Source organism: Aphelocoma coerulescens, chromosome 2, assembly GCF_041296385.1.
Source record: "Aphelocoma coerulescens isolate FSJ_1873_10779 chromosome 2, UR_Acoe_1.0, whole genome shotgun sequence".
NCBI lineage: Eukaryota > Metazoa > Chordata > Aves > Passeriformes > Corvidae > Aphelocoma > Aphelocoma coerulescens.
In genome coordinates, this window is record NC_091015.1 from 61,309,502 (window position 1) to 61,886,217 (window position 576,716).

Genomic DNA, 576,716 nt, shown 5'->3' on the forward strand with positions numbered 1-576,716 from the left:
TGCTCCTAGCAGCTGTTTAATGCTTCTTGACTGGATGTCTTGCTAATCGCATTCTGAACAGCTTTTAAGCCTTCTTCTATGTCCTCCCACTGAGAACTATTAATGTCCACCCATAACCTCTGCTTCTGCTTCTCCTCCCACCAGTCCCTCCAGCACAGAGGTCCCAGGCTGACATCCTCTCTAGCATCCCTAATCTCTCTCTTTCCCTCCACTTTGTAATATTTTCCCTTTTGGGTTGCCAAATTATCTCCCTGCCCCCAATACCATCTCATCCACTGATTACTTAAAACTCACACATCACTTCTGTCACCATTTCCATATGAAAGTGTACAGTTTCTGTGACAAAGCTGTCATGGCAACTTGAAATTTGTCAGGTTTTCACATTATACATAACCTGCAAAACTGCATATTATTAAACATCTTCTGATGCTCCCAATTACTTAAAAAATATTCCATTGCCAAGTCCCACTGCTCTATTCAGACAACATTTGTCATCTGGAAGAAAACTTCCACATCAAGTTGCTGTTGCTTCAGGGCATTGATGAAGGAGGAGGGTGCTCTTCTGTCATGCCCACAGCAGACTTTGAGTAGATCAAAGCCTCTAATACTTTTCTGCCTTGGCTGGTGGATGGACTCAAGAACTGCAGTAGGATGGGCCACTAGGGAACGCAATCACTTCCGCATACATCTTAAAAAATTCCTCAAAAATGTCACACAATAGCTGTTGTCAATATTTTTGAAGGGCACTCCTTGTTAACATATACATTTTGGCCAACTACAGTCAAACAAATGCATGCTGATGATAGATCTAGACACAAATCAGATAATCCATAAAACCAACCTGAAACTCAGGTAGGTACTGACAATCCCACACTCACCTCCTCGGAGCACACAGAAGTGCTACATAAGCGGGGCAGAGCCAGGTATTTCGTACACGTCTATGCTGCTGTAGAGACTTTTCATTCACTAATTTCATCTCCCATTTCATTTGACTTACAAACACCTATTCTGAATCTGGCTCAGCCTCCCATTATCAGCAGATGGATTTTGCTTACTTTTTATTAGGCAATGAGGCTTAGGTGGGGGAGAACATTTTATTTCCTTTCTGATTTTAACTTCAAGTGTAAGCACATGCAAGTATTTTTCCATCTGTTACCTGATTTTCTTCTTCACAAGCTTCAGACTTTACTGGAACTACTTCATCTTGAAAAAAATTCTTGCTCTAAGAAAGAATACTGAGGCTGCTGAGGCTTTTCCCTATGGAAAGATAAAAGGTTTAATCAGGTATAGTGCATTGACTGATTTCCAATTTTTAAATTCCCCATTTTTTAATTCCCAAGAAACCTTTTTATTGTACAAAACCTATATTAATAAGTTAATAGTTAATTAATCAATTTTAAAGAATTAAAATTTAAAATTGCTTAATAAATAGTTTAATAAAGTGATACATCAACTTGCTTTTTCTTCTCTCTATGTAGAGTGACTTCTGGTTTATTCCTTTTTTTGATGAAAAGTCACATTTGCTGTGCATTTTCTGAACAACTTCAGCCATTAAATTTTGTATTTGAACCTATCGGGATATTCTGGGATAAAAAGCCTATAGGAAGGAAAAAATACGTTGAAAAATTTGTACCTGTTTCTAGATTTAGGTCAGGCAATACAACATACATTGCCTTCCCACAACCATTCAATCTCCACCAAGCTCAGCAGCATCCTGAGGTTCTTCTTTGGCATTATCAAGGAAACATTATTATATTTTTCTCCATCATTTCTCAGGATCTGTCATTATTTTGGAGTATCTGCAGGGTATCCACTGTGATGTGTGATAAATTCATTCCTGTGTTAGTGGATTCTGAATGCAAGAGTGGCTATGGATAGATTATTTCCCAGACAGGATTGTCTGACCTGAATCCTACCCCTCTAATGAAGTCAGAAAGTCAGTTTTTTCTCTGCACTGTGTGGAAACACTCCACAACAAACTCCATGGCCTCATCCCAGTGACAGTACCTGTGCCTCCTCTACATAGTCACAATTGTCCCTCTCTGATTTTACCAAGTGAGCAGGAAAATAGTGATGGCGGTTCTAACTCACTATTGAAGGAGTTACCACTTGACAAAACACCCATTTCCTGGGTGAATGCCTTTACTTTCTAGGACTTCTACCTTGTAACAACTTCTATGAACTTTCCGCCCTCCACATACTCTCCAGTAGCCCCAAAGTGCCCACTTCCTTCCTTGACATGTCACAGTGTTTCTCAGCTTTTCCTGCCATGGTATCAGAAGCTGTAGCAGGCATCAGCTTTTGTTTCTGTGATGTTTTGTTTGAGTTTCTGATTTTCACCTTTGTCTCTTTATGGTGAAATTTTCACATCCTCTTTCAAGGCCTCTTTTGGATCTGCTATAGTCATAGTTGGTATCTGTCAAACCCTGAACAATGAAGCTGTGCTCTTTTCTTGTCAATGTTCTGCTGTTAAAGAAACAACCAACCAAAAAAAAACCCCAAACCACCAACCCACACTCACACACCTGCACACAAAAGATTTAGGGATTTCCAAACCTCTTTCAAATCATTCTGTTTCATTTGCATAACAATTCTTCTGAAAGATTCAATGCCTGGTGCTACCAAATACTTACCCATGCATCTTCCCAGAAGACCTAGTACCCCACATCTCTTACCTACTGCTCCAAATAACTCCAGTTCCCATTTTCAAGATCAGTAAGAAGCCAGTCTGAAAACTGGATGCAAATAGCATTGTATTTGTCCCTCTGGGATCATCAGAGTCTTGACCTCCTTGAATCTTGCTAACTTTATAAACTCTTGCAAAATCCATTCCTGCAGCAACAATAATAATGTCTAACTTTAACCCTTTCAGTATCACAGTAGGTTCCATTAACTTTGGTCAGTTATGATTACTTTGCATTGCAAAGGCTTTTCTAGCAAAAGATGTAGTAGAGTTTCCAGTGTAAGTGGCATTGTCACTCAGTAGTTTGCTTCAGCCTTTCCCCCTTCTTTCATGATACACAGTTTCCTCTCACTACAATTGCATTCAGATTTATTGATCCTTATACACAAATGATCTCTTTTTATTGAACTTCCTAGTGACTGCTGAGGTTTCCCCAACACAGAAGGACTTCCAGCCTATTTGTGAATGTTGCAAAGAGACACTGGCAAAAAGAATTCAAGAATCCAGCATTGTTTGGAAAAGAAGCACCTGTCTCAACTGAAGAGGCAAACAGAGACATTTCCCAGGAGGTAAAACAAAACACTCTGGCCAATAGGAAAGCAGAGTGCTTCATCTACAACTTACCAGAAGTCAAAATACCTGCTAAATATTTGCCTGAAATATCTGCTGAATTCTACCTGAGGGCAACATTACACAGGGAAGGTACCTTCTGAACTTCTTCCTCATGAGTGAGGATGGATGGATGGATGGATGGATGGATGGATGGATGGATGGATGGATGGATGGATGGAGCAAATGGCAAAAATAGAAACATGGACAGAAACTAGAGATAACAAGAAAATAGTATCAGTAGGATGGCGGAAGAGAATAAAAGTTCTATTGAGAAGGAGTGTATCCTGTTCTCTCCCCTAAAACTCATCCTCCTCTGAACTCTGCTACTTTGCTCTTCATTTTATGTCTTTGGTCCTTTCTGCTCCCTGGATTATCCTGTCTCTGCTGCAATATTTATATCCTGTCCTTGTATTCTGAAAGCCCATTTTGCCTCTGAGATGAAAGCCCCTTCCTCCTTTCCCTGTATTGTTTTAATTCCCTAAAACTCCATTTCTCATCAACACTTCCGAGCCCATTACATTTCCTATTCTTCCCATAAGACTCTCTCTTCCTCGGTAAAAATGTCTTCTTTTGAGGATGACAAATTTGTTTTTTCCTAACCCCCACCGAAACACATACTCTTTCCCATTTTTACCTGATTGCTATTTTTATGCAAATCATTCCAGCTCCAATTTTTCCATCATAAAATTATTCGTTGTCTTCTTCTATTTCCTGAGTAGAATCATAGAATAATTTGGGTTGGAAAGGATCTTAAAGATTATCTAGTTCTAATCCCCCACACAGGCAGGGACATCTTCCATTAGATGAGGTTACTCAAAGACCCATCCAGGCTGGCCTTGAACAATTCCAGGGATTGGACATCTACAACTTCTCTCCGCAAGCTGTTCCAGTGTCTCACCACCCTCACAGTAAAGAATTTCTCCCTTATGTCTCATCTAAACCCATTCCCCCTTGTCCTGTCACTACAGGCCCTTGTAAAAAGTCTCTCACCATCACTCTTGTAGCCCCCTTTAGCTACAGGAAGGCTGCTCTAAGGTCTCCTTAGAACCTTCTCTTTTCCAGGCTGAACAACCTCAGCTCTCTCATCCTGTCTTCAAAGGAGAGATGCTCCAGTGCTCTGAGTGTTTTGTGGCCCTACTTTGGATGTGCTCCAGCAGGTCCACGTCCTTCTCATGCTGGGAGCCCCAGAGCTGGATGCAGCATTCAAGGTGGGGTCTCACAAGAGTAGAAGAACAAAATTCCCTCCCTGGCCCTGCTGGCCACGCTGCTTTGGATCCAGGACGCAACTGGATTTCTGGGCTGCAAGTACACACTGCTGGGTTATGTCAAGCTTCTTGTCAACCAACACCCCCAACTCCTCCCCAAGGCTGCTCTCAATCCATTTTCTGCCCAGCCTGTTTGTGCTTGGGATTGCCCACGCCAGGTGTAGGACCTGGCATTTGGCCATGAGGTTCACACAGGTCCACCTCTCATGCCTGCCAACGGCCCTCTGGATGGCATCCCTTTCCTCCAATGTGTCAACTGCACCACAGAGCTCAGTGTCATCAGCAAGCTTGCTGAGGGTGTGCTCAATCCCACTGCCCACATCACTAACAAAGATGTTAAACAGTCCCAGTACAGGCCCCTGAGGAGCATCACTCATCACTGCTCTCCACATAATATTTCACTCTCCTGCCCAACCATCTTGCCCACAAGTTCCCTCTCTCAGGCTCCCTCTCCTCTTCCAAACCCAGCCCTAGATTCTCCTTTCTAAAGGCCCCATTCACCTTTCTTCTCTGAGATCTCCTCCAAGGCTTGCTTTCACCAGCTTTTTTCCCAGATGTTTTCCTCTCTGTCAAAACCCTAAATCCACCTGCAAATCTCATCTTCCATTTAGTTCACTAAGCCCTTTCCTCACTTTATGCTCTTCTCTTTTCAAGCCTTTTGCTGCAGCAAGGCAAGCCAGGACATTCAGCAGCTCATATTGAGAAGCATCCACTTCATCAGTCACAAAAGGATGTTGACAATAGTTTCTCAAAGGCTAAGTGAGTCACTGTTTCACTGACACTAATTATCCCTGCCCATTCTTGGACAGCTCATTTAACAAACAAGTGACCATACCAGGGCATTTGCTCTACTGACACCAACAGTGAGCAGTAGAGCACAACCAACAGAAGAAGAAGATATTCTGGTGGTAATATCAGCTAATACAGCATTTTGCAGCTCTTTTGCTTTTGATTTGGAAACCCCCTATGTTCTAATAGCACTGAATGTTTCATGTGTTTTGTTTCATCTCTAAGTCCCTCCAGCAAACTGTAAACTTTGTGCTTCAACAAACGACACTAAATGGGATACTAAAAGTCAGTCAACTTGAACTTACATATTGCTACAGAAATTACAAAGGGTCTTGCACAAAACGAGTAAACAGACTCTGAATTTTATTGTAAGACAAAGATAAGTGAAAAGACACCAGCAAGAGGAGGCAGTATTCCAGTTTAAGATATGAAGGATGTTTGGAGGACACGCCATCTATATTCAAAAGAAACTGGATTCACAAGTTTTAAAAAAATCTGGTAAAAATAAACCTAATTCAGTGGATTAAACCAGACTACTCTGTTCTACTAGCATTCCTAGGTTGTTTCCATTCAACAAAGAGGTTTAATCCAGTTGTGCTCCATATGTGTAAAAGATACAGGTATTACCTGTTTGAAGTGACAGAGCAGAATCTGGGGCCACAGCACTTTAGCAATTATTGTACAAAAACTCAGGATGATTCCTGGATTTGCATATAACTTGAAACAGGATCAATAATTTCAGACTTGCACACTGCAGGGGAAGTGTGTTGGACTGCAAGAAAAACTTTCTTTTCATGAGACAAGTGCAACAAATTGAGTTTGCCAATCCATGATGTTCTTATTTTGCATGGGGCTTTAAGATGTCACCTTTACAGCCAGTCAAGGTCAACATGAACCATGACTGTGTCTCTGAGGGTGGAAGTTCAGTCCATGGGCTGCATTCCCAATAAGGCTGATAGAGTAAACTCAAATTAAGTCAGTGGGCAGAAAACAGGGCTGCCATACCTAAATCCTGACATTGCCTAAGGCCAAAGCAGTACAGCTCAGGAGGTGAGGAGGATTTAGTAACACTGGATACACCTCTTCTCCCAAGAAAAGTAACTTATCACCATCCAGGTTTACCTAGCTTTGGACATTGCTCTTCTTGAGAATGATTTCTAGTGGCATGCTGGTGATATCAGACACAAAAACCATGCTTCAAGGAGAGATTAGTTCCCTTGTGATCTCTGCTGCTGGAGATTGCATCGTCCCTAAGGCACCATCAAGTTGCTTCTTGCTCTTCTAATCTCTCCCCAGCCACATGCTCTTCCAGTTTCTCTGAAGCTCTGCTGATTCAGAGTAGCAATGCAGATGGAGGAATATATCCCTGGGGAGAAGAGTCAGCTCCCAGCTTGGAAACAGAGCTAATTTTCAGATGTCCTTTTTCCCACACGAAGAAGGAGCATCCATTTTGCCCCTTCCTCCTCCCTCGCTTCTCTATAAGAAAATAAGAATTAATAAATAAGGATAATGAAATTAATCCTTGTTGTGGCTGAGCCTTCTTGTAAAACACAGTGAACTGCTGCACTCAGGGAGTGAGACCAACGGCAGATTTGTATTTCAAGTGATATTATAAATGTTAATTCTTCTATGTGTTTTTCTTTGTTTTAAGTTTACACATGCTTGTTTTAAACGAAACAACCTTGACATTTAGGAAAAATTTTAACATCTTTTTGGACTTCCATTTTCAAAAACAACTTTTTCACAGAAACCCACCTGAGTCCCACAGCTGCATAGGGAGTTTATAGCATTTAGGTGATTCTTCAAGTTTCCTGTCCCTCTACCTCCATTGCTCAGGAAAACTGTGCTCATAAATGAATATCCCGAAGATCCTAATGTGAGCCCCTGCACTGAGTCTTGCTTCAAAACTGGGGACTCCTTCCACATATAATAATTACAGCTAAGGCTTCTTTACTTAACCCAACACAAAACCACAAGTATGAGGAACTACAGGTAAGCCAGCACCCCTCCTACAACTAACACATCTCCTTACAAGCCATTGGCAAGGTATTGCATAGCTCCAGCCAGCCCCAATCTGCAGAGGAAATTTTTTTCTCGCAGGTCCCAGAGGACCTGCTTTCTGCACTGGGTGGTTTTCTGCCCTTCCCTTCCGTGCAGCTTCAGCACAAGAAATGCTCCTTCACTAAACAAGTGTTCAGAGGAGAGCACCCAAGCGTGTCCTGGGCTCGACCTGACTGACTGAAGAGGTGGAAAGCCTTTCCTTTCTCTCCCAAGTCCTCTCCTGGCTGCTGGGTGTTTGGATGAAAAGGGGTCTCTGGCACAGCTGGCCCATGGGGTGATGTCAAGCAATGACAGTCCAGGAGGGAAGCACTTGGCGGATGGGGTGAAAAGAGGCAGAAGTCTGAATGAAAGAAGTCAGTTTGACAAACAGAAGGGCAGGAAAATTAGAAATCCTTGATGCCACAGGGACTTTAACAAATATAAATGTATGGTAAACAGGAAATCCATCTTTAGTCATGAATGAATACTTAGGTCACACATATATTTAAATATACATACTGCCAATTTCCAGAACAAGATGAATGGTCCCCCTGCTTTCCACTTTTGCTTGGCCTGGGTGATAAAGGCAGGAACCATTTTTACATCCCTTCCCTCTGCCAAATTCTAGCTACCATTTCTCTTGATTACCATCATAGCTAGAAAGAGGCTGTGAAGCCTCTTAAGAGCCCATGCCTTCCCCACATCCTGGCCATGCTCACTGCTTGGCTCCTCCTCTCCTCCCTCAGGTGAGCAACAAGAAAATCGTCGTACTTCAAGAACAGCAACTTTTCAAAAAAGAATAATAACTGCCATTACCCAGTCTACAAAATTTAACCCTTTACTTACTCTCCACTTTTTCTCACTGCATAAACCTGGACCACAAGTGTAGTCAAACCCAGCCATGTAAACACCTCACTGTCCAGCTCCACACTCAGGTCCTCACCAGGGCCAGATTAATTGTCATGTCCTGGTTCTGGTTCCACCAACATTACTTCCTTATGGGGCTGAAGGAACCTTGAAGTAATTGCCAGTTTTGATTAAGAGGGAATAGACCAAAGTTATGTTTCATCTGTGATGGTGCCTTTCTTTCATGCTATGCAGGATACATTCATTTTCTCCAGACAAGTATTTCCATGTGTTGGCTGTGTGGACATCTTGCACAGAACCTCTAAAAGCTCTACAACTTCTCTGGAAGCAATGGAAATATCCCAAATACACCAGGACCCTGGTATCTCACTTTGGGGTTCAGGGACACAGGGCAAAATATGATGGGGCCAAAATTCAGAGTTTGGACTATCACTGAGGTGACTCTTCTGAAGAATTTTCCATCTCTTTGCATAGCTGGAAACCAACAAATTTCAGTTAGATACTAGACACCTGATAGGCCACTATCATAGAATGGTTTGAGGTGTAAGGGAACTTAAAAGATTGTCTATTCTATATATATATATATATATAGATCAAGTTAAAAATTAATCATATATTGATATCAAAGTAATTTAAAACTCTGAAAATTTGGATTTAATTCAGTACGGCAAATCACCTCAATGTAAACAGCAGGTGTTTAAACCTGTTGAATATGTATTTTGTACCTACTTTTGAAACCATAATTGAACTGCATCAATGAAGAACCACTGCCAAGAACACAAATAGCTTCTGTGTAAAACTTACACTTCACTTTTACTTATTGTCTGTTACTCTGGAAGATAGAATACAAGGAATTTTCATATACCTACAGTGTATATGCTCAGATTCCAACTGATAGCATTTTACTATTTTAGAACAAATGACATTTCTTATTTACTGAGCTATTAATACTTCACTTGTGATTTGCTTTGGTTGGCATGTGGGCTATTCTAATTTATAAGAGCAGTTATCTGAAACTCTGATCAATGTCCTGAACAGAGAAAAAAAATAGTGAATTTACCCTTAAAATGTGCTGTATTTTAAAATGGTTTATAGCAATGGAAGTATAATCTGGAGTTTGAACCTGAAGATTTTAAAATGCTTAGATAGCCCTCTGTCCTTTGTTTGTAAGCACAGGCCCAGAGAATCAAGCAAGTATTTCTGCTTTTTAAAATTCCAGCCTTGTTTTTGTTGTAGCTTCATCATTCTTTGGATGCAACTATACTGAAATAAATACAGTAAAATGAAAAAAGCATTCAGTGAGAAGTTAGGGCTATATAAATCTATTTTACTAATTCAGAAAATTCTGGCCCTAGTCATTTTGCCAAGAGCTTTCCCCAGTTTCAGCAACTTTATCTTAAACTTAGGTGGAAAATATGCATTGTTTTTTTGCTGATTTTATCACATTATTTTATTTTACTTACATAATAACAAGAGGCATTGCATTTTAATTTCAAATGCAATTTTAACTAGATTTAAATTCTAAGTTTTTATTATGTTTGGGTATTTTTTCCAATTTAAAATCTGATTTTAGTAATTTAACCATTTTTGTCTACCGCCTCGAAACTCATACAATGAGCTGGCTTGAAAAAATGATATTTCACATGGAGTTGCTCAGTCCTGGAAAAGCACTTTTCAGTTTCCAGATGGAGCTGTTTTTCTATTTTCTGTTTCATTTAATAAGAATATTTTCTGACAGTCATAAAGTCTACACTGAAAGGCAAAAACCTGTCCTGTGAGATATTTGTTCTGCCTCAGAGTGATCTGAGAAAAAGAAGTAAAAAGACCCAGATCTGTTATAAAATGAGGCAAAGTATTACTTTGCAATTTAGAGATCTCAATCACTATTCAAAGTCTCTGTCCATGTCCACAAAAATTGGTCAGAAATTCTGCTTTGTCTCAGTCTGGGAAAAAATCAGTTCTGGCGCCATGAAATGGAATTACCTTCTTGCCAGCTCTGCCCCAGACATGCTCAGGTTGGCCTTTCTTTGCTGTGTGTTTATTCTGTGACAGCCAGACAAATGACATGGTTCTATTTCTGCATCCACATGCTACCACTGAACACCTCCCTTGAATAAATCCCACTCCTTGATGCTGCTGGGACCAATTTCATTGCACTTCCCATCAACAGATGTCCCTCCAGCTTTGCTTTTCTTTTTTCCTGTGACAGGTTAAGGGCACAGCTTCTCTGAGAGGGTCTTAAAATCAGCTTGAATAGACAAGTGCCAACTCAAGAGGCTCTCTGTTGTTTTGCATTTTGAAGAAAGTGGGTGAGATGTAGTACATTTTGATGTTGTTACCCTTAGCATTGTTTTTGCACAGGTAAGGATTACTGTGTAAGGCTTTCACTATGTGAAAACTGTTTGCTTTAGTCTGAATAAACTGAACAGTCAAAAAGAAAATAGCTGCAAGACATCATTTAAAACAAATCTGTTCCCTGACATGAATACCCAAAAGCAGACAGGAAGATTAAACTGTGATTATTTAATGCATTAAGAACCAGTTGGGTATGTTCACAGGATTGAGACTGAGTTGTTGATATTTATTAGTTTGTGTCCTGAATTTCCAAAAGATCAGAGCTGCATTAATAGCAAGATATTACACTGCCAGTAATAGCCACCTATGATTTACTGCAGTTTTCTGCCTAATAAACAACTCTGAACATACTCAGTGACCAGAGCAGTGAGAGTGACGTCTTATTATAAGCTGCTGCAAACAGAATATCAATGTAGAAAAAAATCCTTTCAGCTGCATGTGCAGAGGATAGATCAACCTTGCAGAGTATCTTACTGATGCAACTAAGACTAGAGGTAAAAATTCCCCTATCCTTTCTTTATTGGAATCATTTCATTTTCCCTTTTTTAACCTTTTCACATACATCTGTCCTGTAGCATTCATCACTGCCCAGAACCACTGGTTTCACCTTTGTACTGGGGCTGGCCTGTACAAATTACTCGTGAAGAGAGGAGAGAGGTCTGCATACCATGGAGTAGGAAAATAGTGAGGTTTACAGTCAGTACTTTGTCATATTTGTGATGGTACAGATCAAGTTCTAACTCCAGTTTTACTTGCAAAAACCAGATGCTTCCCCAAGGGAGCTGTTAGAATGCAGGACTTTCCTGACGCAGCAGCATGGCTGTCCAGACCCATGCAGCCAGTCGAGACATCGCTGCTTCCTTGAGAAGGTGACTTTAGCGGAGCTATGAGAAAGAGAAGGTACAAATCCTGCTGCTCAGAGGGTGATAAGAAGAAGCCAAACTGACTGTGACCAGCTCAATCCTATACCGTGTCCAGAGCTCCACCCCATGTGGAAATTTCTAAGTTGTCCACTCCAGGATTTCCAAAGCCAGGGGACAAACCCTTACTACTGCAGACCACACAATAGGAACTTAGCAGGCAGAAAAAGAGACCACAGTGTCCGGGTGAAACCCTGCTCCTGGGTGGGTTTCCATCATCACTCTCCTTGCTCTCACAGAGAGGCACAACTCCCACTCAGAGCACCAAAAGGCGGGGGTGGTGCTAGACCTCACTTTGTGCTGCTCTCCCATCTCACCTCCTTTCCCAAAGCCAGATGGTGCTGTGGGCTGGCAAGGAGGAGCATCTTGAAGTAGCTGCTAAAAGGAATGTGGCTCTTGGCTAGAATTTAAAAGAAAGCAAGGTATATTTAAGGAAGGTGTGTATGAGGTAAGAGACAAAGGGAGCCCTCCTCTACCAGGTTTCCTTCGTGACTGATGTCAACCACCTTCGCAGACACTTGGCCGCTTTGAAACCACTTCTGGTGGGACATGAGGAGATCAAGAGCTTGGGATGTGAGGCTGCATCACTGAGCCCACCTTTCTCCCTTGTTGTGGGGGTGCTGGTGAAGTGGTGACTAAGAGCGACTGCTCAGCCTTGTCCCTCCTCCCTCCACAATAGACTCCACCCCTCCCACTGTTGGCCAGATTTTGGGTGGAGAATTGCTGTGCCTGTTCCTTTCCTTACAACCCTCTGTTGGTCCTCTTACTAATCACCTCAGGGCCACACCTTAAAATACTGAAAAAGGGGCTGCAGCTTTGGCAACAGCACAGCATATCTGGAGGAAACTCAACGGGTAAAGCAGTAGGTGTAGAAGATGGAAGCACCACTGTTGCACAGACGCAGCATGACAGAGACAAGCAGTGGGTGCTTGGTGGTCCTGCCCAAATAAATGTGTGCCAAATTGCACCCTAAAACATCACAGCTGCACTCTGCCATGCACAAAGCTGAATTTCTGAGAGCACTGTGCCTGCAAAGGGATTTGGAAGCAACAAAAATAGGGCATAGAATAGAAAAAAAAATCCTTGGGTCCACTGAGCTACACAAACCCTCATTATTTTCCAGTCAAAAACACCTCCATGCATAGAGTTTCTCTGATGAGTGAAACCAAGGACATTCCAAAATGATTCATGAGTGTGTAACCTGGCTACAGCTGACAATGACTGTGCCTTGGCAGGCTGGGATGACAGACTGAAAGATGAGCTCCTAATAAAATCAAGCTCAAAAGCAAAAGTAGAGAAAGCTCTAATGGCTGATAATTTAACACAGAAAAACAAGATATAAACAGCACACAGGAGTGCTCTGGTGTGCAGTTATGACCTACGTGGTCATGCAATAAAACAGGTATCTGTAATAAGGCAGATATGAGCAACAGTCTCATGAGCCCAGAGAGGTGAGGGTACAACAGCAGGACATCCTATTACAAGAGAAGCAAACGTTAGAACACAGCAGGTTTGCAGCAGAGGTGGATTGCACTGTGCAAAGCAAAAAGCATGCCTGGTGAGAGGCAAGGTGTGCACAGAGACCCAGATATAAACCCATCCTGCCTGAGTTCAATGCAGCTGGACTAGCAGACAAGATCAAGCCATACAGGTAGAAACAGGAACATAGATAATTTGGATTTTGCCATAGGTCAAAATAAGATAAAGATGGTGATAAGGCAATTGTAACTCTCCATCTTAACAGTTCCTAAAGAAATTTCTATAACATTTAAAGTCTGGAGACAAACAGTTTTCGGCAGAGTAAAAGAAAAAGTCTAAACATGAACACTGTCTATGTGAACAAGATTAGGAATTAAAACAGTCCCCATATGCAAAAATGCAATGTTAAAATGCAGGTACAGTCAATGATAGGATAATGTCAGCATCCAGGTCTTTTCCATAATAAATGTGTATTTTGCTTCAGTACTAGAAAGAAAAGGCTTAAAACGATTGAACCCAGTAACAAATCCACCCGTGGTGGAATTCATAAAATGACAACTCACATCAGAGGAAACTGAGAAAAGGCATACTGATTAATTTAAAAACTCACCAAGTCTTTGCAAAGCCATGGTATCTACAAGTACTGCTCATAATAAGGGCCAGAATAAAGGAGAGATAGCAACTTACAAGGGAATTGTACTGTTTCTAAAAGGTGGAGGAGCCCTTGATGTAGGTGAGAGAGAGACAACAGATATAAACAGCTCCTTGAAGAGTCACACAGAAGGACAATACTGCTGCCTATTTAGACTGGGACACCAGTGATAAATCCTGGCATCAAATAAAAACCCCAAATGCTGCCAGAATGCTGCTTCCCAAATCACTGGAAGAGATTATTTTAATTAGAACTATATCTGAACTCCAGACAACATTTGCATTATGTAAGAAAAAAGAAAAGCTAATGGTTTGCTCACTGCTTTGTACTAAAACAGAGCTTTATCCTATCTGTTTCTGGGGTGCTTTAAAACTCCCCAAAGACAGAATATTCACAAAGGGACATTATTTCAGACAACATTCTTCTTCTTCTTGTTATTATTATTATTAATTTGATGAGCTTGTCTTGACTTTCTGCTAATAATTAACCTAGCCTTTTCAAATTATTTTTACTTACCTGTTGCTTGAATAACACCCATGCACAAAACACCAGAAAGCTCTAATTTGTGTATTAGTTATTTACTACCTAGAGGTAATTGAGCTGTTTTAGAGACATGTTACTGGATTCTTTGTAAGTTGACTTTTATCAGGGAAAAGGGATGACTCACTGGAGGTCAGGCAGGGTGGCACAGTGCACCAGGTGTGGTAAATAGGAACTCTAGTAGTCAGGTTTTAACAGCAGCAGCAGAATCAGAAAGTCAGCTCACACACAAAGGGAATCTTAGATCACAGAGTAAGAAGTTTTAGAGAAGTTTTTTGAAGTAGTGACTCAGACTAAGTGATTTTTATTAGACCAGGACACATTTATTTTTGTAAGTGCTAGCTTGCATATCTGCAGGCTACTATTCAGAGCTTCTGATGATGGTAATTTTACTTAAATTATTAGTTTGAAATTTCTCTGCTTGTTGACCTGCATGCAGCTGGGCTCCAGTAAGGTGTGTTTATTGCCAAGATGTGGAAGACAAGCACTAAACCTGGGGCTTTGTAGCTTGTAATTCCGTCATGATCCCTGCAGCTTTGTTGCCATCACCAAGCAGCAGCCCTGTCACTTATGTCTTGTTCAAGGGTGAGAAAAAAGCTGTCTGTTTTAACCAGGATGGGTCAGCAAGAAAGCAAAGAGCACAGGTTGGAAGCTGTGTTTCAGTTCCCTCTGCAGCCCAAAAGGTAAATGTAAACCGGAGGAAGTTACTGTTGATGCTGGGAAGGCCAGGAGCCAAAGGGGCGCTTCAGGCCGAGCTGTGGGTGTGTTTACAGGGCCTGATGAGTTAGCCCAGTGCTCCACAGAGGCCACCCAGCTCTGCTGAGAAGCTGTGCACATCTGCTCGGATGGAATTACATTGCAAGCCAGCCCTTGTGGTAACAGGGTTAGCTCAGCCAGCACTGGCTCCAGTGTTTTATATTGAACCATATTGTACTTCATGGACATCTTCTGTCTTCCCATTTCAGGGCTTGGTTCTTCTGGATTAGGGATGAAGTCTGCCACTGATAATACCTCTGCTACATCCCTTCTTTAAACAAAAATTCTAGCAGGTTTCTCAACAGAGTTCTGTAACCTTATTTAATTCAGCCTCTACAAATACCAGCTTACAGCATTTAAGGCTAACCAAATATATCTCTGTCAAAAACCTGGAGTTATTATTTTAGCCGAGATCCTTAGCTTCCTGGTGTTATGCTTTATTACTGTTCCACAGAACACATCACACGCCTTGGGGAGCAGTGAGTGCTCCTGCATGAATTACATCAGCACACAGTGCTGCCAGTCCCCCGCTGGTGCATCACTCACTGGCAAACTGTGAGGGTGTTCGAGGCTGGATCATACTACGACCTGAAGGAATCAAACATCTTGAGTGACAGCTAAAAATAGATGTATTGTTCAGTCTTTACCACTGTGACCCCTCTACAAACTGCTGGAGGACCTGCAATCCCAACTCAGCCCTGCAGTTTTACTCAGATGCCATACATACTATTTGTTTTAAAAAGCTGGTTTTGATGCAGTAGGACTATTTGAAAAGGAGCCCCACTCTGCACAGCTGCCAGCCCCCACCTTCCCCCTTCCTTGCCTCTCTGATCTGCTCAGGGGAAGACTCCAACGACATCCTCCTCATAAATAATGCCAGCTCAAGCAGCTCCTGTAGTGTCCCCCAGTCCTCTTTGCCTTCCCCCCTCCTCCCACCTCCCATGTTCCCATTCTGTTCCTGATAATCCTAAGTAATCACACAGGTAAATTAGACCCTGTTCCCAGGACCCACAGAACAAACCCTCAGGTTGATCCCAAAATGATACCCATCTCTTCATCTCAGCCAGAACTTCTCACACAGCTTTCCAGCTCTTCATACCAATATCTAGTTTCTTTGCTTTTTGGAAATTTTCCATTCCCATGATCTCTAGCCCTCTGAGAAGGGCTTTGGATCAAACCACTTCTTCCAGGTTTCAGCTAGCTTGCTGTAGTTAGTGACTCCACATGTCTCATCTGCCAATCTCCAGCCTCTGTCAGGAAAGGAACATCCCTCCTCCACATGGGAGCATTGTGTATTTCCAGGAAAACTCATAGCATCAGGCAGTTCATAAGATTCCTGCAATGGACCTCCTAGAGGGTTCCACAGGAGTGGGGTGATTTCCAGCGGAATGAGTAGAAAAGCAGCCACATCTCAAGAACACAATATATTAACCTGCTTATGTCACACCTGATACTTGCCTTTCCATACCTCTGCATCTCTGAAACTGCCTGGGTTCAGGCTACACCAAATGTTATCTGAAAAACTCTTCTTTCTTTGTCATTTCTGCTAAGACAAAGCAGTTTATTAAAACCCCGAGAAAACCCATTTCAATAGTTGTTTTAGATTCTACCTAGTGCATTCAATAAGGTTCCTCAAAGACACCAAGTTGTTGTGAATGGGAAACTGAAAGTGTACAGCAAGATTCAGACTTGCCAGTACTCTTGGGTAAGTGTCAGATGGCACAGAAAGGGCAGAAATTTTGTGGGAGAGCTCATGAGGTGAGGTAAGGTTACAAATCCTACCACACCTGTATTCAGAACTTTGAAACAGGAGAATGAGGCAGCTGAGGTCTTTAGGATATTATCACAGCCTGTAGTCCCTGGCAGGATTTCACAGGCCTTGAGGAGTGAAAGTGGGGAAAAAAACAGTTGGGACAGAGCCACTTTCAGCACAGGCAATGGGAACAACTAATGAAGGACAGAGGGAACAAAAAAGAATGATTAAAAGTTCCAGTATTTTATTGGTGAGTTTGACATCTGGTTAAACAATACAGACATTTGGAACTGGACATCCAGTAGCTCCCATATACAAACCATCACTGTATGTTGGCAAATTCACAGGGCAGAAGGAAAAGCCATTTAAATGATGCAGGCTCCCAGGAGCAGGACAGAGTAGTAGGCAAGCAGGTTAGCTGGAAGGAATGGAAGGGTAATGAAGGAGTGTGGGATATTCAAGCTCTAGGCACCTGCCTTCCCTAGCTTAAATTAACCAGCTAATTTCCCCAGGTGCTCTCTGTAGAAACAAGCTTCTCCAGAGGACAATTCACTGCACAATATTATATTGCTGCTCTACACAACTCCCATGAATTTATTCCCTGTTTCCTAGGGAAATACTGCTCTCACCAGCAATTGCAGAGCATGCCCAGGGAGATGTGCTGACTAATTTTGATGCCTAGAGATGTGTGAATCTCCTTTCCCTTTTCCCTCCCTCCCCAACTACCCATTGTGAGTTTGAATGTAAACAAGTGGCATTCACCCCCTGTGGATACTAAAAGGCTAGCAGAGAAATTTTCTAGCTTTCTACAGCCGCCTGTGAAAGTCTCCTTTCTCACACAGACTGGCTGGGAAACAGTTTGAGATTTTGTAAACTATCTCACAGGTGCAGGCTGTGGTGGGAGATTGTTTTGGTACACTGCGAAAAATATTTTGGAAATGGGTGTTATACTGTTCAGCCAATCACTCTGGTAGGTGGCTGACCAATGGAGCAATCATATCATTCCTCTATGGGGTTCCAAGTTAAAAAAGATGGATTTAATTCATTAATAAACGGCCATTTTCTCCTGGACCCGATCTCTCTAATGACGTTCTTCTCTCCGTCCTCGGTACGACAGCGACAACCCCCTATTCACAGATGAGGAGTTTGGCAATGAACAGGACTTTTCACTGGCTGTCACACAGAGCAGACATACACAGAAGATTCTAATTCATTCTAACCCCAAATGGGGTTAGAATGGTTGTGTTTTGCCAAAAATCCCCTTTTGCCCCTCATACGGCATGAGATCTGCCCGTGCCATGTCCACCACAGTGGCACAGAAGTCCCTGTGAATGCTCAGTAAGGCATCCATTTGGGTGGACAAGCACAGGATCTGCCTGCACAAATCTGCTGCCAACCCACATGGGTCTCAATCCACTGAAGGTAATAGGAGAATTTTCACTGATTTTAACAGATAGGGTAGATTTAAACAAATGTCACATGCAGAATTCATTCACACAGCAAGCTCCAGTCACTGTTAAAATCTGACTGATTTGGGAGAAAACTACACAGACTAGCCTTTTTTGTTTCCAACGAACTGAATTGTATCCAGCTTCTGAATGACCATTTACCCAAAGGAAGACTTTTAACTGTCAATATTGACTGGCTATAATTATGTAAACATTCACGCTCCCTTATTAAAAAGTTGCCCAAATGATAAAGCAGAAAAAAAAGAGATTGTTTTGGTTTGAAAGAACAATTGCCCAGACTGAAGTTTGCTGCTATATTAATATAGCACCAACAGATGCTGTAATTAGAAAGTAAAAGACAACCAGAGGAATTGCTAATAGTGTTGTGCAGTGCTTAGGCTTCTAAAATTAAAATGCTTCTTTAGGGAAGTGATAATGTTTTCATATGTGATCCTGTGACTACAGTAAAAATGCTAAAGAGCCATTCCCACAAGTATCATATGCTATACCCTGGGCTGGTTTTGGCTGGGGTAGAGTTAATTTGATTCAGAGCAGCTAATATGGGGCTGTGTTTTGGATTTTGCTGGAAACAGTGTTGATAACACAGGGATGTTTTAGTTATTGCTAAGGGGTGTTTGCACAGCCTCAAGGCCTTTACTGCTTCTCACCCCATCCCACCAGTGAGAAGGCTGGGGGTGCACAAGAATTTGGGAGGGGACACAGCCAGGACATCTGACCACAAAGCAATATTCCATACCATATAGCATATAAAGCTGGGGAAGGAGAATGAAGGGAGGGGACATTCAGAGTGCTGGTGGTTGTCTTCCCAAGTCACCATTTGTGTGTGATAGAGCCCTGATTTCCTGGGAGTGGCTGAACACCTGCCTGCCTATGGGAAGCAGTGAATGAACTTCCTGTTTTGCTTTGCTTGCATGTGCAGCTTTTGCTTTACCTGTTAAACTGTCATTATCTCAACCCACCTTTTTTCCCCTCACTATTACCTTTCTGATTCTCTCCCCCATCCCACTGAGGTACAATAAGCAAGCAGCTGTCTGATGCTTAGTTGCCAGCTGGGGTTGAACCATGACATAACTACATGGATATATTTGCAAATTGCTCCATTTTCTACAATACTATTCTAAATTTATCACTATTCCTAATGAATTTCTCTGTTTCTAGGAGTACATTAGTGATTTTCTTTTCTTAAATGCAAGATATTTATTACTTTTTGCTATGATCCCCTCCCCTGCTGAATTACAACACAAATGAAGGAGAATTCCAGTTCAAAAAGAAAAATATTTAGATTCAGCAGAAAAGTAGGCAGGCAATGCATTAGTTCAATACATGTTCCTAATCTCTGCTGGGAAAAGATTTCTATGTTGGCACAGGGCACCAGAGAAACTGAATGAAATCAACATGGCATCTATCAAGAGACAAGACTTTTCTTCTATTCTGGTTTGATACCAACACAGATTCTATTTTATTCTAATTTCAAATAGAAATTTGAATTTCTATTTGAAACCCAGAAATCACACAACCTCCCTCCCCACCCCACCTAACAGGCAAAACTACTAATTAGAGCAAACACACAGAACAATTCAGGGCAACTGGAAGAAAAGGTCAGGACTGTGGCGGCACAAGTTCTGTATTTCAAGTAAAGAGGTGGAAAACTGAACTGGAACATCCTTCTAGCTAATACTTCTTTCTAGAAAATATTACATGAATACTGCTGAGACACATTCATTTCCAGACATATCTGGAATGGGGGGACAGACCCCGGCAGAGAGAATTATATATAGTATTTACAGTCCTGCAGGATCTACTCTCAGGGATATTTCCAGCTGAATCACAGCAAAGCTTGTTTTTGCTAGGTTCCTAACTACCTGAAAGGACAGAGATGCATCAGAGCAGGACAATTGCTGTGGCCTGATGCAAACCAGAAGGCACGGGGTATAGCCCAGACTCTCCAGACCACCTGGACAGCCCAGGAATCACAAACACTCAAAAAGAAGGTCATGAACCAGAAATAGCAACTGCTTGATGGCAACACTGAGCTCTAGCCCTACAGCTTTTCCGTCTGCCATGTTCCTTCTTCCCCAAGAGCAGTCTCAGGAATATATTTTCTCTGGCTCTTCACAGTACTGTTGGATCACCTCAGCAAGGTCAAGACACCGCAAAATTCGCCATTTCTCAGCAGCCAGCTCCTCCTTGGAGACCTGGCCCAGCAGTTTCTTGGCAAAGAGGTTCTGATCCTGCATGAAAAGGCCCACAGAAGACCTTGGGGCTTCAGGGAAGTTCTCCAGGCAACCACTTGTGAAACAGAAGTTGATTTTCTTTTCACGTCTCATCCCTGGTCCCCTTTCTTCAATCCAAGTCAACGGTCTAGTGTGAAGGAACAGAGAAAAAGTATTAATTAAGAAATTGAATCAAAAATTCTAATTTGTTTGGGTTTTTTTCTCAGCATTTACAGAAAATGCTCTAAGAAATGCACCGTTTTTGAATATCAGTCATTGCATATTTAGGCAATGTGTCCTGACCAACATGCCTTGTGGTTACAGAGCTCAACAGCAGGTAACAGTCGTACCTCTGCCACTGTTGCATGCCATGACTTTCAGCACACCATCTAAGCTCTCTCCAGCTTTGTTTTCCCTACAAACAAAGCAAAGCAAGCAACATCAAGCCATGTCATAAGGAAGAGGGAAGTTTGTGGGCTGTTTGTGGACTTGGATGAAAAATGCAGTTAATGTCCAAAAATTTTGTGCATAATTCGGTCACAGCTAAACTCAAAAGGTCCTCAATGTCTAGCCATTCCTCCAGCAAGAATAAATTTAAGTCACACAGGCACATAATGATGACCCAGGTGCTACTATGTGAGCTGAACCGCACCCCCTTGGGATGAGCTGAACAAGTTCACTCACACAGACACAAGTGTCCATACTCTCTGATCTTTCAAAATGTTTCATTCTCATCACTGGGAGCACTGAGCTGATCCTAAAAATTATACCTACACAGACTCTCAAGGCAGGCCTTTCTTAATCAGAGCAGAGTCCTGTCTTACATCAACATGATAGCACAGTCTGCAAACCAAGTTTGGTCGTAATGGCCATGGACTTGCATAGCTCACACCTTCCCTCCCAACTTCCCATCTTGGCTGAAGGGAAAGGAACCATGGGACATGCTGTGCCACTTCAAGGGTCTTAACAGACTCCTTGACCCAAAGCTGGAACATCTTTGAGGAATGGTCCTCAACACCAGCCACAGTCATGATCTTCCTTTCCTGCTCTTTTGTCAACTGCCTGAACCATATCATTGCCTTTCTGCAGCTCATTCATCAGCACTCACTACTGCCTGTGTTTAGAGGATGCACATTATTTTTCTTACTTGGTTATTGATGGCCCTTCCACAGTCCTTTACAGCCCACTTTAGTCTGCCACTCACAAATTATGAAGGCATCAATAGCTTGGAAGAATAAATTCTGTCTCCAAGTACTGCCCATTAAATCTTCAGTATCATTAGATCTGGAGAGAAAGTCCTTGTCAATCTGCCCTGAACACATTCTGCAAAGCACTCAGCTTAATGTTTCTGCACCTCTCATCTTTTATTCTCTAGGATTCAGTTTCTATATTTACATCATCATATCAATTATTCTTTGCTCACCTGTACATCCACATCCCCAGCACTCCCCCTACAAATTAAGCATGGCCAGATGAACCTGGCTGAACAGAATAAAACAACTGGAGGGGGAAAAAAATACCCAAATCACAGCCTCCAAGAATGCACAAAAAAAATTCTCAGAGGACTAATAAAAGCAAAGGCACCATGAGTTTTAGGAAGTCCCAGGGCTACATGTCACTGCAAGCCAGAAGGGTGATGGGGGCCATATTGCTCAGTGTTTTCTGTGTTGCCATCCTCCTTCCCTGAGGTTAAGGCTGTTGATCTGGGTCAGAGGGAGGCTGTGGAGCAAGCTGGGCCTTGCTCCAACTTGACAGAGCCAGTTTTATATCCCTATAATAGAGGCTCAGGCCTCTTGTTACTCAAAGCTGCTTTATCTCAGGTAGGCAGGCATGAAGAAACCACTGGGCAGGCACAGGCAAAGATCTCCATCATGTAATAGCAAGGAGCTCATGATATGATCCAAAACAGGCCCTGTCAGTGCAGGATCACCTCCCTGGGGTGATCTAGAGCAGATGCACACCAGTGATCAGGCTCAAGTGTATGCCTTCTGCTCTAGCTTGGGAAGCCACTGAACCAGAAGCACAAACATGCAGAGCGGGCAGAATTTAATCAAAGTGATTAGAATGACTGATTTAGATCAGTGAGCAGGAAAATGTTGGATTTACTAACAGATTTATCTTCTTCTGCAATTGGATTTTTAGTCATTTTCCCAAAGAGAGGTTGATTCTACTTGATTGGTAAGCAAAACGTATTCATTTTTAATTAACAACAACTTCTGCTCTGAAATAAGCCTCTTGTTTTGCTATAAAGATAAGTATGTTGCAAGTCCACACATTATTTAAGCAATTTTGTAGCTTAAGAAACAGATTCGTATTTTATGTCAGAAAATTGTGAAGGGCTGTAGCTTTTTTCATAGACAATTTACCCATTTTCATTAAAGTATTACCTAGCTACAGATACATTTAGTTGTTTAGAAGTGTTAGTAGCATTACTTACAAGCAACAAATCCAACATTTTTGACAGCTGAATAAAGGTGGATTACATATGTTGGGTAGTTAAAGAAGAAGAAAATTTAATCAAGCACTAACAAACCACTTTTATACTGACTGCTTGCAAAGCAAACAGTCTGCAGTGAAGAAAACACCCTGACTTTCTATAGCCATTTTGTCTTTCCAGATTTTAAACTGATAGCATTTTCTTAGCTACATTTTACTCAGAGACTGGAAAAGACTTTTTGCTTGTCTGATTCCCTTTTTCCTCGAATAATGAGTGACCCTTGCTGGACTGCGATAGCTCAATAAACCAATATGAAGCAAACACACTTTGTACTGCCAGAAGAATTAAGCTGGTCTCATGCTTGAAAGAATTCTGGGTCCACTCAGCTTAAAATTTTATACAACAACTTTCTGCAGAAAGCATGTATTACATCATTTTCTATGAATGTTCAATTTGAAGATATTTGATCAGACTCTGTAAGCTTAAATCTCCACAAAAACATAACTTCAAATGTTTATTGTCAGAATATGTTCAGAAAATATCTTCAATTTCTTTTAAACCTTTTCGTTTTCACACTTTGAAAATGCCAATATTTTTAATTTATCATTAAATCAATGAGAGGCTCCCTTAGCTTGGATGGGAATTGGACAATTGGACCCTATCCCTAGTTAACATCAAAAGAGATGCTGACCAAATCATTATCTTTCCAGCTTGCACTAAAAATTGATTTCTGACATTTACTGAATCCAAGCTCTGTAATCCTGGGACAGGAACTGCAGTCCCAAACCAGACGCGCTGTCAGTAGAGGTTTGACTTTTCCTGGATTGCTCAATGTTGTATCACAGAGAGGCTGTCAGCTCAGCTGTCTTGGACACACAACAGAGGCAGAGGTCATCTCTCAAATAACTGGGTGCAGGCATTAACACACACCTCCAAAATCCACCCAGAGCCAGACGAGCAGCCAGGGTGGGCTGTACAGCGGAGACAGACTATGCCCTTTGCACAAATCCCTGCTTAACAAGCAGAACACAGGCTCCTGCATTCTGCACCTGCTGTATTTTCCAAGGCAGAAAATAGGATGAATTAACCTGATTTCTCAAGGTTACTGTACTCACGTCTTTCAAAAACAGGATGGGATACCTCTCATGAAAGGTACAGACCTTTCTCATCCTTCAGCAAAATAAAGGTTGGGCAAATTAGACCCATAACACCACCACCATTACTGATGTGCCATAATTTCACTTGATAGAGAGTGGGCCAAATTCTCAACTGCAGAAACTCCACTGACGTCAGTGGGGGAAGGTCAGCAGGAAATATGGCCCCAGCACCGAACACAACACAGGAACGCTATGTAATTTTCCACCCACCCTAAATTATCCCAGAGGCATAAAACTGACTGTCCACAAAGTTACTAAAACACTCATGGTGAGAAAACACTTACTGATCCATACAAATAGTAGTGGCCAAGAGAAGCAGATATCAGTTAGTGGTGTGGAGTAGGAAAAAAACAGTAATCCAGAAAGTTTCGTATCCAGCAAATATCACACATAGCAGCTAAGGACTACCCAGGAGACGGGACAGCCAGGGAAATGTTTAAACCACCCGCTAGTTCCATCTGCTGGAATTAGTTCAAAATCTCACCCTATCTAGATCTTTACAGCTACTTATATTACTAGCAAATTGCTAAGAGGATAAACAGAGCTTGTATACAGAGTTCTGTCCTCTCACAACTGCATTTCAAAAGGAATTTGAAATGCTGTTTTATTTAAAGAGAGAGGAAGATTGCTAAAACAAGATGATAATCCCAAGATAAACTGCAATGGGGTTTGTAGGAGTGGCTGATGAAATGCTTAACCAGACCTGTGGTGAAGTTAAAAGTTCAAATGAGTTCAAATGAGGTTTGATTATTCACCCCACAAACCCCACAAGTCCGTCAGGTTACTACTTTAACTAAACATTTATCTAAAATGCTGGGTTAGGTTTGGGCTTTTTAAGAGGTCTACTAGCATATCTGCAACCACAAAAAAAAAGAAAAGGAACAAACAGTTCCATCACCATTGGGTAATTTCTCTCTACCTTTTCATGTCAGATACAACTTGAGAATTATCTTGTTGCTTTAAACTGACATTTTAAGTAACTTCAACCTATTTGAAAGGACATGAACTCTGCACAGATAGTCCAGAATGACCAAACCTGAGAGTTTCCACCAGTCTTTGGACCAAGCTGAGTACTCAATCGACAGTATGAAATACTGATGGCATACTTCATAGTCATAATATACCACCTTTTTGTAAGGCTATTAAAAACATCCTATTTGATAGGAAGGATATTGTCACCACATAATAAAAGGGAGATCAAACTCAATATTATAAAGTGCATCTTTAAAAGACATGTACACTTTCATGCCAGCCTCCACCTATTCTGTTTCCACAAGAGAAGAAAAGGATGCAGAACACCTGCACACAGAAGTCCTGCAGAGGGTGAGGAGCCTGGCTCACATGTTGCCACAGACATTACTCACTTCTTGTTTGCCGTCTGAAAGTGAACAGTCATTCTGGAATAATTCTTATCCTTCTGCTTCTCTCTGGTGGCAGAGGTAACAGTGAGGTCTCCAAAGAGGTCAATCAGCCAAGTCAGACGGGCAATTCCACTGAAAGCTGGGAATCCTGATTTGTTTTCATCGAGGACACTGCCTGGTGGAATAGAAACTCTTGAGGAACAGGAAAAAGAATAATGCCTTCTGCATTATAGGAAAGGATGAAGAAACTGCAGTGTTGCAGGCTTAAAGATCAGGGTGTAGAAAGATAATGAGTGGATAGACTGAGTAGGAAAGTCAACAAACATGGTGAATGTCGAAATGGATCAGTTGATGAGCTATGGCAGAGAGGGCTGCACAAAGTACATATACAACAAACCAGACCTTTTAGGACATGTTGAGGACAGGAGGGTGTATGTGGATTCAACAAGGGAATTATCCAGAACCAGTACCTGTGTCTCTACTCAGTTTATAGACAGACTCTTGTGTAAAAGGATGAAATGAAGCCTGGAAGCACTGGCATCCCTGTGGTACAGTCAGACAAATCCAGATAGACTTTGATTTCTTCAGAGCTACTGACCTGTGAAATGCAATGTTCCCTTCACCAGGTCTTTCCCAGCCACCTCTTTTTTCAGCTGCTTGTACTCTTCAGTAAGAAGTTCAATGTGCTCCACATGGAGTACTTTATCTGCCATTAAAAAACAAAACAAAACAAAAAACCACACACACAAAAAAGGCAAAAATCAGGACAGATTAAATAAAAGTTTTCTGTGTGAATCAAAGTCACATCTAAACAGTAAAGGCTTCACTAGCCAGCAGTGGGAATTCATTTAGAAAAATTCTCATGCATGGCTCACAAAGTGGTGTCAGGAAGGAAATCAAACATGGGCCCTGAGCTGAAGCATCAATCTGCGTTAAGGATTTTCAGGAGACAACAAATACAGAGACTATGGGAACAGTAGCTGCTATGTTTAACAGAAACTCTGTAAGGAAACCCAGTACCCAGCTAAGGCTGAAACATGAGACTGCAGAGTAACAGATAGATTAATTCTTGGCCTCTTTCCCCTCACATTTCCTTGTTCTGCATTTTTCTTCCCAGGGTAGTAAGAAAGAAAAAGGAAGGGGAAAAAACAGCATAATGGTCAGACCCAGATTGGAACAATATGTTAAGGAGTACCTCCCTCCATTGCAATTAATTGGGCTACTTTGAAATAGAGGTTATCCAATACAAGTTGAATGTGTCTCTCATTCAGTATGTCTTTTTCTGGAAGATTTCCAGGACAGTCAGTGTAGGCTGCTGACAGTAACTGCTGCTGCTTCAAGAAAAGAGGCATAAATTCTGCTCAATGGGAAACCATTTAGTGAGCAACACGGCAGTAACTGGTGTTAGTACAGGGAAACAGCACAGGAGAAATCCTACACCTCCAGTGTTTCAGGACAAAAGTCACAAAGGAGATTTTCAAGAAGCAGTGCTATAAAAAGTGCAGCTTGTCCAAATGATTTGCACTCTGTTCCAGCCCAGCACTGCTCTTTCTCTTGGAACCCCATTCATCCCCACTGGCCCCAAATGAACTGCCAGCTTCTGACCCTTTGCACCACTGGGATGAGACCACACACTTTCCTGAAATAAAGAGATTTTGCTTAGAGACAAGCTGTCTTTCAGGCAGGGATGCCTTGCTGGCCTACAATAGCATGAGCAGCTGTGTGTACATCACAAATGCTAGAAGCTAGGAGAGCTGTTTGCAGTTTCATTTCGAAGGAGAGGACATGGAATTGCACAAGCCCAATAGCTGCACTCATCAAGTGCTTTACTATCACTGTGACAGAAGTTTTCCTCTTTAATGGCATTCTGTCACAAATAGAGGCTAGAGTTTTTCTGAGGGCAAATATACCTTACTTTTAGCATTGACATTTGTGTGTTTGTTTCCCTATTGGCATAAGTCTTAAATCCTGCCTTGGCACGTCTCTGAGACAGTCATACTCCCTTGCATGTTATGACTAACAGTAGGCTGGAGACTTGCCTTTGAGTTTGGTGCCTTTGGTGCTACCCAACAGGTAATACTGTTTACACTCTTGAGAACAAATGTGTTACCTTTCTGCTCAGCCATCTCCCAGAGCTCATGGGCTGCCTTAGCAGACAAAGCCATGGGGTACTCAACAAGGACATGTTTCCCAGCTTCTAAAAACATTCTGAAAGGAATAAAAGATCAGCCATTAGAAAGAATATTATCCTAATCCTCTCTCACTACAGTGCAAGCTGCTTCTCGTTCTCACAGCCAGCTCCATATGGAGAGATGCACAACATGGAGTAACAGAAATAAGCGGCAACTTTCCTAATAAGGATGGTGTGGTGGCTACATCACACATTTAAACAGCAGGGAAGGAGGGTTTTACTTCTTCTTTTGCCACAGAATGCCTCACTCACCTACATCAAGTCACTAAAATGCTACAGCATTGAGCACTGCAATTTCTGACTTACAGACATGTAAGTAGCTGGAGTGGGGCACTGGACTACCCTTCCACAATATAATCTGTGAGGAAAGGCTTTAAATCCTGTTTTAAGCTGCCTGTCCATCAAACATAGGCCTAGAGGTACGGAAATAGAATTACTTGGGAAATTAATGCATCTTAAATCCTACTCTCTTCCAGGGCTTATTGGTGCTCTAGGGAACTCACTATCACTCACTTCAGGCCTCTAGTCTGGCAGTCTTTCCTCAGTGTTCATATCTTTTCCTGCAACACCTTTACACAGCTCCTCTGTACTTCTAAAATACAGGGGAAAGAGGGAAAAGGAGGGGGGGAACCCCTTAGAATACCTGATGGTTTCTTCATGGCTTCTGTTCTCTGTGCTGATGAAGGCTGCGTGGATGTCTTTGTTTCTCAGAGCATCTTCCAGGCTAATCTGCTTAGCCTCATTAATATTGCCAAAACTTCTCCTGCATATTTAGCATAAATACAACCAGAGCATAACTGTCACAGTCCATGCTTCCCAACCACATGTTGTGTAGCAGTACTTAAAAACAGTTCCCATGGACCACTGTCTCACTGAGTTCAACCAGGGTATAACAAAGGCAGTTTGTTATCCAGGAAGAGCATGAGCACTTACAGACAGAAGTGGAATGAAGAGGAGAACCAAAAAAATGGACCAGTGTGTAGGTGGTGGTATCAGTCCAGAAACGGGCCTGCTATTGAACTAAGCACTTACCCTTTTGGTTTTGGTGTTTTGTTTTTTAATAAGCATTATTACCAAAGAGATGTTGTAAAAGACTGACTTGAAAGACAACAGTGCTCCTATGGGAGAACTTCTCCCCACCATCCTGGACAACGTGGACAAAAGCACTCAAGTTGGCAGGGCCACACACAACTGCAAGTACAGACAAGCAGGAAGGAGACAAAGCAGATGCTTGGCTATGATGGCTCACCTTGCAACACACACAGCATGTCAGTGCTAAGGGGAAAGCTCTATTGGCCAGCAAGCTGAGCACATCTCCAGCTGAAAATGAAAAACACACACTCCCCCCAGACGCCTTTTGCATTACTACTGACTGGAGCAGACACCTTGACAGTGTTAGGATAGGTGACAGAGGGCAGCAAGGCAGGCCACGAGCAGGACTTGAAAGCAAAGACAGGTGATGTTTGTGTGTGATTGGGATCCAAAGAAGATTACTGTGAATCATGCATTTCAACAGCATTGTTTCTCCAAAAATGTAGTGGAAACCCTATCTTCAGTGCTCTTCAAGATTACCTATAGCACTGACAGAGGCATCAGAGAACCAAAAGTGTATTTGGCAGGAAGATAAAGGGGGTGACGTAATCAGTCCTTTCTGTCTCAAACAACCCTACATGATTTAAATACAGCTGGAAAAATAAATTCACAATCTGAGATCCATAAATGTACTACCTAACTCTTTCAAACTTTTATGCTCCACTGTAATGGGTCAGACAGTCCAGCAGGAATGCTCAGAGGAAGGTACACACTAAATTTCCACAGTTCCAAACTAGTGAGAAAAACTCTTGTTTCTCTAAGAAGCATAAGAAGAATAAAAAGCAACGTTATTGCGTGTACTAAATCATGGGATTTCCTTTAGATATCTACAGGTTCGATACCTGGTTTTAAAAAACTACTAGAATTTTATTATGAAGTTGGAGTATTGGGAGCATTAAAACATGTTTTTGTAAAAGAACTTTTTTAAACTCTGTAAAACTTATTTTCTTTTAACATTTCTAGAAGAGTCATGCAGACACGAGATCGTTAGTGTACTTATTGTCTGCACTACCTTAAATCTACAGCAAATTCCAGTCAGACAATTTGTTTTTATCACACAGATCCTACAGCAAGAACATATCTCAGTTTTTAAAAGTAAAAACTAGAAAGTCATTTCTGAAAGATATCTCACTAAGGTAACCTATTTGTTCCCTCTTGCAAAGCTTTCTGTGCTCACTTTTGAGCTGGCACTCAGAATGACAGGAATATTTACATGAACTTCCCCTTTTCAGTTTGAAAAAGAAAAAAAACATTGCAATATACATATTAAACATGGTAAGATGAAATTTCTAACCTGGATACAAATCCAAAGAGTTTCAGGTGCTCAGAAGGGCTGGAAGGCATTGGATTCATCAAGTCTCGGATTCGTGCTAAGCCAGCAATTCCAACTCCAACCACCACTGTCCCAAACATTTTGCTAATCTGTCCAAAAGAAAAAAAAACAACATTTTTTTCTCATAGCAGGGACAAGTGCAATTGGGAGGGAAGGTGGGAGAATAGATTACTCTTGAACCCTGCTTTCACAGCACCAATCCTTATTCAGGTGTCAGCAACCAGCTAACAGAGATATGATGCTATAGGCTACTGAGCTCACTCATATCCCATTGAAATGGGATCAAGCAGTTCAGCCTGTCATAGGACTGGTCTTGAGATTTGTATTTAACAGCTATTAAATCACAGCTCCAGCAAAGTTCTTCCTTTCTGTGAATAGAAAGCAGACTTCAAAAGTGAGACATTCTTCTATTTATAGCACCGCTTCCAAGCTGGAAAGGAGCCAAAAGGTTCTGCAAACCCAGCAGAGCTTTATATAAACTCTGCTGACTTCCTGAGCGTCTGCAGCATGGTGCCACACAGACAGTTCCAGTGCTCAGCAGCATAGTTGAAATACTTTGGGACAGGAAGCAAAGAGCATCTTTTCTTTCCCCATGTAACCGCCAGCACGTCCTACAATGTCAAGCTGTAACCAACCATCTGATAATTTGGTCAAGATGCTTGCTTGACATTTCCATGGACAAAGTTCTGCCATCTCTTGAATGACAAGCAGGCATGTCTTTAAGATTTACATCTCCCAAATGCAACTGCTGACACAACTGCATAACACGGAGGGTCAGACAAGTATTGCACTCACTGGCTGGGCTGCTGGGCCTCTGGCAATAAATTCTTCTGTTGGTTTTATGATTTGCTATTGATCTGCAGAAGCATTGGGCAACTGGTGTAACCTTTCAAACCTGCACTGTTCCAGCATCCTGAGGACTAGCAACACTCTGTAAATTAATTGAAGACTTACAGGAAAATAGCCTAAAATAAATGAGGTCAGATCAGATCTTCTTCATTTTTTGTTCCTTCCATCTCATGAAAGCATCCCCTCAATCTCTGCTACTTCTGTTTCAGTCTTCTTCCTGCCACTGCCAATCCCTTCACCTGAGCAAACTCTTTAGATTGTTTACACTACTTGGTGGCAGCCCTTCACATCTTTCTGAGATTGAGATGGGTAAATGGACAATCCCACTTAACTCCTCCTTGTGCCTCTTGGCTGACACGATCACAGCGCAGCAGCAAAGCCCTAAGTGACTGTTCTGGCAGTGCAAGAGGTTGACAGCTGCTGGTACAAAGGAAAAAACATCCCCTCTCCAATCACATGCCATGTCTGTATTTTGTTTTCCTATAAGCTCCTGCATACGGTGCTGAACACCGCTCACTTTATATAAGCCAAAAGGTACAAAGGTAAAACACAGAGCAACATGTTCAGTGCAAGAAAAGAAATGAGTGATATATCAAACAGTTCTCTAGGGGAATTACAGTGACATTTTATTACCAAGTATTTGAAGTATGGCATGATGACACTCCTCACCAGGGAACAGAAGTGTGTAGGGCTGAGGGAGAGGAGGGGAAAAGGAGGGTAACGCAAACACAAAACTCATTTTCAGTACGACCCACAGGCAGAGTCCTGGTCTGGGCTCTCCATCACACTTGCTTTTCTTTATGGCCAAAGAGAAAAACAGACAGACTTACAGAATGACCTCAGCTGGAAGGAACCCCAGAAGGTCACCCAATCCAAACACCACTCAGTTGCACCAGGGCCATGCTGAGTTCTGACTGCCCCCATGGTTGGCAATCCTTCAACCTCCCATGCCCCTGCCACAGCAAGAACTTTTTTAGTATTGTAAGTGTCCAAACAACCTTGATCAATGAGACTTTTAAAAGGGCTTAAGGTTGTTCATGTACTCTGAGTTAGATGCACAGGAGAAATACTGAGAAGATATTCTCAACAGCTCAAAACAACAAAAAATACTTTACTGGCAACTCTAGAAAATCAGAGAAATTTGGCAAAAGGTTTAGTGCAATGTTCAATCAACATAAAACACTTCTCAAAGCATTAACTTGGCCCATTCAACTTTGCAAACTCTAAGCCAGTTCAATTTTAAGTTACTCAAAATCCAAGAAGAGGGAATTAGAAGAAGAAAGAGAAAGAAAGACAGAAAAGATACATATTAAAGGACACATACAGCTACCAGCTCCTGGGTTCCAGCAGTGTTCAGATAGACATTCCAAGGGGAGGTATGGTCAAGACATCTGATTGCCTTGTGTTTGGCCTTAAATACCCCTTGGCCTTCCTGGGCCCTTCTCCCAGGTAGGACTTCCAGTCATTTGCCCACTCAGAAGCTGGGCTAAGGGCTCCGGAGGTGGGTGTGGAGCATTGCCTCCGGTGTGCCAGGGATTGGCAGCTACTGCTGGGCTGGGATACAGGCTCTAGGGGTGGGACAGTACAGGGCAGGGTAGTGCCTCGCCAGAGCAAGGCCCGACCTGCCCCTTCCTCCACACATATGCAGCCCATAACGTCTCGAGACATCAATCCTTCCAGTCTCTCACAAGTCCAGCTTGAAAAGAGCTGATCAGGAGCTTACTTTAAATTCAGAAATTTTCAAGGTTAGTGGAGTGTTAAGCTGTTAATATTTGCCTATTGCCTTCAGCAGGACTGGGAGCTGAAGTCATAGAGCAAGCAAATTCCCCCGAACCTCCTACAGTCATCTTGTTTCCAATAATTACTTTTTTTTTTTTTTGCTGGTGAGCTGCTGACCTCTGCTTCAATAAAGTGGAGAAAGTGTGGGAGCTGACTACCTACTTCAGGGAACAAAGAACATCTCTCTGCAGATGCTCAGGTAGCAGAACATCAATGTTTTTGCCTCTCCTTTGAAAAAGACTTTCCTAGTTTCTTCTGATTAATTTTTTCTGACCTCCTCAAAAGTAACATTTAAGAGAAGCAAGAGGATTTCAACCTAAGAACAAAACCTGTTACTATGCAACCCATTGCCATAGCAACCAGCCATTTGGTCCAGGTCAAGGGTTCACTGGCTGATACACCGAAAGAGACAGCTACTAAATGTATGTTACAGAATCTTTGCTTACGCACGTAGCTAAGAGAAAAATTGCTATGTTTGCATCCCTGCTGTGGCTTTTTATTACCCTTATTTTGCTCACACACCAAAATCTGCAGCTGCTCAGGGAGAAAAGTAAATTAGGTATTTTTCAGAACTGTTACAAATCAGGTAAGAGCAGAATAGAGAGTTCTCATCTGAGAGTCCACATGAATATATAAAAATTTACTTCTTCTTTCAAACCTTTACAAGGGCATAACAGCTACAATTATCTTCCAAGTACAAAAATGATGAAGTAGGAAACCCAAATTTTAAACTGCTGTGCCTGCCTTTCATGCCTTTTTCTTAAAAAATCAGTGACCTCTGTCAAAGCATTGACAAAAAATTTCAGAGGCATTTTCAAGGCTGCTGAACTTTGGCTCCTGTCATACCAAAAAAAAGTATCATACTGTAAGTGATATAACAGTATATCAGCCAGTTCCCAAAAGCATTTTCTCCACTCTTTCCTAACTGGCTGTATGAAAGCAAAGGGGCTGATGAGAAGATTAGGAGATGTCTTTCATGCTCACACACTGTGACTGAGGAATGCCTCCCACATCCCAGCAGCACCCACCTTGGCCGGGTTGCAGGCACCCCTGCCAGCCTCACCAGAGGTCCCCTCTGAACTGGGACAAGGGGGATGGTGGCTGCCACTGACTGCTGTGGGACCTCTTCCCCACTGACAGCCAGCACAAGTGGCTCCTCTTCCCGAGGGAGATGAGCCCTGCATGACACAGAGAAAGAGCTGAGAAAGGCAAATAGCTGAAGAGGATCATTTATTCTACACCAATATATCATTGTACCATCTACCCTCTGCTCTTGAGTTTGCTGCACTTCTAGTGGGTATTTCCTACATTAGAGGGTAGGCTACCCTGTAGCAATTGAAAAAAAAAAAAAAGTGCTCTATACCCAAAAAATTTAGCAGCAAAGCAGGAATATTCAGCAGCAAAACAAACAATGGAGAAAGTCCAAAGAAATCCGTCACCCAGTGCAATCACAAGTGGGACGTGACATCTCAAAACTGCCAATACTCACTGAGGTTAGCGTAAGGGAAGTGAGGTTTACCTCTGCTTTGTGCAACATCACAAATGCCATGACAAGTCCGTGCAGAAGCAAGATAAAAGACAGAACTTCGGAATTATCTCCCCTTCAAGAAAATTTTTCATAGCATGTCTAGACAATACAAAATGAGAACAAGTACCTTCTCTCGTGATATATGAAGAATTTCAGTAAGCCTCACGCATTTTTCCTGCAGTTTTCAAACTCTCGTTCCCACAAATATGAATGAATGACTCACATCAGAAATCAAAATATTTTGTAACTAATATCACAGGTAATAGCACAACACTGATGCAGGAGGCTTTCCTGAAGCACTCCCAGTCTGGTGGTTTAAAGTGTACTGCTTCAAGTGCCACATGTATCCTAAGAGTAGCAGAAGCCTCACAGATAAGTACTTAATCTGAAAATACCGTTGTCAAGGTTAATTCACTTTTGCATACTCAGCAGTTGCACCACGAGTGTCTGAGCCTGGCTGCTGGAGGGACCCACGTTGTACATGTGAACATACATATACACCCTCACTAGCAGACCTTCACCCTGCTCAGTTAGAGAGACGAGCAGGACAAGACTGCTGGTGCTGTCTGTGTTTCTGTGAGTGCTCTGTCTGGGATCTGTGTGTCTGGACATGCACATATGCACATACATATATACATGGTGTGTATGTGTGCTCTGCATGCATGTGCTCGGAATATGTTTCAAGCCTAAATATTGATCGGGGTTATAGAAGTCTTGCCTCTTTCAGGCTGTTGGATTCAGCCTGATCTTTCCCCCTAACAAAAAAACCTGACTGGACTTGTTGCCAGATGAAAATTATCTGCACATGGTGAGTTAACACAATGTTTATTCTTCAAAAACCACTGGCCTATAGGACTGCACAATATCCATTCTGTAAGAAGAACTGGAAAGCAACCAGCCCAGTTGTGCCAAATTTTACCAGTTCACTGGGCAGTCAGGTACCACTTTGGGGTCGCCAACCGCCAGGGACCACCAAAGGGACCCCAGGACAAAAGAACGCATATGTAAACAGGAGGGAAAATATGTTAATTATTTCTGGGAAATTATTATCATATGTATGTTTATTCTGGGAAAATAAACGAATATGTGTGCAAAATATAGTATATAAACAGGACCTTTTCTGTATTCAGCATGCACAAGTTTTGGAGGAGATACCCCTTGTGCATCCAGCCAGATAAAGAATGCCGGCTTCTTAATGCTACATTGGCATTAAGGAGCTTTTATTTTTACTGATTTTTGGTAACAGACTGAGGAAGTTTTCCAGAGCTCCCTTCAAATAGATTTGTTGTTTAGACATCATACAAAATGTTTTCTCTGTTAGTGCAGGGAAGCCCTGAGATGAGGGTTGCAGAACCTTCCTCAACAGAAGTTAAAAGGGAAATACCAGATGGACAGCAGCAGTCACTGTAAAATCATCATATTGAAAATGTGAGGTTTCTCTCAGCCCTAACTTTCTGATTTCAAATAGACCTGCGGCTGCCATACTCAGGGTGCTGGTACACGCCACAACCTGTACCACCACATCTTGCTGTCATTGTCTACTCTTAGCATGAAAGATCTGCTCAGAGCGGAGAAAGGAGAAGCTGAACAGAGTGGATTTCGTTAGTGTTGTTATTTTAAAAGGAAAATCTCACAAATACTCCAATTTAGCAGTCTATTCAAAGGCATAAATACCTTTTATTCTGCAGGAAACCACTTGTGCACTTTAACCTCTATATATGCTGAAGTACCTCCTGGAAGGAGACCCTGCACAGGCTCCCAACTTAAAGATCTTGAATAAAAATGCCAAAAAATTATTGTTTAAATTCAGTTAGTATGATGGATTATTTTTGCTCTATTTTTACTGCAACCTAGAGAGAAAAGTGAGGTCTTCTGCAAGACAGTCAGAAAGGTAACCGCTGACAGTCTTTGTTACTTCTCTTGAAAACGTTAATTGAACACAAAATGAGAATCAGAAATTTTCTCCAAAATCTGCCAAGACCATTTACAGTCTCCACATTTCAAAGGAAAACAGCAGCCACCTAGAAGCAGTAGAGCAACAGTGCACATTTTCCTGGAGAGCTGTTTGTTATGGACTTACCTACCCTTGCTGGTACCTCTTTATCTGTCCCACCCATCTCTCTGGCTATCACAACCCAGGCCGCAGTCTCCCCGACAGACACACAGGCTCTGTTGAGTGAGTTACAACTTCAAGGCACCAACTCTCACAGAGGTTTGCCAGCAGAAAACAATCTCTCATCCTGACTGGTACCACTGTACTTTGGAAACAGCCAGAAGGGACTTTTTCCTGGCTTTTAAATGCCACTTAAACGATATGCCTGCATTGTTTTAAACTTATATGCAGGTTCATCAATTCAATTCTGGTCTTCCAGCTGACTGCCAAAGTTGAAGTTGATATAGTTACATTGATACATGGTCAGATGCTGTGTTAAACTGCCAAACAAGCACCTTTACTCTATTCAGCAGATGGTTAATAATAAAGAGCTGCAGTTATAACAGCTATGCTGTCTCCAGTATTAATACTTGAGCAGGAGGAAAACTTTTATCTAAACACAGTTCTGCAAGCTAAATGTGCTAACCCTAGAGTCTGCAGTGGTCTTGACACCCATCACAAGGCTGCTTCCCAGAGCCTGCAACTCCATACTTGAAGCAAAATCATTTCACAAAAGTAATATAAAACCATGCAAAGCACTGAAAAAATCTGAAGATCTGGTTTTAATATGTGATATATTCCACATGTGGAGGATTGAAACAGAAGTTCTGCAATGTACATGCATGGGTAAGAATGATCATTTTGTCCTTTTCTTTTGCCTATAGTCACCCTTTGTGATTAAGATTTGGTTGCTGAACACTTTTAAAATAGCTTCTCTACATATCTATGGGACCTGTCTTCAGTCAGACTCATTTTGTTTGAAACTCACATTACATTTCAATATACCTACACTGCTAAGGTTAAAAATATCCAAGAAAGAACTGAGCCTGCTTAGGGGCATCTGAAAAATTAATTAATTAAGAGAAGGACATGAAGGGCTCTACATTTTATTTTATAAAAATATCTCCTAACAAAAATTAAACCCTTACTTATAATAAGTTTCCAGGAACTGCTCTGGACTGAATTACAGAAAGTCTCATGAAATTTCTGGTGGGTAAATAAACAATTGCATATAACTGCAGCCTCATCACAGCTACTTTTTAAGCAAAAGGCTGCTTGTATGTGGCTAATTAGCATATGCCTAAAGCAAAGAGAGCCACAAAACGTCCCCAAAATTTCTGTCAGGCTTCAATGTTATATAACAGTTTTTGAAAGTGAATTTGACACAGTGATAGAAGAAGAGAAGAAAAGAGCAGAGCAGATCGTTTTAAAAACCAACAAGTCAATTACTTTGGAGTAAAGTCCATTCAGGAGAACAAGCTATGTTTTGGAGCTATCAGCAATTCACAGATCCTAATTTTCCAGGTGACCAAACAACAGTATTGCTACACTACCGGTGTGTGCCTGAGAAAATAACCCTGAATAAAGCTAAAAATGGTACTAACTCAAAAAAGAAAAAAAAAAAAATCATGAAACATCCTCCACTGTATTTTTGACTTAACATCTGCATAAACACTAAAGCTATCACAAAGTTGAACTATGCGAGGTCCCTGTGGACCATGAACCCTGTCCCCTAGCTTCCCTGCAGAGCAATAAAGTCCCCAGAGTAGTCTCTGCACAGCTAAGAGTCTGAACACTCTGTCTGAGACTCTGCTTAAACACCTATTTCATACAAAGGAATTGCTGTTTCGTGCTCTTACTCTGTTAAAAAATGAGTGCTTTTCATGTTTTGTTAAGGAAAAAATAGTTGGAGAACTACTTATCCATACCTCCATTTCTGGGAAAACTACTCAGAGCTAATCACAAGAGGGGTAGATGACAGGGCAGCCCATGAGACATGCCCAAGAATCTCAGCCCATTCCCTTCCCTAGCTTATGCTGTTCATTCTGTTTTTGCTGTGTCACCTACTGAGAGAAGAGGCTTCTCTACCTCACTTGACAGATTGGCAAGTGCTTTGCAGGTAAACTCTAATGCCAGAAGAGGTTTCCAATCTTTTGCTGTAACACAACTGAAAGTGATGATGAACAATTACAGAAAAATATTCTGAAATATTTTCTCAATTACTACATCTGCACCTGCATTTTCCTGCCAATTACTGAGTCCTTTCTACCAACTCTTCCTTCTTCAGAGGGCCTAGAGAACACAGAGCTGGGCTGGGAAGAAGCAGGAAAGCTGTATTTCCAGGCTGTATTCGTACTTTCTCACAGAAAGTACACTGGTTGACCCAAGGGAAGCAAATCACACCCCCTTTCCCAATCAGTCTGAGTGCCAGAACAGTGGGGACCTCTTTCTTCTGTAAAGCACTCTCAGACCTACTGCCACTAAGTGGAGTGTAAGAAGTAGGTATAATTACAACATCTCTTCTTCAGTACAGGAAATCCCACACAGATCAGACATCTAGAAAATATGACTAACTAAAGTTTATACTGAAATATCTATATAAAACAATGCCCTACAATGAATAACAAAAAATAAGTTTCTTCTTTTCCTTCTCTTGTTGTTAAATTAATCTGAAACCCAAATCCTAAAAGGAATTATATGCTTGCTGAGCTTTAATTGCAAGTAATCCCACTGATCTCAATGAGAATATTCCTACAAGCCCATTAAGAAAGAAGAGCTCTTGCTGTTGACTGGAATATTAGTATGCACAGTAAAAAAACACATACCCAGCTACAAGTATGTTCTTTTAATATCCTTATGGACTCAACCCAATAGATGATACCTATCTTCCGGTCCACTAAAGGTCACTGCCTCCCAGATCTCTAACAGGCTGACCTATTTTGAGAATTCCCCAAACAAAAAAAGCACTCCTACTACACCCTGCAGTCACTATAAAGATACTGCTTACCCTGGCTGATAAAACCCTCTGCCTGCATTGCTAGCATGATGGCAACTCATAACACTGGAGGCCTGCCTCATATTCTCCTCAAAGAAAACAATATACACACAGAATTTAGCTAGTCAGACAAGTGTACTTTTTTAGCTGACTTCCTCATCCCCTAACCCAGAAAAAAGAAGTCTTCACCCTTCTAAAATAAATTGACAGTGATATAAAATTGTTCTTTCCTTAGTAACTAGATTGAGATAACTTAGGAAATAGATAAAGTTTTGTATAACGTTGTATTCTTAAAAATTATGCCCTATCACCTCTGTCATTTTATCAGTCTACCACTCAGTAGGGCGTAAAAAATGCAGTGGTTGCTCTCCATTCGCATTACCTTTTACAAATCTATCAATGTCATAAATTGCTTGAGAGCAGGGAAAACCAGAAGGTTTTGAATGAAGATTAATAATTGAGGTTACTCCCTCCTAACTTTAGAGCTCAGTATTTTTCATGTTAATGGGCAACCCAACACTCAAGAATCACATAGGCCAGCCTCTCTCTCATGAAGAGTTAGTCCGCAATTAAATGTGCTTTAGCAGTCAAGTAGTCCTGAAGTGCTACTCATCTGTTAAAATTGTCCCAAGAAAGCAAACATCTTTCCCGAAGTATCAGCCACTAGAGGGGGTGTTTGGTATCTTACCAAAAACTTCATTAAAAAGTTACAAAAAAAAAAAAAGTTACAGAAAACCTATAAAACCGTATTTCCCACTGTACTGTAACTGCACATTAGGTTCCCTGTGAAGGGTTTAAGAACAATGCTTTATTTGTGTATAACTGAACACAATGCAAAAGCAAACCCCATGCCTCCCATTCCCTAGGTTTATTCAAATCAAAACTTGAGATGAAGAAGAGATGTAGTTTTATATGCCAAAAAGGTGGCTAAAATGCCACTAGTTTTGATTTGACTGTACAGTCAGTCAGCTCTGAGCATGCCAAAACCTGAACCTTCAAGCATGCCAAGGTAGAACCTGACATACTCAGGCTCATGCTCAGGGGTTAATAAACAAGTGAAAGAATGACCTACAAAATAGTTCCTATTTACAACTGTCTGCCTCTACAGATTCACCATCACCAGATTTATTGTTACTTGAAGTCTCCAAAAGGACCCCAAAAAACTGCCATCAAATTAGGTAGATGCAACTTCAAGCAAAGTAGAAGATTCTACTTGGCTAAAGCCACTCCAAAGCTACTTATATTTAAAACTTGTCTAAAGAAAGACGAACATACATTTCAGCTCCTGCACATGAAAGTGCAATGAATACAAAACTCATCAAAAATTATAAACTGACTTGATGATTGAGTCCACACCGTGCCACTAGCTGGAGAAGCGTACAGGATATTAATGGCATCATAGCTTCTACATACTTTGTTAAATCTTGTCAGCTTGGGACCAGTGAAGCTGCTGGCAACTTCAAAGACCCCCCTCCAAAAACCTAAGTAAAAATAACTATAATTGGGTAATAGACTTAAACACCACCCCACCTTCTTTATTCCTTACAGTCTGCCTTCGAAGATGCAGAGCTGGAAGGTTTTAGTGAAGCTGACTGCCTGTTCAGAGGAGTATTTTAAATGCACACCTTACTCAGAACCAGCATGGCCATGTAACTGGGACAAAAGAACCCAGTATCACTCTTCTTTCCTCTGCCAAATCAGTGTGGACTATTCCTTTATTTATAACAACTGTGGCTGAACAAATGGATAATAACCCATCACAGGCAGGATCAGTGCAAGCGCCTAATTTTGAAATAACTAAAACAGCTATTGCAAAGTTTCAGGAGCAGACAATACTCAGGGCACTAGAAGAGGGCAATATACCTTGTAAAGGAGGCAGAAAAATAACTGGATCATGGAAGTAGAAAATTTCCAGGAATTAATGCTTCTGTTTGAAACATAATGCAAACATTTCTTTCTCTTTCCCTGGTTTTACTACTTTATACCCACCTCATTTTTTCTGCAATATTTTAGTGAACTGATTTAACAGTTACTCTTGTAAGAGAAGAGCTTTGTCCCCACCTCAAGTTCATGTCCCTAACTGCACCATTCCTTTAAACAGCCAAAGAGGTCACTGAACTCTAAAAAGAAGAGAGTGGCTTTACTGAACTACCACCATCCTGTTACAAAAAGGATAGGATATTGGATTTTAGAAGTAGTGAGGCTAAGGCTCTGCTAGGATGTAAGGCCTCAGGTGTAGAAATAGTTCTCTTGGGAAACAGGAATGGAATGTGCTGGGTGGGGAAGTAAGGAGTAGTGAATTAGCTGGGCATGGAGAACATGTCTAAAAGTAAATAGTTCTGGGTCGATATATGTGGCATGCAAGAGGGATTTCAGTGGTGGGAGTTCGTTGAGCATTATCTAAGACTAGACAACCATGCAGATGTATGGCTTAGGGTATGATTATCAATTGTTAATCCTTGTGATGTATGTTTTACTTTGAAAATTAAATTTTGTATGTGTGCCAATGTTTGAAACTGTATAAAGAGCTGAGTGAAACGATAGGCCTTCGGGAAGCCTGATTTGGGACACCAGTCCCCAGGTCCCCGGACCCTGAATAAAGCACCGCATAAACTAACTCTCTGTTGGTTTGTGTTTGTGGTCGGTGGGCAACAATCCTGTGCCACCAATAGTAACATAAATGCAATTTTAAAATGTAACAGCAACCCTGTTCATTACTTTATTCAGCCTTGCTCCTTTTAAAAATGTCTGTCTAAATCCCTTCTTCTCTCCTTACCTTCTGCTAACTAAACTCAAGAAAGCATTTTGAGGTTCTGGGAAAGAAGTCGACTGTGTAAGTTTAATAATTATTATTTAAGCCAGCCACATCTCAGGCATGATGCAAAATCAGTTCTAAATACAAAATTTATTTATCATTAGAAATGGAAAACACAAGGCACCTTACACGAATATGATAATCACAAACACCACAGGTAGGCATCTGTAAATTGTCACTATTTTATAGATGCCCACCTTTGACATTAGACCCTAAAGCTCTGTTCTTCCCTCACATGGTCAGACTTGTGTACGTAAAGGCAGAAGTGGAGCCTCAGCAGCTCAGAAAATGTAAATGACAACTGTCTGCAATAATCCATCCTTGGAGTCCACTCAGATCCACCAGTTTTGTTTAAGATCAAACTGAGCTGGACAAAGAATGTAACTGTGGCCAAACAACAGCTTGAGTCAGACTTAGAGATCACAAGCCATTTGACTACACTTGTTGTAAGGCTGGATGGCTTTTCCTCCTGATGAATTTTAGTTCTGCAGTCTGGAATAGGAAAGTTCATTCCAGATAGGCATATAAGCAAAACCAAGATAATGTAGGAGCTGGATATTAAAAATAATAATCATGAGCATGCAGTAAAAGAATGTACTTTGCACTTCTTTTTGTTAGAATAACAGAATGCTTGGGGTTGAAAGGAACTTTTAAGATCATCTAGTCCAAACCCCCTGCTACGGGTGTGATGTTTCCCTTTTTCAGCCACTGGGGCCTTCACCTGATTGCCATGACTTTTCAAATATGATGGAGAGTGACTTGGCAACTGCATCAGTTCTTCCTGCTCATAATGATTCTCTTGATGAAAAAGGCCACCTGTCAGTCTGACATCACATGGGCAAAAGATGAAGAGTCAACGTCTCATTTAGCAGTCATTTAACCAAAAGAAACTTGAACTCTGGGGTTATCCACACCTTCGTGCTTCCTTGGGAGCTGACAACTTAAGAGCATCTAGGATATGAGGACTTTCCCTCCTGTACTTCAAAGAGAGGAACATTTTGTTTCTGATATGACATGCCATTTGATGGTGGGAAGGTCTGGCCAAGCGAGAGGGATGGTAACACGCAGCAGACCAGCAGTTGTTTCTGAAAGGTGCTCTCTCTGAAAAAAGGTGCCTCATACATCTGCCGGGTACAAAATTGGGCCTTCTTCAAAGATAGCAGGGAATTAAGGCTGTGTCCTTGAAAGCAGTATCCTTTCTGATGAAGTCTTATCAGAAAAACTGGGCTCAGAGCAGCCAGAGGATTACATGGCCACATCCCCTGCTCAGAGGGCAAGAGAAGAAAGAAAGCTCTTATCTACCCTAAAACAAAGAACCAGCCACTTTAAGCCCTGTTTATATTATCATATAATACAGCTATTTTTATGGTTCTTTTGCTGTGTCTTCATTGTATCTATATTGTGAATATTACTAGGTCAGGCTGTCATCAGGACCAAGAAGAACTGGGTTGGAAACACATGGCAGAATACTATTATTTTTAAACAGTAAATAGAATCAGGCAAATGACCTATTTATTTTGAAAATATTTATTCAAGAGCCCTCAGTCTTAAGGTCTCATTACAGATGCCAGGCATATTGGGCTAAATGTATGGATAACTATTTCACTTCACTATGCAAGTAAGTAAACGCAAAATAGACTTCAAAAAACTAAAAGTCCAAATTAAAAACACATTTCCTAGGGCAAAGATTTTCAACAACTGCTGGGATTGGTTATCCTGACTTCTGGATGATAAACCTAAGATATCTCAGACAACTCCAGACTGCTTCTAACAGATACTGCACTCCAGGACTGCAAGTCCAAGTACGTCATACTTACCAAAAAAAGGCCTGCCTCTGTCTTACACTGAACAAGAATGAAAGTAGACAAAGCCCATGATCACCTCCAATGCCAGAAGTGTACCGCTCTGGTTTATAGCCTCATCACTTAAAAGTGAATTATCAACAGTACAGAATTCCTCTTTATCCACATTCCAATTATCTGAGTATCTGAGTTCTTCGCAGATTTTTGCCACTAAAGAATCAAAGCTTTAGAGAAAGACACAAACCAGGAATTAATTTGCCGTCTCTATCTAAATTTTATGAATCTCGTTTAATGGCAACAATAAAAACAAAAGAAAAACCCCCAACCTAACCACAAGCCCCCCCAATCCTTGATGCATTTGTATCTTCTGTCACCAAGACTAAACACTAAGCATAGAGAGATCTCTTCCAACATGTTGATCCCACTTCCAGCTGCACACAACTGGGCTGTGTCTGAGAAAAATCAGCTAATTATTCTGAAGACAAGTACGAGCAAGCCACCGAGGTCTCTATGTTCATCACCAAATAACAGACTAACCAGTCTCTGTTGCTAATCTGTGTCAGAGCCTGCAAAAGACAGTAAATACCGACTAAGGGCTGTTCTCCCTAGCAACAGAAAGGGTCACAAAGCTTTACCGCGTCTAGCATAGCAAAGAAACATCCATGACGTTTTAACTAGAGTGACTGTGGTCTCAACTTACCCGTCACATCCTGTACTCCTTCCTCCTCTCTGTTATTTGGGGATTATTCAATAATCCATGTTCTTTCTGGGAGCTTTTCTCTCCTCTCATTCACAGAACAGAGGTAATGACTAGATGATAAAGATGCCTTTGTACCTACACATGTCACTAAGAAGGAAAGCTAATAAATGCAGTAACATTACTTGAGCCATGAGAACTTCTAATTTTATTAGCCAGTGTTGTGCAGCCTTTAATTTAGCATTTAGGTTAGTTACTACGACAGGTACACTAGCTGCCCCAAACAGGCTCCTTTTAACTGGTTAATAATGCTATGCTGAAAAGATGAAAAAAAAAAAAAAAAAGAAACTTATTTTATGCTAATTGCTCAACTCATGTTGTTAAAGTGGTGGATTAGACTCATCTGGAGGAACAGGATTAGCAAATGCATTTCATTATCTTTTCCAGTCAGGCGTGTTTTCTGCAATGTTTTCTAATTAGCACAGTAGATCTCTGAGTTGAAAACATTAGTCTAAGAAACATTTCAGTTAGACAAGAAGCCAAAGCTCTTTTTGCTTAGAGAGGAAACAAGCCAAATTTATATTTATCTTTTTATTATAGTTGCACTTATTTTATAAAGTTTTAAGATGTAAGTCCCACACTTTGGCTTTACAGGCATGAGAACATTTGCCATGGTTCAAGGCCAGCTCCAGAGGCATGAGACAGCTCCTCAGCAACCTTTGTTCTGCTAAGTTACGACGGAGTGTGGATACATCCAGGGTGGGTTTTTGTTGATTTTAGTTTGGTTTTTTTTTCTCCTTTTTACTACAGGATTAAACTGCAAGAGTGCCTTGGCTTTCAGACTGTTTTTCTTTCCTAAGCCCCACTGCTTCCCCACTCAGTGAAGAAACCTTTTCAATGCCTCACGTAATAAGGTGCGCTATGAGCATAATGTAAGTTCTTTTACCACACTGAGCACTACCTGCAAGTTTCAGAAAGATCTACAGTTGCCTGGAAATTAGAAGTGAAAGTTATCCACAGTCCTGCATATGTTGGTGTTGCTGTACTGCTGTGTAAAACACAGGAACTCCTTCCTCAGGGCATTATTCTCCCACTACTACATCCATCCAAGCTCTGTTAGTTTCTCCATTTCTTACCAGCTTTGTTTCGTTTTATCTCCTGTTGCTTGACTCTGCTTACCTTTCCTAGGATGGCAGTGCAGACAGAGCTTCAGTGGACCACAGCAGTGGTAATGGGAAACACCCTCTGAAGCTTCCTACAAATCTGCACAACACAGAGTGCAATATTCTCTCTATAAGATGGATGAAACTGAGGTGACTTTAGAGGCATCACTAAAAAGCAAAAATGCCAACGTGCATTCCAGTCCTGCATCTTACTGAAGTCCTGACACCACAGTGTAAGATGGAAAGTGACTCCTGTTTTAATTTGAAAAGTGATCAGTTAATTTATCCATTTATCTTCACTTGTTTTGACAAGACCAGTTAATTTTTACTGCAGAGAGCAAAGTGGTCCTGTTCTCATCTGCTGAGCTTAGTTTTCAAATCTGTGGATACAGCAGATACTCTTCATGACAAAGAAAACACAAGTCTGCCCTTTGACATTTAAAATTAAGTCCCTTAGAGCTGAATGTGGTGGTCTTTTTGGCTCATTGGGTTTGGGGGTGAGGAGTGGGTGTTGAAACATCCAGTTAGCACAACTGGGAAAATAATGAGGACACTAAGAATAAGAAGTCAAAAACTACAAAGGTTGAGTCTCCCTTTTAGCTCTACAAAATAAGCACTGCCATTCTTTTAAGGGTAACACAAATGACACTTCATTGACTTAAACTTGAGCTGCTCACAAACAGTAACTCAGTTCACTCTCTGAAGAAACAGATTTGTACCAAAAAATAAGTTTCTTGACCATGTGGATGTAAACCCGGGAGGAGGAGTCCAGAATCATCAGCACTCCAGAATAAGGGTAGTTTCCTGATCCAATAGTAAGAAAGTTTAAAATATTTTACTATTAATTATTGTTATATTAATAATATTTAATTATTAATTTAATTATTATCTACGTGGCATGCACTGTTTGTGACAGTTTTTAGTAGGACTTTAACTAAGGCTATTTTATATATGCTGAAAATTATTAAAATATTAACCCATTGCTCTTTATATTACTAAGATTAAACTTCAAGTTGGATTTATGTTATTGAAACAGATTTGTCTTAATTTTCTCATTTATTGACACAAATGACAGAAAGATGTTCAAACACTACGTTATTGATTTTTGGCACAATGTAATTCTGTGTTCGCATCTGTAACCAGAGATACAAGAGCTGACAGACTACCTTTATTCCACAAAAATTAATTTGACAAGTCATTGCAAGGAATTGGATAAACATTATTTCACACAATATTAGTTCAATAAACTGTTGTCCTAATTAACACTCGTTGTTTGGGGTTTAACAAGCTCTTAACACAAAAGCTCAGAAGGATGCCAGGAGTTATATAAATGCTGAGCTTGCCTTTTCACTGTGTGTAGATTGAGCCTTGATGCATCTTTTTTCTTTTTTTTAGCTAGAGGTGATAGCTGTGACTAGAACATAAAGCAATTATTAATAAAGGTAATGTGTTTTATACACGGATTCTGTACCGCATCTGAGAACATAAGAATCACCTTTCTCCCACCAAAAGCTGTCTGAAATATGGCCCCACCACATCCCTTTATAAAAGGAAAATATTCTCACTCACTTTACACATGGGTAAACTGAGGTAATGGTCTGGTGTTTCAGAAGGGAGCATCAAGTAACTGCAGCAAACATGGATTTTCACAGGATTTGAAGGAAGCTCAGCACTTCTCAAAAGAAGTCCAGTTTTAGGAACGTTTTACATGACCTCTCACACTCTCATCATACAGTGCCCAGGCCACTCGAAGATGCTACTTGGCTACTTCCACATCATTTACAATGTACATCATTTACAGACTAGTACTCTGCTTCACTGCAACCTGCATATTATTTTTCCTTCCTCTCTGTTCCCCCTTCCCCAAGTGGTGGCCCGTCCCCTCTGGTGTGGAGGGTTTCTTTGGAGCAGCTAGGACAACGTGACTTGCAGGACTCCCCCAATCCGCCACAACCGAGGGGGAAACGCCGGTGGCCAGCAATCCTGGAGAGGCGAGGGACGGAAAACGAAAGCCCTGCTTCCAAATCCTAATTACAGTTAGCAGGGATTAAGTAATAACCACTAACCTCTTCAGCTCACAGAGGAGAAACGTGGTCCTGTTTAATTCTCCTCTGCTCCCTGCAGCTTCTTCTTATACAACGCTCCGCAGCTCCGGCATATCAGCGCCCGCACGCCCTATCGCTGTGGCGGCGGCAACACCCCCTCGGCCAGGAATCCAATAAGGCACTGCAGGGGCGGGCTGAAGCCAGAGGCAGCTGGAGCAGGCGCTGAGGCGGGGAGCTTTCGCTCAGGAAACACCCAGAAAGCTGCACGTGGCCAGCAAGGGGCTGGCACCTCCCCGGGAACCTGGGGAGGACACCCCTCCCCCGGCTGAGCTCGCGCAGGGGTCGCTCTGATGGAGGGTTTCCGAACTGATAAGCTACATATCAATAAACCCCGTTTATTTGCTTAATATGCTTCAGTAGCTGTAGCCGTTGAGAAAGAATAGAAAAAAAGGAATAGAAAAAAATATTGGGATATCTGTTGAAATCAGTCACAATGGAATGCTGAATTAACAGACCACAAGGATGTTTGGCAGAATGCCCAAGATAGGGCCAGAAGGAGGAATAAACAGGGTCAACTCATCAGTCTAAAGTCCTAACTGGGTGAAAGGTGTTTTTGGCAGGGGGAGAGTGAAAACACTGACTCACAGCCCACGGAGTCTAGAAACCCACTGACTCAAGAGGAGGAAGAAAATGAGCATGCAGAGTATTAACATAAGTAAAAGAATCACTTAACCAGTAGAATCACAGAATATTCTGAGTTGGAAGTGACATACAAGGATCAAGATGTCCAACTCTGAAATGAATGGCCCATATGGGGATTGAGCCTACAACCTTGGTCTTATCAGCCCATGCTCTGACCAAACTGAGCTAAAGAAGATATAATACTAATTAATGAGAGACCTATGCAACTTGTAGCCAATGAATACTGATACTTTTGTTTGCTAAAACATATAAATAATGTAAAGTTTTGATGATAGGGAGCTAGCCTTTTGCGGGTTACCACCTAGCTCCTTACTTTGCACAAACTAGAATAAAGAAATAGAGATTCCTCTCCTCGGTGTGTGAATTGACACTGCACACCAGGGAAGGAGCCCACGTGAGGGATAACAACCCCAGCCAGGCACTCCCAGAGCTCACTCATGCAATGGTTTGCAGACACTGCTACATCAGCAGTGCTTTTGTCTGCCGAGCTGCAGCCATAGGGTTTACGTTGCTGGATGAATCTGTGCTCAGGAAATTGGGAGTTTCAAGAGCACCAAGTGGTAAAGAAATCACTCTGTGCCTGGCTTTGCCCAAGCAGGAGGCATGCAGAGAGCAGCTATTGGGACAGCCCAGGCCAGGTGTTAGACAAGCTCTTACTCAAGACTATTTGCCTCCCTTTCAACTGGGACTGCTTCCTGGCAGGCAACATGCTATGCTTAAGCACTAGCTTTTCCTAGGAAATACACCTATTACCCAGATCTTACTCTCAGCCTCTTTACTTGCCATTTCTTATCTACATGCAACAGGACTTTCAGGGGGTTGGAAGATAAAAGCCTGTGCGGGTATAGCTACTTCCCTGAAGGCCAGTAGTTCCTGCAATAAACAGTGAGGATGGTCTGAATTCCATGGATCTTTCTACACCATGCTGACGGTGGGCATTCATACAGTACAACCTAAAGCTGTGTTACATTAGGACTACAGGTACAAAGGATAAAATTCTGTACCCTGTCATCTCAAACATAAAGTAAAATACCTCTGGAGAACCTTTTTTTTGTTTTGCACACAAGTGTGCTCAAGTCAACCTGTTTCTGGTAAATCTTGGAGTGTGCTGTGTAAAGTAGTCATACCAGAAAAAGCCCATCTTCTTCCCAAAGAAATTAAAAATTCAATGCCTCTCTGGATTCCTTAAATTCTTTATTCTAAAATTCTGCAGGTTGGGATTTTGAGACTGACACGCCTTTCTTTCCATATTTTCTCACTTCTGACCTGTTAACTTCCTCATCAGAAAGATTACAGGAACTCACTTGGCCTCCTCCCAGCCACATTTTTTTTGCCAGAGTCACATTTACTGAGCCAGTTATGAAGTTTTAACGATTGCAAAGCTTCCGTGGGCTAACATAGCTTCAACTGCACATAAGGTTTGTGATGACATTACTATGCTAGTTGTTTCAAATAAGTTATAAGACGTTTCAAAACTCATTCCATCCCCTCTCAAACACATTGTATTACCATAGGCTAAAGCACAAATTATACCTCAGCAGCTTTAATTACAATTGTTACACAACTGAAATAAGGAGGAGCTCCAGAAAGTAACTGAAAAATCATATACAAAAGTAATAAAAAGGAAGTTTAAGGTCCGAAGGTCTTCAGCAAATGTGTGGTATTACACAAAGGAGGATTGGCAGACCAGGAGATACAATATTTAAACATCTACACCGTGAGTTCAACATACAGCACAGTTAATGACTAGCATGTGACTGTATGCTTAGCATAAATTATTGAATCAATTAGCACGTGATAGAAAACCATAATGCATAGCAGAACATATGAAAGAATGCATATGGGAGGGATTAGAGGCAGATGTAACTCAGAGCCCTTGGATTCAGTAACCATGCTCCTATTTGTACAGCCACGTGATCTACAGGATGTGGGACCTGTTCAATTTCATCACTAATCTTGTAAAAAAAAAAGAAAAGAAAAAAAAAGAAAAACCCACCTACTTTCCAAATGGATCAGATCCCAAAACCAGATGGAAGTGGCACAACACACAGCCAAGCAGGAGGGCACAGCTGCCTCTTTCCACCACACCTGTAGTTAGGTTAGCTTAAACCAGTCCTGTACCTACCTGCTGTTTGACCCCTCTATACAGGGATACTTGAGCTCCGTCTGCCAAAGGATTGTTTATTTATTCAGGCAACTAGAAAAAAACCCCAACATTTAAATGAGCTCCAGACCTGGACAAGATGGGGGCTGGGAGTGGTTCCTCCAGTGGTGGAACAAGATATGGGCTCTGAAGGAGTCATTTGTGGCTGTGAGATGAGTGACCAGCATGAGCTGGGTCCCCAGGGTGGTGACAGTGTGCAGGGGAAAATGCCAGCCTGGGAAGAAGCAACAGCAAATAGCCCCCAGCATGGACATAGTAATACCGGTCTCTTACACCAGCTGTCTCTCCTTCCATATGGATATAGCAGAGAGGATATCTATAAATAATAAGTACCTTTCAGGACCAATAAAGCTTCACCAAAATTGGAAGGGTATTACACAGCTTTCATCATTGCAAAATTACCAGGATAAAGGGCCAGCGGGAGTAGTTAGGGCAACAGAGGCATAGCTGGGAACTGAAGACAAGATTTTTGGCACAAAATCTTTCTTCAGGTCTGAAATGTATGAAATAGATTTTTCAGAGAGTAATTAGATATGTAGGAGTCAGACCACCCTGAAGGTAAAGGCAACCAATTTTCACAAAGAAGGGACAGTAGTAGAAAGGCAGGGCAGGATGAGAGAAAGAATTTTAAAAACCTGCAGCTTTGCATACAAAACAGTCTCTTAACAGGGCTTCTTAGGAGTGTAAGAATAAGTGAGCCGTTCACTCCCTTTTTTTTCTGTATTTCTCGTTGTCTCTTTTTTGGTCATACCTGCACGTCCTTTTGTTCTGCTGATTGTCTTTCCATACCATGTTTCTCCCCACTCTCACCTTCCACAATTCCAGCGCTGTTACAAGTCCTAGAAAGCAGATGTTTTAATTTACTTCAGCTACAATGTAGCAACCTCTCACTTGTCAATATTTTGTCAGGAACAACTAAGCAAAGCAATAATGTAATCAGCTCCTGCTGGTAGAAGTTGACTGGACACTACTGGAAGCTTGCCATGGGAAGAAACAGTTTTATTTGGAAGAATGAAATAGTAGATAGTATTCCACTAAATCACAACAGTAAGGCAAAAGGTGTAAATAAGCAGCTGGAAGCTACTTGGATAACAGAACAAACTGGCTTGGCAACAGCCCTGAGAATAATGCCTGACTCAACTCCTCAGCCAGGAAGCACATACAGTAAATATCAAAGCAGGTAGGATGCACTAAGGAACAGCAGCAGAACACACTCTGATGTTATAGGTACTCATCATTTAATTTCAGATGAATCAAAACCATGAGCCAAGGCGTGGTATCATGTAATCCAGCAGTGCTCACACACTTTACAAATGCCACAGCCTAAGTGCTGAGCTCAGGGACAGTGCTGGACAGCTTGCTTAAATAAACTCCAAAAGGGACACCAGCTTACATGGAACAATGGAGATGGATAAATCTGGAATGAAGAAGATGAACTAAAGACAGCAGTGATTAAATTAAATATTAATATCTCTGTGTGGAATCAGATGGCCAGATTAGATCCAGAATTATCTTTGGGGACTACTGGACAGACACTGTTGGTTTTTTCAATTTTATTTGACTGCACAAGAATGATTTTATGGTGTCCCTTGGATCAGGGCTTGTCCTGGAAAAAATAATAACAAAACACCACAAAAGAAAGCAGATCCCTGGCAGCAAGCTCAGGTGTGGTCTGGATGACCAGTGTGGAGCTGAGAGGATGTGGATTGTGGGGAAGCCTGTTCAGCAGCACTGTCTGGGGACCGCACCTGTCTCTTCACAGGCTTCCCGCAACTCACCATGCAGCCGAGGCCATGGTTACGGGACACCTGTCACCTCCAGTGGGGCATAGACCCTCAACCCTGCCATTGAGAAGAGGGACCCTTGGAAAATGCTGCTTGAGGCACAGCCAGCCCCAGCACTGCCGTGACATGATACCACAATATAAGAAAATATTAAGCTACTGAAGAGTGTCCAAAGAAGGGCAACCAAGATGGCAAAGGGCGTGAGGGGAAGCCATCTGAGGAGCAGCTGGGGTCACTTGGTCTGTACAGTCTGAAGGAGACTGAGGGGAGACCTCATCAGAGTCTACAATTTCCTCGTGATGAGGAGGGACAGACACTAATATCTTTTCTCTGGTGACACGACCCGAGGGAATGGCCTGGAATTGTATCAGGGGAGGTTTAGGTTGGATATTAGAATAAAGTTCTTCCCCCAGAGGGTGGTTGGGCACTGGAACTCCAGCTCCCCAGGGAAGTGGTCACAGCACCAAGCCTGACGCAGTTCAAGAAGCATCTGGACAACGCTCTCAGGCGTGGACTCTTGGGGCTGTCCTGCGCAGGGCCACGAGTTGCACTCGACGGTCCCTGTGGGTCCCTTCCGACTCAGGAGACGCTGTAACACCCGCGGCTCCCCCGCGGCTCCCCCGCGCCATTCCCAGCGCCTCCCGCCAGCGCCTCCCGCCAGCGCCCCCTGCCGCGCCCCGCCGGCACCGCAGCAATGGCGGCCCCCACGGCGCCCGCGTGACTCCGACGCCGCTGCCGTGAGTGGGGTCGGGCAGCGAGCCCGGGGCGCGGCCAGGGCGGGCCCCGCCGCCGCTCCCGCCGGCACCGCCGCACCCCAGCGAGCCCCGCTGCCCCTCCCGGCGGGCTCGGCCTGGCGCAAAACGGCGGCGCGGGGCGGTCGGGGCCTGGCGGAGGCGGCAAGGGGCGCGGGAGGGGGTTCGTACGCGGGGAGTCCCGTCGGGGCTCCGGCCACGGCAGCGCCGCAGTGACGCGGGGAGCGGCGGGCCCCTTCAAAGGCGGCGGGGGTCAAACCAGGGGCACTGAGCGGTGGCATCTCGGGGAAGGCAGCAGTGCCGTGAGGCGAGTAGGGGCTTGCTCAGTGACCCCGAGAGCCTGAACACATCCCTTCGGGCCCTGTTAATGGTAATTGCACTTGAGATACATCTCGGCCGCCTTCAGAAGAGGGGTGCAAGGCAAATTTATCTAGCAAGCTACAAAGAAGGCCTGATACACAGAGAATAATCAGAAATGTGGCAGAAAACATCTCTTGTTGCTTAAAACAGGCACAGGCCCACGGTGCTCTGTTCTGTGGGGAACTTGGTGGCAGGAGCACAGCCAGAGGAAATGTGAAGAGGTAGGGCGAACATAAAGCAAGTTGGTTGCAGTAACTCATCCACATGGTAAGGAATCTACAGTCAGATTTACTTTGTTATTCAGCTTGTGGAGCGACCAGGTTATCTTGAGCAGGTTTCATGTTCAAACACTGCTATGTTTCTTCATAAAAATTGGAACTTTCCTGTTAAAGTCTGCTGTGATCACTGAAGGGAACAAGATTTCCCCTACCCCTTCTTATTAGTGAGGCTAGGTGCTCCTGCTTTCCAGCATAGTTGGTTTCTTTCTGCTCATTCACATGAACTCTTTAAGTGCAAGAAGAGAGCATGTAACATGAAGTATAAGAGTGGCCTGGGTTGCTTCTTTTAGAGACAGTTTTTGACGAATTGAAGTGTTGAAACAAATTTTTAAAACCCCTAATCCAGCCTCAAAGGCTGGAGTAATAGCAGGCTGCGGCAGCAAGGTGGCCCTGTTCCACCGCCCAGCTGAACATCGTGCTGTACCTCTTGCATCAGGCTTTTTTAAAAGTTGGTTTTTCCAGTGCATCAAGGCTTTCTGGACATGGCAGGCACTGCAGCTGCACAGTCCAGCAGTAGGATGGGAAAAGTGGCATGAGCACCCCCGTTCCAGCAGCAGCTCCTCAGACCTGCACTTAAATCCAGTGTTAAACTGCAACTACTCTTTGTTTTGAGTCTAAGCTTTGACTCAAATTTGAACAGTAAACCGATGTTTCATGATGTGTCAAGGGTTCTCAGACTTGACTGGGGGTGTGGTAGAGAAAGATGCATGCATGTTGACAGATAACAAAATACTGCCTTCCTGCTTAGAGATCCTTTAGTGCTAGTTAAGACTTGGCAAAAGTTGCTGCCCTCACTATCTCAACTTAATTAAGTGCTGAAATATCCCACATCAGCCAAATTCCATTAAACACAAAGTGCAAAGAAAAGTTATCTTAAACAAGCAACATACCAATTGTAAAGTTGTTGCATTTATTCCGCCGAGGAAGAAAGGATTCTCATCAAGAGGGGGGTGAAGAGGTTAGCTAAACTTAATGTGTCATTTTTTTGTTAGATGAGCTTTAACTTAGACTACTGTAAATTGAATGAAAAAACATGAAGAAGGGAGATAAGGAGCTTTTGGGATTAAAAATAAAAATAAACCCCAAAGCCGTCATTACTGTCTTACAGCTTTTTCTGAGTAGTACTTCGCTCTTGCAGTTCAGAAATTAATGAAGTGTGCTTGGATTATTGCTGAGTGTATTTTACTTCAAAGCTGGTTATTCCCCAGAAGTCAGAGGCTTTGCATGTCTGTTAATACAGTACTTTCCAGGCCACTTTTCTAATACAAACTTCGGGGTTTTGACTCAGTTCCAGAGGAGCAAAATAACATCCTTACCTTTGCAGCTGTGACCACAACATAAAATCAAGCAGGAAGAAGAGTTGATGCTGGGGGTTGTTTTCGCTACACTTAAGGCACTTAGGAGCTGGAGCTCACTCAAAGAGATGGGCCCACGCACACCCTTCCTAAGCAACGCGGCTGTGAGGGCACTTGGCCTTTCTTTTATACCTGCCCCAGTTTAGCCAGCACAGGTGAATGCAGCTTATCTGTTGAACAGCACAAGTCCCTCCATGTGGGCATTGCTGTCACACAGCAGCTTCCCCCATTTGCCTGTGCTGCCTTACCCAGGCTGCAGCACAGTCTTTGGAGCAGCTCCAAGGACGGTTTGGTGGCAGCCCAGCTTGTGGTTGTTCTGAGAATTAGGAGGAGGCTCTAGACACAGATCTGAAGGCTGGCTGCATCAGCTCTAGACAACTTTTTTGTGTAGACCTCTCTGCTTGTCCCAGCTATACAAGTGCCACTAAAACAGAAGTCAACAAGTGATGTGTGTGAATACCTATTTTGAAATGCTTGCATATTCAAGCAAGTGGGAGGGGAGAGGGGGAAGAAAGGCACTTAGCCGGATTTTTCTATTTCTCTGTACTGCTGTTAGTGACTCAGTCTACAGTTTTGAGCTGTGATTTTGCATAACTGAGGAGGTTGCAGAAAAAGGCTGTATTATGTCTCAGTTTCTGGAAGGAGCAGTTAACGTGACCATCAGGCTAGTGTGGGAGCTAACCTCTTGAAGATGCAGTTTTACTTTTTTCTCCTTAGTATATTGTAAGGAATAGAAAGTTCTTGAGAGTATACTTCTGAAAAGTTACCTGAAACACAAGAGTACTGGAATGTTAGTAAAATTTTAAGTTATCAGTTCAGCATTACTTCTTAGTCTTTTCCCTGTTGTGAGCCACTTGAAAAAGCATCACCAGGTACTTTATACTGACATTTGTCTTTTAGCATGTTTCAGGCATCCTTTCTGGTATTAGAATATCTTAAGTGGCAGAATACTTTCATCTGCTGTGGTGCAGTGGTGGTTTTTTAGCAACTGCACAGCAGTAATAGCAGTTGAATTTAACCACCCCCACCCCCTTTTCCCAGGGCAGAGTAATTCGCTTTTCTTGGTGTTTAAGTGTTTTCACTAAGTGTTTGCATAGCATACCACCAGCTAAAATACACAGTCCCTGTTTCCTGAGCTGTCTCAGAGTACTCTGCATATCTTCAGTACACAGCAGATAATAGGGGCTTTGCCATGCCTTTCTTACCCCTCCCTACACCAAATAAAAAGTCAATCCTGCTATTAATTTGATCACTACACTGAACATAGTAAACTCAATTATCCATTACATCAAAATGTATTCTGCCATCATGTCATTAGACCTCTTATAGATCAAACTGGAGGCAGTGAACAGGGAATGTTTTCTTTTTTCCTATCTGTAGCTGTATCTGCTTTGAAGATTGACTTTGTAAGCTTCTCCCATTAACTAACAAAGAGATAGAAATCTTCCACATCCCTGTGTGCCTTCTCCAGATGTGGATTAAGTTCATTAATGGCAACAGTAATCTCCCAGACTGTCTGACAGGTGGTGATCTGTGCACCAGCACTAGTGCAGATTCTCACTTTGATGATGTTAAATAAGTGAGCGGCAAGAGCGTGGGCTTGAAGCAGATTGTCTCCAGGTACTGCACTTTGACTTGAACATGAAGTTTTCAGCTGGATTACCAGAGGCTGCACCACCAGTGAATGCTCAACACTCTCCACAACTCATAGGTGGGAAAGTCTGTGAGGGCAGGCAAGAGCCAACCTAAACAAACCACATGCACAGAACCCATAGTAGGAACACAACCCTCAGCATCAGGTATTTTCATTCGCACACTCATGCTTATTCCTGATATAGACATAGCCAGCAGTAATTCTAAGAATCCAGTCTAGTATTAAAATAGTTAAAATTGACATATTGAACTCCCTGAGAAGGAAGACCCATAAGAAATGGGAATGAATCTCTATAGGGAAATTTGATCCAGCAGAAGTCTAATGCATTCCCAAAGACCTCACACCACTCCTTTTCAGTCTTTTAGCACTCTTCAACAGCCCCTACAACTGGTTGTGTGGTATTGGTGAACACCACAAACTGAAGGTGTAAACACAGAATGATACACCAAGATCTGGACTACTCGAAAAGACATGGTCATCTGAACAACATTCATTTTAATGTAACATGAGAGATCCATCACCTGAGACTTGGAAATGTATGTAGGGTACCTGGCAGGTAGGAGAAAATAAAAAGATACTCAGAGTACAGAGGCATTTGTGGATACAGAGTGACTAAACTGCCAAATGATAGTTCAGTTTGGCAGGTTATAAGTAAGTAGAAGGAATGCAAGTCTTGCCAGAGATAAAAATAAATGTATTTGCCCTGTTCATAGCACAAGAGAGCAACAAAAGAAGTTTTAACATTAAAACCAGGCACAAAAACATAAGTTAAAAGGTTAGAGAACTGCAAGAACCTGCTCTGGAAAGCATCTGAGATGAGTGATTAGGACTCATTTGATACGTTTAGAGGAAATTCAGATACTTTCCATACAGGTGCAGGTTTTTTAGAGATTGCTGCTGGGCTGCTGTTCAGCCTGCTTGGGAAAAAAGCATAAACCAGTAGGAAAAAGCCAGGTAAAAAGTCAAGGATAATGTACATGGACACACAGAGAGGCAAACAAGTCATGAAATACCTTATTAACAGGATGGGTTTTTTTCCTGATGTCTAAATATGAAGAACAGTATTATCTTGAAAATCCTTCATGTCTTGTCAGCAAAATGCAGACAATGCTTAGTCTTATGTATAGCCTTGCTTACTCTGATCTCTGGTATAATTTTCTTCTGGCCCCTCCACGAAATGGAAACCTCTTCAGAATACGTAGTTAGCATCTCTTCAGTGGCCTTCCCTGTAAGTACCCATGCCAAGAAGCTGACAGAATGATTTTTCCTCTGTAGTGCCTGCTCACCATTATCTCCAGCCATAATAAAGACAGACTTTGGAGAAGCATTGGCCTTATTTGGTGGTACTGGTTGTCCAGTATCTTATTAATGAACATTCTGAGGAAAGGGACACATCCTACCTGTTTACACGAGTGACACAGCACTGTTTTCACATGACTTAAGTATCACACATTTAACTTCTGGTCAATAAAATCTTTAGGCTTGAATTTTTGCCTTGGCACCTTAATACCATCTCTCCTTAGGATCCCGAGAGCAGCAACATGATGTAGGTCATACACCAACAGATTTTGACTACTGAGTTTAGATGGAAGAATGATGTTGCTTATTCCAGTAGGACTGGAAAGCAACTGTCAACACTTAGAACTACAATGTGAGCTGCCATGTGAGTTATTAGAGCTGCAGCTATCTAAGCTTAATGCTGGCATCCAGGAACATTTCCTTGGATTTTACTGGACACATACATTTGTGGGCACAGCTGTACAAGCACTGAGAGAGAAAACTACGAGCCTACATGCTTCAGAGCCTGCACTACAGTTAAAAACATACAGCATGCTAGCACAAGTGAAAGGGAGAGCTGCTATGTGCAACTTGATCATTACATTTGGTCTACCAGTTACATAGACACAAAACTGCTTTACAAGTGCTGGTTTGCTGTAGTACATTTCTACACGTAGAATGGTTAGAGAGCCCACCTTAACAAATGCTTTAGAATAAATAGGGCTTCTAAGATTTCCTGTGCTGAGTAGGAGTACATTAAGAAGATGGAAGCCATCACACACCGCTTGGAAAAGGGTAATTAATAGCTTACCAAGAGCCCCATACATACCACAGTCTTCAATCCTTATCAAAACCAAAAATGTATCAAAATTTGAAGTCTAGAACATTTTCACTTAGTTTCCTACCTAGAGTAGCTGTAGGCTCCTGCTTTAAAGTGGCTCTTCTTAATACTAGAAGCTCACAGGTACCTTCTCTCAAATTTTGGTGCCTCTCCCTTGCTATTTTTTTTAACCTTTCTTCTTTGAGCCTCACAGGTGCAAAGCTTTCAGTTGAATTACTCTGCCTTATCCAGAAGTGGTGAGGAACATGTTTCTCTGAATCTTAATCTTGCTAGGTATGAAAGACTAATGCTTAAAAATATAAGTTGCCTGAATTTCTGTTACTTTGGGAGTTTGGAAGTTTGGTTGGTTGGTTTGTTTTGATTTGTTTCTCTAGTCAGAATTCCACAGAATTCTGAGTAATGAGTTGAACTCCAGAGGTGTACACTATTAAACACAGGATGTTTGCTTCCCATGTTTATTACAAAATCTACAGTGATCTCCACACAGCTTCCATTTAATTGGAGTTTTGCCACCAACTTAAATAGGTAGCTCAGGTCCAAGTTCATTAACAGAATGGAAAGGTTTACTCCAAGTGTGGGATGTAGTAGAAAGATTAGAAGCTGAGCAGTTGCCTTTATATGGTGAGCATGCCTGAGCTTGATGAGGTTATTTCCTGAACCTAAACTATAAACAAGGAACCGTGCAAAGTTGCAAACCTGCGTATGGGATGCATCTGCTGGAAATTATGACAAAAACTAACAATCTTCACCTCACTGAAGTCAGTGAAACATTTTCTGTACTTGATTCGAGCCAGGATTTTGCTGTAGGCACTTACACTTTAACTTTGCAGGAATTAATGCACACTGCACAGTAAATACCTCTGAAAAATGTCTTGGCTCCTCTCCTCCCCAGTTCTCCCTTTTTCTTTAGGCTGAGTTCTAAATTGGTTTCCTAAACCTTTTCTATCTCCATTCCCCTTTTTCAATCAGAAACTGAACAGATATCCTTTCAGCATTCTGCTTGAGCAACACCAATGGCATCACTTTTACACTGTATTAATCATGATGCACAATAGTATGATGTCTTCCATCAGAATTTCAAAGCACTTAACAAATATTAATTAAGTATTGCGTCTCTGTGAGGTATGTAAGTAATTAATTTTATAAGCCAATGCCATTTAAAGGAGAGAGAAGGGTGGATTCTCATCTTAGTGCATAGCCTCTTACTCGTTTACAGTTATTTTCTTCCTGGGTGTCTAGACCTGAAATAAATTCCTTATGCAGCTTTTGTAATGGTCTCAGTCACAGGAACAGTTGTGAAGCTTAACTGCAAAACACCTTTCGTGTTTCCATTATGTGAAAGCACATCCTCTCAAATTCATTGTCAAATGTAATTGTGGTAAATCAAGTCAGTAGAGAAGACAGGTGAAGAATTTGAGACTTAAGCTCCAGCCCTGCCTTCATTTCATCAGAACAGGTGTTCCTAAACTTTTGGTGTCCTATGTTTGCTTTTGTGCAGGTAGCAAAGGACTTCCTAGATGCTGCAGGCTTCCTTTTCCCAGACACATTTACTCTTTGCACCTGGAAATCACATTAGGCAGATTTTGAGGGCTTCATAAATTTGTCTGGGCTTTCCAGATGTGTGATAGCTGTAGAGAGCAGACACTTCTGAACTGGTTGCTGCATGCCTGGAAACTCTGGGTGTCAGCACTGTGAGCATACACAGCAGTTACAGGACATGAAGCCCCTCACAGAAGAAGCTCTGTGTGTGTGCTGTGCTGACCAGCCATGCATATGAAGTGCAACACATCAGAAACAGCAGACTTGATGTAGACATATCATGCAGCTTCTAAGGCTGTACAGTCAGCCCCATGCTTTCATGGGGGAACTACACAGTTATTTGCATATAGATTATACATCCCCTGCTCCTGTGTGTTGCAGCTGCTGCATATGTACACAGCTTTTTCTACCCATGAAATCCTCTGCAGACCTGTGGGATTTCTACTGCTCTAGTTTGCACCCTGATATACACACTCCTCCAAAGAACAGGACCCTTACTTGTTCCACTTCTTTCAATTCCCCCTTCCCTTCTAATAATAAGTTCTTGCAGTAAGACAGTTCTTCCATGAGACACCCTCAGACAATTTCAGTTTGCACAGAAGAGAAGTGGCAGTCCCCAGTCCTTTTTCCATCCCCAGGAGTCCTTGGTCTTGGTAATTCTGCTGCTTACCATGCTGGCTCTGACATGTTGGATCTGTTCATTAGCTGCTTTGACCTATTAGCCTGGAAGAAAAACAGCAGAAAGATTGGCAGCTTTCTCTGGCATAGTGAGGTAAATAGCTGACTACATGACAGATGTGACGTAGAGGATCAGCAAATTTGCCAGTGATACCAAGCTGTGAGGTGTGGAAGGAAGTGATGACACTTGGCAGGCTTGAGAGGTAAGCCTGTGTGAAACTCATGAAGTCCAACAAGGCCAAGCACAAGGTGCTGCAGATGGGTTGGGGCAATCCCAAGCACAAGCAGGCTGGGCAGAAAATGGATTGAGAGCAGCCTTGGGGAGGAGTTGGGGATGTTGGTTGACGAGAAGCTTGACAATTGTACTTGGCAAGCTTGGCAATGTGTACTTGCAGCCCAGAAATCCAGTTGTGTCCTGGGCTGCATCCAAAGCAGCGTGGCCAGCAGGGCCAGGGAGGGAATTCTGCCCCTCTGCTCTGCTCTCATGAGACTGTAGAGTGCTTTGTCCAGCATAAGAAGCACATGGACCTGTTAGAACAGATCCAGAGGAGGGCTACAAAGATGCTCAGAGGGCTGGAGCACCTCTCCTGTGAAGACAGGCTGAGAGAGCTGGGGGTGTTCTGCGTATAGAGAAGAGAAGACTCCAAGGAGACCCTGGAGCAGCCTTCCTGTACCTAAAGGGGACCTTAAAAAGCTGGAGAGAGACTTTTTACAAGAGCCTGTGATGATATGACAAGGGGGAATAGTTTTAAACTGAGAGTAGGTTTACATTAGATATTAGGAAGAAATTCTTTACTGTGAGGATGTTGAGGCATTGGAACAGGTTGTCCAGAGGGATGCTCCATCCCTGAAAATATTCAAGCCCGGATTGGATGGGGCTTGAGAATCCTGATCTAGTGGGTAGCATCCCTGGCCGTTGCAGGGGGTTTGGAACTGGGTCATCTTTGAAGTCCCTTCCAACCCAAACGTTTTCTGTGATTCTATGATCAGGGGAGTACGGAGCTGTTGCATGTGCAGCTGGGAGGATGGCAAAGAGACTGAGAGACCTGACCTCTCACTTTTGCAAGTGAATAGTTAGATCAGCTTAGCTGCCTGTGAAGTGGTAATTTGATTTGCTTCTTTTACAGAGCAGAGGTCCTACATTGCCTCTTTTTCTCTTCTCCCTGGAGATGTCATTCAATCTGGGAAAATTTGAGTGGATTCACAGTTTTTCATCACAACACCACATAAGAATCATATATTTGGAAGGATTATCAAGGATTTTCTACATTGTTTACCTACAGGCATTTGCCTTTAAACTTTCTCCCATATGTTTCTGTGGCCTCACACCAGTTGGGTTGTTTTTCACTGCTATTCGTATGTTGGAGGCTAAAACCATTGCTGTAATCATGTTCATAAGCCTCTATGATTTTTAAACATGCTTATTCTGATTCTATGTTATCCTTAAAAAAAACTTTGAAAAAACTTTGAATGTCTTCCTCTGGTGAATTAGTTTCAAAATTGTACCTAAAGCTAAATACACCTCCCATGTTGTGTGGAAACTGCTTTGAAATTAAACAGAAATTTGAGAAGCTTCTGTTGGCTGCCTCAGAGAGTGTCAAGCACATGAAATATTCCTCCCACCCCCCTGGAAAATTAAGAAATAAATAAAGAAATATTTTTTTTTCCCCTACTCCCTAACTTCCAGCTAGATTTGAACTGGAAGAGCAGAAAATCACACCATGATGAAATTCTGATTTTTCTTCAGTATTATTTGAGAAATGAGGGAAGACTTCAGTGCATTAATAAAGCAGTTTAGACACCCGTCTGCCACAGTGGTGGAGCTCAGAAGATCAAAAGAACATCTCATCTGCTTGACACACACACACACCCAGTGTTCATTCATTAATGGCATACTTCTAGCGTAGGTTATAACTGTACACATAGTACAACAAAGCAGTGCTATGAAGTTCCCTGTCCCTAGGGAACAGAAGGAACAGAAAAAATTGTCTGGTTGATTAAAGCATTCTCAGCAGCTGAGAACATCCCTAACACTGACACGTTTTACTGTGAACTTTGAAAGAGTGGGGAGAATAACTGCACACCACCATCTTCATTTGATGGTATTGTTCAGAATGAATCCCCCACTGGTAGAATAATCCCCGAAAAAAGGCGTTCTAGCTTTCAGAAGTCATGCACTCAAAGCATACACAGTGGGGGGATGTTGTAGTATCAGTGCTCCATAAAATATGCACAAATTGGTTTGGGGTTGCCCATCTGTTTTGGTGACAAAAAGCGAAGGTCTAGATATGTATGTCTTAAACCAAATATGACCCATTTCAGGTTCTGAAGTAAAACAGAGTTCATCCTTCCCTGACAGAGGAAAGAGACAAAACCCATTGTGTTTTTCCAGATACTTATTCCATAGGGTCTCTAGTCTAAAGACCTAAACTTATCTGAAAAGCAAAAAGCCTATGGTGGGGGGGATTGGAACTAGACAACCTTTAAGGTCCCTTCCAACGCAAACCATTCTATGATTCTATGATTTGCTTATTGGTTTTGCAATTTTAGAAAATAAATTTTCTCACCTCTAGTTTAGGAAAATCCCAGTGTAATGAGGTTAACTGGGTGGATTCCAGATCACACTCATTCCTTGCATGGTAGCATTGACTTAGTGGCAGAGCACCAGAAATTAATCTGGCCCTTTCTCTCCGTGAAAGTGAAAGTGTGTTAGGCAGGCATTTCAGAGTGCAGGGTAATGTGCCTTTGGATCTTACACAGCTAATCCTCTTTATACTTTGCTGACTGTAACCTGCTTAGTCTTACATGAAATGTATTCGTCGTCTTTTCCTGAGCCTGGTCCAAAATCCTGTTGAAGTCAGTGGAAAGAGTCCAGATATTTTTTCAGTAGTTTTGGAGCTGACTCTATATGAACAGCTGGTGTAGCACTGAATCTTCTAGTTGAAAGACAAGGAAAATAAGCAGCACCAAACCACATTGGACTCAGTGCTGTATTAAACATATAAATGAAAGTAATGTGAAACTTGTAAAACCAGACTGGACAAAACACTCTGAAACATGCTGCAGGGAACAGTCTAGTGCTAGCAGGGGAATAAGTTAGCTATTTAATGATTTCTTTTCCATAGCTTTTACTTTTCCACATATTCTGTAATGTAACAGTACTTTTTTCTCCTTGGGCAAATAGCTGTCAGACAGCAGCACTGGAATGAGAACATATGTAGTGTTTGCTTTTATCTTACATTACAAAAGAAGTATGAATACCTTGTGTTATTCCAAGTATAAAATTACAGGTGTCAAATCATTTGGTGCTTTAAATGCTGTGCCAGAAAAGTAATCCAGTAAAAATAAGCTATGTCCTGTCAAAGCTGAGCAGTTAATATTGTTATTACAATTTCTTGCATGGCTCCAGCAGTGTGAGGTGGCCCAAAACAAGTGTAAGAGACCAGCAAGAAACTTGTCTGGAATCACCAAGAGCATAAAAAGACAGGAGGATGGAAATGAGGTAAACCTAATGGCCCAAAGTGAGAATCTGCCTTATCTGATTTACAGTTGGTTTGAGCTTTAAAAATGCTGTTAAACAAAAGCTGGTTAACATTTTAGGGGCTGATTCTTACCTAGAGATCCCAAAGAGTTAAATTAAAGAATGATTTGTGCTTGGTTCTGGGTAAGTATGTGGTTGACCCTCTGTCCTAAGGAGTGTACTATTTAAAAACTGGAAGAATATTTAGCTGAAAAGGTTGAAGAATTTTATCATCTCCACATTACAGGTGGGAGTGCAAAACAGGGGTGAGGAAGTTTTGGCTGGATTACAGTTGGGATCTGAGTTGTCTGTGGCAGAGAACCCCTATGTCCTGTCAAGTGCTTTTCAAACAAGCCCATCCATACTTAACGGTGGTATGGATGTGAAGTTGTGAGTGATTGTATGTGGTGAAGTTTGCTGCAGACCTGAAGTGAAATAGGAGATACAAGAGCAGGTCATAGCAGAGCACAACATGAGGTTTTGGTATGTGAATTTCTCCTCAAAAGATCATGAAGAGCCACACACACTTTATGCAACTTCTGGAAATTAGGTTAATACTTTTGTTGTCCATTTCACAAAAGCTGGGACAGAAGAAATTTTATATAGTAGATTATGTCTACTAGGGGGCAGAAGAATCACTGTGTTTAATACTCTTTTTCAGGACTTCAGAGCTACAGTGAAACCTGGACAGAGACAGCCTGATTTGCTAAATTGGGAACATGCTGCTTCAGTCAGTACTGATGTTAGGAAGCTAATTAAAGGACATAGCAGCTGACAAATGAATCTTTAATCCCTGTCAAATCCCTTAAGTTTATCACCAGTGTGAAGTAGTTCATATAGAAAAGAAACTTTTACTCCTGAATTTATGTGTTTCCAGATGAGATGTGTTTACTTTCATGGTAATGATCAGAACACATTTTACTTAAAATTTTCAGGATGAATATTGGCTGCCTTGGAAATCACTCCCCAAATCCCAGCTCTCTTCCCCTACTTCTTGAAAACCATGGGAGTCATATTCGTTGTCCACACTGGTATTTTAAGTAAGTGGCATGAAGGGTGTGTCAGGCTGCATAGTATGCTGCTGAACAGCAGACCAAATCCTGGTGCTTAGAGGCTGCAGTTGTGCTAAAAGGTCAGAAACACCAAGGACATGTAGTGCACCAAAACTTGCCCATCCTGAGATAGTCAGGAACAGTCACGTGTGTTGATTTACAGAAAAACTTCGTTTGGTTCCTCTTTTTTTTTTCTTTGCAAACCACATGCTCTTGCTCAATGTAAATATATCATGCCGCAATGATTAAGTCCATTTTAGGTTCGTTTCCATTAATCTGTGAAAAGACTGTGCCAAAACCCAGAATCAGCTCCGAAGGATAAATTGTGGGGTTTTTTTTCATTTCTGAAAAAAAGAACTCTGCAGTAGGTTGTCAGTTAGTACATCAAAGGATGCATCTAGTGTACCTCGGTATGCTGTAACGTGAGCTATTTGTTCAGTAGTTAGCTCTAGTTAACTAACATGACTATTCATTCTAAAATAAGCACTCAGGCAGTGTTTGCTCCCAGGCAAATACTTGTTCTGCTACAGTTCTTTCTCAGCTCAGCTGCCTCTGATCCCCTTTGTAAGTGCCGAAGTTGTTAGCCTTTGTAGTCATGAGAGTTAATTACCACTCATTTTGTTCACTTTTCTGCATGGCCAAAAGCTTTTATGTCTTTTACATGATTCGGGAGTGGAAAGACTCGCCTGCATTAAGGGACTGTTTCTTATGCAATATGTGATTAATAGTTGCCAAGAAGTGGTCTGCCACATGTGCGCTGGCAGGTTGGCGGCTGTGCAGCTGCGCTACTAATTACATGGCTGGGCTGGTTAAGCACGGTGCATCTGATGGTGGAGATAGGCTCCAGGGCCCCGCAGGAGATCGAGGGGATGTGGTGGCTAGATGTGGAATCTGGGGACAGATGGGATGGATCTGCTGGGGATGAAGTCTGGACATGTGGAGAGAACACCTAGGAGCCATAATACGAGGTAGTGAGTAAGGAGCAGAGGAAGAAGTTAATAGCAGGCTAAAGCAATTCGTGTAGCAATCAGCTGTGCACAGCATGACCCTTTGGTATTGGGCTGGACTCCCTTAGTTTTGGGAGTGTTTGTGTAGTAGGAGAGGAGCATATATTATTTTTTAGTTTTCATATCAGTCCAAGAAAACTAGGTTTATCTCCCAGCCCAAAAGCATTGTCCCCAGAGAAGTGAATATTCAAACACAGTGTTCTTTAGAGGTTGTGGCCTGCAGTAGCAGGAAGCTCAGCAGAGCCCGCATACTTTTAGTATCTCTAAGTGCTGGTGTTTTTCCTTGAATTATGTTTTTCCTTTTCAGCTAAATAAACCATAGCAAAAAGCATTTCATTGTGTGCTAAGATATTCTAAAGTGCTCTTGTTTCCAAGGGTGACTTTACTGGGGGCAGCGATGCAGTCTCAGAACAGAGCTCTTACGTGTCCCAGTTACAGAATTACTTCCCGTGCTGCTGACAGCTTGATTTGTGAAAGAAAAAAGAATAGCAAAACAAAACTCAACCCACAGCCTGTGCAACAAACACAGACTTGCTGTGCTTTAGAGAAAGTGTCAAACACAAACATTTCAAAGGAGGAAAGCTTCTAGTCTTCATGTACATGATAAAAATCTTTTTAAAAGGATAAGTCACATAACTGTAACTATTTTTAAGGTTTAAAAGTTTCCTGTTTAATACCTGTGGGATAAGTCTGTGCAGCTAGCTGGAGGCAAATTTTAACCTTGACCATTGAAATCTGTTGACCTGTGGTTTGGTACAGAGCTGGCCATTGTTGTTTTTTTTCCTGCTTTGAAATAAGGGATATCTGGGAAACATCTAGCACCGCCCACCCCTCCCCCCTCCCAAACCCAAAAAGATCCACATGTCTAACTGTGTGCTAGACCTGCTTAGCTTAGCTGCTAAGTGTTGCAAAGTAGCCAGATATTGAAAATGCTGCTAATCGAGCAGATGTCAGACTTAGAAACTCATCGTTATGCCTTTATACTGAATCTGGTAGATACTAAGAGGACTTTAAGTGCATGTGTAATTACAGAGCTGTTTTGTTCTGGTTTGAGACTAAGCAGTAGTTATAGAAAAAGAAGACTGAACTGAAGTGTTCTGCAGTTGAGTAAGCAATTTTATTTCTAAAGCAAAGTCTCATGCACTACAGGGCTCATGATTCATAAATCTGGTGCTAAAGGAAGCTGTGTCTTGATTTGCAGCTTATAAAAACAGGATTTTGCTAATAAATGTGTTCTTCAGAATTACAGACCAGCGGATTCTTAAATGCAGAGCTCATGGCTTTGTCTTGAACAGTAGCCTCCTATGATTACTGCATACTGTGTTTTTATGATAGGTGAGACAGCTTCTTCCTGGCCACTTATTTATGTCACCATTAAATGGAGAAAAGGAATTGGGATGACCTAGTCTGGAAGGGGTAAAGCAAACTGCAAAGCATTGCCATTGGTGAAACAAACTTGCTTTAAGCACATTCTCTAGTTAGTCTGAGTCATCAGTTATGTTTGTTCTCTTCTTCCTCCATCTTTCCCTGAGCTGTATTATAAAGCAGTGCTGTGACTGGAATCAATGTGTGAGTGGTCCTGAGAGCAGGTGGGGATGGGGACTGTGGGGAGGGACTGAGCCAAGGCATGGAGAGACAATCAGAGCCCAGTTTGCAAGAGCTGCTTGAGTAAAGTGCTGCCTCTTAAGGAGAGCTCTGGAAGGATGTATCCAGCCAGGGATAAGCCATGCATTAGTCCAGCAACTTCCTTGGTGCCTGTTCCCTGTACTGCCTGTTCTACATCCCATCCCTGGAGTTGCCCCTGTTGCTTTCTCCTGATGCAGGCTTTGGTCCTGGACTGGGTATTCCTCTCCCTGTCATTGCCCCATCCTCAGATGTTCACAGCTGCTCACAGTGCATAATTTTTCCTAAAGTCAGCCAAATATACAGTTTTGAGGATGCACTTCTAGCATGTGCTGAGCTCAGAAATCTGCCTTCACCAATTTAATACCCTTTTAAGAACATGTCAGAAATGTTTTCTTCTCTTAGCATGTCTGTATACACATGTATGTTCATCTCTGTTTCTATCCCATTATTAACAGTGAGCATTAAGTGCAGGTATCAGGGATGAAATGGACTGTAAAATTTCCATGCTGTCTGCCCAAGCAGCACACTGGCTTCAAAAAGAATGCTCAGATGTTTATGAAAGCTAGACTGAGTGATGATGATGATGTCTCTGTGTGGGGGAAAACACTCATTTCTCAAATGGCAAACTTTTTTGAAACTCAGAAATGTTTGCTATCTGATATGACGTCTTTCAGATTTGTGATTCCAGCTTTCTGCTCTGTTAGAACAGCATGTAGATTGAACAAAACAAAGTGATATGACAAAACGTTTTGATATCTTGTCCTAATTCAAGAGAGGGTTTCTCCCCTCTCCATGGGAGAGAGCTGGTTGTCAGCATGGGCTGAGGCTTCAGCAACCCCAGTTTTTGTGACAGTAGCTGTGTCATTGGTTTTGTTCTTCCATAGAACCATGGGACAAAAGCAGAACCAGGGGTGGCATTAGGGTGGCAAATCTGTAGATGGAAGAATACAAATTCAGTTGTAGTGTTGGTTATGCTATTGACCAAGTTCAGCCAATTGCATTTATGTTGAACAACACCCAGAGCCTGCTGGAGCCAGTGGGAGTTTTACCATTAGCTTCCCTGAGGAGTAGGATTTTGCTTGTTGTTTCAATTAGCCATATCTTCATGGGAGCATATGAGAGCAAATGCAAAGGTCTTGAATTGAAGAAACCAGTAAGCAGCTTTATGCATTTACTTTGTTACGCAGGTAAAAGCTGAGACAGCAAAACCCATCTGCTAAGCTTTCAACACATCTCTATAAACCCTATGTTAGGGTAAGAGTATTCTTTCCTATTTTATTTATGGCCTTGGCTGCCCGAATGAGTGCATCTGGAGCTCAGATGTCTGATGCCCTTATTGTAAATTAGTTAACTTGAAAAACTACACACACTGTCAGGTCTTTGCTGTGGAAATGCCAGGCTCTGTAGTTGAGGTGCTTTTGTGTGTGCATATGTTTTTTATGTGAAAAGGCTCTTGAACTTTATGCATAAACACTGTTCTCTGTCTCTATTTTTTTTTTCCCCTCCCTCTTTTGTTACAGACTGTGGACTAGCATTGAATATTCAGGGAAAGCTCCCCAGGGAGATTAGGGACATGGGCAGATTTTAAACAGAGCCCTAATGCATGGACACGAAAGGACGAACATTCTAGTGGGAATACTAGTACAAATTCCCTGCTTTGGGGTCAAAATGCATTAAACAGCTGCTTGCATGCTAAAGATGCTTTTAAAATCAATACAGACAGGAAATTATAAAATCTGTAAATAGAGATGGTGCTCAGTGAGAGTAGAAGTACTTCAGTGACCCCTTTTGTTATAAGTCATACAACAGTATATAGCAGTCCTAGAGAGAAGTGCATCTATAAATCCCTTTCTTCAGGGCTCAGAATCCCAGAACACGCTGAAACTTAATTCAGGTGGGATTTATCCATATCCTTCCATGTCCTGGAGGGCTATGGGAACTAAGACTTAACAGCAGTAGGAATTAGATGCCTTCACATGAGTAAACTGCTGTTATCATCAGTTACTCTGATTTTACTGTTGTGGAAGGTAGCTTATTGTTACATTTAATAAATCTACATTAAAAGAAATTTAATGAAACCATTGCACAAACAAGCAGTAACAGTACATATATATGGGGCTGCTGTGCAGCAGCTAAACTCAAGGTAGAGTCCAGCTGTAAAAACTGGCAACTCGGGATGGGTCAGCATCTGAAACTAGGTTGCATAACAGCAACATGGCAATATCAAAGCTGCAGTGTGGCTTTAATTGCCACACAGCTGGTATTTATCATCTAGCTATGTGCATATTTAAGAATAAATGCTGTTAAAAAATATTACATCCTGAAATAAATATATTGCCTTACTGTTGCTGCACATTTGCTTTATGGGTCCTTCAGCCTGACTCCACATCACTGCTGAGCCCTGTCCTCTGAAATGGAAACAAGTGTCATTTGCAATATAGAAATACAGCAGCATTTGTATAATACTTAGATCATCCAAGTTCCCATTGCAGACCACAGTTTATTACGTGTACATTTCATAAGGCCCATTGCCTCTATTACCACTGTCTCATGTAATGGTAATCCCTAAAAAAGCTGCCATTAAATTGAGGCCCTTTGTTTTACATGCTGCATGCTTGCAGCTGCTGCAAGCATTTGACAGCTTCAAAGTCCATATTTCTTACGTTCCACCTTAGTTTGGGGAAAAAGAACAAGTCTTCAGTGTAGAGCCCTGCAGTACTGCACTCTGTAGCCTGCAGCTTTTCATTGCTGCCTGCTTCCTGACTGTCCCCATAGTTCTTCCTTTTAGCTCCTCTTTGCTTTCTACCAGTTCAGACTTTTTTTTCCAACCTCACAGCTTTTTTCCGGCCTGCCACTCCTAATTGTGCTCTTTAAACCATTCCTTGGAGACATCTTCTGTGCACTAAAAGTTGCTCCCAAGTTTACTCTGCAAGCCAGTTTTGAGGTCTGTGTTGGGTGTACGTATCCCATTTGCCACTTGGAAGACAGTGGTCAAGTCCCACTCTGCAGCTATAAGAAATAGAAAGAACTGCAGCTGCTGTACATGAGAGATATAATTTTGGATTTTTTCAGAATGAGGTGGCCTCTCTAACCTTAGCCTTGCTCTCAGAAATGCCTGTGGTATAGCCACATGCAACAGTTTGTGTTTTGGATGTTAAAAGAGCACAATTCTCTGTGAGAACACAACTGCTGTTGGCATAAATGGCAAGATTTCATTATATCTGCACTCTTACGTGGCCACTAAAGCTAATCGGCCACCAAGGCGAGTCAGACCCCTCTCCACTGGCTGGTCCTTGCTCAAATAAATACTCTGTGAGCCCCTGAGAAGGCACTTCGGCATTAACCGGGATGCCCTTGCACACCCCTGCTTTTCATCCCTAAAATACACAGATGTTTCTTAAACGAGTCTTGTGGCTACTTCTGCCAGGCTTGGCTGTTTCATGGAAATGCTTGAAGAAGACGAAATGCTAAAGGCAGGGAACATTTTGTGAGCTTGTGGTACCTACCTTTCCACTGGAGGCGGGATGCACTGTGCAGCCGTCTTGGATTCTGCTGCTGCCACCCTGCTGGGGCTGCTCCCCCTTCAGTTATGTGCTACATGATGATGGATTAAAAGAGAGGCGGGGAGGAACCCAAAAAAAGCAGGACTAGGGAGTGAAATGAAGCCACCTTCCTTAGCGTTCTTGTATTCGAAGGGGAAGGTGAATAACGCGTGTGTCCGGAAGGTGGCACCGGCGGCCTGAGTCTGCCGGCAGCTCTTGCTTGTCCGGCCCAGTCAGGCGGGCACCGCCGCCCCGCTTGGAAACACCCTCGCTAATCCGGGTTCTCAGCCTCCTTAAAGGCTCTCAGCCTTTTAAGCTTGTAACTAAGCCGGTGCTCTCATTGCCTGGCTCCAGGCCTCTGAGCCCACGGGTAACAGGCTTGGGGGATGACCAGTCATCGGTGTGACTGGGATCTTGGGACTTTGAATAAGCAGCTAAGTCCCGGCGGGGGCAGAAGCTTGAAGCTGCAGGATCTTTAGCTCCTCATTACAGAATTAGTTTTGCTGTTGAAGTGGAGAAAAGCCTGTCTGAAGCCACCATGCAGGGTTGCTTTTTTTTAAAACAATGTCTTGCAACAGACGTGTTATTACACATGCTGGCAAGCATTTCTCAGGTATCACAACTCCAAATACTAGAAGAAGAGACGGTACTTTATTTTCTCTGTTTTGGAGAAATCTTTGTGAATGTGAAAGGTAGACCTGGAGCAGGGGTTTTGCACTGTGATCCAACACTTTCAGGTGAAGCATGAGGTGAGGAGACGCCTTGGTGCTGGAGGGCTCTCAGCTCAGCATCCCTGGGCAGTGAAACTGTTTTGCTGCAAAGGAGAGTAGACAAAATTTTCGAGCACGCTTGAGGAGTCAGATGAGTTAGGCTTTTCTGCAGGAGTGATTCTGGCTATTATGTTTCCTTTTTTGAGATGGAAGATAGCTTTCTTCATTTAGGCAATGGTTTTCCAACCTCAGAAACCACAGGGTTCCATGTGAAATTTTGGAGATATCCTGCTTTCCATGTTGGCCAGTCTATTCCCACTTTTCCTTACTAGCATTATGGCTCTTGGTTATAAAAGGAAAAAAAATGCAACATGTTTTCTTCCTTCTTCTCTTCACCACGTCTCACCTCAGCAGGAGCCCAAACCAGTCTTCTGTGCCTACCACTTGGAGCCAACTGCTGTGGTAGGAAGAAGGCAGGCACCAGGCCAGCTACCGGTTGCGGTGCCTGTGCCAGCCCTCATCTTCCAGCCACTGCCCTCTGCTCCCTCCATGGCAGCCGTTCAGTCGTGAACACTTAGCAGGCAGGAGCAGATACTTGAGGAAAAGCAGTGGTCTGCCTACTGATCATGTTGGTCACTTTTGCAGAAAAACCCAACAAAACAATACCCAAAATATTCCCAAACTTCCAAAACTCTCTTCTGTGCTGGTTCTTAGGCACTATTAGTTTTCATCTAGTGGCATGAGATTGAAAAGCTGTCTGGAGTAAACTCCTCATATCTGGGCACAGTGTGTTACTGTGTGCCTTTACTTTAACTGTGTCCTGAAAGGACCCTTTTTCTTTATAGGTATAAACTGAGTAGCTAGAAGTACAGGTAATTAGGTTCATTTAAATTTTAAAAAGGTTTTACCACTAGGGAGGAAATGTGTAGGTTGAAAATAAGGAGCAGAGGAGAAATTATTTCAAGTTTCACAGTTGACTTTGTGCTGGAACAGATTGCTTTTTCCCAGGTGCTTATCTGCTGTTGATGGCTTTTGGCACTGTGCATGTGTAGGAAGGCAGAATATGCAGCTGGACAAGAGGGCTGCATACAGAGAGAACATTTTTGACCTTGCAGCAGCTTCAGATGTTGCAGTTCCTTCTTATTTCTTCCCATGTCCTTTGTTTCTTATATAGTTTCCTTGCTTGACATAGTTTAGGGCTTGGGCCTCTTGGTTGTTTTTTTCTTCCTTTTTTTTTAAAAAATTTTTTCCTTTTTTTTTTTTTTTTAATTCTTGTTGGTTTACACCGCTTCTGATAGTTTCTTTATCACCTGCTCCCTTCAAGGCAAACTGCAGGGCTGCTTCCCTTCTGCAGCAGCTGTACTGGAGGACTGCTGATGAGGAACAAAATGGGAGCTACTGAGCAGTCATTTGAAGGCTGGCTATTAAAAAGAAAAAAGCTAGCTAATTAGAGCTTAGAGGAAGAGGCAACACTTTGTGTAAAAACACCAGAAGGTAGGCCCTCCAAATCCCATACACTCCCTGTAAATAGCTATAATTAACCCCACAGTATTCAATTTATTAATTAAAATTTAATTAATATTTTCTGTGCTTGACAATCATTTTAGAGGTGGTCAGGAAAACATAGTGGCAGCTGGGTTTCCACAGAGCAGCAGTGGCATTCAAAAGAGCAGAGCCACAGGAGACTCATCACAGTCTCCTGGTCATACCTGTGATAAAAGAGCTGAAACTGGCCACTGGATTTCTGGGAAAGGAGGGGAGGACGGGAGATAATGCAACCCTGGTGTTCTCCTGCACACTTCTGGACATCACCCTACAAATGTAGGACTCGCCTGGATTATCTGAAAGTGGGAGAGAGCAGTGGAAAATGGGTGTCATCGTTACTTACTCACCAATTTCCACACCAATTGAGGGCTGCTGTACAGCACTGTGTTTCACTTGGTTTTGATGTTCTGCTTGGTGCTCTGGCTGAGTAGAGTGAGAGACCTCTCCTGAACTTCATGGACTCCATCAAAGTAGAACAGCTATTGCTTGAAAATGCTGTGGCTGAACTTGGCACACTGCTGTTCTCCTCCAGCATTGAGTTTCCTGGTCATTCATACTACCCATGGTCAGTATGCCAGACACCCATCATTGTCAGAGTACTCTTCTGGAGCAAATCCATTGGTATCCCCGATGGGAAATGTGAGTGTTGTCAGCTGTGTAGAGCGCTCCAAGGTTTGCTTCAAACAGATAGGATGGAAGATACCAAATGTGGAAGATACCAAATGTGTTTCCTTCAGCAAGGGCAGTGCTTCATCATTATTCAAGGTTAGGCAATAGCATAATTTGTGCCCTCACCCATTTCTAGAGCACAACATTTTTTTTCCTGGCATTATAGTTTTTTGACACAGGACTGCTGTGATGGCCTGCAGCATACACCTGTTAGTACTCTTCATAATTTGAACTGGAAAAACCCACCAAGCCCATGAGCAGAAAATACTCTGTAGGGAGAGCACTCCGTAGGGACCAAACTCTTAAAAGTGTGGTCATGAGCCATCCTGCAAAAACTGGCCTGTGAGAAAGGGTCTGCAGTACAGGCCCGGTGAGAATAGCCATGAGGTAAAGGATGTCTTTTATTCCCTATTTGACAGAAGGGTACAAGAGAATGTACTCAGAGTGTGTTGAAACCATATCTCCCAGGTCACAGGGGGAAAGCTTTCAGTACAGAACTGTTATGAGCAAGTGGGAGAGGAGGTGGGCCACACAGACCATCATCACGAACACTTTCTCTCTGCTCCTCTGGATTTAACATGAGGGGTTAGGCAGATTTTTGGTGTACCTTGCTGGCAAGGCCCTTGGTTAAGGCCCTTGTGGAAGTGAAGTGGCATGACATCTCTCAATCCCAGGGAGGCAGGCACAAGCTGTTCAGTGCTATGAGGCCAGAAGTGCTTCCGAGAACTCCCAGAAGCAGAACTGGAGTTTTCCAGTGAACATGAGCAATAGAAAAGATGAGTATCACAATTTGTAGTCTCTTTGGCCTCCAGACTTTGGTGCATAAATGCAACTTTAGGACCATCACAGATCCTACTTGTATGGTCTGTCCTATGGTCATGTAGGAAACCAGCCTCAGACCCATAAGGCCCTGAGTCACATCTCCCATCAGATGTGTTTTCCCAGGTGTGGCAATGTGGGGCTGGAATGAACAAGTTCTCTACCTTTGTGTGAAAAGAAGTGCCCCTGATGCCCTGCAAAGGTGCTCACACAGGGCTGTCCCCATTCTGCCAGCAGCAAGGCCAGAAGGGTGGAGATGAAGATGCCATTGCTATTGCAGTGCTTCTGTTGGCATCAGGCTGGGACATCGGATGTGGCGATGTTGAGTCACAGCAGCGTTTAATCTTGTGTTGCCACACATGGTGAAGCAGGCCCAATCCATTGTTATACTGTTGGTGATTCCAGGTAAATTTCAGCAGAACAGAGGGAGATGGAGATAGATGCTGGGAATCACTGTACACTTCACCCTGAAATGAAGCTCCAAAAGAGCACAGTAATTGTCCAATGACTGTTAGAACAGTCCTTCCTTCCTTCCTTCCTTCCTTCCTTCCTTCCTTCCTTCCTTCCTTCCTTCCTTCCTTCCTTCCTTCCTTCCTTCCTTCCTTCCTTCCTTCCTTCCTTCCTTCCTTCCTTCCTTCCTTCCTTCCTTCCTTCCTTCCTTCCTTCCTTCCTTCCTTCCTTCCTTCCTTCCTTCCTTCCTTCCTTCCTTCCTTCCTTCCTCCCTCCCTCCCTCCCTCCCTCCCTCCCTCCCTCCCTCCCTCCCTTCCTCCCTCCCTCCCTTCCTCCCTTCCTCCCTTCCTCCCTTCCTCCCTTCCTTCCACTTTCTCTCTTGTAAATAATTTTAACTGAATTTTTAGAAAACTACTTTCTGTACCTCTCAAAAATTCATCAGTTTCTCTGATTTTTGCAAAGAGACTAGGGGGAAAGAACAAACCCCAGGCAACTCACTGCTGTTTTGAATTTGACATGCAGAACAACAAATTCATTCAAAATGAGCTTTGCTTTACTGTTAGTCATTTGTACCAACCTGCAATTAAAAGGCTCAGCATTTGTTCTCATCACTTTCTGAAATTACATTTTCCACTTCCTAGGCCCTGGCCTCAGGCAGTGGATTTTTGGAGCAATCGTGTCTTGGTAATTAATGTTTAAAGATGAATGTTGCAACTTCTAAAACAGTGTTGCTGAGTAAACATAACAGCAAAAAGTATACAAAAACTACAAGGCTTTTTACTGGAAGCTGCAGAGTTTGGAGACATTATTCTTAGAGCTCCCAGCTACAGTGCATTTGATTACCCCTTCCTCCATTCTTTCAGATGGAGGAGACAGCCATGCTTAAAAAAAAAAGCAGAGGAAAATAAGTATCACATCTAATCTGTCATTTTTTTGTGCTACTGACTCATCACCACAGAAAGCTTGCTGGGAATGATTAACTCAGAGAGGGAGAGAGGAGACAAATCTTTGACATGGTCTGTAGCTATAACACGACCATTTCGGATTTTTGCAAAAGAGTGGGAGGACAAGAAATAAAATATGAAGGGAGGAAGGGGTAAAAATGGAATGGGAGAGGGCAAATTGTAGTAATAAGTTCCCTTCCTATGTCACGTCCCTTCATTTGTCATGAGTCTGCCTTTTCCCTGTGGAAGCCACAGCTTCCAGTCTGTTACTAACCCAGCTGGATTTACCTGTGACAGCAGCCCATCCTACACAGGGCTTCTGTATGTGACAGAAGTGCTCCTCGGTAGCATTAGCTGAATCTCTCATTGCAGCATTTTTCAGTGCTTTAAAAGTTAAGTTGCTGTATCGCCCCTTTCTAACAGAAATCCTTAGCAACTGAAAAGGCAGTTGGGAAAATCAGCAACTTCAGCATTTCAGGAAGGGGAAAGGGTAGTCTGGATTGAGATTGCCTCCCTGCTTTAGGCATCTGACTTGGGCATTGCAATCCTGATTCAGACCTTTTGGAAGACACACCTCATGTCTAATGTTTCCCAATAGGTTGGCATGATGCAGCTGCTTCTTTGCCTGATAGTCCTGAGACAGGAAAAGTGGGAAAGCGCTTGCAGTCTCATGAGTGATTTCTGTAAAAAGGGGCAGAGGGTCCTACCGTACCATGAGAGGGGTGCTATTTTTTACACACAAAAGTCTTTCCTGGTCTAGCAAAGGCAGTGACAAAATCCTAAACAGATCAGCTGGAACAAGAACAGAATACTGCTTTGGACTAGTTTTCCTTATTTTTTTGCCCTCTTCTTTTCTTTCTTCCAGAAAAGAGAATAAAATTCCCAATCCAACATGCAACTGGGAGGTTGGCTAATCAAGTTTGAAGCAGGTGCTTTGGGCTTTGTTACTCTTTGATACTGTTTTTGCTCAGAAAAAAACCAAAACCCAAAGAGCTCTTGGAAGAACTCACTGTGTCTGATTCTGCATTTAAGTGGAAAAATGGAACCTCCCAAATAATCTTGCCTTTCTGGAAGTGAAGTTCAGGCTCTAAGAAAGATTAGTAAGAGACTCGTTCAGCACTAGTCATACTCATTTGGGTAACAGGCAAGTTTCTGCCTGTGCTCACTTCTAGTATTCATTATAAATGTGTATTAGTGACTTCCTAAGCAGTAATTCCAGCAGAACAGTAAATGAACTATTGCCTTCTGCTTTAATAATTTTCCTGTTCTTTTAGCATGGTTTATATACCATCAGCATGCTGATACATTAAGTGGCTACCAGTGCTTGACTATTTTATTATCCATTGCTTTAGTTATCTGTCCAGACTCCTGATCCTAAAAGGATTAAGCTAATTTTTAGATGATTTTGCTGTTGAAGCACAGTGGTTTTGAATTGTTTTGTTTGTTTGTTTTTATGACCTCCTTAAAGGTTTTCCAGTAAAGATGAGGGCCTGTTTGTACTAAATTTATGCCTGCTTGCTCAAAATAGCTTGCTTTTTTTAATGTTGATTTTTCAGAGTTCTCTTAAAAAACGCAAGTCCAGAAAGCACCTTCTGCAGGATGCAGGGTGCTTCAGTTACACTTCATGTTAAACTTTACACAGATCATTCAGATCATTCAGCATTTTGCTAAAATGAAGCAAATGGAATGGAAAATGCTTTGGTATTAAAAGCAGTGTGTCTTTCAAGAAATGTTTAATCCTAAACAGATCATTCAAATGGAGTGTAATAAAGACTACTGCAGCTAATGAAAAGATTTTGTTCAACTCAGTGGGTTATCAAACAGGCAGAGATAATATGCGTGCCCTTGCTAACAGTGTTCACTTAGCTGTGTTTCCTTTCCTAGACTGGAAATTAGATTTCCTTCTCCATTGTTTATATAGAAAAACTCAAATTATTCAAGAAGATCATGTGGGAGCCACTGTTTTTAGAAGAAAGAGCTGCATTTGAATAAAAGATACCACTCAACTTCATGTTCAGCCACTTAGCAGTAGCCAAAATAAGCATCCTTGCCATGTTTTTGAGCTGAAGCACTACAACAGGCTGTACGTGTCTGCTGCACACACCCCGTGCTGCAAGGAAGGACTGTACAAGAGCCTGCACCAATAAACAGCAAGCAGCCAGCTCACACGTGTGTGTGCATGTATTCCCACTAGTGAGCATGTGCATTAAGCCACCCACGTTTATACACCTCAGGTTGGAAATGTCTATCTTTGCTTTTTTCCTATGCTTCATTCCCAGCTTATTCCAAATCTTGTCCTCAGACTTGACCTTCTTCGTTCTTACCTTGCCTACTTGGAAGGCTTTGGACCTGAATTGAGCAGGTTCCTAACACCTTCAGCTGTCTCCGGACCACGCTTCAATTGGTACATATGTATGTAGAAGGCATTTTGAAAGATCTATGACTGTTGATTTCCAAGGCTGTTTCATAAGGACCAAGACTCAACAAGACGTAAGCAGAGGCACAAGAGCAAATTGGTCAGAGGTACAGTCACCCAAATATCAGGGATGAGGATAAAATTTAGGGATCTGGCTTTTTAGTTGGCACCACAGCATAATTTGGTGTCCTTATTTTGTTTTGTTTCTTGTTCTTTCTACTCCATATTTCTTCACCTTTAGAATTAAAATGGCCGAGGTAATTTATGCTCCAAATTTATTTTCTTGTTCTGAAACTTGCAGTGAATGCTGTAGGTTTTTCTCAAGGAAAACCTTTCTCTAAATCTTTCTCTTAAGGTGCCACATACAGAGAGTTTCTCTCCAGGAGTATGGGGTAGGTAGAAAAAAATTCTATTAGTGAACCTTTTGCTATGTAACCTTTCCTTAAAATGCCAGCAACTGAGCTTCCACAGAGAGAACAACAAATATTGAAAGAGGAATGTGAAGGACATTATGAAACAAGAAAGTAAGAAAAGGGATCTGCTCAGACAAGTTTCTCAGGAAAGGTGATGTAATATGTACTGTAGAAAATCCTAGCAGTTGACATAACTAAGTTTCTTTCTAAATAGCTGTAGATGCCAGCAAGCTGGGAGAAACGAAGTGTACAGCTGGGAATACAGCTGAGCAGACTGTTTTGTCCAAAAGAAATATAGTAGGTGTAAAACTTCTTTTCAGAAGATGTCATTGAAGTTTAATTGAAAAGTGTCCTTTTAATTAAGGCTGAGTGACCACTGAATGAAACTCCTTTCTGTTGAGGCTGTTCTTGGTGATACTGTAAGATTAACTCCTGCAGGCTGGCAGTACTCAGGAGGCTGCTGTTGGGGTGCCATGGTACACAGTTCTGTAGCAAGTGCTCAGTCCCATTCATGGACTTTTGCCAATGTTTATCAAGCTTTTTAACAGCTGTCTTGAGAATTGCCCAACTTTTTATTGACTGACTTGTTCATATTTCAGCCTAGTTTCCTACATAAATGACTGTTCTCAACCCGTGTGTTCTGCACGTGTCTACATCTGTATATATAAAATTTGGGAACCTCCCTCTCTGTTTTAACTGACCTGACAAAGACACACAGGGTCTTTGAGATAATGAAAATATTAGAATTTTGTGGCAGCACGTGGCTGAATACTGGAGAACATCTGGATCTTCTCTTCAGGGGAAAGGCTGCAGGGAACTATGCTCTCTGACAGCCTTGGAGACTCCAAAAGGGCCAGACCTGGAGTATGTCAGGTGTTCTTATTCCACTTCTCACACGGCTTACAAATTTAAAGGTCTTGGTTGCAGACTGGAATGTTTCATCTTAAAAATCACTGGTTCCTCTACTTAGTTCTTCCTGGTAATTATAGAGCAAAATAATGCATGTGCAGAGACTGATACATGCAATGTGCCATTAGAAGTGCCATTTTCAGGTAGGTTAGTTCATAAAAGTTGGATAAACTGCCAAACGAGAAGTCCCAGCTCATGGACTATTGTGGATTTATTCATCATTACAAACAGAGGAAGAACTGTATAGGAGGAATGTCTGTTACAAAAATTCTATTTAGTTATAGGGCTGACAAACACGGTCTGTTACCTCCGTTTTACAAATACTGTTAGCACTGTTCCGGCAGCCAGCAGGCATAGTTTAATGCAAAAGAGTGTGTGGTTATTTTCATAAGGTTTCTATGAATAAGACTGGAGAAGGCTGCAGGAGATCCTTAAGGTTTTTGATGGCACTGCTTTCATGTCAAAATAACATGTACCAACTTCTCTCTTTACTATAAATTGGTTATAAGGAAAACTAAGGTGGTAGGACTGACAGTGCTAGATGTCCTTGAATGGGAGGTTGAGTGGCCATGTTGAAGCCTTAGGAATGTTTGAATATTTTTCCCCTGTCTCTGATACCTACCTACTCGTACATTTTCTCTTTTGTTTTAGGTGGAGTCTGGATAAGAGCTGTCAGGAGGGCTTTTTTATCCAGTTTGAGGCTGAGTGATAGCAATCTTGAGCCACAGTTTTAGAGGAGTGGCACCAAAAAGCCTGATGTCAATGCTGAGCGCTTTACAGGACAAGTAACACTCCCTGCTTCCTCAGCTGCCTGAAAATCAAGCCATAGATACTGACCTTCCATCCATATAAGGTAAGTCAAGGCTGCATCAAGCATGACTGAGTTTAAAATACAGTTTTCAGCCTATCATACAACTGTTTGAAATGAAGCCAGGGGAAAAGTTACTAGAGTGCAATGCTGTGTAGAGGACACACATTGCCAGATCTCTCCCTGTTGTGCTAAAACTACAGTAAGTTATGTCTTGTTAGTACACCCTAGTGCTGTGCTGAAGTTGGGCTACATTTCAAGAGCTTCCTAAGTTACAGCAGCGCTGAGGCTGGAAAACTGCAGTAGAAAAAGCCCTGCTCACTGCAAAACACAGACATGCTACTTGGCCATGACAAATGTTCAAGATTTCTTTGTGCAGCTTTAATTTGCTTCCTAAAATGCAAAGTGCAGCAGACATCTAAGCTGACTGTTTACTTAAGAAAATAAGTCGCAGTCTACTTTTTTTTTTTGTAAAAACCCAAAGATCTCACTTCTTACCCATCAAAGTAACAACTCTCTATTCCTAAAGACACAGTCTCCAGAAAGGTTACTGTATACTTAAAGAGACATTTCAAAATAACTTTCAAAAAAAACCAACCCCAAACCAGTCCCTTCTTCTGGGATACAGTATCCCTAAAGTATCTCTTAAGGTTACTGTATCTCTAAGAGAAACCATTCAAAAGCCTCAATTTGGGTTTTCCTTGTCATTTTCTGGGCTCCATTTAACAGAACGTTTCCCCCAGCTGAGGCTTGATGGCAACAGTGATGTGGTAGGAGGAGCAGAGCAGCTGGCTGCTCTCATTTGGTGTAGAGATGAAATCCAGGCTCCAGTTAGCCTTTAGGCCAACATTTGATAAAAGTCTCGTGTCACACTCGCATATGAAGCCCTTTTCCATTCCCACATAACCCACATGCATACTCTTGTTTCCCTATAGACATCCATTTGTGGCATGAAAAGTTCATGTCAGATATGAAGCTATTTAAATATTTCATGATTTTTTATGTTTATTTTTTTGATATTTGAGCACAGTTGCTAGAAGTGTGAGAATGGTTGCTGCTCCTGTATTAATTTCTTCACCTCTGCACTCCTCAACCAGATGACATTTTAAGCTTTTAAATTGTATAGCGGGGAGCACATTAAACATCAGGTCTGAGAGAAATGGGAAACAACATTATGGGACTGCAGCTTTGGGTGCTGCAAACAGCCCAAATCTCCGTATTAAAAATTAAACACTTTTTTAGTTTAAAGTGTGAACAATCCCTCAAAAAGCTACATGAGATCCATTTTCTGGGTGATGGAATGTATGCCTGCTTAGTTTGCTTCCTATGAGGTTATTAACACTTGCTGCATCTGTAACTGCTGGTTACTGAAGGAAGGACTTAACTCCCTACCAGAACCCTGGGACTAATCAAAACATTGCCATTAACGTTTAATGAGAAAGTTGTTGCTTTCACCAATAAACTGGCTTAAACTGTGCACAAATGGCACATACTGCATCATAGTTAACAAGCAGATTTTGGAAAAAAAACACAGTCAGAGGAGTGCAGCTTGTTGCATAAGCTCAAAATAACTGGCTGATTTCTTCTTACTTTCCCCACCAGTACTGGATATTATGTATGCTAACTAGTATTCATCTCTCAGCAAAGTATCCAGACCTTGTAGGGCCAGTTCTTTCTTCCAGTAAGACCTCTGCATCATAAAACACCCCAGACAAAACATGCCCAGGGGAAAATCCCATGCTTATAGCAGCTTCCAAGCTCTTTCAACCATTTACTTCCCTAGCCGCTTGTCTTGGGTGGAGGAGAATGGCCTGTTAGAAAGGAATGGCCAATACAAATGCAAAAGAACAAATAAGGCACTTGAGAGTGTGTCTAATGGATCCAAATATCCAGGACAGCAAGGAAGTATTGCTCCTCATCTGTACCAGCCTCAAGCAGAGGAACCAAACTGGTAAATTTTAGCTCTGTCAGCCAATTCTGCCATTTTGGAACTGGGACTGGGTTTACACTGAAGAGGCATCACAAGAGGAGAGAATATTTTGGATGCTGTGGGTCCTCATTAGTAAATTTATAAAGATTAAAAAAAACTACCACAGTTTCACAATGCCTTTACCAAGAGAACAGTAAGAGCAGTGAATAGTGCATTTTATTGTAAATGCTTCATTTAACAAAGATTAAATATGCATCTGAACACTGTCACTTTGAGATACATTCCTAATCTGACTTTGCCCCTGCTTATTGTGGTATAAATCAAGAATTGTTCTACCAAAGTCAGCAAAGTCATTATCTAGTTTTAAACTAAAAAGAGAGAAAATCTTGCTTTTTACTTCTACAGCAAATCACATTCAATTCAGTATGAATACAGCGGTATGTTTAAGTGCAATGCAAGAACAGAGACAATTGGAAAATCCATGTCCTAAATTCAGTACAGGGTTCTGGAGCTGAATTTCCATCTGAGCACTCTTGAACACTGCAATAGCAAACCTCCTTTTCCTGCAGTGTAATCTAGTTTATTTTCCCAGAAAATATATTTTCCTTTTTGTAAACAGAGGCCACATGAAACACATGGTTATCTTCTGAGCAAAAATCTCAAAGACCATGGCTTATACATATTAAAAAGCCAACAACCCACAAACTTCTGTTTTGAAGCTAAATGCAGGTTTTTAGTCTATCAACATTTTTATGCCATGCCAGTTTTTTGCATAGTGGAAAATACGCACCTTTAGGAGAATAACAACTATAAGTTGTTAAAAACCGAATTATCTAGGAAGGTAATTTTTCCCATTGTGAAAGTGGCTTGTCAGATATTAGTGAAATGAATTAGTCACTTAGCACACCTTTCACAACCTCTAAAAATTAGATTATGGCCTATGCATTCCCATGAGTAACAGGAGCAGCTCTCCTCTTTGTGTATACAGCAGTATCACTCCACAGTTTCTGATTATGTTTTATTCACATGGAAGCATAAATCTGTCATAAATCAGTCAAAAGCCTAAAACTAACCAAACCAGTTCATATTTCTCACATGAGCTATTCTATTTGCATGCCTTTCCAGATTAAACATTACTTGTGATATAAAAAGATTCCAGATACATGGTACTCAATGGAAAAAGGTTACAGCATGACATTCAGAAGATGTATGCATGAAGAAGAAAGGAAAGCAGGAAAACAACAGGGAAAGAAAGGAACATTTGCATTTGACCATCTCAGTAGAAGAAAGTGAATTGAGCAATACCTACCCAATTTATCCTTTGCTTTATCCCTCTGCTTACTGGAACTATTCAGAGTAGAGAAGTGCAAGCAGGATCTCATCAGTGTATGTAAATATGTGAAGGGAGAGTGTGAAGAAGACAGAGCCAGGCTCTGTCCAGCAGTGCCCAGGGATGGGGCCAGAGGTGATGGGTACAAGCTGAAACACAGGAGATGCGGTCTGAACATCAGGAAACATTTTTTTCACTGTGAGGTTGACAAAGAGCTGGCACAAGTTGCCCAGAGAGGTTGTAGAGTCTCCATCCTTGGAGATACTCAAAAGTTGTCTGGACATCATCCTAGACAACCACCTGTAGGCAACCATGTTTGAGTGGGGATGCTGGACAAAGTGACCTCCAGACACCTCTTCTGAACTCAGCCCTTCTGTGATACTGTGATGCTGCTTTGGTCTCTTGTCCATGAGAAAGGGAGGCAGCTCATTTTCTCAGTTGGTTCCCTTCAATCAGGAGCAGCAAATTTCAGAAATGCAAAGGGTGCTCCAGCAGCCAGGAGTTCTGGAAGAGACCCCAATAAGCACATAAAGTTTGCAGTGGGAAGGAGTGGAATGTAGAGTCAGGATAGGCAACTTTACATCTGGAAAATTAATAGAAACAAAGCAAGAGAGCAAGAATTACGTATTACTTCCACTTCAGTCACTCCAGAAACATTCCCATCCTTATTGTTTCAGAGAGGGAACTGGGATATACCTCATAAATATACATCAAGTGTCACCTGATGACTACAGCTTTGTGCCAGTGGCTTTGGGCGCACAGGAGGAATGCTGAGAGCTACTGTGAAAGGACTTGTCACGTACAAAAGCAAAGCAAAAAATCTGGATGCCTGAATGTTATGAGGTTCAATTTCAGTGCAGACAACTGAGACCTTGGTACTTTCTGGGACTATAATCATATTTTCCAGACTGATTTACCATATCATTCTCCTGCATAGGATGAAGGTAAGCACATCAAGGGGTGCTTTGGTCCCGGAGTTTTATAGTGCCAGTTGCTGGTGCTGCAACACTTAGCTCTGGCCCTAGACAAGAATCCCAGACTGGGGCTGTACTGTGTTCACACTGGAAGAAACATAGTAAAAAGGGTCATATACCTCCTCCATCTCCTGTGACTAGCTTGTCTTCTTGAATGCCAGCTCTCCTACATCTTAAAAAGTATCTGAACTGGACTTAATGCAGTGCAGGGCAACTGAAGAAGTTAAAAGGCAAGTTCAGTGCCAGGTTTAACACTGGATCCTTTTATTGGGTCATATCCTTCCTGGTAAAGCTTCCCATGAGCATGGCAGGACAAGGTAGCTATTTCTTTTTCTTCCTTAAATGAATATTGCAAAAGGACAGTGCCGAGGAGGCTGAAACTTTCAACAACATAAACTTTGTAATGATGAGTTCAAGCAAAAATGCAGCACTTTCAAATCATGCCTGGCACATTAAGGTAACCCTGACAAGCAAGATACAGAAGTGCAAATGCAGCTTTAATGTAGAAGGAGCAAGCTTCTGTCTGAAAATACAACATCTTGCCAAGTTACAAAGAGGGCATTTTTTCATGCTTTGCAGTAGACAATCCTGTTATCGAATGTGGTGGTGCTGTTGAAAGTGGAAGAGGAGCTCTTTTCACATCTTTTTCTAGACCATTTCTGCTTCTAATAAATACAAGTGCTTGCTGAAAAGCTCTGTGCTAAAGTGCCTGGGTTTCTTTAATGGGGACCTCAGAGGAGCACTGCTGGGGTGAACATTCTGTTTTTCCCAGGCATATACAAGTGTATTGCAGAAGGCACTATGCAACTAGTGTTCACAGAGTTTATAATTTCCTGTTGGAACAGCAAAAAAAAGAAGGTCATTGATTTAAACCAGAGAATACAAGTTATTTCCTGCCCACAAAGCTGCCAAATGCTTGGAGTTATTGATTTTTTTTCCTCCCTGCTGCTAACCAAACACTTCTGGTCCTGTCATGGACATCATCAGCTTATTGACTAAGTAAACATAACCCGTTAAGCCGAACATTTTAAGAATAATAGAAAATTATACTGGCTTTAGTAAAAAAAATATAGAAAGGAGAGGAGAAGAAAAACAGTTCCTGAAGTTAATTAACTTTTATGTAGATTCAAGTTTCTACAATATAGATTTGCATCCAAATGAGAGAGCAAGGAATAATTGAAAGAAAATTCAGGGGAAAAAAACCAAAAGCCCTTTCCTAAAAAAAGCCAAAAAGAGGAGGGTGCAGGGAAGCTGGTGCTTCAGATTTTAAGATCTCAAGTAAAAGAAAAAATTACAGTTGAGATTGAAAGGATAAAACCATATGGCAGCAGCATGGTGAAGGCATGTTTTTATTTATTTATTTACTTACTATCAGCAGGAGGTCTGTGCTATTGTCTGCATTTTTTTTTTTTAAGTCAGAGCTGAGCACAGCTGATGCCTGGCCTTGGAACCTGTCAGTTTGAAGATAACACATACAGTATTAATAAATGTGGAACAATACTTGCTGTCAAGTTGGTTACAAGGCAGTAGTTCACTGAAGGGAGCCTGACAATGTCAAAAAGCATTAGACCAGAGCCAGCAAATGCTTTATACTCTACAGCTGAACCCAAAAGATGAATTGATGCCCTGGATGTGACTTTAAGGCATCTGTCTGCTCTGGAGAGCATGTGTTTGTCTGAAGAAGCAGGGAAACAAGTTGCTTTTCCCTCCTCCTCCAGCCATCTGCCTACACGAGGGAGGCAAAGACCAAGACACAAGAGAACAAATCCTAGTATGCTGTAAATGGACAGGGATACCTTACATACAAAATAGTATTTAAAAGTAGGAGTGCACACTCCGGAGAGGTGTTTACAGGCAGCTCTGAACAGCAGGAAGACAGCTACCAGGCTGGGACACTGCAAAGAGGACTGGCTTTCCCCTGGGACTGGCTGTTGCAGGTGGCTTCCCTGGCCATGAGCCTTGCAGTCCTTTGGTGTGAGAGTCAGCAGCGAGAGAAGAGCCAGTGGGAAGAGACACCAGGAGGGAAGTAAACAAGCAGATTACAAAGTGATGAAAAATGAGGGTATCAGTCTTCTACAGTGGCTTAGAAGAAGGTGTGACTGTTTCCTCCACCCCCTCACCTTCATGCCTGTCGACTGAAGAATACCATTAAGGCAGGTAGTCACAGATTATTAATGACCTGTTAACAGCTTCTTTAATTTTCTAATAAGTGCCAGCTGCAGCTCCTGTAATTATTCTGCTGGTCCTACAACATGCCCGGTGCCAGCCTGCAAAATACTTTATTTTTTTTGTCTGGAATACATTGTCGTGCTCTTAACATGTGCATACTACACATAGGCAATTGCATGCCTAAGTAAAATTACATCTTGGGCTGTAAGAGCACTTTGCAGCCATTAAATATTGATATCTTCCAGCAAAGTAGGAACCAGGAAGTGTTAAGTCACTTATTTTTGCATGTGTGAATTAAGACACCCAAAGTTTATAGTTTTAGCCACAGTGATACAGTGAGTCAGTCCCTGAGCTGCTTGTGAAACCTGGAAGCACTCTTCTGCTTTGTTTGTGCTGGTATCATCTGAACTGCAAAAGTCATGGATAGGTTGGATGTAACACTAAGCAGGAGCTTTTTCTATGTAAGCTGAGGTCCCTAGGAGTCATATTGTATGAAAGTGATGGTATCCATCATGCTTTCTAATTCCCACCACCACAGAGCTGAGTAGCATGTGATGGGAAAACAAAACATAAACAAACAGAAATGGATCACAGCCTACCTATGTGTCTCACATATGCCACATTTGTCAAATTTCATTGTGTTGAGCCCTTGGTAATCTAGTGTTTAATCAACAAACCCCGCATACAAGTATTTGAAGATTACTGTTTTCTGAGGAAATAGTGTATGTTGCTAGCAGCCCTGTCTGAAAGCTACTAGTGAGGATGTGTCTTGAAAATGCTGAGTTTTCAAAGATCTTTTAGAAGACAGTGATCTTGTAAAGGTATCACCTGTTGAGCACACACAAAGCACACAACATTTTGAAAAATCTCACCCATCAACAGTACATAAAGTCTGTGCTTTTGTCCATCTCTTGGACTGTCACACCTCCTCGCTGGACAAAGCCCTGTGCTGTAGCTTCATAGGGAAACCTTGTCCCCCTATCTCTAAAGGTAGGTTCGCTGTAGGAAACAGCCCTGGAGTTGTGCTGAATCTGTTTAGTCTGGCATGTTTTAGCCTAAGAGAGGGAATGGGCAGGGAACAGGGAACAGCCCAGGTCTCTGGGAATCAAGTGCCTGACCTGGCACTGGCTTCCTGTGAAGTTGTTCTGTGTTTTTCTGCCCCAGCTCTTCAAAATTAAAAAAAGAAATCCCTGCCTTCCCTAACAGGAGCTATTGAAGGACCGAAGATTTAGTGAAATCACATTCAAATTATTAAATAGAGAGAGATTTATTCCTTAAAATCTTTCCCACACATATTCTGAGGAGGTAAATAGGGATTGCAGTCAGCTGTTCTCTGAAATTCCTCTTGTCCTGACTAATTTTTGGAAGGCAATCTGATTCATGTCCAACTATCTTGTGAGCATCCAGTATATCTTTTCCTTTTTCCAAGGGTGGATGAATAAATCTGTAGCTACTCCCCAGATGAAGTCAAAGGTCTGACTCCAATGCTGCACATGCAGTGTGGCAGGTTCCATCATTTCCTTTGCCCTTTTGCACTCTCCATCTTGCACAGCTCTGTGCACAAGTTAACAAGCTGGATCTGTCTGAACAGAAACCCTCAAGTACTATGGGAACTTCTTTTCTTTCTTTTATTTTTAATGGTTCCCATCATAATTATTTTTTCCCTTTTTTGTCTCTCTGATAATAGAGTGTTTCTAGGTCAGAATCCCTGTTGGTCTTGTGCTGGTTTTGGTCCCCAATGCTTATTAAAAAGTCACGAGTCTTTGAGGTTAGCTTTTCCCCAGATCCTAATTTGTGTTAACAGATTTAGCTGATACTGAACCAGTTCTGCTCATATGGACAAGGACCAACTTTTGGAACTGATCCAGGTGTCCAAGATATTAGAAAGTAAGTAGTTTTCTTTAAAGCCTTGATCTGTAAGTGTTGATCTGATATATTTTAAAAGGGACTTGACTTTCAGAAGGGTAGGGTCCTTCTTTTCTGAAGGAGGGGCCTTTCTGGGAGGGTATAGAGATGGGTACTTGAAATATACTTGTCCCATCTGAGGATCTGGGGGGTAGCATTTTTTTTAGTTTTGGTTTTCAGTAGGAAGTAAGGATAAGAGCAGGGTGTTTGTAAAGTGCCAAAAGTATGTACTGTTGTAATACTATATAATAAAAAGCATTAGATCAGCAAGGTGTTTGGGCACAGGACTGCAAACCTTCCCAGCTCCACTGATATTTTTAAAAGCTTTGTAAATCAGGCTCTGTGCTGATCACAGCAGACCAGACCACATCTTTTACCCCCTCATTTCCAGAGGCAGACAAGGGAGCAAGCATCATATGATTTACACTATGTTCCTGCTTTAAACATTTTTTTCCCTGTGACTGCCCCCCCTGGCATTAAGTTCTTTTAGGTCACTGTCTACTGCATGCCTGTTTAATGCATGCATGTGGATGATACTGATGCCATGAAGATTTTTGCCCTTTCCTTTATACCCCTGTTATACCTTTTTACAACTTCTGTATTCCTAGTGCTTTTTGCCTACATTCTTGGACTTGTTTGTTAAGCTAAGAGACAAAACATTTTAGAAGCTTCGTAGCCAGAGATCAGTGTGCCTCAGACCCCAAGGTCCTCTCCAGAACACATTCTGTAAACCAAGATAGAACCATCCAGGGGAAGGTTCCTTGGGGGGGGGGCTCACTTGAGCCTCTCATTGGGGAATCTTTGATAGATATGCTAATTAGAAAAACCTATAATGTTATACCCAATGTTGGGGAAGGGGTCAGAGGTGGAGACAGAAGACGAAGACAGAGATAGACTCGGTGGGGTACATCTCGATGTATATGACCTGGACGTGGACACCTAAGGATCCTTAAAATAAATACCAAGGTAAAATCCCTTTTCCCCTTCTAACCGTGTGTGACTCCTGATTTTAAGACCAGGAAAAGGCATCAATACTATTGAAGTACAGACTACAGACAAGCATAAGCCTTATCAGGATTGGAGTTAGAGACTGTAAATTTCCAGGTCGGTATTAACTTTTAACACAGCCACATGGAGTTCCTAGCCCAATGACATCTGCATTACTTCTGTGAACTTCTGACACCATTTTCTTTTATTTTTGCAAAGTAAAATGTAACCTGTTAGCCATTAAGGTTATCACAGATTCCTGGTGTTTTTTGATTTTTTTCCCACATCTCAGGATTTAGTGTTGACTTAAATCTAGATTGGTCATTGGTTTTGGCTTTGAGATTTTGTCAGTGTCTTCAACATAATGAGTGTATTGGACATAGATAAATGCCCATGAGCTGCCAAGAAAGATAAGTAGTTACCACTGCATAGAAAGAATTGCAAACTCTTTGATCTTTCCATGAGAAGTGAATTTGTACTCTTCCCTGCTCCCTTACCTTGCAGGTTCAGTGAACCTATACTAGGAAATTATATACAGGAAACAGACATCACACTATGAAAACCTCACTGGCTTGACAGTCCCTTTCTGCTAAGCACAGAGTACTCTCATCATGACAGCACGAGACACTCAAAGGACTCTATTTGCTATTTTTTTATGAGATTCTTTTGTTTTAACGTGCCCATTTGGAAGCTGGGCTGTGATGCAGGCTGCAGGGAGACGCAGGGACAGCATAGAGCAATTCTTTTGAACCTTGGATTGCAGCACTCATGACCTCACTCCCAGCAGCAAGGAAGCCAAGAAGCTGTCCCACAGCTTTCTCAGGTAAACCACTCACTGTTAAACCCATAAACACCACTGATCTTTTCTTCTTTGCACCTTGGATGCAACTTTTTCATTTACCCTACTTATGAATTCTTACTCTTAAATCCTTTGCAATTCACCTCTAAAACGCAAAAGGTGAACATTCACGTGTTCTTCCCCCCTCCATGGTGTCCAATTACAGAAACATACAATTAGGGATGTTAATGACAGATTATTAGGCATTAACCTATAATGCCATCCTCCAATAGCAGCAAAAATGGGTCACACTGTAGGTATAATTATCCTGGTTCTCTAATAGTATGCCCTGTGCCTTGTTTCTGCGATGCATCCTTTGTATTTCAGTACAAAGTACGGGCAGCTCTAGTTGTGTTGGAGGGTGATCTGGAGCAGGCTGTTGGATTGCTGGCACATGGGCCTGGCCTTCAAAGAGACTGAACAAGCTAAGCTGTAGCATCTTTCCAATAAAGGATTTTGGCACCTGCCTTTGTTACCTGCAGTTAGGAAGACAGGCTCTCTTCACAGAGGGATAAACAGAGGGACAGCAGGAGATAATAGGAGTCCTTGGACAATAGGAATGGTGGCCCCACTGCTTCTGTCTGCTCAGCACCACAGTGGTGGCTGGGAAGAGGGCACAGAGGGGTGAAGGTGGGTGTGCAGGAAGAAGAGAAATGCAGTGCAGGTGAGCCCACCGGATGAGACGGTGCAGCTTAAGAGCACAAAGGGAAGTTGTCTGTGACAGCAGAACAGAAATTCTGTTCTGTAAATAGAATAGAAACATGAAAATAAGAGTGCCCAAGAGAGGAGAAAAATGAAATGAAACTAAGATATCTGAAGGCACCATGCAAGTTTTGTGCTAACTGAGAAGGCCAACTGCTTTGTGGCGTGTACTGCAGGAGAAGTGATACAAGAGTGAGGTGGCTGTTTAGAGTCCTGTCTTGGGGTGACTTTATGATGCTGTATTCCCTTTTGCCTGCTCTATGCCAGACATGAATCCTGTGCCTTTCTGTGTCTTTAAGGGAGAGGGGGGAGAGCTGGTGGAATTCTTTCGGCGCTGCGTTCAAAACACAGATAAGCTTGCTGACTTCTCCTGCCCAGCTGCTCCACTTCTGCAGCAGGGAAGAGAATTACATTCCTTTTGCTTTTTTTAGCTAGTTTCTTGTTCATTAGCTAAAGTACAGAGCCCTGGGACTTTGGCTTCTTCTTCTTCTCTTCTGGACTGTTCAGCAGCACCAGAACATCATCAGGAGACCCTACACACCGGCCTGGAAGGGCCCACGCCGAACCCCAGCTCCAGAGAGGAGAGAGCCCCTCACACAATGGACTCTGAAATCTATCCAGGTTCTCTCCACAGCGAGAAGTTTCATTATTTAGCATTATTCTTTCTTTTCCCCGTGCCTGCGTGCACTTTACTTGTTAAATAAATAGTATATTTTCTCACTTTCCTCCGAGGAAAATTCTTTCTGAACCTGATGGGGCAGGTGGCTGTAACCTGCCTTCTATTAAAGGACGTTCATTTCGGACATTCCTCCAAATTTTGTCTCAAACCAGGACAAGTCCTTAATCACTTTATTGACTACTTTCCCTTTCCATGTCAATTAGCTAGTAGCAAAGGCAGAAAATAAGCTCAACACTGTTTCTTGGCTTTCTTGCCGGTAGTCTTTCTCATATGTAGAGTGGGCCCCTTAAAGCATTCTCACCAGGGCCAGCTACACATATCTAGGAACTGATCCACAAGGAGATCCTGCAAGGGACTATTTCAAGGCTGTCTAAAAAGGTGTTTTACCTCCCAAAATGCCAAAATATGTGTTTTCAGTGCATCTGAAGAACAACTGAGGGGAAAAAAAAAGAGAAAATGTATTAATCCTACTTTTGGGTTGACTGTGAATTAAGCAAACTTTACTACAAGTTTCTGAGGTCTTGGTGAAGGCACTCTATACATGCAAAGTTTTTGATATTTCTGAACATGCTGGCAGGGGGCAAAATTTGTGCTGCTACCTCTCATAAATGAGGTAAATAGTATGTTGAGGCTATTTCAATTTAAAAAGGGGGGAAAATAACATGCTGAAATCCTGTCAGAATACTTCTGCTGTACTGTCCTGTTTTTGGTGAGAGTACTAATGATGATGGTATGTTGTAGACAGTGAGTGTCAAAAAGATGTCTCTAAAATGTTGTCCTAGCATGTTATTAGTATAGAAATTGGCTTACAGCCAGATGCCTGCCTTATAGATCTTAGAAGATCAATGGATGGGCAAGAAAGCAAGAATGTGAAATACAAGTGTGTGCTCGTGTGTGGTTTGCCTGGCATTCCCCTCACCTCCTGTGACTTCCTGGGTGGTTTGCTGAAAAGCTGTGCCTAGGGCCAGCTAAAAACCAACCAGCCCAAGGGAGAGTTCCACTGCAGAAGGGTCAGCAACAATTCCAGCCTTGAAGTTAGGTGCTCAGGTCTGTGTTCAGGTCTACTGATAAATTTTAATTTAATTTAATAGTAGTCTTTTGCTGCACCTATTTAGTGTGTCATTCCAACACCTCAGGATTTCAGTGGTTCAAGGTGGTTTAAAGGCTCCCAGCTGCTCCCATTGGTGGCCTGGCACTATATTGTCCTGGCCTGGTGGGTAGGCAGTGGCCCAGATGGAGATAGGCAGCAGTGATCACACTGAGTTTGCATGGATCAAGTTGCTTCTCTCTTGTTTCAGAGCAATATTATTGTTTGCTATTTGGTCTGTGGTAGCACCCTGAGGCTGGAGATGCTGGAGGAATTTGGTAGCACCAGGGGGAGGAGAAGGACAAGGAGAAGGAGGAGGAAATGCCTTCCCCATAGAACCTGCAGCCCCAGCTCCATTGCACAATTCCAGAGAAAATAAAATTAATGTTCGTGCTTGGTGAAAATGCCCTTCTTCTCCACTACCTGCCTTTATTGGAAGTGCCCGAGACCAACCTCTGCCACACAAATTTCAGAGACCAAACAGATAACGCAAATTTGCCAAAATAAGGGAGAGTCTCTTAAGCCAGCATATTTTTAGAAGATCCTCTGTGGAGAAAACAAAGTCTAATTAAAACCAGCCTTTACTGTTGCAGTAACCCACCATTTCACATGTGACCCTGGGAGTTTGTTAAATCTTGTTAACAGCCTGAGTCACACTTAGCTTCAAAGTCAAGCCTTCTCCTCCATATCCTGCTATTTTCAAGGCACAAAGAGAATGTCGCTATTATTATTACTGTTAGTGTTCTGCTCTTTAATAGTTATTTTTTGAGAACACTATTTATAACAATTTAAGGTCTCTTGGTAACTGTAGGTTCCATGGTTTTGTGCATGCTAATCTCCACTTAATCTTTCTTACCACTGCAAATAACATGGAGGAAAAGGTATCTTTGCAGAACAGCGTAGCTTGGAAAATGTGCTTTTTAAATTACTGGCTGTAAAAAAGTCTGTTTTTCCCCCAACTGACTTGCATACTCTTTTAGTGGTATAACAGGTTCTCAGGGGAGATCACCACCGATAGTAGCATGTACTTCCTCCTTAGGAGGCGATTGCCTGTTGTATCTATAAAATTCTCTCTAATACTTACAGCTCCTCGCTTCGTGGCAAATGAAGTGGAGGGGGTTTGGTCCTTCCCTGTGAGAGCCTCTACAGTTTGCAAGCTGTAAGTCATGTTCAGAGAGGCTCAGGACAGGAGACACACCTCTGCTTCCCTTCCTTAGTGAGCCACTCCCACAGCACTTCAGCAGAGCAGCCGATGGAGCAGCAAACACAGTTGGCCATACGACAGAAATCCTACTGACAAGTCCTTGCAGACAACAGATCCTTACTACATTTTGGTCTTCCACAAGCTGTCACCATTCAGAAGTCAGCAGCAGCCATGTGCCAAAAGATGCTGAAGACTGCAATATTCAGGCATCCATTTCACAAGGGACCAGGATGGCAGGGAAGGGAAGCAGCAGCCTCCCTGTGAGGAATGCTCTGGGCTCCAAGGACACTTCTCTCCTTGGTTTTGGAGGCTGGCAGGGAATTGTGGGAACGATGAGAAAGTTTGCAGTCATGAAAGGCTTGTTAAAATGTGTAGCTCTGAACCTTTTCCCACAGTGTGCTGTCATAGGTCTGGCTTGGGAAAACAGCTGAGAAACAAGTGGGACCAGAGCATCAAGGGCTAGACAGGGATGGGGTGGTCCAGCCCATGGGCTTCCAACTGTGCCTGAAAATGAGCAATGGAGACATTCTACCCGTTACTGTAACGAGGGCCTTGGTGCACAGCTTGGGTGCACCTCAGCTCTCCACATCTCTGCCTCAGCAGGAGCAGCAACAGAAGAGAGCTGTGGGCAGGGGCAGCACAGCACGAGCAGCCAGGCGTGCTGCACGGGGCAGCAGTGCTTAATGGGATCACCACTGCTCAGCTGCCAAGCTCCCTTGCCAGATGGCACCATCTCTACACTGCAACACTGGAGCGGAGGTGGTTATGAGAGTGTGTGTGAGCATGTGACTGATCAGCAATCAGCTTTTCTTATTTTCCATTTATCTCCCTGGTTTGGGTGTGAGCAGACCGTGAGACCTCACAAACCTCAAACCCGCTGACAGCGAGTTGCAGAGCCTCTAATTTCTGCTGTTTAGGCAAGTCCCCTGAGCCTCAGTCAAAACCTTCTCACTGGTGCAAGAGCTCCTTGTCTTCCCACCTTTACTCAGCAAAATTCCAGCAGCACCCCCCCCCCCCAGACATTTGCATTCAATTACCCTGAATTTAATCAGAGAAAGCAAATTTTGCCTGGCCACAACTTTGAAAGGGGCAAAAACAAATGCCGCAGGTGACAAACTGTTATACCTGATACTCTCTCCAGATTTACCATGGATTTTTTTTCCCCATCCCTATTATGGGGTGTTGGCATCAAAGCCTCCTCCTGGCCAGATGAATCTTATAATAAACTTGGTTATTAATCAGATTTTGTGGGGATTTAAGGAAAGTTGCAAACACAAACAGGCGAGCAGAAAGTTCTCACTGTCCTTGTGAAATGACTACCACTGTTTCTCTGTAAAACCACACTTGCACATTTCCTCTGCTGTAACTTCTCATGCCATTCAAGTTCTCCAGGGTAAGTGAAGAAGAAAAAACTCATGAGAGAAACAGATCAGGAGAGAGAGAGTTGATAGCTGACTATACTAATGGCACAGTTTAGGCATTTTGGGGCATAAAATAGGCATAACACTCACATGCCTCTCTGGGTGGCTATAACTACTAGCAATCCACAAATCTGAAGTAATTTAAATATAAATATAAATACTAAAGGTTCTTAAAAATCAAGGAAACTAGTTAGCAGGGAAAGCATTCAACCTAGGAATAGCACACATTACAACTGAGTGCTAGTGCCAACAGGGCAGGAGATGAAATTTATACCCAAATTGCATTCACAGTTTTGTAGAATCATAAAATATGCTGAGTTGAAAGGGACCCACAAGGAGCACAGAGTCCAATTCCTATCCCTCTACAGAACATCCCAAGAATTACTCCAGATGCCCAAGAGCATTGTCCAGACTCTTCTTGAACTCAGACAGGCGTGGTGCTGTGACCACCTTCCTGGGGAGTCTGTTTCCTTCAGTTTAGAGCATGCAAGTATCAGTGTAAGGGCATGTCAGCAGAGCGGTGAGCAGAGGGAGGCTGCCCATGTCACGCTGACTTGGCCATGATGGGAAGAAGTCCTGACACTTGTCTCTCCACCCTCACTGAACTGTGGTTGTCAGCTGAACAATACCTGACTAACACATACCTGAGGGATGCTAGAGGTGGTTTCCACAGCAGGACTCAAACGGCCTTGCCCAGGTCACATTTCTGTAACTGGTTTGGGCCTTGGTTTATTAATCAGCTCTCATTGAGTGTACCACTTAAGCCACACCAACATATTGATGCCTTTTCCTGGTCTTAAAATCAAGAGTCAAACATGGTTAGAAGGGAAAAAGGGATTTTACCTTGGTATTTATTTTAAGGATTTTTAGGTGCACTACATCCAGGTCGAATGCACTGAAAGGCACACCACAATGCACACCCCCAAAAGATCTGGTATAACAGTCTATAGCCTTACTAATTAGGTCTTACTAATTAGCATATCTATCAAAAATTCCCCAGTGAGAGGCTTGAATGAGTCCCTCCATCCCCTGGATGGTTCTAGCTTAGTTTACAAAATGTGTTCTGGAGAGGACCTTGGGGTCTGGAGCACACTAACTCCTACCTACGAAGCTTCTAAAATGTTTAGTTTCTTAGCTGAACAAACAAGTTTAAGAATGTATGCAAAAAGCACCAAGAATACAGAAGTTGTAAAAAGGTATAACAGGGGTATAAAAGAAAAGGCAAAAAATCATCATGGCATCTATATGACAAGTATTGGGGTGTGAAGCCTTTGGGATTAGAATCCCATACAGCTCCCCCAGTTATTCATATGCCTATGTGCCCATTGAAAAAGAACAGCTTTTTGCTAGTTTTTTAAAAATTGCTGTCAAGACCATCCCCCCCTCCCATCCCAACTCCAAGAGAATCAAGAGCATAAGCCAATACTCAGATGCTCGTTCAAGTCCCATCCTGCCACAGCCTGAAGCAAAGTGCTACGCCCCCACTGACAACTCAGCTTGACTCCTACTAACCTGCTGTGGGCAGGATCATTAGCTCAGGCTCTTCAGTCCCCCTCTTACCCAAACTATAGAAGTGTTTCTTATTCTGCTGGGTCATGCATGCAAATGTCAAAATTGTGACTTATTAAAAGGGCAAATTTGGCCTGGGGGTGGGGGTACAGGAAGGAAGAAAAACAGCTTGCAAGAGACTTCCTGTTTATCTACAGCTTGGGAAAAAAAATGACACAACAGAATACACACACCCTGGCTCCATTATCTTTGCTGGCACAGTGCTGGCTTGGCTCTGTCCCTTACCACTTGAGGCCAGATCCATCCCTGCCGCGAGTGTGTTTACTTTAGAGGAGTTTACTCGAGAGAGAAATGCGGCTCCCAGAGCTGAATGCTCGCAGTGTGCGAGCAAACACACGGGCACCGGGACCCTCGCCACAATGCCACGGCACTGGCCCCCAGCCACACCGGGGAGGTCATTTTCTTCTCGGCAATTAGCGAAGTGGTGGCATCACTAAAAGAAGTTGAATAAACACATTCAACCCAGCTGGGTTCCCAGTTTGCTCTGTTCTCACCACTCTTCCTTCTGGGCGCACGGTGGGGCCCCAGCAAGCAAGAGCTCGATGCCTGTGCACTGGGCTTTCATTCAGGCCTGGTTGGAAAGGGCTTTTAGGAAAGAGGAGGAGGGGGGAAGTAACCCTTTGTAAAAGAAGTAACCTTCTTTTACAACAAATGTCTTCTCTCTTTTTCTTTTCAGGGAGGAAAAATGCCAGCTTCTCTAAGAAAATTGCAGCAAATGGCTGTTTTCATGGGGCTGTTCAGTGGCGGGGGATGCATCGTGATGTATAATCTTATGCAAAGTAAGTCTTGGTGCTGTTAGCAACCTTATTTCTCCTCTGCCCCTTTCACTGGCTTTTGTGTAGTGGGGGAAAATAGCAGCATGTGAGTTGTGAAAAGCAGATGAAGTTAAGGGGAGTGTGGCTGAGCCTCTGGGTTCTGTATCTGTGGGCTCTTCTTTTTTCATCCCCAGGGCTCTTGCTCTCCCAAGTGCTGCTGCATGCATTTCCAGAGGCAGATATTGCATAGGGAGCAGGCTGTTGTGGTCAGAAGAAAGTCTGGTTTTTGGAGGTTTCCTGAGGGTGATGGTGAAGTGAAAGCTTCACCTGCAGTAATGCAGGTTTCATTTCTTAACTGAGATTTTGTAACTGGGCAGTAAAATTGGACCATCTGTGAGAAGGTGTTAAAGTCTAGCAGTTTTATCTGTAAATCTCTATGTGGTGCTGGCCCTTAAACAGCACACCTGTGAAGTGCTAAGAAATCATGAGTTTCTCCTGAATGAAGTACAGATAAGATCAGGCAGCACTCAGAAGACCAGGACAAAGAGAAAAGCTAGACAGGTGATGTTGTCTCTAGTTGCTATGTGTCTTTGGCCAAGAATCCACATTATTAGTCCAAATTATAGATGTTTATTTTTTCTAAAACTGCTTTTAGATATTTAGCATCAGAGCAGAAATAGGCTTTGCCTCTCTCTCAGGGGGTGCCACAGGCATCTTGGCCCTGTGCCTTTCTCTTGTTGGTGCTATCAAATGCTATTGCTTTTCACCTATCCTGATACCAGAGGATGCTGCCAGAAAAAAGTGTAGCCAAGCCTGTTTCTCAAGCCCTCAGATAAGCTCTGAAACCTCCCCTTCATTTTACACATATTAATAACAAATCAGACAAGGCTGGAAAGCAGACTTTAATTTTAGGCAGCTCATGCCCCCAGGCTCTGGAGTACATGACAGAAATATGATCCTTATGCTTTAAAATATTGAATAGGGCTTTAACAAGAACATCAGCATTTTTTAATTTTCAACTTCAGCACTGTGATCCAGAAATCACATGAGGTAGGCACCCCCTGTGCTACACAGCAAGCCTAGGGGCTGGTTCCCTGCATCCCTTGGCTGTGCAGTCAAGTGGCACATTGCAATGGCTCCTTCTGGCTCTCTTGCGATTTCAGTGGCCACTGAGCAACTTGGTGGCAAGGCAGCCAGGCTGCTAAAAGAACACTTTCTGCAGCCAAGTGTGTCCTTCGCTATCCTCTAAACAGACACAGGAGCCACGCTGAGAACTTTCCTCCCTTGGCTCATGCCTGGGGCTATCACAGTTCCTACTGCCCAGTGCACAGAACTGGCCCATACTTGGACTTGCAAGGAGCGAGTGGCCTCCATAGTGGTGGGAGCAGTGGGAGAGGATTGCTTCCCTCCCCTTCCTTCAGGCTGAAGGGAAGTTTGCATGCACGTGGTCTCTGTGCAAGCTTGTACAAATACTCAGGTAATCCTATTTCTACTTACTCTCATCACCTCCACACCCTTCTCATGGAAGCAGTCTGCTCAGCCAACTCCAGCAGGCTTTCAGCTCTCCTACAAAAAGATGTGTGGACAAATTGATTAGTTGGGCATGTAATGTCTAATGCATGAGATGCTAACAAGGAACAGCTGAGAAGGAGCACCAGGAAATTAGAATCCATTTCTCTTCCAACCTGCAGGATAAACACAACATACTTTTAACCTGGTCTGAGTGGCTGTTAGCCATGATTTATAGGTACTAAAGGGCTGGCATGCTGCAACCCCTTTGGTTGGAGCTCCTTAGGATGTGCCAGGGGGACACAGGAGGACCAGTATAGGTCACAGCCTAGCAAAGGTGTTTCTATGTCAACTGGATGCTGTCTGCTCACAGGGGATGCCTCTAATTAGGGAGAAGGGGCAGCATCCTTCTACCTCTTGCTCCAAGATTATACTGACAGGCAAGAGACCAAGAAAAAAACCTTACACCTTGTTTTAAACCTTTTGAAAGGTGAGGGCAAAGTTCCCAGAGTAGGATTTACACAACTGCACACTCTTAGCTTAACTCTGCCCTTCTTGATGTCGAAAGAGTGAAGTTACACTGATCTAGAAACCCCAGCAAGACAGCCTCAAAACTGTTAATAAGCAAATCTCTGTCTCCATAAGGAGGGTCAGGAAGTCTCCAGCTCCTCAGCTCTGCCCTGTCCATTGGTGATCACAGTACAGTGTTTCACATCCATACTGAGCAAACAGACATTGACAAAGAGCAGTTTGCCACAAGTGTCCTCCGTGTGCCAACACTGCAGCATCCATCTACGGTGCTGTTGTGGCTGCTTGACCAGTAACTCGAGTGATGCTGCTTTGTGCCTCCCTTCTAAGGCGTCTGTCCAGGAGAGTTGTAGCTTCATGGCTGCCTCTTGGAAAGCTGTACCAAGGCCACACCAAGAGTTCCACAGCAGCAGCTGTTCCTGTCTCAATGTGTGCAAGATATTCTCCATTATTAAAGTATTTTATGTACCTCCAAGAGAAAAAAAGTAAAAATTGAATTACTATCAGAACGTTTCAGATATTCATCCCTGTGCCTTTTTTTTCCTATTTTTTCTTCCTTTTAGATAACCTACAAATGCATGAAAAGTGGGGAGACACAGCCATAAGCTGAATTGTGTATCAGAATGAAACAGGCTATGTTCAGAGCCTTCTTCACTTAAATGAGCTGAATAACATTTGCTTCTCTGGTGTAAGGGTGTATTTTCTCCTTCAGCCAAATTTCTCCTAATTAATAGTTTTGGACTGTATTTCAGGGAGGGTGTGGTAGTCTGGAGAAAATTTCTTTTTTTTTTGAAACTTACATTTTGATTTTAAGCAAACAGTCTCCTCACTACCCTGTTTCTCTCACCTAGAAAGTTTTGCCAGGACCCAGTACTACCAGCAAGCTTTGGAGCAACTGAACAGCAATCCTGATGCCCTGGAAGCCCTGGGTGCCCCCCCTCTTAAGGTTCACAACATCCGCCTGACAGATGGGAGCAATCGCGTGGACACAGAAAGAGCACGGGTAACGCTGGGCAAGTGGTGTCACAGGGTGGTTTCCTGAGATGTCAGGTGATGAGAGATCAGCCAGGGGATTTTCAGCAGGTCATGAGTCACCTGGGGGCACTGGAAGGAAGTAGGATCCCGTACCAGTTGATCTGGAAGAGGAATGGATTTCCAGACCATAAATCTACTAGCCTAGAAACAGCAAGAGCAGCATCTTCGTGTTGTGCTCTATGGGCCCATCCCAGAATGCCAAGGGACCTCTCAAGCCAGTCAGCCCCCTCCTCACACTGTAAGCCACAAAATCATTTTCAGAGACGTATCAGATCCAGCTTTAAAATAGCACCTGCCTTCCTTTACTGCCCAGATATGTCCCATGCTAGTTTTTAGAGCTTTGTTCAGAGCAGTTTTACAGCCTCTTATGGGCCATGCTGTGGTACAGCATAAATGGTGTGGTTTTTAAGAGCACCTGGAAGTTTGTGTCATGGAGAACAGCTGCCCAGCCTGAGACTGAGCATGAAGGTTATGCAGTGACTGGAGAATGCTGTGCTGGGTGCTGAAGCATTGCACAAGGCTGCCTTGTATCAGCTGAGGGCTGGGCCCAGGCAAAGCAAACACAAGTCCACTTCTGCTCAGCAGTGATGCCTCAAGAGTACTTTCCATCAGTGTTTTTTACCCCTTAATCCAGGACTGACAGTCCTTCCCTTGTTTTGCTAGTGACACAAAGTGTCCCTAGCAACCTCTCCAGGACCTTCACTAGGGTAACTCATCACACTGGAATAATTTTGTTTTTACTGGTGAGGAGTTACGAATGCCAGGGACCAAGCAAGGGCATTAAGGAATGGATCAGATGGTACAATAAAGGAGAGTGGCTATCAGGGTAAGATAAAGAAAACCCCAACCTTAAACCAACTCACATAAAATGACTTTCCATTTCACTTCAGCCAGGCTTGCACTTACATGATACCCTGGACCAAAACTTTTCCCGTGTTTTATAGATTGCAGCAGGAAACATATCTAAGGAAAAAAATTGTGCAAACCCCCACACAATCTCATATACTGACTGAAAAGAAGGTAACCTTTCCCACGGGTGTTTTCCTATGTCACTGTTTAAGAATGCTGGTCACTTGGGTGACTCAGGGTGAAGTCAAACCCTGCCTTCTACTGACCTCACCCAAGACACAAATCATCAACTTTCTTCTCTACTTTTTCATGCTCCTAAGTATTCATGTTCTCATGAAATAAACTGGTTAATCATCTTTATGCCACAGGTTGATTTACTGACTCCACAACATTCCCACTTCCTGGGTCTTTTGGTGAACACCTGGCATTTTCTCTGTGTGATTGCATCACCACCAGCAAATGCTACACCTGAAACATTTCTTTTATTCAGGCATTAGACCCAGTGCAATTTGCCGTGGTCACAGCTGCAGCTCCAGCTTTGTTTGTTAAACAGATGAATGATAGAATTGTGACACTGAAAAAAACCCATGAACATCTCATTGCTTCAGTGTGTGTTAAGGGACTGATATACAGAGGATCTCAACTTATAGGCTTGTTATGGTTTTGGGAAGCTCTGACAGTGCAGGTCACCTCTGGATGACCATGCATTCTGGTAAAGAAAGGTGTTTGCTCATAAATATTTCAGAGAACGAGTGGTTTCCCCTGGGGGTTGCAGCTGTAACACAGTACATTCCTTTGGCAGAGAGATTAATGCATGGCAGAGCAGACATACTTGTGTAGCCACACACGTGTTAGCTGTTACAATAGCTTAGTCCAACTCTGAAATACAGTAAAAAAAATAACTATAGTGTAAAAGTTAAAAAGGTGCTATGTCTTTCACTAGAAGGAGCGAATGTTTGTTTCACAATATGCTTCGCTGAATTTTTAATGTGCTTTTACATTTGCAGATAAAGTTACCAGTCTCTGGAACAAAATCGGCGGGATACCTCTACATTAGCTCGGAGATGGACCAGTCCCGTCAGTGGTGCGTACTGGGGGAGGTGCCAGGGGAAATGGGAAAGAAGTGGTAGGAGAAAAGAGTAGAGCAGGATATTTGCTTTAGTCATCCGTGTTGCTGAGGTCATACACACAAATCAAGCAGAAACTCCTGTCTGAAGGTCTTGTGAAAGGTTATTATTTTCATTAGGACAAAAATGTAAGTTAGTTGAGAAATACATTGAATTCATCTCTCTGAATGTGAATAGAAGCAGCAACGTGAGCCATTCCTTTGTGTTGTGTTCTGCAAACTGTAGCTCAGTACATACACAAATACTGTGAGCCAAGGTATTGTCCCCTCCCACCCCGCCTCCTCACAGAGGTGCAGAGGCTGTTGAACACCAGTCCTAACTCTAGTCTGATAGTATGGATTGCAGTAAGGGAATCACACATTGTATCAGAGCCATGCGAGATGAGCTAAAAGCACAGGATTTGTTGTTTTAAGCTATCCAAGAAGTGTGGTCCTTATGGTTAAAAAAAAAGTGCTAGAACAGATACATTATAGTAGAAGGATGCTCTGATACCACATCATATAGAAGGGACTTTACATTTTTGTAGTACTGAAGCCTGAAAACCTCCTTTGTCAACAGTAAACTGGTTTCTGGAACTGAGCAAATAATTACTACACGAACTCAAAGGTTTTACTAGATGCAAACCTCTTGTTAGGTACTTTCTATTTAGAAACCAAAACCTACAACTTTTACTCAGCTGCCACCAGCCACATGGCGACGCTTTCTATTCATAATTAGATGAGCATGTCTTACTGGATTTTTCTTCTGAGTAAGTATGGGAAGGAAGGTGTAAAAGGATGTGAGAAAAGCCACTAGGCTGGGACTTGAGAAACTCAGTACCAGGCCTTGCCTCTTCCCTAATGACCAGGGATAACCCCAGAGGCCCCCAGTCACATTTCTTGCACACCTCACTTCCCTGGTGCCTGAGCTCTGATCTCTTCACTCCTCCTTAGCCCCTCCTCACAGACAGTTCCGTGTTATTCCTTGTTCACAGTTACTGTGAAGCTAACTAACTGAAGATTGCAAAATGTCAAACTACAGTAGTGCATAAACATCTCTTGGAGTTTTCTTTTAAAGTGAGCTCTCTGTACATCTCTGCAAACTTTTTTAAGGAAAAGAAAAAAAAGGCATCTTCTTGTAAAAGGATGTGTGGCACATGAATCTGTCAGACTCCACCAAATCCACCTATGTGCAGGGTCCTGTGCACAGCTTCACGTGGGGCTGAGGCAGGACTTGGTGTCTTTGAACCCCACTGAGGAACTAACAGTAAAATGGCTGGCAGTAAGAAGCAGATAAGCAGGCCATCCTGGTGAGATTCTGCAGGGTGTGTATGTGTCTTTCTGGGGGAGACCAGTGCGGCACTCACACAGATATAGACAGCTAAATGACACCAGGAGTTGAGTGCTCTGTGCAAGAGTAGTTGAGGCACCGAAGCCACTGAAATGCATCTGACTCTGAGTGTGCAGTCTGTCTGTAGTAGTTTATTTATAAAAGAGAAGACAACTGTAAAAAAAGAAAATTTGGAGTCTATGAGCTCGTTTGGTCCAGGAGGAAGTGGCATTCACTCAGAGGCAGGCAGTACAGGGATGGGGAGGGTGCTCAGAGGCAAGGGCAGCCAAGGCACTGCAAAATTACTCTTGCTTGCCCCGAAGTGACCGAGGGAAGGGCTGAGCCCCCAGGTCACAGCGTGGGGAACAAGCAGTTCTATGTCCAAGCCCGCTTGCTCGGCCTGGGCTGGAGGTGGGAGCAGAGCCCTACTGCAGACACATTGCAGAGGTGCGGCAGCCTAATTACCTAATTGTATGTACTCAGCACTGACTCCAGCAAAAGCAGAGCTGAGCCAGTGCCAGGAGCTTTTGAAAAAATCCTATTTTAGTACCCCAAAATAATAGTCCTTTCCAGCTGGAAAAGCAGCATGAGCAGTTTCTCAGAAGTGGGTTTGGAGCAGAGCTTAGAGGAAGGAAAAGACTCCCCCTCAGTCTCCAACAAATGCAATTTTCCTTCTTTGAGTAACCACTGTCGTACCCTGTCAGGGTTTCAGCAGTCACATTGAGCGATCACACAGTGTTCAAACTCTTCCAAGCCAGAATAATTCCTTAGCAACACCGTCTGGCTCCAAGGCTGGAGAGGAGTGGAGCAAGGAATGCACCCGCAGGATGGAGAGGAAAAAAAGGCACCGGGTCGGGGGAGGAATGTCTTACGAAGAGCTGGCAGGTTTTTGTTTGAATTGCAACAAATAGAAACATGCATACCAGACCTTTTAAATCTGGGCTGTGCTATGATATTAGGGAGAACAGCTTTCAGAAGCTGGTGCTCACAAACCAAGTTTTAAAACACTTGAGAGAATTTTTAAAAGCAAAGAATGTGTGGAATTATTTGTTTCTCTGTGCCAGCTGTTTCTACACTGACTTTACCATGTTAAAAGTGATTGCTACAAGTTAAAAATCTCCTTTGGTTTGTGTCAGCTGGTGTCTTCAGGATGTCACCTTGAAACTGCAGGATGGTCAGAATATTCCCATTTACCACTCTCTGGTGGAAAGCACTGGTGTGCAAGAAGGCTAAAAAATCAGAGACAGCTGCATCTCTGCCTCCCATTGAGCCAAAGGAGCCATTAATCGATTGCATCCTGCTGTGTCTGTGAATGTACACAGTTGTCACAAGTGACAGTTTCACTTAAGCGGGTGCTCTCAAGACAATTTTCTCTCTAAGATTGACCTCATCATTGCTGTAATTGTAATTTCTTTCTTTTGCTGGTTTATTCATGTGTTTAACAGAAGCCTAAAATAAATATCTTGCGAAAGAGTTGCTGTTGCAGAGAAGTCATGTGTTTTGCCCTGTGTGTGCTGGTATTACGAATTTGAAATAAATAAACAAACTTCCAGGAAACTGAGCTTTGCAGACCAAAGTCAGGACAAGTCAGCTTCTCAAAGCTATTCCCTTGCTGCCTCAGTTTCCCCCCATTTCTCAACAATGTCTTGTCTAAATCAGGAAGGATGAAGCAGCAAAGGTGAAGCTCAGCATCAGCACCCTTGACTCCACTTACCAGGTAGATTTGCACCCTCACAGTTATCATTACAAAGCTCATGAGATAGCTGAGGCCACTCATCACAACTCAGAATTCCAGGAAGAGACTCGCTGCTCACACTGAAGGTTACTCAGAAGAACTCACTGCTTCCCACCAGCACTGCCTGATGAGTTCTGGAGAGGACATTTGGGGAGAAAAACTCTCAGGAGGGTGCAGAACAGGTGAAGCACTGCCATGGTTTGCTCTGACTGCCACAAGACATTTTGATTGTGCCATCAGTTAGAGAATTGCCCATCAACAAGCAAGTTAAGGAATAAGCAAAACACCCCAAACTAACAACCCCCCCCCCCAAACCTGCACTATTTCCACTCCCACCTCAAACTGCCCATGTGAACAATTGCAAAGCTTGAGGCACAGTCTGAGGCACTGAAAAAATACAAGTAACTGTCCTGCCTGTACCAGGAGGTAACATGGGAGCCTTTAAGAACATCCAGACTAAAGAGTGTTTTGAATTCAATGTAATAGAGATGCTTAATCAGGCTGCAGCTAGGGAAAGCCCAGAGCTTATGCCACTCCATTCCCTGTCCCTCACCCCTCCATCTTTTCTTCCAAATTTGGGTCCAGGAAATGCACCAGGGACACAGGTACTGCAAAGTTTTCAAGAGCCATGAGCATTATATAGAGAAGGGAGAGCTAGAGCAAAGAATTTTTAGACAACAGTGAGCATTTTCTTGTTCAACAATGACCCATCAAACTGGGCAAGGTGGCTTTTGAACAAACCTGAAAAGCAAATGCCTAAGTAGAAAGGAGATGCTAAAGGGCCACAGCAAAGGCGTCTTGGATAAACAATTTTAGAATGAAACAATACATGTGGGCATTAGTTTGAACTTCACAAAGAGCTGTCAGGATGAACAGCACTTGTAAGACCTGATCCAACCCCCATGAAAGCCCAGCACACCAGGGAGAGGATTAGAATTAATCAAAAAAAGACAGCATTGCCCAGCTTTGATTGAAATTGCTGTTTACTGGTTTCACAAAACAAAATGCAAACCGTGTGATATGAAACATTAGCCTTGCACTACGACTAGCAAGAACAACACCTCAGGGATCTGGAGATCTGCTGGCCACCTGGTGCCTCAGAGCTTGATCAACTCTAGCTTTTGGTCACTGAAGATGTTTGCTAGGAAATCAAACAGCTGACAGGAAAAAGCCACATCAACCACTTCCCATCCATCAATTACCACTTCCCTGGCTGCAGCTTTGATTTGTTGCTAATCTGCAAGGATACTGTGGCTGTGGAGAGGAACCCCAGCCTGTTCAGTCCCTCCCTGTGTCTGCACTGGGAGCATCTGGCACACACTGCCATTCATCTGCCTTTTGTCACCTCTGTGTGCTCAGTAAGCCTGGGACCTGCAGTGGCTGCAGGGTGGACAAGTGTCCAGGAAAGCTGGCCACAGCCACCCCAGCCTGCAGCACATTGCTTGCTCACCACCTCCCTGTCCCTTGAGCTGGCACACACAATGTCCCCATGCTGGCTTCACAAGCTGCTGCACCACAACACCACTGCCTGGCCTGGCTCTAACCCTGGCTTTTCCAGGCTTGGAGGAGTTATCCCCACACAAACCTTACCAGTAACACTGGAGATAATTATTACCTTGCTTGGGGGAAGCAGAGCTTGCAAAGACGCTCCATCTCTCATTTTCTCCCCTGAGCACCCCTTTAACTTTAAGGGCTCCCAGTCACCTCAGCCAACCCATTGGCTCTCCAGAGCTGTGAGAATGGGCAGTATCATCATATCATACCAACGGTTCTCTTAATCAAATCTTAGAACCCAGAGAAGGAAGAAAGAAATGGGTGGAGCTGGAAGCCAGCAAATCAGTGGAGGGGGATAAGATAAAATCACAATTCCCTGCCTTTGTTTTACTACCTAATAGTCAGCAAACACAGAATTTCTTACCTCGTGACCTTGAAGAACCTCAGAAGTCACTTCCTCTCTGTGTTTGAGCTCTTTTAGGATGCACATATTCAAAAGGAGAAAAAAGCATCAGGCTGGTGTGTTCAGTGCCAAGCAGCTTTGGCCATGTGGCTCCCATTAAATATATCACAGCCCAAGGCGGCTGCTTTCACAGAGGACACGGGTGCAGCAGGAGCAGCCAAGGGAGCTGGAACACGCCAGAAAAACAGGGAGAGCAAAGGTTTCAGAACCACCAGCAGCTGCTGAAAGCCCAAATAACTTCAAAAAGGCACCTGGGCACCCCTCTTCCAGTCTTTTCCTGTAAGGAACACGGGAGCAAGATTAGGGTCTCTTTAACTTCATCATGTCACTGTAACACTATTTTTTTTTTTTTGAGAAAATATTAATCTTTTGATGAAAGACCCTGGATCCCACAAAACAGTTAAGGTTGGGAGGAACCTTGGGAGATCATCTAGTCCAACTGCTTCATTTCCAGCTTGAACAGATTGCCTGAAAGCATGTCCAGTCAGGTTTTAAAGATCACCAAGGATGGAGACTCCACAGCCTCTGGACAAGCTGTACCAGTGTTCAACCATTCTCACAGTAAAAAAAGCTTTTTCTTATGTTTAAACAGACTGTGTGTTTGAGGGTCTGCTCACTGCCTCTTGTCCTGACACCAGACACTGTCAAGAAGAACCTGTCTCGTGCTCTTTACTCTGTCCCACACTGATCCCTCCCTGAGCCTTCTCCAGTTCCAGGTCTCTCAGCTTCATTAGCAGGTGCTGCAATCCTTTAATCATCTTAATCATGTTCAGTATGTTAAATAATTTCTTTTTAATTGGCTTGAAAATTTGTGTTCTTTTTCCAGTTGTTGGGGTGTTTAACACAAACATCATCTTCATGACCTTTGCTGGATTGCATGTTTGTTTCTTATTCTCTAGTTTGATTTTAATCATTTCTGCCAGGCAGTCATCACCCTCAAGGAAACTACCAAGGTGGCAGACTGTTCAGGGCAAGGACTTAATTTACAGCTGAGGAACAGCAGATACTGCTCAGCACTGTTACAACACTTGAAACTATTTGAGTTGGAGCTGATGAGCACACAGGGGCTGTGTAAAAGCAGATGTTTTGAAACCACTGCCTTCAGAAAGGCTAAGTGGGCTGACATGTTCCCTTTTGAGTATGTTTCTCCAAGGAGTGACAGATTTTGTCCAAGTTATGGGCCACACAGTTCACTTCCTATTTTGGGCAGATGTCTTGCATTGCACGGGGAGCACAAGTCATTTGGACTGATTTCTCATTTAGAAATGAGGATACATCCAGTTCTTTCCTGCCACATGCCTCCATCTTTCCTGTTTGTCAAAGGCAGATAATTTCCCTGAGTTTTCTGCAAAATATACTACAAAGTTTCCTGCAGCAGGGCCCGGGCAGTCCTGTAACACCAGGAACAATGGAGACCTGCCTGCCCTTGTTGTTGCTTTGGAAGACATCACACCTGGCCATCGCCTTTGGTTCATTTGAAGTAGTGTTAGTTGTACAAAAACACTAGAATAATGTAATTTCTTGACCAATCTAAGGCAGTTTCTATTAATTTGCTTTCCTAGAAGATTTAGGAGAAAAAGGACCTTCATTCAATAACTTCTGAGAGACAACCTTTGCCTCTCTTTGCTTGGTAAGGCCCACAATACCTTCCATCCAGCAGCCAGACCAGCTGGATCTCACAAGGTGCTACTGGAAAGTGGCAGATGGTAAGTGATATCCTGGCAGCTCAGGAGATTTCCCTGTGAGGATTAGTTAAAAAACACCTGTGTAATTCAGTCTGTATGCTGGCATTGCAAATTAATTGAAGAGATGGGATACACTGATTTCAATGCATCACCAGCTCAGCTGTGATTCTACTTGTACAAGCAAGCAAAGATTCAGTGTAATTAAGTTCTCTGTGTTTCAAGGAAAAAAAGATAATCCCTTCAAGTAGTTCCCTTTCCTCTCCTAATTTTGCAGTAACAACTCTTGTCCTAATGCTCTGCTTCACTTTGATGAATCCTAACCTTTTCTTAATTAGGAGAGATTTTTATCACACTCATCTGTACTTATTTTTTTCCTGACTGTATTTATTAATCCAAATGACAGCTTAATTCAACATCTGTACCATGAAGAACTCTACAGTGGAAGCATATTGCTTTAGTGTGGAAAAGACTATTGATGCATTTTATATTAGCTGTATAAATTGAACAAATGTGTCATTCAGAAAACTAAAATATCAGTAATCCTGCTAAGGGGTGTTTCACAAAGCACAAAGAACAAAAGGCCCATCAGCTGTTCACAAAACAAAATTTCATTTATTGTAAAGTTCCTGAAAGAGTAAACACCTTATCAGAAATACAATGAACTGGCACTATTTCTTTAAAACGTTGAACTGTCTTCCAGGAACAACACCTGAAATATTCAAGAGAGATCTTAAGCCATGGAGTAATGTGGTGCAAGGCCCACCTCCCTCCTCATCCCTTGAGAGCGCCACCAGTGAACGGGCAGTGAGCTTTTATTTGCATTTGTGACCCAACAGCTCTCAAGATTCATGGGGTAGATCACAAACTAGAATTCACCCTTTTGTATTTAGGGATCTGCACACGAAAATGCGACAAATTAGACAAATCACAATGCAAATTCCACTTTGGACAAAAAGAAAAATATTATTATGTAGAATATTTAATTTAGCAACTATAAAATCTATAAAATCTAAAATCTTAAAGAGGTGAATATAGCAACAAGAGGAGACAAGGCTGTGCTTTTCATTAGGACTTTGCTATTTATTCCAACAACTGAAAGGAGGCCTAGGCCTGGACCTACTCCTCCTATTGATACAGTTCATGGCTCTTCCATCAAAACCACAGATAACAACTCTCTAGGAACATCTGCCCTTCCATTCCTTCAGCATCCTGCATCTGAGCAAACAGCAGCCACGTTCCCTGTGCTACAAAGGCAGCCAGCACATGCACAGTCTGGAGAGTGGGGACTGGGAGAGCATTGCCCACAAGGTCCAAGGAGCTGATCCTTTCTCCACAAGCAGCCCCTTCCCCACCAACATAGCAGCTTGCTCCAGATGACCTGTGTACATACGTACACATGGTCCCCGGTACTCATGGAGCTGCAGAAAACCAGCTGTTCCTCACAGCTCGTGGTTTGTTCCCAGTCTTACTGATATGTCACTTCACTTGTAACTGAGCTCCTCAAGAACTGCAACAGCCCCTTCCTACAGCTCAGGGTAAAAACACCTCATTTGCAGCTTTACCCACACTCACAGTGGAAGAGAAACAGCCTCAAGCATGTGGGTCCGGCTGATAGTCGTGCAGTTAAACGTTATGGAAAATTTTCCCTGCTATAGTGTGAATCTAAGATGCCTTGTTTACAACTTAAACTATTAAACTTTCACAACTTTATACAAATTCTTAATGATGTTAAAAACACTGTATAAAATCACTTAAGGCACAAAGAGTTAAACAGAAATGCAGCCCACTGGAAATCTCAAAGCAGCCAATTCAAGAGAAGCTGGCCTTGTAATAAGTATGTATTTCATGTATACATGTTAAGCTTCACTGACCTACATTAATACATATAGGACAAAATGTATACTGCTCAGCACCTACTCTTTTCCATTAGTACCAGTCTCAATCTGAGACATGATCTGTGGTTACAAAGAGGAAGTGAAGTGGGTATACATCCCTCAAATTGTTAGCTGTGGGCAACCAGGAGTTGTTAAACATTTATGTGTGCAACACTGGCAACATTGATTTGTAAGGGTAGGATGTGAACATGCTTCAACCTCACTGCTCTGCTCAACTTAAGAAAGTATGGATGTAGGGGAAAAAAGTCAAAATGGCAGTGATCGAAGATGGGAGAAATTGTAATCTCGCACAGAAGAATGTAATGAATCAATGTCCCCTCACCCAAGCAAATTGTCTTGGGCAAATGACTGGGGAGTAAAAGAAAGATGCCTGTGGAGGTACTGTCCTGCCTAACAAGGCTGAAACAGATCCGCATTGTAGGTAGGGTCAGCTCCTGTCTGTGTCCAGAAACACCCAGATAACACAGATATGCTGTTGGCTCAAAGATTCTCCTGCTGAGAGGCAGCCAGAGCTGTCCAGCAAGCGACTCCTTTCTCCAGAGCATGAAAGGCATCTCTGCATTACAATATAAAATACATCCAAACTCGATTCTGAACACTACAGGCTGTTTTCTTATATGAACATCTTCGAGGACCAAGAAGCTGCCCTACCTACATGAATACTCAATATGTAATTCCATAGGGGAAGAAGCCTGATAGAACAGTTTAATTTAGCTGCAATTTCCTTGATGTGGCTGGAATAAAGGCAACCCAACCTCTGGCAATGAAGCCAATGTTACTTATGTGTAACAGCCTTCTTGAAAAACACTCATTGGCCCACAGCTTTTGGTTCAGCTTTCTTCTGTACTAGCGCTTTTCCCTCGCCTTTCCAGCCATGCTGATCAGATCACCCCAGTACTGCTGGTCTTATTAATAAGCCATTTAACTTTCATGTGAAGGAGGAACTGTAACATAAGCACAGAGCCCTGAACTCCTGCTCACTAAATGGAGTAAGAACATTTGATACATCTGAAACTGGGAAAGTGTGTACCAACATGGAAAAAAAGGGAAAAACTAGCTTAAGAATTTCTAGTCAATGTTTTATAGCAAGAAAACTTTTGTCAGTTTATTATAAAGGAACAGCATAAGGAAACCAAATAAATAGTTGAATAGTTAACAGTACGCAATATAATAGTACTAAACTTCAATTACACAAAAATTAAACTTTGGGACAGCATCAATATGAAAGACTTCTTAGAAAACTAGGTCTCACTCCAAGATACTCAAATCTGTACATTGCAAAAACCACTCAGTTTTGATGCCCAGTTGGTGCCAGCTTTGTCCTCTGAGGGACTGCGTCCATTGAGAACTATGACCCATCCATACTGCTCCCTAAACCCACTCTGCCTGGCCACATAACATCCTGTTTTTCCAAGTGGCTAAGGGAGAGTGATCAGGAAGCAGGAGGCATGAGCTGTGCTTCGTTGTTTCAGAAGAAGCAGTATCTTCCTCCTCATCTAACAGCTATATTGAACAAGGTAATGCAATTTAGCCTAAGGATGCTCCTTTCTTCCTTAAAGCAGCAGTTAGAGGAAGAGAAAGAGGGCAGAAATGACCTCATGATCCCAGTAAAGCCCCAGCTGGTTCTGGAGGAGGTGGAATCAAAGGCTGATTAGCTGGACAAACTGTCTAACCTAACATGGTAGAGTCAGTGGAGAGAACTTCAATAACTTCAGAGGAGCTACATCAGACTGTCATTTTTCCTCTCATCAGTGCTGTGCAGCCACACTGAGCTGGATTCTATTGGCACATGTCACCCAACATTAGGAGGGGAAGGGAACTTCTCTGCTGGCTCGCAAGTGACTGAAATAAGCAAATACATCACCCTCAGGAACAGTATTTTACTGTGCTCCCAAATCAGACGTATCTCCAATACAGATTTCTTTACCAGTGAGACACGCATCTCTGTCTAGAGAAGCTCATCTCACTGTGCAGCTACACCCAGAGGAGTCTGGGTCTTTGACCTGATGTAAACAAAGAAACACACAGAGGATGATTTTGTAATCTGTATGTCAAACCAGGTGATCAAATTCTCCTCTCATACAAGTTTTAGATCAGCAGATAGTTCCACTGAAGTCAGGAGGCGTTTGAGGAAAACCCAGCATTATATATTTGCATTAAATGCCAAAACATATCCTAAAATACTCCTATTGACATCTGTCACTGAAACACTTCCAGTGTTGACTTCTCAAGAACACCAGAATAATTAACAAAAACTCTGTTACCAATCAATAACAACAACAACAACAACAAAAACCCAGAAATAAAAATTAAAAACAAAAATAAGTTTATCATCTTTGTTAAATTCCTGTCAGCCACTTGAAATCTTGTTTATCTGTTCCATGAAAATAAGCTTGGCACATTTTTTGTTGTATGCCATTTATAAACACTTTCTTTTATCTAGAACATATATTGCGTATCAGAAATTCACTTGGCTAGAATACTTTTGTTTAGTAGAAAAAACTGCCTTCCAGTTATAGCTATGAAGCTCCACACAGTTCAGTAAATGAATTCTCCTGGTATTTCCTGCAGTAATGGTTCCTCAAATTTAAATCGTTTGGAAATGGCTTTCTGCTCAGTTACTTTTTCTTTTTCTGACTGCCTACATTGTCCCAGTGTATATGAAGCCACTACAATTAGTTCTTCTGTCACTATTGATTCTTCCTCTCCAGTTTTCTCAGCATCTACTGATTTTTCAGAGGCAGAATCCGCATCTTTCTGGATGGCATCACTGGTCTCCCCTTCTGTATTCTTATTCCAGGCCCTGCAAGTGGGATTATCACTTTGTTCTAACCATGGATGTTGAAGACATTCTTCAGCAGTTGCCCGGTCCCTGCAGATGAAGGAAAGCATTAAAATAAATGTCCAAATGAATACAAAATCCAGTACCCTGCAGAAGAGATCCCCACAAAATACTTCAAGGATATGAATGTATTAAAGACAGATAGAATTGGAAATAAAAAAAAACCACTGACAGCTATCTTTTACCAAAAAAGACCACAGCAGTTCAAGTAGATGAACTTCTAGCATTTAAAATAAGGGAAATTAATAGATCCCCAAATATGAGTTTATATTTTTTCATGCTGCCAACCAACTTTCAAAGTTTATACAGATTTTCTTCTTATATATAGAAAAATTATCCAACCTTTACATTCTTCAAGTATTCCCACAGACAAGCAGTAAGCCATTTCAATAGCTGACATGTCCCATGAAGTTCCACAGAAAACACCTGTTCTATTTGGGAACCTGGAATTTCCATTTCGCTGCCCATTGAGAAAAGTGTACCAATGAACCAAAAAGGCAAGGTTCTCTACCAACCCATCCAAAATTAAGGACTCAAAGCTGAGTTCTTTTAAAAGACTTCAGCAAAGTACCTGCAAGAAGAATGAGTGTACTGTTCACTGCTACAAGCTACAGTTCACGCACAGTTTTCTGAAAGTAATTTGAGTTTTAATTACTAACATCTGGACATCGTTTGGACTATACATGCTTGGATGGAAATGGAGGAATTCTGTTTTCATATACATAAAAAGCAAAAGCACAGTGAAATCAAAGTCCCCTCATACTTTAAAAATGAAAACACTAGCACTTGCTACATTTAAAATTAAGTCAGGCTGACATATTAGCATATACAATTGTGCATTTTACTTACTCAGGTTTCTTAACCAGCAGAGTTTTGATGAAATCCACAGCAGACTCTGATACAAGGTCAAAGTCCTCTCCAGAGTAACTTACGTTCATCTGAGATATATTTAAGAATGTTTCTTGTTTATCATCCCCCAAGAAAGGCGATATCCCTGTTAGCATAACATATGCCAGTACTCCAATGCTCCTAAATTAAAAAGTAAAAACCAGAAAAGCAGTTTTTTAGTTTGCCTTTTTTTTCTTAAAAGCAAACAAACAAAAAAAAAACCCAAAGAACAACCCTTTTCAGTACAGTTATGATGACCATTAATCTGTTCAACTTACCACATGTCAGTTGCTGTACTGATTGGGTCATAACTCAGAATTTCAGGAGCTATTCAGGGGGGAAAAAAATGGGTTTTGTCATATACAGACATTACATTATAGTTAAAAAATGCAATAATGGTCACGTGGTAAAATTTAAGATAAGCCATTTGAAGCATGACAGTCTTTTGAAATCAAGATATTTCTATTCAGGTTATTTAAGTGGTTTCTATCATTCGCTGTTTTTAAGTATAAAGAAGTATTTTCCTTTTATTGTCATCTTCAGAAGCCAGGCCAGTCTCCTTCCCAGTTAAGGAATCCATAAGCAAGTGTCTTGCATACAAAACAGAAATATCGAACATTGCATATTCCAGCACTGTAACCCATAACTATGAAGATATACCACACAACTTAAAGATATTTTCGAGGCCTGGAGTGGTTTGGGCTTTAAAAAAAAAAAAAAATAGAAAACCTATGCTGGCTAAAATATTGTATTCAGAGACTGAATATGTGAATTTAAACTTTTAATCAGAACAATACATATTATCACTGCTGGTAAGAATCATCTAAAGTGTGTCTTCATTTTCAACAAAAGCACACAATCATAGTTCATTAGACTGGCAAGACTTGCCAGTTCCACCTTTGACTGCAGTGCCACGTCCAAGTAATAACTTGATCTTGCAACACAGTGACTACACAGCCAGGTTGGCATGCTCCAAGTTCTCTTTTGGCTCCCCAGAAGCCTGGACTATTCATCACTCCTATAGTAACAACTTACCTACGTATTCTGGAGTTCCCATGATTTCTCTTAGTTCCTCACTGCTCTTCATTATTCTGGAAAGGCCAAAATCTACTATCTTAATGTCTCCCAGAGGAGACTTACTGGTTAGCAGAATATTTTGGGGCTGAAAAACAAGAGGAGGAGACTTTTGGGATCACCCAAAACTAGCGTCTATGACATCATATTGCATAATTATTTTAGACCACAAGCAGCAATAGTGCCTCCCATAACAAGTATGATATCCTGGATCATTTATGTATTTCCCCCAAGGTGATTTTGAAAAGACACGTAGGCTAAAAGGTGTGGCAGGATTTTCAATTTAGAACTGAGAATCAAACCTTTGTTAGTTAGCTTAGAACACATTGGAAATACATGCCAATATCTGTCATTTAAAAATAGCATGTAAGTACCTCCACACTTGTACCTCTAATCCTTTTTATCACCTCTTTAACACCTCTTCCCTCCTTGATTCTTCAAATAGATGGTGTAAAGTACCTCCCATTGAAGGGTTTCCAAAAACACCCAATCGTTTAAAAAACCCTGAACACACAAAACTATTTTGACTGCACCTGTTTAAATGTCTGTTGCAACCAACCTGAATCCTGTTCAAAGTACAAACAACTGTATTACAGAACACTAACTGAAGAACAGTTGAAAAAAAACATAGCAGCCTGAAAAACAGGTTTTTAAGAGCATCACCTTCGGATAAACTTGTTTGCGCTGATGTCACTAGATCGTGGCTGTCTTCCTTCAAAGCACCTTTGTGGTCATTAAGAAGTTCCTTACTATTTTAAATGCTAGTTCAATTTAAAAATAAAAATCTAAAAACTAACTTTAGACAACAGGTCTTAGATTTTTTGCAACTGAAGCATAAAGTTCCCAAAAAAAAAAAGAAAAAAAAGGTTTGACTGTTCCTACCCCCAGGCCAGTAATCACACTGGGTTTTATCATTATCATTAACTTCTCCAAACGGTAGTGCTGACAATTGACACTGCATTCATGCTTCTAGTGAGCCCAAGTTCCATGAAAGTGCAGAAGTCTTTATTGGGAACCTGGATCATCAACCACACTTTTCAGGGTGGTCGAAAAGGGAGGAGGACAAAAGACTAAGAACAGCAAAGCAACCACTGACTGATAATCCAGCTGGAGTAACACCAACATTTATACTTCTCTAGTCACAGAGCTGCTATGTCCTCCATCCCCAGAGTAACTCATGAAGACATGCTCTCACATGAACAGCCTTGCTTTTGAACACAGGAATAAACCTGGGCAAGAACATTTAAAAAAACTTGGGCCAGTTCTCCTCACTGCAAGAGCTGAATATAGTAAAGTTTTTTGATTCCTGCAGAATTAAACTGTGCTATTTGATAATAACTCCATGATGTTGTCAATCTATTTTCTGTTTGTAAACCTACATATTAAGAATAGCTCTTTCTAAATTTTCTTTACAAACTGGGATCTGGTGGTTGTACAAAGGCTTTTGGAGCTGCACATTACCACATTCTTTATAGTTCAGATTTGTTATTCTCTATTTGTATTAGAAAAGCAAACATCCAAAAAAGCTGACTGTGCCTCATTCATTAGCCTCTCAGATGTTCTTCCCAGTGAGAAATGTAGTTATGTTGTGAAGAGTCAAATTAAAAGCATGAGAAAAATATTTGTTCTCTATATTTAAACGAGGAAAAGTTTTTAATGGAAAAGTTTTGTGAAACACTTCAGCCCTGTATTTTAATATTTTTGTAGATAAAACAGTTGCCACAAGTAGTTTTTATTGTCTTTTTTTAAAAAAAAATCTTATTATGCAAAACACACCTATGCAGAAAAATCCCTGTCTACAATATGAATTGAGTCTTAACATGAATTGAGTAATTTTCTTATTTTAAGGAATCATTATGGGATTCATGGGAAGTGCCAGCCTAAAAAACAGCATGAAACTTAAAAGAAGCCATAGCTTCAAACTCACCGTAGTTTTCAGCTTGACACCATTACTCTCAAACTATCAGAAAAGTAAGATAATTTCCTCACATCTGTAATACTGTTTCTCTTTTGGTTTCACTCTGCTGGAATACATCTAGGTTTGCCTAATGCCTGTCAGCCCACAAAGGCAGGAGAGACGCTGGCCGGAGGCTCTCCTGGTGGCTATTCTACAAACGGCCTTTCGCTTTTACCCGCAAGCACTATTGAAATTGTTGATGGAAACCATCAAATGGCAACGTTTGAAAACCTTCCCCTCTACTGCAGCAAGGCTTAAAGGTTCCGTTTAAATCCTCTTATTTCTTGTATCTTTAGTTGGTTTCAAGAAGATACCTTAAGAACTAAGGACACATAATAAAGGTCGCATTTTTAAACTAATCGATGCCTCACCTTACCTAACTTCATTAATGTTGCAGATTATCTAATTATATAATACTCAAAACCCCTCAGATCCCTAGAAGAAAAGACAGGAATTATCCAAGAAATAATGGTCAGAAACAGGAAAAATAGACTAGCTGAGATACCCCAGTTGCATTATGTGTAAAGATACTAAACTAGGCTGATTCTAAAAAAGTATCTTCTTCCTCAGCCCCCCACAACTTCTTAAATTCTTTCCCATTCCCAACTACTTTAAGCTTTTACCAAACAAAGTAAGTCAAGATTAAGTCAAACAGCAAATGAGAACACAGAGAAAGGAGACTCCCCTTACTCTGAAGCTTTTAAGCACCATTAAGAAGAGATGAAAGACTCCTGACTACAATCTATGCACACCCTACAAATTAAATAGCATCAACACAATACTGTCAAGTGATAATTAATTTGCACTAGGTAGCATTATATTTGCTCTTTATCCAAGTCAAAACTGGACTATATAATTGTATTTTGCTATTAAAAACACTACATATTTCAACCGTCTTTCAGTAGAACCATGCTTTTGGAAAGAAATGATCAGGTGACAACCTTGCTAAGCCACATCAAAATACCCCATTTCCTTCTGCAGTGTTTAGTCTCACGAAAAATCTCATATCAGAGAGCAAAGAGAAGCTAGAGCAAGGTAGCTGTCAGTGTCACAAAACTGGTTTGTAAAATTTATAATATAAATATTAGACTGACAATTACATACTGACAACCACTTGGGTTTAAATTCTTCTGCGTGTAGAATTTAACTTTTTTGAAGGTGCAACATATGGAAAATCGGATAGACCTTTCCAAAGGAATTTGTAACAGACAAATGAAATGGAAATCTTCAGAGACACAAAGGTGCAACTAATAGCATGAAACCCCCCACATTTTAGCAAGAATTTGTAAACTTTCCTATTGGCAAACACCTTGCATAACATACAGTAAACATCCAGAAGTCTTCCAGATGCCATCACAAAGTACTTAGTGAATTCCCCACTGCTTTAAGCCACAAGGTAAAGCAGCAAGAGACATGATAAAACAGAAGATGAGGACAGCGGGTTAGTAAATATGTGGCCAAAGTGAGCATCCAACTTTTTGAGTTCTGTCAAAAATGGGCCTTTTTTTAAAGTCTTGCAAGGCATGTGGATCAATTAATCTTTGCAAGTCATGGTTTTTAATTCTACCATTTCCATCATTTTATTTGCCGATACTCTGAAGACTTCCATAAACCTTATTTTGCAAAAGACTGATAGTTTTATATATCATGAAAGTCATCACACTGCAAGTAGGACTCCATTTAAGATCCACTTTTAAACACACATTGCACACTGCATTAATGTATAAACATGTTAATTAACCTAATCACTAGACAATTTGCTCTACTAATGAACTTTCGTACGGCAGCAAAACAATGCTGGATTTTTCAGTGAGAACTGCACATGCTCCATGTTATAGCATAAGTTTTCTGACCAGTTGGAATTTTTTTAAGTAAGTTTTTTATGAATTTATTTTCTGTACAAAAGCTGTAATCAACATCCCAAGTCTATTTTTGCAAATAAATACTGAAGTCATATAAAACACAGCACATTGCCAGTTATGGATATCCAGCTGATGGTGCTAAGGAACACCACAACTTTAACTACAAACATGTACAAATATATACTGTCCACAAAGGACATTTTAATTTTACACACTTTGTTTCAAGGAAATTCAATGGCCAACCATTGCAGAGACACTGAGTATCTTGCTTAAGCATCCTGGAACTTTGAGGAATTCTAACTGCTCATTTTTAGTCTTTCTGAACACTTATTCTCACATCACTTGCCAAAATTTTTCATTAATTATTTTAGTCCAATTATTAATATTCTGTGTGTATGACTCAATCAAAGAATTCCACATATAATTTGAATAAATGTTTCGAAAACCAGTTAGGTGACATATTTGTGTGCAAATATGGCTCATCTACTTTAGCTGATGAATGGTTAATGACGTGCTAAGTTATATATAAATACATACAGCCTGATACTGGAATCTACTGGTAGGTTTGTAATAGTGCCAAAATACAACTAAGTGTAAGTAAGGATCTCAGCAACAGAACAAACATGCAGCAGCTTACAATATACTTAGTAAATATGAGAATAGGAAGTGTAAAAAGAATTTTAAAAAATGTAATGCAAGTTACTTTTCATACCGCCTTACTTAGTAGTAAACTAGTTCAACCTCATCATGAGATACAGTTGCATCTTCCATGTGAGTACATGGGTGGAAGCTAAAGAAAATTAACGAGCTTGCTGCCAATAGAAGATAGTTTTCTGGATCCCTGTTACAACTCCCTTCTTAGCCATAAGATTTCATGTGATGGCAACTGTACTTTTTCCTTGATTTAGGTCAAAACTATTTTTCAATTAGAAAAAATACTTATTTCGGTAAATCATGATAATTTATATACCAATAGGGTGTTAGCCAACTGTTTGGCAGCAAATGACAGAGATTTAAATTAGGTTTTACAGTAACTGGGAAAAAAAAAGAAAGAAAATGCTATAAATGTACTTAACACATTAATTTACCAGTCCTGTTTGAACATTTCATTCTGGAACATTATACTTTATTCCACCAGTGTCACTACCACCCTTCTTCTTCGTTAAAACTCAAGTCAATACAAAAAACAAACCTGGTTTTCAATGGCCATATAATACCCAGAAATTTTTACTGAAATGTAGAAATGAGTCAGGTCTTACCCAAAGCACTCATTTGCAATTTAAGGTGCGAGGCGAATTAACTTTTTAATTCATTACATTTCACTTAATCAAATGAAGTTTCTCTTTAACATAATCATAGAAACCCCCCAAAAGGCTTGCAGACCTGGTGGTTACTCAATCCCAAAAGTTTAATTTTATCATTCAAGGTGTAATTAGGTAAAATTGTGTTAATTACAAATTGGCATTATTGTGACATATTACCAGCAAGAAAGTCAACAGATCAGAAATCAGTAAGAAAAATACAGCACCAATCTTACCTTTAAGTCAAGATGAACAACATTGTTTCTGTGCAAGAATGAAACTCCTTCTAATATCTGCTTCATAAGTCGTTTAACATCTTTTTCTTTGAAGGCCTCCTCTCTTTCAGCCACACACTGGTCAAAGATTTCACCTCCAGCAGCACTGTGGAACAGTAGGAATATTGTTAGTTCAAAGACTAAATTATAGCACCCATTTGGCCCTACTCGCACTTTTTTTTTGTATAGGCAAGATCAGCAGGAGGTATAAATCAATAATGATATTTTCAGTTATTAGACATTTGGAAGCTTTTACAGCCTTGGAAGTGTTTTCTGCAGTGTGGCAGCTTTGGAGAGAAGCAAAGATTTTAGTAATTTAGGTTAGAGAATATGAATAGTACAGAAATTTTGGGGACTACTTTTGAAACACTACTGACTTTGCTTTCAGATGAATGCCACATTTGTTTGAGGACATTGTTTTCATAGAAGATGTGCCTTTTGCCATTCTTACGAAACTACATGGAAATCTGGCCAAGGCAAGTCTTTGTAAACATAGAACAAAGCAGCCCCACCTCCCATCCTCCTCAAAACGCTGCACATACTCAAAAGAATCAATGTAAAGTCTGCAATTGAATTGTTTATGAAGTCTCTGATATACAGGGATGCATTACAGGTTTCTAAACTTCTTTCACCTAAAAATAGCTCTGAAAATTTTAGCTCTCAGCTTGCTTCCCCTTTTGTTTATATATGTTTAAACAAATAACAGAGTAACAAAAAATATAAAAATAACTAGATATGAATGAATGCTTTTAAAGTACTCTGAAGCCACATGCAGTACCAGCTCTGTATAGCAATGGCTCTAGAGAAGTAAAATTGTTTTACAATACAACCCAGTAGCATCAAAAGTAAAATAAACTGAACAGAAGCTCCATCTTAAAACAAGAATGGGCATAAGAATGTTAGAATGGGGCCGCTTTGCATATGGATTGTTGAACTACTACTATGAAATCAGCACATACACCCTTTGTTCTGCATGAAATTCTATAATCACCCCTCAGGAAAAGGTGGTGAAACCCTCGAGGACAGCATCCTCTCCAGTTACACCAAACTGACATGCAAAAATGACTTTGCACAAGCATTAATCCTTATTGATGCATACCCATCTACTCTGCCTTTGCTTGCTTTTTTCCAATGAATTGCATTGCCTAGGCTATCCTGAAGACAGCCAGGCACATTCAACATGAATATAACAGCAAATGAGAGTTCAAATGGTGCATTTCAACCATGTACCCCCAGAAAAAGAACACTTAAATATACTCAAATTTTCATTTTGCCTACACTAACTTTGCTGCTACAGTCCTTGTACTTTCAAAAGCCTCATGGATTAAAAAAAACCTTTTTTGCCCTCAAAGTATTTTCACTGCTATTATTTTAAATTTTCCCTGCAGACTGTCTTACCAAAAAAAAAAAAAAAAAGAAAAGGTTAAATCTTAACCTTTCCTAAAGAGTTTTACACTTCTGTTCTATATGCTGGCTGACTGGTACAGCAGTACAATTTGATTTATTAAACTAAGATTTTCTTTCAAAAAAACCCCTCTCTTAAATAATTATTTTTCTTCATTCTGTATCAAAGATGATAGAGCTCAAGAATGAGTTTTTCAAAGGAATAGTAATCCTTAAATTCCTTTTGAAAAATTTCATACGCTTGACACTATTGCATCTTCCTTCAGTCCATTTTTATTTAATTCATGGAAATAGTAATATTTCAGCTTTGAACAGGATTACGATATTAATGACATTTTTAAAATGAACATTGGTTAGTGTATTCTAATATCCTAAACCAAGTTCCTTGAAAAAGCAACATCAACCAGATCTTCCAGACAGGAACAGAAAAACATCTACTGCAACCCATAAAGTAAACTTTCTTGCTTTAAGAATGCCATAATATGTTACTTGAAGAGTGATTTAATTCCTTGTAGCAGTGAATTATAATGCACATACAGTGATAAGATCTACCACCAAAATTACTAACACAATATGTTTTAGAGCAATAGCCCTGGGATTTTGCTGGTAGAGCTCTGCCACTTCATGTAAGGAAAAAATACTTCTGTTATTTAATTCTGTGAAATCGGATTTATACCCAAAACGTGGGATCACACTTTACGTTTAATAGACCCACCTGAAAAACCAGTGCACGTTGAGGGTGGAGGGGCCTTATAAAGCCCTGTTTGCTGTACGTCTACTTGGAAGGCATCTGCTACAATTTGTTTATTAGTGTAACTTAATTAAAACTGAGGTAGGCACTAAAATGTAAGCCACCTAGAATTTTAATACTACACTTAAAGAACTCTGAATTATAGGTTTAAAAGTCAAGACAATAAAAGTTGGAGCAATGTCCCATCAGTGAAATCAAGACACAAGCGCTACCAACGTGAGAATAGAAAACCCTTGATCCAGAAACTTTTAAATTTTTTTTTTATTTTTAAAAAAAGTATCTAAGTCCCTCCCTACACTTCTGAAGATGCCTGGGTTCATCAGCATTTTTAAGAGTGAGACATGCAAATACAGCCCTCACACATGCACACCCACTTCATGACTTACGAGACACTGCCATTCCCAGCTACCATAGGCACTTGGTTTTACAAAATAGTTTCACATGGGAAGGTGACTTCACATGCAATGTTTTGTTTTTTGATCTTTGCTGTTTGGGATGCTGATGGAACAACTCCTTCTGGACAATTCCTTCTGTCCAAAAATTAACACATTCAAACAAGTAACAGCAACCCTTTACAAGATCACATGGAAATTTAATACTGCAAGACCGTTTTGTGTATTGTTGCCATGGAATGAGCTTAATTGATTCCCTTAAGGAAAACAGTCAGGAAGCTGTGAGCCAAGCCAGTCACAAGTGGTTGGATGCACAATGTCAAAATGAACTCCAAAAAGACTCTCCTGCACACCTAAGCCAAGTTTTGCCAAGCTCCTTAACAATACTTTCAACACAGCTATTTTGTATTTTGCAGCTAGACTTCAGGGGAAAAAGAAATCTAACCATAGAAGGGATCAAAATACCTGCTAGGAAAGTATCATAGGCATGTCACTATTATGATTTCTGTATATATGCAGACCAAGAGTACTCTGGTGTTAATAATATTTACCCATTTTTCATTAAACTGTAGTTTTTCTAACTGTCATTATGAAATAACTTAGCAAATGACTGGACACCCCCACCCACCTAGTCAGAAAATGTTCTGAGGAGAAAAAAGCAAAGAATTATCCTTAGGACAACAAAGTTTTTAGGAAAACAAGCCATTTTAATCTGGAAAAAAAATTGATAAGGACATACTTAATAGCAAAACAGTTTGAATTCAGTGTTACTTAAAATGCATTATTTCTCTAGTACACCCTCCCTTAGCTAAGTGTGTGAAAAAAAATGTGAGGCATAAGAAGTATTTCCAAACTTGAAAGCTCTGGCAACCATAATTCTTTAGCTATTTTAATTTATTTATGAAAGTACTGTTGTGCTATTAATTTCTCTAGTTTCAAGTGAAATCCAACTGCTCTTCATCAATTGAAAGCATGCTAACACTTTATTACTACTTAGCAGCATAAATGAGCTAAAAGTCATTTGGAAGTCTGGAGCATTAATCTTCCTTACAATTATGTTGACTTTAGATTAAATGGAGACTGCTTATCTTCCTTGAAATGTATCTTAACAATGAACTGTATGAGATTCAGCATCAAACTTCTTTCAAGTGCACTTATGAGACACTAACACAGTCATTTAACTTATCATTAGAAAGAGATTGAACAAACCTATTTCAGGGCACCTGAAGAAATGAACCATTCCCCCAGCTTTAATGGATCAGATATTACATTAGTGTTCTAAAGGACCTAGAAGTAACAAATCACCAGAGTACAGACATGTAGACCAATTCCTACTTGATTTCAATGCTGAGTTATATACAGTGTGCAATGGACAAGAATTTGCTTCCTGAATCTTCAGCTCTGTCAAAAGTCTTTCTGGAAAGGGTTATCTTTACAAGATAATGGAAAGTCATCTACTTTCTCTACATGGAGCTTACAGTACAAGCTGTTCACAGTGGTTGTAACGCTACCAGCAAAGGTTCTTGCTCACTCTGCTGACAGCCGTAACTCTTTCCCTTGGCTAGGCACACCACTGGATAATAAGCACACTTATGGGCAATTTTTCCAGTGTAAGGCTACCATAACATACCAATGTCCCTAAAGCCTGAGAAAACTGTGAATGCATATCTGATGAGAGGACATGGGAAGAGAAGCATCCAAATGCATTAAGTTGTAGATACTGGTCTTAAAAGTTCTGTTTTCAGACAAATGCTTTTATTTTTTTGCCTTTTTTTTTGCCAATCAGGCAGCCCAAGAAATGAATGAAACACAAGCAAAGGTAACTAAGACCATTCGAGAAGTTTTCCCCTAAACCTTTTTTAAAATCTTTAGTCTTGATTTGAGACTGCTAACTAGAACAACTCTGCTTGCTACTCTAATAGACAAGATGCAAATATTGGACCAACACAGTTTTTTGTGATTACAGTGGGTTTGCTTCAAGTTCTATCTGTTAAATCCCCTGCCAAATGGACCATTTCCTGCCAGCGGACTCTTATTTTAACCAGTCACACCTCCAGTAAGCAGGAAAACAAATCATGTCCAAGACTATATAAGTCCATTAATATTAATAGATATTATAGATATTATCTATTAATAGATATAATTAATGTCCATAGCATTATCCAGGTCCATATAGCTAGAGGTGAAAAAACACTTCATCCAGCATATCAAATAAATACTAGCTGTGTCTTCAAGATGATAAAGACAATTTCTTCCTTTTTTTAAAGCAAGGATAACGAAAGTCTATTGTATTTACACAAGGCCCTGGCTCAGTTCAGAGGCTCTTCACACTGTAATATTAATGACGAAGATTTTTGAAGTTGCACTTACAGGTTTCTGTAACATCTGACCCATTAATGACCCACTAATATCATCTATCCCTTCCATAGATGTGTAAAAACATGGTGATGAGCACTTATAAAAAACACCAGCTCTTAAGCATCAGATGCTCTACTGCTTTTTCTTTCAAAAGGAATTGGAAGATGACAGGTAGGTTGCATACAGGTATCAAGCCCAAAAGTTACCAAATTTGCTTTTTTCTTTTCTTGTCTGATATGTCAAGTTTACCAGACTATATCTTTACCTTTTCCAGCAAAATTCCAGATTCTTTTCATTCATTCAGTTTTCAGTGAAATACAGAAACATAACTGACCTACAGATTAATTCCAGGCTTTATCTGTTACCCTGTCAGCCTTACTTACCCCTTCAACTCTGACATACATACCCTGACTGAGGTCTTATGACAACAAACCAGAGACTGTTGTGAGGATGGATGCAGACAGCCCCAATTTGCTCTGCTACAGCTGAAGCCAACACTCTAATGCCTCCTTGCTTCCCACTGCTCAACACTTAATATTAACAGTGGCCAATTTTAAGTTCGTTTTCTGTCAAAAATTGATAGTGCTTGAAAGACAAGCCTCCATGTAACATTAATATTTCTCTTCCTGAAGGCAAAACACTTCCTGAAGGCAAAACCCTCAGCCCTTATGACAGATTCCACAAGACAGGAAACTTTAAAACCTTAGCAGATGAAGTCAGTGGCCAAGAATTAAGTATTTGTTTTACTTCTTCAGGAGATAAAGATCTGCCACAAAGACCATCAAGCTTAATAGAAACTGAAAAGCCCTAGAGAAGCTTGCAGTCTAGGTATGTTCTTTAATCCTCTGCAGACAGAATGTCAGAAATTCACTAACATTCATACCTGTTTTGTTGCAACATGTCTCTGGAACATGTTGACATTAAAGAAGCATCCAGACATACTTGCTGAAGTCAGGGAAAGACTGTTTTTGTAATATACAACTCCAGCACACAGCTATTTATCTGAAACAAGGTATGACTGATGCATATAAACCCAATAATTTTGCTAATTACTGAACAGCCTAGTTAATACTTCAGATTAGAAGAGTTTTGCAAGGGGAAGAAAATTGAGTTCTAAAAGAAAACTAGGAATTTTGCATCGAAATTATCACAAAGCTCATTTAGATTCCACTGCTCATATTAAATGCTACGGGATCTAGAAAATTAAATTGTATTTTATTTTAAATTTCTGCTAAAGTTTAAAGCAGGTATTTATGAGTCGTCAGTAGCAGCAGTTAAAACCCCAGAAGCTCTGTCACACCTGTGTATTATAAAAGATACTTGAATATTTCATACCTCATGACTTCATTAAGAGCACAGTGAATTTTAAAAAATGTATTATAGAAGGAATTTTGCCTTAGGAGGCATGGTCTCATTCCATTTCACTGAACTTTAAAGATACAGTTTCTTTTGACTTCTAAACAAGATGTGATTGGGACATAAGATTTCTCACCATTTCTATTTGCTATCGAGTAAGAGAAGAGCTGCACAAACTAGATTTATCTTAGCGGACAAGTCACTTCTGAACTATTGAGCCTCACTGTTCGTCTCCTAATTATTTAAAATCCATAGAGCTTAACAAGAATATAGAGTTCAGTCGCAACAAGCATTTGGTTGCATCTTTGGAAGCCAGCTAGATGCCCTAGTATCTAAAGTCATTGGCATATGAGATGAACAGTCACAACAGCTGCTGGAACACCCATCGGGACAAACTCAAGTGGAGAAAACCACACAGACAAATGCAGAGTCAAGTGTCCTTAGAAAGAAACTATTCTAGGTCTCAATCCTCCTCCTTTCTTTCCCCAAAAAGATACTGTTTTAGCAAGCTTTCTGTCGTAGGGGGTTTTGATAGTTTCTTTCTAGCAGTGATGTCACTTTCAATACCTTTTTTATAACTGGTAAAAAAACCACAACAGATTTCATCCCGTCTTTGCCACTGTCAATGAAATAAACTTCAGTTCTTGAACAGATACTCATTGCTTCTTTCCTCTTCCTCTTTTACAAGTAGGGAGTGTACATTAAAGATGCTTTAACTACATAAATTATAGTTCAGCTTTGAAAGATACTACATAATTAGAGAAATTTGTTATAATCTGAAGTAGTTATGAGATTGCACATAACTTCTCGTAATCGTCATTTTCTTAGCAATTCTTCTTGAAGTTAAGCAAGGGTAAGAGGCAACCAATAAAAACTTTTACATTATTCACATTGATACGCAGTATTTTTACATTATTTGTTTCAAGGAAATACCGCATAAAGTTATTCAGGAATTATTATTAATACTTACTATTCCAGGACTAAAATCATCTCTGTCGCAGTTTCATAAACTTCATGCAAGTTAATGACCCAAAGGTTGCACTGTGCCAGCTCAAGGACTGCAATTTCGTGGATTATTTCCATCCGACAGTCTTGACCCTTTCTTCTTTTTCTCATGAATTTTGCTGCAAACTCTCTTTCAGTGTCTTTCTGGATACACTTCTTCACCACTGCAAATTTTCCCCTGAAATTAAATAACAATTAAATTTTACATTCCCTAGTGACAGCTTTAGCACTGCCTTTATAAATTAATGCTTCAAGAAACTTGAACCAAATCACTGTTAAAGGGTGCAGTTAAGATTCAATCTGAATTTAGAAAGATGCCTTGCTGAGTGATGATCCCTGTGTTCGAAAGGTAGAAACTCAGAATGTAAATAACCTCCATTAAACATAAAGAATTAAAAAAAACCCCAATCAATTCAAACAACCTGGTTTTCAAAAATACAGAATAAACAAGTTGTGCTAGTCCCAAGATTAAATTATCCTCAAAACTTTAATTAAAAAAGCTGGCAAAACCAAAATGTACAAATAAGCAATTTATGCTTTCTCTGATTACCTCACAGTAACCCAGTTATTGTTTTCTCAAGTATCCCACCATATCCAAGGTAATAGCACTCTCATTGAATCCTGCTCCATTTGCCATGCAATATCCAGACTCTACATTTTCCAAGATGGCACTTTGTATTTTCACCATGGCATGTCTCAAATGATAACAGACAGAGTTTTTTGATTAACAATACTCAAAATCCCTTACTTACACAGTGAGACTAATAATAAGGAACACAGATAATTTAAATACAGTGAAGCAGCTTGAGTAACATCAAGCTTTGTAGCACGATTTTTGCAGCAATGCCAAAGTGAATAGGAACACTGAGAGCAGAGAGAGCTGAGCAGAGTGCTTAGCCCACATTAATGAGCGTCACCTCGGCGGAACACACACCTGATGATGCACCAGGCCAGCTCAAACCACACTGCAGCGCTTGCATCACACCACTTCCCCCACAGCACTTTGGCAGAAGTGGCTGCTCTTAACTTCCCTGCAAGAGTCCCACACCACCTGCTCCACTCAGTTCCCTTCACACAGTGCTGATTTTTAGACTGAATAGGTATTTTAATTAATACCTGTCACTAATGCACTGATGAATTCTCACACTTTGAAGTATAGTAATCTTACTTTAGCTCTTTCCATACAGGTATAATAATAATCAAAACTACCTTTTTTTTATTTACATGTAAACATTTTCTTATAAAGCTGCAGGAGTAACTTGGAGATCTTTAGTTTGGTTCTTTACTTACTGTAGGGGTGCTGAAACCAAAATAATAGCACTCATCTATTTTGGGACACAATTACAATGGCTTTTGCCTCTCCCATCTCCAAGCTGAAGTTCACAAAATTAACTACTTCAGCTTGTGTCAAAGTTTTCACTCTCCCAGCCTATTGGCAGAAGACTGCTATCCATGAAATATAACTGCTAAACAAAGTTGTGGTCGGCTTGCTTTTAATAAGCATTTGTTTCAAAATCACACAGTCTAAATGAATCAAGTCAAATAAGTACCCACAAAGTGGGTATTTGCTAGGCAATCTCAATAAAATAATTGGACTTGTAACCACTGATACAGCCACAGTTATTCCTCTAGGAATAATATTTTGCATAAGCACAATTATCTACAGCACAGTAGGTATTAAGACTAGATCACAGCACAGTCCAGATGTCTGGTGAAGGTAGACAAACAGTAAGAATATACTTTCAATGTCTTGAATCTAACTTTTTGGGAAAGAGTTCTCAATTACTAATATATACATGAAGACAAAACTATTGAGTTTTGTAAATGCATGAAGATAATTTTGTAGCACAGAATTAATGTACAATAGAAAGCTATGCATTTATCAAAAGTGTTAAGTTACTTGTTCAAGTTCTTAGCACCAAAAACATTTCAAGAAAAAAATCCACTGGTGAGTAGGTTGTCAAAAAACAACATATAAAAATAAATGGAGATGCCCTTTAACAGCAAGTTATTTAAATACCTGATACCAAGCCTCTATACCAATAAATCTAGGTCCCTGCCTGGGTTCAGCCTTCTCTGTTTTCCTTATATAGTCTCTGAATGCACTGTGCAACTTCCTCTTGAATGTTGCCTCAGTGCAGTCAAAAGCTTTTAATTCTAGCACCAGGAAGGACCTAGAGAAAGCGGCTTAGAAAAGTTTGAAATCTTTATAATACAGCTTTCAAGTACTGCGCTGTTTTGAATTACATACAAAATCTATCTGGAAACAAGTTAATTAGCCTAATAAGTACCAAGGTTGCCGCTTCACAGTGCATTAGTCACTATGGAAATAAAACAGCATTCATGGAGCAGCAAGAAACGGCAAGAGCCACCACCGTGTGTGGCCACACATGTCCTGTTTAGCTGAGCTGGCCAGAAGCCTGAGAGGTGATGTAATTCAAAGGACAGGTTCCACGAGAGTTCAGCCGGCTGACAAATACTAATTCTAAATTGTTTCAGACCAAGAATCCTGCCCAGATTCCTCATGGTTATGCCTATAATTAGAGCTATTATAACTACTGCCTGTTAGAACTCATCTTTTCTGAATACAATTCCCAAAAAGATCAAACTTGACAAACTTGATGTTTATAACCAGTAGAACTAATTACTGTGCAGTGATCTAGATTCATGTCTGAGAAAATTTCAGAGCTAAGATCCAAAGATAGTATCCACTATATGGTCAAGCCAAAGGACAATTTTTAAAGAAATTCTTTTTGATTGGAAAAGAATAGTAGATAAGCCAGATATTAACAAGCATTCTTATGAAGTATACATTGCATACACTTCATCTTTGCTTTTCTTAAAATCCTGCTTTTCAGAACGTATTATAAAGAAGTTTATAAAATAGTGTTAGATCACAGAATTGCTACTTTAGTGTACTGAAAAGAGCTAGCAGTGAGAACATCGCATGGAAGGAAGAATAATTTTGAGATAAAAATCTTAATGTGCATTTCCCAAATTGAAAACAGACTACCAGACATCCAATCACAAATAAAAATGCTTTGGAGAGAGACAAGAATGGGAAACTGTAAGTGGTTCTCACTCCTCACAAGAGTCTCATTCAAGAATTATGATTTAAGATAAATCATATCTGATTACAAGGAAGCTCAATGTCACCTTTTCAGATTGCCAACAGAATTTGCATTGCTTCATTAGGCACACATTATAGCTCAAAGGAAAATTGTCAAATCACAAATCAAATGTCAAATCAGATAAGCAGGAACATTTATCCACACCAATTAATTTTTGTTGTCCTAGGTTCAGAACAACAGAGAACCAACCTAATTTATTTATAATAAATAAAAATATTTTAAAATAACTAACCTTATTTTTAAAGTGACCTATAAAACACTGTCACTGTAACAAATGCAGGAATAACTTCTTCCTGTGAGGATATTTACTTTTTATAAAGTTCCGAAAAAAATTTTTCTGAGATCCACAATACTGTATGCAGTTTATTATGTAACTCATATCAAACATTTTTTCTGAAGTGTGGGTTTTTTTTTCCCCTGACGATTTTGGATTTCCAAACAACAAAGTGTAGGGATTCAATTTCTGATGTTCATGAATAATTTAGTCACAGAAATTTACTCTCAAATGGCAAAACCAACTACTTGCAACTCTTCATTTTTACCTCTTTTCCACTTTTGCTTAGTTCCACAGGTATTTCACCCCAGCTGTGCTACTGCAGAGAGCAGCTGAGGACAGCAGTATGATGGCACAAAATAGTACAAGTGTCATGTACTGCTAAGACACGCATTACTGAAAGCTACCTGAGAAATAAAAGTTCATGCCAGAGTTGTTCTTTTGGGGAAAAAACCCCAAAAACTAAGACATGCATTACCTGCACATGAAACTACAGCCATGTCACTAGTCAGGAACAAAGACTATTTCAGTCTCCTTGGATGATTACAATATTTCTTATTCTTACCTTTGGAGAATGAGCTTGTATGCTTTAACAAAAAACTGGGAATGAAAAGAAACAACTGAATTGCACAGGACGTATTTACATCCGTGCACACATTTCGCTAGAAGATCATTTATTTTGGATCAATCATTTAAGGTGACTGTTACCTTCCAGAAGAAAGACAGACCAGCCTAACCCAGCTCTAGAATCAAGAGTATTATTTTCTGTACACAAATGATGATTTCCAACATGTGCATAGCTTGTTTCACATAAAAAAAGGAGTGCAACATTCCATCAACAAGCTGAAGAATTAATAGCGTAGTAATACTTTGTTTACAATTAGGAGTTTTTTTTCTTGAGGAAAATGAGCAAAGCAACTAAATATAATTATAGTAGTCTCTTTAAGGAAGCTCTTGGTAGTAAAAAATGTATTGTTCCCAATTTTACAGTAATTATGGCTTAAGCACAAATGGTAAGAGGAAAAGTTAAGCAATTGGTGTCCTGCCCTCTGCAAAGGTTACACTTCTTCAAACTAACCTAACTCAAGCTAGCACTGTCTGAAAACATTTAAATCTCAGTAAAGTGATGCGAATTGGCACCCCTAAAACAATCATCAGAGGTAAGTCTGATTTCAAACCTCACACAAGTAAAGATTTGTGTGAGAATATTCTGATTTTGAGGACAGTAAAATTATTAAGGATGTGAATATGGGACCAAAATTTCATATATTAAATAATTCAATTAAAAAACTTTGATTTCCATCTTATCCTAAGGAACTTGCAATAATTTCCTTTTTAAGTGGCCATTATAATGAAGTTTTTTTATATTTTTCCCAAGTGAACCTGGCTTTCCCAACAGCTTTGTTTCAACAGACTTGCAAATGCCTGTTCAGCTACTGAACAAGGCAGCACCTTCTGAAGCACATAAGCTCTACATTCTGAAAGCAGTTTTTTCTCCTGTGAGCAGAACTAATGAGGCCTGACTTGCTATGGGTTTGCACTCAAATCCCTCTGGTGACGTTGTGATCAAGTTCTGCTAGAGTCATCCATGCCTTTCAGGACTGCTTCCCCCAGGACTTTTGCTCCCTAACGTGCCACCTGGGGCCAGAGCCCCTGCACCTCTCTTCCCAGCATTACTAGAACTACAATGCCTTAACACTTTGCCATGTTCCCCTTTCTTCCCACCTCCTCCAAAACGCAGGGACCAGAGAAGAGAAAACAGACGCTCCAAGTGCCCTGGGAAGTTCAACATCCGTGTGTTGACTGACAGAATGGGAGGCTAAAGACCACACAAACCTGCTGAGCTCATGCAGCAGCCCTGATCTCAGCAAAGGTGATAAACTTACTTGCTTCTTCCTCCCCGCTCTCAGTTTTAAACACAATCCAAATGCATGTTGTTATTCTCAAACCTACCTAAAGTTCAGCTTTTAAACTGTTTCTCTGATTCTGGGAAATGGGATGGACAAATACAGAGTGCATAAACTTTTTTCCACCAAATCTTAATTCTTAGATTATGTTGTGTGCACAAGGACTGCTCTTCATCGGAGACAAAAACCTGCCATACCTGGGTGCTAATTTGTTCTTTGTAAAGATAAACTCTACCCGTAAACAAAGAATTACACAATTTACAAACATAAAAAAGTGAAACAATTTGTGTTAATAAAATATCAATAAAATGACAGTTAAAAGTGGCAGAGAGACTTTCCACCTACATTTTGTCACAGAGCTGGCAAAAAATAGTCTTTAATGGGAGCATTTTAGCTAAACTATCCACTTTTTAAAAATCAAAATGTACAAAACCAATTGAAAATTGTTGAATAAAAAACCAAGCATATTCAAATGTAGAGATTTCTATATTCTATAAGAGAAGATACTGAAAACACTTGTGAAGTTAAAGAGAGACAGACTGAACTAAAAATATGTGCAACTGTTGCTCAAAACCAAGACAAAAATTTAGAACTGCCACTTAACTCATTTTAACTACAGGTGCAAAATCACAGCCTTCATGTGAAGGTCATCTTTTAATATAGTTCTGATCAAAATATATTCCACACAAAAAGCCATGGTGAGATTTACTTGTTTAAACAGCAGACTAAGACTTGCAGCAGTACTTAATTCCTGTTCTTAGTGTAAAGCCAATCATCTCAGTTTTACTTTTTTGTTCCAGAAGGAACCTTCATCTATTCCATGTTCTGATTAGGCCAATGACTATCACCCAGCTCTGACAGAAATGCTCAATTCCATGGAAGAACTGCAAAATATTTTCTGAAGTAATCTGAACTTCAAATAAAAAAAAAAAAACAAAACCAAAACAGCAATGATACCAGGACATTCTGTGCTACACTGCTCCTACGCCTTTTGGACTGTTTCTTCGAATTTAGACTGATTTGTAGCCTGCATTTAGTTAGCTTCAGTTTCCAGGCCTTGGACATTGTGGTCACAAGCTAAAAAAAGCTTTCTCACTCCATGGGATGTTTCTCCCACCTGCTTTCCATGTGAATGCTTTAGACCACTATGTCTAAACGGGCATTATTCTACTGGTACATCAGAGTTACTAAGTGGGCATTAAGCTAACACCTAGGCAACCTAAATATTTGTTAGAGGTACTTAGAGAAGCTACATTTGTGCTGAAACTCCTCCTTAGCTCCAAAGGGGTTGGTTTTGCTGCTGTATAAATTGAATTACACAGCTAGCATAACTTGCAATAGAACATACATTGAGGAGGATATCTTTCCATATATCCCGTGGTATTCCATCTAATCTTTTTTATCAGAACAATCTTTGGATTAAGCACATGTAATTCTAAGAATACTATCATTATTTTAATAAGAAGTGACAGAATTTCAGACAAAAATACTGGTTCAGTGGTGCTGAAATTCCACATATGTAGCTCCCAAGACACAAAAACCTTTTAATGAGACGTTTTGCCCTAAACCTTACTTTCTATCAGTCAGGTGTTGAAATTATACATGGACTAAGCCTTACATGTGGAATCACTTCCAAACTCAAGATTTTAACCAGCTTTTTAACTCTTTGAGAAGTTCCACCATTAGATTATTCTCAAGGAGATGCTATCCCAATAAAGTTGTTTTTTCCGCATATCACAGCTTACAAAGCTCTAGGGAATAATACTACTTTTTTTTTTTTTTTTTTAAAGGGACAGGTTTCCATCTCCAATGGAAATCTAGAGCTATACCCACTACTCTACACGGGCTCCCACGGAACACCACAGCATCTTCCCAGCCAGATCCGCAAGGCTGGGGAGCCGAGGCTGACTTCAGCAGAAGGAGAGACAGACAGCTGCGGGGTACAGCTACCTCCCAGCACCCTCTTCCAGCCGAGCCAATGCCATGAGCACACCCTCGGAGCTGACCCAGCGCGGGCACAGCCCACCGCTGGATGCCGCTGGACGCGGCTCTACCCCGGCAGGACCCCCAAGGATACGACGCCACAATCCCCCGGCCCCGCTCCTTCCCCCGCCGTCCGGGGCAGCGGAGGAAGCGCTCACCTGCCGAGCTCCCGGCCGGGGCTGAGGCTGTACCGCTCCTGGAAGGGCTCCGTGCGGATGGGCGTACGGATCTCCGCCAGGAGCCCGCCCCGCCGCCGGGATCGCCCGGCCGCGGGCTGAGGTGGCGGCGGCCGGTCACCGCGGGAGCGACCGGGCGGCGGCTTCTCGTCGGGGCTCATGGCGCGGGGCTTCTCCCTCGACAGGGGGACGCCGACGCCTTCGCCTTCTCTTCTCTTCCCCTTCCCTCCCGGTGTCCCTGTCCGTCCCGGCCCGCGCTCGCTCCGGGCGCTGCCGCTGCCGCCGGCTCGCGGAGGCTGCGGGCAGCACGCGCCGGCCGAGGGGGCGGGGCGGAGCCGCGAGGCCCCGCCCCTCGCGCGCCTCACCTTGGCGGGCGGGCCTGAGGCGGGACGGCGGGGCAGCGCCACCTGGCGGCGGCCGCGGGGAGCGGCGGGTCAATGTCGCTGTTTCGCTTTCACCCGGGTTTAAGTAAACCCCGTAAAGCGGAGGCTGTGTCTGAGGAGAGACCGGCCCGCCTCCCTTCGTAGCTTGGATATCTTCGAGTCACAGCAGATGGAGGATCGTCCCCCTCTATTCGGCCACATCTGAAGCACCGTGTGCAGTTCTGGGCTCCTCAGTACAAGAGAGACCAGAAGCTACGGAAGAGGGTCCAGTGGAGGGTGACAATGATGATCAGGGGTCAGGAATATCTCTCTTAAGAGGAGAGACTCCGGGAGCCGGGCCTGCTTAATCTACAGAGGAGAAGACAGAGAGGGGATCTAATCAATACGTACAAATATGACAGAGGTAGGTGTCAAGAGCATGGTGCCAGAGTCTTTTTTCAGTGGTCCCCAGTGACAGGATGAGGAGCAATGGCCAAACTCAAACTAAAACTCAAGAAGTTCCACCTCAACGTGAGGAAGAACTTCTTTACATTGAGAGTGGCAGAGAACTGGAACAGGTAGCCCAAGAAAGTCATGGAGTCTTCTTCTCTGGAGACATTCAAAACCAACCTGGATGCATTCCTGTGTAACCTGCTGTAGCTGACCCTGCCTTGGTGATCTCTAGAGGTCCATTCCAACCCTAAGGATTCTGTGATTCTGTGATCCCCCAGCCCAGGACCTCACTCTGTGGGCACTCAGGTGTGCCCTGAGGAGCAGCAGGGAGTGAGTGCGAAGCCTGGGGTGAACCTGCAGGAGATGGAGGGCATGGCCATGTGGGGCACCTGGGCTCAGGACACTGGGGATCGAGGACAGAGGGCGAGGCGAAAAGGGGCAGCAGCAGCTCTGCATGGGGCAAAGCACCTGGGCCCACCTGATGAAGCCTTGGTCCCTGTGGTGTCTGAGGCACAAGCCTCAGTTAAGCCTTTCCCACAGCCAGGGTGTGTGTAGCACCTTTCCTCCATGCGTGCCTGCGATCCACGTGTCTCTGTGAGGTGTGCAGGAATCGCCTCCTAGTCATCTGTTTGTGCAGGCCGGTGGGAATTGCCTCATGGATTTGGCATGAGCCTAACTGGAAAAGGTTTGAGAAAGGCATGTGCTCACTTCTCAAGCCCTTCACTGTCTGGCTTACTTAATGTACATGTTAAAGAGACCTGTTCTGCGTGGCTGTCGTTCATCAAGGCAGTTCTGTGGCATCTGTCTCTTTCAAGGGCATGGAATCTCCTGCCAACATCCAGAGCACAGAGGAGAAAAGACTATTGAGGAAACAGGCCAACACGCAGGAAAGGATTCAGGCCAAACCTGGGTCACTGATCAGGGATGGGAGTACAATTGCTGACAAGGCGTTTTGCTGGAATTCCCTCACTCACATACTGCCAAATCTGATTTGCAGAAAAAAGTAGAATCATATAATGGTTTTGGATGGAAGAGACCTTAAAGATCATCTAGTTCCAACCCTCTGCCATGGGCAGGGACACCTTCCACTAGACCAGGTTACTCAGGGCCCCATCTAGCCTGGCCTTGAACATTGCCAGGGATGGGGCACCCACAGCTTCTCTGGGCAACCTGTTCCAGTGCCTCACCACCTTCAGAGTAAAGAATTTCTTCATAATATCCTATGTAGACCTCTTTTTCAGTTTAAAACTATTCTCTCTTGTCCTTTCACTGTCACTACATGCCCTTGTAAAAACTCCATCATTCTTGTGGAGTCCCTCCAGGCACTGGAAGGCTGCAATTATGTCACCCTGGAGCCTTTTCTTTTTCAGCTTGAACATTCCCAATTCTCTTAGCCTTTCTTCACAAGAGAGGTGGTCCATCCTTCTAATCATCTATAGTTTAGGAATAAATTCCAGAACTAGTATGTCGAGTAAGAGAGGGTTAAAGACTTTTGGTATCACTGTGCTTTCCACTCAAAAAGTTGTGAAAGCTGTAGCAGAGGCAGGATATTCCTGCTGAACAATAAAATCTGGACTAAACAGGGATTATTTAATGGTTACATCTGAAAGAACATATCAGTGGTGTTTATTAGAGAGAAGAGGTTTTTGCCTGACAAATACATTGGATCTTAAAGGTATGTTAATCCTAAATGAAGGTTTCAGATACTCAATTCTTGTGACATTTTCTTCTTCTTTACTTACTTTCACAATCACATTTTTCTGGGGGGACCCTGCTAAAAATTTATGAAAATTAGTGCAATTACTGATTCTGAAATATGAACATACCTTCCTCAGAATACTTTTAGATAATTAAGGTTCCCTAGCTGTATTTTAAAATAACTTCTAGATTCTTAAATGCCTTTAAAAATCTAGCAATTCTTTCTGTTGGGCTTAGGAAGACAGATCTGTTGCATTCTTAAAAAGAATTATCCACAGAATACAAATAGTCCTACTACCCTGCAATGAGCAGGGACATCTTCAACTGGATCAGTTGACCAACCTGTCCAACCTGACCTTGAATGTTTCCAGGGATGGGATATCTACTGCCTTTCTGGGCAACATATGTCAGGGTTTTATCACCCTCGTTGTAGAAAACTTCTTCCTTATATTTAATCTAAAATGACCCCCATAAAACCATTAGCCCATGTCCTATCACAACAGACCCTGCTAAATTGTTTGTCTCCCATCTCCCTTGTAGCCCCCTTCAAGTACTGGGATGCTGCTCTAAGGTCTTCTCCAGGCTGAACAACCCCACTCTCCCAGCCTGTCTTTGTAAGAGAGGTGCTCCAGCCCTCTGAGCAGCTTTGTGGCCTCCTCTGGACTCACTCCACCAGGTCTATGTCCTTCCTGTGCTGGGGACCCCAGAGCTGGATGCAGCACTGCAGGTGGGGGTCTCACCAGAGCAGAGCAGAGGGGCAGAATCCCCTCCCTCACCCTGCTGCCCACACTGCTTTGGATGCAGCCCAGGACACATTTGGCTCTCTGGGCTGTGAGTGCACATTGCTGGGTCATGTCCAGCCTCTCATCCACCAGCACCCCCAAGTCCTTCTGGGCAGGGCTGCTCTTGATCTGCTCATCCCCCAGACTGTGTTGGTACTGGGGGCTGTCCCAACCCAGGTGCAGCACCTTGCACTTGTTCTTGTTGAACCCCATGGGATTCCCACGGGCCCACTTGCTGAGCCTGCCCAGGTCCCTCTGCATGGCATCCCATCCCTCAGGTGTGGCAACTGCACCACTCAGCTTGGTGTCATTGGCAAATTTGCTGAGGGTGCACTCGATCCCTTTGTCTGTGTCATTAATGAAGATATGAAATAGCACAGGTTCCAATATGGACTCCTGAGTGACACCACTTGTCACTGATGTCCAGGACTCTGAGTCATTGACCACCACCTTCTGGATGTGACTGTCCAACCAATTCCTTATCCACCTAACAGTCTACCCATCAGATCCATCTCTCTCCAGTTTGGAGAGAAGGATGTTGTGGGAGACCATGTTAAAGGCATTACAGAAATCCAGGTAAAAGACATCTGTAGCTCTTCCTTTGTACACTGATGGAATCACCCCATCATAGAAGGCCACTGGGTAGGTCAGACAGGACTTGCCCTTGGTGAAGCTGTGTTCACTGTCTGGCATCTTTCCCCACTTTACTATGCACTAGCCATAGAACAGGCTCTGCTTTGCCTAGTAGTACCAGAATACTGTGGAGCTGATACATGCTGTATTAATTTCAGTTGTCCCTCTATAAAGGATAAGCATAAGCTTCATGACTCACTGTAGTTTCACCTGTGCACTAAAGCAGCACTGATCTCAGGCTTAAATACTGCAGCATAAACTTATATGTGCTATCTCCATGGGGAGAAATACGTGTGGATATGAACAATGCTTGAATTATCTAGACATAAGCTAACAGATATACCTAGGCTGGTTCCTCTCATGTGTTACCTGCTGGTAAAACATATATGCTTCTTCTCTGCTGTTTGGATATTTGGCTTCAATCACTCAAATATTAGTAGCTGCTGTATGTTCAATTGCACTCAGATGGCATAGCAAATATTAATTTCTGCTGGTACAGATAACATCCACTGTTCTAAACTTCAATATATATTTTTTTCTTTCTGGCAGTCACATCCAAGGAATTCATTCTCATGAGCTGTGTTTGGCCTGCAAGCTAAGAAGCAGGAGGTGAGGTGAAAGATACCACCACAGGTATTCTGTTAAAAACAATGTCCCTTTAAGTTTATGTCTGCATGCACTGGAGTCAGAGAGTGATTTCTATTCTGCCCTGAAGAGGTGGATCAAAAGTGTTGCATAGGGACATAAGCTTTGTTCAGTTATATCAATCTGACTCTAGTTTGATCATCATAGGATGTTTGTCTTTCCAATACAAATGTATTCAGGCAGCTTGTACATGATAGAGGAGATACCTGAAGTAATCATTATCATCATCATCATCACCATCATCATCATGGTCCATTTATTACAGAAGTATGAAATCTTACCATTTGTAGCTTAGCACATACAATTTGAGATAGTTTTTCTTTTTGAAATGCTAAATTCATCCTTTCAACTTCTGTACTGTTAGAGAACCATGAACTTCTTTGGCTGGAATTTCTGCAGACTCGTGAAGTTCCATTCTGAAGTTAGTTATTTTGCATTGAAGCTACTTATTTCTTCATGTGGTGGTTTTATCTGTGAGGCAACAGGAAGAGTACACATTCCTCACCTCAGGGGGTTTGCTCCTGTCCTCTTCAAATGCCTCTTGTCATCACGTAAAAGCACTTATACAAGAACTCTGAGTACCCAGCACCACCGAAAAACTCTCCCCTCCTACACTTTTGTACAAATGGATATTTCTTACCAGCTGCAACAACTACTAAAATTGTTATTAATCTTCTCTTTTCTAGTTTAAGGGAGGAAGGCACGGCTCCACTAAGTGGCAGCAGTAGGCATCATTACTACCACCATGCTGAATTATTTTTATATTTGTGAGAGTTTTAATATAAACTGGTGCTCATGTTACAGTAAGATTTATTCCTCTTTTTTACTCATAGGGTTTGATTTTATCAAATAAATAATGAATAAACTTGTGCTTAGGGAAGCTACCGGTAACCTTTTCAGATACTCTCACAGGTTCATATTTTGCAGAAATTCTCATTTGAATATGAATTTTACATATGTTATTATAATATTAACTTACCAGTTGAAAGACACATCATATGGGTCCCCATGCACTACATTGGGTGCTCCTCAGATCAGTTCCAAAGCTTCTCTGCAGTGCCTAGGATAATCAATCTTTTACAAAGTAGATTGACTGTATTTTACAAAATCCAAGATGCATCACTACTTATTTTATGGCTGTGTCCAGAGCATAAACTGTTTCAGTTTGTACATTTGGAGGGCATTGTTGAAGCACAATGTTCAAAAGTCATGTTGTGAGCTTTACATACTATAGAAGCAGGGGTTAAACTCTAAGGTCCCAGTTCTGCTAATCAATGCACATACCACTAATGCTGTTAACTTACATGCCTAAAGCAGGGAAGCTTATATTCCATTGCCAAAGGTGCCAAAACTGTCAGTAAACATATCCTCACACACTGTAAGTATAATCTTATATAACAATCTCTATTACTAATTTCAGTCATTCTTAAAAAGTCACCGATCACATTCAGTACCAAGACATACCTAAGAGATACTGAAGTCAAATCACAGCTTGTAACAAAGTTCCTAAGCAGATTCCTGCGCTGCCCCAGCTGCATTCCTGAAAAGCTGTTACCTAAACATGATGACTCCATGTGGCATGCTGGTTGGGAACCTGTACTGCTTTGTCTACAGACTGCAGCGTATGAAGTGCTGAAAGCAGAAAAATTGGAGCATATGCAGTTTATTTTTGTATGCTGTTTTGATCTTGGAAAACGAGCATTAGGAAATCACATCCAACAACGCTTTTTCAGTTGCTGTCTGTGGTCCATTTTGAAACAGACTGGACACATTTTCAGTGTCATACCGCAGAATTTCACAGAATTACTTTTTCTTTACAACTTGTTAATTTTGTAAGTGGGAAACAAAGATAACCCAAATCAGTTTTCTATTTTCATACTGAAAAAATTAAAAAGTAAAATGTTCCTAAACTGTATTACTCTTCACAAAAGGAAAGGCAAGTGACCTCAGTGTTACTATTGCTTATCATTGGCACAGAAAACTCCCCCAGGCAGCTCTACTATCTTCTTGTACCATAGCAGTTAATTAATTATACGAAATCCTACTTGCCAGAAACTCAGGAAAAAAAACCCCATTAGTTGCATTCTTTGTGTTCCTGTGACTTCTATTCTATTCAATCTCAAAGAGCTGTAACACGGCATTGTGGGGATGAGCTTCATTTACACTACAGCTAAAACAATATAAATCTGCTTTACATCAAAACCTAATACAAATAAGAACCAGGGCTTGTATTTCAGGTAGAATAATATATTGAGTATTTTTCTTCTAAATTTATTTTCAAGAGAGTAGGAACTAAACACAGCTACACACTCTTCATCTTGATAGCTCCATGAAAGGTATTTTCAGTCAAAAATGATTTTCAAGTTTACCAGAATTAAAATTAAAAAATAGTAAAAGAGTGTGTCTTTGCAGTTCAAGCAGGATTTACAATTAGAGGAGACACAGCAGATCCTTTGTGCCTTTGTTTTCCAGACATGATAGCTATTGTCCAGTCTGGCCTCTTGCACAAGGATGAACATCAGGCTGCACGTGGATTTATTGTCCTTTGTAGAAAAAAACGATGACACTGCTACCACAGGGCAGGAAGAGATTCTAATTGATTTGTAATATCCTACAGAATTATGGAGTTTTGTTAGCACGTCAAGAAAGACACCTGATGTACCCGTGGAGGCTTCAAGTGGACTCCTGCTCTATTTTAACAGAAATTCAGTAATTGTCATAGAATCATAGAATGTTAAGGGGTTGGAATGGACCTTAAAGACCAATTGGTCCCAGCCCTCTCTGCCATGGGCAGGGACACCTCTCACTAGAGCAGGTTGCTTAAGACTGTATCCAACTTGGCTTTGAATGGGTTCATAGAATTTGAATGGAATCATCGAATGGGTTCTAGTAAAAGGCATAGTTTCAGCCAGGTATACAGATCACTGCTGCAGAAACTGACACCTCTGATGCACCCTAATGATCAGCACCTCATTTCACAGCTTGTTAGTCAATATAGATTTTCCCTGCCTTTATATGTGAACAATGCAGAGAAATCCAGCTTAGTGCCAAAATGCCCTCTTGCTCACTTCTTCCTCACTCATGTGCACAGTCACACACACAGGATATGAATAAAGCTGTGAGGTCTGGATTTCTTGAGCACGTGCACAGGTGGGTGCTACTCTTGCCACCAGCACCACCATCCCTGATGAAGGAGAGTCAGCGCTGAGGCTCGTGGACCTGTGCTCCTCCACACGAGATGAAATGCAGTGCCAGCTCCAGAGGCGCTCTCAAGAGTTCTCAGAATCACACAGGTTCACATTTGCTACTGATTTGTCTTGTGAAAGATATGCTCATCACTTCTGTTGGAATATCTTCCATGGATTTATATTTTTCCTTATAGAAGCAGTGCCTCATATTTCAGCTTTCCCATCCTTCCCATTGTACCATGATCCCTCCTGGGGTGCTGTTTATGTAAGAAAACAGGTATGGTCAGGAAGGTGTCTGCTGACGGTGTAGCTGAGGTGTGTTAATCTATCCTGGAATGTGTTAATGAAACACGCCGGAGATATTACAGTGACGAGCAGGAGAGAAATGGGTGTGACATACTGAGAATGCTGGAGCATCTTGCTATGTGTGTGCTGTCAACACAGCGCAGATCCAGCATATGCTATTAAGAAATCATCCTTGCAGTTGCATTTCATCCCTATAATGCAGTAATTATACCTAGAAGCAAGGTATGTGTAAGTAGCATACATACTGCTTTTGTCTCTCTGTTTGACCAGACATTTGCTATAGTGAGGAATAAGCTCACAGGCTCTCAAGGCAGGAGAGCATGGGGGCTCTGGTCACGCACACCTACGTGGAGAATCTCAAGTTTTAGACATGTACCCTGAAAAATTGAATAAAAGCAGTGGAAGGTCCTGAATGCAATAGTCGGAAAAGACATGATCCTGGAACTGCAATTTCTGAAATTAGTGGCCTTTGACAATGCCAGTTTCCACCCACTCTTACATACATCCTCTAAGAAATAATTTATTTGTAATAGACAGTCCACACAATGCCATAACAAAGTGATTTTATTGACATTCCTCTATAAGTGATATGGTTGAATAGAAAGCACAGCCTGAGTATCATGTGACATTTTTCTGTCAATATAAGCAAAATCAGTCCAATAATGAGGACCTTTCCTGCCATTGACTTTATGTAGTCTTTAACAAAAACCGTAACAGACATTTCCGTTAGATAAATCGGAAGCTGCAGGGAATTTGGCTAATGGTACAATATTTACTATACCTAGTATCTACTATCTACAGGCATCTGTTTTTCTACTGGAACAAAAGAACTACATGACTCACTAGTGAGAAAGTAACAATCCAATCTTTTGGACCTTGATAACTGGAAAACCTATCCCAGATTTAGTATATTGCAGTAATTTTATCTTTTAACAATGAACACTGAGGTACAGCAAGAATAATAAAAAAGCACCGCATTTGTTGTAGAAAGATCTGTTGGTCTGCATTTGAATGAAAGTGTTTAATCTTGACTGGGAAGCCCTATTAATATTACTATGGAGACAGGGCAAATATCATTTCAACAGAAATTAAAAAGATCTCCAGTCAAATTTGTCCTTCTGAAATTTCACAGACTGTCAAAAGATTAATAGTGAAGGACGAGTTTAACTCACCCCCTGTGCGTTTAAATTTTAGCTTATTTCAGTTTCATTTTTCACGTTCAAACTCAGTATCCTATTGTTTCCAACTAGAGGTATGTCAACTATTTGTTACAGTGAAACTAGAACAACAAAACACAATCCCAACAAACACTCCCCTCCCCACAGGCCATCTCTCAGACTAGACTACAATCTCAAACCTCAGCTACAGTTCATTCAAAAGTTCATGGGCACTTGAGCAAACTGGGTGTAAAACGTCCCCTGTGTCAGACCTGTACAAAACTCATGATTTCTCCATTAGATGTTAGATGTAGTTTGGACCATTCACTTCTTGCCTTGTGATAGCCATGGATCTCTCTGGAACATAAAAGTCAAGTTTTGAATATGCACAGACTGAAACAGAATGCTCATTAAACTTATTGCAGACTGAAGTGACAGCGTTTGCAAGGTTTAGAGCTGACGCTGTTAACACAAAGATACAGATGTTAATACTGGATCAAATCCTGCATAGCTGATGTGGTTGAACAGTCAGTGAGACTACTTCAAGGTGGAAGACCAACTGATGATTTAAAATACCTATTTCCATTCTCTTATCTTCAGATTAATGCTAGTAGGGCAACAGGATTTCAAAAACAGAAATACCTCCTTCCCTCCCTCTACCATTAATAACATTGTGACAATCATTTTGAGAAACATATGGACCCTCTAAAACCGTTGCCAGTATTCATTGCTCCAACTGAAAACTAGAATTCGTGAAAGCTGTCAGATTGGCTCTTCCACTTTTCACTTACATTTTAAAAATCTACTGATGTTGATATCGTATCTTAATCTAGCCACCACCAGGTTTAAAGGGAACTGAGGTGAAAGAGCTGACAAGATTATTTCACTGTAAGTCTGCCCTGTGGAATATCTTCTAGTCTTTCCTGTGGGGAAACAATGACACCAGAATTTCTGTAATCAACAGTCAGCGTTTTACAAATGAAGATGCAGACCTGGGGAGTAACAGCACTTGAATCAAAAGATGAACAAGGAAGGGTACATCTTGCCTACGCACAACAACGAAGTCAATTAATTGCATAATGGGCAGGTTAAATAACAGGCCAAGGGAGGTAGGCTCCTCCCTCTCCCCTGTTAGCACCATTCACTGCCTCACTCTGCCACTGCAATGCCACCTCAGATGCATGGCTTCTGCTTCACTCCAGGCTGGGACTGGATCCTGCCCATGGCATGATGCAAGGAATGGAGAAACACTGTGAAGTGTTGATCCGGATATCCTAAAGATCATGTTGCAGTTTGAAAACCTACTAGGGTAGGACACTTGGGAAGAAAGAGAGATAGGGCTTGAGTGGCAGAATGCAAGAAAAGCCACATACAACATTTTCTTTCTCTTTGTTTTATGAAAACAGTCAACTGTCTCTATTCCTGGCCTTAGATCCAAAAAACTTGCAAGGAAATCTGCATGATTTTGTCAACTCAGAAAGCAACTTCTAAAAAGTATTAGGCTGTGTGCTTGAAAGACAACTTGGATCAAGAATTTTGATGGGAAGTAGCTGGCTATGCTCTGTGTTTCCCAGAGGAGGAACACACAAGGTGCTTGAGATGGCATTTGCCAAACATAATCTAGTTTAGTGTGTGATGAGTGCCAGAAAATGTTGTGAAGAATTTCAGGAGAAAGCCTTCTGTATTTCATTTAGTGGAGCTTGATGCTGTCTCTGAAATACAAACATCTTTTATTATGCTACAAAAAATAGTTTCACTTTTTTGTAATAAAATATAGTTTTAAAATACTTAAAAAAATTTAACTATACAGCATTGTAAAGATTGGATTTTTTTTTTCACTTTTTTACTATATTAATGAGTCAGCTCTTGATTTTCCTTGGCCAAACATGGACCAACCAGTTGGATGCTTCTCTTTCTTTTCTTCTAATGTTGGAAGACATCCAACATTTGACATAGTACAGGTAACTTTATAACATAACCAGGAATAAATTAAGAACCATACAAGAATCACTGGATTTGGGGGCCCAGAGGTGAAGAGGCAGGAATTACATATATTGGAAGATTTCATGTTCAGTCTCCCCATATTCTGAGGGAATTCATGTGCACATGACAGATGCTCTGAGAAAAACATTAATTTTTCCATCTCTCCTGTGCAGTGGGGCTGGTCACGTGGAAGAGAGCTCATTTATGGAAACACTAAACATAATTTTCAGTGCATGGTACAATGAAGCTGGCCTGTAGCTGCAGTCTCTGTTTGCAACTGTAATATAACAACAACATACTATAAAATAGATTCTCAGTAAAAGCCATACAGTAAATTAGTATAAAAGTGGCTGAAATGTCACAGAAATTGAATGAATGGGGCAATTTAAGTATTTCAAATTTTTTATCTACCATTAACAAAAAAGAAAAAAAAAATCTTTGCTTAGAAATATATTTTTGGGTCCTTCACCTTTCAAATACCTACTGACCTAAGAATAAAAGCAGGAGAATGATCTACAACTCTCAGAATGCAGTTTTTCAAGTGTGATGAGGTTCTGTACAACCACCATAAAAATATATGAGAAAGCAGAGTCCAATTTTTTTCTCTGGAGAGAAAACTTAGGATGAATTAGATGTGTTAGATCTTGAACTGGTCTCCTGATTTTACAGTGATCTGAAGCATAACTAACACAAAACTACCAGTAACAAGCCCCCAAGGGGGTGTCATATTTCATGCAAGCTGCTAGACACTATGATGTTACCTTCTCACTTACCTTCACAAATCTCACTTTGCATTTCTTGCATCCTTTAACATATTTAGTGTCAGAAGATACTTGGTATTTCCATTTCCCAGTTAAGACAAACACTTTCAATCTGAGATTAGTCTTGGAAAACAAGGGCAACAAAGATTAATGACTAGAATGTAATCAGAGCAGTGAGGTTGACTGTAACAGCCTCAGCAAAATCCATCTGAAGACCAGCCTACTGCTGTTTTCCTTTTTTTCCCCCCGGCTTCAGAGTTGGAAAGTACACCAAACTGAAGAGGGTTCTGTCTGCAGTAACAAGAGCAAGATCTTTAGTTTAGTGGTACCTAGTATGACTGGAGCGCCTTTGGGCTTCCTCCAAGAGGATGTGCAACAAAATCTTAACCCCCAGAAAGTTATAGTTCCCTTCATACCTGACAAACACCCTCATTCACTGCAGCTTCTCATTTGACAGACCCCAGATGAAAACATTCTGTCTACAACAAACCACTCTTGAGGATATGGACTATTCCACCGAACAAGAAAAGAGAAACAACAGAACTGAAAACTGCCCCCAGCAACCATAGATTAGCCCAACCTAACAGAAAATAAATGGCTTCTGACACAGGGGATGGGATTGTCTAGACTTGTCATTTGGAAAGGAACATTTTAAACATCAGAAAACAAAGATCTGGTAAACAGAACTCAAGGGTATTCATAAGAGTAGAACATTCTTCTTACTTCCCCTTTTCCTTGTCATATACAATACTAAGGTAAGGGAGCCTTGTCCTTTTTGCTACATAATAAAACATCCTTCTTGAGTGTGCACAACCTTGTGCTTCTTGTGTGGTAAACATTACAATAGAGATGCCCCTCCCAGTAGCTCTGAGGTGCAAGTTCTCTCCAGTACTGGCAAGCAATAATCATAACAATCGCCGTTATGCTTTGCATTGCATTACAGGTTGGTTTTTTTTTAGTTTTTGAAGGTCTTATCTGCACCGTGTATCTGGGCCAGTTCCAGCTGATGCAACTGATGTGGATCATGAGTTCACATATAAAAATTTCAGTTTTGCTCATAGGTGTCTTTCAGATGGACAATACATACAGGGAAAATAAGGATGGATGATGATATATTTGACCAGCTCCTAGTACTGGATTCAATGATTAAGAAGTAAGATGGGCTGTGATTTGATTTAGAAGATATGGGTATATAAAAGCTTGGAATGCTTGATGAGGTTTTTTTTTTATTTTTTAATCAACGTAGGTGGAAGTAAACATTTATTAACATTTGGTCAAGTGTAGTGTAACTTGCATTTGTATTTTCATTGTTATTAATGGAGGTATGTAGAGATATACAGAAACCTTGAGACAGTTGTTTTCTATTGCATACAGACTAGCAGTCCATTGGAAACAGAGGATGAAAGCATGAAGGTTAGATCGTAGAGGGCTGCAGTTCTTCATGCACAGCTTTTGTTAATCTTGATTTTTGTTTTGTTTTCAAAAATAAAAACATGGGAAACCAAGATCAAATGATGGTGGACAGGAAAGGTGATATCATCAGCCATAAAAACACTAGAAGTGCCTGAACCCCGTCATTCAAGTCCAAAGGTGCTAGTTTCTTCAACAGCTGTCAGCAGCTTTTCATACAGCATAGAATATGAGGGGTAGGGTGGAAGATCCAAACGGTTGAAACACGTGTGTGCCCTGCAAAAGGAATATATGCTACATGTTAAGCTTAATCTAAAAAACTTGAGAAAATAAGAACTGAGAAAACCAGCTCCTACTGAGACTCAAGACATTCAAGTTCACTCAAAGTAAAACTCTTGAATTCCACCAAAATATGAGGTACTGAAATGTAGGTGCACATACACATGAATACTTCATACAGAAGACACAAGCTAAGTATCAACATAACATCTAATATCCCTGCTTCAGATGTTGCAGGGATCTTGTATGGATCTTGAGGGAGAAGAACGCTGGAGGTCACCAAGGAGCTGGGGTTATAGGGCCTGACAGAGAAGTTCACTGCTATAATTTTGGTTGCGTCAAGATTTTTTTTAAAAATGGCACTCATCTGTACATCCAACATGAGCTGCCAATAAGTTTTGCACCAGTGGACAAACACAATGCGATGGACTACAGTGACAGAATGGGCTCAGCATGTGTTTGCAGTGAGGCAGGCCTGACTGCTAAAAGACCATTCAGGGATGTGCTAACTGAGGAAGGAAGGCTGCTGAAAATATTCTTGCAAGTCAGCTGTTGGCCATCTGCTGCAAGTCTGGCCTTTAAACATTATTTATTTGTAGTACCCAAGACAAAAGCAAAATATTCTGTGCAGAGCAAGCTGCAAACTTGATGACCATCTCTTCCCCTAGTTTTACCATTATATTTACCTGCCATTATATTTACATGGCAGCACCTTCAAAAGAAGCCATGGAATGGGTTCCATGTGTGCCTTCACCTTGTTGCAGCTTTTCTGGCAGCAGCAATTAGACCCAGAGGCAGACAGCACTTCACTGTGTGAGGTGCTATACAAATGTGGAGTAAAGAAACAGTCCCTGCCCCAAAAGTTCAGCCATTTCAACTGACTGAGAAACTGCACAGCTCATTCAACAAATGGACGTGGGAGGGACACATTTTCAGTACAATAGTTTCAGGTTTTTTCAGTCAGCTTAGAGTTTTGCATGATGCTAGCAATATTTCTATTTCCTCTTCCTCACTCTGAAAAATGTGAATTGGCAAAACTGTACAGAAGGAAATGTAGCCTCAATGGCTAGCAATGTCTGAGCTTCTGGCCCCTAGTATTTTTAGAAGCCATGGAGTTGTTTTACTTCTAGCTCTTCTATCTCATACTTAATTTAACTCAGTGCTATTTCTGTTAAACTGAAGCAGCAGAGCTATCTTGGAGAAAACTACATGAAACCATGCTAGTCATCTCTTAGGCCACCCACAAAGTGGGAAAGACATAATGCTAGTAGATAGGCTAGCCTGAGACTTATAGATTCAGAGGGAGAATTTTATCAAGCACCAGTGGTGAATCATTAAAAGCAACCTGGCAACTGAAATAGCCAGAGGCATGTAATCTTCACTGCATTACAGGATTCCAATTAGGAGAGCTTTTACCATCCTTTTTCCCCTTCTGAATGAAGATTTGTTAGCTGGTCAGTCTCAGAACAGAGTACAATAAACACAGAATTTTGTGGAAATGAGCTGGGAATGCCTGAGTTAGTGAAAAAGGAACATTAATAAAGCCACTATTTAATTCACCTCTTGAATTAAACATGCAGTTCATGTGTATTATCCATGAGTAGCCCTGCACTGTTTATTGTTTATCTCAGCAATCTTTGGCAATGTAAGTTGCTTCTACAATCCATACATATCAGCCACTGGGAGTTAATTAACAGAAGGATTCTCGTAGTCCATTCTGAACATGTTTATCACAGGCAAGACAGCCACATGAAGACATAGCCAGTCTTGAGGAGCTCAGCTGCTGGGCTCCAGAACTGGAAGAAGCATAGCCATGGTGGCTCAGGTGTGGATTCTGCTAATGTAGTTTTGCAGAACGAGATCTCTGTATGGTACTCAACCAGGGTACATTTAACTGTTTGAGACAACAGCATCTCAGACATGGCTGTTGTGCATCCTATTGTGTGGTACAGATGTATCCACAGCCACTGACTCTAGTGTTTACTTTCTTGCAGACATTTATCTTGATTGATCATTATCCATCTGATTTCACACTGGTTATGAAACAACCTTGCAATGCTGTTGACTTTTAGTCATCCTTGACCTAGTCAAACTCAGAAAAAAGATCAATTCCTTTTCTTACTACGAGGTTTACAGATGTGGGCTCTTCTATAGAAGGTCTCAAGGAATTTATTGTGGGGAGCAAAGAAAGGAAAAAAAGTTAACATGTCTAGAAACACAGAAACATTTTGCCAAGCAACACTCTTGTGTTCTCCATTTAAACAACTTTACAGAAAAAAATACTTGCACTTCAAAGAAAGGTCATCAAATTTGAAATGGAAACAGCATTTCAGGAGCACTATCCAGGTTAGGTTCTACCTACTTACGGTGCAAACCACAATACATTGCTAAGGGCAAAATCTGAGTTCATATTCTCGTTTGTGAAACTAATGTGGATCTACTGCAACTCCAATGATGCCTGTGAAACCCACTCAATCTTACATAAAGATAATTACATGCAAAACTGTCTGGTTTACATCATATATTGTGTGATACTGCAGTACACAGGGCAATTAAGTCAGTGATACTTTCCATAATACCCACTGTTGTCTAACTGTGTCCCATCCTCCAAAGGGGTAAATTCTTCCTGAATCATGCTGGCCTCCTACTACTGATCTCAGTGAGAGTGACTACAGTAAGCACAATCCAGGCAACACTTGCCACACATATAGGGGTGAAAACATTACATCAGTAATGCAAGAAGTAGTCACAGCAATGAGAAAATATTTCTTCTCTTGATTTAAGCCTCCTACCACATAAGCCTGCTGACATTTGAGAGGGTGTTCAGGGAATGTGAGTCCTGGAATAAGAATTACATTGGTAAGAGCTTTTATGGGAAGGATTCTGGCTTCTCCAGAAGAAAATGCAAGATAAAGGAATGTAAACCGACTCTGACCCTCGTATGCCCTCCATTCTCCAGTAAGTTAAGCAGTAAATGGACCACTTAAAATTTCATTCTTCCTGGCTGTCTGTCTTTATTGCTTAATATAGTTTTGGTGGGCTCGAACCTTTAATCTTGCTCATTGTTCACAGTGCTATGCTATTTCTTTTCTTCTAAGAATTCTTTCTAAAAATTATGAGTATAAGCTTTCAAGATTTTTGCATTCTTTTCTTTTTCCTTTATTCCCCATAAAGATGAGAGTCCAAAGGCAGTAAAAGTGGGCACAGAACCCCACCCTATCTTAATTATAGCTTGAAACTATCTACTAAAGTAAGGCTTGCATTCTAACATAAACATGCCTGTCAGGCAGAAAGTGGGCAGTTCTCCTTTTCACCTTGCTTTTATTAAATGAACCCACAAACCCCTCTTTATCAATCTCAGAACCCACATGTAGCAGCTTTTGTTCATTTTGCCTGTAAGAAGGAACACTTATATGCTGTCTGGGAATAAGTGTTTAATAGATGAATGTAGATTTGTAGCTGATGTTGCTGTTGTATTCGAAAAAAGAGGAAGGAGAAGAGGGATGGGATATAAGGAAAGGTAAGAGACAGCAAATGCCATGCACTCAGTCCATCAGGAAAGAAGGAAATTTTGAGAATAAAGTTCTTTGTAGTCATACACAATCTTTTTAAAAATTATTATATGGGATTCCATGGTGATTAAATACTTGATCATCCAATAGAGAGGAACAGAATTCTCTTACAAAAGATCAGATATTTACTAGCACTGGTAATCTGTATAACACATAACACACACTACACTGCTGAATGAAAAGCTCTTCTGATGAAAGGGTAGTTGCAGCTCAGCACTGTTGGGAAAAGTGACCTCATTGCGTCAAATGTGATTATTTGAATCCCTGAGATGCATACTGAGGTCCGTCCTTACTTGATACTCAAACAGACATAGTCTTGGAGCTGGCAGGAGTTTTTGCCAGGTGAGGAGCACAACCATAAGGTGGGACAGTGGCATTTGTAGGCACCAAACACTTTTGCCAGCTGAGGATTTAAAAAGACAACTGTTGCCCCCTACAGCTATAGTAGAAAGCACTGCTAGTTCTTAGCACAGGTCTGTTTTGGGCCAGGAGTTCTGCTCAAACTAGTGGCTTTTCATTAGTGCTTGGCAGGGAACAAGAATCCATTCTTGATGAACTCCTACTAAAACTGATTCAATTTAAAGACCTGCATGACTCAGAAGAGGTGAAGAGAGGCTTCCTGCTTCAGAAGAGGCTATAGTTGCAACAAGTCTCCAACCATCTCTACTCAGGCAACCAATTAAATGTGTAATGCCTTCATTTTGGGGCAAAGCTTTGCATATTACATAGGAAGAGTAAAACTCAACCTTGATGAACAAGTAATTGAACCTGCTATTTTATATGACAAGCTACACCAGTTTGGAAGAACCCATGATGCAGTTTTACACTGACAGGTCTGCAAAGCTGGCAGTCTCTTTGGAACCTGCTTTAGGGTCGTCATCTGAAGAGCTGGGATTAGAGCAGCATCTCTGAGCTGTATGGTGCCTCAACTTTCTAACATATGTGATCTCAAAAGTAAATATAGATAGGAGTAATGTATCTGGCACATGTGCACACTCCAGAAATAAAATACTGGTGTAATCTTACTCTTCTTTGTCTTAGATGAACATATTACAGCACAATTACCCTGTTCATGCAGGGAACTGGTACTAACGGACAAATTCACCAATTCAGAATGAAGTTACTGGATATTTAACCTTCCTGAAAAAATCTTCCTTATCTTCAGTGCTTTCAAGAAACAGTCTAAGTGTCATGTATCAGTGGTCATTCTCTGAAAAGCGTTTCATTTTAGAAATTTACACCATGCCTTTTTTCTGGGCATACCATGTTGCTGTTGCAAGTGCAAACAGAACTGAACTATCTAGTTTAGGTGGTTTTGCTCACTATAAGCAAATGGTGGTTGCAGGCTCCATTGCCAAAGTGCGAGGACAAGATGTAAGGGAGATTTGTCTAACTACTTCAGCCATCTGGAGCAGAAGTAAGGGATAGAGTCATGGACTCTCCTTATAGAGCTAAAAGTTCTCAACACTTTGTACAGCAGTTAGAGAGAAGAGGGAATTTGTTGTGGTTTATTGTAAACAGCTAAGTTAGTTACACTCATGTCACAGGACTAACAGGCTCACAGGATATGACATATGACTTTTTTTTAGCCTGTAAGTCTTAAGTATGTAAATAAATCTAAATAAACATGGGCAAACCATAATCAGGTATTTAAAAAACAAGGTTTAAATAATACTCATTTAGTTGCTCAACTAAGGATTTAGGGAACCTCCAGGTTTAGCCTGCGTGTTTTACACATTTCTTAGCACTGTGTATACTTGGCAGCACCCCATAATTTTATAAAAATGCAGGCAATAATTCACGGCGATCAAGCTGTGCTTATTCCCCATGAGCAAGTGTTGTTCCTTTTTCCCCTGGCTAAAATGAATGCAGAGCTCTAAGACTTCTAAAAAGTGCTACCAACTTTCACCTGGAAAGGAGGCCTCTTTCAGGGAGAGCAACTCATTCAGAGATCAGCAGACAAACATAAAATCCTTATGTGAATATCTCGGGGCTAACTGAATCTGGGTCAGAAGTAATGCCTAGGTTCACAAAGAAAGTTAAGCAGAGCAGAAAGGGGCCAATTACCTTTTCAGAACTTGATGGGTCAGCCCAGGGCATTTTCTGTGCATGCACCAAGGTCCACCCTCCCCTCTCACCCCTTTCCACCCCAGAAGGAGTGCAAAGAGAGCTCTACAGAAATGCTGCAGAGTCTGTGACTGCTGGTTGCTGACTGTCTACAGGCAGGAAGGTCCTCAGTAAGCTCTGAAACCCTTACAGAGAACCTGACTATATATATATATATATATATATACTGTAAAAGGAGGATCTGGACTACAAATAGCAAACTGTTGCTCTCAGGCTTTCTTACCACATTGCTGGCTGAAGCTTGGAGGGCGTGAGTCATCTCACTGACCTTACATGTTTTCATCTGGTTTTAAATCTCAGTGCCCACATCTAGCTTCATGTAGGCTCTGGCTCTCCATATAATCTCTGTAGAGTCTTTATGGTAGATGGACATAAATCAAAATGTACCAGCTGTGACTCAGCTGAGCTATTTCAGAAGTCTGTGTTCAGGTGAGATGAACTATTCCTTAAAAACACTCCCATTTCCTGACTTTAGAGGGAGTCCCCATAAGACGTCAGCTCTGAATACCTTCTGACATAGTGCCCTGGGTCCAGTTTCTGCATCTCCCCACTGTATGAGCATAGGCTTGAGCAGACTTGGACTGAGAGGGTGACCAGATTTGGACCTTCCCTCTCCAGAGAACTGAGGTTTGCTCAAGTCCATGTCTTATAGTATGTTTCTAGGTAAACGACATGGAGAGCAAGTAATGAGAAAACTGGACCAGACCCTTTGTAAATTGATTGTCTGACTATATTTGCGAGGTCTATGAAATTTTTGCTCTGTGCCATAAAAGTGGCCTCCCTTGGAGTGTAGCTGAAAGCAAATTATAAGAGCAGGAAGAAAGCATCCTTTGGAGGGCACACGTGATGTAAAAGGGCCACTGTGGCAAAAGTATCTCAGAGGTACTGAAATGCTCTGTAATCCCAATGGGGCAGAGCCTCAGGCAACGGTAAGGACATTCAAGAAAAGGTGACTCACTTCAGTAAGGAAGGATGAGTGCTGGTCACCCATAAAGCAGTAAAGCAGAACTCAAAGCTGAATCCATCACTGGCTGTGCCATGGCTCTCCTGGGTGGCCTGAGACAAGTCCACCCCTTTGTGCCCCTGTCCCCTTGTTCTGAAAAGGAAGATGACTCCTCTGGGAAGCACTGCCAAGTCTGTTGATTCTGTATGACATTATAGCTCATTTGCTCCTAGCTGGCTAACTGAACTAGATGCAACAAATTGGATATTATCACCATGTGATCAGAAGTCCCGTCACTAAGCTTCTTCATTACAAAAAAGGGGAACCATCATACTAAATGAAGGGAGTACACTCAGGTCTCTAGCCAAAACTCAGAGGCAGATTTTGGCTTTCATGTCTCTGTAAATTCATAAGTTATTTTTATTAGCACTTTGGAAGTAAAGGAAACAGAATCAGTTGACAGGCCCCTGTTGGGCTGAATCTGTTCTAGAAACAAAATAAGAGAACTAGGTTTGAACCCATGGATATCTTTATCTTAACCATTTCCAAGGATTCCAGGAAGCTTAAATTGAGCCTGCAAATCAAAAAGACAACAAAATAAAACACTTTCCTCTGAATGTAATTACAGAGCAACAAACTGATAATTGTTTCTTTGTTGTTGTTTTTTTAGGTGTCCTTACTGTGTTCATTAACTGGCAGGGAGATGCAACAAAGTACCAGGCCTATGTTTCTCACAGCAATTCTGGTACGAAGTCCTAGTTGGGACATACCTTGGGAGGGAGGTTATTTTCCCCCATTTCTCTATACAGAAGCGCCGCAGGCCGTTGCTCCCTCGGAGAGCAGCAAAACCCTCGTATGGCACACTCGATGTTCCTGTGACGAACTGCAACAACCTCAGCCTCTGCTCGTTGTTAAACCTCTCCACAGCTGCCCAGAACCACCGTATCACTATGTGTCCATCATGGTAACCTACACCAAGCAAGAAAAATTAAAATCACTCCCTCCTAATGGGGAACTGCAACACTGAAATATGCTCCCATTAGCATGGGGCAGTTGATCTCCTACTGGAAAGATCCTGGCCTACCAATATATGTTGTTCTTCATGAGCAGTAGGTCCCAGCTTCCATTTTGTCCTGGCTGTGGATACTATAATATCACTAACTCATTTCAGAACCTGAAACTCAAATATATACTTGAGGTACACTCGAGGTACACTCAGGTCTCACTAATCTCTTGGCAAGAACTGGGATTACATGCATGAGATATTAAAGACCAACTGCAATACACCACACAGGGTGAGTCTTAACAACTTAACAATTTCTGGTTCCCAAGTAAATTCTCTTCTGGATTGCAATAGTGTTCAATATACGGAGAAGGGTTTGCTGCCACAAGCCCTTCCCTGGCAAACTTCCCTCCTGAGGGACTCTGTGCCTTGGTTTGTGCTAGTGAAAGCCAGCATATACCACGCTGAATCTGTTTCAAAAGTTAAATAGAAAAATGTAGGAGAATAACTTTGGAGACCAGCTGTGCTTGTGGTAACCTGCATATTTCAAGGTAACCCAAAGGCTGGGCAGTGATCAGCAAAGACTGAAACCTTGTACTTCAGGGGAGGATATGTGAATCTCAGGGACTTTCCACTTGTGGTGCAGAACTGATGGATTTCACATTTTTCCATCATCCAAGACAGCCTGGATAAATCATTGTTTAAAGCAAAACCAGGCCAAGCAGTAGAGAAGGAAAAAAATCCAACTTGACATAGTTTAGGCTGAGGGGACAGTTAAGCAAGATCTGTGTGTTGTTGAAATGTAATTGGCAACTGTGAAATTCAGCTCCTGATTTCAGCTGCCTGCTGAAGCCAGGAGGACTTGTGGAACTACTTTCTGTGAGGCCAAGAATTCACTCACAGTCATCTTAGATGACTTGTAACTTTTAGATCTAATTCTGCAAATCCTTTTCAGTCCTTAATAGTAAAAACTCCTGCTAAGTCTGCAGGAATTGAATAGATAAGATCCAGATAGAAATAGCAGAAGCAATTTCAGTAGTATAACACCACAACACCCGCTGATCCAAACCTGAGATCTTACTTTTTTTTATTTCAGGAGTTATTCTTCACAATAACTTCCTGGACAAAACAGGGCATTTCCCTTAGGAATGACAGAAGGAAAAGATGGAGCAAGACTTCCATGTTTTAGACTGCAACAGTCAAGATAGTAGTAAACATGAGCAGGCAGTTTACCTCCACGATATTCTGTGTTGTTCCGCCAGTCATTGAGATCTATCTCTGCAGTGCCAGCTATAACTAGCTCCAGTTCTCTGGCATCAAAAACAGAGACAAGCCTGGAGTCTACAACCTGGAACAAAAATGTAAGCACAGTTCAGACTGGAAATGAAGCAAAGTCATAAACCTATGGTGCTGGTGCCCAGCTCTTTATCCTAACAAAGTCTGAATGTTTGCATTCACATGTTTGTGTGTGATTAGGGAAGGGCAAGAATAGGTGACTATGTGGGTTGGTCAGCAAAGCCACAGGTTTTCAACCAGTCCTTGTAGCAGCTCTGCCAGAAAGATGTTCTCAGATCCAGGTCTTCAGCAAAGGTGAATTGCAAAATCCAGGGAAAACAGTGGAGCAGCATCCAGGAATATCACCAGCAAGATAACAGCTTGGACTGCACCCAAGGACTGACTTTACTGGAACGAATCCCTAAAGATACAGTGTGTTTCATCAGCTTCTCATCAAAGTGTACAATTCTTCACAATCTTCCTTTGCCAGGGGCCCCTAACCCTAACCCAAAACCACCCAAAACATGGTAGAACAAAATTTGCAAATGCCTACTTCTCTTACAGTGTGAATGGAAAGCAGTGTCCTTCTTAACTCTTGATCATAAGTAATGCTTTATCATATTCAGAAGACATATTTCTTTCCTTTCTCCTTTAGTCCTAAACATGCCATATGCAAGGTCTCTGTCTCTAGAGATCCAAGAACTCCAATTCCTTGCTGTTTGTGTGTATTTAGCTATTCTCTAGGGTACCAAGGAAGCACAGTTTAACCAGGGTGCTACTCTCATTCACATGAGGAAGGGATGACTGTGGAAGCATCACTTTGTTACTCACTTCGTAGAAGCCACGGACCAGGGCCTCTGTTTGCTGAACCACTCCTCTTTCCACTCGCCACTTAACCATTCTCTCGATGTACTCTTTTTTGTTCTTTTCTGTCACTGCTGTATTTGCCCCTCCAGATTTCAACTCTCTTTCAGTCACCTACAGAACAAAGATAAACAGTGGTGTAGCAGCGTATGGATCATGTTGTGTTTCAAACATGAGATTACCCAAGCAATAGTACAGGAAACAACAGGATGGAGAGACAATCACAGTACTGGGATAGGCAGACTGCTTTTTGGGACCTGCCAATTGGAAGGGATATCTACTTGTCTCTTAGGCAACAAGTGTTACCCTTCCCCAACTGCTAGTAAAAGTGTTTACTTGGAAATGCCAACAGCTAAAGAAAGTATCATAAAATGAATACTCCAAATACACTACCTAAAACAAGACCCGTACAGCAACCTTGCACAGATAAAAAATAGTCACTGAGGGATTCAGAGTTTTGTATCAGCCACCTAAACCTGAGAAGAGTTTGTACTGTAAATAACTTTATTTTAAGCAAGAGCTGCAGCATTTCTTTGCATTTTAATAGTTAATTTAGTTGGCTTGGGTTACTAAGGCTTGAGATTGAGAAGCGATTTAAGGAATCAGTCTGGATCCTACCCAGCAAGCACATACTCCTCCCATGTGACAGAAAATTGTATTTGTCTTGCAATTATTTTCACATTCAATTTAGTGGATTTAAAAAGAAGAATATTTTGATCTCCTCTTCAGTTTTCTGCTGCTATAGCAATAATGTCCACCACCAACAGTAAATGAACTGTATGAATACATATTCTTTACTAGTATTATTTATATTATTATCTATTTATTAGCCCAACAGACAGCACACAGCATAGGCAGTATTTAGGTCACTTTACTTCAGGGACCTATTGCAATATTATGAATTAAGAAATATTGACTGAGTCATCTAATCTGTAGCTTTGTTGAGAAACAGCAAAAACAAGTAAAGCTGGATGGAAGGAGTTAGGAATTCTTAGCTGGTTCAGGTTAAATTCTCAAACATTAATCATTGCATCACCATTATACAAGCAATGCTGCATTGTCCAGAAAGCAAGGCTCTGGCCCAGCTGCCATGCTGTATTCTTCAAGGCTGCAAGGCATTAAGATACATCTGCAAAACCAAAGACTAATCGTTGTCTAGCTTTAAGCATGACCATAAGTCTAGATGTTCAAAGTCTCCTTCAAGACTTCCCACAAACATCTAGAAAACTATTGATTTTTTCAACTTCTCATTATCCATATAAATTCAAATACTATTAGTTATCTATAATTGGAGCCTAGCAATTAATAGTAATGTGTCCCTATTTTGGGCCCTCTATCTTAGAGGCATTAACTGCAGCTGTGAGCTACAATTTAGAATCAGGTTTCAGAGTAGCAAGAAGACATTTCAACCAATCTAGCTCATTCCTTTTACCTGATGGGAACAATTGCCAGGGCTCAGAGACAGGCTGTGCCCACAAAGAGAGCTCAGAGTAAGGCCTGGAAGAACATTTTCTACTGGATAAAAGCACGAGAAAGTACTTTGGGTCTTGAGCAACTGACAGGTTTCTGTCTTGTAAGTGAAATTCTCAAATTGTCATTGAGTCCCCACCAGTAAAAATGTGTAATGCTCAATTTGACATTTTGTCACTGCTGTTATGGGAGTGCTCCAGGTTCCAATGTGCAAGAAGGCTGGAACTGATCTGGAGTAAATTCTAATTAAGAAAGTACCAAGAAAGAGGATTTGGCCTGAAAGCCTTAGAAGTTCAATACACATCAGAGATGAGACAAGAAAGAAAATATGAAAGCAGCAGTGACTGGATCATAATAAACTCATTGTGGAAGCAGGACAAAAGGGCTGTAACCATCTACTATACAGCTTCTCAAGGAGTCAGTATATTTCTTGTTTCTTTTACCCAGCCCTTGAAATCCAGCTTCCCAAATATTAGCAGAGCTCCTACTGTGATCTACACTTGCACGTGCACCAAGCAAAGTAATGCTCAGGTGGCATTTAAGTGGTCAGATACTCCTGGCATGGAAGAATTTCCAACTAGGATCCATTTGTGAGCATAAAATGTGACAGCAATTTCTTTGTTATTTTGCTCTCAGCACTTAGCAAGTTTCAGGAGGGAAATCTTACTTTCACTTAGGACTCTTGGATTCTGACGGTTGTAATTCACAGTGAGAAGCAACTTTTCCCTCCATCATTAGCTCTAGCAAGGTTAGTGTCCAGTACATAGGAAATAATGTACTAGACAACAGCCTCAAAATCTGGCTTTTAGTGTTCTTTTGCTTTCATACAACAGTATCTACAACAGATTGTGATTTTTTTCTATTCTCTTTGGAGCCAACTCTTATCTTCCACAACAGACTCCTATGTAACTGTTTTTCTCTTTCCTGTGAGGAGAGTATAACAAATAAGTAGTGTGCCAAATGTTACTCTCAGATGCATCACAGCAACTCAGTTCTTGTTCAACTTTGTAGTCTTCTCTTGCAAATACAATTTTTTTTCATCTGCCTTTGTGAATATGTCTGTAGGTTTCTGTCTGCCTTTGTGTATTATTTTTATGTAGCCATACCTTCCAGGGAAACCACTGTACTGTCAATTCAATGTCATGCAAGCTCTCAGTTCCCAGTCCATGAAAAACTCCTGCATTTGAGTCTGTGGAAAAACAGTGTTATGGTTCCTACAGGGGTTTCCCACTTCAGTTCTTCTGCCCCATCCTTTTCATCTACCCTTAACTCTGCTTATCCTTTGTAACCTTTTGCTATATGCAGGCTAAATTCAGTTTTAATATACCCCCTGAAGCCTTGCTTGGTTTCTGTTACTTTCAAGCTCATAGCTGAGCAACCCTTTAACTCACAGGGCTGGAATTCCTCCCCTCAGAAACTAGTCTAACTTTTCCCTAGTTCACAGAACTACCCCAGGTTTGTGCAAACCCTTCCTGGAAACTTTATTGTCAAGTGCTGAGAGCCATTCTCTGTATATTCCACCTGATCTCTCTGCTCCCTTTGACATTGTGTGTCTGTTCCTTACAAGTTATCTCCATCCCCTGTAGTGTTTGGTGAGCTTGGTTCTTCAGCCTCTCTAATTTTCAGTATCTCCTTGGAGATCCTTAATCATGGTCTGAATATTGCTTTGAATCCCTCCAGGGCTTTCCAGAGACAGTTATAATCCAGAATGATTTGCAACAGCAAAGAGCACCAGAGCTTCAGTTCAACCCAAAGAATCCCACGGGAGACACTTATTCTGGTTGCCAGACTGCACTTAAGCCAGTGTTGCGCTCTACTTAAGGCTATAGTGACCCAGATCAGCCAGGTTACAGAGAATTGTCTGACTAAGGCAGAGCTGAGCTGTAGAAAGCACAATAAATGGATATACATACCAAGTTGTTAAGTAGGGGCAAGGTAAGTAAGAGACACAGAAACTAACAGGGAGATATTAGACAAAATAACGGTGAGGGTTGCCAGGTCCTACACCACCTGTCGAATATTTTTTATCCCTCCTAACCCATCCTTTCAGTCACATCAGCTTTAAGTTACATTGCTTGCATTCCCCAAATGCCACATCTGTGTGAACTACACCGCGGAGAGAAGAGCTGCACTCCAGAGAATTCCTCATGCTCATCAGGGTGTGGCTCAATAGGCCTCTAGGGGGGCTGGTATTGTATATTATACACCCTAAGAATAAACATCTGCCTTGGAACAGGTGGCTTGAAAGAAACAGAAGGTAGGAGAAGAAAATGTTATTGAAAGGCTAAAGGATCTGTTCTGACAGAAAGATGTTCATCATGCTCAACTTTGTCAGCTTCAAATTTGCTTTTCAGATGTTTTGCATAGCTGTGCTCACCTGTCCAAACACCTCCTCGTTCACTGTGAAGGTTAGATCCAGGATATCTGTGATATTATTATCTTTCATCCACTGCAAGCTCTGATGGAACTCTTCATCCAGGTACTCTAAGTCGCTTAAATCACACGGCCTGATTGTGAGACAAGAAAAAAGGTATGACCCTGTGACTACTGGCAGGATGATTTCCTACTAAGCATGTGAACAAATTTACTGAAGATCCATCATAAAACTGAAGTTCATTTAGTTTTGCTAACATCAAAGCCTGTTTCACAGACCCTCATGAAGCGGTTCAGTAACTGTTTGCTTTGCATAGCTGGGCTCAAGGCCAAATCTGTTGGCTGCCTGCATTATTTGCTCTCAGAAGACACCCCTGGGGCTTGATTTTATGTGGATTTTCTGGATGCCCTGCACATCACAGCACACATGCCCGTTCAACCCCACCATGCTGTGCCTGGCTGCTTCCATTACTTATCATCTGCCAGGTGAGCACACAGGACTGAGACAGGACTGGCAGACCAGGCAGCCTAAATTTCTGCTAATAAGGAGCCATTCTTGTCTGCTGAAAGGACAAGTGAATATTATGAGCAGCCTGGTTTCAAATTCCCTAAAGGGGCAATAAGGATGCAGGGAGAATCCTAGGTTTCAGCCTATTTTCAGACTAGGTCAGGTACAATAGAGATATGAGTGTTTGTGCCCCAGCAATAATCATAGTTTAAAAAAACTAACATGATAACGAATTTAAAGGACTGTTAAGACAGGTATCTTTGCTGATTTGGAATCATCTTAATTGATGAACTATTTCAGCTAAGCTCTATTCTGCTCTTTAGCATTTAATTGCAGTCTTGAGTTAATACTTACAGCTTTTTTTATTGTTGCAAATTTTATGTACCTTGTCTTACTTCAGTCAATTAAAAAGAGACTGATTGTCAATCCAAATTAATGTTATAAACTTCAAACTGAAAGTAATGCATTACTGGTAGCTTATGCTTACTAAAATAAAAGACAGGAGAAGACCAAAAAACATTCACTGGTTATATCTACATTAACATTATTAATTAACCCAAGTTGTGTTTCAGAATGAAAACCTACTCCACCAGTGAGGTATGACAAATGATGTACTTTTTGCTTGATATAACCTCCCTCCTTCTTTTGTTACTATTTTTCATTCCATCAAAGATGCTTTTCAGTCTTCCACCAGGTTGAATCTTCATAACTTTTCATCAGTAGTAAACTCTTGAATTGTGTGTCAGTACTTTCTAATGTGTGTTTCTAAATGTTACATATTTTCGTCAACATAGTATTTATGAATGGTAAATTCTTGGAGAAAGCAAAGAAAAATTAAAATGTGTTCATTTTCTATCGCAGACAATCAAACCAACAGCAGAAAGAACTTGAAGGTCAATGTACTCAAAGCAACTCCTTGAGGGTCTGTGTCTCTGCAGGACTCACTGTGGGATCACAGTTTCTTCACAGTTGCATGGTTATACTCACAGCCTTAGTAGTGCTTTGTAGAACGGCCTTGTGAAGAAAGCATCAAGAAGGTACTGATGAATGAGAGCAAGGCCAAGAATACGACCGCTGAACCTGAACCTGTGAAATAAAAATGCAGAGTAAATGAAGTGTAACTCAAGACTTCCAGTATAGAAACACAGGTAGCAACTGGGGCTTGTTTGTTTGTTTCTAAATTAGTTTTCCACAGTTATTCCCTGTTTTTTTTTTTTTTTTCTGAGCAGATACTTAATGCCACTCCTCCCATATCTGATCAATAATGGATCTCCTCAATCCAATCCACCTCCTACTGTACCCATACTTGCAGCTGGCATGTTACGTGCTCTCCTGTGCCAAACCAATGAACACTCGCCTTCTGTGATCTCTTGTTCAATGTTCTGATACAGACTGACTACATGCAACACAGTATTTGGCCAGGGAAATACTGAAATACTGCACCTCAGCAGAACAAATGCTATCTCATAAGAGCTGCAAAGGATATTTGGAGACTCAGTATATCCAGTTTCTGACTAGCTACAACCCTGTCCGAGATGAGGCTTTAAAGTACTTTAAAAGGGTAGTGAGTTGACTTGACAGGGGAAAACTGAAGTTCAAATAAGCTAACTGTTGTGACCAAGGACACATTAAAATCAGCATCTAGAGCTCAGGCACACTGTTCCCAGAGCACTTTCTAAATTCTGCTGCTCAGCTGTTTTCAGTATTTACACACTCCTGTGTTTGTTTCTAAGAACAACAACCCCCAGCCTCACTACAAGTACACTCAAATAGTGCCCTGCCCATTATAATCTGGGACTTGCGATGATAAACTCTTAAATTTTTCTTCCTATGATTTCTCCTATGACTTATTCTATATTTTTCCATCAAACCTGCTTTTAAATCAATCATCTCAGACAGAAAAACACAAAACTGGTGTGAGTTCAGGTGAGTTTGATTTTTGTAAAAACAACCCCCAACACCCAATCATAACTTGCTTATTTGTAAAAAAGGAAAGGAAAAAAAATCCAGCACCCCAAATGAGAGCACTCCAAGTCTGAACTGACTGATAATGCAGAAAAGTTTTCTTGAACAAAAGATGAGAAACATATTAAAAAGTGTAGAAACCATTCCTTCCACTTAACAGGAACCAGTGCAAAGACCTCTCCTGCACATGAATGACACATGAATGACACATGAGTCTGATTGTAATAAAGGTGGCAAAGAATATCTGTTCAGTCAACTTTATGCTCATGGGACAGAACAACAAGTGCTTAGCATGTCAAATGAGGCACAAAATAGCCTGTTGTGGGCTCAATTAGCATTTACATCACCACAGGAGCTGCCTCCAGGTCCCCTGAATCTGAGAAAGGTGCTTATGATATGCAGCTGACTGGCCACAGAAGAGTGATTATATTACCCCTTACAGCTGTTTCCCCAGCAGCAACAAAAGGCAGCTGTTTGGTCTAGTTAGGGCCTGCTTCACTTCACTTGTGCTCCAGTGCAAGGCTTCCAGCAAAAAGCAAAGAAAGAAGGGGGAGCTGATACAATGAAAGCACAGTGGAAGCCAGACAGCTCAAATCCCAGAAATGCTGAACCTGTAATCCATCAGTTTTATAGCACCTTCAGGATCCATAATCAAGTCTGTTTGACCTAAATAATGCGTGTCGGCTTTTTTGGTTTTGTTCTTCACCCCCATCCATCCCCGTATGTTTTGAAAGTGAGCACTGAATGAAAATGCTGGGGGTGTTCCTCACCACAGTGCTCACCCCACAGCTACTCAACTGCGAGGAACTGGGCAGGCAGGAGCCACCTGGAATAAAGCTGAAAGTGAACTGCCAAGAAAGATTTGGGAACACTGCTTAACCTAAGAAACTGCTTGAATGTGTGAAAAGTGTCCGTTTTCTCCTTGCTGCTTGTATCACTTCTGCCTGGCTTTGAGGGCATTCCTGCAAAGCTGACATGAAAGGGTCATGCAACTACACCAAGGTGTTTACAGCTACAGGCACACGTCACAGGGGCTGTTAATGGAGAGCTTATTTTGAATCAATGCCTTGTGGCAGAACTGTATCAAACCATCCCAAACCATGGGCAGCATTTCTGTGTGAAAGGTCCAAGCCTGACATTGTCAGCCTAAGAACATGTGGGGAGAACTCTGGGCTGTGTGGTTCATCAGATTGGCTTCACACTTGCATCCCTCAGGGACACACCACAGCTGGCTTGAACTGGGAGTCCGTGGTTCCACAGTTCCAGCCCTTGCAGTGGCACTCAGTAGCAAAAGTCCAGTACTCACTGACTGGGATAAGTGAGATGAAATAATTAACAAAACATTGCCACTGCTGGTGCCTGTCAATATAATGGATAAAAAAAGCTATGTTACAGACCGTATTCTCTGGCAGCTCCGTATCACCCCAGAAGACACAGCACTGTGTGGCCAAAGCATGTGAGCTCTCCAGCCCACAGACCCTTCTGCCCCTGCACAGAGCTTTGATATCTCTGCAGAGACTCGCTATACTTGACTCTCTTCTGAGGAGTGGTGTAGGAGAAGGTTCTCTGGCCCCTTGTCCATACTGGACAGGGCCTGGGACCAGAGATGACACTCCTCTGGTCCAGCACTGAAAAACAAGGACCATGGTAAGCCAATGGATACCTATCAACAGGAGGCATTTGCTGCCATTCTCAGAGAACAAATATACAATTTATCTGTGTCCGGGTCCATAGAGTTCATCAAGCTGCCACTACACTCAGACAAGCATAGCAGTCCCACTTAAAATATATCAAAACTTACAAAAAGGCGAGAAGAAACAAATTGCCCTCCTTAGACAAGCCAGTTAAAACAAAGCCAGACTCGTGTGTTTATTTCTTCCTGAAGGATTTAGAGCACAGGTGAGATTTAGAGGTGGGTAAGACTGTCCTTTCAGAACAAAACAAGTTTTCTTGACAGAATAAGCAGCACAAAGGTAAATCCTACCTGGAGGGCACATACCTTCCTTAAGCCTGAATTACACTTATCTTTCCAAGGAAGTGTAAAATGCTTGATTGGTTTCTTTCTAGCAGAAAAGCTAGTTTTCGAGTGGGGAATGCAGGGCCTTGCTCTGGCCTTTTCTTTCAACACCCTTGCCTTTTGGAGACAATGATTGAGTCTGAGTAATGTGCTCCGGCAGAGAGGGGAAATGCAGGAGGGAGTTAATGAACAGGAAATGGTGGAACGAGAGACAGAATTAATGAGCAGTGGAGCTGCTCTGGTTTGACTGCCTATTGACACTGTTCGTCCACTCAAAAAGGACATTGTGTGCACCTGCTTTCTGGCTTTTAACAGCACTACTCTTTGACCCATTTGCAGGAATTTCCACTGTACCCAGCTAATTCCTTTTCCTTCTGGAGGCTTCAGGTACCCCTGAAACAGCCACAACAGCCTGTTGCAAAATACCAGGCTCATTCCCCTCAGTGGGACTCTCTGCATACTTACTGCACATCTGTGTACTCAGAGAGAGACAAATCCATATGCTGTAGTAGCAACTAGGCAAGAAATTTTCCTCTGACTGCAGCTGAGTCATAGGAGATTTAATTTACTCTGGTCCTTGTCATACAGCACCAGAGCAAGGCCGGACCCAACAATGACCCTTTGGTACAGGGCTCTCCCTGTACTGGTTCAATGAATGGAGTGCTACTTTATATGACAGTTTTTCCTTGGATTCAGATGGATAATGATGTACCGTGAAACGATTGTAATCTGTGTGTACAGAGGAAGAACCATCTTTATCATTCTATTGGGAATGCTTTGGGAACGATGCCTTGTGGGCTAAACTGGCTATGGTATAAGAAACTTCAAATCCTAAATAGAGGAAACACCTGATGAGATTAAAAAGATTGAAAATCCTGCAAACCTTATCTCACTCAAACACATCAGCTGCATTTAAGTGTGCCCTTCTTGATGCAGTAGCTTGTGAAAAAATATTCAAAGTAGGGCTCAAGAGACATAAATATGGTTCATATCAAATTTGAAAATATAACCTTCCTTTCACAAGACTTGCTTTCATCTCTAAGGGAAATTTCTGTTGCACCAGTTTTAAAGCTCTTGACTTTTTAATCATGCAGATGAACTTTTCGCCACCTGAAAGACAAGTTGAACAAATGAGGCTACACTGTGGTCCAGGGTTTCTGTCCTTGGCAGCTCTTCTGAAGGCAAATGATATTTGTCAGGTGGATGCAGCTGGAGAGCCTATTAGTCCTTTCACAGTGGGAGAGACTGGATCTAATCTCGATCGTTACTAGATACCAGGGAATCTAACAAGAGGAAAATATTTAGAAAGGCACAATCATGGGAAAAACTTCACTTTGAACATGCATCTTATTAGACAACAGAGAATTCAGTCATGAAACACAGATTTGTAGGAAACCAGGCATTATGGATTCAAGAGGTTGTGGTACAGCTTGTTTTAAAGGACAATTAAAACCGCCATTGTTATGAAGACACTGGTGAGCAACCTGAAGGCCAGAAACTGCTGATTAAAGGAACTAAAAATCAATTCTTATAGCCTAAAATTTTGTGATTTGCAATCTTTTGATATGAGGGGGGAACATAACGTGGAGGAAAATGCACTGAGTCAATGATTTCTGAATTTTGGTGTTATCACCAGCACTAGCAATTTATAAATTAAGAACTTCTTTTTTTAATGCAAGAAAGTTCTAAGAACACGTATTTTTCAAAAAGGGTTGACCAGAGAGATGGTTACACCAATTCTGCCTAGGCTCATATATAATGAATTTTAAACAATACTGGCAGCGTGTCAGGCATATGCTCCAGAGGTCTGTGTCTAGATGTTGGTACTACACATCCTTGTGTTGGCTCAGCGCAGGACATGACCAACATGTCCTACATGAGCTACACCTACAGAGCAATGATCTAGCAGCAGAACAGGTCACCTCTACAAAACCTTGTCAGTGGATCAAATCCACACCTCTATCTATCAGCCCTCATTAACAAATGCCTTTCTTTAATTTGGTGTGCATATTTAACCCCTACCCACTCGAATGACAGAACATTTGAAGGGACTAATGGGATGACATGAAGCATTCTTTTGTCAGGAAGGTTGAGCCACGCAGGCTGGGAAAGCTCACACGTTCTCTTTATCTGACTTGCATCTGCAAACTCTGCAGACTCCTCTTTGCCACCGTGTCATTTGGCCTCGTGGCAAATGTGCTCTGTGTATCTGCAGGCTCAGAGGTGGACGCTGTGGCATTCCAGCACCATGCCTCTTCAGTTCAGGAATCTGATGACCTCATGTGTCATTAATATGAAAGGAATGGCTCTTAACGAAGACTGGAGGCAGAAGTTCGTGAAGTCTCAGCACATTAAAGAGAAAAGGTAAAATAATTTCTAAATTAGTCACAGAGGAGAATTCCAGTATAAGAAGTAACAAGAGTACTGTTGGCTCATTTTCTTTTCTTATATCCATTTCTAATATGCAGAATCCTTAGAGAGACCAAGGCACAATGTTGCGTCACCTCTGCATGGCACCTTCCAATGCTGCCCTGACTGATATCTAACCACACTGGCATCCCATGTGAGAACTTACTCTAGATCCCTACATATCTCTTTTGAATGAATGGTAATGACTCACCCAACCAGGTTTTGGTTTTACCTCCTGTGCATTATGTTCTAAATACTGAAATGGACCTTATCTCATATATGGTCAAAATTCATTCCAGGTTTTCAGACAGTTACTTAGTTTTTAAGGGGAAACTCCATACTTCCTCTATGTGAAACCATAGAAAATTCTGTCAGGTAAGCTTCATTTTCAATCCATTTTTCAATTAAAATTTAAAGAAAACATTTAGGAGTACTGACATGGAGCAAGTGTGTGTGCAGATGTCCAGCCTGGAAACTGATGAACTTTAAATAGTTAAGAGTCTATAGGGATTGATCCCTGCTGCCCCAGCAAATGTGACCAGGATTTAATAGAGGATATGTTCTACTCAGAGCCAAGGCATTTCATTCAGGCATCAAAAGATCAAGGAGCATATTCCATGAGCATCTCTTTGATAATCCTGTCTGCTTATTTTGCCTCTAAAACTTAGGAGTTTTAATGATATTTTCAAGGAAATTTGTTACACTCATTTAAGAAAGCACTAGCCTCTCTTAAGCAGCCCCAATTGCAAAGTGGAACAGTCCAGCAGGCCTGCTTGTGCATTGTCATAAAGTACAAAGAGAGTGCTCAGAGAGGGTGGGAAATATAGATACATCACTCAAGAACTGAAATTAAACAAGAAAAAAAAGGTGGAAAAGTGATTTTCAGAAAGAAAAGCAACTTGGTACAAATAAATTTCCTTTACATTTCAAATCCTGAACAGGTAATTTTCTTCAGGTGAAAATAAGCCTTTCTTAAGGTATTTTTACTTTTTCTGGGCACTGGAGCTTCATATGATGAGTAACTTTATGTGAGCCAATCTCACATAAAGAGAGATTGCTGATTTGTACATACATTTCTGCTGCAAAAGGCCACTACAATACTGGCACTTCAGTAAGTGATAATCCTACTTTTATTTTCTGGATCTATCTGCAAGTGGAACACATTTCTGTTTCTCAGTACCAAGGAATAACCACATGAAAAAGAACTATTGCTTACACGTGATGGAAATGTGAACTATCCATGTCCTTCTAAATCTCTGGAGCTCATGCATCCCAAATTAGCAACTAAACCTCAAACCGTTCCTGAAGCCTAATTTAATTTACCAGCAACTGAAAAACAAAGAGATAATCCAAACCCTACTGCTTCTTTATTTAACCTAATCAGATCCTTCAAGTCTTTTCTTTGTCACTAACCTAGCTATGTGTTCACCCAAAATGTCTTTTCATCTTCCTTATATCCTGGCTACATCCACCACAAAATAACTGCCAGGAAAGGTTAAACGACTAATTGTGTCACAGAGAAGAAAGCATGAATTATGGCAAAAGCTGCAGGCTATTCTGCTTTATCCAGAAGAATGAGAGGCAAAGATAATGTAGATAAGGGATTCATAAAATCCCCTTGGGTTTCTCTTCAATACAATCTATCAAATGGTTACTTTCCTCCACACAGTAGCTCTAGATAAATGCTCACACAGAAAAAGGGTTACAGCTGCATTTGCTCAGCATTGCAGCCAAGTCAGGAAGCCCCATGCTGAAGTGGCTGGCACTGGCTTCTTGCACATCAGCTGAACTGTGCCAGAAGTTCTTACTGCAAGTACAGAACTAAGCTAATCCAGCTCTGGGTATTCCTCTGCATGGGGCCACTGCAGGCATGCCAGCCTCTGTGTCACGGGCTGTCTGAGCAGCAGAGACTTCATGGACTGGAAATGGAGAGCTGACTTCTAGGTCTGCCTTTAAACTAATCAGGAGATTAAAAAAATGAGCATGGTTTCTCTCTGTAATAAGAAATCCATGCTAGGTATCATTTTCCCAGTAACATTCCACGAGTGCAGGGGTTTGGAAGGGGAGATGAGGAGTGTGGCGAGTGCTGAAGTGGCCATCACTGCTTGCAGAGCCATCTCTCAGCTTCATGGACTATAATGTACAGTCATCCTCCTCTGGGAGAAGCCTGCCAGAACATGGCAGCACAAGCATGACTAACCTCCATCAGAAACCAGGCTGCCTGCAGGCTTTAGCTCCTCTTGCTGGTACAAAGGATAAGACACACTGGCCTGGGAGATTCTTGGCAAACACTTCTCTGCCCAGCAACTACAGAGGAGATACAGACTGAGGTATGATCATGAGGTATGATCTGGCTAGCAGTCAACAGACCTCTACATTTTGTGATTCTCAGATCCTGGACACTATTGCTGATTGACAAATCTCAAAGCAGGGAGATCAGCTTACAGAGGAGACCAGCACTAATGTTTCATTTGAAAACTGACAAAACTTAAGAACAAAAGTAAAACAACTTATCTGAAGTTATCCAGAAAACAAGTACTAGAGACAGCAATGGAATCACAGTCCTCTGAGTCCCTGTTCCATTTTAGTGGTTTAGTCTATTTAACATTTTTTTACTTTCTCATCTTCTATAAAACAATACATAAATTTGTCAATCAATCATCTCCAGTTTATCATCAGTTCAGTCTGATGCTTATGTGTTGTTTTATTTCAAACAAGCAGAAGAACATTTTCATCAGGAGACTTTGATTTCTCAGTCAAAGATTTTGGAAAAGTTGTTGGTGGGCACTTCGCAAATTTATGAATTGGTGAAGTTTCAAACATTGCATGACTTATGTTTGCTTTCCATAGCTTTGCCAAGTGTTGAAACAAACTAGTCCAACCACAGGGAAAAATCCACAGATTTAGTCATCTGCCAGACAAGAGGGTCATAAAAACACAGGCTGAATGACTGCACATTTTCCTTCAATGGCTAACTACAAACACTGCAGCCACAATAACTGACTTATTCTCGGTCAAAGGAGGCACATCCTTTCCAGCCTGTCTGGGGTATTTAAACATGAGCAAGACTGCTCATCATAAAGTCCTGGTAAGCACCCAGGAATGTTTACCCCGTGGTATGAGGGTTGATGCAGATATCCTTGAGCTAACTGCAAACAGGTCACGGGCAGTGCAGAGCCCTCTGGACTTACCACCCCTGTCCAGAAGCCACACACTTGGGTTTGCATTGTGCTGCAACTCAGCTAATGATCCTTGTCTCTCAGGATGAGGATCCTCAACTGAGTAAAGTCAGAAATCTGTGTGCTGATATTCAGACATGCTATTAATTGCTTGGCAGTCTGTTTTAGGTCTTGTTTTGCAAATCATTGAATACCTCCAACTTTTATTAATACCACTGCAAACTGACCACTCTGATCCTCTTCTGGGAACATGCAGAATAGCAGAACCTTTGCATTTGTGTTCTGAAGTCTAAGAAAATTTTTTACTTTTTCTTTACAAATCTTTCCAACACAATTAACTAATTCCAGTTTCCAGTCTGTCATTTTCTAGAATGGAAGTCATAAGCCAGAGTGTAAAAAGCTTCCTTCAATGAGCCACAGGATACTGAATGTACAGTTCTGTATTCTTGCTATTACATGAACTTTTTCTCATAGAGGGTGGACAGGTAAAGACTTTTCTCTTCCTCCATAAGTTTATTGAGATTTTGAAAAATATTGCTATCTCAAGTTGGGGCAAACTGACAAATATTACCTTTCTCCCTTTAAAAACACATATCAGATCAAATTAAATCTATAATATTCCCTTTTTCTGGAATTTAATGTAACAGCAAGGTAACATACTGAAACTAAGAATAATTTTCAATGGACAAATGAAACTTCTAACTTTCAAAACATCCCAGGGAGAGGCCTATAGAAAGAGAAATGCCTTTGCTACTCAAAAATACCCAAAATTAATTTGGGTGATTTACTGAAAACAATATTGCTCTACAAGCAGTCTTTCTTTTGATGTATGAATCATGTTACTAACAAAAAAAGGTTATCTTGGGAATTTCTACACCTGCTCTAGCTGAATTTTCTTTACCTTACCGAAGTCTGAATAAAATGTGGTGAGAAATAAGGAGTGGAATGATGACTGAGCAATACTTCATAGTGACAGCTCAGCCTTGCCATTCCAGCGTGGCTGGAACAAGAGATATGACAACATTCATCACTCCCTGTGGGTTTTTTGCCACTACCAATACACACACGATCACTGCCCATCCTGCTGCTTCCCTGCAGGCCCACGTGCTTGGGGACAGCGTGGATTTTACCATTTTCTCCTCTGCCACATGCAAGGTGCAGACACTACAGAGATTTTCATGTGAAGCCTCCCATCCCTGAGCAAATTTAATCTGCAATGTTGCAAAAGACTAAATGGCCCTAAGCATGGGTAAAAACTACAAATATGACTTTTGTAAACACAGAACAAAACAGAACACCCGCCTTTCCCTCAAACCAAACTCTAATTTGGAAGCAGTGCTAGAGAGACTACGAGATTCAGAGGAGGGAAAGGGGTAGAGACTGTGAGAGGCATCTCTTCTTTCAACTCATAAAGCAACGTCATTCAGATCCTCAAAAGAGCTTGGAAAAAAATTCTGTAGTAAGAGACAGAAAGTCAAGAATAAGGTAAATATAAAGCAGAACCTTTTTTAAAAGAAAAAATGGTTGCTGTACAAGCTCATTCTTTAAGAAGAATGTTTTTTTTCTCGTTCAGTTTTGGTTTGCCTTTAATCTTCCAATTCCTCATGACCCTTAATAAATAATTAACCAGCTGTTGAGGCAGGCTCTATGTGATATAGTCATATATCAAACTTAATAGGAAAATCAAAGTTTACTTAAGTACAGGAGGCACTGAGAAAGATCACAGTACAGCAGCAAGAAGGCATTTCAGTAACATACTCTTTTCACACAGTGAAAAGGTCTTATAAATTATTTCAGCTGCACATTTATTTTAATATCATTCTTGTCCAGAAGATTTACAATAGTGCTTGAAAATTTCTCATGCAAACATAATTTATTTAAAATAAGATATTGCTAGTAATTAAAATTTATAGTGTAACATAACATTAAATGCTTTGGTTTTCTATGGTGCCTTTCATCTGAGAATTTCAAAGCAGTTCAGAGCAGTACTGTACATCAAATGGAATTCAAGTTGATTACATACTAGGAAATCTCTTCAGATGGAAACTGAGGCAAAGAGGCAGTCATCTAATTTCAAAAACAACTGGATATAGATTGATGCCTCACTCCGGGGTGCTTTATCTGATTTTTAAGAGAATGATTTTTCAGTGCTTAGCATAAATAGGCCCTTTCAAGACAACTGCAAAATTGGTCTTCTAAATTAATTCCTCCCCCAAATGTAGACCCACACAAGTGGCCCTTCTGAGCCCAAAACCAAACTTAGTGTTTCTGACTCCCTGACTAAACAGGTATTGGGCCATAGTAGGTTGCCTGCCACAACAGTTGAAAAGTTAGAGAGGTTAATGAGTAATTCAGACCACATATTCCCAAGAGCTCCTTTCAGTCAGTGGAGAGGAGTACTGGCTGTTTGCAGACCTCCTGCTTAGATGCTGTGACTACATTTCTCCACTGTTTCTATAAAGAGCCACGGAGTGTGCCTAAATCCATCCCATGAGCTGGTCAGCATCTGAATACAACCCATTAGGTCATGAGGTAATTTGTCACTTACTTTAAAAACACTTTAACTGAAATAAGTCAATCTCTTTGTAGAAGGATTAAGGGAGCTTTGTTTCCTATAGATCTGCCTCTGATGGCCCTACATTACCACAGTGCAACAGCTCCCAGTTCCTCCTATGTATTTCTGCTAGCACTTCCCAGACTTTGGAGTATCTCCAGTTTCTCCCCTCTGTCTCCCCTGAGCTTGCACAGCTCTGTCTCACATCCCCAAGCTACTGAGCAAGAGGATGTGGCTTGTTTGCAGCCTGTGCCTGTGATGGAGCTGTCAGCTCACTCGCGCTGCCTGGCCAGCTGAGAGGACAGACAGAACAGATCTGTGCTGAGCTCTCCAGACCACCTCACTGAGCCACTCTTCTGCAGATCTGTCCTTTACTCAGACCCAAGTTTCACAAACCTTTTAGGAAATTAGTATCTTCAAGATGTTTACCTTCCCGTCAGACAGGTCTCAAACTGATTAGGAATCTGTCTGATGGATAGGCAGGGCAATTGCACAAGACACAACTCCTAAGGAAATTGGGGTAAGAAAACCAACTAAGCTCTCTAAGGAGAAAAGACAGCTGAGGTTGCAACATTCTCGGTTCTCCTTGGGTTTACTTAAACAAAAAAAGGAAAAAACCCCACCCTGCATTCTCTGGCACGCTAGAGATGAATAGTGCTGCTTATGCGGTTTCTCATTTACATGAAATAAATAAAAGGGACACTCAGAGGTTGGCTGGGGTTATGCCCCCACAGCACCGTGCAGGCAAAGCTGCCTCTGCCCATGTGCCACACTTGCCAGAGCATGCAAAAGCAACCCCGGCAATGCCATGCCTGAAGAAATTAGCCCTGATGGGAGACAGCATGTATTTGCTCAGCTCAACCTTGCAGTGACCATGTCAGCTGGCTTGGAGCACTGGGAAAGCAAGTTCTTGTCTGCATGGAGAGTGGGTGCATCAGGCTTCCATCTGCCTGCAGAATGAGATGCAGAAATACATCCAAGTCTTCTGTCTGACTCTGCTCAGTGGCACAGACTAGAATATGAGGAGGGGTATTGGAGGGAAGAAAGAAAAGTGAACTATGGGAAATGAATGAAGAAAGTCCTGCCCCAAAGCAGTTCTAAAGCATTAAGTTAAGTATTAAGCATTAAGTTCATTAGGACAATGTGGCCAGGAATAAATCTACAGCTTCTGGGCATTGGGTCTGACTATATCATCATGTCTCTGGTCTTCAGTAGGATTTTGTGCAAAACTATTTTACTCACAGGTCTTCAACTTTCTAACAAGGTTCTGCTAAATAAGTGCATTCATTTTCATGTAAAGAAAAACAAACAAAACATGACAGGGCTTCTCTGAGATGGATACAGAATGCTAAGTATGATTAGCAAGCTGTAAATACCTCTAAGACAACTGTAGCACTGGGGTACTGCTCCCTGGCTGCATAAATGTCACAGCAAGGTCCACAAATGCCTAACTATTACAAAAACCCATGCTGTCACTAATTCACAGTGAAAACATAGAAAAAAGATGTTTCAAGTTAAGATCCCTCAGATCTCCAAATGAATGTCTGTGAATGATTTTTTCTGTCTAGGCCATCTGGCCTTTTATGTAGAGACTGGGCTTGTTTTCACATTTCTTTCTTTGGTTCCACATTTTGCCTACTTACGTGGAAAAGGGTGAACTACCTCGAATGGGAATGTATTTCAGAAGATGTATTCAACTATCTAGGCAAAAAGCTAGACACGTTTACCTAGATCAGATAGAGTGGCTCACTACTGGCACGGATTAAAAGCAGCTTTTCTGGCTGTGAGCTTCCGGTACAACCTGTAGCATGCAGATAACAATATGTATCATCAAACTTCTTTGATCTAGAGAGTTGTAACTGTCCTTTCAGATACAGGGGGATTTAAAATATTATAACTTTAAAAATGTGTGATATCTTATATTTTGTGTGTTCAGCATGCACATATGTTCACTGAAGGAAAAAGTCTTACTCAATGGAAGCTTGGAGGAAAGGTGTTAAATCTCAGTTTCTCCATAAATGAGAAATATTTTCCAGTCATTATGTCTCTTTCTTAGCTTGGCATACATACAACTAGTCTGTGCTTTGATGTGCTCATTTTGGACTCAGAATGCTGTTTGTACAAAGAGGAAAGCATGAAATAAGCCACTAAAAGGGGCAGAACAGTAACTTTTAGGCTGGGGAGAAAGAGCAGTGTATTTCTCAATTCTGCCAATATGAATGAAACTTCAAATCTTTGCATTTTGTTGTATTTATCTCAAATTCACCACTGTTCACTTAAGAAAGCAAAAACGTAAAATAATTTTGAGCTCATTTTTTTGCCAGCCCTGTTTCTTAATATAGCTGTGTCTGGAGAGGTCTTGCAGAAGTACTATAGAGAAAAACATGTCAAGGGTAGATTTCACATAAATAACAGGCCCCACAGCACCAAAAAGCATACAGTTGAAGAAATCTGCAAATCTAACCCAATTGTGGTTGTGTGGTTTTCATGACTGACATCAGACTTCAAGCTTTGAAAAGACTATGAATATAAATTATCTGTGACCCTGGAACTCTCAAACTGATTCATCTGTCTATATTAGCTGGTGCTTCATAACAGATCGGAGAACAGGAAAGTAAAATCTATTTCCAGCATGTTACAGGGAGGAGGCTCTGTTGGAATCTTATCAACAAGTAAATCTGAGAAACAGAAGTTTCAGCATTGACTTTGAGGAGAATGAAGAAAGCCTGGAAACATCAGAAAAGCCCATTCCTCAGGAACAAATAATGACAAGGCAGTTAGTACAATCTCCTCACAGAATTTAGCTTGTAAAGCCTTAATGGGAGAAACTCTGAGTTTCAAGAAGGTTGGTCCAAATTCAATCTTCACTGGCTGCACAGACTTCTGAACACAGGACTCTAAGGTTACACATGAATAGCTGACATCAGTCACACAGACAGCATAAAAACATTTAGAATGTCTAGATATCTACAAGCCAATCATGAAACCTATCAGGGTAATTAAAAACTGCTGGTCTCAGGCAATTATTTCCATAACAGGTTCAAGAAGTATTTCCAAGCACTGACTGGATTGTTTATCTTTCCCTAGGGTCCTGCAATCTCGCCCTATTTACAATACTGCATGTGCAAACCTCTTCATTCATAGCATTTATTTCCTTCTGCAGGCCAAGAGACCCAATTTGTCTTTCTTAAAAATAAGAAAATTAAAAATGTCCAAAGGCTAAATAACATTCTGCATGCAAGAAGCTGGATTGATACGTGTAGTTGAAGAAATATCCTGTGTCTAACTGCTGCTGTTTTCTGAGTTAAATGCTAATCACTACAGAAATCATATTAGATGTCTTTCTGTGCTTCTATATGCCCAGGATACCTTCAAAAACCTGCCTCTTTCATGTTGAAATCTCTCAAGGCACAGAAGGACAAAATGAAGGGATCAAACTCAGCATATATGTTTTGCAGTAGAATTTATCACGTAAGAAAATTGCAACTCTTTGCAACAACAGTGTTTGTAACACATAAGAGCAAGGGCCTATTTCACCATCTCTGGACACAGAGGTCATAATGTTCAGCTTTGCCACCATGTGGGCAGAATGGTATGGGTTTGCACCTGCCTAGTTGGTCCACTGCCTGGAAGGCAAAAATACATCTCCACAAATAACAGCCTCCTAAATGAGAAGTTTATCCATGCTGTCTATTAAGATAGGACATAGGACAGACTGTATTTCTTCTTGAAAACTAGGAAGGCACCACATAATGTCTAATGAACAGGATTGCAGTGGGAGGTGAAAAGGCTGTAAGAACTAAGCTGCTCTCTTCCTGCTCATGTCAGTAGAGGAACAATCTAAAGCAAGGATCACTGTTAGCACCACTGCTGGAAGTGATAATACAAAAAAAATTCCAACAAGTCAGAAACCATGCTACTCCCAAGCAACGTCCCTTTTTCCCCTGGCAACTTTAACAGAGGTGATGGTACAACTGTTCTTGATCTCATGCCTGCTGTAAGCCAAGAAAAGGAGGATCTGTTTACAAGAATAGAGAAATGTGTACTATTTGCAATTTAAAAGGGGCCTGAACTGCCTCCCATTTCAAAAAAAAAGGACCTCTGAGAGGAGCCAGTGAGATTGACAAAGGAAACCATCATAGGAACAATCCCATGTGGTAGCATTTCTTTGACACAATGAAATCCCACAAGGGACCAAGTAATGCCCAGGGCTCAGAGCCCATGCTCCGCTGAACCACATCTGAAACTACCAAAGTGAAAACAGCTCCCAAAGACAGACGGATCTGGAGGCAGAAAGAGAAAATGAGGACATCACAATATGCTTTCAGAATTTTTGATAAAGAAACAAGATCAGCAATTTGTCTGTTTGCACACATACTTAGTAAGCTAAAATATCTGCTCACTCTGCTGGCCTTGCCCCAGACAAGCAGGGACACTCTGTCAGGGAAGAAAAGGGAAACTGCTTTCACTGGGTCTTTTTTAAGGCATGTGCTAGGAACAGAGCATCAGAGTGGCTCTCAGAGAACACTGTACACCTTCCAAGCACAATGCTGTGTGATGTACAGACAGGCCACACTTGCTTTTCTTAGAAAGGGACCAAGGAGATGAGGATTTGATTAAGCAGAGCTCTTATCCCTGTCCTTTTCACATTCACACAAAAGTAAACAAACATCAAGTCCCATGTAATGCCATCAGGACATTTTAATAGTAGTACTTCATCACGACTGCTTTTTCAGAGACTGCTCTTGTATTTATGTTTACCCCCTCTCTTCCTTTTCACAACTTTCTTCCCCACCTCTTCCCAGAATTAGCAATATTTGTATGTACTCTAGTCTAAACTGGCAGCTTTTGTTTTGCTTTTCCATTTTTTTTATTGCTCTGAAACAATTGTTCAGTTCTGCATAAAATGTTCTTACCATTCCAGGTGATTTTCAACAAAGGCAGACATGGGGCTGATCTGTACAGTGTAAGTGTCGTTGGCTGAATACTCAAACAGCCCATAATAGGGATTGAAGAGCTCCTGAGACAGAAGGAAAAAGAATTCTCGGGAGGGGCCACTGTAGTCCAACCTGGAAAGAAAAACATAGGAAAGATAAAATGAGGCTCCTTACCATTTGAGCGGATTTCCCAGGTTTGCCTACACTGGTTCCTGTCTTAACACAGTGGCCTGTGCAGTCAAGTGTTTCTAACATGATTTATCTCTCCTTTCAAAACTTGATTCTGAGACATGAACAAGTTGTGATGCCAAAACTTCACCAGTATCCAGGTTGACGTGGGAGGAACCATAACTGGGATACGTCCCCTAAGTAGTTTATTTTCCTTTGTTCCAAAAGTTTAGCAAACCAGAGGTACAAGGCTCAGCCTTGCCTCAGCTGGCTGGCTGGCAGAAGGGTAGCTTCTTAGTGAGTGGGTTTGAACTGCCTGTGAACACTTGACTGTCTGGGTTCACACACCAGACAGCCTCATCTAAAGCAGAAATTGCTCTGACTCTCCTACACCGAGATGTACCAAATTCTTGCCCCAAGGATGCTTTCTTAGCTATAGGTATAACCTAAAGGTTTATGCTGAACTGTGGGGTATGCCCAGCCCCTGCCCTAGAGGGACGCCTTGCTGAGATAAGGAGATTGCTTAACCTCCCAGCAGGACCCCCCTGGGAAGGCAGCCACTTTTCAGCTACGGTGAGAAGAAGACAGACCCAGAATCCTCTGGGAGACCCTATGCAGATCTTTTGTAACCCACTGGCTTTTACCCTCTGACACCCACCCCCTGTATCCCTATAAAAGCTAGCCCTCTACCCCTGTGAGGGCAGAGAGAGCTCATCCCTGGCCTCCCCTTAGCTGGAGTATGGACTAATAAAGCTACCCCGTGCGGAACAGCTATACGGGTCTCTTGTCTCTCTCCTCCTAGTCTGGCCTGGAGACTGCCCTGCAGAGCAAAGAGCTGAAATCACGAGCTGACAATCACTAAGAGCTGACAGCTTCCCTGCAAGGGCACTCTGGCTACGGCTGAGGGAAGACACTGGGACCCGGGAAGACGGTTCCTCACAGGACCATCTCTCCGGACTGGTCACAGCTTCCTGGGTCAGAGCTACTGACCCCACACCAGCCGCATCACTGAACAAGACCAAGTCCCAGCAGAACTGTGTCTCTTAAGACAGAATGATGATTCCTTGCTTGTTCAATTCAAGCCCTACTACTTTTCTGCTATTTTCACGTGGTACACCTTAAGCTGTGCTTTGCTGTTGTACGAATTTGCTCTATAGAGAGCCTCTTTTTTTCCCTTTAATTTTTTAAACTCAACTTGGAAAAAAAAAGGAAAACGAGACCAAAAATTTTCCCTGAATGCATGAAATGAAAGCTGTGGTGGATTTATTAAAAACAGATCATTCTCTAATAATGATAGATAGGTTTTTCAATCTAAAATAAACCTACATGTAGCAATATGAAGAAATGATCTGTAGGCATATATCACGTGTGCCAAAAGATTTTCTGAGGTGGACACCTTCTACTTCCTTCTACTTAACAAACATAAAGTAAGTGGAAAGCTCTGCAATGGAATCAGAATGCTCTGTACTAAGAAGTTATAGAAGCATAAGTGAAAGGGGCTGAATGATTGATTTGTGCAACTAGAAAGATGACAAAGGGCAGATGGGCCCATCCTCCTGTGTTTTATGTCTGGAGATTCAGTACTTCTCTCTTTGAGGGGCTTTAGCTCTAGGATCATGAGATGACACTAAAGCCACACCTACAAAAGAGGGTGGCAACAAGCCCACGTGACCCACTAGTGCCAGCCATGGGACAGGTCTGGTTCTGTGGACATCAAAGTACTGGGTTAAGCCTGATAATGGCTGGAGTAAAGAACTACAAACAACATGTGTCTGATTCAAAATCCTCCAATGGAAGAGACTAGCTATTGCATTTCTGGGCAACACACTAACTCATCATAAAGCCTTTATAGTTCATTTTCAATGTCCTTTTTCTTTGAAACGTGGGAAACTCTGCCCATACAGCATCACGTGGCCATACAGCATCAACTCTTCACTAGGGAACTGGCATCTTGGAGTCCCTGCAGCAGAATGTATACTAGCATTAAGCAGCAGAAACCCTGGAGGAATGTATCTTCAGATGTAAATGAATCAGTGAAGAATGAATGAATTTGCACATCAAATTGGTTTGTAATTTCTCTTGAGGACAGCATGCCACGCAGAAAACAATATGACTTTGCCCAGTATTAGCATTCCAGAATGCTATTCCAAAAATACAAACTACAGAGTGCTACATGTTTATGCTTTACTTGCAAGCCAGAGGCAAAAACCAGCTGTGAAAGATGACCTCTGTTACACAATATTAAATCCATAGAGAATAAGAAGTAAGAGTGAAAAACCCGCTGATACTGAGGTCACCGAGTGACTCTTTGAGATTGGCAACTTCTGTTTTCCACAGGACGTAACCTGTCCTGACACAAGTTCAGCTTGGCAGAAGCCCTTCACTTGCCATGACATCTCCGAGCTGAGAGTGTCAGCAGTCGCTGGACACGCTGAGAGTTGCCTCAGGTACTGTCTGGTACCTTTGGAACTGAAATCCCACCCATGTGGTTTTTGAAAACAAGAAACTTTACATGCAAAGCTACTGAAATACAATTTCAGGCCTTTGTAATATGGCACACTGGAAACATGCACATAATGGTCTTTCCATTATAAAAGCGTGTGGATCAAGTCTCAATTACAATGAATCTCTTGAGGTGAGCCAGGGTGGCTTTGAAAGGTTGTGTTTACATCTGAAAACAAAAGGTCAGGGGCTGGCTTTCATCATACAAGAATGGCTTATGGATTGTAAGAGTGGTAGGAAGTTTCCTGAGAAAAGGCCTTCTCAAGAGACTTCTATTGCTTTCAGATTCCAACTGGATGAATTAAATTTTAAAGACTAAACAGCATTCATGTTTCTCACTTCAGGTGGAAACAAGAAACCCGCATATGGGTAACAAATGATCATTAGATGGCACACAAAGCAAAAATTTTTAAAGCAAAACCAGATACATCGTGAAGAGTTAGAGTAACAAAGTGGATAAAGGTCTGCTCTCTAATTATAGTTCTGAGACTGATTCAATGTGTAAACATTGGCCTGTAGCTGAGTTTTCCCTTCCAGCCTGTCAAAATATCTATGGCAAACAAGATGATGTTAGATTTAACCACTCAAATTGTCACTTTGAGATGCCTGGATGGAAGGTGTTATAGGAAAATGAAGCATTATTGTTATTGTTATTTTTAACAAATGTTTGAGTTGATTAAGATGAATCACTTACTCAGAGGTAAAACAAAACCAAAGAAACATTACATAACAAGAGAGGCTCAGCCTTAGTCAACTTGGTGTTTTGCAACACAACAGCTACTTCAGAACCGAAAGCATTCTGTGGTTCCCTACCCTTCCTCGCCGACAAACGTGACGTAGAGTTTGTTCCGCTGGAGCTCCTTGCGTGAGTATGCCATTACCTGGTTGAAGGTGCCTTCCAGCAAGTGGTCACGCCGTATAATTAACCTGCAAAGGGTGGCAGAAATAAAGATCTGATTATTGAGTCTTGTGTGAGCTTGTGAGGCTGAAGGTAAACAACAGCTGTAAAGAGAGACATTGGTTCTCAGAGAACTTAATAAAACGGCATCTGCCAGTGCATGTGCTACTTGACCATTACGGGTTTTCAGGAGTTGTTCCATCAGACTTTCCTATGTGCCTCCAAGGTGAATTTCCTCACAATGTCATGATTAGGTTAAAAGTGCTGCTCTACTGCTAAGACTCTCTGCAACAAACCATACATACAAATTTCTGTGGTAGAGTGGGCTGTGAGCTTCCTGTGTATATGAAGTCACAGCTTTCTGGAATTGGCCCCAAACACTTCCTGGATTTAATCCAGTGAATGTCCATGGAAATACTGCTTCTGTAGTGGGGGAAGCAAAAGGAGTTATCAGCCTCTGTTTATATAACACATCTCTCACTCCCATACTAATCTCTAAAACAACTTAATGAATAGTACTTTTACACACCATCTGTGCAAGAAATCCTTCTTGTTCATATATTCACGGACATTTTAAGACAGACCTTCTAAAATATATTTCATGTCTGCCTTGGACCCATGTAGCAGGACACCAAAATGGGTAACCACCAGCTAGGATTCCTCAGCTCTGTAAGATTATTTTGTTGATGATATTTGCCTGGAATAAATTGCTTGGCTTCATACTTTTTTGTTTTTCACAACAGATGTCCTTTGGTAGGAAGCCAGCCTGAGGCATAAATTCAACCAGATGCCCAGGAAATACCTTACAAACACACAGCCCTTTGGCAAAGTTGGATAACTAGATGGAGCACAAGTAGGTACAGACTCAAAAGCCAACTAACAAGACATGTGGAAAGAAACTCCATGACCAAATGAGAGAGAACCCCACAATACATGAAGACTGGCACTGAAGAAATCTCTCCAGTTCAAATCCAGGAGGGCTACCAACACAAAGAACTATGGGAAGTTAAACCTGCATGTACAGACTAACTTCTGTAGGATCATGTTCTGGTCCTGAGTTACACTGATATGTAGATCCAAAGAATTTGGAGTCATCCCGTCATTACAATGATACAGTTGTTGGTAATACCTGGTGGATGTTTGCTTTGAAGGATAATTCTCCTACTGGCAAATTATAGGTAGGAATGTGAACATCCCTGCTAAATAGGTAGGAAGTGGGAGTGTAAGAGAATATGAATCTTTAAAAAGTAAAACTTCCACACAAAAGCCTCTTGAAGGTCACTCTTTTGCAGGGTATATGAAGATCGTATCTCGCCCTGATGGTTATGTAAAAAATGCAATCTACAGGGTGTTTCACACTCCCTATCACTGTCTTCATGGATAATGAATGAAAAAAGACAAAGCTATTGACATGTTAGACTAATTGAGAGACTAATACTCACTTAATTTTCCCTGGACCTTGCCCATATCCTTTGGCTTCAAGTTTTCGATAGAAATTGCGCAGCTTGGCTTCAAAGTCCCTCCTGTATGGAGAAGGTGCTCTTGCGCTTGCTCGCTGCAGCCCTGGAGGGAAAATGAACAGCATCCTAAGGTGTAAGGGCCTTGACATTCTTCCAAATCATGCAGCTTATGTTTCCAGACAGAACTGGTTAATAAATGTGTTAGGAACTTTTTACCAGGAATACAGTGCACTCAGTGATATTTTTGTTCTATCTGGCATCAATAGAGTTAAAGTTCCTGTAATTCAATGATTGCAATGAACTTCCAGGGACTGTATCCTCTTCACTAAAAGTACTGTTAAGCTCACCTTGTGTGTGCCCTTGTGTAGCCTCAGCCTTTAGCTGTGATTGACCTGAATGGAAACTGAAGGATCAGAAAGGCATGAGAAAGACTGACATGCATATCTGCCTCTCATGGTCAGTGGCATTTAAGTCTTCTTTTTCTTTTGCACTTTCACGCGATCTCTCTCCTCTGCACTGTACAGGAGATCTTACTTGGCAGGATTAAACCTCTAAACTCAGAGCAATACTTCTCACTGGAGCCTGGCACCCCAGCCAAGCTCAGAGTCGGGTTTCCCCGGGTTAATCTGACTGTATATTAAACACTTCCAGCTATCAACACAAAACCCCTTTGTGGCATCAAAAAGGATTTCTGTCAGCAAGAAATACTACATTTCCCTATTATGATTCACACATAGAGCAGGTTTTTTAGCAATTTGGAACCTGTTTTGTTTTGAAGGCTGCATTCTCCAAGTAGCTAATTATTCTTTTTGTATAAACAAGTGCCATGCCATAAAGGGCCAAAGAACAGATTCATGAAATCCCATTTCCCTATCTCATTACAAAAGACAATAAAAACAAGCCCTTTCATGAGAAATCTGGCAGCAGGTGCTCCACAGGAAAGAAAAAGAACCCCACCACATTTAGTGGGAGCCCAAAGTATTATGGTTGCCATGAGGGAAGGACATTATTGTCTCTGCTGGTAAGACAGGCATATTTACATGCAGTGCAAAGAGAATCCCTTGCAACACTTCTTTCTTCTGTTGGCCTTTTGTTTTCCCCCAGGACAAAAGAGAAGGGGTGCTCTCATGGGCTCTATAACCAGGACAGAAATCAGCAAGAAGACAGTGTGTTGCTGGAAACGAGTACTTGCCCTTCTTGGGTTTCACAAGAACAGTCTCCTAAGTCACCTTTGTGCCAAATACTTGGAGTTTTGTCCTGTAGGAGAGACTTGCTTATGACCTGTCCTGACGTAGATGAAGGGAACTGTATTAACAATGGTGTCAAAATTCATTAATGCAAATAGGACATTCTGACAAAACACTGTCCTCCTGTAGAAAAGGGTTTAGTATGTAACATCTTCGCATCAAAAACCTTTCTGTTTTCCACAGCCACATCCAAGATTTGAATTTCTCTTGTCCCTTATCTTTGTTTGAAATCAGATAATTTAAATGAATGTTCAAAAAGCGCAGCCAAAAATGGATTTCTTCAGATCATATTTGTGTTGATTGTCTCAAAATGGCCACTGGACACAGCCACGCCGTGAGACTGTGGTGGGGGTTATGTATCTTGGCAAAAGGGAGACATTAGCTCCTCAAATTTCTATAGCATAAACAGTAACTACAGAGATGTAGCACAGCTGGAAATAACCTTCTCAGACAGCATGTCTTTCTGGAAAATATGTTTCCTGTCAAACCTAAGTTAATGGGCTCAACATGGGAGGTCAGGCTAGATGATGAAGATGATCCCCTCAGGTCTTAAAATAGATGTGCCTTGGGAAGAAGAGAAGTTTTTGGAACACTGAGTGGAGGAGACTGAACTTTACAGGAGTACTGGAAGTACTGCAATACACCCCCAATTTGGAAGTTGCTCTTTGCTGCTGTCACATAATATGAATGTGCTTCCAGGTCAGTGACTTAAGCTTGGAGTACATCATTCTCTTATCCTAATCCTTTCCAATGATATAAAAAGCAGGAAAATACCTTCTTCCATATGGGCAATTTCTGATCTGTGTTTCAGCTACTGCCAGCACTTCAATAGATACACAGCAGCACTGGAAACTGATCCAGCAAAAAAAAGCACCTGGGATCAGTTCGGAGTGGGCACTGGAAGCAGGCTGACAGCTGATGCTGGCTCTGGATCTGCCCCTTTCCATTTATTAGGAGAAATACCACAAATGCATGATTTTGTCCTAATTTCCCCATCTCCTTACCTGGAGAGTTTTGGGGTGATGAACAGGGTGAGCAGCGAGGAGAAAAACTGTAACCCGGATGGAAGGCAGCCTGCAGTGGTATGTAGGACATAATATCCTCTTCAAAAAGGCTGCATGGAAAAAGTCATAGGGAGAAATTTAGTTCACATTCATCACATGAAGCAATGTAAATATGCAGTATGGTGCAGGTTCACTGTGTCAGATATTTGGGTGCATCTCTGAACTCATGGATTCAAAAAATCCATACATTTCCCAAAGACAGCCTGGTCACTAGTAATGAAGAACAAAATGAATTTTAATAGAGGTTTCATGCTAACACAATGGCTCAGCCCTCTGATGGAGAGCAAAGATGTGAGTACACAGGAACACCTTCAACATATCAGCAGAGAAGTAAAGATGCACACTGTCTCCCAGGCTGTTTTTCTCAGGTTATTTTCATGTAGTTCAGTGCTTTGACTGCTTGAATTAAAATGGTGGGAATAAGTTGTAAACTTCTTGCATTAGGCAGGGCAATTACAGCACACCAACTCTACCTGGGTAATGCAACATTTCCCATCTCAGACCAAGACAATAAAATAAGTCCTTATCTGTGCTGAGGAGAAGTAGGACCTAAAGACCAAGCTCCCTGCCTCCAGTAAAAACTGAGGCCTTATCTTCATTACCCAAAAAACACTCACTGCACTGGACATGGAGGTTTCACGCATGTGTGGTAGCACTGCTGTAGTAAAACTATCGATTTCATGAGCAGCTACATTATTGTACTGAGGAAGACAAGGGATTTTTTCCTCTCTTCTTTTTCTTTCTTTACAAAATAAGATTTTTTTTCCATTAAAAGGAAATGTTTTGATCTGATTCTTTCTTATCTGCTACTTGATGGTAACAGCCATACTGACCGAGCTGGCTGGATTTATTGCACTGATGAAGGGTGCCTTCCAGGAAATACAAATTGACAGATGTACTCTGGCTGAATCATTTTGGATGGCTATCAGTATGACCTGATTTAACAAAATCTTTTCAATTATGCTGACAAAGAGCCAGATAGTTTCTCTGGTACTGTAAGTAATGACATTATGCTATTGATCAAATTGATTACCTCAGCAGAATTACTAAATCTGCATCACACGACAACTTTTCAAGGCCATGTGTACCCTCTGTCCGAATGTAATGGATCTTCTCCCTGAAACATAAGTGATATTATGGAGAAGAGAAGAAAAAAAAATACAAAACCAGAAAAAAAATACATTATCATGGCATGAACCATGCATAGAGTTGTTATTCTTCGGTATTTTCCCAGTTTCTGTTTATCTCCTTACAAAGATGGCAAACATCCTATATGCCTGATTCATTTTCTAATCTCCCTAACAAACTTGCAAAAAAAAAAAAAATCTATCTCTATCACTCAGTTTACTGATCCAAAAAGAAGATATTTTATTCCCTATTTTAAAAGACAGAATGATTCTTAGTCCTCCAGTTTCATGTGTACACGTCAGGTCACCAACAGAAGAATACAACGCCTACAACGAAGATAGCACCTTTTGTTAACAGAATTTCCAATTAATATCTCTTCCTTTCCCTCTGTCAGTTCCATCTGGGAAATAACACTCTAATATATACTTGATATGAATTAATCACATAGAGGTTATATGGTGTAAATACGTGTTACATGTGTAAAACCCTACATTTTATTAATAGGGACTGGAAAACATAGGATAGGATCCTATCAGGAGATTAGGTCATGGAAGATACACATCTACACCCCAGCCTATCAGTGTGTTTCTAAAGCACTGCGATCTCCAAATATTTTTATTCTAGTATTAAGTCAAAATATTCTACCTCAAGTCAAGGATGTACTTTAGAACCCTGCAATCAAGGTCCATAAAAGATGGACATTTGCATCCTAGGAGTTTGCTTAATACCTGCTGCATCAGCATTGGACAGTAGCTTGGCTCACTCCTGGCTCAAGGTATTATCAGCAATGACCTGGAGGCAAAAGGCTCAATATCCTGTTACAAATCTCATTATGCACTGGCTAAGCTGTCTAGTCCCTATCACTGGTCAATTTTGTTCTCTGCTCAAAAGGAGAAAAAAGCATTATCTGTTCTCTGGGAAATGAGAATTCAAGTTACAGCTGAGAAAAAAAAAAAGTCTGGAATAATTTGATGGTGAAGATAAAAAATTCTCAGTTACAGAAATGTACATCTTGAATACTGAGAGTATTTTTCATTCTCTCTCATTTTTATTTGCATGTATCAATTCCTCCAGAAGGGAAGTCTAATCCTTACACCCAGAGGTAAATGACAAGTCAGTAAGGCTACTGGCAGAAAGCACACTGCAGGAATTTGGAGGTCCTGTCCTCCTTCAGCAGTCCTGCAGCCCCACCTCTGGCTGCACAGTACAACCTAAACTCAGGCAAACTCTCAGCTGGTGCATATGGCCATTACTGACATTGATTAACACTAACTTATGTCCTTGGCCAAAAACAATTAATTCAAACTTTGGAATTTGAATGAGTTTAAGTTGTACTGGTGATTGGTTCTGTTTTTTTTTCTGTTTTTAAAAATCTAATAGGAAAGGACTTAATAATAGGAAAGGGCTTAAGAAAAGGAAAGATACAATTTAACTACTTTGGAAACCACTACCTTTAAGTCAAGTGAGAAAGATTAAAGACAAGAGTACAATCCACTTCATAATAATGCTCCTATTTCTTTATAAAATCTAGGGTGACTATATCCAGACAGGGCTGTAAATCTAACCACGAAGTAAAATCTGGTTCTGCTGGAGTTACTGGGGTTTTGCTGCTGACTTCCATCCAAACACTCTTTTAACTCTATCTCCTGAAAAGCAAAGTGATAATTGCAGGTGAAAATGGAGTTTCTGCTATTCAGTAATACTTAGAATAGAAATTAGACATGTCACTATTTGCCCATATTTATTTTGGTTCTTCTTACTTCTTGGATGTCTGTGATAAATAACTATAGTAACCACATGGATCCTGGTGGCTCCCACCTACTCTTTAAAATGGTGACAGTTCCATAGGGGGTCCAAGTTCATCTTTTGTACTACAGTTACTGGAATCTGGTTTTCCCCACTACAAAAAGCGCTTCCTGGAAGTAGAGTTCAGCAGTCTGGAAAAAAGCAGTACCTGAGTGCGTGGTTTCTGGCCAAGCTGGGCTGACGCTCCTGCAGCATCTCAAAAATGTTGGGTTGGCGTAGAAATGCAACAATCTTGTCATTGTAAGCTGGAAAAGGTAAAAACAAACCAGAGGCTTTATTTGCCATGTCACCATGACTCTGCAGAGGCACACTGACTGCACTACCAGTGAGACACAGGGCAACACAAAGCAGTGCATGCAGCTGATGAGAGGTCCTAAACCCCACCTTTGTGAGCACTGCTTTGAGAAGAAAAGAAAAACTTGGCTTACCCAGAGGTAATGCCTCGTGATGGTGCTGGTTTCGAATAGCTGTTACAAGACTATTGCCTGGTCTGGCCAACAGAGTAACTCCTCTGTTTCGAGAGACTTCAGAGGCCTACAACATCGGATAAAAGGAAAAGAATGATCAAAAGCGACCACCAGTAGCTCATTAGTCAGTTAAAAGATTTGTCATCTTTACTTGTGTAACCTTCAGAATGGTCCATGATGCTGACTGAAGGACAAAAAGCATGCAAGAAAATTACAGCTTTATACTTCAGTGAACTTAAAAAAGGCAAGTAATTCTGTGCTTCCAAATGAAGGTACACCATTACCCATAGCTATCACACCTTGTCAGTGCTGCAGTGAAGGCACCAGAATACAGAAGTAAATGCATGTATGCATTGAAGTGATGGACTTCTCTGGTTCAATGGCAATAAAATCTCTATAGTATCACACAGTGTCTTGTTTTAGCATAACTGCATTACTTCAAGGTTTTTACAGCAATGTTTTTGAAAGGAGAAAAGACCCACAGCACTGCTACACGTTCACTCAGTGTTGTTGAAGGGAAGTTTAATAGTGGAAATAACATGAGGAAGGTATATCCATGTAGATCACAGCACCGGAAAAGGCCGTATCATCCCAGAAGGCTGCCTAACTTGCATAACCAGAAATAGAATTTGAATTGTATACATTAAAAAGAAGAACATAATCCAAAGAGTTGATAAAGGGAATAGTAAGAAGGAAATATATCACTGCCCCTTAACTGAGGCACTTAAAGAAAGTCACTGTTGTAAATACTCTCCCTAGTGAAGGAAATCATGGCAGGAAGGCAGATACCTTATAAGGTGGGAAAACATTTCAGTATGAGGATATTAAAAGCTGAACAATGAGATCTGGCAATGTTTGCATTAAGGCATTACTTGCTGGTAACTTTTTGGGGACTTGTGCAAGTTGAGGGGAACCCACCTGTCTCTCATGTTTTCCTCCATAATATGGCCACACTGAGGCCAAGAGAGGAAACATAGAATGGTTTGGGTTGGAAGAAATCTTAAAGATCATCTAGTTGCAACACCCCTGCTACAGGCAGACCTTCCTTCTGCTAGACCAGGTTGCTCAGGGCCCCCTCCAACCTGGTCTTAAAACCCTTCCACGGATAGAGCATCTACAGCTTCTCCGGGCAATCTGTTCCAGTGCTCCACCACCCTACAGTAAAGAATTTTGTCCTAGTATCTGATCTCAGCTTACCCTCTTTCAGTTTAAAGGCACTCCCCCTTGTCTTGTCACTATAGTGTGAGGACAGTGTGTATCAGGACAAGATGCATTAGGAATTTCAATTGCCACTCTACTGGGCTAAAAACTGCTCCTTTCTCACTGCACAAATTACAGCATATGGCAACCGCTTCAGGAAGAAATCACCCCTACTCCAATATTTTAAATGCTTAGCTCTGTATCCAAGCAAATGGTGCCAACCCATTTTCAGTAGTACGGCCAAACGCCAGGTCTTCCAACTGGATAAACACAAAAACTGGGAAGCTGCCTTTTGGAACCTGCAAAGCTTAAAATGTTTATATGTAACAAGATACCAGGCAATGCACTTGATACGTGTCAACACACAGGTTAAACAAGGAAAAATCTTAACTATTCTAATCAAACACAATGTAATTTAAAACAATTTCATGCTGTGAAAGTGCATGGTGAATGTTTCACTCCATCATTCAGTTACGATTTCACTTGCACCCATCTTCTGCCTTTGTCTCCTCCTCACACCCTTGAAGGCCAACTCACAATGAAAGTTTAGCTCAGGTTCAGGCAGCTTTTCCCCTGTGACCTGGGCATCCACCCCAGCAAGCACTGTGTGGCCTTTATGGCATTCACTCCATGCTATGGCTCAGGGAGGACACTTAGGTGCAAGAGGTGCCCTATGATCCATTGCCACAGTGGGCACAAGGGCCTTGTGAGAGCAGCTGTTTCTTGGGCTGTGGGCAGCACAGCCAGGATCACACACTGGCCTGTGACCAGCTGTACTAGTGAGGATGTGTGGGAGGGTGCTAAGGCTCAGCTTCTTCACTTCTAGGGAGCCCTGGAATTCAGGTGAGGTCCTCAGGTGAATTCCTCAGGTCCTTGCAGAACAGACTTGCAAAGGAATGTGGATGGTGGGTGAACCTGTTTTTAAGGGTGATGGCTGACTCATCCTTGACAAAGACAAATCCTACGCCCTTGATGCTACACTTGGATTTACTGACCAGAAGACAGAAAGGGAGAAAGGAAGGAGTAACAGAGGAGTTAAATATACATCTCCCATAAAAATTAGCACTAGGTGGTATTTGCTCATCAGTTGGAAACTGGAAAGTACTTCTGCCCAGCCTGGGCCTGGATCCTCCTCTCACTCATGTCACCATTTCTTTTGGTTAGCTTCCTAGTGCCTGGACATATTTCTCCTGAAGCAAGAATTCTGGAAGGAAATGTGTCTAGTGCTTCTGAAAAGAAACCTTCACTCCCTTCTTTCCACCTTCCCAGTTCTGGTTTAACAGCTAAAGTCATCTAGATGGTAAGAATTCAGTTCTGTACACACCTCAATAAAATAAACTGGTGATGTACTCCTTTTCATCACCATCCCTGGGCATTGCCAATGCTGTGTTTGGTCTTTGCACATTTACACCTCTACACAATTTTTCTCTGGCAACACAAAAGGAAAATTCCCAGCTGTCTAATTAACCTTCATTTTGCTAACAATTCTCATTCCACTCTTTTAGCTAATAGAGTACAATTGATTACTCCAATTCAGTGTTCAGTCACAATCGTCTTGTCTACTTTGACTTTCTAATTGAATAATTTAATTTTGATTAGCACATTATTCTCTAATAAAAAATAAAGAGTGAACTCTCTAATGATTTAGTGACCTGGTTCATGTAGTGCAGAGTAATCTGACAGATTTATGTCAGGGTTTAACAGCTTTGAAATTGATACTGGGATGCTGCAACCAGAGTGGAGAGTCCAAACTACTAGAGGAGCCTTTCAGGATACCTTCTCCTGGGTTTTGTATCACTGCTGGATTTCAGAGGCCCATTTGAATCCTGCTACTTGCTTATTGTGGTTTGGACTGGTAAGGAGATTTAGATACTGCCATATTCTAGTACCTTCTCTACTCTTCTTGCCTCTCCATTGTGGATGTTTGCTTCCTTCCTCTTGCAGTCTTTAAAATCTCTACCCTGTAATCATGTATGTTGATTTTCACTGCAGATGGGAAGTGCCTTAGAGGGAATGGAAAGCACTTACGAGCTGTTCTGTTTACAGCTGTGGCAGAAGGAAATGAATCATTTAGTGACCTATACTTTCGTTACTGATGGCCACTACAGCTACCTGAACATTTCTTTCAAAAATCAGGTAACCAAGCAACAACCCCCCTTTTCCTGTAAAAGACTGGTAACTCTTAAAGAAGTGCTTACTAAAGAATCTGTAGCATTTTTGTCAAATTTATATATAATACCACTTAGTATGAGTAGTCTACACAGAACAATGGAAGTTTTTGCAGAGGTCCTTTATTTCATTACCCTGGCTCTTTTCTATGCCCTCTCTGGCAACCACAACTTCACTATTCTGACGTCCTTCAGGCTCCTTTGACATATGTACATAACATTGAAAACTGGTGGGTTGTCCTTTGTGGTCCTTCATACTGTCCTGGCGACAGCGTCCAGAGGCCACACCATCTGCTCAGCAAAGAAACCAGCAAGACTGCAGACAGCTGACACATGGCCAGGACAAAGCCCCACATGTGAACCTACAGACATGATTTATAGGCCAAAGAACATCCAAATGTACTGGGAGGAAATGGCATGGAACACGAGGCTCTTAATAAGCGGCCTGAGCTGCAAAGGGTTGAATATTTTCCTTGTAAATGAGGGACTTTTAGGCATCAATCCAAAGTCCTTGGAAATCAATGGGAGTCCTTCCAGTGGAGCAGCAGACACTTCCAAATGGGAAGCTACTTGACTACAACAAAGAAGCTTGACTACGAAAAGGGTGTAGAAGCACTGTGGGACCTGGGCCACCAAGACTGAGAGGTGACTATTTTATTGGCTTATCATGCCAAAACATGAGTGGCCTCAAAGAACAGTTTATGCTTTCCCCAGAGGATCACTACTCAAAAGTATTCAATACTTTTGACTCCCTACCCTGTACTTGTTTTTTTGATTTATTGCATATTGCTCCTTGCCAGCCTTGCCAGTGCTTGCAAAACCAAGTGTGTTTTTTGGGCTAGGTCATCTGAATTGCTCAGTGGTGTTTCTGTCCCTGACACGGTGAATTTGTAAGCAAGCCTCAGGCAAGCATGGGCCCAAGCATGAATCATGGTGCAGGTGGCTATCACAGGCATGCCAGTAATTAAATCACAGCAGCAACACTAAACTGATGGCTGCTGGCAGAGGGAAGTTGCTAAGCTGGTGGGAAGATATGATTGGAACAGATCCACTGATACACTTCTATCTTCAGAAAATATGGTGCTGTATTCACCTAAGATGGAGGAAACATGCCCAAGATACTCATGCCTGGTCTGCCTTTGGTCCTGAAGAAACTGACCTCACACCCTGGTCAGCTCCTGAGCCCAACCCCATGTGGCAGTGAGAGGTATTCAGACTGGTCCTGCTGCAATAAATTTTGAGGCTAATTTCACAAGCATTTCTCTGGATATTTGTGTGAAAGAGAAAGATCCTTTTGCCAGAGTTCAAAAGCTCCTGAGTTGATAGGAGCACAGTTACCTCTCCAGCGCTGTAGCTACGAAGTCGCTGCAGATGTTGCCGGTGAGTCAGGTGATTTGGGAGACGCCCATTCTGCAGCGGGATCCTGGGATCTATGAAGGTGGTAGCACGGCTATTGTGGTCAACGAAGAAAGACTGAAACACCAAGGAACAATGGTGTCTTTTAATAAGAAGACTGCCAACATTGTGATGATATTGTGGGAACACAGCAGGAAAACCACTGGCAATTTTATGGCGGAAATACCTTGGCTAAGTACAGTCCATGGAAGGTACCTGCAAATGACAGGACTGGCCTACTTGAAGCTAGAATAGCTCTTGGAAAACACCTGAAGCTGTGTAGGCCAAGATCATGTGCAATGGCCATGATGTGAACAAGACAGGAGAAAATACTATTATTGGGAAATGATGCTTTAACCTGGTGGTTCCAAAAGTCAGGCAGCAAAGTTCATTCAAGGTACAGACACTGAGTCAAATTTTGCAGTCACAACAGACCAGCTCTGGCTCAAACTTTGCTATCAGTCCAATGCTGCCTTGGCTTTGGCACAATATTCTACAGAAAGCTAGAAATGCTTTGAAATTTTGAAGCTTTTTTTCTGCTTCTAATATAACTCTGCTTGTGTTGTTTAAACCAAACCTTCACTGACTTTGAGTCAAGATGAAAGGAACTTTTAATAATCATGTAGCCTCATGTGCTGTCTTAAACAAGTGATCAGTTTTGTTGGCACTCTTACCTTGCCCTGCTGGTCAGTTTTTATCTCCCAGCCACGAGGAAGCTCCAGTCGGGTATCAGCAAACATGTTGATAAAATTTACCAGGTCTCTGTTGTGCTGATACCGCTCAAAATTACGAGCATCTCTACGAATCTTCAGAATCATATGCTTCAAGCAGGTACTGTTGGTGAAGACTCGATAGGCACTCTGTGAGATGGGTAACAGAAGTGAAGAAAACCAGTTCTGATGTCAAAACATATTTGGTTATTTCATGGGACATATGCCCAAAGAACTGAAACAAATCCTGTTAGAATCAAGAAACACTTCCATCTCATTGTTTTGATTTGAATGACTACTTTACATGCACATGCAGAATTAAGAAATACAATCTGGAAAGTGAAACATCCCACGCATTATCCGCAGTTAGCTTGTGCAAGAACTGCCTTCCTAATGCACTTCAAAAAGATGGTCAGTTGAAACATCACCCACTCAAGGTGCATGAAGTTGTGTCCCTTTCATTGCTTTTATTGGTCAACAGAAACACTGCTTGTGTGCCCGGGCAGTGTCAGAGAGATGCAAAGACAGCTGTGAACATGTATTTATGCTCTAATTGAAATCAAGATGCGTGTGATAGGAGCCATGAACTTAAGAGGACCCCAGTGCAGATGTCTCCATGTAAGCTTGATACTTTTTTTATGGTGACTATACAGCCACAGGACAGAAACAGACACTTTTAATTGTCTATTTTTGGAAGATGCGAATTGTTTCCTGGAACTGAGTATTTGTTTCTGCGATGACTACAAAGCCTGTCAGATGGAGACATTTCCACGAGTCAAATGAATGCCACCCCTCAGGCAGCAAGTTGTATCTCACAATGGGCATTAAATGCACCTCTTAGGGGAATGTGGCCTGATGCAGTTCAAGGGAGTGAACTGATCTGATTGCAGAATAGGGGCCCATTGAACTGTATTTGTTGTTACCATGTGTTCAATGATAGAGCACCACCACATAATACTTGCGCTGACAACACACAGGCCCATCCACAGGCTAGTCTTGGAATCTTTCACTTCAGGGAACAAACTCCTCAAGACAGAGTAGGAAACTTCACAAAAATCTCCTGAGCCTTTCACTAGAGAGAAAATGAGTGCCTTGGTTTGCTGGTCAGCCCAAAGGATTGAATCACTCATTAGAGTAGTAAAGGATCACTAGAGGACTCCTGTCTCCAGTGAAGTGAGTTCGATTGTGCAGACCTGGAATATGTCCAGAGAATCTGACCCAACAGCTTTGAATTCTCAATTTCTGTGTACATTTAGTGCATTTTAACCACTATAATGCAATAAAACATCTACAAGTATTATCTTTATTATGTAAGGATTTATTGTAGTGGCACCCCTGAGAACACTCCCTGTGGCACAGGGTCCCTAATTATGGCAAGGGTTGCTAAATGTTATGGAATCACAGATATATGATCTCTGCCCTGAAGATACGACCTGCTTATGACCCAGGAAAGCTCTGTGGTCACAGATATTTACGATCCCAGCCTACTACATAACAAAAGTTGTATTTTGATCTAATGTATGATCAATGACTGTCTTGAATATCTCTAAGCTGCATTAGGCAAACAAGGAGTGTAATGTAGTTTTATCTTTTTATGGAAATAAAGTAACTGAAAAATTAGAGCTTTTCCCTTTTAATTCTAACTGCTGGATAATATTTTCCAATTCCAACTTCACTGGCATAATTAATAGCTTGAAATTTTAACAGCGGCTTGTATTGTAAAATACTGTATTGTAAAATATTACACTCATGTTAAGGTAAAAGTTAGTGGGCCATTATTCCTGTACAAGTGGTATCTGTATGACAATTTGACAGATATTTCAACAGATTATTCTGGTTCTCACATTAGAGACAAGTTTTTAAGATAAAACTGAAGGCCTCTTTTTCCTTTTTTTAATTTCAGTGAGTAATAAAATTGGGATTTAGTCTCTCGTGAGTTGTTCTTTACACAACTATGGAATCAGTTGCTCATTTTTCCAACAACTATGCTGGTCAAAAATTATATTGCTCCCAGCTATAAATCATGATATATCACCCTGCCAATGGAAGAAATTATCTGCACTCCATAACCTAGTTCAGGGAATGTCAGATGAGTTAATACATCCTTTCCTCGGCAGGATCTCATGGGTGATAATCTCTGGCAGATGCTTGGAGATGGACGGCTGGCTTCAATCCATGAAGTGCCACAGCCAAAACCTGATGTCTGCAGTTAGCTAAAAGGCTGTGCTGGGGCAACTCTCAAACTGTTTTACTTTCTTTTCCTTTGGTAAAGAAAGGTCATTGCTACCCCGAAATGGATGACTTTCCAAATATTCAGAAGCCATGTGTAGATGCCTTGTTGAACTACATTCCAGATAGGGCAAACTAGGACTGCATCTCCTTGTGGGACTTCCCATCTGCTTTGTCCTGATACTACGTTTTTTCCACTCCACACCAGGTTTGCATTAAAATGTGTGGTTTTACTGCACTAACGGAAAAAAAAGTTACTTGAATTTTGAAAATTTGTTTTGATTTGTGCTTTTTCCAAAATAGCTACAGTAAAACTCAAGTTAGTATTTCTTTCACTCAGCTATGCCTGCCCGCTTTTTGGGAATGCAAGTTGCAAGAGTTAATTTTTTTCCCTCTATTTCCCTGAGACTTGGTGTATCTGAGTAAGATTTCTCAGGATGTTGGATCAAAAGGCAACAACTTCACTCCCTGCAGCAACAGACAGTAGAATTGACCAAGCTGAAACCAAGGGTTCCTGCTTGTTCTGGGAGGATAACATTAATGAGCTCCTCTGTACCATGGAATCTCTTATGTGAGGCAGAATCCCAGCAAGAGCCTCCTTGGAGCAGCCCGGCTGTAGTGTCCCCAACCTGGTCTGGTGCTCAGAAGGGACAACTGAGCCCCAAGGCACACAATTCAGATTCACTGTGCATTCTCCCTGAAGCTCTGGGACTCAAAATTATCAGTAGCGCGAGAGAGCAAATCATAATTACTCACATAATTTGCATGCAGCACAGTGAAGAACTCAGGATTGGTGATGAACTTCACAGCTGGAGACTGCAGCAACAAGGTGATTTTTTGAGAATTCACAGGAGAAAGGGAACCTTCCCTCCTAATCTCTGGACAAAAAAACAACCCACATAATCTTATTAATGTAGTGGTAAGCACAGACTATTATTTAACCTTTCAGAAACAGCTGCAAAAGTGATAATATAAAAAAGTCACCACCTGCCCAATGCACCTACCTTGGCATTCCCAAGACAAGCCTGCTGGCAAACTGACGGATGTCCTTATGGTTAATGGTGCAGTATTTACCACAGCAGGGCATGAGCTGGATGGTTTCCTGAACTGTAGCTTATGAAACTCTGTGTCAAGTCTGCTGCTGTCCCTAAATATGTGACCACAGCAGTTTTCACCATCTGATGGTTTGGTTCAGTCACCCATGTCCATTCTGGTTTGCCCCACTGCTGATTTTAGAGAAATCCAATCTCCCGATCCAGCATTGCCCTGTATTTTACTTGCATTGTTTTTGACAAGTCCGAGGTTCTCGGGACTTGTATGGTAAAGAAAACAAAACCAGACACAATTGGATTTTTTTTAATCTGTATCACTTAATGAAGCACAGGAGCAGAACTGAGCATTGAGAATGTAACTCTGTAGAGGTAGAAACTCCTGATATTCTATAGCTACCAGAAAATTCTTCCTATCATGGAATTATGGCTTGGATGTTCTGGCACTTTCAAATAAAGCCAAATTTTATTTGCAATCCATGAAAATTGGATGCAGACATCATCAAGAGAATAAATGCAGTTTCCCATTTTTTTCTTTTCAATTAAAACTTCTTTTTTCTTCCTGCTGCACACATCATATTATTTTGTCCATTTAAAACTGCAGATTGGATCAATTGCTGGAGTTAAATTGATTTATACTGGCTCAGAACCTGGATTAATGTGCCTAAATTGTATTCCTTCTGACATTTTTCATTTAAATTAAAAGACAAATAACAAATGTATAATACTGCAGCTTTTTCTTTCCCTAATGTGTTTACACCATCACTGACCTTCTAATCCTTGGCATTTAATACAATATTATGTTTTCTTCTAAAAGAAAAGCAATTATCTGTAGCAAGAACCATTTCCTAATAACTTATGATAACATTTATCACACTCATTAGCTCCTCGGGTTTAAAACAAGGGAGTGCATGTTAAATAACAAACTGAACTAAATACTTAGTGTTGGCAACTCCTATTAAATTACTATTTTATTATGTTGTCCAAGATACTAAACGATTATACATATTACAAGTAATGGCTACATTACTTATAAATACTAATAATACAATGTGTACCTCATTTCCACTTCTCTAGCATAGAGAACTGAGATCTCCTTATATGATACACTGTAGGTAAAAGTCTCCCTTTAATTGCAATACAAAAGATGGCTAGGAAACTTTGAGCATCAAATGTTAAACAAACAAAACTGAATATTTTTCTAAACTTGTTAAAAAAAGGTTATTATTTCTCTCTGTAACTTTTCCTATTCACCTTGGAAAACTAAGAAAATTCAAGCAGATATTGTGTTGGTTCTTTCCCATTACCAATGCTGTTTACAGAGGGACGGCAAAAGGATAGCAAGAAGTTGGATTTAGTCATGGTAGACAATACAGAACACAAAGTTAGGTGGACGTAAGAGTGATCCAAAGGAAGAGAACTGGTTAATCATTTTGCAGGTGCTAACAAAGAAGGGAGTTATTTTTGCATGGCCTCAAGTTGCATAGTGGGCACTAGACTGATTGCTGATACTTCTACCTGAAACAAACACTTAAGACTATGGTTTCCCAAATGTTTTGAGAAAATAAGAGTGTGACTACCACCAAAAAGAGTAGAAGAGACCCCTGCCATCCCATCCTGCCTTGGGTACACATTTTCCTCTTCTGCTTTGTAGTGACACTCATTCTTGTCTCCTCATCTAACAAGCCAGATGTAAGATCCAATCTGGCTGTAAATTACAAGGACAAGAAGCCAGGTTATTTTTCAGGCAGGTCAGTTCTCCACTCTGATATGGGGTCCTGTCACATAAATTAGTGGTGAGCAAAAAGACAGCTGTGCCTTCTTTGGTCACAGCCCACACTTAGGTCAGCTCACAGCTATCACAAAACTGCAGCTTTAAAAAACACAAGTATTTCATACGTGATGCCAGGGCCACAGCAGGTGCAATCACATGGGCACTTGTGGCAGTGCAGAAGCCAGGCCTGGAGAGAATAAAGTGCAAATGCTCCGAGCTAAAAACCACACAGCAACAAAAATAACACAGCACCAGTTTTGCAACTACATAGGTGAACAGTATTCACTTAGTAGATGCAAAATGCCTTTCCCATTTTAATTTCAAATGGCCCTTTACTAAGGAAAAAATTCTTCGTCTGTCTTAGTAGTTGTTAAAAAAGGACTGATACTGTTCTATCAAGTACCTGTAGCTTCACACCTAAAAACTGTATCTTTAGGTCTAATTATCTTTTTTTTTTAATTAAGTTTTGCAATCTGGTATAGTAAAATTCCCATCTCCCCTGGAAATGCAGATTTGCCCAGAACTGAATGGCACTGAACATACCATTAAGAAGCTTTGTTTTCCCATACCTGGGCTTGGCTGGGAAGGCTCTGCCTCAGAGTCACTTCCTCCTCCAGTGGGAACTCTCTCCACCCTGTTGTTTACCACAGCATCATCTTCAGTCCTCTCTGTTGCAATGGTTCGCTGGATGTTTTGGTACCTAGATACATTCATAGGAAGGAAAAACAAGCTTTAGTTAACACAGGAGCTTTCTGTTGCTTTCTGCCTTAAGAATCAGCACTGTTTCTGAATGATTCCAATGTTTCTATCTTCAGTGTACAACAGAGTAAGAGCACAGATGAGGAACAAATAGTCTGGAGTGTTCTGAATTCACACTACAGAAATCAAATTCTCCTTAACTTGTTCACTTATAGTGACAGATGAATTGGTGAACATGTTTTCTCTGGTTCTACTGGCAAACTATGAGTATGTCTTATATGTATTATAAATGAATTTTATACAGAAAGAAAGAAAAGAAAAAGAAAGCATAAGGAGAAAGAAAGAACAGAAAGAGAAACAAAAGCAAAGCTAGAAAACAGACTCTCTTAATTATTTTAATTAGTTTTTATTCCATCCCAGTATTTTCAATCCTTATTTCTTCATAGCATTTCCATGAGTATTTGAAACAGGATGGCTTTATTGCCTTTTAATCTCATCCAGCATTGTTTGTCTTTCATTTTTCTGATTTATACTCTTTTCTTTCCTCAATTCAAGCTCCAACTTACAAATTTTGCTTACTTTCTCTCTATTTGTTAATGTATACTTTATTCTAAATTAGAAGTTAGTAATGAGTGAGTTCCTCAAAGTGACACAGGATCATTAAAGAGAAGAGTTAGGGTTTGGCTTTTTGATGTCTCAAAACACACCATCTCCAGTAGCTCACTGCAACCCAATCTTAGGCAAAATGGCTGGAGATAATTAAGAAAAATAACTAAAGTTTTAATAGATTTATGCTAAACTTTCACAAAGTTATGTGTCCCCTTCCAGTACTCAAAGTCATTTGAAGTTACTTTTAGTGTATATTTTGATAGTTTAAGAAAACATCTATCTTTACACGGAAATTCTGATAGCAGGTTTTGCAACAGCATGAATTTACTGCAGTTTTAAACCCTCTGTTTTAGACCTACATTTTACAGCTTTATTCACTTGTCAGCAGGCAACTGAATGAATTTTCCATTCCAGTATTGGAGGAGTTTTACAACACCCACATGCAATAGAAAGGAAAAAAAAACCCAACCACAACCCCCCCCAAGTTCATATAATCAAGGGATATAAGTACACATATAGGAAAACCCTGCACCTTCAATTTAATTAGATGGTAGAAAATCCCCACTGGCAAACCTCAAAGAGCAACACCATCTGTATGCCAACAAAAGGCTACGCATTTCTTTTGCGTCTCAATACTATAAAATCACCTTATATAAATACCAAAAAATGCCAAAGTAATTGGAGAAAACATTGAAAGTGAAAAAGTTATGGGAATGCCTCTGGAAATTTCAGTCTCCTTTCAAAGTGATTTGTCAAAGAAATGGAGGTTAAGACATACCACGCTGTGGCTGACCTAACTATGATGGTTATAATTTCTTATATTATTATCTTTCAAACTAGTGCATAGACAAATTCAGACATACCTATGCTGCAAAGTATCCTTTCAACAGAGCTTGAACAACAAGGGCTGTTATCTGCTTGGCCAACAAGTAAGCAAGCCAGGTAGTGCTGCAGAAAATGAGCAAGCACCTTTAAAATTAAAGTATGGATGGCTCTTTGGTGTTTGCCCAACACTTGGATTCCAGCTTAGCATTCCCTGTATCCTCGAGTGGCTCATACAGCTAAAAGGAAGCCACAGAAGGAAAGCAGGCCTAGGTTTAATCACAGCTATGGGGTTTTTTTCAAGCTGACTTTCCAAAGCTTTGTGGTTTTGGCTGGGCTGGAAATACCAAGCTTCCTTGTAATATTTTGGTCTTTCCATTCCCTTCCACAAATTAAATCAGGAAGACAAGAAAAAGAAAAAAAAAAGTAAATTTGTTTAAAAAGAAAAGTCACCAAGCTTTTTCAAACTGTGGAGTGATGTTGAGTCCAAATTTTGTTTGAGGTTAGAGCAAAAGTTCAGGCTGCTGCTAATTCTATCAGCAAGGTCTATGTTTGCTGTTGCCTCACCTAAAATGATTCTCAGGTGTGTTTGCTGAAAAACATTTCAAATCATGAAGTTTGAAACAAAAGAGTATTTCTAAAATGAGTGCTTAAAACAAAGTCCAATCCTCCACAGTGTTGATAATAACTAATGAAAAGTAGCTTTCCTGACATTCCTGAAATGTGGAGACATGAAATATCTGAAATTAGACTTAGGACTACAATCATTTTAAAAAATATAACAGCCAGGTTAAAACTACAGAAATTACTTGCCACTAGGCAAATGCTCAGGAGATTCTATATGAATCCCCTTTACTAGAACTGTAGGAAATGTTCCAAACTTGGTAACAATAGGAGACCTTTGTATTCAACTTCTCGAATGAATAGAGCTCCTTGGAAAAGAGTAGAAAATCACCAGCTTTTTTCCTTAGTCCCAAGAAGCCATGACATTTCATGTTTAATAAACTGCAAAGTCTCCAATGGAACTTGCACATGTAGAGATCTGCCACTGCTGAAAACCCTCCATACTTCTCCCTTTGTAATTGGATACATGAATACTAAAAATTGAGGGATTAAAAGAATATCAATCTTATCAACTCTCAATTCCCAACCCAAACCAGTGATAATCAAGTCATAACCAAGACAGACAGGCAGCCTATATGAAAACATTGAATAATATGAGGGAAGGAGGTCACAAAGACAATGCCTACCCTTCAGTTTCTGCTGCGATAGCTGGTTTAATGATTAACCTGCATTAACTAACAGAATGGTAACTCACTCTTATAAGAACTTATTCCTTTCATGGCTGTGCTGCATTTACATGAGCTCAATCTCAAAAAAAATGGAAGAAAAAAAAGAAAACCTGATGTATGTCCACAAAAGCTTTCTGGTTTCTGTGGCAGATAACCTGCTTAAGTGGCAGCCAAGTAGTCTGAGATTTGACATGGCTAAAATCCCTCTTAAAGACCAGTGCTAAATGGCAGAGAAGTCATGTAAATCCCTTGAAAGAATCAACATTAAACATTCACTTTCTTTAGCCATTTTTTTTTGTTTGTTTGTTTATATTAACATGGCAGCTTGAGACTATATGAGCAAAGCTATAATGAAAACAAATACTGAGCAGGTTCTCTCACTTCTGCAAGACATAACACCTGTTATGAAATACTACTCAAAATAATGAATTTTGGTAAAGAAAGGATTATTCCTCAAGAGCGTGTTGATGGTGTCAGTTTAAGTTGGCTGAGTTCTCCCAGACTGTCTCATTCAGGGCACAGCAGCTCCCAAACTAATCAAAGTACTCTGAAAACAGCACTTTAAAACTCTGCATCCTTCTCTCAGTTGCAGATCTTTCTCTTAGCATAGGAAAAAAGGCCAAAACACTTTTGTGGCATTTTACATGCTATAATTAAAATATGATTTCAGTCTTCCTTATCCTTTTCTAGAAATGGCATTGTTATAGTAAGCAGGGAATTAAAAAAAAAAACAAAAAACCCAAACCCTCTTTTTAAACAAAAAAAGGAAGACTTTTGACCAATTGTTTATTTTTTTTTCTTTCCTCTTAGATTCAGTCTAAAAAGCAAGCACAAGAAGAAAATGATAAACAAATCTATGTGCGGACTAGTCAAACAAAGCAAAAATAAAAGCAACATTAAGAGGTATCTCAGCGAGCCCAGAATGAACTGATAGATTTACAGGGCCCAATGCAACACTAAGCAGACCTGTCCACCTCTAGAAATGTGCTCAGTCCTATTAGAGCAGGGCTCTGCCCTGGAAAAGGAGACAGACCTTTCAACAGGCCTAATTAGCTGGGGTAGAAACATCACATGGATAAGGCAACAATTCCAGTAGCAGTCAGGCCCAAAAACTCTGCTGCACAGCACTAGGTGCCAACCCAGCAATGCCACTCCTACAGTTAAATAGCAAAAGTGACTCCATGTTTTGGAAGAATGCTCACTTCCTTTCTGGTAGTTATTTCAGAAAAGTTTTCCAAAAGCCTCCTCTTGCTGTTAGAAATGTTTTGTACCACCATTCACCCAACAGCACTTTTCTTGTGGGCAGGTTTGAGCAGCACACACCCACAGCAGGCACACCAGCTGGCTAGAAGAGAGCTGCAGGAGGGACAAGAACCTGGACAAGGTGGGAGTCAATGTGGTGCACCGGAGAAGGAAGGGAGCTACTGGAGCAGTGTGGCAAAAGAAGAGCACGGATCTCAAGGTGCAAATGCTCACCGGCGGTTCAGCTGCTCCATTTGCTGGATGGAGCCAGACCTGTGGATCCCGTCCGGTGTTGCTGCAGCCGTGGGGCGCTGCCACGTGGTGGTGCGGTTGACATGATCCACGTAGAACACTCTCCCATGGCTGTCTATCCGAGCTTCCCAATCTAGGGTTGGAAAAAAAGGAAGGGGTGATGCTGTCAGTGTGGTGCCTTCCAGAAAACCTGCATGAGGGAGATATATACAGACACACATACATACACAGACAGGGTATATACACACAGGAGATACCATATATATATATATATATATAGCCTACATGCAATATATATCATGTGTATATATTCAAAGTACACATTCAAGTGTGTATATATATTATTTGCTTGTCTATATATACATATATGCAGTATATGCATATACAGAAACATTTCATACACAGCACACAGGTAGGCCATGGAATTCACTACCACAGCCCATGAAAAACTAGTGACATAGAGGGACTACATTTTTAAAAGGATGAGGTGATTTTTCAATTAGTGATACTGCTTGGCTGGATTCACTGCAGGTCGGAGTAGCCCCAAAGAACCGACCCTTACAAGAAGATTACACCTGAGCTAATATGGCAAATCCCGTGTTTTCTTTTTTTTATTATGTTTCAGAACAAACATGTTTCATTTCTCTCCTTTTTGCAAAGTGGCTTCAAAGGACACCATACAGCAATTAAAGGCTTCACTGAAAACTGATTACAGACTCTTTGGACATACCTTAGAAATCTCTCTAAACAGAGCATTGCTCTCATGAATGCAAACTAGATTGAGAATTTGCAGAATAATATTGAGCCTTCCATCATTATTGTTTCCTGCTACTGTTTATGTTGTCCCATGATTGAAAAGTAAAAATTATTTGGTATATGATGGCTTGTGGAAAATGGTAATGTTGATAAAAAAAGCATTTGGAACAGACGAAATTCAGAAGTGAGTTAGCTAGCAAAGCCAAGTATCAAACTGGTTGGAATGAATGGAGAAGTGGAATAAATTAGGCTTGCTAGTTTCATATTCCTACACGACCCATCAGCTGATGACATATCTATGTAAATACATGCACATACTTTCTACACGAGTTTAGATGCAAACCTCACTCGCATTCACACACAAATGTACATATGATGATTACCTTTGAGGGCAAACACTTCCTCATATTCCCATATTCTTACTATGATACCGCCTTCCCTGACGAGTTACTCCTCCTATGGTTTTCCATAATCAAATTCAGGATCAGCTGAATTTCATACTTTATGTATTTCATTTCCTATTCTCTAAGAGTAGGACTGAAGTTGCACCTCTTCCTACTGTATCTGGAAACCTACCCTTCACGACCAGTTCCCATCTCCTGAATGCTGGACCTGGCTAAACCCACTTCCCATATTTGATTGCAGACAAGTGTAGGCTGTCTGAAGTCCATGGCTAGCTGCCCCTGACAGCTGAATCCCACAAACCTTAAAAGATGGGCGCTGGGAGTCCTTGGAGAAAGCTTCCATAAGACTCCAGGACAAGAAGAGCCATAAGCACACGCATTACTTCTTTCAAAGCTGACTGCAAGTACTACAGTCCTTAAAGAAACAAATCCTATAGTCACACCATGGGTACACATGCAGCATCTCTCACTGTGAACATCACTACATAATTTAATGAGAGGACTCTCTCCTCCTCCACCAGGTAAAGTTTCCCAAGGATGTGGTAGCTGTTACAAGAACAAGATCACAGCTTTGTAAAAACCATGTCTGAAACATAAGACAGTGAAAAAAAGCACATCAAGTACAACATATGCACATTGAGATAAATCAGACCGACACGTAAGGCAGGTTGAAGGCCAGAGCCTTGCTGAGTACGCTGGCACTGGTGGCAGGTGTACCACTGTGGGTGGGGAATGGCCCTTCTGGAGCTATGCATTATCTGCAATATCCCCAAGGAAATAACCTTGGCCAGATCAAAGGCAAGATGATCCAGCTCAATACCATGAAGATCTTCATTTTCCTTGCTGTTTTCTGGCAAAGGATGAATCCTAGCCCTCACTCCACACTATTGTTGTACCTCATAACAAGTTGAGAATGGTTGATGGAGAATTAGAAGCTGGTAGGCAGTGCTGTAGAACTACACTCTAGACAGCCTACAGAAGACACCAACTGGTCATATTGGTCTAAAGCCTGCTGATGGACACTTAGCAAGAATAAATATATCCAGTTACACAGTCAAACAAGGTTTTATAATCCAGCCCTGTGCACTACCAGCTGTGCAGGCTATTTTGCACTGTCTAATTAAATACGACTTAGAGTTCCTAAGCTTCTAAGCATGATATTTGGAAACCTAGGAGTAAGGAAGCTTGTTCAGAACTTGGAGATCACAGTGAAAACATCAGGTCAGACTGGATTACGATTTCAGGAAGGCTGTCTCTGTCAGATGTGTCAGACATACAGCAGCAGTGTGTACAGATGTGAACAACACCTGTCAGTGAGTGTTGCTTTATTCACTGCTTCATGGGTATGTCCACCTGACACCACAGGCTGATACTGGCATGCTAAAATATTAGGAACTGTGTATCTCATGCTCCTTGCAATAGCATTTCTAGTCAGCTGAATAACTCTTCTTTTGGTTAGGGAAGGCTGTCAAAGGGTGGCAGGTACAACTTCTGTTGTATGCAGGTAGCAGGTGTACTTTCTACCTTCCCATAAGACAACCTGTAAGTCACACAAGTCACTGAAACTGCCTGAATATGATACCAGATTTATGGACAGATGGATGGATACCTGCACAGTGAGACAAACAGACTGACAGGTGAACAGACAGGCAGAACTCTGCTTCCAAGCTGTCCCTTCATGCTACTTCAGGGGCAAAGGTGATCTAAGAAGCAGCCAGGTTTCCTCAGAGTCTTTTGTTAAGTTTTCCAGGTAAAATAAGACTGTGACTACTACAAAGACTAACCTCTATCTAACTTTCACAGTAAGAGCATGCTAGAGCATGGGCTAGGGATGTGACAGTACTGGTTCTGTTCTCCAGTGATCCCCCTCCATCAGCCAAGTCATATTTCATAGCAGCCTCTGAAACTGCTCTGATTTATATCAGAAGATGCAACTTTTTTTGGCAGGACCATCAGGGGAAAGAAAATACATTGCCTTTTCCTTTCCAAGCTCAGCCACACCTTCAGCTGAGAGCAGCTCTGAACCGGGCACATGTATTTTTCTTGGCTTCAGTTCTGCAGGGTTTCCAAACACAGGCATAATAAAGGGTGACTGGTAATGCCGTCATGAGGCCGTGCAAACACTGCAAATCTTCTGTTAATCTCATATCGGACTTAGCATTCAGACTGGTCATTATGAAACTCCTACATTCATAATGAATCTCTTCTACTTTATTTTCCCAAATAAAACAGTCTGAAATTAAATTTCCTCCCTGAGACCAGCTGTTGTGGGGTTATGATGAAATCAAGCTATTCAGAGAACTATTCAAAATAGAAAGAAGACTGTCCAGAAGATTCTTCATGAGCTAAATAAAATCAGTCAATGCTGAGCTTGCAGCACTGGCAGATTACCTTCACCTCTACTCATAGATGGAAGCTAACAGTGCACGTGCAAAGTAAGCCAGCTTTGATCAAAAAACTTGGGCTTAAAATATAAAGTTTCTTCCTTTCACATGATTGAAGATTTATCTAGGATTAAGAGTTATTAAAGGCACTGAGATGGTGATACTGAATTTAAGGAGAAGAAAAAATTCTAGATTAAGGCTATGGTTTTCATTTTGAAATTACAGTAAAATTCCATGGAGAGTTTCTGGAAACCAGTTTGATAACTGATATTATTCAACTCAACCTTTTTTCCCACTCAAAATTAACTTGGTACCGTCTATGCCTATTAAGATCAATATATTTAAGCCCACAGTGTCAGCCTTTACTGTAAAAATGTTATATGCTAACGCTGAAACAAAATACTGCAAAGAGATATCACTTCTGTACTTTATCATCACATATTGCACTTCATGTCCTTACACCCTCTTGTGAAAGCACTTGTGAAAACCAGTGGTAGAAATACTTGCCTTTTGAGGACAACTATAAGAAAGAGGAAAAATGTATTAAATTGGTGATGGAAGAATATAGAATAGATTCACAGTATATTCTGTTTACCCAAGCTGGTGTCAGTGTGCTATCATTAAGTCATCTAATAGGGAATGTGCCCGATCCACGAAGTGCTGTGGTAAGAGTGGGAGGAAGAGAAATATTTCCCTGTTACAGAGGTAACCGTTCCCATTTCATCATTCACTGGCAAGCCACAGTGGGACTTCACTGGGCTAAAGGCATTTGAATCATTCATGCTACTGTGCAGCTGACGCCAGCATCAGGGCTATTTTCAGCTCAGGGAATACTGACAGCATGGTTGGCAAATGATGAATTATTTGTCAAGGGCACCATAGGCCAAATAAGTGTGTTCCCGTCTTCGGCTTTGAAGAAAATAGAGTGCTTTGTTTATACGCCTGGTTGTTTTTGTGAGGCACATTTCAGGCTGTGAAATCCTGTGCTCAATTGAAAGGTGATCAGTGGCACGGTGCAGGGAATAGAGTGCGCTCTGCTGGACACCGAACGCCAGTGCAAAAAGCAGTGTAATCCTCCGGGAATACACGAGGGAAAGGCTACAAAGACAAGTAAAAACAACTCTAGCAGTTGCTTTGGTGGCAAAAATCCCATATTAGCAGGCTGCTAATCAATCGTGCTATTTAAAACCCTCTCACTTTTATTCACTGCAAGTGTAGACTCCACTACAGTTCATAACGAACATAAAATTCATTGATTATCAAATCCAAAGACAGTAAAACAAGACCATTTTACATGAGCTGCCTTTTCCCAACTTCTGCTGGTTTGGTTCAGATTTGGACCTGTCTGTCCCAGGAGTATCCTCACTGTGAAAGGGCTGCTGCTGGACCCGCATGCAGACCTGACAGACCGCAGGGACTGCCATCCCAAACCATCTTTGAAGTTGGTTACAGAAAACCTGGAGACAAACGTTACAGAAAAAACAGAGTAGTTTGCTGATACACCACCCAGAAAGCCTTATGGTAAGGCTTCTAGAACAAATGACAGATCCCAATCATTCAAGTCTGAACACACTGGAAACAGGGAATAATATTTTCATTTCAGGGAAGAAGACGGACCAAGGCAGAGAGGGATGTTATGGGCTTGTCCAAAACAACATGACAACATTTGAAGTCAGGATCAAATAAGGGAAACAAAAAGGCATATTGCTTGGGTTCTGGAGAATGTATATACAGAACAGACGGGGCTCTTTAGGAAGACATACTGACCTCTAGACTGTTTGAGTTAACAGGAAAAGCTGAAAAAATGCAATAAAATAAAAAACTAAAGCTTACTTGGTGGAAGAGGCTCATCGATAGTTGGGTAGTGATGATGGTCAGGCCTCAGAGAAGGAAGCTGGCTGACTGGCTGAGAATTATGGAGTAAAGGACAATCACCTATGGACAAGATATTCAAGACATTGACAGTCATTCACTGTTTTCACAATGTGGTTCAAAAAACGTGCTACTGTAAAACAAGTGATTATTTAAAAAATAGGTTAACCTGATGTACTAGCATCTCTGGGTATTCCTATTTCCAGACACTACTTTAATAGCATCTCATATGGAAAAGAAGTATTAAAATAATGCAGTCAAGTCTCTTGAGTCAATGCTAAACTATTATAGGCCAGATTCTGGACTCACAGACACACAAGTGTAAACGATAGAAGAATCAGGCTTGATCTCTGAGAGAAACTGTTCATGTACAACCATAGTCAAGCTTCTGCAGCAACTGGCAGGAACATGCAAAATCCTGGTTCCAACTTTTAATTCATCCCATCAGTGGAATACAAGGCTAAAAGCTGCCTTGGATCTTTCTCTGCTTTTCAAAAAGATCAGTGGCTGCCTCTGTGTACCGTAATGGCAGGATTTTGCAGTCTCTGCAAAACAGAAGATCATGCCCTTCTATAGGTATTTTTCAAAATTCAAAGAGTCCATGCTGGGTTGAAGGAGGGAGAATGAGAGAAGGACCAGAAACAGGTAAGAGACAGGTGGTAGAAGAGAAGGACAAAAGATAGCGAGATACAAGCAGGATCTGAGATAAGGAAGGAAGACCTGAGATAGAGAAAAGGGAAAGACAAAGCAGAAGAAAGAGAGTCACACAGAATACAGTGCAGAGAAAGTTTTTAAACACTAACATTGTATATATGTCCATATATAGAATCACAGAATGGCTTGGGTTGGAATGGACCTTAAAGATCATTTAGTTCCAACTGCCCTGCCATACCTAAATATGAAATAAATGAAACCTAAGTACATGTCCAAACTCACGTTCTGTTGAGAGGACCAAGTAACTTAAGATCAAGTCAATGCTTATAGAACCCTTTAAGAACCTAAGAAGTTCTAGTAGGGATGAAAAAGCATTCCTTATCTTAGACTTAACATGCTAAAACTTCACAGGTTCCAGAACAAAGATTCCTTCTTGGCTTGTCTTTAAACTCTTAGAAACCAGGACTATTTATCCTACTAATGGACATATTTTCATATTGTGTGGTAACAGTTTTTGACTATAACCTCCAGCTCCAGGAGGGCTTGTTAATACAGATACACTCCAAATTGCACAAACATAATATTTATATACAGCAGAAAGATGTAGCTTAGGGAAAAAGATATAGTAAGCGGAATGGTTCTGGTGATGTTGGGAATGCTAAGCCAAACTCACTGTGTACTAGCAGGTTTAGCTCTCTTTAATGTTAGAATCTTAACAGCCTAAGAATGAACATTTTGTAAAAAACCCCAAACATACCCCAATCAGATGTAAAAAAAAAAAATTACCAAAAAAAATTAAGTAAGTGTTTTTTTTCTTAAAACAACCAACAGCTAGAAGGCAGAAGCCAATTTTGTATAAAACTGTAAAAAAAAACCTCACACCACCAAGAAATGAGAAAAATCACTTAGACAAAAATACTCCCTCTTCTAGGTGCTCTGATGATACCGTATGGCCTGTTAAATATCTTCATTAAACCGCTTGTGTATAGGCGTATCTCACAGATGTATCTGCTGCATGTTTTGAACAGACAGCAGAGTTACATAAGTTTATGACTCAGTGCTAAGAGTCCATCTCTCACAGCCTTAAAAACTGTGCTGTTACTACAGGTGGTGTAGCACCAACTACCAGATCACCCGTCTATGTTTCTTTACTTACCTCACCACAATTGACTCTCCCCTAGTCAACATAGTTACGCCAAGCCAGTGGAAGCATGGTAGTGCCAGTCACCTGGAGTGGGTGGAGGTGACCCCATCTACTGTATTTGTAACAGCTGCCAAGTCATGAAGCAACGTGCACATTGACTGAGGCACCCCGGGTGACACCCAAGGGAGTGCCAAGAGCTGGGCTGCCCTTCAGACACACGCTCAGCTAAACAAGGCAAAGACACCATGGACACTGCACTGCCCTTTATGGAGGCTCAAGTCTTGGTGCTGCACTGAATCCATATGCAGAAGACACCCTTCCCACCACATCCCCTATCAAAAGCTCACACAGTCCAAAATAACCACCAAATCTGTAAGTATGGTCTCACACACACACCTGCTCGTGCCCCCTTAGGTATACTTGCACGTCAATGCTGTTCACAAGCAAAGGCTCTTGCCTGCAAGGAAGGAAGCTGGGCTTCTATGCCTGTGTACTTCTGAAAATTTAATTATTTGTGCTAGATTCTGCTCTACAGACTCAATAATTCCCTAGTCCCAGCTGTCTACAAAATATTTACACAGGCTAGTGTGTAAGGACACCCTTACACCTGTTTTTCTGCAGGGGTGGGGTCTGTGGCAAAGGAAGGTGCGAGTAAATAAATTGGGAATGGAGAAGGAAAACACAGGTGAATGCTTTAATTGGAGTTGCACAGTGATACCCAAATAGGTTATCCTTTCGCTGCCATTTTAATTTGGTGTCACTTATAGAGGGAGGGAGATGACTCAGAATTAGGGAATGCAAAGACTACCTCTTGACCTTGCTGCATACTCCTGCAGCTGAGTCCTTTACTTCTTCAGCTGGATAAAAATGATACACTAGAAGAAGAAGAGAGGAGTGATCATCTCCCCTTCTTCATGTAACTGCATACAACACGAAAGGAGTTACCAAAGGGAAGGACTTAATGTAACTGTGAAGGAATTGGAAAAAATAGTACCTAAATTACAAAGACAAAAAAAAAAATTAAAGTATATTCTATCTCTAGGGAAGGATAGGGAGATGAGAAGTTTATTTAATATAGTTAAATTTCCAAAGTATCTAAGAAAAAATATAAATCTCTGCTAAGTTGCCCTATGATCTGTGACATCAGAGGCACATTTGTTTGACACTTGGGGAATTGGAACAAACAGGGCTTGAAAATTGCATTTGTAAGAGCTTATGATTATGTATGGCTAACAAATATTTACAGAAACTGGCCCAGACCTTTATCTGGTGCAAACTGGCATATCTGCCCTTTGACAAGCACAAGCTGGTCCTCTCACTGACTATCAGAGACATGGCGGCACATCAGATATGTGATATGGAAAAATCCCAGGAAAAAAAGAATGAGTTGGTGGATGTGATAATGCTGATCTGCCACATAAGTACAGTAGCTAATCTTGATTTTATAATGATGCATGTATTTCTACAGTAATCCATATATAGGGATCCCCGCCTGATTTAGTTGGTTTTGCTGGGATTTTTAAGGACAGGCTCAATTATCCAACCCTCCCTGGTATCTGGCCCAGCTCACAGCCCCAGAGTTTATAAAAAATAAACTGTGAGCTCTCTGAAACCTCAATTATCTGATGCCTTCTGTGACATCCAGATAATCAGCGTTGCCCAGCACATCAGTTCTCAGAATCTAACCTTCTCTTCTGCTGCTTGGACCTGCTACTGGGGTGTCTAGACCCTCTGTGGCTCTCTGTGGATTCCCACCATGAGCTACTAGTTCATCTGGCCACTGGGAGGAGCCATCCACTTGCTCCCTGTCCAGCTCAGGGCTCTGCACTGAATCTGGCACTGACTCAAAAGCACTGTTCTCCTCCTCATCATCATCCTGTGAGGAGAAGACCGTGCTCTCGGAAATCTTTGCGCTGTCGACAGAGGAGAAGCGCGTATGGCTGGAGAAGCGATTGTTACTGTCGTAGCAGGAGGTGCTGTAGCACGAAGTGCTGTAGCAGGAGGTGCTGTAGCAGGAGGTGCTGTAGCAAGAGGGGCTGTAGCAAGAGGTGTCGCACGCCTCACATTCGTTGTCACCATTGGGCCTGGAGCTTGACTCGCTCTCACTTCCTGTCCTGGGGGCTTCCCCATCCAACAGCCCATCATTCAAGTCGGAGAGTTGCTCATCCAAGGTCCCAGGAGGCACCGTGCTCTGGCTGAAGTTCTCTTCAGCCTCGTTTTCCAGAGGAGGCTCCGCTGCCACGGTCTCACTCTCACTGACCACCTCCTTATCCAGCACCTCCTTGGCAGTAGACTCCTCATCATTCTCCCTGCCACTGCCACCATCTTGCTCTTCCTCCCCATCGCTGTTCATCTGTGCTGAGGGCAGGCTGTGGAGCAGGTTGTGGATCCGTATGTAGTGTGTGCGAGGGGTCTCTGGCTCACCGCAAGCTGAAGCTATGACTGTCTCAAGTTCAGACACAGGCAGGGAGCACGGTCTGTTTTTCCTCTTTGCTGTGGTCCTCAGTTGTAGCTTGTCTTCTTCCTCCTGGGCTGAAGCCCCTTCTTCTTCTTCCTGACTCTTCTCTCGGTCTTTGCCAGCATGCACATCTGCACTCACCTCATCAATATCTACTGTTTCTATGCTGGTCAAGACTCCACCATCTCCCTGAATACCAGAATTGACTTCGTTATTTTCCCTAACTTCGGTCTCAGGAGGAGACACGCAAGCCATCAGATCCGACTGCTCCATGAGGTCCGTAGCACTCAAAGAAGGCAGCACTTCTCCCGGGACGGATTCCAAGGGTTCAGGAACTGGCACCGCATCAACCTCCCCATCTCCTGCTAGCTCTTCATTTAAGCTGTTCTGGTTGACTTCCCCAGGTGGTTTGACAGCCCCTGGGCTATCGACACTGTTCACACTGTATCCATTTAGCTGTTCTGGAGCTGAACTTTCTGAGGTCACTGTGTTGATGCATGGAGGCTCACCGAGGCTTTCCTCTGTGGGGTTGTTCACAGGGCTTTCCGGGAGGTCAGCTGGCTCAGGATCTGCACTAATGGAGACCTCTTCATCATCTGTATGAGACAGGAAAAGAAATTACTTACTCTTTTAACAACAAGTGTTGATTGAACCAGAGGGTTGGCTGTGGGGGCACAAGCATCCCCAGCAATTTGAGAAAATTAAAAGCATAAAATACAGTGTGAAATGAGTGGGCAACTGAACAACTATCAAGAAGCGCTGAGGCTTTTTGCTAGGCAGTCTTTGCACAGTGGATTTAATCATGGGTTTACTCATGGTGATAACCTGTATGCAGCACCCTGCCTCCTTGCAGCATAACCTGAAGGTAACACCTTCTTGAAACTCCTCTTTGAGCCAAACTGGCATCAGAGGAAGTATTACGGGAATATGGGAAGTCTTCCCTGAGGTTTTAATTACATTCTTCTTGTCACACTGAAGCTGGCAAGACTCCGCAACAGAAAACATAAAAAACTGTGTTTGTCTTTTACCCCTGAAAGGCGAAAACTTCCCCCAAAATATCCCTTGATGTGATCCTCATCTGTACCACCTCCTCTCAGATGTCAAAAAAAACAGGGCTCTTTCATGCCATTCAAATAATCAAAAGACAGATATCAGGGTTTTCCAGCAAGTGAAAAGCAATGATTTCCAGCTACTAATGCAGCTTCTGTTGGCTTGACAAAGTGTAGCAGAGATCTCAGAGAACCCATGAGGCAAAAAGTCCCTGAGAAATGCTATTGAGACTGTGACACAAAAACCAAGGTTCAACCTTAGACCATCATGACAATCACTTCCAAATAACTACAAGAGAACATGAACCAAAACCAAACCAAAAGGGAGGGAAGAAGTGGAACATGGAATTATTTTTTGTTTTGCCTTTTATTTTTTCATTAAAAATAATCAAATTGAGAAATTTTCTAATCATCTTTATTGTTACATCCTCTATATTTACTTATGAAGTGTTCAAATGCAGATGACTCTACATATCACAGCCCATATAGCACTTTCACTAGGGCAGGTGATAGAGAAGCAGATGAGACTTTAGTTTTCCACCCTCTTTTCTCCCAGTGATGTGGTGGAGTATTTGGAGCAGCCAAGAACAGGGGAATATGAGACACGAGTAGTTCTATCCTAAGGGGAAACAGGGAAGAAATTGTGACTCACAATGTATCCTGTGATGGGGGATTTTATGCATGTCCCTTTGCTCATGACTGTACCTAAAGTTCCAGAGCAGCCAGGAATGAATTAAGATTTCTGAAGAGAAAGAATGCAAACAAAAAGAAAAACCCCAAAAAACCCCAAACCAAAACAAAAGAATTTCTAGAAATCTAGATAAATTATGGGTTAAGACTGAGAATTACCTGGATGGATGGAAGAAGTTATCTCAAATCGGAACTGCAGCTGGCCACTGACATGATCTGTAGGAAGTCTGCGACCCAGAGTGTAGCTTACAACCCTGTCCCTGAAAGAAAACAAATATTGTCACAATAGACTATAACCTACCCTATGTCTACTGTGCATAGATAAATCTGCTGTGTCCTACAAAAATACATAATAAAATACATAAAGGCTATTCAACCCAGCCATGAGGGCATGTTGACTTGCATACGAGAGAACGAATGGCAGAGGAGAGGACAATGTCTTCAATTACAATGGAACAGCTGAGTGAGTGAGTAAGACAGGGTGCTGGGATACACGAGCACATATGTATAAATATAGAGAGAATGGTAGGAATGAAACTTCTGCAGTATGGGTATGAAAATATTGACATGGGAAGCAAACAACTCCCACTTCAGCTACTGCAACAACACTTTGCTTCTCTGCAGATCTGACCATCTACCTTTCCGTAAAACCTTGCATTGCTGTACTTTCTTCCCTTCACCATGTGAATAAAATTCAGCTTTCCTGTTCTTATTTACAAAACCCTGTGCAGGCCAGTCCCCGCATACCACCTTCTCTCTCTAAACTGGCTGAGTGACTGCTCTTCATCTCTTTCCACCCCTCTTACCTCTATGAAGCTGAAATATCAGGAGAACACCTTCCTGACAAGGTTGATCAATGACTCCATTCTGTCCTTGTGCAGGTCCCTCCCTTTGCCACACTTCATCCACCCCTCAGAACAGAATGAAACTATAGAAGAGATTAACTTCCCAGCTGCCCACAACGAGGCTGAATCAATCTTTGCAAAGCATTTCTTGAGTGTAAGGATTCACTAAGTAGTAATATTTATACATCTTTTGAAGAAACATAGTTCACTTCCAGTTGGGCCAAATATACTTGCTAGCACAGTTTCACATGCATCAGAAACTCACATAAATGAGATGACCTCAAGATTTGCATATGACCTCTCTGAACTTGTGTGCATACTTCTCACTGAGCTTGCCTGAGATTTAAATGCCACTATGGTATTAAAACTGAGCCAGATCTAGTGCAGGTTGGAGGCACTGCTCTTGGCAAAGTATATCCTTAGATAGACAGTGTTTACAACAAGAAAGTAAAATAGGAAGTTATAATCAGAAGATGATGAGAAATCTTCTCGTACAGAGGAAAGCCAGTGATACCAGTTACAGGGTTCTACCTTCCCCAAGCTGTTCATATCCATCTGGTTTCTAAAAAGCTACTCTATCTTCTCTACTTGTGAAACAGGGAGTTATCTTAGTCCCTTCTGGTAGATTCAGCTGTCAATATCACAGCCAGTTTCTGAACCAGCTGTTCAAAAACACTTCCAACAAGCTCATCTTCCCGCTGTTCTGCTGAATCGAGATCCAGTTTTCAGAAATGCCTTCTTGGAAACTGCATTGCGTATGCTTTCCTCAGAAGATGGTTCTTTTTCTCCCTTGCTCTTCAAGGTCTGAACATTACAGGCTTAGAGCCAACTTTTTGGCTTTGTCTGATTACTATCCATCTCCCTTAAATTGGTTTGTGTTATTTTGTCCCAGGACTTTCATGCAATGGGGAAGCAGGGCAGCGCTTGTGAGCTCAAGGTTGTTCCTTGGCAGCAGGGTAGGGTCAGAAAGCATTACTTACAACATGCCACATACATATTTTTATAATATTTCCCCATTCCAGAAGTTAAAAAGAGGAGGAACAGATCTGGCATGATTTTAGCCCATAGTAATTCCCTGAAACCAGCCTGCTGATAACATTAAAAGAATATTCAAATTGAAAATATTGCACTCTCCAAATTTGCAGCCATGATACACAAAAAAGTCTACTTTCCTAAATGCCAGCTCTCACTTTTCTAAATGCCATGCATAGGGTTATAGAGGGAATTCTGTCTGGCCCATAGTCCTATAAATTCTAATTAAGACCAACACCGTTTATCAGACAACTGTCAGTTTAATAACTTCCCCTCAACATCATTATATCACAATAATGATATATCATCAGGGACTTCAGAACAGCAAAGCACTAGTTTAACAATGTAAGCAGCAAAATTTACCCTATGGCATGTCTTTCCAAGAGGCGCTGAACCGGCATAGAGAGTTTTCCCAGAAAACGTTTGATGATCGGTCGGCTCTTTGCAAATTTGTCTTTAACTTCTATTTCCAGGACATCCGTGGGCAGGGAGACAAAGCTGAATTGCTGAAAGAAAGGAAGGGTACAGAACAATGAGCTGGTGGCTGGGCCACAGCAACACAGAGCACTTCAGCTGTGAGGCACACCTCAGCACAGAGAAGTGAGGATTTAGTGAGGTGAAGGATACATGATCACTCTTTTCAGATAGATTGTTTTGAAGTATCTCCATTTCTTGTTCATCTCTGCCCCAGCTCAGAAAGGAAGACCTCTGAAAATACTATTTATCTCGATCAGTCTCCTGACCAGGTTCATGCCACAGTCTCACAATGAACTCAACCAGAAGGCAAGCCATGGCACAGGCTACTGTCACAAACAATACTGGGAAAAATAGGAACAGTACCATCTAAAACTGCTCCTGTCACCAAGTGCATTGAAACGTGTTGACTGCTGTCTCAGGTGGTCTGGTCATAAAAACACTGATTTATTTGTAAGCAATGTTTCAGTAAGCTTTTAGAGACTTTGTGCATGCAAATCTGGGATAGGAACAAGGAGAGTGATATTTTAGGTTATAGAAACAAGCAGGGGAGCATTAGGGCACCTGGAGATGTCTAGATATCCCAAAGCTCAATTTAAAAATAGTAGTGTTGGGGTTTTAGGAGCTCTCCTGGGGTTTTTTTTCTGTTAAAGGAATTTTCCCCATATGTGTTGCTAGGGGGACAAATTGCTGGGTACTTAAGAAAAAAAAAAAAGACCTAGCCACTAAGGGAGGGGGTGCATCTCTTTTGTTTCACCTGGGTGTGTGGACAGTCAGTCCCGGCGTTTGGACAGAGAGGGAGGCTGCTTTCTTCGGCTGCTTTTTTCCTTCTGCCAGAGAAACCCCAGGATTCCAAGTCCGCCTTCCCTGCCCCGCTGGGAGCTGGGCTGTGGCTGCCCTGCCCCCTCTGTTGCTTCGAGCCTTCGCTACGTTGTAGCCCTGCTCGCCCTGCCTGCCCAGACCTCTAGGGGGTTCCCTGTTTGGATACATCGCATCTGCCACCCGGGATTTGTGCTCCTCTCTGCCGCTCCAGCCTGCCGTTCCAGCCTGTTGTTCCCGAGGGTCCGGCTGGACACCAGGATCAGCTGCCCAGGGGTTCGTGAAGCCTTTGTTCCATCCCTTCCCAGGATCCCAGGCCACCGGTGCCGCATGCTCCCCGAGATCGCTCCAGAGCGCCCCCTGCAGCCGCGGGGGAACCATCGCACCTGCCCTGCTCACCGGGAGCCGCCAGCGCCCCTGCCGGCTGCGAGCGGAACTGCACCTGAGGGGAAAGGGCCTGACAGCTGAGAAGGCTGGGACTGGGTTTGGGATTGTTTGCTGTTACTGCCAGAGTTATTGCTGTTTGTTTGACTGGTTATACACATATAGATATATAATAGTAAAGAACTGTTACTCCTATTTCCCACATCTTTGCGTAAAAACCCCTTGATTTCAAAATTATAACAACTTGGAGGGAAGGGGGGGTCACATCTGCCATTCCAAGGGAAGCTCCTGCCTTCCTTAGCAGACACCTGTCTTTCAAACCAAGACAAGTAGTGAAAAGCAAATATATTAGGTAACTTGGCCTTGCTTTCTCCAAGACTGCCTAATTCAGTACAGGTGTGGGGCTGGTGACACAGGTCACAATAATTTTTCCAAACATCTGCTACTACTAGACTATCATCAATCAAAAAAGCACATTTGTGCTGTGGTGCACAGTAGTAGGAAAACTGTCAAGCCACTGTTCACCTAACTGAGAGGTCAGTATTGATCTGGAAGACAACTTCTGTAGTAAGTGAATATTGAGATGGATAAAAGGATTTTTCTAGCTTTCCCCCTGCCAAACCCAATCTTCACAACAAAATCATTGTCTGGACTATCAAGGCCTGGAGTTAAAGCCCTAAATCACTTGCTCTATTGAATCATGATCTAATTCAGACATGCTTCGTTTAAACAGCTTCAAGTGAAACCAACATGAGTGGGATATTCTGTTAATCACACCCTGCAAAAATGCAAATAATCAGAGAAGTACAATTCAAGCAAGAGCGAAAGTGTTATTTTCTTCTTGTTTTCTTCTACATCTTTTCAACAGGCTACCAATTAAGATAAATGCACCAAACAGGAGAACCTGAATTCCCCATGTATACCGAAAGTTGCCTTAAAATAAGTTTTCTTACTATTACTGTTTCACCTGCTAAAAATCTTGAGTAACTGCCACTTCATGACACTTGAAAGCAGAAGAGGGGAATTAACTTTTAAATGAATTATTGTAACATACAGCAATTTGCCATTTAATGAATTCTTCATTATTGTGCTGCTGACTCCTATATTGTAAAAGTCTCTGTGAGGTGCAGCATGCACATACACAGGTAAAGAGCAAACTGTCCACAAGTGAAAAGTAAAACATACGTTTAACAATCCGATGTCAATAATATATTGTCTTGCAGCTCTGAAGCAAATCAGAATCTACATGGAAATTTATTTTCATAGTATCACATGGAACCAAGCCTGACAGCTCCTTCCTTGCATAGGAAACATATTGACCTTTTCCAGAGTAATAATTAGGACCTGAGCAGAGAGTATGGACCCAAAGAGCAAGATGTATTGGAATCAGCCAAAGAAAATGTCCCTTTTCCTTGAATAGCTGTTCAAGACATGCAAACACCAGGATATTCCATACAAATTGTAAAATCCAATTGTGTTCTGATTTCATCACCTGCCAACCTATTGCATTTTAGGATACTAAGACTACCTTGGGACCAGGCCCTGGTCCATGATCACAGTTCCCAAATGTCTCCTCTAGGAGGATGTTCTCATGCATAATACCAGCAGCATTTTGGAAACACAATTAAGCCTTTAAGACAGAAGTGTCCTGTGGCAGAGCTCAAAGGCTTTGCCATTTGGAGGCAGCTGTGGTTCGAGATCAAAAGTGAACTCACTGAAATGGGTTTGTGTTACAGTGTGGATACTGTAACACACATATAGCAAACCAGGAGTCCCGTGGAAAAGAAATATATATGGACGGATTCTTGATAGATGTTTCAGAGAAATGTTTATTTCCCCAGCCACATGGCCAGGGCTCTGCTCAGGAACTCCCCGAGTCACGGGACCTGAGGGTCCTTGCCCACACCAGGGACCACAAACCAACCAATCGGGAATGAGGCTGACCAGAGGCAGGGAAACCCCGTGTCTTCCCCCCAGGGCCCCTCTCCCAGGGCTCCATGGCAGGGAGGGGAGACCCCAACACCTCACCCATTTTATTTTAATAAAAGGAGAATGAAAACAACTGGATAAACATAACAAGAACAGTTTCAAGACAAAAACAAGCCACTCTCCTGAGTCTTTAAATGTCCAAACAGATTCTGTGGAACATCTTAGGGCTGACAGAAGGGAGAGAACTCTCTGGGCATGCTTGTGGGGAAACTGAGGCAGGAGAGGGTTTAATTTCTTCCCTCCCCCTTTTCATCCCCCCATCGGCATCGGAGAGGAATTGTAGGGAAATGGAACTGTATAAGGAAGCTATGGGGTGAAAAATGGATTAGGAATAAACTGGGGATAGGGTAAACTTAGGAAAGGGTTCATATTGGGTATAGGGTAAAAGGGGAAATTAGGCTGTGGGTAGGGAAGTTGCTGAGATGGATATTGTTTATAATTTTGTGCGTAACGGCTGCCTTTGACAGGAATACCCCCAGGCCCCGTAACACTTGCTGCTTGTAAACCCTTCTTTCCTTGAACTATATCAAATTGTACAACTTCCCCATCTCCTACACTTTGCAGGTAATTTTTAGGGTTATTCCTTTTAATGGCAGTTCTATGGATGAATAAGTCTTCCCCTCTATCATCTCGTGTTATAAATCCATAGTTGTTTTTAACATTGTACCATTTCACAGTTCCTGTGATTTTCGTTGCTATAACTTCTCCTATCACGTGCTTGCGTGTTTGTCATGGGTGCAGGTCCTGCGTGGCCGCCGTCTCGCTGACTCCAATGACTTGGCCAGGGCTTAGCGTTGTGGCTGCTCCTCGCCCTCCAAGCGGCGTTGCTCCGGCGCGTGTCTGGGCTCTGCGCGGCCCCGCATTGCCATCGCCCCTGGCTCCGTGGCCTGTGAGTGGTTCCGCTCCGCAAACTCCACGCTGCTTTGAGAGTGGCCCCGTTTCGGCTCGGCGCTGCGCTGCGCGGCTTCTCGTGTCATTGTGGAAACCGCCGCTTCTCCCTCCACAGGGCTCTCCGAGCCGGTCGCTCAGAGCGGCCTGCCACGCCGAGCCCTGGTTCCTGGCTGCTTGTGGCCCACGACGCCTGTGGCATCGCTCCCTCACTCGCGGCCGCGTGGCTGGGGACCCCCAAGAGAGGGATGGGGTCTGCAATAAGGCGTGCGCTCCTGAGAGGGTTGGGCGCATCCAGCACAGGCACCTCCACCGGCACGGCTGCAGTCATGTGCTCCCGGGATGGCGGCCGCGCGGTCTCGGCTACGGGAGAAGTATGATCTTCTGCTTTAGGGGTAATGGGACCATACAAATGCTCTTCAAGAACTTCCCTGATTATAAGGTACGCACGGAAAGCTTCTCTTTGATCCCATACCTTATCCCAGATCTCATCCCAGAAACACCCCTCACAAGATCCAGGAGGTTCGATATCAAAAAGTAAGTCTCGAGAAATATAGGAAAACCTTTTGAAAAGCCAGATAAAAAAGTGTTCTAGATCTCCCGGTTCCATTACTTTTTTGTTTTGTTGTTCAAGGATTCCTTTTACTTCTAGATACATTTTTTTCTGTGGCTCAGAGAGCCCCATTTCCCACGATTCTTCCATAGTCCAGAGAGAATATCCAAACCAAGATGAGAAGAGAGAGGCCTAGAGGGGTTTTTTACTCACGAATTTCCTCACGGATCGGTGTCTTGCTTGCATTCCTCCACCAGTTGTTACAGTGGGGATACTGTAACACGCAGATATCAAACCAGGAGTCCCGTGGAAAAGAAATATATATGGACGGATTCTTGATAGATGTTTCAGAGAAATGTTTATTTCCCCAGCCACATGGCCAGGGCTCTGCTCAGGAACTCCCCGAGTCACGGGACCCGAGGGTCCTTGCCCACACCGGGGACCACAAAACAACCAATCGGGAATGAGGCTGACCAGGGGCAGGGAAACCCCGTGTCTCATCCCCAGGGCCCCTCTCCGAGGGCTCCATGGCGGGGGGGGGGGGGGGGGGGGGAGACGAGACCCCAACAGGTTTGGACACAGTTTGTAAAACAGTGATAATTTTACATAATTCAGTTTTCCATTAGCTAAGCACTTGCTCCTGCTGTTGCTCTCATGTAGTCTAAGTCTTGTTGGGCAAGATTTTTCTAAGGCAATCTCTGACTGCAGGTGCCTCAGGCTCACACCATTCACACTGAAAAGCCAAAAGGAATACTTGTTTGTAGAGCAAATGGGCCTCTAGCCCTCTGAAAAAATGGATCCCAGCCAAACACCTTGGTTTGAGAACTCAGAGACTTACAAATGCATTTTCAAAAACCACCAATCACTTTTGAAAACACGCTTCTTGTGATATTTAATGATTGGAATGCAATCTTTGGATGTGGAAGCAAATCACCATAAATGCTAGTTTCCCTCTCTTCCTTCACCATCTTTTCTGACAAGTGCCAGACCCTGTACCTCAGCCACAAAATATTGATTGCATTTCCACTGTTCAAAGTCTTGGCCTTTACTACCCTGTTTGGCCTCTACTATCATGTCTATCTGGAAGAGAAAGGACTCTGTGTTTCATGGTCTTATCCAACATAACTAACCTTAAGTAGTAATATATTACTGATAAAATAAATTAAATCCTTTCCTTGACTAATATTTGCAAATTATCACACAGTAATGGCCAGTTTGTGAAAATGACAGCACAAGCTTCATATATAGGCTTAAAAAAAAATCAAACTGAAAATCCCAAACAAAGGAAAACAAAACAACCTCATCAAACCCCCCAAACCCCAAACAAACAAACAAAAACCCAACACTGATTATAAATTCTGCAGTACCTTGGATTCACACTTAGGGATGTTGTGATTCATCCCAAGGAGGGGTGAAAAAAGGGAGGCTGCAAAATCACAACAGAGATAAAAACCAACTGTCTTCAGGAGGACGGAAGTTTGATGTGGCTTCTAACACGTGCCCAGAAATGTCACCATTGACAAGTAAAAGAGCTGCATTTTAAGAACAAGTCTGCTGACATTTTTTGATGTTACTATTACAATTTTTACTGTAAGTCTTCTGTTATTTGGAACTTTTCTTATTATTGCAACTCCTAGTGTTACAGAATTAACTCAGAAGTTCAGCTTTCACACTGAAAAAAGTATAACACTCATAGTTGCAAAAGAAAAACAAGAATACAAAAACTTTAGCATATGGAGCCCAAGTATATTATTTTTAAAAGACTTCTGATTTTTTGGACAGTCATTACTTCAAGACAGATTCTTTTATCTTTTTCAGCTGGCATTGACTACTGGATATTTTCTTTCACACTCTAAACCCGCAATCTTTACCCTGTATATTTTCATTTGGGCCACAGCTCACTTTGTGAGCTGGTTCATTGGTTGTTTTCATTTTTCCCCACGAAAGTTTAAGTTCTTTGAATCACAACCACTAGTTCAAACCCTGCAAGACTGGTCAAGAACTTCATGGAACCTGCTGGAATCCAAAGACATTAAACTAAATTTTGCACTGAGACCAACTGTTGAAGAGTTCACTGAAGTTTACATAAATGGGCTTTTTTTTCACAGTCAAAAAACAAAGTGAAAGTATAATTTCTGGGAGTTTTTAAATTCTGCTGTCACGATTTAACTTGTTCCAAAGCTTTAGCCTCTCCAGCTGTTCAGATGTCCACCAAACTTGACAATGGCTTCATGTAAGTGGTTTGTGACTCTGTCTGAGCCTTTCTTTTACTTGAATTAAAAAAATCTCCAATGAAGTAATGGATTTCAACACAGGTGCTAACTCATCTGCCAGAAGAGCTGCAGTTTCAAGTCTAAAGCCCAAGAACAAAAATTTGTCTAGTGACTGATTATGTATTCATTTGGATAACAGCAGACAACAGGACATCTGAAAAAAACAATTCACAACAATTTATTTAAGTAATTACTAGAACTTGTTTTCACTTGATGCACAACCAAAATTCAAGTAAAATGCATTGTATAAAACTTAGGGAATAAAACTCTTGCAAGTAATGGGCAGACCCCAAATTTATATATGATCTACAGCAGTAAGTGGATAAACAGATAACAAACAAGAAGTTAAATCTCTATTCTCTGATTAGCTCAAGCCAGTAATTACCTACAGTGTTGCATGAGCACAGTGCATTGCCGTGTCTATCCCACCAACTTGGTGCAAAACAACTCTTAGAACTTGAGATGATACTTGACACTGCACACTCCACAGAGGAGACAGCAGACTGCCTCAGCAGAACGAAATGCCATTAGGAATAACCTGTTTTTCACAGAGGGCCTGGCCCTAGAAAGAGCCTCTGACCCCATCTTGTCACTGTGGTATCTGATCCTTACCTGCTAGGGATGAAAGGGCTCTCCTTTATAGGAAAGATGAGGAGATCCTCCACTGAAAGGAGGAAGTAGTGAACCAGCTGCCCTTGCGTCTGGAAGAATCCCAGACTGAAAAACCCCCAGAGTAAGAGGCTTTGGAAAAGAGTACAGACATCCAGAGGGGAAAACCTTTTTATTTTCCTTTAGAAATATACTAGGACTGTTAGAGGAAATGGTTGTCTGTCAGGTGTATTCCTAAAAAGAAGTTACAATCAGAAAGTCTGAACACAAGGAATGATTGAAGATCCCTGGTACACTCGGGAAAAATAGCACTTGTGAGCTGCAGAATGGAGGCCTTGTGGAGGCTGATGTTTCCTAACCTCTGGAATACTTTGGCCATGTCTGCATTAGGAAGGTTTATGGTACAATAAATCTGGAGATCTGGAGAGCAAAACTGGTGCTGTGCACCTGACTACCACATCCAGACATGTTGCAAGGGTTTTACCATTAAGTGTTTCCAGGCTGGTGCCCTGGATTGGACTCCCATTTATTGTCTGGAAAGTGCTCGGTGCGCTCCTGGAGCACACCTTTTTGCTTCCCTTCTGCTGACAGTAATTGAGTTCGTGAACTTCAGGACTGTCAAGTGGTGTCTTTAGTGGGGGAGCAGGAGATTTGCTTTGAAATAGATCTCTTGAATGGAACACAACTACTATTATAGATGGACCCAGTGAATTGCTAAGAACCATGTTCAACAGAACAAGTTAGTATGTGCATTATTTTCCCAGTGTCTTCTTCAATTATTTCCTTTTTAGGGTGTGATTGCATCTCTCTGGAATTATGATGACTAGGAGGAAACAGACTTGCTCTAGATGCAAAGTCATTACACCTCTCTACTTTCCCTACTTCATCCATTTGTCAATGCCTGTCCCACTTATTACAGTGGCGAGAGATGCAATGACTGCTTTGTTCCCACACATTTAATGCAAAGAGGGAGTAGGACAGGAGAGAGAGATCCTTTTAACTCCTCACTAAGAGAAGAGCTGCAGCATTATAACATCTTATTAGACATGGAGAATCTGTACCAGGCTCATCGTTAAAATGCCCCTGCCAATGGAAAAGCTTTAGCTGATATTTTCTCAGGCACCAAGAATCAACAAGCTGTAATTAATTATTTCCATAGAAATACAGAAATGGAGGGAGAGGAAAGAGCAAAAGTGTCATGATAAAGAAAATCACAGCAACATATTAACATATTAAGTCTTCTTGGGTTAAACTGTGTATCATCAATCTGGGCTCTGGTCAGTAATAAGTCATTAGGATTCTCCTCTCATTTACACAGATTTTACACAGCTGCCGCCTGCAGATTCACTCTCACAAGAGACACAAATCAGAATCAAAGCTACCTAGAATCAGCTGAGACATTCATACTCTCACACCATCTCAATGATCTAAATATAAATCTGATTTTACATTACTGCTGGCATCTTCAAGCACGATCTGTAAACACTGTAGTAAACACCACTGAAGGACTTTCAGATAATAATCTACTCTTCAGTGCCTATTTGCTTCCAGACCCAACAATGGTTTTACAGACACAGATGATTAATTTAATTAACGTGAACAGATCTTGGGGGGACCTTAATGCATGACATATAAGGTAAAGAACAAAGGCCCATGCTAATGCTGACCTGGCAGAATGCATCCATAGCCATTTATAAGATAACAGAACCACTTCCAGAGCTTGGAATAGTTTTCATAGAAAGCCAGATACTGGTGATGATTCACTTCCATGTTTTATTTTTACCAAAGTTGTTTGCATCCCTGAATACAGATGGATCTCAGTGACTCAATAGCACTATCGAGGAAGTTGTCAAAATGAGCAGAGTATGTCCATTAGCACCAATTAGACAAGGGCAAGCCAAATTCTCTAAAAACAATCAGTATAATAACTGGTAGACAGTATAATAAAGTCAGTATAATAAAGGTAGATAAATTATACACTGGTGACAGGAAGAATTGGGCTCTCGATTTGGAGTTGAATAAGCAACAGAATTAAAAATAAAATTTATTTGTGATATCCATCATGTACAGGGATGATACAAGCAGAAGTAAATCTTAAAAGGCTGTGAATTACATTTGATGGATGAAGACAAATTTATTCTTTCAGTTGAATATTTCATTAGTGAGTTTTGTTTCAAATACTCCAGTGAAACAATTACAGTCTTAATGCACATGCCACTCTCCATCTGTATTACTCTGTTCTCCATTCAAAAACCTCCTCTACATGTCACTACCTTCCCATATAACACTACTTACACCAACAGCTGGATAAGCTCATCAAGAATTCCAGTTTCTTAAGCTTTCTACAGTACTCCTTAGTGACAAGACAAAATACTGCAGAGTCAGTAATGCCAAAAGCAGAGCTCCACTGTTGCCAAGGGTGGGGACACACCTACGCCTACTGTGAGAGATTGCTGGAACACAGCAGGGACTGCAGGGGGCCAAAACCAATGCAGTTCTTTATTCTGGCATGGCACAATTGTTGGGGTTTTTTTTTCCCTACCATAAAAGGGGTGCACATAAATACATTTTGATGTTCTAAAGTCTCATTCAATCCTTTCCACTGAACTCCTTCAAAGTCAGCTAGGGCCTTCAGCAAATTTGCTTTCTGTATTTCTCCCTCAGATTCATCTCAGAATTGTCTACAAATTTATTAGCACAGCAAAGACTGAAAATATTTGAAGACACTTATCAGCACTAGTATACAAAGCTAGCAAGACTGATAGTCTTCTAGGTGCAGAAGCTGCAAGTAAAATGCTGTTCTAGAAGAATAATGTCTTAAAAAAAAATCTAGATGATTTTTCACACCATAACTCATTCCCGAAGAAGCTAAAGTTGTCTTGGGCTTTCACACTTCAATCATCAACAGATATTAAAATCCATAGCTGTAAAGTTACAGCTTGTCTGTGTAGTCAAACAGTGTTTTACTCTTTACCTGGGCATGTGTTTAGAAATGTTACATAGTGAACCTGCCACTGCAAGGCTTTACTCAGTCCTGATGACACCTTTGGTGAAACTCATACTAAATTCAGGATCTGGATTTCACTTCACCTATATATTGTTTTTATGCTTAGGTGTGAAGGCCTCCAAGGTTCTGCAGCATATTCTTTTGTAGTTGCCAGCAGAAGGGGGAAAAGCTTATCCAGATTAAACAATAAGGAGCTCAATCAATGTGATGTTTCTGTTGCTTTTGTTTTGGACTTCTGTTGAAATTACAGAATGATTCTGTAAGGCCATGGTAGGATTGTCAGCGTTCTACTGTTCTGAATAATATATCAAAATCAGATCAAATATAACCCACACTTTAGTTTAAATTCATACTGTTGATTCAAATATATTAAAATACCTTCAACGGGTTTACTCTGTCCTGGAAAGACTCAACTTTGCTCAAGTATCCCCTGCTTGTATGACTCTAGGTTTGTGCTACATCAGGTAGCAGCACCTGTTGTATCAGCCAACATAAAGCCTCTAGAGACACAGAGAGTTAATGCAAACCCCTTATTGCCTGACCTGACTACTTTGGCAAAGTGTTCTTCAGTCCCGGAACTGGTGGGTGGTCTATCACACACACCAGTTCAGCATTCAGGATCACAGAATCAGTGCTCAAGTTATAACTCTGCATTAAGAAAAGCAGTCACAGACCAGCACTCAGTCAGTCAGTTGCACCTTGGCGTTCCTGCAGGCAGCATCCAAACCCAATGCTTCTATCACTGAGGATGGCCTGCACTACAGAAGCCTTCTCTCCCCAAACCACCTCCCGCTGGCATTCAAGTCCCTGAGTGCTTCCTTCTTCTGATTTTGCATCGGTAATCTCAAGAGACAGCTTACATGAGAAATTATTCAAGCGAAATATTTTTGAAAGGTTGTGAGGTATCTGAGGTGCAGAAAGCATAAGTTACACAGCTGAAAATACTGTAAATATGTGTATCAGGTCTGTCATACTAGCTACTATTTGTTAAGTGCTCTTGCTCTCTGCTTATTTGCATCAATTCATTCACCAGTGAAATGTGGCTGTCTTCAGAGTGATAAGGCAGCCATCCCAAACGCTCTTGTCTCAACTATAATTTAACAGTATTTGTAAAAGCTGAGGCAAAGAAACAAGGAGTGAAAGAAGCTGGAATTGTTTCTGCAGGAAGTTGAGATTGTTTTTTACCTAGTAGTGGGCTCCCACTTTAAGGCAATCTACTCCTCCACATTTAGATTATTGGAGTTGAAATTCAATGCGTCATTTAACAGATGATGCTTCCTACTACTTAAAATATGCTGAGTGGTTGCATCAGCCAATTCCTGTAGTCATCTCACTGGCCATTCTTCAGAGTTCTCTTTCTACTCACCAGTAAATAAAATAAAAACTGAGGAAATGGTCTGCTCAAGCTGCCGTAGTGTCAGAGACTGAAATATTTTCATTTATGACTTAAACATTTTCATGAAAAACTTTTAAAACTGTATTACAAAAGCTGCAGAGAAGACTACCACACCCTGGACAGGGCTCTGAGAGGCCCTGAACCCGCTGATGAAGATAACGTAACAACTCAGGGCTGGGGACAGCCACAAAGCACAGGCTTAACACCTCAGCAGTGGAGCTCAGGACCCCAGGGCTGTCAGCTGCCAGGCTCGCACAGACCCTCCCCCAAAGGGTGGGGGGAGAGAGGCTTTGGGTGTGTGCTGGAAACGCCTCTGGTCAGAGGCGCAGTGACCGCCCATCCTCCACCGTGCAGAGGAGCCCAGCTGAGGGACCCTCACCCAGGGAAAAGCCGCATCCATGTGAAGGACAGAGGGGGTGTCACGGCCCATCAAAGGCCCCCCTAAGGGGTCCCCAGACCCTGCACCACAGATGATGCAACAAATCCAGAGTCTTGCAAGGGACAGTGTCAAACTGGCCCCCTGCAGGGGAGGCACCTGGGCGTTCCCACCTGCCCAAAGCGTGTATTGATCCACGGGATTCTGTACTCTTCGGCGGCAGGGCACCCTCACCACCAGCAGACCAGATGGAGGGGAGCAACGAGATGCCATTGGGACTCCTGGATGGGTGATATGCTTCCACCTAACCCCTGTCACCCTCTCCCTGTGCCCCCACCCCCCCACTCACACTACTTTCTCTATTTCTTTCTTTTCTCTTTCTTTCTCTTTGCCTCTTTTACTATAAATAAAATATATCAATTTTTTTTGGCACCAACGTCTAACCTCGTTTGGTTTTAATCTCATTTTTGGGTATATTTTGAACCTTCAAAGTTCTTCCCATTTTATACAAAGAGACTTAATTTTCTTTGCTCTTCTGGGTTTAAACTGGATCGCAACACATAGTCAAGAAAGAAATACCATAAATATATCTAAGGTAAAGTCCAGAAACCTGAAGTACTTTATCTGCCAAACCATAGAATTTCCTATCCAGTTGGAGGTATGCGAACTAATTTTTAAACCCCTGTGCTTGATCTATTACTTGTCTGAACTGTGTATCACTTCACCGATTTTTGAAAAACTAAATCTTTTTAAAGAAGTTTTTTCCAAACAATGTGACAGCAGACACATTGTTTCAATATGAAACAATATGGGAATAGTGTAATTATTTTTCCACTGTCTATATTAGACGATAAGCATCCACCCTTCTCAATTCTTCTACATGTACACAAGATTTGGGAAATGGGCACTTCCTTCTGAGATTTTCTTTGCATTTTACCTCCAATCAGCATGATAGGACTATTTACCCTTTGTGCTTTTGCAACTGTCTGGACTGGCAGGGCAATACCTGCTTAACCCGGGACTGTAGAGTCAAGCTGTCCAGTGCCATGTGGTTTCCAGGCACTCACTTATTTAATGTTACAGATGTTTCTGAAGAGCATGTGAAAACATACAGAAACATGTTCAAAATGATGTCTCTCTATCAGGAGAAGATAGCACCTGGGCTTTAACTTGTCTCAGCAAAAATTCTCAGTGTGAGGGCTCTTTCACCACTACAGAGATCCCTGCTGCAAGTGTCAGATTGTCACTTGCTACTCCTCATCTGTAAGACATTTCCATTTCCTTATGTACCCTTGTACAAAGTACTGCAAATCAGAGCAATGGAAGAATAGCTTTAAGTCAGAATAACTTGTGCTGAACAGCATTTGAACAGCCTATGAAATGATCATCAATATTACATGAGACAGATGAAAATTTGCCTGAGGTACCACAGTGCTCCCAGAGTGTTTGTATAATGCAGGTGGTTACCATACAAACAGAACAGCATGGTAAGTATATGACAAAGAATACCAGAACAAATTAATATAAATAAATCAGACATCTTTTAGTCTGTAGGACTTTTGGTGCTAAAGCCCTACAAAACTGAATTGACTCTTTCACTTCTGAATTTGCTCAAGGGTAATCAAAAACATATATAAAGATCCTAGTCTGCAGATATTTCAATAATTTTATTTCCCTATTCCAGGTTTTTTCAAGTTTAGCATCCACTACAAATCAGATCGGTCATTCAATTGAAAAGAAATGAACATCTGCTTTTTAGTCACATGGAGTGACAGAGAATCTAAGAAACGAATTACCCTTCTGAAATAATATATTGACTAAAAATTTGTTTTTGCGAAAACAACTTGTGACTGATACTGTTAATGAAATGAATGAGTCCTCAGTATTTTGTCACTTCATATATTCACATCCATAAGTGAAAAGGGTGGACAGAAGAATGGCTACCACCATGATTCAGCAACAGTTTTCAGTCTTCCCCCTCCCCTTGTCCCATGAAGGGACAAAGCTGCAGAAAATCAGGCCTATGGTCTTCTGTGCAGCAGAAACCAATGCAGCTCTTCAGTAACAAAACAAAGAGTTCAGATGGGCTGATTGCACAGACTGCAGCACAAATGCATGCAGTTAAATGCCCCAGTATCAGCTGAGGAGAAGGCAGAAGGAGAATATGCTGAACCATGGCTTGACTCTTTTACACTCCTTTGCCACTCACAGCCTAACAACAGAAAGGGAGAAGCAGCGTGCTTGCACGCGATCAAGAAAACCTGGGGGCTGAACAGGGAAGCTGGAAGCCAGCTGTGCTCTTTTGCTTTCCCATGTCCATAATTAGGCCATTTCATTGTTTCTCCTTTTCTCGCTGCCAAACTCCACTTGGAAAAGAAATGTCAGCCCACAAATTCAGCGATTTGGCATGGTTTGAGGAGAAGACACCCGTGACATTTTATCAGGGCCACATTCCTGTGTACTGAGCATTACACACACAGAGCAAGTTTCCCCTTCATACCTGCTCCCTTCTAGTTCTGTGTCTTATGCACTGCACTGAAAGGTCTCTGCCAACTGCCTGATCCCCCATGCCAGTTCTAGCTTGACCATGTCCTCAGCTGGACCTGGGACCTCTCAACCAGACACATCCGATGTGTGGCTGCACAGAGGAGTTGTGACTTGGTGGATGCCTCGTAACAGTGTCCTCAGTTAAGTCCTGCTAGAAGGCATTTTTCTCTGACTAGTTTCAAGGTTGTTTCCCCAGTCACAAAACCTCCCCCACCTGTCACATAACCTGATGTGGTACAGTTTCTCCAGGTAGGACCATTAAATGCCATTTCTGCTGTCTTTCTGCCCACTCACAGTTCCATGTCTATAGAGTTTGACCTAATTATCCCTAAGCTACTTTACAATTTGCATTTTAATTTGACTAAATCTATGCAGTGTATTTATTTACTCTTACTCTTTCCTGCAGTGGAGCTATTGTTCTAAAAGAGCATGCCAGTAAATCACACCCAGTATGTCAGGCTCCTTTAATTCCAAAGAGATTCCTTATTCTTTTCTGCCTATTGCCATTTCGCACGTAATTTAAAAACAGCAGGCAGCAATTGAACTCTCAGATCTCATTAATACGTACAAGTCCTTCCAACAAAAAGAAGCAGACCAGAGACTATTTCTTCAAGGTGATGGCCAAATGTGCCAAAGTTGCCTTTGATTTATATTGCCATTGATGCTTTTCAATCACATCACTTCTCTTTATTTGTATGCTGTACTTGTTCTGCTTTATATAATGTCTCCTTTCTGTGTAAGAACACTATGACAACCTAGAAGCAGCCTTTCATGCTATGCGACTTTATTTTTCAATTCTGTTTTATGCCTGCCTTCAGTAATTAACAACTTCATAAATTACACCAATGAAGCACAACCTATACTGAAAGTATACTGGAAATTTTAATGTATCACTCATCTTTGTAGCTAATTTAGCCTTTTGTATTGAGACAAGTAGTCATGAAATATATCAAAAACAGTTAGGTCAACAACTATTTAGCCAAGAACAGAATTTAAAAAAAGAAAAAGACAGGGATAGTACTAGAGTAATGTCCATGTTTTAAGAAAAGTCTCAGCTTAACTCTCAAACTTCTTACCTCTCCCTGCCAGATTGGGTTAACGGTGTTACACATGATCTTAGATCTTTTCTCTTGTCCATGATGAGGAAGTGCTGGGAAGATGCTATGTTTTCCAGGCTGGATGGAAATCTTCAGATAAGGATCTGGATTGAAGAACATCCCTTTCTTCAGACCAAAAGCCTGGAAATCTGAAAGAAGGTCAAGAACCTGATTATTTTTCACATTACAGGCATCTGTTTGGGATGCTAGGAACAGTATATAGGGAACTGGTAAGGAACTCAAATAATATGGCAGGAATGTGAAAAAACTCACTGTGTTTATTGTGAGGCAATGTAATGCCAAACCATAATGATCTTGTGATTTAGGATTTACAGATTATTATATAATGAAACTGCAAATTTACAGCCTGATTGTGCAGATTGATTCAGCTTCTAAATCAATATTTATGCAACTTCAAGTGATCTACTAATTTTCCTAATAAGCTGAGCACTTGCTCAGCCTGACAGTAGTGGAAGAACTACTCTGAAAAAGAGATCCAGTCATTTAACCACAAAGTCATGGCATTTGGTACCCAATGGATGTCATTTTTCCTAGGTATCAATTTTACCACTCTACAAATCTTAGCTTTTACACCACTTTTTTTGTACATGAGAAGTCATTTTACATTTTTTCCCACTTTAAATAATTTTCTTCCCTGCATGGGTTAAAACTTCACCTTAGGAAAACTCTTGACTGTAATGTCCAAATTTTAAGCAGGGCTTTACAGCTGCAGAACTCCCAGGGAGCATAATATGTGTTTTACACACAAAAAATGCCCAGGCACTTATTTGAAAATTTCCCCATAACATTCTGAAGAAAGATACAATGGCCATTATGATCTGTCCCTGTGGAGCCAATGAAATGCAAACTAATCTGCTGGTATATCATTAATTTTGGCTCAACAGACATAGACTGAACCCTCTGGTCTTCTCCTCTTTCAGATACACTTCTAAGCTTTCTTTGGAACACATAAGCACTTATTCCTATTAGCGAGTTCAGTAGCTAATTTATTTTCCACCACTCTTTGCATGGAGATTTTCCTCTGTTTAAAGCTTTATTTCACATCGTGCTATAAGCACTGTACTGCATTCTGCCTATTTTCTCTTGCTGTATTGGAGAGATAAAAAGCATTAGACAAGATGGTTTCCAAAACTGCTTAGATGCATACCTAAACATTCAATTTAAGCACATATATTTTCTTTTAGGCAGTTTTTGAAAACATTAATTTTCACGGTCTTCTAATTCTCTTCTGATTAAAAACCCAATTATTCCAGCAGGTTGTGGGAGACCATGAAAAACCCTCAAGGCAGATATTCTGGATGAATCTGAAAATCCTACATATTGCGCACCATCATCAATATTTTTTCCAGAAAATAGCTATATCAAACCCAGTTATATGTTGCTTCCTTAACATATGGTAATATCCAACACAATAAAATGTGCAAGTTAAAAAGAATTGCTTTTCTTTCCATTGGTTTTAATCATTTATTCCACCACAAAATTCATGCTGCAAATATTCAAAAGCTGTTGGACAGATGGTCATGAAACAGACTATATTTTAAGAATCTCATTCTTGAGACATTATCTAACAATTAACAAAAGGGAAAAAAAAATACAGGACATCACTACTAAGAGCTTATTTGAAAGTACTTTGCTGAAACTATGTACTGCCATGGTCCTAGAAATGCACAAAGTCGCACAAAGAAAACTATCATCTGCTTCAAACAGATAACATTGATTTTTTCCCCCTTTTTTGTTTTCTGAGTGCACAATCTCTGTGCAACCAGCATGTATCTCATCTAACAGCCCTGCTGAAATCCTATATGGCAAACTCTTTTGCTTTGGAAGTGGTACTGTTAGAAATGCATTCAAGACATAGAAACCAAGATTGAAAAAACAGTATGAATGATAAGGGTCAGCAGTGTATTAGTTCAGGCTGTTAACATATGAGAGGAGAGAAAGACCTCTGGGATCTTATTTTCTTCCTCTGTGATATTTCCTCAAAAGAGTCTGAAACTGAAATATTCATTGCTGTATATGTTTCTGATTTTTTTTTTTTCCTTCAAAGAGAGACCACGCTATCTTTGGGTACCACTGAGTAAAGAAATTGTCTACTGATAGAAAATACCTAGTACTCAATTATGGATACTTATATATCATATATCATAAAGAAAATACATTTATGATGATCTACCAGCCTCTTTCCAGTTATGGGAATTAGAGGACAGCCGTGAAGATGAAGGCACTCCCAACCTCAGTTAATAATCTCTTTTTTGTATTCGGATGAGGAAAAAAAAGTAATTTAGCTAAGCAGACAGCATGAAATTTTATTTGTGTAATTTTCTTGCTGAAATCACATGATACAACAAATTTTGTTAAAAATTCAGTTAGAAACTTCAATTTTATTGTCTGAAGTATGAACAGAAATAGCAGAAATAGCTTTCCCAAGGAAAAATATCCCAATTATATATCTCACCCCAAATTCTCATCACCGTGAAAAACAGAGCATCAAAACTGAAAAAGCTCTTAATAAAGCTACATGGATATCTGCAGATAACCAGAATTTCATTTAATTTGAAGTAAAACCTATTTGTACGTCCTGTACCTATCTGCTGTAACTTGTTGTTGTAACTCTTACCACTCCTGTGTGACTCCCCAACAGAAGAATCCCAGCTATTCTGCCTTCCCAAATGCAAAGATTTTTCTCTATCATCTTCAGAAAAAAGGTTCAGAAGATATTAAACTTTTAAGTGAAGGTCTGAAGCTAAATCCTTGGTTGAATGAATGAATTCCAGAAGGCTGGGACATACCCTGCTGTACACTGTAGTTTTATAGCTCATTTCTTGGAGGCATATGAGGAAATGCTACAAAGATAACTGCTCTATGGTTTGCAAAGGTGTATTTTCATCCAGTCTCTTAAATAAAAAGTTATATACCATATGGCAGTTTCTCATTTCACACTTCAGTGTGAAAGAGGTTATATACATGTAACAGTCTAATAATGTCAGGCCATGTCTCATGACAGATGACAGAAGGAAGGAATCCAGGTAAAGACAAAGTAATTACAGCCTTTCACTGCCACAGACTTGCACTACTTGTAAGTACATGCATCCTCTTTCAGCTAGGCTCTCTTCATTGGAGAAAAATGTCTTGTACTAACTGCTGCCTGCTGTTGTCCCCATGTGACTTATGAATTTTTTCCAACTTCAGAGCTTTCTTTCCATATATGCTGATCTCCAGGTGCCTGGATGACCTAAGGAAGCTTTACACTAGGTCACTTGCACGCATGTACCCTCTATCCCTAAGGTGAGCCGTAGACTTCCCTGTCTGCTTTATAAAGGAGCATTTGGCAAATCTATCTGTCATGCAGCATCATAAACTTTGGGGCATTGGTGAGAGGATAGTGATGGAGATTCTTATTTTTGTGGTGAACCAGTGTATTTATTGGAGCCAGGTGGGGATGTCAATTCCAACAACACAGCTAGAACACATCTGTGTTTTACAGTGTTTGATTTTGCCTCAATACAAGTCATTAAACTTTCAAAAGCTCAGGGAAGAATCATGTTTTGTCACGCTCAGGAAGGAGATTCTCTGACAGTAACGAAAAGCAAAACTACCATAAAGTTGTTAGTTCAATTCCCTGCAGACATAGCAAGGTATTTGACCAGACCCATGCTCCATATAGGAGCATGACAGAAAAGGATGGATAATCAGATAGAGAACCAGACCCTGGAGCAGTTTGTTTTCTAAATTAATTACATTTACTTTGGTCATCTGTATGTCAGAAGTAAGTTAAGGGAGCTGGAAGCTGTTCTCCCCAAGGGATGAGAAGACTTTGCCAATAGAATTTTCCTAGAAATAACACACAAGGCTGTTCTGTGCTGTGTATAGACGTATCTCAAGAAGACTCAGTCCATCTAGTCACTTGATGATGCATATTCTATGTCACTGAAGTACCCAGAGTCTACAACCCAAAAGAAGGGTCAAAGACTAGTAAGTAGCAGAGCTACTAGTTTTGAGAAACTGATACTGATATTCTAAAACAGATGGCAAATTCCTTCCAACAAATGCCAAGTATCGAATGTCCTTTGTGTTCCCAAGCACCATCCAAGTGACGACAATTCATGTTTTGCAGGTATCTATACTGGCACTTATGGCAGAAGTTATTAACCCTAAGAAATTCTATAGTCAACCCACTGAATTCACATTTTTCATATTTAGCATACTAGCCCCACGATCTCAGGACCAGGAAATGAGACATATTCCTCATGAGCCATCTGACCCCTTGAGAAAATGAAGACATCTTAAGTTAGGCCAAACTTGCCCAGAACACACCTAAAAGCAGAACTAATGAAGTTAACAGGACCCTGGAAAAGCCCCAGTGTTACTGCAATGATCACAGTCAATTTAGATTATGATCTAGCCTGAGGAATACCAAAACGGAATTCATTCTATGATCTGTTCATGAATGGCAGTAAGTATAAAATACTGTCATCTTACTGAGATCCTGATAGGTCATGTATCAAAGCACAACAAACCATCTTCATAATCCATCACCACAAGAGAGTTTCTCATTAGGATGTCAACGGACAGCTCCAGCATTTCCCTTCAGATTTCCTTTGTGAATTCCTGAAGAGCTATCAACTCGGGTTCTGACACTGAAAAAATATACTTGAACAGAACTGGTATCTAGACTGACTACCAATGAGGGAAGGTAATTGCCAGGGTGCTGATATGTCACTGTTCCTTTTGTAGAGTGTTTCTTTTGCCCAACCTTGGACAGAACAAGCAGAACCTATCTTAGAGGGCAGCAGTTCATCTACAGAGCTGAGCTACCTAAGAGACAGGAATGGTTTAAAAAGAATGAACAACAAAACTGCTTGCTCAAGATTCAACAGGAGGCACATAGGTACTCCCTCTCAGCCATGTGCTTTTAAAGCAATACAAGCTCTTTCAGTTACGCTCAGTGGACCAACATTGCAATAGTAAGAGCACAGGAATATTGCATTTATTGAAATGCCAATTTGACTCATGCAGCAGCGTATGATACCAAAATTTATTGGAAGGAAGTGAGCATGGATTTGCAGAAGTATTGCATCTGCTATTAATGCGATTTCAAGATGCAAATATTAAAGAATTTTAGAAATCAAACAGTAATGTGCAATGATAGGAAGTCTTAAAATCCAACGCAGCAAACTAACGCAGGGGAATTGAGAAAGATACGCGTAAAGTACAACAGATGACTGACTTCATCAGCTACTGAATGAGATTCTGTAACTGATGATATGCAAGAGGTTAAATAAAGTGCTTCTTTCTGCTCTTAGAAATCTACAGACATATAGACAGACTTCACTTCTCTTTTAAAATAAAATGCAGAAAAAAAGGCTAGTGTAGTTGCACAAGGAGGTATTTTAAGGTCTGAGATTAAAAAAAAAAGACTAAATAGACCAGATAAACCAAAATGCTTCTGTCACAGGGTTCCCAGGCAAAATATTAAAGACAGCGAAAAAGAGGAGAAAATATTTTTTTCTAGCTGTAAATGCTTCAAAGAAAAACAAAAGGATTTCTCATTTGTGTAAAAGAAGGGCAGCAGAGGTATTAGGAAGAAAATAGGTGTATTAATAAATGAAATAGAGTAGTGGAATTAATTATTCCAAAATGTCAGAGAGACAGGCTACCTTTTAAATCATCTTCATCAAGAAGGAAAACACAGAAAAAAGCCTGAACCATTAATGTGAACAGCTTATCACAGCAAGGGGGTGTTTTTATCACTGCAAGTGATTAACCACTGGAGCAAAGTACCATCTCGGTATCCTCAGATACTGACTACACGCCTGTCTATGAGATACGTCTGAGCCACTCACACAAAGCTCACCACCATGGGGCAAGGTGCCCTGTGTTAAATAGGATAACGGAGTACTTTAATTCAAAGCCTTCTGAGGCCTTTCAAACTGTTTGTCTAGAGCATGGCAGTACTTTGTAGGCACAAGGTGTACTGGAGGTGCTAAAAAGCCACCTCACCTTGGCACAAGATCTTACAAGTAAGAAAAAGTCATAGGATTAGTAGTTATAAAGACAGTCACTAGGACTTAAAAAAACTGTTGGAAAATAAAGTGCATTATATATCTGCTTCCTGAACAAGCATTTCATGCTACCAACTCCTGTCGTAATGACCTTATACTATTTTCAGTTGTGATTTATGCTCTTCTATAAACTGACAACTGTTTATATAATATCAGGTAATATCAGCTAACTGATATTACCTGAATACCTGGTCTGAAAGCCACACAAAAGCAACTAACAACATTCTCAGAGAGCTGTGATGAGGATAAATGCCTGAATGTTTGTGAAATATTCAGATTTTCTGGCCATTTGTTCCCCAAGAACACTTATAAATGAAGTGTGCAAACACATGAGATATGTGAAATATTAAGACCTGAAAAAAGTTACTTGATGCAACATTGAGCTAGGAGGCATATTATGCAAATCTCATGATAAGACTTTCTAAATATACCAGCCAATAAGATTGGTTTTAAGGGCTTTCAGCAAATGCGTTACACTGCTGCTAAACCATGAACCTGCAGTGACGTATATCTCGGGAAGCTTAGTGCCTTTTTTCCTTCTGTACTTCATGCAGGAAAGCTCTGATGCTTTTCAGCCATCTTACTGGAAGTGCGACATTCACTGGTAAGACTGGAAAAGGCAAGTTTGGAAAGTAAATGCAAAGTGGACTGCAGAGTTTTACTTAAAGGCTTTTTTGAGTCTAGCTAAATTAAGCTTAAAATATTTCTCTTGGTATTTTAAATAATGGAAGCTATAATAATACAGTCATCATAAAAATGATTAAGAAGCTTAATCATGGGAAATTATCTTCTTTGAGATCACTGTTGCCAGTGAACCTATTAATCTGAACCAGTCTTACACAGAACCAACTTCCAGTCTTCAAGGAAGCAAACATGAAATAAAAAATCCTCCGAGTGACATGTGCAAACTCTCTGCTATTTCCATTCTCAAGAAGCTAGCCATCTTCTCATGCCTTGAAGGATCATTTTACACCTTCTTCATTGTTTGACATTTTTATTCAATCCAGAAATCTTTTCTCAAAAAAACCCTCCAGTGAAACCAGCTGGATTTTGTCCAACCAAATACTCAATAAACTACAGAAAGAATAAAACACTTTGTCAACAGCTTTTTAGAAAAACCCCTGTTTCTACACAGTTCATTTTAACACAGGGTCTCACTGGACTGTCTCAGCAGTAGAGAAAGCAATACAAGTCAGCTGAAATGCACTCATGTTGTTCAGCATTTCTTGGGATTTGGCCTACTTTGAGATTTTTCTTTCCCATTCTACTAACTTTTCCTTTTTAAAAAATTATACGGCAGAAGGCATAGCTCCTCTTGCATTCTTTAGATGACAGACTGCTTAGGGCATGATGGCTCTGCGTTGGTGCAATGAGCTCCAGTCACACTTGCCCTGCCACTTTTTTTTTTTAAGTGCAACTAAATCAACCATAATTTGGAAATCTAACTTTTTAAGTAATGACTGTATTAACTAATACAGTCATTATTAGTTAATAATGACTGAAGATGACAGTATACCAAAATACAGATATTGAAAAGGAAAACTCTGTATGAGTCAAAAGGACTTGTGACAACAGAGAGGTTACTTTTGCTGAGATAGCTGTGCAAATGGAAAGGAATCCCAGTTCCTTCCAATGCCTCTGGGAGGTCTGCCTTGATTTGCATTTTATTAGCTAGCATAATAGATATATGATTAGCAATAATTTTGCTTTGAGAGAGACAACATTTTGTTGTTGTGGTGTTGACTAAGAAAGTAATAAATAAATCCTTGTGATGTGTTAATCTGTTAATTTCAGAAAAGACTGAAATTGAACTATTTTGATAACTTAGATTTTTGATAAAATAATTGCCAAATTAGTTTATCAAAGCCTTTCAAATACCTGGCTGTGATGATGTTGTTAATATGGATGTGATATATATGCAGATTAATTGCTTGTGAATCATTGGAATAAGATATCCCAAATGTATTATGAGGTATAGTCTTTATATACTTTATATCAAGCTGTAAATTAGATACTCTAGTTTATAAAAGGGCCCACTGAGACCACAGTATTTAGCAGTCTCACAAATTACTACTCTTGACACCTCTTGGCTTACCAGGCCAAAGAATCTGAGAGAATGAAAAACTGTAACTAGTTCTGGGCCAAATTTTCTGTGTAACATTATTTATTGATGCTAAAAAATACTAAGTCTACTTCTTTATTTCTGTTGAGCTAAACCTGTGGTTTTATCAATTGATGGGTGGATGTCCAGTGTGCAACTTGGCAAAAATAGCCATGTGTTAAAAAGCCCTACCCAATCTCAGTCTGATTTGCCATGTAACCTATACAACCTCTCAAGAACCACACTGGCTGCCTAATTAGGAAAAGCACTGACATGCATGCTTAACAGAGGGAAGCTTGAAATAAATCATATGGCCAAACCCAATCATACAATGAGATGCTTGTCCAAGAGTAGGACTTTAAACTTCAAGGTCTATGCCTGTAAAACTTTTGAACTAGGGTAACTTTTTTACTGTGTACTACTTGCTCAAAGAATTTCCAAGTCAAGTCAAGCACTTTTGTCTTCCAAGAGCTAAAAAATATGGAAACCAACCAGCAAGCATAAAACTCCAAAATGAGAGCCATGCTCATAACCACTCTCTTTTGACAAACTGGTTTCTGTCTACAGACATGATTTACAGATTGTTCTTACCAAAGCCAGATCAAATGGTTCATAGCTGTTACATGGAAACATATTAAGCCTTTAAAACCTGCAGTGATGTGCCAAGCAATGAGGCTTGAGCATTCTTCATGAAATGCAGAGAAGTGAGAGCAATCTTCTGGCTCAAGAAGTCTTGAGAGTCACTTTTGAGCAATACAGAGAAAGCTTCTGCACCACAGCACATGGATCTGCCTCATGTCCAGACCCTGACTGTGGAACGTGATTTCCAAGGAACAGAGTACTACCACAAACCACATTTTCCTCTGTAAGTAAAGCATATGCCTTTGATCTTGCTTTCCCTGACCTACATATTTAATTGTAAACAGAAGAACTTAATGCGGCCCCAAAACTCTACTTGAACAAGACATTATAGCACATAACTCTCATTGAAGGAAAAGAGTGTGGCAACAATCATAGATATTTTTTCTAGAAGCATTACTTCTAGAGCATTACTTCTAGAGCAACAGAAAAAGAACCCACGCATAAATATATACATACATATACTTACATACACATGTCCATTTCAGGTTCTAGTAACTTCAGTCCCCAACTCTTTGGGCTTAAAACTTTCGTATCAGCAGTGACTTACCTGACAATGAAAAACTTATCAGTCTCCGACTTCCTTGTCCCTGGATTGAGTCTTCATTGGTGATGCTTTTAAAAATCTGCTGGAAGATAAAGAATTATGAGAAAGAGCAGTCTCCAACAACTCTTGAACAGAGCAATTTCTTAGTAACTGTCTTTTTTACAGATTCTTAGTTAGTTTTACAACCAAGAATCAATTATATGACTAGAGATCAAAATCATGTTTTTATCTAGGTAATCATTTAACCATTAATGGCCTAAGTCATCCCTTCCTGGAAGCTTTCTCTTAAAAAAACCAGAATAATGCAAAAATACTACTGTAATTTGAATATAGAAGTTCTTCACGCAAAAAGGAACTACTTATTAATCAGGAGATAAAAGTAGTACATAAGGATGGGGATGTCGCTATCACCTCTTGAAACAACTTCCATCTTTATAACTTGTGTGGAAAATCTTGTTCCAGAAAGTTTATTGCATACCTTTGAGAAAGACTTCTGAGAGATTACTAGTACCCTGCATAAAAACCTACTGTGAATTTTGCTAACAATACACATTGAGGGTGAGCTGGAAAAAAAAAATCTATTGATTACTCTTTGTACTCCACAGTTCAGTTTTTAATGTCAGTCCTTGGCTCAGCAAGTTTATTGGTGAGCTGCTGTTGTGCAAATTAGGCCCCAGGCTGCCTTCTGGCTGTGATCAGAACTGGGAAGCAAGAACACCTATGGGCCAGTGTCTGGGGCATCAGGAAAAACCCACCACCAGTAGTTTTCACGTGGAGTCCCTGAGCAGGGCACAGGAGATGCCATCGGGTGTCAGACTCCAAGTTCAGCAGGGAGGTGGCGCTACTAGTACTGCTTCCCACTGACTTTGGAGTCAAACCAAGTGCTGCTCTGCCCCCGGGAAGCAGCAGCTCCGTGTCACTCTTGCCATTCAGCTTTCAGCCAAAAAAGAAAAACAGCATTTATGCAGTGAAGTTCCAATTTCTGACGGGAAACAGTAACTGAAATCCCACTCAGCTATGACTCATTGCTCGGTATATTAAATATTGTGTAGTCAAGCTTAACTTAGAAAACAAGCTGCTCTCTGCCCCCAGATAGTGCAAAACATGGGCAAGTGGGTACTGTAGCCCAGCTAGCAGGGATTAAACAAGCAGATGCAGATGAGGCCTAGATCAGAAATGTATGGGTTGAATTTAGACATCCTTGTAAAATAATGGTTTCTGCTGGACCTGACTTTTAGTCATAATCATTTTGTTTCTTTCAGACTATCTAAATGGGATAAAAGGTACTGAGCAGAGAGGGACTATGAATAAATTCCAGTAGAAACATCCCTATTGGATCACAGCTAATTAGTTGCAATTGCACTATTGGCCTTCTCAGCAAAGTAGGTTTCAATATATTTATTGAAGCCACCACTGATTTCTGGATAGAGACACATTTAAATCAGAATATATGTGTCTATGGGAATTTTATGACAAGAACTCAGCAACCTTTACCAGCCAAAGTTGTGATCCCATCAAGAAACAATGACATTTCCTTGTCAACATGTATTTTTCATACTATGTCACTGCCTGATATTAATTACACATTACCCTTTAATGCTTATTTTTATGGTCTTTTCATGATTTTGTCCAGGATAATAACTGGGCCAACCGCTCTAGATATGTGCACATTTGGAAAATGTGCTTTTTTCCAGTCCTTCAACATTACTCTGGGTTTTTTTTCAGACCTGCCAAGTATGTCATACATCATGCCACTATGAATAGTTCAGCAGACTACACATTGAACAAACTGGGGTAGATCTGATGGGTCCTGCAAACCTGTCCAAAACTTAAAGATATGTTGCTATTAAATGACCCTTCAGGGGCCATATCAACATTAGTGAAACTGCATGGAGACAGTTATAATAGAGTGTTAACACAAATCCTGATACAGGCAAAGCATCCTCAGCATGGTCAAACTTGGAAGGCAAACCTTGCCATTACACAAGGGGAGTAATAACACATACAGTCCCGTAAGTGAAACAACAACAAAATAAGTTTATTTGCTCCTGAAGGGTCCATCTGTTCTGTGAAGCAGGTGCACCCCACAGCATCCTGTCAAGGGCTCACCACTCAGCCATGCAATCAGGGGTACTAAAAGCCAGCCCTGCTGTGCAAACAAGTTCCATCCTCAGTAGCTGACCCCTACATAACTCTCTGAGCTACAGCACTTCATCAGCATGCCAGCCACTTTGAGAATGCCTAGCACTTAACCTTAGCAAAATGCAACACTTGCTGGAAGTTTTTCAAATTTTCTTCTTGGCCAGGTGGATGAGAAAGGGAGTGCATGGCAGAAAGGCTGAAGGAGAGAGGCTTTTGTCCTTGGGTTTGAGACCTGGGATGCACCATTAAAGACTTTATACAACTGAGCCTCCTCTGTGCTCTACCATCACAAACCTGTGCTCCTCATCCTCCGGTGGTCTGAAGGCACTGGTCTGCCACGCTCCTCACACATACACAGAACCTTCTCACCCCTGACATGGGTCCTTAGGCATGCCAGGGCACATGGCAGAGCAGGCTTGGGAGCAGGCAAACATCCTCTCTCAAAGAAAGGGTAATAGGAAGGCCATGAAAGTGATTACATTTTAATACTGGCATTTCAAGAAGTCAGAAGGAACAGAAGGGAAGGAAGGGAGGGGGACATTAAGTCTGATTTTCTGAAAATAAGAAGAACTATTTGCTGCAGTTTGGATTCACTGCTTTCTAATGCAATACCAGACTGTCCCCAGTAATGAGGACAAGGCTGCACTTGATGCAGGGCAGAGCAAAAGAGGGTGAGTGGTCACCAGTGCTCACCAGCCACCACATCAACTGGGTTTCACAGTATCTTGAGGCCTGGGATGGGGACATGCACAGGTCATACTGTCCTGCTTGCCATTAATCCTGAAGGAAATCCAGACTGGTTTTAGTGGCTGCAATATAATTACATTGGGAGTTTCGTCACTCTAAGTAAACCTTGAATTTAGTCATCAGGAGGTAAAAACCCCTCTATCTTCTCAACTGCAACTTAAAACACAGTTAGCTGACAGACAGACAACATTCATCTCATCACTTGACATCCTATGGGCTTGAAGTCCTTCACACGAAAGGGAACAAATGTGATTTTTCCTCAATAACTTCTGAGCTTTGTTATGCCCTTGAAGTGAGAGCTCAGCCTGAATTAGCTTGATATTTTTAGTTTATAATGCCATTTTTGCACATTGTGCGACCCAGCCTAATTATTTTACAAGTCCTGCTGATACAAAACAGAATTAATATGCTTTTACTACATGCTTCTGCTATATCTAGACATGAAGATGGGACATGAGCTGCAACTTCAAGCCTAGCTGAATCTCTCTCCAAAAACCAAAGGCTTCCTGAACTGTGTTCAAACCTCCTTTTGATTTCTTTGCATGCAATTGGAGCCAGCATCATTGCCACTGATGGGAGCACATACATTTAAACAGAGAAGCATCTGTACTTCCTTTAAAATATTCTCCAATAAACACACACTGTAAAATCTTCTGGTCTGTGATAGTTTCCCAGCCTCTGAAACAAGGCGAAAGACAACTACCAGCATTTGACTGTGATTAACTGTGAAACATGGGAAGGTACCTGAGGCCAGACTGAAGCCTGGTGGGACTTGCTGACCTCAGGAAATGGTACAGCTTTGGTAGTGCTTCTCATTTTTTCCATACAGAGAAAAAGAACACTGAAGGAGATGACTGAAAGCTAAAAATAATAGTCCTGTCCTGGAATCACTTTTCCTTGTGAGTAGTTCCTGCAAATGCTAGAAGGAAGTTATGTGACCCTGAATGAGAAAGGAGGCGGATTTCATGCTAGCAAAGGGTGCCCTTGAGACTCCCTTCCTCTTTAGCCATGGTACCTGTTATAAAAAAAAAATCATTTTGAGAAATCCCAGAGTATTACAGTCCATCAGTTCTTGCTGAGGCAAAATTCCAAGCACATCACTAAAAATTTGTCTAAGCAGAAAGCCAGAAACAGAGATTCTCACAACTAATTAAAAATATCTCCTAAAATACCTTTCTCTTCACTAGTCTACCTAAATATGTGGAAGAGTAACAAGGACAATACTCTTGCCCCTGAAAATAAAGTGGCTTACAGGGCACACGTAGGCTGCCCCTATTCAGCCTCCCTGTTGCTCTAGGTATGCCTAGTCCATACTTTTGGACACAGTTACAGTGTGAATAGAGGTCTGGAACAAACTAATTGTTGAAACTGTGCTGTACTAGAAAATCTGCTTTTGGACACCACAGTGACCAGTAACAGTGCAGCATGCTGGCAAAACCTCCTTTGCAGCATTAAATTCCTTTTAGCATGTTTGTCTATTGTGCAGCGCAACTTAACTATTCTTAAAGTCCTGCTGATACAAAACAGGATAAATATGATTTTATTACATGCACCTACCACAGCTAGACATGCACAGCTGACAAATATGAGCACTTACTCCTTTCCCCACACATAGAACAGGAAAAGACTCTTATGTCTTAGTGTTTTGTAGCACTCTTCCTCTCCAGAAGGAAGAGGACATTTTTGCCACTGCACTCACATAAAGAGATTCAACAAAGCTAAGAGAATTTTCTTTTCCCATAAGTAGAAGAAACACCTAGGTTAAGTAATCTTACTCTTCACTGACAGCCAAAGCACTTCTGTATCAGTAGCTTCTGCTGCAAAAAAATGGCAACACTTAACTGATATAAATTACCTCACATAGGCCAGTATTTCTTCCATTTAAAAAGAGGAAATTGCAGTGATATTAAAATCAGTGCTGCATTACCTGTTTGCTTCCATTGACTTTATATCATGGTGAACATCATGGGCATGACCTAATGCTCAATATAATCAAGTTCCAATTTTACAAGACGCTAATTAAAACCTACAATATTTTACACTGATGGCACAGATTGCAACTACAGTAATATCTAACACAGATTAAACAGTCAGGTACTGTAAACTGGCAAAGCTCTAGCCTGGGCAATACTATCTATTCAAAAGAGCTTTTCTTTTAAAAAGTAGATCTAAGAACATATCAAAGTATTCAGAAGAGCTCACACTTCCAAGCAGTACTATCCAGACTATAATCATGATGGAAGTCTACAACGAAAGAAGACTGGAAACCACAAACATAAAGCAGCAAAATACTTTCTGTTTGTTCACACTGGCTCTGAGGATGAAAAGCAGTAGATTAGAGCACTGCAAAAAGGGAAGGCTTCAACCTGTGCTTGATTCAAATCAAAGGTAAAAAATTGCCTCAACTTAGCCCCAAACTGTGCATCAGCAAACAGGAAAGGTATTGCTAGATGTGTCAGAGCTAAAGATGTGGTGTTGCAGTGCAGAAGAGAGGCTATCCAGTCACTGTCTGCACTACACTTGCTTCAAGCTCCAGTTCTCTGTTCTCTGCTTTTCAAGACTACTGTACTTGCCAGCAGATTTAAAGCAAAGTAAGTAAGATTAACAGCCTTGCTGATTTCAGTTTACACCAGCTTGGAGCCATTGTTTTAATAGACCAGTGTGTACATGGCACAGGAGTCCAGAACAGTCCTCAAAAATTTATTCTCCCCTAACCTATTTCTGTTGGCTTTTACTAGTGCACTCTTGACTTCACTGAATGCTTAACATTAGGTCAACTCTCCAAAACAAGTGGAAAAAGGCTTACATTTTCTACAGTGCAGCAGTGAAGCATCTTATCACAGTAAGAGAATATCAGACATCATCCTGAGTTCACACTTCATATTCTACCATCTTCTTTAGAGAGGGAATTCCTCAGTAGATCTGCAAATGGGTGAACTCCCATTTCCTGCCAGGTGCTGAATTTAAAAATAAACTGGTTTGTAAAATAAATTGACTAAGCAAAAACAGACTGAGTGCCTCCTTTTATACCATTGCTTGGCTTCTCCAGTGAAGAAGCTGCTCTGGGATGCAAGGGACGAATTCTGAAAGGAACAAATGCGGATCTGAGCTCCCTGACTGTCACTGACAGAATTATGTCTATAATCCCAGGCACCACTTTGAAAAATCTACCCCTAATTAGTGGCAGTGCTTCAGCTGCAACCCCCACTCTGCTAACAGAATTATCCAGCTCTTGAATGCAATATATTCCACTTATCCTGTTAGCTTGTTAAGCCATTGTGCTGGCACCGTGGTATTTTTCTATCAGGTGCTTCCAAACAGCTGCCAGCTTCTCCGGCAGCAGCCTAACTCCTGCTGGGCACTCTGCCGCCAGCTCACGTCCCTGAAGGACTGTGACCACACACACAGAGGCTTCCCCATGTGCCACTGTCAGGAGCATTCTAGCCTTGTAATACACCACCTTCTCAATGCCATTCCCTAATTAAGTGGAGAACTTGCCTTTTGTGGGCATATGACAATTGCCCTCTCTCTGCAGAAAACACTTTTTGCCCCATCCTGCAGCACTGTTTATTTATTATTTCATTTATTCCCAGAAGACAGAAGCTTTTCATTCCAAAACTTTTGTCCTCGAAACCCCTTAAATAGGTAGCAAGGGAGTGAGTAAATTTTTTTTTCCCCCCATGGAAAATGTTACAAATTCTTTCACCAGATTCTTTCACCAGATAACAAACTGTGGCAGCCAAACTAAAACACTGGAAAAAAACCTGCTGCTTAGTATCATCAGTGAAGTCCTCTAGAAGGCAACTATCAACAGGCTTACGACAAGAGGACATCCAGTGAGAGTACATACCAAGTATATGGAAGTTTCCGTGTTGGCATGAAGCTATTTCATATTCCCCCGACCAATCCTGTGTGTGTAGAATGCTCTTTCAGCATAACCAGAACCTCAAATAAGGATGTTAGGAGAAAACACTTCCAATTAAAACAAAATCAAGGACTGAGGCAAGAAATCAGTATCTTCCACAGAGTCCAATATTTTTTTCTTCCAAAAATTTATTCAATTCAGATTTTTAACTGTATCAACAGCTCTGCCTAGTAAACTTTGGTTATCCTTTGGCAGCAGAGGAAAAGCTCTGATTAGAGATTCTGGTCTTCCATCACTCTTTGAAACTTAATTTAAATAAAGTCTTAGATTTTCAGATACTTAAAGACAATCACACATGCATGTGGTAGGCTTTGGGTTGCTGTTTCTGGGTTGATGGCTGGGCTATATCTAAGCAGCAGATCTTTTACTTATACCTATCAAACGTCTGCGAGGGCCATTTTCTGCAGCATATCCCACCAACTGCCCCCACACTGGTTCTGAGACTGAATGCTATTTGACACCAATGACCCTATGAGCCTTAAGAAGTCTCTCAGCAAGTTAAGTGGTCTAAGACATGACAGTATTTTACAGTCCCAATGTTCAAAACAACATCTGGTTTAGTTAGCAGAGAAGGTGGCTTTTTGTGGTTGCTGAACAGTTTTGTGCTTCCCAGTGTTACCACCATCCACTAAAAAACCCTACAGGAAAATCTGAGGTTATGATCAGATTTACACCAGGGAGCTGCCTAATGCAGAACAGGATTGACCTTGTAAACCTGACAGGTCCATACATAGGGTATTAATGTGCTTAAGCAGTCTTGACAGCAAGAACTGATTGTAAATATTATCCTCACTGGAACAGCTAAGCGATATCCTGCAAGCCACTGAAATAACTGGGAGGTTTACCACTGACAGATGAAGAGGTCTATTGGACACTGATTGGATCATGTAATTTTGCATAAAAGTTGCCCCACAGACTTCAATTTCAACCTTTTCATGAAAACACTTTGTTTGTATGGAGAATTAAAAAATTGCTGCCAACACCTTTTCTCTATGCCTAGAAATGACCAGTCACCAAAACATAGGGCAAATATAGTGAAAACACTGACACATCCACGATGTCTTTGGAAGGTAGGAAACTATTAGACAGCAGCTGCCTTCACTACAGCTTCAGAAACTCCTCAGTCTTGTAACATAGTTTGGATGGGACGAGTGCACAGATGACTCATGCTGACACGTGAGGGAGAGAGCCCTATCTTTCAGCTAAGCTATGTTTGAAGAAGGGCTCAGAGCATTAGTCATGCTGTCAAATCCTGTGGACAAGGGAACCGAGTCAATGACCCTTTGCAGTATAAAAGAAGCAGCTAGGCAGCAAACAATGCCCATTCTTCTAAATGAATGCCTCAAATACCAGTTCAACTATGAATACCATTATTTCCAGAAGTGAGTTACAGACACTTTACTTTCAACCTTGGGTCCTACTTTGGGCAGAAATGAGGTGACTGTAGATTTATAGACTGAATTTAAAAGTAGAGAAATATCTGTGCTACTTCAAAAGTCCCTCAAACTTGCTGAATTCCTAATAAAACATAAAAATAAAAAATACACAGAGCATTTTTCTAGTTATGATGCCACAGAAAGGACAAAGCTGAGAAGAAAAAAAAAATCTCCTTTTATAGTATTTACAGTCACTTAGTTAATGCAGCCTCATTCACACTGTGTTTCTCCTTTTAGCAGATCCCTTAGACTCAGCAGAAACTGCTTATCTCACCTTGGTAAACCCATTGGTTTGTTGTTTTTTTTATTGTTGTTCGCTTGTTTTGCTATTTATCTGGTTTTGTGGTTGTTTTATTTTAATATTTTCTATTTAAAAATAGCCTTTGTTTTCCAGCTGGCTTCTGCTGTCCACAGCATTTGATGTTTTGTTTTTCTTAGGTTGCTGCTTTCTAGAACAGCAGGCTTTAAAAAGTCAACAGCCTTCTCCAGTGAAGTGGGCTTGTGGAAATACTGATTGTAATCAAACTGCCATAGAATAAACAATGTTGGAAGAGATCTCCTGAAGTCACCTGACCCTTGAGTCAAAACAGGTTGAACTTAGAGCAGGCTACTCAGGGCCCTGTCCAGTTCATTTCGGAGTATCTCCAAGGAAGGAGATCCCACAAGCACTCTGGGAAACCCGTTCTAATGTTTGACTACCATCTTGAGAAAAAAGATATTCCTGAAGCCTAATCAGAATGTCTCTTGTTGCAACTTGTGTCTATGACCTGCTGTGCTGTGAGTAGAGTCTGTGTCCTTCCCTACAATATCCCACTAGGTAGTTAAAGGCAGCAGTAACGTTCCATGTAAGACTTCCCTTAAGACTGAATAAATCAATCCAGCTCTATTGCCACTCCTCGTATGTAAAGTCCAGTCTGAAGGATGAAGAAAACAGAGGCCAGACTTATCCTGAAAATGACCCTGGCAGGGCTCTGATCTCCAGTAACAGATGAATTAATTACAGCAATTCGGTTGCCACCAAAAGCCTTGTGAAGTATTTGGCCTGGTGCATATTGGATGCAAGGCTTCTGAACATAAAGTCATTAAATACAACAGGAGGGGAAAATGGTGTCAACTAAATGCAGGAGTGCTGTCACTTCAGAGGAATCATTAACTACAGCAGATCTGCAAGCTAAGCCTGACAAAGCCACAGCTCAGCCCCACAGCAAAGGAGGAGATGTCTCACATGCCTGGGTGCTCCTGCCAGCTCTGACCACCGCACTGTGAGGCTCACACAGTTATCAGCCACCTGTCTGAGAGGCAGCCAAGTGGTCCTAAAGGCTGGTTATGGTCAGAGTGCAGCATGCTTTTCAGGCAGTCTAGACCTCTCCTAATCCAGAAGCTCTTCAAAACCTTGAAAAGAAGAAGCCCAAAAAAAGTGAAAGAAATATACTAGAAAAGGAAAAAGTAGAACCACAAAAGAGGAAAAAAAAGGCAAGTGTCTATAGAAGAAAAGTAGAAAACAAAGGAAAAAGCAGTGGAGGATGCTATAAGGAAAGCAAGAAATTAATTTCTAAAATTCCAGATCTTTACATCCTAAAAAAATTCCCTTCATCCCTTTCAGATACATCTTAAAACATCCAAGCCAAACACCATAAAAATCCCAATACCTCAACAGTGATCACTACAGCTTTCTTAGAACTCCAACCTGACAGCAGCAGCTTTCAAACTTGCCTATGACAAAGGTAAGTGCGACCCTTTGGGGAAAAATCAGAGAAATAAATAGGCTGCTTTAAAAATCAGGGTTTCCTGACAACAGTGGCACCTCCAGACTTTTCTGGTATTCCGTTTTAAATATTCCCACATAGCTGAATTTGCTGTATGGTAACAGCCCTTGGTTGCCCTTAAACACTTCACCTCTGGAATCACAGTTCTAGCACAGTTGCAGTCTGCCAGTCAAAAGCCACAAATGTGTTGGTACCCGAGATATAGTCCATTATGCATTTTGTGAACTGAAGTTTAACAATTACCCAGGGTTATTTAGGGATTATGAGCAGTGCTGGTGGTCCTTTGCTAAGAATATCAACATGTGGTCTAATTAATGTGGTTTAAACTTATGTTCACCATGAAGTCCTACCACATAGGCATAAGGGCAAAAGCTGTTTCAGTGTAAATAAAAATCAGACTGGTTCAGTTAAAAAGGGAAGTGTGTAAGAACAATTTAGTTGCTTTCCATCAGACTTTACAGATGTAAGAATTTAAGCCTCCTTTTAAAGTGATTGAGTAGGTGCTGCATGCTTTCAGTACAGATGGAAACAAGCTTGCCTGAGAACTCAGCTAGCCAGCCAGGGAAAAAAGACCTCAGATATTTCATGGAAATGGAAAAATGTTCCTCAAGAGATTCAAGGTTTAAAAATGAACAAAGTGTTCACAATTCTATTAAAGAAATATTCTTATGCACATCTGCTGATATATAACATACTGACCTACATCGATTTCTCCACTTGTAATAAAGCCTGAAGAACAAAAGAGGTCCAAGTAATAGTTATAGGAAAAAATGTTTTAGAAAAGTATGTAATGTTATATAACTTTATTCCATCAACAAAACTATGTTAAGGGAACATGATTATCCTGTCAAGCTCCAAGAAATCAGGAAATGCAAACCTAGAAGATAACTGTGAAGCATAAAGTCTGCATAAAGTCTTGATACATAAATTTTAATGCATCTTTCTTTTTTTAGCTGTCTCCCATCATAACTTTTTCCCAATGCAACATTATAAATGTATTTTTGGATCACACAGATTTGTGTGAAGTTAAGTACAGGCAATCCAAGATATACTCACCATACAGATAAAACAAAGGATGGCATGATCATGATAGGGCTTGCATGCATGTGCTCATGGACATCCATGTACACTAAACTCATAGGGCAAATACCTGCAGGTGTCTGTTGGGATGTTGAAAAACCTTCAGGCTTTCAGTCACCACCTGCTCCTCCCTATCACCTACTTACGGTATTTCTACTGAAACAACCACCAAGTTATTCCACAAACATTCAAAATTACCTACAAATCCACCAGCTATAAATATGTGCAACTTTACCTCATAGTCATTTCCTCAGTCATGCCTGCTGATTTTAGGTTATCTGAGGGTATGAGTTATTTCAGAAGAGATCTGAAGTACTGGCTATTTTTATAAAGGATTATGCATTGCAAAACTACAATAATGTTGTTCTCTCCCCAGATCTTCCTCCCAGCCCCTCTTCTTTTGAGAACTAAGGAAAGCAGACAAGAAAACAAAAGATATTTCAAGAAAACAAATTTTTTTCCATTACACTGGCTACTGGCAAGTCCTTGGTTACTGAAAATCCAATCAGGACTAAACTGCTGGCATCTATCAGCTGTAGTAGATATGAAACTTCACTGTGGAGCTACACACAGATAGGTTCAGTGCAGGCTACAGATCTGGCCTCAACGAATTTCATTACCTCCTTCTTTCCCTCTGCATGTCTGGCTGTTTGTCTGGCTGCTGCTCTGATGTACAGAAATCCATGCAGTGCTTGAAAACAGGCATGTTGGTAGATGATAGCTGCTGAAATGTGCTGAAAATTGCTGAGTGAGAGACTGGGCACACAACTGCCCATCTCAGCTTAAGTTCATGCCTTGGCTTGTATCCAAATACATGTGATAGATGTGTGGACACAAGAAGAGGTCTTGTAGCTATCTCTCAGCTTTCCTCCCACTGTGCCAGCTTTCCAGCTGGCCACAGGGAACACAGCATACTTTATCTTAGGAATACGCGATTCCACTAAAATCTGTGTTACATTTGTGGGTTGTTCAGAGACTATAATCTGAGATAACCTACCCAAAAATTTATCAGTATTGTCAACTATGCATCAAAGCTTTGTAGAACTGTACTGTGCCTTTGTACAGCAAATTCACCACTTACATGTTTAGCTCATTTCTCATCTGTGTGTCCTAAACATTTCCCTCCCATCTGAAAACCTGCCGGCTACAGCTCTGACTGCAACACAGATCATGGGCAGCTTGGTCAGTGCCTCAGGAGACCTTAGACAGAAACCACAGCTAAGTCCCCATGCTCTTTTCTGAAAGAAAAGAAAAAAAACAAAAAACCACAGCCCAAATCAATTTATTTGAATTTTGCATGATACTCCAAAGCAGCTGTCCACAGTGACATGCCTTATAGCAGTAAGTAATTTAAAATAGCCACGCAAAGAAACACAGTGTAAAAACTTGCATTTAGCCTGTATTTGTGCAATAGTTTACCCAGGCTTGGAGAGAAAGACCAATTGAATAGGCAGAAAGATCTCTATTCAGTGGATCTGGCTTTCAGGTTACCATAATCTACACCAAGAGATTTAAAACCCATAGCCACGCCTTTGTTACCATCTCTCCCTGCAGATTAGCCTTCCTCTTCCCTTTTCACTTGGCAGTGTGTTTGAGACACAGCAGTAGATACTGTTAAACAAAAGACCATCTTCATGCAATAAGATGAGCCTCTGACATCCTAACACTGTTTTACAAACATCACAGATATTTTAAAAATAAAACCGTAAGACAGTAATTCTGCTGTATTTACCATGTTTTCCATATTTTTGTATTGTTACAGAAGTATCATAAGAATTTTACAAAACAAGTGCCTTCACTGTCCCAGCTCCGTCTACTTATTTTGCCTCATACATTGTAAGCTCTTAAAGAGCCATTTGGGATTTTATTCATTGCTTCGGATAAGCAGTGAGTTCATGTTTTTCCCTGAACACCTTTTAAAATTTATTCAACATCTTAAGAAGGCTTATCCACACAAACAGCTGTCTCTCAGCTAATATTTGCCTTCCTTCTTCAACATGAGTAATTTCTTCTTTGTTCTAAACTAATCAGCACGGCTCAGTATGCCAATTTTCCTGAATGGACACGTCAGTCAGAAACCTGACTGCTGTGCTTTTCAGCATAGCTAATACTTACTATTAAGTCTTCTGCTTTGTCTCATCAACTAATAGGAATTAATAACAGATTAAAGTCTATGATAACAACTTTTGTTTGAGAATTTGTAACCCTTTTGGAAAACATTAATTTTTAGCACATACCCAGGAAATAAAACATTGCCACCCACATCTGAGATGAAATATAAAGATGACCAACAGCAGTGCTATATAACAAAGCTGAACAAGACATTAAAAAAAGGCAAAATCAGATTGAAATTGCAGGTACTAAAGATGGGTCATCATTTAGAAATTAGGATCTGAACAATTAGAATTCATACATTAAGTCAGACAGTCTTGAAAAAGTGTCAGCATGATTTTAACGATAACCACAACACAGGCTTCTTGTCTTGATGAAAGGACAATGTCCTCCCAGAAACATGACTGGAAATGACTACTACACAAAACCATGAGGTTGTTATCCACACTCAGAATTTCTTCTCCCCGTATTTCTATATAAACACATAAAGATCTTCAACTCATGACTAGCAGAATTATAAGAGATTCTGAAAATGTCTGCTTATGCCTTCAACAAGAATTTAATTAAAAATTGTGCAAGAGAAGATGCAGATCAGAATATGTGTCACCTGACACACATGCTGTTAAAGTACCTTAGAAGAACTTCAATAAAAGGAAATATGCTAATGCTGTAAGCAGTGCTAACTGATACAGAGATGGGAGAGATCAACAGCTTATTATCTCTATGCTTGCTAATCCTGGAACATGGGAGAAGACAACAAAATTGAACAAAGGTAAATGCAAAAACTGAAGAAAGCAAAGGTGGTTTTTTTTACTTGTAAAGCTTAATCAAAGGGAAAAATTCTGTGTGGGGACACAGAAAGCTTACAATTGACAAGCTTAAAATTATTTTCCTATTGCAATGACTTGTAGTCATCAAGCCTCCCACTTACAACAGGGACACAAACTTTTCCAACAGCTGCCTCTCTATGCGGGTCCAGTGCACAGCAGGAAAGGACAGCTAGTGAAAACATTAGGGCAAGTCATGATGTGGATAAGCAGTCTGGGAAAGAAAATGGAACACAGAACACCAAACCCTGGTCTTTAACTCTTTATGCCCCATCAGGCAGTACTGCAGACATACCAAATTTGACCTAGAGGATTTCATGCAGGATTCTTATAGCTTCCATGGTCTCTGGTGTTGGACCAGCTGGATACTGGATTCACCCTGGCAACATTCTGTTCCTTTTTTTTCTGAGTGAGAAGTGTATTTTTTTTTTAAATTAAGATTGTGCCAAGTATAAATAGTGCTTTCACTAAATAATAGTCAAACACACATGAAAAATGGGTAGAACACAATGTTCTCTTTTTCAATTCATTAGTAGGCCTCTAGTGCGTCCAGTGAGATTTAAATCAATGTGTACAAAATTGACAATAACAAATCAAACTGGCAAATGTAGGGAGAAAGGGCAGAAATAATCTATTTTGTAAAGCAACATCAAAGGATATCTTTTTGCAGCTTCTGAACTGAAACACGCTGGAAAGCTGTGTCATGTAGTCTAAACTACCCCTGGTAATTTATCTGGTGCTCACCCACAATCAGGTTAATGCCCTATCACAGCAAGTAACTCCTAGAAGGGAGGAAGCAGGAGCATTCCTTCATTCAGCACATTCAACTCTGAAGTACTCCATAGGTCTAAATCCTTCCCCCTTCAAAAACTAAAATATCTGCCCTCAGACCCACTGTGTAATGTCAGGAACTGTACTGCTTTTCATTAATCTGACCAGATGCAGGAGAGAGCATCTAAGAAAGTAAAAGGCCAAAGCAAGTATAATTATACCAGTGCAGTGTGCTGAACAGTTGCTGATCTCTCCATAATTTACTAAACCACAGAAGGGAGCAATATGATGTGCAGACATTACTATGGCTATTATGTGACCATAACAAGAGACATTCCAAAAGCAAGTGGCTGGGAAATACCAGGCTCTTTTTGAACCCATTAACAAATAAATGGCTTGTGTAATGGTCTTCTTGGTGTTGCTGAAATAAAATCACTCCAGTTCCCATCTGTCATACTTTTTATTTCTTCACTTCAACTCTGTGCTATATTGCAAGTCTACCAATTAAATAATTCTAAATCTACAGTCAGAAGTTCATGCAGGATCAGATGACCAGTAAGGTTAAATTTGACCCAAGTGTTTTCTTTGAAACAACACATACAAAGAAATTAAGGCAACGAGGAGAAGCCCAAAATTGGTGCCACTGACCTGCAAAGTGAAGACTAGGCTGTGGCCAGTGGTACTTAGGGATGGCTCAGCAGCTCCACAATTAGTGCTGCTTAATTAGAGTCCATGAAAGGGCAAGAAATGGACAACAATTTAATGGAATCTGCAAATGGTAACATTAACCCTGGTTTTTGTTCTGTCCTACTCTGCTCTAAATCTGCAGAACTGCACATTTGGACCACCACAATAGGAAAAAGTCTGATGGATGAACACCTACAGAATTATTTTATTTAGTAATTTAAAAGATGCCAGCTTTTTCCTGTTTATATCACCTCTTTCCTGTTTAAATCCATTGCAGCTATGCCTAGAGCAGTGCATCATGTGAAGCTACTAGGAATTTAAGCATGCCTGCAGTGGTAAAAGAGGACTTAAGACAACAGTGTCAGGAGCTCGACAGCTTCCACTTCAGATCATTCCACTCTTCAGTGCACTGAACAGGACACCTGCCCCAGGCACCCTGCCTGCACAGGCACACAGCCTCTCCCTGCTTCGGGCACCTGGTACTCTGCCAGGGATACATTTGATATATAGGTGTAGTTCTTTCATGCTCTTGTATACTACCTGGATTCACCACAGGATGCAAAAGGGCTATCAATGCAGCAGCAATATGTGCAGAGTTGCTGCTTGACACAGCACTCCATGCTGATTGTTCCCAGGCAGCATGGCCAGCGCCTCCTCAGCAACAAGCACTACATTCCAGAGAAGTGCAGCACTGACCCCTACTCACCTGCTGCCCCGTATCCCACATGCATCATGGAAGAGGCTCTTCCCCTCCTCTCCTAGATGTGCACTCCTTGAAGATCTGTGCAAAATATGCATGTGGACTTGGGCAGAAAAAACACTGAGAAGTATTTTGGGAGCATTTCTTGCATAATCTCTTTTCCAATCCATTCTGATTTTTGATGCCAAGATTAATTTTAGGTACTTGTATTTGAAATTCCATTAAGATGATCCAATAACTTGTCTTTCATATGGATAGATCAGGAATTATTAAGACTGCAAAATTAAATAACATTTAAATATACAAACAGCTGTGTGTTGGAAAGCAGAGACATGAGGTGGAACAATAAAAACGTGCATACCTGCATGTTGAGAGTTATGGGCTGCTGCTCAGGAAATCAGTGTTCACAAAGAAAATTGTTTGTACCTCCCTTGCTCAATTTGTGCTTGTTAGATAATAAATTATGAACGCTTACCTCTCAAAAGGGGTGTAAATCTATGAATGAGTGGTAATAGGAGTTTCAACCACACCAACCTGAATAGTTGATAACAAGATAGAGAAAAAAGCCACCAGGGGCATGGACCTGGATCATTTCTTACTTTAGCCACTGACATATCTGAAATCTGTCATAATGAAAATGCAAGTGGCCCTACTTGCCAGTTCTATTAAGTTTTGAAAGATATTGCCAATATGAAAGAAAATAATTAAACATTTCCAGTAAAGTCAGTGGGGTTTCACCAGATGTTCCACCTGACCTTTACTAAATCAGAACTGTAAAAGCAAGTATTATTGGACTGCACTCAGAAGAGACCTTCATTGCAAATAAGTTTTCTTAATATTTAAAGAAAATCTCAACCATCCCTATTTAAAATGAGAGTAGGGAAAAAAGGAAAGAGAAAGGTTATTATTTATAACACAGTGACTCTCGTTACGCTGCAGTCAGAGGACCAATTACATCCTGGTTACGCTTTCCAACTCCACTAATTCATATAAATGAAGTGCTTGCTACATGACAGGGTAATTGCAGTGTAAATACAATAGTCTTTATATAACTGGATACTGAAAAAGAGCCTGTGTTACTGAGGTGGCAATAAGAATTAATTTGGACGTGTCATTAACCTTCAAATTCTTTGAATCAGTGATAATTAGGATATAGAAAAGCATAACCAAAAATGTAATTACACTGAACTAAGGGCTCAACTGTGCAAGTATTAAGAGGCTGCTCATGGGAGTAAGTATGCTTGAACATGAACTGAGTATGACCAAATCAGGCTGTAAAACACTACTGTGGGTTTATAATGAAACAACATGGAAGTGAAAAAAATAATGACATTTTTCAGATGTAAGGGTTGTTCTGATATCAAAAATCATTCCCTTATATTATATAGCTAGTGGGGTCAAATTCTGCCAGGAAACCTGCCCTTCCCTCTGAACGAATGTTAGCTGTAGCTGCTAAAATGGCTGGTGTATCCATTCTCTAGAACATTTCAAAGCAAGTATACAGTGAGTGCAGACAGAACTGTGTAACATGAAAGTGCTAGTGTTCCCTATGCACATAAAATCTTTGTCAATTCCCTTCTGAGAGGTACTACTAAACTTCTCTGATCAGCTTCTGTGAGCTATGACACCTCCCTAACTCCAGACACAATAATGTTCTTCTGCACACAATGACAAAATTGCTTCTTGAATGCCTACGGAAAACCACGGGCATACAGAACTGTCTGTTCAAATGCTAAAGCAACTCCCCAGTCAGTGTAATAATTTCTTTAAATTCAAAGACTTGTGTCTTCATGTTATACCACTTTATTATGTTAGCCTATACCAGTGGCAATGTATGAGCACATAAGGCAGGCAGAATGTGGACAGCACTGCTGCTGTTGTGAAAGAAATCCTGCATCAGGGACAACCCTAAATGTGCAGGTACTTCTGATAGATGAGAAACCCACACAGGTCACCTTCCTTCCACAGCTTATGGATCACCTACTTTTTTCAGAATTACTCTTCTCAAATGGTTAATCAAGGAATTCACTCTCTTTCAGCAATTGTTTCTTAGCAGATAAATTTTCTGCTAGATGCCCTTTTACATTGGAAAGGGACCATATGCTGGCAGAGAGAACTTTGTATTTGACTGCTTCCTTCCAGCTGAGTGAATGTTTCCAGTCATTTCCCCTGCTCATTTTGGCTTGATTTTTTTTTCATTCCTGAATGACTTAATCTCCTTTGCAGGTAAGAGGGGGAAACATATAGAATATTGGTGGTACTAACAGTGCTGCTCCTTGCCTTGTATTGGAAGGCAGCTGCAGCTGTGGGAGCTCTGGCTACTTCTCAGCTCAAGACAAGGAAGGGGGATTCTCCTGCTCACTTTTGACAAATACTCAGTCACCTAAGCATACCCATAGCTTCCAGAGAAGTGCTACTTCCCACCCTGGAAATGCTGAACCTTTAGTACCTGTAAGTGTACACCGCTTACACTTGTTAAAGATGTACCTGGCTTGCATTCTTTGCTGTGATTAATTGCAGCAGCCTGATGTTGTGTTTTCCATAAACTTTTTTTTAACCTCAATTGCTGAACAGTGCAGAAGCCACTAGAAGTTTCTGTTCCCTCTTTATTTGCTGTTTTTTGAAGTATAATTATACCTACACCCTCCAAATCAGACTGTTACATTTGTTCCATAGCAATGTCCTAGAAACACTGACAATTTTAAAACTCACTTATCACAGAATCAGACATGAAGGGAAAAAGAAGATACAGGTGAGATTTTAAAATCCAGCCTTCCAGTAGAATGAGAGATACAGCTGCTTGTACATGCACACTCTCATAAAATCCCGTCTTGCAGCACATACATGGAAATGAAGCAGAATCCTTCATTATCAAACACTCCTCGGCAGCCCACGCTCTGACGTGACAGCACGCAATGCAAATATTTACAGCAGGAAGTCCTCAGCAGCGATCAGTCACCACCAAATGGCAGCAGCTTATCAAGCAGTAATTCCTGCTGTGGGAAACTGAGGCAGCACTTCCACACAAACTCAACACAGAGGTCTCTTTCAATAATCAGCTCCAATTTACACAGCTTTTCCCACAATGCTAAGTGTATCTGACAAGACCCATCACGATCTTTGACACAGAAACGGTGGCATAAAAGCTCCAGAGGTTCAATCAGCTGAGGTTCTTTGTATTTAATACAGAGCGAGTGAATGCTACCAATTTAGTTAAGACATTTGTCCTGAGGCTAAAGCATTGATTCTCCACTTACTGCCTTTTAATTGTGATGTATCCAATTTATCTTTTTAGGCTATAAACTCTTAGGGAAAAAGGTTGTTCTTCTTTCTTCTGCATGTTGTTCTCATGCCAGCTTTATTTTACTGCAAGAAAACCATGTTCAGGTTACATAATTTTTATATTAAGAAGATAACACTTCCCTATTGCTAGAATTAATTGCTGTAACCTGTATTTCTTCCTACAACAGTGTCTGATGTAAAGTTGAATCAGTGGTGACAATATTATGAATAAATGAAGAGTAACAAATACAGGAACATTCCAGATGTTGTAAAAATGTTCTTTTCTACCAAGAAAACTGCTCATCCATACCATAGTAATATTTATGCTTTAGCAGCATAAATTCCTGTGCATAAGCAACACTGCTTTCCACTAGTCCAGAAAAAAAGGAGCCAGTCAGGATGTTCCTTTTCTTTTTTTCTAGAATTGCAGGTGCTCTTTTTTACTGTCATTACCCCCAGGCCTATCTGCTGCCCCAAATTCCCATTTAAGCTCTTGCCATGTAGGAATTGGCCAAAGTGCACAGCCCTTCGTTTCCAGATATTCAAGCTTGATGATTCACAGGCAATAAAATGTGACAGGACTTTTCACCAACAAACGAACTGCAGGGCATCCTAATCAGCAGGCAAGGCTGCTCTAATAACTGGGTTACAGCAAAAGGAGGTAAACTCAAATGGAGCAGAACATTCATAAGACAAGAAACGCGAGATGCTACTCAGCCTAAAGCACCACTGGTGCTATACAAAGACATCCAAGTTACACAGCAGCTTTTTTTCCCCTTTGGAAGCAGGATTCCTTTCAACTGCCAGTTAAAGACGGTCTCAGCAGCGCATGAACAAGAATGGCAACTGCTTACAGCCCCCAGCATGACTACTTCCAGCTTCTTTTCCCTTTTCAATTGCATCAAACTGCAGTCAGACAGACAATGGAGGTTTTTTTGTTGTTCTAAATTGTGGTGTTAGAATACTGCTGGTTATCAGTGTTTTCAGACTCGTTGACAGGACACACACCAAGCAGCCAATATGCCAGCTGCTGCCCCTGATGCAGAAGCTGCCACGCGCTTGGAGGCTTGGACAGAACCCACTTGGGTGGCTCTGGCATCAGCTGCAGATGAGTTACTGCTAGCAGTGAAAACACTGTCCCCAGAAGGTCACCTGTCCCCAAATGCTACTTCTCAAAGGACACATGCTCTGGATTTTTTCCTAAGCTGTGCCAAACAAAAAGGTTTGCTTGTGTCAAAACCACAAAGCCTTCTTCCCTCTGTCCTCCTACTAACAGCCTAAGAGTCAGTGAATTTGTGACATGGTCACTACAATGGCAAAATTCTCTTTGTTTTCAAAAAACTTCAGCCTCTACACCCATAGTAGGATCCTTAATGAGATTATCTTCCTGTAAATCTTGTTTTTCTAACACACTTAGGTCCATCAGACACTGCTGAAACTCCTCCTGGCTGCAATAGAGGGTAAATTTATAAGCATAGACCACAGAATTGCTTCTTTGCCACTGCTGAAACTCCTACTGACTGCAATAGAGGTAAATTTCTAAGCACAGACCACAGGATCGCTTCTTTCAGCAGAAAGGATGTGCAGGAAGCTGTCCTAGGATCTGAAGAAAGCTTCCTCTGAGCAGCAGAGCCCCTCTCTGCACCCAGGCCCCAGCTTTTGTTGGTACGGTAAGAAACTCCATGCCTGGCACCCTGGGGCAGTGCTCCAAACCACTGGAGCGATGAAAACAACTGTGAAATTTGATGCATCCTCTTCCATCAAGAAGGGCCCCGTGTGTCAAGTCTCACTAGGGTAAGAAGTGTCAGGGACCTCAGATGAGCTACAGGCACAGTGCTAGATTGTCACAGCCCTTAAATGATTGCGCAAAATTACAGTCAAAAGGTGAGTGTTTGCAGTTCTAGAGATAATGTCTGCACTTTGCATGGTAATATCCAACCCCTAGCAGCAGCCAGTGCAGAGGCCCCAAAGAACCAAGAAAAGAGTAGGGCTGGGCAGATCCCTTGTTATCCTCTTCCCCACCTGTGCAGTGAGAGTAACGCCACTTGTCAATGGTACAGGGTGCTGTGAAAAATTCAAATACTTCAGTAATAAAGGTTGGATGTGTACTGCAGAGAGCCAGATGGAGAAAGCCATCAGATGGAGTCAGCTGGGACTAGAATTTGGAGGATTACACTTAGCTGAAAGCCTTCACACAGGCAAGAGTCGGCCCAGTATTTTTCTCCAAACTCTGAAGGCGTTTTCAAATCTATAGCACTTTCCCCCCCCCCTTTGCACTCATACAGAAGTGTCCATCCAAGTTCATATTGCATAACCTTTGCTGCCATTCCATTGCTTTCGTTGTCTTCACTTAGCATTTCCCTTACAATGCATCAACTAAGTAATGCAGCAAAACAAGGAAGAAGAAAACAGGCAAAAAGATACTGCACCTACAACACTGCTGGCCTCTCAGGTCTGCAAAAAACCCACACGGGTATTTTGAAACCCAGAAAGGCAGGAAAAATGAGAAGATTACAGACAAAGATTGCTATTTCCAATGGTTTGGCCCTCAAACAGAGAACCATTGACACCATTAATCATATTTTGGTTTTCAGTCATGTACAGTATACTCAACTAAAGGCAGTTCTCATCTGATTTCTATGATGACCACAAGTACTGCACGAAGAGGATTTTCTTTTAAACACAAGTCGTGCCTTAGCTGAAAGTGAATGGCTCTTTTACTTCTCCATAAATATGTATGTAAAGGTCTCAGCTGAAGAACTTGGAGAGATTACCTATTTGCATATTACAAAGGCACAGGACCTCAGACATTCTTCCACTAATTTCACACATACTGTTGATACTTAATAATGAAAGAGTAACCCTTCCATACTAGACCTGAAAAATTTGTGTAATTGGTTCCAACTCTAGTCTAAGACATGGATGGGAATAATGGAAAAAAAAAATTCTCATCTCTCAGCCTACTGGTATTTATTGCCTTGGTTGGCTGGCTTACCTTTCAGAGAAGACAGGGATTATCCCACCAAATTGTAACAACTGGGAAATCAGCAACAAGTCCTAGGGCAACAAGACATGACTCACTACAGGCTAAAAAGAACTTTTCAGCATCCCTCACAATGAAGATATCCAAGGCCACATCCTAATGTTCTTCTGAAGACAGCTGAAGGGAACTCTCCAGGCTCTAAAACTGATGAATAGCTTCACCATGAGCACATCAGAAAGGTGCTACGAGACATGAATGCCTTTTATTCCTAAAGGACGTGCCAGCAGCCCCTACCCAGCATCTAGTTTGCAGATATATTGTGCATCAAAAAGAAGGCAAAGAGAAACCAAAAGTCTTTTCACGGCTCAAGGGTGAAAAAATGAATCCTTCTGGCTCTGGTGGAATCAGATACAGCCAACACACAGCACAGCAGACTTTTCAGCCTTTCTAGAAATATTAACTTGGGACTGGGAAAAAAACAAACAATCAAAAACCCAGACCAAAAAAAGCAACAAAAACAAGCGACACCAAAAAAAAGGCTAAAAATTAAGCTTTGGTGATGTCCACTGAAACCTACATGCACCCACAGGTAAGACAGTTCTTTCCTGTTCTTTTCTGAATCCATCTTCCTGAATAAACATTATCTGAACTCATCCTTTTCTTATGCCGGTTGGAATACAATTCTTCAGTTCATGCAGGTCTCTGCCAAGCCTGGCAGGCAGTGAAACACTGTCAGCAAGGCCAGACAAGCTCTGGAGGTCATCAAGTCTCTTTGTGGACTTCTAAAAGATGTTTCACTCTCAGGGCGATAAAATTTCCCAATACCAGACAAGATATATCGCTTTTTAGAGCTATCTAAGCCACAAAGCTTTGCTAGGCTCTAGCAAATCAAAACTGCTCTCAGTGAAGCCTCAATCTGTCAAAAATGATGTTTGGTCCTTTGATAGATCAGGTCCTGAGTGCCCACTTCTTACCACTGATGGGAGCATGTCACAGTGTGCTTGTTCCCAGAACTCAGAGGCACTGCTGTGAAAATGCTAATTTTGAAAAAAGCACCTTAAAAGAGGAACATTTTTTTCCTTTCTGGACACTTACTGTATTTACTGCCCAAGGATCCCAAATCCTCTAGGGGAATCACCCAAATCTCACAGCACCCAGCAGAGAGAAGACAACTTTACAGAACAGGAAACAGCTAGGATGTGGGACTTGCCCCAAATCAGAAAGGTTTTCTGTGACATATTCAGAGCTGAATCTACATTTCTCTTGGCATACAAACCCACACCTTCACAGAAAGACTGCCCATTTCTCTGTACCACAATACAATGGCGAGCAAATATTTTTTGGTACAGTTTTGATATAGAGGTATATAAAGCAGGCAGGGAAAACAAGGCATAGCACAATGACAATGGAACATACATGGAAAATAAAATGTCACCATAACTTACAGGAGCTGCGTTGTTTTTCACTGTGACACTCGGAGTTGTGGCTCGTAGCGCCCCACTCACGCCATGGTAGTACTTGAAGCAGATCTTTGTTTCAGCTAAAAAAAACCCCAAAAGTGGTATTTTAGATTAGAAAAACTGCCAGGGATAAGCTGCATGATCAGCTGCAGCTCACAGACATGACACTGACAAGCAGTTAAATTGCAAATGGTTCATTCCGTCTGGCTGGCAGAACAGGATACCTCCTGCCTGTGATCTTCCCCTTTGCCAGGGTGAAATTTAGAGTTTGGTTCATGGATTCAAAACAGTTAAAATCCAAACCTCTTCTGAGCAGAAGTTACCACAAACAGATCTTAGAGCACCTGTTTAGCATCCTTTAGGAAGAAAAAAAGTAGGGACATATAAATCTTCCCAGTTCAGACATACCAAGCACTAATGTGCAGAGAAATTGAGGAATTTCCTTAGGACAAGATTGCATAGCTGCTCATTGACAGCTTCACAGTTTCACTGTGCCAAATTGTTCTGGCCTTGGTCAGGGCAAGGACGTAGATCTCCACAGATTAACTGCTCTGCCAATTACTACATTAAAGCATTTTTCAGGTACATCAGAGTACCACCAGACCCTGCCTTAGTGTATTTCCACTGACTTCTAAAGATTTAAATTAGGTGAGGAACACAGGAAAGGTCATGATTTTTGACACTCATAGCGCTGCTTTTTGCCACATGCATTGACATTCAAATAAATAACATTGAGAGGAACTTATCTCAATAACTGTATCAAGGCACAGAAGTGGAAACAGCTTCTTCTTAATCAGCCCCTCACAACCCACTTTCTTGTCTGCTACAAGAAGGAAAGAGTTCTAGACAGCTTCTGTGTTGGTCTGTGACTACAGATGTGAAGTACTGCTATTTTCCTACTCACCTGGAACTGGTGCTCATCCTGGCCTGCCTGCTGGCATGCTAGAGTTTTCTTCCACAGTAAACTAGATGTGAACTGGCCTGGTATGTGCCTATGTACAGTCAGGACACAGCAATTATACAGCATTACATTCGTAACAGGTAAGTTTGCGGGATCTGAAAAATGCCTGTTTAAATAAAAGCAGCTTTCACATCTAGTTTTAACTGGATAATGACATGCAAATGTTCATCTGTTCCATAATATACTTGAAGGTGCTTTTCATAACCAAGATTTTCTTTAACACCTCGCTTTGCAGCTGCTGCTGTAGCTCAGGGAAAACACCAGCCTTCACCGGCAGAGCACAACAATACTCACTCTAAGTACAGTGCCCATGTATGAAAACAATAAAAAAATGCCAATTATGTGTTTTAACAAATAAATTGCATTGCCGTTTTAATATCAGTAACAAAATTAGCCAAATCACTGCAGCTGTGATCTGCTGTTTGTAGATCCAAGAAACAACTGTGTAGCACTCCAGGTGGAAGCAAAACTTGAGACATGAAAAATGGTGGAGACCCTCAAAAATGCAGGTCTGAATTGCTTACCGTGATATCTACACAGGAACATAGGTGGAAAAAGAAATCCTGATATTTTTTGAAAGACAAAATGATTTTGTAACTGTAAAGCCTTCCCAACTTTCACATGTCACTTGGGAAATGAAAAGCAAAGAGGTGATGTTCCCAAGTATCAAGCACTACTCATTTTCAGGTGGCTTCCCAGTCCTCTAACCTGAGGGGTGCTGCAGGAATGCGCAGACCATCCATGAGAAGCACAGTTAATCTATCACCATATTTTCCATCCCCAGAGCCTGTTCTGCAACCAGGTGCACATTTCTGCTCATACAGTGAAAATACAGCCTCTCCCTATATCCACAACGTGTGCATGTGTCCCATTTACTTCACAGAACTCCGTAAGAATTGGAACAGGCTACACAGCCCTTCACTACCTCCACGAGGGGCTCTGGGGCCCATCCTGGGGTTGAATTCATAACTATACCCTCCAATGAAATTCTGCAAGTTCAAGAGATTTACTTGAGGTGTCAGTGCAGCTGAGCAAGCGACCCTATCGTTGCACCTGGGAGCAGCAGTTGTTTCCTTTTGGCAGCAAAAAAACCTGGTTGAGCCTGTGGGACAGAAAAACTGCAAGTCCAGATTGTATTTTCACGTTGTAATTTTCTCTACAGGACTTTTAACAGCTCAGCAGCTAACTCATTTACTCGCTGAGAGGACAGCAAAAGCTGAGGATATCTCAATAGCTAAAACACGCAGTTCTCACCAATTATTCAAATCTTAATTTTCCTCTCCCTTGGTGATTTTTAGCTACAGTTTGCATGGAACATTGAGAGCTAAAATAAAGAGAAGAATTTAAAAAACCCCAACTTTTGTAGTTAATAAAACATAACTTCAGGTTTTAGCTTGTATGACAATGTTCAGACCCCACAGCAGGAAATCTTCTCATAGGTTGACAAGCAGGAAATCAGTTACCATGTGCATTGGGAAAATTTTAAAAGAATCCATTAAATTAAACTAAAAGTATTAGAGAGAACAGAAGGAGAGAAGAACATATCCATGTGTAGTTAATCTGGCTATTAGTCCCACTTTCAAGGACAACGGACTTTTCAAGATTAAATGACTGAATATGTATTTGGAAAGAACCACGTGGATATTACAGGTTCCTCTGAGTTTCACACTGCTATTTCTAATTTAATTTGCAAGCAAACTGCCTACATACAGGTGCACACTGGCAAGAAAGCAACTCAAGAGAGATGCAAGTGTCACACCCAATCCAAAATGGTGGCAGAGCTGGAGCCATTCATCAAGCAGTGGTAGAGGTGGTGATTAATGAACATCAAAGGTTTCATTCAGAGAACAGATTTGAGAGAAAATGTCTTATGAAGGCCTTCGTAGGTTGAAAAATTGCTCTAGAAGCATCAGGGGAATATTTCTTTTTTCTAGATTCCTCCCTCGCCCTTTTGCTTATATTGTTTTCAGATGGAAAATAAGATACAAATGTCTATTTTCAATGGAGAGATGAAACTTTAGCAAGTATAAAGCTTGGAAAATTATATACAGTTTCCTGATGTGTAAAAATGCTACTTAGGACCCTAGTTGGCCATTTTTTGGCCAAGAGCCATTCTTTCCAAATAACACTGTTGGTGCCATGTTTTTCACTGCAACAGAGTCCTAAAATTTTAATCCATCTGAAGATTACTCTTGCATTCCCGAATCACCTCTGAGACATTTCCAAAACAGATGCAGAACCTGTGAACTTGGTACCACTGCCTCTGTAGATGAACAGAAAGCACTGGAAGTTTTGGTAAGACAGTGACATAAATTAACCTGAATATTATCCAGCTGTCATTTGTAAACAATATGTACTTACAAAGACTGTTTGGATTGTAGTCTTGTAGATTAGCTTGTTCTGAAATAAAGGAGACCATTTAACTCTGTCCTGCTGCCCTAGCTACATGGCACAGTGCACAGGTCAGGAGCAGGTGTTGGCTGGTTAATCCCCAGTTATAAACAAATGTGTGCCACTGTTATTTTAATCTCTAATTATTTAGAGGTCCGTGGATCCAGTAATGAAGTTATGATGTTACAGTCAGGAAGTAATGAGGTTAAATTCTTCTTTCAATTAGCAAAAATGTCAGGGAAACTGGTAAATCTTCCAAGAGATGAGATGCCTAAAGATGCTCGGACATAGTCATGCCCATGGCAACTACCAAACTACTCAGCAATTCACATGGATCAAGAACAAAACAGCATTGTACTCCCTTTACACCAGACTTGGTATCTCCATTTGTGCCACTTTTGGCTGGAGTAGTTAATTTTCTTCACAGTGGCTGCTATGGGGCTATGTTTTGGATTTGTGCTGAACACACGGTCGATAACATAGAGATGTTTTTGTTGTTGCTGAGCAGGGCTCACACAGAGCCAAAGCCTTTTCTGCTTTTCATACTGCCATGCTGAGGAGGAGACTGGGGGTGCATAGAAAACTGGGAGGAGACACATCTGGGACAGGTGACCAAATCACATGACATCACACTCAGTATATAAAGTGGGGGGAAGAAGGATGAAAGGGGGGATGTTTGCAGTGACAGTGCTTGACTTCCCAAGCAGTCCATTGCAGGTGATGGGGCCCTGCTCTCCTGGAGATGGCTGAACACCTGCCTGCCCATGGGAAGGTGGCGATAGAATTCCTTGTTTTGCTTTGTTTGTGTGCACAGCTTTTGCTTTCTGTATTAAACTGTCTTTATCTCAGCCCATCTAGTTTTATGGCTTTTAACCTCCCGGTTTTCTTCCTGATTCCACTGGTGGGGGAGTGAGCGAGTGGCTGTGTGGGGCTTGGCTGCTGGCTGAGGTAGAACCATGACACCACTATATATACCATGACTGTGTTAGAGCTTTCCACTGCAATGGTATAAAAAAGAAAATCCCCAGTTGTATGCTCAGATTCACCGCTGTAACTATTACAGGTGCACAAAAAATACAGCTCCCCCAAAGGAAGGCCCTCAAGGCACAGCAATGTAAGATAATCAGAACCAGGCAACAAGAAGGGTGATCCTGTTTTCTTCCTTGCACCAAGTGCCTGTGTGGGCCACACAGGTTACAAGGAAGGGAGAGGAACTGGGATGTATTTCATCCCTGGACACCACAGAAACCACTCTTTATTCAGAGGAAAGCACTGAGAAGTTTGACTTTTGCCAGAGAAACTCTGCCATGGGGCTTCATCCCTCTCACAAGACAAAAAAGTTAATTTCACAAAAATGATTTCACTATCAAAGCCCTGAGTTATCTCAGTTACCAAATCAGTTTTGCAAATTAACTGGAACATTAATGTACCAGCTGAACATTACTCAGGCAATAGTTTACACTGCCTCTGCAACCACCCAGCTCTTGAAAACATTCTACTACTTATGAAACTGAAGTGAGAGGAGATAAAATCTAGTAGGGCCTGCTGATGAATTGCAACTGGAGGTATTGAAGTTTGAAAGTCTCCAAGAAGTCTCCTAGTGCCCATTATCCAGCCACTTTTCCGTCAGTGTTATTAGTCCTGTTGGTTTATTTGATACCCTTTCCCTTTAAAATATGTCCATTCCTACTCCTCTTCCTCATTCCTTAAGAGCTGTCAAAACTGCTCCGAATGTCTTCTCAAAATTCACTTGCTCTTATAATTAGTTCTCTGTTCCTTGCTTACTAAGGACCTGATCAACCTGATGTTAGAGGCTTAGTTTTCACTTAAAGGTGGATTTATTCTTTCAAATATAGAAAAAAAGCTCTGCCAAGGTTACGCAGTTTCCCTTGTTAAACTAAAAAAAAACCCAGAACACCCTAACGAGTATTTCAAGGAAGACTAAATTACATACTTTGGGGGAGGCAGGAAGCATCAGCTGGTGTTTGATAGGAGTGTGAGATGCACCTAGGGCACTTCCACAAGCTTGCTGTGATTTACTCCCATGACACTTTATGTTTCAGTTAAATAGCTGAGGTGACTGGGCATTAGCTAGGCATTTCTCACTGCTGTAAAAACCTCTCAGGGAAGTAATGCCAGTCTTAAAACTGAGTCATTTTTGATCAATTCAATCTATTTCTAAAAGAGCTGTTGTTGCTCTTTTGGGCAAATACTGTGCATAAAAAATGAAAGGTGTCAAAACCAGTAATGAAAAGGTAGCTGTCTCTGGTAAGTGGTTGGGAACCAAGTGAACCAAATCAGACAGCAAAGCAATTAAGTTATGAATCATACAGTTTTCCCTAGAGAGGAGCCAGAAGTGGAACAGACAAATACATGATGCTGTGCTACAATCAGATGTCTGTGGGACCACCCTGAATTAAAGTAGCCATGGTGATCTCTAGAAGTGGAGACAGCTTGTGTCAAAGTGAAGACTATGAGTCAATGGAGGGAGAGAACTGTTTGAATACAATGGGGAAACTGGGAGAGGCAGATGAAAAAAACAGGACAAGGAATTACAATGGGAAGTCAAAATAGAGAGAGATTAAAGGCAATGTATATGCAGAATTGAGTGAGTAAGCACTGTCCTTGAGGGGAGGAAAGGATTGAGATTATAACAAAATCACTGCACAGAGTGGGACAGGGGAGAAAGCAGAGAGACTTCAACTGTGTAAACAACACTGAAAGAGACTAAAAGACAAGAAATTCAGGAAAAGGAAACGAAGCAAGGAAAGGCAGACAGGGAAAGAGCAAGAAAGTCAAACTTGAAGAAGAATGAAAGAGTCAGAGAGACCTTCAGCCAGCATGGAGCAGCACAGTGTACAAGCTGTATCAGCAGCTACCTGTGAAACCTGGTGTGCATGTCATGTCCACCTCTCATGCCTGACCTCCCTTCTCGACCTGCTGCTGCCTCCAGCACCCATCTCCTCTTTATGAATATCACTGGAAGTGTAGAGAGCAGGTAAATTGTGCAAGACAAAGAGGTGAAATCCAGCACTCCTGCACCAGCATGAGCTTTTCCCTAAGCATCAATAGTTTTTAGATAAATTTAGGTAGTTTCTCATGATATTGTAACCTGCCCTGTCAGCAAAGAATTAATATTCATAATGAAGATAAAAGGTAAGGTTATTACTGGCAGATCTAATTTGCACTTACAATGTTGATACATGGTACAGTTTATTTCCATCATGTAGGCCTGCTGCTGCTCCATGAAAACAATGGCTCTTATTTCTGGTGCTCTATCAGAAAAACTGCCTGTTCCAGGCATTGTCTGTCTCCAACATGCAATGGTGACACTACAGCATCAAGCTAGTTTGCTACTCAGCTGCCTTTGGACCGTGTATTTCCTTAAGCTGTAAACTGCATCTGCTCACAGTATTTGTTTAGTATCACAGCCACCTACGGCTTTCCGTAAGCACCTCAGTTTTCAGACAACTACCAGTTTAGTAACCAAACAAGGCCTAAACCGATGTGTTTCTTTAATCCCTGTTGCAGAATTTCTTCCAATTTTCTGATGACTTTTTCCTTGCTCTGCTCTGAAATGTGCACAAACACTTAACAGGCGTCTTTGGAGAAACTGCAAGCCTTGAGATTTTTGAAGTCTCGCCTTTCAGGTAACTATAACGTTTCCCAGCAAGAAAGAAAGAAGTATCTGGAGACAGAATTAAGGCTGACAAGTACATATCAGCAATTTGAGGCACAAACGTTTGCAAGGAAACTCTAATAGCTCAAAAACAAGCAGTAGAACACTCAGAAAAATTCTAATCAAGTTTTAACTTAAGCCAAAAATCCACACTTGTCAAGATACAGAAATACGCAGTTAGAACATTCAAATGACCATAATTCTGCACCAATAATATATTTCAGTATATGTAGTTGTAACTGATATTTGAAGAACAAATCAGATGATCTTAGTAGTATTTTTTTTTTTATCTTCAGAAGTTGTTGCACAGACTGTTCCTTCCCAAGGGTTGCACGTGAGGGCTGCAGTTATCTCCTTTATAACCGGAGAGCTGATTATTAGCATTTATAATATCATTGATTCTTTGTTCCGTTGATCTGCAGATACTCTCCCCTATTGACTTCCACTTTTATTTCCTTTGCTTGATATTTTGATTCAGCAGCTACCTGCCATGACAAGAGTAATGGGGGAAATTAGTACAATAATAACTAATGTGTAGCCACAAATCTTCATATTCAGTGGTTCAATCTCCTCTGTCCTTCAAACTTCACTTGTTTGAGCCCTCAGTGTTCCACGTTCCATACTGTATTGATTTTGAGTCTAGCTTTGTATAACCCACCTCTGTTACTACTCTGTTCATATGAAGTGACATGTATGTGCTTACCCATGGCTGCACTGGGAAGCTTTTCAGCACTGGACTCCTGAACACAAGACAAAATCACACCATGTTTGCCTTATGAAAATAAAGGCATCTCTGAGTTTCTACTGCAGGACAGATACAACAAAGTGCCTCTGTAAACTGCTGTTCCAGGAAAACATATAGACCTAATTTCAATAGGCTGCTGCTTACGTGCTACCCTCATAAAAGCTGTCCTATTGGCAAGACTCATTACTAAAGAATGCTAGCAGCTGGAATGGATGTGTGCTTATACATTTCAGCACTTTTATGTATTTCTCCATACAGGCAGTACATCCAGCACTGCTGATTACGAAAGCTGTTTGACATTTTTCATTATAAACCTTGTTTTCAGATGCTTCTACATTTTCAAATATACATACATTTGGAATAAAATTTTGTGTGCTGGATGTCCGCCTCAGATCTACAGAAAGGCACAGCAAGAAAATTTCATCCAGAAATTTGTAGCTGAAGGTAAGGAAAAACCATGGTGTTTTTACCCATGAAAAATTTCTGAAGACCTTTTTTTTTACCCCGCAAGTTAATACATGCTTAATATAGTGACTTCTGCTCCATATCTCCCTGTGTTCCTGTGAAAGTACATTAAAATTCATCTAACTTATAAGCCTCTCTAAAAAATTCAGTTTGATATGCTCATTTGAGATATCTTTGATTTTACCATCTAAATGCCCAGGAAATCCTAGCTGTGCTGAGCATGTTCCAAACTGGCAGTAAGACGGGCTTTCTCTGCAATACAGATCTAAGTTTCTCCTGACTGTGCCATGTCTGGAAGCAGGAAGATTGCATCTCTGGGTGTCTCTCCAGTATCCAAGTAGCATGAAAGAGGAGAATATGAATCCACAGCCAATTTGCCCCCATTGAAGGAAAAGACAGAGGAGGCTGGGGGTATTATGAGCATAGGGTGGGGAAACAGAAGCGGTGACAAAAACAGGTAAAATGGTGAAGAAAAAACCACTGTGATTTGTGGTGGTCATAGGCTTGAGTAGAGAAAGATCTGGGGGGAGCAAGCAGCAGAGCACTGTTTCAGTCTTGCTAGAACAAATGAGAACTGCCAGCTGCCTTCAAGGTGGGAACACAATGCATGTACAAGGGCTCTTGTATTCAAGCTCCCAATTATGCAACTACAGGGAGATGGCAATGGGATCTAAGGTCAGTCTGCTGGCTAAAATTCTCTTGAGACAGGCAGGAGTTGGAATGCATTAAACTCTGCAGCTGTCCAGCATCCTTCATGATAGTCCAGTTCATCACAGACAAGGGTCTGTACCATCAAAGTGCCCAGTAAATCTGGCATTTAGACGGACAACTGGAGTCAAGGTAGGTCGAGTGAGGCAGAGTAGATCAAGTCAAAGCTTCCACATATAGCCATCACAGAAAAGGTCAGTGGAAGGATGCCAGTGCCCACACAGTAGTTAAAGCTGCTAAATGTCTATGATAAAAAGTTGTCTTAGCCCTTTTGTAGCTGGGAAGAGAACCTGCAGTTTGTGTTGGCACACGTTCTGCAACTATTACCTCAGTTCTTAAATTTGATTGTGTAATGAGAGTAGTGAACTTGAAATTTGGTTTGCTCAGACAGTTCACAATCTTGAAAATAATAATTTCATAATAATTTTCCCCCTAAAATTATCTTCAGATGGGGAGTGGGGAGGGGGCTGGAGGCAGAAAAGGACACAGCCTTATCACTGCTGGCACTGAGACATCTCTCATCCCATTTAAACCAACAGAACTATTTCTTCCATATTCAGAAATATAGCAGGATTCAGCCCAGAACAGGCAAGAATTTCATCTTTTTATTTACAGTTAACCCAACTGTATCACCCAATAGTGATATCTATGTGCTCTGCCTTTATAGACTGTTGTAAAGAAAGGACTGATAGGCACCAGTCTGGGTGAATGAAAGTTGGGAATGGGAGGGTTGTAACAACTTACCTGCCTTTCATCAGGAGAAGGAAAGGCTGTTTGAGAGAGACATTTTAGTCATTGCAAACAGCAAATTACAAGGGCTGATCTAAGACTGAAACTTTAATGAAATTCTGGAGCCTACAGGCATCTAATGTTTTTATGTAAATCAGCTTAAGGATGACTTTTCATCATAAGCATTAGCAAGCAAGCAATTTATTTGAGAAAAACCTGCAATCATCAAAGTATTTTAACTGTTTGATAGTTGACTCCATAATAACTGGAAAACATGCCTACAGTTTGCTCTCTGGTCCTTAGCACTCATGCATGTTGCATGAAAATTAAGACTGCAGGCAAAACCTAACACATGGTTCATTTTATTTGAGGGAGATGATCCAAAATTACTTCTGAAATGCAACAATTAGATGAAGTTCTTAAACAACACTTTTATTTTAAAATGGCTCATCATCTTGGTTACAACAAATTCAACAGTTCTTTATCAAAATTGAATAGTAGACAAAAAATCTCTACGCCTTCAGCACACGGGAAATGAGCCCTTTCTGCCTCCCATGCACTACTACTACTGTAGTAGTGGCCCCTTAGCTACATTAGAGTCATTGACATATTCAGGAAAAGAATTTGAACTGGAAGTATAATGTCTGCGTTTTCAATTACACCAATATATCTTAAACCAAGATAAACAGACAGAAAATGAGTATACAGAAACACTGACACCCCTGAGCTTCGTTCTGAGTATCATCAGAGGTACTGTGAAGGTGACTCAGTGATGACAAAGGTACAAAGTCTGTACAGTAAGGCACAGCTCCACAAAAGAGGAGGGATGGGCAGAGTTGGGGACCGCTATCCTCTCTTCACTTGGATATACAGCCACTGGGGTGTCCCACAAGAAACAAGCTCTTATCAGTTGCCCCTATTGTAACATATCCTTTAGGCTTCCAGGTATTATGTCTGCCTCAAGTTAACTGCCTATAAAGCAGATGCCTGTGAACCATCAGCTCGTTGCTTTTATCAGGACAATTGTAGTTTAAAGTCTTAATTAAATACATATGACTGGTTATGCCTTCAGGCACAGCCTTGAGCAAGAGATAATGCATGAACTTCAGAAGCCAAGTGCCTGAAACACAGCCCTCTCCATCGCAACATGTTTTCATTCTCCTTGATCTCAACACATGGGTGTACCTTTGGATTTACAGAAGCAGAAAATTACAACGGATTTATGATCAACAACTAGTATTTAGGAAGGAATAAACTGTAACTTTACCCAATGCTTGCTTTGTGGTGAGAGGAGGACAACATGAAAAGCCTTGCAACTCTGAACCTGGCCAATTAGGGAGGAAATCAAGGACGATACACGTTTCCATTTACATTAGTAGCACCTGCTACAGCACTTGTTGATCTGGTCTTTAATCACAGTCTGAGAGGCATAACTGAATTTCACCTTAGAAACAGAACATTCCCTTGAGCCAGTCTTTCTTTTTTTCCTCCAAGAAAGTTACCCAAGAGAGTTACAGTGCCAAAACAAACCATCCTGGTGCTCACCATTCTCCCAGCTCCTCTTATACTTTATGTCCTTTCTCCTTGCTCTGCCAACTCTGCCAATCAGAAGCTGTATCTATTCACATTTCTCAGATCTGCTCAGTCACTCTAAGAATGCTTTTGAACAACAGTTCATGTTTTTAGCAGCAGACCATGCAATATTAAAACTCAGTGTTCTGATTGGGAGCTATTACAGTCAGTCAAGCATGTGCCAAGCAGTACACAAAGAGAGTCTTGCAGTCAAGTGCTTGAGCAACAAGATGTGAATGTTACCCAGAAAAAATCCTTTGCACTTGGATGTAAGAGAATCCAAGACCTTAGCACCATTACTTGCAATACCATAAAAAGGGCTGCTTTTCTATTTTAATACTCTTATCATAATTCCGTATGCACATATTCCTTGTATCTACTCATATCTAAATATATTTTTAGCCTAGTATTTACACGAAAATGAAGCAAAAAATGGTCAATTTAAGAAGATGGTGGAATGAGCACTCAAAATGCATGTAGAAGCAGCTTTCCAATGCTCAAATGGTTTCAGTTACCCACTACACTAAGCACGTTATTGTTCACTGCTGCTACTTCTAATCATCAAATTAAAGAACTAATTTTGAATGACTAAGGGAATTATGCATCATACAACAAAGACTGTTCATTGCTGCCATAGTACAACCACACTAATACAAGTGAAAGAAGTCATCAAAACACTCCTTTCAATTGAAATAAGAGCTCACAGAGAAGAATAAGAAGAGCTATTGTGATACTCTCTTAGGCAGTAATGGTTTATGTCTACTAAGGATGCGATGGCAAGTATGACAATTCATACTCTTCCCTTTCTGCACTCTAACTCAGGGCAGAACTACCTGCAGACAGTTTTGGAAGACAATAATTTTTAAAATATGGAGGACCAAAATTAAGGCCAGTAGTTGAGGCTGAGGCATTAAAGGAAACGTACAACAAAGCAACCCAAGGGGAGGTATGCACTACTTCCTTCATCTTGGAATTATCTGGTCTTATTTGCAAAGCATCGAACCTGTCTACACAGTGTGAAGAGAAAATGAGGACAGTTGCACCTGTGTTTTGGCACTGTAACTCTACTGAAGGCAGAAGACAGTCACAGCATGATAACGGTGCAGTGGAGCTTGACATCTTTGGCACACCAGTTCCCGGTTTCATCACCTTGAAAACATTTTATTCCTTTCCACATTACTTTTTCCCTTCTTTGCAGAAAGGAAATGAACAGCAGTGAACAATATTTAATTCTAACACTAAATACTTCTTACTTTATTAAATACAGTATGAGATTAACAGCCCTGCACTGTAATTACCCAATGACCAAAATTTCCCAAAGTTCAGTTTTTCTGAAAAACAGCGTGCTTTGAGGTTTTTCTCTTAGTACACCAAAGACTTACCTGCATAGGTCTTGTAAGCATTAATTAAACAGAAGAAAAGAGACTTCTGTGTCTTCCCAACACAGAGTTGTTCTCCTGTTTACACAGCTGAAGCATTTATAATTAACTGAGTTCACCTACTCAGACCCATGAGCCTTGAATAAAAGCTTTGTGCCAGCTATGCTGCTGAGGTGTGGGGTTTTTCCCTCTCTTCTCCTTTTAGCCTTACAAATGCTTTGCTTTACGACAACAGGGGTTATCTTCCTTCCATTTGCTGAGAAACCACTTGTAGGGAAAGCATGGTCACATCCTTTGGTTCTCACAGAGCCTTGTGAGCCATGGCACTGGTTGGTAAAAAACAGTCAGTGCGATGCTTTCGCAAACGCTGTGCTGCGTCTAGGTATAGTGGATGGAAACATGGCCTTATTTCTTTAAAACAGTGCCACCAGAGTTCCTCTCCCACCTACCACTGCTTGAGATGGCCCACGTGTGGCTGCTCACCCATTCAGAAAACTCCTTTTCACAAGGGCATTTTGATTAGATGCCACTGCTACTGTGCCTATTGCTAATTTCCCTGGGAGTTTGTAAGACAAAGCACAAATTATCAAGAAGGAAAAGATGAAAAGGCTGCTAGGAAAGAGGTATTATACCTGTTATTACTTCTCAATTTAGAGCTCCCTCTGAAATCTCCTATTTCACCATCTTTTTTTTTTTCTTTTCTACAGTACCAACTTCTGTTCATCATTTATTTGCAATCTAATAATTAGGGAAGAAAATTGCTGTAGTCACGAAATGAAACATGATGTTTTAAAGTCCAGCAATTCCCAAAGTATCTCACTTGATTACAATAAAAAGAAGGGGCTACAAATGGGTTACAGTAGGTTGAAGGGCAAGGTAAAATACTCTGACTATAAAAAGACCAGTGAACCTAATACTGAGCACATTGGATGAGTATATTTGTTTTCAAGTGCAATAAAAATAGGGAACTGTAGGGGAAGTTACTATGAAATAGATGTTGCATTTGTGCAGGTTAAAAAAATTACTATCTTCTAACATACACTGGAGTAACAAGGAATGGAAATTTAAACATTTTAGCAGAGGGACAAAGAATCCTAAGCAGCACAGACAAGATACTGCAGACTAGGGAAGATTTCTTCTCTGGTAAAATATATCAAGAAGTATGGGGAACATTGCAAAAAAAGGTCTCCAAATCATTTTTAGTTCCTAATGATCACAAGACCATACACAGATGCCAGCCTGTCCGTCCCGTGAAGGCGTGTGCCCAGTGGCCGGTGCATTCCCTCTGACTCTGCACTTCACTGCTGGTGAAGGTGCAGGGTCCCCGCAGTGCAAGCTGCAGATGTGCGCTGCATTGGCAGGGCTGACAACACCTGCAAGCCTTCAGAGCTGCCATCCCAAAAGCAGCACCTCCCATCTCACTCAAGCCCATCCAAGCTGAAATTGCTGCAGTCACACAGGTGGCAGATGGGAAAAATTATTCATTTTTTTATAGTAAGGGCTAAGGTCTCCAACCACAGCATGCTTAACTTCCAAGGGATTTGCTGCACTGTGAAAAGGAAACCCCAGTGCAAATCATCAATAGGCTGAGCACGATTCAACAGCTGTTATATGAGAACACGTTGGGATGACTACATAGTCCAGACTGCAGATAACCTAGACTATTTTTAAAACACATTTTTTCAGAAATGAGCTTTTAGAGTACCTTGACAAAACCCACAGCTGAGGCAAAGGACATCTGAAAAAAAGAAGTAACAGTAATAGAAATAGTAATAGAAAAGATGATTCTGGAGTAAGTTTCCTTTGAATCACCTGCATATTTGTAACTTGCACGATTGCTAATTTATACTTAAGTGTATTTTATATACATTTTTCCCCTAATCTGCCAGTTAAATACATAAAAATATGACACTTAGTCCTAATCTCGACAGTGAAAGTCATGCCTTCTATTGACCCCTAAGTGAGAGATTTTATACTCTATATGCAGCAACACCGAAAAAGGAAAATGCTCTGTTCTTTCCTTGCGGTCTGTAGGAAAGGTGTCAGCTCCCTGTGCCTGAGATAGGGCTGAAGACTTCAAGTGTCCTGCAGAATCTGGGCCACCACTTTGCCATCTTTGGCAGAAACACACTGAGCATTCAGATGAGATGCTCCTACACCAGGAAATCTGGGCTCTATTCAAACCTCTGCCACTGACTTCCTGTAGTAGTCTTACTCTTTCCCAACATAATTTCCTCCTCTGTAACATGAAGGAAAATATACTTCTGGCAACTCAGACTAAGGAGAAAAGAATATGAGTGTTTGCTAGTCTTTCCATAAGCCGGTTTTCATAACAACATGGCAGTTCTTCAGGGACAGGAGGATAGTACTCTCTGCTGAAAAGCAATGCTCATGGCCACATTTGGTAGAAGCCCTAGTATTAGTAGAAGTGTATTAGCACCTGGGAAAACAGCAGCTCAGTAACAGATAAATTCCCAAAAGGGATATGGTGAAGGTAGTCAGTCTGCCTCTCTAGAGGTGAGGTACTACATACACCCTTCTCTACTGATCTGAAGGGATTGGACTGGATTGGATTGGATTGAGCGGGTCATCACAGGATTTAGCTCTACTTATTACTTAAGCTGTAATCAGTCAGGTCACACTAAAATTGAAAATTACCTTCCAAATTTCTTTTAAAGTATTTGTTTGTTTGAATCCGCCTTACACTTATTTTCCCTTAAGTCACCAACAGGTTTGTACTTTAAAAACTCCTGGGCTGTAACCCTGTCACTCCTGGTATTACAAATCCCACTGAGAGAGCAAGGCATTTGGACAATTCAGACTGTATTAGGCACCTTGCCCAGGAATGACACAGGAAAAAGGAAGGAATAGAAAGTGAGACTGAAAGTTACTGGTCTGACTGGCTGGCTGCAGGTGCTTACAGCCAATACACAGAGGGAAAAAACTACTATAGAAGGAGAGCAAATGGTCATGGACAACTAATGCAATAACAGTAACAGGTACACCGCTACACAAGCTTGGTCTGCTCTTTCTACCCAACATACTGCAGTTGCAGTAACCATACAGCTCCTTTATATCTTTGGGTGGGGTTTCACCAACATCAGGGGAATTGTAGCTGTAGCTGTCTCTTGGAACCAATCTCATTTGTTGAGATGCTCAAAAACACAGCCAGGCCACATCCCATCCATGATTCTGCAGTTTCACAACAGAACTCACAACGCCAAGAAGGTCATACAAAGTACTTGCAGGTAACATGTTGTAGTCCACTCATCAGGTCAAAACAGAATCTACATAAAACATATTGTAAATGCAAGTATTATTCTTACAAATTATCAGCAGCAAACGTCTTTTTTGGCAGTATTGAGAGCAGAAAGAGTATTAAACAGAGCCAAGAATGAAGTTTTGAGACACAGGAGAGGAACAAGCTGTCCTCCTGGTTTGAGTTTTTCATTTTTAAGAGAAGAGATAAGGATTCCAGGATGGGTTTGCCATAGATTGCCTCGTAGGTTTGGTTTTTTTCCCCGATATCTCTGGGAATTTCTAGTCTGAAAACCAAACACTTGAACTCTCACTTGCTGTGAACCGACATCACCTCATATAAACTAATGGATCCATCCTAGTTCATGCACACAAAATACTCAGCCTCTTTGTTTTCAATTAGAAATCCTTTACTAGCACACTTACATTCCAAATCTGAAGTCTCACGTAGGCTTTGAAGATGAACAAATTTACGTCCAAGCAAAAGACCAGCATAAAATGTGAATTTTTACCATGTCAGTTTGGTCTGACAAAGGAAGCATACATATGTGCATGTACACTGTCCATCTGTATAGTGCTGTTGTGGACATCCAACTGCTGAGTGCCCCCCTACGAGATAGATGTATTCCCAGTATTGTTGTATCACAGTTTTGATGGTTCATTTTTCCACCTCTCTGCTGGCTTGGAGAATACACCTACCATAAATTGACAGTCATGACCTAAGAGAAGGCTGGCAGATGCTACTTTGAGTCAGCTGCCAGCATGCAGGAGTCTGTATGTCAGTCTTGACAAGACGTGGTTTCTAAAATTAAAGTGTTTTGAAGGACTAAGTAACTTTTACTTCACTGCTCAACAAAAACTGCTTACAAATTTTTATGCTTTTAAATATTTCTCAGCATCTAGACTGCATGCCTCTTCCCCACTAGCTGACAAAAGTCTGATTCATCTTGTTAAAGCTAACAGTAAAGCTCCCACTCAGTGGGATCTCAGTGGACAGAGACCACACCTACCTCTTCTCATTTTCCTTCCAAAAGAAACAGACATCTCAGCTGTAATCTGTCCCTTGCACATCCACATGTCAGTCCTGCTGCCCTTCTCCAAAATATCTCTAAAGCTCCTGCAATTTTTCTGTTTGAAAATATCCAGGCAAAGAAAAAAGATCTGCTAAATGCACTACCAACTGGCTTTATGTTCCACAGCACATGACATGCATAGAACAGCTAAACAAATAATTTATGCATGTCACAGAAGTATTAATTGGCATTTCACTGCATCTCAAATGCAACATATTCATGAAATTTAGAAAAAGAAATAGATCTGCTAAAGCAAAATCAGATTCTATTTTCCAAACTGAACAAAATGTAGATGGGCTAGTTCAGAGACAGAAACTTATATCTTTATATGTATTTTATATATATATATATATATATATGGCTTTCACTGAGTCATTTTCTAATAGAAGAAAGCATAATATGAGACTTTTATTTGTTGTAGAAGCTCAGCACTTGATAGAGAAGAAGTAATTACAGAGGTGCCTGCTAGCAGTGCTACTGTTAATGCTGTGTCAGGGGGTTCATTAACCCAGTTTCATGGTTTCCCACCTCAGTTAGAAGACACCCATGTGCTGGCCTTAAACTACCATAAACAATTTCCTCCCAGTAGCAATTTATTTAGTTACTTTTTCTTCTTGTAAAAAGGCAAAGAGAAAAAGGGAACTATATTAAATTTTCATGCTTTTCTACAAATATATACTGGGGAAAGAGTTAATAATTAAAACCCAGCAAATTCTGACATTTCTGTCTGAAATCCTTATCCTGTTTAAATTAACAGCTAGTTCCCTTGACTACAGCAGGACAGGATTTCAATCTCTCAGTTCTGGAGGAGTTTAGATCCTGCTGTCCACAGAGCTGCTCTGCAAGACCAAGTGCCTTTTCCTCTTTGTGTTTTTCTTAAGCCTGTTCTACTTGCAATATAACATGAAATAGCTCAAATCCCACTGAAAGACATGGGTGTACATTATTACATTTGTGCATTGTCACACTTCTCACTGTTCTGAGCGTTGCTAAGTGTTTCTGATACAACTAGAGATGGGATCTTTTGAAAGAGATTGTCTAGATAACATCTGGAAGCCCCTTCTGGATGGCTTCTCACACCTGTTGAAAGACACACATTGCACAAATCAACACTGCTTTAATCCCCATGCTGCACTGTATGACACACACAGCACAGCCCACTAGGGATAAAAGAGCTTTGCTCTGCTACTGAGTGGGTACAAGGGGGACTTTACAAATAGTACTGATGCTCTTGTCAACATTTTTGAAGAAGGACCTTCCTTTGCAACACAGCTGAAAACTGGCATGAGTCTCCAGGGTAAGGCTTTAAACTAAGATTTTAGTTTGAATTGACTCTGCCTATGAACCCTCTACCTTTCTGAGGTAGAAATCATGGCAAATTTGGTTGATCTGCTCCATTGCCTCCTACTCTTTGGCAAAGGAAATCAACATACTTGCAGCTGAGATGCCTCCTGGCTAAGTTTCATTTTCTTTCCCTCAAACATTAAAGAAAAATTTGAATGGAAAAGCAGCATGAACCTACATAAAAATTCCTTCTGCACCAGAATATGATAAACAAAAATCTAAAGTCAGAGGCTTTCTCACAACTGTGCCCCACACATTTTAAGTTTCTATGTAGTGTCAGCTGATTCAGCCCCAAATGCTTGCTTGCATTCGCTAGCCTACTAACACACCAGGGCCTTCAGAACAGCACCCAGAGATGATCTGAACTACCAGGGCTGGTGTAAGTAATCCAGTAATTAAAACTGATTACAAATCAGCCACTCCAAAAATGGTGTGGTGGTGAGAGATGACTTCTGACTGAGTGCCAACACAGACAACTATCTTAAGCACCACAGATGACTCTGCTGTGGCTGCCCCTGAACAATCCAACTTACCCCTATATACCTTTTCTTTTGCATTTTTACCTTACTACAAAACAGGTACGTGGTGAGTTCTCCAAAATATAAGGAGGAGACAGGGAAAAGAAGAAAATTAATGATAAAGTCAAAGTTTACTGGTATCAAAATATATTGCTCATTTTTGTGACATGCCATGCATAGCTCACAGAGCATGCAGCTCACAGAGGGAAAAGAAAATGGTGGCTGTATTACTAGCCATGAAGATTTAAGATTCCTCACAGGAAGCTCATAAAGCTTATTATAATATCCTGTAAACAGGAAAACATTTGAAAGCCTGAATCCAGATGCATGTAATTACAAACATCACTTATATGTAAATCAAGAAATCCTAGCAAGTGGAGGGAAGGAAAGAGTTTTTTCTCTCTCCACGACCATAAGATACCATAGTGACAAACCAAAAAGAAAAAATATTTTTTTCTTAGTGTTTTCTAAGGGAGCATGGCTGGCTCATTCCACTTCAGGCAAACACCTTTATCAACAGGAACAAGAAAAAGACACTTCTTGGAGGTGTCTAGGCTAACACAGACTGGGGAGGTTCAAAGGAAAAAATAAATGTTAGCTAATACACCTCAGGAGGCAAGGAGAATTCCTTCTTGTAAAACAAAATCTTACTAATGCACTTGTATTCTGTTTTAAACATGTGATTTCATCCTTAGATCTTTCGAGCAATCAAGCAGGCAGACTAATATAATTCACTGTAGGCATATCACTTTTGGTAAATCTGCTGTCCCAGTGTTGCCTGGAAATGTGGGGAGATTATTCACATGCCAGTTTTTGTCACCTCCCAGGCATCTCTGGAGTAACCCAGGGCTGCCAGATTATAAAGTGGTATTTTACCCTCAGGAAGTACTGCTCAGCAGCTTGCAGAAACAGCAAGTTATTAGGAAGACAAACTGAGACTGAAATCTCTGTAAGCCCGTGATAAACCTTGATGTGTTCCAAATGTAGGTTTACTTTAATGGAATAGAAAAAGAGAAGTAGAACTGCATTCACATGCCTGTACCACCTGTGTTAGACAACGGAAGTGTTAAGAAACTTTTCTGTTTGTAGATTGATTTTTTTAAGACAGAGACAGGAGAGAGAGGTGTCCAAGAGATGTAGGCTGCACCAAAAGCTGCTTCCCCTCCCAGGATCTGCCTGCTGAGTAGGACCCTCAGAAGCCTAGACCTCTTGCCCAGGAGCTGCCTGGGAAAGCTCTCTGGTGCTCATCTACATCAAAAAGATTGCACATTTATTCTTAGTCCTTTTTCACCCTTGTGTTTGCACTCTCTACTTTGCTGGTTTTGTACTTCTGCCATCCAGAAGTCTGTCTGAGGGAACACTGTTTGCAAATCCAACAACCACATTCACAGCTCAAATTCTGATACACATACATTGCTCATCTTATTTCTAACCCCAGCTATACCTCATGTTTGGAACATTGCAGCAATGTACTTCATAATCAAAATCAATATTGTTTCTTATGGTATAAATGATTTTCTTTTAAAAAATATGCCATTTTAAGGGTTTTTAAAATATTTCCTCTTTGGATCTTCCAATGAAAGGAAATAATTGTTGAACTTGTAAAGCATCCCAGACATGAAAAAGAAATGGGTCAGGAAAAAAAAACAAAACTGAGAGGCATTGAGAAAGATCATCTTTGAAAATTAAATACGACTTTTTCCACTTTTAGATTTGGGGCCCAAGACACATTTACATTTAGGGTCAGAGAGGATCTAGAGCAACCCGCTCTGACCAGAAAACCCAAAATAATTGAACAATGGTATGAATATCTGTCTTACAGTGTGAAGAGGCCACTAAGAGGAAGTGAAATTATCAGTATCATATGCAGTCTAATAATAGAAAGGTGCCTTAAAAGGCCCCAGAGTGAGAAGCAATCAGATCTGTAGCTCTTACTCTCAGGAGTGAGTCTAGAGCTACAAGTGAGTTGTGACAGCTCACCCCAGGTGAGTAAACAGGTCACTTCCCCACATCTCTGCTTCCTACCGCTTCAGAAGTTACCAAGTACCTGCCAGGTACACAAGCTCTGCTGCCTTGGAAAAGGAAGGGTCTGGAATAAACACTGCTGTCTACTCTTAGAAGTGTCACTGTAGCTGTGAGTGATTTTGGTAAAGGAGACTTGGAAAAAAATCCACAGGCAGGACAACATTTAATGAGAAAATACATAATGAAATTAACATAGATAATTTAATGAAAGGGGAAAGACAGAAATAAACATCCTTATGTAAATTTAATTAAGTAAACAATTACAGAAAAATTATCTATTTTGAGGTTGGTAGTGTTTTTTTGTTTTGCTTTGTTTTTAATTGTAAAAGGTATTAGCACTGAGATATGAGAGGAAATTATACCTGCTACTGATTGGGTAAAGTGAACATTTAAAGTATTGAAACGGTTGGAGAAGAGTTTGAAAATATAAAACACTATTTGTCTGAGGCCCTATTACCAATATCAAAGACCTTGCAGAAAGATGTTTCTGCTGGGCAGAAGTGTTTGAACCCTGCAGGGAGACCGAAATTCATTCCTGCTGAATTCATCCCTTCAATTCTTTGAGAAGTCTGTTCTGGATATAGATGGTGTTCTTGACATCTGGCAGTCCCTATAGCAGGAAACCTTGGAGTAGGAGTAAGGTAACAACAGGGCTAGATTTACTGGCTAGTTAATGAGAAAAACCAGTTATCAAAAGGTTTCCTGCATCATAGGTCCACTATTTCAGAAGCAGGATGAGTTACTACAGCAGTATACCACAGATATAATTCTGCCTTCCTCATGGAAGGTCAAATAAGTTTTGTCTGTCTAATAAAACTATCCAAACACTGTTGTATGAGTTGAATAAATACTGCCATAACTACCAGAAGGCATGAGAAACAGAGTGTCTGCCTGAAATCAGACAATAAGATAGCACGGTTACAAACAAATTTCTGAATTAGGTGAAGGGATTTATCTCCCTTTATACTGAGATTTTCCTGTGTCCTGCTGGACATCTAAGAAGAGCCCTTGAGATGCTTCACTACTGCAGAGAGATATAAAAAAGTTTTTCTAAAAGAAAGCATGAAGATGTGAAGCAAACTCACTGCCTCCATAAGCTGAGAAAAAAATTTATCTTTAATACATATGCTTCCAGTTCTGTTTTGATCCGTTACTTTCATGGTATGCTTTAACAGGATTACCAAAAATACCACAACTGTAAAATTATCCAAAGTTAGAAATGGTAAATTATTAACACTGATTGGTTGAATGCAGTACTTTTATATTCTGATTTATGTATTGAGAAAACTGAAACAAAGCTCACTACCTTACCACTCTTTTGCAATAAATATGACCTTTTGATGCCTGTGCTGATACCCTTCAAATTCCAGCTGCTTGAAAATTCCATTGCATTTGTTTTCTGTTTTTCCACACAAATAAAACCACATGGGCCAAAGCCTGCACCAGGTAATCTGTACGTGGTGGTCCACAAAGGGTTTTGTGGCTGATGGCACACAGGCTGCCTGCAAGCCATTCTTACCCAATTCAGTGGCGTCTCACTTGGCTTGCAGCAACTTCAGAAATGTACCCAATGAAATAGTGACAGGGAGAGCACAGGGTGCAATGGAGCAAAGAGAGGAGATCTGTCTTCCAGCGCAATTCCACCAAATCCCTAGACAGCATTATCTGAAAAAACTTTCCAGAAGCATTTAACAGTGGCAAAGACTAACTGATTTGTGAGTTGGAGGTGACACTGTAATTTTTTACTGTCAATAGTAGAAAGATTATCAATGACAAAATAACACTATCTAAGTTATAGTGATCCATTATAATAAATCGTGTGACTTCAGCACCCGTTGTGCAGAATACTGCCCATCCAAAGTTCAAAGCAGCAAAACAATAGGTATCTGTTCATGCATTTATCAAACACTAGGTTAGATGAGAAAAATACAACTACTAGCTGCACTATGGGGTTTCAGGAGTCTTCATTTCCTCAAGTGAATGATATGCTCCATGGTACACTGGGGGATACCAAAGGTGAAGCACAAAACACATTGCATGTGCAGGAGTTCTGGATTTAAAGCAAATACAACATGGCTGAGGATACTCCTGGAAGACCAAAACGAACACATATGTGAACCCATACTTTTAATGCTTGGCACCTACAGTTAGATTGCCCCAGACCTGAACTAAAACTTCAGTTAAATGTTACTGCATCTCCTTGACCACTTCTTTGGGAATTACATGATGTCCAGCCTCTGAAGCATTAATACAATGTCTATGCCTGTTTAAATGGCTGAGAAGAGTCTACGTAAGCTGTGGTCTTCTGTGACAGGGAACTGGGCCTTAGTGAAGAAAGACTTCCTCTTGACATCAATGCCTAAAATCAGGCATTATTCCTTATTCAAAGCTTTCCAGTTCATCTTGAGAGAGCTTTCTGAAACTCCTATTACCAACCTATAAAAACTTTCACTTCAGTCTTAGCTTTGCACAAGCAAAGTCCTTGTAATGTCTTTAAGCACTGCCATGAAAAGTGTGGGGCAGGTAGTGTGGGGACCAGTGAGGTGCCCCAGGATGGTGTAACCAAGCAGAGATGCTGCAACACAGACACCTCCTTCCCTGTGTGTGAACAAAAACACAAACAGCTGTGATCTCCACATTACAAAATATGTCCAAGTGTCAAAACAAGTTGTGGAAAGGGAGAGAAAGACCAAGAAAAACCTGATCTGCAGACAAGTCTCTTGGTTAAGCTACCACAGTGCAACCATACCAGAAGCTGAGAAATGGTTGTCTAATGCCTTGTGTGGATTGACCCATATTTCCATTTATGATGGGCTGCTGCCAAAAATCCAGGCACGGAAAGACTTTGTAAGAGGAAAACCAACAAGAAATGCAAAAAAGGTAAATATTAAAGGGCTGACCACAGGATCCCAATGTGGGGAAACACAAAATGTGAAAAAGCTTTTAGGTGTGGGAAAAAAGCAGGTTTCAGAAACAAAGCAGAAGAGTTTAGGGATCAGCTTTGGCTGTGAAAACTTGAAGAAGATACAATTGTACAGCAAGCAAGGACATTAAAACAGAGGTTAGAGTTTTTAGGTTTGGCTGAAATAGTTTTTGAAGTTGCAGAAAATAAAGATGTCCTGGAAAACTAATGACTCTGTTTGGATCAATCAATGGCCTTTACCAGAGAAAAAATAAAATATCCTCAAAAACTTAGTAAATGAGCAACTACAAAAAGACCACATCACCCCCACGAATAGTCCCTAGAATTCCCCAGTGTGTGTCATCCATAAGAAAACTTCAGGTTCCTGGAGACTGCTTCACGATCTAAGGAAGATCAATGAAGTAATCAAAGATATAGGACCCCTCCAACCTAGACTTCCTTCTTTATCAATGATTCCCAGAGACTGGCCTCTCGTCATCATTGATTTAAAGGACTGTTTTTTCAACATACCTCTTCATCCCGAGGATGCCCCAAGATTTGCCTTTTTGGTTCCAGCCATCAATCGAGGAGAACCACTGCAGAGGTATCACTGGAAATCATTACTTCAAGGGATGAAGAATTCTCCTACAATTTGCCAATATTTAGTCACACAAGCACTGTCTCCAGCTCAACAGAAGCACCCATGATCCATGATTCTACACTACATGGATGATTTACTCATCGCAGCACCAACACGAGCAGAGATGGAACAAACTTGTGACAGTGTTGTTGCTGAAGTTCAAAATGCCGGACTGGAAATATCCTCATCCAAAATTCAAGAAATCCCACCCTGGAAATATCTAGGACGCAGGATGACTGAACAAACCAGCACACCATAGAAGATACAACTGCGAACCAGTGTCCACACCTTGCGAGATCTGCAACGGCTTTTGGGAGAAGTTAACTGGGTCAGACCTATCCTGGGAATTACCAATGAGGAACTTGCCCCACTCTTTGACTTACTACAAGGAGACTGTGACAACAAATCTCTGAGAAGTCTAACACCTGAAGCTCAAGCAGCCCTTGAAAAGGTCACAAAATCTTTCCAGAGGAGACAAGCCCATCATTGTGCTCTGGAAAAACCTTTTTTCCTTGCAGTTTTGGGGGAAAAATTGCAACTTTATGGTCTCATTTTTTAATGGGACCCTTCTGAAAGGGATCCTTTGTTAATAATAGAATGGGTTTTTCTTCCTTACAAGTCTCCAAAGATGATTTTTACGATTCTAGATCAGATGAGATCTAGATCAGATCAGATTGTAATTAGAGCTAGAACAAGATTGTTAACCTGAGCAGGCCAAGAATTTTCAGTAATCTATTTACCCCTGAAAAAAGATTACCTTGATGAGGCACTACAAAATTCAGATGATTTACAAAATGCATTGCTAAACTTTTCAGGTGTTTTTCTACTCATTATCCAGGCCACAAATTGTTGCAAGCAAAATTGAGTTTTAGAGAAAAACCCATGTCAAGTGAAGAACCACTGAATGCTGTAACTCTTCAGTGATGAGTTGAGGAAAACACATAAATCAGTGATCGTATAGTTAAATCAAATAACTAAAACATAGGAGTCAGACATTCAAATAGTAGAGAGATCTCCCCAGATTGTTGGATTGGCCACTGTAGTTAGAGCTTTTCAACTCTTTCCTGAACCTTTTAACTTAATTACAGATTCTGCTTATGTTGCTAATGTAGTTAAAAGAATAGAAGGATCAGTTTTCAAGGATGTTAACAATGATACCCTATATCATTGGCTTTTTGGTCTTCATACAATTTTGCAAGACAGAACTAACCAATATTTTGTTGCTCATATTAGGGCTCATTCCTCACTTCCAGATTCCTAACAAAAAAGAACACACAAGCAGATAACCTGACAATGGTTGTTTCAAACACTTTGCCAAGCATCTTTAAACAAGCAAAACTGAGTCATACCTTTTTCCACCAAAACACACAAGCACTTGTGAGGATGTTTCACATTCCTAAAAGTCAAGCTAAAGTCATCATTAGTACTTGCCTTGCCTGTCAGCTTGTGCAACCCCGTTTCTACAAAAGCTGTCAAACCACAAAGTTTGCAAAGCCTGCAGTTATAGCAAACAGACATCACCAAATACCCCTCATTTGGGAAATTTAAAAACATCCATGTGTCAGTAAACACGTTCTCAAAAGCAGTATTTGCCTGGGTCCACACAAGAGAAACTGCCAATCATGCCTGTCAACACTTTTTACAAGCATTTGCTTCACGAGGCATACCTGAAAAAATCAGAACAAACAATAGCCCACATACATATCCCAAAAATTGGCCACATTTTTAATAGATTGAAGTGTTTGCCACACCTTTAGTATTTCCCACTCCCCCACAAGTCAAGCAATCATTGAAAAGACATATCACAGCTTAAAATGTATTTTAAATCAACAAAAAAAGAGAATGGAGGCCATATCACAGATGAGGTTGAGTAAAGCTGTATATGTTTTTAATTTTTTGAACAGCTCTTTTGCAGAACCTGATCTACCAATTTTTAGGCATTTTTCAAGTAACACACAAGCAAAATTGAGAGAAAATCCCCGTTTTAATTAGAAATCCTGAGACAGGACAAACTGAATGTCCTTTTCGACTAATAACATGGGGCAAAGGGTATGCTTGTGTTTCCACAGGTGCAGGACCTAAGTGGGTCCCCACAAGGAACGTCAAACCATATTGCACACGAGAACACTCTGACAGCTCTATCAGCGAAGAAGCAGGCACGCAGACGTGAGCCGAACAGAGAGACTGCGAGTCATGTCTGACGCCCCTTGCTCACCCGTGGAATTTGCAAACCTTGATTTCATGTCAATGATGAATGGGTGAACTGTTGGTTTCGTAGAGCTCTTTTGGCAAAAGCGTGGTATCCATTGTGTCCAGTAAAAGTGTGTCCCCCCCATTGGCTATGCAAAGGTGAAATTTCCCCTTTTACCATTGCCACTTGGTTCCCTGGCAACTTTGGGAAGGAACAAAAACAGAATTTGTGAATTGCAATATATGGGAAAGTCTTTTGCCAAAAGGTAGCTCTTGAAAGGAATGGAGCAAAATCAAATGTTTTATTGGAGCTTGTTAGCTCTTTGCAATGCAGATTTCCCTATGGTACAACCAAAAACAAATGTTTGGGTTACCTTAGCCAAAGCAGCAGGCTCAGATACCATATTCCTGTCCAGTTCAAACCCAGAAATGCCTTTTGCAATCTGTTTAGTCGGTGTGCCAGTAAAAAATTGGCCGATACCCATATATCATGATCCCTTAACCAAAAATGCAACTTAACAGCAAACCAGGAGAAGTTGCTAGCGGAAGCAATCCCGTAAGGGATTGGGACCTTTGGACCATAAAAACTCCCCAAAGCAACTGCTGAATCCCCGGAACTGGAAATTCTGGGCTCCTTGACAATGGATTTCTGCCTCACTTTTTCAAATAGCAACTGGCAAAAGAAAGATTTTCTGAGATACAATGTCACCCCTAATCACCCTGTCTACAAAAACTCAAGTTTTTGATGTAATTACTCAGGCAGTTGGGGTGGATGCTCCAGAGTTGAACAATATCCACGACAATTACCAAAAGGATATTGGTTCATTTGTGGAGATGGGGCTTGGCAAGGCATTCCATCACACCTTGAAGGTGGTCAATGCAGCACACAACTTACTGTGCTAGCACTCAATGCTAAAACAGTCATCAGGAAAAAACATAGAGGGAAAAGATCTGCTCATCCATATGGTGAGAATTGTAACAGTGAGTTTAGACCCTGGAAAACTGCAGCAAGAGGTTCAGCAGGTTTGTTAATACCCCAACTTGCCTCAGCAATGGCATTGAAGCAATTGGATCAGGTAGGATGTTGGCTGAGTAAACAAACCAATGCCACATCCATTGCAATCAGCGATCTGCTGACTGACGTCAACAGTGTTAGACATCCTACCCTTCAAAATAGAGCAGCAATCAATTTCCTTTTACTGGCACATGGACATGGCTGTGAAGAATTTGAAGGATTGTGCTGTATGAACTTGTCTGACCGCTCTGAATCCATCCACAAAAGTATACAAAAGCTGAAAGATCTAACGTCCCAAATTCAAAGAGACAGTGGATCATGGCTAGATGGTTTGTTTGAAGGATGGAGCTCTGCACCTTGGTTGAAAGAGCTTTGCAAAGCAAGTTTATATGTGTTGGTGATTGTGGTGGTGATATTGGTAGTTGTGCCTTGTATACTTCAGTGTGTGTGACGAATGATAGACAAGACTGTTAAGGAAGTTTTTGTCATACAAGAGAATGATGTAGGAAAAGGAATCACAGAAAGTTCTCAGAATCTTACACAGACAGTTATGGATGAAGGCTTTGAATTAAGGCCTTGGAATGGACGAGACCTATTTGAACGATACAAAACAACTAATGCTGGATTTGACCTACATTCTTGAAATAGACCCAACCTTTCACAGCATAAGAATCGCTGTGGTGTAAAATAGCACCGCTTAGAGCAAGCAGAAGAAGTGCCTTTATGTAGAGGAGCTATGAAACGCAAGGCAGTGGATAAGCGACAAAGTTAAGAGGGTTTCTTTATGGTTGTACCGAGAGGGGGAATTGTGGGGAAACACAAAAGGTGAAAAAGCTTTTAGGTGTGAGAAAAAAGCAGGTTTCAGAAACAAAGCAGAAGAGTTTAGGGATCAGCTTTGGCTGCAAAAACTTGAAGAAGATACAATTATACAGCAAGCAAGGACATTAAAACAATGGTTAGAGTTTTTAGGTTTGGCTGAAATAGGTTTTGAAGTTGCAGAAAATATGCTTAGCAAGATAGGTAAGTTTAAGCTTAATAATGAAATATTGTGCATTGTTATATAAAGGCATAACAAGCAAGTATTGTATAGAACAGATGTACGTGTGCTGTTGAGGATTGGTTAAAACAGTTGTCTGTAACTTTTAGAAGCATGCTAATTGGCTAAGAAGCTTTTAAGAATGCCCTGTAACCTGGAAGTCTCTGGATGCCTGTGACGGCGTGAGCTTTGTACCATCTCTGTCTCAACTCTGTATGTGAGATTGACAATGGAATAAAATAATAAAAAGGCTGCTGGAACGCCTGTCCAGGCTCCCCATCCCATTTGTCGACGAAAACACCGACACCCAAGAACAGGGTTCTGAAGGAATCTGGTTTCAGACTGTGCTTGTCTTCCCAAAGCTTAGCTTGGCGTAAGTATGAGTATTAAACTACTATCAGGATAAAAAGCTGAGGAAAAGAATAAGGAATTTTAAAACTGTGTGTAAGGCGTAAGACAACCAAACAGCATCAATAAGAGTAATACATGTGCATGGAGATGAAGAGAAAGAACCCTAAAACAATGGTATGTCTTCCTTGGAGGAGAGGCAAGCAATAAATGTACCTTTAGGGGCATATGTCTCTCTTACTGCTTCACATCTGCTTTTTTCCCTGACACCTCTAACCATTCTGCTTCTAAATAGTCTTCACACTGTTGAAAAGGTTTCTGTGTTATGCAAGTTTTTACCATCTGTGGACCCATGAAGGTTAAAGTCATGAAGCATGACTGTAGGTCATGATAAAAGTTATATCAGGATGGACTTCAACAGCCTTACCTGTATTTTTTCTTCTCATGTACTCTTTCATGAAGTGAAGAGTATATGATTTGAAAGACATTGTGGTAATGAAAATGGTAACAAGAAATTATTTTAGTGGGCTGGACTTGTCAACAATCTGTCCATAAAAAGGAAAAATTTGTAAATAGCTTCAATAAAGCTTTTATTGATATGAATGTGCCTCATTTATTTGGAAATATTCAAGGCTAGAACATACTTCAAGTATTTGTACTTTGAAGGCAGCCTTTATATTAGCTTCCTAAAGATATGTTTTCTAGAGAGAGCCCCAGATGAAAGGGCTGATTGCCAGTTTGGGGACATTTCTGTACATACTCCATAAATGCACACATATACAGCATATATTGAACATAACATAGAATATATATCTTCCATCTGAACATGCACCAGGTTCTTCCAGATCTCAGACTTTAGTTGCACCTTCTTTTACCTTTATTTCCTTTCTAGCCAATAGGAATAAATGACTATTATTTCTGTTTTCTGCAAGGGCCTGTCATCCATCTTTGTTATTAAAAATTGAGCCACAGCAACAAATTTAACTAAACAACAGCTACATAAGTTTTCACATACAAATGCCACACAGATGACTGGTAACCCTTGGAAGTGGTTCTTAGTTGTCAGGTAATAATCTTTAGAGAGGCCTGTAGATTAGGAGGGGTCCCAGCTATTTGGCTATCTCAGGTGCAATTCTGAATAGTGTCAAAAGTTTACTCATCATTGTAAGGATGTGCTAGTTTGACACAATGTTTACAGGATGCTGCTGCTCCGCACCTCAGTGAAATGGTCTTGTGGATACCCTCCCTCTGTATTGCTGGGTAAGCCAAAAAGTGTGCCAGAGATTGCAGTGCAGCAGTCTATTTCCTTTCCTGGAAAACCCATTATAGGCTGGTTCTTTCACTGCAGTGCCCTCCAAGCCTTAACACAAAGTACACATCCCTAGTGGCATAGAGCCTCTCTTCACTCCTCCTTCCTCCCCTCAAACTCTGACCAGTTCATGGCCACAGTGGGTGGTTACTGTTTATTGCTGACTGTCAGAAAAAACCCAAATTGCCAGACTTCTGCAGAAATGCAAAACTGGCTGTAATACAACACTGCCTCTGCAGCTGTTAGGGCTTTTTGTCTGCTGAGTATTAATAGGAGATGAGTTCTGTTCTTTTGCCATTTGGAAGCAATTCCCTCTCTGGCTCAAACCAATTAGGCATCTATCTGGCAACATTATGTTGCAAGTTTGTGACATGCGAAGTGGAAAGGCGTATCCTTCTCTGGGAAAGGTATCAGTCCTTTCCAAGGTGAAAAAGTAGATCGCTAAAACAAATGCAAACTTTAACCATCTGTGGTATTTGAAAATGCTGCACAGTTATGTGTTAAATTATCTGTGTTTTGAAAACTGACAGGGCTCTCTAGATGGTCTTAAATCAGACTATCAGCAAATTCAAAAGCAACACATATTTTGCCCAAATACTCCCAAAGCATAGAAGCATGTTCCAAAAAGAGTGGACTATTTTGCTTTGTCACTGAATTCACAAAAAGCATTTTCTTAACTGGTGAGATTTTAAATATAACTGAAAAAAAAACCCTTAAAGACTCTGACTGGGCAATCCACTGAGAATACCATGAAAGTATAGCTTCAACAACAGAGCAGCATCTGAAAGTGCAGAATTTCAGTTTTATAAAAGAAGTGCAATTAAGGCAGAAAATGGTTGAAATTTCTTTCTACGCCTTCCTTTGTGCTCTCCACTCCTGATGCACTTTTACAAATCTCTCACAATATATTACTAGTTTCTTCTGCCCATGTGCAAGATTTCTTTCTAGTGTGATCCTGTAGGTTGGTGGGTTTGGCCCGTAATTATCATTACAACCATGTTTGATAAGATTTCATTGTGCTAATCTGCTGCCATGAAGAAAATAACTTTCAGATGCTTTTCCCTCCACTCATTCCTATTCCAGGTCCCTGCCCATTGCATGCAAGATACTATTTACAGTGATACGATGGCAGCAATCTGTTAAGTTTCTAAAGAGTGGGTTTATGTATAATGACTACAGGTTACATAGTTAGAGCATTATATTTCATTTGCTTGTTAATTTTCCAAAAATTTAGGAAAGAAAGGATAAATAACTGTGGAATGTTATGGATTTGAACAAAATGCTCCCAAACATTATAGATGCCTCCACAGTCAAAATACAGAAATGAGTAATAACCTTCTATTTACTTGACCTCATTTCTAATGCTTCTTTTTTCATATTAATGGCAATTTCACTGTTGCAAATCAGCTAGTCTTTAGGACCTCATATTTTTCAAGTTGCCCCACAAAGCTCTTTAATAAAAAAGGCTCAAAGATGTATTTTTAAGCTGGTTATGTCAGATGGCTGGCTGGTCAGACCATAAGGGTAATTTCCTTAAATGTGGTACTAAAACAACCTGTGGGGAATCCTACAGTCTAACTGTTGGCAATAGAAAAAATTTGGCTTCTGAGGTTGGCCAGGATAATTCCCATGGTCCCCCTACAATGAGCCTCATACAACAGCACCACCAAAAATATTTAACCTTTAATATTTCAAGGCCAGGATACAAACCAATCTGCATGGGGTGCCTGAAATTCGTGAGAAATTTAAATTGTCTGTGTAAGGCTGATTCTTTATCTGGCTGTACATTGATCTTCCCTTTATGATTGTTCCAGGACAAACATTGCAATTTATACCATAATATTTTCTGAAGCAATGTGCAGGTGACAATCAGTATTGACTCACGTGGTAAAAAGATACCAAAGTACAAATAGTTACAGGAAAAGCAAAAGCAGAAATTAAGAGCTGCCTTTGTAAATGAGCTACTCAGTTTTATTGAGAATTCTTGCTATAATAAGGAAGACTCCAATCAATAGTAAGTTAAGGGAATTATAATGATGTATGGGAAAAAAATATGGATACCTTAAAAATAAATTACCACACCTTAACTACATTTCTGAGCTGAGTTTTATTTTGATGATCAGTATCTCTCTGATCCTTGCAAATGTTATGCTATGCAACATAAAAGGGAGATACAATCTCCACCCAAAAAATAAAAGTCTGCAGGAAGATGGTTTACACCATCCTCTTTGGAAAGAAAATACACAAGGTGTTCAGACGCTGCAGTTTTTAACATAATATTTAATCAACTGCAAAGCTGTGTGCTTTCATATGTAAGTCTCAGCAATGGGCAGGAATCCTCAAATATGCCTTTAGATATATGAAACCGACATACATCAACATTCTTCACTGCCTTGGCTTCCCACTTGAGTAGTCATGTGGCTCAAGTGCACTTGCTGTTATTTACTACTGCCTACTTAATTTTCTCCTATTTTAATTCTGGACAGGGCAATGATTTGTCCTCCCCGAGTGCACTGATACATAATCTCAGGGCTGACGCTCACAACCTAATGGTAGCAGCATAACGAATTACCAAGAGGCAACAACTTATCAAGCATGGGCTGCCCAACTATGGTGTAGTACAACTTAGTTCCAAGCATCAATGAAGGATGGTTATGCTAATTGGCATTTTCTTACAGTAGGGCAAGTGAAGAATGTACATGCAATCAATTAACAACAGCTACTGTGTCTCAGCTAATGGGGGCAAACCTATTAAGCTGACAAAAGTCATTGTGCAGCAGAGCCTTTAATGAAAAGTGGCCCACCTAAAGAGGCTTTCTCTTAAGCGTTTTTCATGTTGCCTCTTTGTTTTGTATTGTGGATTAGGCAAGGAAGCCACCAGCAGTCTCATCACACTTCTGCCCTTCCTCAATAATCCCAGGTACTAAAAAAAAAACTCTTCAAAAACCCAGTCTGGGATTTTATATCTCCTTCCCACAGTTCTTTAACAGCTAAACCAAAGTATGATCAGTCTCACAAATTTGTAACCATGGCTCAAAGCCTCTGCAAATTAGAGCCTGCTTTAAAGGTTAGATCATGTAATGAATTTCTGCCCCAAAACCAGGATAACTGAAAAAATCCCAACGTTCTTATATGTTAAATAGTTTCACATCCATGTATTTTTCAAAACACAAGATACAAACATCCTGTATGTCCTGTAGGCATTTCAGCAGCTCCCTAAATTCTTTAGAACAACATTCTCAGTTTGACGCTAGGAATTACAGACCATCAGCAATACTTTATACTGCAAAGAGAGAACATGCTTCTAGGACTGAGCATCTGTAAAATATTTGCACGTAGCACCCTTGCTGATACTAGATATGTAAGATCAAAGTCCTAGATTGGACAAGTATAACTCATGTCCTTTACAAATCCTTTAAAATATAGGTTATATCAAAGATTTCTTTGACTGCTCTCAAATTTAGACAGTCTTAGACAGATATACCTGTCAAGTAATTTATAAATGCTTTTACCAAACTTCTGAATTTTTTCCAGGAGGCTAAGGCAGATCACTGGAAGTATGCAGTTCAATTGTATAACTCAAATTGCTTCATGCTACTCTTCTTCATGCTTAACTCCTCCTTAAGTATAGATGTGGCTCTTTCACCACAGATGTTTTGCTACAGATTTCAGTCCAGTATTTTGAGTACCCAATTTCTATCCAAAGATGATCATGGATTGCATTCACACTAATGCCGTGGTGCCGTTGCTGGCTGGCACGCTGCCCTGGGCACCAGGCAATCTTCTGCCTGCTCCGAACGGGGAGGATGGGGGCTGATCACAGAGCAGGAGGGCAGGCGAAGCACCTGCTTGGGTTCGCCTTGCCCACCGATGGCACAGGTGCGCGGAGGAGGCAGGAAAGAAGCGGAGGGACTTCTTCATGGGAGAGAGGGTTTATTGGAGAGAAAAATCCACGGGAAAAAAACCAAGAAACATGGTCTTGAACCCCCTCAATTTGGGTGTGGAAAACACACAGTAACCAAAGGAACATCAACCAGGGGGTGTTACCAAGGTGGGGAGAAGGAATTACAGCAAATGGGAGAAGGGGTAGGCAGGGAGGAGTAACAAGGGTCAATTAGCTACCGAGGAACATAGAAGAAAACCAAATATGAGAAATAAGGGGAGGGGAGGGCTGCAGTCAATGATAAGGCATGGATGTACATATTTTTCACAGCCTTTTGAATGCTCAAGGCTTTTGGGCTGTGGAAGCATCAAACCAATAGACCTTTTGGTCCACTTGATTCGTCTGATCATGGCTCAATGCAACACATTAACACATGGTAAATCTTTGAAAAGAGGAAGGATTTGAATGGTCAGGGAGATGGGACAGTCAGGGCTGGAAATATTAACTTGCTGTATAAGGAACCTACTACTTTGCAGAAGCAAATTCAGTGTTTCTGTATTTTCATTACTAAGAGGGTGGAAAAGAGTTATACTGCATTGCATCAAATGCCCTGGGTAATATATTAATGTAATGAGGAACAATTAATTTGAAATTAGTGTACCTTGCTTCAACTACATACAGTTATACTTTTATTCATGTAGATGATAATCAGAACTCAACCCTTTCTCCTTCTGAATTCGCCTGAATCTGTTACAAGCTGGATACACCATGAAGTTTTCCAATTAAAAGCCAATGTGATTCTTCCCGGAATGATATTATGCCCCTGACTTCCTGTTTTCCTTAAAACCATATTAAAGTTAATGCATCTCATTACTAATGACATAGTCCAAACAACAGAAAATTGAGTAAAACACATATTCAAAACTGTATTTAAAAGAAAGTAATTAAGTCAATGCCCACAAAATTTGTTTGCAGAAAACTGTGGGTTACTATTCCACCAAGCATTTCAGTTTCTATCAAAACATTCAAAGATTTTGGTAACATTTTTTGCCCTTCCTAAGAGATATCATAAAAACAACAGTAACAGCTGAATTACCATTCTGCAATGACTGAATTAAATCATAGCAGAATTGGGAAAATACTTACGCTCCACAAAGTAAGAGCTGGCATCAATCTTCCAGATAATTTGACCACGGTGAGAGCCATTGACGCCACGGTTCTTGTAGTCCAAAAAGTTTTCCGACAAGACCTCGTCTATAAACAAAGAAGATTGGTTTCAGTAAGTGCCTGTTATGACAATATGCACAGCAGAGAGTCAGGCTAAAAATACAACCTTGGCTTGACAGAACATACGAGAGCTACTAGAGAGTTTGGCATGATATTTTGAGAAACCAGATTTATCATTCATTTATATTATTCAAAAGTTCAGCCGAAGCAGCTGAAGCAGCAACCCAGGATGGGCTGGGCCATGGCCTCATTGCTCCAACTTCAGTAGGATGAAATGGATTTCGCATCTGTGCCCTAACAAAGCAAAAGGCCACAATCCCTACCTGCAGAGACCAGCCAGCAACCTCCTGGGCTTTTCCTTTAAGTGATAACAACAGTTTTAATTTCAAGAGAGATTTGTACAAATGTGCTTTAACCAACTCAGCCTTGCTATGGAAATAGTCCTGGATGGGTCCTGAGACTCAGTTCTGAAGACAATTATGTTAATTTTTAGTTGCACTAAAAAGTGAGAATCTCACTCAATCTGACATTAAAATACATCAATTGTAAACACTGAAGAATTGGCTTTGTTTCAAGAAGAAAACAAAGATAATGCCACACAAGGGACACTATGCCTGAGGACACATTGATGGTGTGACCAACTGCAGAACAGACGAGGCAGCCCAACAGACTAAGCTGAGAAACCCAAAGACTATCACAATAGTTTAACAAAGGAGACTAAGTTGAAGGAAACTACACTTCCACTGAAAGAAGGAAGCAGCAAACAGATGTCAATATTGTCCCATTGGCTTTACATAGTCATGCTCTCAAAGGAGGAAGGTGAGTGAGTACCGACACTGAACTCTTTGGTGTTACTCTCTTGAGGGATTTACAACAGAAATCCTTCTAATGAGGTCATTAACAATTGCAATGGATAATTATAAATAGGAATGCTATCTACAACAAATTTTCCCTTTGCTGACTTGCTAATTGTCAGGAATTATTTCACCAGCTGTGTTTCATTCTCTGTTTTGAAGTACATCTCTGATGTAATCTTTCAATAGCAATGTCCTCTGGTAGGATTTCTGTTCTCACTTTGTACTTTATAGTTGGTTGTGTCTTCTTTTAAATTCCAAATTATATATCTCTAAAAAAAGCAGGTAAGTATACAACTGTTACTCTCAGAGCTCTGGTTTACTTATGAATACCTTGAGTAAAGGACCATCCTGGATACAGATTATCAAGGATCATGCACATCATTCTGTAGAAGTAGGAACATTATATACTTGCGAGAAGACTTAAACTTGTCCTTTTTGCTTTGGTAGGCAAAAAACTTTATACTTAAAGGTGAGCATATACTGAAATATTGCACTGAGCTGGAGCCTGGGAACCCTGCCTGGCTCTTATCCTGAAGGGGCACAGAAAGTAGCCCTCAGCTCCGGCATGCTGCTCACTGGCTTCTGCACTTGTGATGTTTATTTATCATATTTAGTTTCTGTAAGCTGCTGGAGATGCTCCAGCACCTGCCATGTTATTATGATGCATGGGCAATTACTGTCCCTCAAGATATACTGTTTATAAAATACCAGGCTTGCTTAAGGATGCTTAGCTGAGCTGGACTGAATGGCCTTGCTTAAGAAACTGCAGGCATTTTAGGCCAGAGTTTAGTAGCACAGGAGATCCCAGAATCAGCTTTAAAATACTGTGTTCATAGGCAGTATCTGTGGGGGCCAGCTGGCACTTCCACTGTAGCTGCTTCCTGCAGCTGGCACAAAGGCAGCATGAACTCTGCCACCCACAGCCCCTCTAATTTGACAGAGATGTTGACATACGCCCGTACCCAAACTAAATCATATCCCTATTGCAAGCTGCGCCAGTGGGGATGACTCCAGAAAACTCTTTCCTCCTTTTTGTTGAAAAAGTGTAGGAAGCCTGGAAAACCAGGCTGAGAAAAAGGACCACTAGCCATCTGCATGTCCAAGGTAGAAGACCATGGGAAGGGAAGGATAAACAAGCCAGTCTATGGTTACAGCTGACAGGTGAGACCACAGGAAATCTGTAACAAGCTGCTCCCACTGAGTAACACCTGCTCACTGCCTCCTACCATGGAGGCAAGAGACAGGGGTGTGTGGGAAGCATCCAGAGAAAAGCAGGTCCCAGGGAAGGGACTACATGGAGCTAGTCATGTGCACACAGTTTATGGAGAGCGGCCACTGATGAAATACAGGCTCAGGCAGCAGAAAGGGTAATTTAATATGAGCTTATGGAGCTCTGCAATATGCAGGGCACCCAAATAGGAGCAGCGCAATCTTTAAGTATAAAAACAATTTGTATATAAAACGTATTTACAAATGTCATTATTTAGAAATCCAATATGTAAATTGTTCTCACAGTCAGTTTTAACCCTGTCTGTCTCTTTTGAAAGAAGTACTTCCCTAATTCCAAAGAAATAAAAATTATTTTTAGACTAGTAGAAATTTATGTTCATTGGGATTTTTAAGCCAGACAAATTTTATCTCTAGAAGAGCACATTCAGGTCCAAAAGGGAAATTTTGCTCTTTCAATTTTTTAAGGTATGTATTTTTGGAAGGTGAAAGATAAGAAAGAAATATCCTCTGGCAAGTTAAAAATAGCAGTAATTGAAACTCGTCAGGAGGCCAGAATGTATGAATATTCCTGGTCGATCTGTTTTAATTGGCAAGGAATACTATTCCAGGCATACTATTCCCTCAACATGCACATTATGTATGTAGCACATTGACAAAGAAAATGGTGCATGTGAAATACAACACTGTTTAGTGCACTAGATGCATATGTATGTACATATATTTACCAACATTCATGCCATAGGTAAGCGAATAGATGGTATGGTATGCTAAGGAGAAAGAGTATGTGCAAAGGAAAACAAATTTTATTTCCTGTATCTCTTGAGAATCCCTGTAACAAAGAAACTGACCTTTAAAACATATTGCATCTTAATTCCCAAAGGTAAATGGTGAAATACTTTGTTTCACCTCCACACAAATGAAGAGAAGAGTTAATGTTGCTCCCTTTCATATTTCAGGCAGCAGCTAATGCCTTTTGACATATTTCCAATGAAGCATTGTAATGCATCTCCCTCCCTCTATTTTTGAAATGCGATTAACCTTTAAACTAGCTATTTGCTTCCTCTGCATAGCTTGGGTTTGGCCCTGCTTGGCCAAAAAGCAAACACTTTGCAATTGCTCTCAGGTTGGCAGCTTCATTTCCCTGGGCAATAGACAGCTAACTAATTAAGGAAAGTGTAAAATGGGTGAGTATTTGGGATGTGCTGCACTTTGAACATCATTAGTGGCTCCTGGAGCTAGAGCTGGGGATGGTGAGGGTGTCTAAGACGGGGAGCCAGCAGATATTGCTCTCTGCCCCCGCTGCCTTCGGGCATGCAGAAGTGTCAGCCGCCTCTTGCTGGAGAGGGGAGGTGGCTGCAGACCCACAAGGCTTCACTGGGACAGGAGCAGCAACTCCACAGACATCCCACGGGCCCTAGAAGAAACAGGGAAGGTGATGTATGACCAGGAGCCAGGCAGCCCAGATCCAAATAGCAGTCAGAGGGACCAAGGCATGCTAGAAGCAAATGACAGCAAGTGCTTTGGGAACCAGCAGCAATTCTGATGGACTGCTTCTCCTCACCAAACCAGATACCGCCAAGCACAGCCTTTTAGTGCTAAAAATATTCTGTGTTGTCACTTCCATGTGAGCATCCCAATATACTTCACAAGCACTAGAGAGAGATAAAGAACCATGGCCACCAAAGAAAGTTATCTTTCAGATGAAAGACAGTATGCAATTGGCAAAAAGCATGCTGTTTTTCAGAGGAATTAGGGAAACTGTTGATAAAGGCCACTCCTCAAAAAGATCTGTGAACAATCTAATAGGGACTTCAAGTACTGTCAGCAGCCTACGCTAAACAGACAGGACCTCGGTATTTCAAAGTTTGCCTGAAACTCCCACAGAGAAGCAAACAGATAATCAATACATCTTCCTCGGAAGGATTGATGGATTTTAAATTACAAATAGCTGAGTGACCCTTTTGGTCTGTTTGGTTTTACTTAGGAGGGAGAAATGAAAAACTAACTCCCTTTCTCAAACAGTATTTTGTTGATCTATATGACCAGCCTATCTTTCCACATTCTCAAAGACTAACAACTACAAAATTTAGAATAACGAGTCCTACTTTCAAAGAAACAAATAATTAACATGAGACAGAAATACAATGTCAGATAGGTTCCTGAACTTGGTACAGTATGCCAGTCTCTTATCCATCACTGATTTGATTTAATACTACAACACTTGCTTCCTATAAAAATAATGCAATTATGGCACAAAAATAAGAGCTACACTTCATGTCTTGATCCCTTCTGAAAAGGAAATGCTGTACTTCTGAAATTATAGAAGGACTTCGAGTCTTCAGCTAAATAAATCTGTGTTAGTTTGAAATTTAAAAGTGTTTGTCAATATGTATGTCTCTATTATGACATATGACAATAGCTAGCAAAATGCTTTTAAAAACAATTTTCTGTATGAAGAGGCTGCGCTCTGGTTGATCTGTTTTGCAACTAGCATGGAAAGCTGCAGGAAAGAGATTTCATAAATCACAAAATCAGTTAGCTTGGAAAACACATCTGAGGTCACTGAGTCCAACCTATGACCGAACACCACCTTGCCAACCAGACCATGGCACTGAGTGCCACGTCCAGTCTTTCCTTAAACACCTCCAGGGACAGCGACTCCACCAGCTCCCTGGGCAGTCCATTCCAGTATCTAATCACCTTTTCGGTGAGGAAATTCCTCCTAATGTCCAGCCTAAGCCTCCCCTGGAGTAGTTTGGGACTATGTTCTCTCATCCTATCACTGGTTGCCTGGGAGAAGAGGCTGGCCCCCACCTGGCTATAACCTCCTTCCAGATAGTTAGAGTGATAAAGTCCTCCCTAAGCCTCCTCCATGCTAAACATCCCCAGCTCCCTCAGCCACCCTTCACAGGACATGCGTTCCAGATCCTTCATAAAGTACCAATAAAACAAAATAATCTTGCAGAATAGTAATAGAAGGGGTAAGCCATAAATAAGCTTCATATTTCTGATGTTTATTTTCTTGCCACCCAATCCATCACTTGAAGAAGAAAACAAAATGATGACACAGCCTCTGCAATTCACAAGTGGAGCTTGTAGTGATTTGTATCAGGCCATGAAAGTGTTTCCCTTTTGCAATCCTTTAGCTTTGCAAAACCCAGCCCTTGGAAGCTGTGCTTCCAAAGAGCTGTACAATACAAGCAGTCATCATTCTGCAGAAGAGAAGCTATTAATGAGAAATATATGCTGAAGATGCAGATCCCAATTTCTTATTTACAAAGACACCACATTTTAAAAATCACAAATAATAGTTAGGAACATTTCCATTGACTTCAGCTGCTACATATTAAGCTCTAGTGTGGATTGAAACTTCACTGTTAATTCATTTGCCAATTTCTGCTGCAGGCAATTAACATACTGCAATTTACAGCTAGCATCCCTCCTTCTGTAACTTCTTAGGGAGAAGAGTTCTGGAAAAAAAGGGCCTAATGCTTCCCTGGTGCTGCAAGCTCAATTCTTGATCTAAGAGTTTTGCATATGCTTTTTTTGAGTACATCAATGGTTCCATTTTAATCCCACAAAAATTAGCCCCTTGCCCAGCTAAAGAAAAAAAACTGGGAGGGAGAAATGTGAACAATGAGTGGAGAAGAGCAGCGTGAGGAAGACATGGCAAGAGAAAGACGAAATGAAAGTAGGGAGACAGACTGTAATAAAATGGGGAGTGAGTTGGCAAAGTTAGAATAATTCTTGATCACTGAGGGGAGAAGATGGTGGCCATAAGTAAAACTGCTTCAGGCACATAGAAAGGCAGGCATGGTGGATTTCAAACGTGAAGCAGAAAGAATTACACATTAAACCCAAATGACATATCAGCCATTCCCAAAATCAAGGGGTCTCAACTTTCAGCAAAACACTTTTATCTTTGAACATGTAGCTTACTTTCAGAGCCATTTATCACCCTTTACCACTCCGCCAGTCTCCAAATTACTGCTGGGAGATAGCATTCTCATCTTTTATGAGACCAACAACAACGGCAAATGACGCGCCGTTACAGAGACCCTATTAAATCTTGGCAATGATAAGCGTGGGTTTTCAGAAGGCTCTGGATGAGCTGTGGATCCAGTTCTTCCTCACTTGCACTTGAGCTGACCACACTGAGAGTTTGAGCCCTGTCACTCAAGGGACTTCCCTCTCCTTCCCTGCAACAGTGGAACCTCTGGCTAAAAGCAGAGTTGATGGCCATGGACTCTGTTCTTCTATGGTGTCCTTGAGGTGTTTGGGAGCTGTGCTCCAGAACAACCCACCACTCATCTATTTCTCTCCTGTAACCACAAATCTTCTGCTGAAAAGGTAGAAAGAATGAAGAAAGCAAGGAGTGGAGGATCAGCATTAAAAACTTGTGGGGACTAAAACCCCAACAGCAGATGTTAGGTTGCAGTGGGATGGGCATCTATCCAGTAATACTGGTGTCATTTGGCTCTGCATACCCTTAGATGTGTGATGGCACCACACAGCTGTCAGTGTTACTTCAGCTATGCCCGTCCCAGCTACAGGCTTCTCCTTTAAAGCTCCTGCACTTCCAGATTTATTCTTAACCCTGCAGCAGGGGCACCATGTTTGGGTCTCAGTACAGCAACAGCTCTACTTCAGCTATGCATTGCACAAACATATTCACAAGTAATGACATCCAGTTTGCACACAGAACTGAAGATGGGAGAAAGGAATCCAAACAAGGATATTGAAAAAAGTGAAGATATCCAATGTGTGGTAAGGTACAAAATAGAAGAATTTTGTTTGCTTGTTTTTAATATAACAACAGTTCCAAAGTTCTCACAATGGAAGCCTCCCCATTGACTACAGTGCAATTTGGAAAATGAAGATTAGGACAAAGCAGCGCACCCATGAAATTTGCAAGAAAATTTTAAAATAAGAGATGCTGCAGGCCCAAGGCAATATGAAGACAAGATATAAAGGGACATTGGAAGATCTGAAATGTGAACAAGGATGACATTTTTCCAGGTTAAAAATGTTCATTAAATATGGGGGAAATAATTTGTAGTATTTGAAAAATGGATTTACAGAAATGTTAAAAGACATAACAGCAGACAGTAAATTAGACAGGAGCTTGTGATCTGATAAAGCAGTAAAAAAAAAAAAATCCAAACACAGCTCAGATGTGTACACTGAAGCACCACAGTGCAAAGAATCTCTTGAGAATCTGGATTGATTTTATCTGAAAAATGGTATTCAGTTATAAACTTATTACAAAGTGAAAGATTTCCAGTGAAGAAAAAAAATGTCTTTAAGGCTGGAGAGATCAATGGATGAGCAAGATTACAAAAGCTAAATGCATACACAGTCATTACAGTAGTTGTGGAAGGCAGCATGGGAATATTCCAGTGTTATGAGCAGTGCAATGTAAGTGTTATAAACACTAAGGAATGGGAAGGATTTAGTTCTAAACCAGAAAACGAAGAGAAGAAAAACATATGCTGAACCTTCAAAATCCACATGGCTGGCTTGACAACCTCTCCAAAACAAATCTTTCTGTTTTAAGCCTTATCCTGCCAAGAATTTTATATTTGTTCTGTCCACTGTTTACACCATGATTGATTTTATCCAGTCAATGGTCTGAGCTTGCTGCATGGAATACGCTTGTTTTGAAGGATTGAGGCCAAAACCTGGGATTTGGTGCACCAATATCCCCCACTAACTGATTTCTTCAGAAATATTTTAGTAGGTGATCATTACTGACTTCACTGTAAGTCTGGGCTATTCAGCAATATTGGCAGTTTTATTCACGGGCATAAGGACCCTAGAAATCACTGAGAAGGCATGAGGATGCAATACTCCCTGTCTGCATTATTTCCCATTCCTGATATTCAGCATGAATAGTTGCAGTGGAAAACTGTTCTACCCATTCACCTAGAAAGATGTTCATAAAAGCTGTTATTTTATGGAGAAGTAATACATGAAAATGGGAATCCTTTGGCACACAGTAAACACCTCTACCACATATTAAATATCTTTGAGGAAAAGAACTGGCAGTCTGCAGGCTTCTTTACTATGAGTTCCCTAAAAGACCATAAAGCACACCACTACTACACTAACCACTCTGCAGAAGCTTTTTGGTGCATTGGTACTACCAACGTTAACAAAAATGACAGCTGAACCTTGGAAGCACTGAAAGGGAAGGTATATTAGAAGCCATACATGTTGGGAATATTCAGAGACCCTTGCATTTAAACATTGACTGCATCTACTTGTAAAGGGGTGAATCAGATGCAAAAGCTAACTGTGTTCATGTCACACTTGCTGGGTCTGTAAAACAGCATATCCAGGTTTTGTCTGGCTGAAGTGGCTCACTGGATACAGAACTGGGAAAGGCAAGAAGTGACTCAGCCTGATAAATCACTCTCACTGGAACAAAGAGCAGCCAGGTGAAGGCGAGCCAGGTTGGAACAAAGAACTGATACCGCTGCAGTAATGTATCTGCCAAAGGCCTGTGATACCTGCTCCTCTGACACTTTTTGTTCCTGACATAAATAGCACTGTGCCTCGTGAAAGCTGCCTGGCCACCTCTGTTGATGTTTCACAGAGGGAGCAGAATTGCAGATGTCCAACAAAGCTTAACTTGCTGAGTTGATCACAGCCAGCCATGGTTGCCATCCCCAGCCTGGTGTGAGACCCAACTACAAGACGACCTACTGAGGAGGAGCCCTAAGACCACAGTGAGATTCTCTTCCAAAGGCCATAAAAGGATTGGAAAAATGGGTAACCCCAGGACACAACATCAACAAAATTCACTCTAAGCAGGCACATTGTGAAGAGTTTTGTTTTACAGATGGCTGTATCTGAAGCAGAGAGGTGGAGCAACCATCCAAAAATGGAGAGAGAGCCTAAGTCGGGGATTAGACCTATAACAAAGACACCCACAATCTCACCCTTATACGAACATTGCTGTTTCTAACATTTTACATTTCTGCTGGCAACATTAACATGCTTTCTGCTTGTATGCATTCAATGTTTGGTAAAATAACTGCATAAACAAGTTCTGGTCCAAGTCTGATGGCAGGAAAAAAGTACATTTTTCCACTTGTCTCAGTGGGTAGAATAGCAACACAGGCCATTTAAGCCTGAGAGTATATAAAAATCAACCCAGAGAGTATTTAAACAAATGTTTAAATTCTATTAACCAATAGTTATTAGATTGGTCAGGTTGTGGTGAATTGCCTTTTTGGAGCAGAAATAACATCACAAGATGAAACAGAGGAGGAAAAAAGTTTTGAAGTTAAACTTTAGTCACTAATCAGGTGAAGACATTTCTACTTATATAAATTTGAGAAGAACTACTCTGCAAAAAAACAGATATGGGCAGGATATTGGACTCTCCAAGATTTGTGTACGAAGACATTTTTAATAAATAGCCTTTAGTAATGTTTTGCTTTCATGTAAGGAAATATTGAAAGAAAGAAAGCCTGCTTCATATGGGTAAGAAAAGTATAATGTTAGCCCTGATAAACCCCTAACATCAGTGTGCACAGACACTGGAGCAAATGATTTTTTCAAAACATTTAAACATTTCTCATTAGTTCCTTTACATCAGATATGGAGGTGATGACAGAAGTGAAATCTAGTAGCAGCTAAAATGCCACTGCAGTAATTATAAGATAGCTCTTTATCTACAGGCAGCTGCCAGAAGTCCATATTAATTTATCTAAAGGAGCTTCATACTGTAGCGAACAGCAATAGCAAATGAGATAAGAGAGAAAGAGAAAGCCTTGAGATAAATAACGGCAAATATTCCAGCTGCCTCACAGTAGCCATTAAATGAGAGTCCTTACTTAAAAAAATATACCCTTTCTTCATTATTCATAACTTTATTTTAGTTTCATTTTTGTCCCCAATGGGCCTTTTCTTTACAAATAGCTTTTCTGCATAGAAAACTTAAATTCCAGAGACTTTTAAATAGCAACAAAGCTTTGTTATGCTCAAATTTCTTAGAGAACTCTTTTTGAGTGTTTACACATATTTTTGATTGTGGGTCTCTTTCTGAAAAACTGAATGTTCATAATACTGTAATTCTCTTGAGGGAAGACAAACACACATTTCAGATGAGTTGTTACAGAATGTAGAGGTTCCTCTGCATTGCTCAGAGCTTATACATAGTATATATGAGGGGAAGTTGGAGCATCTCTAGCATTTCAGCTTAGCAGGAATGAAACGTAATTCCTATTCCTGAAGGCACAGTATGTGTTAAGAAATGCTTGTTTTCCCAATTTACATATTTTTTTGTCATCTTTCCACGGCTAATCTTAAAATGTGCTGAAGGAATAACATCTATATTTTAAGAGAGTCAACATTTACTATTCTCCCTTCAACTAGGGAGTTTTTCTATGGCCCTTCATGAAAATCATGTACGTGTGCATGGATGTTTTCAGGAAGCTTCAGGGTGGATACTATTTTTTGCCATGAGAGACATGACCACCATTTTCTATACTGTTTTATGAGAGACTGACTGGCTGCTTAGTCCATTTCCTGAGACCATGAGCAAATCCTAGTAATTTCTAATAACCAGTACTAAATCCAGCTCTTACCTGCATCTGAAAAGACTGTTTTGTTTCCCAGCTGGCCATCCTAAGGAATGCATAAATGGATTGAAGGGGAGAAGAACAGATATCTTGTGATAAAAGGAGCTGTGGCTCTTCACAAGAGCAGCCAGCAGACAGAATTTCCACACAGGGTGGACTCCCTCTTTCAGGCTACTTTAACTTTTGAATAGCATCCCAAAATGTCCCACAGTATGAAAACATGTAGGACACATGATTTCTGCTCCTTTTTTTTTTTTTGGAAGCCCTTTATATCATCTCTATTTCCCCAGACTTAGAATACCATTACTCTGAAGTCTGCAGTTTATTGGGTATCAAATTTTTAGTGATGGCAGGAGTGATGAAAACAGAGTAAGTTTTATGCATTTCAAAACCAACACTCATACAAAATTATTTGGAGATATGTCCTAGAATACTACAATGGCAACTATTAAACTCCTACAATGTGAGAACTGCCTTCTGTTCTGCTTCTGCATAGCCCCTTCCTGGGATACTCCCACAAGACAAATAACAAATACCAACTCCAATGCTCCCAACACCAAGGCTTAAAGAAAATCCACAACACACTGCCTGATATCCTAAGGATGAAAATAATTTCCCAGTTCTCATGACTCTCCACAATACTACATTCAAATGTTTCAGCTCCAGTTTCACCAACCCAATCACAGAAAGGATTGGGCTGTATCCACAAGCTGGATTGAGACACACTAGAATGACCAGCAGCATCGCAACAGTTAACAGAGTTGCCATACAAGTGATAATAATAGGCCTCAACACTAATCCTCTCCTGAGCAGAGTGGGAAAAGCTCATAGTTTCTTTGGTTCTCTTGTTCCAGTCTGGCTGCTAATTCAAAACATAGTTATAGATCAGTTTACATTGTGAAGGTCATATCCACAAGGCCAGGAACATTCCCTCTCTAAACAGGAATGCAGACTCACCAAATCTGTGCAGATGCAGACACAAATCTAAACCATTAGGGATGTCTGGATCTCCTGCCCCGACGAACTGGTCACAAACAGAAGGCATCAGTGTTTTATTTCAGGTCAGAAGGGTGCTTTGTACTGACCCTTCCAACTGTCCCTACTTTGTCACCATCAGACTGTGCTGTCATACAGACACACAAACTCGATTCTGTCCTGATGAAACTACACTGAAAGATGCACTACAGCAACTCAAGGGCATTCAGTTTGTCAGACTGAAGCTGTTCTAAGTCAAGCCCTCAAAACACCTTCATCAGATGTTTGCTTCTACAGGCCTGTTCCTACTGGTTTGCCCTACTTTGTAAATGTGGATACAGCCACAATGCCAGTTACCTTCATAGATTCTGAGTGTTTTCCGTGTCAAACAAACACTAAAACCCAAGTGATCTTCACAGTCTTCCATGTTCTTTAAAGGGAACCAAACCAAAGCTCATCTTACATGAGGTTGGGGGGGGGGGGGCATGAATGGGAAAAGGGGAAGGGAAGAGAAAAAAGTGAACGAGGGATGCTGTTGTCTGCTGTTTCCTCAGTTATTTACAGTGGGAACCTGAGAGAGTGGAGACAAAACACCTTCAAAGACATCAAGGATCAGCTACTGGTTTCTTGGGGACTGGACACACTATTTATTTTTCATTTGGCAGCGGTGTTCCTTGGAACAAGCCATTGACTGTTGTCATAAACAACTGGTATTCAGCCGTCAGGATCAAGGATACACTTCAAAATTTGCCCCTATAATTTACTGGGGTGTCTGGGGCAATGTATCCTGTTTGATATGGTAAATTAAGCAGGAGTACCAGGGTGTATTTTTATTTTGTCCAGTTACATTTCTATGTATTCATGTTACCTATCAAAAAAAAAATTAAGAGTGTGTCTTCACAGCCCTGGATGCAATGCCCAAGCTGTGAAACCTGGCTGAACGAGTTCAAGTCAGTGTGAAACAGCCCTATGCACTTTCTGTTGACTTCAGACCTCCAGAAGGAATGCTTTACCTCTATCCACTGAGGCAACAATTCACGAGTTGCCTGCACTACTGCAGAGCAGGCATACAGTATTTCTTAGTGCCCAGTACTGGGGGCTGCTGTGTCTTGTCATCTATTCCAGCAAAACATTCCACTTCAAACTTAACTGTAAACATAAGTAATTTTCTGTTAAGGCCAAAGAACCAGACTGATTTCGAGGCATCTGTTTTAAATCCAGTCTGTTTCTTTCCTAAAGGATTTACATTTCAGAAGCCTACTTGTATTTTCAAAGCAGGACATTTTATGAGGTTACTCATGGGAACAAGTACTTCAACCTGGCTTATTGTAACCTCCACTTCCTTCCCTCCATGTCCTAAATAGCCACCCTTGTGTATCCCTTTTTACAATCTCTCCAATACCCTGCACTTGTTTTCCAATGCGTAACACCTTGCCACCATATTTCTTCTACATGCTCAGACCTATTATCTAGTACTTTCTCACATATCCCCTATGTCACCAACATCTGTGTTCCCAACATCTTCAGTATGTGAAGCCAAGCCATTTGGTTTTATCCACTAAAGTACTTAAGTAACACTGTGGCTGCCTACAATGTCCCCTATGCCTGCTCCAAAAGCTCATCTCACAACATCATATGCTTTATCTGGTTTCAGTTGTCTGTCTGGGCAAGATGAAACAGTGCAATTAGAACTAAAATATCTGCTTAGTGCTAGGCACACCTTCCAAATAGACAAGGAAAGTGATTTACCAACATTCCCTTTCTGGGGGCACCAGTTCTTTACAAAGTCGCTGGTTTTCAAGAAACATGTAAGAACTTCACATTTTTAAGACCCCTAATAGACAGAGAAATTCATCTGAAACTGATCCACCATGTTCAAAATTTACCAGAAAGCAATGAGTTAACATAAAGTCCAGTCTCAGCAGCAGGACTATTTCCATAGGAACCAAACCAGGTTAAGAAAAGCTAATTTTATACTGAAGTGAAACAATCAGGTAAAAACCGATTGAAACCATTTCTTATTACTCTTCTGTGGGGCTGGATTTACTAGATGGAGTTGCCAAAAATATGTTAATGTACATGGCTCAATATAACTTCCAATACACAATAAAAGGGAAAAAAAGCAAAACTTTCTGGGACAAGTTCAGACTGTCTCAGTCTGTAATTATTGCTCATATCAAAATATCCTGTGGCTATAGAGAAAAAAGCATTCTCACAAGGTTTTTAAATGATTCATATTCTTGACTTGTAAAACCTCTCATCTGTCACAGATTACTCAAGGACTCTCAAGAGGAAAACCTGAAAATATTGTACTGTCTTGATACAGGAGGTATTTTCCCAACATCCAAATGGCTTTAAAATGAATTTATCTTGAAATGTCAAGAAACCATCAACAGAAAGCCTTCTTGTATCTTTGCTGAAGAAAAAGTGAGTGCAAGGACTGCAACCAGTAATTCAGGAGCAGAAAAAATTCTTGTCACATATAAACCCACTTTAAGACTACACTTAAGGGAGCTGTATCAGCTCACTGCTATTCATAGCCCATATTACCCTAATGCTTACAACTAAGAAAAGTGGCAAGAAACCCAAAGGGGAAGGGGTAACAGGAACTTACCTATGAGATACATGCCAATCCAGTCCCCTGCATCCACTTCCTCTTTTATATCCCAGTATATCACTAGGTCCTGTGAATGCCCGATGGAGTAGTAGGAGCTGCTGACCATCAGGGTGGACCGGCTGTCTGAAGTGACAAGGTCTGTGTCACTGGTAGACCTAGGAATGGTGACCGTCTCATGGGAATTGTTCCTGATGTCCATGTTATGGAACTGGTCAGGGTTATAGCTGTATCTGAGAGGCTCTTTGCACCGGCGCCGATTTTGTGAGCTCCTGGATGGAGATGCCATGGCTGCCAGGCCTAGGAACCTGTTTTGGTACAGATTCTGTGAAAAAAAAAAAAAGAAAGCATAGTATTTACAGTGTTATTAATTTTTCAGCGATATCAGAGTTCAGGAGAAGTAGTAAGTTATAGCAAGAAAGTAGCAGATCTTTTTCCATTTGTCATTGCAAAAAAGCGACACGAAAAGAGGCAGCAGGAACAGTGCTAACTCAACTCTTACTCTGTAACTCTTACCGTGAAAATAAGTGTAAGAGCAAGCCTTGCACCACCAAGCTCAGCCACAATTGAGCTTGGCAGTGTGAGGAAGTTTATAGGAGCTGGCTTCCTCCATGGCACACACCTAGACACAAACATCGTGACTATCGAACTGCCAGAGAGCCACCCTCTTTTAATGTCACGAGATAGTCTGCTCACTTTTGAGACCTGGAGTTAAGTGTTAGCCCCAGTATTTCCTGTTACATTTGCAGAGGACCCCTTAAGGTGCAGTCACCGTAGAGACCATATTCCATCTGGAGGGACTGGTTAGCAGGGATTAAGAGCTGTTCCTCCCTGCTGGGTATCTGAAGAGTGAGTGCCATGAAAACGGAGTTAATCCTGCTACAAAAATAGAGATGTCTTCACAGAAGTACAAATACAAAGTAAGTGTTGCAATGCCCCTCTGATAGCTTCCAATGCTATAGTTCTGATCTGGTTTTTGCAGCAGATTGTGAGATACTAAGCACTCCCTGCTCAGGTAGGAATTTATGAATGCGCCAGACAATTAATGGCAATTGAGAAGGTTACTGCAGAGTAGTCATCATCCTAACAGCTGAAAAATATTTTAATTTCAACCTACCCTTCCTCAAGGCAAGCTGAGTGACTTGTACAAAATGTGTCCTGGTGCACAAGTTAAGAGCTTTTGTGAGCTGGCAGATGGAGAATGCTTAAGTTATGACTGGGTTAAATTCTGATGTGAAGACATTGTCTGATACTGATCAAAATACTGGTTATTCCTGACTTCTATATTCCTTGTTTTGCCATTTTCCTTCCCAGCTTTCCCTCTTCTCTCCATGCAGCTCTGCTATTTCAATCACTCAACTTTTCATTATTCATTAGCCTTCCATTATCCGTCTGTTGCCAACCATGCTGTCAAGTCTCTTAGATACAAAACTAGACAGCTTTCCAGTATGCTATGAAATGCTTTTCACATGATCAGAAGTCAAATGGTCCTTTTGAACTCAAACAAATTAAGTGACAGAAAAGCATAGCTCCTTTGTCCAGCCAAGCAGTTATTTAACACTGTCTTTATTAAGGCTATGGTAGCACAGAAGAAGAGTAAGTCCTGAAAAAACCCCCAATATTTTCTTTATTAATACTGTTTGGGGGGGAATAATTAAGTGACCTATTATTGTATCTTAGGATTCTGTTGCACAAAAACTGTACAGAGAGCAAAAAAATTCAGCTGGCATTTTTGCACCCCTAGAATATGCTGTCACTTTGCAAACACTGCCCGACAATGCTTACAATCTGCTGACCCAAATCCTCACTTACTGCATTAAACAGGGTTTATAAGCAAAAATAGCCCTAGCGGGAATGCCACACCTTATAGTATGTGCTGCAAGACTGAAGCTAACAATGCAAAAGGTATTTTTTTGTCTACTACCGGAAGGGGGAAGGGGGAAGAAGGGAAGGGAAGGGAAGGGAAGGGAAGGGAAGGGAAGGGAAGGGAAGGGAAGGGAAGGGAAGGGAAGGGAAGGGAAGGGAAGGGAAGGGAAGGGAAGGGAAGGGAAGGGAAGGGAAGGGAAGGGAAGGGAAGGGAAGGGAAGGGAAGGGAAGGGAAGGGAAGGGAAGGGAAGGGAAGGGAAGGGAAGGGAAGGGAAGGGAAGGGAAGGGAAGGGAAGGGAAGGGAAGGGAAGGGAAGGGAAGGGAAGGGAAGGGAAGGGAAGGGAAGGGAAGGGAAGGGAAGGACATAGTGCTGCATTTACTGTGCATCTCATCATGTCTTTTTTCTTGCTACTTCTTTTCTTACATTTATTCACTGTTTGGAAAGAGAGTTCACATCACAGTATAAAGACCAAAATACCATGTAAACAGAAAATGCATCTTTTTTTATCAATGCTGTGAACATTTTCTAATCTGGAATGCACAAGCGGGCACACAAACTATCACACTCTAGTCAGTAATTTTAAATTGTTGGTAGTTTCTGTCACTTACCAAAGAAGGCATTTGCTGTCATGACAGTATCTGACATAACTAGAATTGGTTTTATAATTGTGAGATATCAATGTAATGAACTTGAAGTTCACTCTTCTGGATTAGTCTGTATCATTAATATGGGTTCCTTTGCTCACAGCGCTACCCAAAAGCTACTTCAGTTCAAAGGCAGATGTTTTATTTCTGGTGACAAATTACTCTAGGGAGTAGTGGTTTTGCAGATACTTTCATTTTTGAATGTTAATAGATGTAGAGTATTAATTAACTGCATACCTTAAAATTAAATTAGACTAAAACATTTATTTTTTTCAGCTTCAGCATGACTTCAAGCAGTTTTAATGAAAATGGTATATTTGTCACTATGTTTTAATTCTGTAAGTTCCTGTTTTCCTGTATGTTGAGGGAACAAATGGCATAATTTTTAAGCAACCCAGAAGGCTAAATTCTCCACAAATCCAAGTCTCTTGTATTTCCAGAAAATCCCCAAACTGAAGAAAACCCCAAATGAAAGAAACAATAGTCATACATAATTATCTGAATTAAATAAAGGTATCAAAATACAAGCATGGCTGTATGAATAAGTAGAAAAGAGGTTAGGTAAAATGGTTATTCTCCATTTTATTACCAGATTGCCATGTTTTCCATGTAACTATCTGAAGCCCCCAAGCCCTGGTGATAGAGTCCCAGCCAGGGTGAGACAGCTTAAAAAACTGCAAAGACATTCTCTTGATGTCTTGTGAAAGCAATCTGATCCACCATGGATACATACTATATTAAAAAAATTGTATCTATTTTAGCGGTGTAAGATTAATATTTACTCAATCCTCTTGCAGAGGTGTGTACACTACACACACTACACTAAACACTCATTTCTAATATAGAGTGTAAATTATAAAGCAAGAACAAAGAAAGGCCAAATGTTGGTTGTCAACAAACAACTCTTCATTCCTACCTCAAAACAGTCATTCTACAGTCAGTCCTTCCAGGGGAGTTTCCACCCAGGGACTCTCTAGACAAAATGACCTCCAGGCTTCACTTTCCCACTCACTCCCCTTACTGCTGATTTTCAAAGAGCTCTGGAAAGCTTTGTCTCTAAAGATCTACCAGCTACATGAAAGTCCTACCTAAAATCAGATATTTGGAGGATTATCTGTGAGCAACACTTTGCCTCTTATTCATCTTACTTAGTCCATCTAATGCAAACATCAGAAAAATTAATGGAAGATTTTTTTTTCCTCCTATATAAATCCAACTGGAATCACTAACAGGGGAAGTAGGAGGGAGCAGCCCAAAGGAAATGACAGATGAGATCTGATTGTAAAGAAAACTGACTTCAAAAATATACACATAGAAAACCCGTAAACAGTAAATACCAAGAAAAAAAAATTCACAGTTTCTTCCCACATTCTCTCAATTTCTCACTCACTCCTCTCTCCTTTCCCGATTGCTGTTTGGCACTCGGAAAGCAGAGAGCTGTTGCCACCAGTGCCTTTTCCCTCACCACCTGAAAAAAATGTACCATCAATGGTACTTGTCTCCGTCTTTGAGACAAGAAGAATCCTCTGCCTGAGAGGCTTCACACTATTACTGCTAGCTGAATTTCACCACAGGATTTAGAGCTGCCATGGAAGCTTCTCCTGAAAGTCTGTAGGGTTTAATGTTAGGGATTTTTCTTTTTTTCTTTTTTTTTTTTTTTCTTTTATTTGGGATTATTTTAAATCATGCTAACAAAGTCCATGATGCTTTAGCAAGAAGAGGTAGATCTCAGCTAAACATCTGCAAGGATCCAGCTCTGTTCTCTATTCAGACAATTAAGAGTTGTCTTCCAGAAACTTGGACTGATACCATTTACCTCCGATTGCTGGAAGATGGATTTGTGCAGGTCCAGATGGTGGTACAATGGACTTTTTTTGCGCATACCAAAGACAGACTATGACTGAAACACAGCCCATCACTGGAGCCCTGGCAGATGAATAAATTGAAGAGAACAAGGTGACAATATTAGTCACCATGACAGCAGGCTCAGAGTAGTCACTCAGATGTCTGCAAGCATCATTGGCAACCCAAATTTCAAGGGCAAGTACTGAGAAAGACAATGAGATAGCTTTCTGTGATGGGAAGCTTGGGACACAGCACATTTATCCATATGAAAATTTAATATGCCAGCAGTCAAGTCTGATATCATAGGGAAATCAGGTGTGGAGTCAGTCTCTTGGTTGCTCCCCCAGAAATTAAGGCCCTCCTGATAAGCTTTTAGCTGTCATTTGCAAGGCTCATGTGTTTTTTAAAGACAAGAAGGAGCTAAGACAAATTTAAAAGTAAAAAATTAGGGCAGTCTGGAGCAAGTGATAAATTATCTCAGCAGAACTCTTTGGACCAGCTTTCAAGAAGGTAAGATCATGTGTGTCAACAAGGATATTGTACTAACAGAACAGTAAGTAAGGTGATAACAGTCCATATGAAAGATGTGGTTGGCTGGATGAGAGACAACGTAAAAAGATTTTTAAAACTTACTCATAACCCAGGTATGCATACCCAGGGCAGAAACCTCAGGCTGGGCCAGAAAGACAAGTAGGAAAAAAACAGTGCCTACAGTCAACAAAAGATGATGTGATGGGAATCTGCAAGCCAGAGCTTTGAGGCAGACCCCTAACTTGAAGGTGAGGCTGCTGAAAGGGCGTCCAGCATGTAAAACTGTTTTATTAGAGCTTAAATTTTAATTGGGTAAATTCTGAAAGACAGGAAACACATCTCTGTTGCGTGGAAGAGTAAAAGAACTGGGTGAAAGCAGAAATATATGATAATGAATCTTGCTGCTGCTCCTTACAGGGCAGGACTTTCCCCTCCTGTAGCCTTGCTCTCAACTCAGCAAAGTGAAATCTTTCCTCAGAGCAAACTCTCTCACTTTCCATAGCCCTGAATACTTATTGCAGGATCTGCTTCTTGCTCTTCCCAGGAACCTTCTCATCTTCACCTCCACCACAGGCCTGCTGTGGAGGCATCTTTTCCCCATCTGCTCTCCCCACCCATAGCCCTGAGGGCCCCTTAGCTGCCACCACTCAGACGCTTTCAGGGAAGCTACATTATCTATACTCTGTCAAACTCTGAGGCAGGAAAAGGTAAATAAATGAAATACTCCAATTTCTGCCTGGGGACAGTCCTTAACACAGCACATGGTACCTGCACAGCAAATTTTAACCAAGAGAACATTTGCATTTTCCATCACTGCAGGTGCAGTACAATTGACTATACAAAATGCAAGGCAATGCAGAGGTAAGGAAGAACACAGTTCCAAAGTAAGCTGTAAGCAAGGCTACAGCTTCAGCTATCATAACCACCTCCTATCAACCTACTTCCACCTATCTCAGCTATTTATCATCCTGTGAGAAAAAAATCACTTTGGATATTTGAATTTTGGAAGAATTGTTAATATAATGCTTGGGAAAGAATGAATTTTTAAAGCATAGCTTATACTACAGCCAAATCCAGTAAACAAGGGCTTAGAGTGAAAAATGCTATGCAAAGTCCTCTCCATACCATCCAGTATCTGACTTGCTGTAAACATAAGACCCAACATGAAAGTCATGAAGCTAGGGATTGGAGAATACCATGAATCCAAAGGATTTGGAGAGCACAGAGAACTTCGTAGCATTGGTCCATTTATTTTAGAGGCACAGGAATGGCTTCTTAGTGCTCCAAATGAATCACTTAATAGCCCAAAGGAGTGGCAGGCTTACACGGTCTACTGACACCCTCTTCCCTGCAAGATATTACAGAGCACATAGGTGAAACTGCTGCTCTTGGGAAGGCTGAAAAGATTTCAGAGGAGTGCATGCCATAGAAACACTAGACAACTTTAAGAGCATTTGTCTCAATATTGCACATCGATGGCACAATACATACATATATATATACTTATGCATATAATGACCAGTAATCGGAAATCAAAGCCATTATACATCAGCAGTGGGGCAATTGGATGTTATTAGGCAGTTCATTTTTCCATTTTGTGACCTTTGTGCATTTCCAGTCCAGCTGTACTGCTATGTTAATGTATCCTCTTACATTTAACTTTGCTTCAGTGATGTGCAAATCAGTGCAAAAAAGAACCAGAATGAAAGAGCTGGTCTCAAGGTCAACCCGGCAAGGTTTGGTGCAGGTGGGTGGGATTGACTCCTGATGCAGCCCTATTAGTCGCAAGGCAGAAAAAGTGGCAGCACAGTAAGGAGGGTACTCTTACCATCTACAGAGCAAAAGCACAATAAAGAGCAGTCCATATTTTCTGAGAGCACTTAAACAATCTCCCAGGGATAAGAAGGTAGAAGCTGGAATACGGGGCAATGATTGGAGGGAAATTCTTGGGGTTCAGAAAAAGGAAGAAAATTAATAATGCTTTTTTCTTCTCTTTCTGAAAGTACTACAAAAGACTTAATGCCTGATGAACCCAAGAGAGTGTGCTAAAAGACACACACATCACATTAAGATTTGTACTCCTGTAAGTATATAAACCAAACAATTTTCTGAAAAACAACAACAAAAAGACATTTTACCAGTTTTACATGAGCTCACTCCAAATTTCTCCACTTTATGTCTAACTAAGAGCAATTAACAATCTTATGTTCAAGACATTTGCACTGAATCAGTCATAATCCACTCACAGTTCACTACATAAAGTACTAGGAAGTTTCTGCAATGGAATGCAACTAAGTACAAAATTAATTTCTTATTTTCTGCTAAATCAGTAGCAGCAAAACCAGTTTCATCTCAGCAGTTTGACACAGCAGGGGATGAGAAACAGCCATCAGACCTACCCGTTACAGAAAAAAGATCTAAAAACACTGCCAACATTTTTAAAGGACATACTCAGGCACACAAGAGCAGGTAAATATGCAATATAGCCTGAATATAAAATCTCAAAAAGATAATTGTAAGGAAATTAGAAAAGGGTCAACATGTTAATATCTTTAATCAAGATAACATTACACAGCTTCACTCTGTTCTTTCCACACTACAAAATGAAATAAATAAGCTTAGGATCTACTCATGTGCTACTATCAAATACTCCAAAGTCCACAATGCTCACCTTTGTTCATGCTTTATGATGCACATAATAGGAAATTTATATTTTTTACTTGGTTGGTTTTAAACACCAGAAGCAGGCAAAGTCTGCAGCAGTACCAGACGAAGGACAGTGACTACCTCTCAACAGGTGCAAGATTAAGCATTTGTACATAGCACAACATACGCCTCTTACCGAGCATCCTCATGTCCACAAAGGCCAGTGTGGACTACACCAGATTTACAGATACACAAGTCCTAGTGACTGTGGTGCCAAAGACTAAAAACCTCAATTCTTCATTATTTCAAGCCCAAGGACAATATTTATGGACAACAATCATGGCAGAAAGAAACCCAAACATTCTGTACCAGGCACTAGTATTGGTTTCATCCACCTTTTAAAGTAAAGAAGCACCACTCTAAGAAGAGGATTATCTCAAAAAAACCTGCGTGCCCCACACTGGTCTCTTTAGAAATCATCACCACATTTATGAGGTCCACTGCAAAGCTGGACTCTGCTGGCCTCCCAGGAACAGTACTTAATCCAATGGGCTTTCAGAAAGGAGGTTAAGAACAGGGATGCTCTTCTCTGTTACAAGCTAAAAACATTGCTGCTCTTCTGTGAGGTGATCCACTGATACTCCTACTGAGAAGCCCCAACCATTGCTGGATGTCCTGTTTCAGGTTCTGCGCAGCACACAATAACAGTCGTCTCTTACCTGATGGATTTTTATAACCAGTGGCTTCGGTTCTTCAAGTACTTTGTATGAAAAAGATCCATGTCTACAGAGGTCTAAATTCATTCAACTGAAGTTCTGAGTACTTGAGCCACCCAATTTAGGAATGCAAGACTCCCTGAGTACTCAGAGGGAAGGGACAGGCTCCTCATGAAAACAACTGAGACCCAGGTTAGGCTTTCCCAGACAGAATTCAGCTCCACCTCTCTTTATCCCTTTTTAAGGAGTCAGTGACTGTTGGGATCTTAGGTCAGGCATGTTAGGTTAGGTAGGAAGGAGTCAGACCTCTCAAGCTGTAAAATTTTGTATTATATAAAGGTAAGCTGGTAAAACACTCCTGAGGACGGCAGAAAATGTGTATTCCAAGTACATTAATGGGTGTAAAATAGAATCATAAGGGAAATTTAAAAAAACATACTAAACTACTACCTGATTATCTAAGAATAGTCTGATTTTCTAGACAACTGTAAAATTGCAAATTAGAGGGTACATCCGGAGACTATCAGAGCACCAAAAATAAAATACTTAGTATAGTATACGTACTCTATGTACAGATCTTTTAAGAAATGTAATACCAGTAAATGTAGCAGAGGTTTACAGGAAAAGCTGTGAAGACATTCTGCACAATTTAAGAGATTAACAATGAAACGATATAGAGTAAATATGAGTTGCAGAAAGATATCCAGTAATGTACACTGTTTCCCAGAACTGTCAGGTATAGTAATTTCTCAGTCACTGCTCAGAAGCAGTCTGACATTTCCCATATCTCTTCCCCAAAGTTCAGTGACTGGAGGAGTGTTTTTTTGCAGAAAGCACTCTTAATTTCTCATACTACGTAAGAGTTATAAAAATCCTACCATAGTCTACCATGAACAATGCATTATACCTTCCACTAAGACAACTGTTTTGCTAGAAAACAAGCCTTGTGTGATGTCTGTAGCGTATATTGCTACCAGACAGAAGAAAAGACTTGTCTAACGTATTACACAAGTGTCAGGCATAGCTTATTATGCATAAAACATACACACAAAAAAAAAGGCAACAGAAAGTAACTGAGCACAGGTATCAAAAGAGAGGTTTTTAACCTCCCTTCAGACACAAGTATAAATCTTTGCAAACAAAAGGTTCATGTGCGTACGTATCAAAGGATTTATCCTGCAGATCTATGCATGTAGCATTCCCACCGCCCACACTTCCCTTTCTGCCTAGACACTGAGGTGCAGCACAAGTGGATCCATACCCACACCACAAGACATTCATCACCACGACCGCAAAGTTTCTGTTGACTCTGTGAGTGCCGTCCCCTGAAAGAGCTGTGTGCACTTTCCCTCCTACCTCCCTCTATTCCAAGCTGTTGGCAATGACCCTGTTCTTCTGTGCCATGTCCCTCACATCACAGCCCATGACACAGGCATATTTCAGGTGACCTTCCTCTCCTCCCCATCCGTTTTTATTCTCAAGGCCTATCTTCTCTTTCTGACTTGTCAGTATGATCCTCCCCAACACTTGTAGGTAGGAAGGGACAGGGCACACAGCATCACTTGCTGTACCAGCTATAAGAAAGGCACTGGATTAATTTGTGGAGACAATAAACACAAAACCCAGGAGGGCTAGAAGGAGGCTCTTTTCACTCATGGTTCTTTCCAGCTGCCCATGGTGGCTGACCCCCACTCCATGGCAAAGAGAACATTAAAAATGTCCTACTTCATTCAATGCTGCTAGACTCTGTCATGCTTTTAACCTCCATCTGTATTTCTTTAAGAGTAAGTGTTTTGAAGTGTCAGTCTCTTAGCCTCCTCAGGCAGTGAGGTAGGTAGGTACCATTAGCAGTCTGTCGAGTATTAATGCCTGTATCAACCACTCCTTTGATCTACGAACAACAACAAACCATTGCAATAAACCAGTCTTTCAACCTGACACCAGCTTCAGAGTATGCTCTCAGTTCCATCGTCTCCCTTTCAGTGAGGCCTAGAATGTTCCCTGACATTTTAAAATTAATTGGCTACAGAGCTCCTGTTATTACCATATTACCTCCAGACAAATACAGAAATGCCATCCAGTTGAGTGTGCTTGATCCTGCTTATGATAAAATTAAAGGCAAAACTCCCCTTGATTTCAATGTGGAACAAAGTGACTTTGTAAAGCAAAGAAAAACCCATATAGCTGTCAACAGCTGCAGCTAACAAGGAATAATCCAGACCTAGAAAATAAAGAGTTCATATCTTAACTAAAACACTTCAAACATTTTTATCCATGGACAACCTATTCTGTTGGAAAAGACATCAGACAAACATGTAGAGCAGCAAGCGGCATTTTGGAATACAGATCATGGCAACTACTCTTAGAATGAGATCTCAATACCTTAAAACAAACATGTAATTTGATGGGTTAGGATTAATTTAATATACAATCAGTTTAGGCCATGATATCTGAATGTTCTTTTTCCTATGCAATTACAATAATAGGAACCAACACATTTTTCATTTTTTCTAAAGAAAACTGGAACATGAGACTCTGAAGCACAGCCATCATTACTGCACGTTTTCTGTCTGATGTCACAGGATGTTAGTGAAAATGACAGAATGAAAACTTCTTGCAAGTACTAAGAGTTTCAATTCCACATTTAAGTATGCTTATTCTCAACAGATTATCTCCTCATACATGTACACTTTTGGGGAGACTATGACAACAAAATACCTGAAGTTTGTTGTTTTTAAAGAAAAATCTATTATGACCAACATTTGAGGATCAAGAGTCCCTAATTTGCACTGAAGAACAGTAAAGAAAAACTGACTTATGCTAAATAATGGCACGGATCCAATACTTTATTCTTGAAAATAATTCTGATACAATAAAAAACTTAATACTAGTGCTTTTGAACCCACAAGGCATAGTTTAAAGGGTGAGATGTCTCTGCTCCTGGACAGGTAAAACTAGCCCCAGATAAGTATCTTGAAACTAGACTGCTACTTACTGTTTCATCTTTATTAAAAGTTGTTTATGTTTTGATTGTATAAATCATAGTAAGTTGCTACTATAATTGTATTCATAAGAAAGCAAAGAAACTGGGGAAACTGTGCCTAGGGAAAAGTAGTACTTCTGGTATTACAATCTATAGTTGAGGAACAAGATCCAGATTTTACAAAAAAGAACATGCGGTGGCTTTATCTAGGGCCCAAAAAACTCCTACATGAGAGAACAGAAGCTGTGTTCAGGGACTCTGTTTTCCTCTGGATCACCATAAGACAATTCTGAGCTACATATCTAAGGTTTCCTGGGGAAATGCTAGCCAAGGCTAGATGAAATGCAGCCTGATTGTTTTCCAGGGGGAAACTATTACAGGCATAAAGCAGATTTTCAAAGCAGAAACCACCCACAACTGGAGCAGTCTAGTTCAAGCAGATGAAGAAGAGCAAACTGGTCCAGGCTCCACCAAACAAATATAAACATAGAAGAGAGACAAGCCCTGTGACTACCATCTCCAAAAAATCCTGGAGTTGCACATAGAGATGGGCAAGTCCAGTGGTGCCTGTATGATTTCTGAACTCCATTCATACTGAGCTGGTTGTCAGTACACCTCCAGCACAATAACTAAATATTACTATGGGGTATCACACAATCTTATGTAGGACCTGTATATCTGCGCACATTACTGCATGAGGTTTTAATTTACTTTTTTCCTCTTTTACTCCCGTTCAAAAAGGTTTCTAGTTCTGTGTTTAAAAGGTCTTGTGAGAGTTTTCAAAGAAGAACATCTGCAAAAGTGATGGGAAATATTCCATTTCATTCTTTCACAGACAAAAGCATGAGAATGGTTCTGAATGAAGGTTCAAACCATAGTTTCATTTAATTTTAATGAGGACCATTAGTTAGACTTAACACTTTTTTGCTGCCATTGAATCATCACAGAAGAAAATTAATTACAGTTTTTAATACTGCACTTAAAGTAAGGCTCAAAGGAGAAATTTTTTGAACCTATTTTTCTAGTAACAAATCCTCTGTCAAGGAAGTGTCCTAAATTCATCAAGGATTAGGTTTTAGGGCATTGCAATGAAAGTCTACAGTTTAATTAATTAGTATTTGTAGCGCCTGCGCAAGTAAGCAAGTTGGAAAACTGTTCAGTTCTCCAGACCTTAAACCTGAATTCTGGAAGCAAGACCCAGACACGCACATCACCCTGCAACAAGACTGTGGCCATGCAAGCAGCCATGGCCTGCTTGAATGTCTTGCCATGGGAATCAGTTCTGTTCTCCTAAGGACAACAAGAACTTCCTGCTGTCTGATTTTGTGCACAAATCAATGAAATATGCTTTGGTCCACATATACTAGTTTAAATTGATGTTATTACTCACTAGATGAAATGCTACTCAACCCTAGACAGTAAAACTGGAATGTCAGTGATGTTAAAACTTGATTTTTGAACAGGCATTTCCATTAGGGGTTCCAAAGCAGTGCAGGAATTCATTTCTGTGTATACGTTGGGTTTGTGTGACCAAGTTTTGGTAGCAGGGGACTACAGGGGCAACTTCTGTGAGCAGGTGCCAGAGGCTTCCCCTATGTCCAGGAGACAGTGCCAGCTGGCTCCAAGAGGGGTCCATCTCTGGCCAAGGCCAAGCCCATCAACAATGGTGGTAGCACCTCTGGGATAACACTTTTAAGACAGGTAAAAAGTTTCAGCACAAGACAAGACAACGAGAGGGGTGAAAAAAAGTGTCAAACAAATATGCAAACACCAAGATCAGTGAAGAAGGGAAAGGAAGTGCTTCAAGCATTGGAGCAGAGATTCCCCTGAAGCCCAGGATGCAGACCATGGTGAGACAGCTGTGCCCCAGAAGCTCTTGGAGGCCCACAGTGAAGCAGAGATCCACCTGCAGCCCAAGGAGGACCCCAAGCAAAAGCAGGCAGATGCCTGAAGGAAGCTGTGACCCCATTGGAAGCCCACACTGGAGCAGGCTCCTGGTAGGAACTGCAGACCCATGAAGGGAAGAGCCCACCACTGGAGCAGGTTTGCTGGCAGGGCCTGTGACCCTGCAGGGAACTCACACTGGAGCAGTGGAAGGGACCCACACTGGAGCAGCCTGTTCCTGACAGACTGCACCCAGTGAAAGGGACCCATGCTGGAGAAGTTTGTGAACTGCAGCCCATGGGAAGAATTCACATTGGAGAAGTTTGGAGAATTGTCTTCTATGGGAGGGACCCCACAGGAGACCCCTTGCTGGAGCAAGGTAAGGAGTCCTCCCTCTGGGGAGGAAGGAATGGCCGTAAAAACATGTGAAGGACTGGCCACAACCACAGGGGGAGAAGGTGTTTTTTATGATTTGGTTTTATTTCTCATTACCTTACTTGACTGCTAATAATTTAATTTCTCTGAGTCAAATCTGATTTTCCTCTCTCCCCGTTCCCATCTCAACACAGGAGCCTTTTGTTACATTTTCTCTCCCCTTGTCCAGTTGAGGAGGGGAATGATAGACTCTGGTGGCCACCTGGTGTCCAGTCAGGCTCAGCCCACCACAGTGTAAGGCCTGCAAACAGACAAAGACACTGATTTAACAAATTTATCACTTGTAACTCATTAGCTTAAAAACCGCATACTAATGTTTCTGGTACTTTCTCTCTCAATATCAGTGATAAATTAACTTGATTGCTGTATTCTAACCTTTTACCAGAAGCTAAATGTTTGCACTAAAGACATTCAGGTCTGATTCTGAAAGCATTCCTGGAAATAAAAACACACAGCCCTGTTAGCAGTGGAATTAACGCAGCTGTTTTCCTGCAGAGCTCTATCCTTCATCATCATCAAACCTTTATTAAAGTCCCATTTTTTTTTCTGTCCATTTTAATGCAAAAAAGCCACCTAAGGCAAAGGTAATGACAATCCCAGAGACCTTCCCAGCTGCTTAAGCAGGTGACAAGCAGCTCTACCTGTCTTTCCTCCAGTCCCAGCCTTGGGTCTCTCTCCTCTTCCCAGCCCCCGAGGCTGGTAGAAACCTAATTATCTGAAAGACTCCTTTCTGTTTCACTTGAAATTAGCCAGTGGCTTCAGAAGTAATTAGGTAAGAGACTGACAGACAGAAAGGGCAACCAGAAGTCTGATCAGCCCAGGAAGATAGGCTATAAAAATAATTATACATAGCCTCTACTGACTGAATTGATTACTCACATGAGGGAATTTCCTCCTGTGTAGAGGCCTGCAGAAATAGGTGTTATGGTATTTCAAAGGCCGTTAGAAACACATAACATAAATCAAATCAAAGGGACTTTAGTGGGAACAGGACCTGATCAAATATGCAACACAACAGTACTCCCTTTCCAGCTCCCTTCTTCCTAATTAGTATTTTGTCAGAGTTCAGTGTGTTCTCATCCTGGTGGAAAATTTTAGTTACAAATTAAACAAAATATGCTTATATTTTCTGTATGAATTTTATGACAGATTTCCAGCTTATAGTAAAACTGGTGTGAATTTTTTCTCCTACGTTAAATGTGGCATCAAGTGTATAATTTTTCTTTGAGAAGCAAAGAAATTAATAGAGGTGAAAACTCAGTGTCATGAAAAATGGACTAATTTAAAATGCAAAGTACAAAAAAAATCTCATTTATATTTTTCATTTTTAAATTCCCAATTCAATTAAAGCATATATTCACATAAAGAGTAGAGATAATGTATTTGACAGAGCTTTCTTGGTGTATTGTAGAATATTTTTTTTCACTATGCAACTAGTTCTGTAAATGGTTTAATATTAATAAAATTAAACATTAATTGACTTTAATTAGACTTTTAAAATATAGAGGCTCAAAAAATAATGGATTTTTTCAGCCAGTTTCTCTGCTTTAAAGAGATGGGCCACATTTTGAGAACATATTTGAATTTCCCAGTAAAATCAAAATATCTGTGCACATCAAAACCAAAGTATAGTCACATATCATGCAAGGGGCAAAGCTGCAAAACACTGTGGAAGCAATGTAGGTTCCCAGTATAGAAAACCTGAAAGTTATAAGCATATCTGCATTTTACTGAAAGAAATTATAAAGCCTTTTATTTCAGATTTTTTAAAAATCCATGAGTTTTTAGCTGACAACAGCCAGTACAGCAACCAGAAATTTTAAAGTGGCATTGAAACTCCAAATACATAATTTCCAATGTCATCAATTTTATCCAGTATGGACAATGGCTTGTGCACATAGGTATGGATCAGTGCAAAGGTGAATTCAGCCTAGGCCTCATCTTGCATGTCTTGGATGTGATGGAAGATGAGGCCTAGGTTGTTTCAAGGTCTGTTGAATTTAACAGACCTTGAAACAACTTCTGTCCCATACTAAATACTTGAAATTAGATGGAAAGCACCATCTTCACAACCTTTCACTTAGGTGATATAGTGGGCAGAACAGCAATCACACTTAAGTGATATAGTGGGCAGAATGGCAATCATAATCAAAGCACTTCCTTTTAAGTGCTCCCTTCCTAATAACCTGGATGATAATATTGGTCAGTTGTGCTGTTTTTTAAAGCATGTCTTAATTTCTGGTGGTGCCCTTAAGCACCCTTGTGTTTTTCCAAATATATCATTATTCCTTTACATGTCTGGCAGACAATAAGCAAACACAGAGAATTGTTCCTTCAATTAAACTGGTGCTGGAAGTAGGGACCCATGTAAACAGGAAGAGGGAATCGTGCCAAAAAATAATCTGTTTCTTAATTTCTCCATTAAGATGTAACTGCTGTCCCAGACAATATTTATGTACTCTAATTAAAAAGACATTAGGAGAGCAAGGGCTCCGGTTCACAGCTCCACCTCTCCTCCAACCACTCTCCCATATCTTGCTGCCATTGCAGGGACACCAGCATACAGCTGAGAGTCTACAGGAGGAGCCAGGGTTTCCTTCATGCTCGCAGGCTGGCTAACCACCATCCCTTTTGCACTCAAATGGATTTTGGTGGATCTGCTGGCTCTTCTGCCTATCAGACAAACATATAAGAAGAGTTGCAGAGTTCAAAACACATTCTTTACATATTTTGGTTATAACTGGCACCAAAAAAGGCAATGCAAGTATAGAAGGCACAGCTGAAAGCAAAGGGATTGCAAAATGCTTTATTTTGGATATGGGGAAATGCTTTTGTCTGGGAAATAGCTTTCAGTATAGGTTTTACCAACATGTACTGTTTTATAAAAAATAATTCCTGTAGCTTATTTGTTGTTATTGTTTATTTTTGCTCAAGAATTACACTGCAAAAGGATATCTGCAAAGTTTCTGTCCTGAGTCCTAAATAAACCCCAACAACTGTAACAGTAACAGCAGGTAACAACTGTATAGTAACAACATTTGGCATAGGACCACCAATAGATCTTTTTCCCATAAATAATTATTTTTATGGAAAGTATGAACTCCACATCTGATAAACTCTAATTAAAGAATACAATATTGCTGTGTGTCTCGACGCAAATACACAGCACACTTCAAAAAACACACGTGCTATAGTGGTCCCTGACAGACCAAACATAATGTAAAGCTCACATAGGAGATGTTTTTTTTTAAGTGGTGGATCAATATCAGCCCTCTTCCCCAGTGAAGCACTAAATCCAAAGCAAAAGGCTAATATGCATTTCTGCGTCTCATCTAGAGAAGACGTTTTCTAAGGCAGACATTACTTGCAGAGGAGCCACCCAGAGGATTGCTAATGCCTTTTGTAACTGGGACCTTATTTTGATTGTGCAATAACATTATTTTTTTGGCCATGTTTCTATATTTTACTTACAGTTTTTATAGCCTGCATTGAGATTTGAGCACTTGACTGAGGGTAACTTTTCTGTATTGATTATGCAGTTAAGGGACAGAAAAGGGTGCTCTGAAATACCAACAGGAATGGGACTTCACTCTGTTGACTATATAGGGCATATGTAGGGAAACTAATTTAAGAAAGGAAATTAGATACTTAAACACTTCTAAATAGTGCTCAGGCCTCCCCAAGGATTTGGAAGGGTCCTACACTCCTTGTGCCCATCAAGTCTTCAAACTGCTTAGAAATACTGGCACTTGCCTCCAATGCCTACATTGCAAGTCAAAAGCCTTATCTAGAAGGACAAGTAAGTGCCCTTGCAGGTACCTACTGATCATTACCATACACTAAATTGTGCATCTGGTTTGATTTCCCTGAAGTAATCCATGCTGAGATTAAAATGGAAACTGATTTTTTTTCTAATAAGGGCAATAAAGGAGAAAACAGTGTCCACCTGGAAATTTTGTTATAAACTTTGTTCAACACACTTTCCACACAGGATGAGGAGCGGGGAGGTGGGGCAAGGAACTGAAGAAAGACCTTTTTCAGTTTAGGAAATGTTTTGCTTTTTTTCCTCCACACATAGAGAAGAGTGGTAGAAACTGAACCAGAACTGCAGTTAAGGAATTTTGTCAGTAAAAGACAGGTGATATATCTAATAGACAGCACTTCATGACACATGATTTGCATCAATCTGGTACATCTGAATACAGCAGTCTACATAGACTGAGGACCAAGACTCCCTTGTCTTAACCATAAGACCACCCTGAGGAGACAAAGCGTCACAGTCAGTTGAATATGCTGCAGCAAGTAAGTAATTTGTTTTCTTCCTGCTGTTGCATCAGCTACCTATTCCTGGCAGGATTCTTGGTGGGATGTATTTAACAACCTCTAGGATCTCCTGTGGTGTTGTATGTAAGGCTCCAGATTTGTTAAGACACTTAGCTAGCAGTGAGAGATCCATTCATTTAAAATTTAGGAAAATCATCACCACGGATGAATTTGAAAACACTGCAAATACATCCTTCTGATGCCCAAGTAAAATACGATTTTGCTCATAAGTTGAACAGGTATTATGCACTCTGCTTTACTAAAACAAACCCTATTCTCAATCTTTTTCATACCACTTCTGCTATTAAACATGCCCTTCCTTTTAAATCTTTTCACTTGAGAAAAAACATGCAATCCTCCCATGACCTGCATCATCTTTGGTGGGGATATTTCATTCAGTTTGTTGGTTTTCTTTTTTTTCAGAGTAATAAAAGAAACCGCCAAATACTTCTGATGAGGTACTTACCTGATGAAGTAGCTGCAAAAGTCAAATGATTGTCATATGAAATGTCAGCTTGTAAACAGTTTTCATAAACTAGGACATTCAAAGATTACTCCTCACCAAAGAGTCTTTCTGTGATTCTTCATCACATTTTGTGAGTCTATATGCATGTAGAATACCACTGAGCTTGCAGCTAGACAGAGGTGAAAGGAGGAGTGCTGTTGGACACGTCCACAAAGATTCTCAGCTGTCATCATCAAGAGACTTCATGTATTTCCTCAGCAATTACAGCACTGCTTAATTTGCACGGACGCTCAAATGCCTCCCCAGCAGAACTGCTCATGCCTGAGGCTCTCACTGGCTACTATGAAGTGCAGAACTTTAAACAGAAAGGATAGATACGTCCTCATGAAACTGGAAGAGCATAATGACCTATGACATACGTGGCTGTTCACTGAACTCTTCCTCTTCACAGATTTCAAGTTATTTGGATGATTAATAGGAAAATGTAGAAGCAAACACTCAAACAAAAGCCCCAACCATATCAACATTTCAGTGACAGAAATAACACTAGGTTAAGCTTCAATGCACATTCTGTCTCTCTTTGATAACACATAACAATTCAGAAAACTAAGCTGTGCAGGAAGATGCATACAGCAGCAGTGTGTTACGCATGCAGATAATCTCACAGGTTCCTCTCGTCAGTGATTAGTGCCATAGTCATACATCCCTGCATCTCACACATTAGTGTCTACCGTGATGGCTGATTTGTGTGTCGTGATGACTCAGAATTAATTCACAGTTAGAAGCTGCAAGTTTCAGGAAATGCCTTGTGAAGGTGAGTGGTTGATGCATTCTGTGCTTTGCCTAGGCATGGATACGTGCAACTGCAGTGTTACAGTTGCCTGCTGCTCCCAGGACCTCCTTGCTAGGATCTTATAATCACCAGGTCTTGATTCAGTAAGAATTCTTGGGCCAGCCACACAAAACAAACCCAACACTGACATCAGATGGATGCTTAGCAGGTTACAAAAAAAGAAAACAAAACATAAACAATGGAAGATCACTTCAAATGAAGCTTGATTGGGTGTATTCTTGAAAAGGTGCTCAAATTACCTGAACCACTTTGTTTGATCTTAAACACGGACCGGGGGCAGCTGCAACGAGCTCCGAGCTTTGGCACATTCCATTATATGAATGGTAGTGAGTTTATAATGGAATGGTATGGATGGTTTTTATAATCAGAAAAACACACTGACCTTAACACTACACAGGTGGAGCAGCATAATGACCCGCCAATTGTAAGCGCATCAATTCCTGGGGAAAAGTTCAATGAGGTTAACTCAGCATGTATCCCATAACCAACATAAGCGACATTTAAAAATATTGTTTTTTCCACCAAAGCCTGTCTGTCTTTGACAATATTTTATTAATTGATTTGTTCCACTGCTCAGTACCGAGTGTATCTTACCCATGTTAACAGTGTACTACATTATGTTCCAGTAGACCTAGACGTTGTCATGCACTTCAATGCTGAAATACATGTGTTTAAAAAACTAAGAATGAGTACAATAAACTTTTCAGACTGTGTAAGATTAAGCATAATATCCATTTAACTTAGGAAGAAACTGAAATAAAGCAAAAGATGCCTAAAATGGATGTTCAGTTTCATTGCAAAATCCTCATGTTGAATGAGCTTAGATGGGTGCCAACTGACCAGCATTTCCTCTTCCCATCAATTTATTGACAAACATGGATACTGCACGGACCAGCCACAAAGGAAGTAAATTTCAGTGTACCATACTGGAGCTGATCAGATATCCAGTTTGAACAGTCCAATACACAGTTTGAATAGTCCAAGATTAGACTGCAAAATACTGTGAACAAGATTCTGCTTCTCTATTCAGCCTCAAACAGTTTTAAAACATCCACACGTTACAAAACTACAGAGAGAAACAAGGAAACAGAGAGAAACTTAAGTCTGAATCAGGAAGAGCTAATCAGCAAGGACGGAAGGCTCTTCAAACGCGCAGTAATAAAACTTTAAAATACAATTAAAACACTGAAAGACAACCACAATTCAGTCACACCAGTAACATTTACGATGCCTATGCTCCAGCTCATTGTCCCTCCTTCTCCCTTGTGACCAGGACATGCTGACACTTTAGAGCTTCTCAACAGCACTAGCAGGGAAAGCCTCTCAGCAACCAATTCAGTTCGATACCCCCATCTCCTCAAGTCACACACCTCTGGAGACTGTTGGCCCCCCTTAATATTCATCCTCACCATCAGTTTCTGCTGTGCACTCAATGACAGCTGAGAAGCCTTAAAGCAACATGATCAACACCACTACTAAAACTGTCAATTCGTCGAGACCTCAAAAATGAAGAAGAGAACCAAAAGCTTTGGATTTAGGAAGATGCTCAACAGTTCAGAAATGTTCAGATGAAAAAAAATATTTATAAAACAAAACGATGCTGTTTGATTATACTCCCCTGTTATTAAAAGACTATCAAAATATATAATAGCCATGAAATTAAACAAAATAAAAGTACACATTGCTTTGTCATCTCCCTCTGCCTTTCACAGGGCACTAAATCTCATGGACATAATCCATTTTAGTCCCAAATTTACCAGCTGCCTATAGTCTGGTGGCCCTCTGCTTTTATTGAAAAAGCGTATTTACAAGAAAGCAGGGTGATCCCAAAGCTGGGCAAGGAGCCACATCATCTTTAAAGGCAATCTCAGAGAAGTTAATCCACACTTTTTTCAGCTGTCTGTTAGAAGCACACACAGCAAAAACTCTTCCAAATAGCTGAACTGTAAATCCTCTTCTCACAACCAATCACCATTAATTTTCTACAGCCACACAGAAGCTGGTTTCAGACTTAATAGCTTCGCACATAACAAAAAGCAATAAACTACATTATGCCACATATAGTGGAGACATTTCATTCTATACTTTTTGTGATTTGGGATGAAAGCACAGGCACAGGTCTCTTCCTAAGCCAGTTCTAATGCAGCTTTCATAGAAAGTTTCATTCTCACAGGCAATGTGAAAACCCCACAGCTTCACTCCTGCCTTCAGAGCCAACCACAACACACCAGCAGGTTATGCAGAGCAGGGATGTTGCAAGACCACTCTGAAAGGAGGAAGAGCTTCCAGATTTGCACCCCATCTGCCTCCTGCTGTGCCAGACAACACAACTCCAAGGTATTGCAATAATTTTTTCACTCCTTCCTCAAAGCATCACAGCATTACAGACTTCAATTCAAGTCACTCAGTTTGTGAATGGGAAGCAAAAATAAACGGATGTGCTTATCTACCTAAATGGCCTGGCTCACATATCATGCAAAACCTATACTGAGTCAAAGAAAGCATTTTTTGCACAGAGACAGAATGTGTTGTGATCCCTTCATACATTTAATCCAGAAAGAATGAGGTTGCTCAGGGTTTATAGCAAACCTGACAGAAAGCCCAGCTGCCATCACCCCAGCTAGCCAGGAACGCCCTGCGGGCAGCAAAGCTCCAGTGCCACACTGTGGCCGGGGCCCTGCCCCCTGTGCTGTGTTCACCCCCTGCTCCAGGACAAGCGGCACGTGTGCCTGTATGCATTCAAACTTTAACAGCAATAGATAGGAAAAGTGCTATCTTACATATGGATAGATTTACTCAGGGGTACATTTATACTAAATGACGTGCTTCAGAAGCATAATTATAATTGAAGTGCACTTCAGGTAAATTGGAGAGCCTGTGATCAGAAGACTGTCATTCCTAGATGAACACTCTTTTCTGGATTTCTTTGTTCACTGTCTCTGGTCATCTATGAACTCCTGTCTTTACATTCAGATTTCACATTTCCTGGCACTTTAGTTCAGGTTTCACATGGCTCTCGTACAGCATTTGAACGTCTCAGACCGTGACTGGGTCTGCCAGTTGCTATTGCAATGGAAGTCTAAACAGCACTTATTTCAATAAATGCATATGCAAACATATCATCTCAAAATCCAGGAAAATCAGAAGTATTATGTTTAGAACCTGTGTGATGAAGAGGTGAGAGAAACAGACTAAGGAATACAGGAGTTGTGCTGCTTGTGATAAGACTACTCACAGCCTGCATACGCATTCATTTTCTGTCTGGGAATAAGAGTTTGTCAACAAAACCAGCCCTGCTCAGAGGATGAGTAGTTTCTTCTTAGATCCCTGTGTGAGATTATCATGATCCAGGAGAAAAGTAGGGAGAAGAGTCCATTCAGCAGTGGAGTTTTCTTAAACTATTTCTCCTTCTGAAAATGAAGCGAATTGAAGTTGATTCAGTTTTTGTTTACTACTTCCCTGATTTCTGTTTTTACTTCTCTCACCTTGCCTAACACCTTCTCTTTCATCACCTGTCACTTATCATTAAGGTTTCTTGTTAGCTATTCAGCCCTGAGAAGCCCAGCTGTACCTCAGTCCCTTTCCCTTCAGTTTTCTTATCCATCTCCTTAGTTTCTGCTATTATTCCATCTTTCCCTTCTCCCCCTCCACTTTCCATTTCCTTCAGGTTTGTCCTCCTCCCTAAAGAAGCCGTTGCTGGTCTCTGCAGCTGTCACTTGACCCTCCTATCCCACCTTTTAAGTAGTCTCTGTATACCTTTGTTTTTTTCAGTTTATCAAACTAGTATATTAACATAATCTTTATGCATGCCATGTCCTGCCTGAAGCAATCTTAAGACCCATATCCTCCTGGTAGTGGCCATCTTGTTTCAAATCCCTTACTCAAAACCACTTTTTGCAAAGAAAACCCCAATCACAGTAAAGCTGGAGCGCAAACAGTTAAAATCAGTATATTTTTTAAATCTCTACATACATGTGCACAAATTTGCTTGTGCATGTTTACATTTCTACTATATCCTGGCCTCTGGCTGCAGCCCATGCTTCCTATACTGCTTCCTCTTAACCCATGGGGTAGTTTGTATAGCAATTAGCCCAAGAGGTCTCCAGTCATGATGTGCAGTACAGGCTAGTAAAAGCAAGAAAACCTATTCAAGCCAGAAAAATTATTTCATCCAGTTCTCAACAGTCTGTTTCCAGAGACAGCAAATACTTGTGCTCAGTATATGACACCACTTGCAAGAGGGGCTGATCTGACATTTGAGAACAGACATCTGCCCAAATTCCTGAGCCACTTCAGACTGAGATGGAGCTGCACATGGAGCCATGATAGCAGAACACAGAACATGATTTTCTGTCAATAAACAATCTTGTTAACAATGACAGAAGAGTAGGTATGTTTGTCCAGTGGATATGCCTTTCTGTTCCTCTGTTCCTTCCCTTCTTCGTTCGCCCCTGCCACCATCAGCCTCAATTAACCCGCTGCACAGTTTAAGCACTGTCTTTGCATTGAAGTGATTGGAACACCATCGAAGAATCAGAATTACTTTTTTTTTAAACCTCCACAGATTGATATTTGAAAGGTTTTTCAGTTTTTATAAAGATCAGAGAAAGATAGGTAGCAGTTATTTATGGTAGAAGTGTTTGTTCCTTCTATCTCAACAAATACAAACACGTGAAACAAGAACAAAACAAAAATGACAAACTCCTGCATTTTTTGGGTTTGGTAATTACACCTGCCAGCTGAAGCTACTAGAGCAGGAAATACATAAAATCCCTTAAAATAAATGCATGGTTTTGTGACTGCAAGATAAATACTAGCAAATTCTCATGTGTAAATTAGCTAAATAACTCAGTATACAAATTAAACATTTTCTTTTCCCTTCAGAAGACAAAAAGAATGCAATATCATTAGAAAAATAATTAATATGTTAATTGAGGATTTTAATTGCCCAGAGACAAACCTCAGTTGCATTAAAATCTGGATCAAAATCAGAGTTACATCTGTTGTAGAAAGCACTCCAGCTTTTTCAAGTAAAGGCACAAAATCTTGTACATATTATTATAAAATGAAAACTCTGATTCTTTTACACCAAAAGCAAATTAAAAAGATAGCAACATCTTCATGCCATTTTCAGGTGGATCTTCCATTTGTTAATTTGCAAATCTACTATACTGCTCTCAATTTGCAGCCCAATTTTGGAGTTATCTGATAGTAATGGTCTTCTCTCCCGGCCTCAGCTGGTGGGGAGGATGGGGGCTGTAGAACTCTGCCGTGAGATAGAGCTTTTCTTCCTCATGGGTGCCATGAAATCCAGAATATGATGTGGACAAGGAAACCTACATTCTTGAACAATGGTTTTATACCATCTGAATTCAAAAGACATGACCATGAACTTCCCTGTTTCCTACACTTGATGACAGCAAAGTGTGAAGGGTAGAGCCTGAGAGATGTTTTAAGGGGGCTTCCACCCATGAGTAACCTGCTGGAGTCCAGCTCCACACAGTCACAACCAGATCCAGCCTCTGCTGGCCAGCTGAGCCATGGACGAGGTGTGTGGATGGGCTCTAAACACAGGGCTGGCAGTGTCAGTCCAGCCCCTTTCAGAACTGGTGCCTGCCTCTTAAAAGAGAAAATATCCATGGCTGGCATTAACTGAGCTTCCATTGGGAAGTTTCATGGGAGAAAGTGCCCAGCCAGTCCAGGCACTGAGAAACTACAAGAGACCAAACCCTGATAGGCCAGTGCAATGCAGTTCATGTCCCTGCTGTCTGTGGGGATAGACTTTACTCTCCAGGAGTGTGAATAAAGCTTGCTGATGAACTTTGAAATGAATTCTGCAGCCATGTAGTGAAAAGGAAGGTTGTTGCTGACATGGATAAGGAGGTGGCTGGACAGGTGGGCATCAGACACTAAAAGGCAACTGCTGCTCTTTAGAGGCCCTACATGCCTGGAGGAGAGATGCCAAGAAGGACTGAAGAGTTTGCTTCTCGTATGCTCACCTGGAACCACCTGAGACTGCCAGTGTGACTCATGACATCATTCAAATACAAAAGAATGGGTTTTTTTAATTAATAAAAGAAACTATGAAAAACAGTCTTCTAGCACACACTTGGTAGGTAGTTTGCAAAACTGGTGCAATGAGTACAGAAAGGTGCCAGACTGTATCCATTCAGTTACAGAATCTTAGCATTTTGATGGAAGCTCAGTGTGACAAGACAGGCCCTTGCATGTGTCCAAATGTGATTGGAAAGATCAGCAGGCAGAGCAAGGCTAGAGACAAATCTGCCATCAGTGCTCCCATCCAGAGGACTTTGAGAAAAAGAAATCTGTACATCTCAAATAACACGGGATTTTATGAGCTAAAATTTTAGGTTTGCATTATGAAAACAAGCTGGTAGTGACTTTCAAGACCAACTGAACTCTTCTCTCATAAATAACTTACAGAAAGGACAAAGTGATAAATGAGCTTTGAAAATTTTACCCGTGGCTGAAGTGTGTTTTGTATACCATATAAACACAGCCAGTGAGTGTATTTAATAGAGGATTCGCACAGCTTGGTTTCACTGGAACAAGGGGATGGGACAGTGAAAGCAGCAATGAGCTATTTTCCCAGTTTGGAAGAGTTCTTATTTGCCTGACTGTGCTTTGGGCACAGATCCAAATGTTCTATGTCCAAAAATGATCAACCTTTCCACCACACCAATGTCACCTCCACTTACTGGTTTCTCAAAGTCTGTATTACTTCCATGGTGATCTGCTGGCTCTGTCCATCTCAGCCTCTGGCTCTGGTTACACTTTGGCTTTTCTCCAGGTTGCAGTTGCTGAAATCACCCCACTTATGCTGCAGGAAAAGGGTTTGTATCCAGACAGATCAAGTCCCTGGTCCTCCTCATTGTGGGACTTCATAGACATTAGCTCTGGCACAGAGGGAGACAGCTGATAGGGGTGGTCTCTGGGCTGCACGGTTGGATTCTGCCATGGCCTGAGAGAGGAGTAACAGCACAAGGTTGGTCCTTGGGAGCCGACTGGCAGAGAATGACCAGGGGACGCCCAGCAGCTGTGCCCAGTGCATGGTCACCAAGGACAAGGACAGCACCCTGGGCCTCTTGGGCAAAGGGAGTGCCTTGGGGCCAGCACCTGAAAGCCTTCCTATGAAGGATGCTGGGTGGAGGATGATGCTGCACGTAGTGGGTCCCATCACCCCCATGTCAGAGTGCCACCACCCAGCAATGCAGCACTCACAGTGCCCCGGGGCAGGATAAAAGGGAGCATCCTCCTCTTTCCTGCTGCCAGAACTGGCCCAGGGCCAGCCCAAAGACATTCAGGAGGAAGTCCTTGAGGAGCTGGTGAAATTACTTGGAGGAGGCTGACAAAAGGAGACCAGGTGCTGGACAAGGCTGCTGGAAGTTCTTTGCTTCAAAGCCACCTTCAGAGCTCATTGGAGGGATGAAAATCTTTTTTAGCTACACAGCTAGGACCAGACCAAGTAAACGCCTTCTTGAGAAGCACTGCAGAGCTCCCTGCCCTCATTCCCTGTGGAGCCAGGGGCAACAGCCATAAGAAAAGATGTGCAGAGATGTTACCAGGACTCCCAGGATTTTGAATCACCCACTGGTGCAGGACAAAGATGCAGGAGGGATTCTTGCTCTCAAAGCAGATCAGTTCAGGGGCATGTGATCAGTCTCAGAAGCTCCTGAAATGATTAGGGCTTGGGCATCTCCTGGGAAGTGTGATCAGCCTGTGAGAGGAGGAGCTGTGTCTTGTTCATGTGCTCAGGGAACAGCTGATTGCCCCCACCCTGGTCAGGGAGGAATTTTCCCCCGAGGTAGATTGGCACTGGTCCCCGGGGGTGTTTGCCTTCCTCTGCAGCACTGAGCCTGACCACCGGTGAGGACAAGAAGCATAGCAACAGAGTGAGATTTGGAAGGCAAAAAGTGTGCTTGGCATGAATACGTGTCATACTTCAGAAATTCACCACAGTATGGCACACCTCCTCTTCTTTTTCTTTTGTGTGTGATTGGTCCTGATCATTCTTCACATTCTCTTCAGGAAACAGGAGGTGCTTGGCATGCATTCCTGCTGCTATTTTCTGTAGCTCTGTCACTTGCCTTTGCCAGACTGCAAAGGATGTATTTTCAAGCTAAACTGAAGAACACATCAACCTGCTCCTGGCTACACATGCACATTGTGGTAATGGCTTTGAGCATCAGCTCTAAAACAGATTCAGAAAAACAACAAGAAAAATTTATTTTCAGTTGTAAACTTTGTGCTATGTGTCCTCTTAAGTTTTTGGAGCTGAAAAGTCCCTGTCATGGCAGGCAAATAACAGCTTCTGTGTAACTTAACTTACAGTGAGCACAGGGGATAGAACAGAGCAGTTATGCCATGTTAAACCCAGAGCGCTGCATGACAAGGTTCGACCCAGGTCTGAGGGCTCCACCCCGGAGAGCAGCTCTGCAGTGCAGGTCCCAGGCCCACCCAGGAGAACGGAACAGAGATGGGCACACCTACAGCAGGGCTCAGGCAGGGACTGAAGGTCCCAGGCAGAGCTGGGACACCTCCCCTGGGCCCTTGGCAGGAGATGGTGGGGGTGTGGGTCCCAGGAGAGGCCAGTCCCAGCCACTGAGGCCTGTGAGCACCCCCACGTCCTGGCAGGACTAGACTTCAGTGCTCATGTGCTCTTCTTCAGACACTGGTGGTTGGACACTTTGGAGACAGACTATTGGGCCAGATGGACCTTCCCTGTGAGATAGTTCTGCTGTTCTCAGGCTCTTGTGTTTTAGTAGGTTTATAGAAGGAAAGAAGTTTAAGGCATTTCTGAAAACAAGTACAAGGAGTAGAAATAAAAACTACAGGGAAATTGACACCTCCAAAATATTTGAAACCATTTAGATGAGAAGCACGTCCTGCATCAGACTGAGGGCTTGATCTCTGGGCCTCGCTAATGTCAGAGATGTGGGGCTTTGCCATCTTGTGAAAACCTATCTCAGCTGGATGAAAAGAGGAGACTTTCAAAAACCATACATCACACATACTTTTTATATATTAGTGCAAATGGTCCCATTATCTCAGGGTGACCTACAGGGTGACAGAGCCAATGGCTAGGCACAGTTATGGATATTCAATCCCTTTTGCTAGTGCAGGGCTGGGAAGAAATGTCATCAGAGATAACCTCACCATGTACTGGCAGGATAAGTAGGCAGTAGAAGCACAGAAGAAGAGAAGGAATAGTTTATCTGGAAGGGATCTACAATAATCACATAGTTGAACTGTCTGGCTACTTCAGTTCTTATCAAAAATTTAAGCATTGTATTAAGGGCACTATCCCAATGCACCAAAAAACAGTCACAGGCTTGAAGTGTCGACCACCTGTAATCTTCCTGCAAAGCCTGACCTCCAGAGAACATATGATTTATTTTTCCTCCTGACTTCCAAGTTGAGTTCCCTGTTCAGCTGAGTAATTTTAATAACAAAGAGCTGACATTATTATAAATGCTATATTATGAACATTATTTGGGGGTTGGACCAGATGACCTTTTAACATCCCTTCCAACCCAAGCCATTCTGTGAAGAAATGCTGACACATTAAGATGAAGTTTAGAATATAGGTTCTGAATCAACATCCTTCATGAAGCAAGGAGACGTAAGCATAGAACAAATCCCATTATTTCTGCCCCCAACAAGGTGACACCTCACACACGCCCACTAAGACCTTGAGAGACTGAAGAGGAAATGAGACAATATTCACTACTGTAGTAAATTGTGGTCTTGAGACAGTCTTACTGTTTATCAAATTTCCTTCACTGCAGAAAGCAGGAGTTTTAAAGAGAGAACAAGATGTTAGGGTATTTTCTTTGCCGAACAAGCAGGAAGGACAAAGGAAGAGCCTGTGAAGATTAACTGAAAAGGAGGACAAACTTTCTGGGGATGTTAGCAATGAGGACTGATCAACAGCAGAGCTGAATTCTTGCTCTGGAAGGAAAGATGGTAGGAAGAGCATCCACAGGTCGTGAATTCCTCAGAAGATGAGCAGCTGTTTGATATACTGCACAGAACCAAAAAAGGTGCATAGAGACATTCTCTGTAAGCAGACAATGCTTCCAGCAGTAATGTAGCTAGAGAGAAAGTGAGACTTGTCCATTCCTACACAGGATATTACACTAACTGAAGCCCTAGGGAAAGGGACACTGGACAACAAGCTGGACAGCTCCCATAAGCTTCTCCTGAAGAGCCCACTCAACTAATTATCTCCAGCATCACTTCCTACCCTCAGTGGAGGGATCAAGTTCTGAAAGAGTCAAATTTCTTCTAGCTTTGGCAAGGCTCTGGGAAATTAGGCTTCTCTACAACCTCTTCTTCCACCTCTGGATTTTGTCAGGCTATTCACCAACATCCTTGGCTGTATACATAACACTACAGCTATTGACAGTACACAATGAAAGCTAAAGTTGGTATTATTGCACTAATAATAATAGGAAAGGTGTCAGTTAGGGTTCATTTTTTTTTGTATCACCAATGTTAGTTATCCACTTTTTATATGTGCTGAAATGATGTGTATGCCCATCTTTACCTAGAAGTTTGGTTAGAAATGACATTTTCCAGGAGAAATGGTCCATAGATATTTTTGATTACTCATTTCACTTTTTTCTTTATTGATAGACTTCATGCATCAGCACAGGCATCAGCAGTTCAACCACTGGGCTCAAAAGACTTCTCTAAGTTCTGGGACAGCTGCAGAAACAGCCGCTGCCAAGCTCCTTCTAGAGTCATGCCACTGCGACATTTTGCTTTTTGATGAGGTGGAACTGTGTGTACGTCTTCAGATGGAGTAAGTTCTCATCGCTCCACTGGCTCCAATATACTGTAATCAACAGCTGTTTGAAGGGACTGGCTTCAAATCTTCAGTTTCTCCCTGACAATCGTGATTTTCCTAGTGATGTGGATACTTGGCAGTACATTGACTTAAGTAGAAAAAACCAGTTTAACACAGTCCATCAGCCACTTATGAAATGAACTTGGATCTGAACTGCAGTCCTAGAAGATCAGTGGAACACTAACATCTGCAAATGAATTAATGCTTACCAAATGAAGTTTACCACTGAGTGGGCTGTAAATGTTGAGCACAAGGAAATCAGAACATCTAAAGAAACAGGCATGAGTGAATAGTCAGCAGATGTATCCCTTATCCTGTTTCTATAACCCTATAGTTGCAAATGCATTTTTAGGGTCTATTTAGAATCATCATTTGGCTGGGGCAGAAAGAGATGGGGGAATAGAGATGATTTGAACAAACAGCATGTATGACAGTCATGCCATAAACTATTACGGATGGCATTTTGTATCCAGCAGCATGTTAAAGCTATTAGACCTACAGCGGGAAAAGGTACAAGACAGAAGACTTTGTTTAGCACTGCCGAAATGCCATTACTCCCCTCTGACTGCAACAAACAACTAAAGCCTTTGTCTGCAAAGCAGCATGTTTCAAATACAACACAGTGCTGCTGGACCTCTCTGGAGCTGGCAATCTCCTCAACTTACCTGATGAATTGTGACTCAGAGACATCCAACTATCTATTAGCAGCACCAGCAACATCTTCCCCCAATTGCTCAGTGCAATGATCAGTATCTACAAACCACAGCTTACATTTAATTGGCACAAAAATGGGGGGGGGGGGGGGGGGGGGGGGGGGGGGGGTGCAGGGAAAACAAGCAGCACACCCAGCAATAACAAGCTTTTATTGTAAATGATAAACACCAGACCCTTTAACTTCTGTTTCTAAGCCACCACCAAAAGTCATCAGGGCTACACTGCCACAACACTAGCCGTCCTAACAGCTATTCAGGCAGCAGACAAGGTTCAGCATCCTTATTATTTGGATGAAATTGTCCTGCACCCCATTTTCATCCTCTTTTCACTACAGATGCTATAAAACAACAAACTGGCATTATCTATGCCACTGTCATGCATGTATTACCTTATTAAATGCTGGATTTCAATGGTTTACTAAACATGGAAGTTATAGGAAAGAGATGTTTGAGAGGTGGGTCTACTATATAAATGGATTTTGCATCTCTCTGCCAGGCTGTGAAACACTAGACTTTTATTTGCTTTCCCATAAACACTCAGACAAAGGTTAACACAACAGCATCTAGTATTGTATTTAGGATTGCACCACTCACTTTTTTCAAAGCAATATTCAAACATCAAGTTATTAGTGGAAGATAGAAAAAGGAAGAGATTAATTTTTTTTCCACCCTGAAAAAACCAATCCCAAATCAGAAGCATTATTTCTGCTGACTTGATAGCTCCAGCTCACTTGGCATGAAACCTCTTGGAGAACACCAGCAACAAGTCTCAACGGGCTTATTCCTGGGATGCCTAAAAGTAGATAACCAGTGCCATCTCTGAAGTTACAAGCAAGCTAAGTATCTAGACAAGCTGAAATTTTCTACACAGATAAAATGTAAAGCCATGATGATTACTGGATACTACTAATCACTAATTATGTATCCAGCAGTCCATTTTCATGGCATTTCAAGCCGGCTATAAGGAATATATCTTTATACTTGGTAAAAGTGATAAATAGGATAATGAATCAGGAAGATAACAGATGACACTAGACTTTATAAAAGGCCACTGAAGAAGGCAAGAGGTATATCTCAAGCAGACAGACTTGAGGACACGTCAGACCACCTTCATAGAAATCTGCCCACAGGCACAACAGCCCAGTGAGTTCTACCTGACCTCAAACTTCCCACTACTTGCTGTGCACCATCTTCTAAATGGAAAGAGCAAGATGAAATGCATTTTCAAATATAAGCCACCTAAGTAATTCCCATCCCAATAGGGTCACACCATCAATGTTTCATCTTCTCTTAAAGTCTCTCAGTCAGTCTTCAATAGATGACCCGGATGAAAAAAAAGTTACTTACAAGTGACTATGTCCTTTTATTTTTAATAAGGCCTAGGAAACAATAAGGTGAAACTCCTTTACTGCTGAGAAGGATTATGGTGAAATATTAGCCCCATTAATAATACCTTGCTCCCCTATTAATCTTACTGTATAAAAAGGGGCAATAGATTAAATTATAACAAAAATAAATCAAAGCAAGGTCCTACTTGCCTCTGTGTGACAGCAGTTAATTTTTTTTAAGAATTGAAATTAAGTGACTAAAATTTTCTCAGAAATTTAGGAATCAAAGATGGCAGAATTTTTCTATCTCTGCCTTCATGCCTGCTTTTTCCCATAAGGGACTAAGTCAAAATAACTTCTGAGTATAATCTCTTCCACAACAACTTCAAGTTATTTACTTGACTACATTTCATAGTTTCTGTAACCCTGAAAATTTAAAGGACATTCTTACCTAAAAATATTTAGCAAATATGCATTTTTTTTTTCCCCTCAAGAAATGATTTATTTCCTCTTCTGTGCAAAATCACTTCTCTATATAGAAAACCTGCAGTGCCATGAAGAAGTCAGTAAGATTTTCTTATAAACCTAGAGTTCATATGACCCCATTGGCTTCAGGTTCTCCGAGAGTTCATCAAGGTCCCTGAACTGACTGCAGCTGAGCTGAGAATTTCAAGAGTATCTCATTTTTAGATCAATCTTTAGATCTCAATTTTAGAACAATCTAAAAAACTTGGGCAAAGCAGGAAAAAAAAAGGCATCTTTTCAGACAGGAAAATTTTGGAACCAGTAAGAGAGAGAAGGAATTCTTACCAGCTCCTAAAGAACAACACCGTCAGGTGAAACTACCACTCCAGGTGAAAAAGTTCCCCTTAAGAATAAAGGAAGGTTAAGTTTTGAATCTGAACATCTTTTTGCATACATGTTTTCAGTGTCCAGTGATCACTGTACTAAAGAATCTCCCTTGTATCATTAAATTAGTGTTTCCTGTCATTGGTTCCCTGCGTAGGTTGTTCCTAACTGGCACGTGCACTCACATGCACAACCTCTCCCTGCTCATGTCCCTGTTCTCTACTCTTGGTGCTTAGAGACTTAAAAGATTCATTTTCCTGTGTAGTACCTTCTCTCTGCTTGCCTCAGGCTATGCCTCAAATCATTCCACCTCAGTTGCATGGACATGATCTCAAAAATACAGGTTGATAAGCCCTGTTAGACATCCTACTTATTTATAGTATTGCTCTATTACCTTGAAAATGAGATTCCTCCATGACATACCGCCCCCCCCAAAAAAATCAATGAAATAAGCAGCGATAGTCAGCGAACAAGCCATCATCTCACATTTGCCTCATCACACAGATTTGACTGTGTCTACAGTTTAAACAACAGACTACTATTACAGTATCTTTATTGGATGCCATAGGCATACAAAACTTTATGTTTGGCTTACTCATAATTGAAGACAATGTATGAAGAACTATCTTACTTAAATGATCTGATTTTAAAAACCCTCCAGTACACTCATTTCTGTATTAGGTTTGTGGCTAAGATGAAAGTATCAGTATTCTATCTGATGCCAAGATTTCACACCAGAGAGTCATCTGACCCTAAAGAACATCAATTAGTGCATGATAAAAAATAAAAATCAGAGCAACAATCCTCATTCCCTTGATTCAAAACAACAACTTAACTTCCTCTTTCCTAATACAACTTATTATGCACAATCATTTCCTTGTTATGGTTTATTCTTCTATTCTTTTGGTACTCCTTAGCTGTCCTAAATAAGATGATATGGTACAGTAAGTGTGTTCTTTCCTCTTCTGACATTAAAAACCTCTGAAATGGTACATGGTTGGAACTGCCTTCCAGTAATAGAAAATGAAATTATATCACTGTCTTGTTTAGGCTAGTCTGAGCCTAATCATCAGGTTTGTTAAAACTAAGACTAACTCCCTCTCTAGAGATCACATCACTGTCTGACCACAAACAATGGGGCCAGACAGAGGGTTCTGCTCATTGTTCCTGTGGCCTGTGACAGGGGCCCACACTGGGTGTGTATTAGTCTCAGTGTGTTCTCACCACTTAGGAGAACACAGTAGAAAATCCTCTAAGTTCAATGTGGATCCGTTAAGGGATGGGTAACTCTAGTGGGAATAGGGGATAGCAGACAGCACTATGCTGGGCATTTTTAGGAGCCTAGGTCGTGTAGCAATCACTGTGTAGAGAGGGAGCATGGAGGGAGGGACAGGGCAGCAGATGAAAAACCGTCTAACCTCTTGTCCACCAGACAGTCTGGGGTGCCCAGCTGCAAAAGATACTCAGTATGAGAGTGATGCAATATCAAATTTAAATCAAGAGACAAGTTTTTTGCCCCTACTCCCTCCAGCACTGCACTTCAAGCCTGGGCATTCAACTTGACACAGAACATCAGGCCGGCTTCTCGAATGTCATACAGCATGTCAAGATCCCATCCCCTGGGGCCCCCAACGGCTGGCAGCTATTATTACTCTTAGGAGGCATGCTATCATCTCAGGGTTTGAACTGAAGTGCCTGTCTCCTGGAAATAGCCCATCTCCTCATTTGCACAGCCACTGCTCAAGCAGTGTGGAGTGGAGAAGCTTGAAAAAGAAGAGATGCTTGGGGCAGTCTTATCTACAGCCTCTTACACAGCCTAGCCTGTTCCTTAACATTACACATGCACCAGATTTGTGTTGATGACAGTTCTACCCGATGTACCAGCCCCTTATCTCCACTGTGCATGTTTACCTGATGGTGCCCGATTGTTGCAGCTACACCAGTTTGCAGCCAGAACAGCATGCAGAATGCAGTCTGCAGAGGGGAGTATTTTTAATGTATATTGCATCATTATAAACAGACTTGAAAACTAAATCCTGGAACTAGCCCATGGTATTAATTCTAATTTAGTTTGGGCCCAGTTCCAAATGGGTGACTACATATGCAAACATTTGTCTGAGTGTACAATTGGCTGTTATGAACACAAAATTATTTCTTGTGCTCATGCATGCATAATTTACACATTGATTTAGATCCCAAAGTAATTCCCTAGCAGAATTCCTGTGATCAGATTTAACTTGAAGACTGGTGTTAAAAAAACAACAACACAGTAATGTAGTCTTAAGCCACACAAAAAGGAAGAAACTAAGGTAACGTTAGAGAAATTAATTGCTGTTTCTATAACTAAAAAACCCCAACTTTCAATATAAAACTATTATTTTACAGTTGACTGCTGGGTTTTTTCCTTCCCCAGATCCCCCAGTTAATTTTCCCCCACTATTTAATTTCTAATAATATGCATCTTATATTGTGGCATATAAGCATAATGTCATCCATTAAAAAGAATCAGCAGGATGTGAATGCTATTAAGTAGAATGTTTTCCATCAGGTAGATCTGAGTTTCATGCTTTAATGCACAAAACCCAAACTGCCTCTCAGGAACCAATACTTGGCATCTCAGTTTTGAAGTGAAATGCCAAACGAGCGAGCCCAGTGAACCAAAAGTCAACTATGAATCATAATCTAAGAAAACTTTCACTAAGAAAGATAACTAAGAATAACTAAGAAAGTTATCTAAGATAACTTTCACTAAGAAAATCGAGAAACAGAGGTTAGGCAAATTGTGATGATGAAAAAACAGAGTGGAATTATTGCTCTCCCAGTAATTTTCATGATAAATTTTTGTCCTTTCCAAAATAAAGTAGTAAACATTGATTAAACATATGCTAGATCCATGTGCTTGGAATACTGCATTTTGTAACAAGACCCTATAGAAACCATGCAAAATCATCATCAAGCGTGCAACTAGCACAGAAGTACCCTGGAACCAGGATCTCTGCAAACTAAGACAGCCTGATTTTTCCATACAATGCCCACACTGATTTACCCTGTCACCCTTATTTAAAAGGAAAAAGGGGTATTGTTTAAGCTACAAGAGATTCTTAAGGGAATCATGTATTTTGGAAGTTATGAGATTTGTTTTTTAAAAACTCACTTTACAGAAGCAAATACTCAGGCTGGTAAAAAATCCCTTAGAAAGTTAAAATTTTTTGAAGTAACATACTTGGGATATTAAATTGTAAAGTAGAATCCCAAGACTGGTCTTCAGTCAAGTCAGTTTGTTCTTGACTTTAACTCGGGTAGAAACAGGTCTTGTACGTGACAAGAGACATGTATGGGGAATGGTTTTGAAATAACCTCACATGAAAAAGGCTTCCCAGGGCTACTGATTCTGCATGCAAGCTGCAAAATATAATCTGGAATTTCCCCTGCCTGTTTCACTATTCTTCATTCTTGTTAAACATGATCAGAACGCACTTTGAAATGTGCTGACATACTTTATATTCACTTAATAGAGGTGAACATTACCTTACCAAAACCAAAGATGTAGAGATGTCATCAAATTATGGCACAGTCTTAACTACAAGAATAAAACGATCAAAGCTAGTCAAAGAAATTATGTGTGTTTGTAATCAAGCTGGTATTTTAAAATACAATCAATATTACTCGTTAGAGTTTGTTACTTGTAAGGATTTAGGAAAATCTGTGCTGGAAAAATCGTTCTACATTTTGGCCTTTTTAAGGTAACAGAGTCCAGCAGTAAGTCATTCTGAAATTAAAAGTATTTGTATTACCATGTTGCATGACTCTTGATTTATTTTTTATAAATAAAAACATGTGTACCATATGTGTATGTGTGTGTATATTTATTCTTCTTTGTCAGCATAATTTATATATGACATATTTCCAAAGATTGATTTTTTTTTTTAAAAAAAGCACTGCATTCCATGAGACAAGCCTGAAGTGAGATTGTATTTATGGTAACTTAAAGAATCAGGCCCTGCTCCTTAAATGACTTTAAGTGATGCATTTTTCCATTGCCAAACACGTCAGAACATTTCACCTTGCCTCGACTGATAGGTTACATCTGTCAGTTTCTCCAGACAACATGGTGTTTTCCAGTGTAGTGGAAATATGCTCTTTAGGTCTTATTTAGAGGCAACAAAGGAAACTATCTGAATTTTAAGCAAGAGTATTGTAAATATTCAACAAAAAAACCCCACAGACTGTTATCTAATTTCAGCATGTTCAAGGGGGTTTGGGAGGTGGGGATAAATAGTTAGTAACTAAGATTTAATTGCAGCTTTTACAATATTTGGTATTCTTAAAACTCCCAACCCTGGAGCTGTATGAACAAGTAAAAATCGTTCCTTTCTATATTGTGAGTTTCTAGCTTTCATTTTTCAGAGTATCTGAAAAAGGTCAACCTTAGGCCTAAAGGCCTAAAAGTCACAAGACAAATTTAAAAAAGGTTTTCCTTCCCACAAACCTTTTTTTCATAAATCAATTTCTTGCTTCTGGTTCTTGATTAGTTTTTAAGCATTTAGGATCAGCAATAAAGAATTAGAGATAAAAGATACCAAGATGCAAGGGAGGAACTTTCAGAGAAAGAAATGCTTGTGTGCTGTGAGGATGCGGAACCACACCCCAGCTCACATGGAGCTGCCTTGGCTGCCCCCTTTCCAGCTCACAGCAAAGGAATAATATGAGCACATCCAGGGGAGACAGAATGGGGCATGCAGAAAACCTTAAGACATTTGTCATTCGCAAAAACGCCCTTTCCCTCAGCAATTCCAAAGGTTTCCAAAACATTGCTACAATGGAAAGTTTTAATAAAATAATTACAGAGATCACACATCCAGTTCCCAGTTCCTAGAATTCTTTCTTCTTCAGTAAACACATTACAAAAGCATTTACTTTAACTGAAGAGAGCTACTGGCCATTGTATCAACTTTGTCCCACCTGTTTTTTACATCCACCTGTAGATGTGAAATCAAAGCAATTGCATCAGGTTAGCAGTGATGCAATCAAGATCCCTAATCAGACCCTTCATATTTATACATGTTCCACTCTAGCAGAAAGTGAAGTGAGGACTATATTTTCCAAAGGCTACAAGTCCATGGTTTTTCCTAATACCAGCTTAAATTATCCATTTATTTATTATGAATAGCTAGAAGCAGTGAAATTCTAAGAGATTCATTTCGTATACAGAGATCAAAAAGAGCCCTTTTGGCAAAAAGTATCCAAACTTGCTCATTATGCATCTTTTGCATTTTCCCCACCAGTAGCTGTATTTTAAGAAATATGTGTCCCTATATGAACCAGGTTTAAGAATGAAAAGTGTCTGAAGCAAACTGGAAAGGCTTCCTATCAGATTTATCTTGGGCTTCTGATAATCTTGGGCTCCTTAATTTCAAAATCAGCATACTGTAGCAGTACCAGAAGCAATGGATAGGATCAAGACCCCATTGTAGCAGCAGTTAAAATAACTGGGGAGGAGAAAAGTAACTGTTCAAAAAGGCTTAATTTAAAAGGAAAAGCCAGAAAATGGAAATATTAATTATCCTTACTTTGTAAATGGTGAAGTACAGCATCCCGTTGCACACCATGTGACATTATGCAAGCACTCAGAAATAGACCCCTTGCCACTTAAGCATTGATTCCCTGCCTTTGCTTTAAGGCCATCTTTCATATCTTTTGAAATACTTCTACCCTCTGAATTAGGAGAGCTCTGACTGCTGAAGATAGTAACAGAAAGCCTGTCAAAATCCAACATACATTCAAAAGAGTATGTGATAAATTGTGACATAAATCCACAATTCTCTTTGGAAAAAAAATTCATTTGGTCATGTAAGTCATGGAAATTTTTGTGATCCTCTAAGTATTTTTATATTTGGAATCAAGGAAACTTCAAAGTGTTTTCAAGACATTGAGTCATATTCTTTTGAAAAGGTCTTTTATTCGTAAGTGCTGTAAGCCAATAATGATGAAAAATGGTTGTTTCCCCATGCTTACCCCAGAATTTCTTCTGATCACTTAGTAGTCAACCACCACTGACATACAGCTTTAATTATGACATCACACAGTTATCACTTCACATCTCACCCCTGTTCGCTCTTGCTGTGCCAATAAGCAAAGTGGATTACAGCTCACAGTATTCCCTGTGAGAATCTACTCTATTTCACAACTGGCTAACTGAAGTCATGACAGATCTTCGTATGTTGTGCACTCTTATGAACTACAGCTAAGCAAGATACTCTGAAAACTTACTACTGGTAGATCCCAACTCAGACGCAGAAATTTCCTAATTATGTCTTGGCACAATCCACCAAGTAAACAGATCCTTCTTGAAACATCACCTGCAAAAGCCTTGACAGCCACCAATCATTCACCAGGGACGGGGGAAATAGCTTATTTTTTTTATAAAATCTTAATGTTTCCTTCTTCTTGATATTAAATGGATCTTACAAAACATATTTCAGGGCACAGTCCTCAGCCTACTGTCCAAGTTACTACGCATCAGGTAGAAATGGTTAACACCACACTGAGCCAGAGCCAACATACCCTGCAAGGAACTGTCTCCATTCTGCCTACTGAAGAGTCATATTGCTACAGAGAAGCCCTATAAATAATGCATCCCATCTACCAGCTGTTTTATGAATGAGCACAAAGCATGTGGAAGAGGTGCACAGCTTTCCTAGAGATTCTTCAGGACTGAAGGCAGCTTTCTCATCAGCAGCAGCTGGCAGACCATCATTTCTCCTGTTATGCAACAACACAAACGCACTTGACTTCTACAGGAAGCCTCCTCTTAAGTGTAAGGTATTCATCTGGAGCTTGTTTTATTCAATTTCACGTTGAATTTCATTAATGTCTGGGTTTTTCTGTTTTGTGTGCCAGACCTTTTCTTGCTTCTCAAACAGATCTGGAGAATGCACTTGGGCTGGCAGCTCTTATCAAAGTTCCCAACTAAAATGTTCACCTTTTAAACAGTCTTTGACTAAACCAGTCTCTACCTATGGTGGCCTAAGAACCACCATTTGCGAAGGGAAAGCAGCCAATTGTCCCATGTAAAATGAAACCAGGATTTCCACAAGTCTGTTTCCTGAGATAGAGGCTACCAAGTTCCCAAAAACTTCCTGTGTCTACAGAATAAGACAAACTGAATATATTTCTCTTTTACAAACAACAACATAGAGAAGTTAAAAATTAAAATGCAATGGTCAAAAAGAAAAGAAGGCAAGGGTGTCTCCTTGTAACTGCTGTGAGTTTAATGAAGTTGTAGAAATTAATTTGGCCCAAGTTCACCATGTGTTTAAAGCTGATTAGATAAATTGGGTTACCACCAATTTAAATGTCAGTTGTTACAAATACTGAGCTCTCCTTTTTCTAAAAATTACAACTTGCAGACACTAAAAAATTACTTTCCCACATACATAAAACATGAGTAGCTTCATTGCTATCCTTATTTTCTTTAAAACATAAGGCAGCAATTTGTGTATCTCCATGGAAAGCAGGAGTAGCCCAAAAGTGAAAATACAAGCTGGTGATTTTACAAATTTCTGAGATTCAAAGTTCTGCAAGGCAATTCCAAAGCAATAGTACCCACAATTTAGAAAGATGTGAATGAGGAGTGATAAAACCTTCTGACTTACTTTTCATGGACTCATAGAACCATCAAGCATGGAAGATACCTTTAAGATCATCAAGGCTGATTGTCAACCCAGCTCTACCATAACCCCTAAACCACTAAACCACATAACCCAGCTCCAGACACCTCTTAGATATCTCCAGAGATGGTCACTCCACCACCTCCCTGATCAACCTATTCCAATGCCTGACCACCCTAACGCTAATTTTTTTTCCTAGTATCTAATCTGAATCTCCCTGTCTCAGCTTAAGGCCATTTCCTCTGGTCCGCTCACTGCAGGCACAGCAGAAGAGACCAGTCCCCACCTCACTACAGCCTCCTTTCAGGCAGTTGTAGAGAGCAATGAGGTCCCTCCTGAGCCTGCTCTTCTGGAGAATAAACAACCCCAGCCCCCTCAGCCATTCCTCATAAGACATGTTTTCCAGACCTTTCACAAGCCTTGTTGCCCTTCCTTGGACATGCTCCAGTACCTCAATGTCGTTTCTAGAGTGAGAGGCCCAGAATGGAGCACAGCACTCGAGGTGTGGCCTCACCAGTGCTGAGTACAGGAGGGTGATCACTGCCCTGGTCCTGCTGGCTGCACTGTTCTTCACAGAGGCCAGGATGCCATTGATCTTCTTGGCCACCTGGGCACACTGCTGGCTCATACTGAGCCAACTGTTAACCAGCACCCCCAGGTCCCCTTCTGCTGAACAGCTCTTGAGCCTCTCCTCCCCAGGCTTGTAGGGCTGCATGGGGCTGCTGGGACCCGAGTGCAGGACCCTGCTCTTCCCCTTTGTCCTCATGCTGTTGTCCTCAGCACATTGATCAAGCCTGTCCAGGTTTCTCTGCAGAGCCTTCCTACTCTTGAGCAGATCAATACTCCCACCCAGCTTAATGTCTTCTGTAAATTTACTGAGGGTGCCCTGAATCCCCAGGTCCGGGACACCAATAAAGATGTCAAACAGGGACCAGCCTCAAAACTGAGCCCTGGGGAACACTGCTAGTGACCCACCACCAGGTGAATTTAGTTCCATTCACCACAACTCTCTGGGCCTGGCCATCCAGCCAGGTTTCTACCTACCAAAGAGTCCACCCATCCAAGTCGTGAGCAGCCAGTTTTTCTAAGGGGATACTGTGGGAGACTCTGTCAAATGCTTTACTGAAGTCTAGCAAGAGTATATGCACAGCCTTTCCCTCATCTACTAAGTGGGTCACTTGGTCATAGAAGGAGGTCAGGTCGATCAAGCAGGACCTGCCTTTCATAAGTCCATGTTGGCTGGGCTTGATCTCCTGATTGTCCTGCATGTGCCATGTAATGGCACTCTGGATGAAGTCCTGGCACTCAGGACCCTCCTGGTTTCTTGCTACCACAATGGCATTGGACTAAGACAGAAATAGGAGGCTTTGCAAGCTGACCCTAACCCAACAATGAGGGCTGGTGAAAAAGCAGCCCCAGGATACTGAAGAAATAGCTCTCAGTATCTCACAGTAAATATGGGAGATCTGAGTGCTGATTAAGATACCACTCCTGCTAAAGTTATTAATGTGGCATCCTTACAGAACCACTGAAGCCTGGAGTTGCAGTGTGTGGCATCAAGCACCTTTAGCTTTACTCCTGTCCCAGGCATGCAGCCAAGACTCAGCTTTATGGGCCATCTAAAAGCAAGGGGCTACATGTCTTCAGGGTTGATGTAAAGCCTTCAAAAATAAAACAAGCAAACCAACAACTTGGGGCCTATAGAAACAGTGAGTGCCTTATGAGACTGCTCAATTTCTATTGGCTTCAAAATGCAGCACACTGGCTTGGGCTCAGCTTTTTTCATTTTTACTCACAGCACCCATCAATCCAAACAGTGATTTTGCCCACACTATTTTCTCAGACTGAAGAAAAACCTGGTGCAGATTGCTCTCCTCATCAGATAGTGGGAATAAGGGAATTATTTAACTGGTAACTGAGCTCTAAAGGACTGAGCTAAAAGAAGACAGCCTAAGGCTAGGCAGAATTTAATTCAGTCTCTGAACTAAAGAGAACTTCTTTGATTATATTACTTCAGACACTGAACTCACCTTCCACAACAATAAAATATTTTTGTGCAAACCTCACCAAAGAATTAAATCTGAATGTCACAGACAAGTCATTATGTTGAGGAATTGTCATAACAGGGGGCAGAAAAGTAATTTGAGAATGCTAATGTGAGCCTTTTTTAAGTGCCTCCTACAAATCATGGAGGCGGAAGAAATAGCAGCAGAAAAAGACAAACCTAGGTTTTATTTTGAATTTGGTTTTGAAAACCATTCATGCTGGGATCCAGGCAATTATTTAGTAAGTGATATAAAAGAAAGGAGCTATTTGTCCCCTTTGGCCATCCCTGTTGTTTTTCTTTCCCCCCTACCCACACAGTGTGACACCACCCAAGCTATGCCTGTGCTCCAAGAACTGTAACTCCAGTGTGTAACTCCAGTGTGACCTCTGGCAAACATGCCTAAGAAACGCAGCAGCTCTGGGCACATGTGGAGCAGAGACCCCTGTTATATTTCCCCCCATTCCAGAGAGGATCATGTTCTCTGCACCCCATGGCCAGCCAGATCAGCTGGCTGGTGAGAAAAGATGACTAGAACACACTATGAGCATTTGCCCAGACCTCTTCTCAAGTCTAAAAAGCCTGCAGAAGAATAGATGAGATATGCTCTGCACCTTTCTGTAATTATATCCCTTCCTGCTTTCTTCGTTGGAAAAATTCTTTGCAGAGCAACTTTAAAGGATCTGAGGAACAGGCACTGTAACAGCAGGCTGTAACACCTCTCCTCTCCTACCTCCTCACCAGCTTAGACTGTATCTTTTGGACTTCCACTCAGGAAGTATGGCTTGGACATGACAGAAAACTGCTGTACTGTGGTTCATTATCTAAGTAGGACAGAGTGGCAACATTTACTACCACTGCTCTCTTCTTGCCTCTAAAATTCACACCTTATGCTGAGAAGAAAGTAGGTGTGTCTATGTTAATCCTTTAATCCTCATCCCAACACTGAAAGACCTGGTTAAGGTCCTCCAAGGAAAAGAAGTACTATTTGAACTGTGATGATCTGTTAATTTCTAAAGCTGTGCACACCAATTCCTCTTACTTCAGAGGAATGAGTTGTAGAAGTAGAGATTTGGAGGTGTTCACCTCTGTACTGATTGTATAAGTGATGGCAATCACCTCCTTTAAGGATTGTTAGAGCACCTCACTATGATCCAACAAAACAAATGCAAACAGCAGCACTCTAGCAGCTCTCTAAGAATACATTTTTTCTGTGAAGAGCAGTGAAGACTGCAAGGAACTGACACAGCAGGAATAAAACTACAAACCCCATCACTGAGCTCAACATCAGCATTAAAGGATGAAGGATAAAACCATTGAAGGGTGAAGACGTTGCATGTATCTTGTTACACTGGAACAGTAAAAGATGTTTTAACTAGAACCTTGCTTAAACTAAACAAATGAGTTTGAGGTCTAGACCTCAAGCTTCCATTCCTTCTAGACTTCAAGAAACCATTCCTTCTGGGTTCAGTTTCTTCCCCAGGAACACATAGGAACAAACCCCTAGATTCCTCCCTCTGACCTCAAATACGAATCAGGCTTATTTTTACCACTTATTTCCTCTAGTGCCATGAACTTGGGGTGCACAGTAGCTCTAATTCATTAAGAGGGATTTCTTTTGTCCAAGTAAGTTTTTTTACCCAAACCTATTTCTAGTATCATGATTAGTGATTTCTCTGACTAAACAGGTGACTGGATTTAAAAACACAAACAGTAGAAAAGCAAAGGGCCTGGCCTCCCCATAATTAGGCCCCTTCAAAGGCCCTTGGAAGACAGATGTGCAGTTTCTTGATATTTAAAAATAGAGAGGTGCTTTGAGGTGCTGCATGAAGCAGTTCTGAACCATGACTTAAGCAGAAATCAGGATAATGACAAAGTCATGCTACAGTACTGAGCATAGAAGCCTCCAAGCCTCCATGCTTAAGGCACAGAGAATCACAGTTTATTATCTGACCTTGGACATGGGTAGTTTAATTCCACATGGTCTGCATCAACGCATCCAGTTTAACCCTTTCAGTCTGCAAGCTCAAGAAGTTTAACTAGTCTTTGCTAAAACTCACTCCAAGGCTCTGGTTGCGCACAGCACCTGAGGTTTACCTTCACACCTGCCACAGGCCAGTTGAACTCAACTACTTTTGCACCATTATCACTGGGATGGCTGCAGCTCAAGCTGATCTCATGGGCCACCATCACAGGCTTTGCACGACTGAGAACTTAAACTCTAACATCCGAAAAAGCCAAGAGGCAGCTCTGAGACCGGCTCAGCTCTGGAGTAGGCTGTACATAGAAGCAAGCAGTAATTTTGCAAAAGTGTCTTCATTAGAGGATGAAGCTCGGTACAATCAGCAGCCTGAGCCAGCCCAGCCTCCTGCTGCTCCTGCTGCATGCATCTCGGAGCACCAGCTGGCCAACCCTGCACAAATCTACCATTAAATCAGGACATGTGTCCCAACACGATGTGCAAACACAGAACAGAAGACCAATTCCAGTCTCAACAAGCCTGTGAGAAACACAAAGGGACAGTGAAGCACTGTCTGACAGTGAGACAAACCATGGCAACTACAGATTAATTACTGTTTATTTTAGGGTATGCCACATGGCAAGGAGAAACATGAAAGAGGATGGGAGACAGTTTGTAGTGCTTTATGGGAAATGGATTTGTAGTGCTTTTGTTTCAGCTGGGGAGATTCTTCCCAGCATGAAGGCAGAATATGAAAAAGTATAAAGGGTCTTGCTAACATCTGAGGTCATGTGGCATCTTTTGGATGCTCAAAGGAAGTAATGATGTAAAGCTTCTCCCATTTGGACTTCATTCTCTATTTCTTCCTTCCACTGAAGGGAGAGAAAGGTTGGGATACTGACACACGCACAGTTAAAGGAGCAGTTAGTATCCTAAGGACCATACAACTTGAAAGAGAAAACCAAGATTACTGGTAATAAAATAAACAAGTTTACGAGAATAATGCAATTTTTTAAAGAGACATTACTTAATCAATGGTGGGATTCTGCAGAGACACACTGGAACTCGGCCTGAAAAGTATGGGAAGCAAAACCTAAGTCCAGATTTAAAATGTATGTAAAGCAAGATCACAGTCATTGAAAATGAATGAACAATCCTGACATAATACAAGTTTCATCCCACTGAGGTAAGCCCTCATAAAAGTTGAATTTGGTACCTCTAGAAAATATCCCTGCGCAGGCCAAAACACATTGGAGCTCTGAACAGTGAAATAACGAAGACTTACTTGGGAGTAAACTCCAGAAGCCAGAACTTCACAAACAAGACTGCAGGATCTCTCAATAAGAGATCAAAACTAATTTCCCACTCCATTTCTTTCTGTAGAAATACTGGTGATTACTAGAGGTAAGTCAGTCCTCTGAGAAAAGAATGACAGCAGCCAGTCAACTGGTCTAAACTGTTCCAGTAGATATTGGTTTCCAAGTGACCTTGGCTGGCTATGTTGGCCATCACAGTTTATTTCCCCATTCTGTCTTCACTGATGTCCAAATGCCCCCAAAACAATCCTAAAAGCCTATCTTCAAGCAATGGCACAAAGAAAATTTGTAAGGTGAGTAGAAAATAGCTGTCTGCTTTCTGCTCTCACACCTCACATAACAGATGTTTCGACCATCACCTTACACTAATGATGCATTGTAAGAAAAATATTGTTCCAATGATCAATTGTGTCCTCCGCATAACTTTGCTTGCTAGGATATTTTTGAAAAGGACAAATTGCCTTCATTAATTGAAGCTGTGCATCCTGCATTTTACAAGAAAGGTGTCGCAACAAGCATGACCTCACTTTGCAAGGAATTACAAAGTTCCCACACAAAAGAAATGTTGTAAGGAGAAAACACAGGGACTCAACAAAAACAAACAAACAAACAAACAAACCCCCAAACAAACCGAAAACAACAAACAAACAAAAACCAACCAAACAACCAAGAACTCAGTGAAGTTCATTAGAAAAGAACAAGCCATTCAGGATGGTTTTGAAGCAGTCACTGCTATGTGAACACATTTGTGAGAGACTATCCTTAGGGTTGCCAAAAGGAGGGGTATTCAGTTTTATTTAACATCCTTATTATGAATCCAGCTGAGGGGCTGCAAATGCATTTCTTGAGTCTGCAGCTGTATGTAACCAAGAGGCGCTCTGCGCCTCAGGGTGCTGATGCTGTGAAATGCACAAACTCAGACTTAATGGTAGGCTCGCTCACAAAAATGTCAAGTTTCTCAGAAATCCAAAATCCTTGCGCCCTTTTGACGGTCAGAGCTTTCTATCAGAGGAGCTACTCAGGTGCTAGGAGTGTCACTTACATGCACTTAGGTGTCCAACTCAAGAGTCCCAGAGAGCCTGACCTAAAGTCCCTTGAAAGCAACAGCAGTAAAAGTCTTGAGCCATGGTCTTTGGACCCACCTCCAATAAAATTCACACAGGGAAGTTAGTACTTCAGATGGAAAGTAAACGGTACACAGAATATCCAACAACTCAGCTCTTTCAAGCTGGATAAAGCACTATGAAAAGTGCTTTAATGAGAAGGTAATAGTAGAGAAGCTTCTTGGCCTGACTTTGAGATGGGTGAGATAATCTGTTGGGTCATTTTCATCACTGATTTTTTGATGTTCTGCTTAAAATGAGCCTAGAAGCCTGAGGAAATACAAATATCTAACTCCATTTTAAGCCTGAATAGCTGAGGTAATTAGAACACTCAAACATCACTCTCAGCCACCAGATACATGGAGCCTCTTAATCATACAAGAGCACCAAACTGGGGTGACACCAGCATGGACACACAACCATGGGAAAGAGGTTTTTTTACAGAGTAAATGGTAATAGAAGTAGAAAGAAAACATAATTAAGAACAACATTGTGGTAATTGTTTATGGAGTTTATCCTTTGCTGCTTCGTCTTGTTTCACCCAAGACTTGCCAAAATTTCTCAATGTCGCATTGCCTGGTGGTAGGGCATGGAGCAGCTTATTTAATAAAACAACCAAACAGGACTGCAGCCTTCTGCGTGGAGACAGCTGCTTGTACCAATGACCTCCTGCTAACTAACAGGACTGTACAATACACCAGCTCTAAGTTAGAAACCACCCACTAGCTTAAAAATGTTGTTTATCTGGTTGCTCTCTTGCTGCAGTGAAGGAGGCAACATTTTTCTCCCTTCACAAGAGCATGAAGGGCTGTCCTCTCCAAAGGCATCACATCCTCATCATGAGGATGTTGAACAGCCACTTCATTACCCTCATATTTCAGAGGAAGGACCTCAGCCCTCAGCTGAGCAATCAAATTTAGACTACAAATCCCTTTGGTTACTAAAGCACAGCCAGGAAAGACACTTGGGGCTCAGAGTGTAACCAGCCTGAAGAGCAATCAACATGTTTAGAAAATGAACCAGCATAGACCACAACAAATAACCAAGCCTGATAAAGGGCAGACTAGAGTAGGCACTGGAGGAGCTATGACTTACATAGAACTGGATGTTCACATAGCATCCCTACTGCTCTTAAAACTTCATGTTGCATTTTGGGAAGACCTCTCCATTAATTCCTTTTTTAACTACCAAAACAAAGTTTCACTGTAACTTGTATGTCCTCTTAGCAACTCTCAGGGCCTGCTGGCTCAACCTGTGTTGTTATTAAAAAGCAAATAATATCCCTTTTTCTGCTAAAAGCACAAGTACATTACTAACATAACATGTTTGCTTAGAAGAGCAATGAACACAAGGTGATTGGCCTCGACTCCAGCAGCAGCTCCTCTGAAGAATGCATCCAAAATGTACGTTCCCCAGCATGATGTGAATCTGACCCCCATCATTTCAGCAGCACTCAGTGAAATGTAAGAGGAGACCCTGACTCACAGAACTGCTTCTGGTGGGTGTCTTCAGTTTGTCTAATAGCTCTCTAGCTCTAGCATTTGCTTTTCAGGCTTGAGTTCAGTTCCCTCCTCTGCTCAAGTGGAGATTCAACTACCAATATCTACACTTCCTACTGCAGGATAGCTACCAGTGAGGCTCTCTCAGCAGCTCTGGGTGAAGCTATTCCACTGTAGATAAAATACCTAAATATCAATAGAAACAAAAAAATCCAAGAACATGAGTCTGGCTCTCAGCATCACCTGTAAGGATGCTCAATTGCCAAGCAAAATCCTTCATTCTCTGTTTCTGTTCCAATCCCGTTTTAGTTATTTATATAAAATTTAAACAGAGGGGTTTATGAAGACTCCTCAGCTCCAGATTAGCTTTCAGCGTTGTGGTTCAAGTGACTAAGGGGACATACAAAATTAAATAAGCCCTCAGGAAACAGGGGAAGCAAATGCAAGTTTCTACTTTCTAGGTGACAACATAAAACAACAAAATCCCAATAAAAAAGGGGCCATGACCATTGGTGATTTTGTGAACACAGGAATTTCCTTCCTTTGTTTTCCAAGCAGATGCTGAAAATAGTGCTATATGTTTTAGTTTAAACTGAGTGAAGAGCGTTTTTCAGAGAAAAGGGAAAAACTTTTTATTTTTTATTTTATTATTCAACTCATTTGACATATATTTTTAAAAAATCAATTATCTGGATAGGCCAGCTATGAACATTTGGCATGTTCATACATCTACCCTGAACCTTGCATTAGACATATACTAATGTCAACAGATGTCATGCTGCAGATCAAAGGCAAATATCTATTTTGAGTGTAGCCCTGAAGCAGCTCTGTCTTTTCAACAAGGCAAGAATCCACTATATTCTTGTAAACCCACCTATCATCAGAACACCTCAAATCTGCCATGAACATGAACACCACAGATGAAAACATACATGAGGTTTTACTTGAACAGATAGACAAAGAGCTGCTCCTCAGCTAGGGGTAATGCTAAACATGAGAGAATAACTCACATAAAAAATTCTTCAATCGGTTCACACCAGGAATTATGCCTGTTTCCACTAACATGACTGTGTTAACACTTTGTTTTTCACACAGAAAAGAATTTAATGGGCAAAACGTAAGCACAACAGGAAACACTAGTTTCTGTCAAGTCTTTGCAATGACTTTATGACCAACTGGACTTGGTAAATTCAAGTTCATGATCCCAAATCTGACAAGGTTTGCAGTATTCCACCCACGTCTCAGTAAGGCGTAAGTGGCACTTAATTATGTACAGAGTGACCCCAAACACAGCCAAATTAGTTTTTTTGAAGCTTATCAACACTGTAATTTTGTGCAACAAGTGCATTCATGTACCTGAGTTGTGAAACTAGGGTTTTACATACTAATATCTGCTACTCATGTTTTCTCACTTAGTAGCACAATCACTGGCTCTCCTGATGGTTTTCAAGATGTTTGTTGCATTCGTATCTATGGTATGTCTTCTTATTTTAATTTTCTCAGTAATAACAGAGACATTTGCTAACATTCAATATTCAGTAACAGAACCCAAATACACTGCCTTTTTGTCACATGGCATAAACACGTGAGTAGCCAGGAAAACAAGTTTGAGGCTTTGATTGCACAACCTTAAATTAATTTGATGATTAATATCCGAATCTTGAGAAAATGAGTGTGCCCCTTGTCTTGTTGTACTGACTCAGATTTCCTCCTAAGGCATCAAGTACCACACTGGAATCACTAGATTATTCTAAACGTTACAGGAGAATTTTTACCCTTTTTGGTTTGGGTCGTTGTTTCATTACTTTTAACCCTCACTTTCCAGGTGTCTGACTTCCATGTTAGTGGCAAACCAGCATCTAGATCAGGCAAGACAATATCTGCAAATTTCACTTCTCCCAGCACAGTGAAAAAATACTGGAAAGATCTCCAACTTGCATTTTGAGTCATCTCCAGGACAGACTCACCTTGCCTGTTGTTTCTTTAAATCTATTTCAAACACCACTGAATGTCTTTATTTGGTATTTTAAAAGAAAATATTTGTTAATAATATCAAAACAGAACCTTTAAAATACACAGAATAACCATGCAAATGAGAAGCTTGGGTGCCAAATATTGTGTGGGTAATAATTATGGGGAAGCCAAAAGCCTAGGCAATGCAGTGAACACAGGTCTGAAATACAGTGCTTTTAAACACTGGCAGTCTCTATTATCATAGCCAATGTTATTTCTAGGACTTGTAGCAGAAAAAATCTTTATATTACAGTCTGCTCTTGTCTCACTGCAGTGGACTAACTCAATTTTGACGCTGTGCAAATAACACTGGTCTTTGCGAACAAGTGACCTCAGGTGGAACTTCTTTATCAAGAAAAACTTGGTGATGCCCCACAGTGCTTCACAGCTTCCCTTTTACTGTTGGAATGCAGGAAATCCATAAGTCCTTTTAACTTCCAGCATGAGAACTCCTTCGCTCCCCACTGCAAGGGGAAAGGTCATTCTTCTGTTAGAGAAAGCTTTGCTCTGTTCTTTAAAATACAACTGGAAAGCCAGCCAGAGCCCTCAAGATGATGACAAAGCTGCTACATAAATTCACATGCCTGACATTTCCAGCCCTTCAGCTCATTAAGAGAGTGTATCCCAGGTCACAATACATTACAACAGCCCATATTCCCAAGTATTACCATTTTACAACTGGGTTTAAGGTACACCAGCCCATCAGTGTGGGTTCCAATGCAGCCTGCACACCCATTAGAGGCAAGACTTCACTGCAAACAATAGCAGTCACAGCTGTGGGGAGGTGAGTCCTTTGATCTGCCATTCAAGAGGCTGTCTGCCATAAAGCAGGGAGGGCATAGGGCAGAAGTTCAGATTTTAAAGGAAGAGAAACTTGTGGGACAGGACAACAGTGGGACTGAATATTATGATATTAATATCTGGTGCACAAAAACCACGTGCTTAGTCCAAGTGCTATCAAAAGCAGTATTTCACTGTGTTTATTCTGCTCTGAAGAACAAAACTTCTCTAAGTGCTTGGCTTAAGAAAAAAATTGGACTCCTAGATTATCATTTAACAAATATCATTGATGGAACAATCTTTCCTAAATCCAAAAGTCAGTGGATGAAATTTTGATTCCAACAAAATCAGATACTTTCTAGTGATAACCTGGAGAGGCATATGAGTGTCTAACAGCTATATTTGTTACACCTCATAAACTGAATGTGGCTTTCTTCTTTGCCTCTGCGTAACAGTCATACATTTACACAGCTATCTCATCTTCCATGGATATTTTCCAGCCTCTTCATGAGATAAATTTTTCCTACCTATATATCAGCTCAAAAGATTTTCTCAGGAATGGGAAGAGAGGGAAAAGTTGTCTGGGCACCCCAAGCATTATCACATTCAAAACGATAAGGCACAAGCACAAATTTGTGTGCAAAGAGCTCTGTGTCAGATGCTGCCAAACTGAAAGAACAAATTCTACAGAATTACTGCCTACAGTGTTACAAGACTCTCCGTGTGACATTTACACTCGTTGAGAGTCTGAAACTCATGCTCAGGGCAAGATGTTTCAGGTTGATTACCTACTCAATTAGAGTGTACTGTAACCAGATTAAGGAGATTGCTCTAGCCTTGATTACTTAGAGTGGTTTTGTTCATACCATTTATAGAGATTTGGACAACTTAGGTGAATATTACTGTTTCTATTCTTACAAAGAAATATCCCAAACTAATTGAAACCTTTTTTTTTTTTTTTTTTTTTTTTCAAAACCAGCACATCATAGCTGTTCAAATTGGAGCATGAAATAGCACTATCATAGCATCACATCTCTCTGGCAGTCCGAAATGGCAGTTTCTGAGAGACATGCCTCAGAATGGAAACTTAATGTTTGTGAGAAATTTGGTGGTAAGAAGAGGAAAAGAGTTAAGAGATTTAAAAGGAGAAATGCAACTATATTTTAATAAATTAATAAAAATCCCTTAAGAATTTTTAGACAATACACACTTGAAGCTCCTGAGCTGGAAGAGTACTGGCAAAAGACCATTAGAAAGCCTGAGATGTTCTTACCTTTCATTAAGTAAAACATATGTTACTGGCTCATGAGGCAGGAACTGCACAAGGGGGACCTTTCCATCTGATCCAATACAGCTGCTCTCATGCTTCCACAAAGAACTTCACTACTACACACCATATCTGTTATTAAACTTACTCAAACTTATCATACAGAGAGTTTTAAATTGCTCTAATCTTGAACTAAAGTAGGTTGGACTCATGAAAGCAAACTAAACTCGCTAGGTCTTTCCAGCTTTAATGCTGTGAAGTATTTTTTGGCAAATCAAGAAATAAACTGAAAATGTATTCATTTTGATTACATAGCCAGGCATCTCTGCCTGTAAATAGGACCCCAAAATTCTTGGTTTTCAGCAGCTCTAGCACACAGCTATTATGCATTCCTACATTATATGAATACATGTAGAAATATGTATTTGTTGTCCCATTTAAACACATTTTTCAAAAAGCACTCTGCATTTTACCAAAATCACCTCCCAGAGAAGTAAATGTATAAAATTTCCCTGATATGAATGACAGTGCTCCTAAGCCAGTCATCCAAAAGACCCTACTCTGAAAAGCATTGTTTGTACTGGATACTCAAAAACTCAGCAAAAGAAGGCATATTGCAATTGGGCTTTTACATGACAGTGCCAATAGAAAAGCTACTCCTTTATTAGAGTTATGTACTCTGCCTTAATACAAGGCACATCCTTGCCTCTAAATGGCAAATTCTGCAGATCAAGAGAAACATCACAGTTACCAACAGCAGAATTCACACGCTGGTAACATATCCCTCTGTCTATTACTTATTACTTTGCTGTGATACTGTCCACCTGCACAGTACACTGCCATGCTTGTCCACCACTACAACTTATCTGTCTTCTTCCACATCTTACAAACCTTAAATGGCTTAAATGATTACAACTATTACCTTCAGGTGTGGGCTGGGGATAGAGTTGTCATCAGAGCTCAGTGCAGCATGGCGTTCAGGACTAAGGGAGGTGAACATCTTTGCTGCACAGTTGCAGTGGAGCAGGCAGGCAAAGGCAGCTCCGGGCCAGAAGCACACAGAAATGTTCATCCCTGCAAGAAACCTACCACACACACTGCTGCCAGTCAGAATCAGGCCTCATGTCACCGTGACAAAGCCATTTGAGTGCCACTGGTTATCAACGGATTATTAGCTCCATCTTTTGTGGACACAAGAAGTGTTTTCACCCCTTGCAGCTCCCTTCATCAGCCAGTGCCACAGTGAAAAGTTACTGTGTGGGCACAGCCTTTTAATTAAAAGCCTTGTTAAGCTCCGCACAGTGCTTATTTTTAAAGCAGTGCATGAAATGAAAAAGGAATATCTCCCAGCACAATGTATTCCTAGGAGCCTCGGATAATTAGGGCAGTAACTTAATTTTCACATTTTGGTTTCTATTGGGGTATGTGCCAATTAGGAATCTTCTGTGACGTTCCTGCCTCCCAAAATTTTTCCCCTTCTTAAAAATTCATGTACAGCTTATGTACAGCTGCCTGCAAGCTCCATTTATGCTATAGCAAACATTAAATATTAAAGTGTCCATGAGGAAGTATTATGTAAGCTATCACCAATTCACTGGCACCAACTGGTGTCTTTTTAACCTGCTGATCCTGGTGCATTACACCTCCTGTTTGGAGCCCAGCTCACATATGATGCTGGTTTAGGACAACAACCCAATAGGAGCTCAACCCTGCAGCCCTGGCTGCCGAGACAAGGACACCTCCAGCTGCACCACTGGCATCATCCCTGGCCACTACCCAGGAGGTTGCACTCCATGACCTCTGGAGAGCACAGGTGGAGCAACCCCTTACTCCCCTCCAGGGATAGCCAGCACTCTACCTTACACAATGAAAGGACTGTCTCAGCCTGCTGAGGTACCCACCCTTCTGTACCCTTTTGCCTTCAGCATCATCTCACACTCATTGGGACTTCACTGTCTCACGCTGTGCTCCCTTCTCAGTCTACCACTTTCTCACCTGTCCTCTCAGCCTTCTCTCATGTAGGCTCACACAATCATTTAGGTTTAAAAAGACCTCTAAGACTATCAAGTCAAAACATTAACTTAGCGCTGTCAAGTCCAACACCAATCATGTCCCTAAGTGCCACATCCACCTGTCTTTTAAATACCTCCAGGGAAGGCAGTTCCACCATTTCCCTGGGCAGCCAGTTCCAATGCTTGACCACACTTTCAGTGAAAAAAATTTTCCTGATAGCCCCTCAAAACCTCTCTTGGCACATCTTGAGGCCATTTCCTCTCACCCTGTCAGTTATTACTTGGGAAAAGATACTGACACCCCCACCACACTCCCCACCCCTCTTTGCTACACCCTCTTTTCAGGTAGTTGTAGAGAGTGATACACTCTCCCCTGAGTTGCCTTTTCTCCAGGCTAAAGAACCCCAGCTCCCTCAGCTGCTCCTTATCAGACTTGCATGTGCACAAACAGGGTAGCAGCTCATTTTCTGAAATCAAGCCCAATTCAGTACTGTGATTAAGTATATGCTTGAATTTTAAGTAGCATAACTGAAGTATAAAACTGAAGCACATAGAAGCTCAACTGTCTTCACAAGGATTATAAAAGAGTGATTCTAGCTGTTAAGGCGACCTTTTCTGTAAAAATGAGTAACACACAGGCGTACCACTCCTCAGAACATCTCAGTTTTGTCATTTGCTTTCATCTCTAATTAGGGCAAAACCTCAAAATATCAGCATTTTTCACAGAATAAAGCATTTAGAAAGTACTGTTTTAGGTACTAAGTATTCCACTATTCCCCAGCTGAAGGCTTTGGCATTATGGACTAAATAACGAAGTCTTAATTTAAACTGGTTTGACATTAAATTGAACTGGGTCTAGACTGGCCCCGAGGCCACATACGATGCCGCAAAGCCTCCCAATAGCATCTCCTGACCTTATTCTTCCCCAAAGGGCTGATCTTCCCAGCTACTTCACATCTCACTGCACTCAGTATACAAGAATGGGTGATCTATTGGGAAGTAGTTCAGGCAAGAACTCAGGGCTCACTGGGGGAAACGGGATCAGCTTCTCTCACCAAAACGCAGGGTGTTTTTTTGGAATTAATTTCTGTACTCCTCCCTGAGTGTACATTTCAGAAAAACATATAGAAGGACTAAAATTTTAGATGTGGCAAAAGCCATGCAAACTTTTGAGGAATCATTTTAATTGTTACTTACAGCATAAATGAAAATACGTGTTGCAATCTATCTTCAGTGTGTTATACCTTGGTTTCAGATTTCAGATTTCTATTTCCTCTGTATATATTGAGACAATGATCGAGAAATCACTCCAGTTCTCTTTGATAAGGTAAGTGTATCAACACATTAAATGGGCCCCGCATCTCCAGGTCATCAGTGCCCTCTGTACTCCTCCTCCTTCTCTAAATTCTTTCAAAAACTTTCCTGCCCTGTGGGCATAAGAAGATGCAACACAGAAAGAAGTGGAAGCCTTCTTTATGTCAGCAATGTTTTTTCCTATTTACCATTACATTTGGAGACCTCAGTTATACAGTTTTTATGTATTTAATGTGTCACACTGATTCTGTATCAACCTAGTGTCTCAATCAAAATGTTGTACAGCAGCAAGAGAAATGCCTCACAGTAGTCTTGGTGTATTAAATCAATTGCATAACTTTTCTTAACATCAAACAAAGCCCAATTTGACATGAATTTTTTGTACACATAGAATCCCACATGGGCTAGCTTTTCTTATGCTACCCTTCCTTAAGATGTATAAATCACATCCCATAATTTCTGCTTGGCATAAATAACAGATAATGGACAAACAAGTATCTGGGTTGTACCATTCCCCCTTCTTCAATATGTACAAAACAGATCCCTTCTGTAGTTTTCCTGAACCTCTCCAGGGCTCTAATATATAATAAAACTTGTATTAGTGGCCTGCACAACACATCAGTAAGCTCTTTTACAACTAACTGATGCAAATTTCTGGATTTGCTGATCTCCTTAAATGCAAAAGTCTGTATTTTCTGTTCCCCATAGGGTACCACATAAGCAATATGCCCAAGAAACATACACAAAAAGCAGACTCTGCTTAAGGCTGAGGTCAAAATCTTTTGACCTGGATGAAGCAAACTAAAGCAGGTCAGAAATGACAGTATTCCCCCTGCCCTCCAGAAATCCCCTTGAGGAATAGATGTTAAGAGCTACAAAATTTTCTGAAAAATAAACTCAAATGGAAATTCCATATCTTTATTCCTAAATTAATGATTGCATGCAGATAATCTATACAACCTTGCTAATCTCCTCCTTTATTTTGCCTCCCTGTCATTTGTTATCTCTCATCTCTCTTTAATTTTGAAATGGTCTCTTACACCTTTTTTGAGTGATTAGAGTGAGAATCTGGACAAGGGGGTGGAGAGAGCCATGTTTGGTGCCCTCCAGAAAGGACTGTCCTCTTGCTCTGGCCATGTTGCAGCATGTACCAGTGAAAACCCTGTTATGTTTTCAGTCATAGATAAAAGCTCTCATTGTACATTCCCGTGGCTAAAAAAGAAATCACTGTCAAACACTAAAAGGTAGAATGAATTCAGATTTTCATTAGATGTGGATAGCCTGAACAAAACAAAACAAGCTGTATGTTCTGGGCTGGTCCAAGGGAAAGAAGCTCAAGAAGATAAAGAGTAGATGCTGCAATAATGCCTCACTCTACCATAACATCATGGGCAAGTCAAGGAAAACAGAATATGGTCTAGATTGTATAAACAATAATAAACCCAGTTTCACTGGTTAATGTTAAACATGTTTTCCTTGAAGAATGGGGGGAATGAGTCCAGAGCTCACTTGAGGAAGACAGGAGCAGTGGCCCCAGGCTTTCTGCACAGGACAGGAAGTCAGAAAACGACTTAGATCCTCCAAATTTCCTGTGGCAAATTTCAGCTCATGATCAGAAACTCTGCCTCAGAAACTGCCCAAAGCCTTACCCAGGGAAGCAGAAAAGGCAAGAACATGAATGGAAAACAACCCATTAGTTTAAAAGCAGGAGCAGCAGTGCACAAAATACAGCAAGGTACAGCAGCTGAAATAGTCTCTACCATGCAGATGATTTTCGTTGATTTTCTGAAGACAGCAGAAAACCCACATTAAGAAGGGCTATCCAGTCCTTTCCCACCTCTTCCCAAGCCTATTCATCCCTTCTCACCCAAAGAACTGTGTAAAATTCAACCATTCACAGAATTATATTACCTGCCATGCACAGTCAAAGAATGCTGGAAGTTTTCTGGACCAGATTCACCTCTCCACCCATCAAAGAGCCTCATTTATATATTTTTTTCTGCAGTAAAATGAAAACATAAAAAATAAATGTATCTAATTCCTTGAGCTCCTCAGATGAAACAAGTGTAGAATATACACAGTGGCTATACCTCTGCAATTCTTCTCATACTGCTGTAAATGGGGTTTGAACAACTCAAACCCCTGCAACACCCAAGCAAGCTCCTGCACCATTTACTCTTTTTATGCTGATGTATCAGTCTTCAGGATTGGTTGTAGGGATTTAGTTACTTGAGGTTTTTCTTTATCTTTTTAGTTAACTTAGGGCATAGAGCCCACCCAAAACCCCACAGCAGTAGGACATAAATGAAATACACCACCACCTCCAGCTACAAGACTGAAGGGCACCCTTCACATTGCTCGGTACCACCAGACCTGTATCTGCTGTGGTAGACAGGATTTTGAACAGTTTCACCACCTGAGCATGTGCCATTTCCTCAGGACTTCTGCAGCACCAAGTATGCCACTGTCCCTCCAACAGCACCTGGAAGAGTCAGATAGAACCTAACTCTCGTATCTTCACAAACCCGTCCCTGCTGAGACAATAACAGTGTACGAAACCTTCATCACCAACTGAATTCCCTTGCTTTCAAAACCTTCTCCATACAATATCACTGTTCAGAGATTCCATCACTGGTTAAAAATAACACTGCCTTTAAGGCTATATTGACAAAAAACTTATGAAGTGACAATCACCGTACCTGTTTTAGAAACCTTCAGAAAGCAGATGAAGTAAATCCAACATGTTTTGGGACCCACCACTGTTTGTGGATAAAAAAGAAGCAAACTTTGACTTTCAAGGGATCCTTTTGGTCTATATCACAAAAATCTAAACCTAAACCCACACATTTCAAGTAAATACACACACACACACAAGGCCTGTACCAACTTGTCTTGTGCCATACACACAATTCAATTTGATTCAAAATTTTCAGTAGAGATAAATTGAATTGGAAACTTTATTATTGCCAATATCTGTGTTTAAGTTTTTACCAAGACCGAGGTTTATTTTCCTTAATGTTTTTCAATATAGTGCAGACATTCTGGAAGATGAAGGAGATTAGAATATGCTGCCTTCATGAGAATATGAGGCTTCATGAGAAAATCAAGTTAAATAGGTTAGCTATTCCCTTTGGTGTAACGACTCATGTTAGTTCAAAAAGGGAGGAAGGAGAAGCAGAAAATTAAAAGCGTTAAAAAAGGATCTATAAGGTCCAATGACAGCAAAAGAAGGTAAGTTAACATAGATTACTCAATAACCTGTTGAGTAATAAGCTGTTTGAGAACCAATGGAAAAGAGTGCATTGTCTCATCACCAATGATCACATCTCTCTTGAATCATGAAACAGCTGTGTTTTCAGAGGTCTGGAACTGCCTTGGCAGTTGCTTCTTATTCCCTAGGGATAATTTACTGTCTCAATCAGAAATTTAGCTTTGCTGCCCACCTAATGTATAAGTGAAGGACTCCAACTCTGTATTTCTTAGCACCTGACCACCATCGTATATTCTGACACATAACTAGTTATCCTGCATACAACATATGCAAAACAATTGCGTCTAGGGCTCATACTTGGGCAGGTGTGCAGAATTGGCATCAGATGAATCTTGGAACAAGACTTCATGCTGCACTGACTTGATTGTATAGGCCTTTGAAGGAGGAGTAACTCAGCTGGCTTTTCAGTATCAGACATTTCTGTTCCACTTGTTGAAACTCTAAGCCTTAGGCAGGAAAAAACCAAATCCATTGGAATAGAAAAGCCAACCCAGAGGCCTTTTATTTTGTAGTTCACTCAAGATTAAGATGACACTTTGCTAGTGGTCTCCAAACTACATTTCTACAGTGACTGGCAGCAGGAGGATGAGACTGGCTTAATTCACTCATAGTCTAAAAAAGCTTTCTTAAAAAATTTGAGAAGAATCGAAAATGGTCCAAGAGAAATTCAGGTTTGACAGTCATCTATTTCCAAGAAGTTTCAGAATCACTGCTACAGGTGATGAACAATACTATGTATGACTACAGCCTCTTGATGCTTGCTCACAGATTCAGGACAAATTCATTCAGTGTACTAGTGGAAAAAAACCCATTCCCTCCAAGTAAAAAAAGCCACAAATTGCTGCCGAATGGGAATCTTAACAGCTGTGGTACTAGCACCTGTTATAAACAAAGGTGTGCCTTCAATGATCATTTTGTCTCTCAAGTCTCATTCTCAAACTGCTTCATTTGGTATTATAAAGTGACTCTGATTTAATTTTGGCATGCATAGTCCACACTGTTGCCATATGTCCTGACATTGCCCTTGTTACATCCTATTCTTTTGACATTCCTTATCTAGAGAGGACAGCAGAGACAACTCTAGATTAACCTATTTGTTCACTTGGGGGTAAAGTCATACACACACATTTATGTTCTTGTGCAATGGGGCGCAAGTTTTGCAGCTTTACAGGTGTGGTACGTGCATCATGTGCAGTATCCCAGAACTAAGAACAAAAAAACCCCAAACAACCCATTGCAAAGAGGCACGTAGCTAAAGAGAAAGTCATTTGACAGAGCCTAAAATCAAAACACCTTCATAAATCACCTTGTTGGATTCTCCTGGAGTAAGAGGCAAAATACGCTTGGAAAATATTAACTCCTTTTCCTGTTAAACTTACGCCCCAGAAGGTGTATGGAGCAGAGTAATTTAGTCTGTTTTGTTAATAAGGAAGCTTCTTGGTAAAATTGTAAATTATTTTTGTTTAATAACAGCAAATGGAGCATCACAGAAATTCATGTCCTCTATGTGTCTATTGTAAGGCAGACAAGGAAGCCCGGCAGTTGCTCATTATTATTCCTCACACTGCTTCTAATGAACAGATCTATGCTCTCACTTTTCACTGGCTTAATCAAGGATTCTCTATGATATGCAATTAATCTTTAATATGAAAGTGATTAGGGAGAAGACAAAAAATGCAGCTGAACATCCTGACCACTGAAAACCAGATTAAGGAATTATTCAAAATCCCTTCCCTTTATATTGCATTTTTACATTTGCAAATCTCTTGATACATGAAAGCTCAATGAAACAAGTTTATTTTTATAACCCATGGAACAAGATTCACAGCTTTCATTCAGATCGGTATGTTGGTAGTTCTTCCAGCAGTGAGCTCACATTGCAATTTTAACACTCTAAAGACAACCGGAGGAAAGAAACACATTACCACAGTTTACAGAAAGGTGTTGGAAGTACGTATTGAAATCATAATACTGGCAAACTTTCCACATCCATCCTTTCCTGGTCAAACATACCAAAAAACAGCAGATGTGAGCCTAGGTTTTCCTGCCTTGCTGAACCTTGTCTGCCTCAGAGGTCTTTGAATAGGGCCTTAAAAGCATGGAAGATAACAGCTGGAGAAGCTGCTCTTCGTTGGGACAGGAAAGCAGCTAAGACTCTTTAGATGGATAGATGACCTTGACCAACACTGCACATCTAATTCAAGCTTGAGAATTACTGACTGGGTATGGCAAATCTTAAGGACAAGGAAGGAGGCTGAAAACTATGAAGGAATCAACCAAAGATGGATTCTCCGGGTTCAGTGTGGAAAGGACTAAGCCCCCTGGGATGTCTAAGCAGGGCACAACATAAACACCATGAAAGAGTGTTAAATATAAGCTTGTCTGGATTTTCCAATCAACACTCCCAAATACTTTGAGATGGCACATGAGCTACAGAAAAAAAAAATCAATGTTGATATTTTGGAAGGTTAGTAGTAACCAAAAACAGAAGCATAGCATAGGCTGGTTATACAGCTAACACTGCTATAAGCAAGCCTTTTAATATGGGTAGCCTTTGCATGCATTTTTGTTTCACCAGAAACTTCAAAGGACTAAAGCTTTCAAAATATGAAGGCCCCTAAGAACTAGCTTCTGAGGAGATTTATGGAAACCAAGATCCTTAAAAAATTCTCTAGCCATTTTTTAAAACAATAGTAATCAGTTAAAATGGAAAAGTAGGCAAAAAAAGATTGCTATGTACATCTTTGACCATTTCATTCAACTCTGTTAAACAGACCATTTCCACCAGGATAACTTCCAAGAGTCAGCAGAAAAAAAAAAAACAATTCTATGAGACAACTGTTTTCCTTTCCTTCTGAAAGAAAAACACTTGAATATTTTGTATGGTAAGCAGAAGTCTGCAGTGGGTAAGCCAATTTTGAACAGCAATGTATTAAAAGATCCAGCCTTCTAGGATTCGCTGGAGCTGGATCCTATTCCCTAAGCAGGGCAATGTCCCCAGCCTGAAGCCATGTCTCCAGAACCTGCCTCTACCCCGGCAAGTCCCCAGACTAACACTGCCTTCTACCTGCCACACCATCAACTGCAGCAATGCAGTGTGGTGTGGGCTATTGTGTGTTTCCTTTAATCAAAATACATCTTTGATACTTATGAATTCCCTCCTGCATTTAGCCCTGTATAGCCACGTCTATAATGTTTTTAAATAAAAACCAGAAAATAAAAACCCATCTTCCCATAAAAGCTCGCATGCACGACAGCACATCATACTAGGTTTGATGGGAACCACTCTGAAGTGGCAAGAATAATGTGGTAGCCTTGCATTTCTAAACCAGGATCAATATAAATTTTTGAGCTACTTTGCATTCTTTTCTTTTTTTAAAAATCATCTCTAACACAGCTGAGAAATAGATTCTACTAAAACACCACACCTCTCCAATGACATAAATGCAATCTCTCCCATGCACATGGAACTGCACCTCTCAGAAATGGGAGATGTGCACAGCCCAAACAATGGAGCAGACCCCTGAGAATACCAATATATCCTTGCCCACACTCCCAAATCCTCTTAGTACAAGTCCTCTGACACCCAACTCAAGCTTCTATTTTCACATTTGGTTGCCAGCAGTAGTTTAGGTTCCTGACACAAACACAATGCAACAAGCCTGTTGCCTGCATTGTGCAAACCTGAAGAATGGATTATACTCAGTCTGAAATAAAAGTAAAACTGAAAGCTGCTTAACACCTTGCAGTCCTTCCATATTTTCCCTCATGCCTTCCCAGTACTGTTACTGGGAAGTGTAAAGAGAAGTGACCTTAACTGTTTCTAAGAGAATCAGCCTCTCATAGTATCCTGTCTCTGAGGTTCAGAAAAGCATCTCATGAAAAAGAGACACTAAACATGTGCTTAAACATGTTCCTGACTTCAGACCATCACAAGAATCTTTATACATTGTTTATTATATCCATCTAGCTTAGATGCCTGTAATTCTCCAATTCTCAGTGCACAAAGCCTCCTTCCAGGGACTGAACAGAGAGCAGCTTTTCACAACACCTAGAGGAACTTAATTACCTCCTCAACTTTGACCCCTCTGTCAGATTCAAATAATCTGATCAATGGGGGCAAAAGCTATGAGGTACCAATAGGAGAGAGACAAAGAGACAACTGGATCAGAGGATTGTTAATGTGTAAGCCTCATTTCCTTATGAAACCAGGCTAAAGAAGTATCTTGGGACAAAAGACTTGTGACAGCCCATCACTTACCTACTCATGTGTGGGAATGCAACTGGATAGCATGGTAATTATGGACTGGAGAATTTAGGGGGTTATTTTAAATGATGTGCTTACCCTGGAGCAAAAGCTTTAAAAGGACAAATTGGAAGAAGTCATTATCTCACCCAGCCTCTTCCAGTGTTTCCTCCCTTTCCCCTCTTTTTTATTTTTTAACCTTGATCCCAGCCTGCTCCAACAGTCGGGCTTCTTCTTTTGTTTGACACTGTAGTAAAGTTGTCGAGCTGTTTGTGAAATGTGTTGCCATGGAAACTAATGTGTGCTGCCATGGAGATCATGTCAAATCCAGCTTCACATCTTCACCGCAGATTCAAGAAAAGAGGAAGAGAAGGCAAGGAGGAGAAATCCTTCCTTGAAAAAACAAATGTTATGAAATATTAGCAAACCTAACAAGAGAAATGACAAAAATTGAGGTCACTTTTAAACCATCAACATTAACTAATAATTCACACAATGTTTTCTGAGATGTTTTCTGAGTGTTCTCAGAACCTGCATAGTTCAGGGCTTCAAAGTGTTGAACAACATATGTGCAAGTCTAAGATTCATTTTTAAACTATCTAGATACCAAAAAACCTTGCTCAAGAATTTTTCCAAGTCAAATATTTTCAAGAAGCACAGAAGGAAGGAAAAAACTAGTAACTGCAGAAGCTTCATAAAATGTATGTCTTTTAATAAGATAAATCAATCAATGATTCATGACACACATACATAGTCAGATTAAGACCTAGAGGAGATTAAGGAACCAAAGTTCATTCTAAAGAAAATAAGTAAAAAAACCACCTGGACATTTTTTTAAAGTGAATGGTAGATACAAAATCTTGTATTCATTTCCCTACACTTTAAAACTTCAATTCTTATTCTTTCTGGATTCTTTAAATGAAAAGAAGGGGAAGTTATAACTAAAAGTCACCAGTAAATTACTTTAAGGTTATGAGGTATCTTAAATCCTCGCAGTAGCCAAATCCTAAGCATTCAGGCTCCCTGAGTAAAACCCAATTGACCCAAACTCTGCTTTCGCCCATTCAAAGAAATTTTAAGCAGAGTTTCTCTAATCAGGGTGCACAGTCATCCTGCTTTAAAATTAAAGATATCGCTAAGTCTTTGCCAAATCAGGGACAAAGTAAGTTCGCCTGGTTCATGAAGCTACTTGAATTACTGGTAATAAACTCTCAGAATAAGGAAACATATAAATTAATGTTCAAAGACCCACCATAAAGAGCAATTCCTTCGTGAGTTGTCAAATAAAATATCTATTATGTTTTATGCGAGATACATTGCACCTCCAACTTGTATCAGTTTCCCACACTTGATGGCTCTGCACCAAGCATCGAGAATTTGCATATTTTATAACACACAAGCACAATGACTTTGGTATCCTATAAATGCATTTTGAGTACAAACTAAGACTGCGAATTTAAAATTCAACCAGTCATTTTCTGTGAAAGAAGGGGAAATAAGCACTAAAAACATGAACAAACATGTCTTCTTCCCCATGCTGATGGACTTCAGGAAAAAAACAAAAACCAAAACTAAACTCTGGATCAAAGTTTTACAGCAAGAAAAACTTTGCAGACCCATCAGTTCAAAGGATTTGTCTGAGAAAAACATTACAGATATCAAAATACCTGAAACTCATCCTGCTGTAACTCCACACAGGACACCCTCCTCTAAAATCTTAAGAGGATCACACATTTTCTTACATGCAAAAGGGTATTTCAATGTGCTTTTCACAAAACTAGATATTTAATCAACACTTCTATACTTAGTGTTAGCATGCAGGCAGAAAACCTGCCCCGTATCTGACAAATCAAGCTGTGAGGCATGTAACGCTATCTTCAGAGTGCCAGCAAGAAACAAACTGAATACGGCAGCGAAGCTGCACTGTGCAAAACAAGGAGGAGGACTGGTAGAAGCCTTCCACAACTACACAGTGATAAAATAATTTTTAGCAAATAATGTGTCTTTTAGATGGAATGACATTCAGCAAATAAAGTATTTTAGATGAGAATAAATTTTAAGATCCATAGATTCAGCCCACAAAAAGTCTTTTAAAAATACACCTTGAAAACGGATTAGTATCTTACACTGCTCCTGCTCTCTGAAAACAGCTGGGATCTAACATCCACCTTGGTTGGGACAGGCTGAAGCCCTGCAAAACATCTGTACTAAGACAACCTTATTCATTGAGATGCTACAAGTTAAATTCTGTTTTTTTCTCACACACCTACTTTCTCACGATAAAGTTACCTAGAAAACACTTTAGACTTCTCATCCCTAAAGACTTTTTTCCCCATACACACAATATGTGAAAAAACAGATCATAAACCTACCGTAATTTCATTTTAACCATATAATGAATCAATCAAACTTTATGCTATATATAGGATCCCACTTTCTTCCAATCTTATGCATTAGGGGAAAGGCTCCTTCAATTCTGAGGACAGGTTGAGGAAGTTGGGCCTGTTCAGCCTTGAGAAGAAACAACTGAGAGGGGGCTTTACCAGTGTCTGTAAGTATCTGAAGGGAGGGCGTCAAGAGAACGGGGCCAGACTCTTCTGGCCAAGCAACAGGACAAGAGACAACAGGCAGAAACTGATGTACAGGAAATTCCACCTGAACATGAGGAACAACTTCACTGTGTGCCTGGACACTGGAACAGATTGCCCAGAGAGGTTGTGGAGTCTCCTTCCTTGGAGATACTCAAAAGCTGTCTGGACACAACCCAGAGTAACATGCTCTAGGGCACCCTGCCTAGGCAGAAAGGTTGGAATAGATGACCTTCAGTGATTCTATTATTTGGCTACAAATGCATAAGGTATCAGGGGAAATGGAGATTCTGTTCATCTGGAGTGTTTATTCTACTTGGGTACAATTTAAATAATATAGAAAATATTCCAAGTAATGATACCAAATACTCTTTCTAGCTGGCAACTGCTGCACAGATCTTAGGACCAGCTGGCACACTGTGCACCTGGCCAGTTTATTAACTTTCTGGATCTTGCAATAGTCCCCAGGGAGAGGAAAATAAAAGCACAACTGATTTTTTTATTCTCTTGACATTGAATTTATGCAGCCTGCCTCAGAGACTGCAAAGTCTAGACAAAGAAGAATAAGTCTGGACTACAATCCCTCTTGCAGGCATTTACTCTGATGAGAGATTCCAAGAGCTCTTTGAGTGGGACAAATCCAAAAACAGCATCAAGATACTGGTAACAGGAATTAACAAGAAACAGATTCATCGAGAAAAAACACTTCAGACTACTTTAATTTTCTTCTGCAACAAAGTAACAGTTTTTGCAGCTCAGGAAAAAGCACGAATACTTTATACCTTGACCGTATTTAAAGTTTTTTACATACTTTCACATTTTTAAAAAATTCTTTTTAAAACGTTTTTTCAAGAAAGTTTGGAAAACATGATCTAGATAAAGTTCATTCAGGTTGGATCTAGCAGTTATCACTGGTTCTACATGAATGATTAGTAGAGACCTGGACAAATTCCATGGGCTAGTCTTGCTACATCTCTAAGTGAAAAGAAAGAGTCAACTTATTAAGTCTGTAGACCAAATGGAACAAAGAAAGACCTGAAGTGTGAAGGCCAGGATTCAAATCCAGTATTGTTGGGGCAAAGTGGAGCAACTGGAAAAACCAGGAAAGAAACACAGCTGTACACAGTGCATAAATACAGTAAGGAGAATTTCACACCCAGTGTTGTGGTTTAGCCCCAGCTGGCAACTAAGTCCTGTGCAGCCACTCCGTCACTCCCCCCAGAGTGGGATTGGGTAGAGAATCAGAAAAGTAAAGGCTAGAAAACTCACGGGTTGAAATAAATACAAGTTTAATAGAGAAAGCAGAAGCTGCACTCACAAGCCAAGCAAGGAAATTAATTCACTGTTTCCTATAGGCATGCTGGTGTTCAGCCATCTTCAGGAGAGCAGGGCCTGCCCCATCAGGTGGAACAGTTACCTGGGAAGACGAACACCATCACTCTGAAAATCCACCCCTTCGTTCTTCTTTCCCCAGCTTTACATACTGAGCATGATGGCATATCGTTTGGGATATTCCTGTGCTGAGTTGGGGTCAACTGTCCTGTCTATGTCCCTTCCCAGCTCCTTGAGCACATCCAGCATCCTCACTGTGGGAGTGGTACAAGAAGCAGAAAAAGCCTTGAGGCTGAGCAGGCCCTGCTCAGCAGCAGCTGAAACATCTCTGTATTAACAACACTGTTTTCAGCACAAATCCAAAATACAGCCCCACACCAGCTACTGTGAAGAGAATTAACTCCACTCCAGCCAAAGCCAGAGCACCAGGTAAGAGTACTCAGAGAGAATCCATTGGTCAGAAGGGATGACAATCTGAACAGGAGTCAGAGTCAAGCTATTGAGCAAACAAGCAGGCTGGAACAGATAAACACAACTGCCCTACAGAGCACATGGACTTGTCCTTCCACTCTACTGAGCATCAGCAAAGCTTCAGCTGCAGTACTACATCCTTGCCTGGGTGGTGCATTTGAAGAAACATATGACCAACTGGAGTAGGTCCAAAGAGCCACTGGAAAGAGAAAAATTCAGGAAAACACAACCCATAAAGATATACATATAACTGGGACTAGCTAGCAAAAATGTGGAAAAAAGATGGAAGATGCAGTGGGAAGAACAGTGCAAGTGACACTGCTCAGTATTTAAGATGCTTCTGTGAAGAAGAAAGAATATTTTTTTCTTGAGCCCACAGTGGGTGGGACTGATTATACCACAGCAAGAGACAGCTTAGACATTATGAAAAACTTCCTAACAATTAAGAGAGCAGCACAGGTGTGATATTGTAAATGCAGGGAAAATGAAGCAGCCCTTTAAAATTGTTGTTACTTTGGAATAAAAGACAGTGGAAGAGGTACTGTATCTGTAAGCAAAATTTTTCTTCCTCTTCCATAAGGGATGGCTTGGAAATGGTCACTACTCCATTTTATAAGTAGCTACTTTAAACATCACTTCTAACTGAAAGATAAATAAATAAAATCCAGGTATAATGACTACTTGTGATGAGAATCTGCTTTCTTGCAACTGAAGAATTACACATAGCAATGGAATAATGGAACATGGCAATGTATTTCTTTTTTCAGCTGGCATTTTCTATTATTTGCATACTTTTAGTAAGACACAACAAGATATGACAGTTGCTCCAATTTCTTGTCAAATTCTCTTTGTATTTTTATCTGCAATAAATGACAAATGGGGCAAAAGCAATGACAGGTACTCTCCTCACCATATGAGGAGGGGGAGAAAAATTGCATACACAAGTGATCCATTAGTTTAATGCAAAAGGGATTATGGAAGCAGTAGTCACTCAAGAGCAAAGGGATAAGTGATGTTCTCACAAGCCATTACGCTAATGGTGAGAGCAAGGGAATGCCTCTGTAATTGCCAGAGAGCAGGCTGAGAGAGACCTCTGGGGATTCAGACACTGCAAAGGGCAAAGGAGAAACCGCTCAGCCCTGGCAGAGGGATGACTGCTGACTTACAAAATCACATGTGTTATTACAGACATCAGACCCATCCTTGCAGCCTTTACTTGTTAAATGTCAGTCCCCGGTTTGTTCAAGACCCCATGAGTCAAATGTATTTCAAAAGCATTGCCTAGGGGAGTAAAGGATCAAGTATTAAGTTCCCTATATTCCCTCCTCCTCAGTTCATTTGCTGTTTCCAGAGTTTCCCAATTCAGTCCTCATCGGTGAATCCAGAGACAATCCTCATCTGTAGAGAGAAGAGCAGAACATGGATGCGCTCTTCCCCAATGCACAGCTCTGAGCTCTACAAAACCTGGTCACACCAAGGCGTGAAGTGAGCCACTTCCTTTTCACGCCTCTAGTAGACCTGGCCCAAGAGACAGACCTTTTGCTGCTTCCTTAAAATCTGCCATCCCACCGATGTCTGCACCCCTCAGCTGACCTTCTGCCAACCAGTTCACTGCCCTTGCACCTCCAGGGTTCAGCCAGTGCCAAAGTGCTTCTGGCCAGCAAGCATGTAAAATTAACCACATGGATTTAAAGCAAGACAAATCTGCTGAAGCCTTAGTGGACTTACCCACCCACTGTGCTCCAGGTACAACTCCACAGGAGGCTGGCATGGCTGATGCCATGCTCCCTTTTAGCCAGTGAAGGTTGGAAATGGTATCTCTGAACTGTAGGCAACTCATTAGTATGAAGTCTAAGTGAGGCATAGCAGAGACACACGTGCCACAACCAGCCCTGATTCCCAGAACCTGGGAGCCACTTCACAGCCTAGATGTGGCCCCTGCAGTGCTGACCTTCATCAATCAGATAGTTAAACACTGCTTTCAGATACTTTGCTGTGCTTCATATCTCTCAGGCTTGGTACACTGCACAAGTTCTTACCAATGGGCACACACTGCTAACAAATGTCTCCCTCACCTGTTGGCTTTTTGGCAGTCCACAACAGGTCACTCTTACGCAATTTCATTTTCTTAATTAAATCTTCCCTGAGGTATCATCACAGAGTATAATTTCCCTTTGATTATTTAATACTTCAGAACAGTCTCACCCTGCTTTCACAGGGTAGAAAGTTTCTCCCTTGATTAACCCCCAGAGAGGATGACAGGATTTTTCTTTTTAAGTGGGTAACATTCATGTTTGTTAAATAAACAACATCTAAAAGGCCATATAACAAGGCTTAGGAGAATATAAAGGAAAAAGTGAAGCATAGCGAAGTCAAAACCACCCCAAATCAATACAAAAAAACCTATAGTTCCTTGCTATCTCAAACTTGTAACGTTTGTTTGCAATTGGGCAGAAAGCCCCCCAAGTCTAACTGCCTTCTAGTGAGAGCAGCACTTTTGTGAGTTTAATAAAAACCAAGGCTTTTCCTAATATTTGTAGTAACTGTAGTCACAGAGTCAAGGAAAAAATCTCAGCTTTCCTTTCCAGCAGTACATCTCCAACCTGCATGTACTGGAAGTCTTGAACCCTGTAAGCACCCTGATGTCATAGGAGAAAGTCTCCACATTAAAAGCCTTGAAAATTCCTCCATTGGCAGGGAGTCCAACTCCTGAGTTTTCAACACTTATAGACAGAATTATTGTCTGGATACGCAATTACCCTTTGCACTTTCCAAAAGTACATTGCTCTACATAGTTATGAGCAGGTGATTATGAATCAACCATTACTGCTTGTGACACCTTCCACTGAACATAATGACATTCTGCCCCTCTGTTAAAGCAAAACTAAACTCTCCAGGAAGACAGACACAAATGATGTGAGCAACATATACTTCAAGGAAATGCTAATATGAACTACCACAGAAATACTGACCAGAAATTCCAGTCTTGTATTGACACAAACAACCCTACAGTAGAGATTTACATCATCCAGCTTTAGCTGTTTTGCTTAAATTTGCATTGAGGCTTCCTTGAGAGAGAGACACAGGAAATTACAACTCATCTTAAAATACAGAATGGTTCATCCCAAGCCCCTCTCCTCACAACAAAGAACTCAGTTATTCCATTGGCACAAAAGGGCTCAATTCTAGACAGCAAAAGTAAGGTGAGATATATTTAATACAGCAAGAGGAGAAAGATCCCCAGAGCACCCACCAAAATGAACAGGAATCCCCAGTACCCTCTAAGAGCCACAATGATCCCAATAAGCAACTTGTGCATGAAAATCCCAAGCAGAACGCATTGAGGTCTTCTGCATTTTGGAAGATTTAAATATTTCACCTACTAATAAGGCAAAGTCAAAAATATCAGAAATGTCAGAAGCAACTGTCTCACAAATGGCCACTATCAGACACAATTCTGTGAAATACAAGGTACAGCACTGAGCAGTGAATCACCCAGTATCTGTACACCCAAACCCCAAAAACTTTATACAGACAAGATGAGCACATAGCAGAGGTTCACAGATATTATTGCAATGGACACTTTGTAGCAGCAAAGGGAAGGATCTGAAGGAAGAAAGTAACAAACTACTCAGGCAGTCTCTTACCACTGGCTCAATGAGTACAGAAAACAGCTTGAAGTGAGTTGCCATACTTTGTTGCAAAAGCAAAGTACTTTAGTAATGTTAATTATCTAGCAAAGAAGAGACAGAGGGCACAAGAATGTGTATTTAAGAATAAGCAGCATTTACCAGATCCACAAAGATAAAAATAAGATTAATAGACAAAAGAAATTGACCTGGGATTCAAATAAAATGAAACAGAGGAGAAAAATGCCCTCACAGCAGAGTTTTAACTTTCGGAAAGCTGATGACTTTAAGATTACCATACAAAAGGAGAAAAATTACCAAATCATGGAAAAAGATTTTTGGCAACAAAGACAAACAGAAAATTACATTCCACCATAATGTGAGAACAGAAGTGAATTTGGTCTAATTTAAAAAAAAAAGAAAAAAAATTAAGAAAAATCAAATACTTTGACTAAGTCCCTGACCAAAATACAGGTGGTGGCAGGAGATGAAGGAGAAAAAGAGGTCACATACAAGAAACTGGATTGTATCCAAATCAGACAGCAGTCGAACAGGACCACACAAGATACCCAGAGCTAAAACAAAAGATGCAAAGCTGAGCATTAGGGGGTTGGAGTTAGAAGACAATTAGTCTGGGATTTAATGCGAAAGGAGTATCCAAAATATAGAAGTGTGTAGTATAATGGTGACAAATCAGGAGCAGGATAGTATGCAGGTACCAAAGATGAAAGCAGAAGAGAAGATTAAGAGAAGATTCAGGGAAGGATAAAAGACAGCTGAGGGAAGATATGACAGGGGAGGGGAGGGGAGGGGAGGGGAGGGGAGGGGAGGGGAGGGGAGGGGAGGGGAGGGGAGGGGAGGGGAGGGGAGGGGAGGGGAGGGGAGGGGAGGGGAGGGGAGGGGAGGGGAGGGGATCAAGAGAAAGCAGTAGGAGTCAGGTTCACAGCATCCTAAAGGAAGTGATTCTTAATGCAACAGCTAGTTGAGCTGTGAAATTCATTTTCAAATACAATGAAAGTGTAGGTAGGTTCAGAGGAAAGCAGAGGAGATTTCATGGAGCAGATTTCTGTTGAAAGGTACGAAATCCACAGAAGCACAAACAGTTCAGAAAGTTCCCGAGCAGCAAATGGTTGGGGTCAGGGTAAAGAAATAATACAGAAAAATTATTTTTCTCAATCCCTTCAAAACACCATCTTCATTGCCTTAGTAAGTCTAGACCAAAGATTTTTACCCTTAGGCCTTCACATCTGTTCACAGTCCACAAAGGTGACAACTGTCACAAACACTTTAGGCCAGCATAAACTGACACTTCCACAGGGAGAAACACCTTACCTTCCTCCCACTTCTTATTCCCAGTCTTTGCTTGCATTGCCATAAGCCTTCACAGAACAGCTGAGCAGACCTCATTCTGGGTCAAGAGCACACAGCATAAAATAACTGGTTACTTCCAACCCGGGTCACTTCCCTGACACAGCTCTCCATGCAGGCACACAAATGCATGTCCTGACCCAAGGGAATGACTAACATGCAGAAAAGAGTGGCTAGAGAAGCAGAAGGATGCACTGGGATTATTTAGCCTGGAGAAGAAAAGGCTCAAAGGGGATCTTATCACTGTGCATGAACAGCTGGTGGGATGGAGTAAGGCAGACTGAGAGAGGCTCTTCTCAGTGGTGACTAGTGATAGGACCAGAGGCAATGGTCACAGACTGAAATACAGAAAATGCCCTTTAAGAAAAAAATATTAACTAAGAAAGAAAAGAAACCAAACAACTCTAAGGCCTGAAGAATGCAGGTTGCATAGATAACTGAATGGCAGATTTGACATTCCTATGGGATATCACATCTCTGCTAGAAGAGCCTTTAGTATCTGAAAAATTTGGGTCAAAAAACTGAAAATGGCTAAGTATTTGTGGCAGAGCATGACAAAGATCTCTGAAAGATTCCCATTTTCATCCATGGACAGCAGAACACCTCTAAGGAAAGGGAAAGGACTTTTCAAAATATTTTTTCCACATATATACTTGGCTATCCATACTCAGCCTAGAAAAAGACTAGAAAGCACAGTGATAAAGCTTCTGCTAATTTGTTTTTGCTTTATCCATCGACAGACAAAAAGTTCGACACCTCCAAGTTTTGTTCAGATAATAGAGCACTTCAAGATTAGTTCAGCCTCCTGCTATGTGAGTACCTTGACCAGGGAACCAGTGGCACAGCAGAGATACCCTCCAATCCACCATCCAGCAGAAGAGCTGGGGACCAGGGGAAGACTGAAAGGTAATTGTATACACAAGATGCAAGACAAGTGCTAGGAAACAAGCACAAGACATTTATTAACTAAACCAAATCAGAAATAATCTCAGGATATTAAAATAATCCATTAACTGTCTCTTTCTTCATCTTACTTAGGAGATGACAAACTGCTGTTGTTGTGCAGCATGCTCTGAACAAGAAACAGCTCAACTGTCAAATAAATGCACTAAGTGTCCACACTAAAAAAAAATGCAGTTTTCACATTCATGTTTTGCCAGACTAAACACCTGGAGGATGGTCTTCAATATACCAGACCAACCCACAAGGCGAAGAGTGAAGGTCTTTGAAGGAATAAGACAAATGACCACAAAATTGTAAGACATTAATTGAAGCCATTGTTTTCTGTTGCACTGATGACTGGTTTGACTGCCACAAGAGAAATGAAGCCAAAATGGGACATTTTTCTCCTTGATGAAGACCACTTTTGAACAATCTGGTGAGGGAGGCTGCCTTTGCTACACCCTAAGATAGCCCCATTGTGTCAAAATACAGACCATTTTGCAAACAAATGTAAGAAGGTCCCAATACCACTGAAACCGGGAAGGCCCAAACAGCAGCACTATGCTTAGTTTGCACCAGATGCTTGAAAGTCCAAACATAGGCTCCAACAACTATAAAAAAAGTGTTTGTGAGGTGGAAGGGAGTAGAGATAATGAGAAGAAAAAAAATTGCTCCCAGCAGTGCCAGGAGGGAAAAAAAGAAACTTGCTAGCATAACATTTGAATCTAAAGTGGGAAAATTGAATTTAAGAAGGCAGCAGGGATCCCATTCAAGGTGATCTTGTCAAGCCAAAAGGCAACTGTCTATGTTTGGGGGACAGGTTTCCCTCACTGATGTGTTTTTGTTTTCCAGTGCACAAGCGTTAGAAAACTACAAACTGAGAAATCTGTGTGGTCTCTGTCCCACATAAATATGCAGTGAGTATTTCCACAGTTATTTTAAGGCATCATGGGTCAAATGCATCCCTAGTGCAAGATCAGTGACTTAAATGAACTTGGTGTAAGCAGTGAGATGGGCCCCAGGCTTCCATGAAGTAAATACAATAGAACAGCACTTTAATGATGTGAGCTGGAGATGGGAGATAATTTTAAAGAAAGGGCTGTATTAAGAAATGGCAGAGTAGGTCAAGTCTCACTCTCTGCACTGTGGGAAATTGAAGCATTTTGAAGTTTTCTTTACAGCTGAAGCATAACAACAACCAACACCTTGCCACACCTCCATGTCTGATCTCTCCCAACTGGATCTGATCATTAAACAAGGCTGCAGGGCTCCAGGTCCTCTGAACAGTTGCCAGCTGCAGTACAAACACGTTCTCATGAGGAACATTTTGATTCTGTTTAAAACAGCTTTTTTTTTTTGACAGAAAACTGTTCCACTGGCAGATTTTCATGCAGCTCCACTACTTAATATGCCTCCCCTCCTCCCACACATGCATGCTCCAGAACTACTTCAGGAAGATAATTATGCTGCATGTTCACAGTGCATTGGATTTGCTCCTGCCAGGTCACCTGTCTTCACTGGGAGTGAGAGACTGCAAAGAAAAGAGTCATCAAAACAAGGGTGATTAAATGTCTACACATAAATGACACACATTCCCAAAAAGTATATGCAACTGAAAATACATGGAATTTTTGGGGGGGTTTTAAGAGGCTTGGTAGCCTCAGGGTAGCTCACACGGTGACAAATTCAGCTCTTTACTCAAGCAGCCATCTATCGGAAAATGAGCATCATAATTATATCACCAATCTTGGTCAACAACTGATGATGTGCTTGTGATTTGTGGGGGTCTCTAGTTTTCAGCAAATAATCCACCAGTGCTGCACAGATCTGAGTACTACTTGTGTCTCCATCTCTTCCCTGTGACTCAGCATTCAGCAGGGCTGCCAAGGGCTGGTCCAAGCTCCTGAACCACACCTGAAGCCGGGTAAGCCTGGCAGGACAGCACTGCAGGGATGTGAACCATGGCAGGAGGAGGAACATCACAATTGGTTAGCAGTCTCTGAAAAAGTCTTCTCAATGACAACCCTCTCTGCTCTAAAATAGGACTATTTTTTTTTCTTCACAGCAATTACATAAAAATGGTTCATTACACAGAAGACTTGCTACCTCCAGCAGATGCAGAATTTGCCTGCTGACTTAGGCTGAAAAAGTTTTTTACCTCCTGCTTCCTTTAAAAAATGTGTGTGTGGGGAAACAAGCAAACAAACAAAAAAACTCTAAAAGCTCCTAGAGGGAGCAAACTTTTTCTACTCATTTATCATGAACTGCAGTTTTAACTGTGTTTCTCTAATGAGAAACCCGCAGTTTGCATGAAGTCCAACTGAGACCTCTGCAGCTACAAAGTCTCCCTCCCATTCTACCATGCATCAGAATCCATGAACAGAGAATCAAGGAAAGTGGTTATGGAAAGACAATGTTTTTGGCTGAGTGGTGCACCTGGAAAGCATTTCTGAGTAATCTCTCACCTTAATCTTCTCACTCAAACTCAGAGGTGAGCCCAACAACTTTCTAGGCTCTGATCCAAGGTCCTCTGAGGCTTGAAGAACTGGTTACCACATATGATCTGCAGCTTATCAAAGCTCTGACTGAATTATATCAGTATCCTATTACATGGGAATTTGTATTTGAAAGCTTTCATATTCACCATTAGCTACCAGGATTCCACAGAAAAAACTACTGCATAAAACAAGCCAAATGAACATGCAAATTCCCACTGGATGCATCACTGAGGCATGAATAAAAACAGTTCTGAAGACTAAGACTAAACATAGATATTCTGGGCTAGATCAAAAGAATGGGATTTACACAAAATTTAGGCATTGAAGTTGAAAATGGTACTCACTACTACTCAGTCCTGCTCTCAGCATAACAGGATTCAGGAACCTAGTGTTCTGTTCCTGTGCGTCTCAGAAACACCAGTCTTGACAACCCACGTGCTACGCTGCATATAAAACACAGGAACCAGCTCTTGGCAAAGGCACACATAAACTCCCCCTCTACCCATTAAAGCAGAATTATGCTCCCTCTTGCTCTCTGGCTCCATGAATCTTCAAATCTTCCATGTAGAACATAACAACTTTGGCCAGATGGGTGAAAAGCATGTCCCATACTCACACACACTTAGAGAAGCTCCCTGCCTGTTAGGACACATTCCTGGAAAGTCATAGATCTAGGTCTGATCTAGATCGGGTACAAGAGAAATAGTAACACCCTTCCTGGGAAGGGCAGCTCCTCCCTGAGCACCAGGCCTTACCCAACACACCAGTTCTGGAGCTCCTGCTTCCGAGGACCTGCCTCCCTTCAGGCACTCTTGAACAACTTTGCACCTAACCCAGGGCACGATGATGCTGAGGGGGCAGAGATGCAGGAAGCTACTTTTGCCTTCATTACACAGGGGAATAAAAGCCCTGGCGACAACAGAGCACTGCACATAAACCAGTCGCACGCAGCCAACTCAAGATAATCTGTCATGTCTCTCTTTTTGGTGCAGCACTGCACGAAACATGGCTATACTGTCCTGGATATAAGCTAGTAAGATCACAACATGCTGTGTAGACTTAGCAGCTTAGATCTTCATTTGCTAAAGGCCCTCTTATCACTTTTCATTTCAGCATGTGGATGTCCCCTCTCATGGTCCCACAAGGATTATTTGGATTAGCAATGCTGCATTTATATCCTTTTTGGTCCAGGTAGCTAAAGTAGATGAACTGGGTTTTCAGTGAGTTATTAGAAGGCCATCAAACAGATTGATCTCCTGTCCATCTCTCAGACCTACTGTGAGAAGGTCACAAGTCAGCCAAGCATATTATTCACAATGACCCTTCCTGAGCTGCCAGATAATACGGTGTTAAATCAGACTCCTCCTCAAACACCCTATTTCACATCTTCCCCTTGCTCAGCCAGCTTGACAGCCCACCTCATGCAAACCCTGAGCCTGCTACCACTACCACCACCACCACTTATGCATCAGCTTTTCTAAGGTGCCTTGTCTCTCTAAGGTCAGCAGGACTCCCTCAGCAGGAAACATCACGTGTGCACACAGCACTGGCAGAATTAGGTTGGGAAAAAATAGGTCAAACCAGGCATATATTTAACTTGGAGACCAAACCTCAGAATCGTATTTTACAAACAAATAATTCATACTCACGTGCACAAAATCCACATTTTATAACCATTAGAAAATCATTCTGATATGAACTAGGCAACCAAGATATTTTACAGAAGCAGAGGCTCTACCAGAAACATTTCTATTCCCACTCCAAACAGAGGTTTAAACATACAACCTCTCTCTCGCAGCCCTACATCATCCTTTTGCTGTAATCAAGCAACTTCTTTCTGTACTATTTTTTGGGAAGTTGTTACTCATTTCCACCCAAAGCCTTAGACATTTTTTAGGGGTTTTTTGAAAGATAGTGATGGTGCAGGGTTGAAACACCCCTGCAGGGAGACTGGCCTGAGCCACTACCCCTATTCCAAACTTCAAAAGTCACCTTTGCAGACAGATTCAGGCAGACATACAGGGAAAGGGGGCGTGAGGGCAGCCTGCCCCTTTCTAGAAGTTCTGCAGCAACTTCCCTGGGCTTCTGATGATCTTCCAAGATGGATAAGACAATACAGCTGACATGTCAAAAAAAATTACCCTGTGGCTCCAACAAGCAAGTCAAGCAGCTGCTCCTTAGATCCCTCCTCTAAAAGATGCTGTCTGCTTCCACCCTACTGTAAGATCCACCTCTAGACAAACTCCAGTAACTCAACTGGCAAGTTGAGCACACAGAGGCACCCACAACACTTTACTACACATTTGCTACAGTTTTGCTGCAATTTCTGCTTGTGATTTTGTTCCCACATCCCAAACTTTTTCATTCCCTCCCCAGCAACAGTAAAACCTAATTTGTAAATTGCCCTAAGCACTTCATGATAAGCAAGTACCCTCTTCTGCACTATGCAAAAGATACCAATATTTAAGAACTCAGAGACTTACAATTAGGTGATACATGTTTTTAATTAAATGCCCTAATATAATTGCTCAAATACAGATTACTAAGGCTTTAGCCTACATCATGTTATTGGGTATGGAGAATTAGTCTGAGTTATTAAACACGTTTTAATTATCTGAACATAAAATTGCCTGACCAGTGCTACCTCTGTAGCAAACTGCATTGCAAAGAATAGTACTTCACAATCACTTGGTTCTTGAGTAGGGGGAAGGTTGAAGGGGAAAACAGACTATCAAAGAGAATGAAAACACATGTGCAGAGAAGGAGTCTTTGAAAATCTGCAAAGAGGATTCTTTGAGAGTGACAGTTCTGAGGAGCATGAAAGACTAACACAAAGTCAGATTTCAAGAGTGGGTAATGTTCTAACCAGGATGCAGTTTCCTGACCAACATAAGAACTGCTGCCTTTAGTCCGATGAGAAATCTTATTCTTTAATAGGAGCTTTGTTCACATAAAAAATGGGTAATTTTACATACAAAGCAAAATCCTTAAGGAACATTAAGAAGTGGAAACAAAAAGGAAGGTAAATCAGATAGCCTGATTCTTAATAAACCACCGAAGTGTTCGGTTTTGGAAGGGAGTTCTAGCACAGGACCATGTGTTTCTCTACTGGAATCATTTTCTAGCCTAAGTGGAAGAGAAAATACAGTTCAGCTCATTAGTCCTTAATGTCTGGTCTGGGCAGTAACTCCTATGGCTCGCTCTGATTTAGCCTGCTGCTCAAGTAATGAGAAAAAAACGTCAGTGCTGCCCTTCATCAAGAAGAGTTCAAAAATAACTTTAAAGAAGCATTGCTCAGTCTTAAACCAAACTCAACAACACTTTATCTCAGCATCATGTCTTGCCTGTGACTCGGGGTACATATGTAACATTTCTGCATCATTGTATTGACCTCACATTGACTACCACTTGAGAGCATGGTGCAGTCAAATTAGGCAACTTAAGAGTTCATGGAAAGACCTTACTCCTTATCTCTACACAGCTTTCATGGGCCTGTAACCAAGGATAGAGACAACCTAATGGCTACTGGGCATTTCATGAGTCTCAAACAGCATCATCTTGGAAACGTGTGTTCTGACTCTAGGATTAAATATTTCATCTGCTTACCCCACTTTTCATGTTAAGCATGTGGCAACTAAACTTCGCTACTTAAATCAAGATGTCGCTTCGGAGAGTAAATCCAGTATTTTCTTTGTCTTCTTAAGGCAACCACGCAGTTGGAAACATACCTCAATGAAGGAAAATATATATATTTTTCTAAATTAAAAATCCTAGGGCCTCTCGCATAGCGTTTTTTAACACGTCACTAAAGAAAACTGACAAATAACCCAGTACTTGATGGATGTTCTGCATTAAAATGTAAATTCTAAATTTAAATTTTCCTGAGGTTGCATTAAGACATTGGAATAAGACAGTACCTCCTACTTTAATGACACTATCAGTCTTGAAAGGGCCCAGATTTCAAAAGAAAAGCAGCAAGTTGCCCAGCTTGGGACATCAGATGATCCCATTCATCCCTCTTCTTTGTCAAGCACTTGTAAGAGTGCCCAGACAGGTAGCCCCACACACCTGAGTCATTTAATCCAACTGAAAGGACTGCGGTTCAAACAGTTCAGGAAGTGCCTTGTAACGAGCTGTATACAGTTCACAAGCAAAGCTGGATTATCCCCAACTTCATTGCTTCTTACCTATCTTAGCAAAGTCTGTACAACATGTAATGTACATTCCGCCAAAGAGACAGATTTTGGCAGGATAGTTTGTTTTGGGGAAGAAGAAAAGTCACAGCAACTCCTAAGATCCAGAGAACAAACAGCTTCTTGACCCATCTCTGCTCTGTACAACCAGCACTCAGGCATTTCACCAGCACACAGCAAAGAATGACTTGTTTGACCATCTCATCAAGCATTTCCCCCCATCTCTTGCTCTCCTTCTTCCCTTGGGAAAAGCAGACAATTTCCTGCTCCACCTCTTCTGCTTACACATGTTTCAGAGTTACTCCTAACTAGTCCTTCTCTCCGTAAAAAGAAAACAGTGGGTAGCACAACATCAGATCTTCCCCAGCCTGCAGGATGCCATCCTAAATTTTACATGGAGACGTGTGAAAGCATTTTGTTGGCACCAGAAGTAAAGCATGCTCCTGCTGCCTTTAAAAAACCAGGCCTGCTGAACCACACATTTCAGGACCTGATGAACCTGATTTGGTAATTGAAGGTGCACATGGCACATGTTTTCCTATGAAATGGAAAAATTAATTGTACCACATGACATATTTCAGTCCTGGTGTTCAAGAGTTCATTAACAAAACTACTTAAAAGGTGGTAATAGAAACAAATGCTTTTAACATCACAGACTTCCCAGATGACTCCTGCTATGGAGATGGATGACAAATCATTCTGTCAGTCATCTCTAAATTCCATATTGACTACATTGAAGCAATTAGCCATTTATTCTTAGAGCATGTTCCATTTTAAACACAAGTGATTCAGTCCAAGAGATATTCTATACTCCATTGCTATTTAATGGGTTAACAGCTCTCAAATTTAAATGGATTTTAATTCTGGGAAAAATACTTGCCTTTTTGATTTTGCCTCCAGACATTGGTTGTGAATTTTAATTCAGGCTTGAAACCAAACAAATGTTGGTGTTCTACAAGCATCTGCAGAGAAATATAAAAATATCTGGAAAGTGTGAAAGAGCGAGCCTGTTTTGCTACATGCACAAAATGAAACCTCAGCGTAGGTCTCAATAATAGGCTTCCTGACTGCTGTGCACACGCTCTCTCCCACAGACCTTCTGCTCTGCAGCAAGGGAATGCTGCCTGCACTGCTGCGTCCTCAGAGAACTTTGCAATACAATGGAGCACAGCAATTCCCTGGGGAACACTGTGCTGATCACCAACTTTGATATTTCTAACACAAGCGCCAGGGTTTCCCCCTGTTTTGAGATCTAAAAGAAACGACTTGCCATATCACTCCACCCCAGCCCCCAAGCCATCTCACAGTTTATCTGCATTATAGGCAATGTTCTGGACAAAAGGATGAGGAGCTGAGATCAAGCTAAGGCTGTTGAAACTCATGGAAAAGGAGGGTGAGATTATAAGTGGAAAGCTGGGGGAAGGAGAGTCCCGAGGAGCTGACAGTGGTTTCTGTTGCTGCCGCCACTGGAGGGAGAGGACAAATGGGAGCTGCAACAGGTACTGCAGCAAGGGAACCCCGCTTCGGGCTCAGCTGCTGCCCTGCTTCAACCCAACCCCTCCCTGTTGCAAAAGCAAAAGCAGTCCACAGCCAGCCTCTTGCCTCCAGCAGTCTGCTGCCTGGGACAACAGCCCATTTCACCTGTAGTTTGGACCAGTCTTTCTGGTCCATTTTCCACAAACATCTGGGATTGAGGACACCATCTTGCCAAGGGACAGCCCCAGCACCTCCTAAGGAGCCCTGCCTGAAGAACCTCAACTTCCTACTTCAGAGCTAATGACAGGATACCCTATCCAGACACAGCTGAACAAAAAAGGCCAAGACTGACTCACAAGCCCATCATACAGCTGCCTAGCCACCATTCATCAGCTGTAAGGAAAATGACCCTGGAATCCTTGCATCAAAGAACCTTGCCATCTCTTCTTAATTAATTCTAAGCATCTTGCTGGCCTCAAATCTCAGCTGGAAAACGTCAGCTAGAGTAGGTGGCATCTTATCTTGCCCTTCACTACTGGCTTCACTTGTATTTTTTCTGAGTTGCACAACCCCCACCCTTCTGAGATTACCAGTAGAAAACAAAGTATTGCTATGTTTTACGACAAATATGGAAGTACATAAGATCTAGTCTGTTTTAAAATTTATTAGAATTAATGGTCATGATATCTAATAGCCAATAGAAATACACTTCTAAGGAATTAAACCAAACACCTGCAGTATTTGCCATTCAGCCATTGCAGAATCACAACAGCACATGAAATGTTACAGAAGAAATGGGTAAAAAAAGCCTTAAACAGAAGCAAAACTGACTCATCTCCTTATTGCCAAAACCGAGAAAGCTGCTGAGTGTAAACAAACAACAGACATCCTGAAGAAAAGGGGGCGTCACAATTCCTTTTCCGGCTAATAGGCAGATACACAAACCCGTATGGGCAGGATCATCCTCCAGCTACTGCAAGCCAATCTGAGGGAAACGGCCAACGCTAGCTACAGCAACGTTCCCGGCAGCACAGGTGCCACTGGAGCCAAGGGAGCATCTGAGGTGATGGTGACTCCCAATGCAATCACGGTTCATAGCTGTATCTGCTGGAAGGCTGTGGCAGCTGCAGGCATGATCCACTCGTGTAAGCCACACGTGTATATAGATACCCAGCTGAACTGTTTGGGGCAGTATTCACAAAGGCATAACTTCGGCTTACACTGGCAAGCACCCCTTCTACAGAACAGCAAGGACAGTGAGCCAGAGCACTTGTTTAAAGCTTGAGTTCTCCTCCCTGTCTCTGGAGGCCCACAAAGACTATGTTCTATACATGCTGAAGCCAGGCCTTGTGGGTACCCCTAACTTTGGAGAAAACTACACAGGTAGAGACATAGGACCATAGAGATATTTAGAAGCATCAAAAGTTATAGTGAAGACAAGCTACATTCTCTGGCAAAATGTATCATCCCAAACTACGATACTTTGGAGTAACTGTTTTTTTTAATTACTAAAAGACCTTCTCTTTGAACTTTGCAACATGTTTAACTGGTGTAGAAATGAGGAGGTTGTTTTGCTGGGTATTTTTTACAAGCATCTTTCAGAGGTGAAACCACAGGGGCATCCTTAATGCCTGTATCCACAAGGCAGATCCAATAGCTTTAAAACACAGGCAACCTATCCTCTTTGTTAGAACAGCTCCTGAGCCAACACCAATTGCTCAACACCATCACTCTCACAACTCGAATCCTCCCCACAATACCTTGGCTGTATCTTTTGCAGTATTTCAAAAGGCAGCCAATAAGCTAAATTTCACTCTCACTATTTTTCCAAGTCACTGCATTGTTTGTAAGAAGACTATTCAAAAGGAGACAAGGAGAAGGATTTAGCACTACCTTGAATGAACGCTACTTAGCATCAGACACAGCACGTGCAAAACTCCACGAAGCTTCACAGAGATTATCTATGTCACAATGGCAAAGGATGCTGGATCGCATGCCATGTACACGAAACACAAAGCCATTGAAAAATGCACTTTAGTAACAAGTCTTAGCCAGTTATTTACTGGAAAAGAGTAAGTACTATATTGTTTATTAGAATGCACTTAAAATACTGAGCATATGGATTTGGGATCAATTCTTTGGGATGTTCTGAGCACGTGCACACAGTTTGCTTTCAAATAAATCACCGTCACATTCAGATATTGATGGTTCCTGCTAAAGTCACTGAGTGGATCAGTTCATGTTCTGGCCTGCTCGGGTTTCAAATGAGTGAGCTGATTGATACTAAAAGTTTAGGAGTCCAAAGCTCAGGTCACATTAAGTCAGAAACACATCAGCAATAGTATCACACAAATGACAAAAACACGCCATCCACCCTTAACTCACATACTGCTCACTGCTCACAAATGCAGGCCATCTGACCAACCACTCTTTGTTCTGAGCTAACTCCCTGCTCACCCTCCTGAAACAAACAAGTAAATGGACCACACATTTCCTCTGTAAGAACACATACTCTTTTTGCCTGTACTAGACTGAGACTGCATTGACAGGATGAGTGTTGTGGGTTGACTAAGTGTGTGCTGCCTTTTACATCTACTTCTGCTTCCAGCATGAAAATCAACATTGCACCTGTGCTGTCCAAATTGGGTGTGCACTTCAGAGACAGACAGAAGGGAAGCAGAGAAAGCAGCCAGGATACAAACCATACTCCACTTCTTCACAAAACACACATACTACACAGAGAAATGATAATCCCTTCTTAGTGGAAAATCCAAATTTTCAAAATGAATCCCCAGGCTAAAATGAATTACTGTAATAACTGCAATCCTCACATGAGCACTAATCAGAAAGGCCCAGCTGACCACCTGCTATGTGGCACCACTGGCACAGCAGCACCCTGCCCCTAATTGCTGCCCTGCTCAGACAGGGCTAGGTGCCCCACAGAACACAACAGTGGTGCTGGTAAACACAGGGACAGGAGCACAGCCTGACTGACTGTTGTACAGTCTCACTACGCACTTCTGCTGAGTGCAGCATAAAAAAAAAAAGGCACTACTGCAGCTCCAAACAGCAGGATGCAAAAATCTAAACCCAGGCCAAGTGATTTCTTCTGCAACTACAGAGAAACACACGGGAAACGATGCACGAGAGAACAAAATGAATTGTACTGCCCATGTCAGTACAAAACCATTATCTATGCAGGTTGCAAAATGAGAAACGCATTTGACAATGCTACAGGCTAGGGCAATGTTCTTAACATACTTATAAGTTATTTTATTTAATTGCTAACAAAAAATGCAGTTACATAATAACACAAGGTAATAACCAAAATATGAAGTCACAAGATTGGCTTACAGCAACAGAGCAGGGGGGGAAAAAGGCAGTTCGTGCTTTAAATTTTGCTGCATTGTCAGGGAGCCAAGAACCAAAACTGGGGGCTTCTGCTTTTACAAGGAAGGGACGTAACCACCAAAAATTTGGCACGGGACTCTTCATCACTGCCTGCGTGCATCCACATCCCCAAATGATGTCAATCCCCGCCGGCACGTCGCTCATCATAATTCTACACTATTTGCTCGCTAGTGGAATTCAGCCGACAGGCCGACGGCTCAGCCCGTAACCCACCGGGGCCCAATGAGCTCCTCGGAGAGCGACCCCTCCACACCGCCGCCCCCCGCCCAGGGCAGCGCTCTCGGGCACGGCCGAGGGTCCCATCCCGCACAGACCTCCGAGGCACAAAGGCGGCACCGCGCAGCCGGGCACAGTGACAGCGCACACCCACGACTCGCCACCGCATCCCGCCGGCCGGGCGGGGGCTGCCCGCCCCGGGAAGGGCCTTTCCCGGAGCCGAGGCCGCTACCAGCTCCATCCCGCCTCGCACTTCTCCGCTGGGAGCCGACGCCACCCGCCCCCGCCCCGGCCCCGCCACCCTCACCCGGGGCCGGGCGGCAGCAGCCCCTCGTACCTGGACAATGCCGGCCTGGGCACAGCTCATGCTCCCCCGGCGAGGGCAGGTCTCACATCCCACACGTGCCTGTCAGCCGGCAAGGAGGGAGGGCGGGCGGGCGGGCGGGGTGCCGGCGTGTCAGCCCCCGCCGAGCCGCACCATAGTCCAGCACCGGCTGATACGCCCCGCAGCACCGCCGCGCTCCCTCCTCCTCCTCTTCCTCCGCCCCGCCAGCCTCCTCCCACCTCGCCGCCTGTCGCTGGGTACCGGCCGCCTGGAGCCACCCACACGCCGCGGTGGGCGCCCGGCAGCGCCGCCCGGCCCGGCCCGCCCCTCAGCGCTCCTCCCGCCCGCCCGGCGCTGTCCCAGGCTGGCTGCCCGCGGAGCCCACCCGCGGGCCGCCCGCTCGCTCCTCTAACTCCATCCTTCCCCGCGCGGCATCCCGGCTCTCCTCGGCTGATCCCACGGGGACATCACCGCACACAACCCAGCTCACCCTACATCGGGCATGGAGGCGGAAACAAATCAACCTGTTCTCTCCTCTTTGCCCCTTGAAGTCGGGGCTGCCGCCCTCACACCAACTGCTCACCAGTGCCAGAGCCTCCGGGGGTAGTCATTAAAGCCTTTTCCCCGCTCATCTAAACAAGAGCTTGGGCGGCACTACTGCTCTAGCAGCTGTGTCTCCTCCCCTAAGGAATATGCACCCTTCACCACTGTCATCTCCAGCCTCTCCTCCTGGACAGGGCTTTATGGCTTGAACCCCCGGACAAAGAAAGTCAGTACCACAGCTGCGAAAAGAGCAAGTTTCAAGATGCAGTTCAGGATGGGATAGAGGTGCTCTACACTAATTTCTCCCGCAGGTCTTGCAAACCGGCTCACTGAAAATAGACCACTAGCTGCTGGGACTGCAGGGAACAACAGCTTCCAGCAGCAACTTGCTATGTCTGCATCCACTGGCCAAAAGGGCCGAAGAACAGCTCTTCTTGTCAGCTGGCAAAGACAGAAAAATCCTACAGAGGCCCATTTACCCCCTCACCTTATTTTTCTAGATAAAAGGTTTTTTTAAATAGCGTTTTTTTTAAACCGTCCTGTTGGAGTGGATTCACACCTACCCACTACTAAATATATCGATTTTTTAACAGTCTTCTGGATCTTAAGTTGTATCTTAATGCAAAGACATGTTGATAAAAGTCACAAATGTGTCCAGTAACTTCACAAATGAAGCTAAGTTTGTGCCTAAAACCTTCTTTGCAATCTTCCCTCATACAAATTTCTTTGGATCTAACACTTACTTTGCTTGGTATCAGTGCAAGAATTTAATTCTCTAATCAATTAACTCCGAAATACTTTCAGACACATTGTGGCCTCTAATTTCTACTTCATCATCTCATTTCCTTTCTTAAAGAGGTGAAACAGGAGAAGTTGGAATCCTGTTTAAGCAGAAACCTCGGAAGAAAAATCAAACTGGATTTGAGGAGGAGAATGGCTCAGTATTTTATAACATTAGTGAAAGAAGAAATATATCAACAGTCAGAATTACCCACACACAACACCAGTAAGTGGGCTAATTTCTGTGCACTAAGAGTGGGAAGAAATGGGTGCCCATCATCACAAAGCAGCTCCAGCTCTTCCCCAGGAGCAAGGCAGATCAAAAGGCATGCCAGGTCCTGAAGTCCAAATGAGCAAATGTGCGTCTCAGGGCACTCTTCTGCAGGTGTTTGAAAAATTCAGGTGATGTTTGGGCAAGCACACTGGTTCTCCTCATCAAGCAAAGCCATCCACTGATCATAGATTGCAGTGGACCATGATGACAAATACCTACAGGAGACCTCCAAATGGACATTTGCCTCCTTGTTTTAAATCTGTATATCAACATTTACACTGGAATTGCCTATAGTAGGCATGTGCTTCTGCCTTTGCACTTTGAAAGTTTAAATAGTAAAGAAAAAAAGTAGAGATGAGGAAGAGAATCAGAGGAATGAAAAGGTGACGTTTCCCCAAAGGTCAGACAGTAATTTTCTGGAAGAGAATAGAGAACTGGTCCAAGCCTCCTCACTCTTGATTCATTGCCCCCTCAGAGCTTTTACCCAGCTCCTTCTGCTCTTGTGGGTTACTGGTATAATCCTACATCATGTATTAAAATGAGACATGCTTTTCATCTCCAAAGGTGGACACATATGTTGATTTTATCAAAAACAGTAAGTTAGCAAAACCAGGAAAACCTGATAAATGCACATGTCCTAGAAACAGTCTAAATCCAGCAGCTCAAACTTCAGTCTTGATTATGAATTTTAGAGGCAGCTTAACATTATGGGTGTGCAATAAGGAGTCAGAACCACCATGAACACATTTCAGGGCCATGAGCTATGAAGCACAAGACCTTGTCATGCACTGTGGACCTGGGGAGAGGAATCCCTTTAAGGGGACAGAGCATATGCTTTCTTCTTCATGGGCTACCACCCTGCTTTCCTTTAAGACTGAAAAGAACATCCTGAATCTCCTATAAGAGAAGGAAGTTAAGACTTGTCTCCTGCTGGAATTTGAGTAAAACCAGAGATCAAAATTAAGATCAAGAGGCAAAATGCATACTCACTTCCAGTAGACATATACTCAAATACTGAGCAGAAGATTAGTGTGGCAACTGGTTCAGAAAATGAACCAGGCTTTGAAGAGGACATTTTGCCCTGCTGTTCTTCAAAAGAATGAAACTAATACATATTGGAAATAAAGTGGTTTGCATTGTAACTTTGCATTTTACTGAAAAGGAGGAGAGTTACATAATGCATAAGGAGCTTTAAAATTAGACTAAACTTTGGCAGTTCAGATTCTTATCTATATAATAAACAAACCTCTGAATTTCATATGCCTACCTTTTATACACTCCCCAGCCTCCCACAGACTAAGCAAAACAGCACATTTTGCTGTCCCACAGGCTTGTTGACAACTCCTGGTGTCTTTTCAGACATAAGCTAAGCCCTATTCATGCCTCGGGACTGATCTGCAGGCAGTATAAGATGAAGATGATTCAGGCAGCAAGTGACCAAAATGCATGTCTGTTTCACAGGAAATTTTGCAGAATTTTGACAGACAGAGAGTAGTCCTGCAGAAGCAGGAAATGAAAGCAAGAAAAATTTGTCTTGGGGAGGGTGTGGAAAAAGCGAGATGAAGCAAACATATCTTTCCCTACCATATACTTCTGAGGTACATAGACACACACTCTTGAGTTGGCACAGGACAGATTCAATTGCATTTCCGAAATCTGTCATTCTGGTGGCTCAGGCCTGATATGTATCAGAGGAATGTGTACTTGGTATAGCATACTTTGTAGTTATTTTTAAGTGCTTTGATCAAATAAATGGAAAAAAATGGGAAATTTAGTTATTCTTAAAAAATGTCAGCACACCTTGATCTGGAGAAACAGATAGCTGTTTTGGTTCTTGTGTTACAGCCAATAAAAAAAACCCAAAAAATTCCCACTGAGGTCCTTCTCTTCGAGACTTGTGCTGATCTGGGTGATGATGGTAGAACTGAGTAAGGCTCTCACAGAGTATACTCATACCTTGCATTTGTAGGGGGCCGGGTACAAACAGACCTAAACCTTCTCCAAGAAAGCTTTTCTGAAAGAAGAAATGGTCAGTCTCTAAATCACTGACTAGGGATGCTCCTGCCTTAAAGCTGTATGAAGTCCAAGAGTAACTTCAAGCTGCTTAAGCTTTATATTGCCCTTTGAATCAGTCAAACATAAGAGGACAACCACTATCCTGCCACTGGCACTGGGTGGCCTTTGAATAAATAAAGACTGGATGATTGATAAGTGGGAATCCACCACCTTGACAGAATATGGTAATTTAACAGTTCACATGTACATCTGGACATATCCTAAGTTTTTATGCTGGATTCATCTCCAGCTGAGCTAGATGCCATGTAAGTACATCTCTTTTCTGCAACTTAGCATTCACTAGATTTTACCAATAAACACAATTTTCACCTGATAGAGACTGCCACTCAGATGATCTAGGCTAGCATTTTTTGATGCTAGGCTCATTTTGTCCAAGTGATATTCTCAGACCTGTCTTCTGTGGGATTTGACTTCGGATTATTTGCTCTGTTGGGACTCTGAACTCTGTTACTGACACACAAAGACTGTCTTTATAGAGGCTCTCGGCTGATGCTGTCTAATGCTTTTTACTGTGTTTTGGCTTACACGGATGGGATTGCTCGTATCTCAGCTGATGCCACACATGCACAGAAGGAGGTACTTGTCTGGTGTAGGTGCTCAGACTTCAGGCCTTAACAGAGTGCTTTCTTTTAGCAGCTCTTGGGCAGGAGCTGCCTTTTTCTTAGTCCCTGTAACCTTCCTTCCTTCCTTTCCGGCAGCCCAGATCTGAACATCTGGGGAGGCCATGATGGACAGTCTCCTAGAACAATTGACCAAAGATTATAATTGTTGGGGAATGATATAGGGCAAGTGTAAAAGTGATTTCTGTCCTAGTAGGACTGCACCCCCATAAATATTCTTCCTCAGAGGAGCAGTGTGCTATGCAACAGCCCTAACTCCATCCCTGTTTTATCCTGGGTGTAAAGAGAAATTTCTTTACAGAGGAACGGAATTACTGGAGCATTTAACCAACTTGATCAAAAGAATTCTAGCCCCTCAGCTGCAATCATTTGCATGGCCTGATTTTTGCAGTTTCTCCTAATTGTTTTACATGTAGATATACACTGGTTTGACGTTTGCCCCTGTTAAGTACATTTTCCTCTACCTTGATTCTCTTTCTGGAGCAAATGATAACCAGCTTTAAAACAGAAGGAGGTTAAATATTAGCATCCCTGACAGAAGAGTGATTATGAAACATTATTCTACGTGGGCAAACACACTGCATATTTTTCCTGTGTAAAGCCTATGATAATGCTACTAAGAGACCAATTATTTTTACAACTAAGGCTCTACTTAACGAAAAAAATTCATAAAGCATGTTCGATGACACAAAGATTGAGCCCACAAGTTGTTCTGCCACCAATGAAATTATTTTGATGAGTATTCCTGTAGCTTCTTTGATATGTCTTCAGTGACTGGTGATTTCATATTACAGCTTTTTCTCCCACACCCGGAAAGTGGGGGTTGGAATACCCTTTATCAGAGTCTCTTCTCCTCTACCTGGCTGTTATAAAACTTAAAAGAACTCAGTATATTTGAGACTCCCTCATCTAGTATGTATCAGAGGTCTCAACCAGTTTAGAGATTGCATAGATTGCATAAAGCTAGACACCCAGAGTATATATGCAAGTCTTCTCTTCTTAGGAATCCCTGCTAGAAGAGGGGGATAGTTGCCTAATTGTCTCTGAAAAAAGTTGGCCCTACATCGTAACTACAACACTTAAGCCAGAAGAGAAGGGACCCCTGGAGAGTCACAGCACCATAGTGATTTGGTTAAATTAAAATATATTTAGTTTTAATCTCAGATGGAGACCTCCTCTGAAGGGGCAAACTGAGAAAATCTCTAGTTACACGAATGGGTTTTGAAGGTACTCTCCCAAGAGGACTAGTTTTGATGAAGTTCACCAAGTTTACCTTTCACACAGGCAGCATTGCTAAATTACTGTCCAGCAACTATTAATGTGTTTAGATACATGCCTTAACATTGTGCTAGAACACAGCCAGAGAAGTTTTTCTTTTGATGAGAGTGGGTATTCAAAAGGGATAAATGAATCCTTGAGGAAAGGGGATACTTCTGGTTTTGCTCTGCATCCAATTTCTGTTGTGGTGGTCCCATACCTTCTTGCTGAGGCTTTCCCTTGGTCTTTCAGTACCCACTGTTTACTGAGTTAATTTTCCACTAGCTGAACAGGAGTCAGACCAACAGCTCCCACTGGTACACTACAGAGAGGTGAAAGCACGTGGACAAGCAGTACTTTCCAAGGAGGAGAAAAAAGTTGAAATTTCACCTTTCATGAGTAGTTAAGCCTGTTGGATCAGTTCAGACATCTCATAAATCTCTACCAGACTGAACTGGAAGAGAATCAAGCTCAAGACAAACAGGGGTGTTCCTCTTAGCTTGTGAAAGCACACTAAGCCAAAAATCACTCTTTACTCAGAAGGGTGGTGAAGATGAGATTATTCCTGCCTGCATCCAGGCCTTGAAAAATTTTTTGAAGATGCCAAATGCTCAGTTGTTTTGGCCTCCCTCTCAAGGATTTCCAGAAAAATCATTAATTATTTACATTTTTCTCAACACTGGCCCACCACTGAGTAGGAGGCCTGTTTTAACTAGGTTGGAGTGAACAGAAGAGCTCATCATCTACATTCATTTGGCTGATAAACAATTCAGTAGTAACAGAGGGCTGAATTAACAGATGAAGGCAGATGGGCTTATGGAATAAAGGAGGGACTGAGAGAGAGGTTATATTGAGAGAGCAGAAGGATTGGAAAAAGATCAACCAAAAATGGGCCAGCATGGTAAGCCATATGTCTCTTCTAAACATTTTTTCTGCTCTTGTTGTTTGATTGTCACAGTGCTTCATAACTATCAGTTGTTTTGTTCTGACATTTTCAGGTTTGTGGGGTTTTTGGGTTTTTTTGCAGGAAATGCTTCTCAAGAGTCCAACCAATCAACAGCATGAACACTCCATTTCATAAGGGGTGAAGATCTATGTTATTTTTACAAATCTACAAAATCAAAATTATATGAATACAGCTATAGTAAGCACAGATTCACAGCCACCCTCAGTCATTCTGTAATGTCAGATCCACCTCCCCATGCAAATACTGTAGAGATAAGTCTGGCATGGGTTCAGTTGCCACTGTCTTCCCTCATCTGTCAATATTTCCTTCTAATAGAAGGGAAAAGAAGTGGGTATTCACTTAAATAGCATATCCCTTCCAATTGCAGCCAAAAGAACCTATTATGACATGTTGTAACCATTCAGGACAGATGTCCTGAGATCATACACAGCCTTCTACAACATTTCTGACAGCCTTTGGTTGATATCAGCCATGCCAGGTTTAAACTTCAGCAGCCAGTAATAAAACATTAGCTTGAATCCCCATGCCAAAACTGGGAAAAATTAAATTGTGTTCAAATATCTAATTTTTCCGCACATAAAACTGTATCAATTTTCTTAATAAATTACTTTAATGAATGGGAGAAAAAAGAGAGCAATAAGACAAAAACAAAGTTGCATTATAATAGCTTACAACTTTCTTTCCTAGCACCTTGGTGTAGGCTGTTTTCTCATCTTCTTTACTATCAATCTCTTTTCAGTTTGCAGTCAGCAGGTCCAAGGGCTTTGTCACCTGCAGAAGAAGATAACAAGGCTTTATCCAAGCTGTCCAAGCTGCTGGCCCTACAGCATTAGCTGCTGCTCCTGGCCACAAGTGCTACCTGCTCTCCTGGTTGAACCTTGCACCCCTGTTTGAGCCCTGCCTGCTCCTCCAGCTCTGCTCTTGCACATCTTGCTCTTGCCCTTGCTCTGCCAGTTTTTCTAGCTCATCATGAAAGCTTTGCTTATAGATGCTTCTCTTTTCTATTAGCATTTCAGCTCCAAGGTCTCCCTACCAAGGTCTCTGCAGACATTGCAAATCCTTTTAGTCCTCAACTCCATCTAAAATCATGTTCACAGACTTGAAATTATGCCACCACATCACTGTACCTGCTGCATACTGAGAAATGACTACTCCATATGCATAATTTGCCTTACCTCTGCCTTTGAAGCACAAGTGACATGACTATGACGGCACTCAGCTGGGAAGACTGAGGGCCAGGTCTGCAAAACTTAGATGTTACAGCTTGCAGCAGCTCTTTGGCATCTACTAGGTTTACAGAGCAACTTTCTTTGCCTTTAAGTGCTCACACAATTTCTGATCTCTACTTACAACCAACTCATACATATTCAAGAAATTCTTCCTGCAGAGAAGTCCTTGAAGTTTTCATGCATAACTCCCTTTTCTTGTAAGTTGCATTAATTACACCAGGAAGGTTCATCAGCCCCAGTAATCATTTCAGCAGTTTTAAAACTTAAAGGTCAGCCTGAAAAAACCCCACAAGCAATGCTTTTATGCTCAGTGAGAAGTACAGCTAAGTCCTTTGCTTCCAACAATTTGTCTTAAATGACATTACCATTAGCTGTCTCAGCTAATGACTAGAAAACATAGCGAAGCTATATTCCTACATAAAATAAACATTTATGTTATGTACCACTGAAAAATACATCAAAATATGAGAGACACATCAGGTCTGCTCCATGTACACAAATGCAGAACAAATCCCGTCTTCTCATGAGTACATGTGAAGCAGCAGCAAAATTTAGGCCTCAGCAGTTCTGTGTAACTTGAGTAACACCTGGGATTTCCTTCTGTATTTATTATGAGCCTCTTTAATCCTATCTGTTCTCTGAAGCAAGGCATTGAGAAAGTCCATGTTCATGGCTCCAGTTCACATCTAAGGTAAACTCTGAGCTGCTCCTCACCCAGCAGCCCTACATTCAATGCAGCATTAAGGGATAAGCAAGGCTGCATATGTGGCTCACACAATACTAACAGAGAATATTCTCTATGGGGAACTCAGCAAATGTGCTGTTAATAATGCACCAGCCTTGCAATTCAGCTGTATTGTCTCTGCAAAGCTTAACAGGAGTAAAAAGCAATAAAAACTGTTTTGATACTGTTAGCAGATGTGAATGGCTACACACTGTTCTATTGAGAAAGCTGGAGTTGCACATGTTACATTCTAGAGCTCCATACACGGTTTGTAACAGAAGAAGCAGGGATAGAATTATGGACAGGTCATGTGGAGCAGCAGCTGAAGTCCCCTGTGAGCAGTGTGTACAGGCCAAGCACTTAGGATTGATTTCTGAGCCCTGTAAATCAGTACAAGTGGTGTACCAATGCCTCTGCAAGCTACCAAGACACCTGCAAGGCGTCATCAGACATTATAAAATAGTGGTCTTTCGTGCTGTGCAGTTTTAAAGGGGGTGTTCCCAGGTTCTCCTGTCCCTGGATTCCCTCTTTGTTTCATTGCATAAAGGAAAGGAACGGTCTGAATTGCATCCACTCTCCCCCATCACAGTTCATTTTTGAGGAAGGAGGAAATTGCATTGCAGTGATTCTTTCTGTAAGACTGGAGTTACAGAATGCTTGCATTTTCCTCCCGACAGAAGAGTCTTCACAGAACGGACAAGAGCGAGTGCCAGGAGCAGGGTCTGAATCTGTGGTGAAAATGACATCTGGTGGGAAAAAAAGGCTTGGTCCAGAAGTGATAGAGGACAACTGACAAATGAGCAAGAGGAATAGTATAAGAGGCACTGAACACCCTCAGTATGTGCACACTCTTTAAAGTGTTCTTCTGCCTTTGATACCTTCCAGTTTTTAAAACATTTTAACCTGCAGTTGAAAAAAGCATTTTTCCTGTAGGGCTAAAATCAGATATATCCCCCTGCTTTATATCCAGAATAATTAATTACTGATACCAGAATCTCTCTAATTATTATGAAAGAAGTATCAGTATCAAAGTTCAGCACTACATTGTTTGAGATACACACAGATGAATAGACTCTTAATTCCTACATAAGCACCCATTCTAGTGCTCTTGCACTTCCCAGTCAAGTAGAAAACTCGCTGGTTTCAGTTTTAATATTTGAGATAAAATAACTTTAACATCTGTTAAATGTTTTTTAATGCTTTTTTTAAAGTCTACAAAAAATTTAATTTCCCTGTGATTAATATCTCTGAGGCTTTGTACTTCAGAGCAGGTCTAAGGAAGTAGCTGAAAGGAGGATGTCTGGTTTCACTATAATCCAATGATTTTCCAAAGAGCTTGTACACATCTGGCCACAGATAGATACTGCCATATATATAATCAAAGTATTTAAAGAAGGGAGCAAATATAGTCTCCACCACTGTTAGTCAGAGCTGTCTGGATAACTCTGTAGTCCAGAATTCCTTGTGGACTTCAAGGACTCACTAACCTTTGTCCCATATCAAAACTCTCCAGGGTGTCAGGTGGCACATGTTCTCAGCTGTGGTTTAATATGGCAAGAACTTATCCTACAATTTTTCAGCTGCATCCTGTTGGCCTAGAGCACTGTTTTTCCACAGAAGTTTTCCTCAGTTTATAGGCTTTCACATTCTGGGCTGCTACTGCAAATTTCCACTCCTGGGAAGCCTGGGGCAGCTAATGTTGGAACACAACTTGTCCTGATAAACTGTATGTCACTGGCAATTTTTTTTCTTTCTTTTTTTTTGTTTTTGCAGAGCTGATTGAGTATTAAGTCTGACTGACCTACAGAAATCTGCAACATTTCTGTTTGAAAATGACTCCTACCAAAATGAACTCACTACCAAAAATAAAATCAATAATGCAACATCCCTTTTACTCCTAAACCTAGCTGAGACACCCTGCCTGATGTTCAGGCATCTCTGGGTAATAGTGCAAGAGCCTCAGGACAGGAGTTATTTTTTCCATACAGCTACTTTAAATAGTGTGGTGATATTTTTAGTTTTACTGTTCTCATACTGTTTAAAAGGGTATTATTTTAAAATAGCTTCTGCAGTACAAGGTTCCATGCTGTGGAAGGAAAATTGAATTAAACTTTCACACTCCATAGTTCTATAAATCTGATGCTTTATACAAAATAAACTGTGCATCCAATTATCCCTCTCTCAGATTTATCATTTGGTAAAAGTGTTTCCTCATAATTTTCAGCTTTTATCCAAAATATGACTTACAATACCTAGTATAAGTCAAAGTGAGCAAGCTAAATACAATCAGGAATACAGAAAGGGAAGGAGGGAGCCTTAAATCCCGTAATGGGTATTTTTTGCCAGTACCCAGAATCAGTAATAGAATTTGCTTTCTACAACACTATACTTTTGGTCCCATAGGAAAAGTGATCATTCCCCCATTGCTGGAATACACTAGAAGATAATGCAAGCAGATGACAACTGATGTCTAGTGACAACACAGCAACTCTGGGTACTTGGAGCCAGGTCCTGGCTCTCTCAAACTTCCCGTACAGCTTTGGGTAAATCAGTTTACCTGCTGTATCTGTTCATTAAGTGTAAAAGCAAAAACATTGCTTTACCCAGGGAAATGTCACTAAGCAATAAAACAAAAAGGGTTGTGAGAATATCAGGTCAGATACATGGTATGAGTAGCAGGGATCATGGAAGTGTTTGGACAGACAGGACAGATTGAGGTGCATGAGAGCACAGGAAATTAACTTTTTTCCAAGGGTATTAAAGTAACCAGTGTAATTAATTTTGTGCGGCAGACTTTGCTTTTCAAGGTCTGAAAATAACAAATTATTTGCAGGCTGAAGCCAAACTTAAGTCTAATTCTTTATTAATAAATCAGTGTTGACATAACACAGAAGCAGATTATATACTGAAGATTTTTAGTTTGCAGTATTCTTCAGGGAAAAATTCTTGAAATACCACAGCAAGATTGCTTCATGACTTCTAATATTTCCAAGTATCTTGAAGAAGAAAACAAGTGACAGTCACAAGCTGCAGAGTTGCAACTGAAAAATAAGCATTACTGAATTTCTCAGTTCTCCAAAGGCAGACCCCTTGTCAGTTAACTCAGTAATTCTGATTTCACTATCTTAAACCCCCTTGATTTGAGTTATCTCAGATATTCCCAGCTGTATTAGACAACAAGAAAAGAGAGTACATAGAACTTCTTCAGGGAGAGGTAAAGAATAGAGACTGAGCTATGCAACCCCTGTTTTTTTATTGTAGTATTTGAGCTCCTTCAAATGATAGATCTACAAACCTAAAAAACCTCAAATCTGGCTACAAGTAGGAGAGTCACTGATGTAGAAATCATTCTGAAAGTTTCCAGAGTTTTATATTGGACAGAGGGGACAACTAGTGCAACTTCATTGAGGTAGGCAAGTGAAATAATGGGAGAATTTTGCTCTCTTCCACTGGATGTGTAACTACCAGATAGGAGTCAGAAGCATGACTGCTTAGGAAAAAGCAACATATCAGTGACAAAGCATTCATTCCCTTTGCACTTTGGGGTTTTTCAGGTTTCTTTTTTTAAGTCATGATGTTGATACTTCTGCTCATCAGTTATTTGTCATTATCATCCATACGGAAAATACAGCCAGAGAGGAGCAGACCAAAGGCCAGCTAGTCAAGTATTTTCGTTCTGACTATTGTGAGGAGCAGATAACCAAAAAGAACCAAGCAAACAGGATAAATTCCACATGCAGTGCAGATCATTGCACTTCATGACCCAGTGATGCAATTTCATAGATCATTTATGCTTGTATAAAGATGCTGGTCTGTACCACAGGTATGCTTATTCCCCTTCAAGCAAGTCTCTGCAAGGATATGCATCCCTCCTGCGGGTACATGGGGTTTGCCATAATTCTCTTCTTCCTTTAGACGTTCTTATAAGGTTTCATGGAGAATATACAAAAGAAATCCAAGGACCTACCCAGGGATGCTTTCCTCATATTCCTCTAAAAGCATACAGAAGAAAACATTTTTAAACAGAATAGCTAGGGGAAAAAAAAAATCAGATTCTTGCATTTCTTTTCACTGCTGAATCCCTGTCTCAGACAAAATTATAAAGAATTTCTAAAAGGACAAGCTTTACAGCAAAGATATGATAGACCCAGACTTCCAAGGATCATTTGGAATACATCCACAGATATCTAAAATACTTGGAAGTGCTGTTTACTGCACCGGAATTATTATATGTACATGTTCTTCCTAAACAGAGCCATTCTGTGTAATCCATTGTTGTCATTACTACCCAATCTGTTATGTCTCATAATACTTTCCTAATCAGGAAGTGTCCTATTTTATGATTATTCCACAGGAGATATTTGGAAGTGTTTTCTCTGAAGTACATTCTTCCTAATCCTTTCTTAAAAGTGTTTGAAAGTATATCATAGAATAAAGATATGGAAGTGACCAAACTTTAGATTCAAGACTAGCTTTTACAAGGTTAACTTTTTCATGGCGCAACACTAGTTTTATTTTGGGTTAGGATGTACATTTTGGATTATGCCATCTGATTATTTCAACCCTTGTTTCACCACTCAATCCACTATAAAGAGATGTGGTAATAAAGTAGGGAAATTGGAAGCATTTAAACAATTTGAAAACTTTCTTTGACCCCAAAGAAAATATCTAAGTTTGGGATAAACTTATTGTTCAATGGCTCAATTATTATTTTACCAAATCTTTTTTTTTTAAGTGCATGCAAATAACCAGGCCAGAAGTACTACGTCTAAACATATGCTGTTAAAGCAAAATATAAAATACTGACATTTCTTGATTATTAATATTTTTCTGATTATTTATCCTCTTTGCATTTTTTCCTTCACTATTCACATCATGGCTACAGCTCCTATTTCTCTTTCAGCATGCTTGAATTCTGTCTTGATATTTCATTTATTGACAAATTCCAGATCACAGTAGAGGATGCCACTGCCATTTCCTACTTCCATATGCATACAATTCTTGCACCTGAGCTGTTCTAGAAAACTGAAATTGAACCAAACTAGCAGTTTCTCTCTTTGTAAAAAGAGATATGGCGTGAGATACGGCTACTGCGCAAAGTCAGTGACAGTAGGATAGCTTGGGAAACAGATGATGTCTTATAACAAGGATTGGATGTTATTCTTCAAAGTTCAGAGCAACCCTTTGGTTAAAAAAATTTGTTCTGTTTTGGCAACTTTTTTATCACTGACTCAAGAGCCAAACAATTTCTGTGAGCAAGGAAAGGTTATTTAGAAAAGAATACAGTGATCATAGTCTTTCCCCAGGCTTTGAAAATCATAGCTACAGAGCAGCAACAGCCACAGCTTAGGCTGAGTGAGAAAGGTGCTCAAGGGGAGCTATTCACTGCCTGGAAATCCAGCATACTTTTATACCAACCTTAGGTAGGGTCAAGAAGCAATCTGTCAACAGATAAAAGTACACTGAAATACGTAGCGGATGTTACTGTAATTGAGTCCTCTGACTCAGCAGGGATACACGCTGCTGGGTGCACTAGAGATTCCTCTGGTATCTCAGTGCTTAAAGGCATTTGTTGTGAAATACTGATTGAGTGTCACTGGGACTCAATTTGAGCAAAATAACAGCTTTGCTGCAGTCCTGCATCTACTCTGTTTCCCTCCTGAGCAGTCTCTCCACGGATCCATTCCCTGTAAATGTTCAGACTGCCCCAAGTGAACATTTCATAGCTGTAGTGTAGGAATAGTTACCACATGAAAATGAGAAATTAGAAGAGTTCTGGAATGCCAAAAGAGTTTGGAAACTCAAATGGAAAATGGGAATGGCCTATTAGCACTGAAAGGTTATTATTCTTTCAAGGACACATAAAATTTAAATGGAAAGCCAAAAGCAGAAGCTGAGATCTTGGTCAAAAGCAGTCCAGAAACCCAAGACAGAAAAACGCATGTTAGTCCATACTCTGAAGTTATCACATTTTATATGGCCTTGAGTTCTGCAAGAGGCAACTTTCAAACAAATTGTACTCAGCTGCACATATGTGATAGAGAGCAGAGGCCTTCTAACAGCAGGTTGCAGCAAATCCCAGGTGCCGTACACCCTACCTGTGTTTTCTGATCATGTGTTACTTAGAGACATATCCAGGTATACAACAGTCAGCTATTTGATCAATCTGACATCTGGTAGGACAGAAACAGTATATCCCACAAATAGCTAGTTAGGCTTTTAAATCCATTGGAGTATTTGAAGAGTGCTGGTACAGTGAAAGGGTATGGCAGAACAGTGCCATCATTAACAACAAGCTCCCTGTTAAGGCAATGTAAGTTATGTACCTGTCCCAATTTCCTTTATACTTACATTTGTGTCACAGATTAGTATAAATATGCCAGAAGTAAAACCTTGAATCTAAGAACTTCCAAACTCTCAGGATTCTTACAAGCAACCAGCGTTTCAGTGGGCTTTCCTGAAAATACTTAAAATTACTGATTTTCCTGAAGAATCTCCTCTCTTTACAATATCTCAAGGTGAACACCCTCACATGGGAAAGCCCTGCCATCCCTTTCCCATTACCTTTGCTATTTGCACCACCTTTGGTCTGCTTCTGAACCAGCATTTTTTATTCCTTGGCCACTTCAAAACATCTCTACAGAGGCCTGTTCCACACTTCAATCTTTATAAAGACTGAATAATGAAAGAGCTTCAAACTTCTCCACCCTGAAGTGTTAGGTCTCTTCAACTATGTTATATCCACAGGTGTCCCAGATTCAGGGAAAAAAGGAAGAGTAAAAAGACTACTACAAGGGAAAAATCCTGTCATTTCATAATTTACTTGAATCTACCCCTCAATTAGGAGATATGCCTCGGAGGAATATGAGCAAAATCTGTCACAATTTGTCACCTTCCAGGAATCATGGATATGTAAGTCTCAATAGGAACAAACAAATGGGGAAATAAGCTACTAACACCATTGTAGAATTTAATAGTTCTATCTATTGGCCATTAAATTGACATTTCAGGATGAGGGTTGAGGGTAAGGAAGAATAAAGGTGCTTAGGAGCACCTGCTATTATCAGGGTGGGGTTGCGCTTTAAGAATCCAGTCAATCACATCAGGAGCCTGTGTTTTCTTGCCAGAATGGCATTAGAGCAATATGCAGGCAGGTGACTTGAGCCCTGCACACCACACGGCTGACTACAGGAAGCACTGTCTCCCCAGCATCACGTTCTGCCATTCTGCAAACCAAGTAAAACTTTGTCACAATGCTGTCTGACTTGTGCTGATGCAGGAGTAAGATTTTCTAATCACTTAGACCTTCCTGACAGTCTCTCAGGAGTTTTTAGCCCTTTTCTTAGCACAAAATTCAAAGACCAGGTATCCTCTATGTCCAAAACTTTCCTATTGTTCCTTTGACACCCGTTATGTTAAACTAAATGTCCCAAAAATGTGCTGGTAGTATTTTAATATTTCAATACCTCTCTAGGGTGAAGTAGGTGAGCATTTTTTTTAATACAAAGTTACAAATTTGTACAAGTTTGTTACAACTGGATAAGCAGGGCCAAAAATTGAGAACAGTGTGCTAGCCAGCTCACAGAGCCTTAAGATAATGGATAGCTGTAAAGTGAGGGCAAACAGTGATGGTGTGAAGTTTGGTTCACATATCAGACAGTTTAACTGTCCTTCCTGTAAGTGACTCTGCTGGGAAACATGCAATAGCCCATGTTGTGCCTAAAGCTGGCAAAGAAGTTGGAACAAGAGCCAAATAATTCCAATTCTCTAATTCCTCTGAGAGAGATTTAATTTTCCTCAGATAGCATTTTAAGTCAGACAGCTGAAAATTGGTGAAAATATTGCCCCTCCTTTTCAAGTTACAAAAAAAGGCAGACATAAGTAGGTTTCTTTCTCCTCTTCCTTTAGCATGTTCTTTCTGTGTCTCTAAATTTGGAGATTTGTTGGTCAATTCTGGCTTGCAACATAGCATTGCAAGATGCCATAAAATTTTGAAAGCAAAGCAAATCTTTTACCAGTTTAGTGGGGCAAGTCCTTCCTGGACATCAGTGGTATTTCCGGTGTAATTAAAGTGAGTGGGATTTAGCCCAGTATATATTCACTGAACTGCAGTATCTGGAACTGGAAGATACAATAGAAATGGATAACATATTGGAAAAAACTATTTCAGGTTTGCATTTGTTTTTCAGGTTATAACTAATAGGGAAGCCCCTTCAGAAGTTTTTAAGTTGTCCTAATGTGACTGTCCATGTGAATCAATTTAAAATTACAAGTCACTAACTCTGCTAGTGAAGGATGTGTATCAGACTCCCATCAGTATTTGGTAGCTGTCTCACTAGATTACCCAAGGCATAACAAGATATTTTTGCCCTTCCATTGCCTTATTTGACAGAAATGCAATTTCCTTCTGCCAGTCACAGTACTGACACATAACAATAATGGCTCATAAGACTACTTCGTAATACATTTGTCATAACCTATATTATAGGGCACTCAGCTCATTTACACTGACAATTTAAAACCGTTCTGTAGTTTCAGTGATTATCAGCTAGGGAAAAAAACCCCCTCAAGATTTATTTTTAAAATATTTTCCATGAGTCTCCTTCCATGTCATCCTCAAAGACTTAAGATAATGTCTGGATAGGATGGGATTGGGTTTTCAGGAAAAAAAACCCAAAACAACAGCACAACAGAATTTTCTTTTATCTTGTCCTTCCCCCTTTAAAAGGAGACTAGCATACTTGAGAGTACAGTCTGCCACATGCTTGGCCCTACAGAGTTTGGGGACACTGAGAGAGCCCCTGTGGCCAGTACTTCATATGCAAGCTAAACAACCAAGCATGTCAGCAGCTGCTTTGAAAAAACACAGCAGATAGAGTATCTCTGTGGAACACAGAGCACAGATTTGGATTCACCATTCCCCTGCTCAATTTTGCCCTTCTTGAAGTGTGGCAGGGTGGTCATCAGAGGAGCAGGACTGTCCAGACCTGTCCTTCCTCCACCCCAGCTCCAAGCCAGAGCAACACAAGCTCTGCCAAGGCCATGCGAGGAGCCTTGCATCAGTGTCCAGGTGGTTTAGAACACAGGTAAAGCAGATCTCAGTCTGTCTGTAGAGGACAAAGCAGGTGGATTGTCCTATAGTATAATCTAGTTTAAGCATAGACTTCATTCAGACATGAGTCCAGCACAATTGGGGCACGGTGTTGTTAAGGATGCTCAGTCACAGCAGTGTCCGATGTGAATGCACCAGGTAACTTTCGCCCATACCTCGAGCTGAGGCATTCCAGATTTGGGCAATAGTTTTTAGTATGCTTATGTTACTTTCTTCAAACACTTTCATAGTCCACAAAAAAACGCCTGTATTAGTATGCAACAAAAGTATTATAACAATGCTACTTGAGTATCTCCCCCTCCTTCTAGGGGTACTGAAATACTTTTCAAAGGCTAAAAGCATTTTCAATTAAAAATAATTTATGCCAGCATAAAGATGCATGAGACGGTAAAGCACTATTCCAGGATATAGCACAACTGTAGACATAGGGTAGCCAGGTTATATGTAGCAGCTACTATAGCTACAGAATTGAAAGAATAGTGCTCTCTGTGAGCCAAACCCTCTCTTCTCAAAGTCTTACAGGAAGGAATAATGAGAAGCCAAATATTTCCACAGTCACAGCCTTTCATTTCTGATCTATTTATTCCATCATCAGAAGTGTCTTGATAATGTGACAAACTTGATTCCCTTTGCCCATACCATCTCAAAATGAAGTGGTACAAACAGAAGCCTGGGGTGTAAAGGGACACAGGTTACTTCAATCAGTGAGACGTAGAAGCACAGAAAGCCTGAAAGCCTCGGGTCTTCGTCAGTCTCAGAACCTTTTCATGAAATGCCACAGCTCATGGCCAGCAGCGACACATTAGACACCAGGCTTCTGCACGAGACCTGCCCTGGACTGACAAGTGTGGGAACCACACTGTTCTTTACATGGTGGAAAGGCTCCCTCTGAATCACCATAAAAACAAAACATATGCAGCCTTCTTGAAGGTGGGAATGGGATTAGGGGCTCCATACTACTGCATTAAATGAAGAATTGATAGAGGCCTGAACAGGCAACAGCTTTCAAGGCTCTGCTCTAATTTATGCCTGAATAAATCTGGATGCAGCCTTAACACTACAAGGTTTATTGTTCCCTAAAGCAGTTCAAATGAATTTTGCCCACTCACTGCCTACAGAAGGTGTACCAACACGAAAGAGCCACAAGTAATCTACTTTGACAAGAGCTGCTGTAACGAGTCACAAGTTCTTATCACACCTTTGAGCCACATCATTAGCTCTAGAATACGCTGTTTTCAGAGCAGTAAGATGCAGCCTGCCCCTCTGCACGCCTAGCTGTCTTTCAGAAACAGAGGATGCTTCCCATCCCTCTTTGGAAAGGTGATTATTTTAGAAACTCTGTTTATACCTCCTCGTAGTCAGCTACATGAGTAAGACGTGCAATCTCTAAAATTGACACTGGACCTCCCTTGGATATGTCTATACTTACACTAGGTAAGTATTCTGTTGAACTGGCAATTAAAAGCAATGTGTGGTGCTCCAACCCTTTAGACTCTTCCTGGTGGAAACATCAGGTAGAAACCCTGCTCCAGCTTCTTGATAGATGTGGCATATCATGACTGATGGAACTGGCACTCCATGTTTTTAAATGGCATTAGCTAGCTGAAGAGCAATATCTTCTCATTGCAACATAATTTACAAAGGGTTTGTGTGTTTTGGGGTTTGGGTTTTTTTTGTTGGTTTTTGGGTTTTTAAAATATCATGTCAAATCACTGTTCATTAAGCCAAGACTCCGGTTTTCAACTATCACTAGTGTTTTTGAATGCCCTCTGTGAGGACTCCAAAGGATTCCTTACACTGAATGCAAAATACAGAAGCCATCTGAAAGAACCACTCACCATCTTAATCACTTGCTGATGATACATCATATGATTTCCTTCTTTAGAAAACTTTTATTCTTATCATTCAGCTGTACTGCTATATATTACCGATAGCTTTGCAATGCTGCTCCATTGTCTCTAATCAGTCTTGCAGATATCTCTTTAAGCATACTGCTGGTACTAAAAAAATATCATTCTGCTTACTTAGCTGCATGGAAAGGTGGGATTAGGAGTTCTTTTGTTGGCAGCACATACATAGCTTAGGTGGAAAAGTCTGGTTTAGATAATTAGATCAGATTCTTGCCTCCATTAGCCTACCATTACCCTACATTACCTGTGGCAGATTTGTAGCAGCTAAGGATCAGCCCAGTGAATTTTAACAAAACATTTAATTAACCTGGGACAGATTCATACACCTAGATTTCACCACTGATTAAAAATGTGTAGCAGCAGTTAAGTGTTGTGTTTAATGAGCATACAAATGCAAGGTTAAATAAGCACATTAGTTTGACTACCATTTTGTCACTCATTACATCAATCTTGTTTTCTTTTAGAGCACAAGGTTTTGTTTCTGGTCATGTCTAAACATATGCAGCCCCAAAAGCATTGTTTCCTGGAGGAGCAATACAACTATGTATGCCACTGACCTTTTTTGTGGCTTTCACAGCAGTGACAGTAGCTGTGAGCTTCCCCATGTTTTTTTTCTTAGCAGCTCCAGAACTCTAATTCAGCTTTTAGGTAAAATAGGTTGATTAATAAAAAGAGAGGGTTTTCATGGACACTTACGCAATTGGTTTCTGGAACTTTTGTGCCAGAAGTTGTTTCATGTGAAAGGAAAAGAGATTTAGTCTGACATTTGCAGTCATGAGGGGGAACTAAGTAATGGGATAGGCTGCTCCAGATATCATTTTTGCAGCAAGTCTTGTCCTTTTCTAGTATATAGAGGGACTTAATCACCAGGCCAAGCAGAATAGAAGAAGTCCCTTTTTTGGGCAGGAACATACAGCTTCTTTCTCTGCAACATGAACACAGTATAACCAGAATTTAAACTGCTCCTTACAAAAACCAAAACCCCTTCAAATTTATTTCTCCACCAGGTGAGAGAAGGTACGTTTTCCTTTGCTAGGAATAACCTCCTTCATTCTAAACATCAAAATAATAATGCAAATTTACAGAAGAGCAACTATTTAGAACAGCAAAGATGGGGAGTGACTAGACTGACCCAGTCATGCGAGGAAAAGACAGGGAGCTGCCAATACTACCACAGAACAAAGCATTTCAAAAACAGGAGAAATTTGGTAAGATGAGAAACCTAAGTGAGAAATCCATACAAATCACATAGAAAGCTACCCTGATGCTCTGTGCATTTTGGACCAATTCTGCAACTGATTCATTAATGGAATTAATTATCATTATTAGCCAAGGATCTATCCTTTTGGATTTTTTTATTTAAATGGAAGGATATCAAGGAAGGGGATTTCAGTTTGGATGGAGACTATGAATGCCTGATTTGCATACATAGCATTAGAGGCAATGCAAATCAAATCAATTTTCAACAAATATTTCATTTGTAAGTGACACTTGAAAAGAAAAAACCCAAACAGTTGTTCAGGAGGTGGTTTGTCTTAGCAGAAGAAATATTTGAGAAATATGTATCCCATTTAAACATGAGGTTTTCTGGTTCTCACCCTTTTGCTGAAATAATTCCCACTGCACCTCTAGAAGAGTGGTCCACTGCAGCTTCTTCCACTGGTGGATGCTTTTCTACATGTCTGGCATCACCCAGGCATGCTGGGAACACAGTTGAGATCCTGGGGACAATCAGACTGGGTCAAACCTCCATCTGTATCCTGTTGTTCCAGCAGTGGCAGATGCTCAGCAGGGACACAGATAAAACGTTGCCTGTGAGGTCTAAAGGAAGTATCTTCCACTGCTTTCCCTGTGCCCTGATAATCACATTACCTCCCCTACCCACAGCTCCCCTCACTTCATTGTGCTATCTTCCCCCTGCTTTTACTTCTCCCAACAGATTTCTTTTCACTGGGAGTTAGCAAAGGTGGTATAGGGCTCTCCCTCCCCATACCTGCCTCTTAAGACTCTTGCGCAGAGAAAAAGTAAAAGAAACATGGCAAATACAGAGTAATCCTTTCCCTAGTGTGCCCCCCAGGCAGTAAAGAATTGAAGGACTTCTGGAGCTAAAAAAACATATCTGTGTTGACACCATATATTCAACATCTGCAGCTGGTCTTTTTTTCCTCAGCCTTTCTGTACTTCTGGCCTCTACAACAACTTCTGGCCTCTGTTAATGAGTTCTGCCATTTCCCTATGCCCTCCCTGGAAAAGTATTTTTCTTTTTGAAGCCACACTCCAACAGAAGAGCCTCATGAGCAGACATTCACTGGTGACTCTCCAATCATCCATGACTAAGACTGTACCACATCCTTCCTCCAGCTTGACGGAAAACTGGAGATTCTCAAATTACACCTTTCTTGAATGAAAACTGTCCTGTAGCAGGATATTCTGAGGAGACTTCCCCACACCTTTTTCACAACTGTCTCCTCAGAGGAGTAGTGAGACCTGCAGATCTGCCCACAGCCTGTGGGCACGCCACAGTTTATCTAATGGCATGACGACATTTGCTGGATTTGCTCACCGCTCCTTTCCTACAGATTTCTAACACTTTATTTGATTTTTGACCACTCCTGACACTCCCAGAGAAGCCTCCAGAGTACTAACTGAGCAGTAATTACTGGGAGCTTACTTTTCTGACATTACATACACTATAGGGTTTTCTTGTTCTTATCCCATTTTCTTTTCTATCCCAGTAAGTCCAATACTGACAACTATCAGTATTTTTATGACTAATCATAATCCCCAATCATAATCCCCAGCCTGTTTACCTTCAAACCACTGTACCCTACTGTGGTGTCATTTTGGTGTGCCATCATAGCATAGGAGAAACCATGGAAAGGGGGCTCAGTAGGAGGTCCAGCTTCCACTGCAAGCTGAGTTGCTGCCACTGTACGGCATGGGTAAGCCAGACAGACAAGAAAACGAATACCCTTTCAGACTGCTTTCAGCTGCTCTGAGTAGTACCAGTTCCTTGTTCATCTTCCATCAGTGTTGGAAAAAGGGTCCATGGACTCCAGCGGGGGGAGAAATTGCTGACCCAGCCAATATGGTTGACAAAAGCAAGCTCCGTTTCTTAGCAATCCACAGGCACTTATATAGTATCCCAGCTTGTTAACTCTTAAGTGGTTTAAAACCTATCAAAGCGCATTTCTGCTTCTACATAATGAGACTACATTGGCAAGCTTCTACTAGTTATGTTATGATTAAAAGAATTCAGAGTTCAGCCTCCCTCCTCACGGTCAGCACATCTTATCTGCACAGCTGCATCGCTTCAAAACTCCCTTTTTGTTTCTCAGGCCTGTTTCTCACACAGGGATTTTCTCATGGAGACACTTTCTCACCCTAACCTTTGCTTGCAGGCCTATTGCTTGTACAGTTCTTTTATTGATCCCTCAATTCTATCAATGACCCATGTCCCTGATCCTCTAACTATTCTTCAATACATCAGTAGTGCTGAAGGCAGCTTAAAGTAATTCAATTTACGAAAACAGGTGAGGACTATTCACGTTGTCAGTCAAGTCCACATGTGCAGAGCTGTGCCTCTACATAGATTGCAGCATCTCATCTTCTGTGTAACAGGTCATGGGACTTCACTGAATTACTTCATGTTCATAGAATCATTAAGGGTAGAAAAGGCCTTTAAGATCAGCAAGTCTAACTACCAATTCAGCACCACCATTAAACCACATCAGATACCATATCCACGTTTTTTTTAACAATTCCAGGGATAGTGGCTGCACAGCTTCCCTGAGCAGTCTATTCCAATGCTTTACAACCCTTTACATGAAAAAAATCTTCCTAATATCCAATGTAAGCCTCTCTGGTGCAACCTGAGGCCATTTCCTCTCATCCTGTCACTTGTTACCTGAGAGAAGAGACTGACCCCCAGCTTGCTACAACCTCCTTTCAGGAACTTGCAGAAAGTGCTAAAGTCTCTCCTGAGCCTCCTTTTCTCCAGGCTAAACAACCCTAGCTCCCTCAGCCACTCCTTATCAGACTCCAGCCCCTTCACAGCTTTGTTGCCCATCTATTCAAATTAGAGTTTAATCTTTCGGACAAGCATTCATCCCTGGCTTAAAGATACCCAACAGATTTCACAACAGGTTAGTATCAGTATTCAGAATAAGAATTGATGCAGCTTTAGTGTTACTGCTGATATTTCTTACGGTCTTTTTTGCTAGTCCCTGATAGCCTTTGCTAAGCTCAAGAGGCAAAGTTTCAGGACCCTCACTATAAATCTTTCTAGCCCTTCTGTCACTCTCACTGCTCTTTTCCCATCTCCCAGTTTCTCAGCATCCTTTGGAAGGACATCCTATATTTTGACATGCTTGAATGGCAGAAGCACCCTTGCCAGCATAACAGCTGCTCTGGCCTCACTGAGAAGTCCTTGAAAAACAAGGGTCACAGAAAGAAGCAGAAGCTCTTGTGATAACAGCAGCCGGAGTTTGCATTCAGCTTATTGAACTTTCCTCATACCCTGCCCACCACCAGCTCTTAGGTCTCCATTACTTTCATCAGTTTGTTCAGAGAGGTCCCCTGGTCAGTGCCTGCTCTCTCAGGTTAGATCAGGGTCATCTAATCCAAAGACCGCCCTCTGATAACTGATTCCTGTCAAGAAGCCAGAGACCTTGGCAGACACGCAGCCACACCTTCCTAGGATAATCCCTTCACTTCCACCAACTTCCAGTTTAGGGGCTACCAGAGCCTGCACCTGCTCCTGCCATCTTTGCTGAACTACATGGCCAAGAGACCAAGTTTTACCTTTTTCACTGAAACAAGCAAGCTTTTTATTTTCTGCATTTTAAGATGAATTTACACATCTTTAAATGACATTTTAAGCAATAAGAAGAAATTATTACACATACTCTCAAGTGATATAGCAAAAGAAATAAATTGCATTTTAAAGTTCTCTTGAGGACTCTGCAGCCTTCAAAAGGCAGTTAGATTAACCACAGGAGAACAATCTTCATAAGAGTGCTACTAAAAATGATTAAGTTGCCAATTTGTTTTAATACAAGTCTTACTGTTTAGAAAGACTCCTTCAAAATGTAGCAAAACTTGAACTAGATTTACTATGTAAATTATACTGAAGCACCTGAATAAGCTTTGGATGTTTCAGCATGACATTCCCTTCAGCCTTGGGCATATAGGAAGTCCTAAAGTGGTTCAGTGCTAGGGAAAAAAACAGTATCCCAACTTACAGTATCTCTAAGCTTGCTGTGTGACCTAAACCTGAATGTAGAATTATTCTAAGGGTTACATTACTGGCAATCAGTACATTCAGGAATACCATCTGTTTTATTTAAGAGAATGAATATCTCAAAGAGCCCTCTGTAGAGATTTACCAAGTGTAGCTCTTAGCATACATTATTTAAGACTTTGTGATTGTCTCCAGTTAAAAAGAGCATGCTGTTTTTTATCAGAAAGCCTTATTTACTTTTCTAGTTTTAAATCAGCAATTAGAAGATTAAACCCAAACCAAAACAACAACAGAAAAATAAGAAGTATTGGCCAATTTTGAGGATGTTACATTGTCAAAGGTTTCATGAGAACAGGCAGCATAGGGGAGAAGGACATGTATTAATGATCTCCTAGACCTAAAGGCTGCAGCCAGAGAGAGCTCCTGCCTCCAAGGCAGCAGCAAACCCCAGCAGGAGAAGAGGTTTTGTTTCCAAGTCCTAGTGACTACCATGAGTTTCAGGGTGAGGTTCTTCATTACTGCTTCTACTAGTTACTATCCTTTCCCAGCTGCTCATATTTCTCATATGACTCAAGAGTTTTGGCCCTTTCACAAGTTTGTTTCCTGGAGTCATGAGGTAGTAGGAAACACCTTATTCACTTAAAGGGAATGTGAGCTCTTGCTTTTGGAAAGAAGCCTATAGATGCAAAACAATACAAACCAAGTAAAACTCAGTCTTAGTGTGGTAAATCATTTTAAGGACCTGAGAAACTGGAAGTTTCTTTGTTGTCTTTCAGAATATAAAGAGATATGCTAAACCATTTTTTTCTTAAAAAAAGTAAATTAACATTTGCAGATTTAAAGTTATTTTAGCTTATTTATTGCAGTCCTCATCCCTTTATCCAGACTGGAGTAACTTTGGAAGTCATCTAATTACTTCCTTATCATAAAACACTTTTCTTTCAAATCGCAAATATAACCCAGAAGCTCCAGGGATTTGTCCTCTAGGAGATAAACATAAGCCCCCTGCCCCACCAGTATATTTACAACATTTTGTTTTCATTTAATCTTACCCAAATAACATAAAATTTTAAACAGCCAAACTGAGCAATTTGTGGCATCCAACCTCTTTATGAACCCTGGCAAGAAACATTAACAGTAACCACTCCAGAACAGACATTACCAAGTATTACCAACCAGTTTGGCAAGTGCTACTAGCTTCTCTGTAGGTCTATTACTTACCAGATGTTGGTAATGCCTTCCCAAAAGCACTTTAGTCTGGTACATTTCAAGTGTTCTCTTCTACCTGTAATTTTTTTTTCTAATTAAAAATTTAAATGGGGTCAGAGTTTCAGATTCAGGTATTTTCTTTATAAGTCATACATCAATAATTTAAATTATTCAAGTCAGAACAGCTGGAACCTACAGGTCAACAAGAGGTCTTGGCAACTCAGGCTGTAAACCAAAACACAGCTCAGCAGGAAGGTGGAAGGATGGCCAAGCACTGCTGCACTTTCTTTATCAGCAAATTCCTTCAGATGCCTCCTAGGACTAAGGACTAACTCAGATTTACCTTCCTTTACTACTGCCTCATTTACGTGGTGCAGTTAAAGCTGATCATGGAAGGCTAGAGAAAGTAAAAAAAAGATTTTATTTTTAAATGCACACCCACGATAGAGATCTCCTTTAAAGCCAGATCTCAGTACACCTTGCGTGGCTATGGCTCACGATAGTCAATTCACTTCAGTGCAGTTGTATTTATATACCTTGGCTGTGATGCTGCTTTACCTGTAGTAACAGGGTGCAGCAAAAACTCTACAGTGATAGCACTGGATTATAGGCAGTGAAGGAACAGTGAGGCTTCCTGGCAATACAAAACATTTAGGACCCAGTCAAACAAGGCACATCAGATGCTCAGCCACCAAGGCCAAAACTGGCCTGTCATGCAGAGGAGAGCACAGTCCCTGGGCCAGTAAGGAGCCAGCAGCAGTGCAGTGAGAACACTGAGCTTGAGGAGACCTGTGCTGTAGCTTCAGCCAGGACTGTGCTTTAGTCAATTAATATTTTAGTACCAAATAAGCACAAATTTAGCTCTGGGAGCAGGGATGGGAACCCAAACTTCCTTCTCAGTGGGTGTCATATCCAAGAAATTAGTCATGACTTCTTATTTGTATTTCCCTACGACAAGTACCTCTCCCTATCCTTCATAAGAGGAGGATGGGGGGAAAGCAGCTTTTAGAGGGAGTTGTGGCTGTGATTATTCAGGATATGCCAACCAGTCAGGGTGAGAAGGCTCCCAAGCTGCAGGACTCAGGGCTCAGCTGTACACTTAACACATCCTACCGAGTACCTGCAGACTGGTGCATTTTGATTTTCAGTAGTCCCAGCTCTGACCATGGTGGCAGTCATGAACTCCTGCAGCACAGCCTTTCCTGTGCCTGACAAATGCCAGGTCCCATTTCAGGGCTTTAAAATGCACTCCAGTATTTTGTGACTCCCCTCCTACAATTCATGCCACTTGCCCACAGTGGACAAAAGGAATAAGATCTTGTTGGAAGCCCTAGAGAACTGTTCCTTCTTACTCCTTCTGCTTGTTATGAAGTCTTCTCAAGCCTTTTGTTGAGTTGTGCACTGTACATATGCTGCCAACACATGGAATATTTACTTGTTTTTGTCATCAGAATGGCAATTCCAATAAGAAACATCATAAAAAACCTGCTTCTTTGCCAGTCTAACACATGTTGCTTCCCAGCCAGGAGCATTCCTGAGACTAGTCCTTAATGCCTGGCCAAAGGAAAACAATATGGTGCATAATTATCAAGCTGGAAGTCAAAGATGGACAATCTCCCACTGTTCATCTTTGTGGCCAACACACAAACAGGAGGTGGCAATCTGCCTGCCTCACACAGGCAGTAAACCTCAGTCTGTCACTGTAACTCACCATCCAGCCTACCAGGCTAGCAAAGGCTTCTGTGCTCAAGAGGAGGAATGAATGATGTTCCTTTTCCCTTTTAAAGGGATATGAATTAAAGATCAAGGTTAATATCCTCTGGGTTTTATTTCTTCTGTGAAAAAAACCATACTAGGATTCATCAAACTGACTGAAAAAGATCTTATAAAATAATGACCAAAGCCTTCCAATTGTCATAACAGTGGGTGTGGAACAAATGTGCAGACTGCATCCCAATATACTTAGGGGCATGAGGCCAGGTTGCTCACAGGAAAAAGTGGGAGAAGGAAAACAAATACATTTGTGTAGTTTGCTGCATTTTAGAGATTAAAAGTGTACATTTTGATTCAAAAGAAGTCCAGAAAGTTTAGTCAGTTATCAAAGGGCTCACAGAAAAAGAGTGGGGATTATTGCCTATTTAAATAAAATAGAAGATCAAAGTAGTTCCAAATGAAACATTCCCAAATACTGTCAAGATTTAAGAATTATGAGTCCAATTCTGAAAATTGAGCTAATTATAAATTATCCATGCACATGAATTTATTTTAGAGTAGTTGTTAACTGCAAGTATAACAGGCACTAATGATGGACAGAAGCATTTAAGAATAAAAACCAGGTCCTGGGAACACAGTATAAACTTAGGAAATATCTGAATGAACAACTAAAAGAAAAGGAGCAGAAATATTTAGGTACATGAAGCACCAAAGGCATTTGAATCATCATTTCTTAAAGCTTAGCTTTCCACCCAGACAGCAGTGTCTCCCATGGCCCGGCAGAGGCAGATGTGTCAAGAGTGCCAGCAGGCTCAAAGCCTCTCCTCTGCTCCACGACTGTATGTGACTGGATGGCAGACAGCTCATAAGATGTTAATAAAAAAGCTTATTATAAAAATAGCTTCTAAACCTCCTTGCAGCTTGCATTTAAGTCGATTTAAGATCTATTATAAAAGCCTACCAAGTGCAACTCCTACATATGTATTTCAAAGGCAGCTGAAAAAAAGACACTGCCTTCTTTCAGCCCAGATATGAGACTTCTACATTTCTGTGGAATTTTGCAGACATGGAAGTCTAGGAAAGACTAGTCCTGCCCTGAACCATGCAGTCCATATCAATGCTGACTAACCTGCACAGCTTTCTCATGCTAGACTTGAATCAGTAGAAATGCACTTAGATAGGCATTGAGATCTGTGTTCCCAGCTCTCACATTTTTCAGTCTTTCATATTTGTAGTTTTTCTTAAAATTTCAGCTCTTGCTGTGAAAATATCAGCTGTTTTTTTATTTAAGGGATTTTTTTTGCCCTTATTTGCAAGGCAGAGAAGGCAGGACAAGCCAAATGAACATCATTTGGTCTGAAAACCAAAATCAAACAAAAAAGGTAGAAGTTATGTGTATTTTTAAACTCACTCATGATTTGTGGCTGCCTCAGTTTTCACAAATGTTTCATTTAGCAGTGAAATTGAAATATGATTATCAAAGTACTATCTGAAAGGAAGATGGAGAAACTACTGATGGTGAGATTTTTTGTGTTAATGAGATTTCCTATAAATGTTCCCCTTCCTTCTGAACTAGAGGCATTATTGACTTGTATTTCATCAGAAAAAAAAAAAAAGCACAGACCCAGTTATCCCATGACTCCTGCCCAGTTTATCATCCTAAAGTCCACATAAGTTTTCAAAGGCTCTTTTAGAAATTATACACCTAAAACTTGTTTGACTTGAATGAAGATAGAGGGAGGAAAGCATATCTAGTACCAATAAACAGCCAGTGGTATATCAAGTGCCATGTTACTTAGGGTGTTCATGCCTGGTTTAGTTCAACAGGAGCTCAGTTTCAGGCACTGGACGCCCATCCTGTGAAGTCCTTTACCTGATATAACCACTCTGCATTTCCTGGAGCTCCTTTTCACTTGACAGAAAAAGACTCTCCTGAAGAGAAGCAGCAATCACTTTAAAAGGAAAAGCAGTGGGAAAATAAAAAGCTGCACAGAGATCTAGGGAAGTCCTGCAGTGGCCTCCCCAGCTGCACCACCATGGTCCTGCCACTAGCAAATACAAAATCCTCACCTTAACATAAATATAAATCAGTTCCTTGTCTAAATAATTCCTGCTATACAACCTAGATGCCACTATCTCTTGTTTTAGTGACCCTAACATGCTAAAAGAAGAGCAAAGTCTACAGTTGATCACAATTTCACTTGACGCACCTGAATGACAGGATGCCATTCAGAGGGATCTGGACAGGCTCTTAAATAGGCCCATGAGAATCTTGTGAGGTTTAACAAGACCAAGTGCAAGGTGCTGCACCTGGGTTGGGACAGCCCCCAGTACCCACACAATCTGGGGGATGAGCAGATCGAGAGCAGCCCTGCCCAGAAGGACTTGGGGGTGCTGGTGGATGAGAGGCTGGACATGACCCAGCAATGTGCACTCACAGCCCAGAGAGCCAAATGTGTCCTGGGCTGCATCCAAAGCAGCGTGGGCAGCAGGGTGAGGGAGGGGATTCTGCCCCTCTGCTCTGCTCTGGTGAGACCCCACCTGCAGTGCTGCATCCAGCTCTGGGGTCCCCAGCACAGGAAGGACATGGACCTGGTGGAGTGAGTCCAGAGGAGGCCAACAAAATGATCACAGAGCTGGAGCATCTCTCCTATGAGACAAGGCCAAGAGAATTGGATTTGTTCAGCCTGGAGAAGGGAAATCTTTGGGGTGACTTAATTTCTGCCTTCCAGCACCTGAAGGAAACCTACAAGAAAGACGGAGAGGGACTTTTTACAAGAGCATGTGGTGACAGGACAGGGGGGAATGGATTCAAACTAGAAGAGAGTAGGTTTAGATTAGATATTAGGAAAAAATTCTTCCCTGTGAGGGTGGTGAGGCACTGGAACAGATTTTTCAGAGAAGCTGTGGATGTCCCATCCCTGGATGTGTTCAAGGCCAGGATGGATATGCCTTTGAGCAACCTGGTCTAGTGGAAGGTGTCTCTGCCCATGGCAGCAGTGTTAGAACTAGATGATCTTTAAGGTTCCTTTCATCCAAGGTCATTCTATGGTATCTATAAAATACAAATCTCCTCATTTATAGACAGTATTTGAATTATGTGATTGTGGCCTGCTCACGTCAGTAAGCACTTGCAGGCTAAGACTACAAATGTTATGTTACAGAGAAAATGCAACCCCACAATGTTGCGGTGGTTGAGTCCACCATGGGATCGACTAAGGAGCCACAGGGCCCCAAAACAGTGGAGGTCTGCTGGTGGGCAGGCTCAGAGGTCTAAGACCACCATTCAAGTGATGGCAACATCCCACAAGACCTTGCTTCCCTATGTTAATTGCTCTCAGTCGGTTGGCTTGTTGGCTTACCACCCCCTTTACCCCTTTTAAATTCATGTTCTAGATAGTTCTCCTTTCCTTGATACCCCACTGGTTCCCAGTTCCCTTGTTCCACCCCTCACCCTCCTCATTGGTCACTGTTTTGTCGCCCCATGTTCTCTCCACCCCTTAGCCCCCAGATGATTGGGCTCTGATGTTCTGCCTGCCCCTGGTACTGCCCCATATAAAACCCTTGACCCCTCAGTGTTCTGGGTTTTTTGTTCCTGGATCCCTTGGAGTGTGGGCTTCCATACACCCCTTGGAACTCCATACAAAGGACTCCTCCTGCCTCTTTGCCTCTGATGATGCTGCAGAAGCTATCTGGCTTTGTGTGTGTGAGTGGATGTGTGTATCCACCAACTCCAGTGTGTCAGAGTGTGTCCTAGTGTGTTTCCGTGGCACGCCCCAAGCTGCTCCAACAAGGCACTCTTTTGGGACGGATGTGGCACGCTTTCCACCACCCCCCCCTTGCCACGTCACCACAATCCACTTTTACTACCTTTAGGAAAATAGGGGCAGGGAAAAATTCCTGGACTTCCTCCTGTTTCTCAGTGATCTAAGTGTTCTGTTTCTTGTTTCTGTGGAGAAAGAACAAACTATTCATCTTGGGACAGAAGACTGAAGTCAGAACTGTTCTTGGCCATCAGACCTTCTGCATGGCAACTCACTTATTGTCTTTCCATGCCGAAGTACACTCATGAGGAAAGTGAGATTTGATTTGAAATCCCTTTCTGACAAGGATAGAACCATGCACTCCTAGAAAGTACTGAGCAACAGGTAACAGTTCTGAAAAAAACCAGAAAATGCCTACTTAAACTCTCTGAGCAGAGCTGCCCCCTTATTGTATCTTTGACAAAATTCAGCTTTTATAATGCACCTATGGAACAAGGAACTAATTTTTTCCTCCTTGTGAGAAAGGGATAAATGTTAAACCACTCAGGAAAGCTTAGAAAATACGGCTATATAAGATGGGAAAACAATTCTTGTAAACCAGCCCTGCCTGTAGTGTGGTCTCCAGTGGAGTTCCCACATATCTCAAGGGCATCAAACCAAACCATTTCAGTATTCAAATTATGGAGTTTACTACAGCCTGAGCAGTGCTTGGTCCTTGAGAAAAGATGATCTAGAGACACTTAGTGTTTTGTAGTCTCTTCAGAAGCTGACATCAATGCAGGAGGCACTGTTGCCTTCTTCTGACATATGAAGTGGAAATTATTTTGAAATGGTAAAGTGATCTTTTAGAAGTACTCAAGCCTGATTCTTTCAGATTAATTTTTGTTTATATCTCCTTTCACTGTATTATATTGAAAAACCTTGCATTGAATTATCTTTTACAATAGTTATTTCCCAAGTTTATTCTTAAAGATGACAGGTTTCTCAACTGAATTCCAAAGACAGCAGGCTAGCCCAGTGTCCCACTTTAATTGTAGTTCTTTTAAATTAGTACTTGAAGCAGAAGAAGCAACTATGAAATTAATAAATCCAGAAATTCATGAAATAACTATAGGCTTTCTGAAAAACAGCGTGAATTATTCATCACTTTAGTAAAACTACTTATCATTAGCTCAAGTGGCAAAAAAAAAAAAAAGACAGCTGGTGCTTTAAAATCTTAAGAAAAATGCATAAGATACAGCAGCATTTGGTCTCTTGGGAAATGAACTTGACTGTAGTGTTCCCTCCCTCAAGAATTCAACTTCTAAAACCCCAAGAACAAGAAAACACACACTCTTTTGGGAATGTCTAACTCTGCATCCTTTTAATAAGGCAAACTTTTTATTTCATTTGGGTTAAATTGGGGAGTTAAAAAACCACACATCACATTTTCACTCTCCTACTTTAAAATGCAGTCTGTAGGTTCAAAGAAGGGAAAGCAATCACTCAAAAATCTTCTAAGACCTTTCAGAATAGAATATATTAGAAAGCTGCTAAATAGATGCTCGATATCCAAAGCAGCTTAGCGCACAAAAAACAGAGGTTATACAACTCACCTGAGATGCTTACGTAGATTATCACAGTTTTGAAAACAAAGCCATTTTTCTCCTAATGATCCTGAGGGAATCATTATTGCAACTGTTCTTTCTGCTTGGTACTGGTCAATAACTTGGGGGATTCAGTCATCCTAGTGCACAACACTCATCCTGGTGTACTAACTCTTCCCATGATTGGGCATCACACTTCATTATCCTCTTCAAGAAAGATTTTATTTCTTGAGAGACACTTGACTTTTGAATAAAAAAAAAGGAGCATTTGCACCATGCACTGAAAGAGAATGCTTAAGTTGATAAACTCCTTCCTCCCTGCCTTTGTAACCAAGGAAGACAAAAAAAATCTATTTCTGCAGAAAGTTGCAATTAAAATGCACAGAAATAAAATTTGACTGAGACATCTCAAAAATACGACATCAAGAAGTTAAAATGCATAAAACCAACTAATGGGTATTCACTGTCAGTTAAGTACTTCACATTAAGCATTAGAACTTACTACCTTATTGTTTTTAAAGTACTTACATCTATATTTATTCTAGTCTAGCAATAAACAAGGCATTTCTCTTAACAAGCAGCTCCAGTGAAGTTACACAAACCAGCAGTTCCACATGCTTAGAAGCAGACCAAAGAAGGACCAGAAGCCAACAGCTCATTTGTGCAGTTCTGCTCACATACTACTGATTCAAAACCCAATTCATCTGGCCTGCCACTTGGCTAGGTTTGGTAATTCACAAAGAGCTTGTAGGAGCTTGCTTCTGCAATTGTTATTTGTTTGCTAAGTTTGGTTACATTGGTCAGATGTTTGTCAAGTATTAGGGGAAGAGATAAATGGAGAAGAGATGAACACCTTGAAAAATTAGGTACTTCAAAAACCAGCCCAAAGTCAGAAGCATAGTAACACTTCAGAAGATCTGTTCCTACATAAAGAAGTTACTTTCTCAAACAAGCTGATAGATGCACTGCACTGAAACAGAGAAGTTAAAATGCATATTATTTACTTACTTAAATATAGACTTGAGGTAAAGCTTAGAAAGCTTCAAAATGCAAGAGTTCTTGATCAAATGGCTGCTGAGATATCCACACCAAGCATTCATCTCTGCCAGCATCCTGACTAACAACTCACGGGTGTACACAGCCATGGATAACCCCAAGAACCAGATAAATATGTGGTCACATATCTCCAGACTACTCATTCCACTTCCCAGGTCCAGTGAGCAGCTGATTCATGCAGGAAGATGAGCCTGGAGCTGAGGACAAACATAGTGAGCAAAGACAGCCTGGTGACACGATCCACCAACAGAAAAGACAAGGTAAAAATGATGAACCAAGTCCACCATCCAGGAGATGCAGAAAATAGGGCTTCTGTGTAGGTCCTAGCTCTATCTAGAACAGAGGACCAAAGACAGTACTGTGACAAGCTGCTAAGAATATGGAGACAGCCTCCACCCAGAAACACCACCCTCAAACAGGGGGGAATAATACCTGCCCCCCGGGCCTAAATAGAGCTCCTGGGCCAGTGGACAGAGGATTTGTGGGAAGCTCTTGTGGGGCTCTCCAGGACCATTTACACTAATTGGTGCCTTCCGGGCCTCACCTACAGTCAGACCTAATTTCCTGCTCTGTGTTTTTTCTTCTTGTTAGAGTATAGATCTTTGTTGTAATTTCTCCTAATTACTAAAGACTCCTAGTCTACCTAATTGCTCTTCTTCTGCAAACTCTGCAATCGTCTTTCTCCCTGATCTCTCCCATTCTATGTCCTCCTGAGGCGGAGGAAGGAGAGGAGAACTTCACATAATATTCTGGAGACAGATATTACAAATTTCTACAGAAGATAATTGTTACTTGGTGTTTTGTTCTCTAAGCTTTATTGGTAATTCAAAAACATTTGGATTTTGCTGGTTTAGACACTACTGAGGACCGAGCTTTTCTTTTGATAAGGCTGCCTATTGAAATCACACCAATATCCTGAATAATAAAGATCTCAGACCCTTTTTTTATGCACAGAATTAGGATTGTTTTACTTTCCTTTGTACTGAATTTCCTCTGCCTTTCGTTGCTGAGCTGGACAGTAGTTTGAGGTCTTGCAGCCTGTCTTCTTAGCTAGGCCTCCACTTGTGGGAAATGAAGTTGCAGGGAGCTCTCTCGCAGGGAGCCTGCAGGTGCTGACAGAACACATAAACGACGTTGTGCTTGAGCAGATAGAAATGGATACGTTTCGATTTGCGGCCTTGGCAAAAACTGCCTGACTTAGAGCAATAAGCTTTTGCAAATTAAAGCAAATGCAGTTTTGTAGTTTTGAAATAAATACGCCTTATAAGAGTAGAAATGTAGTAAAAGTATACTTTATACAAGAAATAATAGTGATAAAAGAGTAAAGAGTTTTGAGTTTAATAATAAGTTTAATAGTAAAGTTTCCTAGAAAGTTAAGATGTATTAGTATAAGCTTGTGCAATAGGCTATAATAGCAATATGTGTATTGGATAAGAAAGTACGCATTGTGGCAAAATTATACAGTGTTGATTGGTACAAATGTGTAGCAAGCTTTGTGGCATTTGCTTATTGGCTAAAAAAGTTATTAAAAGCCTTGTAGACAGATAGTGGGGCAGGCTGCTGCTTCTCCAGCAAGCTGTTGCTACCTCACTGAATTGCTGCTACCTGGCATCTGTACCTGCTGCAGCTGCCAGGCCTACTGCTTCTGCTATTGTTACTGTAACTACTGCCTTTGATATTAGAGATGCTGTTCTTAATGACTCTTCTGTCTCATCCTTCAATAAACATGACACTGATTCAGCAATAAATCATCTCAGTGACATCTCATGCTTACTTTAATCCCGGGACAATCCTGGAAATCCTGACATCCACTTCCTTGGCTACCTGAAGATCTTTGACAAAATGGGTTCCTGGCTATCCATTTCCATTTTCTGGCCATGGGACAGATCTGACTGGGAGGGATCTCACGGTAAACTTGTCTGACAGGATGTTTGCAAGTCTCCACCAGCAGCAGACCTTACTCCTAGCCCTCATCCAGCTCTTTGGGGCCCCAGAACGCTGTGGGTCTGGCAGCAAGTGATGCAGCGGGGACAGGAGTGATGCGGCAGAGAGCAGATCAGACTGGAGCACACGTAAAGGCCATGGTATCTTTTCCCCTTACTGTGCTAATCCACTCTGTATTGTCACTGTTTTGGTGGAAATGATGTGTCTGGCTGGCAGGCAGAGGTGTAGGAAGGAGACATTTTTGAGCTCTGTTATAGATAGCACAATCTGAGGAACTGTTGCTATTAATCTCTGTCGCAGCAGCAATTTTCCTGCAGCAAAGAAACAGAGAAGCTTGGGGGCCATGGAATTCCCAGGATGCAATACATACTTGCATATATCATACCTCCTTACTTGAAAACTTTAAGTTTAGCTTTAGGCTTTGCCCTGGAGAAAGCCTCTGCCACATCTCTCATTCTCACCCACAAACCTTTCTCTCCCTTTGCCTATTTCTTTCAATCATTGTTTCCATGGATCAGTCTCTTTGCTATGTTATCCACCAGGCATTTACCAGTTTTGGCTTATGTAGGCAGCCCACCCTCTCCTCCAGATACCAGCATGAACACACAAGGCCTCCCCTCTCAGTTTTCACATCTCCACTTCCAGCTGAGGATTTGATCCACAGATTGCCTCCTTCAAAAGCAATGAAACACCTACAGCCTCAGCTCCCAGCCATTTCTGTTGTCCCTGCAGCACTCCAGGCTTCTTCAGTGCTATTTCAGGAGTGATTATCATCCCTCCATGGATTTCCCATGTCTTTGAAGGTAGGCACAAAAAAAAGAACAAATCCTTCCATTTCCCCACAGCTCTCATTTGCTCTTGGGCTTCTTGGGTTTTCATCCTTTTGCCTGGGTCAGCCTGTTTTCCACCTCAGTCCCAGCAAACAGTCTGCTGAATGCTTTCCTTTTCACCACAGGTTGCAAAATGCCTGCCCTGCTGAGGACGTGCAGTGGGCAACTGGAGTGCAGATTGGAGCCCAAACCCTGTAATTTACAAATCGTGATCAGACACACCACCAAGCAACACACAAAGTATCACGTTACACTCCTTGCTTCCCCCAAACGCTCATCCCTGTGCAAAAGGGAGTACTCCTTCCTTACAAGAAATCCCACCCAAGCTTCTGACTTTGTTGTCTTTCCTGGTTACTGGGGTCTTCTCTAGGAAAGCCACTACATAAAATTATTAATAGCAGTGCAGAATTGTAAAGCTGCTCACATTGGTGTGGCCATCAGCAGCTAAGCTCAGACACACAAAGACCTGCCAGGTATGTGGAGTGGCTTTTGCACTCATGTCTAGTGCATTAAAAGTTCAAAGGCCAAAATAATGGCACTTTCGTATTTGTCAAGAACAGCCAAGAAAAAAGGACCATAAGCAGATCTTATACATGCTTTTTTTTTCATAGTGCATATGTTCAGACACCAGGGTTTCTTAATCACATTGAAAAGCTGCTTCAGGATTAAGAAATATTACATAATCTCAATCTCCATTATCTTTTATTAATGTATTTTCATTTTTCAAAGTTTTAAAACACATGCCAGTTAAATTGAGTATCTCCCATCTAAACAATCTTCACATTATCTCTTTATGTCCCTTCAAGGAGCACTATGCTATACAAAATGTTTGCTTTCAATAGAAAATATTTTAAAAGAATTTATTCTCAAAAATGTCTTAGGTATTTAAAATTATGTTTTTCTCCTTTGTAAACTGCTTGAAGTTTAAACAACATTTCCCAGTTGAAGAAAGCAGCTACCATTACTGCTGCAGGTTTAGGTGAGTTACAGGGTGGGTGATGCAGAGGAGAAGAGAATGAGAAGTTTAGGAGAGTCTTCTTTATTTATTGCAAACCAGTAAGGTGGTACCACCCCTGTGGAGCTTAATGTCGTCTGTGACAGGTGCCTGGGCTGTAGACATTAACCCTCAACACTTAGCTCTGAACAACCTACCAGGTGGTTATTTCACTGACAGCTCACGCTCATCTGTTGTGCATTTATGAGTAAGCTGCCAGAAATACAGCCCTCTGATGCGCTGAGCCACGCCACGTCAAAACAGTCTTCTCCTTAAAATGAAAGAGGGAGGAAGTATTTTCTTGGTCATCTCATTTTTGATAACTGTTTTTATTAAATTGATATTTCATAAAAATTAGTGATGGGCACAAAATTTGTGCACATACAACCTAAGCACCTGCAGGGGCCATCAAATCATGGAGCCATCAAGTCATGTGCTAAATTAGGGCTATAATCAGTTGAAAAACTGTTTAATAGATACAGAGGTAGAGGCAGGGATGGTTCTGTGGGCCAGTAGCAGGAGAGAAAACTGATGGAGCAGACTGTCCAAGCTGCTGAGAGACTTTACTCCTTCTTCAAACTAAGGCTGCTGTTTCTTTATTATGAACACAACCCTGCAAGGTAAATGTTCCAGGACATGTTGAGCACATTCATTATCACCGCTGTCCTCTCTGAGTTTCTCCCAGGTAGTTATTTTGGGGAGTGAAGGAGATGGCACTTCAGGAAAAAGGGCACATTTAATGCCTGTGGGATGGCAAATGTCATTAAAATTGTCCATCGGGAGGTCATAATAAAGCTCTGGAGAACCACGGATCCAAAACTAAAGTTTGCTGCTTATAACACATAGCGAAATAAAAGTAGTATTTTTAATGCTTTCCAATTAAATATGTCTAGATCTACAGCTGACTTCAATGCAGAAATCCAAAAATAACCTGCATAAGATTGTTCTAAAAGTATCTAACTTCTCAAGCTGGCTAAAGACATCCGATGACTCGTAAATATTTGCCTAATGCTTAGAAAAAAACTGATGTAATTCCTTCAAACTTCTCAAGACTGAATTGACACTGCATCTGAAAGTTAAAATGTAAGCAAGCCACAGAATTTAAATGTCAAATATACAGATAAGATATTTTTGATACTTTGTGGTCCAGTAAGTTCTTTTGGCCCAACCAATTGATCTTAAATTCAGCCACATTAATTGCAGCAGAAACACTTGTGTGTTTACCCTCTGCTTTTCAAGATCTAAGCAATATGTGCACAAAGTTTTATGAATCAGTCACAGAAGGGAATTTATTCTTATTGGGTGAACCCATTTCTCTTCAGCCTTCGAGGGAAACAGTGAAGTCTGGTTTTCCACTTTCTGTAGGGCTGCCTGTTTCAACTAAAGACAGAAACATCTTAGCTTGGGGATAAATTAGTAGTGTATTTAATTCAGAAAGAAAAAGATGGACTTGCAATTTTCAGTCTGGATGGGAGACATTGTCTTCTATTTTCACCTCCAAAATAAAGTTTGCTATGCAAGTCCAAGCAAATAGAATTCCAAGCAAATCACCTAGGCCCTCCCTTCATCTCCTCCCCCACTAATTCATAACTACACCTGCATCTCCCTATCTGAAGGTGCCACTGCAATCCTCACTGTAGGGTTTTTTTTGTGCTTGTTGGACCCTACCTAAAACGCTTTCCAAAAACCACAAAGGTTTTTAAGTTCTCTGGCAAAAGACAAGAAAATGGCAAATTATTGTGTTCAATTGAAGTCCAATTATAAGCATTTTGTTTGTAACTGTGAGCATGTGCAGTTACATTCCTCAACCCATTAACCTACGTTATTAATCTAGGCATGCAGTGCCATGGCAACTGGCTGTGAGAACAACTGTGTTCGCCAGTAAAACAAGAATGTATATGCATGTACATGAATATATGCATTTAATACTGGAGACCATGTCACCACTAATGGTGTATGGGAATAAGATAATTAGGTACTTATTATTTATTAAAAATCATAGAGAGTTATACAATACATATGAAATCAGTAAATTCCAAAGCATAGGGTGTTAGTAATTTCTTCCAATAAAAGACCCTGTAAAAGTCTCACATTCCCTCCTCAGCAGCACAACAGTTTTCCGGGTAGGAATGAAATGCCTCACGCAGTGTTTTACTTGGTGACCAATGCATTTTGAAGGGGACTTCCATCAATTCACATGGAATTGCTATGCATTTGTATTTGCCTTTATGCTGAAGCAGAGGTTATCAGGAAAACAGCCAGAAAGAAACGTGTGAAGGAAGCGTCTGTTCTATTCTCCAGAGTCTGGAAGGTGGTTTCTGTACAAATATAATCAGTGGGAACGGTGCCATTTTTTTGTATAAAAGCAGAGAGAGATTTCTCCTGCCTTCTCTCCATAAAGCTGGAGTAAGCTTGTTTTCAGCCATCAGCAGTACACTGAGGCACGCATACCTGCAAAGTGTCTGTGTGTTTTAGAGCTGCCACCTACAAGTTCATGGCCTGGGCTCGTAGCCTTCACTCTGCTGAGGAAGTTGTGGCCCCCACAGAGCCTGAGTGATAAGGGTAAAGGCGAGATCATTCAGCAGTGTCCTCTGAATGCCAAGGATTTTCATATTGCATTTCTTTTTAATCAAAATGCCAGGTCCATTTCCATCTTTCTCTCCTGGGAATGATCAGAATACCCATAAAAAGCGATACATTCACTTTCCTGGAGACCAGAGGTTGCTCAATTACTCCCCATATAAAGTACAGCATGGTCAGTCATATCTCCCAAACGCAAATCTTACTAGGCTATCCATAACAATTGTCTTCACTCCCTACCAATTCCCGTCCTACAAGGCTGCTACATATAAAATTTTTGCAGTGCACATTTTGGAGAAGAAGCATTTTACCACTGGAAACAAGAAGTCTTCAATTCCTCCTGGACTGGTCAGATATCGAATTTTTTTAACTCATCATGAGCTCCATTCAATATGGCAGCCTCAAAGACCAAACTTAATATTCTGTTATCATGTGTAAAGCTTATTAAGTAAAAATTTCAATTTTGTAGATTCAGGTACTTTTAATAAAAGATTTTGAAGATGTTTGTCCCCCTCTGCCTCTCCTTTCATTGTTCATACCATGAAAAAGGCTAGAAAAATGCATGGGTGAGGGAAAGAGGGAGATGAGGCTGAGATGAGGGATGTGGAAAGTTCTGCACATCCATTTCTTGCACAGGGATGAAAAGCAAAGAATTTCTTTCATTTGAGATTACTGTTAAATACATACAACTGCTTTGGCTATTTAATTTCTGTGTGAGGAACAACTGGAGTTGGGGGGGAAAAAATCTTAACAAAAGCTGATGAAGAATGGTTTCTATCTGAGGGAAAAGCTCTGAGATAAAACCATTTTTCTGTCTGTTGCTACAGAGGCTGCTAAGACCATGAGCTGCAGTTACCAGGCTGCATCCTTATGACCTGAACAAACAGTGTGCCCTGGCAGAGGTCACTGGAGCTGTGGAGGGAGGTTGGGATAGCTGGTTGTTCCCCTGGGGCAGCTCCAGATGCCAGTCTGCAGCCCTGGGGGCTTAAGCGTCTACTGCTAAACCCTGCTGGTTGTTACCAGACAGTGACTCACAGACTAAAGGAGAGCAGGAGTCTGGCTTTGTGCTTTGGAATTGCACACCCTGGCCAAATGGTTTCCTTCACCGCGCCTGCATGGGCTTGACACTAAGCAGACACATGTTGTACCATATATGCTCTTGAGTTACATCTAGCTCATTTTCTGAGAACGCACTCAGACACATCTCAACATCCATGTGTTTAACCACTGGCACTACTTTGGTACATAAACATGAATTCTCATTAGCAGAGAAGCCGCCCATGCAGAATTTATGAACAGAAAAGTGATGTGCAGGCTATGATGGGTAAGAGCACATTTTACATGAAAAGCATTGCAGGGACAGAACTGGTGAGTAAACAGCAGAAAGGCCATACACACTTCTCCAAACTGGCTGCTGTCACAGGCTCTGTATTTATAGCAGGTTATTTTGGTGGCACAGGCTTTCATTTTCCATGAAGCGTAGGGCTTGAAGGGATGGACTGGGCATGAATACATATCCACATATAGGGATGCAATGAATATACCAGGCATTTGCTGGTATATTGTTGTGAGTGCATTTGCAAAACCGTGCTTCATTTTACCAGTTTTACAGTATAACATGTGAGAGCTGACAGCAGTTCTCAGCAGCCCACCTTCCAGCCAGAAATGAGGCAATAATGTATTTCAGGTGCTTTAAAAGGAAAACATTGTCTGGTATTAGGGACTGTACACTTAAAGATGATTGACACTTTGAGTCACCAGAAAAAATGGCATTATGAGACATTTGCAGGTGGTGGGGTTTTTTTTCCTGAAATGAGACTTGTCAAGGTATTAAGCAGTACACCTGGTAGCAACTGATTGCTGGATTAGGTCCTAAAAAAGATGCTAATTTTAGAGTGTCTTTGTCGTGGTTTAAACTGAGAATTGCTGTGAAACCAGGTGTCCAGAAATACCAGCTGGGAGAGAAGAAGAAGGAAGAAATTGTGCATCAGGTCCAGATTAAGCCAATAGTGTCAGGCTTTAAAATAATAATGCAAATTAGAGTGAAGGCAGACTCAATGTTGTAAAGTATCAGTACTGGTGCTGCATTTATCTAAATGGAATTCAATGAAGATTCACAGAAACGTAGGAAGTTCAACTTTGTAAATATGCCACTGGGCTGGGACTTGGGCTAAGACAGTTCTTGTCCCATAGATTTTCTGTGTGTACTTGGACAAGCCAGATGTGAGTTCTCTCTCTCTCTCTCTCTCTCTCTCAAAATCACTGTACTACAAGGATGCCACTTCCCTGATTCACTTTTTGGGGAAGGGGACAGGGATTTTTGCACACATTGGAACTAAAGTCCCTGGGAGGAGGGGCCAGGAGAGAACTACTGGCAGGTTTGAGCTTACATGACTGGGGCTGGGGAGAGGGAACTTGACACTACATAAATAACATGGCTTCCAGGAAAAGGGGGAGGCTTGCCAAAGCTGTATTTAAACAGGTGGTTTAAAAACACCATCTGTGATTTCAACTGCCAATGCTGAACCAGAATGAACTGCTTTTGGGGAGGAGTAGATGAAGATGAGAAGCCATTTGTGAGTCTCTGGGACCATGATAGCAAAGATGGGCCAATATGCATTTAGACCGTGTTCTCCACATCAGTTGTGTTTTGATGCTGTGTCATTAAGCTGTGGCACAGGGGAAGGCAGCAATAGCAACACATGTCTTGTCACAGCATCTATCATGGCAAAACTGATGGTCTAAAGATATAAAAGAGGTGGGGTATGAAGGAGGAAGTCACACAGTTATTAGTCCAAGGGGCACAGTTGTGGGAGGAGCAAAAAGCAGACAAACTTTCAAACGCCAAAGTCCATGGCACAGGCCACCCCATCAGAGTCCTCAGGGCTGGTAATATTTTACAGATTTATGGCCACACACAGACTGCAGCTTTATGGCCACAACAGCAAAATCTAGGATAGCTGGTCAGGATTGTTGGTTTGACCAAGGATCTGGTCATATCTTTAAAAGGACATGGCCCAAATTGGTGGGAATTGTGGGTTTGGGTACAACGGCATTGGCCTCTGTAACAGGGAATGTTACACTGTGGGATGGGGACGGGGGAGGAGAGGCTCTATTGAAGCAAATAATGACTTTGCAATGAGTTTAGTAGCTGTGCACAAAATGGATCTAGTAAAATGCATCATCTCTAATTAGATTATCAGACTCTTGTGTGTGTATTCAATGAAAGCGTCCATCGTTGTAATTACTAAGGGTCGTGTGTATGATCCAGGTAACAAGAGTATTTCAGGTAGGAGAAAGATGAATTCCCCCAGTTGGGGCTAGGAAGGAGGGTTTAAACACAGCTGTGTTTTGAAAAAAAATCTAATATATTGAAAGGTATGATGTGCCAATTGCCTGCTCCTCTTGCAAGACTTCTTATAAAATGAAGGGAGGAGAGAATGAAATCACAAAAGCCACTACACGCCATTAAGGATCGTGCCGCAAACACTGGAAGTGTTATTAACCTGCTAGCCAAATATGTGGGCTTTCATACAAGTGGCTAAGTAAAGGGAACAAAGTAATTTATCTAATTAAAACCTGAAACTGGACAACTTCTTATTTTCTTTAAAGTCATGAGCACTCACAGCACCTCACACTCAGTTTCAGTAGCTAAATTGCCTCAGGAAATAAAAAGATTTTTTAAAGTCTCAGACCGGATAGCTTTGAAATTTCAAGCTGCCTCTATAAAATAAGAACAAAGCAGACATAAAGCATCCCAGTTTTTCAGCTTTTAATTTATTTTTTCAGTTCATCTGGCATAATGTTCATCTCTCCTTCTTTGTACAATCCCCTAAAATCCTGAACTGTATGACATGGAAATTTATGTTTCTTCAAGCCTGTTCTTTTATAAAAAGCTTCTAGCATTGCCCAGTAAGGTTGACTGACACTTTGCATTATAGGACACAGTTGCTTCTGGCTTAGCCAAACGTTATCCATTGGACTAGTACTGCCTCTGCTGAATGTTTGCCTCAGGCTGGTTATCTTTAATTAAAAAAGAAAAAAATCAGTGAAAATGGTTCAGCTGTTTCTAAATAAAATACTAGAAAAAATACTGGCTTGGACACTAGAGGAATCTTTATTTTTTTCTTTGAAATGCTAAGGTGACTTGATATTTTGAAAGAGAAGATTGAAGTTTGGCAGAGATGGCTTCCCAGTCAGGCAAAGAAGAGAACCTGGCCAGGTTTCAGACAAAGAGAAAACAACATTTCAGAAATTCAGATTGCTAAGAATTACACTCTGACTAAACATGCAGTACCCCAGAATACAGCCAAGCTGCCTGAGTATCATCCTAGAGGATTTACCAAGGCAAGGCTGGTCTTTCCCAAAAGCCCACGTCAGTGAGGAGGCCAGCAGAGGAGCAGAGCTTGGGCATGCTGCCTCTCTCGGGAGGGAGCCATCTGCTCCAAATGCAGTTAACAAATCAACTCAGGTGGGAAGGGGAGGAGTGCACTAAAATAAGGAGTTAAGTGAAGGCTAGGAAAAAGAAACCACTGTTGGAAGCAGCAGGGAAAACTGGACTGTGCAGGGCTACACAGACAGTCCAGAAAGCAGAGCTGTGTGGCTGCCGTGGTTTGGTGGCGGCAGGGGAAGGAGGTTGGACCAGAAAACACACCGAAACTGGGCTGATGGAAATGGGAACGAGAGGACTCAAAAAGTCATTGGGTTTCCACTGCTCATAATTTAACTGAGTTTGGATGGATTTTCAGGGACAGTGAAGGATGTGCCACCTCCTGGCAAATATCACTTCCCTGCTCCAGAAGTCAGGATTGCTGCAGCTGGCTGAAATGCATGCAGCATTCACACAGAGCATAGTTTGGGTCTGGTTTTGCTACAGTATCACCAGTTTATGGTGACCCTAAAAGATAATGCTATGACGGCACATTAGGACTCTGCAGCTATGTTCCTCCATTTTCAAGGTCTACAATGTTCATATAGTAAATTATTAGAGGAAAGGGCTATCTTACATTACATATTGAGAGCTAAATATAAAAAGTCCCACATCTTGATTTTTAGGTACTCCTGCAATAAAACCTCTTAGGAATACACCCATTTTTCTTGCCATACTGCTACTTTTATGGTGAAGGAGAGGCAACAGATCCACAATGCCAGTCCCTGCTGAACACTGAACACCATGAAGATTTATTGTATCAGGAGATGTAGCTCACTTTTTTCCATCTTTCAGCACCACTTTCAGGCATGATATGCCCAGTATGTCCACTTAGATATTCCATATGCCACTTGTATTTCAGTTTGCTGTGCCTTTTTAAGAAGTTTTTTCCCCCTACACTTTAGCAGCACAACAAACCACAAAACTTGCATTGGAGAAGTCAATGAACCACTTTTCCTACCCCATATCAACTGTTCTTTAACTACACTTCTCACTCCACAAAACCTTTTTATATGTTACTTCTTAAACAGACAAGTGGTTCATTCATGTGTGATGGCATGGAGTCTACTGAATGCTCTTGATCTGATGGTGGAGAAATGTGATTATTATTGAAACTATTTCTGCAAACTCCATCATTTCAGCCCCAGCACAATGTTTTGCTGAAGTTTGGTAAAATGATTTATTGCAATGACAAGTCCAGCCCATTAAAACTCCTCTCCCTCCATCTGGGAGAATTAGGAGGTTTTCATGTTACATTTATATGTAAGTTTAACTCCAGATAATCCACTTACATAGCAAGCCCATCATTTTTCCAGTGCAACAGAATTCCCCTTCAAGTTATGATGATTCCTGAAGAAAAAGGGGCCAGACTACAAATGTTTAAAAACCAGAATGTGTGGTCATGCACACAATCTGCAGTCATGTGGCTGACATATGATGACTTCTGCCAGGAGTGCAGTGTGTTTTACTGCATGTTGGTTTCAAGTGTGTTTGATTTCTTCATCCCTAAAAACTCTGGTACTTCCATGGGAAAAAAAAAGACAAAAATCTTAGGCCGTCTTTAAGCCCTACATCATCACTCTAGAAACTCTGAGACCACCTAACTAGTAGCCTATTTTGTCCCAAGTCCATTCATGTTATGAATTTTTTACCCTATTTTGTACTCACTTTGAGCAACTTTACATAATATGACCTTGCTGTCACTGTTTGTTCCCTTCAGAGCATTTGAGGTTTTAATAAAGACATACTCCAACAAAATGCATCAGATAGAAGCTTGAGGGTACAAGTGCTTTAAGGACAGACCAGATTTAAACAAAACCCTCACACTCCCTGACTAGCATAGAAGAAAAATGAATGATATTTCAAATTTTCAGATAACAGAGCTTGGTAGCACAATTCCCAGATAACTTTGGGCAATTTCTCAACTTGGAGAAAATGCTGCTCCCCAGCCAAACATTTCCAGGAAGCTTAAATAAAAGATGCCTCTGATTTATTTTTCTACAGGGGCTCATGTAGAATAAATCCTATTAAGCTCCAATCTGCACAAAGAAGCAGGTGGGCTGAGAGTTTCATCCCTGTAGTTCTTGGCACCATGTGTTACAATGCTCTGCCAGCTTTAACACCTTCCACATCCCTGTCAGACAAAGATTATCTTCTAGGTGACAGTCAACAGCCAGCAGGCATTCAGGTTGTGCTGACAGTATCCATTCCTCATTGTCAGCCTCTGAACTGTTGGCCCTGAGGAACATGTATTTTCAAGGCAATTAAATCTTAAAAAAAAAAGTCTATGAAAAAGTATCAGCATCAGGTTAGAGCTGAAAAACAAAATTAGTGACATGCTAAGGAGAAAGTGGAAAGTGTGTCTGTCCTTCCCTCCCAGGGAAGTGAGTGCAGGACACAGGAGGGGCAACACAGGAGGAGCAACACAGGAGGAGCAACACAGGGGCTGCAGGTGTGCCATGGGTCCTGATGGGACACAGGGAATAAGATGGCATTACTGGAATGGGAGGAGAGGAAAGAGAACTTGAAGGCAGTGAATTCTTTGGCTAACAGAAATTGCTTGTTTTTTCAATAAAAGCCAATGAAATGATCTCCTTGTCTTCCCGAGCAAGCGTGATTTATACCTGGTCTTCAATGAGGTATTCTTGGAAGGATGCACACCACACATGGATGTGTGGCTTACAGAGGCATAGTGTGTTAGAAATCTCTCTGAGGATCAGAAAATACTCACTCTTGTTTTGGTGCTTGCCTCTCATTAGTAACATTGTGCTAAAAAACCAGTAGTTTGCCTAAACCCTTCATAAATATCTCAAACTAATCTGAAGTAAGAAAATTCAATCCTTTCAAATCCTCCTGATGCCATTCATAATCAAGAATTCAAGTCCTGAGGCTATACAAAATAACTGAAGTCATTTAATCAGATTATCCTGATGCCTCCTTTATGAACACTTGTCTTTAGATAGCTGTGTTAATTTTGTCCTGACTTGTCTCCCTTGTAGACAAGATATTTTTCAGCAATAAAAGCAGAGGATTAGTTATTGACTGGTTTCCAAATTTATTTTTGCCTTTCAATTATTTTTGAGAGCAGTGCTTCAGCATGCTAATGCAAATTAAAAATTAAAATTAACTCTCTCTCTTATTAAAGATGCCCACAACTTTGAATCTTCTTAGGTAATTTCTGAAGTGAGATTATGATGAACTGTAGTCAGCAGCTTGGAGAGATGACACAGGCTCCCCAGCCAGGCCACAAGGCTTTGCTTCAGTTGGGTTTACTCTCTAAGAACAGGTCTTCTGGATGGTCACTCTCAAGCCCATGAAAAAATCTTAACTGTGCTTTACTTCTTCCTGGCAAGTGCCTGGGCAGTTCATACCGTCACAATAAATACAGTCTCTGGTGAAACATACGCTTCTCATTATAAGGATTTTGTTAGGGTTTTCTTGAAATATTTAGAGGCTTTGGTTACAAATATGTACAAGGAGATCAACAGTTTGCCAGACCCTTGAGTGAGAGCTCTTTTATTCCTGTGTTACAGTCATCTAGTGTGAGGTTTTCAGGGGGATATTAACAACTGCTATACAAACCACAAATTTTGTGGTAGTGCACTGTTATACCATAGTACATTTAAGCTGGTGGTACATACTGTATTTTCATTACACATAGCTAATTGAGGTATTTGGAATAACCTTCTGCCTCACAAAGTTTCTTGTTGCAGGATAACATGCCAGCAAGGGTAAAAACACAGGAGATATTTGCTTTTGCCTCTCTTACTCTCAATGCTCTCTGCCTTTCATCACAGTCAAAAGATCCTCATTTTTTTATCTATAATGGATTAACCAGAGCATAAATTGTTCCTGCAAAAGTATGGAGGTTTAATCCCACTGATTACCTTCCTCCTTGCTGCACATTGTTCCATTCCATCCACAAGAAAAAACTTACGACTCCCAAAAAAATGCACACAGTTTGTGCAATTGCACAGTCTGCTCAAAATAAAGATATGTATATATCCAGTTATACTTGTTGCACCCTCCTTATCCTTTGCTCCACAGGGGACCAAAGGCAGCAGATAATCATTAAGAGGAAAGTTTTCTCTACTTTAGAGAAAAAAACAAAGAATGCTACTCCCTTTTTATAATTTTTAGATCCTTCCTCAAAATCTGCATAACTCTGCAATTGGCATTTGCCCAGTAAGCTCATCAACCAACAGTCTTAAACCACTAATGATTTTTAAAATTTTTAATCTCTTTTGGCTGACCTTGATTTTCATGGAGTTTTACTCAAGTAAAATGTTTGCTACTATATAGTGATTTAGGAGAAGAAGCACCTCCTCTGCATAGACCATCCAGTTCCTGAAATATTTCACATAAAACTTAGTTCCTCTTGCATTGTAATTAGGGCATGAGTTGTGGCACAGCATTGAAGGGAGTAAATCAGTTTTCCATGTCTGCAATTCTTCTTTAGAAGATCTTACCCAGGTACAACTTTCTGGTACAAATCTCTGACCCACTCTCTGTCTACTCACAGTGCAGAGTTACAATTCCAGTAACTCTGGGACCCATCAGTGTAAAACAGTGCCCAGATTTTGTACAATCATACAAGTTATTAAGGACATAGAAAGCCTTTTAAAATTTTTCCAGTGGGATGCATGACCCTCTGCACTGAACTTCAACAGACTGAGACAGTAGTCTTAAAAATCAGGGAATTACCATCAGCCAAATCTTTTAAGAGTATTCCACGGAGCACAGATTCATCAATATTGATTTATACCTACTCCAGACATGATCAGGTAGCATGACAACACAGAGTATTAATGACAGTGAGGCTTCAGCTGCGAAGGGAAATTTAGAGACAAGCAATGCAAACACATGTTGGGCATGACACTTCTGGATTAGAGTAAGATTTTGAAACTTTCATTTGATCATTTGTGGAGATAACCTCCAAATTCGACTATTCATGGACATTCTGTGTTTAAATGGGAGAATATTTAAATACTGTATTTAACCTGGAAGTGCATGAGCCACAGTGTATTGTGATGAAGTCATCTGCAGGTGATTTAAAAGGTAGCAGCAGTGCTGGAAATACAAGCCTAGATCACTTTGCTTAAAAAATCAGTGGGACCAAGGCTTCCTCCTGCTAGGAACAGGAGTCCTTATTGCAGCTGGCAAGCAGCAGACACACTTTCTGTGAACAGCCCATGAATCCTTTGGCAGAGAAAGATGTACCCAAGTGGTGAGCTCAGTAAACAATGCCGTCTTTCATGGCTTGAATGTCTGTGTATAACAGGAATGTTTGCCAGGAGTATCAGCAGCCCTGCAGCCACACCTCACCCAACAGAAGCAAAATGTCCCTGCTGGGAGTCACATGGGTGCAAATTTTATGCTGGCTTGTCTAGAAGGCCCACTTCTGGTGTCCAAGGAAATGTCCAAATCCAATCTCCATCCCAAAGGGGTTTGTGGGGAAAAGCATTACTTCTGTATCATAAAGGGAATGGCAGAAAGGAGGGGAACCTCTTCAGCTGTGCTCTGCACAGGTCAGGACCATGGAACTTGGCTGGTGTTGGTGTCATCCTGAAAGTGAACACAACATTAGGGCAGCTTCTTTTGACTCCCGTGTTCACATCATGCAATCAAGGAGGGCTGTGTCCTGGCAGAAGATGGGAAGGGCTGGGCAGCAGAGCAGCACGGGACCCCTCCCCGCCGCAGGCTAACACACCTCCCTCCTCCAGAGCTGAGCAGAAAACAGGGCCACAAGTGCTCGTGGCATAAATTTAGCTAAGTCACATAATTCTTCCCCCTTCCCTTCCTCTCCCCTTTCTTCCCCAAATGCTCTAAAATCTGTAACTAGAGCAATGCCAGTGGGAAGTGGAAAGCTCAAGTACTATTACTTTGATGCCACAAACTTATAAAAGAATAGCAGCCCAGGGTTATAAAAGAGTGACAGATTAAGTAAACTCTCTAAAACACTATTCTAAAAACTATATAGAATAGCCTAATACTCAGGCAGTTTACACTTCTCTTTTCTCTGGCACCGCCCTGCCATATAAGCTAACTACATCCCAGTTTCATATCAGAGTATGGAGATGCTAAGTTAAAGATATTTTTTCAGAAGCCCAGATTTACTAGAGTCTCCACTCTTCCAGTGTTCACATCTCATGCAGCAAGATTTGTGTTGCAATTTCTTAAAGTATCACTTTGATATTAGGGTTCCTGAATGAAAAGTGAAGACAGAAATTCACAAACAGCAGAATCGCATTAAGGTACTTTATGGGAAAAAAAAAAATAGTTCTTTATTGACAATATTTTCTCCTGCAGCTTCTAATAAATGTAACTACTTAAGGTATCTAATAAAGTATATATTATAAAATATAAACAAAGTATATAAAGTATGTAATAAACAGTAAAGAATATGAAGCATATAATAAAGTATAAGCCTGAAATATTTTAACCTTCTTTCCCTCATCTCACACAAAAAAGGTTGCAACAAGGCAATATACCCTATTTGGCCTTCTTTTCCAGTCTGTACCAGTAAGAGCCTGGAAGGTGAAGCCTGCTTAGAAACTCTGTTTTCTATTGTCCCCTCAGCATTTGGCCACTGACTGGATGGAAATGTCTGCTGCTGTCAGGCTCTTCAAAAGCACAGAGTTCATGTGCATCTCCCAAGATGCAGATGGATGGGTTGATTCTTCTGTTCTTATTTCACGTATAAATTTGCCATGACCATGCTGCATCTCAGACAGTAAAAAAGCTGATCAGAGAACCTCTGGTTCAAACCAGGCCAGTTTGCTTAGGGCCAGGAGCATAACTGTGACATCCCTAGATGCCCTGAGCGCTACAGGACTCACAGTACAGACTATTTGCACAATTTATCCAAGGAACTCTGTCAGTTACAGCTGAAAAATCCCATCTCTACTGTTTGCTGTGCGTAGCACATGATGGCTGGCCAGCATTGTGTGCAACACAGCATTTCATTAACACATCCAGAAATGCAGTTTGGATTACAGCTTGTGGAGCAGTAGTTTAAACCTTAGTGCCTGACCCTTTTCTTTAGCCACAACAAAATGAACAGAGCTGCCTTAGAAAGAGGGCAGAAAATATATTTGTAAGCATAGTGATCAGCTCGTCCCCCGCTTCTCCCCCCACTTCTGCAAACACAGCCTGACTGTGAAGTCTGTCGTGAAATCCGTATGTGCTGCATTCTGGGAAGGGAGTGATGGGAGAGCATCCTTTTCATTTCCTAAATTAAAATCAGTGATTGAATTAGCCCCCCTCGGCATCACCACTGCCCTGTGTAGCGTGTGACCGAGCTGGATGCATCTAAACAATAGGCCCATACAGATGATGCACAATAATTCTCTGGATGAGTTGGGATCTGTCGTCTCGGCACCTGCTGCAGCTGAAGCCCCCATCTGTGCTCCCCAGGGAGCTACGACATGTCAGTACTTAATGTGCTTGGTGTCACTGCTTCCTGAGCTCTTGTTTTATACGAATGAAGCAGAATTTGGAGACTAGAAGGTTGGGGGGCAGGGGGAAGGGCTCACAAAAGCACATGCACACAAAGAGCATGAGTTTTAATTAAAAAGCAGACTAGGGGGGCACCCACACTGTGGGCAAACACGTAGTTCAATGCAGAAGTAATTAGGTGCACAAATCTCAGTTGTTAACAGACTCTTCAACACCTATTATCCCCAGTGCTGCACAAAAAAAAAGCGGATCCCTGTGTGAAAGGGGCTGGAAAGCTTAATTTTCACTTCTTTTTATTCAGGTGGATCAATGAAATGGAGAAAAAGAGAACTGTGAGGATACAACACTGGGCAGCCAGGGTCTGGGTCGCCCTTCACCCTCCCTGACCCACTCCCTCTCTCTATTTACCGCAGCATCCTTCTTGCCAAGTACATTTGTTTGCTTCTCCCAAACCAAGAGCTTATTTTGTCCTAGGTCTGTCACCTGTTTTGTTCTGTTTCCCCCCACTACTTCACTTTATTACTCCAAGTTTCATCACTATTAATCATTACTGCACCTGTACCCACAGGCTTTGCTGAGAGGTAAGAGGATGCTGTTTTTCATTTCTCTCTATAGTCACAAAGCCGTGTCCTTATTTCATTTCTCTCTATATTGAGCTGACTTGCATACCTGGTCCATATGAGAAGTGATCACTCTGCACTGGATATGCCAAATGACAGCAAGAAACCCAGAAGCTTCTCTTAGGCACCAATTACTTCCTGTCACTGCTTAAAAAGCCCAACTTTCCTAATATTTCCATCTCAGGGACTCTCAACAGGAAAGCAGCTGTGAGGGTCATTCTAATTACACTAAAGCCTGAAATTGAAGCTATGAAGGTATACATAAGGCATACACATTTTAAAACTGTCGTAGCCCTGCAAAATGGCACAGTGCAAATTAAGTTATCAATTACCACATGTCACATTCTGCCCCCTTAAGTCACAGTGAGTAAGCCAAATCCCCAAATTAGGGCCTTTCATATACTCTGACTGTTCTGCCAGAACAAATCAGAAGCAAGGCCCCTGAAGACATAAGACAATACCAATTTCCATGAGATCGAACATGTCACATCCTGGATTCACATGATCAAATTCCTCATCTCCCCCTGTATTTGAAATAATTTTTCTCTTCTTTTTTACCAAAAAGTATATAAAATCGCCAAGATTTTTTTCTTGAATTTAGCTGATGGAAATTAAGTGCCTGCATCTGTGGGTAGGCATGAACCTTGGTGTCCTGCTTTCTGTCTTCAGCTTGAACTTCAGAAATAAAAAAATCTGACTACCTACCCAGGTAGGTAGTTTGCTGCTCCACCACCCACTAAAACACATAGGAACTGTTTCTTTCATGTCAGTAAGGCCTGACTCAGCTGCTGTTGGACCAAACTTCAGGCACACACGTTTGGAAACCACAGGGGGTCCCTAAAGGTTACTGAAATTGTCACTGGAAGAGTCAGCAAAAAAGCAAAAAAGCAAAAAAGCAAAAAAGGTCTTCCAGTTCCTTGTTTCTCCATTACAGAGCAATAGCTTGGTGGGCACAAGTGAGCAAAACCTCCCATTTGCATTGTTCTGCTCTTTGCTTTTAAGTTTGTTATTTATTTTGTAAGCAAATTGTCTTTCCTAGGCTCAGAGTGGGGATCCCATAAAAGAGGTTAAGATATGTGAACTGACTGTAAAAAATGTTCTCCAAACTGCAAGAGATACTTGCATAGCTGCTGAGGAGAGCTCCTGTTCAATTGCACAATATGGTACACTAAGGTGTGTAAGAGCTACACACAGTGACCTTTGCACTGTGGTGACCCTAAGCACTGCTGTGACAGACCTGTCCCTTGGCCACATCGCAGTCCTAACGCCTGTGCTTACCATCTTCAAATGCAAGTGTGGAAGCCAGTGACTTCTGTAAACTGATGGGCTGAGAACTGCTCACAAACACCCTTCCCAACACAGTAAATGCCACAGTCAGGACTGAAAGTTTTAACAGGAACTGTTGCAATGTGCTGCAGTGGTTGTTTAATGCTACCTGGTGAGCCCTACACTGTGGTCCATGAGCACCTTTGCCTCAAGAGTGGGGTGTTTTCCCAGCAGGAAATGTTCCTTCTTGTTTCACTTACAGACTGCACTATTTCAATACTAGAAAAGCTGAGTTCATGCTATCAATTACATTTTCAAAGCCACTTTATGTTATTTGAGAGAAGGGCTGAGCGCATAATGAGAAACCACAAAAGTGCTTTTTTGGCATTCTTTAACTTAGGAAGAAATGGGTATGCTAATTTAAGGTTGTTGTAACTGTTCTCAGACTGAATTTTATCCCAGGGAAAAGTTATTATTGCTATGTGCCTTTTGAAAAAGGAGGGGGAAAAAAAAGTCTTTATTGAGAAGCTAAGATGACCTTCACCAGAAGTAATACCCCCAGTATCACCATCATTCTACTAATGGCACACACAGAAGGAAGGTGCCCAGGCACAAGAAAATAGAAATAGGAAATCTGGACAGTTCAATCAGTCCTTTGCTCTGCTGTTGACTTACTTGGCCTCAGGCAAGCCCAGGGAATTTAATGAAGAATTTTCTCTGACTCAGTTGTCTTGGGGTGAGGCTCTTAAACATCTTCTCTGCAAGCTCATTTGGTCTCTTGGTAGAACTGAGATATTGAATACTCACAGAAAGTAATTCATTAATCTTTGCAAAACACTTTCTAATACTTTGGCAAGACTACTTGATGATTACTGCACGCAGTTAGTGATATATATGGGTGTAGAGATATAATTATGTCTATATATAGGAAGGCATTCTTCTCCCTGTGAAGTATTTCCAGATAAATTATTGATGTGGTTTTTAATGGCAAGTATGCTTTTATTACTAAAAAAGAAAACACTTAAGCATACTCTTACCTATAGGGGCAATGTAAAAGATCCCTCTATCATCTCTCAGTGGATCACTTCCATAACCACTTTAAACTGGCTTAATGCTGACTGCCACCACCAAAAAAAGGTAGTTTCATCTTCTCCCTTACCTTTTTTTTTTTTTGCACACATTCTTGTGCTGGCAATGATTTCTGCATCATACATTGAGATCTGTCTTTAATTTTTCCCCTCCCCTGGATATTTTTCAGCCAGATCTGTTCCTCTGCATGGTTCTGTGACTGCACAGCATCAGGAGTGCTTGAAAGGTAAGGCTCTACATCAACCCAAAGCCAACCTTTATGGCTTCAGGACTAGGAAAGCGATTGTGAACCAGAGAACAGAGGACCTGGAGTCACTGAAATAACACACCAACCATTTTCCAGCCCTCCTCTGCTTACCAGCTTCTGAGCAGCACCAGGTCTGCCTGTCAGCTCAGCAGCAGCCCAGTCCGCATTTCTCTGTGGTGCGTGGGAGCTTTCAGCATTACTATGTGAAATCCATCTCTGAGTACAAATACCACATGGAGGAACAGCAACATGAGCCTAGTGTAAAAGCTGTCTGTACTGAGAGCCCAAATACACACACACAAGCCTTAACAATACAGATTTTAAAAGTAAAATAAGAAATGGCTCATTTGCCAGAGAAATGAAGCACAGTTATGCTGGCAGCACGTGTTTTATTTATAGTAACAGGTAATATCTCTGAGGACTGCCAAATACTCAGCAAAATGCAACAGAGTGCAGTGCAACTATTAATAATAAAATTTAACTCTTAGTTGGTCACTTCACTCAGATTCCTTTGCTTCCCCTGTCAAAGCAGCAGAGCAAAGCATGCTGACAGCTTCCATAAATAGCACAGATTTAAATTATTCAACAGAAGGCAAACTGGATGCACATTTATACAGAATGTGAGCATCTCCCTTGCTAGCTCTTAGAGCCCAAGATAGCTGAAGCATTTCCTTGTAGGCATCAGTCAGCTCCAACATAAAAGAGCAATACAAGAGCACAGAATCAAAGGGAGTAGTTTTGTCTGTGGTTTTACACAAGGGACCAAAACTTTCCTGACTCTTAAAGCTGACTTTGGCAGCCACTAAACTTCCTGTTTATACAGTGCAATAACTGTATTTACCACTTGAAGAGCACTCTGTACATTGAAAGGTGTTTAGAAGCAAGAAACCTGGCTTTCCAAGGGGCTCAGGGTACTTAGATACACTGCTGAGATGTCACTGACATTCACAATGCCACCCCTCAAGTGACAACTAACCCTGTAGGTGTGTAATGGTACATTACAGTTACATTATATAGGTACATTATAATACATATAGGTACATTATAGATAGCCATATGCTATTTATAATGGCTATCTGTAAGTAAGGAAGTCTGGAGAAAGAGGTTGGACAGCAAAGTGTGGGGATTCCCAGGCCAACTCCAGAAGGCCAAAAAGAAGCAGGGTAAAATGCCCCAGCATGTCTGGGCTGCTTCCAACACCAAGGTGGTGTATTCAGCAACAGCTGAGACGCCTTCACGTATCCCCACTGCTCAGGTGTTTGCACTGCTGCCCAAAGGCCCACAGCCCCATCCACAAGGTATCTGGTGCACGTCCAGGGCCCAACACGAGCGACAAAATAGCGTCAGTCTGCCGATTTCACATGCCAGGCTCAAACCAGAGGGTGCGCTCTCCATGCACCAATCCCCTTGTGCTGCCACGGAAGCGTGCAGATACCACCACCACTTCCTTCTGCTCAGTGGCTTAGGATGTTCACCTGGAAGGCTCCAGGAATCAGTGCAGTGTCTGCACTGTCGGGCTTTGGGAGATATAGGTCAGGTACTCTAGACGGAGGAAAGTTTCAAACAGAGGTCTCCTGCGCAGGAGGAAGCAGTAGCTAACAACCTGTTGGCTACAAGGGGAAGGTGCAATGCTGATTCCTCCTCTGGCCAGCTGCTGGAGTGAAGCTGGCTCAGAGAGCAGACTCCTCACTTATGCTCAAGCAGAACTGGTTGTTTACAGCGAAGAAGAGAAGACAGATGCTACAATCCTAATTTGTACAAGGACCAAAATTTCCTCTGTAGTACACAGTCAAGCAGAACTGTCTCCACACAGAAAAACAGATCCAAGAATAAAAAAAAGACCCTTATAAATAAGTGAGCCTAATGTGCAAGAATCCAGCATGGCCCTTGAATATATACAAATATCAGTGTATAATGTAAGGATCTTGTGAAATGTGACTTCGCTTGTGCTTAACATTAGGCAAATGTTTCTTGGGTTTGGGGATTAAATTTTCTTCTTGCAAACAAATAACACCATGACAATTAATAGAAACCAAAAAGAAATACAGGCTACAAGATTGTTCATTTCAACAAAATAATCCTAGTATCTGAAACAGAATGTGTGAATATTCAAGAAAAATGAGTTGAGCAGAATATGCAATCACATTGGGAAAATCTATTACTTATTCAGTAGCAAATGCATTAAGGATATCATCACAAGCAGTAGCACTGCCAAGTACTATTAAGAAGCTGTGCATTGAGTCAGGCAGCTCCTCATAATTTATTAAATGAATGCCTCTTTCTTCATTCCAGCAAAGACTGGCTTCCGAGATTGTGATGCTAAGAATGATTGGATAAATTGTTTTCTTCAGGACATTTTTCCAAAGAGCGATGTTTTCTATTTGCTTCGTGCACGGTGGAAAACAGTGCCTGATGTTGATGGGAGTCCCTGTGGGCCTGGCAGCCCCTCAGCAGCGTGGCCCTGAGCTCCAGCAAGGGGCTGGGAGCATTTGTCCTCTGTAGAGTGCTGCAGAAAAAGCCAGCTGGTGGTCCCCTCACCTGCTCTGCTGGAGAGCTGAAGGCTGGGAACTCCCAGGGAGCAACACATGAAAGCCTAGATTGTTTAGGAGCATGGCACAGCCCTAGGTTCCCACATCAAGTCTAGAAAATATAACAGTGTCTTTCCTAATCTTACTACTCACTTTTTTTCTGATTTTTTTTCAGGCTATTTGTAGCACATGCCATCCAGAAACCCCACACAGTTCTGGAACAGGAGTCACTACAGTGCTCTAATGTGTACTATGTGAGGATTCTCCTCAGCATAAGGGAGCCTGTGCAAAAAGATACCTAAGGATCGGATAACAGGGTTGTCCAAAGATGATTTGGTGTTATTTCCAGTGAGCACACACGTTTTTACAAGTCCTGTTATTCAGCAGTACAGGAAAATGTCCCTGCGGAGAGAAGAAAAATGTTCCACTGGGGTACGAGCAAAATCTCAAAACCACAGAATGATTTGGGTTGGAAGGGACCTTTAAATGCCATTCAGTCCAACCCTCCTGCCATGGCCAGGGATTTCACCCACTAGACCAGATTGCTCAAATTCCCATCTAACCTGTCCTTGAACCCTTCCAGGAATGGGGCATTCACAGTGTATCTGAGCAACCTGTTCCCGTGTCTCACTACCCTCACTGTGAAATATTTCTTCCTTATGTCCAGTCTACATCTACCCTCATTCAGTTTAAACCCATTGCTTCTTGTCCTGTCCCTACAGGCCTCGGTAAAAAGTCTCTTGCCATCTTTCTTGTGAACATCCTTTATATATGCACAGGCCCCAAGACAGTGCCCCCAGATCCTTTTCTTCTCCAAACTGAACAACCCCAAGTGCAAAGCCCTTTGTCAGCAGCTGCCCCATCTCTCCCAGCTGAATACAGACAGGTTTGGGTTGACTTCTCTGCCATTCTAGGACAAGTCTTTAAAAAAATGCAAGACCAAAACAAAAATCAGGAACACCTGGAAAAATCTGCATATCCAGAAGCAGGTAACATGTCAATGCAGACCTTTTTAGGAGTGCCACACTTAGTAATGCCCTACTGCCTATGCCCTTTTACAACACTCTTTTCAGGCAACAGCAAATGCTTCATTGTCTCAGGAATTATCTGCACTTTTATTGTAAATAATGCTATTATAGGAAATTAGCTGTCCTGGGAACCCATTCTGTTTAGCCTCCACACAAGTAAACACATAATCCACAAAAATTTAATATCTATACATATAGTTAATTAATTTGGGGTGTTCTGAGTTTGAAGTCTTACTATAAAAACCCCTTTGGAAAAACCTAAACCCTGTGGTTTAGGTTTCCCTTTGGAAACCCTGTGGGTTTCCCTTGTAGACTGCCATACCAAATTTTCGAGCAGCTGTAGGAATTGAAATCTGGAATGTCACCATTTTGGCTTAACCTGGCCTCCCTTCTGTTCTCCCTGGAGCATTTGTGATAAGCAGCTCACCTCTGTGATAAATCCTAATGCTTGGCAGTTCTATCCACAAACAAAAGGCTGTCCTCTTGATGGTTACCCACAGCTTCCCGAGCCCAGAATGGGATTTCCCTCTGTTGTGGTAGCACACACTGCCACTGATATGCTCACCTCCCTTGGAAGTTACCACAAATGCATCCAGCTGCTTCAGCAACAAGTCAACCACTTGCAGAGGGTTAAGCTGCAAGGAAGAAGAGGTCCCCATTTATTTCCATGCAGATCTTCTGCTGTAACCTAAATGAACACTAACCGGTGCTTCTGCTGGCTGCCTCAGTGCACAGGCAGCTGCCTGCATTGATGCCTTAAGTTTTAACTTTTATATTTTTCAAATCCTGTACTGCCTAGTGTGTAACTCTGAAGTTTCCTGTAGCCCAGTAATTTGTGCTCTCTCATGCTAGGTAGACATAGCAAAGCCTCTCCAGGCCTCCTGTTCAAGAACACCCAGACCATCCTAGGCCCAAAAGTATAAACCAAAGAGCCTCTGAAAAGGGGGACAAGCTGAGGGGAATTACATCATTAAACTGAAGCTTTAATTCGATAATTAACCCTGATATGCAAATGAACCAAACCTATGAAAGTGTGAAGAACTCGTGACCTGTCATCCATCTTGGGGTCCATCTTGGCAAGAGCCTCTGTCCCCAGGGGTACCTTTGAAGGCCCTTCGAATAAATACCTACCTTATTTCCTTACTCCTGTCTAGTCTCTGTTTTTAGGTGGCCTCTTAAGGCATCAGCATGACTGCCTTGAAGATGAAGTTGCTTCTAACCCTCCAGGCTCTGCCTCAGACCTAACTTGAGTATGTTACCAAGACCACAAGGGACAAGCCTGCACCAGTACTTTGTACTTTCCCGGGATAAATGTGAAACAGCAGTATAGAATACCTTGAAAAAATCCCATAATTAACAGACATGCATATATTATTCTGTATTTCCTTTCAGAAAAATTTTTGTATTCCCAGCACACAAAACAGCACAATAAACTGTTAAACTCGACATTCAGATGACCACATTTTTCAACAAGTCTTTGAAAATCTGAAAATCTGACAAAAAATGTTCCAAGAAGAATATGTCCTTTGTCGCTGACTTACTCAATGACTTGCTGACTCGCTGACTTGCTAACCATAACCCTAATGCTAACCTGAACCCTAACAAAGCCCTAACCCTAAACCTAACCTTAACCCAACCCTAAACCTAACCCTCATCCCAACCCATTACCCTAACCCTAACCTTGCCTTTTTCTGTTTTGTCCCTTAGCTTCTCCTCCCCAACATCTTCATCCATCTTCCAAAGATGATCAATTTCTCATGCAAACTGCACAGCTAATTTGCTCAGTTGTTTTGATTTTACATTTTTGAGTTGTCATGATGCTAGTACCTGTGGGAAAAAGCTCACTGAATCTGGATAAGGAATAAGAGATCTACCCTGTCATATTGAAAGAGGGCTGGCTGGAAGCTACATTTTGTTTTTCCTTTTTTCCACTTTTTAAAAAATAGAATGAAACCTCAGTAGAGACCTAAGACTTGAAAACATTGTTGAAACACTGGGGGGAGCAGAGATGGATGTTCTATAATCCTCGCACATCATATATCTTCAATGAGCAGGATAAGAGTGAGAGGAAGAGAGGAAAATTATTTCTTTTGGATTATTTCCTCTAGGAAAATAAAGTTTAGTTTATGTTTGGAAACAGCCATAAGACAGACACAGCCGAAAGACCACCCTGGATATCTGAAATAAAATGAAAACAGTCTGCTTTCCTTTCTCATTCAAGGTGAGAATAGTTGTAAAGTGAATGCTACTATTCTCTGTTTCTCTTTCTTTTGTTCCCACTGTGGGACAGAGAGAGTACCCCCAAACTCTCATTCATTTGTAGCTTCAGGTTAGAAGTACCCACTCATCCAAACACGCTTTCTTGTTTGTTTTCTAAGAGGTCACTGGAATGGACCTCTCTCAAGCCTCTCTCATGCCTGTGGGAGCAGCCAAGGGACTTCTCTTTCTCATTTGAGGTGGTCATGCACACTGCATCTTACTCATTCCATGGTCTGCAGAATGCAAATCTAGCACTCAGGAGGTACTGGGAGAGATGGAGACAAAAGCTGGCATCAAGCAGTACAACCTACAAAACCACATACAATTATTAGCTTTTTGTGCCCGAAGGAGAAGTGGGCCTAGGGCTAAGGACAAGTGAAGCTGAAAACCTAGCAAGTGTCAGTGCAAGTGTCTGCCTAAGTGTCTGCAGGAAGAGAAAGCAGCCGGAAGCCTGCTGGCAGACTTTGTGCTAGACAGAGCTCTCCATCTTGGAGGCACAGCACGAGAGATCAGGAGAGGCGCAGTGTGACCTGGAGCTGTGACTGCACAATTGTTGCATTTTCTTATTACAGCTGGCAACACTTTCATCAAGGGTTCAGCAACTTGCAGGGTTGGTGTGTCAGACCATGTATTCATTTCCCAAATCACCATGCTGACAAAAACTCAGTGGGAGACGTGCTGCTAGTGTGATGTGCCTCTGTGGAGAACAGCACCTCTCCCTTCTGCTGTGTTTTTCTCTCAGTGTGAGCTGCTGCTTCTTGTAAATGTCTCTCTCAAAATGCTTCAGGTCTCCTGCAAAACTTGCCAGAGCACAGTTTGGCAACTCTGCTTGAGGTGCCTGCATCCCAGCCTCAATGACAGCAGAAGGGAACCTTCCCAGCCTCCACTGTCACACACCAGTAAGGATGTGGGATGTGAGTCCAGCTCAGTAGGAAGTGACTTGGGTCTCTACCAATATCAGCCACAGCTCCTCTGTGTTCATCCTCCCTGTTTCATTCAGCATCCTTTTTTTTGGCCTACCTATTCCTCATGATTCAACACAAGTTTTCTTATTCCCAGTGCTTGCTTTTCTCACAAGTCTGGCAGCCTTTGTGACCTCCAATATATCTGGCAGCTGGCTCAATACGCACTCATACATGATTTTACTGGAGAAGTTTAGTCTAGTCTAGTTTTGAGGGGAAGGTCAGTGGTACAGTAATTAGCTGAAATGTAACAAAGTACAGTGCCTTGTGTAAATGCATTTTGCTTCTGGTTTATATCAAGCTGGGGAGACAAAGACCATAAGCTCAACACAAAAGAAGCAGGGAAGGAGACTTCTGGAAGAGAGTGAATTCAGGAAATACTGCAGTTTATTTGGGAATCCCGTATAATTGCCTGAAGCACTGAGAATATTTGCTTTCAAGACTTTTGTGAGTTGTATTTCTGCTGCAGAGTCAATTTTATCTCTGCCAATTGGTCAGAAATTACCTAAGGAATCTCATATGAGTCTCACGTTTCCACTTCATTCTCTGCTTAAAGAAGTGCTCAGAACCCTTGCTGGAATAGACAATACAATGTTTGCATTTATATACCTGTGGCAGGGGGGTGGGGGCTGGAGCTTAACTTCTCTTTATGCCACCTGTCCTATTCCTCAATAACTCACGCAATCACAAAATAAATCATATTTCACCTGCCTTTTAACTGTCTCTGGCAACACTTTTTTATTCATTATCAAACTGTATTACTGGCATAGGATAATTGCTCCATAAATTAACTTCACCATTTACCCAACAGGATCTGGACTATACAGAAACAATCTGCTGGGTGCTTAGTTGTCATAAACGGTTCAAAAAAATCTAAGTCAGAAAAAACTAAAAAAATGAAAAGTACAATTGGAGAATATAAGTGAAATTTTCAAAGCAGCCTATGCCTATGGAGATAAATTCCTTTTTATTTTAGTGCTTCCATGGTGGTTTTTTTTTTTTTTAATTCAAAAGTATTTTGTTTAATTAAATTCTCTCAACTTCTCCATGCTTTTTCACTTTTGGCTTCCTCCCATGGATACAGGTTTCTCCTGGAATTCTGCCCAACATAGCGGTTTCTCTGGCTATTGAATAAATCTAGGAGCTATCCTGTGACTTGGAGCAGCCACACTCTGACACTGGGTCCAAGGTTGGTTGGGCACTGCTTCAATCACACTTGCAGGGCAAAGGCTACTTCTGTACTGGAGCAGGGAGAGGCAAAATGGATGGTCCACATTCTGCTGCTCCAACTCAATGCTTTTGAAGGGTAGGTTATACCAACTCTACCTTATTAGTACAATCTTTCTTCTTCTCCAGAGGAAAAAGGATAGCAAACCCGAAAAGATCCAACTAAAACCAGATAAGGAGCAAAATTTGAAGTAGGAGGGCAAAAAATATTCCTTGGGAAATGGCATCTCCCATTAACTATAGTCATAAACTCAAAGGTAAGGACACAAAGAAGGAAAAGATGCATTTTTTAGGGTCAAGTTTTGTCCCATAGGAGCTGAAATAATTTGATAGAGACACCCATCACAACTTCTTCACAACCGCAGCTCTCAGCTGTGGAATGATTAAATCCCAGAATTAATGCAAACATTTCCTAGGCTAAATAAAATCCTGTCAAACCTGATTTCCACAGCTGGATTATGCCTTCTTAGGTTAGAGCAAGACAGCCAAGATTAGCCAAAGTCTTTCAAAGAGGAAGCGCACCTAAAATAGCCTTTGCTTTGTTATCAGGTCTAATTTTACTGAGTTATATCTTGTCACAACCCTTAAGAACTCTGCTACACATAGGACAAAATTATTAACTCCTTATCTCTACCTCAGAGGAACTCCAGGCAACCAGGAAGCAGTTTCACAGCCTGTATTAATTTTTGCAGTGCAGAGGCTGCTAAATTTTTGCATGGCATAGCTCAATATTTACCCAGACCTGTATGTAGGGGCGTGACCTTGCCTTTAAACAGGAGCTCACCACTGCTACTACAGAAGATAAAGAAGTGGAAGATGAGAGCTCATTTTTCCCTGTAGAGTCAGAAGTTGGCCACCTTCTGAACAGCTGGGTGGTTTTCCTGAAAACTCACTACCAGTATTGACAACTACTACCTCAGCTGTGTACCAGAGGGAGTGGGAGAAGGTTCAGGGTAGTAACTGAACTTACCTGTATCATTTTGTTTCTTTGGAAACCCTTAATTTTTGCTAAGAAAGTGTTCAAATGCTCCCCTCAACTCTTGCCAGTTTAATTACACCTTCAATAATTCAGTCAGTGGCTGCTCAGTCTTCCCAGTTGAATTATTAATTAGCGGAGTGGAAAACCCCACAACTGAGCATGTGAGGTGGAACACTCTAGGAAAGCAGCTGCAGCTGCACACACACATCATCTGGGAGAGTGAGTCCTGGAGCAATTCTCCATCTGAGCCTAATCTCTCATCTCCAAGCACACAGGGTCTGCCTTCTTCCCTTCCTGCTTCCCTCTCTTTCTGTTTTTCTTCCTTAATAACACTTTGCACCACCTTTCCTGAACAAAGCTTTTGTGCGTCCTTGTGGCTTCCCCAGTAAACTGAGTGGAAATACCAGGTCCCAAACACATTTCAAAGCAAGACATCAGAAGAAGGAAGTATTTGTTTTCAGGATCTAGGGAAGAACATAAGCTATCTCACACTTTAGTGGGGGTGAAGATAAGGGTTTTGTGCAATAGATAGTAATGAAAAAGATAGATCACAGAATTGTTAGGGTTGGAAGTGACCTCTGGACATCATCCAGTCCAACTGCCACAATCCTTGGAAGAAAATATGGGAAGAAGGTGTCCCTGACCACAGCAGGGGGGTTGGAACTAGATGATCTTTAAGGTCCCTTCCAATCCAAACCATTCTATGATACAACAGATCAGTCAGAGATGTGGCTATAGTGAAATGAAGTGGACAGCTTCACTGAGACAAAGGAATGTGGAAAGCAAGAGGGAGAATGGATTTGGGATTATACATGAAATGGCAGAGAGAAAGTAAAAAGGCACTTTTTAATGACATAATTAACTATCCTTATGTCAGCTTTCTTTCAGCTGCCAAATTTGCATATATGCTTCCCATAGTGATCCACATTTCTAGTTATTAACTTGTGACAAGGTCATCCACTTGAAAAGAATTTCTGAACAAGGCAATGAAGTAATTAATTTCTCTGTTAGAGAACTTGTTTAGTCAAGTTCTTAAAATATTAAGAAATTTTCTGCTACTTAGAAGAATACGTGGAATATGTGTGAATAAATAGTCGGAAAAAAACTTACCCCTCAAGAAAAGTGATGGGCTAATTAAACCACTTCTCATACACAGATACAATATTAAAAATTAATTAATTACAAAATGTGGCTTTTTGCTGGCTTCAAGAAAAACAGTGCAGAAACTAATCGAAAGGTATAGCAGCCAGATACACTACATGGCAAGGGAATCAAAACCGTGATGGTCACTACAGGATATAAAATCCATAACTGGTGGTGGTCCTCAACTAACAATCCACGCTGTCTTTGCATGACCCTGTGAAATTAGTGTGCTTACAACACAGCCTTGGCACTTATTATGAGATCTCTGCTTTCCCTATAGAGCACCAGCACTGAGGGCTCTCCAGCTGTTCAATCCCCTTCCCCCTCCATACACATTTCCGTATTGCTGCTTTTCTGATAATCCCCCATGGCCTTGGGACTTGCTCTGTAGCTAAAATAAGATATAAAGCTGTATTAGTCTCAGCATAATGAGTAATGCATCAGACCTCTTCTTCTATATGTTGCCAGTGTCTTTCAAGATGATCAGAAATAGAAAAAAATGGATTCACATCTCTGGTGAGCAAATGAAGGATCCTTCTTAGCACGGACTCTTCATTGTTGTTGGTGTTACGTATTGCTGCCACTGGAGCTGTGCAGACACAAAGCTGTCTTTTGTAGGGGCTGAATGTCACAGAAGCACAATGTGCTTTTCTTTAAAGGAAAATACAAACTGGGAAGAAGTCAACAAGGTACAGGGAGTCCTCCATGTTTATTGACTGTCTCAGGGACCGAATGCTGAAAGTAATTTGCACTGAGTTGTTGACCAGTTCTGGAGCTTTGGCTCTGGATTTTGCTTTGCTGGAAAATGACTGAGGAAGAGTCAGGAATTGTGCCAGTCCAGGATTTCAAACAAAAAAATAGAGGAAGTCTGAGCATAGTGCTTTATTACTGCCCTGCATTAATTCATTTTTTGCAAAATCCAGAGGGACTACTGCAGAGCTCAGCAGTAGCTGGCTGGAAATATGGAACCATGCTTTTCCCCATGTACAATGCCTAGATCAATAGTTTACCAAAGGTGAAATAAGCCCTAAGGCCATATACAGAAAATAAGAGTAGGATACTAGGAAAATCAGGCTGTATAAAATGCAAGATCTTCTTTTAAGAAAGGTGCTGAATAGTTAGTATTTTCTTAAAATTCCAAATGGGGAAAGTAAGTGTGATCAGGTTGGGAAATCACAAGACATGCCAAAGGTATGCATATTTTGGCGGGGCAGTAATCAGCAAAGGGAAGTCCACCATGGCCAAATTACAAATTACAATGCAAATGTCTAAACATTCAAGCATTGCAGTAAGAATTGCCTCATGGATGGAGTCTGGGAAAGCAGAGCATGAAGAGGCCATGGAAGACAATAGAAGGCAGTTCTTGCAGCAGCAATAAGCTTCAAAGTTGGTGCCTCTGCTCCCTCCTGCCTCCTCAGAACCTAAGAAAGTCAGATAGTTATTATTTACCACAACTACTCTGAGACTTAAGGGAAGATGCTGAATGATGAAATTCAGATCTCTATTACTTGGCCAAAGTAACTATGGATTTTACTCTTGAAGTAAAGGGGGCCTTGGTAACTCACATTTTTCTCACAGCTTTTTCTGCTCCTTGCTCTTTTAAGGAGAACTACTTGTAAGCATGATCACCAGTGAATATGTAAGAGAAATTCTCTTGGGATACAGATACAGAATTCACAAAAAGCAGCCTGCCTGACAATGCTCTCTACAGCTTTAAATTCAGCAAGTAACTTTCATCTTTTTATTTTTTTACTGCCACAGGCTGGGAAAACTCAGAGAAACGTATTTAGCCCTGGTCATCACTTTTTCATTTCAGCCTTATCTTTGAAAAGAAAGGAGTCTTGCTTAAAGTCTCAGATTCTTCTTCATATTTGTTAGACCCAATTGAACTGTAAGGTCTGTCAAAGGTTATGGAGGCATTTTTTTTCCTGCTTCAAGTGCTATGTTCCTGATATAGATAGAATTATTGAAAATCATATTAACAAGCCAATGTTTATGCTCTTGGGATGATACAGTCATTGCAATTAGGGTTATTATAACATCAATAAACTGAAAAGAATTAAATTACTTTTGATCAAAACTAACTATTCTCAATTGGTTGCCTGTTGAATTTGTATCAGCCAAATCAGCAAGATGAAGAAGATACACTCTGGTGGCTTGAAAACGAAGTACAACTCTTTGATCAGAAAGAAAAGGACAGAAATTATTGTAAATTCTCTTTCTTTGTATTTTTTGGTATGAAGTGTCTCACAGGAAAAAAGATTTGAGAAATTATCGAAACCAATTCTTTTCACATTGGTACTGCTGGTTTTGCTTGTGAATGATCTCTGGATCTTATGTTCTTGGGGTTTCTCTTCCTAACAATTTAATCGCTTGTATTGTTTGTGTTGGTTTTTTTTCTTTTTCCTATTAGACAGAATGTCTTGCTTATAGCAGATAAAGAAGGCACCTTATTTCTGGGCCAAAAGAGTCTAATCTGTGAAGAAGTCTTTTACTTCTAGGATTACACTTATTTTTAGATTTATACATTAAAAATTCCTGGGGACAGATTCTGCCATTGTTGTCCAGTTGAGTCATACTTTTATAAATAACCTCACTGCACAGAATGGCTTTTCTTTTAGTGTAAGACACTGTTTCTGCAGATGAGAAGTGGTTTGGTTTGGTCCTTGGAAGCTTCCTGCAAAAATCACACTGTTTTTCCTCCTGTTTTCAAGTGAAAGGAGAAAAAAGAATCAATAAAGGGGAGCATGTTTTAATAATAAACCAGATTTCCAGTTTATCTGAAGAGCTCTGGATAAAGGCCCTCATGAGCCTGTGTCCCATCAAATGTTTCCATACTTGGTATCTTTGCAGCTGTTTACTCGATGAGAACACAAATCTGGCCACATTAACAGCCACCACAAGTGATAATTGTTATTATTCCCTCACCTGTGACAGCAGAGAACACAACAGGCCTATAACCTGCAAATAGCTCCAGTTCCTTCCCCTGCCACCGAGGGAGCAATTTTGAGGAATTCACTTGCTCTTTTGGCACTTCAGTTTGCCACCTGTCAAGTAAAAATCGTGCCACTTAGCTTCCAACATGATTTGCTACTACTAAAGTTATGCATGGGGGTGTGGTATTTGTGCCACACACACAAGCACTTCGTAGTTTCTCAGTTGCATTTCTTGCAGCAGCTCCTGTTGTGCTCTTTGTATTACACACACAGACACTGGATTCCTCTTACTTCTACATACTTGCCAATGACCTTCTTGGTCTTTAATCCTTCCTCTTTTCCTTTTCCACAGTAACTCTGTGGTAATCTGCTCTGCGCTGGACAAAGACACCTGAAAAGTACTCACTTGGGGCAATAGAAATTGAAATGTGAGAGCATTTTCCTGAACTCCTAAAAGATCACCTTCTTTTTCTCACAAATGACCTTATCTGAAGGACTATGGCAGACCTGGACCCTTGGGCTCAAGTGAGGTATCATGAAGGGTGGTGGAAATGGACAGGCTTAGTTTTTATTTCCTTGACTTCCATTTTAAAAACCAGAAATTTAAAAATAGAGCTTTCATGATCTCATTAATTGACTTTGTAACCAATAGGTTCATGTTTTATAGCCTGCCTCTCAGTCACTTGGAATTACAATTTCATTTAAAAGAAATCCTATGGAAATCAATGGCTTCTTGAAGACCAAGGTATCATTTATTCTGTTTAAGAGAGACAGAATTATATAAGATATCTATAACTGAGCAGACTCCTGATGTTTTTCAAAACACCTTAGATGCTCTACTTGATCTGACTATGACCGAGTAGGAACTGTCAAAAGACGAATGAGTAGGAACTTCCAAACCCAGTACATTTAGAACAAACCTCTCCTACAGGACTGGCCTGTCAATTTTGAGCCTTAAGCTATTCAGTATAGCCCCTTCAAAACCTCTATTCTTTGTATTTAATAGTAATCCCAGATTATAAAATGAAATATATATCTTTCCAACAAGCTGTTCAAAATCCTTAGTTCCACTGAGAGAATGTCACATAATGTGCTCTAGAGCTACAGCATAATGGAAAGCAGAGCTGTAAGCCACAGTGATAGACAAGCTGATGGGGCTGGGAATAGAAACAGCTTTAGTATACCTTGGGAATGGATGTAAGAGCTGGCAGCCCTGTAAGCAGGGGCTCGCTTTCCTTCCTACACCATGACATGCTGCATTTATGGTGCCTATTCCTCCTGAACCTTGGTAAACTGATTCTAAATTTAGGACATATAAAGTGTTAATCTATCTTACATCCAGGACATGTCAGAACATTTCTGTATGATTGTTTAGTGAGAACAACTCCATCAGAATCATCTTGTATAGAGAAGGGTCTGTACCCTTTGAAGAAACCAAAGGAAACAGTCAGATACCTGTGTATTTGGATAAGTATATCCCAACTTTTCAAATCTTAGGATTGGTTTAAAAGGTAGAACACACTAGAAAATTATAAACTAGGACTGGATTTCTGCTGAGTGCTTTTCCAAATCTTTGCTTCTTCACTTTTGATACACCATCTTAGAACCAGGAAATTTGCTTTATTTAAAAAAACAAACAAACAAACAAACAAACAAAAACACTAAAAAATCACAGGATTCAGCAGTGGCCCTCCAGAGAACTTGCTGACAAATTTTGTATGGTGAAAAAAGCTTTATTTTGGGTCTTCTGCTCCAGTTTCAGGTTTCTTTTTCATAGGTTTATCCAGCACTTCAAAATATAAAACAAATCCTACAAACTTTCTTCTAAGTATGTGTATTGTCCTCAACCTGTGAGGAAAATAAAGGAACTGAAACTGAAATATAGGATGTTTGAAAAACATCAACTGATTAGAGTCAATTTACTACATTAATCAAAGGCAATCTTAGTGTTCAGCCATAAACCAAATCTGTTTGGTATCCAGCAGTAGTTTTCCAGGTACATGCTCTGCGTTAAAAATACATATACCTGCATACATCCACATGCCCAGGATTTCAGTACATTGCACCAAATTTTCTCTTGAATTATATGCCACTGACTTCAACAGAATCTCCTAGGAATATACATAGGAGTATGCAAAACTAGATCCATCACTGCTGCATAGTGTACTTTCTTCTCATTCATTTCATGGGTTTTCCTTCCATTTGGCCCCATTCTTAAGTCTTTGGCAGGTTAAGAGTGAAGTAAATTATTTGGAAACATCTCGTATTTATTGATACTCATTCACAGCATAAATTACACAATGCAGTCATGTGAGGTGAAAGAAGGAATTTTGTTAATATCTTATTTAAATACTAATTCACAAGTTCTAAAGACACAGGATCCTTTATCACTCCTGTGCTTCTAAAATGTTTCAAAACTGACAGGGCACAAAATCCTCTATTCCCTTCTGAGCAACTAGTATCTTTTTAAACACCACAGTGGTTTCCTTTTCTTTCCAGGTCCTGTCTGCTGTTTATAAATAGATCCTTGTGGCTCTATGAATTCAAGACAATTATACCTCAAAATTCACTGGAATGCCATCAGACCTATTAATTTTGGGACTTTCTAGCTGCATAAATAAAATGTCAACTATCTGAATATATTAGGCGTGGAAAACAACATGAAAAGCCATCTGTAATTAAGGAGAAGTTATTTCAAATAATTCATGGAGCAAAGAGCAGAAGTACATAAATATACACAAAAGCCAGTGTATTAGTTCTCCATATAGATTAAATCAAATCTACGTGGAACAATTAATTTGTATAACACTTATTGGATTTTTCTTCGTATTCATCAACTTCAGTGTTTTTGCAGATGTTCTGCTCACACAGATGCAAATTCTTTGAATATGACACTGTTTCCTATCTCACTTGAAATCTCGGGCTTCTGTTTTGCACCTGCCCGAAACCTGCACTGCTCTGCCACCTAGTGCTTTGAAGGAGGGTATCTTACATCAAACGGCACAGTCTGTTCAACAACATAGATTAAGACTCTCTGGGCAGAAGTATTTTATTAACATTTCCTTACCAAATGGGTGATTAATTAGGAACTTGGTTTATCAGCCTCTAAGGATATCGTAATTGATCACTGCCAGAGATTGCCTGTGTCTGCAGATCTTAGTAATATACTAAACTGTTTAGCAACCTGCATCCTTGTATTTTAGGACATCACATCATCTTTATGGATCCTTCTAAAATGTAAAATAAATTAATTTTTCCATAAAATCCTCATAGAAGAAAAAATTTAATCAAATATCACATGTATTTAATAATATAAAATTTTCAGACAAAAAATGTCTATTTCAACTTCTAGCTGGTACCCAAAGAATCAAAATGAAATTACTTTTGCCTAAAATTTTTGTTTGTAAATGCATTCTAAAGCACAGCATTTGCAACAACCAGCTTGCCTTTTGTTAATTTTAATTTACACTGTTTCTAAAAATGTGTGTTTCTATATTACCACTGTTGCAATTTATATTTCTTCTAAAATTACATATAGACAGGGCTTATTTCAAGTAACAGACCAGGCTACATATTTTAGAGGTTTGTTTTCTTTTTTTTTTTACAATTTTATTTGAAAGTAATGGAGCTTTACATTGTCAGGGTTGACACAATGATGCTATGAAAATGAGCTCTGCTTTTCTTTTGAAGGAAAAGTCATTCAAACAAGACTGTTCTGACTCCCACTGAAGAGAATTTCTTCTATGGAAAATTAACATCAGTTACATATACAAATCTTTAATATTTATCAGTTGGTTCTAATTTTTCCTTTAGACACCATGAATACCAAATGACTTTCCCCTCACATCACTCAGAAATGACTATGAAACATTGACAAGCATCTCCTCTTGTCTGGATTGCATAAATGCAGAACCAACATAAACTGTGTTTCTATGAAATGTATCACAGAATGGCTGGGGTTGGAAGGTGTTGGGGTCTCCTCCCCCTGCCATGTAGCCCTGGGAGAGGGGCCCTGAGGGCACAGACACACGGGGTTTCCCGAGCCCTTGGTCAGCCTCGTTCCCCATTGGTTGGTTTGTGTTTCCCTGCGCGGGCAGGGACCATGAGTGCAGACTGTGAGAGTTCCTCGGCAGATCCCGGCCATGTGGCTGGGGAAATAAGCATCTCTGAAACATCTACCAAGAATCTGTCCATGTATATATTTCCTTTCAACGGGACTCCTGGTTTGATATAGGTGTGTTACAGTATCCCCGCTGTAACAGGAAGGGACCTCTGGAGATCATCTAGTTCAAACCTCCTGCTAAAGCAGGTTCACCTAAAGCATTTTATGCATTGACAAGATCCCCTCAGTTGTCTCTTCTCTAGGCTGAACAGGCCCAGCTCCCTCAGCCTGTCCTTCAGTCCCTTAATGATCTTTGTTGAACAAGAGTGGGCCCCCTGCTGACCCTTGGGGAACACCTTCAGCTACAGGCCTCCAGCTGGACTCTGTAGTGATGATCACAATGCTCTGGGATCTGCCATTCAGCCAGTTCTGGCCTATTGGAATGTTGTGGAAGACAGCATCAAAAGCCTTGAAGTCAAGGTAGACATTATCCACTGCTCTTCCCTCATCCACCCAGCCAGTCACTTCATCATACAAGGATGGTTGGTCCAGCATGATTTCCCCTTGGTGGATTCATGCTGATTACTTCTCATAACCTTCTTTTTTGTCTGGATGCTTAGAGGTGACAACCAGGCCATTCCATCACCTTTCCAGGGATTGACGTTAACTGGCTCGTAGTTCCTGGATCCTGTCCTCCTTCTTGCTCTTTTTGAAGTTCGAGTTCTCATGTACATCTTCATGATCTTACAAATAACATCTCCCAGCTCCCTCAGCACTTGAGGGTGCATCCCATCAAGGCCTTGACACCCACAACTCTAAACTGATCCTCCTCAACACAAAATCTTTTCTCCAGACTTTCTCACTTGCCTACAGAGTCACAGCTTCCTGAGGGCTGCCTTAGCAATAAAGACTGAAGCAAAAAGAGACCTTCCCTAATCGTCTTCTCTGGATCCTTTGTCACCATGGGCAGGGGGCCCATGTTTTCCCAAATCTTCCTGTTGCTACTGGTGTACTGGTGGGAGTCCCTGTTGCTGTCCTTTACCTCCTATTACCGCAGGCCTGGTTCCTACAGTATATCACCGTGTCCCACAGCCATAGGGACGAGGAGGAGAAGATCCAGCAGGCAGAAATTGTGCAGCAAGCCTGATTCATTTAATTATTTTACAAACTCTTTTATAGACTTTTTTCTTCATAGTCTAATTGGACAAAGGACCAGCCACCCCTTGGGGGTGATTGGCTAAAATCCTAAAACATCCATTGTCAAAATATTTTCTACTATACCATAAACAAGACTTTTCAAAGTTGCAGGTGTCTTGGTTGTTTACATTCCCTGCTACCTCTTCTGTGAGAGAGAAAAGTCTCTCGCAGACTTAGAAACTAGCAAGAAAATCCTTGCTAGCAGCATTTTTGTATCTACAATTCCCCCTTTTTGTTTTATAAGAGAACAACTCAACTATTAATCCTAAATAGACATCTACATCAGTTATTAATTCTAAATATGTCCTTAAGGCTTTAACTATCTGACTCCAGAACAAGAATTTTAAAGTTCACTCTCTGCTTGTAGAAGGACCATCCCAGTCTCTGCTTGATGATTGACATCCTGGTCATCATCAGAAGAGTCATTCTGGTCGCCATTTGGATGGCTGGCGTTCTGGTCATCATTTGGAGGTTGCCTGTTCTGCCTCTGGTGCCGTAGGGCAGGGCGAACACATTTTGAAGGTAGCCACCGTACCCCAATATCTGTGGAAACGCAAGCATACCCACGACCCCAAACGATAAGCTATGCAGGCCTTCCCACTGGTTAGTGAGTAAATTCCGTACCCAGACTTTTGCCCGGGGCAGTTGTCTGTCGCCTGCAGACTGCAATGAGAGAAAATGATTCAGAATAACAGGATTATTTGAATTTTGTGGTACTGTAAGGTGATTGATTGTATACAAAGCTTTTGCTAGTCGGCTCTGTGGGGTTTCTCCATGCATTCCCCTTTTCTGCTTACCCAAAACACGCTTCAAGGTACCATGAGCACATTCAACAATGGCTTGGCCAGTAGGAGAATGTGGGATACCAAAGGTATGGTCTACACCCCATAGGTGTAAAAACTGCCGCGTCTTCTCCAAGGCGTAGGCAGGACCATTATCGGTTTTCACAGAAGCTGGCACGCCCAGGACTGAGAAAGCCAGTTTCCAATGGGCAATGACATCACAGCCCTTCTCTCCAGTGTGAGCAGTAGCCCACATAGCCGAGGAGAAAGTGTCAATAGACACGTGCACATATTTCAGCCGACCAAATTCAGGGATGTGAGTTACATCCGTTTGCCAAATCTGCAAGGCTTTTAGCCCTCTGGGGTTTACCCCCGCTGGCAAAGGCGCAGCGAGTCCATGACAGTCAGCACAAGCGCTGACAATGTCGCGCGCCTCGGTTGGCGTTAAATGAAACTGCTTCTGCAGGGTATGTGCACTTTGATGGAAGAAACCGTGCGATGCCTTGGCTTGTGCAATTTTGTCAGGCTGAGGCCCTACCCACGCAGGGTTGGCCAGCATGTCAGCCCTGGCATTGCCTTCCGTTAGAAAACCTGGTAAATTGGTGTGGCTTTGAATGTGCAGAATGTAATACGGATGCACTCGAGCCTGAATTGCAGACCACAAGATTTGCAACAGTGAAAACAGAGCCACATTGTTCACCTCCTTCAGAAGGGAATAATCTAAGCGTTGGGTTATATCTGCTACATAAGCAGAGTCAGTAACCAAATTCAAAGGTTCCTGTGAGAATCGCTGAAAAGCCATGGTAACAGCCCTTAATTCAACTAACTGAGCAGAGTCTGACTCGGATTGGTGTGTTAATGAACCACCACAAAGGCAGTGTCGGATACTGCGCGCTCTTACACACAGCGACCCCTATTAAAAATTTGTCCCAATCCGTACGCCCCAAGCTGTCAACACATCCCGTCCCCAAAGGTTATGGGAAGTGGTAGCAACATAAGGCCTAATCATAGCTGGGTGTCCCTCTGAGTCCTTCACCACCACAGGCCGTTAGCTTAAATAGCTCTGTGTGGTTCCTCCTAATCCTGCGATGGCCGATCCCACAGGGGCTAAAGGCCATGAGGGAGGCCACGCAGAGAAGGAGATGACAGTTACATCAGCACCCGTATCAATCAAACCTCAAAGCTGAATCCGGGGTGGATGGGCGTTCGGCAGGACCAGGGTACATGTCATCTGTGGCCTTTGGTCAGAGATGTCTGCAGTCCAGAAGGCCTGCGGAAGTCCCGTAGATCCACTGCCGTTATCTTCCTGAGTTTGTTCTACCCTGGGGACACAAGACTTAAAAGGCACTAATTTAGCAAGGCAGGTCTTTTCAGGAATAGCTACAGGGGGTTTTTGTGTGGAGACCATAGCGCAAATCTGACCTTTAAAGTCAGCATCAGTAACTCCTGAGTGCACTAAGATTCCTTGATGGGCAACATCAGGTTTTCCCACCAGCATTGCACTGGATCCCTGGGCTAAGGGTCCATATGCATCCAAGGGAACCTTATAAATACCGCTAGAGTCTAAGACGACTGCGGCTGCGGTGTGGACGTCAAACCCGTCTGATCCCTGGGTGCCGTCTGATCCCTGGGTGCCGTCTCTAGGGTGGCTGGGTAGGCCTGTGCCTCTACCTGTGCCACTCTCTGGGGGAGCGACTGCATCAGAGAACAATTCCCCCTCCTTGCACCCCGGCGGAAGTTTCCCGACAAAGGCTGACCATCGGCATGAGTCTGGGATCTACAATAGTCCGAGCAATGCCCTGGCCTGCCACACCTCTTGCACTGGGGGATCGCTGTGTTTTCTTTTTGGCTCAGCTTAGGCCGCTTCCATTTCTTCACCTGTTTTGGTAGCTTCGGTTCATGACCAGAAGATGCGTGAACAGGCTGCAGGAAAGCAGCCAAAGCAGACCTTTTCTGGTTCCCAGATCCCACCTTAGCACAGGCCTCGACCATGTCTGTTACCTCAGGATCCCCTGGCAAGGCATCTATGATTTCTCTGCACTCCTCGTTTGCGTTATCTCTCACTAACTGCCTTAACAACAACTGTCTTAACCCGTCATCCTCAACCTGCTTCTCGAGAGAAGCAGCGACTTTCTCTACAAAAGAGAGGAATGACTCTGATTTCCCTTGAACTATTTCAGTATATCGCTTTCTGGGTGCAGACAACTCTATGGTTTTCAACAGGGCAGCCATGCCGACCTGTTGAGCTTGCTGCAGGACGCTAGAGGACAAGTTACCCTGTAGACTGGGATCAGAGAAGGGACCAGTCCCCATCAAAGCATCCACTCCTGCTGTCTGTCTAGGATCAGCAGCAGGGAGCTGCAAATTTGCTAATGCAGTCATGCCAGCCAGCTTTCTCCAGGTTTTCTCAAAAACTGTAAATTGTACAGGTTGAAATAGAATTTGACCTAAGTGTCTGATATCAAATGGAGAAAGCAAATCTGTATTTATCACCCTTATTATCTGCATAACCTCAGCAGAACCTAGTCCATATTGTGCCACCTTGGATTGGAGGTCCTGGGCAACTTTCCAAGCAATTACCTCATGCTTGTCATGCTCCCCTGAATCTGGGAGAGCCTTATACACTGGGAAAGCTTGGATCTCCCCTTTAGGGGAAGCACTACCATCCTGAACTTCTGGCACAGCCTGTGGATGGAGTGTAACAGCTCCCCGGTTACCCTCAGATCGATTTGGCAGTCCAAGGATTTCTAACAACCTCCAGTCACCCTCCTCCAATGCTCGCATCTTAAGGGACTCTAAGAATCGATTATAATGCGTCAGACGCACTGTTACTGTGCAGTCCTGAAAGGTCCAGGGGCAAGACTGGCGCAGCCTTTTTCTTCGCCGCGCGGCTACAGCCGCCTGATGACCTGGGGCCAGAACCTCATCTGCCTCACTGCCTGACGAGGAATCATCAGGCAAAGGCAACTTTGGGGTGCTGGGAGTGAACAGAAATGTACGTGGAGGGGCACTTTGGCTAAGTTCGCTAGAGGCAGAACAGACAGGACAGACTGCAGCTGGCTGCGCAGCAGTTTTTACACCAGTTTCTATACGGGAGGCTGTCTCGGCCAGCCCCGACCGAACTGGTACTGGAACCGCTGTCGCCGTCCCTGGGGCTACAGCCGCTCTCGGCGCCGCCGCCTCTGGCACAGCAGCTGCGTTCGGCGCGGTCGCCGCTGCCGCTGCTGTTTCGCGCTCCCCAGCTGCGCCCGGCGCTGGCCCGTTCTCAGCGGTTGCTCTGGGCGCTGCCGCCCCTGCCCGCTGCTCCACAGCCGCCGTCTCTGGCCGCGTCTCCGCAGCCGCCGCTGCTGCCAGGTTTTCCCGTGGCTGCTCAGCTTCTGAGTTTGCCGCTGGTCGCGCCGTTTCTTGGCTCCAAGCCACGTCTCCCACAGATGGCGGGGGGGGCGCGGGCGGCGCGGGCTGTGCCGGTGGCGCAGGCGATGCTGGCAGCATGGGCGGTGCAGGCTGTGCTGGCAGGGGGGGCGCGGGCGGCGCGGGCGGCGCAGGCTCGGGCATCCGCTGCTCTAGCAGGCTGAGCAGGTCCTCCATCTTTCGGGAGAGGTTCGGTAGCTCTGTCAGCAAAGGCAGATGCTGCATTAAAAGGTCGATGGCTCGGTTCTGCGACTGCGCAGAACAGTCCAGCACCAGGGAGGGCAGCGGACCACACCCAGGGAGTCCCGGGGCAGGCACGCCCGGCGCTACACCAGCTAAGAAGTTAGATCCAGGTCCATATGGAACTGAGCTAGGAGCCTCTCTGGGCGTCCAAGTGGCTAAGCCGCTGATCTGCGGCCCTGGATAAGCTGTGGCCACCGCCCAGCCGAACGGCAAGGCAGGCTGTGCGCCCTCCTGCTGCCTTGACCCCCCCGCCTCTGCCGGCATGGGGTCTCTGGGGGCCGCGGAGTCCTGCGATTGCGCAGGGTGAGGCGGCGCAGGCTCTGCCTGTGGAGTCGGGGGGGGGGGTTTCCGAATCCACCATCATTTGCCCTGGAAGCCCAGTCAACGGGGCCCCCCTCGGACATTCCTCCATCACTCATCACCAAGATAGGCGAGCCAGCCCTGCTGTTACAGTCAAGGTCTATCAGCAGGAAAAATGATGAACACCAGGTTTTGTATAATTCTAACGCTGTTGGGTTCCCAGTCGGGAGCTCCTGTCGGACAGCGCATCTGAGTTCCTGCCATAAGGCAAAGTCCAGGGCACTATCTCTGTCCACGGAAATCCCTTTTAAAGTAGTCCAGTCCACTAGTTCCCGAACTGAGTTTTCAGGAATGGAGGGTATGCATTATACTAAACACACCTTTCCAGACCTGCACCGCAGCTTCAATTTGTGAGCCGCTGTTCACCATTTCTCAGTTCTGTCGGACCTCCCTGTCCCAGGGGGAAAGGGGAGCAGCGTACCTCTAGAGGAATTCGGCTTGGCTCACAGCAGCAGGACAAGTCAGAGAGTGCAGATCACGTCGGGGTCACCAAATATTACCGCAGGCCTGGTTCCTACAGTATATCACCGTGTCCCACAGCCATAGGGACGAGGAGGAGAAGATCCAGCAGGCAGAAATTGTGCAGCAAGCCTGATTCATTTAATTATTTTACAAACTCTTTTATAGACTTTTTTCTTCATAGTCTAATTGGACAAAGGACCAGCCACCCCTTGGGGGTGATTGGCTAAAATCCTAAAACATCCATTGTCAAAATATTTTCTACTATACCATAAACAAGACTTTTCAAGGTTGCAGGTGTCTTGGTTGTTTACATTCCCTGCTACCTCTTCTGTGAGAGAGAAAAGTCTCTCGCAGACTTAGAAACTAGCAAGAAAATCCTTGCTAGCAGCATTTTTGTATCTACAACCTCCCTTGCCAGATTTAATTCCAGGTGGACCTTAGCCTTCCACATCACATTCCTGCATACTCGTAAAACACTCCTATATCCCTCCCAAGTGCCCAAGAACCCTGCCCCTTTTTCCACAAGCTTCCATAAACTTCTTTCTTCTCTTTATGTTTTGCCAGAAGCTCCTTGCTCATGCATGCAGGTGTCTTGCCCCTTTGTTTGATTTCTTACCCGGAAGGATTCACTAACCTTGATCTTGGAGGAAATGATGCTTATTCAGCTTTTTTCCTACAGAACTGTCAAATATTAATATCTAAAAAGCAACTAAGTGCAATTGGCAAGGTGCAATTGGTCCTGTATGTGGACAAATAAAAAGACTCTCACCTCTCTCTAAAATACACTGCCCTGTGGGAAAGGCATGTATGTATCTGCCTTACTGCTGGGCTAATCTCACCTCTAATATGTCAGTCTCATCCCATGCAGCTCTGTCAAAAGTTAGCTTTCCATTCCACATCCTGCTGGACACCTTTTATTGGCTTCACTTCTGAACAAGCGAAAAATAGGCACGACTGGACTAAATCCAGTTTGGACAAATCAAAAGGACTTATGTTGTTTGATTGGAAACTGTCAAGTGAATGGCATCAATTTACTTATCAGCTTCCATTATTCCCTTGTTCCCATTATTTATGGAGGAAATGCATTATCTCCACTAACATCTGTTACTACCAGTTATGCTTCAAAGCTTGGGATCCAGAGCAAGGAAAGCAGAAGTGAAGCATTCCAGCCCACTCCCTAAGCAGGCATAAGGAGCCCAGCCAACTACCAATGAAGCCTATTGAGGAAAGTGTGGTCCTGTGTCCTCCGCTTTCATATTCCTACAGTCCACACTGCCACTTCTCTGACCCTGACAGAAGATCCCTACAGGGAGATCCCCACCAAAAAAACCCCATGCTGTAGAAAGCCAGGGAACAGTTCTAAGCCAGCACAACTCCCTGAACCAGGGAGCAAAGGAGCACATACACTCAAGTGCCGATGAAACAGAGGGACCACCCAGACAGGGCTGGGGCAGGTTTGCATTTTTTGGCAGCAAATAGCTACTAGGGTGGCTGAGCCACAATACCAAAGAGCACCATGTGTATACTGAAATCCCAAACAGAAACTGAAAACAGACTTAAATCCCTAAGGCAGTGATGCTGCTGTGTGGCTAAAACCAAAGTGAAAATCCAGGGAGGTGCCACAACTGCACTTCTGAAGGGCACCAGTGGAGAGTGGAGGCAGAGCTGCCCCCTCTCTGCCCAGGACTCCAGCCAAAGGCACTGCGGCCGTTCGCAGTTTTCCAAGCACACACTGACCACCCAGACTACTGAACAGCAGCAGCTGCAAAGAGCCAGCTTTGACCCCTGTCACATTTACAGATTAACAGTCATTACATTTCAATTTGTTTTTTTACTCAAAAAACCAAGTGTATTTTGAGGGGGGGAAACAGGCTTTCCACATCCCTTTAAGATAGAAAATTATCTTGTATACTGACAATAGCAAGGATCACTCAGCCTTAGTCCAGTGCAGAAAAAATGCAAATACTATGTGGCAATCACTATTTTGCTCAAACCCAGGGCTATCACGAATTATCTCAAACAGCAGCATTGTGGAGAGATCCACACAAAGGAAATAACCAAGTAACTACATCTTTCCTTGCAAATATCCTTTGTTTCTAATCAACATCATTTTCAACATTTTTTTCCCCTCCATAAGAGCAGCAGCCAAAACCAGAAAGCAAATTTCCCTGGGACACTTAACACTTTATTGTACATCTGTGAATGTTTTCGCTTTGTTTAAAAGATGTTATTTACAAAACCAGCATAGAACATTAGCATACAAATTGTTCAGTGCACTGTTCGCAGATATCCAAATCCAAGGCAGATCCTGATTTCTGTTTGTTGACTGCTGTGACGTATCACTGAGAAGCATTTCCCACTGCATGCCAGAGAAACACCACCTGATTGTAAAATCATATGGTACAACACAGAATTCAAGCAGGCTTCCCAAAAGTTCAGAGCAGTTCTGTTCACACCGAGTGAACAAGAAAAACATTATTGAAAATCATGAATTCTCTTCCTGCAGCAACTGCCCTTGCTACCATTAATCCTACAGCATCAATTTTGAACAAACCAAGATGGACGCTTCCTGGCTCTTTCAATGATCCGCTTGCCTGCATCTTTTTCTGTGGGTTTTTCTCCTTCATAAAGGACAACAGTCTCCACAGTTGGAGCATTAAACGGTCTTCCTTCCTTCTTATGTATTTCCATCCGTATCAGTCGAGTTTCTTCTTTGACCTTTGCATAACAATAGCCACAAAGGACGTGTTTCTGCTTCAAGTTTCCACACTCAGGACAAACATCTATGTTCCTCTAAAATGACAGTGGAAAACAGGAAATTTTGTCATTTGAACAGCAGCAGAAAAAGAAACAGGGAATGACTACAAATAAAAATGTTAAATGAAATAGTAGAGAAACTCAATTACCATTTCAAACTGTATTCTTCTACATAATTTTTCTGTAATGTGTTGCTATGTCAATGGCTACTACTAAGAATAGCCTATAAATTCAGTATCTAAGTCATTATGCCTATTTATGTTTGGAAGACTAAAGACCTATGGACTCAATTAGATGCACAGAAAATGTAGGCCTTTTCCATTAAATTATCTGTTCAGCCAAAATTCACATTTTGTTCAAGTGCCACTGTTTATTTAACCTCAGACTACTGTCACACATGATGAATGTATCTGTTACAATGGATTTCAAAGACTATAGTATCTTTTAAGCTTATTTATTTATAAACAAAGTCCAGGGAGCTTTTACCAGTCAGTACTTCCCTCTGCAATGACTCTCCAAAACAAGGACTTTGCTGATTACCTTCACTTCTATGAGCTTGCTGGGATGCCTCCGCCGGCTGCGGTTCACCTCGATGGTGCGCCTTTGCTTGGGCGCCGCCATCCACAGGACGCTCTCCAGCAGGCTCGGCACCTCGGCACTGCTCTCACCGGCATCATTTATCCCTCGTGGAACAAGAGCCGGACCTTGCACAGCTACTACTGGTCCTGCAGAAGAAAGAAAAAGAGGAGGGTGATTGTTCCACTCTGCACTGGTGCAGCCTCCCCTTGAATACTGTCTGCAGTTTTGGGCACCACAACATAAGAAGGATATAAAGCTCTTATATAGCATTCAAAGGGAGGCCATGAGGATCGTGAAGGGCCTGGAAGGGAAGTGACACAAGGAGCAGCTAAGGTTACTTAGTCTGCTCAGCCTGGAGGAGAGTGAAGGGAGACCTCATCACAGTCTACAACTTCCTCATGAGGGGAAGCAGAGGGGGCGGCACTGATCCCTCCTCTGTGGTGACAGGACTTGAGAGAATGGCATGAAGCTGAGTCAAAGGAGGTTTAGGTCAGACATTAGGAAAAGGTTCTTCACGCAGAGGGTGGTTGGGCACTGGAACAGGCTCCCCAGGGAAGTGGTCACAACTCCAAGCCAAAGTTCAGGCAGCGTTTGGACAACGCTTTCAGGTAAGTGATGTGACTCTTGGAACTGTCCTGGGCAGGGCTGAGTTGGACTTGATAATCTTTGTATGCTCCTTCCAACTCAGCATATTCTGACTCTGTGAGAAAGAAATTCCTTACAGCCAAGCCCCACTTTACCTGCGGTCGAGGAAACACAACACGATACTGCCGTCACCCCCGAAGCAAGGTCAGAGCGGCGCCCCCGCCCCGCTCCCTCACTGACCCTAGGGCCGCGCCCTCTCTCCCTCCGCCCTTCACACGTAAAACGAGTCCCTCAGCCCCCACACCGCCCTCTCACAGAACTGATGGCGTTGCAAGAGACCTCTGAGACCATCTACTCGAATCCCTACTCAAGGCAGATGACACAGGAACACGTCCAGTTCCTTCAGCTAGGCGGAGAAGAGGCCGCGACCTACCCCAGGGTGGGCTCTGTCCCCCGAGGACACCCGGCCAGAGGCCGCGCTCCAGCCGCCCCCAGCAGCGCTGGAGCAGAGCGCGAAGCCGCGGCAGCGGAGAGCGGACGAGTACCACCACCACCGCCATAGCCCCACGCGGCCCTGCCGAGCCCTCGGGGAAGGTGCGCCTGTCGCTGAGCCTTCTGGGAAACCGAGTGCCCTCAGCCTGTCACGGCATCGCAGGGACACAAGAACAGGACTCCAAGTCCCAGCATTGCTCTCGCGACCAGGAGGGCGGGGCGGCGAAGGACCGAAGGAGGACTCCAACTCCCAGCATGCCTCACGGCAAGCCTCTCCGCCAACCGCATCTCGGCACGCTCAGGCGCACGCCGCCACCCCGCCAATCAGCGCGCTCGCTTTGCCTTAGCGCTGGGAGCGGGAGCGGCGTCCGCGCCTGCGCCGAGGAGCCGGCGCGGGGAGTGCAGGGGCTGGTGCCAAAATGGCGGAGCGCGGCTACAGCTTCTCCCTCACCACCTTCAGGTACCGGGGCAGGAGCTGCTGTGGGCCCGGGGGCAGAGGCGGGCGGGCTGCCGGGCCACCGGGAGGACGGCGCGCAGACTGAGCGGAGCGGCCTGCCGGCCGCGGCAAAGCAGAACCGAGGGGGCGCTTTGCAGAGTCATCGGGCCTGCGAGCGTTGGGGGGCAGCGGGGGCTGGACCTGGACAGGAGTGACGGGCGTGGGGAGAGCCGCGGGGGTCAGGCGTCTGAGGGGGACACGCAGCTGCCCAGAGGCTTCCTGAAGGGCTGCGGGGGTTGCGGGGAGAGTCCTGGGTTCCACCTGGTGTCTGTCGCTTACCTCGGGCCCCAGTGCGGGCGCCGCTTGTGTCAACTCGTTGCTGTGAGACAGAACCGCTGTAGGACCAAGTTAAGGTCTGTCTCGACACTGGTAGTGCCCTACAGCGAGTGTTTGGTGTAGCAAACTCGGGATCACCACGCACACGCACACTATAGGTTGGGGGAATAATTCTCTGGTTCTTAGCTAACTGGAGATGCGTGATAACAGCTGAGCTGTGGTGTCCTGAGAGCTTGCTTCAGAACAAGCTTTGCAGATGTGGGAATGAGTGAAGCAGATGAGTTTTAGAATAGTTTGTGTTCCTTCCTGCTACACTTGGCAGTCTCTGCTCTCCTTGCACTTGGTGTTGTGCATTCCACATCCCGAATGTGGAATGATGACATGAACAGAGTGAATATGCCATTGCGGTGGGGTCTGTTGGGGTGTTGCTCTAATACCTAGACTGAAGATTAATTCAGAGTAAAGGAAATTACTTTCAATTTTTTTTTTTTTTTTGCTTGATGAAAGTATTAAGGTATTAAGACCTATGTTGCATATATAAAAAAGAAAAACTGGACATAAGAATCTTCATGCTGCTTGTGCTGAAGTGCCCCCTTATTCTCAGAGGAGAATCACGCTGTGTTATTGCAAAAGGAATTGCTAAAGGCATGTTGCAGTTGAGCAAATGAAGCAGTTTGCAACCTAAAATGTTGAAAAGAATATTCTTAATGGATGGAAGGTGCCCAATGTGCTTGATCTGCTCAAGTAGATTGAATTCTTTATTAGCTGTTGGAAATGGTTTCCTAAGGGAGTTACAAACTTTTTGTATTTTACAGAAGAACTACATGCTTGGAATGACAGTTCTGATTTGTTATATTTTGTAGTGGAAAAGCCAGAGTTACTAGTTTGTCACCCTTACACGCTGTTTTCTCAGTGTATAAATGACTACACTGATTGATTATTGCTTGCTTTGTTTTCTTCATCTAAGCACTGAGTTACATAATATCCGATTTTACTTCTGCAACTCTTAAAGCAGCAGTGTCTGAAATACAGCCTAGAGAATAGATCCACTTGCGAAATCACTTGCCTATTGAGTGGCTCTCTGGTGTCCTTTTTCCCGGGGACGGAGAATGGACCCTTCCATCTTTCTGAATAAGTTACTTTGTAACTTATTTTGCTTGACACCTGCAGCTCTGCTCTGAGGATTCTGCATCCGTTACCAGAATAATGTGGATCGTTAAAACAAAATGCAGGAATACCTGGGAACGGCATGGGAGTTGTTGCTGTCTTGTGCCATTGACCTCATGTGCTTGTCAGTCAAAAAGCATAGCTGTGTTTTGCCGGTTCCTTTCAGCAGTGAACATCAGTGTCTTGAAAGCTTTTAGAAACACACATTCAGTGTAATTTCAATAGAAAGTCATGACACACCGTGAAGGTTTTTCCCACTGAGTGGAAATCTTTATTTTGCATCTTCTTTTTAGTCCTTCTGGAAAGCTTGTTCAGATTGAATATGCTTTGGCTGCAGTAGCTGCAGGAGCTCCATCAGTTGGGATTAAAGGTATGTCCTGAAAATACTTCAGTGAAGGATTTGGGATTTTGACTATTTTTTGAGAGAACTAAACCAATTTGGATCATGTACTGGGTCCTTTGTATTGGATCCTTCTTCATCTTTTTCTATTACATATTTTGTTACTCTCTTTTAGTGGACTTTCACATGTTTTAATAGGTTTAGTGTTTCCTGGCGTTCTTTTTTTGGGTGATTTTGGAGACATTCAGTTGGTAGAAGTAGATATAAAAAGTTACGTAGATTGCTCAGTTATTAATATTATTCAGAATCTTTAGAATGGGATTATGTGAGCTGTATGGTTATTTGAAAAAGAAACAGTGTGTTCGGTGTATTCATCAAAGTATCTCTCTTTAACATGATTGTAAGCTTGAATGGCTTTTAAAAAGAGAGGAAGAAAATTTTTACAGTTTAATAAGCTTGTTCTGTGTTTTGACTGCTAATTTTAGTTTAAAGAATTTTTTTGTTCCTTTCCAGCTGCAAATGGAGTGGTGTTGGCAACTGAGAAGAAGCAGAAATCCATCCTGTATGATGAAAGAAGTGTCCACAAAGTAGAACCAATTACCAAACATATAGGTTTAGTGTACAGTGGTATGGGTCCAGATTACAGGTATTAAAAAAATCTTGTTTGATCACCATTTAGATACATATTCATACAAGAAATTTAGGTAACAGGTAGCAATTGGCTGTTTCTTTTTAAGTGTATCTCATGATACTATATTGTATTGCGCTGTAAATGACATTCACTTGAAGTTTTTCTTAATATGTTAATTAACTTGTCAAATAACCTTGTATCTAAAGAATGAAAGCAGTGTAATTCAACCTTACTTTCACTTTAAATATTTCAGCGATTACTTGGTTGATAAAGATAACTCAGCGCAGTCTGTATTCTTACATTGATGTTATGCCAGGTGTACAACTCCTGAACAGATATTTATTATTATGAGTTTCCAGTTGTAGTTGGAATTTTTTTGACATAGGAGTTTTGTCTTTGTTTTCAGAGTACTTGTGCACAGAGCTCGGAAGCTGGCCCAGCAGTATTACTTGGTTTATCACGAGCCCATTCCAACAGCTCAGCTAGTACAGAGAATTGCTTCTGTGATGCAGGAGTACACGCAGTCTGGGTACGTGCTGGAATTGCAGAGTTGCTTCGAAAGATTGTGTTGTTTAAATGTAATGAGTAACAGCTACCCAGTGATTGGAGTTCTTGTGGAAAAGGCAGTTTTTCAGTGGAGAATGTGCACAGAAAGTGGGCCAGCAGGAGGAGCACTGTCTGGCAGTGGGTGAGAATGGGTCTCCATATCTTGCACACAAACATGTCAGCTAAGGCAGGACAGTTTTGGTTTTGTTCTGTTGGTTTACTCGTCATTCCTCATCACAGCCCTGGTCTGGGGAGAAGGCAAACATGTCCAAAATAATTAGTCACCTTTGACTTTCACTGGATGATTTATTATTTTTTGTTTGCCTGTAGTGGTGTCCGTCCTTTTGGTGTATCACTGCTAATATGTGGCTGGAACGAAGGGCGGCCGTATTTATTTCAGTCGGATCCATCTGTAAGTATCTTACACTTGTAAGTTCTGCTGCTTTGAAAAAACATGGGAAACTTTGCATGTGCTCATGAAATACTTTCTGTGGTGAGAATAATAATACAGAGCTAGAATGGAAGATACCTTAACATAACTTCCGAAGTCAAAATGGGTCATTTCAGTAGGTGCTTGGAGCAAGCCTGCATCATTCTGTGCTTACATGTTGCTGTACTGCTTGAGGGCTGGCAGCTGTTTCTGAGGGAGATCATCCCTTTTCATACCTTTCCACCTAGTTAGTTGATAGTGCCAGCAAAAATGTTCTGCAACAGCTCCTAGGAAAAAAGAAGTTGACTGCTCCAAACTGGATGGAAGTTAAGCCAAAACCTGTTGCATTGTGAAATGTAATGCATGTGCTTTGGTATTTAATGACAGTGGTTAATTTAAATGAGTTTATTTGCTGCGTTTGCACTGCACTTCAGAAAAACTACCCTTTGATGCACATGTGAGGTGCAGTGCTTCAGATGAAAAAATGAGGTCATTGTAGTCATCATTGCAACTTTCAGCAGTTTGAATTACTACCTGATGCTCCAGTGTAAAAAGGAAAATGCAGATGCCTTGTTTAAGGCAGTTTGATTAAGGCATAGAACTGCTGATGGTCTTCATGGCAGAGGAGGGAATAGAAGTGATGACTAAATATCCTGGTAGTAGTGAGCATAGATCAGATGGCTGATTTGCAACAAGTCACTTACATTACTTTATCTTCAAAAATAAGAATATGTGGAGTGAGCCTCAGTAAGGATTTGAGTGTACACTTTCTCAAAGGCAAATGTACTATTTTTGTTTAAGGAATCCCAAATCAAAACTATGCTAATTCACTCACTCAATTCATCTTTCAAAGTAGTACGAGGATGAAAGTAGGTGGGGCCCTATACACATTTTGTACTGTTTCACAGCATGTGTTCTCATACAAAATTAGTCTGAATATGATCCAAAATTCTCTACTGCAGTCTCAGAACACTCAGTATTTTCATAATTGCTTCTGTACTTTTTTACCAAGTAATTGAATACATAGTGTTTCACTAAGTTACACAAAACAGTTCAATCAATAGATTGTTGCTTTTTCAGGGAGCTTATTTTGCATGGAAAGCAACAGCAATGGGAAAAAATTACGTCAATGGGAAAACATTTCTTGAGAAAAGGTAATGTATTTGATACTTCTCTGAAAGGATACTCTTTTCTGTTCAGGTTCCATATAAAACAGCCAGATTTTAAAAAATGCACACTTTTAAAATTGTCAGAACAAAGTTTTAAAATACTTAAGGTGTGATGTTTCCAATGTTCTTATTTACACATGCACAGGAAGTTTGATTTATTTAAACTCCAGCTTTTGCGTTTATGTAGAACTACTTGACTGCAATAAACACTATATTCAGCATATTTGCAGTAATGTTATAGACAGTCAGTAGGAAAAGTAGGGATTTTTTTTTTTACAAATAATAACTTTGACTATTAATGTTGCAGTGCTTACAAATAATATTTGTATGAGAAACAGAAAGCTTTTAGTAGTTTTGGGGTTTTTAGAGACTCCAGGATTATTAAAATTTGTAAAGGTCTTTGTCCTATGCTGAAATAAATGAATGTCTGTTTACAGATACAATGAAGATTTGGAGCTTGAAGATGCCATTCATACAGCTATCTTAACACTAAAGGTTAGCAAAATATTTAAGAAATAAGTTTCTTACGTCTTCATTGATGTGATTCACTAAACTGTATTTTTTTTAATAGGAGAGCTTTGAAGGGCAAATGACAGAAGACAACATTGAAGTTGGCATCTGTAATGAAGCTGGTTTTAGGAGGCTCACTCCAACTGAGGTTAAGGACTACTTGGCTGCAATAGCCTAGTAGAAACTGAGCTAGACTGTGTGGTTCACACAAAAGTCTTTTTAATTTTGGCTACTTAAATGTTTTTCTTTGCAGTTTTTGCATACTTATTTCTACATGGTTTGTCTGAGAGATTTTTTAAACATCATGGGTGCAAATACAACGGTCCTTGATATTGTAATACATGGAATCTTGTTAAAGATAATTCTTTCCCTTGATACACAAAATACTGTACAAAATGTAAAGTTATAGTGACAGCTTGGAAAAGGCTAAAGAATAAAATCAAAGGCCACTGTTTTGGGGGAAGGTGTCTGTGTGTCTTTTTAATCCTAGCTTGTTTATCCACATAAAGCTTATTGTTGAGGAAAGAGTTTTTCACATACAGCCACGATGAACTTACGTTCGACCTTCTTTTAAAAAATTCAGATGTCGAGTGACAGGATAATTTTTTCACTTTGGATTATTGTTTAAATGTCAATGAACTTCCAGAAATGGTATTATCTGGTGTAAAAGATCATGTACTTTCACAAAAGGGCAGAAAAGTCTTCCATTTCAGGGTGTACTGTGATCTGCTTGAGCCTCTCTGCTTTTGACCCTCCCGGTCTTTGTGTCACAAGAACTTGTTTTACTTGAGTTATTTTTTTGGCCCTATAAATTGCACTTTTTCAACCTTGAAATATTGTTAGAAAAAGGGAAGTAGTAACTCTTACTGCAAACTAAATGCATTTATCACCATCAATAAAAATCAATGGGAATTACAAAACAGAATGAGAGTATGTAATGTAATTACTTTATTCCTTGAATTGTGCTAAAGTATTTTCCAACTTGCAAGATATTCTAAAGATGTAATGAAAAGAGCATTTAATTTGTGCTTCATAACTTTTTACAGATATCGTGTGGAGGTGTATGTATCAATACATTTGTTACACGTATAGAGTCGTTCAAGTCATAAAAACCTACATTTACCACAAAAAACCCAGGATAAGTATACCTTTTTTTTTCCCAGCAGAAGTAATCTGGTCTGCAGCCATTTAAGTTGTTGTTTTCAGATTTTATATTTTTTAAAGCAATCTGATTGTCAAAATGTTGATAGTGCACTGGGAGTAATAGCTGGGTCATGCTGCTTGTACATAGGGCTAAGGATGTAGGGGAGCAGCCTGGCAGGTCTCACATCAGCCAGTCATAACTAATGAAGGAAATACAAAATATGAGTAGAAAGCAGTGTATAAGCTGGTTGACCTGTGCTTTCCAATGTCTGTCTTTTGATGGTTTATGTTATCATCAGGTGAATAAGAATTTTTGAAGCATGCCATAATTATTTCCAAATGTCAGAAATAAAAGCTCTGTCCAAATGGTTCATTAAGAGTTCCGCCAGATCGCTTTTTGAGTATTTTACTCTGAAAACCAGACCATACTCTGATTCTTATTCTAGAGAAAATAAAACAACTCAGATCTGAAACTGAAGGCTTTACATTGCTACATCTTCGATTTAGAATATTTATGCTCACATAGGTTTTTAATGCTATATAAATACTCAAGAGTTTTCTGCATGGAAATATGCATTTAGGTACTTCAGAAATGAACTGCAGTGGTTTAGTTGTCTATGCTACTAGAAACAGTTGATGAACAAATAACACCCTGTGAAGGGTAGTTGAAGCCAAAAGCAAGTTTCAAACCATGGTAAACTGCTCCGTGTTTTGTGTTAAAAGAGATGAGTAGGCCTCTATGGTCTATTGCCAGTGGTTTTCACTTTGATGAGCCAAGCTGGTGACTGTTTTTACACCATTAAGAACTGAGTCCCAAAGCTCCCTGGTAATACTTAAACCCTGCAATGAAACAGAGTTCATGGCACGTGGTGTAATCTGGGAATGAGATACATAATATTTTGAATTCTGGCTTTTATTTAGAGTATTACATACTTTTCTTAGTGGTAGGCAGATAGACCTTGGTATTACGCTGTTCTGATGGAGAAGGTGGTGTGATTTTAAGTGCAGGGTTCTTTTTTTAACTGCATGTCCAGAATAGTAGCTAAATTTTATGTAGTATTTAAAGGGAAATCCTTAAACTTCAAGGAAATAGTAATTTTAACTTGAAGATGTATTTCTTAAAATCACTTCAGGAGTGAGAGATACTAGTGCAATGGACTAGCAAATTATATGGTGATTGGGGTAATTTTCAAAAAGTAGTGCTTTTTAAAATATATTTTGCAAAAACTGCATAAGGCGGTCAAGGTGCAATAAGGCAGACAAACACTGTTCCTTTATGAGAAATGACACATTGCAGGCTTGATGACTTCAGCTCGCTGTGAATTACGACTTTGTGTCATTTAATTTGTTTCTACTAATGCAGCCATCTGAAAGAAGAAGATGAATGGTCACTTGAAGAATGTAACGTTGATTTTCTTGTCCTGGAAGAGGATCTCCTTCAAGGTCCTCAGGATCATGTGACTCCTATGAGAATCGGGCTTTATTTAACTACTAGGATTGGGATCTGAGAACAGTGTTATCATTTCAGGAAGTTACTACTTTAAGTCACAGAATGACAGAATGGGTCATGTTGACAGGGCCCATAATGGGTCATCTGGTCCAACCTCCCTGCTCGGGCAGGATCATTTTGGAGCACAGGGCACAGGATTGTCCAGCTAGTTCTGGTTCTGAACAGCTCCAGTGGGGAAGACTCTACAACCTCTCCAGGCAGCCTGTTTCAGTGTGCTGTCACCCACAGTAAAGAAGCTAGAGGTGCAGTAAGCCCCTTACAGCTTGCTTTGGCTTACTATTGCTTTCCAGATCCTGTGAAATCATTCAGACAAGTAGAGATCATCTCTCCCTGCAAAAGCTGGCAATCAGAAGTCAAGTCTCTCCCATGCTGTTAGGGAGTATTGTTGCATGGAGAGGAGTGAGACCATAGCTATGTCTGCTGTATGGAGGCAGGCAGCAACCTTGGGCAAATATTGGGGACACTTGCTCACGTTTTCACAGAACAGTTTAGTACAGCCCATTTCTTTTGTCCAAACGTAATGGGCCCAACGTGCCCAGATCCAACATGCATGGAGCTGTGGCTATTGCTTCTCCAGTGAAGTTAAAAAGTCCAAGGCTAACTTGTCTCTGGGCTGTCTGTTCTCACTGTAGTCTGTGCTACTGCAGCCTCACATTGAACATTGTCTGCAGTTTTGGGTGCTGCAACATAAGAAAGATACAAAGCTACTAGAGAGCATCCAAAGGGGGGACAGCAAAGATGGTGAAGGACCTTGAGGGGAAGCTGTGTGAGCCCCGTCACTTGGTCTGTTCAGCCTGGGAGGAGACTGAGGGGAGAGCTCATTGCAGTTACAACTTCCTCATGAGGGAAGGAGGAGGGGCAGACACTCATCTCTTTTCTGTGGTGACTCATGACAGGCCCCAAGGGACAGGCCTGGAGTTGTGTCAGAGGAAGTTTAGGTTGGGTATTAGAAAAAGGTTCTTCACCCAGAGGGTGGCTGGGGACTGGAACAGGTTCCCCAGGGAAGTGGTCAGAGCACCAAGCCTGACACAGTTCAAGTAGTATCAGGACAATATTCTCAGGCACATGGTGTGACTCTTGCGGTTGTCCTGGGCAGGGCCAGGAGTTGGTCGCAACGATCCTTGTGAGTTCCTTCCAACTCAGAATATTCTGTGATTGCGTCTGACTTGATGTAATGCATTTCGCCCTTGAAGGGTTTTCGCGATAACCCGCGGGCGCGCCGGGGAGCAGAGCCAGGCCGGGCGGGCCGAGGCGGCGGAGCGAGGCGGGTGGTGTGGCTGTCCCCGCCCGGCACCCCGGGGGAGGTGCCGGGCTGGGCCGAGCCGAGCCGCGCCACGCCACGCCACGCCGGCCCGGGGCGAGGGCCGCGGCCGCCGCGCTGTGAGTACGGGCTGCGGGGGCTGGAGAAAGGCGGCGGCCCCGGGTGAGGGAGCGGGGTCCGGAGAGGCGAGGCGGGACCGGGCACATCGCGTCCTGGCAGTGAATGGGGGACAGGGAGAACAGGAGGGACAAAGACCGGCGTCCCGCACCCGCCCACTCCGCCGGGGCTGGCGTGTGGGCGGAGGGCGAGACCGGGGGGCGGCCGGGGGGCCGGGCCGGGCTGGGGGCGAGCGCTGAGGGCGCCATGCCCTCACCCGAGATGGCGCCGCGGCCTCCCCGGCGCGGTGAACACGTGATGGCGGAGCGGAGGGAGGAGAGGGCCGGGCCGCGGGCGGGAGGGCGGCCGGTGCCGCCGGTCCCCGCCCAGGGGAGATCGGGCCCTGGGGCGAAGGCAGGGGCCTGTGTGTGACCTTGTAGTTGATAGTGGAGCCACCGCGCAGCTGTCCTGAAAAAGTAGTTGCGTCTTTGGTTATATTGTCACTGCAACCCTTGATTTACTTCTGTCTTGAAGCCTGTGTGAGCGTGTGTGTGTAGGAGTTGTAGCTGCTGTGGGGAGAGGTGCCCCGTTACTAATCGATAGGTTTAGTCATTGCATTACATGGAAGGATAAGCTTGTGGCAGTGGTGAAGACTTCAAGGGGGAAAGGCTGATTTCTCTGGGCTCCTGGGACCCTGAAGAGAGTTAGTAGGTCATGTTGGAAGGATCAGGATTCTTGGCCGTGAAGAAGCAGGAGGAGATGTTGCTGATGCTGGATGTGGACCAGGCCAGTAGCAGTTAATGCTGGCTGTGTTTCCACTTGGACATGGGGCCGGGGAGGTTCCCACTGTTTGAAGGCAGGCCCCTGATTTGCACTGGCAAAGCCTTTTGTAGGACCAGGCTGTGTCCTGTTGCTCTCCAGTTGGAGTTTCATTTATCTTGTCCTTTAATACCAGTTTACTTCAATATGCAGGTTAGGTAAGAATTATAGGAAAAATTACAGTGTTTATACTTTTAGTCGGAAGTCAAAACAGATTATTAATTTCACTATTCATAGTGGTTACTGTCTTAAATATGCTGTTTGGTGTAGTATGAATCCTACATTTTTCAAAGATAGCATATATTCAGTGAAGGAATCCCTATCATACTTTCCTCAAGGAAGGCCTACTAAAGTAATGCAGGTGTGAAAGAATGGATTTCTCAGATACAACTCAGTACGTCTTGTAGTAGAATTAGAAAACATAGCAATTTCAAGATTGTCCCAACACTAGAATTGTTACTCATAGTCTGTCACGAGGCTGTGTAATAGAAACACACAATGGTTTGGGTTGGAAGGGACATTGAAGATCATCTAGTTCCAACCGCCCTGCTGTGGACTTTTTACTATGGGGCCTTTTACTAGACCAGGTTGCTCCAAGCCTTATCCAACCTGACCTTGACCTTAACCACTTCCAGGGATGGGGCATCCACAATTTCTCTCGGCAGCCTGTCCCAGTGCATCACCACCCTCTTGAGGGGTTCATCCACTAAGTTGAACAGTGCACGTTGAAAGCTGGGTGTCTATAAGCATGATGGGTAGCTTTTAATTTTAATGCTAAGTGTGATGAGAGGGAGAGGCAAGATTTGCTTACAGTATGAACTGTATTTCTAACTTCGCTCTGGTTGTCAGCTTTTGCAGATGAGCTGTGAGAGTTAACATCCATCTCAGTGACTGGCTGAGTGAAGGGCTCTTATGTGATGGGTGGGGGGAAACCACAAACTTGCAAGGTCTTGTGTGGAGACTTTGAGTGCTGCTGTTCTTCCTAGCTGAGAACTGGGATCTTCTGAGGCTGTAGATTGGATCTCTAAAGGTGAGGGAAAGAAATTGAACTCATCACTGGGACTTTGTGTTGAGGTTCCAGTTGCTTGTGCTTTACAATAGCTGTTGCACTAAGTCTACTGCAAGGCTTGAGTGTATGCTGTTAGAAAGAACTCTTTTGGCTGTCTTTGTTCTTGGCCATGCAATAACAATTTTCTCCTTTGTTGTCACTTGACAGGAATAATGTTTCCAACATGTCTGTGCAGTCGCTGCTTTGTGAAAGAATTGCTGTTGCCAAAGATTTGATTAAGAGAGCGGAAGCCCTTTCCAAGTCCCAGAAAAGGAGAATAGAAGGTGGGGCAAAGCTATGTAGCAAACTGAAGGCTGAGCTAAACTTCCTACACAAGGTGGAGGCAGGGAAAGTGGCCATTAAAGAATCCCATCTGCAGAGTACAAACCTTACCCACCTCCAAGCCATTATTCAGTCAGCAGAGCACCTGGAGGACGTTGTCAGTGTCCTCCATGTCTTTGCTTATGAGGACAGGTTTGGAGACAAACAGACGCTGGTGGTAGATGTTGTTGCAAACGGAGGTCACACGTGGGTGAAGGCCATTGGTCGTAAAGCTGAGGCCCTGCATAACATCTGGTTGGGAAGAGGCCAGTATGGTGACAAAAGCGTCATTGAGCAGGCAGAGGACTTTCTGCAAGCAAGCCGTCAGCAGCCAGTGGAGTACAGCAATCCCCACATCATCTTTGCATTCTACAACAGTGTGTCCAGTCCTATGGCAGAGAGGCTGAAGGAGATGGGAATATCTGTGAGAGGAGACATTGTTGCTGTGAACTCACTGGTAGAACCATCTGCAGAAAACGAGCATCTTAACCCCAGTGAATCAGATGAAGAAGGCCCTGAACTCCTGCAGGTGACCAAAGTAGATCGGGAGAATTTAGTGGCCAGCATTGCTTTCCCTACCCAGATCAAAGTAAATGTCTGCAATAGAGTTAATTTGGACATCACTACCTTAATAACCTATGTCTCTGCGCTGAGCTATGGTGGCTGCTACTTCGTCTTCAAAGAAAAAGTGCTGACAGAGCAAGCAGCCCAAGAAAGAAGGGAGAGAGTCCTGCCTCAGCTGAGGGAGTTCATGGAGGGAAAAGAGCTCTTTGCTTGTGAATCTGCTGTCAGAGATTTTCAGTCCATCTTGGAAACACTGGGAGGACCTGGGGAGAAAGAGCGAGCTGCACTGCTTGTTAAAAGAATTAACGTGGTGCCTGATCAGCCATCTGACCGTGCCTTAGGACTAGTGGCTAGTTCAAAAATCAACAGCCGCTCTCTAACCATTTTTGGGACAGGAGACACTTTAAAAGCCATCACCATGACTGCAAATAGTGGCTTTGTGAGGGCAGCGGCAAACCAAGGTGTCAGGTTCAGTGTTTTTGTCCATCAGCCACGAGCATTGACAGAAAGCAAAGAATCTTCTGCCACGCCTTTACCAAAGAGCTGCCCATCTGATAATGGACTATAAGTCATTAAATGAGTTAGTAATGGAAATGCTGCAGGTATTGCAGTGGGAGGCATATGGAGAAACAGAAGAATCATAGCAATACAGTTTTGGGTGTGTATCAGTGATGACAGGAACTAGCAGTGGAAGAGCTCCTTAAGGAATTTGTATTATCTTTACTCCTTCCTTGGGGTTATTTTTTGTCCAGCTGACCATTAATTTATTCACTAAAGTAATAAGAATTCTATGAAAATTGTTAACTGGCTTACAATGTATTAATTGTATCCATCCCCATTAAAAAATTCAGTTAAAGCACAGTTACTGATGTGCCCTTGTCATTTTTGTCCTCTTCAGAGAGGTAAAATTCATAATCTTAGATGAACTTTGGGCTTGATTTCCATGGAACTTAACTCTTTCTTTCCCCTATTCTATTCAACTTAATTTTTGGTTGATTCGGGGGGACCTTGTGCAGAGACCTGTGCCTTTTTGGGAGTGTGATGTTTAGTGAAGATGTGACTACTAGCCATGAATAGAAATTAACTTAAGCCTTCCTTGCCTTACTGAAAGGAACCTCTGTATGTATACCATGGTTAGACTGAATTGGGAAACAGCTTTAAAATTCCTGGGAAAATGAGTTGAAATTGGACTTTATTTGCATTAATATGTTGTGACTCAGGCTAAACTGGACAGCCAGTGGTAGCAGACCAAGGAGGCAAATCCACCTTTCTTGTAGCCTTTGTCCAAATGCAAAATCTTGCTGGTTGTAAAGCCCAACTCAAGGCTTATGGCAACAGAATCCTAAACTGAGCCAGCACCCATGTAGTTTTTGATATTAGTGTGCTCTTTGCTGAGGACTCATGGTGAATCTGGCTTTGTTGCATGTGGATTACCTGAAACAAAGCCTCAGTAGGTGCTTCAGTGTTTGTGTGATGGAGGAGGAGATTTGCAGGGTATGTTCTTAAATCCTAGTTTGCTCTGTAGTAGAGAGAAGCCTTTTTGCTGGTGGTGTAATTGCTCTTTTTATTCAAACAACAATTTCTTCTGGTTTTGTTTGTTTGGTTTTTTTCTTTGCCTGGGAGAGATTTGCTATTGTAGGAGTCTTTCTCATGCTTTTTTTTCTGAATGCTGTAATGGCAGCAAGCACTTGCTGTTTGGTATTAATTTTCATCAGTTTCCTAGTGGAAAATTTGGAGATGTCAGAGTGAAGCTATGGGTCCCAAGCTATACATTTTTATCAGGTCAGTGAAAGAGATATCCACTGAATATTTTATAGGCTGTTGTTCAACACAATTGCATTATTATGCAGCTTATAGTTCAAGCAAAGAACATTCTCTTGCCTCTTGCCATTCCAGTCTAAATTTCTCCCTACAATACAATGTATCTGCAGTGCTGCCCTTAGCTCAACCCATTTCTTTCTGGTCCCCAATATGATGCAACGGTACTGGAATGCCAGCAAGACCACTCTCTATGCCTTGTCCAGCTGAGTAAGCTGAACTCCAAGGGGCAGAAGAGTACTTCTTGTTGGTGGGATTCTTGCTCTGAAGAGTAAGATGTTAGGAGTTGTCACTGGTAACTACATGCTTCATAGCTTTACCTGAAACTTTTAGCAATGCGGAGGGCAGTCTGCTCACTACACTCCCCATTTGCTCTGGGTCCCTGAAATAGTTAATGAAGTTTAATTAAAATGGGTGGGACTGGATTTTGGGTTTTGCTGCTTCAACATCCAGTGTACTACCTGCCAGTTTCTCAGTTGCTCCTTGGTGAGTTCTAACAAAACATCTAGCTTGTTCCTACAAATAGCTAGATTTCATTACACTAACACAGTGTAATGAAACCTCATGACAGGATTCATCCCCCGCTATATCCATTAATTTTCTTTAAAGTTCTTCTGAAGGGAAAGGAGGACCAACACAATGAAACAGTATCAGTAATGTGTTTGCTGTGCTGCAGAAATGCAAGTCCGCCTTCTTAGTTAACAGCACAAGTTTCACCATGCAGGAGCTTGGGGAGGTAGTAATTTATCATGGTGTGATGGACTTACCAGAGTACAACCAGAGATGTCTGTGAAGTGTTATAAACAGCTGGAAGGAAGGTGCCTTTCATTCCTGCCATGAGAGCTCTTACTCTGGACACCTGTGTGATGTCTTTCCTCTGCAGTAGGTGTGGGAATAGGGGGTGAGGAGGCCATCGGTCAGAGAAAAAGAACTGTGTTTCAAATCTGTGTTTCTGTTTTGCATCACATGTCCTGAAAAACGGTACAGGAAACCTCCTAGTTAATAATTTATGAGTAAATAACCTGGGAGAGAGGGGTTCTTCTTGTTTACAGCTCAGAGCTGTAAGAGTTGAGGTTCCAAAACACAGCTTACTATTTCATAGAATCACAAATTGTTAAGGGGTTGGAATGGACCTTAAAGATCATCTAGAACCAACCCTGCCTACCATGGGCAGGGACACTTCCCACTAGACCAGGTTGCTGAAGGCTTTATCCATCCTGGCCTTGAACACTGCCAGGGTTGGGGCATCCACAACCTCCTCGGACAACCTGTTCCAGTGTCTCACCACACTTGCAGTAAAAAATTTCTTCCTAATATCTAACCTAAATTTCCCCTCTTTCAATTTGTACCCATTGCTCCTTGTCCTGTCACTACAGTTCCTGATGAAGAGTCCCTCTCCAGCTTCCCTGTAGGTCCCTTTCAGATACTGGAAGTTTGCCATGAGGTCTCCATGCAACCTTCTCCAGGCTGAACAGCCTCAGCATTCTCAACCTGTGTTCATAGAGGAGGTGCTCCAGTCATCTCACAAACTTCATGGCCCTCCTCTGGACTTGCTCCAACAGTTTCATGTCCTTTTCATTTTGGGGACACCAGAACTGTGTAGAGTACTTCAGGTGGGATCTCACATGAGCAGAGTAGAGGGGCAGAATCACCTCCTTTCACCTGCTGGCCACACTCCTTGTGATGCAGCCCAGGATTTGATTGGCTTTCTGGGCTGTGAGCACACACAGCTGGCTCATGGCGAGTTTTTCATCACTTGTCAGCTCCAAATCTTTCTCCTCGGGGCTGCTCTCAATCACTTCTCTGCCCAACCCATTGGTGTGTCTGGGATTGCTGTGACCTGGGTGTAGGACCTTGCACTTTGCTTTGTTGAACTTCATGAGGTTTGCATCGGCCCCTGGATGGTATTATCCCTTCCCTCCATTGTGTCAACTGCACCACAGAGCTTGGTGTTGTCAGCAAATCTGCTGAGGGTGCACTTGGTCCCCCCTGTCCACGTTGCCAACAAAGATGTTGAATAGTATCAGCCCCAGTACCAGTCTCTGAGGGACACCACTCATCACTGATCTCCATGTGGAGCCATTGACCACAGCTCTTTGTGTGTGGCCATCCAGCCCATTCTTTATCCACTGAGTGGTCCACCCATCAAATCCCTGTCTCTCCAATCTGGAGACAAGGATGTCATGCAGGAGTGTGAAACACTTTGCATTACGTCCAGGTAGACAATGTCAGTTGCTCTGCCCTTGTCCACCAACACTGTAGCTGTGTCACAGAAGGACACCAGATTTGTCAGGCATGATTGTCCGCTTGTAAAACCATCTTGGCTGTTACCAGCCACCTCTTTGTTAGCCAGGTGCCTTAGCATGCTTTCCAGTAGAATCTGCTCAGTGACCTTGCCTGGCACAGAGGGGAGACTGACTGGTCTATAGTTCCCTGGGTCTTCCACTTTCCCCTTTATAAAAATGGGGTTACATTTCCCTTTTTCCAGTCATCAGGGACTTCACCTGACTGCCATGATTTTTCAAAATGATGGATTGTGGCTCAGCAACTTTGTCTGCCAGCTCCCTCAGGACCCACAGATGAACCTCATTGGGTCCCATGGACTTGGGCACATTCAGGTTCCTTAGATGGTCTCGAACCTGATCCTCTCCTACAGGGGGCTCAGGATCTTTATCCTCCCAGTCCATCCATCTGCCTTTCTCAACTTGGGTGGTGTGGCTGGAGCACTTGCCATTGAAGACAGAGGCACAGAAGTTGTTGAGAACCCCAGCCTTCTCTTTGTCCAGGGTCTCCGTTGTCCTTCTGGAGAGGGCCGACATTACCCTGGTCTTCCTTTTGCTTGCTTGCTTGTATCTATAGAAGCCCTTCCCATTATCCTTAATATCCCTGGCCAGACACAATTCTAACTGAGCCTTGGCTTCTCTAACCTTGTCCCTAGTTTCCTGTACAATTTTCCTCTTCATTTCAGGCCCTCTCTCCTTGTTTGCACTTTCTGAAAGCTTCTTTTTTCGCTTTGAGTTTGCACAGCAGCTCCTTATCCATTCATAGAGGCCTCCTGGCATTTTTGCTCAGTCTCCCCCTTGTTGAGATACCTTGGTCCTGAGCTTGGAGGAGGTGATCCTTGAAATTCAGCCAGCATTCTTGAACCCTTCTGCCTTCCAGGGCTCTATCCAATGGGACTCTACCAAATAGGTCCTTGAAGACGCCAAAGTTTGCTCTCCTGAAGTCCAGGGCAGTGAGCTTGCTGCCTGCCCTCCTCACTGTCCTCAGGATCATAAACACCATCTCCTGGTCACTGCAGCCAAGGCTGCCTTGAAGCACTACATTCCCCATGAGCTCCTTTCTCTTGGTGAGCACAAGGTCCAGTATGGCCCCAAAGAGACCTTTTTCGTCAAGTGGATCTCATCATCCCCCAGTAAACCAGGCTTGGCAAAGTGAGTCCCGTGAGTCTGAGTAACCAAAACCCTGACTAGGACACCATTGCTCTTAGCCATTTGTTGACCTGCCAGATTCGTCTGGATATTTCAAGTCCCTCTCCTTTGTCCTGGAGGATTCATGAAAAACCTACTTGAACTCCGGGGCCCTTTATTATCTCTCCCAGGACTCTGTAGTCCCTCTTAATGCTTCCCAGACTGGTGCCAGCTGTATCACTGGCTCCCCAATGGAACATTATTAGTGGGTAATAGTCTGTGTTTGCATAGGCTTGGGAGCTTCTCAGTAACGTCCCAGATCCAGGATCCTGGAAGGCTGCACACCTCCCTTGAGAGTGGGTCAGGCCAACAGGTGAGAGTGCCTGTGTACCTCATAAAGTGGAATCACCCCCTGCTATCACCTGCCACCTTTTCTTGGTTGAACTAGTTGTTAATTTCTTTATTTGTGGAACAGGTTGGACTGCTCCAGTTAGCTCCAGTTGTCTGAGGTCCATCTGGATCATCAAGTTCCTTTTCCCAGTGGCTTTTGGCTGAGTTGAAGCCATAGTTAATCCTCTTCTAGTTTGATGGGTGATGACTCACTCGCTAAGTTTTGTGCCTTACCTTTGCACCCTGCCCATGAAAACAGTCCCTTGTGCTCCTTGGAGGTGCTTAAATCTCCCTTGGATGCTCCTGGCAATGCCCCCTCCTTGCCAGAGATTTATCACTGATTAATCTGTTTTACAGTATTACAGGATATAGTCAAAGCTAGGTGCATGGTAACAGTGCACTTATGCATGGCAATTCATTATGGCCTTTTAATCCTTTGCATTTAAATTAATTTGCTCACAGCCTTTTTACCCTGATGAGGGCTTTGAATGAGTAAATGGGAGACAGCTACTTCATTCCATTTCTTGCTGTGACTCTAAAGAAGTGTGTTTCCATCATTTTCCTTGTATTCCATTCAGCAATCTTGAATATCCTCTTGGGCACCCTCTAAAGAAGTTTGTCCAAGCCACAGGTGAGAGAGCAGCGACCCGCGTTTTAACACGGTAGGTGACCCAGAGGAAGAAGTGAAAAGCAAATGACCTCTGTATTCCTGGAATCAGAATTGGCTGACCTGTTTGCTGTATTCCTTCGCTGCAGCTGCTACAGAGATGGCTGACTTGTTTTGCAGTGACACTTTTGTGTGACCAGTAAGTACAACTCTGTTTAAAATCCTCTGTATCTGGGGCCATCGTGTGGTGATTTTCTTCATTACGAGTCCTTTTCGACCAACATGGTATTTGTTATTGAATCAATTTTCTTTCTTTTACTAATTTCTGCCAATCATATAGGCAATATTTTAGGAATAGTAAACCTTTTCTGCATGCCACTGGGAAACTTGAGGGTTTTATTGTTATTTTCTGTCTCTATGTTGCATCTTGCAATGAAAAACTCAGAATGTGGATGTTCTTTTTTTTTATAGTGGTTTTTTTTGCTTATTAGTCAATCAGAAGTGTACTGTTGACAGACTCTAAAGATTGTTTTATAAGACGAAAGAATGCTGGCTTCAAACAAAATGTGTTTTGATTGTAACATTAGGTGGCTTTTATATTGCCTTTGAATATACTGGTGATCTATTCGTATAAACCAGTGTTCTGGTTTGGTGCATTTAGATATCTTTTACTTAATTTCACAAATAATGGATTAGGTGTTGAACTTCCCTAATTTATGACTTTGCAAATGAGTAATTAGAAGATGGAAAATTATGTCTGAAATTAAGTTGAAAAAATGGAAATCCAAGACTGCTTTTCCTTTCTTCCAAGATCACACAACTGCTTTGTCTACGCTACACCAGGCACTAGAGGATACAGAGATGTCTCACTTGCTGCTATGGATTTTCTTTGAGTTTTTTTAGTGGTAATTTTCTGCATGAAGTTCCTTGGAAAAGATGGATTCCTAAATTGTTTTTGGGAACCTTTTTCTTCTGACACTTTTAATTTATTTTAGATTCTTTCTAAAGGTCTCTGAGGAGAGAGAACATCTTTGTTCTGTGCAGCACTCAGCCTGCTCTCTTTGCTCCAACAGTAAGAATAGCAAACAAAGAATGCTGCAATTGATGCCAGGCAGTAGGAAGCACTTGGATATTATATGAGAAATAAATTGGTAAGTTAAGTTTTTAATACATTCACGTTTCTGCGTATGTTCTTTAATTGCTATTGTTCTGGCTGACAAAACTTGTAGATCAATGATTTATTTGCCATTGTACCTGCAAGCCATGAAGACACTCAGATAGTTTTTGCATGTTTGTAGCCACAGCTGTTTAAAAATAGGGGTTTGTGTTTCAAACTGTCCCTGTCATCTGAGGATACCTTCAGCAGATGTAAAGCACTCTGCTGAAGTCGGCTGGAGCCTGTCTGAAAATGCGTTCACAACCCTGCTTCTAGTTCCTGCAGACTGAAAGCAGGCTTGGTCATAACAGAAATAAAACAAGAAAACACAAGCATCAGTTGTATAAAATAGGTTTGAAAGGAGACATAAAAAAAATACCCTAAAATCCGTAAAATCTTTTAAATCATTTTTGTTGACCAAGTGGACCAAGGAAAGGATTTACAATAATGATGAAGTGTGTACTTGCGATGAAATTCTTTATTTCAGGTTATTATGCAAGCAAAACAGCACAGGTCAACTGTTATCGAATTAATCTGGTAAACTAAGCAAAAATTAGATGGGGTTCTGGAACTGAAGGCTATGGTAACAGTTTTCCTGCAAGATGTAGTTCTGGGAACGGCTCTGCCATCTAGCTTGCAACAGGAGCCTCACAAGTGTTCTTGGTGGTAAAATCATCTCTGTAGGTAAGTGGGTGTTGCTTTTTCATCAAGTTTTAATGTTGCAATTTACTCTAGAGCAAAAACAAAGAGAGTGAATGTCAAATGACTGCACTGCTCAGAATTGTGACTTTGGGGCTTTGCAAGTTGTTCCCTATGAATGGCACGGAAATTAAGATTGTTCCTACATAAACTATTGTAAAGAATAAGCAAAAAAAGACCCCTCCTAACACCTTCATTATTCCATTGTGTAAATTTAAATGATCCTCACTTATAATGTCTCACAGGTGAGTGATCCTCACATGTAATGAAATTTGTAATATGAAATAATATAATAAAAAGACCCCAAAGCAAACCTCAAACCAACAAAATAAGAAATCCCCACATAATCCCCAAAATAATGAATATCTGATAATGAAGCTGTGCCCCTTTATTTATTAAGGAGACTGAATACATGATAAAGCAGCTCAGTGTGGTAATGAGAAATATGGAATTACAGGCCACAGAAGTTTATACTGTGTAGGTACCAAAATCCTCCTCAGGTCTTTCTTCTGTAGGGATTAATTTGGCCCATCTTTATGGAGATGGCGTTCACCAGAGTGAAATGTCATTCAGATGTACCACAGGCCTTCATCACTATGAAACTGGACCATATAAATATGTTTTCATTTTTGGTGTGGTTAGGTTTTTTTTTTTGTTTTTTTCCTTGCATTAGAAATGTGCATTATGAACCAGCATTAACTATATCCACACGAGAAACCTCTTCCAGGTCAGGGGAGGTCTGACCTCTTTGTTTCACATACAATTGTAAAATGCACTCATCCATAATAACACAATTTGTCTCAAGGAGTGTCATCTTCCTCTCAGTTGCAGCAATTTATTTATGTTTTGGAATGAGGAGAGGCTAGATATCTGGCATGCCATGTATCCTGCCAAAAACAGACTACAAGGAAAAGCAGCGTTTTGATTCAACCTGCCGCCTTAGTGCAGGAAAGGTGGAAACATTGGAGTAACAAAACTGAGATATCAATAATGTGGGCAATCAAAAACAAAATGAGTCTTACCGAGCATTTCAGTGGATGACTCCTGGGTTGGTTCTTGGCTTGGCTCCACACTCGGCTTAGGCGTAGAGTCAGTACTTGACTCTCCGCTCAGCTCCCAAGTGGTCTGTTCACCTTCTTGCACTCCATTGTTCCCAGATTGCTCTGTGCCATTCTCCTTATGCGAGTTTTCGCTGTAGTCCGGGGGCAGCTCTGTGCTTGGTTGCGTGCTGAGATCTCTGCTTTGCTCCACACTTGTTGCCTCAAGCACTGGGGTAACAGGGGTACAAACAAATAAAGTGAAAGGAATTTATAGGATGAGGAGCATGGTTTGAAAAGTTATTTCTAGGGATATCCAAAAATGTGCTTAGTTCTTTTTACGGATCAGAGATCCCAAGTAGGAGTTTAGGGAGGGGGAGAAAAGTAACTCTAGGACTACATACAATATGAATGTGAATCTTACTTAAATTGACAAAGCTGGATTTGCCAATATGTTGTTGACTCACCTTGTGCCTTTAGTTGATCAACCAGGATCAGAATCAGCAGTGCTGAAAGGATTGTCCTCTTTTTCAGCATGGTCACCTAAATGCTGCGTAAAGAACAAGCCTTTGGAGCAAAACTTGGAATGTGTGGCAGATAGAAAGCCCTGGGTATTTAAAGGCAAGCTCCTACATCTGTGCGCTTTGACATCTGCCTGAAAATAGCAGGTTACAAAACCAACATCAAATTACCTTCTCAAAACAAATGTAGGATCTGTCAGAGACTGTAATCAGGCAATTCCTGCCCTTTGCTTCAGGGTGAGATAACCTTTGCTGCAAGCAGTAAAGGACTTTGGGGGCAGAGAGGTGGGACAGTGGTGGCCCAAACTGCAGTAGCATTGATAGTGATGTCACTGTGTGCCTCTGGCAATGCTGGTTTCTCCAGGCAATTGATCCTGTTGGTTTTGAATGAGGGTCTTCAAAAATCCTTTGATATGACACTTGACAGATTGAATATTCCTTGTGGGTAACAGGTGAAAGGTGAGGTGTGACTAAAAAATGTCCACCTGGCTTCTGTGTTGTAAGGAAATAATAACTGTGAAAGAACTGTGATGTTTTGATCAAGCATTTCATTGGGAACACTTCCTTTTTCATTGTTGAAAACTTGTGTGTTTATGTGTGTGTTGTTCAGCCTGTGATACCTCAGTCCCGTAATGATGCACTTGAAAGGTTTGGACAGCACCAGACAAGTCTAAGGAGGACCTGTTTCTTGTGTGCAGTTTAATCAGCAAAGCACAATTGTTGTTCCAAGGGCCATTTCTGATGCAGAGAGGTTGCTCTGATTGCGTTCATGCAATTCAGTTCCCCATGACCTTCCCCATCCAGGGAAGTGGGTCATGACCAGACAGACAGAGGCTGTGGCAATTGTAACCAGGTAAGTTATGTTTTGGGGTCTGCTGAGGGAGTAGTGGGCCTCAGGGCTGTGGGAGCAACTCTCTGTGTTGAAGATAGAGAACTGGGGGCCTGGTTCTGTATATTACACTTGTATGGGTGAGTGGTGTAATTGCTGCAACTAGCAATTCTGCAGTAATTAGCAGAATTAGGTTAATGTCAAATCAACGTAAAAGAATTCAGAATCGGACTCTGTAAAATTTCCCCCCACCCTGTTTCCCTGATTTCACTTGTTTAATATTGCATCAACTTAGTTTTTCAGCACAGTGTTTCTTTTAAGTTTCTTCTACCTCTAGGGTTTGCCTGAGGCATTATTCTTCTAATCAAGCTTTTTATGCTGCAACAGAAGGATTTTATTATTTCTTGAAAAGAAAAAGAAATACTGATGCCCATGAACACCTACCAGTACATGGCTGCTGCAGATTTCTCCTATGTTACTGGTTTCAATTGAATGTTGATGTGTAACATCATCTTTTTTTTCAAATATGGAAGAATTTTTCTTCAGTATGAAAGAATTTGTTGCCAACTAACCTATAAGAGGTAACAATATGATGCACAGGTCAGAAATCTGCAGATAACTATCTGCAGTGAGCAAGATTTCTCAGTGTAGACCAAGAATTCTTGTTTTTCATTCTTGGAAATGTTTTTCCTACACAGTTTTCATGAGGTACTGGGCCTGCTAGTTGTGAAGGAAGTGTAAATAAATATGTTGCAGAAATTGTTATTCCTAATGAGTTACTACTGTACAAAGAAAGAGGAATTGCCATGTTACTTCCTCAGAGGATCTCTAATTTGGTTTTGAAATATTTATCTTCCCTTTTAATGAGGCTCATTGAGCACAGTTGCTCATCTTGCTCTTTCCAGGTTCTTCTGTTCATTTCATTGTTATGGTTTCTAAAAATTTGAAGCAATGAGTTTAAATTTTTTAAGGCAGGGTTTCAGGGTAGTCGTTTGGAGACAAAGTTAGTTTCACTGTTTTTTAACTGCTCCCAGTCACATTGTTAAGGGGAAACCTCAAAAAGTAGTAACAAAGGGATACATTTTCAGTAGGATTTCTTACTGTTTGAAGTTTTGGGTTTTTTTAGAATTAATACAGAGCCTGTCACTATTCAGTATCTTCAGTGCTCTGAAGGTAAAACAGTTAACATTACTGAAAGAATCCTCAGATGAGATGAGAATCCTGTGGAATAAGTAATGGTGAGGACAGAGGTGTGTTACAGGCTTATTGCTTTTAGCTGCAATTTTTTCAATGCACCCTGGCCAACAAGGCAAGTTACATGTACAGCATAAGGGAATAAAAAGCCATACTTAAGCAGTGAAGGCTGCACCTGGAAATATCTTGCTCCAACTGTTCTTGTCCCCAGATTCTTGAATGTGGCCCTCAGGCCAAATACTAACATCTATTACAGAATATAACCAAGCTAGAGAGGGTAAAGAAATAAACCATAAATGTTGGAAAAAATCCTCCCTATGAAGGGACAAATCTTTTCAGATATCAAGTCTGTTTATTTTATCAAAAAGGATACAGGGGGGACTTATGTTTTGTCATTTCATAAAGGGAGAAAAAAACCCAAAAAGCTAGGTCCTAAAGCAGTCATTAATGGCATGGATGGAGGCATAGCCAGAGACTGTGGCTTGGCGCCAAAGCAAAATTAATGATTTAGGTACTAGTCACTGGATTTACTATGAGGGAACTGAGTGGGATTGAAAAACCTGGTGGTTTAAAAAAACCCCTAGGTATGACTATCTAATGGTTCCTCTTAGCCTTGTTGTCTTTTGAATCTCAATTGTCCAGACTGATACTGGACTCCTAGGAAGAAGGAAATGTGGAGATGGATCACTGCCTTCCTCTGTGAGGTGGTGGAAGATACTTGGTCTCACTGTTAAAATGCAAGAAGGTTACAGCATTTGTTGCATTCTGGTTACAAATGGGCAGTTTGTACAAACTGTTCATACACCATGTCTGCCTCATTCACGTGCAGAAGATGGAAAGCTGTGCAAGTGTCCACTTGTCTTTAGTCAGGGCAATAGGAGTGAACTCCCCCTTACCTGAATTAGAGTTTTGAAGGATATCTGATAGAAACCTGACAGTGACTGAAACTCTCTGCTGATACCTGGAGTATGACAGGTTGTGATGTCCTGTGTCAAACCATTTCTGTGGAGGAACAACTTCACTTCTTCTCAGTACCTATGTGGTCCAGGTTCCTTGGTTGACATGGAGACTGGAGACTGGAAACTGGGTCTCCAGCAGGTGTGGAACAAGAAATTCTTCCTTCATATGCTTCTGTGCCTGTGCAATGGCTGGATGTAGGAACTTGTTTTGCATTGTAATGACTGAGTGCAGGAACTCCAAAGGTGTGCTGTGAAGGCAAGCAGAGTGCTGGGAAGTTTTGACAGCAAGTGATGGTAACTGAATGTGATATGTAGCCGCCCTTCTCGCTCACCTCCAAATTCAGAAATACAGTGCAGGGTATTTAATAAAAGTGTTTTCATGTCCTAAGAATATTGTGAATAACTAATACTAAAATAATTTTTAAAAACTTATTTCCTTTCTTCCCTTGCAGATGTTTTTTATTTCTTCCACTTGAAAGCAAGCCAGAGTAATGAAATGAAGCTCAGTGAAGCTAGGATCAAAGCGAGGGACACTGTCAGATGGTGGAGGAACTGGTTGTCAGAAGTTTGCACAGTTTGCATATAAAATTGTGAATAAATAACTTGGGACATGGAAGCAACATCCAGACCAAAAGTTCCTCAGATGGAAAATAGGATCATAGGCTAATTCAGCTTGGAAGGAATTGCAGGGGATCTCTAGTCTGATATCCCACTGAAAGCAGGTCACCTGGCTCATACCATTTTACTAAGAACTTTATTCTGTCTGGTTCTGAAAGCCTCCAAGGACAGTGTCTGCTAAACCTCTCTGGGCAACTTGCTCCTATTCTTGACAGTCCTCATAGTGAAAAAGTGCTTCCTTATGTTCCCTCTGAACATTCCTTGTTTCAACCTATGCTTGTTGTCTCTTAACCTCTTACCCTTTTGTCAAGCATGGCTTTTGGAAACCTTCATAAATAGCTGGAAAGTGAGAGAATATTAGTTGGGGGCTGACATATTACATGCGTTTATGTGCATAAAATAGAAAGACTTTCTCTAAATTCTGACTTTTCTCTGGGCATCAACTCAAGGCCACTTTTGTAAATAGGGCACTAGGTTAGGTGGATCCTTGGTTAGACTGGGTTATGTTAACAGTGTCCTTTGTTGGACTACTGTAGGGGAGGGAAGGATCTTGATTCTAATTTGAGTCTCTGAAACAGGTGCAGAACGCTTAAAAAATTTGCTGTTTGAACAATAAGCAAATTCTTATAATGTTGTGGTTTAGGGTTAGTTTTGATTTTTTTGGTGTTTTTTATTTTTGCATCTTACCAAAGGAGGTCATTTGGAAAATTTTTTAATTTAGAGAAGCAGACTTGGTGCTAAGGAGCTGTGAGATTAGGTTGCACAACACTAGACAGAAACTACTGTTTTAAAAACAAGCTACTTTTTTTTGTTAGCAGCAAGGACCGGACATTCTGGAAAGGTGAAGGATACCAAGACTAGTGCATTCTTTTCTTGTGAGCTGATGCCTAGGGCATCTTGTGGCAGATATAACTATTCATGTTTTGGGAAAAGTATTGTCCCTTCAGGTACTTAATTTTTGTTTTGCAAAGAGTTCTCTTCTTTTTCATGGAGATTAGCTTGAAAGAAAAGAAAAGTCAAAGATTCTAGTCAAAGATTCTAGTCAAATTCCACAGGAGAAAAAGAAGAATTTTTTGTACTTTGCTTAATGTTTAATGTTTCAGAAGGCTTTTTGGATCTAATTGTTTGATTGTTTCTTTTGGTTTGCCAATAAGACAAATTTTGGCATTTTTTGGAGAATCTGAGAAAAAAAATAAAGTCAGGATCTTTTGTGTATAGATAAGGGTAGGCTAAGCTGCATATCAGGAGCTCTAAATACAACAGTTTGGAATAATTTTTTTTTTGATTCAGGTTTTGTGATTCAGGCAAGACTTTCAGCACTACTTGGAATACAGACACTTTTCTTTCGCCCCAGAAGTCCAATGTAGTTTTTAAGGTAAATAAGTTTTTATCACTTCATAGCTGGGGATACTGAGGCACAGACAAGACTACGAGACTGACTGAATGATAACCTGCAGCCTCTCAGGGACGTCTCAAAAGAAAGTATTTATTTCAGGTTTTCCAGAGATGGGGTGGGAGGAAGAGCCATGAAGAGGAGGTGAAGGAGGTCAAGAGAGAGAGAAAGATGTTATGGAAAGTTAAGATACCTTTGGTAGGTCAGGAGGAATTGGTGTTTTGGGTGTGCGCTCTTTGTAGGCTGGTAGAATAACTCAGGAATGGTGAAGTTGAAACAGGTCCTGCTGTCCTCAGTTGAGCCCTGCACAAAGCTGAGAACCACTTTTATTGGAGGGGGTGTGAAGAAGCCATTTTGTAAACTCTTACTGGACAATTTTCCCACAGAGATTCCTTCTTTCTTGCTGTCATGAATTATGTGCTTAGGAAGCCTAAACCCCATGTTTGTTTCTGCTCACTGTGGATGTTACCTGGGTTGTCTCATTCTCTCCAGTAACATTAGGTGCTTTTGGAATCCTGTTATGTGTTTTGGCTTATTAAGTCTGATGACAGTGCTTTCCATAAGCTAGTGATGGAAAAATGAATGATAGTTGAGAAATTAATCCATTATGTGTGATGAATAACAAGGTGGAGAGTTGATCTTTGCAGAAAAGCTGTCAGAAGTAACCTGGTTTATGTGTCTTCATTTCTGAAAACATTTCAGAGCTGACTCTGATGCTTGACTGACTAAATCAACCCACAGGTTCACTGTGTAAGACTATCCAACTGCTCAAGTAAGGGAGCTTTAAGCCACTTCTTTGTGCAGAAGAGAACAATCTGATTCTGTTTTGCTTAAATGATCATCTCCTAGGAGTGGTTCATGCAACTTCCACAGAGAATTGTGCTCTCTATTTCACACTCAGGTAGTCATTAGGTAATGTAACCTAATATAATGTTATTAAGTGAATGTAATGCAAATACTGTAGATAAATAAGAGGCATCTCCGCTAAAGCTGTAAGGACTGAGGAGACAGTTTATATATTGTCTTTTCTGCTAAGTCCTTCAGTTTATAAGAACATGGTAAACTGGGAGCTCTCTGAAGCTGTGCAGCCCTTGGTTCCTCTGTAGAAAGTTTCCACACTGCTTAAGCACTTCACTTTGACATCCTGTTAGTTGTACCAACTGAAGGAGTGAAGATAAGACAGAACACATAAATCTTTACTTTTCCTGTTCTTTATTGAGGGTACTCTAATTTTGGCCACGTTAATTTGGATGTAAATTTGAATTCTTGCATGTGAACTGATATAAAAGCCTTACAGAAGCTCCTGTTTAATTTTGAGAGGTGGAATTTGCCACAACTTAAATTCAGACTGTAATATGACTTCCATGGATTGAACCTGGGTAAAGTGATAACAGATTACTCAACCAGCTGAACTAACAAAGCAGAAATGCCACCCAGGAAGTCTTGATTTTCTCTCCTCTTCTGCTTTGTCCCTGTGGTTTCTCTTCTGGTACCAGTGGTGCTTAACTGCTTTCTGGGATGCTGATTCAACTTGCTGATGTGCCAGAAAACTTTATTTTCCTACTATACTGAAGAATTAAGATACCTCAGTAGCGGTTAAGTGAACACTGGAGGTGATACAGAGAAACAGTGGAAACACATGACCAAGAACAGAGTATGTCAGTGGCTGCTGGTCCCCTCAGTTGACCTCATCTGGTAGCTCCATCACCCTCTTGAAAGTCATAAATTGAAATGGTGGGTTGTAGTTACTTTTTCTTTATGTAAGAACAAATTAGCAGTAATTAGTCCACATGGAGCTGATGTGGTGGTAGCAGTTTCAGGCCAGACACAGTAGAGCTGTCTCAGAAGAGCCCCCATGCAAATTCTGGCACTAGTGGACTTGGCACCACCAGACTGGGCTGTGGATTGTGGTGTTACAGCTCAGAAGTGCACTTTGGGCTTCCCCCCAAGCCTTGTTGATTTTAATGGAAATTCTCATGCCATCCCAGCCTTGTCCATAGTTACTGACAGTGACAGGGATTGACATTTGAGACCAGGCAGGAATGCATGAGCCAGCAAAGCAGATGTGCAGTTTGTAGTGGTGTTCTGCTGAGAAAAGACAGACAAACGGGATTAACTAGTAGTTTGTTTAGTAGGAGATGCAGGCTTGCTTTTATCAAGACAATATTTTCCACTTTGTATTCTTGTTCCATGTCCTTTTATGTCGCAACATCATCATGTCCTTTCAGTCTTTCCTTTCTGCATGTCTTTCTCCTGCCATTCTTTTCTAAATGCATGTTTGTCACTATTTCATAAGACAGCTTTAGTCTCCCTTCCATGGAGGTTCATCTGAAAGAGTTCAGGAGGGAAGGAGCTCACCTGAACTTTGCCAGGAAGGAGTGGATAGAAGCATTTTCTTATCTGTAAAACTTCAGCCTCTCAGCTTTCTGCCAGAGGGCAAAGATGCTTGCTCAGAGATAATGTGACCCTGCTCAACTGTTGGAAACTGTGGTTTGCCAAGTAGCATATTTGACTCCGTATGTCATGGCTTCCCATTTCCTGTGGGAGCTTTTCTGAAATGGAGTGCCTTGTGTAGGTAAAGATCAATGAAAAAACAAGTGCCAGAGCAGCACAGATACCAGAGCTCACTTGCTTTGCCAAGGGTGTTCACTGTAGTATCCCAATTTCAGCAGGTTCTTGAGAAAATGGGAAAGCGCTATAAAAATGGTTTGTGAGCATCATAATAAAGTCATGGATTTCATGAGCATCTTATACCAGGGAAGCATGTTCTGTTATGAATTGTTTTTTCTTCTTTAGGATTCAGTATTTCTAAAGCTAGTCAAAGACATGTTATCAGCTTCAATAAGAGCAGCTGTGAGGAGTGCTGGAGCTCATATCTTCTGCGTTTTTTAGTCTTATATGAGTGAAGGAGTCATCTTCCTCTGCTTCTGGAATGCTCCTCTTCAGGTTAATGTCACACCAGTAAATTTGGTTCATCCAGCTCTTTTGATTCTCTGTGAATACCTGTTTGGTATGCGCCTTTGCTCTGACTTCATAACTTCATTCTTATCACTCTTGGTAAGTTTTCCATATAGACAGCCCTTGAGCACAGCAGCTGTTGGATCAAGCAAGAGCTTTCCTTAGCATTCTGATTATTCTCTTAGATGTGGGCTTGGATATTCATGGATTCAACTCAGTTTGCAGTTATGGTATGTGCTGTTTTTCTTTGTGAACTGGATGGGTATGAAGGATGTTTAGCCAGTCAAACGGAAAGGGATTATGTGATCTGATGGGAATAACTGGGGGCTGGATGCAGTGATCCAAAATAACTCTTCCAACTTTCCCTTTGCCTGCCTCCTTCCTGAGACAGAGCAAGCTGGGCAAAAATGAATGTTTCAGAATTTCTTCCTCTTGTAATTTTTACTACGTATGTCTTGTATTCAGATGATTTCCATTTCTCCTCATTCTGCCCACAGAGAAATAGAAATGGAGTTTTCACAGGGGCAGGATTACATTCTCCAGCCTGATCTAAATTCCAGTGGCATCAAGAGGGGTCTGTCTGTCTCTAGGCCCATCTTGTTCTCCATCGTTTGGTTAGGTTAGTTTCCCTATATAACAGCCTGAAACCAGGGATGGAAATAATGGTCAGCTTGGCACCATGGTGGAGCCCCTAGGTGGTTCATACTACTGGGTAATGTATATGCCTCCCAACTTCCTTTAGGCTCCTAGAATTGAAGTTTCTATTATACGTCTGTTTTAGTCTGTGGTTACTTCTTAAATGCAACATAAATTCACATAGATTCCAGCACATCCCCAAGCCTTGTTTCCACCCTCTAAGCTTGCCTCTGCAACATTTGGCTGGCTATACCATCAGACAAGCCAGGGGAACTATTTTGCTGAAAACAAAAAGGGTGATTTCTGCTGGATTTTTTTCCAGTCCTGGTTCATGGTGCAGCTGTGTGAATATCCAAAAGGAAAGGATAGTAATGACAGTAGCAGGGCAGAGCTGTGGAGGGTGGACTACACTGTTCAGCAGTGATCCGGCTTTATTTTGTGACTTTAAAAGCACCTGAGTTGCAATGAAGATTGAGGCACACAAAGCAGAACGGATGCCAGAAATGGAGGCAGAGCTGGCCTTTCCCTTGTCAACAAAGGAGCTATTTGTAACACAAGATGCTGACTCCCACCTGGGAGACGGGAAATTCTGGTCTTGCGAAGCGTGCCTGCTACTTCGTAGGTAAAGCTGCTGTGATTTATGGCCAACCAAAAAGGTGCTGTTAGCACAGCAACTGGAATTTCTGTTGAGAGGAAAAAAAAAGGGACTGTATTAAAGAAGAAATATTCTTTGAGTTAGAAGTAGGTGCCAGATGATTGGCTAGCAGAGCTGTGGTTATCTGCTTCTTATCTTGGGGCTAGAAGCTGAGCCCCTGTAATGCCATGTTCATCTAATGCAGGTGTCAGTACTTTATAAGAAAATCCTGATGGAATCTGCTCTTTGTGAGGTACTGAAAGAGTTAAGAGAAAACTTCATCTCTGCTTAGCCTAGCAGCATCCAGTTCAGAAGATAAAAGCATACTTCAGCGTGAACAGCCTGCAAAATGTATTGTTTAATGCCAATTGTCATTAAGAATTTATTTTCAAATATGTTTTGCAGTTTGCTCATGCTGAAAGGTCCTTTTATCTTTGTAAATGCCAGACTGTGGGACTGAGCAAAATAGGTAGCTTTCCTTTAAAATAAAGTGGAAAATATTGGAGCAAGATTATATCTGTCACAGATTATAATATTTATATATATTTTTCAGCAAACTGAAATTCCCCCAGGACTATCAGATTTGCATGAAGTCTCAGAGTCCTGGATTTTGCATCTGGGTATGTCATTGCCTTAATGGAAGACCAAGCTGTTTGCATTTGCTCTACCAACAGTCAGATGGACTTGGTCATGTGAACGTAGAAGCCAGTCTAAAGCTGTTTATAAGGATGATACTTTAGGTAACACAGTGAGTGCACGTGTCATGGCTCAGCCTGACACTTAGGTTCAGACTTGGCAGTCCTGGCCACATCTGTTATGATTTGTTAGCAACCTCTTGATTAGGAGCTAAGTACCATAGCTAGCTGTAGCCTGCACTCCAGAGAACTCCCTGAGTTCTGCCATTTTCTGGACAGCATCAATTACTTTACATGCTTAAAATACTGTGAAACCTGTCTCTTCTGGAAAATGATGAATTCCTTTATTTCTTTCTTGGAAATTCCAGAGGAAATGTAAAACTCCATTCAATAAGTTTTGTTTTGTGTTGTTTTTACTTTTTTCTGGTACTGTGCTGACCTCTAGAGAAATAAAGCTTGTTAACCATTTAGAAGTGGAACTGAAGTTTTGGGTGTAGGACTTGCTGAGGTGTTTTAACCAGTTAAACAGTTCTCATTCTAGTAGAGCTCAAAAAGCCCTATTTAAAATCTGTATAAAATATTGTTTGAATTTATCCTTCATTATTGATTTCACAAAATATATCCCAAACACTTGGGCACTGTGACGGAACTCAGGGTTTGGTCTGATAGGATGTTTGTAAGCAAATACAACTGCTCCCAAAAAGGGCAGTCCTGCTTTCCCTGTTTCCTGTCATCAGAGGTATGTTTCTTCCTTTGCCTTAGGGCAGGGGTGTCTGATCCTTTACTGAAACTATTCAGAGAACTAAACAGAGAGAAGGCTGCCGGTGCCAAGGAGATCCTAGGAGCACACAGGTAAGGCAGAGACTGCTTCTGCCAAAAGGGACAGCAGCCAGCCCTGAAGTTGTGTGGCACTGAGAGACAAATAGGCATGTTGCAAGTATTTTAGGTATGTTCATGATATTCTGGAGGACTCCCACAAAACAGTGAGGAATACTGCAGAAAAGCCTGTTAGGATTTGTAATTCTGTGCTTAGATCAGCAGGGGGAAGGTATGCTCTTAATACCATAAACTGAATAATAATGGTAAAACCAAATAGCCATTCTCTAGTTCAGCCATCCATCATGGACTCTGGATGAAGCAGCAGACTTAGGTTATACTGGCACGTGGCTCAGAGGACCTGTATAAATATTGCACAGGAAATCAGATCTGCCACTTCCTAAAGGAGAAGTGGTGGACTATGCAATGATCACAGCAATATTTGAATGTAATTTTATGTGTAGGATAGACACAACAATAGATGTCCAGATGTATGACAGATGTCCAGAGGCCTGTATCTTTTGATGGTGATAGGTATGTAGGGCATAGAAGAGGGAAAAGTCTTCCCAGATCTCTGGCTTTCTGTTGTCCCAGTGGCCTGCTCTACTCTGCTGAAGTATACGAGGAAAGAACAGAAAGGAGTCTCTAAGCAACAGACAGGACAAAGCCACGGGCCAGTGTGTACCAGGAGGTGGTGCTGGTGGTGCTGGTGATGGGAGAAGAGAAGCATGGGAAATTAGGAACTATTGGTAAGGGTTGTCATAGGAGGGTACAGCAGAAGAAATTAAGAAAGTGTTACAAGGACAGTACAGGAATCCACCTGGAGGCACATGTGGAATTGGACATCACCATTAATAGCTGTAGGAGGAAAGAGGACGTGTGAAGAGATTAGGATGGAATAGCAACCTCTCACTGGCATGTGTTCTCACAGGTAATGGGAACTTTGCAAGGAATAAGGCACAGCTCGACAGCTCTTCTTGCAGCTAATAGGACCTTTTTACCAGCCTGAGGTTTTTTCCAGGAATTGCTTGACACCATGTTCTCGAAAGAGCTTTGTCTGAGTGTTACAGAATGAAGCTCCTGTGTTTCTCTGAGGTATAACGATGGTAAAAATCTAATGAATGTGGTATGGGATTTTCTCGTGTCAGTGCCTTGGCCATTTGTGGGGAAGGGCAGGAGGAAAGCAGCATAATAGATTCCCAGAGAGGTGATGTGGGATGTGTATTGTTATTGAAAACCTGGTTTCTTGTTGCAAGCTCAGTTTGGTCAGAAGTTGAAACTACCAGCAGAGAGGGGTATTGAATATTAGAAATTGCCTTGATTCCTACTGTGAGGTGAGTATTTCCAGGCACTGCCAGCAGATAGGCTGACCTGAGATACAGATAGAGGCAGATGTCCTGGGAGAAAACAAATGTAGACTGTCCTCTCAGATTTTCTCTGTGGGATAGTTAAACATGACTTATGCCTGTTCTATTGTTTTTAATAGTTCTGGGGGTTTTTTTTTATGCTGTATGTCACTGGGCTTGTCAAATAGCTGAAGTTGTCATGGCTCTGGAGTGAGCCAAGTGCAGGGCGCACATATCCCAGGCAGATACTAAAACACAGGAGGACTGTGGCCTGAAGCACTGGGGAATGTTGATAGTGTTGAGCAACTCTGCATCAAGGAAAGGTGAACACAAAGCCTTACCAAAGATAAATTAGGGTGCACTAGAAGAGACTAAAAACTTTTTTTTCTCAACAGCAGTCTGTTGTAATACCACCAAGTTATATTTGAAAATGAAACTTCTTACTTTATTTGCAGCACTTAAGTAAGAAAACAGCAGGGCTTTTTATTTGTTTGTTTGAATATTCTCTTGGAATCAAGATGTTCTTATAATGCTGATCAAATTTGTGGTGATCTTTCTCCTGGCAAAGCTGAGTAATAGCAGTTTAGCGTACATCACAACTTTTCTCCTTCTATATTCTGACAATAGTAAGTATTAAAAAAAAAATGCAACACCATCCCAAAACTACAGGGCAATTCATTCCAGAACTATAGCTGTCCCATTCAGCAGAAGGGAGGTTCTTGGCTCTATTTTTTAATCTTTTTTTTTTTTTTTTTTTTTTAGTGCTGGAAGTTGTGGGGACCTCTTATCCCAAACATCAATTTCTGCATAAGTTTGATGTATCTATGTTCCAGTGGATACTTTTTTATGGCCCCTTCTTTGACTGTAGACTCAGTTTAAGGGTTGTAGCTCCACAGAGAGCACTGAGCTTGTTCCGAAGAAGCCTGTGCTTTGTTCCTAGCTTTCCATCCAGTCTGCTGCTTGGCACTAAGCATCTCGCTTCTGTTCTTCCTCATACCCCTTACATATCTCATCTTTAAGAATGACAAATGTTGGGTCTGGTGCACTTTCTTTCAATGTAGCTGTAGATCACCCAGGGCAGGGAGGAGTCACCTGGTGTCAGCTGGGGCTTTGCGAGTTGGTGGTTCCCCAAATGAGCTCTGAGGGCCTGTTGGTGGGTCTGGGAGCTCACTGTAAATGGCCTGTGGATATTATGGGCCCCAAATGTTGACTGGCCTGATTGTTGCTTGCTAAGAATCTGCAGGGGAACAAAGCCAGGGGATAGCTGGTCTAGATGAATGTGGTCTTGTGGGCAGCAGCAACATTAGAAGCAAAGGCCTGCCATATATCAGTGTAGAATTCTCTGATAAAGGGATGATAGCTTTTGTCATGTCCTTGCTTTCGAATTTAAGCTCTTTACTTCAAACTGGATTATTATTCTGTTTAAACGAAATGCACACTTTGCAATAATTCTTTAAAATCAGAGATATCTGATGCTTTTTCACTAAGCCATACCTATTATTATTACTATTATTTAATTTTCAGCAAAACTCAGAGTTTTGTTTGCATTCCTATCCTTTTCTGAAAGAAAGAATTCCCCTGTGGCCACAATAACATAGTCGCATAGTCTTATAGATATATTTGCACTGGGGTATAAAACTCAGGCTGTATTAAAGAAAAATCTGCCTTGAAGCAGGTTTCTGCCTGAAAAGGTTGTTCTCTTTAGGAAACGTAAATTAATCAAAGCTGCAGTTTCAGTTTCTTGCAGTCCCACCTGCCATTCAGGAAGTGTCTGTTTTCAGATGGAATTCCTATGGGGGAGGAAATTCCCCACAGATTAGGAAGGATTTTTCATGTAAGACTATTTTGATTTGTATAAGGGACTAAAAGGCTATTTTTCATGTCACTGGAGAACTTCTAGCCAAACAGATATTTTTCTTTTTGAGCTGCTTAAGTTGAAGGTATTCTTGTTCAGAAGTAGAGTTCCTAGGAGTTGTTGCAACTAAGACTATTTCTTAATGATGTAATTATCCAAAAGCTGCATTTAGATAGACAGAAAAATAAACAATCATAAGCTACAGTAAACCCTTATCCTTGTGACTAGGACGTCTGTTAACTTAAATATACAAATTAAAAACCACAGTGTCAGCTCCCTTTGTCTCCAGAAGGTCTGTGGGGCAGATGAAGTCAGATGTGCTGCCCTAAGTCCAGAGCCCCACAGTGATCCGGGCAGAGGCACTGTTTGACTATGAGAGTGCATAGAGACTCTCTCCCTGATCTGTTTTCTAGTTGGAAACACCTTTCACTTGAATTGGAAAAAATAAACTGGTTTAGAGTTTAGGAAATATGCTTCAATCAAAATCCAGAAGAGGGAGCCCTCCATCAAAATAAGGCTCTGAACTGGATCACGACCAAGATTCACAAAAGTTTCCACTTTCTCATCCACCTGCTTATAAATCACTTGGTGGAATTTCTTGCCTGTCTGCCTATTCTTTAAAGCCTAACAGCTCACAGTTTCTAGCTTTAAACAATATCATTCAATAACTGACATGCATATGTGAGATTTTTTAAAAAACTCTGTCTGGACATAACATATATGGAATTCAGCCCCTATAAAAGAAGGGCTTCCATTATCCTGCAAAGCAAAACAACTTTTTATGTGCCATTCTTAGTGTATCAAATAGCAAATTCTGATCTTCACTCAGAGCAAGACCTTCCTCTGCTTTAAGGAACCTTGCAGTTATCAACCTAGTTCTTGCTTGGCTGAAGTCAGCAGAGTTTTCTGTTGTCTTTGATAGAAGAGGGAACAGGCCCTTTCGTATCACAGACTGTTTATACAGGAATTTCTCTCAGATCCTCATGATGAGTAATTAGCTCTGAGCAAGACCAATCTGCAGCATATTGAAGCCAAATGACCTTTGATACTCTGTGTGCTATTTGTAATGTTCTCTAGGCTCACTTTCGGTGTTCAGATCTCTACAGTTTGTCGCTTGTCCTATCGCCCTGGGTGTACAGGACAAGTTAGAGTAGGTTTGAGGTCCCACCCCCCTAAGAGTGTTCTGTCATTTTTTTTTTTTAATTCCTCTAGGTATAGCTGGGAATAGCTCCAGGCTTTGTATAGTTCTCCCACACTACTACAGGGTTCCTCTAGACTCAACTCCAGTGTGACTCAGAGGCATGAGTTTTGTCTAGGAAATAAATTCCTGTATTTATTGAGAAAGGATGTGACAGTGACCTTGCCTGATAGGACAGGATTTGAGAAAGCAGGACAAAAGATGCATTGTATTAGGCAGACGCAAAAAGATCCATGATGCTGTAGTCAGTGGCTAAACTTCCTGTTGAAGAGACCCAGACAGCTTTGCCTTTTTTAAAATCTTCTTCTTTTTCGTATTTTTTTCCCTTCTCTATTTTCTCTTTTCTTTTTCTCCTTTCTGTTCTTTGTCAGTTTGAGCAAAGCTTTCCATATACCTGCCCAGGATTGTTACTCTACTTACCTGGATTTTGCCCTCATCTTAATTTGTCCCTTGATGTAGGGTTGAATTAATACATTGAATAGCCATTCTGGTCATAACTGTAAAAGGAATGTATTGAGATAGCATACAATATATGGAAAAGTCTAATTAAAAAAGGAACAGGCTAGGTTATTGGAAATCAAACTTCCAACAAATTTGTAATCCTGTATAATACCTCTGAGGTGAATGGTAGCTGCCAGTGTTTTATGCTTACATGCAGAGGCTTGTTTGTACTGTCTAGAAGAAGAGACTAATATAAATGTATTTAGAGCACAGTATGTGTGTGTTTCCTTGAGCTTTAGAAAGAAAAAAACATGTGTTTTACTTGTGAGCTGTGTGCTGTGATTATCCATTTCAGAAAAGTCTTCTGGGTATATTTTGAGGATGGCAGGCACTGTGGCTAACTGGGTAAGTTATGGCCATCCTGAGGTCTGCACGTTATCAGTGGGAAGGCAGTAGTGGTCAGGTTACTTCCCTTCCTTTCCCACTGCCAAAACACAAGGTTAGACAGTCAAATTGCCTTCCCCTTGGGTCTGAGTGCTGGAAGGTGAGATCAGGCTGTCAGATTCCTTTCTGCTGGAAGGTGAAAATGTATTGGTAAATTAGATCCCTTCCTGCTGCTGGAAGGAGAGCTTGGATAGGAACACCTGCCCCCTGAACCTCTGTTCCTGTTGGGTAAATTTGCTGCTAGCCAGGAGGAAGACAGGCAGTGGACAATGGGAATGGCTTACAAGCCAGTACACAAGCACTGCTCTGCCTTCCAGGCCAGAGCAGTGTAATAAGAAAGGATCCAGTTTTTTCACACTGACATTTGTGTTTGTTTTTTAATAAAACACAGTGTAATTTAAAAAAAAACCTAAATCAAATAAGTTCTATAACAGAGCTCATGGGCTGACTGCAGTTAATGCCCTTAAAATAACCTAGTAATATATGAAAAAGTCTCCTACTGCCCAAAGACAACCAGTTAACTTCCTTTTATGAAACTGTAGGTCTTTTTATTAGGCTACAAAACTGTTTCAAACAAATGAAAACCAAATGTGTAAAAAATGTGAGTGTTTTTCTTAAAACTTGTACCAAAATAGCGTAAGCCACAGGGCTCTTCAATCGAAGCTCTGCCTCAGTCTCTCCTGCAGGCTGGCTTGGGCTTTTGTGAGTGAATGCAGGGCTCATCTATTGAGCAACACGCTGCATCGCGCTGTTAGAGACAGGACCTGTACGCAGTAAAGGAGATATTAAGCAGCCATTCAGTATGGAACTATTCAGAGTAGCGAACCCTGAGATATGTGAAAGCATTATGCAACTCAGATTGGCACATGTTGTGTTCCCCAGCCCAAAATAGTTGCTATTGTGGAGGCAGGCTATTTTAACATTCACAAATGCAAAAGCTTTCAGCACGCACGGTGAACCTATGCCCTGCCTTGTAATATTATTCATTCTGTGCTAAACAGACATGACGCCAAAGGCAGCCCCGCTATAAATGAGTGCATCTACTATTGAGATCAATAAGAGCTGCACTTGCTTGCACCAGGGCTGGATTTTTGCCTATAAATTACAAACAGTTCCGCTGTGGATGGAAAATATATTAACCTCCTGTGAACGTAAAACTCAGCGTGTCATCTGTGGGATTTTGCTTTTCAGTGATTGCTTCCTTACTGGAGAACAATTACATTCAAGTGGCAAATGTTTTAGCAACAAGATCTTTGTGTACTGCCTGAACGTGCTCATGTCTTGGCCTCAGTGAAAACAATCCATGTGTAATGATTATGGTCCAGGCACTTAGGTCTTGAATTCTGATAAAGTCCTTGTAAATACTAAATGCCAGGCTGTTTTAGGCGAGAGACCAGTAAATGAGACTGCAATAAGGTGTGTTATTGTATACAGCAAAATACACAGGTTTTATTTCCTGTATCTGTGAGTCTTGTCTGGTGAGTTAGTCTTCCCATTAAATATTCCCTCATCTGGCTCATACTTCAGTCAAAAGCTAAATCCCTATTCATATATTTACCTGACCATGCACATAGTACTTGGTGCCAAGACCCATTAAGATATGTAAATTGTCTTATTTTCCTGCAAAATGAAGGAGAATCCAGCTCCTAAATGTTTTAATGCCTTTGGGCTGCACTGGATTTAGGAACTGGCACAAGTTACCAACTTTTAAATTTCTGTCTGTGCCACTCTAGCTTGTGAAATTATTTTGCTGTGTGCTCCATAGGGGAAGTGGGCTTGGAGGATGAATAGCCAAATGGGTCTAGGACATGGAAATTCCAGAGGAAACCATCTAATTCATTAGAGACACTGGGCAAGAGTCACAGAAGGTCCATAGAAACTTTTGGGGCGTTTTTAGGCTCCCCTTATATGTGTAAACAGACTTTGTGAGGTCCATGGCAAAAGCAAGTTGACACACAGAAGATAATGTACTCCATTTTAAAAATGAAAGTAATTAGAGAACGTGATACTGCATTTGAGGAAAAGCTGTGATCTTGCAGTTAAATTGTGTAGAACATACCTTCAAGAGGTTCCACACAGATCCTTTATTTGAAATGTCTTCTGAATATTAAGTGTTTAATTGTGTGCTCTCTCAATGCAGTTGCTTCTTAAAGGAGTATAGATTATATATTCCACCTGGTTTTCCATGGAATGATGTATGACATTTGGTCAAATGCATTGTACTCTCAGGATAAATTATAAAGTACTTAAGTGTATTTTATTACACATTATACTTCATCTTCAGGCAAAAATGTGTTTTGTCAAAATATTGATTTGTATTATCTGGGCACGTTGTATAAAATCCAAGACTGAATTTCATTTTAGGGAACTGTGCAATTTGTCTAACCATTCCAAGGAAAAGGACATTAAATACATATGAGCAACTGTGTTGGTGAAATGAATTTTAATCATGTTTATCATCCTTCCAGATACACTGTACAATGGCATTTGATAAATTTCACTCCCTAGACCTTAGTCTGATCACTGATGAGATAGGACTGTTACAACGTCCTAGTGGCATCGAGCTGGATTCCTGCTCTTAATAGGGTGCTGATAATATAGACACTAGTAATTTATCTGTTACTTAAGAGAAATTAAATCTGATTTTGTGAAAGGAGGAAAAATAAATTTATATAGGTGAGAATTAATGTAGACATACCCTGCAGTATATAATTGGTGTCTAGAGGTTTTAAGGACTAAATGTATTTGAGGGATTGTTTTTTTTTTCAGTCGTGTGCTTAAAACTGGAGAGTCATGACACATAGAGTCTTTCACTTTCTATTTTTCTTTTTGTTTAACTTTCCTACAGATTTTCTACATGACCTTGGAAAAATTTGATGGGGCTGATTCTGCACTGGAAGTCAATGGGCCATATTCTACAAAGAGATGAGGACTAAAACTGCATCCCTCCTGTATCTTCTGTCTCTGCACTTACTAAAAGAGGCCAACAGTGTACTCCTACCTCCTCCTTGGGGTACAGCAAACCTAAATCACCTGCTATTTGCAAAGATTCTAGTGTCAAAAGTATGTAGGCTGCCTCTGCTTGAATCTGCTGGGACTCTGAAGAGCAGGGGCTTTGCTCTGGTTGTGGGTTACCCAGCAGAGGGCAACATCACTCTCACACAGGAAAGCTATTCGAATGCTGCTTGATCCAAACTTGCCGAAAGCAAGAGGAATCTTTTCTTTGGCCTTTATAGCTCTGTTTAAATGCAGATTTTTACTGTATTTCAATATTAGCCTTAAAATGAAATGGCAGTGTGTTAGCACTCCCATGGCACTGTTGGCAGCTAGCCCTAGAAAAAAAGCTTCAAAACCTTCCAGTGCCGGCCAGAAACACAATAGCAATTTTTATTTTGTTGATGGTTGATACAGTGCTAATATCCTTAACAGCTGTGACTGAGCAGTGCTTTGAGTGTTGCATGGCTTTAGTTAAATTTTATCACTCTTATCTATTTATTTGATATGTGACCCGAGGGTATTTGAGGTACATGTCACAGGAGCTGGAAAAGAAAGGCATCAGGTGGATCCTGACCTCATGGAAACTAATGGCAGCATTTTCTTGCATTTTCAATGAGGTCAGGGCTGTGCCTGAGCTTTCCATCGAAGCTTATAGCTCTCAGGGTCCTTGGGGCACTACTGAACCTTACTGACCCTGACCAGCTTCTCCCCACTCTCTGGGAACCCAGTTTCAGCTCAGGGCTTGGCACCCAGTCCAGGCCTGAGCTATGCTGTGGGCATGTTTATCTCTGACCTTGTCTTCTGGATGGACCCTGTCCTGTCTCCAGTCCTACCTCTTGACCTTGTCTGCTGGATGGACCTTGGAACTGCCTGGTTACTTTGTCTGATCAGAGGCTGCTGATTGGATTCATTGCTGTGACCTCCGGGCTCTGCCGCATCTTCAGACCTTGTGAGACTGCCACCCTGCCAGTGAGGGCATGGCCTGTGCTGGGCCACCTGTGCTTCCTGGTTTGATCCGTTCATGGCACAGCCCTGCTCACACTGCTCCTGCAGAGACTCAGTTTATGCCCTGTGAGAAATCCCCAATGAAAAATTCAGTCAAACCATTTAGAGCACTTGAAGTGAACAGGGGGGTTATAATAAATCTTTGCGGGATCACAAGTCTGTGTAATGCAAAAACGTGCAACCCAGGAAATAGAAATAGTTGTATACAGCTTAACTGAGTGGTAAGCAGTGCTTGCTGGAAGCCAGTCTTTTAGATATCCAGATCTATTAAAGAAATGGCTAGTCTTCAGGCTTGCAGAGAACAGCTTGAAAAGTGAAGAACTATAGAGGTCAAAAAAATTGAAAATAGAGGTATCCAGACAACCCAACTTATGTTTATAGTACTTGGAATTTAGGAGATCAGGTGAATTTTAAGCTAACTTCATGATTATTGCAGTTTATTGCCTGATGCTTGAATGCCTGTGACTAGCCAGACACAGAAGATGACAGGCACTGATATTTTTTCTTCACTGTGAGGCAAAAGGTGCAAACTTCAGTCACTTTTCTATTAAGCTTTCTTCTCCACGTATCAAAACAACAAATGCATAGAAACAATCTGAAATTCTCTTGGGGGGGAAACAGCTATCCTCAGAGTATTTACCTGTAGGCTAACAGTTGATTCACCTTTTATATTCCCTTCCTTTTCCTCATTTTTTTTCGTTTAAGAAATACAGCCCTCAGAATGATTGGGATTTTCTTTTGTTGTTGTTAATATGAGATGCAAATACTTGTATAAAAATTCGGTCCTGAGTAGTTGATATTTCATATGTGAGCCTCTGAGTTCTCTAACTTTCATATCAGGGAAGGACTTTCTCAATTTCAAGGGTGTTTCTGCATGATCCCTGCACTGGCTTTGTTTTTTGAGTTGAAGTGGGAGAAGTGTCACTGTAAAGTAGCTAATTGCAGGGAGAAGCTTGTCCAGCCGCTGATGGGAACTGCAACATTTAACAGGAGATTAATGCCGAATGCAGGGGGTTTAAAATGCCCAAGGCTCATCTGCTTGGTGTAAATAATGCCTCTTCCAGCTTTAATAGATGCAAGGAGACAACAGGTTTTGTGTGGAAAATGTACCATTCCAAAGTGAAAATGGGGTATTTTTCTCAAACTAGATTTTGAGAAAAGTGGTATAACAAAGTTTAAATCCCTCATTTGCACAGTTCTCCTGTGGGAGAGGGCTTTGAAAGTGCTTCTTGTTGCTTTTGCCCTGTAAAATGACATTCAGACTGATGGCACTTGTGGAAAGATTTTGGGATCTGCCAGCCCAGGTCCAGGAGCAAAATTTGCTCTGTGACATATCCCTGGGTGTCCTTGCACTGTATAATGAACATTGTTCACTGATGAACAGGAGGGTTCAGGAGGAGCTACAGTAATTGCTGAGTTCAGATGAGTGTAAGAGCCTGTGTTGGATCTTTGGATAATGTGGTCATGCACTTCTGAGAGCAAAGCTTGTGCGAGGGACTGCACCGTGTCCCTTCGATATGACTCTAGGAGTAACAGCTCTGCTAAAAAGAGGTGTTCTTTCTCTTCCCCATAGTAGAAACCTCCAAGGTTGTGCTAATACTTCAGACAGTTGCTTGGTTATATTTGAATAGCTCTGAAAAAGTCTCTTTAGCAAGGAGGGTATTATTTATTGCTACTCTTAGGACTGTAGCTGTAGATCCCCTGCAGGCCTGTAATGCTGTATGGATACTCAGTGGGTAAAGAGGAGCATCACTGCCAGGAGCTGGTGTAACCACTGTGACACATGGGGCAAAGCCAGAAAAACCTTGGCATTAGGGAAGGGAGCAGGAGATCAAGGTAACAAAATAGCTCCAGTTTAGTAAGATAACAAGCTTGACAGACCACAATTCACCTAATGAATGAAATCAGAATGCTTCTACCTTGAAGCATGAGTTCTGTGGCTCTTACTGCTTTTTTTCTCTTGTTACCTTCCTCCCTGGTTTTGAGACTTGGTCAGAGAGAACATCCTCTATGGGACACTGCCTTTCATTGCCATTTTGTCTTTCTCCCTTATCTCCTGTTATCCTGTTCTCATGTAGTATTAATGCACAAGATGATGATTCTGGAATGAGTTGACAGAGGTTTCACTGTCTGTTTTACTGGTAAATTATTGCTGAAGTGCCAGGCACTAATGTAAAGGCATTGATTTGTAGTATGTGCTAACACTTCCAGCTGATGGCATAAATCAGTGGGTTTTACTCTTTGGTTATCAGATTCACACATTTCCTATTATAAACTTTAGCGTACATAGATTTCTGCACAGCACATGTGAAATAACTTATATTAGTCAACTGTCTTGTACCTCATAGAACATGAGTCCATTGAATAGAGACCTTGATTTAAAACAAAAGTGCATTCAGAGTGAGGTATCTAACCTTCACAGAGTGGATTAATTAATGGAAATGTTTGTTTAGTTTTTTTATGAAAAGGTACTATTTCATAGGAAGATTATGTGTATTTTTCCAGTAGATTAAATTGTGAAGATGATTTTGAGGAAATGACACCTTGCTACTACTAGTGAATAAGGCAACTGAAATTCCTCTATATTCATAACCTAAATTAATGTTCAGCTTCTCAAAGGATTGTGTCAGTAATGGTGTGCAAAGCATTTCTGTAAACTATAGGAAGCTTAGAGAATAAATTATTTGGGCCTGCCAGACTGTGGAGAAATTGTAAATATATCACAGTAAACACAAGAAAATGATTTGTAATAAGGCACACTGTTTTCTGATTCTAAAGTTGTTGCTATCAAAAAAACAAGTTATGGATGGCACATGCTACTAAGGCTCTCTATCAATATCTTATATGGTTAATATCTGTAAAATATCTAAAAGAGACTTTCTGATGATCATATCCTGAACAGAAAACAGCACAGCACCTGGCCATAAGATTGCAGACAGCCTACAGTTAGTTTTCTGGAGTGGAAACTGGTCAGTAAAATTTTTCTGAAATTAATGCTGTCAGTTTAAGTCAGTGTTATCAACTGCATCGTTTCTAGTTGGTATTTCTACCATACACATGAAGCCCATTATCCAGGATGGTTGTGCTTAACTATCACAGAACTGGCATATGTCTGTCTGATGTAACAGATGGATTTCCTTTGATCAATCCTATCTGAATAAGAACACTAGCTCCTTCTTCGGTGTGTTTTTATAAACCACATATTTCCATTTTAGGAAGGTGTTTACAGCGCATGTTGATAGTAAGTATGTAGTTATGCTCATAAATGAAAAATAATTTCTTATCTGTCTTTTTTCTTTCTTCTTTTTTTCATGTTTAACTGTAAAGGCTGGCATCATGCAGATACAGGCAGTGAAAGGATTTCATACTCTTTTCAGGTTTTGATATCTTGACTATAACAGCTCAAACCCATGATTTTTGGGCCTGTGTTTCTTTTGGCATTTGTTTAGTTGAATGGGTCAGTCTATCCTGAGGAAGTACAGTATTCTCTGTGTTTCATAAAATCCTCAACGTTAGAGCTCCTTTCTAGTTTGTAGTTGACTCTCTCGGTATTTCTGCCTTCTGTCAACTCCTGCTTGCAGTACTGGAGTGGTTTCCGAGAAGACTGACTAAATGTGTCCCTTCTTTAGTGTCTGTCCAAATCTCCTGCCATTGTCTATTGTCTGAGGCACAAAAAAAATTATTCCAGAGGAAAGTGCCAGAACACTAATACATATTGTCAGAGACATTGTTCCAGTATTCAGAAATAGACTCTGATATGCCATTCAAGACTGTTATAGCACAAAGCTTGGGGCAGAGATAGAGATCCTCATCTAAGACACTGGAAGGAAGAGAAAGAAACTAAAAACAAACTTAGGAAAAAAAAGAGATGGCAGATCCTGAAGCAGTTTGAATAATATTTGAGATTGGGATAGATTTTATCAGCGTAGTAAAATAAGTCAGTGTTAAAATTAATCTGTGAAGAAGCAAATTATTTATTATTACACTTATTAGGATTTTAATGATTTTTGAATAAATATACTGGAATTCTTTTCAAACAATCTAGAAAGATTCAAAATGTGGATGCAAAATGTCCACAGAGGTGGGCAATATTTCCAACAGGATGCTAGTTATATTAATTATGAGGTTGTTAGTGATGTTTTGCAACTAACATACTTCTGCAACTTCTATAGTCATACATGTAAATCATATATAACATGCATCAGCAATTTATAGTTTATTGCTATTTAATTGCCAGTCTTTAGTTCTACCTGACATTAAAGCCATGTCAAGCATTTGGCAGCACCAAAGTTGTCCCTGATATTAGGAACAGTTTTTGCAAAGCATTAGATGTTTCTGAATCAAATGCATATTGTATTATTGGGCCAAATCCTTAGATCTTAAAAACTCTAGATTTTATGTGTATTTGCAGCTGAAATCCTGTTCTGTATATATGGTTTGAAGAATTACTTGTACTTTTTCAGAATATTTCCCATTTGCTGCACAAATCTTCTGTACTGTAAACCCTGTCAAAAATGATGTGTCAGTGAAGATACCAATTTCAGTCAATTTACTCAAAGGACTTCACCTTCAGCAAAGTGTAGTTATTCTAATTCTGGTTATTATTATTACTTAAATAAAAATTTATTATTTATTATTGAATAAATAAATTATATCTATTTGTTTACTATTTAAAGTTATTTATTTAATTTATTTCTCTCTAGGATTCCTGTTGTACTGCCTGCTTAAGCATGTCCTGCCATTCCATACCTGACTGGAAGGAAAAACCGAATGTAGAGTTAAACTGGCAAAGGTCCTCTGTAAAGTTCTTTCCTCCACAGTGAGCATGCTGTGTTTCCAGACACTTCACACTTCATAGCCATTGAGAAATGCAGCCCTTCTGACAGTAAAATGGGTAAAAGGTTCATAAATGTGAAACATGAGTGTGTCTGAGTGCTGCTAGGCTCCTTACCTTTTCACATATGGATGTGATGGCACAGTGGGGCAGCAGCTCCATGGCACAGCCAGCACTGTGTCCCATGGGTTAGGGAGCACTGTGGTGCTGTGAGGAAAGCGGGAGTGGGGACCCTTCTCTTGCTCAGCCCCTCTGTGGCTCCTTTCCCCACAGGCCCCCTGTGTGCCTGGCTGGTGGGGACATGTGGCATTGAATAATATTACAGCTGAACTCTCCAGTGCCCTCTCCTCTCTGTAAGCCCTGAGATTCCTGTGCCTGATGCAGAAGCACATCTGTTCATCTCCAAGTGTTCCTTGCTTGGGAAAACAGGACGGAGTCCCTTCAACAGACTCTCCCATCTCAGCTCTACTGGAGAGTTTTGTAAAGACTGATACTTCTCAATATCCCCAGACCTCATGAAAAGTGACCCTCTTGTCCCTCCCTCTTGTTATCTGGCCAGCATTTTGCCTCTGTTGTGCATGCCCTTGGAGCTGTTGTAACCCCAACCAGTCTGCACAGCAGAAAGGAGGGCATGGGTAGAGCTCTGTGTTCCTCTGTGCAGCCCTGGGGGCGTTGTCACTGAGCCTTCCTGTGCTTCCCTGCCTGCCTTTACACCTGCTCAGTTTGCTGTGAAATCTGTGCAGAGTAAACAAGAAACTGTCACAGCTTTTGTCATCCTGTGAGTGATTGGGGTAGAGCCTCGAGAATGTAAGGCAGAAAATGATTTCCAGCAATGGAAAATGAGGAAACAGAATGGAGACTGGCAGGATATGAGGGTTTGGCACTGAGGTGAAGTGGAGGCAGATGTAGAGGCAGGAGCTGAGGATGTACACCTGATGTGTGTATCGCCCTGCCTTATTCAATGAAAGGGTATTTTGTTCTCCAGGAGTTTTCCTGAAGGATTTCTTTCACAACAGCAGAGATCAGCTCAGAGTATGTAAAGTTGAGGAGAAAATAATGCAGCAAGGTTTGAAGCACAGCTGGAGCTTCAAAACATCTGTGTGCATGACTTCAGACCTCTCTGAAGGACTACAGCCCTGCTTAGGAAAAAATTCTCTTTTAAAAAGTCCTCTAGAGAAGTAGTCATTGCTCATATTTGCTGCTAAAGCACCCCTGCATTTTGCATTAGGAGGACATTTACAAGGACTAAGAGGCAAGACATATAGGAGAAAATTGACACCCAAGAAAAGAAAAACTATTGCGTTTTGAAGCTTGCAGAGGAACAAGTGTTAGATAAATGCATATGACAAACAGACCCTCTTTGATCTCTGTAAGAAGATTTGACAAGTCAGACACACAGGAGCCATAAATTACCTGTAATGGCAAAAATTACATCAGTTATAACCTTTTAAGCAGTTGTGCCTCATACAGCATCAATTCAGAGATAGTAATCTAAGGAGAACCAGTCTCTCTGTGCACGATTCCCTTGTAATATACAGCTACAAGAGTAAGCTGTGTATGATTTTCATAAGACGTGATAAAAATCTAATGGTTCTAGGCTGCATACCGTAAACCTGTGCAGATAACTGGCTCAGACTAACTGATAAACATACTGGGCCAGGAAAACCATTTTGTTACTTTAAAAAAGAAATGGAAGTGTGATTGAGATGTCATGGTGTGGGGGTACTGCATGGGGAAGATTCCCATAATCAGTCATCAGGCCATTTCAAAGACAAGTTGTGGAGCTTGAGGGGGGTGGGGGCTGCCAGTGCTGCAGAGCAGCCTGCAAGGATTTTTGTACCTGTGAGACATTCTGTGCCCTCTTTAGAGGATCGCCCTAGGGAAGTTAGTTGCCTTGCTTTGGTGCCTGGCTTGCAAGTTGGTAACAAAGGTGGGGCGGGAATGGAGGGAGAATCACAGGATCATTAAGTTGGGAAAAGACCTCTAAGGTCATCGAGTCCAACCATTAGCCCAGTACCACCATGAGCACCTCCAAGCCACCACCACTTCCCCAAGTGCCACATCCACATGGGTTTTGAACACTTCCAGCAGATCTGGCAGTTAGCACTTGGGCGCTGGGCTGACCACCACTGGCACCTGAGGAACTAGCTGGTGCAGATCAGAGCTGTGTGTGACACTCCTGCCAGCAGGGCATGACAGCACAGGTCCTGTCAATGGCCACTGCTAAGGGCTTGCTTCCCTTTCTCCCCTAATGGGAGACTTGACTTCCCCTTGAGCCCAAAGAGCATGTAGGGAAGAATATTTCCACCCTCTGCATGGCCTTGGTTGTGCTCAAGTGGCTGCTCATGGGGCTGGAAGAAGAGCTTCCAGGGCTGGCTTTGCTCTTAAGCAGTCTCTGTGCACATCTCCTCAGTGTGCTGCCTCAGCTGGGAAGTGAGGCGATTTGGCAGTCAGAGGGATGAAGATGAACTAATTTTGGAGCCAGTGCCAGGCAGCCTTGCAGTCCCAGCAGAGAAGGCTGCTGGTGCTGTGGCTTGGAGCATCTTCTTTTAGCCTGATGGTCATTTAAATTCACTTTTTATTGCTGCCTGTTACTGCAGACCTAAAGGCCAAAATTTTTGCAAGGCTGCTTTCCCAGAAACTTCCCCAACAAGATGAATCACACTGGGAAAACTGCTGCCTGGGATTTTCTCCCCCCCAAAAATAATTTGTTTATATGGTAAGGAAAGCTCTGTTTGCACTACCTTTTTGGATAGGAAAGGAGAAAATTATAGACTGGTTCTAAGAACTGCAGTTTCTGTCCCTGTGCTGCTTTCTGTCAGCACGCTAACCACATGTGCCAGGAACAGCCTAAGTGCTGGAACACTGAGGTGGGCTGGGAGCAGCCTTGGCTGAGGGCTGCCAGGCACCCCATGGCTCCCCGGGGTCAGTGGCTGATGGCCCGATGGTACCACTGGCCCCGAAAAGGCACTGGCTGTCACACTGCTCTTCAGTGTGGCCCTAGACTGGGGGCAGGTGCTGGTGGGGGCCACAGGGGTGTTGGTGGGGTGAGGCTGGCCTGCCCTGTGCTGGGCAGAGATGGGCACAGTCCTGGGCTGACTGCAGGAGCCCTCAGGGGTAGGGGAGTAGAGGAGTTGGGAGAGAAGATGAACCTGGGAAAAGTAGTGAGTGGTAGCAAGGTGGTAATTTAATTTTTGTCTCAGCATCCAACTCTATTTTAATTGGCAATAAATTATATTAATTTTCCCCAAGTTGAGTCTCTTTTAGCCCATAAGTGATGTCCTTGACCCACTAACTTTTCCATCTCACTTTCTCCGCCTTTCAGAATGCATTGCTGTAGCTTCTGCATGGGGCTAGCCAGGTCTGTCTTCAGGAAGGGGACACTGCAGCAGTCTTACCTCCTAGGGAACCACTTTCATGTCACGATTGAGGTGCTTTTGGGGTCCTGATAAACAAACAACGGCCTGGTATGTAGTTTGGGTGAATAAATAGGATCTTTCTCTCTGCGAGTCCTTTCACTCAATGCCTTTCACAGGCACTGGGTCACTTCAAGTAGCTGTGCTCCTCTCTCACACGTCCTTTCTGCCCAAAACACTTAAATGATCATAGAATCATGGAGTGGTTTGGGTTGGAAGAGACCTTAAAGATCATCTAGTTCCAACCCTCCTGCCACAGGCAGGGACACCTTTCACTAGACTGGGTTGCTCAAAGCCCCATACAGCCTGGCCTTAAACGCTGCCAGGGATAACACATGTGAATAAAATATTTGGTGAATGCACCCCATTAGATGCTGGCAGGTCAGCAACTCTCCTGCACTGGCTGCCCTGTGATCAGGTGCTGGGGACCCCATGCCCTGTTGGGATGGGTGCCCAAAGTGGGACTCTCCAGCCAACATGTATTCAGAGCATCCACTTCATCCGAGGGATGCCTGGCAGCATCCTGACTGCATGGTTTTGAGAAAAGAAACAACAGCTTGCTGAAGACTCAGCTGCAAGAAACCCAGAGGGGATGCAATTTTAACCCTATCCTGTGGTCTGGCAGGTTTTTGGCAAGGAGAGTTTTGCATAGTAATTCTTAGGAGGATACAACACCTTGGGTTTGTAACGTGTGGCCAGTGATAGAAAGGAAGATGGGAGAAATAAGGCAGGATTCAAAAGTGCAGATATTTAAATGCACTGAATTAGACACAGGAGTATGACACAGAGCCAGTAGCTCAATCACCTCAAGCATGAATACTATCACCAGCTGCCCTAAGATGACTGCTTTAAAAACAGAGATGGCTCCAGATACCCTATGCAGGAAGAAATGAGTCAGCTCTGGCCAGCTGGCAAAATCCTGTGCACCTGTAGGAGTGGGCTAATCCTTGTGCTAATCCTTGACATACTACTGATGGGGTTTTTTTCCTCTGTCAGTACAGAGAGGGTGGTAGTTGCTGCTTTAACTCAGGGTCTTCTGCAGCTCTGGGACAGCAGAATTGGATGTATTGCTGCCCTGGCCCTCCTTAGTCCAAATTCTTCTTCTGGTACAAAGAAAATCAAGATTGGGTCACATTCTGTGGATACAAACAGCTGAACAGCATGAAGGTGATGAAACTGCTTTCAAGGAAGGTTCAAGCCTTTTGACTCAGAGCCCAATGCATACCATCTTTTTTCTTTATCATTTTATGTGACCATGATCAGGCTATGAAGTAGGCAAGAACAAATCTCTTGATTGTGCAATAAAGTGCAAGAAGATATTTTACTTTTGGTTAGCTCTCTTGGAGAAATGTGTTATACCCAGAGTATTTGCCTGTCACTTCACAGAAATTTTTAGGGCTTCTGCAGAGCTTCTTCTAGACCTGGAAGAGCGTCAGGTCCCAGAAGCTCTGACAAATTAATAGAAAAAAACTTGGCTGGTGGACAGGCCCCAAATGAGAGCAAATAGTGAGGGAAAGATGGGAACTCAGCTATAACATATTGTGGTTGGTAAGGGTCTGGCCATCCCGTGCAGGTGTCCTGTGGGGCTAATTGGGGTGCTGCAAGGTTCAGGCTGGCCTGGATGTGTCCCCTCTCCCCTGCCAACAGCAGTATTGTGAGGGAGAGGCACGAGTCTACAGGAAACAAAGCTTTGTTGCTTCTGCCTTTATGAAAGAACTCACATTTCTCCCAGTGCCTCGGAAAAAGGCTATTTATTTATTTATTTTTAGCAGCATACCTTTCAGTAAGGTTTGCAGATGGCAAGGGTCAGGGTTCTGTGATGTTCTGTGTGTCTGCCCTTAATTCCTTTCATTTGAACTCACTGTGACTTCCAGTAGAATCTCTGTATTTGCTGATATAAATGGATGCAACAGTTCATCTTTAGTAAAAATATAATTTATGTTATTAGCGATAATAAAGACATCAATTTTTTCCTCTGGATTTTTTTTTTTTTATGAGTTGTCAGAAAACTGAACTCTTGCTACCCCAGAAATTTGAGCCTAGGGAGTTCAGTGGTTAGTATATGACTACTCTAGGGGAACAAAAGGTACCTTTCCAATTAAAGTTAATAGAGAGATAACTTCAGACACACAAAAGGAAAAAAAAGACACCTATAAGTCATGGTGAGTTCAAAAGGAAAGAATTAAGGTAGGCACACAAAGCATCATGGGAAGTGCTATTCAAGGTACCATGTCAAAAAGGCTGATTAACAGCAGTTCCAAGTCTACCTGATCACCAGGGAGTCTTACTGATAAAAATTATTTCCCCTCCAGAGAGAAGAATCTCCCTGAACTGAACAAATGTGTCACTTTTGAATAAGGATTCATGAAAAGGCAGAAGAGGAGAAGAAAAAAGAATAAAGGTACGCATTCACCAAAAGATCTGAAATTTGTAACTTGTGACTGTTTATCAGTCTTTAAGTTCTGAATGAAACTGCAAGTCATACGTCAGTGAGCAGGATTCAGATCTAGCTTTGCATTTCTTTTTTGTTTAAAAGTGGCTGTTTGCAGATAAAGTTCTCTGGTGTTGGTTGTAATTGCAATCAGGGAAATCTAATGGCTTCGTTTGATGTGCTGCTTAGGCCTTCCAGGCTGTAAGGCTTTTCAACAGAGTCCTTTAAAGATATTGATTGAATTCCAGTGCTACTTTGTGAAATCTGGTGGTCTGTGTTGTGTGCAGAAGTCACATGAGAGGAATGTAATGGTAAATTCTAGGCATAAAATAAATTTATTTTATGTCACTAATTAATTTTGATTATCTTTTCCTCTCTATTTTATTTCTTTAGGTTGTTTTAAACACTTCGAGCTGTGCACAAGAAAAGAGACATGAAAGAAAATGCAACTGGAATGTCTTTTTGTGAGCATGATGTACAAATGCCAATCTGTTTTTTAATTTGGCCTTAATCTGTTGTTTGTTTTATAACTCTCATGTATATTTACATGGCATTTTGGAGGAATTTCTCTTTAAACTGCCTTTTTATGTCTTTTTTCATACCCACGGTTTGTTCCTCCATTTGTGGTGATGTGGAATGGCTTAGAGAGCAGGATTGCCACAGGTGGGGGGCAGGTCAATATGAAAATGTGGGCACTTGAGATGTGTTGTGCAGGGCTGTATGTTTGAGCTGCTTTCTCAGGGCTACTGCAGTAGGTGTGTGTTAGGTGTGTCCCGTGCCTTGACATTAACTGATGAAATTTAGGAAAAACTCTTCACTGAGTGCAGTAGGCTTTGTTGGACTGCAGCAATTTGATATGAAGCAGGGATGAAACAAATGGAAGCAGTGGGTTCTTTGGCTGCAGCTGGACAGGAGAGGATGATCAAGTCCAGGCTGTGCTGTCTGGGATGACTTTTTGAACTTCAGGCAAGTTGTGAGAAGCTTCACTCAGTACAAGAAAGAAATTAATGCTGTTTACCTACAAAATGGGTGTAGAAGGAGACTTCAGGTAGCAAACTGCTAATTGAGCAATATTCTGCCTTGCAAAGGGAAAATAGGAGCTTGCCTAGTTTATTGTATATTCTAGATAAACTATTGCCTTCTGAGAAATCATTGAGAGTTTTCCCTCTGTTTGGCTCAGCACTTAGAAAACCACTGACGGTGAGTTTCACCTTACATTTGTGATGTTTTGTAAAAGAGAAATTCTAAAACTGCTCATGTTCTTCTATTTGTTTTCTCTAGATGAGGTATTAATTATGTTCTCATAGGTTTTTTTTGTCAAAGTTTTTAATGATACGTGCTGCTATTACTAGTATTTAAATGTAAGAGTGGGCTTTTCTTAGCTCATTTCCTGACTGCTGTTTTTAACACCTTGGGGAGCCATAGAGTATGAACTATTTCACTTTCAGCATCTCATTGTTTATTCATAATGGCATTGTAAAAATGCAGAAAGAAACCAAAAGAGCAGTCTAATTGAGTATAAATTTCTCCTAAAAAGTGCATGTGTATGTACAGAAATATGTCCACCTGTAAAAGAGATTAAATAATATTTACATTTAGCATTATATTATGTTCCACATTGTGTTTTACAGAATAGTTCAGTAAACCTTGGGAAAATTCTATGTATAATTAAAATACATGTTAGCACCTTCAAACAGATGCATATTACACACAATTATCTGAAATGAATATTAATTTTATCTATATGTCCTCTTGGTGTTGTCCCAAACAAGAGAGTTCAACCGTTAGAAAGAGAAAAGCAAGGTTATTGTTATTTTCTTTATTTGACTGAAAAGACTGTCACACAGAAAACAATTTATATGCCTTAAGTTCATAATCACTAGGCAAGTTTCCCTAGAGGGAAAAAGAAGCAGTGTTGTTTGTGTTCTGTTTCTGTTTGTTGCTATTCACATTTCTTTGACTGGGTAGTCCTTTGTGGAGACAAGAGAACCACGTCCTTGCAGCCCACACGGCCACATCACCATCCAGCTCCATGCATAAGAGTCTGGGTAGTACCTCTGAGCTCTCAGCTATTCAGCTGGAAGATTGGGATCCTGTGGTTCTCAAAGGACTGCTGGGTTGTTTCTCTGCTCTTTACTTGAGAAAACACTGTAGGCTTCTGGTGCTGTTGATTTTCATGCAGAAGTCCCTGTGTCATTATTCCAGTAAGCAGTTTTAAAACACAGATGTTTTGGGAATTCTGCTTGAAGGAAAATGACAAGCATATTTAGCAAATCACAGCTTTTTTGGCAGGTGAGCTGACAGCAGGCTTCAAATGTAGTTGATTGGTGGTTGATTTAACATGAGTAATTTCAGCAGACTATAGTAGGTTTGACATCAGTTTTCTATGGCATTGTATAAGGTGGGAATAGTTTCTGCTGAATGAAGAATTTCTTTGTTGCAATAGTAGGAAGTCAAGAGAAGGTAGGTTAGCTGTGAAGAATTAAAAAAAGGCTTTTGGTGAAGGTGAAAAAAAATCATACCATTATTTGCTTTCACCTGTTATTGGTTTCCTCTCCCCCTGAAAACTTCTGCTCGTAAAATTTTCTCAAGTCAAGTGAAGAGTTTTCATCTTGTGAATCTTCAGTTTCTTTCTTAATAGATTTAATTTCTTTCTCTCCTGGACATTAAATTTAAAAATACTCTTTAATTTTTTATATGTTGCTTTAACAACATGAATCTACCTTAGTGAGGAGATCCCTCCTTCTTGTACCTTCTTGGATTCAGCTGTCTTCTCACTTAAACACATTTCATTACAAATGTGGTGTTGCCAGAAATAATCATAGTTTGTGTTTATTGTTTAGATTATGTAATACCTTTCCTTTAGCTTCCTGTATTTTATCAGTGTTTAGTTGAAGCCCTCCCAGGTATAAATTCGATGTGTCTTTGCTCCTCCCTAGTTGCCTTTGCCTCTACATTACTTGTTTTGATCTTGCTTTGTTCTATCAGGTAATGAAAGTAGTTTGTTGGGTTTTTGTTATCTTTTTGACAAACTTGGCCATGCCATCTTTCACACTGCCTTTTACAGAGTAACCTTCCAGAGCACATAAGCAATTCTGTCCTTTGTCCCACTGAAGCCGACCTTGTTAAATTCATCTCTACTGTGCCCTCTTAGGGGAAAATTGCTCAGTGTCCCATTAAAGCAGTGTCATGACTATGCTGGTTGTAGCTTTCCTTCTTCTCCCAACTTCACTTTACTCATCTGGCATTCTTACTGGTTTGAAAAGTACCTAGGGTATGTTGTACCTGGTGTGCAGAAAAAAGGGGGGTTTTAAAAAATTATTTGTTAATTATATTCTGGACAGTTCATCCTGGGAAACTGCTTCTGGGTACTTCTTTAAGCAGGGACACAAATTTGGGATGCACCAACGGTACAAAGGGAGTTTGGGACAGGAGTAAAAAGGGAGTTTGGGATAGTACACATAAAGAGCTGTATGATGTTGAGGACTACAAATGGGGTAAAATTTCTGAATGCAGAAGATAACATCATACATTTGGGGGCTCTAAGCTGGGAGGTCATCAGCTGGAAACAACCAAGAAACATACAGGGCTCACTCTGTCACAAGCTGACTGTAAGCTGTGGAGATATGAAAGAGGTAAATGCAGTCCTAGGATGTCTCAGGCAGGATGATTCCAGATAAGGAAGTATTATGAACCTCATAGACGGTCATTAATGGGACCTCAGTTAAGATACCACATATGGTTTTGACTGTGTTCAAGAAAGATGATCTGAAACTGAAGTTTGCATAGACAAAGCTATGGGGATGATCAGGGAAATGGAGAATTTCTTTTACAAACAGGAGCTAGGAGAGGTTGGTTGTTTAACTCGGCAAGGCAAAACCTGAGAGAGCATGCAAATTTTTTCTCTTTAAATACATCATGGCAGTAAATAACTCTTAATCTGAAGGGCAATGCTGGCAAAGGAACAGAAGGGTATAAACTGGCCAACAGTATGTTTTGGTTGGGGTTAAGAAAGGAGTTCCTAACTATTAAAGTGGCTGAGCTCAAAACTCTGACTGTTCCACAGGAACAGTCTGAGCACAAAACACAGTAGAACACGAAGGTCAGTAAGTTTATAAAGGGGATTATCTGTAAGAAGGCTGCTCCTGAGAGCTAGGGATTAGTCTGCCTGAGCCAGGTGATCATTCTAGACCTATGGCACTTAGGACATATGAAATTATATATTTTTTAATAATAAATATATTTCTTTATCTGTAGAAAAGGCATTTGCACTTGATTCGTTGTTTCAAGTAAACTCGCCATTTGCAGAGAGAAGGATGTGTTTGTAACTCTGGTTGCCTTCTAGAAGTAAACAAAGTTTCCGTCCTTGCAGTGGTGTGAGGTTTGGAGCAGTTGCTTTTTAAATCCCATTAGCTCAGCAAAGCTAACTGAACTTGACTGAAACTCTGCTTTTCTGAAACTGAGCCGTAGGTGTTGAAACGTTTCTACTGAAACAGTGTGTGTCAGCTAATTCAGTCAGTTAAACTGGTTTGGTTAAATAAAGCAGTTTTATGTCACTGAAATACATTTTCAGCCCTTTGAATGTCATCCACCATCTGATAGGAGCTAAATAAAAACACTCCAAAAATTACGTTGGACAACAAGTTCTATTTAAAAACAAAATCAAATCAAAGGAAAACCGAAAAAAACCCCAGAACGAAGCCTCTAATGATTTATAGACTGGTCCAACATGAACTGCTGGTATTATCTATATAAGGCTCTAGTGCTTTTTAAAATAAAGGATTAATAGTGTTAACTTCTCTGTTGGACAAATCTTTTGCAAGTGAAAGGAGATTGGGATGCAAGACAATTTCCAGTTGTTTCTATGAGAGGACCTAGTGAAAGGAGAAAACCATAGTAAGAGTCATAAAAATGTTATCCTCCCATGTGCTCTGAACGGACGAGTTTGGCATTTGATGGGATGCCAGTGTGCTGCAAGTGTTGACTGCTGTTCTTTAAAGCCTTATAAAGAAACAAAACTAACAAAAGGCACTACAGACAATATTGCAGCAACGAGTGTTTCTTGGATGTCAAACACCCTCCATTCCACAGCACTTTGATCTTGGGAACAAACCATAAAGAACAAATAGAGTAATTTTTCTTACATGCTAAGATTTAACAGTGAGGTTGATGAACTTCTGGAAAACTAGCATAATGGGCATGCCTTTTCCATTTGTTAAATTGTTTTGACAAGGGCATATTTCATTTAAAGAGGCTGTTTTCTATTCCTTCCCTTTTTGGTCTCTGAAAAAATAAAAGAGGAACCAATATAGAACTTCACAGTACAGATCAGCTCACCTTCCACATGAGCCAAGTGGAAAAAATATCACTTAAATGCTCTTTTATTGAAGGGGGAATAGGAAGGCGGGGGAAATAAAAGCGCGTGTAGACAGTATAGCTGGGTATTTGTGAGTTTTGGCTCATTTAGCCTTTTCATTGAAAGCCTCTGTTTCCATTAAACTTGCCAAAGAAAATGTATGAAATATATTAATACACACTGTACACATTTGGGATGGGAGCAGTGACTTAGAGGCTATCGAAGCCCCCCTCGTGCTCTCTCTGTGACTAGATAGGAATATCGGCAGGCTCTACCACGTTTGGTCACTATTTCCCATCTGCAAAAGGGATGCTGCTTTTAAATTTTTGTATCTCACTGTCCTTTCACCTTTCCTTAGGAAGTGAAATCACCAAAATGGAGGAGGTTCCCTCCTGTGTTGCCAGTCCCACTGCCTCAGCAAGGTGTCACACTCTCCCAAACCCTGCTTTTCCAGGACCCCCTTTTCTCAATTTGCAGACTTAGCCTTTCTGTCTGTTTGGTAAGCATATAACATTTAGGTATGTTAAAGCTCAGGCTCCATTCATGGATTCTTTTGAGATTAATTTTGTCAGTATATCTCTGTCTTCCTGGACACTAAATAGATTTTTTTCAGGTATAGCTTAACAAACCGGAGTAAGACACTCTTGAAGTCTTGACTTTTTGGAGTCATGAGTTCAAATCCTGAATTCAACCCAAGCCTTTCGTCATGAGGAGATGCTGATTTATATGATTTCTGGTGGAAAACCTTAATATGTCCAGGGCTCGGCTGCTCTCTCTGAATGGGTGCTAATAATCTGGGCATAAGAGCCAGGATTTGTTCTACCAGTCCCATTCTTTCCCACTGTTTGCAGCAAAATGCCTGCATTTCAGCTGTGAGAGACTCTATTTTAAATCCTACCTATTGACTGAAAGACTTCATTTTTCTTCTTGCTGCACAGAAAAATTAACCAGTTTCTGCTCTTCATGGTTTTCCTTTTCAAAGAAGGCAGTGATGGTCAAAACCATTGCTAAGGCACCACTGTGTCCTTAGCCCTTTTCAGGGCAGAAATGACCCCTTCACTGGAAGACACTCTGGTGAATCTCTGCATTCAATTTCAATTCCTTATTCAGCTATGCCCTACAACATGCTAAAAATGAAACTCAGGATGCCTAGTCGATGTTTCTCAGATTCTGTCCTGACCATTTGCAGGAGTAGTGTTTATACTATCCAACTTCAGGCATCTGACATGGGCTATGGAGCTGCTTTGTCTCCTGGATCTGTTTGTGCTGCTGGATGGGATTACCATCTGCAGCTGGGTATCAGAGAGATGTGTGAGCTTGTCTCACTCAGATCTGGGAACAGAACTGCTATCTGGAGAAAAATGAGCCATTCTGCAAAATTTTCTGCTTACACAGTGTGAGCTAGCAAGGACCATTCTTCCCAGTTTGGCACATCATTTATCATTTCTAATAAAGCTTAATTGTATGTGGTTACATGTTTGCAATTGCATGTTTTGTTGCAAATGTTTCAATCCTTCTGCCTGGTTTTGCCTAGGGGTAATTTTAACTGAGGTAGGAAAAAAGATAGTTCTGCCAGAGGCAAATGTTCTCAGATGACTGTTTTTTCTGTCTTCTGAAACTGCTTTCTGTCTCATGGCAGTTAAGAGATGATCTCAGAGGAGTGTGGCATCTGCACATAAACCTCTTACCTTCAATTTCTCATGCAAACGGTACACAGAAATAACTGGTTAGAAAACAATTTCTAAAAGTACGCACAATTAATTTCCTTCTATGCTTTGACTTGTTGTAGCCTATGGGGAAGTAAAGAGAAATTATGCACAACATGATGATTTTCCTGCCTTTTTTAAAGAAAATTATTCTTTTCTCCATGTGATTGACTGAAATATTTTTTGGAAATCACTTAATGTAGGAGTTTTCCAAAGTTACTACAGCTGTTAAAATTCTGCCACATTGGGCCAAATGACCTAAATTCAAATAGAAAGTCAATTTTGCCTAAAGATTTATCCTGTGGCTTCTTTCCAGTAGGAAGCCTTTTTATGGCTTCTTTAAGATTTTCCAGTCTGGTTCTTAGGGAAAGCTTGGTAAATCTTGTGAAACTTTACTTTAGTCATGTTCATATGAAATGGGTATAAGCTTAACTGTGCCTTTAGGTACAGAAGGAGTATTCACAGGTGAATGGCAAGATGGCTTCCAAAAGCTTTCCAGGAAACACCCACAATTTGACACGATACCTTATCCTAGCTCTGGATGCACTGGAGCACCACCTCTGCCTGGAAAGTTTTGTGCTGATGCCTTTAGCTTCACTTTGCATGAAGAACATCTCAGTAAACCTAGAGAACAAATCTCCAGCAGGTACAGATCTGTACAGCTACACTTATGTGTGCCTACCTTGATAGTCGGCTTTAGTTATTTGCTGACGGTAGAACTGACAACTTCCATAAACTTTGTAACAAAAGCTTTTTCACTCTCAAGTATGTCAAAACGAGACCAACTGCATACCCCCAAGAGCTGATCACTTCAGTGGACAAACCCTGGGGCCCTTTCTATTTCCTCATCTCACAACTGTTTAGACAGCAATTGAGGTACATCGCTGGGGCAGCACAAGGGGTGCAGTGCTGCTGAGTCACTGCCCTCTGTGAGACAGCAGGGCAGACATCTCTGCATCTCTTGTTGTCTGGCTGACCCTGCTGTGGCCACCATCCACACCCAGCATTAGAGCCAGTCACTGATCTACATGGCAGCATCTCACGGTGTACACCCTGCAATAACAGACTTGCTGCCTTCTGCATGGGGATTACTGGATGGGGTTCTCAGTGGGAATGCATTGACCCTTTGAGTGATAAGCTGATGTTGGTGCCCATTTTGTCTGTATCTCCTCAGGTGATGACTCTCCCTACCTGTCAGCCACTGTCATCAGGCTCTATCCTAAACATTTCCTGTGAGAGGCAGGTCAGCAGTGTGCAAGGTGCTTGGAGCTCAGTGCAGAAGGCTCACTTACAGATTTGCTGACTCATTTCCCGGCAAAAGGCTTCTATTCTCCATGGAGGACCTGGGGGCTGTGGACTTTGCAGAGGGCTTTAATTAGGAAAATTGCTGCTGGCATGTCTTTCTTCTTCAAAACAGAAGAATTTATTTTAAATGCAATTTTAACTTTTGATGTTGTCAGCTTGCAGGTCTTGTTTTGGGGACAATCTTTCTAGTGTGGTGATGTTAGTGGGTTGTCTTTTCTATTTTTTCAATTGCCAAAATATTTTGAATGCTAATGTAGGCAGGCAGTTTTTGGTCTATCTTTATCTGTTTAAACTGTGTGTGCTTTGCTGGAGACCAGTATTTCATCCAATGAGCAAAGTTAATTATTTGCTCAACTAACAGTGGTAAATAGTTCAGTACCATGTTGAACTGTGGAAAGTCTTCATCCTTCCAGACAGAGCAAATCTCAATCTTCCTTTGATGTGTAAGCTCGAGATCACACCTAGTTGGGGTAGGCATCAAGCAAATGGCATATGATGATTTTCCTGCTTTTTTTCAAGAGACTTTAATACCTCTTAGACTTCATAATCACTGGAACTCAAATGCCTCTGAAGTACAGAAGTGTACACTTTTTTTCCTGCATACGAATGACATTTGGCAATACTTTCATTTGTCCTTGTGAGTGCATGAAAAGAGGGTATTTCAGCCTGATGTTTACAACTGAGATTCAAATTTTTGAAAGAATTCATCCATTTAGTAACCTCAACCTGGACTGGAAATATTAAACTAGATTAAAACCTCAGATTTGTGCAGTATTTCTTGAGGATTTTGGATATGTAGTTTGCTAGACCAGGATGTATGGATACAAAAATGCTGTTAGAGAGGATTTTCTTGCTATTTTCTAAGTCCATGAGAGACTTTTCTCTCACACAAGAGATAGTAGCAGAGTTCTGTAAACAATGAAACACCTGCAACCTTGAGAAGCCTTGTTTATAGTATAGTAGAAAAATATTTTGACAATGCATGTTTTAGGATTTTAGACAATCACCTCAAGGGGTGGCTGATCCTTTGTCCAATTAGACTATGAAGAAAAAAGTCTATAAAAGAGTTCGTAAAATAATTAAATAAATCAATCGTGCTGCACAATTCCTGCCTGCTGGATCTTCTCTCCTCCTTCCTACAGCTGCAGCACACGGTGATATATCCTAGGGCATTTTTTAATATTTGGTGACTGTTGGGGTCCTTCCCCCTGCCATGTAGTCCTGGGAGAGGGGCCCTGGGGGGGAGACACGAGGTTTCCCTGCCCCTGCTCAGCCTCGTTCCCCATTGGTTGTTTTGTGTTCCCCTGCAGAGGCAAGGACCCTCGGGTGCTGTGATTGCCTCAGTTCCTCAGCAGAGCTCCAGCCATGCGTCTGGAGAAATAAACATCTCTCTGAAACATCTATCAAGAATCTGTCCATATATATTTCTTTTCCACAGGCCGCCTTGTTTGATACGCGTGTTACAGTATCCGCAGTGTAACAGTGACCCCGACGTGATCTGCACTCTCTGACGTGTCCTGCTGCTGTGAGCCAAGCCGAATTCCTCTAGAGGTACGCTGCTCCCCTTTCCCCCTGGGACCAGGAGGTCCGACAGAACTGAGAAATGGTGAACAGCGGCTCACAAACCGAAGCTGCGATGCTGGTCTGGAAAGGTGTGTTTAGTATAATGCATACCCTCCATTCCTGAAAACTCAGTTCGGGAATTATTAGATTGGCCTACTTTGCAAGGGATCCCCATGGACAGAGACACTGCCCTGGACTTTAGATTGTGGCAGGAACTTGGCTGTGTTGTCCGGCACGAGCTCCCGTTTGGGAACCCAGCAGCGTTAGAATTATTCCGAACTTGGCGTTCTTTATTTATGCTGCTGACATACCTTGACTGTGGCAGCAGAGCTGGCTCGCCTATTTCGGTGATGAGTGACAGAGGAATGTCCAAACACATTTTGCAGGTAGCCACCGTACCCCAGTATCTGTGGAAACGCAAGCATACCCACGACCCCAAACGATGAGCTCATGAGGGCCTTCCCACTGGTTAGTGAGTAAATTCCGCACCCAGACTTTTGCCCGGGGCAGTTGTCTGTCACCTGCAGACTGCAATGAGAAAAAATGATTCAGAATAACAGGATTATTTGAATTTTGTGGTACTGTAAGGTGATTGATTGTATACAAAGCTTTTGCTAGTCGGCTCTGTGGGGTTTTCTCCATGCAAGGATGGACCATAATTTCAATGAGGAGCTGTACCTTGTAACTTTAAGCCTGTCAGTTGGTAGTCATATTACTTTGTCCAGGGTGTTAGGATCATTACAATTCTTAGTTAACTGCCTATCCTCAGTTTGTCAGCAAAGCGTAACACTTTTTACCCTTGTGCTACTTTTTGTCTCAAGATTGGAAGTGTTAGATCTACTGTAGTGTGCCTCATGCAAGCTCTGTTTTCAAAAGAATAAACTAAAATAAAGATGGGCTAAATAACTTTTCATTAACCTGGTTCAAGAATCATGTAAGAAATTGAAGAACAAGTCTTACTTTGTGACTGAAGTTGTGCTTTTTCCACAGAATTACTTTGTTTTTAAAAACCATGTAGGTATTATTTTGCAGGGCATGTGGGTTGTGGCTTTTCTTCTAGACAGACTGTGATTATCTACTGATAACATCAGCTGCAATTAGCGTTGCAGGCACACAACCTCCATGCCTTCTCCAAGGGAAAACCTGTTCCAGCATTAAGTCTGCAGAGACATGGGCTCAGGTCTCCATTGGTTAAACATGGATCAAGCCTGCCATATACCTTCTACAGCTCCTGTAAAATGTGGATTATACTTGTCTTTTGCATCTTGTCTGTTTTATCTCTGACTGCAAGTACCTTAGGACAGGTGTGATTTTCTGCACTATCCATGAACAATGCCACTGCAGGGTTCCAAGTTGCTGCTGTAACACTGTGGGTTCAATAAAGTGGCAATAATTACCTGGAAAAACCATGCTAAAAAAAAAGAGTGAAATTTCTGTGAACTCCTCACTTGCATGCTGAATTTTGGCACACTTCAAGGTATCTGAAGCTCCAAAAAGAGAGGTGCCTCCTCTGCCTCTGATATACTATCTTGAGTAAGAAGAGCAACTTTCTCATGAAAGCGTTTGATGCTTTCTTTGCTCCACCTCGTTTTACATCAGACTTGCTTTGTGTCCATTCTCTTGATTTTGTAAAGGCTTGTGCACTGAGTCCTGTTGTAGATGATTGTTTCTAATCACCACTGTGAGTGTGAGCATCCTCAGCCCTTGGAGGTGTGGTCACACTTGCCCCTGGAGCACTGTGCTGCATGCCAGAGTCCTGAGGGAGCTGTCTGGGAGAAGAACAATGAGGTGCCCCGACAAAGTGTCTCAGGCAGCTTGAACATAACTTACTGTGTCAAGAAGAGAGAGCCAGAAAAAGCATGAGGTGTTCTAATAAAAGCACCAGTGCAGTGAAGATACATTTTTCTGAGAAAGAATCTTAAGAAAGTTCTTTTTTTGTCTTTTTTTTTCCCCCCTCTGTCTGCATTATCAAATCTCTACCCCCTGCGTCTGTCTCTCTGTTACTTTCAGTATTCATTGCAGCTTCTGTCTCCTCCTTTGTTCGTGTTAGCAGGATGGGTCTTTCTAGGCAAAGGAAAGGGGACCTTTTGCTGGCCTACATATCAAGTAAACCTTGTGAATAGTGGAGAATCCAGATCTCTTAGTTCTGAATCTCTCTTTCCTTTGTCTTGGATTGTATTTTGAAATAGAGATAGGGTGCTGTTGTCATTTGATAGATGCACACAAATCCAGGAAGTGATCCAAATCCTGTGTGATTTCTTTTATCCCCAAAAGGACTTCCTGCAGAGGAAATAATTAGGATGGCTTTTGTTGGTTTGGGGTTAAGGAGAAGGCTGCTATCAGATTTTATTTCTACTGAAAGATGCAACTCCTTTAATATTTCACATCCTGAGTTGATTTGTGAAGAAAGCTTGACTGATCAGACTTTTCCAGTAGATGAAGAAGCTGCTCACCTGTGGCTACAGGTTGGCCTGGAGCAGTTGCATCAAGCTTGCCATGGCAGTAGAGGAACCTGTATGACCTATCTTAGGCTTCTTTCTGCAGAAACATCTCTTGATGTCACTGCAGTGATGTGAAGTGCTGTATTATCTTGCCACCCTTTTGCAGGGGAAACTTCCCAACTTCCTTCATAGCTACTGTTTTCTATGCCATTGTAGCATTCTTAAACTTGAAAATCATTTCGGGCAGGGGTTAGAGAGCATCAGGAGTGGCAATCAGAGACCTCCTGAGGGACTTTCCCACCTGAGGTACTCTCTGAATCTCTGATGGTCTGCTTATTACTGGCAGTAAATTCCTTTTGTGCTTAATGTATAGTGAGTGTGCGCAGAACTGAGAAAGTGCTGTTTTGGAAAGTTAAAATACTGCTTATGAAGGTCTAGGAACAGCAGAATCCAAACTATTAATTGTAGCTTAAATCTGTATTTCTATAGCCAGAGAATTAAAGTAGGTGGTCATAATATTATGAAACTGAGAGGCCTGTGTGACTATGTCCCTGAGCAAATCTCTGTGGGTTTTTTGGTATTTAGAGGGAAGGTGCAAGTGATCCTTCCCACCTGCCTGTGCTGTAAGACAGAGGCTTGGCTCAGCCTTCTGCTTGAAGCAATGCCGGAAAATGTATTTGAAGAACCAGTTTTGACTCTGGTCAAAGAGGGAGGAAGTATGCAATATAAAGATTTTGGACAGGTATTTAAAATCAAACAAACTAAATTTAGTACTATCTTTAAAAAAATCTATTTATCTTTATCATACAAATTTAATAGCAGGACTTGAATTCTATGAAATGTTAAGGTGGATCATTTCCAGAAGATTCATCTGTATTTGAATTATAAATGCCCTCAAAGCTCAAGAACCATCTAATTCAGGATTCGAAGCTGTGTGAGGAGGTGTCTCAGTCCTTGGATCGGGTTAGTTCCTCTCCTTGTAGCTGTTTTCATTGAAGCAGTTGGGTAAAAGCTGAGGGAAGATAGACTCAAACTTTCCTGTTGAGTTATACCTGAAACCTCTGAATTAGAGTTCAGACTATCATGAAATGCTTTCAGTTTCTCTCTGAAATTTTATTAATCCCTGTCTTATCACCAAGGGCCACAGAACAAATGTATCCACAGAATTTAATGCTGTTTGTTGACATCATCACACAGAAAACAAATGCAGAAGGCTTCCACAAACCGAAGGAAAGTTTTCCTCTGGCAGAGAGAGAGTGTAGCATGAGGCCAAAAATGAATTCCTACAAGGCAGGACTGAATGCTGTAGCCATGTGATAGATGGAGGAGACCAGTATAAATCACAGGATAAAATAACCGCTGTAAAGAATGCTCCTTGTCCTACAAATGTTGTGCAGTTATGCTCCCTCCTAGGATTTATAAACTATTTCAGTCATTTTTTTGCAGAACCTTTCAACAGTCCTGAATTCTCTGAATCAACTGCTCAGGAGAGAATTGAAAATGGCAGTACACTGGTGCTATAAAGGAAACCAGAAGACTTAGACTGCGTTCATCTCTGATTTAACCCAGTGCAATACAACACTGAAATTAGTAAGGTTAGACTGATGTTACCATGAGCAGAAGTTGCCCTTTGCAGTTTAAAATGTGTGGCTCCAGCTCATGGTGGTGTAACTTACACCCCAGGCTGGAGCATGTGAAGTTGTGCACTGAGCACAGGTGTGGTGCTTTGTGGGTGTGCCATGCTGGTCGCAAGAGGCAGGAGGGTGCCACGGGAATAATCTGTGTCAACACATTCCTTTGAAGAGATCTGATTTTGCTGCAATCCCTAGGGCAGCTAAGGAGGCTTCCTGACTGAGAGTGTCCTGTGCTTGCTCATGGGAGGATTGGGAAGGATGTGAGAACATGCTCACATTTGGCTTCGCTTGAACTGGCACACAGAAGAGTAAAGGTCTAATAACTTGCAACCAGTTTGGACTCTTAGAAAAACCAGCATGAACACAGAGTTTTATGATTTTCATGTGCATTTTGGTTTTAAGTAATGTATATTAGGAGTTCACTGTTAGTAAGTAATGTATATTAGGAGTTCACTGTTAGTAAACTACCTGGGTTACCAGCTTTGCCCTAGGTACTCACACAGCCTGTGCAGGCCTGTAATGCTCATGGCATTGATGCACAAGTGCCTTGCAGAATTTCACTGTATGAGCCTAAACTAGCACTATTGCCTGCCATTGGAATGCATTCACACTGGCATTTTACACCCTATTGATTCCTTTTTCGGGAATTTCTTCTACCTGATTTAAATGCTTTGAACTGGGTCCTGCTTATAGTCTTTCTTTTTTTTTTTTTATAAAGGCAAATTCTGCCAGTGATTTTGTGTCACTGTGTTGTCATCCTGGTTCTGTGGTGGTGAAGCACAAACTCTTCTGGTGGTAGCTGAGCTCCTGGAAATGCTGGCAAAAGTGGTAAGAACAAGACTGCACCATGGTTAGAGCTGAAGGAAGAACCATGATTTCTTGTGAAATCATGAAACTTGTGAAAAGATTTGGTAGGCAAGCTGGGACTCTAATTTAGCATTTTACTCTTATTCTCCATCATCAGTAAAATCAAGAGTGAGTTGTGCTTGGGCCCACTTTCTAACGATAATGGAAAATGGCATTCATCCTGATGGTTTGTGCAGGGAAAAATAAATTGTTTCACCAACAACCAAAAATTATTGAGGATAGATTCAAGCCAGTTCTTTTTCTATTCAAATAAACTAGTATACTGTTAGCACATACTGCCATGGATAAAGGATTGACATGAGTATTTGGCAAAGTGTGTTTCTAGAACTTATAAGCCGTTAAATAGTAAATATTTTAGTAAGCAAAGATATGGCTTGTATAAGAAAACCTCTGCATAATCCAAACCAAACAAACCTCACTGTTTATCCCAATAACTTGTCAAGTACACAGTACTTTTGAGCTTTTCTCACCCTGTAGGCTTCCTGCTTTTGAAGTTCACCATCTGTGTTCCTAGTACTGAGAACTCTCCTAGGGGTAGTCAGTAGTGGCCTGAGATTTTGCCTGCATTCAAGAAAGTCTAGCTGAAGTGAGCAAGTTATGAAGTTAAACCTCATCAAGTTAAGGCAAGCCCGTGTGTGGCTCCTACTGAGCAGTGCTGCTGCTGTCCTGGGTATTTGAAATATCCATGAGTCCTAACCAGCCTTTCTGGATTAAATATTTCTTTCTGAATTAAATATTTCTTTCTGAAAAACTGATCAGCAACATTTTTCTGGTTTTCCCTCTTCAAGCCTAAAAATTTCTTTGAAAATTGAACCAGTGGAAACTGCTGACCACTGGGAGGAACACTTAATGGGTACATTCCCGACAAGGATGGGATGGATTACAACGCTTCTCCTGTAAAAAGCAAAAAATCCTCTCAAAATAAAACAATTACTTTCAGATTTAAAATACATTTCTCAGACTTTCTTTCAGTGATTTCCTCACACAAAGACTTATGCAATAGTCACCTCTTTAATTTAAATGTAAGCTTTTTAAATTCTAAGATGAAAGATTGTTTCCAATTTCTACTAGTAAATACTAGTAGAAAACTTACAGAATTTTTATTGCTGGATTTATATTTTAATTAAAAAGGGCTTTGAAGAGTGAAAATAAAGAGGGTTTTGGCAGAAAATTTTAATTATTTTTAAATTTCTGGCTTTTTTTATGGAAAAAAAGCCAAGGATGAAAATTTGTTCCCCGGATGATTTATTTTTCTTAATAGTATTTTTTTGGGTTAAAAAGTGACTTTTAATTTTTTTAATCTGCAAATACTCATGTAAAACCAGGTAAATTTTCCTATTGTCATCTGTGAACAAAAAAATAGTATGAATACCCTAAGCCAACACCCTTCTGCCACCCTTCCCTCCCCCCCACCAAACTCCCATCTCCCCTGGGCCCCCAAAATACAATAGACCCATTAATACTCACAGGGGAAATTTTGATTTTTAGTTTTTTAAATAAATATGAAATTTTCCCCTTTTAAAAGATGGTATTTCTCCCTCTGCTTCACTTAAGACATTTTCAGATATTAGAAATATGAATCATACAAATGTTTAGCAAAGAAACGAAATTTGTTACCTTAGCTGTTAACACATCAGTTCCAAAATCTCTGATGGAGGAAACGGTCTCATGTAATAAGAATTATGCTTAACCTGTGCTAATGTCAAAGAGGAAGTCCTTTCCAGAGGAAACTTGTGGTTGGGTAGCCCTTTTTTTTTGTCCTCCAGATGTTCTTAAACACTTCAGTGTTTTGTCATGGTGAAAAATCAAGATAAATTTTTATTGATATGTGTCTGTTGGATTTACATTTGTGTCTGGGCTCTGTGAGCACTGTGGAATTTTAATTTACTTCTATCCACCCAGCTGGGTGCCCGACTTATAGCCATAGCTCAGAGAAGGGGTTGAAAGAAGTTAAGAGCAGAGAGCATACATATAATACCTGTATCAGCAAATGACTATCTAGCGGTTCAGGTCTCAGCTTTCCAGCCATGCCTGGCTGTGTTAGAGCTTATCAATAGATGCAGTGAGAAATTCTCCTCTAAAATAGCCACTTAATTGATTTTTGGCGTGTGAATATCTAATGAAGAATTTGTTAGAGACATATAGGATGTGACTGGCCTGCAAAAGAACTAAACTGGTATCTTTTGCATTAAGAAGGAACTCTAAAAATTGAAAATCTACCTGAGATTTAATTTTTGTATGCCACGGGTCTCCAGTTTTAGTTAGGACAATAAAACATTCCCGTCTGTGACAAGAAAAGCAGGAACATGGACACCAGTGATTGAGAAAGTTATTAACATTACACTGGCCATGGTATTAGATAAGCAATTGAGAAGTGCTTTAAATATTTGTCAATGACCAAAAGAAATTAATAAAGCTAGTGGAAAATATGCTTAATATGTTTTCCTCAGTGCCTGAAGGCACCTTCCTGTTGCATGCCAGTGTTGCTGGTTTCATCAAGAGTAACAGCAAAACCTCTCCCACTACATCTTGTTAAAGATTTCATTTTTCAGCAGGTAGAGGCAGAGCAGAAGTGCCTGCATCACAGAGTGAGCAAGGGCTAGAGCTTGTAAAGGACCTGCATGGGCCATTCTGTTGTATAGGGCATGTGTGGGAGTCTGTGGATTAAGTGAGTCTTCAAAGAGTTCAGATTTGAGTTTAAATTTATCTTCTGTCACAGAAGCTGAGTTTTTCAAATATTTTTCTTCCTATGCAGGAACAAATTTGCTCAAAGGGGAATGTTGTGACTTGCTCCGTGATATTTTTGGCCTGTTCTAGTTCAGTAGGTATTTTAGTCTTGTATTTTAAAATAAGACTTATTAAATATTAAATTAACTTTTTTTTTTTTTTTCAATTATTTCCTTGAAAGAAAAAAACCCAGTTGCTTTTTAAGGAAATACTTACATTTTCTTTGATATGGCTCAATTGGCTCTACTTATTAAAGGGAAGTCAAACCAGATGCAGCTGGAGTCCTCATCTGCTTCCACTAAGGCTGACATGGACTTAATGTTGGAGTATAGCTTTGATGACAATTTGAATGGGAACTTGGAGACTGTATTTCAGGGTCTGAGGGCTTCAGTAGTGATCAAGCCTTAAACTAGGTGGTTTTGTAATTTGAGATTTGAATTGTTCTCTAGAGCTGCATGAAACCAATAAAGTGTTGTAGATAAAATGAATTTAGCTGACAGCTATGCAACATGTGCAATATATTTTTATTATTTCTTTACAAAGGTAAAGCCAAATGCTGAAATCTTTATTCATTTGTGTCTCCTTGCTTATGCAGACTAAACTCCCATTGGCTCTAGCCTGTCTCATAAAGGCTTCAGGATGTGATCCACTTTGTTTCAGCCTTGCAGGCCAGCGTCACTCAGGCTCCCATCACAAGAGTGTCACAGAGGCACGGACACTGCACGAGCAACATGGCATTCTTGCAAGGACGTTCATCCTATTTTTTCAGTTCTCACTCCAACATTGTTGAAAGCTCCTGTTTTAACAGTTTCAGTCATTGATTAATTCTGCAGCTATTATCTATATGAAGGCTTAAAAAAATATTTTGTGGTTGTACTGTAATTTGTGTTTCCCTCACTGCCTTGTTGGGTCACATTGGCTGTGTCACACCATCTGGTTCTGATCCTGTTTCCTTTCTCATCCATGCTGATATAGGCAGGAACTACTCTGAATTTCACACATTTTTCTAGGTGATGGTTTGGATCATAAGAAGGTGAAATCACTTGTGGATGTATTTTGATCGGTGTTTCAGTCAATTCAGTCTCTGTTTCACAGCAAGTGCTAAGTGTGTCTCATATCAGTCACATATCAGTGGAAGCAATCTTTGACACCCAGGTACCATTTATTCATTGACACTCTCTTGAATCTTGCAATTTTTGAGAAAAATGTTTGCAATTATGTTCCCAGCAGAGTAAAATGAAAAACTAGGTACCTTGGAAGATTCAATGTTTTTAAATATTTAATATAACTTAGCATTTATATTTTTTGTAGCTTGGTATGTTGTGAGGATAGAGCTCTAGCTGCCTATGTAGCAAAACTTGAGTTTCCACAGTTTGATGCTGCTGTTGAACCTTTAACCCTTTCAAATTGTTTTTGAAACCCTTTTTTTCATCTCTTGTGGTTCTGTAAGACCATTGGATGTAATGGAATTCTTGCTTGTTTTTACTGGTATAAGGCAAGAGTAGGATTTGAAATAGGTTTGGTGATTTATTTATTTTTTTTAGTAAGGCCAAATTACAATTTGACCACTTTCATTATAGATGATCAAACAGAACTGCAAACACAATTTTCAGATTAACATCCATTACAGCATAAAGTATTCAGTGGCAGCCTTTGCCAAGAGCTGTCCAAAACCTAATTATTCATCATTAAACTGCAGCCTGAAGACACAATACCAGACCAGAGGTCTGCTGTATAACATTGCTGCACATGCACATAATAAAACAGAGGGTTGGATCCACAGGGGACTTGGGTCTCTGTTTCTGTTTCCTGCTCTTCACGCTACACACCCAGCAGTTAAAAAATATACTGTGTTCACAGGGAGGGGCCTTGAACCGCTGCTGGATAGCTGCTTCCCCTCCAGGTGACTGCTCTGGCTGCCAGGCTGCAGTCATGCTCCCTGCCTCACTCTTCACAGCCCCACCACTCGGGATATTGTGTAAGGGGTAACAGCTGTGGTAGGACAGATGGAAAATGTTCCCACAGGCCCTCCTTAATGGGGTTGAGATGGCCTTAGAGGGGGCAAAGTTGACACCAGTCCTCTCATAGGCTATGGGACGTTACAAATTCACTACTCTCAGATGTCACTGCTGCAGCCAGGCACTGCAGGAATTCCTTGGTGGAAACTTGAGAGCCTGAAGGTTGGATGTGGGATGAGCCACTTGGAGAAGGCATCTCTTTTCTGCTTTTGTAGTGCCCCTCTGGTTACAAACCGCAGAAGTGAATAGCATGAAGGGCCAGCACAGACAAATAGTGGAGTGGGGAGAAAGGAGGAGCACAGAGGCAGCAAGCACCCTGCCTGGGCTTATGCAGCAGGGTGAGGCAGAAGCAAGAAGTCTGTGCAGGCTTCCCTACCCTGCTGTGAGGTCCCAAATCCTGGAAGAGGCTGCTCCTCTTATGACCTGGTGTCATGCGATAATTGTGTTTGGCATTTGAGATTCCAGAGTACAGAAGAGAGGCACAACACACCAAGGGTTGTTTCTGTTTGCATGTTAGAGAATACTCTGAGTGGTGGAGGAAGCACATGCCAGCCCAGGACCTTTACATTTGGACACCTGTCCATGACAAAAAGAGTTCATAACTTACTGTCAGCCTTCTAAATGGGGCTGAGCACCTGCAAACTCAACATGACAAGGTAGAGCTTGAAAAACTTAGCACTCTGAAAATCAGATCTTCATCAGTTCCAGCTTTTCACATAGTATTAAAAGTAATTATGCACAAACTCATGCTTCTTCTACTTGACCTGACCAAAGACAGCTTCCCACTTCCTGTTAATGCCATCCATTTGCATATTTTACTGGAACTTATACCTTCTAATGAGAAACATGAAAATGTGTTGGGCTGTTTTTCCTTTTAAGGAGGTTATATGATAAATTGGAAATAAGCATAGAAATTAAAACACTTAATGTCTCCATAAAATCATATTCAGTAAGCCTTTAAACTAATCACAGTTTGAAACTGTAATGCCTGCAGCTAAAACAATTGTGTTGAAAGCAACAAGGCAGACCCACAGTATAAACTTCTATCAAGATGTTGAGCCTGTACTTGTTTTCTATTTGCTTTCTCTTCTCTTTTAGGCCTTAATCTTCAATAAAAACCATGGAATCAGGCCAAATAACATGGAAAAGCCTATGTACTGCTGCAACAGTGAAATCCATAGCAGAAGGAAAAATCTCCTTTATAAACTGTTCAACTGCCTGTACTAGATGGTGATGGTTCCTGCTGTTATTATGGGGGTAGTAGGTTGCAAAATTTCATGTCTCACTTTTTTTTTTTTCCCCTCCTGGCATTAAAGACTCAAATTCAACTGTTCCTTTCTTATCTTTTCTTTTTGGGTAGAACAGGCAAAAATATGAACTCTCTCTCACCTTTCTATATCCTCTGCTTTTTTTCTTTAGAGTATTGTATTGCCTTTATCAGAATTATCTCCTTTTCTTTAAATCTTAAAAGTTTGATTATTACAGCCCAACAAGATTCTTCAACGAATGGACCTGGGACTAGCGACCTATATGCCCTTTCCATTTCAAAAGTGTCAATATCTTCACAATACAAAATGGCTTTTAACTTTTCTTTTTTCCTTTTTTTAATTCAATGAAATGATTTCAGTAAAAGTAAGCTCCAGAAATTTCTCCCACCTTCTCTTCTGCCAAATGTTCATAGATAATTTATATAACTGTTGGTTTTCAACTAAATGAAATTTAGTTGTTGCTTAGAAACTAAATCTGCAATAAAAATGGATCTGAAATGCTGTTTTCCATGTTAGATGCTTTCAATAAAATTATTGTATGTTAGATGCTTTCAATAAAATTATTGTATGATGACACTTATGCTCTAGAAGTCATAATAAAAATGTAAGTGATACAGATATCTGACCTTATTCTCTTTCACCTCAAAATATATTTATGGCAGGACTGAATGCCTTATCTGCTGTTCCTTCTTTTGGGTCAAGACCTCTTTTTTGGAGGAAACTACTGGAAAACCATTGCTTTTCAGCTGTATCTCTCCCGTTAATAAACTGGTCTTCAAAAATTCCATATCTTTTTCTTTGTCCATAGAAAATCAGATTGTCTCCTCACCATCTTGTTCTGTTCTACCCTACTGGATCATGACTGGTGCCTCTTTCAGACTTGATTTTTGGAAACGCAACTGAAAATTACTTGTGAGGGTCTGGATTTTAAAGGGAAGGCCCTCACCCTCACTTGAACCTCCTGTGTCTTGAGTGACTGATCTGTGTCTCTCATTAGAGCTAGTGACAAAAGTGTCTTGTGGGTCTCCCCAGGGCTAAAGATAAATTTGGCCCCACTGAAATCAAATGCTACATCCTCAAAGCACTCTTGAGTGATACGTATTTATGGGGACTGGTGGTGTAGTACTCCCTCATGATAAAACTGTTATTCACTCCTTGCTAGGGTTGCATCCAAGACGGGAGTGGAGGATTAAGCACACAACTCCTACTAGCAGACAGAAAACCTGGCACACCAGGGAGCAAGCAGGCTCCTTTAACCCTTAACATGAAAATCTAGGGGCTTGCTTACTTACTGAATACTAGTTTTTGGTCTGTTTCATAAAGACTGGCACACATTCCTGTCTCTCTGGAAATAGTCAAGGGTAGAAGATGAAGAACTATGTAATTCAAATCTCAAAATCATTAGTGCTTTCTGGTTTAAAAGGCAAGCCTTATTTTTTGTTACTAACAATGGTAGATCTACTTTCCTCCTTTTTAAACATAAACTCACCAAACTGAAGGCAAAATCAAGCTAAACAAAATAACATACATATTTATTGCTTATCTGAATTGAGCATGAAATTGGTGCAATAGGTGGAAAGGTCTTTATTTAGGAGTGAAAACACTTTTCTGAAAGTTATTTTTCCAGCTTTCCAGTACTCTTTGAGGAAGTTGAAGTTTCTTATTTTTTTTCTGAAGGTGAAGAGAGCTTTGGCTTAATTACTTTGAGCTGATTACATCTTGACGTGAACCACAGTCATTCCAGTGGTGTTATGTGGTTTGCATCCATCAGAAAGCTTGAGTGTGGCCTGGTTAGAAACTGTTCATGCAGAGGTAATGAAATCAAGTCTTGTACATACACAGTATGCAGCAATAGCTGTCATTTTTACCTGCATGGTAGTCTGAAATTTATCTACAAGCATAAGTTGCGTTACTTCAATCATATTGATATAAGTAAAAGGATACAATAACACAATTTTTCTCCACTGCCAATATTTCAGACCAAAGTGTAATGTTGCATTATATATTTTATCAATAGTTGTATTTCAGTGAAGGGAAGAAGAGCTTGTTGTGGGTGAACACTCTTTAAACTGGCATTGTTGCATCTAGAAAGATGTACTAGGTGCCTTGTATATACTTCTCCTCTTTTTGTGTATAAGGCCACAGTCAGGAATGCCTTGGGGAGGACAGTGAGAAAAGCTAGCTACTCTACCTTTTTGTGCTCAGCTCTTCACTGCTGTCTCCTCAGCTGACAAATGGTTACTGGCTGAGTGAGTGTTCCTAGTTTGTTTCAAAGCCAGTAAACTTGGTTAGATTAGATCTCCATCATAAGAGCTTGGTAAATTAGCCCATACTGGGCCCAGGGCTTTTATATCTGGCCTGTGTCCAGGTCCACAACTGCCTTGTTAAAAGCTGAGCTTGAATGGCTCTGCATTCCAGGCCCTTCTGTGACTGGTGTGCACACATGCTGCAATAGTTTTACCAATTGAACAACACTCATTTTTGTATTTAATCACCTAGAAAGCTTTTCCTGCTAGTGTTTTTGCTGAGTATGCACATTTTCATATCTTTCTCAGTTTTGATTTTATTTTTTGGATTGTCTATAAAAGATTGACCTTCCACTCTATTAAATATTCTTGCCATCAGATATAAAGCACATGTATTGGCATAAAAACTACTGTATATGGAATGAAAAGTACTGGCAGTTCTTGAAACACATTCTGCACATGAAAGCCTAATTGTATGTTGGACAGTGGCAATCATAAAAAAGTCATCTCAGATACTTGTGGTTTAAATCAATGACCTTTCCTTCTGTGAGTGGCTGCATTGATACTGAGGATGTCAAGTGCTAAGCCAAGGTGAAACTGTATATTCTGTGAAAACAAAGACTTGTGCCAATACTCCCTGCCAACAAACAGCATGCCCTAAGGGAGGGTGAATGAGGAGACTGGTGAGGGGATTTGCAGGTTAAGGTGCAAGGTAAGACCTTGTTCATGTGAGCAAGGATTGATTCCTACAACCTTGGAGGAAATAGTTTGCTAAGATAAATTTGATTCATCTGAAAGGCTTGAGGAATTGCCTTGATAACCAGAGTATCCAAAAACTTCTCCATCCAATGTCCACAAGCTGGAAATGCTTTTAGGATGCAAATGTAAGAAATGGGCGAAATTCAGTTTCCAGGATTTTGTTGTCATAGCCATTGGTCTAAATGGAGTTTCCTTGGGGTTTTTGTAATCCTTCAATGAACAGAACTGATCCCTGAGATACTACTAAGCATTAAATAAAGAGTCTGTGTCTTTCCTCTTTTAGGATTAGAGCAAAGTCACAGTGATTCACTAGAAGAGCACAAATTCACATTCGCTGCCCTTGTAAACACTTTCTGTCTGGCTACTCTTGGTCACATTGCATCTAGAGCACCCTGAAAGGGAGACCTAGTCAGGGTGGTGTTGGCAGTGTGCAAGCAATGTGCACCAAATACCTGTAGTACTCATCTTACTTCTGCAGAGAAACTTTTATGCAAATGCAGATGAGAAGTTAATTTAATCTAAATAGTTATTTTAGATATGACTATATATGTGGGAAGAGGATCAGACTAGCATTTCTTTGCAGATGAGAGTTATTTTTCCCGCCTCGTATAGTTTGCCCACAAAATGGAGTAACCAACCCGGTGCAATAAAGCCTGGTTCACTCCTGTAGCTTTTTGTGTTCCCTAGTACATATGAGAGCTTGTTTGCTGGTGTTAGGAAAAGGTGTTAAGAGATCGGTCTGAACACTGAAGTCACATGTTTGTCTCCTGCCTGGACACAGGACACAGGCATTCCAAACTCATCCTATGCAGCTTCAAAAAAGAAACTAGGGAGAGGAGGAAGTGCTGCTCCCAGAGTATCTGTGTGCCACTTCACTACTCATCCTCCTGCTGAGAGCAGAAGCAAGCCTGGTAATTAGCAGCACCCATGCTGTGGGGTTTGCCGATCTCCAGAGCAGGACTGGGGACACCCATTGCTTTGCACCTGTACACCACAATGGCAGTCACAAGGTAGCACCTTACTCTTCCTACCAAAACACCTGGGGTGCTGCCAGCAAAGCACAGGCAAGAGAATGGATAGCCCAGTTACTTCTTGGGCTGAATTTATACACACAGAGAAACAGAGTATGCACCTCATGGACAAGAAAACAGTGCTTTCTAAAGTGAGAATGAATGGGAAACTCTGCAGGCAAACAATGTGGTTACTCCAGATTCAGAGCTCAGGGCTCACTAGTAGTACACAGAAAGACCTCTGCACTATTAAATCACCTGTTTTCTGTTTTCATTTGCACCAGCGTAGCCCCTGACTACTGCAGATTTAAATCAGGAAGAGATGGCTCAAGGCCAAAGTCAATTTTGTTTTAAAGTTTCTTCTACCAAAATTTGGCCCTGGAAGCTTGTACTTGGAATTGTACAAAGTTTCATTTTATTATGGTATGTTTCCCCCTCCATCTCCAAATTGGTGACCGTTTATATGAATTTTGGCAGGAGACGAATGATCCTTCACACTCAGCCTGTAATTTACAGCTATGTTTGGTTTTACATAATGTACAATTTCAACATTGTCCAACATTTCTTCATGTATTGCGGAAGACTTACAGGTTTTATTAAACTGGCATATATAAATTGATTTTCCAGCTGGATGCAGTCACTTGGCAAACTCTGCATATTCTAACTACATATGAGCTAAATTACACACTCTAATAGTGTGTTTGAATTATTTTATGTGCAACATATAGTTGCAGGAGCATGTGGCAGTTTCCCAGTGCTTTGCCTGACTAGGGTTTTGCTCCTAGCTAAAGGAACTGTTACAGAGCCAGACATAAATATTGCAGTGAAAGAACAAGCAGGCTGTGCCTCTTGGTAGGAGAGACTATTGCCAATTTGCACTTGCTGAGAAGAGGTATTACTGTCTCCCCATGATATGAAGAAGGATTACTTAGGGCAAGTCTAAGTCTGCAAAATTACCACTTGAGTTAGAGGGCTTTATGGATATGAAGAAGAATAGAGCTAGACTGGGGCACTTTCAGTGTCAAGGGAATTTATTTCTTCTACAAATAGATGATCCATGGGAGGCAGAAGAATTCTGCAGTCCACCCAACAACTTTTTCATGACTGAATTCTGGAAAACTTGGACATGTTGATTGTATTTCCTCTTTGCTAAAATGAGTCAAGAGGACATTGTTCACCTCTAATATGCTCACTTCCCAATTATGCCATTCTTGCTCTTTGAAAGTAAGCTTTAATTCCTCCATAGCCTCATGCTTGCATTACTCTTTGTGAAGGATAGAGTGTAGACACTAATCTCAAACAAGCTACCCAAAATTGAGGACTGGGGAGAGGACTGTGCTGAACATTTTCTCACTGAAGACAGTTGAAGATGACTTCAGTTCACATGAACCCCTGAGGGCATGGTCTGAGAGTTTTGAATTTGAAAAGATATTTGATGCCACCTGCATGCTAGGAGGCTTGGCCTGTCATTGGGTACAGCCATTAGAGCTTGGGATATTTTTTTATGATGTTCACATTTACCAGAAAGCTTCCAGTATCTCTGTCCAGAAGGTTATCCTACTCCAGGGTGTAGTGTTCAACTCAGTAACAGCCATCTCTGTCCAGAAGGTTATCCTACTCCAAGGTGTAGTGTTCAACTCAGTAACAGCCATCTCTGTCTCATTAAGGCAGTAGTCTTGCTCTTAGGGTGCTATCGTGGAGAGTAGCTGCAGATGGCCACACCTTACTCTGCTGGAGTCATCTCCTTGGGCCGTGCAGGCTGATGCAGGAATCACAGGGGCAGTGGTGGCATTGGCAGCTTTTTTGTTGTGAAAATGTTTCCCTCTGCATCAGAAACAATGTCTCATTCTCAGCCTCTTTGTAAAATGGAACTTCTAGCTTTGAGCCTATTCTGTGTTGAGATGCTGCAAGAGTTTTATGTCAGGCTGCAAACCCTCTAATTCATGTCCTGCTCCCCTGGTGGAGGAAAGATGGAGGAAAGGAGAGCGGTATTGGAATGTTGTCAGCAATAATCTTTTCATTCACCAGATATTTGAATATTAGTGTAAAGTAATGTTTCCTTATTTCCTGAGGGACAGAATTAGTAACAAATTCTGCCCCTCCCTCGCAGAGTTCTGATTTTGTAGCCATTGCTCCTCTTACAGTGCTTCAAGTGTCAATTGCGCTATCTATTTACCACATGGATAAACACATAGCAAGCATTATATCACTTTATTAGGCCACTAATATCTGAGAGCTTTGTCTTATGACATGGTATAAACAATAAATCGTATGCTCATTGCAGTTATTCTTTATGTCAAGTCTTATTTCTACATCCCAGGCAGAATAAAGTGTTCAGTACAGCTTTCTTGTTATGCCTTTCTGCCTCCTCTGCTGTTATTAATAGATGGTGTGCCTGATTATTCTGCCAGGGAAGCCAGTGTTGGATAAATTGTGGGCTCAAATGAGGGAATCGGAAAGAAATACCTCAGTTCTTACATGGAACTCATGACTGTGATTTTTTTGGGGAGAGCTGGGTGCACTAAGGACCAGATAGCTGAAGTTCAGACAAAACTACAAAACTGTTTAGCCTAATACTTCCTATTGAAAAGGGCACTCTAGATCCCAGAAAGTGGAGGTTGTATGTAGCATTTAGGACATGTAAATACGGTCCAAGGTATCATGCTGGTAAGAGGTCTTCATCGAAGATTTGTTGTGTTAGATGACCTGTTGAGCAATTTCTTGAGCTAAATGCATTCCATACAGTTCCAGACCAGGTATTTCTGGTAAAATCACTAGGAAAAAGAATAGATTTGTATTTTAATGAAGAGGTGTATTAATTTTGTCACAAAAGAAAGAAGTATTTTATGTCATCACAACCACACCCATTTGCTGTGCAGCATGTATGATTGCTGTCCATCAAAGCTTTCACCTTTGGTTTCCTGGTGCCAGGCAAGACCATGCCAGCTTGCTTAGCTGCAGCATATTTTTTGTTGGTGTTACAGTGGGGAAACTGCAACATGTGTATCAGTCAACGAGGCCCATGGAAAAGAAATATATATGGACAGATTCTTGATAGGTGTTTCAGAGAGATGTTTATTTCTCCAGCCGCATGGCCGGAGCTCTGCCAAGGAACTGAGGCAATCACGGGACCCGAGGGTCCTTGCCTGTGCAGGGGAACACAAAACAACCAATGGGGAACGAGGCTGACCAGGGGCAGGGAAACCACATGCTTCCCCCCCCAGGGCCCCTCTCGCAGGACCACATGGCAGGGGGGAAGGAACCCCAACATTTCACCCATTTATTTTTAACAAAAAGAGATTTAAAACTTAACATTGAAAACAACTGGATAAACATGAGATAACAAGGACAGTTTCAAAACAAAACAAGCCACCCTCCTGAGTCTTTAAATGTCCAAAAAGATTCTCGGGAACATCTTAAGGCTGACAGAAGGGAGACAGGACTGTCTGGGCATGCTTTGTGGGGAAACTGAGGCAGGAGAGGGTTTCTTCCATTTGTACCTGTTGGAACGCTAAACAAAAATAGTTAATTTCTTCCCTCCCCCTGTTCATCCCCCCCTCGGCATCGGAGAGGAGTTACAGGGAAAGGGAATTGTATATGGAAGCCATGGGGTGAAAAACGGATGAGGAATAAACTGGGAAAGGGGTGAACTTCGGAAAGGGTTAATATTGGGTATAGGGTAAAAGGGGAAAGTAGGTTTGGGTAGGGAAGTTGCTGGGATGGATATTGTGTATAATTTTGTGCATAACGGCTGCCTTTGACGGGAATACCTCCAGGCCCAGTTACATTTGCTGCTTGTAAACCCTTCTTTCCTTGCACTATATCAAATTGTACAACTTCCCATCTCCTACACTTTGCAGGTAATTTTTAGGGTTATTCTTTTTAATAGCAGTTCTGTGAACGAATATGTCTTCCTGGTTGTTACATCTTGTTATAAAACCATAATTTTGTTTAACATTATACCATTTTACTATTCCTGAAACCTTAGCTACGGTGATTTTTTCCTTTTTCTGAGTGGCTGCTGTTTTCTGTCTCGCTGCGTTTTTGCTTTCTCTTTCACTTTTGCTCACTCCCATGTTGGAATTGTCGGGGCTGCTGGGGCCGTCGGGGCTGCTCGGGCCTGCGCGCTCCTCCCGAGGTCTCATTCAGGGCCGCGTGGGCTGGACCAGGCCGCTCCGCTCAGGTCCCCACGTGCTGCCGCTGCCTCTGTTCTCAGCTGCGCTGCCTCTGCCTGGGGCCATGCCCACGTCTCGGCCGGGCCCCTGAGTGACGGCCTCCCCGCGCCCTGCTCCAGCATGCATTTCAGCTAGGCACAGCTCCACTCCACCGCCACTGCCACCAGCCGCTGCCCACGCGCTACCCCTCCGGGCCGGGCGTTCACGGAGCTCGCTCCACCACGCGCTGCACGGGGCTAGGTGGGCACTGTCGGGTCCCGCTGCTCCCGCTGCACCTCGCTCTGCTGCCAACACTGCAGCTCACGTCGCTCCGCCCGCGCGCGGGAACTGCCTCGCTGCTGCTTGCAGAGGGCTTGCTCCACATGGCCTGGGTTGCACGGACTCTGAGGCAGGCTTCCCTTCACCAGGACACAGCTGGCATTGCTCAACAGTCTCAGTAATTAAATAATAGTCATGAAAATATTCTTCCATCGGCATATATTTTGACTCAAAAATTAACTGTGTCCAAACAGTCTTCCAAAAGTTTTTGGTAAGAATTAAATCCCAAGAAACATAGAAAAAGTTCTTAAACAACCATGGCAGGAAGTGTTTCAGTTCCTTTTGAGCTTGAATTAAGCTAAAATTTACAAATCGTTGTTCAAGAATCTTTCAAATTTAAGATAAATGTCCATATGTGGCTCTGAGAGCCGAGAGTCTTTCCATGGTTCCTCCATAGTTTAGAGATGGAACAGCAAAACAAAACAAGAAGAGAACTCCAGAGTTTACTCACAAATCAGTCACTGTCCTTAGGGTTTGGGGATCGTTCTGCTTGCAATTTACCAGCATTTGTTACAGTGGGGAAACATGTGTATCAGTCAACGAGGCCCGTGGAAAAGAAAATACATATGGGCAGATTCTTGATAGATGTTTCAGAGAGATGTTTATTTCCCCGGCCACATGGCTGAGGATCTGCCGAGGAACTGAGGCAGTTACGGGACCTGAGGGTCCTTGCCCGTGCAGGGGAACACAAAACAACCAATGGGGAACGAGGCTGACCAGGGGCAGGGAAACCCCGTGTCTCCCCCCAGGGCCTCTCTCCCAGGACCACATGGCAGGGGGAGGGCCCCAACATGTTGGCATCAGTTTTAGGAGAAGTAGCAAGCAGGCTTTACTTTCCCTTTATTCTCTCCCACTGGATTAGAAGCAGGAGTGGGGAGGTGTGGGGGAGGAGAGAAACACAAAGATATCAGCTGTGGGGTTCCAGAATGTCTTCAGCCTGTCCTTTCCCCCTACAGCAGGTTTAATCCAGGCTGTGGAGAGAAAAGTTCTTGCCTGCCCTAGCTGTCCAGGGCTTTCTGCATGACATTCTTGAAGACTCACTTGAGCCACGCGTTGTAACAAAAGCAGTATTGACTTCATAAGGCAGTTCTTTGAGATAAAATCCCCCTGACTGAGATTTCTTACCATAGTCATGGTCAAACATAAAAAACTTTCATAAACAAGATTCACTGAAAGCCTTGAATGCCTGACCTTTCAGTTCTGGAGACTCTGCTGGGGAGCAACTATACCACATTGCATATTTCCCAAGACCTTTCTTGATTGCTATCACTTCTCTCAGCTGATTTTCCAATGGGTAGCTTTAACCACAGAGGATTATAGCTATTTCTGTGGATCTGAAGGAATGTTTCATAATAGCAAGTGGATACCAGGGATCCCAGAATCTTTCCTGACAAAGACTGACTCATCTTTGCAGGTCTTCCAGGAGGCAATCAGCTTATCTTGTCCAAAGCCATAGCAGCCTACAAAAAAACTCAACCAAAACAAACAATCCAACATGGTATAATCTGAATGCTACAGAGCATTATCTATGTCAAAGTCTCTCTTGACATATACTTTTTCTGCTCAAGTCCTTTGTTTGTCTTCTTTTGCAATAAGGTAATTCAGTACTCGAACTGTTTCTGGTATGATTGTGTGAATAAACGCATGAACTGAGCTACCTGGTTTGGTAGTAAAGTTATTCTGACTAATCATAACCTCATCTCTCTCTAATCACTACATGGTTCTGGAGTGAAGAAATGGAAAGGGAGGAAGGCTCTGTTACTGTCTTGAACTAACTTGAGGCTGCTCACAAGACAAGATTTGGCCTACTGTGCATCAGTTCTGTAAGAGGTAAAAGTTTGGGAACATCTTCATGTTGCCTTTTCTTGTCTGTGTGGAGCAGCTGCAGAGAGAACGAAGAGGAAAGCTTCTCTTCAGAGCAACATCTCCTGCCTGAGTCTAAATCTGGGATTGTCTATCCAGTCCTGCAACTTCAAGGAAAACAAAAGCCACACTATCTGGTATGTAGAACTTCTTACAGCATTAGCATAGTTTTTCCCTAACTCAGGCCTCTCTTCTTTTTGCAAATCACTCAGAAAGACATCCTGTTTTCCACAGATTTTTGCCAGACCATTTGGGGGAATTCAATTTCAACCTCTGCTTTGTTAGCAGACTACCCACTCCATCTGTTAGTTGTTTGGTGTTTGTGAGGAGTGGTTTGTGGCCTAAATTGCATAAAGTCTTGTTCTTAGTGGAAATCAATCACACAGCTATACTCTTTTGCTCTTAAAAAAAAATCTAACACAATGTTTTTCTTCCAATCCAGTTGATTGCCTGAAATTTTTGGTCAAGAAAATAATATCCAATGACTAGTGAGCAGCCATTAGCATATAAATGCACTTGTTTTCTAAATAAAATCATCATTCAAACAATATTTATCATGAGGAGGAGGGAGTATGTAGTATGGGTAACTAGTGTCCATAAACACATCAGGATGGCATGCCTCTCCTGAAGTCAGTAGCATATTTAGTATTCATTTCCATAAGGTATTGCTTTATCCCACTCCTTTTGTGATACTTAGAAGGTCTGGACTCAATATCCCAAAGAGCTGTAGTGGATGTTTTGTGCAAAGTAAAAGCTCTTGAGTGAGGACCCTTGTAAATAAGAGCTGAAGTTTTGTTCAGTTGTGGTTACGAGCATGTGAGTAATTCGGGTGTGTGGCACACTAGGTTTGAGAGTGGAAGTTTGCTCACTGGAAGAAGAGAATAAAAAGAGAGTTTAAAGGTGACACCAGTTTGCTGAAATTTGTTCACTAGAAGGTAGCTTAAGCCGTTGTCATCTTCCATAAATACAGACATGTTATGGGCTGTGGGAGTGACAGGCTGAGAATGAGCACATGGTGTCATCAAGGGCCACATCTGCCCAGTTTTGCAGTTGCTCCTAATCCAAGCATTGATTCCCCTCTTCCCTTCCTTGCCCGGTGTCAAGGCACCTTGTGCCTCTCTTGTGCTGCAGGGAGAAGCTGACAATGTGGCATAGATCAGACGACGCGTCGGGAAGGGAAAAATTCGACATTGACTAATGCCCGATTAAATCATATGTTTGGGATCTCCTGGGTCACGAACTGTGAGAACTTTCCATGAAAATTGTGAGCCATAACTCAAGCAGGCAGCTCTGGGACAGTTGCACAGCTGCACGAGGCATGCGAGCTACCCTTTTGCCCTCCAGGTTGATTTTTTATTTATTTTTAAAGTTATTTTTAAAGTTTTTTCCCCCGGTAACGCTGCCTGTGACGCGCAGGTGAGGCCGGAGCGCGGCGGCCCCGCGCAGCCGCGGTGCCGGGGGTGGCCCCGAGGGGGCGCTGGCGGCACGGCCCGCGTCGGGCGGCAGCGGCTCCAGCGCCCCGCATCGCTCCCGGACATCCTCGCGTTGGGAAGCCGGCGCCGCTCGCCGAAGGCTTGTCAGCGCCCTGCCGCCCGCGTCAGGCGGAGAGCGGGATCAGCCCCGCTCCCTGCCGCCTCCCGGAGCGGTCGCCGCGCCCGGGGCTGGGACAGAGGGTGGTGTCCTGGGGGGACAATGGGCACGCCTCCCTTCCTGCGGTGGACGGAGGTCAGTGGCAAACTTGGGGTAGGGCGACAAGTTTTTTCCTTGTCCAGCTCCCTGCTTGGACAAGAAGAGTGCCCCACTGCAGATGCCTGTGCCCAAGATTATGAATGATACTTCCTGGGAGGACAGAGCTGGAGAAGCAGTGGGGTGCTCTGCTGGCACTCTGTGACGCTGTTGTGCTTGCTCTGTGTTGCAAAGGAATGCAAGACGTACAGAGCTGCAAAAAACGTGGTTAAATATTTTATTTATCCAGGGGACTTAGTTGCAACGATGTGATTTCAAAAATCTCAGAGGGTTTTCTCAGAAGACTTTCTGGGGTAAAAAAAAAACAAAAAACCTATCAGGGATCAAACAAGACACTTCCTCCATGTCTTGCTTCTCCCACACTGTGTTTGAAGGGAAAGAGAAGCATAGGAAATGGGCAAACACAGATTAATCCCTTCCTGCCAAAATTTCCGTTAGAAAACACCTCCGTCTCCTACTTCTACCATTAGACTC

The 576,716-nt window shown here is 41.4% G+C and overlaps 7 protein-coding genes and 1 long non-coding RNA gene across 21 annotated transcripts; 3 read left to right on the plus strand and 5 right to left on the minus strand.

Moving 5' to 3' along the window:
- Nucleotides 1-16,938: 16,938 nt before the first annotated feature.
- Nucleotides 16,939-54,964, minus strand: BLVRA (biliverdin reductase A). Of its 6 annotated transcripts, none has more exons than XM_069007765.1 (9): nt 50,269-50,333; nt 33,621-33,770; nt 29,926-30,053; nt 28,183-28,302; nt 27,459-27,556; nt 25,947-26,054; nt 25,352-25,523; nt 20,313-20,541; nt 16,939-17,129 (listed from the first exon to the last, which is right to left on the minus strand). In XM_069007765.1, the coding sequence occupies exons 3-9, from the start codon at nt 30,042-30,044 to the stop codon at nt 17,034-17,036; spliced, it is 942 nt and encodes a 313-aa protein (XP_068863866.1). In that variant the 5' UTR covers nt 30,045-30,053; nt 33,621-33,770; nt 50,269-50,333; the 3' UTR covers nt 16,939-17,033. The 6 variants fall into 6 exon arrangements, with proteins under 6 accessions (XP_068863866.1, XP_068863865.1, XP_068863863.1 ...); XM_069007764.1 differs by lacking the exon at nt 50,269-50,333 and adding an exon at nt 47,592-47,785; XM_069007762.1 differs by lacking the exons at nt 33,621-33,770; nt 50,269-50,333 and adding exons at nt 51,188-51,275; nt 54,927-54,964 and having other exon boundaries at nt 16,939-20,541.
- COA1 (cytochrome c oxidase assembly factor 1) lies at nt 52,891-106,764 on the plus strand. 7 transcript variants are annotated; one of them, XM_069007774.1, is made up of 8 exons: nt 52,891-52,957; nt 81,229-81,430; nt 85,323-85,589; nt 89,593-89,675; nt 98,857-98,959; nt 101,824-101,975; nt 103,864-103,940; nt 106,428-106,764. In XM_069007774.1, the coding sequence occupies exons 5-8, from the start codon at nt 98,866-98,868 to the stop codon at nt 106,522-106,524; spliced, it is 420 nt and encodes a 139-aa protein (XP_068863875.1). In that variant the 5' UTR covers nt 52,891-52,957; nt 81,229-81,430; nt 85,323-85,589; nt 89,593-89,675; nt 98,857-98,865; the 3' UTR covers nt 106,525-106,764. The 7 variants fall into 7 exon arrangements, with proteins under 7 accessions (XP_068863875.1, XP_068863870.1, XP_068863874.1 ...); XM_069007769.1 differs by lacking the exon at nt 89,593-89,675; XM_069007773.1 differs by lacking the exon at nt 85,323-85,589.
- LOC138106698 (uncharacterized) lies at nt 67,674-71,973 on the minus strand. The gene is made up of 3 exons (XR_011149071.1): nt 71,667-71,973; nt 70,504-70,568; nt 67,674-69,091 (listed from the first exon to the last, which is right to left on the minus strand). It is a non-coding gene; the product is annotated as an uncharacterized lncRNA (long non-coding RNA).
- Nucleotides 106,765-111,258: 4,494 nt separating the features above from the next.
- On the minus strand, nt 111,259-137,809 carry STK17A (serine/threonine kinase 17a). The gene is made up of 7 exons (XM_069007778.1): nt 137,482-137,809; nt 129,994-130,206; nt 122,724-122,868; nt 117,329-117,455; nt 116,572-116,620; nt 116,255-116,434; nt 111,259-115,435 (listed from the first exon to the last, which is right to left on the minus strand). Exons 1-7 carry the CDS (start codon nt 137,658-137,660, stop codon nt 115,102-115,104), a joined length of 1,227 nt encoding a protein of 408 aa, XP_068863879.1. The 5' UTR covers nt 137,661-137,809; the 3' UTR covers nt 111,259-115,101.
- A 12,497-nt stretch (nt 137,810-150,306) lies between these two features.
- On the minus strand, nt 150,307-407,176 carry HECW1 (HECT, C2 and WW domain containing E3 ubiquitin protein ligase 1). The gene is made up of 28 exons (XM_069007777.1): nt 407,098-407,176; nt 321,186-321,510; nt 306,838-306,945; nt 271,507-271,601; nt 247,607-247,682; nt 238,213-238,382; nt 222,185-222,327; nt 220,104-220,204; nt 217,434-218,801; nt 213,911-214,012; nt 208,516-208,666; nt 204,187-204,317; nt 201,551-201,672; nt 198,530-198,715; nt 197,799-197,933; nt 193,054-193,159; nt 192,774-192,870; nt 190,725-190,808; nt 189,632-189,741; nt 187,363-187,483; nt 185,836-185,949; nt 182,332-182,484; nt 166,279-166,377; nt 164,788-164,917; nt 160,908-161,054; nt 160,035-160,149; nt 158,569-158,767; nt 150,307-151,153 (listed from the first exon to the last, which is right to left on the minus strand). The coding sequence occupies exons 1-28, from the start codon at nt 407,125-407,127 to the stop codon at nt 151,042-151,044; spliced, it is 4,830 nt and encodes a 1,609-aa protein (XP_068863878.1). The 5' UTR covers nt 407,128-407,176; the 3' UTR covers nt 150,307-151,041.
- An 81,210-nt stretch (nt 407,177-488,386) lies between these two features.
- On the minus strand, nt 488,387-490,776 carry MRPL32 (mitochondrial ribosomal protein L32). The gene is made up of 3 exons (XM_069005859.1): nt 490,578-490,776; nt 489,521-489,705; nt 488,387-489,016 (listed from the first exon to the last, which is right to left on the minus strand). The coding sequence occupies exons 1-3, from the start codon at nt 490,702-490,704 to the stop codon at nt 488,762-488,764; spliced, it is 567 nt and encodes a 188-aa protein (XP_068861960.1). The 5' UTR covers nt 490,705-490,776; the 3' UTR covers nt 488,387-488,761.
- A 215-nt stretch (nt 490,777-490,991) lies between these two features.
- On the plus strand, nt 490,992-497,723 carry PSMA2 (proteasome 20S subunit alpha 2). The gene is made up of 8 exons (XM_069007779.1): nt 490,992-491,096; nt 492,869-492,945; nt 493,429-493,561; nt 493,953-494,075; nt 494,423-494,504; nt 495,603-495,676; nt 496,129-496,186; nt 496,263-497,723. Exons 1-8 carry the CDS (start codon nt 491,056-491,058, stop codon nt 496,377-496,379), a joined length of 705 nt encoding a protein of 234 aa, XP_068863880.1. The 5' UTR covers nt 490,992-491,055; the 3' UTR covers nt 496,380-497,723.
- Nucleotides 497,724-500,126: 2,403 nt separating this feature from the next.
- C2H7orf25 (chromosome 2 C7orf25 homolog) lies at nt 500,127-503,828 on the plus strand. 3 transcript variants are annotated; one of them, XM_069007782.1, is made up of 2 exons: nt 500,127-500,234; nt 502,247-503,828. In XM_069007782.1, the coding sequence occupies exon 2, from the start codon at nt 502,263-502,265 to the stop codon at nt 503,529-503,531; it is 1,269 nt and encodes a 422-aa protein (XP_068863883.1). In that variant the 5' UTR covers nt 500,127-500,234; nt 502,247-502,262; the 3' UTR covers nt 503,532-503,828. The 3 variants fall into 3 exon arrangements, with proteins under 3 accessions (XP_068863883.1, XP_068863881.1, XP_068863882.1); XM_069007780.1 differs by lacking the exon at nt 500,127-500,234 and adding an exon at nt 500,257-500,277; XM_069007781.1 differs by lacking the exon at nt 500,127-500,234 and adding an exon at nt 501,878-502,060.
- The last annotated feature ends 72,888 nt before the right edge of the window (nt 503,829-576,716 follow it).

Excerpts from the sequence above, each read along its gene's own strand:
- PSMA2 (XM_069007779.1), top strand. The coding sequence starts at position 491,056 with ATGGCGGAGCGCGGCTACAGCTTCTCCCTCACCACCTTCAG. Across the intron at positions 491,097-492,868 it reads TTCTCCCTCACCACCTTCAG|TCCTTCTGGAAAGCTTGTTC; the intron begins GTACCGGGGCAG and ends TCTTCTTTTTAG. Across the intron at positions 496,187-496,262 it reads CAGCTATCTTAACACTAAAG|GAGAGCTTTGAAGGGCAAAT; the intron begins GTTAGCAAAATA and ends TTTTTTTAATAG.
- COA1 (XM_069007769.1), top strand. Across the intron at positions 98,960-101,823 it reads GATGTATAATCTTATGCAAA|AAAGTTTTGCCAGGACCCAG; the intron begins GTAAGTCTTGGT and ends TCTCTCACCTAG. Across the intron at positions 103,941-106,427 it reads ATGGACCAGTCCCGTCAGTG|CTGGTGTCTTCAGGATGTCA; the intron begins GTGCGTACTGGG and ends GGTTTGTGTCAG.
- HECW1 (XM_069007777.1), bottom strand. The coding sequence starts at position 407,127 with ATGAGCTGTGCCCAGGCCGGCATTGTCCAG. Across the intron at positions 208,667-213,910 it reads CGATGAGCCTCTTCCACCAA|ATTGGGAAGCTCGGATAGAC; the intron begins GTAAGCTTTAGT and ends TTCCAACCCTAG. Across the intron at positions 158,768-160,034 it reads CAACACAGAATATCGTGGAG|GTTACCATGATGGACACATA; the intron begins GTAAACTGCCTG and ends TGCTTGGTGTAG.
- C2H7orf25 (XM_069007782.1), top strand. The coding sequence starts at position 502,263 with ATGTCTGTGCAGTCGCTGCTTTGTGAAAGAATTGCTGTTGCCAAAGAT.
- STK17A (XM_069007778.1), bottom strand. The coding sequence starts at position 137,660 with ATGAGCCCCGACGAGAAGCCGCCGCCCGGTCGCTCCCGCGGTGACCGG. Across the intron at positions 116,621-117,328 it reads GGGAACTCCAGAATACGTAG|CTCCTGAAATTCTGAGTTAT; the intron begins GTAAGTTGTTAC and ends CCCCCTGAATAG. Across the intron at positions 116,435-116,571 it reads AGTACAGCAACTGACATGTG|GAGCATTGGAGTACTGGCAT; the intron begins GTAAGTTGAACA and ends TTTTTAATTTAG.
- BLVRA (XM_069007762.1), bottom strand. The coding sequence starts at position 54,949 with ATGTTGTGGTCACAGCTGCAAAG. Across the intron at positions 51,276-54,926 it reads TTGTGGTCACAGCTGCAAAG|GACTTGTAACAGCGCTGGAA; the intron begins GTAAGGATGTTA and ends TCTGCTTTCTAG. Across the intron at positions 27,557-28,182 it reads AGCCATGAAGAAACCATCAG|AATGTTTTTAGAAGCTGGGA; the intron begins GTATTCTAAGGG and ends TATTCCTTTCAG.
- MRPL32 (XM_069005859.1), bottom strand. The coding sequence starts at position 490,704 with ATGGCGGTGGTGGTGGTACTCGTCCGCTCTCCGCTGCCGCGGCTTCGC. Across the intron at positions 489,706-490,577 it reads GGGACAGAGCCCACCCTGGG|GACCAGTAGTAGCTGTGCAA; the intron begins GTAGGTCGCGGC and ends TTTCTTCTGCAG. Across the intron at positions 489,017-489,520 it reads GCAAGCTCATAGAAGTGAAG|AGGAACATAGATGTTTGTCC; the intron begins GTAATCAGCAAA and ends CTGTCATTTTAG.